This window comes from Oreochromis aureus, linkage group 18, assembly GCF_013358895.1.
Source record: "Oreochromis aureus strain Israel breed Guangdong linkage group 18, ZZ_aureus, whole genome shotgun sequence".
In the NCBI taxonomy this organism is placed as follows: domain Eukaryota; kingdom Metazoa; phylum Chordata; class Actinopteri; order Cichliformes; family Cichlidae; genus Oreochromis; species Oreochromis aureus.
The window spans coordinates 28,504,217-28,917,909 of NC_052959.1; the positions used below are offsets into that span (position 1 = coordinate 28,504,217).

General features: G+C 40.3%; 4 protein-coding genes, 1 long non-coding RNA gene and 2 other non-coding genes across 21 annotated transcripts; 3 read left to right on the top strand and 4 right to left on the bottom strand.

The window, feature by feature from the left end:
- Nucleotides 1-30,360: 30,360 nt before the first annotated feature.
- On the bottom strand, nucleotides 30,361-53,229 carry LOC116331660. The gene is made up of 5 exons (XR_004200323.2): nucleotides 52,846-53,229; nucleotides 37,987-38,060; nucleotides 33,207-33,317; nucleotides 33,031-33,115; nucleotides 30,361-31,355 (listed from the first exon to the last, which is right to left on the bottom strand). It is a non-coding gene; the product is annotated as an uncharacterized LOC116331660 (long non-coding RNA).
- A 25,033-nt stretch (nucleotides 53,230-78,262) lies between these two features.
- On the bottom strand, nucleotides 78,263-313,617 carry LOC116331649 (partitioning defective 3 homolog). Of its 7 annotated transcripts, XM_031754400.2 has the most exons (26): nucleotides 313,230-313,617; nucleotides 276,555-276,656; nucleotides 231,811-231,994; nucleotides 226,674-226,861; nucleotides 225,714-225,857; nucleotides 202,616-202,704; nucleotides 200,577-200,660; nucleotides 196,762-196,887; nucleotides 194,443-194,852; nucleotides 190,988-191,127; nucleotides 190,231-190,359; nucleotides 186,492-186,527; nucleotides 183,784-183,831; nucleotides 174,322-174,510; nucleotides 173,416-173,586; nucleotides 168,892-169,042; nucleotides 161,185-161,371; nucleotides 159,443-159,594; nucleotides 158,371-158,415; nucleotides 151,394-151,624; nucleotides 150,035-150,275; nucleotides 140,400-140,528; nucleotides 132,371-132,652; nucleotides 90,910-91,033; nucleotides 83,778-83,920; nucleotides 78,263-79,771 (listed from the first exon to the last, which is right to left on the bottom strand). In XM_031754400.2, the coding sequence occupies exons 1-26, from the start codon at nucleotides 313,347-313,349 to the stop codon at nucleotides 79,378-79,380; spliced, it is 4,239 nt and encodes a 1,412-aa protein (XP_031610260.2). In that variant the 5' UTR covers nucleotides 313,350-313,617; the 3' UTR covers nucleotides 78,263-79,377. The 7 variants fall into 7 exon arrangements, with proteins under 7 accessions (XP_031610260.2, XP_031610262.2, XP_031610261.2 ...); XM_031754402.2 differs by lacking the exon at nucleotides 183,784-183,831; XM_031754401.2 differs by lacking the exon at nucleotides 158,371-158,415.
- Nucleotides 313,618-318,347: 4,730 nt separating this feature from the next.
- crema (cAMP responsive element modulator a) lies at nucleotides 318,348-333,802 on the top strand. Of its 4 annotated transcripts, XM_031754386.2 has the most exons (8): nucleotides 318,348-318,493; nucleotides 320,152-320,269; nucleotides 320,401-320,529; nucleotides 323,700-323,788; nucleotides 323,888-324,024; nucleotides 324,840-325,028; nucleotides 331,327-331,486; nucleotides 331,929-333,802. In XM_031754386.2, exons 2-8 carry the CDS (start codon nucleotides 320,162-320,164, stop codon nucleotides 332,071-332,073), a joined length of 957 nt encoding a protein of 318 aa, XP_031610246.2. In that variant the 5' UTR covers nucleotides 318,348-318,493; nucleotides 320,152-320,161; the 3' UTR covers nucleotides 332,074-333,802. The 4 variants fall into 4 exon arrangements, with proteins under 4 accessions (XP_031610246.2, XP_039457907.1, XP_031610247.2 ...); XM_039601973.1 differs by lacking the exon at nucleotides 320,401-320,529 and having other exon boundaries at nucleotides 318,349-318,493; XM_031754387.2 differs by lacking the exons at nucleotides 320,152-320,269; nucleotides 320,401-320,529 and having other exon boundaries at nucleotides 318,389-318,493.
- LOC116331636 (frizzled-8-like) lies at nucleotides 325,052-382,405 on the bottom strand. Of its 5 annotated transcripts, XR_005609018.1 has the most exons (5): nucleotides 382,286-382,405; nucleotides 381,764-381,930; nucleotides 381,484-381,590; nucleotides 325,518-325,788; nucleotides 325,052-325,193 (listed from the first exon to the last, which is right to left on the bottom strand). XR_005609018.1 is itself a non-coding variant. In XM_039601970.1 (4 exons), the coding sequence occupies exon 4, from the start codon at nucleotides 374,692-374,694 to the stop codon at nucleotides 372,949-372,951; it is 1,746 nt and encodes a 581-aa protein (XP_039457904.1). In that variant the 5' UTR covers nucleotides 374,695-374,949; nucleotides 381,484-381,590; nucleotides 381,764-381,930; nucleotides 382,286-382,405; the 3' UTR covers nucleotides 372,110-372,948. The 5 variants fall into 5 exon arrangements, 3 of the variants coding, with proteins under 3 accessions (XP_039457904.1, XP_039457902.1, XP_039457903.1); XR_005609017.1 differs by lacking the exon at nucleotides 325,052-325,193 and having other exon boundaries at nucleotides 325,247-325,788; XM_039601970.1 differs by lacking the exons at nucleotides 325,052-325,193; nucleotides 325,518-325,788 and adding an exon at nucleotides 372,110-374,949.
- On the top strand, nucleotides 339,448-361,089 carry LOC116331638 (cyclin-Y-like). Of its 2 annotated transcripts, XM_031754384.2 has the most exons (11): nucleotides 339,448-339,985; nucleotides 352,738-352,812; nucleotides 356,140-356,157; nucleotides 356,442-356,476; nucleotides 356,642-356,736; nucleotides 356,826-356,861; nucleotides 357,697-357,754; nucleotides 358,109-358,228; nucleotides 358,655-358,821; nucleotides 359,195-359,357; nucleotides 360,097-361,089. In XM_031754384.2, the coding sequence occupies exons 1-11, from the start codon at nucleotides 339,832-339,834 to the stop codon at nucleotides 360,211-360,213; spliced, it is 1,038 nt and encodes a 345-aa protein (XP_031610244.1). In that variant the 5' UTR covers nucleotides 339,448-339,831; the 3' UTR covers nucleotides 360,214-361,089. The 2 variants fall into 2 exon arrangements, with proteins under 2 accessions (XP_031610244.1, XP_039457906.1); XM_039601972.1 differs by lacking the exon at nucleotides 356,140-356,157.
- Nucleotides 382,406-396,059: 13,654 nt separating the features above from the next.
- trnar-ucu lies at nucleotides 396,060-396,152 on the bottom strand. Its single transcript has 2 exons — nucleotides 396,116-396,152; nucleotides 396,060-396,095 (listed from the first exon to the last, which is right to left on the bottom strand). It is a non-coding gene; the product is annotated as a tRNA-Arg (tRNA).
- Nucleotides 396,153-401,863: 5,711 nt separating this feature from the next.
- On the top strand, nucleotides 401,864-401,951 carry trnay-gua. Its single transcript is given in 2 exon segments — nucleotides 401,864-401,900; nucleotides 401,916-401,951. It is a non-coding gene; the product is annotated as a tRNA-Tyr (tRNA).
- Nucleotides 401,952-413,693: the final 11,742 nt, after the last annotated feature.

Consider the following 413,693-nt stretch of genomic DNA (forward strand, 5'->3'; position numbering starts at 1 on the left):
TAAGTCGGGGTTCGACTGTATTTTTGTGTCTTTCTTTGATACGACAATCTTTGGAGCCCCAGCTTTTAACAACTCACTGTATTAAATTATAAGCAGCTACACAGAGTTTTTAAAGTTTTCAGGCTTACACAGACAACTATCTAAAATTTGGCTCAGTCATCTCCCCTGAACTTCTCGAGTTCTCTTTCTTGACCGCTACATGGAAGACCTGTTCTGCCCTGTCTGCAGTGCACACTGGAACTAGCGAGCAGTGTGCGAGTAGCATGGGCGATGAGCATATCTTGAACTGCACTGAACTCTGCATTCACACTTTGAGATCTTTATCTTGTACACTGCTGATGCCTCCACTGAAAACTGGTGTTTGATCTTTGACTAATAACAAGCGGTGAATCTCTATTTGAGCTGGTACCTCTCTGGGGCAATATCCAGCAGCAGGTAATAAAGTTATCTACCAGAATGTCAAGCTTTAAAGTTAACTGTTGAAATGTTACGTTGCCAACTTTTTAATACTGTAGGTGGCCTCCTCATTTGTACTTCCTAGAACAGCAGCCCCTAACCTTGTTTGCGCCACGGACCGGTTTATGTCCGACAATATTTTCACGGAGCGGCCTAACAAACAGAACAGAAGATTTATTCATAACACATGGGAAAAGACCCAGGGAAACCGAGTTAACAATAAAAAAATAACAATAAAAACCCTGCAAACCATACATTTCACACCTCAACTCTCACGGCCCGGTACCAAACGACTCCGGTCCGTGGCCCGGGGTTTGGAGAACGTTGTTTTACAACATGCTGCAATCAAGGAAAGGGTGTAAAACTGATGCCTTCAAGCAAAATAAAGGTAATAGGTAATTTGTGTGATTTTTGTTGACTCGACAACTTTTGAAATTGGGAGAATCAAATGAGAAATTTGCCTACTGGATCATAAAAAACACGCCTTCTGGGTTCTCTGCTTGGCAAGTGCAAGTGCAAGAAGGTGCATGGTGCCAGGGTGACATCCACTCTTTAGTTACTGAAACTCGCCTGTGACTGCAAAAAATGCCTCAGATATGACCCATGTCTGCAGTCTTGGACACTACAACACATGAACAAGAATCCTCCACCACAGAGACTTTCAGCACCATCCACTAACTATTACAAGTCATCAGAGAGTTGGGGTTTTTGGATGCACCAGGCGTCTCTGATGGCACTCGAGCATCAAGCCTTCTCCTCCCATTGGGTGTTGAAGCATTCTATTGCCCCGCCCCATCTTACGCTCCAGGCTCATTTTATTTCAATTAATTAGCATAAATGTATGTGTACGAGGCCCCCCTCCTCCACCTCTCAGGCACCCTTACAATCTAGTATGCAAATGTTAATTAGAAATTGATGTATTGCAGGAGGGTTTAAAGTAATGACATCCCAAGGGGGGAACTTTCACCATAAAATGCAGTAATCCGCACTGACAGCGAGGCTTCTGTTGCACAATGTGTCTAGAAATGCACCTCCAAGCCAAAATTGCCCGTTACACATAACGCAAAACTGTTGAGATAAACACAGCCAGATATTACATATTCATACTCAAAGTTCATTTGGAGAGGAGCATATTAGGGATTACTGAGTGTTATTTATCCGATTTTAGACACTTATTTGAAGGAGATGTGAGCTTGAAGACAAATGAATGTTTGGCAGCTTAACCTATAGTAGTTACTCATTCTAGTCCAACAGGTTTGTATGATTGATAAGACGACTTTATGGTGCAGAGTTTACAAATGCACGAGGAAAAGGGAAATAAAATTATTCTCCAACATGTTTATGGTATTAAAGAGAAAGAGAAGAGAAAACTTGTGATAGAAAAACAATCTACCTGCACAAACAATATAACTTTTTCCATAACAGAGTACATTTTTGTGACAGTTATTCCATTATCACTTCACTGGCAAGTGGAGCAAAAATATCATATACAGCATCACAGCCCAAAACAAAGTGAGTGCTTTTTAAGTGTTTTACAGATATATTTTAACACAGTGTGCTGCAGTACAGACATAACAAGCCTGGGTAAGTAGGCTAGGGCCTGTTCTTCAGACATTGCTTAAAACACATTAGATCAACTGGATGACCCAGGATCTGCTAATCACAATCACACTAATGCGGTTTGCTCATTTCAAACCTCCAACGAAAATAAAGATGACGCACTATGCTTATTTCAAGCTCAATGCTTTTATTCTTGGACACTACTTAACGGTTAAATGATTTAAGTGACTTTGAATGTGGCATGGCTGTTGTTGTCAGATGGGCTGGTCTGAGGATTTCAGAAAGTGTTGATCAGCTGGGATTTTCCCACATAACCATTTCTGTGGTTTCAGAAAAAGAAACTATCCAGGGAGCTGCAGTTCTCTGGGTAAAAATGCTTCGGTAATGCCTGAGGTCAGTGGAGAATGACCAGACTAGAGTAACTTAAATAACCCCTCATCACAGGTACGAGCTATTCAGGAGACGGTCTTTGAATGAATGCAGCAGCAGAAGACCACGCCGGGTGCCACTCCTGTCAGCTACAGTAAGAACAGGAAATCAAGCATGAGTCTGTGATGGTAGGATCACAATATGGTGTAAAAAACATGAAAGCATGGCTCCTTCCTGCCTTGTATCAACAGTTCAAGCTGGTAGTGATGATGTAATGGTGTGGAGGATTATTTCTTGGCACACTTTAGGCCTCTTAGTGCCAAGTGAGCATTGTTTAAATACCAAAGCCTACTTGAGCATTGTTGTTGTTCATGTCCATCCTTTTATGATCACAGTGTCCCAGTCTTCTGATGGCCGGGTTCAGCAGTATAATGCATCACGTAACAAAGCTCAAATAAACTAAAGTTGGTTTCTTGAACATGAGAGAAGGTTCACTATACACAAATGGCCTTGACAGTCACCAGATCTCAATCCAGTAGAGCACCTTGGATGTGTTGGAACAGGATGTGTAGCCAATAAATCTGCAGCGACTAGGAGATGCTGTCCTGTCAATATAGAGCAAAATCTCTGAGGAATATTTCCAGAACCTATCTGAATCTGTGCCATGAAGAATTAATGAAGTTTTGAAGGCAAAAGGAGTTTCAACCTTGTGCTAGCAAGGTGTAAATAACCAGTACGTCTATATGAATAGTAAAACAAAAGGTAGCCTGCAGGCCACCAAATTAATCTCTTGCAGTCCTTCTCCTACCAAAATTCATTTTTAATGTGCTTTTCTGCTACGACATGTTAATCAGTGTTAAAACAAATCAGATATCACAATAAGTCAGTAGCTCAGTACAGCAGAAAAATCAGAAAAATCCAAAATGTGAAAGACAGATAAAAAAAAACCCCATATGTTTCAGAGTTAAAATAACAGAAACATACTGTAGTATGAATACTATACTGTAGTAGGAGTGGCACAGGTCAACAGTGTTGAAAATTATGTTATTTTTCACACTTCTCGCTTCATTTATAAGCGTCTCTATAAACTGGGTCATGTATTTTGGGTAAGAGCAAGTTAAAGGGTACAGGATACTATTATTACTTTAATACGACACCACATGATATTAGCTGCAACTAAAGGAGCATTCGGTCTCATCAGGAGCACCGATGAGACTGAATTAATTATGCACAAAAATGCAGGGAACAGAGCGGTTTATGGGGAAAGATCACTTGAGGGACTGAAATGGATCATGGGGTACTGAGACGGTATAAAAGACTGAAGGGAGAATGTGGGATCACAGTAAAGCACGAAGAGTTATTTGTTTTCACTCACGGTGTAAAGAAGCCTCCGACTTGGGAAAGACACAAATCTAATTTGAAGTAATTCAATAAAGAACAGGGTCGAAGATACGTCAAAAAACAAATTGACCCAAATAGGAACTTGTCAGGGGAAAACCCACGAAAGGAACTTACAAAGAATCCTTGTGTGAATATATGACAAAGATAAACACTAAACTTAAGTGAAGAAGAGGATAAACAGATAAATCTGTGACTCCTCTCCTCAGCCTCATGTATAAAGAGTCCATTTTCCCAACGCACTCCTCCGGTTGAGTCACATTTAAAATGGAGCACCAAATGTCTCACAGTACATTTCGAGTACAAAAATTCCCCGAATACAAAATGCATATTTCATAGCAGGGAATGCATTATGTGTACAAAATGCACCTTAGGGCACCGAGTATCGCTTTCAGTGCCATGTAATGAATTTCTTCTAAATATATGAAGAAAATGAACTGGTTATAATTATAATATAATTACCATATAATTTCCATATTAATCTGCTGCACTTGAGAGGCAATGCACTTTGATGACACTTAATGGCAATTTTGTAGCACCAAAGATATGACATGCAGCTCTGGGTACCTCATAACCTGATGCCTCACACTGAAGATTGAGTCTGCAGTACTTCTGTGGGTTTGTGTGACTTGTGATCCACTACAATCTGTTGTTTAACCTATTAGGGACTACATTTCTCTCTTCTTTCTATGCTATTTAAAGCCTCAAAGCTTATTTATTTATTTACTTTGGTTACACACTTATGTTTGACATATAACGTGGTTGTGTCGTTGTCAGCAAAGAAAAATTACATTAAAATACGTAATTAACAGTGTAAACAGTGCTCAACCTCACCTTAAACAAGCTTTCTTCAGACTATTTTGCTAGCTACTACTCCTGCTCCAGAAAAGGTATGTAGCTTTCAAATGTGTGCACATTGTGCCTCTGATTCTTTGTGTAACATTAAATGAAACTGGTACCACTTGTGGCACACTAGTGCTGTGCCACAGTTAGTCAGTATAAATGCCAGTGTAGATTTTTACAAGATATAAAAATGTCATATCAGCAGCACCATCAACTTCAACTTCAACAACCTCCAACAACGCACGGTGTTTTACAAATTATGCAAGAAAATTATTCCAGATAAACATGGAACCAACAAACTCGTTTCACCACTTGAGATAAAAATACACCACTGAGTACAATCAGGGTACAAAGGCGTGCAAGGAGGAGATATTTGCAGCTGGTGATGCACAGCTAAAATCTAAACAAATGACTCAACCAAGCATCACTAGCTGCACTTACTCTCTCACTGCATTCCATATGACAGGAAGAGCAAACGGTGGATGGAAATTACTGATGCACTTACATAGAGGAAAAGCTGGTTAAAAATCTTGCCTCAAGTTACATCATGATGGGTCAAGACGTCCTGGGTAGAAAATATTTTTCAGTTTTATTATGTGCCGATATTGTGTATTTAGGTATTATTAAACTGTGAACCAGTTATTTTATACTTTTAATAAAAAATCCAGGGAAACATTTGACTTATGCTGTAAAGCATTTGGTTTATTGTTTTCTTATAGTGTCAGAAACATCATTGACACATACTTTTTTGATATCATTTTGAGACACCTGTCCCTAACGAATATAGATGAACCAGATGCCCCAAACTCAAAAGCCCTGGTAAATAAAACCGCATAGTAGGTAGTGAAACATAAGAAGAATGAACAAACTCTATAACCAGTGTGGAGACAACAAGCAGTGCTATTGTTGCCTTGCTGCACCTGGGATGTTATTTTATACATTGGGGGCAGTTCAGGTCATCTACTATTCTGAAGGTTGGTGGTTCGATCCCTGGTTGCTCCCAGTCTGCTCCCAGTTAGATAGAAAGCTCTTACATAAAAAGTATTTGGGTGATTCAGGCAATTTGTGCTTTGAATTCTCAAATACAGTAGAAAAGCACTTGTGTAAAAACCAGGCTATTTACCATTTACACCTCTTTAGAGGTTTTTAAGGCTGTGACATACAGTTTGTTGGCCTGAAAACTGCAGTTTGTGTCCCATTTTTCCCCTTTTGTCCCATTTTTTGTTCATTAATTTCTTTCAAATTCCTTCTCTGATTATGTTTAAGCACCACAAATGTGATCAAATCAGATTCCTTTGGGTCCTTCTCAAATTGTCATCAACTCCTTATTGCCATAAGCATCAACTCCTGATGCGAGATGGCAGTGTCTTTGACAAAATGCCAATAAAAATGACATATTTCACAAATTACACAAAAGCTATTAAATAAGTTAAGATTATGTCAGGTGCATTCATGTATTTTGACAGAAAATGTCTGTTCCTACATGTTTGTAAGCATAACCATATATTCCCGCAACAGCCACAAGCTACAATCACGTAGAGTAGCCATATTTATGTACATCTTGGCCAAAGATGTTGTGCATCTTGACAGTATACATGACAGTATGTCACTGCACATGCATCTACATGTACCTGCTGTAAACAGGATTTACTCATCTCTGGTTTGGTGCATTCAGCATAACAGCATACCGTGCTGTGTGGCTCGGGGATCTAGAAATAGTTTCACTGTCAACAGAGAGTGAGGAAAGAAAGACACTGTGTGAGTGACACTGAAACAAAATGAGTGATACAATGAAGGAAGCAGTAAAAGACAAAGTGTGTGTGTGGGCCGTTCCACAAAAACGGAAAAAAAAGACATAATTAAATAGCATAACAAAAAGGACCAAACACATAACAGCTTTGTGCACATGTCTGTTTCCATGAAAACAGTTTCCGTGTTTGCATATGCATGTGTGTGTGTGGCAGAAAGTGACAGGTAGACAGACAAAACGAGCAACGGAGGAAGGACTGATTGAGGACTGAAAGCTTTTTTCTTTTTTTTAAAATTTCTCATCACTCGATGAAGCAGCTGTTCACCTATCACCCTGTGTCTTTATATAGATTAGACCACAGACATTTAATAATTTAATTAGCCTGTACTCAGCTAAGCCTGCACAAACACAGCAGACTGCAGAGGGGCATGAGAGCAGTGGCAGGAGCCCCTCAAAAGCTCAATGACTTATGAGACAATAAGATGTAGAGATGCTGTGACCGCAGCGCTGCAGACGACAGCGTATGTCTCATCCATCAAAATAGTGGGTGTACGGAGAGACATAAACCATTAAGTGTCATCATTCAAAGGGAATGTCATGCTGTCAGATTCTGCAGAAGCAATAACATGAGCTTATTGTCAAGTTATTGATGGGAAGACATGCAACAATGCATTGATTGTACAAGAAAAACTTGAAATGTGAATGGTGTTGAAGGAGTGCTTTTCAGTGATTAGTGGGTCACTCTCTTTAGAGGCTGTTGTGTGGAAAAAATGAGTGCATTGGTTTAGCACAGGAATATGCAAAAGCAGGCTCCCCCTGACTAAAACGTGCATCATATGACTGAATCAACAAGTAAACATTTGTAGTGGTTATTAGTGTAAGATAGTCTTTACACTTCTCTGCAAATGTCAGCACATTTCAGCCCTCTTTTGTCACTGTAATTACTGTCAGCAGCTTTCTCCACGAGGCTTTAGGGCTTTGTCCAACTCCTTATCTTTTTATGAAGTGCTAAGCCCGTGTTAAGATGCAGGTGAATGGCCTTTTTACTCTGCTTCCCACTCTCGGGATAATGGAACTGCAAAATTTAAAAAAAAAAAAAGAAAGAAAAAAATCTAAAATGTAAATCTAAAATCACTTATACTCCCAGTGACCTCTCAAATCATTAAAGCAACTTACACAGTGACATATGTCCTGGTAATAATGCAGATATTGTATCATGAGTTGCTGAAGCCACTGTAAAAACCACAGAGACCCTGTGAAACCACCAAGTCTGCTGGTTATGAGTAAGAGTACATGCAGAACGCTAATAATAGAGCAAAACTGTGAAAACTGTATTTCAGAACTAATCTTTAATGTCAGGCTGTTTGAGGTCCCTGCCTATGTTGGGTTTGTTATTTAGTTCCACATCACTGCTGCACCCTTGATTATACACAATACACAAACTGATATCTATAATTAACTGAGTAAGTGGGCATTTTAAGCTAAAATCCACCTGCTTTCTCTGACTGACTAATAAAATTACATTTGAGAAAATCTGCCACAGAGGAAAACAGCCTTCGGACTCTAATTGAGACCCTGTAGACTCGACTTGTCATCCATATTAAATTCTGGTGTGGAGACTCTGGCATATACACCCATGCACACACACAAACGTAGACACACTTGATAATCAAAAGGTTTTGGGGGTTTTTTAATCTGCAAGAAACGTTTGTTGAATGAACGAATCAGGTTAGGAAACAAAAACATGTTGTATGACATTAATACCATTTAGTCTACATTTAGCCTCCTTATGTCACCTGTAGAGGTTTGATATTTACAGAGGATCACATGCATCCTAACCACATGTTAAAAAGACATTTGCTCAACTATGTCTTGAGCTTGATTTTTGCTTGTCTCAATTGGTCGTATATTGAAGTCGTTTCTAGAAGGTGCTCAAAACTGAGGCTAGAAATTAGCTGCTTTGATTTTCTTACTGCATGTATATATGTATATAAGCCTGTTCCATAACTCTTAGATACATTAATCAATCTGGATTAGACTTACTATATGAACTGCCTAAGGTACCAGGATTGTCGGTTTTGGGAATTATTTTTTATATTGTCAAATCCTTACAAATTATATAAATTACATGAAGCAACATGCATGTTACATGTACATGGTGCATATCTGTAAGTGTTCATCAAACAGTGAAACTACTAGTCCCTGAAATTGCTTTCTTTGTTTTATACTATGAAGATGTAACTTTCAAGAAGGAAGAAGAACAACAAATATATGTTTGTATTTTTCTATTCTTTTGTTTGGTGTTTCTGAACAGCCATTTTTGCCATTTTATCACATAGAGATCTTATAACATATATCATATTTATATTGCTTTATGCAAGGCTGTACAATCAATCCACAGTTTGTTTTAACTCATTGATGTAATAGGCAGACTTTTTAAAACTGTTTTACTGTAGGTGCATTAGCAGCCAGACCAATGGTAATGTTTCCGTAGACTAGGGAATGCAGTCAAATGTTGAAGGTACACCTACATTATGTTTTCATGCAAATAAAAAAAATAATAATTTTTTAGTGTTCCATTCATTCATGCAAAGATGTAAAATTACTTTTACATCTTTGTCCGTGACAACGTCAAGACTTTGCCTTAAAAACACAATTTAGTAGTATTACTAAATAGTAACACTTAGATGCAACTGTAAGGATGTGTTTAAATAAGTTTTGAACCATATCTCCTATTCATTATCTGTTTATACTGTACTACTTTGCCGGCTAATGTTCATGTTCTAGCCCGGCATTCAACTTAAGCAAACAGCGAATTAAGAAAACATCTGTTGCATATCCAACCATCAGGCCATTGTCATTACATGCTTATTAGCTCATTGATTGCCAAGGAAAACATGCAGCCATACAACTGGCAGAGACATCAAAGGTTCAAACCCTACGAATCTCCATTCTCAAGAGAAGGATCACAGTCTGAAAAAGCTGTCCTGATTAAGTCCCCCATGTGGCAGGGGAACGTTCTCTTCCTTGATCTGTGTCTCTCAAATGACCCGATCCTCTCTCAGTGGGCAAGTCCTCTGTGAGAAAATGGCTCATGTTTCTGTGCAAAGATTTCATGCTGTTTAGTTACATTGGATGATGTGTTTGAACCAGACGGAAAATTGTTAGACTTTTAATACCATGTGAAGTTTTTACTGTAAGCTGCACTTTTGCCTCTCTTATGAATATATTTAGTGTTTATATAGAAGAAAAGGCAAAGTTTTTACAGTTAAAACTGAACTGGACTACCGTATCAGGGTGATGGGACCTCTGTAGATGACATAGTCTGTGCCTTTTTAATATGAGAATGGTAGTTTCTTTTTACTTCTACACATAAGAACAAATCTAATACCTAAAAGATAAACAAGCAAGTTGACATTATATGGCAGCCAAAACTCCATATGAGCTTAAATAATGATTACACCACTAAAAAGCACAAATTGCATTGATTTTCAGCCCTTTGTGCAATTCAGACACAATGCACTATCCTGAATCATTGTTTTAGTACAATCAACAGTTCCGTGCAAGGAAACATCTGGAAACCTTCTGATTATAACTCTTGCAAAGAAACTTGATGTTAGCATTTAACACGTGTTATGAGTTGTGTTTTTAATAAGATGATGTCAGATTTAAGCAAAATTTTGAAACAAAAATTGTTTTTTTAAACATCTTTAATGGGACGATTGATTACACAATCAAGAACCCATCTGTATTTCTTCCACGCCATCATGGCACGGTAGGTCTAAGTATTATTGCAAACTGAAGCAATTAGTTCTTTTAGCTGTGTACCAAAACTCAATCAAGTTAGAGTTTCCAAGTGAAGCTTGAGGTTAGATAAAGAAATGCACTGCTTTGCATTTTTTATAGTTTCCCTAATTTATTTGTTTAGTGTACATAAAAATTACACCACTGTCCAGCTGATCTAAATGTATATGTGACTCAAATGTGTATACACCTTTTTCATTCTTATCCCCATCCCATGTTTTCTACTGTTATTAAATATAAAACGTTTTTGCTGGCTTTTGTTTTTAAATCTGCTCCTGTTATGTTCAAGTGCAATTTAAAAATTCACATGTGGATAGGTATGTTCCTATACTTCGGTTTGCATTAGCTATTTAGTAACAGCTGTGTCACTCATGCTGTGTGTTCATGCTCGACAGTTAGGGACTCATTCAGTTGCTTGGCCACTATCTAATTGGACAAACACACTAATATTCAGGAAGTTGTACACAGCTTTCATAACATCAAACTCTTAGATTTTGTCAAGGTGGCAGGTTTTGTATCCTAGCAACCACCACCCCTCCAGTCCTCATATATGGACTTTTATGAAATCACTTGCCATCTGGAAGTGCAGTGACTCCTGCATCAAGGCACTGACACCAAAGGACACTTCATGCATATGCAGCGTTGGACCGCTTGAGATTACGTGGGATTGTGTGCGGTACAGTCATTTAACACTGACATGCTGTTACTTCACCTGAAATACTAACAAAGTTATGATTTCCATTAGCTCAAACACTCTTAAAATTACTAAGGCATTGATATTGTTGATGTTTTTTGTTGGGGGAGGGTTTCTAGCAGGACTGAGGTCTCGCAGAAGATTTGTGGTATTTTTTCCTTCAAGTCCGTCAAAGAGCTCAGGCTGCTTTTCTTTTTTTTTCTCCCAACCAGATTTCACCGTATAGTCATCTTTCTCACAGCCATGACCTAATGTCTCACAAACCTTTCACGTTTCTCCTGCCTTGGCTATCCATCTTGCACCATCTCATTATGAAAAATCCTCCTTTGCACTGCCAGACATTACTGTCAGGCTGTGAAACTTGTCAATTATGTGTTAACACAGCTGTTTTAAAAGGAGCCTGCTGGGTTACCTCACCTGGAACAGATGTCTTGGTGATCATTTGTTGCCATTCGATGAATAAGAATCGCAATCATCCAAAAAAAAATTCATATCTTTAGACAAAATGACCTTTTTTAATCGCTAATGCACTCTGTTAATTTTTAATGTTCTGCAACAACCTGTTAGTTTTTTGTCTCAAATTAATGCTTGACAGTTTGAAAGGGAATTTTTTCACACATCTTCCATCTGTGCACCAGTATCCAGCCAAAAGATACTACCTGAAGATAAAAACTGACACCAGCACGTGTGAGTCATGTGGAAATCAGCTTCACATTTCACGTTCTCCTGTGCTGTTCCCATATAATATACAGGCCCTTTAAAAAAAGACTGTCTTTGGGGCTTCTTCTCTGTAAATGTCATTCTACTTCAGACATCACTCTGAAAATGTCACCCCGCTACCCTTTTCATTAGCTCACCAGCGCTCTTCTCGATTATACACTATTTTCCATTACCATGATCACACACCCTGGGCGAGGCTCTTTTTCGAGCTGTACGTACTGAAGTGTGATTGCGAGACTGAAAGGATGGCTGTTCTGGATGTTCTGGCACTCTGCTGTTATGGTTTGATGCTGTTTGCTCAGCCGTGATCACCTGTTATTGAAGATTCACTGCCATTTCCCACACTGCAGTGCTGCAGAGGAGTGCAGGACTGTATAAGCTGTCAATCATATCTGTACAGCAAAAAAAAAAAACCCACTGTAATTTATGTTTTTTGGCTTGTCTGAAATGAAAGTTTTAGGGTTATGGTATGTGCACACTCGAGTGAACTCTAGACTTTTGAAATTTTCCTAAAAGCAGCAAAGCAGCCAAAAACATTTTTTATTTTGAGTCCTCCGTGGGGTATGTTCTTGGTCTGCAATCAGTGAAAATTCCTGTTTAAATATATTGCAATCAGCTCCTCAACTGAACTTATATTTAAGTAGATATTACAAGCACAAAAAAGCAAACTAAAATTCAGTCTGTGTACTTTCTAGTTAGTCATCCAAGTTCACATTTGGTGCTCAAGATATTCAGTATTTATTCATTTCATCGTGTCCATATTTATTAATCTTCCAAAGGGTCCAGTACTCTCTAGCGATGGGTCACACTTAAGTTAATTCATGTGACTGCATTTTGCCTTTTGTTTTATTTTGGTATTTATTCGTTGAATCATGATACTTATTTATTTCTGAGTTTGCATGTCTGCATGTGTTCTCTCCAGGTACTCTGGTTTCCTCCCACAGTCCAAAAACATGCAGTTACTGCGGTTCGGTTAATTGTTGATTCTAAATTGCCTATAGGTGTGAATGGGAGTATGATTGGTTGTCAGTCTCTGTGTTTGCTCTGCGACAGACCCTCCAGGGTGTACCCCACCTCTCCCCCTATGTTAGCTGGGATAGCCTCCATTTCCCCTGCAACCCCGATTAAGAGAGGCAGAAGAGGTCTTTAGTGTCTTTGAGTCTGATTTGACTTCCCTTCCGTTTTCTTTGTCTTGATTGCACCTGTGTCTTCCTCCCCCCGCTCTATCCACTTCCCTGACTGCCCTTCTGTATACATGTAGTGTATATATACTATTCCACTCAGTTCTTTGTCTCAGCGTCTGTTGCCATCCTTGTGCACTATCAGCTGTTCTTGGAATCTTAGAAAACTTTGCAACTTTACACTCTCTGCTACCATCTTTAATAAATGTATGGTTTTTTGAATATGTCTGCCAGTCTGGAAGTCTGCATTTGAGTCCCCATTTCACATATTCTGCAATAGCCAGGAACATAAATCCACATCAATTCCCCAAGTGTTAGTGGGACTTTTTAGGGGCTGCCTCAGAAGATTTGTGAACCTAAAAATCCATAGCAATTTAGAGTCCTGTTTACTGAAGAAAATTACATTTCTCATGTAGTACTTTTTTTTTTAAACTTTGTAAAAGTTACAACAACATCCTTGACCATAAAATTCCACACAGCACATAGTAAAGTGTGCTGAGGTCAGTAAATAGACAGATTTGGAATGCTTCCAAGCGTTGGTAACATTGTTACCAAACTACTTCTAGTTAGAAAACAATGTAGGGTCATGTTACAGCATGTGTATTTGGCAGTAGCTATGTACATTTATGTTTTGGAAGACATGCTGTGCAAACTTTGTTCTTCAGTCTTTATATTATTTGCAAATGGTAAGAAGGAGCTTTACCCATTGCATTCAAACTCATTGCAGAAATGAAGCACTTTCCCAGCCTGCATGCAACAACCACAGTGTGATGAATTCGAAGCAGTTTGCTGCCAAAATGAAAATGTGGACATTTAATATATTCCCAAAAGAAGGTCTAGTAGTACAGAGGCTTCATAACTGCGGATGGATTTCAATAAGAAGAGCATCTCACAAATCCAGTCACTTAATATGCAAATGACCAATGCACTCTCCTCAATCCAGCGGAGTTTATCAGGTTCCTCTCAGTCAGTATTAAACCTATTATTTGATGTCTACTGTCGGTCAAAGTCAGCACCCGGTTCTCGCTCTCTCTCCGTGGACCAAGGGTAATATTTGCTAATGAGTTGCTTTGCTGCTGCCATGGCAACAGGCCAATCACCACAGAGTGTGAAGCAGGAGTGGCACCCTTGACACCAGCCTATAAAGCAAGCCACCCAAGCTTATGATCCACAATGCATAATGCAGTGCTATAACCCTCATCCTCCCCTCCTCATCTCACTGTCTTTTACTCTGCCCCTTCTCCAGTCCCTCACTTTTCCTCACCCCCTCCCCACCTTTTCCTCCAGTCATTCATTCATTCCGTCTGGTTTAATCAAATCTACTGGATGGTCTCTCTGCACCAACTACACCCTCCTTATCCCAAATCAGACAAGGAGACTCAATAAAAGGAAGAAGAAAATGAGAAAGTCTTTCGAAAAACCTCACGCAAGAAGGGAAAGTTCATTTTCGGTCACAGTGTGATTAAAGAAGAACACGCAGACTGTCATGTCTGAAATTAATATGGATCCAATTCAAAGTTCAAAATTAAAACTGGCCATGCAACACCTACCGTTATAATTGGTCCCTGGTGGAAGTAACGTTTAACATTCAAGAGCCTAAGTTTACTGTACACAATCTATACCTACCCATCTACCTTTGTCCCTTTTTTAATAAATGGATTCCAAAGTTTAGAACTCCATTAAAGAAACATCAGCAACAAGCAGCACAGCAAGACTGTTTTCATCTGAACAGCACGCTGCAGCAGGTGCAGACAATTAAAAACAACGATACAATCACAACTACATCCAGCTGCACCTCAGCGCCGTTTTCAGTACTGGGAGGCACACACATAGGTATCATTAACATATTACAGCACACTCAACCATGAAAGTAGCATCACCAAGAGTAAGAGACTATGGTAAAAAACAAGATGTGCAGCCAATTATAAAGCATACTCAAAACCCGCAAGGTACTCTACAGACGCCCCTTAAAGCTATTTTGAGGCCATATTTTAGTCACAATGTGAATTTTTGGCTTTTTCTTCCTTTTAGCACATTTTTGTAAAGAGGAAAGTTCATATTTTGCTTGAGTGCAGGTGAATAAAGAACAAGCACTAGCTGCTGGTAAGTTATGGTCTTCAGCTGATGATACAACCAGTTGCAGTTGCTTCTAAGTCTTTCAGACTTTAACGATAATAAAACTTGCTTGAATAATCGCATATTTCTGTGCTTAAACTTGATATTTTGAGTGCATAAATGAGCTCGCTGACAAGTAATGCTACATGAAGTGTACTAAGTGCACTCAAGTGTTGTACTCATAATAGTCAAAACTGTGAGAATACCACAGATATCGCCATCTTGGTTCCTTCTTCTTACAGCTGCTCCTTTTCAGGTTCCCTGGAGCGAATCATCCAAGGTCTGATCTCCTGATCTGGCATGGAATCATTCATTTAGCAAATATTTTACACCAGATGTCTTTTGTGACGTGACCCTCCCCTTTTTATCCAACTTTGGGGAAGAGTATACGAGCTTAAAGCCCTGACTGGAGTTTATTGATGGGCCTTCATGTGTTATGGCATTTTGTTGCCATTTATGGGTGTTGCAATTTATTGTTGAAGAATTTTGTGCTATATGTGGCCAGAAGCTCATAAAGTATATATTTGCAGCAGTGTACTACAAGAAAGTAAGTGCAAGAAGTGTTTTTGTGCATGTGTGTATAAATGAGGTAGATTTTATATATATATATATATATATTTTTTTTATTGTATTTTAAGGCTTTTAATTGTCTCAAGTGTTCGTATTTAATACGTGTTCCAGCTTTCCGCTCTTGTAGTCTGTATATAGAGCATGTTAAAAGCTGAATTGGTTCTGCTAGCCACACAAACTCTCTGCAAGGTGAATGCTTTTGTGGAGCACTTAGGTGAAAGAGCCAGGTGACAGCATTTTATTAAAGCTGAGCTCCCTGTGTTTTAATGCAAAGCCCAGCATCACTAGCTCACAGCTACAGGTTTCAGTGTGAGCTCACCAACCAACCCGCAGAAGGCATCTATCTAATTACACAAAGGTCGCCCCGATGCCCTTCTTGCCACGGTGTGACCAGATGACACCGCTCACTCTCCCATCTGTCCTGGCCTACTGACGCCTTGCAAACCAGAAGAAGCACAGATTGTGACTCTTGTGTGACTTCGCAGGCACAGCAGGCCATGATGCTCTCTCAAGCCCCAGCGGTCCTACGTCCCATATGACCCTTTGCGAATGTGAGAATGCAGTGATTGCATGAATGCTCAGTTGGGTATCTCACAGTCTGTGATAAATGTCTCACCATTTTACCCACTTTTCAGTTGAGAAATTACTTCACACTTTGATTTGAAATCGTGACATGGCTTGTGCACAACTGTGATCAGTCCACCACTTTTATGGTCACCATTTTGCATCAGCCTAGGGGACCCCAGAATATGTAAGAGTCCTACTTGTCTCAGTGACTATAATCCTATATGTATAATTTTTAAAAATAATTTTGTGACTCTCAAATCTTTTCCTTGACATAACTTAGCCTGAGCACTCACTGACTGGTGGAGTTTCTACAATCATAACTTATCAAACACTCCTAGAAAGAACACAATGTATATTTCCCAAATTATTCTAATGTTATTCCATTAGAAAGAAAGGAAATCAAACACAATTTCAGAAACCACAGACATTTTATAAATGGGCAAAGCCTGCTCTGTTTCTAATTGCTAGCACATGACAACTGCATAAAGGACTAATGAGAATACTTTGGCCTGATTTAAAACCTTATTAAACATGTTCCTAATATCTTTGTGGTCTCAATTATAAGACTTTAATCGAGTAAAGTAGGGCTTGATTTAGAGTAAAGGAGAAAAAAGTAAATTATTTTTGGGGGGTTGGCTCTGTATGGGTATGAAGTGTGCATGATCTGATATCGTCGTATTGGTGTTGTTCCCAGATCATCATACTAAATGTTGTTCCAGGATCAACATTGCAGGTGACCAATCAGAATGTTGTGACGCTTTTTGTTGAATGTTCATGTTTACTGAAAGACGCAACATGCCACCCTAATCCTAACAACTCTGACCAAACGGTAGCAGAATGATATTGTCCTTGCAACACTGGAATTTCAAAATAGCTTGGCTAGTAAAAGCATGTGATTGGTCACTTGCAGTCTCCTGGAACCATTTTCATTGATCTGGGACAACACCAACACGACGATATCAGATCATCCATGAAGTCAAATCTTGTTTTGTTGAATGTTCATGTTTAAAAGACCCACTTAATATCACTCTGACTACAGGATGTCCCTAACCAGTGGGATACATCACAGTGGTTAAATCTTGTTTCCCTCGATGTCCCTAACCAGTTCAGTGGTGTCCCATGACTGTCTATGACTGAAGCATAACCCTGACATATTACTTGTTGTGACAACATAATATTAAACTAAACAATGCCATTTTCAGGCCTCTAAGTACATTTGTAGCAAAACAAAACGGAAAAGGTAAAGTACTGATTTCAGTACGAGCACCTCTTTAACATTTTAGTTACTTGCTGATTAAAAAAACATATTTCATGAATCTACAATTGTATTTCCTACTTCTCCTTAGGTGACACTTCTTTCTTTTCAAATGCTCATAGTTAGTTATACTAGCTTTGAGCAACAACAAATGTTAAATAATTAATTTCTGGCTATTTTGCAAGTAATTTTATTCACCACAGAGACATTTATATTTATGAAAAGATCATGATTATTATTTTAAAAGCACCGGGGAAATCATTTAATTACTATAAAATTATTTTGTGCTTTCTGGTGTAAAAACCGTACGCCAGTTCACCATTTTGGTTTCACGAGTGTCATTTTTCATCGTAGCACATTGTAATTACATTTTATGTTGTGCTCCATGGACCCCTTTGCTTTATATTTTGTTCATTAGGAGCCTTTGGTAACATTATAATGTGCAGTTATTATTGCAGGCATCATAAAACACAGGAGGCCAATGAATTAGTGAGTATTTTTCCATTAGCATGGCCTATTGTTTTAGTAATTGAGCTGAAAGATGGGGAAGATCTCTGGTGCAACCATGAAAATAAACCACTCTGCTCAAGCAACAGTTTATACTGAACATTCAGCATCGCACCGATTTCACTGACAACCTTTATTATTTCAGTGTTACCTATAAATGCATTGATACATTTTTCAGTACATGTATCATGTTGTATTATCAGTATTTTTTTCTCTTTATAGTACCTGAACAGATCTTTGAAAAACCTTGATAAGTCCTCATGGGCTTGATTTTCTAAAGCCTGAAAACAGAGGCTGGAGGAAGTAAAGGTGTCCGGTTACCTCTCCGTCACATGAATTACAATGTGCTGAAAGGTTATTATTGATTTTATGTCTAATGACACCAAAAACATGTTGTCTACCCTAGTTTAGAGAATATTTTGCCTAAAATACTTGTCTGTTGGACTTTTGCCTGTAGTATATTCTTAAGGACCTGAGTACAAAGAGTAACATGTCATGGTTAGATATATTAGTTACATGTACTTCCTCACATGTACCTATTCAACTTGTAGCTATAATTATCTACATTTCCACTATGAATGGATTTGATGGATCCTGGTGTACGGAGGGTAACTTGTGTTGGTTTTTACTGCACAACTGTTGAACAATTAATGTGGGGTCTCAGACCCCCATTCACTGCCTGTGTCTAATTGTACATAAAATACACTGACCTTTTTTTCACTGGCAAATCCGATGTCCATTACTTATTTCTAGGGCGTACATATTTGCATGGCAACACAACCTGCACGTTAACAACAAATTGCCACCATCCATCACAGCTGTGCAGCTCTCGACTGCAAGACATTGGCTGTTTCTGCACACTATCCCTCCAGTCTACTATCTCTCAACTTACATAACCTCTGTGGTTCTCAGGAGGCTTCCGAGGCTGCCAGAGATTGTATCATAGCACAGGTCAAGGGAAGGTGATGACTAATTCATGAGGCTGTTTGCAGGGAACCCTCATTGAGAATCATTAGCTGCCTGTCAGCCACTGCGCATGAAGCCCAGGGAGTTGGGCAGTGTTGTGTGTCGTGATGGGCTTTAACAAACAAGACCTTCTTTGCTCTTTAGACATAGAAGTCACAAGGAACCAGTGCTGACGCGTGGCTGGTAATGGCTTAGGACTTTTTTGAATGCACCCTATTGTTGTAAAGAGCTTTGATCAAATTCCTTGATTTGAAATGGTTTGTATAATAATTAAACTCCTCACATTTTTATGTTATCCTACACTGGGAAGCCGCACGAGTCAGTTCACGTACCACCCTGTTAATGAGACACTTAAACATTTATGGTGATCTACTCATGTGCATGTTTTTCCTGAATCCCACAGTCCAGCAGGCTTTATGACAGGAAAGAGTGGGTTAAAGTTTCACTAATTCCTCACATGGTCTATACATTTACATGCACAGTCCACAATTTGTGTAGAGATTCACTTCATGTACATGAGGCCGATATATGGGGACTTCTGAGATCAAGGGCCTTTTTGTCGATCTTACGTGCTGCACAATAATGTTTAATATTTAGTATTTACTGTCATATTCCCATAGATCATTGTGATGTTGTTTATTACTCTCGTTTTCTTCTGCTTGCTTTCTTTTCTTTCTCAACAGGTGATCCAGATGATCGATATATGTATTTTTTTGTCTGCTTATTCTGTTGGTTTTGGTTTTTGCCCTTTTTCCCGTCCCTCTTCCCCGCTGTTTTTCTTTCCTCTTTCTTTCTCCCTTTCTTTCCCCAGTTAAGTCTGTCCCGTATTCAGATGATGGCAAAAGAACCAAACGGGACAGGTTAAAAAAAAAAAAAAAAAAAAAAAAAAAGGGCCTTTTTGCAAGCATTTGACCTCATGTGGCTGCTGACACGAAACAGCCTGGTAAAAATGTAACAGGTTATGTTGATGTAGAAGGTCATCGCAATAGGCTTACCTACATGAATACATGCAGTCTGACACCCACACTCGGATTTAAGGGTATGACCACCTCTTGGGTCAAACTGTTTAAAAGGAAAAAATATGTAGCTATGTAGAAAAATATGTACGGATTTTGAGCTCTTTGGTTGGATGGGATGAACAAGAATCCAATAGATATGGATTGGTGAGCAAGCACACTCTATTGTCTGAATATATTAAACTGTTAATAATCAACCTCACAAACCTAGAATTCTGGCCTCCATACGTGTTATGATTTGACAAATACCTGCAGAAAAAACAAACAAACGTGCAAGTAAGTGTTCAGTGGTCTGAATATTAAGCGGATTCCAGCAAAACACTAAAATACAATGTAGATTACCATTTCATTGGATTTTATTCTTCCTGATCACAGGTGATAAGCTTTTTATGCGATTTCTCCTCATTTGGAATTTTTCTATATGCTATCACACTAATCTCAGTTTTGTTGTTATATTTTGGTGAGTTTGCATTCAGCATTTGATTTCTGCAAGTAACTTTCCCACGGACTTTGTAGGAGCTGGTGTCACCGGGCACTGATTTACTCTGCCCTCATTGTTACCACCTTGTAAAAACCCCAATTCCAACACTTCCTGTGTTTGCCTTCTTGAGACAGGAAATAGTCTGGAGTCTGAGATCAAAGACCTGCACTCATCCCTTATCAAGCAATGGAGAAACAGGGCTGTTGGATAAAGCAGTCTGGATAATTGTTTAAGAATGCCAGAAAAAAAAGGAAGACAAAGGAAGCAGAGAGTTTATGTGTGGATACCACAACCAATTTTAGGCAATTTTGATCCAACTGAGGCGAAATAAGAGAAGCTGTGGGGTTTGGCGGGGCCTTTCTGCAGGGGGTTTTTTCCTTCATGTTCTTGTGATCCAGCTTCCATGCACATGTTCAAGACATGTTTGGTAGGTTAGCTGATAATCCTAAATTGGTCCTAGGTGTGAGGTGCCTTTCTCTTTGTGTTAGCTCTGATTGGACTGGCACATGGGCGTATGCCACTATTTGCCTGATATCAGCTGGGATAAGCTTTACTCCTCTTTCTGCAGGATAAAGCAGGTATATTTAATGGATGGCTGTTGTCTGGGGACCCACATAGAGAAAGGTTTTCCAGATAAAGATTAAATAAAGCTCTGAGACCCCAATTTCCCCACAAGGGCTTTTCATGTGTAGAATTAGAAGGTCTACCTGTTGAAAAGAAGAAAAAAAATCAATATAAAACAACCTCAGGTGGGTTGAAGCTGTTGCTTTAGCTTAAAAAAGTCAGCTTTTGTCTCATCGGTCCATAGAATATTTTCCCAAAAATGACCATCACTGGAAAGCTTCACTACTGTCCCAACTTCTCACCTTTTGTGGATAACGACTCTCACCTCTAAAGTCCCAAAGCCTTAAAAATGGTGCTGTAACCCTCTTCAGACTGACAGATGTCATTGAGTTTGATTCTCATCTGTTCTTGAGTTTATTTAGATCGTGGCAATGATGTGTTGCTTGTTGAGATCATAAACAGAACCTGTGTGACAAAATTAAGTGATTTCTTGATTCAACAGGTTTGTAATCAGTGAAACTGAACTCAGCTTTGCAAGAAATATGATAAACAGTTAACTTAAGGGAGGTAATTACTTTTTCACATAAGGACAGGTAGGTTTGGATAGCTTGTTTTTTTTAGGTTGTCTTTGTCTCATATTAAAATTTATTTTAATTTATTAAAAAAATGAAATCATCCATTGTCTCTGTATAACCCTTTACTGGATGAAAGTTCACAAGCATTACCTTTCTCTACCTGTGTATGTTTTGGACTCATTATATTTCAACTGTCCAGAACTTTGCACGGACCAAAAAAGCAGAAACATGTCTTATTTGTGCTCTATTTCAGTGTATTTCCTATTCTTATTTGTGTCACAAAGGGCCTGTTGTACTACTACAATATCCAGATCATCAATAAGGGATTCCAGTGCTTTATTAATTGCCAATAGTGGTCAAAAACTGTAGTTAGCAATAGAAAAACCGCATATAATTTGAAAAAGTTCCCAAGACACCATCAAAAAAACTTTTTTGTCTGACAGTCCAAAAGTCAAAAAGAAACCACTGAATTTTTCTTTTGACCAATTAACATCAATAAGACAGTCCTAATAAAGTGTAACTGAAATTTTTCCACAGACATGACTCACTGTTAGTGAAAATGTTCCTAACTGAACAATAAAACATGCTCTTGTTGACCTGGGCCACCCTGGTACGAAAACCTCTTCCTCTCGCGGCAGTAATTAAAGCGGTCAGTAGGTGTTTGGGCATGACAGAAGGATTAGGATTCATGGTGCTGGATCTCAAACTGAGCTGACAATATGGTCCAACCACAAAGCCAGGGGCTTCTGGGACGTCAGCCAGTGGCTGATAGATCCATCAATATGACGTGTTTAGTCAGCACTGATTGCTCTCCAGAGCAGCTCCTGTTGGTTTGATGGTGCAGTGATGCGTGGAGTTTTCCACATTGTCAAACTATTTAATGCTTTATTTACATGCAGGCCCATAACAGGTCAATGAGGACCCACCGCAGGCTAAAGGAGGTCCTCAATTAGTTTGCTGAAAGTTGAAAAATGAAGCTCAATAAAGGACCTATGATTTCTCTACTAGGGATAATGGGTGTATGTGTGCTTGTATATGTGTTTGCTGTTGTTTTGGTGGTTTCGTCATAATTTTGTGAGAAAGTAGTGCAAATATTTTATTTAAATGATTCTAATGAAGTAAAACAGTCATTTCCTCATTGCTGATTACTTGTACTTAAACGATAAAATGTTGTTTATTGTCATAACATCTCACTCTTAATACTGTAAAATCATAATAAATATGTTCTCTCTCACCTCGTGGTTCTAATACTGCATCATATCAGAAACCTCAGTCACATCAAGTGATTGAAAAATATTTTCTATTTAGCTCAATATCAGGATACATTATCAAAGAAAAACAAACAATTCATGATCCCAAAATCTGACTGTGCCACTCCTTAAATCTCGAGGCTTATCTCAATCAACTATATGACCCAAGTTTGGTGTATGGGAATAGCGAGATAGAGCAGTCGCAAAGCTGTTTACTGCCCGAACTGGAGGGTTCCATTTCCTGGAGCGCCATGAGATAACATTGTCACAGAGCAACATGAAGACTTCCCTCTCAAAAGGGTGCTTTGAAAAGCTGCGCTAATTTTAGCAAAGAAAACATCAAATGATGTATGTTGATGAATAGCTTTTCAAGGCTGTGTCAACTACGTCACACACAATAGTCGGTATAAAAACGAAGGTAAAAAGACCAGAAACAACCACAAAGTCTCACTGGGACAATCATTCTATGTTTCCTTCCTCAAAGTGCTTTCAAAGAAGCAGGTGAATCACAGACAGGAAACAGAGAAACAACTAGAACACAAACTGGGCTGCAGGTGATAAGACATTTTTTTCCCCTCACTGTTCACTCACCTAACACTAATTCCTCTGTTGGTCAATGAAACCCAAAGAACTATTTAAATCCCAAATCTACCAACAAAGGAAACTCATACAACACACTTCTACATGCGAATTAATTCTATACTTAATAATCAACTCCAAATAATTAACTGCTGATGTAAAGTAAGAAAAATTTATGTATAGAGTATTTTTCACATAAAGTTACAAAACGCTGTATAACAAAATAAGTAAAAGCGAGAAATAGTCACAATGAAATATAAAAAATATATAATTAATAGCAATACAAAACTATGTTAATATGATTTTTTTAATTTTCACTGTATCTTTAACACCAGCAGGCACTGTGCTGCAGTGTCTTAATAGTCTATCACATCATAAGAGTGGTTGTCTGAGCTGTTTATTTCCTCTCAGCCAGAGGTCTGAATCATCGTCAGTTTTATAGCCTTCTTACTAACGAAGACATTACATACCAAGTCTCACACCAAAGTACGGTTGTTAAGGAGCCGTGCTGATGTTTACAACAGTAGTTGTAGTCGTTTTTAGGCATTTTGTGGAGATTTTGGATCACATAGTTTGTGATATTTCTCAACCAGCAGCATCTTTCCCCTCATCACTTGTCCTACTACACACAGGCCGCAGAAAGAAGTGATGAGATGGAGGTGCCAGGAGCAGAAAAAAGGGGAGCAATGGAAGCTGACAAGGGAAAAAAAAGTACATCGGCTTGGCATTATGCATCATGCCAAGCCGATGCTGGTGTGGAGTTCCACATAATAGGGGACTCAAGTCTGTGAGAAACTAAATCCTACACAAATGCATTGCTGCACCAGCTGTACAGTGCAACCAAGAGAGTGAAAAAATAAATTCACAGGATTCGCTGCAGAGGTTACATCTTTCAGCTGTCTTGGGAACGCTTCAGTGTCGCTAGATGAGGTGGAAGAGGTGGTTTGGCTGAGGGAAGTCTGGGCTTCTCTGCTCGGACGGCTGCCCCCATGATCCGAACCCAGATAAGGAGCAGAAAAAGGATGGATGGATTCTTCGGTGGATCCAAAGCACATCTTCCTTGTTTACTCCAGAAGATGACAACACAAATCAAAAGTGTAAGTTCATACATTTTTCTAAGACACCCATGAAGCTGTCACTCTGTGTGTGTGTGTGTGTGTGTGTGTGTGTGTGTGTGTACACGTACATCTGTAGAACAAGGTGCAGGCACTTTAAACAAAGGTCCAAGACATCCATTCTTCTGCAAACTATGATAGCAATTAATTCAACCAACAGCATGTCATTTACAAGAATTAAACCAAAGCTACTTCACAAATGAAGTTCTGGAGTCACAAAAAACTGGATACATTTTCTAGTTAGCAAATTGTTCTCATGACAAGATAAAGGAACCTGCTAATTGTTTCCAGGATGAAAGGCTGTTTGAATGATAAGCATAAATAAGGCTATACAAAAGTGACCTGTCCAGAAATGATCAAATGACAGCACAACCTCAGCACCCATACAGTACGTTCCCCTCACTGATTATTTGAATCATAATATTAAGATGCATGGATGCTGTGCTCTTTGCAGTGGGTCAAAATAATGTAAAAATGTCCCTAAAAGATGCTTCAGTGTAAAAAGGGCTTCACTCCTGCGTAAGTGCAGGACTTGATTGGTATTATTGATCAGAAATACAGGATCATGAAGAGCCACTCTGAATGTATAATACCTGTAAACACAAAATAACACATTTTCTGTCCAAGGCCATCAGTTAGTTCTACCAGTTATCACAGAATCACAAACCCACATCAAACACAGACGCCTAACAGACAGTATTGATTAGACAGCCATGAATGCAGAGCCGTCTCCCCGTGAAATGGGCTGTTATTACTGCAGTTTCAGTACAAAACTACCCACAGCCATAAAATCCATGACTATGACCAGATCACTACAGCAAATAGGTATGTTTCTTTGAGTAGTGAATGTTAGGCTAGGTTCAACAACATTTTTTTTTTAATCTGTCTTAATTTCCATCATGTGTTCTTAATTGTATGTATATTTTTTTTCTTTCCCTGGATTCTTTTTCCTATTTTTATGGTTGGTATCAACTGAAAATATTACTCACCAGTACAGTAACAAGATCTTGCCCTCAATGACTTTTCACATTTAAATAATCTTAATTAAAAATTACAATTTAACAACTCAGTAGCCTGTCAGTGATCATTCAGACTGATAAACCATTGTAACAAATCTAATTTTACAGCTGACTAATATGTAAACCAATAAAAAAAATTATACATGGTTCTGCTCTGCTAGCAAGGCATGAGCAAGTTTACAAAAACAGCCGCAAGGTAAATGTAAAGCAGACAATAAATCCATATCAGACATCACAACTACTGAGAAAAAAAGGCTAAAAAACATGACAACACAAATGATATTAGCAGTTTCAAACCAGATTGGGAGGAAGTCAGTTGTCTGCCTTGCCTGGTGGTAAGCAGCGCCTCTGAGTAGGAGAGCTCAGCCCTTCTTTAGAGAAAGTTTAGGAACATTCATCATTGAGTGATCTTACTGATGACTTTAGTGGGTGTATATGAAACTATCTCAATGTTTCACTAAATTCAGCTGATAGTGTATTCTGTGTTTAACTTGATCAATGCCATGTCTTCCTACGTGCACCTCCATTGTTTGATCATTGTTTAGCTATCCGGTCTTTAAGTGATGACATGATGAACCCTGCTTCCGGTCCAAACTACCCAGCATTTATTAAGGCTGTTGTGTTTTTAACATGTTTTAATGCTTTGTATTTGATTTGATTTGATATACCTTTATTAGTCCCACAAGGGGAAATTTCATATCTTGTTCTATTTAATCTGAACAAGCCCCTAAAAACAGTCAGTGATCACTGTCGGCCTCTCTCGGTTTTTATTACCACTATTCATTTTAAAGCTCAGTTTTTAAAACCTTACGATGTAACTACAGCCCAGCCCATGCAGCAATAAATGAATGACTAACCTCTTGTTGTGGATGGATTATCTCAGTTGTTCTCCTGACTGAAGTTTGGTACATTTACACGATCCTGCCACGCAACTGCATTTGTCCCTAACCATCGGGAACCCTCACGTTAACTTTTATCGATTGGAAGTTAGCATTCATGCTACAGCTTCACTGTGCTAATGTGTTTATATTATGCTAACCATAGCTGTGGAGCTAGCCTCCACGTGGCACTTCATTATATACCAGCTAGCCCAACTTCAGTAACCCTACAAACGACATTACTGCTTAGTTTTCTGTCTTCATTTATGTCGGAAGTGATAGCAGAACTATATGTTTTAATTTTTTCAGAAATCCCTCAGTCAGGACATGCTATATTATATTTAGATGGAAACTAGCGAGCTAACTTCCTGCTAACTTCTAACTCCGTTAAATTTAATAAATTCAATTTTCATGGATGCCTGGATGTTAAACTTAATTGTTACACCTGGTAGAGCAGCCACACTGATCATTTTATTAAAGATGAAAGATTTTAGACAGTTTTTAGCTCTCAGTGATGCTACAGTGTTTGTTTGACTTTGGGACCTGAAGCGGAGTTTGGACCTGGAAACGGCTAATGGCGTCAGACTTAAAGACCAGATAGCATCCTGACTGTAAAAACTTTAAAATTCTTTAAATACTTTCCATTTGGTTACCAGGGTGATGTGCCATTGACATTTGTGGAATTATATAGCATTATATAGCTTTTTAGCATTATACTTTTCAGCATTATACTGTTTAAACATTATACTTTTAAGCAGGCCTCTGTGTGACCTTAGGAGCAAGAATAGTTGAAGCAACATTACAGGAAAAAGATGCATTGACGAGATACTAAGAAATAGTACAGAAGTTACAGTAGATAACGGGGGGCAAAAGGGCAGCGTGAAGAACAGTCTAACACATTGTATAAGTATAGACTAGAAAAGCAGAACTAAGGAGGAGAGCGTAAACCCCTGGCGCAAAACACACTTGACATGACCCCCAGACACACACATCCCTACAGTGCAGACAGGAACACACACACATTGCAGACAGAGACATGTACATCACACACACACATAAACAATTAAGATATGCAATTAAAAAAAGGGTTAAAGATAAGGCAAGACCTTAAAAGGAAAGGTAGAAGACGATAGATGAGGAAGTTGTTTTGATCGAAACTGTGTAGACGTATAGGCGAACGTGATAACAGAATAACAGGAAAGGTGGGAGGCAAATAAGGAACTTTGGAATATTATAAATGTAACAGTTCGAAGGACTGCCCTTCGAATCTGCAAGAGGCTTCATGCTGAGCTGATTCCCTTCTGCGCAGGGGTTGAAATAAAGAAGTTGATTGAATTGAAGAAGTCTGTCTCGAGTCATTCGTTGTGGTTTTTCACCAGGTCAGATTAAAAGGATCGGGAGAGGCGTCAGCATGCCGACACATTTCAGCTCTTTCTTGTAATAAGTTCTACACTTGTAAAAAGTGAAGACTGCAAGTCAAACAGCAATGTGACAAAAAAAAGAGGTCACAATGTGCAATCAAAGCAATTATTAGTGCAATTAAACTTTTAACCGTGACCCACAGATCAAATCAGACATATCCCTTTCTATTTTATCTTTCCTATCTCCAGCACCCTCGCGCTAGCAGGATCTCTCACCCCAGAAAAAGCAAGAGGAAAAACGAATACATTTTCACCAGCGAGGTGCTACTCCATCTGCAGAGCCACAGCAGCCTCATTTTCCCGTGTACATCACACAGGCGGCTGATTGTGAAAGATGATGCACTCGCACCTCGCTAACAGGTTCACGAAAGCCCACATGCTTAAAGCCACCTTCGGCTAATTCAATTCCACTGCCATTCCAGAGGTAATGGAGTGTGCCTGCACCTCCTTGCAGTTGGTGCATAGAAAAAGTGGGATGACAGGGTGGAGCGGTTGGTTGTGGTGGTCAGTCCACCGCCCCTGTGGATTAACAAGGTTATCCTGTTGTTGTGTTTAATTTTTCAGCTACCATCTCAAATTTCTTGTCCAGGAACTAAACTAAAAGTGACGGAAAAAAAGAAAATGTCTGGATTAAATTTCCTCCATCCACTTTACCTCACAGAAAAATATTTATATCTTTCCTTTAGTGGAATCTAGACATTCAAATTGTTTTGCTGTCTGTGATTTTTGGCTTCCACTCCAATATAATTATCAGCCAGTGAAGTACTTTGTGATGCTCAGTGCACTAAAAAGAAATGAATATTTTCCATTACTCTGGAAAATGATCAAAACAAGTTTTCAGAACTGCTTTTTATTGATAAAATGGAAACAGGAGCTCCAGCCATTTCTGTTATTTCCCTTTAATTTCCCAAAGATGATTCAAATAGTGTCTTTGTTGTTTGGTTGGTTGGTTGGATGATTGTTCTTTTAATATCTGTAATTGCTCTTATACATATAGTTGTACTAGGATTGACTTTGCAGTTTGTCTTAACACTCATTACCAGACAAACACAGAGTTTGCATAGCCATAGACTAACACCCCCACCAAAAAAAAAAAAAGATGGAAAGAAAAACGTTTTGGTCTCAGACGAAACTTATTCCCATAATTTAAAAGTCTACATTAAATAGTAATATGACTACTTTATTTCAGGCAAGCCAGCTCATACCCTTTGACACCTCCAGTTGGACACATAGTGTGCCCTATTTAACCTGCTGTAGCTTGCTTTGCACAGATCTGCAAGTTACTTTTCAACCTGCCTCCAACTTTCTCCAACTTAACCAATGCCAATTCCTACCTGCAATGTTCAGGGTTTTGCTGCTGCTCTCCCTTTCCATGTTTGCACATAGAAGGCATGTAAGGATGACAGCCATCTGCATGGAAATAACAATCTTCATTTAGCTATAGCAGTCCTGACTGAAAAGCTTCAAAATTATTTAAATACTTTCCATTTGGGCACCAGGGTGATGCACCATTGATATTTCAGCTCTTTCTTGTAATAAGAATCATCTCTGAGTCCCTGAGTCCCCGAGCAAATGTGCTCACTCACTCTGACTCATGATACAGAGAGAGGCTGAGCACTCCCTCAAACACACTTTAATTCTGAAATGTGTCATTCCTCCTGAAGCCCTTTGACATTCATGCATATGTAAGAGCCCAAAGGAAAGTGTTCTGTGCACTGTGTGGTCATAACGAGCCGCCAACAACTTTTACTTTGCCTTCATATTCTAAACATCCTTTAAAAAGGATGTTTGTATGATGATGTTATCTCCAAAGCCTTGAAGAATTTGTTATTGCATACCTCCTCAGTGGAGAGAAACAAACTGAAATTACAGAAATGCAATCTACTGAGAACGACTGAAATGGCCCATGAGTGGACTTCAAGCCTCCACAGCTACTAATCGCCTCTATTCCTCTGATACACTCAGAATGAGCGACGTTGCTCCTGAGAGTGTCTGCCTGCTCACCAAAGCCACATAGAAACACAACATTCATCTTCAGACACAGTGGAGGCTTGCCCACCTGCCATGAAATTGCTTTTCACTATAAAACCAGCAGTAATATTAAAGGAAGAACAAAATCACCTGCAATATCGGAGTGATCTAAAATAGATCAGAAATATACTTTGATGGCATGCAATACATACAGAAGCCACTATTATTGCAATATGACAAAGAACATTTCCCTTTTGGATCGGCATATGCAACACGGGTATGCACGGTGCATATCTGAAATTTTTGTTCAATAATAGAAAGTTTAGACAGTGGAGTGAAATAAAAATTCCTTCTCCAGTTTTAAATCCCTCCTTCTGAAATGCTTAGCCATTTGACAGGATACAGAGTGCCTGAAAAGCAGCTGTCTCATTCATTTGTCTGGGCTTGACTAAGGACCTACTAACTTGCTTGAATCCCCCATTAATGAGACCAGACTGAGCTTATGGCATTCAGCATGTCACATAAACCTTCATTAATGTGGAATTTCCAGAAGTCAATAGAGGAGCCAGGTTTTTAAATTCCTGGCTCTACTGAATCAGCAGGGGACAAAAATTGCCCCCGAAAGCCTAAAACTGCCCTAACGCATGCTATCCAGCTTCAGAAGAGAAACCACTATGAGCTTTATGTTAAGTGCACACAAGTCTTAGTTATTAAAAGAAGGAATGCAATGCAAAAGAGTGCCATTTATTATCATAGCCTCAACCTCACGTTCATGAGAAAATAGTGGGAAGTTACAGGTTCTGGCAAAGAAATAGTCTGATACATAACCCTGTTAACGGACATTTATGTGGAGATTTAAAACAAACTGGAATCAAACATGTTAAAAAACTAACTTTAGAGATACTGATAAGTGCATTTTTCTACAGCATTCGGACAGGCTAACCATTTCCACCTGTAAGCAGTCCTTTCCATGGATTCCCTCACATGACTTTCAACAAGATACTTCTATCTCCATGGGTTGCTGTCTCTATGTTAGGTTTTTTGCCTTATAGATGAAGGGTTGTTCTCCTGCACCTTCAGGTTCGGTCCTGAGTATCACTTGTGCTTGCGCGCCAAAAGAAAATTCCAGCGTTCTTGGAGGCGCCGGGTGCAATGGCTGCCAAACTGGCAACTCCATTGTCCTGCTGGGAGACTTCAACACTTACACCAGCAACAACAGTTAGATCTGAAGGGTGTGATTGAGAAGAATGACCTGCCTGCTGCTGACTTCAAGGAGACAACTGACCCATCACCAGGTGTAAGATCACTGAGGTTTCCTAAACAACTCCTTGGTGGTAGAGTCCTTACGATGGATGCAAATTGCTTGAGTTTGTTAAGGCCGTGCATGTTGTAAGGCTGTCTTGGATTACACGTCTCTGTAATGTTGCATGGAGAGACGGTGCATCTGCATTAGAAGAAGGAGGTGGTGGTTCAGTCTTCAAGAAGTGGAAAGGGAGAGTGTGCTCCAGATAAGGGGGAATCATACAACTCTCTGGGAAGGTCTGTGCCAGCGTCCTGGGGAGGAAAGTCCATTCCATTCGTTGGACTCAGAAAGAACAATGAATTTTAACCAGTCAACATGTGTTTTACGGATGTGGAGAAGCCATTTGATTACATCCCTCAGGGGATCAAGTAGGAGGTGCTTCGGGAGTCATCCATGCTCCTACCAACTTGCAGTGGGTCCTCCACCCCCTGTTTGTGAAACAGTTGTAAACAAAATAATTTCACTGTGAATCAGCTTTGGAATATTAGAAATGTATGTCATTGTATTCCTTGCTACAACTTATTTCTATTGTAAACACTGAAAAAATAAACGCATATAGCTCTAAAAAGCAGTCATGTGAATATTACTGTACAGAAATAGGCCGTGTGAGACACACTGTAAAGAAAAGAGTGACAGGTCTATCATTTACAACCGGATTAGTCATTAGGATTAGTCACGATGAGGATCCACGCAGCCTGAAGCCATCCATTAACTCCATGTCACCAAGTTTAGTTCATTTCATTGGGTATATGAAGGGGAAAAGATTTATGTCAAATAGTTTCAGAGAGTTATGTATTGTGTTCAAGAATATTTGTAATAAAGAAACAAGATTTTCCTGCTTCAGACTGAATATCAAGTTCATGATTAGCTTTCTGATCATGCCCGATCTTTTATATCATGAGGTGAAATTATAATTTTTACAGAGTATTACATCATGTAGAGAAAGGCGGGTGAAGTAGATTTTCCATTGCTGTGTAAATTAAGTCTTGAAACCTTAAAAACAACAGCTGCTCATTTCACTCACAGCTTTTTAAGATATAACGCATGCTGGGCTGTGCCAAGTTGCTGGATGCTAAAGCTCAGAGCATGAAGCAGCCCTTTAAAAAAGAATAAGGGCAAAGGACTGATTGCGATTGTATTTTCACACACACTGTCAGAGACATCAAATGTCATGTGTCTGCGGTCCTATTGATTGCCCAGCGGGGCATCATGGGAAAGAACTCTGAAACAACCCGCAGAGGTTAATGTACACGCATTTCAACCTGCTGGATATGAGTCAATACATCACTATCTATTGACTGCAAACCACTCAACAACATGTGTCAAGTGCAGAACTACGTAGATCTAAAGAGCGTTTTAACTGACATGGAGTGGCAGCTAGGCGATATTTACCCCATATCCCCATTTTGGAAACACAAGCTACAGGCTCGAAAATATTTGAAGAAATCAGACCAAAATGTTTAAACCACAACAATCAATTTACCAAATTACATTGAGAAAAATAACTCAATAATGTAAAGGGGATCAATTGCAATGAACCTACTTGTGCAGAATAATCATCTGAATCTATGGCTCCCATTCGCTTAATGATTTGTTTCAAGTCATTGCTTTGCTTTCTGGCCCACCACTTTGATGTTTTGGGTCACTCTCACAATCCTCATAGCATTGTTTGCAAACAGAGAAGAGAGCTGGAGGACACATATTGAACTATTTTGCAGCCAAAGAACCAGATGTCTCTTCTTGGACCAGTAGATAAGTAGGTAAAGTTTATTTATGCAGCACTTTTCAAGAACAAAAGTCACAAATGGTAAATGGACTGTTAGTTATATAGTAGTTTGTACTCAATTTGAGCACTCAAAGCACTTTCTTCCTACAAGCCTCATTCACCCATTCCCACAAATGCATTTTTCTAACACTCACACACTGGTGGATCCATTGGGGGCAATTCAGGGTTCAGTATATTATTCAAGGATACTTTGAAATGCAGGTTGAAGGAGCAAGAGGCTGAACCACCGACCTTCCAATTAGTAGATAACCTGCTGTATGTAAGTCACAGCCACACTACAATATAAAATAAATGGATAAAACAAAATAAAAGCAAACCAGCACGAGTGGATCTTAAGCTTCTTCTTAAAGGTATCATCAGTGTCCACAGATCATAAGTGCACAGTCTGATTTTGTCCTGAACCTGAACCGAGGTACCAGAGACATGATCAGTTCCGAGACATAGGAGTTAACATATTTATATACATCTTCACGAATACAGGGAAACATCTGACCTTAAAGAGCTCTGAAAGGGAACTTTAAACTGAACCCTCAGCTTTACAGGAAGCCAGTGGGAAGAATCGGTGTTACATCCAACCTTAGAGAGGACCTGGCAGGAAGGCTGACTGATTAATGAATTACAATAATTGAGGCGTGATGAAATAAAAGCATGTTTGAACTTGTATAACATCAGAAATCTTTCTGAGACACACATTCAGAAACATTTTATATTACTTTAAATTTGAATTAAGGGTTAAACCCTGTGTGGTTACACCACCCTCTTTTAAAGGAAGTCCAAAAACATATAGAGAAATTAATAAATATCAGAAGAAAAGCAAAGCTCATACATAATAGTGACAGCTGACCTGATAAAGCAAAAATAAAAAAAATACACAAATGATGTTCTTTCACATTCACAACAGTCTGGGTCAGTGATCTGGAACAACGCGGCCTCTGAATGACAGAAAACCTGCTAAGTGGTCTGACTGTCGGATAAACCTGATGTTTGTGTGATTTTCAAACATTTCCCGTGATTCTTTAAGCTCTCGGGCGCTCTTTGTGTTTTGCCGTAAAGGTCAGTGGAGCTGCTGTGTGTGGGTTTAGTGTTTGTAATGGTTACAAGTATCCTTGTTGCTGTCATTTTCTGGAAATATGTAATAGTAAATCAATTTGAATGAAGAAAATTGCTTTGAATTAACTGTTTGCACCGATATATAAAATCTATATCAGAGCAATACATATAACATGTAGACTCAGCCACCAGTTTATTGAGTGTACCAAATAAGAAATTATTTTAGCGAGACTGTGACACTGCATGCGTCAAATAAAGCAAAGTATACAGCAAAGTAAGGTGCTCTTTCTTTGCTAAAGTTATGAGCCATATAAAAAGGTTACCAAGAGCTACTGCTGGCCCACAGGTAAACCCTAGGTTTTGGAAAACGGATGGTTATGGGAATAGAATAGTCAAACAAGGGAAAGAAGTGGTTGGAGACTGCAGCATGACTGGAATTATTCTGACTCTGTGCAATGAACTTGCATTTTTGTTGCTTTAACATGGATGCTTTGCAGTCTGAGAACAGGTCTGAAATCATTTGCAGTAATTTGCAGTCTTCAAAGCAACTTACATGTACATGTTGCTGCCACCTACATCTACTTTAACTACCACTCCAGGAGTATAATCAGAATAAAGCTAGTTTGCAACCAGTTAAGTCAAGTCCCCTATACACTAAAGAGGCACATTGCACACAAGCTGCATGTGACCTGTATAATCTCATTGCAAGCAGCGGTCCCCCCATAGGTTGAGAATGCAACACCCACAGCTGGTCACCATAACTACTTGCATGTGCTCTTGGACCAGCTGAAAAGTACCGCCATGACTAATTGACCAAAAGACACTGGTCACTACTGGTTAACAATCTTCTTGCCTCGCTTGGTGTCTTTTTATTGACTGAAATCAGCTCAGGAATCTGAGACAAAACTCCACACAGCCAAGTATCATCAAGTCAGTCAGGAGGGAATTGTATTTGTCATGTGGCTAATGTTCTGACCTGCTGTTGTGCCACATGCTGTCCAGTTAGATAAGTCACCGCCTTTGTGTGAGTTGTTAAAAAAGAAAAGAAAAGCAAACAGCTTTTCTTTCCAATATTACAATTGCTGTACGACTTCGAATAGCAGCACCTTTCTCGGCGAACAACAGCAAAGCTTGTTTACAGAAGCAGAGGAGACCTTACTCTGATCCCATGAGTTCCATCAGAGGATCTGGCTGTGCAGCAAAGAAATAAAACATTGAGCAGCTTCAAATGTTTCTGATCAAAAAAAATAAAATAAAAAAATCAGGCGCAGAAATCACACAACAGACTGAACTTCACAGACAGACTGACTAAAATCCCCTGTTGTGCTGCATGGTAAATATCTTCCACTCCTGCACCACTTGTTGCTCAGATGCTTTGATTTGGCACAGCCGTTTCCCTTGCTGAACCATCAAATACCTAATTTAAACACCAGAAAGACTGTGTATCTCTCTGCCTTTTTCCTCATCCCCTGCGCTGCTTCCGTCTTATATGCTAATGCGTGAACACACAGTGCTTTAGTTATGAATTTACCTTGGCTCTCTTTGGGAACAAATACCAGGCAGAACAAAGCTGAGCATACTTGTCCTAGATGAGATAGCTTGATGAAATCTGTGCATGTGTGTGTAAATACATGCAAGTGTATCGGTCCAGGAACAAAAAAAGGATCAAACAAATGTACATGGGCGCACTTGCATGTTTCTTCTGTTCTTTTTAAGAGCCTCTCTTTGTCCCTGGAGACCCTCCACTCTGCAATCTATCATTCGACATGTTCATTAGCGTAAGTGTGTGTTGGTGTGTGTGCTGTATGTGATTCACCAGGCATCACCCGCCTGGGAATCAGCATTAAGCGGTGCAGCAGCTCGCCATATGCTGAGATCAGGAAGAAGAGCATCAATTAACAGACTTTTGATCCTTTCTAATAAAGCGCAAACACATTGTACAATAAAGGCTGATAGCAACAAATCCCACAATGGGATCAAACAATCAATGGAAGTGTGTAGCTCTGACTCAAACCTAAAAATAGAGTGATCTGATAGCTCTGTGGTATTGGAAGAAAAAAAAACAGTTTAAGACTGAAATTTGTTGTTTTCTGTACACAATATTGATAGACAGCCAAAAGCATGTCAAACTGTATTCAGTAACTCTACTGGAAAAAATGACTGGTCAGTGCTGCCGTGTGTGCACAATAAGCAAGGGTTGTGTCTAGTGGCCAATCTTAACCATCTAATCTGACCATCTCAAAAGGCAAAGCTGTGTAGTCTGACCCTAATAATACTCCAGAGAGTATAAAAGGTGAACAAAGCTATGTTGACATCACCCATTGTTTTGTGAAGTCCTGTTATGAAGACTTGAACTGAGTGTTTCTTCTTTTTCAAACAAGCAAAGAATGGTGCGACTACAGGGAGTGCAGAATTATTAGGCAAATGAGTATTTTGTCCACATCATCCTCTTCATGCATGTTGTCTTACTCCGAGCTGTATAGGCTCGAAAGCCTACTACCAGTTAAGCATATTAGGTGATGTGCATCTCTGTAATGAGAAGGGGTGTGGTCTAATGACATCAACACCATATATCAGGTGTGCATAATTATTAGGCAACTTCCTTTCCTTTGGCAAAATGGGTCAAAAGAAGGACTTGACAGGCTCAGAAAAGTCAAAAATAGTGAGATATCTTGCAGAGGGATGCAGCAGTCTTAAAATTGCAAAGCTTCTGAAGCGTGATCATCGAACAATCAAGCGTTCTATTCAAAATAGTCAACAGGGTCGCAAGAAGCGTGTGGAAAAACCAAGGCGCAAAATAACTGCCCATGAACTGAGAAAAAGTCAAGCGTGCAGCTGCCAAGATGCCACTTACCACCAGTTTGGCCATATTTCAGAGCTGCAACATCACTGAGCCCAAAAGCACAAGGTGTGCAATACTCAGAGACATGGCCAAGGTAAGAAAGGCTGAAAGACGACCACCACTGAACAAGACACACAAGCGGAAAGGTCAAGACTGGGCCAAGAAATATCTCAAGACTGATTTTTCTAAGGTTTTATGGACTGATGAAATGAGAGTGAGTCTTGATGGGCCAGATGGATGGGCCCGTGGCTGGATTGGTAAAGGGCAGAGAGCTCCAGTCCCACTCAGACGCCAGCAAGGTGGAGGTGGAGTACTGGTTTGGATCATCAAAGATGAGCTTGTGGGGCCTTTTCGGGTTGAGGATGGAGTCAAGCTCAACTCCCAGTCCTACTGCCAGTTTCTGGAAGACACCTTCTTCAAGCAGTGGTACAGGAAGAAGTCTGCATCCTTCAAGAAAAACATGATTTTCATGGGACAATGCTCCATCACAGTCAAGTACTCCACAGCGTGGCTGGCAAAAAGGTATAAAAGAAGAAAAACTAATGACATGGCCTCCTTGTTCACCTGATCTGAACCCCATTGAGAACCTGTGGTCCATCATCAAATGTGAGATTTACAAGGAGGAAAACAGTACACCTCTCTGAACAGTGTCTGGGAGGCTGTGGTTGCTGCTGCATAAATGTTGATGGTGAACAGATCAAAACACTGACAGAATCCATGGATGGCAGGCTTTTGAGTGTCCTTGCAAAGAAAGGTGGCTATATTGGTCGCTGATTTGTTTTTGTTTTGTTTTTGAATGTCAGAAATGTATATTTGTGACTGTGGAGATGTTATATTGGTTTCACTGGTTTGAAATGGGTATATATTTGTTTTTTGTTAAGTTGCCTAATAATTATGCACAGTAATAGTCACCTGCACACACAGATATCCCCCTAAAATAGCTCAAACTAAAACAAACTAAAACTACTTCCAAAAACATTCAGCTTTGATATTAATGAGTTTTTGGGTTCATTGAGAACATGGTTGTTGTTCAATAATAAAATTATTCCTCAAAAATACAACTTGCCTAATAATTCTGCACTCCCTGTATAAAACCGCACACTCATTGGCTAGTGATGAGCCTTTAGCCAATGAGAATACCCAGAATAATCCTCCTTTGTGACTCTTGGATCATAAGTCATAAAATTGACTTAATTTTCTTTTCAGTAAAACCCAAATCTAGGTCATAAAGTCATCAGGAAAGTGTTTAGTGAGGTTGCAGAGCAAAGAAGAAAGCCAGGGCTGTTTGCCCATAGAGAGGTATACAACTGGAAGTCATTTTGCAGCCACAAGAGTTACCCCCTGATGGGCATTAAATAGAATGCAGGTTTAAAACACTTACTTTTTTGGCTTCAGTTTTCAGACCTCAAAGTTACATCCATCTGTTTACTCTCGGTGGACGTTACAGAGGTTTACCTGTGGTTGAAAAAAATAGCTTAAGAATAGAAGTCACTGTGCACAAAACATTTAGAAAAAGCATTTTAAAAGATAAAACAGAACTAAGGATAAACATAGAAGAAAAGTCAGTATGGAATAAGGTGCCAGTTGTGAGCCTTTGGCAAATAATTTGTCATATTAATCTTGTGGGTGAGAACTGGTCATGCCAGGATTTATCCTGCCTGCTGATGGACAATATCTCAATCTTTGAAATATTTGTGTTTTTCCTATCCAAAGAGGTGTGGGGGTAAAAACAACCTTACTTTCACCTACAAGAAATAAAACAGGATGTCTCAGATTACATAAAATGTTAGCGATGGAATGCATTCAACATATGGCACCTCTTCTATGTGAATAATAAAGGGATTGAAGTGTGATCAACAGTTGCCAAGGTAACACATGTTTGTTCTCATATGTGATTTGCAACTAAATTTAATAAAAGCGGATGAAATCACAAGGCTGTTTTATTATAGAGCACAGTCTGCTACAGTGGGGACGGAGCCACTTTGAAGTATTTATTATCATTGTTTATTCATCCATCTTTTACAGAGCATGCACACACGCATGTTTGGGATCCAATGTAATTCTTAAACCACCTCAATTTTGGCTGAAACATTCCTGGTGCACAAATAATGGTATTTTAGGAGATTCTTTACTTAAACTGATTTAAAAAAGCCTACAATGTTTACAGATTTAATCATCAGTTATATGAATACTGTGATATATAAAGGATGGTACTAATGTTACTGTTAATATACAAATCTAGTACTTAACCTTAATTCAGTGATGATTAAAAGATTTATCACGTGCACACGCCCTAAATCCATATGTTAGTAAAAAAGAATGACTCCGTTTGAAAAAAAAAATATCCAAATTTATCATGGGCATGAGGTAGGATTATGCAAAACACAAGATAATGAAGAAAGAGGAAACGGGAAACGCATTAAAAAAACACATTTAAAAAATGGACAAGGGAAATAAACTAAATACCATTAAACAACACTAGACAAAGGTTACCAAAATAAAAGAGGAAATAACCAAACAAGGGGGACACCACTGATGAAGACTTTACAGAAAAAGGCAGAACGACATCGAAAATATGCCACCCCCCAAAAAAGGATTTTGAAAATAGACCCAAGGAAAACCAAGAATGTCAAAGGGGGCCCGGAAGCTTGTACTAAAACTGGAACCAAGTGCAGAACCGAGTCCGAAGACGACAGTAGTTTTAACAGTTTTATTTTGCTTAGTGACAAACACAGTGTAATAACTTGGCAAAGAAATGTGGAAAACTTAGAATGTATACAATATATAACTTAGCAGGGTGAAGGGTGAGGCCCCGGCGGGACTAACGAGGTGAACTGAGTCGTGGCCGGAAACGGGTGTGGTAGCAGTTGCAGGTGGAGTTGGAGTAGCTTTGGGGGGAGAAGGTGAAGCTCCGGGTGAGCTGAGAGGAGTGGAATGGCTGACCTGGGTTTGGGAGGTCCAGCGAGCAAAAGGTGGCAGGAGGGCAGGCAGGTGGAGAGCTGGAAGCTTTCCAAGGGATGGAGTGTGAAGAGCAGAGAGTATGGCTTGGAGTCCGAGAAATGAGCAAAGCCTGAGGGATGAGCCGTGACGTGACCAGAAAACTGCAGCACAAGAGAACAAGGTGGACTTGAGACAATAGCATAGAGCGTAAGAGCCTGTTACCAACATGGGTTAGTTGGCGAACTGGCGGTGACAAGACAACGCAGGTCTTGGTGGACACAGGTGAATCTGGAACCCAGTGGAAATTTCCAGCAGCTCACCTGGACTGTGACAAAGAATCACACATTTACACAAAGAAAACTAGAAAGTCCACAAAAAACTCAAAATCACAGGGTAGCAGATCCAGGACCATAACAACTTCTTGTAAACCGAAAGCTTCAGTAGAAGGAACGTGGGGCTGCTGTACTAGCAGCCAGCCTCAAATGACCATATTAAGGATATCCACGGCCACTGGTGCCAAGTTTCCAGTAAAACTGTTGGCCACGGCACATTTAATGAAATATGAAGCCTGAGGTTTGGGCCTCATTATCTGAAAGTTTGGCCTTGTTATAAATAAGCATCCAACATCGCATTAATATATGCATGGCAGAAAATAAAGTGTGGAATGTCCCCTTTAAAAAAAATCTACTTTTAAGAGAGAATAAACCCCACACAGAAACATATATACAGAGCATCAAAGAATCCATCAGACCTCATACTGTTTCGGCTGTAAAGAGGCTCAAATGAAAGTAGCAACATAAAATGATGATCTAATGTCACCGGGGTTCAGCGTCTCATCAAACAGTCACACTCTGAGGCAGAATCTAAATGGCGTTTGGTACTATATAGTTATTTTCAACAGTCGACATGGTCTGTGCCGCAGGTGGCAGAATATCCATTCACCTCTCAGGGTGCTTTCTCTGCTCTCATTTCATTTCTCATGGATGAAAGAGAATAAGGGGAAATGCTACCCACTGGTTCTCACTTTACTCAACAGCGCTCTGCACTAGGCTCTGTTTTGTCAAAAGCCAAAATGACTTCATTGTAATTCAGCAGACATGTTTGAGAAGTAAGGGAGATGACAAGTCTTAAGACACTCAATATTTCTCACTGCTGTTCATGTGAAGAGTGAAAAGATGAAGATTTTCTGCATAGGAAATAATCGGGAGTTGATGTCTCGGCTCTTCTATGACTTTGAAAATGTGTTTTTGCTGTGCCAGCTGTACACATTTATATATAACTGGTGCAACAAAAAGACATCCACACACAACTTATATACAGCTGTGGTCAAAGGTTTCATCACTCGCATGTCATGGTAATCTGGAGCTTTTAAAGGTTTCTTTGACCTCTTCTTTTTCCAGGGTGTTACGATTGTGCAGCATGTATTAACTTCTTTAAAAACTGAAATAGGTGCACATGTTTGAATTCATTTTGGATTTTCCCTAATCTACAGTATATAAAGGTCAAATGCACTGTCTAAAAAAATTAAAGGAACACTTTCAAAACACATCACATCTCAAAGGGAAAAAACATGCTGGATATCCATCACTGATATGGACTGGATAATATGTTGCCATTTTTTGATCAAATTAAAATGTTCAACCTACAGTGGGGCTGAATTCAAAGACACACTGAAAATCAAACTGAAAAAATGGTTACAGTAACATAGTCTAATAAAGGAGAAAACCCTTTGACAACACAAAGGAAATTATTTTTATTGATTGCATTGGTATTCTTGCTGATAAGTAACCAGCAAGTTCAAGTGATCTATTTTCTAATCTAAGCTCTATTAGCTGAAATTCCAGGAGTGTAACTCAGACATAAAATCTTGTTTACACTTCCAGCATCACCAACTGAATACATGTAAAATCCAATGAGAATGTGACACAGATCCTCCTAGCAGAGGATCTATATCACACTTGTGGGCTCTTCTACCTGATTTTAAACTGAAACTCTGAACATATGCTGGTCCTGATCAGGCTATGAGTTCAGCATACAGTGAGTTAGTTACGTAATAGAGTAAATTCTATGAAAAAACGTCTGACTTTCAGCCCAAGCTTGGCAGGATATCTGGCACTTTTAACCCGCTGTCCTAGAGGTAAGGAACAAAAAGTACAAACTGTACACACAGGACACAGACAGGGATTGGAAAAAGAAAGAAAAACAAGAGGAAACAAGAGAAAAGTAATGATCAGTCTTACTAGAATCCATTTGTGAGTCTGATGTTGTAGGCAATTCTGTTCTTGTCTGTTGGTCATTGTTTACGAAAGGAGACTTGGGTCACTTGTACAACTGCTACTAGTGCAGAACAATAAGGTGAAAAAGTCAATACTGCTTCAGATACATTTTTAACAACTGAGAGAAATTAACTAAATTATCAGATGATAGCCAGTGGTTTTGGCATTGGTCTTCTGCCACTTCTCTTTTATTCTTTAAGCAAACTGTTTACCTGCATGCAACGATTCCTTGCTCAAAGCTGACTGATCAATAGCACTCAGAGTAAAAGCAACAACAAGAAGAAACCAAAAATCTTTTCATTGCTAGCAGATTACAACAGAAGCAATGATCAAAAATAAGATGTCTACTAAATAAGGTGTATGTGTAGAATTAAGGGACAGCTAGTTGTCACTACTCTCACCGAGGATAGGGAAAAACTACAGTGGTCCCTTGTTTATCGCGGGTGTTACATTCTAAAAATAACCTGCAATAGATGAAATGCGCGAAGTAGTGAACTTTATTTTTTACAATTATTATAGATGCTGTAAAACCCCTCACTACACACTTTATACACTTGTCTCAGACAGGCATGAACATCTTCACACGTTTCTCTCTTGTTTAAACACACAAGTTCAAACCTTCGTAGAAAAATAAGTCCAGTATTATAGAATGAAACCAAAGATCAAACCCTGTTTTCAGGTCCAGAACATGGGAATACTGTAGAGCAGCTACGAGAGAACGCAACATTAATGAATCAATGGTACGGAGGTGGAGGAAGCAAGAAGAATGAGCTTTTTCCAGTAAAGATAAGTCAAGAAGTTTGACTTATCTGACTGTTTGGTTTCACTTAATGCACCTTATTATCCTTTGACGTCGACACTTTTGTCTTCTGCAGGCGAAGATTTATGTAAATTTGACAAGCTGAACACATTCTGTACTGTACAGGAGACACGCAGGAGCAAGACTGAAAATGGTCTACAGCCGATCAGGACGCAGAACACAATGTGCTTTACAAAAAAAAAACAAAAAAAAAAAAAAAACACAAACTCGATATGAGGAGGGTATTTTTACATAAAAATCAAGATGCCACGATTCTATTAAATTTGAATAAACTTCGGAGAAACCCACGTTGCCTTTAGCAAAAGGAATTCAGTCAAAGTCTTGGAGCAAAACAAATGTAGGCCAAGCAAATTAAATGTAGATGAAGGAACAGAATAAAATGAGTTTAATGGAAGAGAAAATGAAGTATTTGGCATGACGGAGTTTAAATTATTGAGCTCTCTTTCAGTTCACAACCAGTGGCTTCAGGGTGCTACAGGAAGACCCCAAAAGACACGTCTGGCCTTTCTCTCCGTCATCCTTTTAGTTTTATAGTTCTTAATCTCCTGCAGTGCGTTCCACAGCTTTTACCATTGTGGTTATTTGCTGCATGGAGTGACTCACAAAGTAGTGCCATTAATCATAAAAGTACAGCTCAACCTGATACTCAAGCCTTTTAATTTACTGTTTGGAAGATAAAAGTTTGCAGAAAGATATTAATACTGTGAAATAAACCCACCGCTCAGCTTGTTGTTCCTGTTATATGTGTGAAGACGTATGAATACAAGCTTGGGAGCTTAGTATAAACAATAGTTTGGTGGTGTATATGAATACAGTTAGGCCCATAAATATTTGGACAATGACAAGTTTTTATAATTGTGTTTCTGTATTTCGCCACAGTGGATTTTAACTTACAGTTTTAATTTAAGGTGGTTAACAAAAGCATTGCACTGACTGTTTAGGATTTTTAAACAGTCCCACTTTTCAGAGGCTCAAAAATAATTGGACAATTGACTGACAAGCAGTTGCCAAGTGAGGCCTGTTCATTTGTTGTTTTCTAACAAATGAAATCTGAAGTTTAATCCAAGTGTTAAACTTGCATTTGGAAATCTCAACATTGGATCCAAAGAGATGTTGATGCAAGTGAAGGAGGCTATCATTAGGCTGAAAATAAATCCATCAGAGAGACAGCAAAAACATCAGCAGAGGCCAACAACCTTGTGAATTCTTAAAAAGAAAAAATGCACTGGGCACTTCTGCAACATCAAAAGATCTGGAAGACCACAGCAGGGTTAGTGCACGATGACAGATTTACATGGTTAACAAAAACAGTGTGATAACATCTAACCAAGTATAGGATAGCCTTGAGGAGCCAGGTGTATCACTATCAAGGTCTATAACCACGAGATGGAAATATAGAGGGTTAGGAACAGGAAGGCCAGGTCAGGCTGCCAGAAAACATCTAAAAGAGTCTGTACAGTTCTGGGAAAAATATTTAGGACAGACAAAATCAAGATTAAGTTGTAGAAGAAAAGAAGAAAAGGAGCAGCTTATGATCTGAAGCATAACACAACATCTGTCAGACATCTGTCATACATGTGCATGTTATGGCTGCACATGTGCAGAAATGTACATTGGGTATACACTCTGCTCACATTCGCCCAAGTGCTGGAAAACTGATTGGACAGTACTTTACAGTGGAATTGGATAATTCTGTTGCCTTTTTTTATTATCCTTGTTAACTTTGGCCACAGCGATAAGTCTAATGCAACGCCCTCATGACCCTTCAGGACAGGGACATTAATTTAGGTGGATAATTCTTCTATGGATCCACATTTGGGGGTTTTGTTCCCCTCACCACCACCCGGCCCACGACAGCTTCCTCTGATAAACACTCAAAGTTTGTGGCACTGGACGAACTTTGGCATCAAAATTAGCCTGTCTGAAAGTCCCCTTGTGGCTTTTTGTTCTGAAGCACAGTTGGAAAAGCATGCCAGGAATGACCCTCAATCCCAGAATGATGATATCATGACAGAACCAACAGCCAAAAGCTGTCACAGCACTGAGTCAGTCAAGTGATATAAAAACAAGCAAAAAAGAGAGCGAGAGAAAACCACAGTTGGCTCTTTCTCTCTATTAAATGCACATGCTGCATCCATCAGAGCATTTCTTATAAACAAAGATGCTCTATTGAAGCAGTTGAGCCTAAAGCAAAAATACCAAGAAGTTTAACATTTATAGGTTTTAACATTATTGCAGCATCATATTTGGCTGGTTTTATAGGCTAACTGTGTACTAAACTTATGTGCATGGTTGCCACAATGTTTATTTTATTGTTGGTGACACTTTATAACTTCATTATTTATCACTATAGTAAAAAACATGCTCCTCACAAAAGGATGGTAAATGAGCTCTGCAACCACTTCTGAAATGGCGATATCCATTCTTGCTAAAGGATTCATTTTTGTTACATCGCTTTACTTCAAGCTAAAGAATGGCTGCCAATGATGAAAGCAATTAATGGCATCTAAAAGGAGCCGTAAGCAATGATGCAGTGACTTAATCTGCTTTCTATTGCAGGGCCTATATTGAATCTGTCAGTCTGCCTGTGTGCCACAATAGGCTATTGTTTAGGAGGAGGACATGAGGGATGACTTCTGCCTAGGCAACTGTCTTTTACGTTAGGATACACCTGAGTAGACACCCATACTATACAGTCTGAATGGGTAACACACTACCTTAGCATATTTTTGTAATGACCTATATGTTCGGGGATGTGCATAGTGGCAAACAGGGATGTAAATCTTTACAAATACAGTCAAACGTGCAGATCATTTCATGTACTTTGAGTGATACTTGGTTGTTTAGCAGAAAAATTATGTCTTATAAGACATTTGCATTATCTTTTAAATAATACAACAAAGTGTAAGGAGCCAAAAACATATTCTCATCCACACTCTTTCTGTGAATACAGCTTAGAAAATCCCAGCAGGCAGAGACAGCTACTATACATGCAAACTCACAACCAGTATGAATACTCAAAACTCATACAATCACAGGCACCGGCGCTCTAAAATAAGCCGCTAAAAGATGAGATAAGCACAGAAAGAGAGTCGGCACGAAGGCTTATACTCCACAACACAAACACCTTGCATGCATAATTCTGAGTGCTCACAGAGATGACAACGCTGCTAAAAGTGACACAGGTGCACAACCTGCTTGCATTAACATGCACATTTTTAAAACATGTGCCAGGCTTTGTATGTTTAAAATAATTTTTTGTAAACATAATATGAATAGTAAACATATCTGCTTGTTTAACATACTATTGAGCGCATATAACAACAATATAATCATAGCATATGTTCACTTGCCAATGCATATATTAGATTCCCTACCATGAAGCAATAATAATCAACAATTTTGCCTTCAGCTTGACACAATCTGGACATTTTCATCTGACCTCTGGCATCAAGAAGGTTACAGAATATTTTTTCTGCTCGTTTTCTATAAACTCTTAGATTGTTATGCAGGAAAATCCCAGCAGATCAGCAGTTTCTGAAATACTCAGTCCATCTAGGACCAACAACCATGCTACCTTCAAAGTCAAATCACCTTAAATCACATTTCTTCCTCATTCTGATGCTCAGTTTGAACTTCAGCGAATTATCTTGACCATGTCTACGTGCCTTAATGCACTGAGTTGCTGCCAGTAATCTAACAGGTATACCTACAGTAAAAACATGGTGGGTGGGTGTATATCTCTTATTAAATGCATTTTCTATAGAAAGGTAAAAACTTCATAAATTCCAGCCTAATATTTTTTTCTCTTATTCTCAATCTTTGTCTGGTCAGTGGCTCTCAGGAGCCCAGAGGGTCTCTGGGTTAACGACTTTCCCAGCCACCGCTGGACAGATAGACAGATGTGTTCTATAGATGGTGTTGTTGCAGATAAAGTCGAGGGGGAGTTACCATGTGTCCTGGTTGCTACAAAGCCCTTTGGTCTCCATTCATCAGCAAGAACAGGACCAGACCGCATGAATCACACACACAGCCGAGAGCAGTTTGTGTTTTCTGTGTGTGTGTGTTCATGAATGTAACATACTGTCTGTAGGCAGAGCACATGCACTTTGTCTCACCATTGCAAACGATACATAGTGACAGAGGCTTTTGTATACAATGTGCAGGTGCAGGGATTTTGCGCGCGCACACACACGCGCGCACGTCCTTTCTGCTTTTAATCATTCAAATAAACGCATACGAAAAAAATTCGTGCATCCATACCACTCGTCTAATCACACGGCATCATCTTAAATACAGGAAGTACAGGATAGTTTGCACACTGAGTGTCAGCACTGTGGATGTTAAACAGAAAATAGTCATATTGTCCTTCAGTAAACAAAGGCTGGTAAACAAATAGGCAAGAGTGGGTTATCATTACCCAACAGCGCACACTCATATATTACACACACGCATTCACACAGATATAAAAGCAGGAGCAGTATTCATTACTGTGCCACATTAAAAGACAGCACAATGGAACATAAATGACTCTGCGCTCCAATAGCTTAATTGCTAATCTCTTCTTTTAGGACAGTGTTTATTTCATTAGCCTCGTTTGCGCTGATGCTATCTCCCTCCTAATTAACTTGTTTGGATTAAATGTCTTTTCCCTTCGTGCCAGGCAAGAAACAAACAAATGCAAGGACCACCGTGAAGCCTGTACAATAAATGTGAAAAAATAAGAATAAAGAAAATATATAAATCACAGGTTTACATGGACTTTGCGCTGTATTAGAAAATATGATCATTAAACATGGATTTAAAGTACTGAAATAAGTCTATAAGTAACTATTATAGCTATTGGCCCATTTTGTAACTAATAGGAGAGTAATTAGCGCTTAAGTATGTATGAGAAATGGAGAAATATGACCCACACATCAAGACTGGAGCTTTTCAATCTTAATATTGAAAGCGTTTTTTACTCTCAAATTTCATATGTCTTCTCATCCTAGTAAATATCTTCTTCTTCTTTCATCTTTTTTAATGTAATTCCATTAAACTTTCAGGTCTTTCAAGATGAAATGCCCAACCTTCCTCACATCGCTGAGAGAGCTCATGAGACACGGCACCCAGAACTACAAACTAAATGCTCTGTGCGTAGGCTGTTCGAACAAATATAGTTACAAAATCTTAATCTAAGGCACAAATATCTTTGTGATTCATCCATCTGACTGGATCACGGCTGTATTCTCAGAAGCACAGTGCCCCGTGAACAGGTTGCCAGTTGATTATATGCCTAACACAGACAAAAAGGCAATCATTCAAGCTTCTCCTGCATCCAGTATTTAGAATGGCCAATTAACCTAAGATTCATGTCTCTGGACTGTGGGAGGAAGCCAGAGCAGCTGGATTAAAAAAGGGCAGGCAAAGGGAGAACATGCAAACAACAGGCAGGTTTGATCCCAAAACCAGGATCAGTATTTGCCATACTTTGTCAAAGAGCAATTACATAACTGTAACCAAACCTTAGCAATGGCCACAGTGCTTTTCTAGCCTTATTTCCAGCAGCTAAAAGAAAGAAATGCATTTTAAAATCATGGTGATTAAATGTAAATAGAGCTTCACTGTGTCAATTAAACAAAAGCGTTGTTCTTGTTCAAAATTCCCAGCATCTGGTTCCCCGGGTGGCCTGCTACATCAGATGAAAACTGAGATGTCTGGAAGCCTTCACCGGTCCTCATTTGTTTTAATCTGGTACTTTGGTCTTAATCTATCACTGTGGTGCTCTGCAGCATGGCATTCTTTCATTGTGTCAGACTCTGACACTGCAGGCTAGTTTATCTTCACAGTTTGAGTTTGTGCTGCAATGTGGAGCAAAGGAAATAAATGTTTAGGGGAATGTGCTCAGACATGTGTGTGTTTGAGAAAGAACAATAGGTTGAGGGTGGTAGACAAGTCAAATGGTGGATTGAGGGAAAGCTTGAGGTGTACGCTTGCTATTTTGTGGCCATTTCCCCCCAAAAGTGATTTCTTTATCTCATTTCTCAGTGTTTAGAAGCCTGGAAAGGGAAGAAGGTTGGGGAAAAGGACGTGTAAGAAAGAAACAAAGACAGAAACGTTATTTCTGGTTTGTGTAATTACGTCAACGTGATTGACGGTCAAAGGAAAACGATTTCTTTATCTGGATCCTCAGTCCTGGGAAATAAGAGGGGACGGAGAATTAGAGGAGAAAGCAGATGTGGGGCAACGAGAATGAAATGGAGTAAAACACTGTGTGCTTCGGGATGTGTGTTTTTCAGTCTACATGTACAAGGTGTGTAAAGAAGTGCAGTGATAAAGAGGCCGCGAAGACAGCAATGAGAAAAAGAGAGGGTGCGATTAGAGAGAGAGAAAAGCGGGCTCCGAACTATTGAACGGCGTATCTGGCTGTGTACACAGCCATCTGTACGCGGGGCCCTGAACCCATTTAAATTCAGGACGATTGCACTGTTTCTCAAATCCTTCAGAGCTGAATGCTTTTTGCACCCCGTCGAACAGCCTCAGAGGAGTAACACTGCGTCTGAAAATACGAACAGCAGCAGCACACGGAGGGCAGATCTCTTTGTCTGCTTAGAAAGGCAGCATTATCTACCCGGCAAGACACACTTACACCGGGCGGCCCACAGGTTCTCACTTCGTGTTTTCATATCATTATTGATGGGGGCATTTTACGGTGAGGTGGTTTTTGTTCAAAATACCCGGAAGGTCAGTCTAACAGCATGGCCGGTCGGCTAACATCAACCAGGATGAGGACAAACATCACAACCGGCTCAGTTTTCAAGAGTGTGTATGTGATTGAATCTCTTGGACATAAAGTGATTATTGGAGGCTGACTGATCAGTTCTTAGAAGAGAGAACATAGGTTGTTGGTTCATCAGACACATGCAGTCTAAGCAGTCATGAGTCGGCTTCGTTGGACTATAAAAACAAGTCAAAAGTCAACACTTTGGTAACCACCCTACCCAATAAAATGGTAGTGTGGTAAAACTCCCCTGAGGGGCAGAAACAAAAATACAGAGCACAACCACAGCAGCGTTATAGACAGGGTTAGGTTTTTATTTCTGCCTCAAGCTTGTACTTGATCCCAATCAAAAGGGCACGTTGGCATCCAGATACAGGTACAAGAGAGCCATTTGGGAGATACTTAATAAAAATACAAAACTGAAATGGAGAACTGTGTGTCATACCCCAAACAGACAACCTGTTGCTTTTTGTACCTACTTTTTTTGCCAAGATAAAATTGCAATAATCGGCTACTGTGCCAATATTTACTCACTGGCACAGTGTCCCACTAATTTCATCTGACTGCTGCACTCAGTACAGTTGCAATCAATGTAATATATATACATAAATTAATTCATTAGTTTTGTTAATCTTGTGTCATGGTTTACAGCGTAATTAATATTTTACATAATTCATTGTTGTTTTCCTGTTCTTTCCTCATGTGTTTCCATTCTCCCCACTCTCTTCTGCATTTCCCTGCCTCTGTTTCTGTGTATTCCACATTCCTTTCAGTTACTTCCCATTCATATTACTTCCTTATGTGGCTTGCTGTGTTTTGAGTCCCTGTCTTGTTATCTAATTGAATTTACCTGTGTCTTATTATATTTAGTAAGTGTGTCCCTTTCCTCAGTCTTAATGACCTTATCGGGCTCTCCCCCCTCCTACTCCCGTGTCTCCCACTGCTTCATTTTCTTGCTTCCTTCAGATTTTCTGTTTGAACTTTGGATTATTCTGCCATATTCTTACAGTACTTTTTTTTTAAATTAAAAAGTCAGACTAAGGATGATTTTCCTTTTTACAACATGCAGCCTTTTTGTGCCTTTGTTTTGGTCTGCTAAAGACAGCATCATTGTATACAAGCAAGCATCTGCCCACTAACTTCCTCCATCAAATTAAGGCAGATGAAATATGGCTTTTCTTTTATGTCCTTTCTCCTTTGAGAATTCTCCAAAAGCTTTCAAAGTGATGCTTTAAGCAGACACACAAATGCACAAAAATACACCAAATGATTCCTGTCATTATTTGTTATTTTCACTCTCATATCTACCCATACTTGCACTTGATAGGTACCTGTATGCAAGAGTCTCATAGAGTCCAGTAAAGTCAATAGGAATCCCTCCAAGTCACCATGAAACCCCACCACCCCACCTGCCCTGTAAAGGAAAATTGGTAACTCATGATTGATCTTCTTTCTTTAGACATCAGAATTAAATTGCCTAAAACTAATGACCATGTGAAGTCAGAATTGGAAAGTGCGTTGGCTTGTAAACACAAAGCATTGTGCTTCTGGTTGAACTCCCACTTCACCATCACGATTCAGTACAACCTATGCATCTGTGCTAATGCTGGAACAATCCATCAAATCACTCCCCTCTATTGTTTTCTATGCAATTTCACAAACTTGAGCTTCACTTGTGTTTGAACTGCTCCCTTTACACATTCAGTACATTCAGCTGAAACATGTCATATAATGTAGCTCTTTTCACCGTTTTCCACCAAGTCCAGCTGCCGATAAGTGAAACTGCCACATCAGACTTTACATAAATAAACATCTAAAACTATAACCGTTTGCTGCTCCAGATTGACAGGTGTATTACATTAGATGAAAATACAACCCCATCTACTGCACGAGTACATAAATTCATAAACAATCATCCCTCACCCTCTCAGGATACCATGCAGCACTCAAATCAGTGCATCTCATCAGCACCTATTCCATCAACACTTTGGTTGCTGACACTCAAGGGCAGCCTCTAATTTCAGCCAGTGATGAATGAGCTGGTGGGACAGAGGGAGGGGGATGAACTCCAATCAAGGGGCTCCTATGGGACTGTTATCAATGGGGTACTTCCGGAAACATCTGCCACATGGCTATCTATCATCAGATGACCAGAGAAGCTGCAGTGGGGAATGATGGGCTCAGCTGTGAGGCTTGTGTGGCTGGAGGTAGAAGCGCACCTTTTGAGTTTTTCATCACTGTACTTTGTCATTACATGATCAAAATGATAGTGGGACAGGTTAGCACGCATTCTCCGCCTGTAATAAATCAGTGATTTTCTGTAATGATAAGAGAATGTGGTGATGGATTTCTATGAAAGTGTCTCGGTATGCTGTACAACCACATCTTATCTGGTCTATGCGGAGCATGGAAGTTATTCCCGGGAAGCGAACATCTTCAATAAAATTGAAACGTATCAGAGTTTTGAACAAAAATCTCATTTAAAATATGAAACACAAATTTGGAGAAATGCTGTGCTGTCGTCTTCAAGAGACAAGCTTTGAGCTGCAGGTATCAGAAAGGACATTGTATGTTTCCTTTAATCAGTGAACAAACAGAAACACTGTTGCTGGAAGCAAAGAGCAGAAAAAAAAGTTGCTAAATTTAAAAAGTGTAACATTTCTTCCTTGTTTTATTTTAGGAGGTGTTCTCTCATTCTAAAAGGGGATTCTTCCAACATGCTACACCCTGTTGCTTTTGCTCATAGTGTGTGGAGTTCAGAGTGATAAAGCCCATGGTGTTTGGTGTGATTACCCCAGATGCTGCCTGGCATGTAACTAATGACTTGCGATTCACCCTAGGTCAAGTCTGAGGCTTCTGCTTGAGCTTTGAAGCTTGTTTACCCTGCTGCTTAATGCCCATGAGACCTCTATGCTCCCCTCCGCTCCCTGCATACCTTCTAGACAAATTAAGTACCTGCACTAGAAAAGGATTTTTTTTTTTTTTTAGAGAAAGAAAAGAAACAGTCTTTTGGTGCTCAAAGCAACAACAACAACAAAAAAAGAAAGAAAAGAAAATACATTTGAAAAAGTCAGCAGCAATGTCTCTTTCCAGAAGTCATGACAGTGTTGTTAAAAATCCACAGAGCTTGTTGAGAAATGTTTCAGGCAGGAACTTTTTTCTGTTAACTGTCTACATCCACCAACCAAGAAGCATGAAGCTAGCTAACGTTACAGCTCTGCCAAAAGGGACACCATCAGTATTCTCATGCTATCGAGCAAAAGCCTCATCAGGGGTAGGTGGATGCTTTTCTCTTTCAAGCAATGAAAACAAAAAGTTGTACATGAAGCTGTTTAGTACTTGACTAAGTTAAGACTTGTGGATTTCTTCTTTTCTTTATGGCTTGATCTGGCATGATTTTGTGAAAAACACATTGCTGTCATTGGGTTTTTTTGTACTCACATTTCTACAGGGCCTGGTCCATACAGACAGGGAACTCACACCAAAATTGAAGCAGACTGTGTGGGGAGTGAGAAGGAGGACCCAAAAGGAGAAAAAACTAAGCTTAAACAAAAAGCGAGCCGTTTATTATGGCTGATACATGAGTGCAAAATAAAGCAAAGGGCGAACAGGGGCGAAAACTAAACTACAGCCTCAACGGGGGAAACTAAACTGTGGTAACTATGACAACAGACACCAATATGATTCTGAACAGGAACGTGCGAGAAACTATGATAAGGAAAAACATGACCTGAGCATAATCATGAAGTACATGAAAATTGACATGACATGGAGGGAAAGAAAGCAGACAACCTGACAAGACTGAATGAAAACACACAGACTAAATACACAGAAGGGTAATGAGGCAAATGGAAACACCTGGGGAGACACAGCTGACACAAATAAACATAATAGCGCCACAGGGGAAGAGTAAAACTAAGCACAGTGAACATAGAAACACAAGACTTTCAAAATAAAACATTTATTTATTGTATACTTCCCTTTGTTTGCCTTATATGACCTATTGTTCAGAAATTTGGGGGAACACATACAAAACATATTTGGATTCAATATTTAAATTGCAAAAAAGAGTTATTAGAATAATGAATAAAGTTGGATATAGGGAGTCCACCAACCAGTTTTTTGTAGGATTATCTATGTTAAAATTCATGGACATTATATATTCTAACATTTTAGAAATGATATATCGAGTGATGAAAAAGAATGTTCCAATTTGTATTTTAAGTATGTTTCAACTGAGAGATGGAAAATATGATTTGAGGGGGTCTTATAAGTTTGAAATACCTAAAGTGAGAACCAATGTTAAGTATAGATGTGTGTCAGTTTTGGGAGTGAAATTATGGAATGGACTTAATGATGAACTGAAGATGTGTTTTTCTTTGTCATTTTTCAGGAAGATTTTAAAAATTTGTATTATACAAGGTTATAGAAATTTGGTTTGATAAAAAATTTTGTGTTGATTTAATTTATTGATTTATCATTGATTTCTTTTCAAACTGTTATGTAACTTATTTATCAATGCTATTTATTTTCTTGGTTAAGGATTTGATTATTTCTATGGGGGTAAGGGATAGGATAATTATAAGCCTTAGGCTTCAGCCTATTCCTTTTTCGGTTGCTGTTTGAGTACTTTTATGTAAAATTATAATCTGTTGTTGTTGTTGTTGTTGACTGAAATAAAATTTCAATTCATTCATTCAACATGGAGACACGTAGACATTATGACACCGACTAGACAACATGACACACGTGGACAAGAAATACATGACATACTGACACTGAAGACAAGAAAAGACTTTAAATCAGGAGTTATAGAAGAACTAGAAAGAAACTCAACTAAATCCTAACTAATAATAGTAACCCAAGAACTTAACACATTCCCAATATAATAAGAAATGAAAATACAAAATAAAACTCAATCACAGACCCACCCCCTGACAAAATTATTGTAAACTGCTGCAAAGGCTTTGGGATGCATTTCATTGATTTTGTATGAACTGCACCTTTAGTTTGAAATTTTCCTGCATTTTTCCTTTTTTCAAAAAATCATTGTGTGCATATGGCAGATAGTGTAGGGCTTAAAGTGCTGTGGATTTAATTCAGTATTATAAAAAATGTTGAATAATACCAGATCTGGCAAGTGGGGCTGTAGATGAGTGATGACTGTTTTAGTGTATCAAACAAAAACCCAAAAAAAGCTCCTTTTTCACTGCACTGTGAGCAGATGCACACTGGCAAGCAGCACAGCTGAGGTTGTTTGTCCCAAACGGTCCTCTTCAGACACTTTAGGATGTTACACTAAACCCCAAAATCATAATGTAAAACCATGTGAATGTCATTAAAGAAAAAAAAAAAGCATAATCCTGACCTGACACACTGCCTTCAGGGACAGATACTGTGGATCCTTCCACTGAAAACTACTGTTTGGTCTTTGGGTTGTAGCCAGTGACTCAGCTTTTCATCATCCTCAAACCCAAAATGATGATCTGTGGTTCAGTTTGAAACAGTTGATGTTTGCACTTTTGTCCAGTTAAAAGTAGTTGTTTATTTAAGCGGTGAGACAGGGATTTTCAGTGAGTGATCGAAAAATATTGGCTCAGAACCGCTGGAACCAGTCCAGAGGTGCACAAGAACATGACTTTGAAGCAGAGCCGTGCCAAATTTAAATCAGGTACTTTGTTATTTTTAATTAGCAGGGCTGGAAAACATTGGCAAATTGACCTGTCTAATATTAAGGAAAACTGTTTCAAATCATTTGTTAAAGTGTACTCCATTTAAATGTGCTGTTATGATATCAAAAGGAAACTGAGAAGCATGGAAGATAGTGTGTACGTATAAAAACCACTGTATAAAGTGGTCATACAACCATGCCATCTATCAGGCTAAAGTAGACAAGTAATTAATATTGATTGGGAGCACTGAAGCTAAATAATCCAATTGTTTTATCTAAAAGAATAATCTGATTGTACAGCAACATAATACTCAACCCTTAAACAACATGTTCCTTCATTTTCTTCTGTTGCAGATTTACATGATTTCTTAAGCTACAACCACTGCTGGACTGGCCATCGGGCATACCGGGCATTTGCCCGGTGGGCCGCTGGCGATTTTTTGTTTTTATGGGCCGATGGACTTTTTTTTTTTTTGGAAGGGTATATATATAATGAAAGGTGTTGGATTGGCCAATTGGTCATGATCGACTCTGGGCTGGACCAATTACAGCCTAGGAGGCCGGATGCACCCTCCCCCTTGTTTAGCAATCTTATAGACGAACTAAAGAAAATGGAGAACAAAAAAAGGAAAGGAGGTGTTTATGAAAATATCACTAAATCTGTCATTTATTAATTTTAATATTAATTAATGATCATGTCTCACCTCTAGTGTTCTTGGTCTTAATTTAAGGTTTTTCCTATAGCTGACAGATCACGTGACTTTCGTGCATTGCATGCCGGGAACTCGAGGCAAAACAATCCAAGTACCGCATCAAATGCAAGCATTTGCAGCACCGCAAAACTTTCATTCTCCGGTTCCAATACCTTCCTGGTTTTTCTTTGCCGCACAAAAAAGGAATGTACAAAACTAAGGAGAATAATGCCGGACCGTACAAAGACAGACTCGACGAAAAGGCAAAGAAAAGATACGAGGAAAAAAATCAAAGGAGTGAGAGGGTCAGACCCTTACGAGCACACAGAGTGGACAAAAGGACGTTAGCCTGCTGCCCAACTTTCACCACGCTCAGATTTATAATTATACGGTTCTTGGAGTGAGTGCATACACTCATGAAGTTTTTAGTAACTTCAGGTCACTGCAACAAGCCCAGGTACAGTTTACCAAGATGGATGGGTCCAGGACCTTGAAATGCACCGTGTAGAACGAAAGGCCATCGTACAAACAAAGGTAAGTTTACCAGTCTCACAAATCGTCGTCATAAATACACAATCGTTAACCGTTTATTAATATAACCTTTGAGCTCAACGGTAATTAATTAGTAGTGGAAATAATTTCTGGTACGCATTACAGAAATGTAGCAGTGACAATAATATTGTATGCTGTAATCACACTGGGCAATTAGTGATACAAAACAACTGTTTTATCCTGTGAATAAAAGTATATGTTTTTGTCAATGTACCGTGGTAATAACAGAAGCGAAACGCAATATTGTGTCAGGACAATTCACTATTTATGCACATTAAACAAAGAAGCATAGCAACAATTTCTGTTCAGCGCCAGACTTGCTTGTAACCTATATCACCAATTATGTTAAGAAAAGTGACGTATTAACTACTACAAAACACTGACCTTTGTGGGAATGCTTGGAGCAGACTAACATGTGAGCAGGAGTGTTCTGGGACGTTATATTTGGTATATCCAGACCATCCGTCAGCTCTTACTTGAAACATGGCTTAAAAATTTCTTCAACGACGTAATCCGATAAAAAAACGATCTCTTTACCCGTCGGCTTCCCGTGGCTGTCATGCGACCGGCTATTGCAGTTAATAATACAACAGCTTCTTGCCATTTTTGGGTTTCTTTTTATCGCTGTGTAACTGAGTTCAATTGAAAGCCTGCGTGCGCTAGTACCTCTTGCCTCAAGTTCCCATAATCCTTTGCGGTTTTACCCTGAATGACGTCACATTTTCAATCTCTATCCTGGTGGGCCGGTCTCTAGCCAAAATGCCCGGGCCGATTTTTTGTCCCAGTCCAGCCCTGGCTACAACCATTTTCACTGGACTCCAAACTTTTAAATGGGAGAACTTCACTCACTAAAACTCTTCAACCACTTGAAAGAATTAAATTAGTGAACTGATCACAACTCAGACATGTAATTACACATGGCTTCATTTCAAAGGGTCACAAGCAAAACCAAGCAGAACTTCAAATTACTCTCATAGCGCCCACTATTTCAACACCATGAAGAGATAGCAGGTTCTTTAAATTCCATTTCAAACAAACTAATAAATTATGTTTAAGCTCATTAAAAAGCCTTCATTTAAACCAGAATGCTGCACTGAGAGTGATGACCCGGACTAAAAGACAGACCATATATTACTTGTTAAATCCAGAATTGGTCTTGAATAATCAACCCCCATCATCTCTTAAAGACGCTACACTGCAACACTATCGTATTTAATCATTAGTAATTGATTGGAAATTCTGGCTCCCTCACAGTGTGTCCTTTGCCCTGTCTTCCTCCCCGCACCACCAACCAGTCACAATAAATGGTTGCCACTCCCCGAGCCTGGTTCGGCTGTAGGTTTCTTCCCGTTAAAAGGGAGCTTCTCCTCCTCACTGTTGCCAAGTGCTTGCTCATGGGGGTCATTTGATTGTTTGGGTTTACTTTCTAATATTGTAGCTTCTATACCTTACATTATAAAGTGCCTCGATGTGACAGTTAATTAAATTGAATTCAACTGAATTGAAATGTTTGATTTTTACAGTTCCAGAAATAAAAGTCTAAAAACTAACTGGGTAATAACCAAAGGGTGACTGTCTTCACAAAATGTGTCCACTCAAGGTTAGCTCAAGGACACTAACCCCATCACACCTCTGGAGATGGCCCCTTAGCACATTTAGCTGGCTCCCATGCCTCTTTAATAAATAAAGCTGACCCCTCAGCTGTATTACAAGAAGCTGGAAAAAATGAAATGCCTGCGATGGGTAAAGGCAGGGCAAAGAGTCAGGCGGTCTGGAAACAGATAAAAATCAAAAGTCAAGCGGGATTTCTGGGGACTTGCAGCATCTAGCTCAAGGTTCACTGCTGGAGGTGTGTGTGTGTGTCAAGTGTGTGAGAGAGAGAGATGTGTGAGGCATTTAGTCTTGACCTTGCCATGCTGAATCCTATTTCCCTTTGGCTATTGCCCAGCAACATCACCTTGACAGCAAGAATTGGTCAGACAGAGATATAAAAAGGAGGATAAAAACAGAAATGGGTCTCCCGCTTACTTGATACGTTAATATCACCCTTTGCTTCAAAGCTACACAATGGCTTTTTCCTGCATTTCTGCCGTAGCAGGGCCTTTTTTTAATTATTATTTCAACCTAAGTGGGACAGGTCAAAGGTCAAAGGGAAACCGATAGCATCTGTGGCCCCTGTGGAAGGTTTAGCAGCTTTAATCTAAGAGAAGTTATGGCCTTCACTTGGATGTGACCCTGGGGAGGCTGCAGGGCAGTAGGTGGTCAAGATCAAAGTTGTCCTGCAGGACACTGGCACTTATGGTCAGGGAAGAGTCTGTACTGCTGCACAGATAAACATGATGTAATATCTGTGTGAGCTCGCAGCTGCCCCGCCGAAGGCCCCGCCTCCTCACCCCAGAGTCCGTGCAAAATGAATGTGCTCTCTTCTTCAATCAAAGGGGAAGGAAATGATTGAGTGGCTCCCACGGAAGCATTTCATAGACAGAAGAAAACGCTTGACAAACAGGCAGGAAGATGAGGAACACGCAACATGGATTCAAAGGGGCAACATGACGAGGCTAGTGCTATAGTTGTGACAAGGCTCATTTAAGTTTGTTTACATCGTTTTAGTATTATTATTTTATAGAAAAATATAATAGATTGTTCTTTATAACATGATAGTCTATCAATCATTCTTTATTACCGACATGAAGTTTAACTGTTACTTAGGATTTTCAGCTTTTACTGTCAGAAGCCTCCGAGGTAACTGGTTACATGGTTACTACTCTATATCAGAAACAACAAGCACAAGTTTGTTTAGTTAATGACATTCTCATTAATGATTAATTGATATTACAGTAACAAACTTCTGAAAATGCTTTTAAAAAATTACTGCTCTTGCAAATTTTGCTTTAAGAAAATCAAACTGAACAAGAATCAGAAGTAGTCAGACATGTTTTTGGATTAGAACATGAAGGCAATCTTTGTGTGATTCTTTCATCTTTCCCTGCATGTACTTTACAAAGCTTTGTGACAAGAAACTGTAGCAGACTTTCTCTTAAGAGAAGAAAAACACTTTTGTATGCTAGAGGCTTTCGGCAAGACGAGATCAGAAAATTGCTTCAATTCAGAGAAACCGAGGCAGACAGATTTATCTATATTATATCCCTAACTGCAGCGTTTGAAGATAGATGGGCCCAGGCTTTTATTTTGATAGAGTATAAATGGACAGGACTATCTAATGCATGTCAAACAGCCTCGCTTCAAAACACGATAACAAAAAGTGGAATTGGCTCTAAGGATATGAGCCCAACCGAACACAAGTTTTTACAAAAACGTGCCTACATTATGATATAGGTAACACTTCTATGCCCTTAAAAGCAATGCACGTTTCATTTTTTAGCTTTCAGCCTGTTCAAAGCAGGTTCATCAGGCCATACATTTATCTTTTCTCTTCTTTTGTGTTATTTCTTAAAAGCAATCAGCTGCAGAAACTGTCGGCTCTGAATCCAAAATATCTGTTGAGTTGAAACCGGTCTGCTTGTTGACTCCTTATATAGACACACAGAAATTATAATTTTTGTAATGATCAGTTCAGTCTTTAAAACCTGCGTGGGAACATCTTTGAGCAACATAACAAATGTTGAATGGACTCAGAGTGTTTTATACATCATGTCTGCTTCACCCATTCACACATGTATTCATTTTTTTTTACATCTAAGTGCTTTTTACTGAACATTGACACATAGCCACACTCTGATGTTCAGTATCTTGCCCAAGGACAATTTGGCATGCAGAATGGAGCAGCCATGGCTCAAACCACCAATCTGATTAGCAGATAACACTGCCCGTCTTTAGTTTTGATGATGCATTTGCCCTGACATTGTTTCAGTAAACTTACACAATGTCACACAATTTATTTCTATCCAGAGTTGATTTTCTGTTCATTTTAAAACCGAGACCTCGCATTGATTATGGCAGAGTTAAGTTCAGTGGAGTTAAGGTCTGGACTCTTTGGTGGCCATCCATGTGTGAAAATGATGCATCGTGCTCTGAACTACCCTTTGGCAGTTTGAGCCCGATGAATCTTGGCATTGTCATCTTGGAGCATGTCCATGCCATCAGGGAAGGAAAAAAAAATCTGCTGATGAAAAAAAGCCTGGTGATTCAGTATATTCGGATAGTCAGCTGACTTCATTTACTGGGTACATACCCTTTGTGAACTTAGATGTGACAAACTGATGCCTCCACAAGCTTGTATGCTAGGCACTAGTCATGATGGGTGCATCACTTCATCTGCCGCTGATGCACAGTGACTCTGCAGCAGGGTAAATCTGGACTCATTAGAGTACATGACCTTTTCCCACAAACTTACCTTAACCCAAAGTTAAATATTTATCATCCCCAGCAAACAGAAGCTTGTTTTTTTCTGAGTAGCCTCACCAACAAGTGGTTTTCTTAGGGCTGCACAGCTGTTTAGTCCCAATCCCCTGGGTTCTCTTCACATTATCCATGTAGACTTGCTCTTACTTTTACAATTTTACTTTAGTGATCTCCAGTTATGATCATTCAACTTTTTTTTTCAGATAATATTTCTTCCATCTTCGAGTTGTAGTAATCTCTTAGTTGTTTTCTGTGTTTTTGAGCCAGGATACTAGTTTGACCTTACTGAAACAGAATAACAGGGTAACTTTTCCACAGCACGGGATATGTCTTCCATATCCAAGAAAGGAGAAGCTACTCACTATGTCAGTTAAGGTTAAATAACCTGCTTCCAGCTGGAATATTAGTCGCAGCAGTAATTATCTAATGCAAAGCTCTTACCCCGAGTTAAATCCAGGTCTATAACGATGCAAAACAAGCCACCAACTCTGAATTGAAACCCACATTAGCTTTCTAGCCAACGTCTCTTCTATACAAGCATGGACATGAATATTTAGTTGTATGGTGGATTTTTATATAAACAACCAGAAGCTAGAAAACTGCAGCACACATCATCAGTCTAAATTAAAAGGTTGTCCTAAATGGTGGTACTGGCCATCTTTCCATGCTTGTATTTTCTTCCTCTTTCATTCTCGTTCAGTGAAAATTTAGTAAAGAAGTTAAAGTTGCAAATCATAGATACATGCATGTATGCACACACACAGAAATACCAGATAACAGCTGCATATCGACCAGTTATGGCATACAGAGTTCTTTTTTTTTCTTTGCAGCATGCTTTATCAGCCTACACAACTTGCTTCCTCTTCACTTTACCCTTAGATATTCAAAAGAGCACAGTCAGCAAAGTTAGTGCAAAGCAGAACATAAAAGAACACAAAGCCACAAAGTTCAGGAGTCACTTTACATGTCGGGACAAAGTGCAAAATGATATCTTTTCAGAGGGATGTCTAAATAACCAGAAGCTAACACACAGAGTTTCCACGTGACACAAAAATCAATGATATCAGCTGATTTGGCAGCCGATGGGCCGGAGCAGATGTGAGCAAAGGTTAAGTGTCAAAGCACTGCAAAACATTCCCTCTTTGAGAGGGAGATATTCACAGCGGGATACAAGCTCTATGTCATTACTAAAAGGTCAAAGGAAGCCGTGGACAGTGGAGTTCTGAGCAAACAGCCCATCAAATTGGTTGAAGTCTGCATTTGCTGTTTTTAGCACTATGGAAAATCCTGGTCAATGAAGAGGATTTTCAGATGCCCTGTGGCGAGATGTTTATTTAAAACTATGTCAAATTCATTTTCTACATTTCAACAGTTGTCCGAGTATTTGACATGTAACTCTGGTTCAGTTGAGTAACTTGGGTTTTTAAAGTATTATTTTACTCACCGAGGTCAGGAGAAGTTCTTATGGGGGAAAATCATGATTAGTCAGATGATCAAAAGGGTTTTAAACAAGCCAATGGTTTATCCAAACTGTGGTTTGTTCCACTCATGAGTGTGCTACATTGTATCACTATCTGCATGATGAGGAAAATTTGGGATATCCTATAAAGCTGTTCATTGTTGCAGTGACAGCATGAGCGCATTACTTTTCTCCTGTGCATGTTAATATTTTACGGATGCAAAGCACTAGCAATGCACTTTGGCCTTGACTTAATGTACATACATAACAAATGATGATTTCCCCCGAAGGTTTAAAAGCTCAGATAAAGGCCAAAGAAGCAGAAAGTTGCTCTTTAGGTTCTGATAGATATTTTTAACAGGCAACTCTTTACCATCATCATCATTCAATCAGTGGATCTATTTTCTATCAAGATTTTAGCGAAGTGTTTTTGCACAGTCTGCTCTATTAGATTCAGAGCTAAAGTCTAGGAAAGACAGAGGAAAAAATATCCAAATATATGCTTGTTGCATAAAAAGAAAACACAGGAGACTTTGCAAGACGCTGGGTGCTTGGCAGCTTTGTTTATTAGGCGAGACATGAGAGAATAGAAAGCTTAAAAGCGACTACCACAGCACAGTCTGCACTTAAAAGACATTTGAAGTCTACTTCCCACAATCTACTGTGTGGAATTCCCTTCTTGGCAAATGTATCTCATAAATTCAGCATGAGAGACAGTGAGAGAGACTGTAGAAGGGAAATGGAATTCAAAGGAAGAAAGAAAGACAATTTCACTGGAGAAAATGTCGATATTTACATTAAAAAAAAGCTTTCCAACATGAAGCCGTACAGATGACTTGTGCTCCCATCTCTCGCAGTACAGACAACACAACTCCCGCAAAATAATTTCCACAGCACAGCTTTAGTAAACTGGATGGATAATTTTATTGTCCAACAATTGGCCGAGCTGAAAGCTGGCAGTGGCAGAGACAATGTAATTAGCTGTTTTACTATCATGCCTGACCACAGAAAGCCTAATTGTTTTTGCTGACGGCGCACACAACAGGTTGACGAGAGAATGATCACACAAATGTTACATTTCTCCATGAACATGCAGTCAAATAAAGAAAGACAATCTATTTAATCTATAAGTGGCATTTTAGCACCCCTGATTGGGGTCTTTAAAAGAGCGTAATCGTGTACAATTACACAAGATGTAACATGCGTCCCCTCCCACATGTTTTTGGAATCAAACAGAAGGCCCAGTTCCAGTCTGGCCCCTGCACCCTCCCCACACACTTTCTCTCTGTATGCTTGTTCGTGTGGAAAGTGCTGTTCCAAACCAACTAACCTTAAGTGGGAGTGGGTCATAAAATGCTCCAACACAGAGTCAACAGTGATGTCAGCTTACTAACCACATTCCTTGAAGGTGTAGTACCTACTTGTGTCCAAAAATGGAGGGAATAAAAGCACACTTACAAAAAATGACTTCTGTGTGCTTATTTTGATATAAAATGAAATAATCAGAAGGTCCTGTTTCAGCTGGAAAAGGACCAAGGCTTCTGAAATCCTTCTGCTGTATTTATAATCTACCCCTTAATTAAGGGGCCCTGCAGGAGTTGTGAGTGTGACTCCACATGGAGTTAAACTCATCTCGGAGTAGTACAGACTGGGATTTTACCACAGTTTGATTACAGACACAAATACCACGCTATACATGCTATTTTTGCTGCTCCTCGTTGACCAGGCTAATATCCATATGGAGCAGTGCACTCGCAAATGTTAGCAGCATGAGCTTCCCCACCAGGAGCTGTTTAATTCATCTGCATCTGTTCTTTAGTCTTACCTTTGTTTCACAGCTGACATGTTACCCTTTTGTTTCTAAGCGCCTCTTAGTCTTATACATCCCTTTTCTTTAAATGTCTTGTCTAACATGCAGGTGCTCTTGTGCATGTTTTATTTTCTAAAGATTTATATACAGATTTTTCACTGGTTATTTTGAGTTGCATACTTTGTGTATGTTTATTAATGTTGGTTAGCAAGTTGCAAATAAACCAGACACTTTAGGTAGCTATCAGCAAGCTTCTAGTGTAATTCAGGCTGAATATTTGAGTACATTTTTGGGGAGAATTGGTAAAGTTCATCGACACCTTCAACAGCACCATGTCATTGTGGCCAGTTAGCTCCATCTCGATTGACCAAACCAGTCAAGCTTAAAGGTATCGACTTTGGCGTAGGGGACAAAATCACCATGAGAGGAAATCACCTCTCAGTCCATGATTTCCATGGAGAGGAAATCACCATGGAAAATCACCATGGACTGAGAGGGTGGTCTTGGTCACCACCCTCTCAGTCCATGGGGATGTAAAACTCGCTTCACTGTAGACAGTGACGGTGACATTCTAGCATTTTCCTGTTCATAGCAGGCTTGAGCCTTAGTGCTTCCTGGGCTGTTCTTGAACATCCTAGCCAACTTATTTTGCTTTAAGAATGACAGTCTGAGTCTTCCAGACCTTGGCATAATGGTGACATATCTGAATAACTTACTGATGATTTTGGAATCTTCTGTTGTCTAGGAATGGCTTCAAGAGACCTTCCCAACTTATATAAATCTGCAATTCTCCTTCTTAGATTTGGACAGTCCCTTGGACTGTACCATTGCTAAACAAATCAATCATGATCTCTAATTGGAAGTTAATTGGCCTTGGCCTTTTGAAGTTAAAAGACACTATAGGACCTTCAGCACACAAAGACTGATGGAAGCGTGTATGTGTATAAGCAAGCATGTTTGTAGTCTGTGTAGATTAGAGAAAATCCAAAATAATTTAGTCATTACAGGATGTTTGGTGTCCATTCATTCCACCCTTGAAAAATAACATTTCAAAGAAATAATTAAAAGCTTAAAATTACTCAAAATGAGCGTGTGCAGACTTTTGACCATAACTGTATTTTTTTTTTTTTTTTTGTACAGGATTCCATTATATGATGATATTATAATAGAAAATACAATATGCATGACTTTGGAGCACCTTCTCTTTTTCAAAGCTTTCAGCCTCATTGATTGGGTTCAGTTGAGTTGGCCAGTGTTGAAGATCTTCCTTCAGAGAGCAGAGGATCTCCTTGCTTTTTAGCTAGAATGTGACAAAACGCATGATAATAGCACAAAAACAAAACAAAATAAAATCAGTGGACAGGGACAGAAAAAAAAAACAGTCATACATGGATCACCTGCTGGCAGCTGGATACATATGCAGAGATACTGTTGTGAGCTTTGGATCATATCGCTGCCAAATAACTAAGATTTCTTACTCTGAGCTGACAGCACAAAGGCAGATTTATCCAGACTCTTGCATTTCAAGTCCAGCCCCTGTTTATCCCAGTGAGGAAAAAGCCTTTAGTCCAACAGTTTTGCTTGAGGGTACAAACTGGAGTCTATTGTTGAGGCAAAATTCCATCAGTGGAGTTACAAGAGTACAGCCCTGTTGTGGCTTAAACACAGTGATTGAAAAAGCTATCTGGGAAAGCGTTTATTCGTAGGGGACAATCGTTAGCCACAGTCTTGATAGCGCCAAAAGCTTTATTTAGACTTTTGTTTCATTCGGTCTCTGCAGTCTGAGATAAGCTGGATGTGTGGGCTAAGCGCAGACTAACCCTCTCAGCCATTACATGCCATGACTTGTGGCCAAATCTGGACAATGACGGTGTGTTGGGAGAACCAGTCATGTTTGAAGGGCAGTCTATGAAAACACTAGAGGCCGGATGGAGAAAGATGTACAGAATAAAATGGAGTATGGATGAAGAGACTGAATGTAATTCAATTGGGTAGCAATCTCTGCAGATAACGCTGCTTTAATCAGAGGCATCTTATCTGAAAACACGTTATATAGAGCTCGAATTTGGGGGTGGGGGAGGTTGTCCTCCTGGACCACAAAAAGAACAACATGGCTTTCTGCAATTTACTTATGAAACACACGACAGGTCATACACATTGTATCTCAGCTATTATAAGTCTGCAGATTTGCTGTGGATACTCGGAGCAGCATGCTGCCAAGTCTGCAGCACAACATTTTTACAACAATGTGCAATTCTATTGATTGAAAACTCAGTGGATCCACGGTAATCTTATCAGCTCCTCTCTTTCCACAGTGGCAAAAACAACAGTGGCACACTGAAAGGAAAAACAAGCTCCTATTTCATGAGATAAAATGGCAAGAGATGGTCCCACAAGAGTACTCGAGAGATGATCTGCAAAGCCTCCATCAGATATTAAAGTGGGTTAGAACTTACCTTACATATAAAATAAAAAAATAAAAAAGACTCACACCAAAAGCCAAGAAAAGCCCCCAAAATATTTCAGTTTCATATGCATACATTGTTATGATATCTATATTCTGAAAGCATGTGCAGCAAAGAAGAGAGATGGGCTTTTCAGGTTTCGGGGCCTAGATGGACATGCCTTGGCCTCGGGCTAGCGACCCCGTGTTTTTCATTTGGAGCCCCCATCTTGGTCACTCTCTAGTCTTTATTTTCCATTAGGGAGAGAAATGCCTGTGGACGAAAAGTGGAAGCACAGAGAAAAAGAGGGCAACACACACACACACACACAGAGGAAGAGAGAGAAAGGAGCTGAGCAGAAATACAGAAGACAAAATGGCTTTCATTCGCGCAGCAGTAGAAGGCCAGAGGTCCCTTATTTTTCCTCTTTCACTTCTTTCTCTTCATTTCTCACCTCCTTTCATCTCGTCTGTGAGGCATGTTGTTGTGCAGCATTTTCAAATCACATAAAAGATGTTTACACATGCTCCACAAGCCCCTGTGATTGCCGTGTTTTGCGCAATTGTATGCAAATCTACACAAACCCGGATCAATGCGGCTAGAGGAGAGACATGCAGTCGGTGACTCGGCATGCCGGGTTCCTCCAACACTCCTGCCTGAAGTGTTGGTGGTGAATATGAAGTGGAAAAAAATAACCTCTCAATCTTTTGAGAGGCATGCAAGTTTGGAATAATGCGCGCGTTTAGCTTATTGTTGTGTATGGTTTGCCCGGTGCACGCCATCGGTGTGTGGTGACAGTGATAAATAAGCATTATTAAACACGAGACAGAGGCCTGGTGGAGCCATTAATCTTCATCCTTACTGGCACCATCACAGAACTCACTTCTCATCAACCCGCCACATCTACACGTCCCATTATCAATAAGACAAAGGAAGCAGAACCAGTTGCCCGTGTTCTGATGGGGTTTGTGTGGCTCTTTAACCAGAGTGGACCATCTGCAGGGTCACGGCGAGAAGCGAGAAGTGATTAACATCTACTAGTATCAGATGAGCGATGGGACAAAGAGAGAGGACGACACCTTGTCCGGTGTCTCAGAATTAATCACACTCTGCTTGGAGTTGACACACAAGTCTATTGCAGCAAAGGAGGAGGAATATGAACCTGTAAGAGGAGGCTTGCTGACAGTGAGTGCCACACTGCGGCTTCTGACATTAAACCTAAAAAAAAGGATAAAGACATTCCCCGTCTTGTCGCTCCTTCCCTGGAAATAAAAGGCTGGGATGAACAGAAGCAGGTTGGAGGGGTGGGGGAAAAATGATGAATCATCAGGCAGTCGTCTTTTATCAGCAACTCAAATCAGCAGGTGGGAGGAAGAGAGGAAATAATAAGATGTGTGCAAAGCGAAAGCACTGAACATGAACCAGTGAACACGCAGGTACCTTTTTAGAAACATTTCTATGCTCTCTAAAATTAAACTCCCACATACTGTCAACACATACCACTATTTACTGGAGGCTTTGTTTTTCAACATATGTACAAAAAAGGGGATGGAGCGAAAAAGAGTTGTTGTTGTTTGTTTTTAACTATGAATGGGAACCGCAAGAATATTAAGCACATTTAACAACATAATAATGTCTTCATTAGGGGTAGACGTGTAAGATTGTATTGGTAACCAAATGCTTTTATTAATTCTTCCTACAGATTTGATTCTTTAATCGATTTACTTATTGATTCCTGAGGGAAACATGAACATGCTGTCAATACAGAGTGAATAGAAAGGTTTGTATTAGGCCACTAGAAGCATGACAACGATGACATCATTCCAACAGTGGACAGTTTAGTATCACTTCTGGTTGGAACTGGTTTTCAGTTTCCATCCCTTTTCTAACTGATAAACTCAAAAGCAATATGAATTAATTTTTCTCTGACAGTAGCCGTCTGAAGTGAGAGAATTTTGAAGAGCAACTCGTTGATTTTGGTCTTTCGGCGCTTTCACCAGATGGTCACCAACAGCAGCACCTCCCTCCACAGGTGGCGGTACTTCCCCTCCACTCATCTCCTCAACCCTGTGATCACACAACATCTGGTTCCACGGTTCATCGTACTCTTGCCTCTCTCTAATAAAACTGTGGCTCCAACCCTGAGGTCATTTCCTTCATTTGCAATATTTTTGTTCCTCCTTACAGCAAACTGAAAATTAGGACAGGAAACAGCAGGAGAGTTTAAGGCAATGGAGCAGCACCGTGTCAAAAATTCAAGGGCAAAGGCGCAGCAGATAGGAGACGGGCAGAGAAGTGAAAATCGAGCTGTCAGTCAAGCATAGAACCGTAGTTAACGTCCAATATCAGTTGGAGGTGGAATCAGAGAGCAAAATAATGACAAAACCAAAGTGAAAGTACATTTTCCCACAAAAGGACAAATAAGTAACAGGTGAGCTGGTGAAGGAAATCTCTGCCAGAAACTTTGAGGTCTCATAAGTTTCTTTGCACAAACGCCAGGAAGAAAAATGACAACTCAACTGTGTTGTCCTCAGTGAGTAACAAGATAAAATCAAATCCAGGCGATCATCAATCGTGTGTCGTAATTACAAAAACACAAAGTAATCCATTTCATGAGGCCTGAACCAACAACATCATTATCTATCCATCTGCATTCAGGAATCATTGAGCAAGCCTTCGAATTGTTCACACAGGCCACATGAGCTTCGTTAATGTTAGTGCAAGAAAATGGAAAGCAGGCTTCCTATGCTCGATGTAATCACAAATCACACTGTTAAATTTGGTTCAAGGAAACAAACACGACGGACTTTCTTTTAAATAGTAAATACTCACCTCATCCACCTGTGGACTGAAATTAAAATAAAGCAGATAACATCTTTCACATTTTAAAGATTCAGCAGGCGGTGATTCTTAACTGATTGTGAACAGGTGCAGGCTGCATCCTCCACACACACACACATAAACCATGTACCCAATAAAAAGCAATTGTGTATTATTATCGATTAAAAGTAAAAGACAACTGCAAAAGTTTTCTTTTCTTTTGTGTCTTGAAGTCCCAGCTGTGGTGTTATTAAATGGCAGGATATGGGCCTCTTTTAAAGAGGAACAAAGAACATGACCACAGACCCCAAGCACGCCGGGGACTTTGTGTTTTGCACCTTGTTTTCATACTCTGCTTTGGTTTAGGTGCAGAAAAAAAAACTTTGTTTGGTCAGAGTTTGTGGGTTTTGGTTAACCTAAGGCCCTATTAATCTTGCATGTTGAAAATTGAACCCAGGCGCAAATAAAACGTGACGCCGAAGGGGTCCATATGCAACACATGGTTAGCGACAGCAGTGATGCCAAATGAGTATTTCATGCTCTGGAAACAAAAATGGGCTGATATTTACCAGGTGAAGGGAAAAAAGTGGAGTTTACCAGCTTTTTCTCAAAAAATGACTCAAACAGCTCTGCAAACAAAAATTGTAGACAAAACATAAGATTAAGTATTTTTTGATTTAAAGTTTTTTTCATTGGAGACCATTTATGATTCCTTATATATATACAGTTAATAGTTGTTATGTGACACTTGGCAGTCTTATTAGTAGTCGGTGGCCTTGCTAGAACTGAGAGCGTAACATTTATGTGACTCACATACACGCTATGCCTATCAGATCAGAGTTTCTGCAGAATACTGCAGGGATAAGAGCCGCTCATCCTCTCGGAGGCAAACTTGGGAACCCGCCAGCATCAGACAGCTCAATGTCCAGCTACAGAGGCATGAAATCCGGGAAGGGGGTTTCATGGCTAAGCAGGGCAAAGCAGAAGAGAGCTGGGTGTGTTAGAGCCATTTCATGGAGCATTTGACAGCGGGAAGTTGGACAGAATCCTGTCGGAGTCCATGCTCGTAGGATTTGAGGCTCCTAGTTCTTCCCAATCTGTGCTGGTGATGCTTGATGGAGGTCCATGTCTGTGTTTGCTGATTTACAGACTTAATTAGCATTGCAATGTTTCCTGTGGGCCTGTTACATTTTCTCTGTGTTAGTACTAACTTGTATTTATTATTTTGGGCTTGAAAATCCAAACAGCTTTCTGTGATATTTGTTTGGCTTCTCTTCAAATTCTCAAATCTCCACCAGTGAAGTTCCCAAAAATAAATAAAGGTTTTCTTTTCTCAACAAACAGGTTTCATGAGAACCTTGATGTTTGAGTTAAAAAACAGCTGAAACTAACTAAACGACAAGAGCATTTTATAAAAATGCATTTATAAAAGCATGAGGGACAGGTACAAGCAGAATAAGAAGAACTAAGAGATAGACTTGCACTTCTTCTGGGCAGAACAGTGACACAGTGGTTCAAACTGTCGCCTCACAGTGTGAAAATCGTGGGTTCTCTTCAGGTACTCTAGTTTCCTCCCATAGTCCACTGATATACTAGGGTTAGGCTAATTGGCAATTCTAGATTAGTCACAGGTGTGAATGGTTCTTAGTTTTTCTGTGTTAGCCTTGCAATAGACTTGAAACTTGTCCAGGGTTTATCCCGCCTTTCCCCTTTTGACAGCTGGGACAGACTTCGTGACCCCCGCGCCGCTAATGTGGATAAATCGAAGAAAATGGATGGAAGGATCTTTTTAAAATGCAATTTTGACACCACGTATAAAAGGATGAGGGAAAATTATGGAAGGTACCAATGGAATAACAACTAATAACAATTAAAACTGACTTGCACTTTGTCTTGATGAATGCTCAATCATCCAGGTAAGTAAATCCCACAAGGTTGACTCTGTTCATCTGGACGTAGCGTTTGATGGGAGAAACGTTTCGTGACTCATCCAAGTGACTTCTTCAGTCTCAGCTGACTGCAGGTTTTCCCAACCTTATAAACAGTACATTTGCATAATGACTGAAACCAGCACCACTGAAGGAACAATGGGCTGATCAACAACTATTGTTCTGACCTGACGAGGTAGCTCTTCTGTCAGGTCAGGACTCTGCAGTCTACTTACACCTACAGGCCAGTGGACACTCTTTCAATGATGAGGATGTACACATCCTGGACAGGGAGGAATGCTGGTTTGAGCGCGGAGTCAAGGAGGCCATTTACATGAAACGGGAAAGACCATCTCTGAATCAAGGAGGGGGCCTAAGAGTACATCTTTCGCCATCTTACAAATTGCAGCCATTCCCCAACTCTCTGTGAATGGTACTCATGGCCATTGATCAGTGGTCTTTGATTAATGGTTGTTGATCAATGGTCATGAGTATTTGCATATTAATGATCAAGGAACTGACCTCACAGCCCTTTGTTGAAACTAGCCCAGTGGTGCTAGGTTCAGTCATTATGCAAATGTACTGTTTATAAGATTGGGGAAACCTGCAGTCAGCTGAGACTGAAGAAGTCACTTGGATGAGTCACGAAACGTTTCTCCCACTGAAAACGCTACGTCCAGATGAGCAGAGTCAACCTTTTGGGAGAGACTTGCACTTTATGTGATAAATACGCATTTTTTTGCATACAGCAACATCTCATCTCAGGACAATGACAAATACAAATTTTTTAAAGCCTTTGTTTTCCTCAAATGAACAAAATCTGCAGATTTACAGTAGTAAACACTAATATTTGTTACACATTTATAATATTTGTTACATGTCAACTATCTATAATTATTGGAGTTATTGAGTCTGTTCAGTTTTATGAGGGTCAAAACTTCACACCCTGCTTCCAGATGTCTGACAAATGTAGAGGATGTTAAATCTGGAGAACTTCCTCAGTTTCCTCTGTCCCCCATCTTGATTTACGCTCTCATGTCTTGCCCTCCTTTTGCGACTTCTCTAGCTTCCTGCCCAAATTCCAGAAGGATGGCATCATATACGAGCGATCCTTCCTAAACATTATGGCGGAAGGAGGGGGGAAAAGAGAGCAAAAACAGGTGTCACCTCTGAATAGGCCTTTAGACGACCTCCCAGGAGCTAAATGGCTTGGCTGCCCCCTACACAAGGTGAGTATGACATTAAACAAAATGATAGGCTTTGTTAATGGCATCACGGTGCACGGATGGCTGTAAAACAAAAGGTTTAGCAGCTTCTTGTTTTGGCTCAGTGTTGACAGAGAGGGTAGTGGTTGAAATGATCCGTGACAATGCTCCGGGGTTGATGCAGAGTGCATTAAAATGTTGTAATGCTGCTGAAGGAAAATGGGAAATAACATAAGGTGAAGTTTATGTGCTCCCAAAAGGCGCCGCACGCACAAACTGTAGAACCCAAAGTCTTTTCAATATTACATCAATTTAAACAATTAATTTATTATTATTCCCAGAAGTAAAAAAGAAAAATAAAACAATTATGAACAGATTAATTACATTTGCATTTATATAATTCATGAAAAAACTCAAGAAAAAAACATGTAGCAAAACAATCGGTTTCTGATTGCCCTGACCACACCAATACATAAACTTAATCTAATTAACTTAAGACAATCAGAAAATGGAAAACATAAACAGCAGAAAACAAATTAATTGCATGATTGATAAGCAGACACATTAGTGAGTGAGGGGGGAAAAGGTAAAAATGAAAGAATCCCTTTTTATAAACAGACTTGTGATTACATTTTGAAAACCAATTATTACTTCAATTAAAAACAGAATAAGCAACTAGAATAATTAACCAGCAACTTTTTTTTTTCTTAAACTTTAAACCTGTAGTGCAGAGTTTTTGTCTCTATTGGGAAGTGAGATCAGAGTTTCCTTCCTCTTTTTTTGGATGCTTCCGGTGTGTGAACACTGTAGACTCAGGCATGGTCTCAGCTGGATTAGCTTACTCTGTTGCTATTAGTTGTTGCCTCGTTCAACTCTGGAAAGCCAACTATTGCTGGCTGATGTGAAGCACATGCATCAGTGTACAGATGTCTCCACAGATACTGGATTGAAAGCTCTGGATTGCTGTGAAGTACATACAGATTGAGACGGCATTCAGAGGCTTTATTAGCAATGTGAAAACTTGCTTGGCAAATGTCCATATATGTACAGGAAATACATTTTCCCATATAGTCCCTCCCTTCATCATGCATTAAGAACTAAATTTAGTTTTCCAATTTCTATGAGATTCTCTGAACGCAAATTTTTAGTCGTTTACAGACTATCAGCCAACTGTAGCCTCCATACAAGCAGGTTTCTTAAAGATATGTCTGCTTATAGCCATTTTTGTGTTAAATATTTGTAAATGCAAAGTAGTGCCAGCACTCATTTGGGCTATTTAAAATTTTCCAATGGCATTTTTAAACCTGGCAAAGTGTTATGAGTAGGATGCAGTGATGAAAGCTTTTATGTGAAACACATTAGCCTGATGTTTACGGTTAATAGAGATATGATTTAATTGAGGTTAATTCTTGCAGTGGAGAAATGCCATTTCCATATTTCAGAGATGTTTTTGGAAGTCATTATGCAGCTTTTGGCTGAGAACTGAAGCAGATGAAGGTTACACGAAGACGATCACCTTTAAGGGGGGGAGGGGGGGTTGTTGGGAAGAGATCAGAGCTTTTCTTCCCAAAAAGGATTTTTGGAGAGCCTTTCAGCAAGGTGGTAGAACCGCAAGTACTGGAATTATTAATGGCAAACAGTATGAAAGTGTAGTTATGTTTTGCACAGCCAAGAGAAATAACTCCTTAATTACTGGAACTCGTCCATGGACATTCTCGACACTGCGCCAAAACATATTAAGGACTGATTGTTTCACTGATTATTATTATTATTATGCCCAAGAAAAACTACATTTGGTCACTGATAGCATGCTGTAGGAAAAAGGAAATAAATCTTTATGTTACAATGTGTTGCCTCATTCTGAGGATTGCAGCTGTATGGGAAGAAATATTGTGCCATAGTTGCAAGTCACTGAGTTAAACTAAATGCATGGAGATCTAAAGGCTTCAAACAAGTCAGCAACTAATACGTACTCTGAAAGAACATTATTGGGCAGCACGCAGCCAGGTTTGACTCCTGCCCTATGGTAGCTGGGACAGGCTCCAGCCCCCCGATCACCCGGATAAGCACAAGCGGGTTAAATATGAATGACTAACAGAAACTGAACTTAAACACTTTAGAATAAATCCCTGGTTTGGTTAGTACCATTTTTATTTTTCTGAGCTATTTTACTTTCTAGAGACATTTTTATTGTTCAACTTTTTATGTTTATGTAAGTTTTTTACTCAAGCAACTTTATTTTTTCATTTTATTCTATTGAACCATTTTCTTTGAGACATTTTATTTTACTGAGATATTTTTTGTGTCATTCTATTTTATCAAGCTAGTCTACTTTTAGTCTACTGTTTCGACTGTTGTAACTTTGGAATTTTCCAACATAAATTACATACGATTTCCAATATGACCTTCTTCCCTATTCCCAATGGGATGTACACAATGGCCTTCTCTTTTTCTTTTTTACGGTTTTGAACCAAATTCCATCCTTGGATAAAGGAAACCACAATATACAACAACAGTATATAAGCCTAAGTATCCAGTCTACAAGGTATGAGCTGAAGCCTGAAAGCACCTGTTAGTTCTGACTGGGCCTCAGTGCACTGTAGTAAACCCTGGGAGTGCTGTGCATGTTCCATATTTCAGCTGTATTTGAATACCAATGTGGAATGAGACAGCTGAAACGGCATCCTGTGTTCTTGTAAATCCACACTTGTCAGTGCCAAATGCCCTCATAAATGCAAGCGTGAGTATTCATGCGAGCTTCCTCAGTGAACCTTAAAGGATGTGGTCTGAAGGTTATCATCGACAGCCTGCGACTCAAAATTTCAAAGAAGAAATAAGCACACAAAATCCCTTCTGTTGTCTCACTGTGATCGTGGCATTGTTGCACATGACATGTGTAATTCCTTCTTAATGTCATGCTATTAACCCAGTAAAAAGAACGACTGCTGTGAATGATAAAAGCGCAGGATGAGGTAGAGGGATTAAACTGCTTCCAGCTCTTTTTCCTGTGTACCTATATCTTAGTTTCTCTCAACACATGCAGGCTGTTGTCTTAAGCAGCATTAATTGTATTTAGTTAGGATGTCACCTTTGGCCTGAAGAACAAAAACAGTAGCAGGGAGCTGCTCAACAGGTCCCCTGTGAGTCACAGTGGGAATAAAGTTGGACTTAATAACAGGAAACGCAGAGGTGTTTTGGGAGATTATCTCATTGTATTCACCAGGTCGGTTACACGGGGGGAGACAGCGCCGTTACCCACTAGCCAAATGTTTGTTTCAGTTACGTTTGTACATCAACTGCTACGCCATTTCCCCCCACAGGAATGAATGATTTCATCATGTTATCTCCTCTTTATCCATCAAACTCTCTCAGTTTGTCTTTCTGAAAAAGACATCAGCAAGCAGCCCTGACAGGTTTGACATCTGACTGCAGAGTCCCTCATGGTTAATTGACGACAAGTCTGATCAGGGTTCAGCGTCGGGCTGGGAAGAAAAGCTAGGGAGGGGGGAGCGAGACAGAGGCAAGGCGAGGTTGTAAACAGGATGGAACAGCCTTCTGTTTTATTCTAAATTTGATATGTACAGGAAGAATCGGCTGCATACATTTCTTAATAGATCATGTAAAAGTTTTCTGAAAAAAACCCCCAACAACAACAACAAAACAATTGCACATCAGCATCTAATAACTTCCATTTCTTTTGCGATACTTTAAAACACATCGTGGTGCAGTATGTTTGAAGGCATATCAAACAGAGTACAAATACAATGATAACTGTCCGCAAGTGTTGGCTCTTACAAATATTAAAAGATAAACGTTCAGGAAAGTGTACCCTTAATATGGATTTAAAATGTTAAAAAAAAGAAAATCCACTGTAATTTGTGTGCTGCAGTGTCACTGACAGAAAAAAAAAATCACATCATAACCTTCTTTGTGTAACATTTTGTGATATTATCTCAGGCACTTATTGATATAACAGGAACAGCTGAACAGCTAAATCCACTGTATTTAGAGCACAGGTCAAACACATCCTTCTAAATATGCTGGTCTGCAATTTGTGTTCACAGCAGGAACCAAACACTTTGCTAAAATAATGTGCGTAACGGAGAATGCCTTTACTCTCATCTGCACAGCTTGTGTCTTTTTTTTGGTAAGTTTTTCATCAGCTTCATTCTCAGGTGGGTTTAAAAACCTTCAAACTGGGAAGACGCCCCCCCTCCCCAAAATCAGTTCCTATCATTGCACCCATGCACAATATGTGCACTGAACAATATTGTTAGCTTTGCTAAGTTTAAACCTGGAACAATGCCACTGAAGGTTCATTTTTACTTCATCTCATTCATTACCCTTACCAGGCCTGCATCTATCCCAGCAAGGGTCTTCATTAACCAGCAGGAGATCATGTATATCATGCGGCTTCCCTCTGCATATGGAGATGGTGTGGGAGTGAAGGGTGATTATGCACTGCCCGTTTGTTCTCTGTAGCTTTTTCTGTATTTCCCTTTTGTTTAAAATTTGACCCCTGCCCCGTTTCATTTGTTAGCTCGGAGGCAGACACAATCACGTCACAAACATTAGCGCTGTCAAAGAAAGACAAGCACCGAGTAAGAGGTTGCCACCTACGGCAGCAATTATAATAGTGGGCTGGTGGCAGTATTTTTTTTATTTTTTTTTAAGTATGTGTCATCGATGCCCAAGGGTTTTTTTCCAGTACACCTACAACAGCTGGCTTTAGTGATTAGTGCCTCAGGAAAAAGTTTCAAATCAGCAGCTGCAGAGTTGGGCCAGAATGGAAATTTTCATCTAGTCTTGCAGATATTTCTTATTTAATTTGTTCCGGTTGGTTTTTTTAAGTTCTGTTTCCTCATAAAATGGAGACCAACACACAAAAAAAAAGAAAAGTCCTTCTCAAGGCCGTCACAGCAAAACCTACGAAACCAGTTCATTTTGAACAGAATCAACAGAATCAGTGGGTTTGCCAAGAAGTCCGACGTAAATCTGTGTGCAGCCTTTTCATTTTCATAACAATCTTCCTTCAATTTTAAGCGGAGCCATTGGGAGAAAAGAGGAGGAAGACATTTGAATAAATCAAATGTAAATAGTTAGCTGACAATAGACAGTTCGAGAACAGCAAGCACGCGCTATTGTGACTAGTGCGCATTAGCATTATTCCAGCCTGAAGATTGCTGTGGAATCTTCACCTGTGTCACACAAAACCCCTGCTGCCCGGAAAAGCCACTTCCATGGGAACTCCATGCAGGGCGAACGGCCAGATGACCCTCTCACCTTGCACCTTGCATAATGATTAATGAAAGCCTGTTTGTTTACGTGTGAGCCTGTGGAAAGATTCCATATTTGTACCAGCTGCATAGAGAGAGAGGTGGAGAACACAAAGTTAGCATAACCCACTAAGCCTAGATTGCCATATTAAGGGGAAACATTTCAGGATGGTTAAAAGGGAGTTAAAAATGTTCTAAACGTTTGTTTGGAAAGAACGGCTTCTTTCTATTGTCAAGAGAAAAGTCATATTTCATTCATCGACTATGGCAGCAAAAGCAAACTCAGAGCTAGACACTGCAAAATGTGGGCAAACAACAACAAAATGATGTGCCAGTAAATAAGCTGTTTTGTCATTTTGTTCTGCCCTGTAAAAGCTTTTGGCATTCAGATTATCTATTGACTGATGCTTTTTTGAAAGTATGATAGCCCGTTTACCTGTTCCCTCTTTTTAAATTATTATGGAGAACAGGGCTGACTAAATGCTAACAACTGCAAAAAAATACAAAAAGCAATTACAGCAATTGAAAGCAATTAACTCCCAAGGACAGTTTTGCCTTTTGTTAAAACTAGGAAAAAGCTCCAGCTAATCTCACACTCGGAGGCTCGTTGTCTCTCTACCCATCTTTATTCTGTCTGTCTTTTTTTTTTTTGGCTTTTATTCCACTCTTTATGTCAGAAGCCGGGCCCTCTGTCGATGCCTCCGGTGGCAGCGTTCTTTGGCTCTGGCAGGCAGCAGGTGGCTTGTGATGAAAAATTCAGTGCAGAGCCTGACTCGGGAGACGAGGAGGAGGAGGGTGGCACCGTGTAGCAGGAGGAAGAGTAAGGGGAAGCGAAGGTGTGAGATGTGCAAAGACGGGAGAGCAGGGGAGCAGAGGATAAAGGTAGGGGTGTTGAGGTAGAAAAAAAAGCAGGAGCGTAATGAACAGAGAGAAGACGAGAACAACGCAGAGAGGATGAGGGCTCCAGACAGACAGGCGGGCGGGCCGGCAAGTCAAGCCCAGAGCCAAGCAGAGGGGCCAGGCAGAGGATCAGAGCTGTCTACCCTCTCTGCCTGAGCCTCCTCCATGGAGATAACACAAAATATGAATCATTTATGAGGGGGTCTTTTTTATTAATAACACACACAATGCGCCCCGCTTTCTTTCACACACTTTGCCTTGTTTTCTGTGCTCCCTGTGGAGTACTGTGCGAGTTGTGTTGCTGTGGAGAGAAGACTAAAAGTAGAGAAAACAGAATGCTGATAAACACCGGCAGCATCTGTCGGGGCTGAACGTGACAGGTGGGCAGAGTCATCCGCGGGACACATTCTTGATAGTGAAACACGTACCTTGTCACATGCCCACATACAAAACCCACACAGAAACTTACGCCTCCCCGTGGGCTCAAAAAAGCGCCCACTCACTTGCCTGTCTGCCCATTTGATTGTCAGTACACGACGATGCCAGATCTCGATGAATCAGAGTCCTGGACGACTGCGAACAAGCTTCGTGTCCGTGAATGCAGAGAAGGCACTGTTTGTAGGAGGGTGAATGACTGACTAGTATAGGTCATCCTCACAGCGGAGGACTGAACACAAACACCCACATACCGAGTACACTTCACAACTGTTTACCTATAAGATCACTGCTAAACTATAAGACCTCTAGGTTGTCCCCTGTCAAGATTCATAGTGTCCATTTTTCTTTCTTCAAAACAATCCCCTTGGCTCTAATCGTTTCGTTTGGCTCTTCATCAACCAGTCCAACGATGCTCTTCAAGAATAAAAAAGTCTTCCTTTCTCAGAACCCAATCTATTAAGCCTCGCTAACTGTGAAGGCGAAGGTGGCACGTCGTGGCGGTACGGCCCTTTAGGAGAGGCGGGGTCTTTCAGGTGTGCCGTGTACCCCTCATAGCTGCTGTTACCGGCACTTTCCTGCATTAATTTCCCTTTGGCTTCTTGCTCTCTGCGTCTCTGCTCCTGCCTCAAGAGCTCCTGGGCCTCCAGAAGGACTCTGGCATTGACACCGCCTCCACCTGGATAGCCATTCCTGGAGCCCTGGTAGCTGGAGTACCTGGGGTTGTCCTTGGCAGTCTGGAACCCTTCACCAGGTGGGTATGCCTTATCCCAAGAGTCTTGGGAGATGGTGCTAGGGTTCTTTCTGGGTTGCCTGATGTAGAAAGAAAAATAAAGCAATGGGAAATGTGAAACCGCTTTTGACATAATCATAAATAATTAACCCTAAGTTGTTTTTATCGCCTCATTTTCACTCCCTATTTAGTTAATCACGCCATCAGCAATCTGGAAACCTATCAGTTTCCAGTTCTTGCCTTTGGATATCCTGGCTGTGACTTCCTGTTACATTGTCCTAAGATGATAGCTGACAGTTTCGATAGAGATTTCATTTTGGCACGTGCGATCCCTATTTTGTTCTCCACAAGGACCATTTACCTGCACGTACACAAAGCCTCCTCTCCTCTTCAGTCAAAGCTTTCTTGTCTATAGAGTCAAGATATTCATATGCAGAATCTGTTTTTAGGGATCATGCCACATGTGGTTATTTTCTAAATATATTTGCCTGCAAACTGACTTCATCAGTTGTCACAAATGGTGCAATTCATAGTGTAGGTGTGATAACAAAGAAAGGGAACACTTTTTTACTCTCTGGTTCTTCTTCAGTGGGACTAAGAATCGACATTTAAAGCTCTGGAAAAATCTACCAGCTCGAGCGTTGGGTGAGATATTTTTTGTACAATGACTCAAAATTATGTCACAAGGTTTTCAATTGACAGATTTAAGAGAGAAAAAAAAGTTTACTGTCATTAATTTTGTCCCTCCTACGTTTATTGCCATTAAAAGCGGTTAGTATTTTTAGGCTACAGCTACCTTCACATAGGCGATGCAAACATAAGCTGTAATGTTGCCATGGAGATCAGCACAGAAAACTCTTTTATTAAGGTTAAGGTGAGATTTAAGGTGGATTTATCTGTTCTGGGCCATTTTTCTGTCCGCTTACATGAGCTAAGGAATATTTTAGCGTGGATCCAGGATGGGTTTCTTTAAAAATCATGAAGGGGCTTTGGCACATTATGCTTCTCTGTCGGTGCCCTTCCAACCATTAACTGACATGGTTGTATTACAACCAGTAAATTAACTTTATGGAACTGATTTTTTAATTATTTATTTTTTAAACTGATGTAATAATTACTGACACACCTGAAATTGAATAATTTGACTATGTATTTGAGGTAAAATGAACAAATATTCTCTCAGAAAACTAATTTTGGGTTTATTATTAACAATTGAACCTGTTACCTCCAGGCAAAGCACTAGTGTTTGGATTATTTTTTTCTGTTGTTGAAAAAAAAAAAAAAATGATAGTGTCAGTAGCACAGGAGCCAAAACATCACATTCAATGAAAATGAGGCACCATTAGAGCCTCACAAACTGCCTCTGGGCAACTATCAACCCACAGCGACAACATACAGGGATACCTAACCATGTCAGAGTCTCCTTCCAGCACATTGGGCCCACGTCGAGACGGACTGAAACAGCCATTGGATCTGACAGACAGTAATAGCAGAGCATTGGATCTGACAGACACAAATAGCAGACCTTTTGCAGCTAGAAAAATGAGGCGACCATCTTGTCCCCTATGGATTCATACGGGCTGATATGCAACACCTGACACAACAGTCTTAAAGGCGCAGTTGGTTGTCGTGATTCTGGGGGACTGCCCTGGCCTTTACAAGAAAGATAGACAGACAGAGGGGTGGGGGGGTCCAGATGTGTGACATCACCTCTCATTTCTGCTTGGCTAGCCTCTTTGTGGCAGCCTTGCCTTTGTGTGTGTTTGTGAGCCTATACGATATGCATGAGTATTCCGAGTCTAACAGCTCCACCCGTTTATCCCGAGGGCAAAACGGGAGCAAGAGACACAGAAGACGGCGACACACAAAAACATCAATGGGCATTTGACTGTGAGCCATGCATAATTAGCAGGTTTATCAGCCAGCTGTGAAGAAATCGTATTATTCCTGTGTTTGGATTTCAGTAGGAAGAGGAGGGGGAAAAAATCCTTAATGAGAACAAAAAAGACCTTTTGTTTTTATTCAACGGGGATTGAATGCGATTGGGAATGGATACGCTCCTCGATCGGCAAGATAGGAGTATATAGCCCAGGTTTATTCTTGCACACGCCTGAGCGCTTCCAATTTTCAGAGACAGGCGTCCCCGGGATCTGATTTCATTTCATATTGTTGACAAAGAGGCCAAAGCCGGTCTGCCTCCCTGCTGAGAAATGCAAACCAGATCGCCGCCTCGGTCTTATGCTGTGCCAAGAGGGAGCGTGTACATGTGCGGTAAATACAGAAAGATGTATACCATTCTGTATTCCACTCATGCACACAGTGAAGCATGAAGAAAGAGAGAGGAAAAAGGTGACAGAGTGAGACTGACAGAGAAAAGGGGAGATAGGGCAGGGGTGTCATGACATGTGGTTGCGACACCCACGCATGCACGCAGGCACACACAAGTAAAACCAAATGCCAGCTGTTGCAGCCAGCCTTTGGCGTTCCGAAATGGCATTACTTTGGCTCACAGATCAATGGTGCTGATCTGTGATAAAGATCCCATTCCCCATCATTGTTTCCAGTGGTGGCCGTTTATTTTCACTCATACCTCCTTGTTTAGGAAAGGGTCTCATCCAGAAGAGAACTGGCCTTTGTCGAGAATAAACGCCGTTTTCATGGAATGATACTGTTATTAAAAAATAAATAAAAAGCTATGCTCATCCACGTGACGCTCATCAGAGCCGTGACCTTCCAAATAGAAAATTTAAAGCCTCTGACTCCAAAGGATGTTATGCTTCTCAGTCAAACAATACTTAGTGTTCTGGAGAAACTGCAGCCGTGTTTATCCAAACAGAGCAGTTTATTAATGGAATTAGTGTAAAAGTGAGGGTATGCGGCCACAGGATGTTGCCTCTGACCGCCGGAGCGCGACGGTAGTTCATTAATCTTTCAGCAAAGCTGCCTGCAATATTTATCAAGGAAGGGATTTATGTTGATAACAGTGGATTAGAGTACTACGGTGAAGTAAGAGAAGATAATGTATTAAATGTTGTATATGTATGGTAAGTGCGAGGCGACACGCACCAGGATGCGTCTGCTTAAACAGAGTTGGCCTTAAAATGAATTTGAAGGAGAAATTACACAGATGGCTTCGGGAAAGGCGACAGTAGCTGTGAACAATGTTTTCCTTCTGGACTTTTCATGCTTAAAGTGAAGAATTAAAAAATATCCATAATAGGGTACTGCTATGATTTTAAATTAACATCAAATCTATGATTATAATCTCATTACGAGGTGTCATTGTTACTTAACATAGTTTTTTTTCTTTTTTTAAAAACACAATACTGAGGAAGGGAAACGATCATTTTTATTTCCTGACTTTCCAAGCGGTTTAGCGTTTTTAGAGGGGCTCATTTCTGCTCTGTTTGCTTCAGAGGTTTCGCTTTAAAAATGACACAAATATGTAAATATATGTAATGTGTTCAGGGGTGCTGAAAATGTCCACCCTGGAGGTAAACATTTCACCAATATCAACCCTAAACTCACACCAAAAGCATCCAAGCAATAACCAAAACTTCTCAAATTTAGAAAAAAAAAGAATAGAGGAAAAAAACCACCCACACCCCAGCACACTTCCTGGAACAAGAGACGCGCATCTCATGCAGATCAAAGGGAATTACATTAAGGGAGAGGAAAGCAATCATGTCATATCTTTGGAAGAGGGTAACATGATCTGTCCATCCTGACACTGAGAGTGTGTGTGTGCAGCTTTGCGGTCTGAAGCTGACCAGCTATGACCCTTTTCTTACTCAGATGGTTTATATATGTATATATAAATTTAATCTGCCATCACTACTGTCACTGGGCCATTACGATGAATCAGACGTAATCAGACAGGCGCGTACACGAACGCGCACACGTAAAACCACACATGCGTCACTGCTTGAGATCCATTACACCGGATTACAGATCTCAAACAGTCACAAACTCCAGGACACTTTTCATATTAGACAGACGCACGAAAATCTCTTGGTACGTATTGATTGTTGAACAGAAATAAACATCAAACACAATCGTGTCAAGTTCTACATCCGTCAATCTCACCGTGGCAGGGAGCTGTACTGTCGCTGCGCCTGGGTGAACGAGTCTCTCTCCTCCTGCCTCTGTCTTTGCATCTGCACCTCGACCGACACAGAGTGACGGCCTGGCTGGCTGTACCCGCCTGGACCGTTGCTGCTGGTGTTTGACTGAAAACATGAAAGCGGCAGCTCGGTTAGGACTCAGAACACAATCACCGCACATATAATCAGAGACATACTTTAGTTGTCTAGCTACTACACTTTGATGCCAATCCACAGAAGATACTAACTAATGACAATCACAGAAAATGTCCATTGGGTTAAAAATATTGCATAGAAATCAAAAATATTTTGCTGATCTCAGTGCAAAACATTATGTATAGAGTGCAAAAGTCTTAAACCAGCCCTCATTTCTTTATATTTTGCTTCCAAGGGGCCACACGTTCTTGTAATCTTTGTGGTCTTGAGCCAATGGTTCTTCCAGCCTTCTGAAGGTCTTTCAAAGTCTTTCTCTGGACTTCGGCTGCTTTTCCCCTCATTTTCAATCCAGTCCTTGTATCTGAAGTCACTCAATACTTATCTATCAATCATTCAAGCACCTTAAAAAGGCACCCAACTCAAGGGATGGGCCGGTGTTTTGTCTACACGTAACAGACAATTTAGCAAAGCTGATTAAATTCTTTAGCTGAATGTGTAAAAAACTGCTAAAGATGACACTATTTCACTGTGTGCAGTGTGTTCTTGAAAATAATTGAGGAAAATGATAAGCAGAGGACAAAAGAAGAAGGGGTAAGTCTAAAACACTACCTAGAGTAGATGAGCAGTATCTGAAAGTCATGTCCTTAAGAAAATGGGGCAGGAGAGAGATCCAGCAAAGACCTGACACAGGACCTGACAGATGCATCTGGCCCTTCATCCATCTACTGTTCACTGAAGCCTCATCAGAAATAGTCTCAGTGGAAGGGTGGCTGTCAAGAAGCCATTCTTAAGGAAGGAAAATGGGGAGAAAGGCTGAGCTATGCCAAATTATACAAGACCCGAACTGACAATCAGTGGCAACAGGTCTTATGGAGTGATAATTATGGAGGAGGTCAGGAGAGGCCCAACATGTCTGTGTGTAAAACACACTGGAGGCTCCGTCACAGTTTGGAGCTGCATTTCAGCCAGCAGTGTTGGTGATTTTGATCCACCATGCAGTACCATCTAGAAGAGGGGTTGGAAACTCCAGGCCTCAAGGGCCGGTGTCCTGCAGGTTTTAGATCTCACTCTGGGTCAGCACACCTGAATCAAATGATTAGTTCATTACCAGGCCTCTGGAGAACTTCAAGACATGTTGAGGAGGTAATTTAGCCATTTAAATAAGTTGTGTTGGATCAAGGACACATCTAAAACCTGCAGGACACCGGCCCTTGAGACCTGGAGTTCCCCCACCCCTGATCTAGAAAGTCTCTGATTCAGCATGTCACTGAAGCCTGGAAAACTATTCCTGAAGACTAGTCAAAGAAATTACGTGGCCAAATATCGACTTTCAAGCTTGCTACAATTGTACCAACTCTATGTTTGCCTTAAATACTACATTTCCATTTGTGATTGTACATATGTCATTCAATTATTGACTGCTGCCCATTTCCTAGCAAAATATAAAGAAATGAGTGGTAGTTTGAGACTTTTGCACCATATTGTAACTAATAGACATTTTGTTTATGTTCTATAATTAGATAATAATCCATGGATTTCAAAATTTGGTTAAAAAAAATGATGTATAGAAAACTTACAGAATTCAGAGATATTCTGCTGATCTCAGTGCAGGACACTAACTGCAAATGTGTCACAAGTAACACAGAACTGTTTCTTCTCAGATTAGTTATTGACACAATCAACCTGTATCAAAGTGTTTTGAAATATAAATAAGAGCTAAAATGTCTTACCACCTTTGTGGCTCTAACATGAACAAAAGTGCCTTAAGCTGCTGGAAATGTCCTTGCGACAAAGCAAAATTGTCAGTAACGATGTGTTGATCAGAGCGCTGCTTGTACTCATAAAAGCTAATATGACTCTGGGACTTGTGGGAGTTTTACACTCCCAGTGTTAAATAAATACCGATGACTTTTTTGTGTCCCGTTAAATATTTATGGGGCTGAAGAGCCTCAAGGAATGCAAGAAAGTGCCAACATGTGAAGTGAGTAGAAGAATTTTGTTTCTTATGTGAACTGATAATCACTCGAAACTTAAACCATAGACATCAAATACACATACATGGCGCATGTATATACAGCTGTGGCTAGCCTACAAAACTGTGGTGAATTTCATGCTGTAAATATGCAAAATCCTTAAAGAAACAACAATGTTTTCTTGATAGGCCTCTCATAAATGAGTGTAGCGAAAACACCACATTGCCTGTATAATAGCACACATCAATACATATTTTTATGAAAATGGCGTTTCGTTTAGAAAACTAAACTGCCACCGAGTTATATGTGCACGGACATCTTGACTTAAAATAGAGAAAAGAACACATGATCCCTCGGTACAAATTCAAAGCATGAAAATCACCACAACTTGGAGTTCGAGTTTCCTCACAGTAGCCCAATAAAACTAGCAGCCATCCCTGACACAAGATACCCTCACAAAATCTCCCCATCGCACCCCTCCACCCACCCAAGCCCAAACCGCAGACACTTACCAGCAGTTAGTGGGGCAGACACACCCTGAGCTCGTCTCTTCTCAGGTCAAAATGAAGGTGAGTCACACAGACAGACAGGGAGGGAAGGTGATGTGAGAGAGGAGGGGGGAGCCATGCTGGAGACTCAGAAGGGTTACACAATGAGATGTGATGGATGTTAGTGGGTGTTAATGAAAAAGACAACACCTGACATCGTGACAGTCCTCCCCATACACGAACACCTCCTGTGTTCCTGTTATCGGGCTGTGGTAGGTATGTGCACTCAGACACAGACAGCTGAGATAAATTTCAATTTTGTGGTAGCAAATAGTTCATGACTGCATACATCGGCGTGATTCAGATATGCACATACACATTTTTGCTGCTAAACTGTGAGAATTTCTTAGAGCAAAAGAGGTTGACTATATTGAAACAAATGCCTTCATATTATTTGTTGCCCCGGCATGCCTACAAAGAAAAGTATCAATATCTGTTCCCTAGTAGCGATACTTACAGGCAGGGGGAAGAAATAACCCTGACATTATGGCCTCACAATTCCTCTCCATTTTTTCTTGGAGAGATATATGTCCTAGGCTGCTGCAGTTCAAACAGGGATAATGGCACACATTATGTTACACCGTCTCCTTAAAAGCACTCACCAAAAGAGACGGTAGCAGTTGCAAACTTGTGAGAGAAGCTTAAATCTTGCATATTTTTGCATGTTGGTCAATGCTAATTTGCCTAGGAAAGTGTACAGACCTGATTAGGGGATATTTCCCCCAATAATTCAGAAGTTGGAAAGGTTGTGCCTTTTAGCCATTCAGCAATCTGATAAATGCTTCATTTGGAGTATAATTAGCTTTTAACCTTAATCCCCTTTATTGCAACTACAAGCCTAATCCATATCCTTAACCTGATCGTAACCATAACCCAAACATTGTTAAAATATGCAAGGGCAGTGCAGATCATACTGGACCTCACAAAGGCATACACACAAGAATGCATACACACAGATCTCTCTCAGAAACCTCAAGTTTCACCTCGAGGTTCAGCCCACACTTGTACCACAACCCCTCTTCCTGCAATGCTCATTATCATTAGCTGTGTGGGTGCAATAACTGTGTGCAGATTAGTTGCAACACAAAGCCAATCTAATTACTTTTATGGCTGTGCAACGTATTGAGAGCCTGGTGGGAGCAGTGTGGACATCAGTTGGTGGGAAGGCCATAAAACGATTAAGAGTGCTAACGAGGCTCGCCTTTATACCAAATGAAGCCGGGGCAATCATCTCTGGCACTGAGTGGCACTGGATTGTGGTTCGGCTGACAATAAAGGACCAGTGAGTGCCTATATAGCCCGTATTCCACATGTGAATTTAAAATGCTCATAGGAGAAGTTCAGGCTTAACTTTTTTTTTTTCCCCCCCACTTGAGAAAAAAGAAAAATCCCTTCAGGGAGTTCTGAATATTCTTGGGAATGTTTTCTCATTCCTAAACACAGTGCTTGCAGAGGGGAGTGGAAAATACCCCGAAGGAGGCCAGATAATAGCAGCATTAAAATGTTACAGTAAAATACAAAAGGCAATATCGTACCATTTCTAAACCCCCAACATCAACTGAATGAACTCCTCAGGTCCCGTAGTGGTATAAATGAGTGCAATAAAGCTTGGCGCGGTGCTGCCGAGAGGGTGAGCATCAGTCATCGTTGATGGAATTAGACCGTTCTACCCACAATCCTCTCCTGCTCCCCAAACTATGGAGAAAAAGGAGGAGAGGGGACCCATCGCAAAGAACGGATATATTTACCCAGCGCACGCGGCTACATATGGATGGCTAAGAAATAAGTGTTGTTTTTTAGCCATCCATATTTAGAAAATGTGTAATTGGATGGATGAGAAAGACAGATTAGAGTGCAAAGATGTGATGGCTTCAGCTTTATCTCGCTGAAGGTGAGATTTGAAGAGGAGAACTTAAGTGTCTAAATTTGGGCTGAAACAACATGGTAAGTGCTTCCATATGGCTGTTCACAAATATCAGTCTAATCAGTATGGCGTGACACTGTGGCCGATAACTCCCAGTTTAAAGAAAAGAGATAACAGAGTGAATTAGGGCTGGAACTCATGATCATTCTAACATTGACTAATCTCTCTGTTTTGCATTAATTGTTTCATGAAATAGCCCAAAATATAGTCTTCTTTTTTAGGATGTGGATAGTATAGCACAAATTTGAAATTTGCAATGTTTAAAAACCAGATTCTCACGATTTATATTTGGCAAGTTTGGTTGAAAATGTTAAAACGCTGAGCCAAGTTTTTGTCCATTAATTCAATAAATCTACTCTATTAATTATTCCAGCACCGAAAACCACTGCTGCCCCTATAAATCTACATATGGTGAACAAAGGCAACTCTATTTTCATTTGCATCATACAGAATTACAATTTGCTACTATAAAAAAAAAAGAGCAGTAGCAAATGGCACCATCTCACATGCGGCACTGTTCTGGCAAAGACTAAGTGGGGCAGATGCAGGTGAATTAAGAAAAAGGACGGTGGCTCCTTGAGGTTTGCAGCACATCACTCGGATGAAGCAAGAAAACGTAATAAATGCACGGCAGAGGTAATTGAATTTCAAAGAAACGTTCTCCTGTTTTCCATATGGCCCACAAGTATGGCCAGAGCATGAGTCTAATAACATGCAATCACTATAGAAAGCCTGAGTGTGGGCTGCAGTCTGACAAAGTAAAAGGGATTTAACAGGCTGTGGAACTGAAAAGGATTGCTGGGAGAAATCTGTGCTTGTCAGGTTTATTTCCAGACTAATTAAGCTTTAATAATAATACTACACTTGACACAAAGATTTTTTCATGTACCAATTTATAGGGTAAAAAAGAACAAAACATTGTAGCTGATGGAATATCTAATTTTTATGGGTAACTAACACTACTTTCCATGATTTAGATGGCAATAGAAAGTCCACTGGAACTAATATAGGAAAAAATGCTGCAATGCTGTCCGGCTCTTTAAACGAGAGCACGCTCAGTAGTTTTTCAGACAAAAGGAGAGATGACCTACGCTCTTCTTTCCCACACGCTCCTGCTTTTCCTGTACAATGCTGGTTGGAATGTGCACCAGTCCATCTATCCCATTTACACGCAGGACACTGGTTAATACTGCCAAATTCAAAACACTGCTGCACACATTTGTTGGGCTTATTAGTTTGAAAAGAAAGAGCCAGAACACAGAGGATATAGTTCATGAGCTCTCACTTTATCAATTCATTTCAATTATAAGTCACAAGGGTAAAATTGTCCCATTGCACATCAAAAGACTGAGCAAAGTTACAGCGGGAATGTCTAGTTTATACACCAACAATTAAAAAACAAAAAAAGTTCATACAGAAATATACAAAAACATATCTGTGCGAAAACACCTTGTAGAGGGAAAAAGCTAACAAGGGCGCTCAATGTTATTCCTTATGGACAACACACTGTCTGGTATGGGACAACCCACATTTGTGCTACCTACCACCATAACACACTATTTAAAATTATATGCATTGTGTTATATATATATTAGAATAAGTTGGGAGGGACTGTGTGTGAAAACAAAAAAATGTGTGTTGTCCCGCACTCAGTGCAAGTATGTGAAGACATTTCATTTATAATACACATTCTACCAATTAGAAAAAAAGGAATAAAAAAATCATGTATAAGATTTAAAATCTGCTACAGCTGGCTGTTCATTTAACCACAGTTTTCTACTAGAGTTCATGTAAAACCAAGTACACTTGAGGTGCAATGCCAGGAAGCAAGAAGGACTAAAATAAATACTAAAAATATGACAAGTGATTGCATCAGCTCCAAAAACCTTTGAAGGCATTCAGATTTTGTTCGCTTATAATTACCCCTTGTTGCTTCAGAATGCACTCGTTATCCCTCTCCTCAGCTAATGCAACTTTGATTTAAAGGGATGTCCGTTAAAAAGCACATAGCTCTCACTTGAAACTGTAAGAAGGCACAGGTTGAAAAACAAGGTGACCCCCTATACAGAGAAACAATATGGAAATGACCCAAAATCCATGAGGTGGTGGGCGGGTCCATGTGGATGACTGACACACAGAAAATGAAGACGATGGATCAGTACAGCAGGTCGTGACAGGTGGGTGGGGTTAGTGATGGTTGTGTCAGGAGGTGTGAGGACTCCTGCATGCAGACGGTGTTAGCATTAGCACAATTAGCCATGAAGGCTAATGGAGGTTAATGGTAAACCTCAAGTGTAGAGGACCATCAGTCTTGTTCATGGCTGCTAGTAGTGGGGTTAGTGACGGTAAGCACCATTAGCCACAGGTGCAAACACTGTTAGCATTCTCCTCAGACTAGCACTTGAGTCTCGGCCTGGTAGATAGCGGTCGTTTCTCAACAGTCTTACAGTTTAGCCATCTTCTCGGCCCAGCAGCGGATTTTAGTTACAGGCCCCAGTGATTTTAGACACTCACCCAGGGCTGCTCGAAGCTGTAGGTCCTCCTGCGATCATCCGGGTCGTCCGGGACATTCTGGGCCTGCTGAAACTCTTGCCTCAGCTTCTGTATCCGGTCGTGGTTGCTGGGGGTTAGTCGGTTACTAGGGAGAGAGCAGGGAGAAAAAAGAGAGAGGGTGGAGGGAGATGGATGAGTGTGAAAGGTCCATTGTTAACAAGTGACCTGATTCCATCAGTGCAGGCAGAAATGGCCTGCAGGGTGATGTTCTTTAAAGTCCAGCGTGCTTTGTCCATGAATTGATCAAATGCACTGTTGACACTGGCAAAGCACCCGGATTTACTCAACCCAGATAAAATGTAAAAAATGTGATAAAGTGAGGCCGGAGCCAAGAGCGAGCTTACAGCTGAGCCAACAGCAATATGAATCAAACTAATGTGCTTCTGATGTATTATTCAGAACAATGAACAAAGACTAGTGGTGAACGGTGAGTAGTACTCCAACATCCCCACGCCCCCACCCCATCCTTCCCATCGCGGTCTTATATCATTCATCCACTGCGCTGCTATTGTCTTTCGCAGCCCTGTTTACATCAGACAACGCTGCTGTCAGTGTAACTTCCTCATGGTACAATGAGTAAATACACTCACACTGGTCATTCATAATAATTCTACAACTGCAACTATATTAGGAGTTACAGAGTCTGAAATACTCAGCTTTAACACCATGAAGTGTGTAGGATGAGGTTTATTAGGGAACAAAAATATTGTTTTGATTTACTTTTACGCTGAAAATCATTTTACACATATGTAAAAACTAAAATGTGTAGACAGATAACAATATAGAGATACAAATATGTATATTTACAAAAATGTTTATTGTCATGTGTTGCATTTATTTCTTGTTTGTTCCTACTATATCAGAACATTTTATTTTGTATAGTACTTTATTGTACTGTATATAGTAATTTATTCTTGTTGTATAGTAGGGCTGTTCGATATAACGATATATATCGGATGACGATATAAAAACGTCTATCGTTTCATTTTACGCTATCGTTTGTTTCGTGGTGTCATAAAATAAACTGTTTACGACAATATTTTTCATTATTTTGATGGTCACTGTAGTGGCTATATTAATTTCCTAAAGTTCTCTCTTTCTCTTATGTTTAATATAACCACACTACAGACGGACAAGCGCTTGTTTTTATGCGTTGTCGTTAGCAACAACGACGGTAAAACCACCTGGTGTCCGCTTGTTTATTTTCCACATAAACCTTTCACAATAAAGCTCAAGATCCTGTTGAGACTTTTCAAAATAAACTGAATCACGTGAAAGATGCAGAGTATTTACGGATGAGAAGCAAAAAAGAGCCGTCAGGTGCTAAAAAATAAACCTTAGACTCAAACGTTAGAACAGGCTTTTCCCCACAGCACGCTGTGTAATAAATACTCACAAAGAAAACGGCGGCCGTTACAACCTATGTCTAAAATGTATCGTTTCATGCATCAGTTAAAACACTCGACTCCAGGTACGCTTTTGGAAACACTTCACGCAAGTCGAGCTGCCCGACATTCACAGAATTTACAGAAAATGTTACATTTTTGTGATTTATATCGTTATCGGACGATAGATGTCTTAATATCGGGATATGAGATTTTGGTCATATCGCACAGCCCTATTGTATAGTATGTTATTGTATTTTATCTTATCCTATTCTATTGTGTTTTTCTTAACTTTTACTGCTCTTAAACGTACTTTCTGCTGTGACCAAAAAATTTCCCAAGTGTGAGACTAATAAAGGTTTATCTTATCTTATTTCTCCTCGTAATTTTTTGTATATATATAAATTGTGTGAAATTTTGATTTTGAAAGTTACTCCCTTTCACCAACGGTTTGGACCATGCGTCATAAATCAGTCCTAAAATGTAGCTATTTTATTTGCACTGATTTTCCTGCATTTCACCATAAAGGTTTCTGCGTCCTCATGAACACAGAATGGAGAGAAATCTATAGACCTAAATAGAAACGAAGAGACAGGCTAGTGTTAAATTCACATGGCCTCCTACAGAGGAAAGTAATTAACACATTTTCCCTCTCACACAGTGTGAATGAATAGAAGTGTTAGGCTCTGAATGAAGGAGCAGCGGGTGACTGTGACTCTGAGCTTGACTTTTCAACTTTCCAACTTTTGCCAGGAAATTCCTGTGGACTTTGTTATCTCTCAAACTCAAAAGGTCCAGCCTGCAACCTTTTCAGCTTTTTCAAATCTTCTCCTGACTGAAGACGGGGAGCGTTAGGGTCAGCATAAAAAATTCCAAGCTGCAACTGGTAAGGGTTATGATTAAACTAAAGTTAAAAAACATAAAATACACGCTGTGCATATGCAAAAAAGAAAGAAGAAATCCCAGAGCAGCTGCACATTTAGAATAGACTTAGAATACCAGTTTGTCTTTATTAGGTCAACGTATGACTCTATGTAGCATAAAATTACTGCCTAATTCATTTCATCCATCACAAAACAGCCAGAAAGAGAGCCCTAATGGCATAACCTAAAACACAACAGCACCACCAACTTAGCCAGCTATCAACTCCAGACACACAATAGAAAAGCCAGAGGCGGTCAGCCTTGTTAAAGACCAGGAACCTGCCATATGCAATCCAGCTAATCTCCATGACATGTAACACAGCTGCTTGGCCTTTCTGTAACTCAGCTGAACTGATGTGTGACCTTTTGACTACGGGTCAAGGATTCAATGCCAGCTTTAGCAGAAAGGCTCATATCTAATGTTGCTAAGTATGTAAACAGATGCCTGTCCAAACAAAAGAAAAAAAAAAATACTTTTTTAAAAAAATGTAATGTTTGTCAGATGGAAGCTGTTCAGTCTTCCGAGGCTCAACCTTGTAATAAAAAAACGTATCAGCTGATATTACAGAATCCTGCCTGGGAGACTAAAGAAAACAGGAACTCAAATAAAAGGATCAAAGATCTCCAATCTTTGACAAAACGCTGTAAATCAATCAAAGAAAGAGCAACACAACAATACAACTGTACTGCCAAAACACCCCAGAGACCAGGAAGAACAGCAGGCTGAAATTTAGCCTGAGATGAGCTTCATCATCTGGACAGACTCACTCAATATCTGGCACTACTGTATGAGGCTGAAAGGTCACTGTGAGGCTTTGTGGAGTGGAGTGTCTCTGGGACTCAATAAGAGGACTGTGGCTTGCTGACTGGGCTGCCAGCAAAGCTGTTTACGCTGAGATGCACCCTGCCTTTCATGGTCGGGTGTGCCTCCTGAAAAGCTGTCTGTCTCAGCCTTAAGCCTGGCAAGGAAGGAGCTTTGGGAAGATGTAATGTCTGCACTGTGGGCAGACTTTGACGACGCTACTACAATATGCCCTAATGCGGCGTGTTCAAGCAGAGGGATTGCTCAAAAAGAAGCTTTGAGAATAAAATCCAAACAGTCAAAGGATTTTTTTTAAAAATCAAAACTTGTGTCTTTTTTAAAATCCTTGGCTATAATTTGGGTCAGGAAGTCTGTAAACTCAGTGGTAACTTTGACAGATGCTTAAAAAGAAGAAATGTTTGGGGGGGAAAGGTTTACCGCTGACCCTTTCTCTGCCAAATCGCCATCTAATCAAGTCTAAATCAAGTGCTAAATCCAGTTCAATCACTTGGCAGAGAGATGACATTAACATTACAACACCAAGAACAATCTGTAATCTGCAAGTAGCAGATATCGATTACGCTGTTTTTAACAGCTTGAAAATACTGACTTTTACTTTTAACTGATCCAGATAATGGAGTCCAAACTGTAAGCTTAACGAGTGTACAATATTGATTCAATGCATAAATGATATGATGTAAGATTATTCTCTTCAATGTGCTGCGATTAGCTGTTAATTTTAAGTATCACTCTGTTAAGTTTACTGGCAGTAGCAGAGTGACGACTTAGAGTGATGTCATTTCTACTTAGTAAACATTCTTTAGCAAATTACAAAGTGCAGCTTGGAGTGATCACTACAAAAAGACCAGCGTTTGCTGAAGATGCATCAGAATTAACGTTAATTATAGCTCATATAATCTTCTTTGTTTTTTTTAAACTATGGTCAGCAACACTGCAGGTTACAAACAAGAAGACTGGCACTCAGTAATGCAAAAATACTTCAAACTAAAGCAAGTCCAAGTTTTTCACACAGCTGAAACAGAACTTGATGGGCTCTTTGTATCTGTGACTACTTATTCTTGGTGCCCTTATTAACATCTTTAGTGACAATTAGGGCAGGGCAATATGGCCAAAAATATTTATCACGATATATAGTTGAAAATTTGCAATAACGATATAAGTCACGACTTTATTAGTGCAAAAACCCCACATCGATGTATTTTCACTTAAACAAGCAGCTGTTTTTTATGTGCATTAACACTATATAAAAATTTAACAGTGCAAATGCAAACTCCTTGCTGACAGTTTAACCAAAAGGCATTTCCAGTGGAAATTGGCCGACACATCCTCAGCATAACCATGTATAATATCCACAAAACTTAAAAAGAGGTTATACACACACAATACGGTAATATTATGTTGAAGCACAGTACGTATCACTCCGCGAGGCTCCTGACTACGGTAGCTGTAATGCTCCAACAATCCATCAAGCGGTGCGGCTTCGTAGCTTAGCAATGAGTGTACTAAAACATTTTTTGACAGATTTTTGAGCGCCGTGAACCACAAAATCGGTTCGAGGTCAGTAAGCACAACCAGAATTCATACATAAAGCGCACCGGATTATAATGGGCACTGTCGATTTTTCCGAAAATCAAAGGATTGATTTTAAGTGTGGCTTATTTTCCAAAAAACAGGGTAATAACGACGGCCCGCTTGCATGCTCTACCAAAAATTGTGCTTTGGTTTGTATCTGATGGACAAAAGCCAAACCAGTTCCACACCACTGAAGTTGCAGCATTTTTACAAACCAATTCTGGTTCATCTGTTTCATTCAACGATCCGATTTCGCCCTTCTCATTCTCCGTCGCCACCATGCTTTTTCCACCATGTGCGTATGTAAACAAAGGCACTGTGCATGCGCGTATGTAAACAAAGGCACTGTGCATGCGCGTTTTACACATATTCTATCGCGATATTTCATTTTCTTATCATTGCCTAACATTATACCGGTATTACCGTCAACGGTACGATATGGCCCAGCCCTAATGACAATACTGTGATCTTAGAGCTAAGGAATGATCAAAACTACAAATTCAAGATTTAGGTCTTTAATAAACACAATTTATTCTTGAAATCTGGCCTGTGTTGCAGTTAGTCTTTTTGATCTCAGAGCCACAATATGTATGAGAAATGCAGCCAAGACACTCAACACAAGAACCCAAACTTTATGAGCAAGATCGATTTAAGGCAGGCATACAAAGCCTTTGCTTCATTTGGCAGGGAAGAGGACTTCCAAACTAATAGGATTAGAAGATATGGGCTGTCACCTCAAAATCCCACATGACTCTGGCACTGCTTTCACAGATCCCAATCAAAGCATGCCAACAGAGAAAGGGAAGGTGCAATGTACAGTAAGTGACAGAGGCAGCTGATAGGCAGCGCTTTAATCCTGCAGATTATAAATGAATGGCCTCATTCACAATGTGCGCTCTTCCCATGTCTTTAACATCCTTCAGACCTACCAGCAACTGTATACGGGCATAAATTTTACAACCATCGCTTAGAGGACTTGGCAACCTTCAGTGGATCGATGTGCTCTCGAGATGAATGCAAAGCAGCGGGTGTCTGCGCAGTTGAGAGCACTAAAAGAGAAACAACTGGAAACGACCCCACGGCCCGCAAAGACCATCTGAGCATGTACAGCCTGCTGAAGTTCAGAAGCCTACATGGTGGGAAGATTCAAGTGGATCTTGTGTCTGTTTTGTGATGAGGGCCCTTGTGGTGAGTGGTTACAAGTGGGGTGACCTTGAAGATACAAGAGCAGCATTGTTGGTTCACACTTCAAAGTATTAGATGAATGCATCGCCCTGAGCCAAATGCACCACCCCAGCCAAGACTACTCAGTGTCTTAAATGTTAGTGCGTTCAATTCGAGCTTACTTCATTTCACTTCTTTAACTTAAAGGGCATCTTTTGCCCTTTAAGCAAATTAACAGTTGCTGACTCAAAAAGAAATCTCACCTCCCTTTTAATAACGATAGGGGTTGCGTTCTGTGATATTCTATCTATTTAATTTGGCAAAAATCCTCACTTCATAATAATCAACTTTTTAATTAAAAACACCATCTTAATTAAACATTTAATTAAGCATGGGTAGTCATGGGATTCCCATCTCTGATGTGACTGTTGTACTGACTAGCTCTGCAGCCTCTTAAATAAACATTTACTGATGTACCGATACACGCAGTAAGGAAAAAAGTGCCCACACGTCCTTCTTGAACGCAGCAGATGTGGTGGTTAGTTTCTGTAATCTTATCAGATGGGTGAACTAGGCCCTACATCCTCTGACAAAGAGGGAGTAGCTGGTGGCGGCTTTCTCTGCTGTGAAAAATGAACTGAGATGCTGGAGATGATAATCCAGGTCTATTGATCGAAGGCTCACAGACAGCTAGAAGGGAGACTGATGCTCTCGCTAACTGGTGCTAGCAGCTAACTCTCCATCTGTGAGCCACTGTATGACAGTGTCCCTGTTATCTACTGCAATAAAGCAAGAGGGATCGACTCTTTTTACACTCTTGTACAGATCTGCGATAGCTGTTAGATAGTTATTCCGATTTAAAAAAATGTAATTTTCTAAGTGCATTTCTGATTACAATCCAACATTCATGACACCCGCGTATTTATTTTTGTGGTTTATCACAAGACTAAGAGCTAACACAATTTTATGCCTTGATTTGCTCTACATTATGATTTAAATGGTTTTACTTTTTAAAAAATAAACTGTCTGCCATCTCTGTCGACTTGTTCTGGTTGGATGCTCATAAAAACGCGTTTTAACAAGGGAGCCCTTCTTGTGGCATTTTTTTTTTTTTTTTGTAGAGCTTCTAAGGAGAGACCAAGTTGATTGTTTTGAAAGTAATTTTCTTTCCTGAGTGTTGTTCACTGCTGCTACTGTGTAAATGGTGTCTCACGGGCCCATGTGGGCTGAGTGGCTGATGAAATAAAATATTCTCAAAGATTTTCTTGATTTACTTTTTAATGGTTTAATATCTAGATTTCTATATTTTTCTGTGATGCCAAATCTTTTCCAAGAAACTGTATATAGATGAGGTGGCATTACTGACAAGACAGAGGATAAGAGAGAATTAGCTGAGATGTTTGACCACTCACAGCCTCACTGGTGTCTGCTGATGCACTGGAAAGATTAGAGGTTCCAAGAGGCCATCGAGTCTGTGCCATTTAGGCACTATTAGTCCCATCTTGCCTTTATTCTGGATTACACAGGTTTAACATTGAAACAGGGGAAGCCAAATTGATCTGCAGAAACATGGCAATTAGACGCCAATCGATACAATATCACCACAGTTAGCAACTCATTATCAACCCCCTGGTATTTACTTCATGATGTCAATGGACTAAGTGAGACTAAAGGAACTGCATGTTGATGAACTGCGCAAACAAATCAGTTAATATGCAGAGGAAGAAACAGCCAAGTAAAATGTCTCATTCTATGGAAAAGCTCGTGTTGACAGGGAAGTTAAGAGGCTAATGAATCCAGCTAACACATTCTGTAACCCAGGCCGAAGCAGACACCATCTGCGCGCTCGCAGCCCGGCTCGGATCAAACCGTTCTCTTCTCAGAGTGCACAGCATGGGCACAGCGCCGGCATGCTGTGCCAAGCTCAGAGCCATGAGTGTGCACAAGTGTGTGTGTTCACCGGGAAAGAAACATGGCTCTTTAGTTGACTTTTTGCCACAGAAGAAGCGGTCACTGGGCTGCATTAAGAGCTGCAGCTATGGAGATGGATTTGAATACACGTGATGAATTCGCACGTGTCACATTTTAGGTAAACTTTAAGGATACAGAAGCTGATCTAATGACTAACTTGATTTACTGAGATTTGGGTCACTTCATCATTTAAGACTTTAACTTTAAATCCTGCGCATTTTTTTTAAAGTGCCAAAACCCCCCCAAAACTTTATGGATTACATAAATGGAGGAAACGCTTCATTTGTTTTCCTCAAAATGACGGAAGACAACTTTCCAAGAAATGATTAATTTCCTACAGCACACAGATACCCTCCTGCAACTTACAGTAGCAATCATTTTGAGCCTTAGCAATCCCACCGGGTGTCAACACTTGTGCAAAGCAGACAGTAAACATTGGAATCCATTGACGGAACGGATTGAATTTAATTGGCTTTCAGTTTTATAAGGCGTCTCTATTTTTCCAGGGGAACTGCTGGTCAGAAATGTGGGTGATGGTAATATAATATTTGACTGATATTAATGCAAGCGTGAGCACACACACGCACACACATACTTAAAGCAAGATGGGTAACAGTTCTTCGATTTCAAGCCATGGCGCCACTGGAAGCAATAATGGCGTGGCACACAGAAATATGCCTCCTTTTAATTCATGGGCCAATTTCATGCTTGCACACATCAGCGTATCGATGCCGGCCTTTTCAGTTACAAGCAAATAAATTGCTCTGCGATTCTAATATCTGTAATTCTGCCCTACTTTTAATGAAGGTGAGGGACATGTCATGTCCTATGTGGGCCATTTAGGTTTCATTACTCAGCCCCCACGCCCCCCCCCTCCGTGGCAGAGCCACTTCTGAATATGTCAGTGTAATATATGCAAGAGCATTTCACACGTGGTACAGCAGGAGCTCTGTTTCCTTTTCCTAACAAATGCTTTCTTTACAACGCTTTCTGAGATTAAACTTCATCCCCGGATTAAACTGAAAAGGGATGGCGTTAAATCTAATCTGATGGATGCCAAAAATACAACGGGATCAAACTTACTATTTCAGAATGAAAAGTGATTCTAAGAAAAGCAAAATTTACTGTAAACTGTGTGCCTCGTATATGAAGACAAATAGCTCTCCGTGTAACTGTCAAAGCTGACTACATATTGGTATTTACATCACTGCTTTGAGGCATCCACTGTTTGTCTGCATTGTGGTTAGCCTCAACACCACTTTTACATTTTAGACAGTCCATCAAGAAAAAGACTGCATTTGCAGTCAACTCAAAATCTTAAAATGACATGTGATAAGTTATCTCATTATATGTTTTACATCCAAACAGCAACTCAAAGTCACAAGAGGCTGATTAGCAAAATGCTCAATGTGCTCCTTGTCTGTATTTTACAGGGTGTATCAAAAAGAATCCAACGTGCTCCAATTCCACAACCATCCATCAGTAATGATCAAAACGTGTACTGCTGGAAAAAGGGGATTCGTGAGTTTCACCTGGTTGCCAGTAGGTAGTTTAACAACCGCAGTGGCTGCAGTGACTCAAGGATGGTCGCAAATGTTTAGGATCTAAATACTTAAATTGTAAATACTTTACTTAAAAAAATACAGCCTTCTTTAAATCAGATGATTCTTTTTGATACACACTGTATTTTTGAAGGTCCAGAGGTGCAAGCACCCTCAGGTTCTGCAGTAGTGAGGGGATACACAGAAATCAATCAAACATCAGTTAAACAAGTGCATCTGAACAGATCGGAGCAGAAAAGTTAACTAAACTAACCGAATGAAACGCATGAAAGGTTAAAACACAGATGCTGGAAACAGCCTAAACTATTGCTAAAAATGCAAAAGCAGCTGATGGATAAACAAATGAAGCTGTTACATTGTAACATAATGGATAAATACATAAATAGTTAAAACTGGGACCTTATCATAACGACTGGCTGTTGTAGCTACAGTAATTAAATCAATGAGTCAAAGAGTAATACGAAATAAACAGGCAGACTGTGTGAACACCCTCATCTTTGCAGGTTACTGTGCATAACTGATAAGCTAAAAGTAGTCTCAATCTAGAACATCTTGGACATGAGAAATGTTGATGAAGGGGTTTTTGAGCCCACTGGCGGTATGCGATATGAAACCATAAGTTGTCTCACCCATGTAGGTTTCAATTCCATCTCCCTGCTCCGCATTGAAATGCTAAATAGGGAATATCTGATCTTATCCACATTAACAGCAACTCCTGTAGATGCCATCGCAGTACCATCAGTAGTGCTTTGATGTAACAGTACGAGAAAAGAGCCTAATCTCATCCATCAATGATAGATGACAATCTCCTCGGTGCAGAGAAGGCGTAATGAAAATGAGATTATTTAAAACCGTGGAAATCTCCAGACACTCGTGTTTAGACTCTTCTTCCTTTGTGAAATTTGAAACAGCTCTGAAACACAAAGCCCGTCTGTTTCAGAGTCTATTCATCTCAGATATAAATTCGCAGACCCTTTCGCGCCATCTCCATCACACCTTGCTTCATTGCTCTCTCCCCCCTACAGACACTGACACTGACACTGACTTGAGGGTTAAGCAGAGACTGCATCCATCAGGCCACACCGTTCAATCAGTCAACAGACAGATCTGTGCTGTCAGATAAGTCACTTATTGTAATATATCTGAGCTTCACATTGCCGTTACGATCCCACCAATCATAACTAATGCCTGCACGCCACTGTCTTAGTGAGTCACAGCTGATCACTATGATTCAGCACATTTGGTCACCTGGGGAAACTGTAACCAGGCAACAGGGTTTGGAGAAAGGGTCGTCCGAGTTAATGGCTTTACCGCTGGCAGCATCGCATCCTACTAATTATTCCTTTCTGTGTCAACACGGCTGTAAAGTAGACTCTTCTAGGCTATTAACTTGTAGTGGTGCTTTAACAACTCTGCAGCGAAGCGAAAACTAGTTTCAACCTGCCTGTGCCCACAAGAGCAGCGTTTTCCTACAGGTTGTGCAAATTACTGGCAGAGTTTGAGAACGCAAAGTGTGAGATGAAAGGGTGAGGGGAAGAGGAGAGGATTTTCAAACCAGCAGGGTGAGTACGCGGTCTTATCAGCGGTGGATTAGGGAAGCATTAAAGAGTCCGACTGGCTTTTTTACATTTTTATGAGGGTTCAGCTAAACTAAACATTGATAACAAGGGCTGCCTTTTTCATACTCATGAATAAAGTTCAGTCTGAATGAGAAACTACAGTTGAACAAGTTCTTTGGCTCTTGTCTTTTCATGTTGGCAAAGCATCACAGAGTTTCACTCAAACATTATTTCTTTGTTGAGGTGAGAATAGAGGATTTCAGATTTACCAGTGGTTTTTAATTAGGATGTAGGGTTGCTATTCAGTGACTCAGTCTAGGGCGCTACTGGAAAGGAGAGCTGTGACTGACACTTTCTTTTCTATTACCGTATTTTCCGCACTATAAGGCGCAATTAAAATCCTTTAATTTTCTCAAAAATCGACAGAGCGCCTTATAATCCGGTGCACCTTATGTATGAATTCTGGTTGTGCTTACTGACCTCAAACCGATGTTATGTGGTACACGGCGCTCAAAAATCTGTCAAAAAATGTTTTAGTACGACTTTGGTAAGCTACGAAGCCGCACTGCTTGATGGATTGAGCATTACGGCTACTGTAGTCAGGAGCCTCGCGGAGTAATCTGGGTCCAAAACTCCGTCCGCTTCAGGTCCAAAACACTGCGGCATCACTGAGAGTTAAAAACTGTCTAAATTCTTTCATCCTTAATAAAATGATCAGCGTTGCTGCTTTACCAGGTGTAACAATTAAGTTTAAGTTAGCTCGCTAGCGAGAAGTTAGCTCGCTAGCTTCCATCTAAACATGTTCTGAGAGATTTCTGAAAAAAATAAATAAAACGTACAGCTCTGCTATCACTTCCAACATAAATGAAGACAGAAAACTAAACAGCAGTGACGTTTGTAGGGTTACTGAAGTTGGGCTAGCTGGTATATAACGATGTGCTATCTGATCGCTAGTGACACAGCTATGTTAGCATAACATAAATACAGTGAAGCTGGAGGATGAATGCTAACTTTTTCCCACTTGATTAAAGTTAACCTGAGGGTTCTTGATGGTTAGGGACAAATGCAATCGCATGGCAGGATGCTGTAAACGGACCAAATTTTAGTCAGGAGAACAAACTGAGGTAATCCATCCACAATACGAGGTTAGTTATTAATATATTGCAACAACATGGGAATAGAGCAGCTGCTAGAGAATTCAACATTAATGAATCAATGGTACGGAAGTGGAGGAAGCAAGAAGAATGAGTTGAGTAAAGTTTGACTCATTTGACTGTTTTGTTTCGCTTAATGCACCTTATAATCCGGTGCACCTTATGGTCTGAAAAATACCGTACTTGGCATTTATTTGGTAATATTTATTAGCTTCTGTAGTAGTACTAGTAAGATAAGATGCCCCATCTTAGTACCTTTTCTTAAACTCTGTATCAAGATCAGGATTAACAAAAAACACAAAAAACCTGGGTTTACAAAAAAGTCTTTGATGGGAGCACTGCACGTAAAGGTAAATCTCACTCTACCGTCCATCAGAGGGCATCACCCCTTGTGGACAAACCTCAAAACTGGCAAAAAACAAAGAAGGAGCCAATAGAAACCTCAGGAAAATAGACTAGTAAAATGGGAGAACACATAAAACTTCAATAATGGACAGTGATGGCTTTGAACCTATTATATGCATGAGAGGCGAGATATTCTAAGGTCTCAAAGAATGATTTATCTATGCATGTATCAAAGACCGAGTTACTCAGTGCAGGCTAAATTTGCTAGTGGTCACAATGATCTGTACATTAGGAAGTGGACACTCTGAGTGGGAGATTATTCACGGCAACTACAAAAGGATCCATCCCATCTATGGCAGAAGTAGAGACAATTTTAACTTAAAGTAAGTCGAGCAGGCATACATTACAATTCCAATGCTCATTTTATTAGCAAACGTTAGGGTCTGACTGATGCTTGTGTTCAATGCCGGATGACAATTTTGGCCTGACCTGGACTGGGGAGAAAGGGGAGCAGTCATAAATGAAGGGGGAGGAGAGGCAGAACACCACAGAGAGAGAAAAGAAATCAAATTGGAGCAGTCTAATTTCTGGGGCAGGCATCACAGTCCAGCTCATATGGCCCTCTTGTTCTCTCCGTTATGGCGACCGGTGGGTGACGGATGGATGTCTCACTTGTAATGGTTCCCATTCTCAGAGAGCTGCATAATACTTCCGACTGAAGCATGAGCAGCATCTGATAAATCATAATCTAAGTCAAATTAGGATCCATTATCATCAGGAGGCAGGGGGCCTTTTTCCCCGTTTCAGGGCAGCATTGGAAGAAAATGAGACTGGAGGCATCTTGTGACAGCAGGCAATTTTGAGAGAGAAAGATTGAGTATTTGATGTATAATTGCCATGGTAATACGTGTCCTGGATGCCAGGGAGAATGCTCACTCTGAGGCCGGATTTTGACAAAACCATGTTCTAAACATGAACCCATCCTCAGTCTCGTATGCCCTTAAAACACCCAGATAACATCTTTCTACAAATGTAAGTCTCTGACAGCGATTCCTGTAAAACATATTTATCGAAAAGAAAACAGCCAGTGCTTCTGTGTTAAATCGAACCATCTATATTTGCAATATTACATTTCAAAGGCCGCACTTGTTTGCTTTCTTTCTTTTTCTACCATTGTTGACTGAAACTGATCAGCTCATTACAACGCAATGTTATGGTGCAATATGTCTTACCACTTGGTATTAAATGTTCACATATGACCCATCTAAACTTTGCTCCACACCAAGCATACACTTAGAAGGTGAGTGGGGCTATGGTTTTAAAATGATAATCCATAAACTAGCGGGTGAGGTCAGAATATGATCTATGTTGTTACTGATCTGTTACTTAGTTGCTTGTTTTAGTTCTGTGAAAGACATTTAAAAAAAAAAGTATCAAATGAGTATTTTTGTTACTAAATCAACCCATGTATCTCACATTAGCTGGAAAAAAAAAAAAAAGGACATTTGTTTTTCCAAATCACTCTTGGGAATGAAGCTAAAGTGCAGCAATGGTTCAGGAAGCATTCATTAAAAACTGGGACTCTACACAACAGCCTCATGAAATATTCAGGATATAGGAGCTTTTGGAGGACATGATTTCCAGACCACCACCAAAAAAAAAAAAAAACATTCTCAGCAAAAGAAACACGAAATCATGTGTCTGTTTTATTTTAAGCACAGACGGCACACAGAAATATCTTGGATTTATTTTTTTTTCCTATACAAATTTAAAGGTTAGACAGAGTCATCTCCTTGATATTTGCAAGCTTAAGATTTTAATAACACTGCAATAAAGAGTCAGATACTCAACGAGTCGGGGCTTATTACTTCAGATAGTGATGAGCCTTGAAATATGATCCTTGAGGTCCAGTTTGAGTACGACAATTATGGGTTTAAAGGCCAAAAGACTGAATAATCATTTATAATATGGCAACAGAAAAGTGAACGTAGAAGGCTACATTGTGACAATAATAAAAATTTGCCATAATCTCCAATGCAATTCTCCTTGGGAACTGTCCTTTCTTATAGTTTTATATCTTTACTTGAAAAGTGTTAAGTCTCAGATCAACACCAGATATTAATGCCCTTTAGCAGCACAGAGTAATGTTTTTAAAGCCATTCATCTCTCCCAGCAAAACAGAAGCTGAAGTTGTTTAACAGGAAATCCTGGGTAACCTCCTCCTAGCCCTCTACCAAATGCTCCTACACAACCAGCTGCAGCCGTGAACACTGAGAGGCTCTACAGGCGCGCATAAAGACTTTCCTGCCTCTCTTCAGGACAAACGTTTCAAAGCAGGGCCACCGTGAAAAATACCCATAGCATCAGCAGGGTACAGACGCTTCCCCTTTCGTGCTCTCCTCTGCCTTGTGTCAATCCCTCTTCCACCTTTTCCTGCCTTTCAAATCTAAGCAGCATGAACTCCCCAAACAGGTGGAAATTCTCTGGCTTTTGGTGAGTCGCATGTAAATTTGTACTAGAAGTAAAACTCAGGCGCTATTTTAGACTAGTTTACAATTTTTTCACTATTTTCTCCTGGATGCGTCTGCGTGTGTCTGGGCTGTGTTGGATTGTGGGGAGCTGTGTAGTAATAACCCACATTTTGACAAATCCCAGCAATACTTTTCCCGCTGCAGGCGTCATGTTTTTCAATTATATGATAGATTTGAAAACAAATATAGGAAAAAAAACTGTTTCAGTCTTCACTGCAGAACCAGAAAAATTGCTTTAAAAAAAAAAAAAAAAAATCTGTGCTATATATCACAAAATTCACAAAACATATTTCCAAGCTGCAGAAATATCGATATGAAAATTAATTTGTAGCTGCTGGATGCAAAAATTTCCACTAAGCTGGAATATCATATGTTGCATTCAGAATTAGATTTGGTCATACTCATTGCCTAAGGGTAAGAGAGCACAGGGGAAAGCAAACAAACAAACAAACTGTCTGGTCTCTATTCAGGCTACCCTCTGCTTCACAACCCCTGTCAAAACATCCACCTAGGCTCAGTGGTTGCTTAGTTAGATGCCTAGCAGCAGAGGAGTTGACAGGGTGACTACATCAGGTCTGTGTGTGTGGGTAAGAGTGTTTACATACAATCCTTCTGCACATAGGTGCAACATGTCTGCTTTATTTAATATGTTTCTAGTGCATCTTTATGCATGGAACTGTCACTGCGTCTAAACAGTGATTCTAAAATGTGAAAAGAAAGAAAAAATTAAAATTTAGACTAATTTATGAAGCAAAAATCTAAAACATTTTTCAATGTTTGTGTTGTGGATGTAATGCAGTCACACAAATTTTGAGCTACACTTGTTGCTTGTTTTATTGTCCTTGTATTTCATTGTTACTTTATGATTTAAGACCAATATCCAAAATGGGGAGCCAAACTAAACTTCAGTGGGCGGAAGAATAACACTTGCAACATTAAAACAAATTCTAGTCGTAAATGGCGCCAACCTAATATTGTAAATGGAGGCGCATAAAGGCTCTAATTAATTAGGACGATTTAATTTTACGTAATTGTTTGAATAGAAAAAAGAAAGAAAAAAAATCTGTTTTTCGAGGCCTGCACAGATCCTCTGCTCTGCCTGATGCAACAAAACGACACACATGCACCCACACGAAACACATACAAGTGCAGCCCATCAAAGAGCCCCCATGGAAAACTCAAAGGGAGTCACAGGGTTTCTGGCAGGTACCCGTCACACATCTCTCCACGGTTCAGATCCCTCAGGGAGGCTGGTTGCTGTCTAGAGAATGCTGTCAAGACCTCAAGATGGGAACTCTTTTTGAAAGCTGCGATGAGAAAGATAAGTGAGGCTGAGGGTGGAGGATGAAGGAGCAAAGAGGGAAGACAGTAATGGAAGGGAGGATGAGGGGATAAAGCCGGTGGGGGGATGGGGGTTCATAGGCCAAGTGTGAAGGAAGGATGAGTGAGGGAGATGACAAAGGAGGCAAGATGATGGTGGAAGACAAAGGCAGGCAACAACAACAAAAAAAAAAAAAAAAAAGGTGTGGCAGACTGAAACCAGGAGTTCAAATGCATTCTTTTTACGTTAGCAAACAAGTGCGTCTTAAATGTAGCCTTAAATTTAAACGTAGTGTTTGGGTTTCTGAAAGTAAAATTTGGATAATTTTTCATTTAAGTCGGAAGAGATGCTGAGCTGACAAGGTTACAGGAGATAGCGACAAGTCAAGGGATGCTAAAAGGATGGCCGAAGGGAAAGAAATATTTATAGATAAGGGCAGACAGTAAGAAGGAGAGCAGAGATAAGACTGAATGACAGCACAAAAGGCAGAGTCCGGTGAGAGCCTTCTGTAAAGACTTCAAAGAGATCAGGGGGGAGAAGAGGAGATGATACATGGGAAAGTGGGAAGCAGAGATAAAGTGCTGTGGCCATATCCACACCAAGCGAGCTAAATTTAAAAAAAAACCTAAAAAACTTTTTCTTATCACTAAAAGCATTTTTTAGCCGGCCAAATTGCAGACATAGTTTGTGTCGCAGTGCTGAAGAAGACTTAGCCCCTGACGGTTGAAGAACTGAATAAGGATGAAGACAGGCGAGGGTGCAGTCTACGTACTGGCATGAAGTGAATGAATCCCTGGAGGTCCTGCAACTAGCTGCTGACACGGGCGGGTTTTATAGCAAACCAGGGGGCCATAAATAAGACATTAAGGCTTCGTGGGTGTGTGCTGGGTTTTAGTGTGCCACTTTAAAAGGCCTTTTTGCCATTAGTTGAGTGTCCAAGCTGGTTGACGTGATAGGCCAACGCGTGCACGCACTTGCAACTGCGGGAGTGACCTCACTATGGCAGCACCGTATTTTAGGCGGCCAGACGAGACACAACTCAGGAGGCCTCGAGGGATCCGCCTGTCTCGAGATCATGATTCCCCTCTTCCCTGCCTGTTGTGCTGTTAATCATATTGTAAGAGCTGGAGTATAATGGTGCATAATGGTGGCCATCTCATCATGGAACAAAGCTCTTCAATCACTTGTAATATATTTTACATTGTGTTGTGGAGGCAAGAGATGTTGAATTGATTGTGCATATTAGAACACTTTCTCCTTCATTTATTAATCTCCTACATTTTCATATCTGCCAGAGTTCCACAAATGAGACTTGAAATGTAATGTATTCTCCATTTCACTCCCCCCATTCTTCATCTTTCCCATCAGCTCTTATTTGTTAAGCTGCCTCCCTCCCTCGGTGTATCAGGAATAGTTGTACTGCTGTAGTGACTGTACTGGAACTATGCCTATTGTGATTCACTGCAGGTTTATTTATACGGCGCAAACCCCCAACCATAGTTGCGCGTCAGAGCAGCCTTACCAGGACCAAACAGGTGCAACCGGCACCAAATAAACACACTTAGAAATCCATAACAAGGGAACATGCATTTTACGTGTATATTTATATTGTACATGTAGTATATCCTAGGTCACAGCTTTAACATAAATGACTTTTGAACATATTATCAGGGTTGTACTTCCTCCTTTTTTGGTATTAGTATGAAGTAAAACAGGACAATTACACTGTTTTATTGTTATATTGTACTATATACAGATACTATTGAATGTATTAACAGCAAACTACTGTGAAATCTTACACTATAATACAGTATTCAGTCAGTTAAACTGGACTTTTGCTGAAATAAATACTGTAATCTAAAAGTTAAATTTAAATACTTTATTCTCAAGTGCTGTACTGGTACAGTGTTTCCATTTGCATGTATGTATGCTATGGTTTCTCGTGTTAAGGTTTAGCTAACAATGGGTAACCATGACTACGGCAATTAATCGTATCTGCCCAGCATTTTTTTTCCAGTGTGAATTTTTTATGTTAAATAAAGCATGATTTTATAGAAAAATACTGAATGGAATAATATATTATGAGTAGAAACATAAAAGCAACACTGCAATAGCAACCAAACAATTAGCAGTATTATACTGGCATATGCAGTACACAGTACTTTACTGTAAATTCACAGGGAAATTTGTTCTAGTAATTGACTTATAGATTTGTGCTAAATGAGTATTTTTACTGCAGTTGCTGGCCTTTACTACTCAGTTTCACTTATTTATGTTGCACTTCTATGTACTAGATCAGTGGTCCCCAACCTTTTTTGCACCACGGACCGGTTTAGTGTCAGACAATATTTTCACGGACTTTAAGGTGGTTTAGTGTCAGACAATATTTTCACTTGTAAATCAGTTTTGTACTTGGACTTTAAGGTGTCGTAAATATTTGTGTGTGCTGGACATCTCTATATAAATATCCGAAAAATGATACAACCAAGTCAAAAACGGTTATTACTTTAAAATTAGTTTAACATTTTGTATATAATAATAAATGTGAATTCATTGTGTAATGTATGTAAGTTTATTAAAGGATCCAGCATTTGTTCGGCTGCTCCTGAAATTTGTGCTAGTTCTTCAAACCAACAACATTGAGAGTAACATCCTCCTCTCTGGGCCTTAATGCTCTCTGGTTTGCTATGGTAACTGCAGGTGAATATTTCTTTCAAAATAAGACACACAACTACAACGCGGTGAAAAAAGACCCAGGATTAAAAACAGAGTTAACGAAAAACACTCTGAAAACCAATCTTTTTTACGCAAAATTTCACACCTCTTTTTACCTGCTCCTTGTCGCCTCTGATTTCAAGTCTTTTACTGGTTTATTTATGGTCCAGTACCAAAAAACACTCATGGACCGTCCGTGTGGCTTTATTAGGGGTTGGGAACCATCTGTACTAGATGGTAAAAAGGGCATTTATTCCCTTCAAGTGAATAAAAGTGCCCCTCCGACAGCCAAACCCATCTTTCTCTGATTGGATTGTTACATTTGTGATTGACATGACATTGACCAATCAGATGACAGGATTATATGGAAACTAAGAAGTATTATCAACACTTCTGAGAATATTCCTATTTTTCTGGGGGGTGTTTGTAATGTATTCCTGGGTTTGACCACCACCTTTAAACATCAATATAGTTAATTACATTAACCACACCTGACACACTCACAGCTGCATATAAGCTTTCGTTCTAAGCTTGAGGGTCATTAGCTGCACTGGAAGACTTGGGCATCTGATGCTTATCTGATAAAGAACATGAAAAAGAAAACTGTGTAACAAAAAGCTTTTGCAGTATTTGTAACAGTTTTTTTTCACCACTATTCACTACTTAACAGGATGTACTTTTAGACAGCATATTTTCATTTTTACTTTCATAGGAAACTCCAGTCAAATACTGTCTGTATTTGTCATTTCCATGAAGTGTAGCTGCTCCCCAGACACTGGATCAAAGTAACAGCCAAACTTGTATTACCCTTTCAGGATCAGATGTTTAGAATTTGCCACAAATGACGGGACAATTACTGAAAAGCACTGTGAATATACAAGTCAGTTTATTACCATTTGCTGTGATTAACCATGATTAACCACCTGCAAATGGCAAATATACTGTATGATCCAGTTCTGGTTTCTGGCAAGAAACTGGTTTGTACTACTCTAAGGAATAAACTAGCTATTAACATATAAATACCACTTGCATTACCTTCCTCCGTCAGTGTGCGGTCACTGGGTTGTCAAGGTCCACGGAGCGTGAAAAATCCACAAAATTTGACAGGATACAAGCATTAGTTAATTCCAACATCTGTTTTTTTTTTTTCTTTTTTAAACAAAGGTAAAATGACAGACGTGCCCTCTTAAAATAGCTCGGGGAACATGATAGGGATACACTCTGGATTAGTGTTAGTGATGGAACATTTACAGCCAAATCTACTGTTTTGGAAGGGGATTAGCACACGAAATCTGGACGTAATTCATATGGCATTAAATGTTAATATACGGAAATACCTGATAAAAATGCATAAGCTTCCTTTTGTCGAGGATTACTTGTCAATTAATGACACAGTGTAGGCCATAAGTAAGAGACCTATGTATAAAGGAACAAGGGAATGAGCAAGAGAGAAAAACGCAGCACATTCAGGTTCAAATTATGGAAATCGCAGCAGGAGCTAATTTTTTTCACATTTTCAAAACCAAGTTTTGAGTGTTTGTGCTGTAATTTGAAAGTGTATATTTGATTTATTTAACAAATCGGTGCCACCTCAAAAAACACAATAACCCAGCGACTTTAAGGTCACATCCTGCAAGATAGAAGCAGAACAGCAGCATACAACAAAATGATTTTGATAATCCGAAGACCAAATCATACTTAGGCTTCCCTTGCAAGACCAAACTAGTTAGCCTGATTAAAGGGGGACGCACATAACCCTGGAAACGCTTGATTTCCTCAAAAGGCACAACTGTTGAGTCAAATGCCGTTGAAACAGGCAAGCGAGGGAGAGAGACAGCTTCTGCCCATGTGGTTGTCATCACTGCTTCCGACGTACAGCCACGGAAATCAGATCCGCTGAGAGGGGAAGGTCAGGGCAGCCCGAGCCTCAGTGCACTAAGTGCTGGCTTTGCTGCCACAGGAGCACCCCTCGTGAGACAGATCGTTTACCCCACATTCTTCCTCACCCTCCCATGAATATGTATATCTATACCGATGGAGAGAAAGGCATGGAACAGCACATCTTTACGAGTGAAAACAAAGAAACAATACTGGCCTTTTACCAGTTTGAGATTTTCTAACCTAAATATTTAATTATGAGAACCGCTCTCCTGTGTCCTGCTAATATATTCCTTAAATAAGACACCAGACCTCCTGCTCATTAAAATGTAACACGCACACTGACATATACCCAACGTGTCAAACCCGCCAAAGTGACAGATGTGACAAAGCAGAGGAAAAATCCCTTCTTGATGCAGCGATCTGCCATTACAACTTGTTCACCGACAACTGCACGCAGACAGTGAGTGATGAACTGAAATCGCCAATCAATGCAAATCTACATAATAGATTCCAAATAGTCAATAAAGCCTCAGATGTGTGACCGAACTGCCCCGCTACTGCTCAATCTAACCCAATCAAGGCACGCCACTGAGGACATGCTGATATAGGGCATTTAATTAGAACTAAACTAAAATAAAAATGTATTTAACTGCATACGATGAAGAGAAACGGGTCTTCGCTGTGATTGGTTAAATTGATTGGCTGGTAAGTGAAAAGAGTAAGAGAGAGTGCGCGCTGCTGTGACATAAATCTAGTGTTAAAAGGATATTCGCGGGGACTCCGGCGCATATTGATTAGACATTATTTGTACTAACGGGCCTGAGGGGAGGAGAGATGGGGGTAGGAGTGGATGTGCTGGAAATCCATTATCTAAAGGGGGGAGAGAAAGACGCTGGCAGGGATCAATAGGTCTCGCACGGGTCTGGCTGCGACTACGCTCTTCCTCTTTTAAGTTCCACTAAGACACAACAAGGGGGGGGGGAAAAATCACTTACAGTAGTCTGACTAGTAGAGTAATGGTCCTAGGCTGGCTGGCTTATGACCCCTTAGAACGAAGCTATGAGCCATAATCGCTAAGATTTCCGTCCCCAATTATTCTTTATTTGGCTAAACTTAAGGGCCTCAAGAGGGACCACTCGTCTGTATTTTAAAAGAAAAAGCAGTAGAAATGTTTCTTTGCTTTCCAACTTTATGAATCTTTTAAAACTGAATTTAAAAAAAACTTACTGGAAATATGGAAAATCCTTTTATTTTTAAAAAAAAGACTCACAACCAATAGAGAAATATATTAAGAAATACTGACGTGGCTCATCAAGGGAGACTGGAAAAGAAGTTTCCCTTCTTCACCGCCAAGCAACAAAGCTGTCAACACTTCATAGATTCTTCCTTCTCTTCCACTAAACTATCTCTCCCTTCCTTTCTTAATGTTTCTGGAGGCCTCTGGGACTTTTTTCTTCTTTTCTAAAAAGCACTGCTCAATTTCTTATCCTCACATTCTCCCTCTTTAACCCACGAGAACTAAATGCAAGTAGTTTTGGACCCGGTGGTGTGTCGGGGCAGAGGGCCACTGCTTGCAGATGTCTGCTTCTTGTCAGAAGTCCTTAAGTGGACAGTACATGGAATAGGATATGTGAAGAAAGAGGGGAGGTTGTGGCCTGACGTCTTGAAAATATCAGGTAAATGTGGACTAATTGAGATCCCTTTAATCTAGAATGTTTCCCCTGTGTGTGTGATTTAAGGTGATTTGAGAACCCAATTACCAATCAAAGAAGAGGCGTCTTGGCGTGAGCCTCCCCTGTCATCAAGTAGTCATTACACATTAACAAGGACAATAATTTAACTAGATTCTTGCTTGTGTGAGGACAACGACAAATTAATGAGGAATCAAAAGGATCTTTCTGTCAATCTGATTATCTGTTCAAATGTTAAACACATGAATGTGTCTTATGACACTGAGGCTCCTCTTCAGCCCATCTATCATGTGAAAACAGACCATCTGACTGACATCACAGTAGGGCGGTGTGGTGAAACTAAAAACATGGTTTCAATCACGGGCGGTACAATTTCACTTATTTCACCACGGATTTTTAAATAAAGTTAATGTGGTTTTAATCCAAGTACACAATAGTGGTGAAGGACATTTTTCCTGTGATTTATCTTCTTTGAGTTTGCTTAGAGTGGCTTTTCTCAGAACATCAGTAAATAATTAATTTGCAACTCAGTTTGGCTACATTACATCTTTAGTAGTTGTATTTTCTTTTTGCTTTGCCGAGCCACAGTTTGAGAGTTGCATACAGACACTTCTGCATGACTAGCAGATGTTATGGAAACTTGCCAGTGTTCAGTCCAAAGAAGAAGAACAAAGCAAACTAAGAACAAAGTTTATTCCCACGTCAGCAAATGTCTGAGCTAACCAGCTATCGAGGCGTCCATGCTAGGTAAGATGCCCACATGGTGTTAACTGCTTTCTAGCACTACTGGTGACTAAAAACGGCACTGGATCACTTTCACTGTTATACTGAACAGAAGTGTATTTCTCAGCTCCCAAAGTGAATATCAAAATAAATTCAAGTGGAATTATATGAGAATATGGTTACTTACAGACATTAAATAAAAAGATTTAATACATTTTTTAACTCTAATTCTACTGTGGACTCAAAGCTGATCAAACATAATCCTCCTATTTTTAGAGCCAACATCACAACATATTAAATTCTTCTTGACCCAAATCAACATCCTCACCCAACCATGTAGATCTTAAGAAAATAAGCAACATACATGGAAAGTGAACTCGGTGACTTTCCACGTGCCTGGTGTCTTAGCACAGAAGCCAAGTTTATTGGAGATTTGCAAAAACACGGAAGCATAAAGGAAGGATTTTGTTTGGCAAATCATTCGCAGCAGTCTCGAGTCATTTCTCTGGTGTCATAAAAGGACGACAGATTGTCATCGGGATAAAAGATTCAAAGTGCAGATACGCACGTTGCTACTGAGACTTTGGTAATTAGTCTAATGACTTTTCCTCTTTTTCCCACCACCATAAAATCATTGCATCTAATTAAATAAACAAAAAAGCCCTATAGTTGTGTGTGTGTGTGATTGTGTGTGTGGAAAGGGGCCAAGGATAATTACACTGAAGTCGTTGAAACAGGGGGTCTCTTAATCCCAAATGCAGTTACACTTATTAAAGCAGAGAGGAGAGAGGGGGCTGCAAATAACAGCAGCCCGATTCAATTCAAAAGAAGATTTATTTTATTGGCAACATCGTATTCTCCCAACAATCTTATGAATTTAAATAAATGTCTATTTGTGTTGGGCTAAGATAGTCCTTGAAAATGCACTAAATACTCAGATATCTATTTTTATATTTATTTATTTTTAATAACTGCACCACAGTAACCTGGATCAACAGCAGTCTAATGTCAGGTGATTGAAAGTTTGGCTTAACTTCATACTAGACTTCTAAAATGAAGTCATAATGGCCGTCACCATGTTAGCTTTTTGGAGTCAGAAGTGATCATATTTAAACTCTCTCTCTTTTTTTTTTCTTCTATACATGTAATCCTAGAAAGTTGTTGCTAGCCAGGTCTGTAGACTGGGTGTCACACACAATATGCTCCAAAAGGAACCAAACACAACTTTAGGGATAAATATAGTTTATATGGGTGACTTCCAAAAAAACAACAGAAAAAAAGCTGCGGATGCCCAAAACACATTTTGTCCTGGGTTGTAACGATGATTATTTGTACTTTATAGTTGGTCATTTCAACATGAGGGTATTTTTAAAAAATGTCCATTTGATAAACTGCTCTGTTTTTCTTCTTGAAACCAAAGCATCCTCTTTTAAATAAGAATTTTCTGTCATTCTTTTGACTGCAAATTGCTGGAATTTAGATCAAACTGAACACTAATACAGTGGATAGTTTTTCCTAATTTGGATGTTCTGTTCTTTCTCCCTACATAACAGAAAAAAGTACCACACTATTTTCCACTCTCCCTCCTCTCTAGGTTTTCCTCCAGTCCTTTCTTGACCACCCCAGACCTCATCATCTCCTTTCCTTTCCCCCTCCCTCTCAGCATCCCTGCCTTCCTCCTCTAAATAAAAACCAGTCGTTGTGATGCAGGCTGCAGCTCCTGCTGGTTGAGCTCTGCCGACAGCTTTGGAGGAACGCCCTCTATTTTCTGCCCTCCATGTGGGAAACCTGAGGCCTCGGCATTGTGGGCAGCACGCTGAGCTGAAGACAAGCCGGGGAGGCCTGATGTCCATTTCCTGAAATTACACACTCATACCCAACCGCACACATCTAGATTGACATTTACTTATAGATATAGAGCTCCCTCTATATCTATAGATATACAGCTGCAGCGAATCAGCATCAGAGACTGAAATGACTCAGACAGCCTTTATATCGCCATTATGTCATGGGTAAAACACTTGTACTGCACTTCTTAGAGAAGACAGACAGGAGGAGGATGATCAACAACAGCCTGGCGTCAGGTCACATGTGAATGAAACAGTGGATAAGCAACTGGGCTACCCAGAACTCTTCGTGAGTAAACAGTATATTTTCTGAAAATTGCATACACAGCAGTTTATCAACACACAGATGAGATGGGTGTGTCCGTCTGCTTTTGTTGAGACACTATCTTAATGCATTGCACGTTTCCGAGGGTCTCGCAAGGTGCAAAGTCACTCATCATCAGTGAGCTCACGTTTATCTTTCCAAGCAGCACACATGCAACTCATGTATGATGAAAGCCAGGTGCAAAACATTAAGCTCTCTCAGTGAAAACATTCTCTATTATTATCAATGTCTGCTTTTGGCTAAGAAACGGTATCAAGTTTAAAAAAACATAAATCATCGTACTTCATCAGATGAAGGAAAAACACTCTAAATAAGCCCTGCTCGTCTGTAAGATTGCCTATTATGGTCTAACGTTGTAACAGAATGAGAGATTTATTTTGAGATTTATTATGAGTAGTGAAAATATCCACTTATGTGGTGCAGATTTCGATAATTCATCTGCAAACTATATGAAAAACGCATTTGAAATCTTTCAGCACATGCAGCATCCCGACGGCACAAGGAATCCGCCAAAGACCAGCTCATCCTGTCCACTCATGATATAGTTTTTGATTAAAAAATGACGTGTTGGTGGAATGAAAGCCAAGCCTGTACGATTCCCAGTTTTCAAATGTTCAGGTCAGGCAATCAAAGCATAAGTTTTCATGTCTCCTGAGGCTAAACACAACAATCCAGCAGTTCACATGGCAGGTGACTCCCAGCCGAGGACAGAGCTCTGCTTCTCTGCTGTTTTGCTTCGTAGCTGCACATCACATGAGACAAGAAGCCTCCAGGCGGGCATCGTATCTAACCATCAGAAAATGAATACAGGCCAAAACCCTTTGTAGAAGTTCACATCCAGAGCAACATTATGAGACGGAGAGGCACGACACAGGGCCCTAATGGCTACATCATCACACAAATAAAGGATTCTTATAACCAAAGCTCTGTTTGATACCCCACAGGCATAAAGAGAGCACGCATGCACACATAAAAACAGTTTCCCTGCTGCATCAAAATCTCTCCCCATTTCTCTTTTTCCCCTTACCAGACGAGAGATTACATTATCTATGAGGGCCTAACACACACCCCATGCTGTGCTTGCTGCTGCTATAAAAGCAGTGCTTTTCACATGGAGCGCTTTGCTATCACTAATGATTAACCAGAACTTGGACAGCACAGTTATTCTCCCAACACTTCAAAGACGAAATGCAAAGACGATTCAATTGCTTTAATAGGCCCCGGGCCGAAACGGCACAGAGAATGCACACTTCAACCCATCTATAAATGTCATAGGCCATTTAAAGATGAGAGCCCTGATGTAATTTTTATGTGGTGTAAGAACAAGTCTTGTTGAGAAGGGAGGGGGGGGTGTAAGAGCTGTGGACGTGCTGGATAAAATGTAGAGAAGATCGAAGGCATGAGTGCGTGTTTTCTGGTAATGAGCTGCAGCAGAAGAAGAAGAAGACGACAGGCGCAGAGTGAAATCAAAAACCAGTCACGCTTTGCTTTTTCCAAGGAAGGATAATCGTAAATATCTTTATTTCAAAGAGGACACTATGCTCCCGACAGCGTGATGAAAAAGTTTCCTCTGATGCCCTGTGGTCTGTCGTGTGCATATTTGTGTGTTTTTTCATTTCCCCCGTCTTTCCTGCTGACTCTGATCTAATAATCGCGGAGTTGAGAAGTGATGCATCTTCAACAGCGGTGCAGCTGTAAGCAGAGGCACAATGGAGTCCTCTGCGTACGCATGCAAACTGCAAAGCTTGAAAAGTTTGAGTAGCTTCACTTTCTCTTTAACTTCCCAACCTCCTGCTGCTCCAGGTATTTTGTAAGAAAAGAAACGAAAGCGACAATGTTTGACACTAGAGAGGAGAGCAGCAACATAAATACATTAATACTGAATGCCATATGCTGTTGGGGAGTAAGCATCTGAATAGGGGATGAGCATGAGAAGGTCTAAAGAGGGGAGGAACGGGAGCGTGAAAATTTCCGAGGATGTTGCAACATGCTGTAACTCCCAGCACACTCAGCCGGTACATCCCTAATGGCTCAACTGTTTCGTTGTCAAACAACTTCTCGCGTCCCCCTCCTTCCTCTCTTTCTTTACAACCAAAGTCCCCACTTACACTGTCCCAGATTGTTGTTGTACATCTACCTACATGCCGTGTGCCATTTGTAATGAGGTCATCGGGTTACAAGATGGGAGCACTTTAACGTCCGCGGTCATTTTGAAGAAGGAATTATGAAAAGGAAAATGTGAAATCCATCACTGAGCTACTTGAAAGTTGATCTCGACCATATATCTGCGCTGGTGGGATTAGCGTGTACTGAAGACCGACTGACATCGCCGTTTATGGTTTAGAGGAAGGGGAGGGAGGCTTAAGAGGGAACAGGCTGTTCTAATGAAAACCAGCAGGCTCTCAGGATCTGCTGTGATTTAAATCAAAATAAAAATGGAAAAAAAAAAACAGGGACAACCCAGGTAGAGCCATGCTTTGTCTACCCAATGGCACATATTTGAATAACTGGTCATTTTAGGTCCCGTCTTTCTAGCAAGTGCATGCACACATTTGCATTAACTTGCAAAAACTTGCAAGTGACCTACTCTGCTAGTTCGACATACCTGCTACTATTAGACACACACAGTCCATCCTACGTTTATATGTTCCACATCTCTCCACCCAGTACGCACATGTGTTTGTGTGTGTGATTCAATTATTTAGAGATGAGTCTTAAATCAAAACTCTAATTAGGTAATACATAACCCCACCTGCCATGATTTCCCAGTGTGGTCCAGTTTAGGATGGATTAATGCACAGAGTCATGATGGGGGTAGGTGTCTCCAGGGGGAATGTAATGGTAGTCCTGAAGACTCTTTCAACTAAGATTTATTACCCTCTTCCTTATTATCATGATTTGAATAAATTATTAATTTTTAATGGGGGCAATTTTTTCGATTGTTCTAGTAGTCAAGTAGTATATGTAATTACAAAGCTGACATGTAATAACATCTCCAGTTTGACTCCATTCATGAAAATTAGAAATTATTCTGTTATGCCTTCACATCTCGAAGAAAATGAATAATTTACAAGAGCACAAATCTTTTAACTGCTTGTTTTGTCCATTCAGTGGTCCCAAAGAGATTTCATTTACACAAATTTTCTCTTATGCAACTAATGATTCTTTGTTAAACACAAACACTGTAGTACAGTCAACAAAAAATGAAACAAAATGCTGTAAATAAGAATTGACACAACTCCACCAAAGTTATTGTATAATGCTTGCAAGTTAAACACCCGCATACACACACGGGGACACGGGGCGGTGCATGCAGACAGCTAAGTGATACAAAGTGCCATCCATGACACAAAATGTGGGTCAACAGCCTTTTAGGCTCAGACCAGACTCTGAACCCCGCACTTGTGCTAAAACGCAGATGGTCAAGAGTTCCCCACTTACACCTCTGCTTTGCCAGTCTACTCGTGCTCCCACTGTGACAGACTGCATTCCATTCACAGTGGGAAATAAAGCAGAATATGTCGTGCGGGCAGCGCACCATTACCGCTACACTAATGCGCAACATACTGTCAGAGATGGCTCAGCTGCAGTTAAGCGCTTTTGAGTGCTATTAGAAATGTTGGCAAATTCCTTGATCTGATGAATATTAAATACCTTAAGTGGATTTTGCAGAGACATTTGTGACATTAATGGCTTCACTGCTTCCAGGTTTTGTGACGAGTCGTGCCTTTAAGTTGACAGTTTGAATTTTTATTATTGCTGTTGGGAGTGAATGGAAAAACATTTTTCTTTCTAATCTTTGAACTGAATGAATAATAATACAAAAAACCACAAAAAGAAATACAGAAATCGGTGAGAATCTTAGTAACAAAACACAGGGATGCTAATCGTGCTAAATAATTGATCTGACCCATTAAAAGCTTAAATGTAAAAACCTTTTTCAGATTTTTGGAAATATGGTGAGAACAGTTTTCTCTGCAATGTTAAACATTATATTTTTATGAGAGACTTACTTCTTTAACTTATAACGCTTAAATGTTGATAAAACCTTATTCAACTTGCAGAACTTTTTGTTGCAATAGTCAAAATATGACTTTGTGGTTTTGAGGAACATCATGATGTTATAGTTTCATAAAATCCTTTTATTGTTGCTATGCTGATTTATTACAAACCTGTGTTGCTTAATAAGGTTTTTGTTGTCACATTTAAAGGCAAGATGTGATTCCTCAGTGATCCAGGTCATCGTAGGAGCTTGGAAAGAAAAGCGTCAAATGGGACTCTCCACCATTTGACCCTAGAACTGAAGCAGCTTCTCTGATGAGAGGTGAAATGTCTTCAAGCAACTTAAAGAAGTCCAGACGCTTTTCTTTCCAAGCTCCTTAGACTTATTGGCTTGTAAATATTAGGAGCATATTGCAGCCTCATTAGTCATTATGAAGCACTGATCAATGTATTTGGCATTAAGATATTCTAAAACCACAATTTCAATAATTAAGACCATTATCTCCATAATTTCTCAACTATTTACTTTTTAATATGCATTAAACGTAATACAAATTATTTATAAGCAACAGCACCTTTAAGTTGTTATTAATAAGCTTTGCTTCTGTCAGAGGTTTCTTCCTGTTAAAAGGGAGTTTTTCCTTTCCACTGTCGCCAAAGTGCTTGCTCATAATAAGATGACCCCCTCATCTTATTGTTAGGGTTTTCTCTGTATTATTATAGGGTCTTTACATTACAAAATAATTTGGTTCTATATAAATGTAACTGAATTGAACTGAATTAAGAATGGGGATTTTATTTTGAGTTATTTGGACATGTTTAAAAATTTGATCTTTTTTTTTTCTTTTTTTTTACAAACCTGCACTATTCTTGTGATAAAGAAGCACACAAGGGTCAAACTGAGCAAAGTATTTACTTAGGTTAGTTCATGTACAGCAACTTTTTAATCAATAAGCAATGTCACGTGTAGTAACAGTAAGCAGTTAATTGTTACTTTTTCCCCCAATATTTTCTCCATCTAGTCTCTTGTACTTTGTACCACTCTTTCATTGCTGGCATTTTCAGAAAAACTAAAACTAAAGGTCTTCAGATGGACGGACAGTCTGGCTCCAAATAAGAAGGAATGACATCATTACGCCATCAGACATGGTCAATACTGGGTGGAGATGGCCCTCAGACTGTCCCCGACAATAAACACGCACACATACGGACAAACACTGACACAATAAATTTCTAAAAACTTCAAACTCAATTATACTCATAAATTCCAGCTACCATTATTTGGAAGCTTCCTCGCCTCTAATCTCACAATATTTATCCGTGTGTGTGCGCACACTGCAGTTTCAATGCTAACCACTCCTTGCTTTCTGTTGTTCACTCTAATACCTTCCAGTGTCCCAAAGGGCTTCCACCCCATGTCTGCGGTCTTGTGAGAAACATTACTCACAAATGGAAAGGGTTGAGATAAAGTTACTGACCCAAAAATGAGAAGAAAAAGCTTTTTTATGAGGACAGATCGAGTATCTGAATCTATATCGGGTTTTGGTGCCAATTGGGGGGCAGGGATAGCTCAGTAGGTAAAGCGGTTGCCCCATGATCGGAAGGTCAGGAGTTTGAATCCCCTGAACGGCTACCCTGAGGTACCCCTGAGCAAGGTACCATCCCCACACACTGCTCCCCGGGCGCTGCACTGGTGGCTGCCCACTGCTTCACTGAGTGAACAGGTTAAATGCAGAGAAGAATTTCCCCACGGGGATCAATAAAAAGTGTATATTATTAATTAAGAATACCATCTTTGTTTTATGAATCTTCAAATATTTTTTCCTGGTGTGGGCTTTGCTTCAAAAAAGAAAATAATTAATTAATAAATAAATAATCATTCATGCAGGTTAAAAAAAATCAAAGCATCATAAAGTTTAATTTCTAATCTCACCTAAACATGTTATAGTTTGTCAATTTGGGATAAAGGAAAAATAAAAGTTCAGTGCATCAAACTTACATTACTGACATTTCCCTTTTCCTGTATTATTTTGCACTCTGAACTGCACTCCACTAATTATTTTGATGACAGCATAATCTTGGATTACTGTACATATTCACGTAAGCTCAGATCAAACACTTAATTCTGATTAGGACTCAGAGGGTGGCAGTGTTTAGTGCGATCACAGCAGGTTGTCTGTCATTAAAATGTTTGGAATGTCGAGCTTCGATATCCACCACATAAATATGAGACATAATCCTCATCACTGCATCAATCAACAATGCACTTAAGGGAGGGATTGTGTTGCTTCTGCACAGCTGTTTTTTTGTGGAGGGATTACTATGAATCTGAGAATGTTGTTACTTGACGTCACACTTCTCAGACCATTAAACGGTAGCTGCTGGTAGGATATTAATTACATTAATATTTTAGTGTTGTAGGAAACGTCATTGTTTAACACCGATTGTTACAGTATGATGGCCATAAAGGCTCTTTTGTGGTGAAATTTGCCTTAAAAATGCGTCGGGCCTATTCTCAACGCTTGGATGTGTAAATATGAGAACTAATCCGTGTGAACAACGCAGACGCATCATGTTCACAGACTTACAGCCTCAGAAAGGACGGAGTGTATAAAAATGAATAAAATCTTTTCAATGCACAAATATTATTCATTTCAATCAATTCTGATTGAATTTATCTTTTGTATTTGGGTTTTGTTACCTCTTTTTTTTAAACTAATGTAAGGGTTTAATAAGATTTGAATTGTAAAGACAGATTGGAATGATCTGTCATACTTTTTTCCGCTGGTGTGATATGTAGCTATTTCAATCAGTAAAATTCATATTCAACAGTCTTCTGTTGCAGGAAATAGTCAGAACCAATCATTTAAACCAGCTACATCTCCACAGGGTTGAATGTTGAGACCATATATAGTAAGTTTGATTTACAGGACCTCCATGTATTCTGACAGGGCCAAATCCACCTGGTCTTAAAGCTATTTAAAACAACTCATATTTTACAATCTAAAATAATGAGACTTTAGAGATTTGGACCAAGACAAAAAAAATTAACAGTCGAAGCTGTGACTTTCAGTGAAGTTTATTCTCCAGCTGCTTTGTTCAGAACCAACAATAAGTTTTTATTCCCTTCTAAGGAGAAGACAAACAGGACCAGCATAAGAACGTAAGAATGTTAGTTAAATCATTGGTTTATAAAACACCAGTGACATAGTCACCGTTTTTAAACAGGATGACTCTGCTCTTCCAAAATAAATAAAAAGAAGAACGTGGAAATAAAGCTTTCACCTGCCTGCTTTCGTTCCAACCCAGAAAACACCCAGATGACCCCTAAAAACCCACAGAGCCGTCCTCTCCCACATTCATAAAAGATTCCCCGGGGCAGAACACATCTTTCTTCTGTAGCTGTTGGCCTTGATCCAAGGATTAGGAGTGCAAGACGACTGGCCTGTCTCTCCTCATTTACAGTATAACTGATTCTCCCATATAGAAGCAGATGGTTCCTGACCGGCCTTAGCTTTAATACAACCCATCTCACGCTATACTCCGATTCATAATCATTAATATATGAAATATTCTGATTAAAGGACGGTGGAAGCCATTTCAAATTATTTTAAATGGAAGGCCGGCTGGCAAAACAGCAGGCATGAGGAGTGGTGGTATAACCCAGCTTGTTCATTGCAATTCATTGTTCAGCGGTTTGTATTAAATAGACAGAAAGCTGCATGTGTAGAACAGGCAGCTTTTTATCCTGCTGCTGCTTCAGAAAGTTGACGTAGTAAATGAGCGGCAGATTTAGACAATACAACTATGGAAAGTATGCATTTCGCGTATTTACCAAAGACACCTTAAAGCCCACAAATGCTTTAAAACATGGCATTGCAGAAATTAAATTTCAATTCAATTCAATATATTTATTTAGCGCCAAATCACAACAACAGTCGCCTCAAGGCGCTTCATATTGTAAGGTAGACCCTACAATAACACATACAGAGAAAACACCCAACAATCATATGACCTCCTATGAGCAAGCACTTTGGCGACAGTAGGAAGGAAAAACTCCCTTTTAAGAGGAAGAAACCTCCGGCAGAACCAGGCTCAGGGAGGGGCGGGGCCATCTGCCGTGACCAGTTGGAGTGAAATAAGGAAGATGAGACAAAAGACATGCTGTGGAAGAGAGATTAATAACACGTATGATTCAATGCAGAGAGGTCTATTAACACACAGTGAGTGAGAAAGGTGAATGAAAAAGAAGTACTCAATGCATCATGGGAATCCCCCAGCAGCCTACACCTATTGCAGCATAACTAAGGGAGGATTCAGGGCCACCTGATCCAGCCCTAACTATATGCTTTAGCAAAAAGGAAAAATTAAAGCACTTACATAGTTGATACATGAGGCTGCCAGTTTCCTGTAGCATAACAAAAATGTTATTTTTAAAAGAACCAAATCAGAAAAAACCCCCAGTACATTTTAAGATCAAAATGAGACGTCCTAATGTTTTTAGAGCCACATTAAGTACAATCACTTCCCTTGTTTTCTCCAAACTGTTACTCATTAGATGAATGCATCCTTTTAGGTGATGAATGAACATCTGTATCAGTGTTTTTTTTCCACTGCTGCTTCACACATATCAGTTGGATTCCATCTGTCTGCATCATAAGTCCCTGTGAAACTCAAACTCATGATCACTCCATGGTTTGCAGTCCCAAATTCATAAAGTAAGATGTGATTAGTATCCTGCAGAAACCCTGACTGAATCTAAAGAGCCTCAGACCCCAAGGTTAGAGTATCAAAAAACAAACAAAAAAACTGGTATCACTACAAAATGATTTTAGTTCAAATTTTAGTCAAGAGAGTTTTGGGACCTAATTTTGGGTGTGAAGAAAAAATAAAGTTAAGCTGTGATGCATGACCTGCTGTGTGCACTTGGAAAACACAAAGAAAGTGCACCACCATCTCCCACAGAAATATGCTCAGTGTGTCCTTTGGCAATGATGCAATGATACAGAGAGCTAAAATGTCCTCATTTAAAGAGTGACAAAGTGCAAATTTGGAGGCTGTTTTCCTTTTAATTTTCCTTTTGCTTTCACTCGCTGTTTGGGTCTGGCAACAAAAATTCCCTGGCTACGTTTAGGAAACAATTATATCTTGGATTAAACGATACCGCTCAAAAACATTATCCCTGAGCAAAGAAAAATGGCAGTGAATCTGTGTTTAAATGTGCAGACAAATTATTTTTATTTTTTTTTAAATGCTATGAGTTGAGTGTCAGACTTGTCTAAATATCGCCATAAACCTGGTGTGTCTCGTTATCGACACTCTGGGCACATGCATCATGTGCCAGTGCCTTTGGCATAATATCAGTATTTGACTCCTTGCAAAAGAGAGTTGGGTTTTATCACCAGTATTTGCTAGATGATGGTGATTATGGTCTCAGTAAGGACCATTTTATTCCTACAGTTTGTTAACCCTGCCGTGCCTGCAGAAACCTGCATTCTACTCTTCACAGTCTAACATTTTTTCTTCCTTTTTCCAAACAGCGCTCAATTACACATTTGTTGAGTTATAGTTTTAATATATGTTAGCAATGATCAGATCCCCAATTTTCTCAGCTACCTTCTGCTGTAGATTTGAGTTTTCTCAGGTGCAAAAGTTCAGTTATGTCTGTGTTATGTAGACGTGTCTTACTCGAGGCAAAAAAGGTGGCAGCTTATCAAAATTCTGTCCCCGTTCTCATCACCAGGCTCTGGATCAACATTCACAGCAACAAATTCAAGCAATCATGATGACCCTCAAGCAGAGACGTTCCCCAAGCTGTAGTAAGACATCCTGTTCTGCTCAGTGAGTAGTGAGAACGCACATTCATATGCCGTATCGGAGTGAAAGCCAACATTTTGACTGTGATAGTGCAGCAGCTGAGGTGCGGAAAGATGTGACCGAGCTTGATTTTTCTCAAGTCGGTTGTCTGTTAAATGGTTGCGAACATGGGAAAAGTCACAGCTGCAACTTCCTACGAATCCAGGTTGATCTGGCAGAAGGAGTAAAACTTTTCTACGTACTTTTTATACTTAATGACTTTAATTTAGGGTATAAATTATAGCAAAATGTAAAAAAGTTGGTGGGTAAACTTTACATTACTCAGAAATAAGACAATTCAATAATGGGTTAAATAGTCAAAGAACGCAATCTCTATGTCCAAACAGAGGAGGTCATCTGAAGCACGGTGTGTGGGATTACATCACTGACAAAGTCATTTGGTAATTATAGGGTGTAATGAGAAAGAAAGACTTGTTTTCTACTGGTCCCATCCTACATTGTACACTCTATGTAATGTAACATAATTATATTTAAGCTTTTAAAATCCCGTTAAATCTCTTTGTACTCTAAACGCATGAGAATCACAAGATCCCGACTAGACAGGAATGTTGGATTAGATGCACGTCTACTCAAAAGAGAATGAAAGGCGAGTGCGTTTAGGTGAACCGGTAAGCATAATAACATTCCAAGTACTTTGGAACCAAATTTCATAACCGAGTCTTACAGTTTAATGGCGTGGTTACAATTCCCCTAAAGCTGAAGTAACGAATAGCAGCCCAACAAAAATAAACCCTACATTTATATCCCATTGTCCTTATAAGATGTACAAATTACACCTTAGGCAAACTCTAACACATTAATAGCAATGTTTCTCATTATTGGCACCCATCCCACCATTACTCTCGAGTTGTACTTGTTATAATTTGAACTCTTTTCCTTTGATCTCCGTTTGGTCTCCACTGATCACTGGGGAAAAATGGCCATGCTTGCTTAATAAGGATATTCTTCAGCATTTTTTAGCCAACATCAAGCATAATCTGTGCTTATTCCTACATAAATGTATATTTGAAACCAAACTATGACTAAGGGACTCATGCAAACCCCCCGGGTGGTAACGAAAATGTAACAACGCTGTCATACGCACTCAGGAACGCAGACACAATGGGGCCACAATGCTGGTTAATCTAGCCCTGGTTTCACTTCACCAACAACAGAAATCCTTCTAGAGTTTTAGAAAAGGCAGGGGCTTTGTATTCACTGCATGCTGCTGCACACCTGCCATCACTCTCTATCTCTGAGTCACAGCTCTGACTTGTCACCCTCACTCTTCGAAAAAAATGTATTTATTTTTTTGCAAACACATGTGCACACGAGCAAAACCCAACAGACGGAGTAGCACCTGCATCGAAACTAGGCAAAAGACAACAAAACCACCAGCAGAGATTCACATTACTAAATAACATGTACACACAAAACACATGAAGTCAATAGTAAATGCATGCACGCAGGTGCAAACACACACATCCCTCATCTTATCAACCTATAAAACGCTGCAAGGTGAGTACTTGTCTATTTGTTTGTCTGCGTTGCCGTTTCTGGTGTGTTTGCGATACAACACGGCCGCGTGTGCTCCCTCTGCGGCCTCTTATTCCCCCGGTGGAGATGAAATGTAATGGAGCCGATTCAATAAGAGCGCCGCCTCCTCGGAAAATGCGGAGAATCAAATCACACCAAATCCCTCAGAGCCTTCCCAGCATTCACTGCTGCCTCGTAGTTGGGAGGGGAATAAAACAATGGTTGCTAATTCACTTGGCTCTTTGCACACTTATTCTCACACAACAGGGACAGAGTGTGATACAGCAAACGTCGAGGGCTAATAAAGCTGCTTAAAAACATGCCGTCTACATTATGTTTTCACTGAATTCAGGTAATTAATTTCAGTAAACACAAAAGAAGCACCCAGTGAGTGAGCTGGTAAAACTTTCACGGGATATTGTCTCCCATTACTTCTTAATTACGCTTCCTAGGCTACAAATGTTACCAGATGCCAAGTATACACACTAAAAGCACTAGTCGCAATAGCGGGGAAAACACTGGGGGAGAGGGGATAAAATCACCACACTTTGAACAATATTTAGCTTGGCAGGCTTCGAAAAGCAAAAGAAAGAAAATAATGTCTCAGCAGTGAGGTTATGCAATTTGGTTGAGAGCCAAAACAAAAACATAAAAAAAAAAAAAAAAAAAGACTGTTTTCAACCTGATACTACACCGTACCACCTACGCGGTAAACCACAGAGTAACAACTAAAACATCATGTGCTCCAATATGCTGTCTCGCTAAAATATGCGGCTGTGGATATAAATAAGAGACATCTAAGAAACACATTTTATCCCGAAAGCAGCAAAATGTTGTTTCAGGCTTGTTGCAGCAGACTGCTCGAGCTTATAGGACTGTGTGGTCATTTTCCTTAAAGCAAAGGAAACGGCAGACGGCTCCCAAAGGCACACACGAAGCTCCTTCCAGCCTCTTTAGTTGTTTTTGTTTTTACACCACTGCGGTTAAATTGAAATTTCTGACAGTGTTTTGTTTGAAGGAAAAAGAGGCAATTAAAAATGAATTCCACTGGATATTTATGCAGCTGCAGCTACTTTTTTTGCGTTTCCCCTTGGAGTGCCCTGCACGACAGCGCTAAGGAAGGCAATAGTACGTTTTACAGGCCCAGAGGGAATTAAAAGTCTAACGGGGGCGGTGGGATTCTGGTATTCTAATCTGGACACTCGGGAATATTTTTAGTCTTATTGTTCGCTGTGTTCAAAGTGACAGACGAGGTTAGAGATGAATTTCCTTTTGGCTAGAATGTGTTTGGGTAACATGTTTTGGGAAGATCAAGGTGACAATGCTGATGATCAGCAACTAATAGTAGCAGCAGAAGGAACAGTGGTAACAGGAAAAAGGAGGACTTGTGTCTTGTTGCCTTGTATTTAAGCTGTTTTGCCCCTTTTTGTGTTATTATTAGTCTTATGGCCTGTCAATCATTGTGTTATTCTGTGAAATGAAGAACAACTGGGATAAAGGTTACCATACTGTAGCTGGCAGGTCTCAGAGAGACTACTGCAACACATTATTTTCATGCCTCACATGAACATTCACATGATTTATTATGCTCTTTTTTTATGCATGTTTACATACTTTAGCATTGCGATGCATGCAGTTCTGTTTTTGCTTTGCATCTTATGGTTTTCGCTGGGATCGGTGTTTTAATTTGTGCTTTGTGTTTTCAGTGTAAATCAAAATGTAGCCATGTTAAAAAGGATACTATGCGAAGATAATTATTATATTTATGTAACATGCTGAAACTAGATCTCTCTGCCATAGCTTTGTCTTCTTCAGTTTTACTGCGAGTCATAATCTTGTGACAGTCACAACATCGCGGCACCAACAAAAGGCGCACACAAACAGCAGAAAACACAACTGTGACATTTTGAAAGCCATGATTTGGGGCGTGTAATGGGCACAACTTAACAGATGGTCAGAGATCAATCTGCTTTTCTCAAGCAAATAAAACAGTTTCCTGGTTTGAACAATGTAAAAACAGCGAATGCAACACAGAGCGACATCCTGCGCACGTCGAGTATTTACGCTGACTACAATGAAATCTGAAACCTTTTACATGCGTGCCATTTTAGAGAGAAGTGTTAATGTTGGAGGAAAAATAACATTTTCCTTCACTGCCTGCTTCTAAGGACATGTTATTGCTTTGATTAAATCTCCACAATCCTTAAGCTCTGATATCAGCTCACACTGCCATTTGAATCCCACAATAACAAACACCCCCTTCTGTCAGGTGAGGGCCCCCCCACGCACACGCTCTGCCGCCCACCCCAATGTGCTTGGCATTGCAGGATCTAATTCACTTCCTGTTCAGTGGAGAGGGGCAGACAGGAAACAGGAAACGTGCTTCCCGAATCTCTCAAAAGGTATATTCTTCTAATACTCGGGGGAGATGAGAAAGGAACACAATATCTTTCAGACGTTTGTGTCCCTGGCTCCTACACTGCTGTAATCAAAGCTTCCTGAAAAGAGCAAGTGTTCTGGGGGAGAACAGGTAGCTAGGAGGACATTATGAAAAGAAACAGTGTATCAGCTATGTGCAAAATCATAGAAAATTCTTTATTAAACCAAGGAAAGACTTTATTATTTGCTCTGAAACACGCCTGAGCCACTTACATTATTAGAAGAGACCAATATTTTCTTAGTTTGATCCTTCTGTGTTGCCTTACATTGATGTCCAAATGAGTTATGTCTCTTTTAAACAGTGATGTCTTAGAGAAAGCAACGAAAAAAGCTTTGTGAGCATGATTTTAGGGATGTATTTGTCGTTTTAATTCTTTATTTGTTGACAAATGTGACCGTCTCTTTACAAAACGGTTCATTGTTTTACTTGTAAGAGCACGCAAACTTTCCATCACGAGATACGTGCTTTCTCAGTCCAGAATCTCCACATTCAACTTTACAATGAAACAATCAGAAAATCCTCATATTTCCATATTAGTAAATGGTGAACACTTAAAATGTTTGCTTGATGAAAGACACTTAATTTTCAAAAAAATCTGCTTATTAAAATTATTTCAGGCTAATCCATTTGCCTGTCGCTGATCCTAAACTGCAGCAGCATTTCCACAAAACTCATGCTTCCCCATCTCTAAGAGGTATTAAACTAAGAAAATCCCAGTAGTCCGAGTAAGAGGGAGGAGAAAAAAAACCATTAATTGCTTATGTGGTAAATGAGTGAAATGGCTACAGATTTTAATAAGATGATGATGATTAAAGCCTAAATCACGAGTGAATTCCATCACCTAATTAAATAAGGCTTCGTATCTGTAATGCTAGTATATTATCTTCTGTTGTGCATCTGCATGCCTTAATACAGCCACTTCAGGGACTGCACAAAAAAAAATTAAAAAAAGGAAGGAAGTGTGCAGTGACAACAGCAGCACAATGAATTATGAATCGATACGTGCTACGGCACTCTTGAAGTAGACACAGGCTGCTGAGGCCATCTGGGGATGCGTGAAAACCACAAGGAAGACAAACCCATTCATTCAGCTGTGGAGCTACTTGCCCGCACAAACTACATTTCTGCTGCACAGCAGGTTTTCCTCAATTTGCTTCAAGTTCCCCAAATCCATCTTAGGGCCACGAATCTCGCCGTTCATCGATCGGAGCAGGATTGGGGAGCAGCTCAGCACCGGCGTGCAGTGCTGAGAACTCTGCTTCTGACGACCTGCATGATTTTTAAAACAATCTGGCTTTTGTTTGCTCCTTGCTGTGGAGTTGGCGTTTGGTTATGCGGGGGAGCCTCGTGGTGCCATTTGGCTGCTCTACAGAAACAAAACAGTGTCAATGACAAAGAGGCTCTTTATGTCAAGCCTGGGTGATTATTTTAAAAATGACTGACAGCTCTCAATTAATGAGACCGAAGGTTTGAGCTGCCAGTAGCTCAGGTAGTATTGTCTGTGGGAAGACAGGAAAATGATGGAAATGCAATAAAAGTGAAAAGGTGGCAATAAGGTGAAACCAACAAGAGCACAAAAGACAGCGAAAGAGAGGTAGAAAGGTCAAGAGAGACAGAAAAAGAGACAGATATTCAAAGGTTTCCATTCACTCACTGCCTTCCCCGAGTATTCCCACATCCCCCTGAGAACAGCTCATGGTGTCTAGTAGTCGGCGAGCTGACATTTACCGCCTGCCTTCTGTTGCTGTGATTATTTTCTCCTCCAGGTGTGATAGCTAGCCTGCCGTCTCTGTGCAATAATGCTGCCTCAGAGTTACAAGAGCTGGGAAGGCGAGGCAGAATCAGACCTGGACAGACCTTTTACTGAAATACCACAGGTGAGTCGCACTTGGAATTACAGGTAAGAAGGTTGCTGAACTGTGACTGGCAGCCCGTCACCTGGCTTCTGAGGGGGAATCTAACTTCAGAGCTATTCATGAATGTAATTAAGACTAAAATAAATAATAAAGAAATGAAATAGAAAAGTTCACATGATCATGGCTCCACTTGCTGGGATTGAGCCCATAACACTTGAAATACACCAGTTCACCTCTTACCTGTCTGCAGAAGGAGGTCGCTCATTGCGTGCCTTGCTAACTTGGGTGTAGAGGGTATCGGAGTGCTGGTGCTGGTGTTGTGGATGGATGTGAGGGTGCTCATCACGGGGGCTGTGGGGGCGACTATGGCCACTGTCCATGGAGCTGTTAAGTTGGTTGATGCCAGCGTACTGGTGGTCCTCCTCAGAGGATCTCTCCGGCGATCGACTTATATCCAGAATCTCAGCGTAGTCTCGTTCCCTGGCCTGACGCTCCCTCAGCTCTCTGGTCTTAGCTTGGATCCTGATGGTAAAGGTGATGTTATTTATATTAAAATGCAATAACAATCTCGTGGTTGAAATGATCATATTAAGACATAATATTGCAGTTTCTCCAAGGTAAAAATCCAGGCAATATCTGATCAGTTGCATTTTGTACTTTTTCTTAAAAATCAAGGGTAAAAAAAAACTAACAGGGAAATGTATTTATTATACATTTACTATTGTGTGATAGGTTTATTCATTGTGACCCACTGGCAGAAGACTGGGGGCTGTTGTTGTTGTTTTTTAAAAACTTTAAGGTTAAAAAAAAAGAAAAGAAGGTATCTTATCTGCTAAACTTCGGCTTGAGGAAATGAGGCCAAGAAAAAAAAAAACTTTACTCTTTGGCTTCTTCTGGCAAGTGTTTGCTGGTTTACTCAAATTACATTTCTGGGTCCTAATGCTCCTTTATTTCACAAAAGTAAGCAAGCCCTGGAGCACCTTTTAGAGCCATTTTTGCTCCAATAAGATGGCTAATCTAAAAGGCATCACAATAAACCAACATTCAGACTTGTATGAAAACAAGGTTAGCCATAAGTTAGCTAGCTAGCTGAAGCATTTCCAAAACCACAACTGTGGATGTAAATAAAGATGGAAAACTAAACACCAGTGATGTCTACAGGGTTAATAGAGATGGGCTAAATGAGATATAATAATCTTCTAGCTCATAGCTAGCTCAAGAGCCATGGGTAGGCTTATATAGTTGGGGAAGATGTAGAATAATTGCTCAATAAAAGTGCATGTTAAGAAATGCCATCAAAGTTGAATAATTCTTCAACACAATTTTTGTGTCTTTTGGAATATTTTGAACTTTTGGTTTGAAAAAGGGAAGACATTTGAAGACAGCACTCTTTCAGAACAACAAACCAAATTCACCGAATAATTAATAATCTAAATAAAACTTACTAGTAGCAGTTTCACTAATTATTTCTTTATTTTTAACTACCAGGTTTCTGAGTATGATATTTTCAGTTGTCTGGTTTCCACTGGCCATTGACAGTAGCCAACTATAAATTGTAAATGCACACTGCAACTAAAAAAAGAGAACGGATGTATGACTTTGAACTGTGGCTGAAAGGGCTACATGGAAAACTAGGATGGTGCTTTACTTTTTTCTTTGTATATAAAAAAAAGTCCTGTAGCGTGTCCAATCTAGATGAGAGATGCTGTAAATCTCAGTCGTCACATTAACAAAACACCAGATGAACCATTGTAACATCTGCTGATTGGTTATTGCACTTTTTAACTTTCCATTACAAAACAGAGAGAAGATCTGGAGTCTATTATTTATGCAATTTTCCCCACTGAATAATACCATAAACAATGCATGACAATCTCTTGCCCCCAATAACACCTAGCACAAGGGAAGCATTTTGTATTCACAGAGTAGTGCTAATATATAGCTAACATGCTTTTCTCTTTCTTTCTCCCTCAACAACACACGCAGACACACATCTGACATCTTTCTGTCTGTCACGCACACACAAAAATCACACATTCGCTCTTTCTCTTCAGGCCATTATCTTGTGAATAACTGGCAATGCTATTTTCTATAGCGGGGGGACTACCTATCACGCAGCCCCCGTAATTACAGCCTTGCCAATTATCAGAGCTTTACAACTACCAATTATCATACTGCTCTCTTTTCTGCAGGCCTCTTTTTAATGGCAGTGGGAAAGTGAATGGGACAGGCGCCGTGGTGACAAGGTAGGGGGTGCAAGTGTACTGAAAACTCAGTGGGCTAAAATCTGAAACATTTCCTCCAGAAAAATTGCATGGTGTGCATAATGAAACAATAACTCTAATAAGGAGGGCTCCCTACCGTAGACTACAAAATGTGTTAAAAAAAGGAAGATAAAAAAGTCAAGGCCAAGTGGGTAGAAATGCTTCACTACTAAAAAGTAGGCTGTTAATGAACTTGATGGTTTCAGCGGCTCCCCACTGAATCTGGTCAGGGGGTAGACAATCATTTCTGGCAAAACGTACACTTATTCCAACAACTTAACTTGAAAGCTGGCGGAGTCGCACGCTGTGTCTTCGCTATTTGCGGACTCAGCGATTATCTAATAGAGCAGAAGGAAGTGAGGCCCTTGAGGGATCTATCTTTAAACCCAGAGGAAAAACTGTGTTTTCCATCAGTGAAACAGCAACAGCAGCAGAAGTAGTGGGAGCAACTACTGATTGTATGCACAAGCACAGTGGCTGATAAGATAAGGCCAGACATACCAATCCAATGCACGGCCTTTTCTGTGCAGCCCCTTTCCATAACAAGTCACTGCATGGGTCAACAAGGCCACTTGCTGAGTTAGGGAGGATGCATCATTGAAACACTTGTGCTGTGTTGTGTGAAAAAGAAACTCGGAACAACCTATACTAGCTTTACGTTTTGCTTCCAGGAAGTCAGACTTCCTTGACATTGTCAAACTTTTCCAAAACTATTCTTCCCACTTAGTTCTCTTGGCTTTGTCAAAGTCTTTCAATGTTTGTTGGGTTTTTTTTAACGTAAGCTGGTTTTTCCACTCGTATTCATTTGATTAACTGAAAGCTTGGCACATCTCTACATGCAGTGGAGTATGTCCATGAGGAAACTGGACCCCTCAAAGACAAAAAGAAGACTATCTACAGCAGATGAGAGTCATGCTCTTAATAAATATGAAGAAATCCAGCAAAGATGTGACACAGGACCTGAGAAATGACCTGGCCCCTCAGTTGATCCATCTCATGTTGGCCAAACACTCATCAGAAATGGCCTCAAAGGAAGAAGCCATTCATAACGGACCCTGACAGGGTATGTCATATTACACAAGAACTGTACTGACATCAGTGGCCAGAGGTTTCACAGAGTGATGAATCCAAAATGGACATTTTTGGCTCAAGTTGTTATCAATCCGACAGTGAATGTCTACAGCCATCTGTAAAACATGACAGAGGGTCTGTCATGGTCTGGAACTGCATTTCAGCCAGTGAGATGGAGATCTTGTCGAAATTGACAGAATTATGAACACGGGAAAGTACGGCCAGATTTTGATCCACCATGCAAAACCATCTGGAAAGTCACTGATTAGCAACAGCTTCATTTTTCAGCATCACAATGATCCCAAACACGTTGCCAATGCAATGAAAGCATACCAGGATAGGAAAAAACACACAGTGGAACGCCATCAGTCATGGACTGGCCTCCCCAGAGCCTGTGAGAGTTCAAGCTGTGGTGGTGGTGTTGTTTTTTTGCAACCATGACCATCTGTCTGTGCTCATCTTTTTCCATCTACATAAGCTACATATACATGAGCAATAGCTGTCATTGCCCACAAAACAGCAAGCTTTCCAAAACGTCCAACTTTTCTGAATTACTTTTAAAGGACACAGGAAATGTTACTTTAAGACAAAGACCATGACCGTCTGTGTCAACATGACAAGCACTTAAACGGTTAAAATGTTTCACAAACACAAATGCAGTGCTGACTGAAATGGGACAGGAAGGAAAACCACACTTGGCCATATCATTACTCTTAATCCCAAAATACCTGCATGTGACAAGGGTTTCTCTTTAACAAATAACCTTAATGACAGACGAAAGAAGTCTCACCATGTAGAGTAAATGATTAAGAAATCCAATGAAAAGTGGCAAAAGACCCAGAGGGGGAATAAAAACAATGTAGAGCAGAAAGAGAGGAAGAGGTGGCAGATAAAAGGGTATAGAAATGGCAGAATGGGATTTTATGGTAGAAGAAATATATTTGACAAGTGACCTTTCTACCACATCACGCCAGAACAATGGTCCATTATGTGCTATTGTAGTCATTGTGTAATAAAGCGTTCTCTTACCGGTACTGCTGACACAACTGACAGACTACAGTGAAAGGCAGGAAATACATGAAGGGAGAAGGTCCAGCAGGACAAGATGGCTGCTGAAAGACCTTTTAGATTGATAACACGGGTACGTGGAAATGTTTCCTGATTTAGCGACAACTAGCTGCAGTTGGTTTTAAAGCACTTGTGATTTTTGAAGGTTAATACTAAAAGGGTTTGACAATGCTGCCTTAAATATCCTTAATTCACACTTCTGTGTGAATTAAGGATATTTTTAGAATCACACACACACAAAATGCATTGTACTTAGATTAGGGTGGGCACTTTTAGATCTCACCTTGGGTCAGCACATCTGAATCACATGATTAGTTCGAGAACTTCAGGACATGTTGAAGAGCTAATTTAGCCATTTAAATCACTGTGTTGGTTCGACACATCTAAAAGGGACACCGCATTGTACTTAGACTGATGCTGTTAATCTTGAACAAGAGTAGCAGTACTGAGCAAGTGTTGAGGTCAAATTAAGTTCACTGTGACAAATTACTTCATATACAGCAAGTCTGTTGTATAGATTGAACTTGTAACCTCTGGTCATGTGACTGCAGTTATGTCAAAGCATGATCTGATTTAGTCTACAGATGGTTAAGGCAAAACCTGCTGTGCTGCCCAACGAAAAACGTTTATCTGGACTGATCTGGAAAAAACCCAACAATCAAACGATAGCCTGTGAGCTAGCATTTGGCGATGATCAGAAGAAGGGTTTCCATTTTAACGGGAAAAGACCTCTAGCATGATCAGAGGGGCAGCAAGGACAAAACACCAACTCTAGGAAAAAACAGATAAAATGTAACCACAAGCAGTATCGGTAAATAGGGAATGAAAAGATGTAAGTGGAGAAGAAATGCTCAGTGCATCACGGAAAGTCCCCAAGCAACCTGAGCCTATATCAGCATGTCTAAGGCGATCATTCAGGGTCACCTGACAGAGCGACAACTACAGGCTTTATCAAAAAGGAACATTTTAAACCTGATCTTACTATACAGAGGGTGTCAAGTAGAAGCTTATTCCACAAGAGAGTGTTTTGTCTCCCACTCTACTTTTAGAAACCACAAGTCTGAGAAGTCTGAGAGCAAGGTGCTCTATTAAAACAGTACAGTACTATGAGGTCTTGCATTAGTATTGCGAGTACTGTAATTTTAGTAAAAACCATTCGATTTAGATCAAATAACATAATATAATGTAACAAATTTATGACACTACTGAATAGTTATTCGCATACCTGTATTATTTATCTTTTCTTCAAATAACCTCCACCAGTAGCGTACTATCTGAACTGTCTGTCAAGGTTTGTCCGTCTGCCTTGGGGCTAGGGTCCTTTGAGACCTGAGAATTAAACCTGTGAGGAAATCCATTCATCTAGTCAATCACAGCTGGATTAACCACAGCCTCTGGCAGTGGTCAATCGATACCTTCTGCAGTGAGGTGCCGAAGGTGCAGAGCGGCTTGGCAATACAGCAAACTGGATCGTTGTTTAACACCAAAGTAGCCACAGTCTGAGCATGTGCTCCGAGGGATCTCCCCGTCAATATCAGCATCTCTCAGCTTAAATATAAACAAGAAGCGTGTTTGTGCTTTTGGGGTGTATAGCGATGAGTTGGAGGCACACTTGGTTGGAGTGCCTCTAAGAGCCAACACTTTATAAAATAATTAACACACTGACTTAAGAAATACTATGATCTTATTTTCTGCTTCAAGCACGAACTTTTTACTGCTCTCTGGACATTTTTTGGTTTCTCTTGTAACCATTTCGCCAGATTTCTTTTGGCTCTTTGGCCCCAAGAACTCAACACAACTAAAATTGTTCACACTAACAAAGAGAACTGAGAACCTACAACTCAACCCAAAAACCTAAGGAAAAAAAACAGAATATGCTATCACTACCTTCTAGTACATCTAGTATGACTTTTAATGAGACTTATGCTTTATCAGCTAGAAATAGGCTGATAACTAATTCACATTTTATGATGCTAATAAATCAAGGTTAATATAGTTTAAAAATAATGTAACCTACATTCCATTTAACAGCACGACAAAAAAATCTAAGCTCTGGAAACTTCTAGTTGTGTTTTGAGCTCAAAAAGCTTCACCGCTTGTCTGAGAGTTGGAAATAAAAGCAAATGCAGTTAAATCTACTCTGAATTCAGAACGTTATTGCAAAAGCATTACAGTAGGCTACATGTAATTTGTGTCATCCATGTTCTTATGTGTGTGAAATAACATAACGGAGTCCTGAACAGGCTTAAATAGTCCAAGTTGTGTGTAATAAACACACGTGACTGTGATATTTAAGAGCAAGAAATAAGAGAACACTTGGACGGGATTAACACACAAAAGGACCAGTCTGAACTTTTAACTATATCCAGCATAACAACCAAATCATCTGACGTGGCCTTTGCGTTAACTTTATACCAATTAAAAATAAAGACTCAGCCATTATCATATTATTAGACTATCTGCTCTGCAGGCGCAAAGGAAGACTACAAACCAAATTTTCATAACAAGCAACTGTGGGGAGTAATGACTCTTGCCCTACACCAAGAGCAAGGGATTTAATTAGCTGGCAGGGCTGTAATGGCCTTGGCATTTATAAACTGCTGCCCCCCCAAAAACCTGGCACTGTGCCTGCCTGACATTTCCTTTGGTGAGGGAAGAGTGGGTTGCAGTGGGAGAAGGACTTGCCACTTGAGGCTTTTTGGTTTTGGGCACCCACGTAGTAAAAGCAAAAGAAGGCACAGGTTCTTTAACTGTGTAGTCATTATTTAAACACAGAGACTATCGATTTATTAAACTGTTAAACAGAGAAAGCAGCTCTTTCAATTAATTTTTATGCAGCTTCATTCAGATTTTTCACAATAAAATGAAAAACCAGTGCTGCTTCAACCATCATTTTTTTGGGCTCTGAAGCTTTAGATGTAATCAAGATAATGGTTGTGCTACAGTTTGAGTCATCTTTACAAGTTAAATGATTACTGCGAGTGTTTTTTCTTTTCTTTTCATGCAACCCACGGGACCTGTGAGCATGAGCTCGCTGCTGAACAGAGCTGTGCCTCCAGTGCTGCAGTGAGACCTTTGCAAAGCAGTTCTTTCTGTAGGTTCAGGTATGAAAAGCGGCTGAGCCTAGCAACAAAGCTGCTTAGCTGGCAACAGTGAGGTGAACCAAAGCCTAATGGCTGCTGTGAGTGAGATGCATGTCCAAACGAACCCTCTGAATCAGTCTTCTGATTCCCCAAACTAAAATATGTGTCCAACAAACTGATGCTCCAATATTGACTGTTCAGATAGAGAACCTTGGAAACTATAATAATGTGCTTATCTGAGCACCAGAGAAAAGTACAACAATGGTGTCCACATACTTTTGAATAATTTGGGTTTGGCACTATTCATGTTTTTCCCAGTGAGGAGACTTTGTCTGAGAATTTTTCTACTTAGAGTTTGTTTCAAATCTTTTCTTTTTTTGTTTTCACCCTGCAGAAACTGGGTCTATAAATGTAAATGTGGAAGAGCTCAACTCGCCTGCACTGAACTGCTGACTCAGCTAAATACTTATCTATTCAATTCAGTTCAATTTTATTTATACAGCACAAAATCACAACAACAGCTGCCTCAAGGCACTTTATACTGTAATGTCGACCCTACAATCATTCATACAGAGAAAACCCCAACAATCATATGACCCCCTATGAGAAAGCACTTTGGTGACAGTGGGAAGGAAAAACTCCCTTTGAACAGGAAGAAAGCTCCGGCAGAACCAGGCTTTTCAATCTTATTTGAAACACAAATCTGTTTAAATGTCTATATACGTTTGCTAATGTCATTAATATCCACTAGTTTTCAGAATACGTAACCATAAGTTGCCTCACCTTTCTTGCTCCATCCTCATCTTCATGGTCTCCTCGTCTGACACCTGCGTCTCCTCTGGCCTCCACTTGCTGGAGCCTTTACGATCAATCTTTTCTCCCGGCCGCTCATCCTTTCGGTGCTTCCCAAACCTGGAGTACATAAACAATTAATATCCACCACTTCATTAATGTTTCTATACTTCACTTTAAAATTTTTTGTTGTATTCAAATTATGATTCGTCACAAGTTACTGCTGCATGACTAGACAAAGTCAGAAGCTACGGTGCAATTTAAAAAAACTCTTAATCAGCTAATGTGATGCAAAACTGTCCTCTGAAACACAGGCGTGTCTGCCAGAACCTTGACAATAACCCAACTTTTACCAATACGGCTGAAATGTTGTCTGCGATCACAAAAACAGCCCACTGCTACGACTTAACAGTTAATCAAGCCCACAAATGAAGCATTTGAAAAGTAGCTCTCACAAATTCAAACCCAATTCAGTTCTTTTAAAGTTGTGGAGAAGGCGTAGACGCAGCCCATCACAGTAATTATATTCATAGGGAGGGAGTGACGATTCACCGAATAGGAGGCACCGCAAAGATATTTCAGCTTGATTGACTCAGTATAAAGCTGCAGCCTGTTGAAGAAATGACTTTGGCAGCGCGCTCGCTTCTACAATGAACCGCCGTGATTATTCACAGGGAAATTGGTCCGCAGAGAATATCTACGACTTCGAAAGAGACAGCGCTGAGAAAAAACCAAAGAGGTGTGTCTGTGTGTTAATGAAAGAGGAGGAAGACAGCGAACAAGAGGAAAAAAATGAACACGCACAAGAGAAACTCGTTGAATGAACCATTAAGACCGAAAACTAAACTATGGCGAAGAGCACAAAGACTACCTTGAAAGGAATGTGTGAGCGTCTGTGTGAGAAAGCTTCAGAAGAAAGAGCGATGGAAAAAAAGAAAGAAAGTGAAAACTCCAAAAGTAGAGTGCGCTTAAAGAATAAAGAGGATGAGTGTAAATTGCCTGAATATAAGTGCAAAAGAGAAAGAAGAAAAACACTTGGATGACAGGTACGTGAATGTGTGGTTTGCATGGAAATCAATACAGAAGAAAGAGAACTGAAAGCAATAAAAGTAAATACAAAAGTAAATCGATGAGAGAAGCACAAGAACCAACAAAACAAGCAAATGAAGCCGCACATAAAACCCAGAGGTGAGAGAGTGTAGGAGTGAGTTAAACACTGAAAAATAAAAGAGAAAGAAGAAAACGGCAGCGCACGGGGGAAAAGGTAAGAGAGAAAAATAAATGAATGCAGGCCTGAGAGAAAAATGCATAATGCAAAATTAAATTAAAGTCATATGAATCGTGTAATTCTCTTTGTGGAAAAATACAATGAAATGAGACATGAAAAAAAGAAGAGTATGATAAAAACTATATGGAAATTAGTAAAAGATGTGGATTACAGTCATAGTTCATTAAAAACATAAATAAACTGAGAGAGAAAAAAAGACTTTCCAAGACTTTTTCTGTTTGTGGCATTTTTAAGAAGTCGCTGATATATTGTTTATATTTCTACTAGTTTAGTAGCAGATATACCATTATTACATAACATGTGATGATAGATTTTTATATCAGAACAAAATGTAAGTGTCACAATATCACAGCTTTAGCGAGGCCACATGTTTATGTTCGGTGTACACAACAGCAAGTCTGAGAGCGAGAGCTGAAATTCCTAATATGGCTACAAGAGGGAAAAGCAGGGCTGTAAGCATCTGGTTAAAAAGTTTGACCCAAGATAAAACAACCCAGATATAAATTATATTTCAGGTTAATTATGTGACAATATTCTGCAGCTCCTGGTGAGTTACATCCTTACTCTCTTTTAGGTACTGTGAAACTAAAGCATAGCATAGATTTTATTCCTGTATGTAAAATTCTAAGGAAAAACATGACCAAGGGTACTTTGATTAATGTTGTGTCCCTGCTATTGCACTGCAATGCTGCTAGCATCTTGTTTCAGTAGATTCACAGACATTAAAAAAGGAGAAACCGCTTCGATACCACACACTAGTTCAGCTGCGCCTATAAAGGTGACATCATACAGGAAGGCATAGCTCAAACTGATGGATCAACTCCTGCTCCACTGGACTAAAGCGAATTCACTGTGTAATTGTGTAACTTTATTAGCAGCGTCCTCCTGAAATGCGCCAACAACATTGAGAGTAACATCCGCCTCTCTGCCTCTTAATGCTCTCAGGTCGCTATGGTAATGCGTGAATATTTCTTTCAAAATAAGACACACAACTATAATACGGGAAAAGACCCAGGGAAACAGAGTTAAGGATAAAAACCCTGAAAACCATAAATTTCACACCCCAGCCTCAACTCTCGCGGCCCGGTACCAAACGACTCCGGTTCGTGGCCCGGGGGGTTGGGGACCGCTGGACTAAAGAACCGGGGTACAGTTGAATGTGGGTTTGCATCATCCACATGCTCATAACATGTCAACTGGGTAAATGCTTGCGAACTTTCTCCACAAAATGAGTGAATAAATGAATTTAAAAAAAGCAAGCTGCTTTCTGGTAAACGAGCGATCTGCTCAGAGTTCGACCTGCTTCCTGTCACGTCTTTACCATCTAAGACCCAACACAGACAAACAAAATGCCTTGCAAATTAGTTTTTCTCACCATCTACACACCTTCCCTAGTATTCCTTGAATGTTGTGCTAAGTACTAACCCCAAAGACAGCATATACTGACAGCATGGAGTGTAAAAGACAAACAGAAAAGCTGAGAGACAGGAATGAGGAGGAAAAACTGCAGCTGGAGGGGGGAGGGGCGCAGACTAAGGGCCATTACTTGATTAATTTAACTGCGGCTGTCTGAAATGCTCAGAGTGACAGCCTGCCGTTAATGCTAAGAGCACAAGTGATCTATCACGGCGAGAGACGGTTGACACTTTCTCCACACCACTAACTTTCATTAACAGCCTCTTTTAAAAAAAACAGCCTCGTCATACACACACGTACGCGCGCAAACACCCGCACAGTGTGATTTATGACTGAAAAGGAAAACTTTGAGGAGGAGACAGAGTATTAACCATGACACCAGGGCTTTTAATAATCTTATATTCCAGGCACAGTTAGGCCCGCCTCGTCTTGTGAGTGCAACAGCATCGATAAAGAGGCTTTGACTGCTTTCTGCGGTTTGAAAAGATCACTTCAAAATGTCAGAGACTGAGCTGATTCAATTCAGCAGACCACCCGTGAAACACCGTTAATCCTTTTAATAGCACAAAAAGTGAAAACAAGTTTTTGGTAGCGTGCCGCAGTTTTTCGGGAACTCGCATAATCAGATGTGCGTGAGGAGCAACGCTAATTGCCAAGTAACTTGTTTTTGATTTCCACTGGGCAGAGACACACTGATCATGGTCATGAGCAAAACATCTCAACAACCAATGAATGGACTTGGCTGCCCAGTGATTTTGGTGATGACCCGATTTAATCGAATTACATCCGCAGCTGACGTGTACACCTTTAATTTTAAAACAACTAAGATTTTTAAGGTGGCCTTGGTGTCTTCTGTCACACCGAGGCCACATTTAGATTAGTGCAAAAGTTTTCATCAATCCAACTTTTTTTTCACCCGATGTGAAATTACTCATTTAAATTCATGTCTCCAAGGAAGGTGTTTCATCGGAATTTTTCAGTCATTTATTTCAATGATGGAACTCTTACACTGTTTTAAAATATTTTAATCAATCCAGCTGTACACTGAGTCTGCAGAATGCCTCACATTTGTCTTACACTATACACAGATTAACCATGGACTATATATAAATATATATCCATATAAATGATCGATGTACCAACCCAGATATCACCCGTTGCGCCATTTGGCCCCATCTTAGTTTTTTAAGACCCAGAAGTGATTATATTTAGATGACAGGTGGAATTTCCCCTCATCGAGGGAAGGCACAACCATGATCTGCATGGGTGCACATTTACAAATACTTGCATATTAGCTCTAAGTAACATAGAAACAGAAACGCATTAGAATATAACTCACCATATCTGGAGCACAGATTAATAGGAAGGACTGTTATTACAATTAACCACTAAGGATAAAATCGAGAACCAGTTCCCAGCAGTCCAGTTCCTTGGAATTGTTCGTTTGCTTGCCTATCGATTCCGGTCATCGGTTGCATTTGCACTACAGATTAATGCACACCAGGAGGAACAGTGGCGCTTTCTACAGTGTGGATATGACATTACTTTTATTTTTATTGTGCAAAAGTATGAGAGCACGATGTTAAAGTGCAAACTAGGACAGAAACAACTGCTAACATGCTGCTAATGAATCTTCGGCTCTTTACAAGCACCTGGACAGACCGCATGCTAATGCTAAGCTAGCCATAGGGATGTTAAAGCTGAGTGAATGCCGACCCCAGCCCAGCATCCAGACCCTGAACTTCAACAGGTAACAAAAGAGCAGTGATGAGCAGTCAGGCTGCAGTGTTCTAAAGTAGAATCACAAAGTGTTCTGTGTAACACGTCTAACTACTTTTTTTGACCCCAACACTGGCCACAACAAAGAGAGTAAATACCTCCAACATGCACAAAAATTTGACTACACAGCATGTAATTAATTTGCATGAATGTAATGTCTTTGATATGCTGCTTAGCGATGGTGGTGACTCTCAAAGCAGAGCCAATGAGAACCCAATGAAAATGAAGAAGAGAATCAATAAAGAATCAAATCAAAGTGAACTCACAGAAAATGCTCCTGCTGCTTTCCTAAGCCTACTCATGCTGCATCACTGTTGGTGTAGTGTTGCAAGATTGAATACCATGTCTTAAGTTGCAGGAACACCCAGCACTACATGCAATACCTCACCATAAACATATTATTACCTACAGCTACGACTATAAGGACCACAATTATTAGCATTTTATCTTGCGGGCAGCAAAATAACAGAGCACGATGCATTGACGTCCCTTCATCCATGACTAATCTTTCCTCCTCGCTGTTCAAGCCATCTCCGAGTCTAAGCTTGCTCCGCTTACTCGCACACAAACATGCACTAAAACCACTGCAAATTTAGTGTAGCCCTCAAATCTCTGGGAAATGACCACGTTCGCAGATGCCAAGCCCATAGACTGGGTGTTGCTTCTGTGTCCAAGTGATGATCAGAGAGCGAGAGAGAAGAGGAGCGGGAGAAAGGGGGAGGGAGGGCTACAGTTGGCAGGCCGCACTGTTGGCAGAGGCTGATGGTAATGATGCTTTGATTGGGACTGAGTGTGAGGCCTTCGAGACATGAGAGGGTCAGGCAGTGGCAACTCTGTTGATCACACACACGTGTGCGTGAGTGCGTACACAGACACACACACGGTCCTCCAACTTCTAAGGGCCTCCCTCTCCTGATCCACCCCTCCTACATGCTAACACATCAAAGCTCCCCGACACTCGCGCACCATAAAACCTTAACTCACAAACGCTGCCTCGCTCAAACACATGACACTCATCGGGAGCTCTTAACATGCTGTACAGCCACTCTTGGTATCAAACTTCCCATTTCACAGAGTGACACGGGCACACTTATAAAAACCTGTGCCATTGTTCTCCACACAGCCAGCCTTTGCCTTAAGTTTCATCACGACGTGTTGACACTGACAAATGGAATACATGAATTCGGATGCTTTTCCCCCTCTTAGTAACATATTTGTTGCTAAATGCTCACTGCTGTGGTGTTCGCTAAACTGTAGCTCCCACATATCACCTTTCAGTCACACAATGTGGGTGTTAATGGGACTTTTTTTTCCTCCTTTGATTTTCTCTTTATGCTTATTTTGGAATCTGGATGTGGTATTTTTTGTGTGTCTTTAAAGCACATTGCAAAAAGTAAAAAAGCTTTTTTAAATGTACGCTTTTCCTGCTCTGTTCAGATGTGATATATATTCAGATTAGGTCTCTACCAGTGTCATTTATCTAAATAAACAAACTGTGATGTAAATAATACACTTTATTAATTTTCCTCTTAGATACAATACTTTCTTGCCCAGTAGTATGAATTATAGAGTAAAGACACTACAGTTTGTGCAGAACTGATATATTTATATTTTATATTTTGATGAAATTGGAAGACTTACTGTTTAAACTTAAAAATTTGCATCCATAAAATGAACTGGTCCCCTCAAAATTTGAACTTCTTCAGGAACTTGCTTCAATATCAAGTTTACTGAAGCCAAACTTCCTGGGATGCGCCCTTTAAAATTAGTATGAGGTCCAGATTACACACACAGACAGATGGATTGATCTCACATCATTATTTTGGGGCACACAGCTGTCTCGGCCAGTAAACACTGGGCGTGGATCAAACAGGCAGCCAGACGGCGTTTTAATGGATCCGATCTGATGTGGGCAATATTGAGCCAATCAGAGCAGGATAACATTGATGCTTTGACAATACACACCAATCATTAACATATGGCAGGATAAGAAGGAAACTAGCTCTTAAGTCGGTGTGAGTGCATGTGCATCTGTAAGAAAGGAAAGAAGATTACTGCAGTGTGCGGTTGTCTGTGACCAAAATTGTATGCGTGAGCTTCCCTGTCACTTTAAATCCAAAATCCAGCATGTATTTGCAGCTTGTGCATATCTACCTCTGCATGTCAGTATGTGCAATGCATATCTTCAAGTATGTGTATGTTGGAGCTAATTAGGTCAAATGTATATACTGGAATTATTTACAGTATTTGTCGATGTGTATAACAATGCAACGTTTATATGCAACTCTATTGTCTTACTGCACTGTCTCAACCCCTGATCCCCCTTTTCTGTACTTTGCATTTTATTCCTATGTTTTAAGGATTAAATATTATATCACATTAACTATATTCTGTAGTGTTACAGTGGATGTATTAGTGGACGGCATGACGCCCAAAAAAAGGCTTAAAGTTTAAGCTCCATATGAGACTTTCCTGCTCCTAATGCTGTGTGATGTCACCGAGAGGGGATTTTCTCAATATGGTCATCTCAGGCACACGCCCCTCTGTTTGTAAGGGGCAGCCAATCAGAACAAAGCTGGCTTAAAGAGAGATTATAATGACTCATTTTAGGCCCTGCCCAGCTTGAGATAAATAAAGATAAACTTAAACCTTAAATTATACAAAGCTATTACAGTAGCGTCCAAGAATAAAAATATGGAGCTGAAGATTAGCGTATTAGGTCCACTTAATTAAGCCATCATGTCAAACAGATTTGTGTTTAATTTGACAAAAATTATTTTCAATGAAGACCCACTTAACAGACTTTTTAAAAAAATGTGTTTTCAGTTGGCTCACCTCCGTAATCTGTGATAACAGAATAGTATTTATGATTTTTGGCATTTGATTAGTCTTTTTATTCATTCTGCAACATGATGGCAACATCTGGAGTGATTACAAACCATCTCAGTGAAAAGAACAACTACTAGCCCCGCCTACCTGCAAAAACTCCCTGAAACACTGCAAGAGGATCTTATTGTTTAAAGGGCGGTAACACCAAATATTTATCTGAATTTTTACATCTTTTATTTATTTTTCTGTTTAAGTTGACTGATAAGAAAAACAAATTTTTGAAAGCATTGTAATGTTAATCTTTGGTTCTGCATTTTATAAACTGGATCTATAAATGTTGCCCGTTCACTGTTAAAATTCCCCTCAAATCCACATAATCCATTTCCCTTCCCTCGCCCTCATGAGTTTAAAGCTCCTTTTATTCTCTTATCTACTTTTTATTTCAGAAGATTGCGTTTGTCTTTCGCTACCTGTTGCTCCAAACCCCGTCCTTCTTTCGCACATATTTTCGTTACCTCCTCATCTCTGTGGACCTCATTATTTCTCTCCATCAAATATTGATACTCTGTCTGATATACTCGCTGTTTTCCCCACTCTGTGTCACTGTCACTTTGGTCAGTATCACAGACAGATAAAATTACTGGCAAGATCTAAAGCTTTCCAACAAAACGGATGAGAAGACCTGCAGACCAAAGGACCTGTACACCAATAGTAATGAGGATTGGGGCAGAGAAAGGGGAGGGAATATGTAGACAACACGCTAATGAGAGTGCGTTTGTGTGTGCTATTTAGCTATAAGAGAGCATAACAGTTGAAATATCAGAGGCTGAAAAGAAATTAATTAGAGGGAGATAAACCACAAAGGTCAAGTTGTCTGGGAGTCTAATTAAGGTTTCCTCAGACTATTTAGCAGTGCCACGGTTGTATAACAGGCTTGTCAATAGTCTCCATTATGTAGGTCTTTCTGTTCTACCAAGCGTTCCAAAAATGAGGCGAAATATTACATCTGTCTAAAAAACAAGAATAAAAAAACCCAGAAAGTTCAGGTTGTCCATGTCTAGACCTATAATGAGTGATTTAAGGTTCTTGCTCTTCACGCAGGCAGACAGAACACAAAGCTTGCTCAATGAGGCTGTATCAGCTGTTCACAGCATCGATCACTGTGGCTTTGACACGAGCTCTGATATTGAACACAAGATTCTCTCTTTTTCCACTCTTAAAAAGTTACGGTGGCGGGGTACAGGACACAAAAACCCTCAAAGGTATTACGCTTTTCCCTCAAATGAAAATCCTCTGCTGCCGTCTTGCTTTTATTAAGGGGAAAAGTGCACATGTTGGAGGCGGATTTGTCTGCTACACAAGGCAAGACACAAGTTACAACACCACAAGATAAACTGAACACACTGAAAACATCAGCAATAGAGGCCAACGCTGCAAACACAAAACATCAGCGGAAATACAGTGCAAAAGCACAACAGAAATAGGAAAATAGGAAAAAGAGATTTCAAAAGCACAAGGGAAGTGTTTCTGGGGAGACAATAACCCGACGGACCCAAAACTTACTGGGTGTGTTTTATCATGACCAGTTGCAGGAACCAAAATATGCAGAATTGCGCTGGGAGACACTTAAAAGAAGTGGAGGATCTATCGGTTTTGTGAGAAAAGAAAATTTGAGCGTTAAGTGTGTTAGCCTAACTATTATCTTAATTGCCCCTTGGGGATAAAGTTTTTTTTACTTTGATTAGCCTAAAAATCCGTCATAAGTATTGTATCAATCATGATAAAACACACCCAGTAAGTTTTGGGTCCGTCGGGTTATTGTCTCCCCAGAAACACTTGTGCTTTTGGAAATCTCTTTTTTCCTATTTCCGTTGTCGTTTTCTTTATTTCCTTTGTGTTTTGTGTACTTTTTCTTATTACTGTTGTTTTCTTAAGTTCTAGTCCATTTGGCCTCTCAGGGCCACCGTAACTGTGCGCTTATGTTTTGCAGTTTGTTCTCAGGCAAAGTTGAACCAAAAAGTAAAAATAGTAAAATAATACAAAAAAAATGCAAGTGTGTGTTTGACTACATACACAGACTCACTCAATAAGATGACCCCTAGTTGCCTTGTAAGCTCACGAGCTTAAATCTGTTTGCATATATTAAAATATTGACACTGCATGCAGAGAAATGTCTTGAAAATTAAACTGAACTTTGTAAAATTTAATGAGGACTTGTCTGCTTACAGCTCTGATTGCTATTTAATGAAACCATAAAGTCACACAAGTCTTTGATTAGTTACTGTTACTCACTTAAAAAGTTTTAAAACTTTACCTGAACATGTCCCCGAGTCCCTTCAGCATCCCCTTCTTAGGTTTTCCCTTGTCCTTCTCCTTCCCTCCCTCCGGCTTCTTCTTTTCCTTCCCTCCCTTGTCTTTGTCCTTCTTCTTCTCCTCTTTGGTGCGGTTTGTGCCATTGACCAGTGGCTTTTCGGTAATCGACAGCGGCGTCTGGTCCGCTACTGTTGACACAGAGTCTCTCCCCGACCGTGAACTCTCCTCAGTGTCCTCCTCCACTAAAGGGAGGGAGCGATAAAAACAGAAGACAACAGGGGAAGAAAAATGGAAAGGAACGGAGAATTCGTTCATGTTAACCATTGAACAGGTAAGTTTTAAGATGGACTGTAGCACATGTGAAAATCAATAACCTTAATAAATGAAAATCTATAAGTCATAAACGCACAATTATGTCTCCTAAGCACCAAGAGACTAATACAATTTAAATACATATTACAAGTGCTTAAAGAGCTCTGCTGTAAAATGAGACAGAAACCATTAGAGACTATTAGACACAGACTTATGGTGAACAGCGACACATTTGTACAGTTTTATGACACTATGGTGCGGTACGCTACCTAAATTACATAATCTTCATACTTTTGTAATAGTGCGGTTATTGAATAGTTAATGAGTCATTGGACAATCAGCACATCAGATTAAAGATACAGTAGCTACACTGCTGTCTCATTCTCAGTTCTTATATGTGGAATGTTTAATTCATGATTACACAGAATAAAAAGACTAAAGCAAAGAAGGAGGGTTGTTTATCAGGTTACCCTGTGTAATCTTTACTTAAATTGACTTAACACTGCTCAAAAAGTAATGTATGGTTGAGAGGTTTTGACACATTTCGACTTTTACTATAAATTAAAAAGCAGTTTTTTTTAATATACGGCAGTTTAAAATGTGAACAGATTTCCTAAAAGATGGAAGCTCCACTGTCGACTCCACGTAAGCTGCCCCTTTGTGACCCTGTGATATCTGATACAGTGAAGGTTACATCCTGACTCACACATATGCCATTGCCACAAGCAGTGATAACATCAGCTGCCAGATATTGAGCATTAGTCAGAATGCCGTCACTCCCATGCACAAGCATGAAAGCCACGTCAAAATTTTAGGCACTGATATTTCATCTATTTCAATAATGATCCCTGCTGGGAATCATCATTGCTGCTGTTAGTGTGAGTCGGCATCATTTCACTAACCCAATGCAATGCCACATAACATTTCACATGACACATTGGAGGCGAAGGAACCGCCTGCTTAGGGGGACACCGTGGTCACTGTGGGAATCAAACCTGTGATGCTGCGAAAAGACTGTCACATTAAGATGGACCATTTGATGCCTTACATGTCTCCATGCCCTCGTCGTCCTCTTCCGTGGCGGCCGGTCGGTCGTAGGATTTGTCGATGGCTGCTCTGAAGCTTTCGTTACAGCCCCGGCCCCTGATGATACGAGGGCGAGGCCTGTGGAAGGGGACGTCCCCGTTCAGAGTTACCTCTGCTACCGCTGTCTGGAGACTCTCGAGCGAGCTGGACTTCTTTAGGCCCAGCGATGGCCCCACGTCCTTTGTGGAAGAACCTGACGGGGGATACAGCAGTACGGAGTGAATGACATGAACAAAACCTCTCCATCCACAGCAAAGGCCTTCAAACGACCCCGTTAATGCTTTTTAGTATCATTTATTGTACTGTACACTAGAATGGATCTCTATGCCAACATATGAGGATAAAGTTTAGCATACAGGCAACACATCTTATACAAATGAAAAGAAACTTTTCTTCAGGAGCCAGCTGTATTATTACAACAGGTAAAAATGTTTTTAAAAAACCAACGTCACCTCTGTTTGTAAGACGCTGCCTTGTTTGTAGTGCAGGCTCATCATCCTTTACTTATCCAGGTGTACCACATCTGTAAAATGCCTGCCTAGCAGCTTTTTTGACACTTTGAAAACAACAAGCAGCTGACTCACCATCTCCCACTATCTAAAAACATTTTAGCCATGAGCAAAGAACAGCTCACTACATTATCTCTTTAGGAGTGATCACAAGACTGTTTGTGGACTCCTGCCATCAGAGGAACTGATGACCCAGAGGATTACTTTTGATGGCAATGTCCCTGCAACAATACAGAATTAGAGGTGGTACATTAAGCAGCTACTGTGGCTACATAGAGCTAATGCTATAATTAACTTTGACTGCATGGTCACAGTAATCAGAACTGTTGGAAACTTGAACGCTGATTTCAAACTAACAAACAAGGGCTGAGTGTGAGCTGCTGGCTTTTGTGCTAATGTGCAACCTAAACCTGGTTCACTCTTTGTTCCCCGGTTGTACACATCAAGTCTTTTATATTAGACGTAGGAGTCATGAGTCCTGTTTTGCTTCAGTCATGAACGGATTTTGTCACTAATGCTGCCTTGTTTTCTCTGATCCTGCTGACCAGGCAATCTTTTTTAGAAGATAAGGTAAACAGAGTTGCTGTGGAAAATTTAAAGAATAGACAACTGTGTTTAAAATATGCTGAAGGACAACGGATGGTGAATGATGATGCAAAGGATATGAAACAAAAACAGGAGAGTTATGCGAGAGGATGACTTCAGAGGACGGACGTAGAGGATGAGCGTGTTCGTTTTCCCACCGTAAATACTGACTAAGCAACGTCACACATGTTTAACAACAGCAGCACACTAAAGCTGTCCAACTATGACCTCAGACTCTTCCCCAGTGTGTCCGCTTTGATTTTATGTAGCCGCAGTACTGTTGTGTATAGTACGTGAGTTATTTATTTATTTTTTGCAGTCTGGGATTTGTTCCAGCCAGCCTCACCATTCCCTCAAGGTGAACGCATCTACAGCAGCATCCTCAGCGCGCACACACGTGTGTGTATGATGATGACAAGGAAACGCAGAGGCCGCAGGAACATCATACACAGACAGCTGAAGCTACGTGTCTACTGTTACGTCTCTTTTTCCACAATGTGTGATTAAAGGCTTAATTTCTTGTTAACGCTAACAAAAGACGGGCTTACTCCAAGGAAAAAAAACATAAATCTGTTTGTAGTCATGTGAGCTATAGCTGTATAACAGTGTTTTAAATATGACACCCTGACAGCATAATAGGCTGGCGTCATATTGTCCTAAAAACATCTTAAAACATGAACATTTTAGTATAGCTCTTGATCTTTTGGCAATAATTGGTCAATAATTCATTAGTCCAACTGAAGTGTGACTAAAACACCTAGTTTACCTGAAGATGAGCGGTCTCCTAAGGGACAATAAGCAATAACCTCTAACAACAATGCACCGTAATCAAACCTGGCATGCTCGTTTCACTAAGACGGGAGGCTTATCGATTGTGTGTGCAGGTTCTCCTGTGTGCACGTGCGACAACGCCACTGACCGAGTACAAATTTCATTACGAGATGTGGCTCTAAATGAAAATAACCATCAGCAAAATTGGAGAAACATGACAGTTTAATTAAACTAAGACTATTCATACAGTGGTGCAGGTATAATTTTTGCTCCCATATGGCACCTTTCACAGGCTCAGAACATGTACAGTGAATAATAAATGTGAAAAAAGATAAGGTGAGGAGGTTGGGAGGTAAATGAAATAGTCCCTAATCTCCTGGGTGGTGTCACTTCAGAGTGTATGAGGAGGCTGCAAAATACACAAATCCTAACAGAATAGCACGAGCTGTCACGGCACGGGAGGCTGAATGAAAACGATAGGCTACAAAAGAATAGCACAAAGTGTGGAGAGGTAGGAGGTGACATACAAATAAAAGACAAAGACAGGACGAAAATAGAGCAGTGAGACGAGTCAACATGTAACAGTAAGCAGAGCACTGAATGTGTACATTTTAGCATATGACCGGACCTTCTTTCAAACATTCAAATATATGAATGAGATTACTTTCAACCTATTTTAGTCATATTAAGCTTCTGCAAAGACTGCCTTTGTGGATTCGATTGTTATTTATAGGCAGAATGTTGCTGGCATTCTTTAAACAAAGCAAATATTCATAAAAATCAATTTGGGCAAAATTTATTGTAATATATTAAAATGACCTGCCAGCACTGTAGTATATTCACAAACGCCAAGTCTGGAAACAAGCAAAAAATATTTGCCAGGCAGTTTACTCACATTGAGACTGACCCCCAAAAAAATCCAAAATAAAAAACTGTAGACAGAGTGAGCGCGAGAGAGAGAGGGGGAAAAAAACAGAGCCGGAAAATTGAATACATGCAGAATGAACAAGCTTGTGGGTTAGCAGCCTCCCATTCATTCTCATCAGCCTGTCCTGTTCCCTTAACGTCTTACTGAGAGCCGGCCTGATAGGCTTTTCACGTGGCGCAGCCACATTATTTAAAGGCTTTGCCCAGTGCCATTCACAAAAGTCACACTTCAGCGGCAGTCTTAAAAAAAAGAAAGAAAGAATAGTTTACACTGAGTTGGAGATCTGACAAATGGCATTTAGTCACAAACATGAAAAAAAAACTTTTGCTTTATATAAGACTTGACTTTCAAGTAACTTGGTGAGGACATTTCGTCTTATTCAGTCAGCAACTCAGAAAGCATACAGATCATACAGACTGCTCACATGCTGGCAACCAGTGAGATTAAGATAATCGTTACATTTCCATTTATACTGTTTTAATTAAATTGCCACACTAGCCCAGTTGGTGGCATAATGGTAGATTAAGGCAGCAGTCATGTCAGGTTTTAAGTTACCAGCCTTTTCTTTTGTAAGAGGTTTTTTGTCAATGTTACGATATTGAGACAACAATTTAGGCCCACTCCCCACCAAAAACACTGACTCATGTTTCAAAAATAGCCCATAGTTCACTCTGGGAAACATTTCCTACCTCCCAAAATTCATATAAATGAGCTTGTAGTGTGAACTTTACAGAGATCACGCAGGGGTCACTTTCTCACAGATTTAGACCTGCAAGAAATCTGGATGCAGTTTCAGAGACTGCCAACAGTCCAGTATTGTCCTCCGTCAATGGAGTGTCCTCGTCCAACATGTGGCAGTGGCCTGTGCCAACAAACATCTCAGTCAATCACGGCTTAGGAGAGGAGGGCCGCTATATCCCCTCTCGGAGCTGTCAGAGTCTTTGGTTTCAGCAGGATGGTCGTGTTTTGACTTTGCTAAATGGACCATGGATCGCTTGTACTTAGTGGAGAGTTCAAATATTGAAGAAAAAAAAGTCGGTAAACTGACACCAGAGGCCAACAAGCTAAAAATAAACACTGAGCACTTAAAGAAAAAAGCAGGGTGGAACCTATTAGTCAAACCAATCGGGGAATGGAAAGGGAATGCGATTCCAGCCTTTAAAATCACTGTATTTTTCACGAATTTCACGCTAAATATCAATTAGATTATAATAATTTCAGCACATTTAGTCTTTGAAATTAGAATCTCAAAATTTCAGTGAAAAGGAAAAAGAGAAGCCAATGGTAATTAAACTGTAACCACACAACTAGTTTCATGGTAAACTGTTTTCTGATCAAAGGGATTTTTAGAAGAATGGATACTATTGGTCACTACTAGCATTCTTCTGGAGTCATTTGCCAAAACAAGCTTGCATCTGGATTTGAAAGTTTACATTTACACAGCATCCTTTCTCTATGCTTAAAACAGCCTGTGTCTTGACAAGTGACTGTTTGTGGTCTCTGCTGCATTGGTTGTCATTTAGGAAACGGAGACCGACAGTTGTGCGTACAAAGCATCTAACTCTGACATTAAAGCCCTCCTGCTTCAATCAACCAGCGTTTTAGCTTGACGTTGACGTTTTCCCCAACCACAATCAAACAGTTATATGTCCGACTTACAGAAACCTGTTATTAAACTATTAAGAATAATGTATTTTGTCATTTTAGGCATGAGAACTTGATGGATTTTAAGATGTGATGACATGCCAAGTTGTTACTTTTTCTGGCTGTTATCAGATTATGCAACAAGTACAGTTGACTCATCTGTTGCCACCATTTGGCAGACACAGCTTATAAAATATGCAGCACTCTCATCCTTGCTGACTCAGGCCATCACAACATGATTAAAAGTTGGAAACAAAATCGCTGTTACCCACATGCTGTTAAAAAAAAAGAAAAAAAAAAAGAGGTTGCATAAAAGAATGACAATGGTGGCCTCGGTATCTATCCGCATTTTTATTTATTTTTCACACCTGCTGTGAGCTGCCCCAAAACATCTTATTTCTCAAAGTCTAAAGTCTCATCTCTCTCGCTCCAACTCCGCACATCTTCCTTCCGTCCATGTCACCGATTTCAGAGGCAGACCCTTTTATTCAGTTGAAGCGACAGCGAAAATACACAAGACTTGACAGTGACTGATGACTCGCTGTCAGCTCACTGCCTTAACCAAGGACAGAGCGCTTTCTCTCTACTCCCTATACTGCCACACGCTCACAATAATTAGTGCAACAGCAGCATTCGAGGCAAAAAGGAAGAAAATCTAATCTGCAGTCACCCGACTGCTTTCACAACCGTGTTCAGCAGTGACCTTAAAGTGCAGCGAGGGCTACGAGTCTTCACTTTGCAAACTGACAAATTTGTCTTGCCAGCGAGCGTGCCAAACACTAAACACGGGGAACACTACACAAATGCATAAAGACTCGAGCAGTGGGTAAACTTTCAAAACGAACCCTGCAAGCAAGCTGCAGAATCTATGTTTGTAGATCAATGTTTAATTTAATGGCTGTCATTGTAGCTCCTGTGCGATTCCTGCCTTGTACCTGTTATGAATCGATCTCTCCGGTACAAAAAAAAGAAAAAAGGGTGTAGTTATAAAACCACCTCTAATCTGCAGTTAATGCATTCCCCGAAGGTTGGGTAATGTGTTGCTAAACTCATCTGCGATCTGTTTTATAACGGAAAGAGTAAAGGGGAGGATGATATGCAGGACTTGGATCAGAAGGGCCTAAGCTGGTTTCTAACAGAGTTGAGTAAACTTCTTTGTTGCTGGAGGACATTAACTTGAACTTTTGTTATAACAAATGAAGACAGTTGTTCTTTTTTCTCCAGTTTTGGAAAGCCTATTCCCCAGAAAGCACACATTACTATGTGAGTAACTTAAATGTAAAAAAAAAAAAACCATCTTGAAGACATTCATAAGATTAAACACAACTGCCTCATATGACGTATAAATCAAATACCATATTTTCCGCACTATAGGCGCACTTAAAATCCTTTAATTTTCTCCAAAATTGTCAGTGTACTTTATAATCCGGTGCGCCTTATGAATTCTGGTTGTGTTTACTGACCTCGAACCAATTTTATGTGGTACACGGCGCTCAAAAATCTGTCAAAAAATGTTTTAGTATGACTTTGGTAAGCTACGAAGCCGCACCAATTGATAGATTGTCGGAGCATTACGGCTACCGTACTCTGTGGGTCCAAAACGCCGTCCACTTCAGGTCCCAAAGTCAAACGAACACTGGTGCACAGAGATTTAAAAAACTGCCTAAATTCTTTCATCTTTAATAAAATGATCAGCGTTGCTGCGTTACCAGATGTAACAATTAAGTTTAACATCCAGGCATCCATGAAAACAGAATTTATTAAATTTAACGGAGCTAGAAGTTAGCAGGAAGTTAGCGGAAGTTAGCTCGCTAGTTTCGCTAGTTACCTAAACATGATATAGCATGTTCTGACTGAGAGATTTCTGAAAAAAATTAAATGTACAGCTCTGCTATCACGTCCAACATAAATGAAGACAGAAAACTAAACAGCAGTGACGTTTGTAGGTTACTGAAGTTGGACTAGCTGGTATATAATGATGTGCTACGTGATCGCTAGCAACACAGCTATGTTAGCATAACATAAACAGTGAAGCTGGAGGATGAACGCTAAGAGGGTCCCGGATGGTTAGGGACAAATGCAGTCCCATGGCAGGATGTTTTAAACGGACCAAACTTCAGTCAGGAGAACAAACTGAGATAATCCATCCACAATACGAGGTTAGTCATTAATATACTGCGACAACATGGGAATAGAGCAGCTGCGAGAGAATTCAACATTTATGAATCAATGGTACGGAAGTGGAGGAAGCGAGAAGAATGAGTTGAGTGAAGTTTGATTTATCTGACTGTTTTGTTTCACTTAATGCGCCTTATAATCCGGTGTGCCTTATCTATGAAAACAGACCCGTTCATCGACAGTGCGCTTTATGGTCCAAAAAGTACGGTACCACCTGTACCCTTCAGTATCACACTTCTGAGATGCAGCTCAAGAATGAAAATATGATGAAGATGTTCTTGTTTTTTGGCTTTTAAATCAACCTTTCAGTGCACCGTTCCTTACCTGTGTAGGTCTCAGGATGAGGTGTGAGGTTAATCTCGTCGGCTACTGTTAAAGGAAGGGGGGGAAGAGAGAAGGGATACAAACATTTGGGGTTCAGTTAGTGCTCACAACATTCCACATGCAACATACAGGTAGTGCTGCAAACATCAGAACGAGCCTCATCTCAATTAGGATCGGAAGCCATGCGAGACCAAGGGGGTGGGGTCGGAGTGGGGGGAGATGGGAAATGAAAAGAGGGTTTGAGGATAGCAATCAGACTTGTTGTGATATCAACATGGCACACAGCAGCAATCTGGTCGGGAAGATTAGATATGATTATAGAGAGTGCGAGCAGAGAGACTGTTGCAGCCAAAGCAATCAGCGACTGTTCGAAGCCATTTCAAGGTGAATCAACACAGTGAAGTTCTTGACTTTGGCGAGAGATGCAGAGTGTGTTTTCAAACCAAGAGGCAAGGGGGGTGGAATACATTTAAATACGAGGTACATGTCTGAAACGCGAGGAGCGTGCAAGGATATGCACCCAAGGTTAAACGAAATCCGGTTAAACTAGTTAACTAGGTTTACTGAAATGATCAAAATTACTTTTAAACACTGATTTCACCAAAAAGTTTCATAAGCCATATGCAACTTTTCCTTAACCAACAAACAAAGCATGGGTATAGCACTCATGTTGTATATGCCTTTACTATTAATTTGTTCACATTTTCTTTTAGAATTAGCAATAAAGGGTCCTCGTGGATTATTTGCTTTTACTTTATGTATCAATGGGTATTAAACTGGTTATTTCTAAACTTTAGGACGTCTAAATACAATTACTTTATAAGCTTAACCTGGATTTTAATGTGAATGGAATTAAAAAGCTTTCATCGGGATATTCTGAGTCGAAGATGATTGATGCAAGACACTGACTGTGTTTTAAAAAGTATTAGCACTATATGAACATGAAAGAGGAGCGTGTACAAACGACTTTAGTCTATATAAAAGGCATTATTGTAGCATCTGGAAAATCCTTGAATTCTTAAGTCAAACTTGAATGATGGAGAGAAGCAGAAAGTTTTTTTAAACACTCTACCTAAATCCATGCTCTTGGACTTGCGTGTCTTGATGATTTCAAGTTGAGAGGCGTCTCCAAATTGCTTGGTGCGCTTCTCTGACATGCTCTGGCGTCCAAAACCTTCCCTCTGGAAAGCACCATCTGGATGATTTTCATCTGGAATCGCAGAGCTGGATGGAGAGTGCGACAGGTTAAGATGAGCTGGACCTGATCTCACACACGGAAAACCTCACAGACAAATATGTGTTCAAAATCATTTCAATGGATTCAATTACTCCAAAAACAGGAATGTTTTGAAATAGTTGTCATTTTTTTTTTATATAAAAGGAATGTAGAATGAAAGTAAATACATTCTACAAGCAGAAAAGAAAGAAAAAAAAAAGCAAGAAGAAGAAAGCTGAACATGGTATAAGTAAAGAAGGATTCAAAGAGATTCAAAGAAGCTGTCCTCTTTGAACTCGAAGCCTTCAAAGGAGGTGAAACGAGGCTGAACAAGACATGAAGGGCATCGGGGAGGGACGGGGCAAAAATCAAGAAAAAGGTATGGGAGCTGAGCAACTGGAACTAGTGGAATATAGATTGGGGCAATGAGAGAAACAGGGAAGAAAGAGCAAAGTTGGTGAAGACGGCACGACGGTGAGAACTACAATAAAAACAGCAGAACTGAGAGGACAGAAAGGCTGACAGCAGGAGACAAGGAGTTATCTGGATGGAAGAAAGTAAAGGAGGAGATAAAGGTAGGAGCAGAGTGGAAGAAAAACTTAACAGACAAAAACAGAGAAAAAATATCTGTTAAATCTTTCTCACACTGACACACGCAAGATGTCCTTATCATCACTGTGGCAGAAAAGGACATCAGGCTGAGAGGACAGTAGGGGGAAAAGAAAAGTAGCTGCTCCAGGAAACATTGCTTACAAAGAGCAATCAGGTGGAAAAAACAAACAATCTGCACACCGATAATCCACAACACTGAAACCCCTGACAGACAAAACACTGATTATCACCTCACAAAAGGGTGAGATATACTGTACTAGACAGCAAGTGAACAGTTAGTGCTTGAAGTTGAGCCAACAGGGAAATGAGCAATCATAAGGATTTAAGGGACTCTGACAAAGGTCAGACTCGACAACTGGATCCAAAAGAAGTGGTCCAAGGAATCGCACAGGTGACAGCGTTTTGGTTAGCAAAGAATGGCTTGTGTAGTCTGATCCTACAGAAGAGCTACTCCAGAATAAACTGCTGAAAAACTTCAGGCTGAATAAGACAGGAAGGTCTCAGTACAGCGCAGCCCTTCGAAAGGCAAATCATTAAATAAGTTATGGCAGCAATCTGTTACAATAATAATGTTTTCTGTTGTTCTTGTCAGACACAAATTGCATCGGGGTGCATTGTGGGATAAGGCCAGCTGACTGAGGCAACATGACGCTCTGGGCTATAATGTAAAATTTTAAGGAACAGCTTCCAGAACAAGTGTTCAGAGCAGCGAACGAACAGGAACCATCTCACAGTTTACAGAGCTTAAAGAGCCCGCTGCTAACATCTAGTGCCTGATACCGCATGACTGCGAGGTCTCACCTCGAAGAGAAGTAAATGCTAACAACCTGTTGCAGGAGAAGTTTTTCTTCAAGAACTCTCTTATTATTTTCAGCTATTATATGCCGTTTGGTTAGATTTAGGGAGGCACAGTAGCTCTGTGGAAAAGCAAAGCTAACGTGTTAAACTGTACGCTAACCAGAAACAACAGTTTCCACTTTGCCTACCTGTGATTCTGATTGGGCAGCTCTTTGGCCCACGGTGGAGTCACATCAGCTGTGAAGCCGACATCATCGTGCGAGCTCGAGGACGACTGGTCGGACAGGTGGGGTGGAAGAAGCGGAGGCCGGTCATCTTCTATGATCACGGTGTCGTCCTGCGGCATGTTGACGGTCGGTGAGAGCTGATAGTTTCCTGCAGAGGACAAAATTATAGTTTTCATTATTCTTACGTTTTCATCGCTGTGTTTATGTGTTTTGGTCCTTCAGATCCAAAGTTTTCTGTGTTCCCAACTTCAAAAAGAAGCCTTGTATGTCTCCACTCTGACAAAGAAAGAAAAACTTGTAGAAAAAATTGAAAGGTTAAAGCCAAGTTGTTATGTTAGTCCTTGAGACTCAAAGCAACAGCAGCATTTCTCAAGTCAATAATAAGAGAGAAAAGAACCGAGAATCAACACGACAGAACAAAGTTACAGTCTTACAGCTCAGTGTGGCAGCTTTTTAAGAGTAAAGCAATCTAACAAAATCAGTTAGTTTACATTTATACTGCTTCTTTCTGACTGGTTTCATTTATCATGACTTTCACTAATGAAGAACAATATGTTTTATTGACACGACTCCAATTAGAGTCTTGCTTCTTCTTACAGTTCAGTAAGATGTATGCAACAAGTGCACATCTCAATGAATGAATTGGTACTCAGCCGCCGTCTACTGTACAAACCACACAGCATAAATCAGGAGTTATTTCCAGAGAGAACATTTGAGCCACACTTCCTAATCAGTCAGCGTTGCAGCGATTTGTCAATATGGAGAACTTGAGAGTTGAGAAGACACTATGTCTCATCAGCGATTTTATTTTATTGGAGTAATTCCGACATAGAAAACACCATCCGCGATTTATATTGGCGCCAAGGTGAAAATCATGAAACATGAAAAAAGGAGCACACTGAATGGAGAAACACCCTCAGGAATTCATTTATTTGCGACAGAAGACAACTACTGTATTAAGCGTGAGACTGCAGTCACAGTTTAATTGGCCAGCAACAATAAAATACAATGAAACGGGTAACTTTTGAAACCACAAAACATATTTTGAAGTTTAAAAACGGAGTGAAGCGGCTTCTGGCTAATCAGCTTACACCAAGAGGAGTCTGGCAGCAGGCACAATGGTGTTCCTATGTCAAAACACTATGATTAATTCAAGCTGTGCCCTCACAAATAAAGATTAAAAAAAGTCTCTGTGTTGAGGCAGAAAAAAAAAATTAAATAGTCTCCTTTCTCCGCCTCTGAAAAGCACAGCTTAAAAACTCTCATTGCTATGCAGCACATGACTTTGTCTTTAATCTGTATTTTGAAACTGGCATCAAAAAGGGTATCTTCAATGCTTCATAAAAGCCTTGTGTACTGAGCTTAGGGAGGAGTTTGTCTTTAGAAAAGCCAGAGACCAGGAGGTCTAAGCCAGGCCTGCTGTTTGCTTCTCTTAACCAGGCACCGAGGGGACCGCAGGGCCGCTGGATGTTGCTTCATCCAGCTAGCATGGGTGAATGACCTGATGTAAATGAGCTGAAAGGAGAAAACAAAGGAGCGATGAGGAGGTTTGAGTGTGTTAGGGTATGCAAATTTGTGTGTAGAGGTCAATTAAAGTGTCGCCGGTCAATGTTCAAAGTGACATCTTATTTATGTGAACTGCCTGATGCACAACGTACTTTTTAATCCCATTTTGGAAACATAACAAGGCAGTAAAGCTTGTGCCACACAAAACCCTATTTAAAGTGTTATTTTTAAAGGAATTATCTGTCAAATAATATGACTTCTAGTGATGTTTGTGCTGCAGTTTTGGTGACTGAAATTCTAGTATTTCAGCAGTTATCTGTACGGGCTGTATGGGAAGCTGCTTGTAAATCAAGGTTAGCAGCAGTAACTGATGACTTTGCCCTCCACCTTCTAAATATGGTTCTGGTTTCAAAATTGAGAGCTCAGAAGCCAATGATTAAAAAGGTTAATATTTACAGCCTCCTTGTGCTTGGTAGTGACTAAAAAAGTAGTGGGGGAAAAAAGACAATAAGAAATGCAGAAATAAGAAATAAATGCACACATTTCTAGGAATATATATAGATGTTAGTGTACAAGCATGAATTGTCTCACACTCTGTGTGAATGTGCTGTGCCGGATCTGCAGAAGTGTGCAAAGTGCACGGCCTTAACCTTCCCTGAACAACTACAACTGTTATAGTGGTTTTAGTGTGGGTCTTTGCCCTCCTTTCAGCCCCGCCTCCTGCTGTGCATGTTTGTTATTCACTGGGAATCTGGGAGTCCGGGCGGGTCCTCCAGCACAGCATGGCCACTTCTTTCTCTCAGACCACAGCCACACACATCTTACACAAGCGTCCGCACACATGTGCATTCACAGAACCACTTAATCCCATTTCCCTAAGCAGTCCAATGCGCAACACTGAGAATCCCATCAATGTCACAGTTTGAATCACTGCAGTACAATCAACTGGCAGCCACTGAGTAGGAAACCAATGAATCTGTCAACTCAGTTGCTCGGTATAAGGAGGGGGAAAAAAAGCTTCTTTGTTTTAGTGCCAGCACCCGAGGGCAGCCGTCGGCCAGCGACAATGGCTCTGCCATGTGGACGCAGCACACACCCAACATCACCTGAGAATCGAACCAATAAACACACATTATTGTTCCCAACGGCTGTAATAATTTTAGACAGCGCTGCAGTGGAACAATAGGCAGCATTTCATTGAGTCTCCAGTGTTATTAGACGCTTTTTGTATACAACTACTGAATACTTGAAGGCAAAAAAAGGGGGACATGGAACTGGCAAGGGGGAAGGAGGGGGTACAAAAGACTTTCTGAATGAAACTGGAAGTAGCAGGAGGGGAGAATAACATGAGGTGAAAGCCATGCGGAGCATTCCCCCCTCCCTCCTTTTAATTTTGTCTTGTCTCAATGTATTTGCATAATTAGCAGAGAGGTTATTGCCAGGGGTGCTGGGCCTTGAAAGCTATTGGCCTGAAGGAATAATTAAGCTGCTCTCTTATCCCTGGCATCTTCAGCAAGCGATCTAAGAGTGTACGCGGTCCGAAATTCAAGCTGATATGTTCGAAACCAAGTTCTCCTCTAAGAAAGCCTAATGCATGATTTATGTTTAGCTGCACCCTCACAACGCAAGAACAGGCTTATTCCAAGGAACTGTGAAAGACCCCTCCAGCACTCAAACACACACACACACAGACACACAATTGTATTTATCTTAAGAAGGTTTGCTGAGCATGCAAAGCTCTACTTTGTGTTCACATGCGTTCCCATCTGGGACCTGCTTCTAGTCTTTTCCTGACAGCTCCTGACTAGCAGCAATGCAGCAGCTCATAGCTGTGCATCTGCTTTTCCAGACCCTTCCACTGTATTCACATCAGTCATAACACAGCTGCTTATGTTGGCGAATCACCACATTTATGTTAATTCACAGGGAATTGACTCAAGTACAAAGGGTGACAAGTTAGCTCGTGCAATCATCAGGAGTTACTCCAACTCAAAGTTGCAAATCCTGCAGCTGGTCCATCATTACAAACGTAAGCACGGGCCAGAGCACTCGTCCAACTCCCAGACGTGCACTTTAAAAGCGGTGGTTGACCCAAATTACACAGAAAGACGCCACGATTGTTACCCTATTTTGTAGTGGTGTGAAGCCATGCCCAAAGTTTGGGTTTTTCCGCCCATGTTTGGACATATTCTTGGAGGTGTCTTCTTTCACTCAAATACGGTGTCAAAAAGCTCAAAAAAATCATTCTATAAGACAAACATTAGACTCCACCAGCGCTACTTTCATTAAGGAAATTGTTCCAATCCAAACAAGAAGGGTTCTATAGAACTGACCTTCTAAAGTCAAGTCATGATCAAAAAGCTGCTGAAACCTGGCAAACCTGGTCTGAGGGCCAAAACTGTCATTTTATATGTAGACATAAATACAAGGAAAAATTAGATGTGGAATGAATATTCGGAAAAAATACGAGTTTTAATAGCTTTAGGAGCGGGGATGAAAAATCAATTGTTTGGGAGAAAAATTCTGATGTTTATGATGGGTTTGGCTGGACTATCGGTCCTCCATCCAATGTTTATTTATAATTGCCAGCACAGCCTCTATAATTCTCATGCTAGAAAGAAGGAGAAGAAAGATGCAAATGACACAAAAAATGTTCAGCTAATGATTTTTGCAAGACTCATTTTAAGCAGGTGGGTAATTTGCACTGGAGTTTTTACTGTCGGGTGATTTTCACAGGATTGAGATCAACAATTACATAATTATTACAGTTTATTAGATGTATATACATACTAACCTCATGTGAAGAGGAATAACGTTCAAACTGAGTCCTATCAATGTAACTGATTCTGCTGGAGCTTTCTTCCTGTTAAAAGGGAGTTTTTCCTTCCCACTGTCGCCAAAGTGCATTCTCATAGGGGGTCATATGATTGTTGGGTCTTTCTCTGTATGTATTATTGTAGGGTCTACCTAATATAAAGAGCCTTAAGGTGACTGCTGTTGTGTTTTGGCGCTGCATAAATAAAACTGAATTGAATTAATTCAGGTATCAGGTATGGTCCCCATCAAATCTCATTTTTAAGATAGCCCTAGATTAGACACTTAAGCTATAAAAATGTAGTTATAGACAACACAAAAGACATTTATTTATCACATTTCCCTTAATAAAAAATACCTTTAAAATGTTAATTTATGAGGAAAATACTAAGAAAAGCAGAGTCTACCAGCTTAAAGTTTGAGATTGCTGGCCTTTATCCTCTTTGCCGAGACCACAGTGGCAAATTAAACAAGAGTTCATATAAGGATTTAATCCTTTCCCTACCTCTCCCAATCTTCACAAAACCACAGAGCAATGTTCTAAAAAGCCCGAACTGCTTATCTGTAGTGATTCAAGTACATGAAAAAAATCATTTTATAACCCACTTGATTTTAAAACCGCGTGTCAAAAAGAAGACCCAGAATATGTTATATGATATATTGGGGCTGAAATGCCTCCTTAAACGGTCAGGGGAAAAATCCACTGGGCTGATTAAGTGTTTAATAAGCAGAGAAAAGAGTCACGTGTCTGTGATACATAGCAATTATAGAGTGCGCAACCCTCGTAGGCCAGCCTTGGAGGTTTCAAGCATGCGGTGTCCGATCCTGGTGGAGAAACGGACCACTCTTGGTGCTTTGATATCAGATATTCCCTGCTTAGCCCAGACAGTTCACAGTGAAATTACAAAAACAAGACACGTGACAGAGGATCAGAAAGCACGTGGCACAAGTGTTGGGAGACACAAATACTGATGGGGCATGAGCTGCATGCCACCAAACACTACAGCAGCACTGCGGTGACATTATTTAATTTAAGTTGAGCCTCATCATGTTTCACAAAATCCCTCTCTCGCTTGTAAAGGTTATGACTGGATGCAGCTCCACATTTTGGACAATATTTAATCATATTTAAGGGAGACTGACAGTAGAAAAGCAGATATCAATAACAATTTTCTATATTTTTTTTCTTAGTATAGCCTTCCTTTAATTTCACCTAACAATCTCATCCTCACCGACAGGCCAAACTTCACTTTTGATTTTTACTCTGGAAGATTATTTTGTTTGCTTAGTTTCCATTTGTTTGGATCGAATCTCTTGCTTAAAGAAAGAGGAAAAAACACAAGTATTACTACAACGACTGTTCCACTCTGGTAACAACCTGAGAACCCATCAACTAGTACACTGACTTAGAGTCCAAGTGCAACGGCTAGTTTTTCAGGGCTTCAGGATACCCAAACTGCGGATAACAGATCTGTTCAATACCCCCCTCTTTTGTTTTTGCTCTCGACATAGATAGACTGACCTGCAACCAAAGCATGCTCAAATATTTGCTTAGTTAACAGGACGCAGGAAACTTCTGTATATCTATCTAATAGCTACCCCTGAAAAATAAAAAATGTTTAGTCGTATTATTTTCTTTTTTCTGTAAAAGATAATCTTCCAGGTTCGATTTTAAAGTTTAACAAAGTCCCATGTTAACTACCCACTGTTTGCAGAAAGCTCTTCTATGCTCCAGTTCAACCTTGACAACTTTACCCCTTTTTGTTTTGCGCTTAAGGCAGAGAAAAAGACTCTTTGCAATCTTTAGAAAGCCTTCGCCCGTTCAACAAAACTAAAGATCAGCAACTGTTGAAACACGCCAGATCTATTCAATTCAATTCAATTTTATTTATGTAGCGCCAAATCACAACAAAAGTCACCTCAAGGCACTTCATAGGTACAGAGAAAACCCAACAATCATATGAAACCCTATGAGCAAGCACTTTGGCGACAGTGGGAAAGAAAAACTCCCTTTTAACAGGAAGAAACCTCCGGCAGAACCAGGCAGATCTGGTCTGTACATTCTGGAATCCCCTGCAGATTATGCTGATTTTGAACTGTATACACAAAGTGATGTATTAACTTCATCAAGCATTAGGATAAACTCGAGCTTCACAAAAGATTCAGACATCAGTGTGTCTGGTCGGCAAAGTGACAGCGATCTCATTTGCCACTGTTGAGCAGACAACTGCTGTATCTCCCGTAAATCTGCCTCGTGCTTTCACTCCCGACCCTGTACGCTCATTATGTGCTTGCTGTTTGTTAAGCATGGATGAACGCAGCCACTGTAGCAGCATGGAGGAGCTTCACCTATTAACACTTTCTCTGTCACTCATAGCTTACACTTTTGTTTATACTGACAGTGTCAGAGTCAACCGATTTGCATGAATGGAAAACACTTTCAGATTAAGTTGCATTGATTAATGAGACAGATTTGCCTAGAGCTACTTTTTTAAAATATAAGATAAGAGTTACTTCAACTCTACTTACTGTTTTTCTACTTAATTCATTTACAATAAAAGTATTTTCTGTATCTTTTTTCCCTTTGGGCTCATTTGCAATGATTCAGCAGAAGAGAAATTGAAGAATTCAAAGCAAATAAACAACTGCAAAGGACAAGATGTAGGAAGATGGTCGGGTCATTTTGTTCTTTCTTGAAATTAAAACAGGCGAGCTTTGCGATTTTACCATCTGGTGCACAGAAGCCTTTCTTTGACATTAACAAACATAACCACCCATCCATCAATCACTCAAGTGCTACACAAATGCAATCCTGCACAGATGCGCACAAAGCTCTTACACACAGATACAAATATGCTTGCTAATCTCTTGAAAACACACACACACACACACACACACACACACACACAGTCACTTTTAAACCAGCTCAGAGCGTGTTTGAGCAATAGGTTATTTAGAAACAGGGAGACTCGCAGGTTTGAGAACCCACACGCGTGACACGCTTTCAGAAAACATACAAGCAACAAACTGTCGAAGGGCATTTGTCCATCTCTGTCTCTTGCTGCCTGACATTTGCAGAGACATTAAAAACCACTGATTCCAGATGATACTGCTGGCTCATGCTGACAAAACCTGGCAGGTTAACTTGGAGAGCACACACAAAAAAATGCTGTAATTGCTGTAAAATGCTGCAGTTGTGACCCTATAAACATCCTTAAGCAGAAGAAACAGGGAATCGCATCGCACCTGAAAATGGTCATAAACTTCAACAAGGCAGGAAATGTTATAACCAGTTTCCAATGACTGAGTACAAAAAAGGCCCAAATAATTAGTCATGCTGGAACTCACCTATCGTGCGTGGCAGCATGCCTTGCCGGGGCATCAAGTTGTCGTCGAGGCCCTCCAGGCCACCATACAGCGAATGGGAGATTCGGCGCTCGTGGTCATCTAGGGAGGTGTTTAAAATCTGCTGGGGTCCCAGTGGGCTCCCTGGTGTCTCCTGAGTGAAGAGGAAGCTGATGTTACATCAAAGACCAACTCCTTCCTTTGTTTGAATCACCTGTAAAGTGTTTTTATAAAGGTGAACAAAGAACAAATAATCCTTTTCACGGGGACAGAGTGAAGTGCTAGAAGTTAAGTCTTACTCAAAAATGAGAGAATGATTTTGAAGGGAACTAGCATCGCTAACATTTGTTCAATAGTAATGGCTGGACACAGGGGTGGCGATCCATGCTAATGCTACCAATGTGGTAACAAGGATAAATGAGGATGGATTTCCATTCAGCTGTTGAGCCACAGGCTGTTACCGAGCTGGTGATCCCCCGCTGGGGAAGATTAGCTTCCTAGCATCTTGACATTTCCCTTAAGACCCATGATGACACTCTTTGTTGCTGGACAAATAGACCATTTGCATGCCCCGTTACCCTTTTGCACACATCTACAGCCTGAGAAGGTGTGTGCGTGTGCATCTTTTGTCTGTTGGATCACTGAACGTACTGATGTATTGATGTTTTCTGTATGGTTTTTGCATTTCCTTCTGAAGGTGATGACAGCTCTAAAGATAACAGTCATAAATGTCAATGCGTATCAGGAAATGACACTATCAAACGTGAGTAAATACTGGGACCAAATGACTCCAATCAATGACTATGACTAGCTTGGCTGGGATTTGAGTTTGCCAGAAGGTCTTTGCCCAATGATCCTTTTCACTTCAGTGAATGGTTGTGCTGCCATAAACACTGCCGAATAGATAGGGATGTAACAGAAAACTTCAGTTTATGAGAGCACACATATGGTGGTCATGAGGCAGATTACAGAAAAGAAGGCTCTTTGTGCAAGACTAGAAACATGTTCACATCCTGAATCACCTTTAGCTCATCGATCAAACTGCTTTTTCTTTCTTGTTAGGGATTCACTGGGGTCATTTAGACAAGACAAGTCTGTATATGAAAAAGGAATAAATAAATAAACCCTTGCAGCAGCCCTGAACTCGATCCTGTGTTGTGATACAAAACATTAGTCAGCACAGAAACCTATAACTTTCCAATAAATGTACGCAAGTAAAAATACAGCACAGGCCTGCGAAATGTAGAGTAATACAATAGGTTCACATTGGAAATAAGGCAAAATTCAAGCACCTAAAATTTAAACTCTTTTAGAGAACTTGAGTAAATTAAGAAGACCTAAACCCTGAAACCCTTAAGCAACACACCATAATAGCTCTTGTAGAAAGGTAAGAAAGTCATAGACATTTCCTTTTTAAATAACTCCTCCTGTAGAAAAAAATGGAAGTATGCCAATAAAAGTTTCTACCAGTTTTACTGCTAACACGTCTTAATTTTTCTGGATGCCTTTCTTGCACTACAAATGAAGAAAGTCATTTGCTGAACAAATTAAACAGTTTGAATGATGGCAAACATAACTAATGAAAACTTCACATGGATAAAACAAATCAACTACGGAGACCGACTCATTTCGAAGGTCGCCATATGGTGCTGTGACTGCCGGCATGCAGCCGCTCTTGACTTTAAATGAGGTAGTTAATGAATCGAGCGACTGAGGGGCCGGGGTGAAATGCCTCGGTAATAGCCGATGGGATTCGCCGTACTGAGGGCACATGGACAAATCACACCGCAGCTCATTGCATATTCAGGCTGATAATTGAACTCCTGGAAGGTCTCGATCCCTTCGGGTGCCAGCGGTGATGTGGAAGTTGGCTGGTTGGAGTTCACTGCGTTTCTATGGGGATGGAGGAAAGATCGGAAGTGGTGGAGCCTGTGATTTATGCAAAAGCAAACATATGAGATTGATATCAGACTGACGGGGACACGGGAGGGAGAGTAAATAGAGATTTATCTGATCCCATATGTCGGTAAATGTCAAATGAGCTATAGCTCTTATCCTATAGTAATTAGGTGTTATTAGATTTTAAGTAATATTTGATTGACGGCTGGTTATGATGCGTTTATCTATACTGAGCCTATGGGGCTTCGAGCTCAGACCAGTCTCTTTGAGAACAAGTGTATTAAATTGTTGTTTTCCTCTTCTTGTTTTCTCAGTGTCATGGACTCTATTTTTATAAATAGCCAGACACTTGGACAGCCTCAGGCCATGCCTCCAGCTCTGCATGTGAAGCAAAGATTGACGAGACTCCCAGCGCTCGAATTTTATTCATCCACCACGCTCTCTGTGCTTCGACATGTCGGCAACACGCACACGCGTGTGCATATACATAGGACGTCTTGGCAAACGGACACACAGAAATATCCTGGTAAATAAGTGCATACGTGCATAAGCTGGATGTACAAAAGCACAAACTGCACACTTCACTACACACAGGCTGATAAAACACACACACACACACACACACACACACACACAAGACACACCTCCAGGCTTAGCCTCTGCTTTCAATTACGAGGCGGACCGAGGGGAAATCAAAACTTTGACACACCAGGTTGGAAAAGGAGAGCAGAGAAGCCAGGCACTGCCAGAGGCGTACACGTGCACACGGGCGTGCGCGCCCATTTGCAGGCACGCACACAGATTCAGCCTCAGCTTTCAAGCAGGCGACAGGCCAAGGTGTACGGAGAATGTAAAAACATGACATTGAGGGGAGGAGAAAAGTTGCGCAGCTCAGTTCGCAGCCGTGTATTTTTCCTCCACCTGCCTCGAGGGAGGCAGGAGTGAATGTGAGGGGTTGGTGAAATGCTATGACCTGACTGCTTCCTTTTATATTATGAAATAATTAATTGACGCTTATAAGGGTATTTCCCAGTGGTTTGGCTTTGGGTTGTTATATATTTATCACAGAAAGGAACTCAGAGAAATCAGGCCTAACGATTTAAGTGGCTATATTCAGGAACAGCAATTTCAAATTTTATAGGAACAAAAGCAAAAAAAAAAAAGCACAAAAACAACATGAAAACTGCAACTATAGATCTGATCTGAATACTATCAGATTGGAAGTGAAATTTTTCCCCATTAGAGTTGAAAATACTAAAAGTAAGGTTGGACTCTAGCAGACTGAAATAGCAGTTCTTTACCAAACTGCAGTCTGCATCTAAATCTGGATGTTTTGTGAATCAGCAGCAGCAGTCAAAGATTTCACTACACTGCTTCAAATCACAGAACAGCTGGTAACAAAAAAGCCGGAGCATTAATGTTGAATGAACGCCACCTTCTCAAAAACTAATGTTGACACGGCCTTGGGCACGGTGTTTCCCCACAGTTTTCCGAATGAAAGTGCTCAGCGGTGAAGAGTCAACGTCAACTGTAATGCACAACTCTGAGGTTCGAATTTGTGAAAGCCAAGTCGGCTGCTGCAAAAGGTCATATATGCTCAGAGTGAGCAAAAACAGTAAATTATTATAGTTGCTGTTCTAGTTGTAAAATCTTCTGATTGCATGGTTTACACAAAAGCGTGCTGGTCACAGCTATGATGCTGAACTTGAGTAGAGCCCGACTAATACAGCATTCTTTAGACCAATATGACATTTAGTCACTTAAAAATCCAAAATAACAGCCAGTGTTTTTTTTCCTTTCATGGGGCACATGTATGGATTTCCCTAACATTTGTTACGTTTAGCTTAGTGCCGTCAGCTTTAACGTGTTAATACGGCGTTAACGCGGTCATCACGATTAACGCAATTAAAATTTTTAGCACGCTCAACCCATCTGGAGTGCAGAATGGACAAATCGGACAAGCTGCCCAAAATGCTCCAGATGAGTTAATTGTTAATCGCGTTAGTCGTGATGACGGCGTTAACGCGCTTAAGCTGCATTAACGCGCTAACACCGAGTAACCCCTCACACGGATCAATCTGCGTTAACTCGTTAACGGGGATTTGCCAATTTTGACGCATTAACGCTGACAGCACTAGTGTAGTTATTTATGAGTCCTTACTAAGGTGAGCGCTTTGAGTACTCCGGGAGAGTAGAAAAGCGCTATATAAGAATCAGTCCATTTACTAAGGTGATATGTGAATGCTGTTTAAAAAAAATAAGTTAGTAACTGTTTTACAAGTCATGGATCAGTCATTTGCACTCTGCCCCCTGGTGGACAAATTAACCAATCTCAGTGGTTGAAGGGTGTTTCTTCCACCTCCACTTTTAATTTTTCAACGTCGGAAATTCTGACACTGATTTATCTCCAAATAGCCAACATCAGGCAACATAACGGCCAATATGCTGGATAGGTTCCAAACCTGAGGCTTTAAATGGGAGTCTGAGAGGGCTTAATCATCAATAAGACACATTAGCAAAATTGTCAAAGCAGAGGTTCAAATTAAAAAGTAATGATTGTCCTGGTAGATATAAATTCACACAGCTGAGAACCAGACATTCAAATCCATCCTTCACCTTGGTTCCTACCTCATTTCTTTTGGCAACTCGTCTGGCCACAATGAGCTGGATCATACCACGCTTGTTGCCTTCAGTTGACATCGACTTGCGTAGCGTCTCCATAGCGTCTTGGTTGGTTTTGCCCAATAGCGACTCGCCGTTGACAGCAATCAACTGGTCATTTACTCGCAGCCGCCCGTCCTTTTAATAAACAACCAATTACATATGGTGTCTAAACTTTTAACACTATGGAAAAAGTGCATTGTGCATTTTTACTGACTGAACAATAAACGCTGTAAATAGACCTAAAAGCACCTACACCTCCGGTTTAACAATAACCTTGATCTAATCAGACAAACGGTCTCACTCACTAAGAGGATCCTGTTTCTAGTCATGATCTAATGTCTTGGAGAAAACAGTGTTTTCAAGACCATTATCAAGAGCTGTCAACACAAGCTTGTTTGTATGAAAAACAATCAAGTTGAAGGACTATTGAAACTGACTGCAGCACTACAGACAGCCATGGAAGAAAGGGTGCTTTGTGCTCATAGAGCTCATCACAGCTTAAGTGTTTCTTAGAAACAGGAAAGTCGTTTACCTCACGCTCCCTGTTAGAAGGTTAAAGTTACTTTTTGAGGTTTGACATGTTGAAAAATCACACCTAAAATATAAAAAGCTTTAAGACAAAGACATTCTAATGTAATTTAAAGACACACAGATTTAATTCTAAACTTAATGATTCTGCCGCCGGCCAGGTGTCAGTTAGGATTTACTGGTGTACATAACATTTAGAGTCAGACTTAACTGAATCAGCATCTTTATATTTCAATTTCAGATTTAAAAAAAACTCGCCTACATGAATGAACACCACATTTTTAAGCTCTCTTCTTCATTTCCATTCAGACGCTTTATTACTCATGAGAGAGGCTACTGTACCTTGCAGGCTGCACCTCCATTTATGATGGATTTGACAAAGATGCCCAGATCTGCATGATTTTCCTTGGAGCGGTTGCCTTTGACGCTCACACCCAACCCTGCAGAACCCGAGTCACTGAGGGGGATCTCAAAGGTCAGGAACTCTCTGGTCCCATCGGGGGTCAGGACCAACTCGTCCTCCTCTGTCTTCTGTAAGAGGCGGAGCAAAGATTGAGAGATGGGGCTCAATTTACAGAGCGAAAGCAACTTTTGAAAATCCAGAAAGTCCACCGAGACCGAATCACATTTAAATACAGCTAAATGTTCATACACCGTAATTTAATCATCCAAACCAAAAGCATTCATGCATTTAGCCTAAGCAGTAAAGCAAAAACCCCTTCAGCCTTGCCACACTTTCTCCGTCTTCTTGGGGTTAGCAAAAGTACAAAAGTTAAAAGGACATTCATTTGGCTACTTGAGGTTAATGAAAAGAACCTGCATATAATTTGCAGCAGGGCAGTTAGCAGGGAGGTAAATCAGAGTGCAAGCTCATTATCTACAACAGATTTATTAGTGTTAAACAGACTACCAGTCTTAAGTGTTAAATCAGGTGCTTAGTATATGCAGGCAGAGACTTCTGTTGTATAATTAAGGCACACGGCTCTCATTAGTCAACGCCGAACCAGATAAATTAAGGAAATATCCATTCTGACATCAAAATGGCATCCTATAATAGTTGGGATGTGATGTGGTAGCTCTGATCTTTGGTGACAGGGAAAAAGCTGCAAGTCCAAGTAAGTTCTGCAGTCCCGTCTCCTACACTGGAAGAATTTTGGAGAAGGATTGTAGCCCGCTCCGCCAAATGAGAAATGACATAACACTAACCTGCTTCTCATCCACCAACAACAAACACTGCATTAATGACTGAGTCTCTTTACCGCGCGGTTATATGAAGCTCCACAACAGCCAATATCTTGGCTAACTGAACACTTCTGTCATGTACTTGAAAGTGCAGCGTGAATCAAAGCAAATGCAATTGGAGAGCATTTACTGTGAAGCATCTGCAGGTACACAACTAAGAAGTGTTCAATAACTGCAAATTTGCCAGTGCGTGTTGCTGATTAGATTACTGGGTATATACTGCATGTATATTGTGATTAATGTCAGCCTTATGAGGTGTTCAAGCTCAGTCCAATATGATTATCTCCTGTTAATTTCAAATCATTACAGCACAGATGCACTCCAGAGCAACGCCACGACTACATTTAGTGTTTCAAGGACACGGAGACTCCAAATATGGCCAACAAATGTCAAGACGTACTCTTCTTAAACATCCCTGTATACTCAGGACTAAGGCCTCACCTCAGAACTAAGAGTTGTGGCTTAGATATTAAGTCACAGATGAATGTTTCCACTAAAAACATCCGACTAAAAGTGTTCCTATAGTAAAAAAAGCACAAATCTTGCACCTGAATCATGATGCCAAGTGCGTCAAACAGGCAGTAAACTTCCCAGTAACCCCGCATGAACACAGCAGCCTAATTGACATGCTGAGTGCTCTCTCTGTCTCTCTCTCTTCCTCTCCACAACAGGTGCTTCTCTCACTCTTTCTCTAAATTCATTCTCCCTCTCTCTTCCAGCTCCAACAATAAAAAGCTATTCTCTCTTGCTTGTTATTTGACAGCTGTCCTCTGAATAGATGGGTGCGTGCACGCTAGCGCCTGGCAATTATTGTGCACGCCTAATGAATTCAATCATCGGGCTCGGTGTCAGCATGTCATTAGCTCCCTTTGTTTGCTGGGAGAGAGATGGAATTACTCTGGGTGCAACCGAGGAGGCAGAAAGAGGGATGGAGGGAGAGGCAAAGTGGCGGAGGAGGAGGGCAAAGTGAGGATGGAGTAAAAAGGATGGGGAGGGAAGGGGAGGAAGGAAGGAGGAGGAAGATAAAGGACAAGGAAGCACGAAGAGCACCGTCAGGGTGTCTGCGTGTTTCAGAAAGACAAAAGAATGCTACCTGGAATAAAGTTGAGAGAAAATTAAAAACAGAGCACGAGTCGATTTGATACGAGGCACAATTCACTGGAAGTGCTGTGGAATAATAAAGACAACAGGAATTTAATTATTTTGGTGCAATTCATTCTGCTGGAATAAATGTAAGGCTAATTAAAAAGTGACTCCTGAGCTGTGAGTAAGTGAATAAGAAGGAAAGTGAAGTCAAAATAGAAGTGATCTGTAAATGAGGTTTTATTTCAGGGCTGAAAATAACCTCCTGTTCCCTTTTAGATTTAAATCTAATGGTTTGATTGAATTTAACTGCCATATTTCATACAGCGTTATGCAAAACTTACAAGATAATTAGACTGGAAAGTATATCTGGTAACCCTGAGAGCAAAAAAAATGGTAACGTCTTTTCGCCTTTCCAAAACACAAAAGAGACTGGAGAGCCTTCCAGCAACGGCAGTTAACAGTTAGTCTGGTAGACATAGTTAAGACTGATACTGTATCCACAGACGGCAAACTCAGCTAAAAATCAATTAATTAACTAACTAATCAGTTAAGCCTGTTACTTTAAATGCTATAACTCACTGCATTTCTAGCTAATGCTGGTCTCTGTTAGCTAAAATGTGCTTGCTCATCAGCTGGTTCCACCAGTTTTTGATAAAAGAGGGTAGAGGTTGCGTCAATTAATTGTACTTTTTCTTCCCTAATGGCGAGGGCATGCTCCAGCCAGGATTCATCAGGATCACTTCTGAGAGCACGAGACATTTTCTTACATGCATCGGCCTCCACAGAGTCCAAAATCCCGACCAACATTAATACAAGAACTTGTCAAAATCAATGCTACTCTGGACGGAAATCAATGTTGTGATATTGCATATGATTAGCAAGATCATGTCACAGCAAATGTGTGCCGTCACTGAAGCTAAAGATGCTTCTAACAAAATTTTAGGGAGGGGGCTCAGTATTGTGTCTTTTTGTAGGTATTAACAGTCGTCAAACCACCGCAGGCTCGTTTACAGCATTTGCAATGTTGATTTTACACATTAAATGTGCACTAGCAAAGAATTTCCACCACGAACCAACACAATTATGGTTTAATCTGGAAATATAATGAATATTATCTTTGCAGAAACGAAACCTTGGGCTTCTTTACTTTGAAGACTGTGTCAAAATCTTATTTTTGCCATTTAACTTCATTGCTGTTCTTTCTGGACCATCGTGCGAGCACCGTTTGGGTGAGGTGAAGACAGTTTTGGTACCAAACGATTGATGAGACTCTCATTCAGCATGCAATATGTGCACTCCACACCACAGGGTTCAATGTGCTGTTTGAGGCAGTCACAGTTAAAGACTTCCAGCGGTGTTTCACTCTGTGCCCTGCACCTCCTTTCTTCATTACTGGGAGGAACAAATCAGAAGTTTTTCTCTGATGCTTTTACTACAATCTCAAAGCTCAATTATATAATTCAGTTACTTTACACCTATAATATCAATTTTCCCTCGATCCCTGCACACTGCTGTCTTTCCATTGGCTGCGAGGGCAGCAGTGACGGCTTGCGCGAAGCATTGTAAATAATGGATTTCAGAGCGTGCCACTCACGAGGCATCCTGCGTGACAGCACTTTAACAGGCAGCGAGCGGGCCTGCCACAGATCAGGTATGGTACCATCTGTGGAGAGAAGTCTGTGGAGCTAAGATTAGCATAAACCGCCTGGCTACTTTTTTCTTTCTTTTTTTTTTGAAAGGAGCTGTGGGTCAGCTAGGGAAAAGTTCTGAAGTACATGATTTTACCACTAAGGCCAACCATAGGGATCAAATGTGCTCCACTCCTACTACATCCCTGTTTACAGTGTGTAATCTGTCTTCAGTTCACTGGTTTGAAAGAAAGATGTAAGCAAAATTATAAGTAACATTCTGATCCTTGTTTTATTATTATGTGTAACAAAGTTACAACCTTCTGATAACCTATAATCAAAATTTTAGTCATGATCCAAAATATTTATCTTAAATTGGACGCAGTGTACCAACTTTTAAATAAAGCTTAATTGTTGTTTTTCTGAGATCCTGAATTATCAAACTGATTATTATTGTTATTAAGACCAGAGAGAAAATACACCGACAAGAAAATCAGAAGAAAATAACCCACACAGGCACAGGAGGAGGCAAAGAAGGTACAAAGTGAGAGGAGCTGAATGAAGGTGATGGAAAGGAAAGTAGCGATGGGCTTGAGGGGGGATGGGGGGGTGAAAAGGCGAGGAGCCGAAAAGAAAAGGGTGAGAAGAATGAGAGAGTGCGAGCATGACAATGACAGAGTGAGCGAGCGAGCGAGTGTGAATGAAAGGCCGACAGAAAGGGATGAATCCATGTGGAACACAAAAGGAGAGACACTGCCACCTCTCTCACTGCGCGCCTGTGTCTCTCACTCTCTCTGCTTTTTGTATTTTTATACTTCTCCTTCACATTTATTTATTTTTTTTAAATCTCCATCTCCTCCCTGTTTTGTGCCACCTCCCTTCCCCAACTCCCACGTACTTGTTCTTCCTTCGCCCATTTATTCGGCTTCTCGTTTCGGTTCCCCCTCTTATCATTTATTCCTACGAGCACACCCGACATTAAAACATCTAAATTTGAGGAGCCATCGTTTTTGCTTTTATCCTTGACACTAAAGTAGTGTTTGCGCCACATGAAAAACAAGCTTTTCTCAAAGTACTGTGCAGAAAGATGCACTTGAAAACGTGAGCCTCAAATTTGAACTCAGTTCAGATAAACACAGCTTAAGTCTGAAAACTCTGAAATCACAGGAAAAATGCTTTTTGTCTAGTTCACAGGTGGCATCCATAAAGTAAGCAGCTTCTTTCTCAGTTATCTGACTTAAGAAATGGAAGAACTTATACATGAGAACAACCACAGATTGATGAGACTGGAGTGTTTAAAGTCAGCACAGGTGATGACAGTGAGTTGGACGGGGCTTTGAGGATTAACAGGCTTTAACTCAGAGCAATAACTTTTGGTTTTTGTTAACTGCTGACCAAATGTTGGCTGTAACATAAAACTTTATAGTTTGACACTTAAAAGAAGGAAAAGATGACGCATCAGATTCTCGTCTTTAAGCCCTCTCACACACACTAGCTTTCTGAAGCCTTCTGTCCCTCTCGCGTTCTCATTTTCACTCATTCCCATCCACCCCCCCCAAACCTCTCCAGTGCAGCACATCTAATGCAAGTCTCACACCTTCAAAGCCTCTGCTCTTTTTTTGTATGTGTGCAGTAACTAAAACTTGAGCATTACGAGGAATCAGACTCTTTTCCTGCTTTTCCCTTCTCCGCTGCGGGGCCTGGAATGATTAGCTTGACTTTGGCTGTACAAACCTGTCGATTTGATGGCATCTGGAAAACTCAGTTGAGGGGAATTTTAAGGGGGGGGAGAAATGAGGGCTGGAGGTGATGACTGAAAAGAGAGAGAGAAGTAAAAAGGGGGCAGTGAAGGGTGTAATTGGTCGAGAGAAGTCGGGCGTGGAGAGCATTGTTGGCTGCCTACTGTAGCACAGTCCATCTCTGCTTATTCATACTCCAAATCTTTTCATATTCCTGGCTTTCTATTGCTGCTTTAAACACTGCCATCCTCGCTCTTTGTTCCTGTATCTTCATCAGCATCACTCCGTCTCACCCTTTCCACACTATACCCACAAAGTGCCTGACTTTGGTCGTTTCTGCTATCATCCTTTTTTTCCACTGAAGAAAAAAAAAAAATGTTCATAGCCTCTTCCCTCGTCCTCGTCTTTCCACTCTCCTCCCCTTTTCTCCCACCCTCCTTTCCTGCTTCCCCCTTTTTCTCCCCTCTATTCATGACTCCTACTTGTCCCCCCTCCTCCCTCACCTTCTCTCTCTTCTCCCACTCGTTCTGATGCGTCTCGCTGTAGCTCCATGCTGATAAACCATGAATATCAAATACCTGTGTGATCGACGCACCCGAGGCAGGCACAGCACGGAGGAGGAGAGGAAGGCAGGTGTGTGGAGTGTGTATGTGTGTCATAGAGAAAGCCAGTGACAGGGGGAAAGACAGAGGAAGTGTGTGTGTTGGTATGATTTGTGTGTGTGAACAAAAAAAAAAAAAAAAATGCTATCCTTCTATGATATGACTATGCTGATAGACACTTCCTTTACAGCATTATGGAGGCTGATATGCACACACACACACACACACACACACACACACACACCCCGTCACATGTTCAACTTGCAGTCCAAAACTAATCAGCTGCCCTCTTTCTAGCTCTCCCTCTCCCTCGGCCACTAGAAACCATTTATAACCTCATCCAACCCCAAGCAATTACACTAGCAGCTGCTCCCAGTCACTCTACGCCCGTGTGTGCTAGTGCGCGAGTATACTTATGTGCAAATGTGTAGTGGTGCGTGTGCATCTGAGGTGTTGCGTGTTTGTGTAAATCGTGCCATATGGCTCGTGCGTTTTAGAGTTTGCAATGTGCAAAAGGCTCTTGATAGTCTATGTAGCTGCATACTGTGTGTGTGTGTGTGTGTGTGTGTGTGTGTGTGTGTGTGTGTGTGTGTAATGTGCTGTATGGGTGGCTGTAATGTGTGTGTGCGTGAGGGTACAGGCCAGGTGGCAGCTTGAAACATCACTTTAATTAAGCCAAAAAGCCTGTTCTGTGGTAGAATGGCCCTCTCTGATTGACTTGTATGTGTCACCACCGGGCCGCTGCAAAACACAGAAACACCACTGTGCCTGCTGCCACCGAGCTGCAACCATTAATCACTGCTGCTATTCTCCTGTGCTAATAATGATACAAGTTATGTAACTCCAGTAATGACTTCTTGCTACATTACAGCTAAAAAACCCACTAAGCTGCTATTTACCTGAGGTGGCGATAACACCAATATTCAGATCATGTACACTAGTAAGAGCAACAGATACCCCATCAACAGAAAAACTCCAATTTCAAAGTACATTTTAGTTTACAGGGTTGCAGTAAGATATGAACTGTCCACCAGTTGTGACTACTCTGTATTATATTTGACTAGAGGGAGATCCATGTTACCCGACATCATACAGAGTGCAAAAAACTGTCTGAAATGAAATGTTTACAGCATTGTCACGTCTGAGCTTTTGGCCATTAAGGATCACCTGTACACTGAGTACACTGGGCACAGTTTTAGAGCTTTGGACAGTGGTTGAGTGGTTAGAACCTATGGAGTTTGGAGTTTGGAAAGAAAAGCATCTGGACTTCTTTAAGTTTCCTTGAAGACGTTTCACCTCTCATCCGAGAAGCTTCTTCAGTTCTAAGAGCAACTGAAGAAGATCCCTTCCCAGATGTCTTAACGCCCACTCACATCCTGGGCCAGTAAATCACATGTGGGGGTGGGGATAGTTTCACAATGGGCTCACCCAAAACCTTGACTCCTGTAATTAGGTTGAGGATCAACAGGGGGTTTATGACCCTCTTGGGGGACACTCCTATAGGGCTTAAATCTGGGACTCTCCACCAGCTGCTGTTTGAACTGAAGAAGCTTCTCAGATGAGAGGTGAAACATCTTCAAGAAACTTAAAGATGTCCAGACGTTTTTCCTTCCAAGCTTCTTAGACTACAAGGACCTGAATTGCTGAGAATCTTCACAGACACAGTGGTTTGGACCGTTGCCTCACATGTGTAGAGTGACTGGGATCAGGAATCCACTGGTCAGCCAGGAGCTTCCTGTGTGGAGCTTTCATGCTCTCTCGCTGAGTACTTCAGCTTCCTCCCACAGTATGTTGGATTAATTGGTGATTCTAAATTGGGCATAGGTGTGATTGTGATCATGAATGACTGTCAGTCACTCTGTGTTAGCCCCTTTGTTCAGGGTGTAACCCGCCTATCACCCTCAGGCTTTAGCCTCCCCACTGTTGAATACACATAAATAATAGGAAAAGCATAATAGGTACTCCTGTGAAATCAGGCTTTGTTTTATTAGTTATGCTTGCTTTGTACAAAGACACCAGCACTTTAGACTTTAAATAAGAATACTTGTCACTGATATTGCCAGATAGATTTATGCTGACGTAGGCCATCAGACATGCAGCAGCAATAACCAGCCACCTAATGTGGAAAATGCTGAGTGAGGAATATCATTTCAGATCTTTTGAGATAGAGATATGATGCAATTATTACCCAAGTCAGTAGAGCTGACTCGTGGCTATAAACACAGCTAAACAGTGCTAGGTTCTCCAGAGGTTGAAACTGAATGCCTGCCATGGAGTCTGCTGTTATGATCCAGAAATATGTGAGATAATTTCATTAACTTCCTGGAATGAAAACTTTGGTGACTCTGCATTCTCTTACAGTTATCAAAAATGAATTACGACCCCATATTCCACCGTTGACAGCATTTATTGCTTAACAAATAAACTGTGCACAGTTGTTTAAATGAAATATGGCATAATGTTTGTTATAGTTTTGCAAAACCTTAGATGAGTCCAAAAAAAAAACCCCGGACACGTTCGGTACTTTACTTCATATAACAACTGCTATATCGGGTGCTATATGTTACGAAGCGTTGAAACAAAGAGCAGAAGACAGAAGCTTTGATGCATCATGCGCTGATATTTTCACACACTGACCTTGTTATTATGAGCTGCAAATAAAACGATGTTGCATTAATGCATGGCGTTGGTTTGTCCTGCAAGTTGTAGTTTAAAAACAAAAATACAAAACCTCCCACACACCCGCACCACACTTCTGACCTTCTCACAGACAAATACAGTATAATACTGCCAAATTTTTCTGTAAATATATGCCGTGTCATGGGCGGCCAACGCACATCGTATGCTGAATGCTTTATCACGCTGTGAAAAAATCCTTCATCATTACACCAAAATGTGCTAACAAATTACCATTTCATAACAGCTTTGTGTGCGAGAGAAACATTCACATGTGATAGATAGCATCTTGGCACGGCGCTGCTGTAGCATTACTGCTGCTCCTGCTGATGGCTTTTCAATATAGCATTGCAGTAATTTTCCATAAGCCAGTATGACTAATGGCATAAACAATGGAGCTGAATGTTCACGTTATGGGCCCATTATGAAACTATCAGAGCAGGCATGTAAAGACGGATGCCTTTGATCAGCACTCTATTGTAGCAGCCAGGTGCAGAGAAGAGGATTTAAGTCTTAAAGTGTGTCTTAAGTGTGCGTGTGTGAGGCAGAGAGAGAGAGGAGGGGGGGTGAAATAAAGAAAAGGAGAACTAACAAAGACAGAGACAGGAGACGAAACAATGAAAACTGAAGAGAAGAAGGGGGCGAGGAAGAGACAGAAGAGAAAACCCAACAAAGTCTTTTGTTTTTACAGACCATTGGGAAAGCAATGGATTGCTTAAATGACTCCCAGTCTATTTGTGCAGCCACCCAAAGTATCTCATTTGCCTTTCATGCCTTTTTTCCCTATACAGCACATAATAGCCCACGCTGGTGATGTCATGCAGCAGTTACCTCTATCAGCCAATGGTGTTTCCCGGCTGTCACAGGCTGCCGTGGATGCTAAAGGGAGCAGTCAAAGTCAACAGGTTAGACACAGAAACCCCTTAGACATGGACCCCTTACTGACTCCAAGACACTATTTGCAATAAAGAACCTATTTGGCCAGAAAGTTTAAAGTGACATGACCAAATATGTAACAAAGAGGGTCATGGGCGCTAATGCCATGGATGAAGGGCTAAAAGAAACAGGAGTCTCCTTAATCATTGGCCATTTTTATTGCAATGACTGGAGAGCACGGTGGCTTTACCGCGTAAAAAAAACATAACAAAACAACTAAAAGTTTTAGCCAACCTCTAAAGCACTACTGTAAAATCATGTGTGATTTTTGGGTCATTGGACCGATTTCATAAAGCGAGTGCTTTTTCCACTTCAGTTGCTGCATTTTGTCTGCCGTGTAACCCTTGACAGAGCTCTCTCAAAGGATGAGTCATGCTGTGCCAGCTTCCAAACACCCAGCTGAGTGCCGGCAAAGCCGCGGATCTAAAAGCTGTCTACATAGTAAGTTTCGTTAGCTTTTTAACGCTACTAACTGCACTGTGGAGATGCATAACAGAATACGTGTTTTCAAAAAGTCAAAGAAAATCAACAGATATAATTAAGGTCCCCATGCGGCGCGCTGAGCCTGCTTTTTACTTACTGCTAAAGAATCGAAAGCTTTAGATATGTTTTAATTAAATGCTTTTCAACTTTGGACAGTTGGCTGAACAAAATTAATGATTTGAGAGTGATTTGAACTGTCACAATGTTCTGTAGTTGTTTGTATTATGTGGTCACTTAACAAAAATAATAAGGGAATGAAGACAATAATAACGAGCCGCTGTCCCATGGGCACTGCTGTTATCCCGTCTTTTCCATTGGAAAGCTATCTAATATTTGAAAATGCATGTCCATTAAAAGATGTTCTTTCGGACCCACGCCCTGCCCCTTACACCATCATGGTGCCTCTGCTATTGTTGCTGTTATCGGCAGTGAGATGTTTAAAATGAGGCGCCTGACAACAGATAACATCTGAAAAGCACTGAATCCATTATGGCGGTTGGTGTTCCGGGAAAGGGTAAGGAGAAGGCTCATCTGGAGGTTTGGAGTTTGGAAAGCAGGAAAGAAGGGAGTTGAAAAGAGACAAAACGGGAGTGAGAGGAGACAGCAGGACTGTGGTGCTTTTTCTTATCCGTCTGGCTCCGGTTCACATCGATCTTTAGGGTGGGAAACATCCAAAATTGAGGAAACGGACATTATTTTCTTGCATTAAAGACGCAAATTGCAATATTGCTGCATTATATATATATAAATAATTAGGCTAGCATCAATTCCTATAAAGATAGAGTCAGAAAGAGACAGAACCACATGAAACTGCTACACAAACCACACGGATCACCTGGATTGTTTTTTACATTACTGAGAAAAAAGAAATATGAGTAAAAGGCAAAAGCAAAGCAATTAATTCCCAATAAATATTCCAAACGTTTAAACTTATAGTGCACTTTTGGAAGGAAAACAGCACAATGCTTCCAAGGATGACTTCTACCATTCCAACTTCGAAACGTGACATTGAAATGGCAGCAATGGGAGACACAGTGGTGTTTATCTGCACTTATTCTAATGCTTCTGGAATGATACGCGTCATCTTTTCTGCACATGTGCACACATATGAAATGTGCCAGCTGCAGTCACAATAGTCAACAACGCCCCGCCATAACGCTTCGTCACGACGAGGATCATCCCCACAGCTGGCAGGTACAACCGCCAATCAGATTAACTGGGCAATTACACTTCTAATGTGCCACGCAAAAACCTAACCAATTACCTGCACTCAGCCAGATGTAACCTGAAGGTAAGGCCAGATGTGAAGACGTGAAGTCTGTTAAATCACAAATCAAATTTGGCATGTAAATGGAGAGTTATGGAAATCTGAATAGCTTTTTAATACGAGCAGTAAAAACAGATGAGCTTTTAACAGCTGCTGCAATAGAGAGCCTTTTTGGGTAATGTGTGCCATAAAGACCACACTGTAACAGTTGGAGACACTGTACATCCTGATGAGAGCTGATTATTCACAGAAGGTAGATTCTGAAACACACTCCATAGGGTACGATCCCAAGATTAAGAATCTCTGTCAGACATTTATAGCACGCTATATACTTTATGTTAAGTTCCTCAATTACGGAAGCCGTTATCTATTAAAGCTGTCAAAGTGTCTGTGCACGTTTCACTGCACTGTCTGCATTTCCCCCTAAACTAAACTCGGTTTGTTATTCCCCTCACATATCGGAGCAGGTCTGCAGCAACAAGGCCAGACTGACAGCCTTATCCACAGCCAACAAATACAGCAAACTTCCACCTTCACTGGCAAACGCAGCTCTGAAGGGAGTTATGGAGCAAATTATACTGCAGCACAGCTTCAACAGCCACATACTGATGAAGCATGAAATTGTGACTTGTTACAGCATCTCTAGCTACAGATTTAAAGTAGTGACTAACACTATAGGTAGGGTACTGACGTGCACTCTGATTAACCAGCTAGTTTAGCAGCAGAGGCTGGATGCATGCATAAGTTGGGTGATAAGAGCAGGAGGGGGAGTTTGGGCTAAATAAAGAGGAGGGGGCTGTTAAAGAAGAGAGGTGGAGGTTTGTTGCAGGTCGGTGTAAGGGTGGTGTCTTACCAAATCTCTCGGGATTTGCATCTGGGGCTCAGCATTCTAGAGGATGGAGGAGGGACAGAAGAACCAAAAGTAATCAGGAAATGAAATATACTTCTTCACATAAACAGTGAACATTCGACTTGAACAGAAATCAGGGAGTGGGAACTAGTGGATAAAGTGATGCAGTTCAAGAAAATGTGCATGCAGGATATGAAAATGATAAATCTGACGAGTGCTGAGACTTTGAGTATCAACCGTGGCTCGGAAACAACTGAAGCGGTTGCAAAGACAAAATATCATATCATCGAAATGCTGTCTTTGCATCCGCACAAACTTTTACAGTTTCACTTTCATTTACTCTAGATTTTTTTTAACCATCCAGCTGTGCCCCATCGCAAGATGAGACAAACATCCAGATTGCTTTCATCGCAAGAAAAACGACCCGAATAAATTCACAGCCACAATCTTTAAAGTAAAATGCTCCGTGCAGACTGAGATTCTGAAGCTTTCACACAGTTTTGACTGTAAATAAAAAGTCAGCATCAGTCATCAAACAAAACAACAACAACAAATGTTAGTGAGCAACAGAATTTGGCCAAGCCCAAAGTGCGGTTAATAAAGGATCGTCAAATGCATTCGGCACAGTTTAGTAACTGCTTTGAAAAAGTTGCCTGAATTTAACTACCGTATTTCCCGGACTACAAAGCGCACCTGAATATTAGCCGCACAAGCTAAAATCAGGGGAAAATCCTGTTTTGTACATACATTAGCCGCACCTGACTAAAAGCCACAAGGTGTTTCAATGTTTACTTATCATATGTAAGAGAATATGCACAAAGGAATTGTCAGGAAAGAGATGGCTGTTTGGAGACACACCCTTTTATTAATATTTTGAAAACAAATTAGGGGTACATATTTGCATAACTTTTAGGTATATGTACAAGTACCGGTAATTACAAGTACGAAACATGTACTGTGCTTCATAAATGAGTAACAAATGTAGTACATAACAATAACCTACAGCACACCAAAAAATAGATTCAGCCAACCTTTTAGGCTCAGGTGCAGTGACACGGCTTTAACAAGAAGAAAAGTCAGTCATTCACCACCATCTTCCTGCGCACTAAAACCACCAAAGTCCTCTTCTCCAGTGTCGGATACGAACAGGCTCAGGATGGCTCGTCATCCACTCTCAGCTTCTTTCCTTCGTTGTCACTTTCAAAACCAAACAAATCCTTGTTGTCAGTGTCAGAGTCGAACAACCTCTGAAGGGCCGTGGCGGTGTCCTCTCTCCATCATGCAGCAGTCCAGCCCTTCAAAATCCGTTGGTGATCATGGATGTTTTCACACTTTTCCACGCTGTCAGAATCCACTGGTGGAGTTGAGCATAACTTGCTTTTCGCAAGTTTATCCCCGCCGTCATCCACGCCCCACTGAACGCAGTGCGCTACTTTTGAAGTTTGTTTTTCGGCTGCTTAGACGGCACAGTTGCCTGGTGGATGGACACGTGACCAACATACCACTCTTAAAGCCCGATACTGTGTGTCTGATCACATGCCCTTCCGCCAGGCAACGTAGTGCCGCACAACAGCGGAACAAACAAAACAAATCGCCTTACGAAATCACAAAAATCATAGAAAAGCCGCACCTGACTAAAAGCCGCAGGGTTCAAAGCTTGTGCAAAAAGTAGCGGCTTATAGCCCGACAATTACGGTACATTCAAAACTGTAAAGGACAGAGCTGCTTTTTACAATCCTGCTTCTCTCCGAGTGAAACTAAATGTGATTTTATGCCAGATTTTTGTATTGGTGATGCAGGAATTTGAATAATAATAGAGCAAATCTGAATAACATTTCCAATTTCTTTGTTAGTCTACCATTATAGTGTAAGCTCAATTTCCTGCTCAGCGTATTATGTGTCACACTGATGTAGTTTCACATTAGTGATAAAATAGATTGTTCAGCTTAGATTAAGGGCTTTTATACCTGCTGAGAATTATGTCACCTGTAATACAACAGCTGCTCACTTAATTCTTTTCATTACTCTACATTAGATTTAATATATTAGGCTTAGTAATCGCCATTTGTAATTCATAACTATGTGCCAAGAAAGCCCGATCTGGGTTTTTTTAAGCTTAAATTACCCAAGTAATGCGCTACTGTGAATTTAGAACATCTTTCACCCTTATGTTGTTGTTAACTGACAGACTGTTTCGTCTCTACAGGCTCTAAAACGCAGAAGAAAAAGTGCAGTCTAGCCTCAGATAGAGACTCAGGCTGCTCATTTTGTGCACTGGACCTCATCTCCCTCGAGTCCCATCTCAGCCCTTTCACATCGCGCTCTCCACCCTCTGCAGCTGATAACCACAGATCAAATAAATCCTGCCATCTAACTACCAGCTATGCAGAGTCAGCCAGACTTAAAGCTCTGCTGTAATCTAAAGATGAGTATCGACCAGTGTGGCAGTTTGCCTCATCAAACTTCACCCATGGCGACAGCCAGCCAATAGCCTCATCTGCATCGCTCACTGTGATAATTGTCACCAATCAGCCGTTTGATTGGCACCGCTTGCTAGTGAATAGCTGTTTGTGGCTCTACTGGCTGCCATGGCTTCTGAAGGTAGAGGGAGAAATAAATTTTTGACACAGCAGAGCAGAGATTTAAGGCTGTTTGGTGCCATTACTCACGTTAGTACTCAATAAGCTGTGTTAAAGCCAGCTAGCAGAGGTAGGGAGATAGCAGAGAAACCTTGACTGTTGCTGTAGAGTAAACACCAATGTGGTTTAAAGCGCACCCACAGCCTCCACTGTTCACTTCCCACACATTAAAAAAGCCACTTAATTCTCTGTGTTCTGCCATCTTGCTTTTGCCTTGGTCATTATAAGCTCCCTTCCCGATTAAAAAACACAACTTTGAGGTAACGCCATACATGCAGAGCATCCTATTACATGTTTCTGCAAAGATAATTAAGTACAACATCTGGCACCATGTAAAAACATGAACTTCATGAACATAAACAAACATGAAAACTAAATTAGCATCAGTATGCATGAATCACTGAGAGTGGCTTCTGCCAAGACTGAGTGACAGCAGCAGCATCCAAAAACTGCTCACAAACAGTTGTGTTTCAGTTTGTAAAATGTAATGTGTGTGGACTACGCCTGATTGATATTCAAGCCAAGTGTGTTTTTCACTCTCTGCCTGCTACCTGCCCTGCGTCTGTCTTTTCATCCACACATCCATCAATCTACCGAGTCAGCTTGGAGGCAAAACACAGTGAGAGGAGATGGAAATGCAGATGCAGAGAAGGTTACCCACCAAATGTGAAGAAAGAAAGGGAGCTGGTGAAGTAGAATGAAAAGAGCGGGAGAGGAGGGTGATGGATAACGAAAGACTGAAGACAAAGTGAAATCGCGAAGAAAGGAGAGGGTGAAAAGACAGCTCTACAGGTTTCCACCGAGGCTAGCCGCGACTTGATAATAAAGAGCGGTGCGGCGATGGAGCAGGACCATCAATCTGCATGCTCGGCTAGCGTGCTGTGTTAGCTGGGAAATGAGAAGACGGCACAGCCCTCACTGGAAGGATTAACAGGGCTTGTGACAGCTCAGGATCACACATGGAAGCGATCACACATGTGCCAGAACACACCATCTCTGTATATACATAAATTACATATATATGTCATGATATGTAATGCATTATGGTGACAGGGTGAAGAGCTGCAGTGATGCTTCGCTGAGGTGGCGAGCAGCCAACGTACCACTTCTCGGGGTAGGAAAGCGTCCTCCTGGCGTAAAACCAGCAGCCCCACAGCCCCGCCCATGGGTGTAGCTCTAAGCAAGGAGACCACCTCCTCCTGGGTCCGCCCATTCAGGTCCACGCCATTCACCTGAACAGGAGACACAGTGATTGGATTAAACTCTACATTATCTTGTATGGATTATTATCTAGGCTTGTTTTTAAAAAGGTGAAACACTCAAATCTCTTAATTACGCCTTTTGGCCGTGACAGAAAAGCAGCAACACTTTACATTTTTATCAAAGCGGCACATGGTTCGTTTTCTAATTTGATTAGTCGATCAACTAGTCGCTTTAGCTCTAGTTCAAACAAAGTTTGAAAATGAGAAAAACATGAGGATAAAAGGATTGAAAGTTTTGGTGGAATAACCCCATACATTCAGAGCCGCACAGTGTAATCCTTTATGCAAATGGTTTGCAACGTGGGATGATGCAACTTCAAAAGCCGTTCTGTTTTTGCTGCACGAGATAGCGTGTGGAAGCATAGTCTTCGATTTAATTTCAGGATCCCCATTTCCATTTAAAACAGTTACGAGAAAGGAATTTGCTACACTTCAGCAGATGGCAAGCAGCGTATATCACATATTTAAAATTGCAGTTTCTCGTATTTTGGAACAAAATCACCGTTCCTACGTGATACACATCTACTTTCCAGATCACAATCACCATCTAAGACTAAATTAAAGCCTCCTCACACATGCCTTGTAAAGCATCGCTTACCTCTAGCAACCTGTCTCCTGCCTTGAGACGGCCATCTTGGATAGCAGCTCCTCTGGGCAGGATATTCTTCACGTAGATGGGTGCTGAGCCCCCAATGGGAACATCCCGTGATGTTATACTGAAGCCGAGTCCCTCGGGGCCTGCGGGATGAGCGGGTGAATAAGTGAGGATGCAAAATCTAATGATAGGATCTGGTTTTATCTTGACTTACAGTCTCCTCTGTACCTCTGGATCTCAAGCTGCTAAAAATATGTTAACATTCAACTGATAAAACTCTCCTGTATCTGAGAGGGCAATAATATTGGCTGGTGTTTTGGGAGACATTTAGCTGAGAGTCAAGTGGGTTCTTTCATTAGGAGTAAAGGGTTGGTATGAATATAGTTGTCCCACCCGAGGGGAACACTTGACCCATTAACAATGAGTACCTCATCTCTTTTAATAGAGCACACTCCTAACCAGTTTTTCCAGCACCATCATCCAGTAAAAAGTGGCCCACCTTACCTGAGTTAAAGAGTGCGTCCCCCAGTGTCAGAGGAAACAACTGCAATCCACGTTAATAAGTGAGGCCGTTGTTTAGGCCACTATTTACTACTGCAACATCATGATAAACGTGATCTGTCTGATTCAGCTCAGCATGCAGCTGAATGATTACATCATACTTTCAGGAAATAATCAGTAGCATATCACAATGCTGAAAAAAAACAGAGGCAATATAATCAGCATTACAGCGACAACCGGTGCTGTAGATTTCACAATAAATGCCTCTGACACCATCGTTTATGAAATCTGACTCTGTGTTTTGAGAAGAATACACTAACGACTCTCCTTTCCCTTGTGACCTGGCCTTTAAGGCACACAGCACCCTGAGATGTTGTTGATCTACATGTGCTCATTAACCTATGTTTCTGTGGGCGGACTGCATTTGGCTTGTGTACGTTTGTAAGTTTTGCCTGCAACCTCGTACGAGTGCATCATTATGAGCCATTAGGAACGCAGGTCTCCGTCTCATATTATCCATATTCCTAGCAGACAAACAAACAATTTCCTATTATTGGGCAACTTGAAGTTGCAGGAAATGAAGAGAAATCCTCTACCCTGTCAGCACAGCACTTAAGTAGGTTTGTGGTGAATAATTAAAGTAGTTTGTACTTCGCAGGGCAATGAAACTGCATGCTTTTAAAGTCTCAGTTTGAACCAGTCAATAATTACACGCAATTATGTTGTGCCAATAAGAAAGTTCAGCCTGAAGAAATGTAATACTTTTGCTTGATTTTTAATTGGAGCCAGAAATTGAAAAACAACCCGGGTCAAAAAAACATAACACGTATTACACAACAGGGTTAGGGAACGGGTAACCAGAACTTTTCTTCTGCAAATGCAATGCAGCTCTAAACCTTTCTACACAAAACCTGCAGGACCAGAACAGAAACGTCTAAATCAGTAGGACCAGATAATAAATATAATCTATCTGAGCACATGTGTGAATACTGCAGGTAAAAAAGCAGCGAATTAAAACTGAACTGAGCATTTACGGTCGTGAGTGGATGTCTGACGCAAACTGCTCTTCTCTGCAGCATGTATGAAGGAAAAAAATGGCACGATGTCTGGTGTATTTCTCCAGATAATCAACATGCTTGAGTAACTTCTCCCACATAAAGATTACTGTACAAGTGCTCAGAACTTGTGATCATGTGATATGTTTCTGTAAATAAACTATTTGAAAAGATATGTATGTCCAAAAAAAGTTAATATAAGAACAATGAGGAGCATTTTTGCTGTATAGGGGTTTTGGCCTTAATCCCCCCCTGCCTGTCTGAATGAGCCGATGAAAAGAATAGCACAACACTTAGCCATCCTGTTTCACATCCTCTACCTAATCCCCTGCATTGATGAGCCAATCAACTTCCCGCAGGCATTCGAGGTGCGGCATTAAACTCACCGGTAAATGCTTGTAGAGTTCCTGGCTTTAAACAGGGAGGAGGATCTTTAAAACTCCCATTAGCTTGATTAAGACATACCTAAGCAATTTCCTGTGCAGAAATAAGATTCTGTGATTGATTTTGATACTCCCTGGGATTTGCAAGGAGCCCGGTGTCTGATTCAAGCACATAAGAAATGCAGGAGCTTAATCTGCGCTCAAAGCTGTAGGCTTAAGTCGGTACTCAAAACAAAACAGATGAGCCAAACAGCCTCTTGGGAATCACTGTTAATCCATGTAAGTGTCTGCTCCAACAACAGCAAACAAAGGTGGAATGAGAAAAGATAACATCTTTGACTGTGAACATAACAGATCTCCTGCCATATCATGCACAGAATGCAGTGTTTTCACAAGTGTTTTGTCAGCGAGCGGGCAGATGAGAATGAGAAGAGTGAAAAAAAACCTGACAGAAGAATGGATGGTAAGAACTGTGAGTCAGGAATTTTTAAAAAGCAGCTGGACGTTTTTATGTTTTATGTTCTGGCTTGATTCCCACCCCACGAGAGAGGACAGGTTTGGGTGAAAACTTCAACGGGCATATGGTGCAGCCCTGTCAGACTCTTTGCTGTGGCATTTGACAGTGCACGGGGACGAGCGGCTGCTTAGCAACAAGCTCTCTGGCCCTGGGACCTGGCACCGACACCTGGAATCCTGTTGGCAGAGGTTTGCACCACCTGTGTCCACTGTCAGTCAAAGCGCACACCAGGATCCCTGCAGCTTTGCAGTCCTAACGTCGCCTGTTGCTCCACATTTCCATCTAACCAGATGCTGTTTGCTTTTATCACCCACTTTTTCACATCTTGCATCAGTACGGATAGCTCTGGATGGGGTTTTTAAGCCTCTTACATCCTCGTTCATATATTCCACGCTTCCGTGCTTGAACCATCTTCCAACAGTGTTCCCTCACTTGTTTGCAAGGAATCAGGAAGCTGCTTGTTTATTGGGTGGAAATAAAAAGGTTAGACTGATTGCTGTGTATTTCTCTAAATCTTAAAAAGCCAGAGAAATGCACAGCACGAGACGAGACTCACAGATCCTCTGGAAAGAGTCTGAGTATGCTTCAAAAACAACAACAAACCCAACCCTTTTACAGCAGTTGGGATGACTTTGCTTTTTTCTTCCTCAGAAACAATAAAGATCTTTCCTGATAATGAAAGCTCCAAATGTTTTTCTGGGTTAAAAAAAAAAACGATTGTTACGGCCAATCAGAATGAAAAACACAAGCTAAACTGCCTGAGATGTGACTGCCCCAGCTAAAGAGATAACTTAACTGATAACAATTGAATCATAAATCATGTGGATCATGTGTTAATATTTACTTAACAATGAAAAACTTAACCTCATGACATTTTAATATATAATCGGTGTTATTAATAAGCTTATGAGACTAGTAATGGTTTATGATATATTATCTTTGAGTTGAAACCAAAACGAACACTAAAGCAAAGTTTGTGCGTTTTTGTGGAGACCTCCTCACCTTTCTTTAGCTGAATGCTGAGCCTCCTCCCGACTTTTTTCGTATAGCCTCCTGCTGGCGTGGAGTTCATCCCCTTCTGCGGTGAGTGGGTGTGACCTGTCGGGGGCTTGGCCGCAGAAACCGCGGGGTGAAGCAGAGGGGGGTAACCGTCAGTCGGCTCTGAGAGCACGTGAGGGTGCGGATGGGAGTGTGGGTGCGTTTGGGAACCGTGCCGGGACATCCGCTGTGGCGTGTGGTCGATGCCTGACACAGTGCTGCCGCTGAGGGAGTCGGGGCTGAAACGGCCCGAGGCGTACGCGGGGTTCCTTTCAGCGTGGGACAGCTGCTCGTAGTGGGCCTTCATCGATGACGGCACCACGTGGAACATGATGACCGGAGAGCGCATGGCTTGACGGAACATATTCTGGGCTCTGGGATAAAGACAGTGGGAGGAAATTTACCAGTTACAGGATGGTTTAAGGACATGGAGAGAAGAAAGGATAGACACAGAGGGAAAACTCAACATACTACTGTTAACAATCAAATGCAATACTTGTCTCTGCAAACTTGCCAGTGTCTCTCAAACACACACACACACACACACTCGTACTATATATAAAATCCATCTTCGCCCACCTGAACATTCTGACATGTTAATTAATGCTCATTGCCAGCATGAGCGGCTCTAGAAAGTGACTGAACCCTCCCCAACAGCTCCATCACATAATCCCCTCATTTGGCTCCAGATGAAGGAGACCTCCAGTCGTCGAATACTTTGCAGAAAATCCTCTTTTAAAACCCCTTCGGTGTGAGCTCGTGTACATTAGGTGTGAATGGAAACTTATGTTGGCTGTCAGCGCCCTGTAAAACCAAAGCCTTGTTAGCGCCACCTGTTTCAATAAAGCAAACGTGGGTCCCCTGACAGCTGAACAGACGTTTGAGAAAATGCTAGGCCCCGAGAATTTCTATTGCTCCCCCTCCACCCCCAGAACGATAACCAAAAGTCGCGCTGCCGAAGAATTTCTTTGTGAAATTCCGGGCCTCTTTTCCCAGCTACCAACAACCTTCCCTCGGGGGGATGGTCTCGTCACGGTGTCTTTACAATTTCAGGCTGGATCGAGTGTCAGAGGAGATGTAGTCTGCCCCCTTATGAAAATAAATAACAAGAGCAACTGTTGCACTAATGCACTTGTGGCAACACTATGTATGGAAGCTTTATTCCCACCCATCACATAACTTGTGGCTCCAACAACAGGAATGGCTGGAACGTGACAACATGACCGGGATCCAGAAGTCGGTTGGTTCACCCAAATTATTCTTATATACCCCCCACTCATACTTTTGGTGCAACTGCTCAGTTTCTACCCAGTAAACAGTTCTGACAGCACATTCCTTGTATTATCAACACAGGAATTCTGTGTCATGTAAGAGATAATACTGAAGTAAAATCTCATTAATCTCCATTATAATGAGGTGGTAGCAAAAGTCTCAAAGCCTGAACTTATCAGAAACCAACCAAAATGATCCCTGTGACGAGATTCTGATTTAATTAGTTTGTTAAATGGGGAAATATATGTTGTTGTCTGTGTATAATTTGGGAAGACCGACTCTTTACGTTTCAAGGAACGGTTAAATCCAACAAGATGCATCTATACATGGTCACGTGTGGGTGGTACTTTCCATAATAGGTGTCTTACTTAATGTGCATCACTTTGGAGCAGCTTATTGCATTTAAAACATGCATATACTTTGTATAAATTTAACGCTGGCAAAAGAACATCGCAAACAAAAAAGCATCGCTGCATTGCTGATATTGCATGTACTGCATACACAGCATATAGGTTCGCATGCATCGTACGGGATCTAGAAAATGGGTGGATGTGTGAGTTTGGTTAGGCAGGGAATAAAAGCAGGAGACATGAACGGCACTGAAACGGAGAAGCTGTGAATTTTAGGAGATTTATTCCCATTCCTTCTGACAGAAGAAAAGAGAAAGTAGCGAGAGTAGGAGTCCAGTGGAGCTGTTACTGTTACTGAAACAAGGGAATAAAGGCTAAGAGGATTGCAGGGACGACTTGAGCAATTGAGGCTCTGACCTACAGGAGTTAAATAGGGAAAGGTTAGCTTAGCACAGTGACAGGCAGCAGAGGAGACTGTGCGCCGGCAGGAGAGGGAGTAAAATAGGCATGAGGAGAGAGGAGAGCAGCCAAAAGAAGAAGAATGTTTCAGACTATGGGTATAAAAAGCTAGGGAAGAGGCGATGGTGCGAAAAAGCCATTCACACAGGAAGACCAGGGACCACCAGAGCTCAACAACGGCTCCCGTGAGCTGCAGTCTTACTGTTCAAATCTGATGTTTCGCAGGTCTCCGTTATTGATACGGACGATACAGTCGTTCTCCTGGAAGAGGCCCTGCTGCTCGGCCTTCCCTCCCCTCTCCAGACGCTTGACCAACAAGCCAAGAGTCCTGAAATGTTCAGAAGTTCATGTCAAGAGGATGCAGTGTCTGTGGATTCAACATGGCTGTTAAAACACTGTGGCCTGCACAGCCGGGTGAAGAATACACACGGACTTTTTTGCACACTGTATAAAAGCTGGCTAAGAGTCTTTGTCCTTGTGAGGGGTTATAAAATCTTTGATCACATATTCGATACAGTTTAGATTATTCTGACCATAGATAGCATTTTCTCTTTTATTTTAACAATCCCTCTTCCCGTGGCCAGATGGTTATTCAAGAATCATCAATGTGAAGCTAATGAAAAGCCTTTTTTTTGGCAAAAAAGACAGCTATGCCTAATTGCTGCCTCTGCTTCATCATGCAGTACCAGTGAAGAGAGTACAGTGTGGTCCTGTCATTTGCATCATCAGTGTACCAATGAGGCTTATGAGAGAAAATAGTCGCATCACATCAGGGTGCTTTAGAGGCTGTGTGTGGGGGAGGCATCTATTCAAAGGCAATCAACACATTCAAAACCTCAAATGTAGTTCTGGTCGGGTTGACGCTTTGCATGTGTTAATTTTCGAACCTCTTAAGCTCCTCTGTCCTTTTTCTGAATACAAAGTAAACAGAGTGGTTTCTGAGAGGAATAAAAAAAACAACAGTATTAAAGACTGATGGCAGACAGTAGCTGGTATATCACGCTGTAGCTCTTCAGCCATGCTGAGCTTCGACGCTTGTCGCTCTGTAATCCAGTGTGGCAAACTGGCTTATGCCTCCCCGCACAGCCACAGCGAGGGGCTAACTTCACCTGAAAGGGCGCTTTTTGGATTATAGACCAGAGAACGAGGAAGAAAATCAGCTATGGGTAGGGAAGACGGCGCACACCTAATCGAGTCTTCTTCGGCATATAGTCCGTGTCTGAGAGCATCAAGGATTTTTCGAGGGTAGTGTGAGCGACTGTTGCCCAGGTAAATTGGGTTGATTTTAGGCTTTAATACTTGCCCTCGCCTCGGGCTTATAACTCAATATGAATGAGAATGCGATTACTCCGGGGGGCAGAAAAGTTCAGGAGTCGAAAAAGTTCAGAGACAATTCGGCTGATTGAATTTGAGTGAGAACACAATGTGATTTGCTGCGGAGGGGCCCATTTCTCTGATGAAAGCTGGGCATCTTAATCTTGGTGAACCACCCAAACTGACATTTCCCCAATAGCAGAAAAGCACATTATAAATGTGCTTTTAGGCTGATTAAGTTGGGCAGAGAGAAAAGTGATATGATCTTGATTTTCAATAAAGTACAACAGAGACTTTACAGTCAGTGATGGCATTGGCGAGTCTTAGTTTAGATTGATACGTAGAGGAAGTCTGGGAATGTGCAGGGCTGCGGTTGGCTGGTGGGAAAATATCTGAGACAGGAAATACCTTGGCACTATGAAATTATATTAGACCTAAATAACCTGGTCAGCGCTGGGGTTTATGCTTTTTTTTTTTAAGGTCTACATGTAAACTTCAGCTTTAAAACTATGCAGGCAGCTAGCTGCATGGGGTTGGCTCTATAGTTTTGTTATAACCTCAAAGGCATTCATGATGTGGATCTTCAAAAACCAGATGTGAAATTCCACTAATTCCTTCAGAGTTTTGTTCCATGTGTGCTTCTGAATGCGAGCGTATAGATGTGTGTGTGCGAGTGCACTGCTCAGTGTATTCTTTAAATAATGTAAAGCTGATGTGACAGCAGCCACAGAGAAATAAAACGGTCACCTGCAAACCCCAAGCAGCCATGATTAATCACTGGAAACTGGCAAATTGCTTCATGATGCCGGCATGAAAACCTCTGTGGTCGCGCATGTGTGTGTGTGTGCGTGCTTGTCATTCAGCCTGTATGAGTGATGAAGTTATTACACTTTGCCACCAAAGAGGAATGTGTGGCATGCATGGGCATTACTGTGTGGGAGTGTTTCTGAGGTAATGCAGCCCGCTTCTCTCCAGGGGTTTTGCAAAAAATCAAAAAGGCCAAATTAACACATTTCGTGACATTTGTTACCAGAAACCAAATTCAACCAAGGAGAATTTCTTTTATGAGACTACAATAAGGCTGACAAGTCATCAGCTAAAGTGGGCAATTTTCTTTTTTCCCATTTTCTTTTCTTACATATAAAACCTGTCAGACGTGTGCCAGTGGCAAAAACTAAAACTAAAAGTGAAAAAATATATTTCAAAAAAAAGAAAAAGAAAAGAAAAGCAGAGACCAAATGTTTGCAAAAAATCCTAATTAAACACAGGCGATTAGCAGAAAGAATTTAACAGTGAAGCTACATGTTATAATTGTGTTCTGCATCGTGTATCGCTAACACTTTCCTGTGGAACCCCAAATACATAAGAGTCTGATCTTTATAGTGCTTTTGTGTGCTTGCAGTGCTATTCATCAGTCTAGATAGTTATGTTGTGCTTTGGCCAGTTTTTGAGATATTGGCTTTAGAAATGTGATGCAGCACAGCAAAAGCCAGCCAAGCATGAAGACTGAGAATCCAAAAACAGCCGAGCAATGACGCAATCGAGAAAAAACACATTCTTTACGTCACCATCTGCACATATCTCTCAAAACTATGATCAAAAACGGTTTATTGAACAGTTTCTGATGCATAAACTGCAAATAAACAACTCGATATTTTGCCCCAAGTCCTTGTCCAGCAAACTTTCTCATCTATGAAGGGAAAACACTCGGCTCGGGTGCAAAGTGGACCAGCAAAATCTGTCCCCTCTTAGTGAGGCCAAACTGGAAACACTGGAAAAACTGGACTGTGGCCATAACGCAGTTTAATTTAAACATAGTGGCGTTTTTAATCAAAAGCACAATACTTGATAAATAAGTTGCCACAAACTAAGCCACATTAATAACTAAAGTATGGACACAGTTTGGCAGTTTTTTGGCATGTTCATGAAGAAATTTTACAATTTTAGGATATACTGCAAATTGCAAATATTAGTCTTTAGCCTGATTTTTTTTTTTTTTTTTTTTTTGCATGTTCTGTCTGCCTTCTTTTGGATTTAATGAAAACTCAAGACCCGTGAGATGCTTAAACTGGCACAGGGAAAAAAAGGAAAATCAGCAGGAATGTCTTTCATACAGGAACTAATTTCTTACTGTATACATCTGCCTAATGAGAGGAAGGTGCAGCTACTGTAGCTGATCTTACAGCTATTGCTGTCAATATTTACGTCTTGTAACACTGTCAAGAATAGATGCATGCAAGTTGGTAGAAGTTGGTTAGAAAGAAAGTTCCGACATGAAACTCGATATATTAAATGTAGTCTAAGGAGCTTGGAAAGAAAAGCATGAAACGTTTCGATATATTAAATGTATTTTTGTCCCCCCAAGGCTGTTTTTCTTCCAAGCTCCTTAGACTACGATGACCTGGATCATAAGGCTACAGAAGCAGCTGGGCTGCAATATATTCAAGACCAATCAGACAGATGATACCCCAGAACTGGCAACTTGTATCAAAAGAATCTAGATGGATAAAAAGCACTGCAGGTCACACAACAAAAAAAGGCTGAATTGGCCCTTTGAGCACACATATTTCAAATATTTAAGACCTTTATGCAAAAACCTGTTAACGTAGTTAAACCCGTGGACACCATGTCTGAATGGCCCTCAGATTTATTTTCTTCTAGCCTGTTTGAAGAGCACAGCGGTTCTGCTCCGGTTATTTTTACCTGCGGTCCCTGCCACTGAAAGGCACCACGTGGATTCCCAGGGGCCCACCGTCGTTTGACACCTCCACCAGTTTGACAATGTCTCTGGGATCGGAGACGGATGAATGACAGAGAGAGACAGGGGTGGGTAGGTGGGTTGGGGAGGAGGTGCGGGGTGGAGATCAGAGGAGAGGGGTGACACCATGTGGGCAAAAATAAAAACAGGAAATGAGGCAATGAAAGACAGAAACATTATGACAACAGCTCAGTGGTGCAAACAAACAAAAATAGAAGTCAAGGAGGAGTCAGAGGAGACAAAAAGCACAATAAAACAGAGCAATCCAAAGAAATCAAACACATGTACGAGGGGAAAAAAAAAGAAAAAAAAAGGTTTTCAAAAAACCCTCACACCCCCAATTCGGACTTAAGATGCTCTTCAGAGGGTGTAATGAGACAAATGCAGTGTGTTTGCTTTTTGGGGCGTGGGACCTTAATCCTACGACACATTAATATCTGTGGAGTGGAAAATTGCCCTTTCAAAGCCGGAATTAAGCTGCATGTAAGCGAATGGCTGCCGTTTGAAGTTGTACACAGTGGGGTAGAAACTGAGTGTTAATTAGAAAGTTCCTAAACCAAATGGTACAGAAAACAATCAAGTCAAATCAATGTAACCGCACCACACAGACACATTTAACATCCACTTATCCAAGAAAGAAATATGTCAAAATTTGAAATTTAACACTGTAGCACTAATAAGTTCCCTAAAGAGGAATTCAGCTTCCTCTGCTCTGCTGGAAAATCTCTTCTGGCAGCACTCTGCTGAAATGCACAGTCAAACCTAGCAAGAAAAAAAGAAAGAAAGCAACTTCCTGACAAGATGCTGGATCAACATATCAGGTTCCTTGAGAACAAATGGTACATGTTACTCAGATTTGAGAGGTGTGAGCATCAGCGACTTGACAAACACTTTTGGGTCAATAAAGATATGTTTGTGCATCTCTGCAGAGGTAGTTTTTTAAAGCATGTCTGATGTCCTTGAGTAAGCAACACAAACCAAAATGTTCCAAAAAGTTGTAAAAAAAAGCTCAAGTTCACTGATGTTTTGGCTTTTGCATGTAGAAACTGAAAACGGCGACGGGGGAGACCTAATAATGAAAGAACTGACAGAAAGTTGCATTCCTAAGGATGTTAAAGCATTTATATGTAAATTAATGTGTGCTGATATCCTTTTAAAAGCAAAGAACACCCAAAACAGTTCCAGCTATTTGCATTTCTGAGGCTGTCCATACACTGGCAAATATTATAAAGATGCTAGATCTAATCCATTCACAGCTTTGATACAATGACTATGATTAGCCCAGGGAAAATGGGCCCCTTACTGACAACTAAGAGGCAGGAGAAACCAGAGTCTCTGGGAAATCATAGGAATAATAATACCATACCTGCATATTAAACTGGAAGCATGCAATGGAGCAAAATAACAAAACAAAACACAGTTGTTAATAACAGAAGCTGAATGGGTTAGTGCGTGGGAGAGCTCTGATGGCGAGACGAGGATCATTTTGCTCCCACAAAAGAGAATTATGTAAATCAGAAAGCAGGGCTGAAAATGAGATTTTCGACAAACAAACCTCGGCTACAATATAGAACCTGCTGCTTTAGCTTTTAAGTGCCTATTATGTGAAGAAAGCAAGCGGAGAACAGATTTACAACGGTCAACTCTGAAGAGATATTCTAGTCTCGAACAACCAAAGTTGTTACTTCTTCGTGTTCGGATGTGTCCATCATACTTAGCACTGCATGTACCAGGTTGCTGAGATGCGGAAACAGTATCGCAGTATTAGCAAGACATCAGGCGCTGGCTTACGGAGGTGTGGCAACACCACAAATATTGCAAGTTTCAGCCTATACATTTAGTTTAAACACACATGTATTATTTGACCAGCAAAGGTTAAATGATCATCTGGTCAGAGTCACTTGGAGAGGATGAGATTGACAAAGCTGCGGGTCCTCTACAAGCATCATTCTAGCGAAGGCAAAGACGCTGATCAGTGACTTACTCTAGTGACCTCACAGCAGTGTGGTCAATGGAGTCAGCTCGGCCAACAGGCTCGATCCGTCCGTTTTCTTCTTCTCTTGCCGCTTCCTCCTGGAACGAAACAAAAGGAGAAAAGAAAGAAGAATTTGAAGTGAGTGACACTCAAAAAGCACAAGAAGACTTGAGTCTGAATCTCTTTTACATAAACAGATTAATCTGAAACTTTCAGCTCAGCCACCACATTACAAGTGTGAGGTGGATGAATCCTGTTTGAGTTCAAGGACTGACTGATGTCCATACGACTGTTGGCAACACACACCCATGACTAAATGTCTGCACGATGAAACCGCATACACAATTTTCCAGTTTTTCTTGCCAGCCAATGAACTGGTTGACAGTCACTCACATTATCTATGCTTTATAGAAAAATGATGTTGTCAACAGGCTACAGAGCATTTTCTGCCACTCCAGTTGGTCCATATGTCACACTGGGCACTCGTGCTCGGCCATGAGTTGGCCAACGTTCACGTCAGTTGAACGCAGTCCAAGAAGCGTATGGTTTCTCACAGACCTCCGAGATGTGCGGCTATGATCCAGCAGGAGGTTTTCAAGACAGATTTCAGAGATCAGGAATGCATAACCAGCGTGTCAACGTGTTGAAAATGTGTCAAGTTAGAGAACAGAACCTCCGTTATATCTTCAGGACCTAGTGTCGTTTCCTAGTTGGCACAACAAGACCACGATCAGCGCCGCTGGATTGGGCCATTTATGAGCCAATATTCCTCATCCATCTTGTTTCCTGCCTTTCTGTTTGCATGCTGGCACAAAAACAGTGCCATCCACCACCCAAAAAGTTAAATGCAAACCTGATGTAGCCAAGAGGAGCAGACCGGAGGAGGTTTTCCACAGCTATAAAAATACATGCCCTTTACAGCCGTACACCATCAAAATTACATCGCCTTTGTTCTCTTCTTGTATTAACTGTGGACACTTTGTGCGTGTCAGTTTGGACAGGGAAGTTGACATTCATGACACACACGCGTGCACAAACACACACAAGGTGCACCGAGAGGAGAAAAATGAGAAGCGGAGAAAGAAGGTCATTAAAATTTCAGGGCGACACTGGAGAGGAGAGAGGAGCGAGCGGCCGCAGCAGCAGAGGCGCAGGCCTCCCCGGCAACTGGCCTCATCAGTATGAAAATGAGCCTGCTGTTACCGTGGCTGCCGTACGGTTGCCATGACACTTTGGTTGCCTTGAGGACATGGAGCTACAGGGCAGCATACAAGTGTAAGCATGAGTGTGAAGAACTTTGGGCTGCTGTCTTTTAATTTCAGTCGTCTTCTGCCAGCCTGAAGTGCTGACTGTGACAGTGAAAACAGAAAAGTCAACAAATGTGACAAATGCAGTATACGCATTATTTACAAACGGATAAAAACCCGACTTTTCAATGACTCTAGATAGAAAAGTTACAGGAATTTAGATATTAATTAAATGTCTTTTTATATTTACAGGGATACACACCTGGAACTCTGAGGATTTCTTTTATTTTACACCTTTTTGTGTTTTGTTTTGGTCTATGCCATCCGGGGACCAGGTTAAGAATAAGTGTTCAAACACCAATGACTAATGCTGAAATCTGATGCGTCTCATACTTGCTGAAATTGTACAATTCTGGGACTCCACCCATTAAAACCACTGAGCACCTCTGATTGAAATTTGGCTCATTTCACCATGCACACCTCTACATTCCCAGTGCACTCACAGTCTTCTTGCTAATAAAGTGTGGCTCTGTGTTCAAGTTTCACCATGGAGCTTTAAACCAGACAACTTCTGTGCCAAACGGACCCAACTTTAATGTCAGCGCCAATCGCTGGTGATTTGACCAATACATTAAGACAAAACCACACTAGGAGCAACTGTGCATCCTGAATTCTTCCAAAGGTTAGTCCATCAGCACCAAGATTTACTTTAACCTCATGAAGAACCTTTGGCCAAACCACCACATACAATTATTTCATCATGCAGTGGGAAACACAGCATCTTTTACACCACATGAGCAAAACCACTGCTGACCACATTGCTTTTAGCAAGATTTGGTTTGGTCACAGATTTGGCTACCTGTGACCGTTTTCTATTCTAAATTTGAAGAGATGCATAAATCTTAAACTTTTTGATCCGTAGACATTCAGCTTTCTGTTTCATGATTTAGTTTTTCTTCATATCAGCTTTGGCACTCGACTTCCCTGCCACTTACAGCAGCGATCATCACACATCAGCTCCTTGTTTCAACTTAACGACCGTGGAAAGAGTCTTTTTCTAGCCCTCTAGCAACTGTTCAGAAAATCACCTACCAAAAAAAAGTACTGCTTTGCAAAATCAGAGTATTGTTGTTGAGCTAACTGCAGAACAAAGGTTTTGCAAAAAATAAAAAAGGGCTTACTTCTAACATTATTACTGATAACCCCTGAATCCCCCCAAAACAAGGTATTGAAAACATCATCATTAGCTGGTGTAACAACACAAAGCATAACTAGCATGTGCTTTTTACATGGAAGCCATTAGCCAGCTAACCTCTCCATGCAACATCTATTTAGCATCCAAGTCAACTTTTTATTCATTCCACTGACTCTCTCTGGGTTTTTGTACAAGACATGATATATGCTACATACAGTGCAGAATAATAGTGCAGGACAGTCTTATAATGTCTCATCGTTGTTTTCCCTAATTTGTGTGTGAACAAGCTGTGCACAAATGCAAAACACACTACAGTTTACACCTAACCACCACCAACATTAATATCATTTATGTATTTATTTAAATGAATGGAATCACTGATCTTCCATCACATATGTATAGATAAACAACAGCAAAAATGTTAGACATGGTAGATGTTAGACAATTTTTAATCCATCAATCCCCCTTACAGTAGTGCAGCACTTACAACTTAGACAATTGCATCATAAACGCAATAAAGTTTCAGTGCTATATTTTGCAACTTTTAGTGTGGCTGTATCTAATAATATTCAATATTCTCTGCATCATCAAATGACAAATTTAGTTCAAAAATGGCTCAATGAAGAAGAACATTAAAGTGTTCTGCCTCAGTCTCCTGGATACAGAGTTGATAATATAAGCACTATGGGGAGCACTGTAAAGAAGCCAGCGTGGCTCTTAAAAGACCTCTCTCTGATCGGTGGAGAGAAGCACCGAATTCCAAGTTTTTTACATTATCATAAAGAAGTTATGTAATAATAATAATATTTTAAAAGAGAACATTCCTAATGTGTCATTTTGACATTGCAGAAAAACTCTTCTATAAAATGGTGCAAACCTATGATCTAATCATCCACTGAATACTTGCCAAAGCCATGCAGCCTTGTTCATGTGCACATTAGAAAGAAAACACAAAAACCAGAGCAAGAGAAAAATCCAGCAGGCAGAGAAACAATAGCACCTCAAAGCGCCTAATCCTAATACTATTCAACACTTATCAGGAGATGAGGAAGTGAGGCAGGGGGACATCAGAGGGGGGAGAGGAGTCGCTATCTGGGGAAGACCAAATGAGATCCACATTCATCACAGCACACGCTGTTTTATTTCATTAGAGGAACAAAATGAGAGACATTTATAAAAGACAAAGTGTGCCGGGAAGAATGTATTAACAACATCATATTATTCATTCATGGCAACTCCCATGGGCTAATGTGCATAGATGGATTTGCCAGTTGTCGTCAAATAACATCAACACAATAGAAAGTTTACTAGTGAAACATGGATAACACCATCTGCTGATGAACTTTCTGTGAAATGACTGAAAGCTTCAAAAGAAATGAAGAGAAAAGACTTGCAATTAAAAAAAAGGAAGTACTCGCTGTAAAGAGAAAAAACAAACAAACAAAAAACTAGCTTTTCTCAGACAATACTGGCAAAAACTCGATTTGCCCAGTTTAATGGAACAAATATTTTTTTTACTTCGGCATCCTTTTCAGAAGTCCAGCTGGAGACACTCTGAGAGGCATCGCCACACTTTGCAAACCACACAATCAAGACGTCGCCCATTCCCGTTGCTGGGAGGGGGCCGAGCGAGCAAAGCAAAGGATAGAAGCATTAATAATTCAGGGTCGAGTTGGGGGGTTAATGGCTAGCAGGCAGACAGGCAGGTACGAGGGCCGGCGGCCGATGTGTTTTCCAGCCGAGTCATTGTTTGTTTCCTGGATGTGGAAAAGTAGAGGCAGGCAGGCAGTTTTCAGGCCCGGGGGCTCATTAAAGATTAATAGGAGAATCCACTGGGGCCTGTCCTTTCTATCTCTCAGACTAAATGAAGTGGTCTGCACCTAGTGTGCATGCATGGGAGGGAGACTGAGTGGAGTATTGCTGCACTTTAATGAAGTGTTGCCCACTCCCCTGTCCTGCCACTTTGACCATACTGTCACTTAAGAACTGATGCGAATGCACACATGAACACACACACACACACACACACACACACAGATGGAGGAGTGAGTGTTATTTGCAGAAACGAGTACAACTTTCTAAAGACGCTGACACAAATCTGCAGAGACCAAATGCAAACATTTTGACGTGGCAGGAATGTTAAATGTGACGGTGAGCGTAAATGTTTAAAATCAGTAACAACCGTAGTTACAGTCATTTGTGGCATCGTACCTGGATCCTTTCATTTCTTTGAAACTCGCATTAAAATTTTAAAATCCCGATCCGTTTAAATATGAATGATTGTGTCTCCGGAGTACGGAAAGTTTTTGATCATTAGGTTTGATGTTAAAGCTGCCCTTCATAGTGACAACCTCTGAGAAAGACTTCACAGGAAGTGCTTTGAACTGGTGCAGTGGTGAGAAGCGCTGATTTGCTTTGTCAAGCTGACTGTTAGCAGTGCCAATTAAGTCAAGTCAAAGTTTAAAAAAAATAAAAAAAAAAATCATACAAAGTGGTGCCTCGCATAAAAATCAATCTTTGCAAAATGCTGCATTTTTTAAATCAGTAAAAATGAACTGCAGGTTTAGAAATAATGCAGTTGTCTTTATGATGGCCTTCAGCAAAGTATAAATAGCGCCTTATTCGCACACAGGCGGGCTAATCAGACATTCTGTTCTTGAATAAATAGACTATATCGGTTGGAACCACTGGTCAACATCCATGACCCGTCAACTTAGGTGCTCTTATATGATTAGTGTTACATACTGGCTACTGTGCAGTAAATATGCAATTTTACACAATAAAGTTCAAATGGACACTACTTAAAATCACAAAAGTGAACGATAAAAATATGAATATATCACAAAATATCATCAAAATATAGCACATTTTTATTTTCAGTTTCATTATGATACAAGGTCATTAATCCTTACTTTTAAAAACACTTAAAAATTAATGGTGCTCATTAATATGTGATTTTTTTCTCCTATTATTTCAGTACTTTTGCATTGGAATTGGATTTCCTCTGTTTTATTTCAAAATGTCATATATACATACAGGCATACTGCGCAGTCCTATTACTTCGATGAACCTTCATTTTCAAAATAACCAATGCTACATTAAAACACAAGCGCACAAACATTTATCTGTGTTAACTGGTATCTGTGTCCTCTCCAGCAGAACTCCATATGTTCACAACCGGATGAAACACTGAACTAAAGACTATAAATTAGCCTTAACCTTTAACCTCTAACCTGAAAGCCACCACACACCATCTGTGGCTGACAGACAGATGAAAGTTAAAGGTGGACTTCAAATAAAGCTCCAGACCATCTTTGCAGCATTCGGTCTTCCGTGAGTTCAACACAGCTGCTGTAAGCTTTTAAGTTTTTTTCCCCTCATGGAAAAATCCTGTAACGTTGGAGATAATGATGTGACAGACTTTAAAACAGAGAACTGGTTTGTTAGCATTAGCACTTTGCCTAAAATAACTAAAGCAGAGCAACTCACATACAAGGCCAAACTGCTTCAATACAATGAGAAACTTTCCTTAAAGACAGACAATAACAACAAGACCACAAAACCACTAATAGTTTCTGGGGCAGTGGCTGTGTGACCCTTTCAGGAAGAAATAAAAACAACAACAACAACAACAACAAATCTACTCAATTTCTTGGCGAGTTAGACAACGAATACAGACAGCTTCAGATTTTCACCAGAACATTTACTGAAAGCACTCAAAAGGTTTATTAGAGGCCACCTGAATGGACTCACACATTTCATTATGTCAAGGGATGCAGTGATCAAACATGGCTGCACATGACCTTCGATGTCTTATTCATCGAGGGCAGAGATGAGGCAGACATCCAGCTAAGAGGACAAAAATAGCAAATAGTAAAAGAATACTAGCTCATCTCAAGTTCAGCTTTACTGGCTTTAAACATTTGATGCAGGATCAAATAAACCTTGTGTCCCTGATAAGTTTGATATTGCGCTGCACAAGACAGTCCAATCCATCCCGACAGAGAGACGTATAATGAATGCTGATGCTTGTCTCTGTGCAAGACCACAATGCATCATTAAAAGCAAGCTTTCAATTACAGATCCCTGCACTAATTCAATTAGTTTCCTTTGAAGACACTTTGATAATGGGATCCAGACGGGCGGACGGCATCGTCAATAACTCGAGGATTTATTGAGCCAAGGGGACGTTATCGGAGTTTATATCATCCTGGCAGCCTGTCGGGGTGTTACACAAGGAGAGGAGAACGCTACGTGTTCACGTGAATTGTGCGGTTTTGCATGAAGGGTATATTGAAAAAAATATAGAAGATTTCAAAAGATAGCATGCGATTTTGAATGCATTTCACTTTCAAGGACTTTACTGTCTTTAGTCTATGCATCTTTGTGGTGTCAGTTCTCTTAAATCCTGGCACAGAGACGGATTTGAATATTTTTCTCGCTCTTAAATGAGTCCTAAACAATTTGCTGTAAGATTTTCCCGTATTGTGACATGGCTGAACAGTTCCTCCAGTGTAAGGGGAGGAAATGTTCTCTCGTTCTAGTGAGTGGTGCTTGTTAAAAATGGAATAACAATATTTTATTGTGTTGTTGTATTGAATTACAATGAGTGTTAACTGAACTGGTCCTCCTCAACTTTTAAAAGCTTGTTTTGCCTGATCATTTAAACATAATACGAACAAAGACGACCTTTACTTCAATCATTTGAGCTCCTTTGGTCTCAGCCCATTTACGTTGCTTTGGGACCCTTAAACTGGTTTATGGCGTCATGCTATCTGCCCATAGATTAATGTTGCCATTGGGAGGTCACCCAGTGGTTTTTGAAGTCCTGCTTTGAAACCTCGGTTTAGTGTGTGCATTTTTTTTTTTTTTTTACAGCCTGGGTGGAGGGCGAAGTGCATCAATACACTGTATAACATACAGAAAACAGATACCAGCTCATTTCTTCCTAAGCAGCATACAAATAAAATCCTGTATGTTCTACTTTGGGTGGATGAAAATAGACTTGCTCAGGCTGTTGTCAGATAATTGCAGTTAAATGTATCCTATAACACCAACACCACAAGCATGGCTGTTTGCCCAGTACAGTGACTCTAACTAGCTGAGCAGAAAGCTAGCCGCATGTGTTAGCATCCACCTGCCAGTTACAGCAACCATGACATATATATATATAATGCAAACTTTCTACAGCTAGCTATGTTTTTGAATTAGACTGTAACATGTTTATTTTATTTCTGCTCTTGCGAGTCTACGTGGACTGTCTTGGTTTTGTAGCCAGCCTCATGTGGCCTTTAGAGGAACTGCAGCTGTTTTTTTGCAATTTTTCAGCCCAGTAGTTACTTTTGTTTAACACATTGGTAATCTGATTTATTTGCAAATAAACTGTGAGTGAGTCACACAGTGACATTTGACTCTCTGGCGCCTTCTCCATTTTAATGTCAAAGGGAGGTAAATGAAGACATGCTTTTCTTGGTTTGGGGGACCTTAGGTTTACAGTGTTATCCAACACCATTAGGATGAACTAGACCACATATTGTAAACCAGGCCTCACATTAAAGTTCAGGGTTCAGTGTTAATAAGATGAATTCGGCTGCATTTCTTTGGTCCCGTCCGTTATCTCTGAGTTCTGTGTCTGCAGCACCAGGCTGGCATGGATAGTTTCCCCCGGCTCAGGATTATTTCGCAGTGACTCAGTCCTAGCCAGCTTTGCTTTGTTGCCACACATCCCAATCAGTTTGATTGATCTGCGTAGTTCTCTCACTGGCCCCTATGAAAGCGTTAACTTCTGTCCAATAGCAACAATATGTCCATTCACCAGATGTGGGGACATTATCTTCAGCCCATCCTTGCACTGCCACAGCTTTACGATGGTAGGACAGTAGGTCCCATCTTCAAACTGTTGGGTTTCAGGCGTGGTTGGATTAGTGGCAGCAGTACTACAGATTCCAGCTCAAAACCAGCAGATGCAGGGACTGTTATTCCTAAAGAAAACTCCTTATGCAGGAAAATTCTGTGCGAAATTAATCCTCATAACGGGTTGCAGTGGTCTGGTCACTTGCCATCACTCCCAATCCACAGAGTCACCTTCTTTGAACTCATCTCTCTTCCTCTTAATGCCTTTTTCTAAGGGCCTGCTGATACAGCGCACTCCCAAAACACTCTCTTGTGAAGGTCGTTTGCACCGTCTCTGATTGTGACCCTTATCAAAGAGGCTACTTTTCCTTCTTTCAATGCAAAAGGGCATCACCGTGCAAATATAATTCTTTCTTTGAATGTAGAGGTCATCCTCATCAACTCTCCATATCTGATGTCTCCCGATGAGCCCGATGAGGAGGAGTGGCTTTGACGGACTAAATGATTTCTTGAGGCCACTCTGCAGAATAGTCACTCTTCTCATTTCTTCTCTATATTCGATGGTTTCAGGTAAAATTATCCTGTGCATTTTCTTCTGATTTATTTCTTCTCACACGTCTCACAGGGCTGGATTGTAAGCCCTTTATTTAGAGCGGTAAATAAAACATTAAAAAACTCATCCCCTCCTTGATCTTACTTGATCCTCCAGAAGAGTGTGTAAATGTTTATATTTTCCATTTTAATGTGTTCAGCTTTCCTGATGGTAGGATATTTTTCTTCTTTCTCCTGGAAGGAAATCTTCCCATTTTTTTATAATGTATTTTTTCCCCTTCCTCCCTCCGCTGCGCTGTGTGCCTCCTGTAACCTCGAGATAGTCATAACATTTTTATAACTTTGCCTCTGCATACGACCACAGTGGATTTCAAATCAAACAATTAAGATGTGATGGAAGTGCAGACTTTTAACTTTAACTCAAAGGGTTGAACAAAAGTATTGTGTTAACTCTTTAGGTTATTCCATTACTGCCAGTCCCTAACAGCTCTAGGTCCCCATGGTTCTGGTGAAAAGCCTTCGCAGAACAGTGGAGACTATGGTGACTGTGATTTTCTAGGTAAATGTACAAAAATCACACTCCAGAAAAGTTTAGGTGTCTTTGAAGGCCAAAAAAATGCTGACAGCGACAGCACGTCCTTTCCACAGCCCCGTCTCCACACATACAGCACTGTTTCTGCGACACTCCCATGTACCTCATGGAACTACAAGAGGCAGCAGTAATATCGGCGCGCACAAAATGAGACTTCCAGCACTTCCTAAATTACCGCAGAGCCGCTGTAGCAATCCACTTAATTCAACTGCAATTTCTCCGATCCAATTCAATCAAAGTGGCTGGGGTTGGTGGAGGGGTATCAGCGCACCAAAATATGCAATGCAATTTACTCAAACATAATAGACAATGGAGGCCTCATCAGGAATCAAAGCAATTTCAAAACTCACATTTTAGAAGCCGATGTCCCCTAAGAGCTCAGTCAGTCTCGTTTGAAGTAAATTTGTGGGTTGTGTTAAAAACGCTTGTATTGTGAGTCTGACTGAGGACGCGGAGGAGGGCAAAGGGGGTTTCCCTTTTAAGCCAACTTTATTCCTTTCCCAAAGTTATCAGATGTAGTCTACAGGAAAAATAACTGAATACAAAGGTTACAGAGAGGTGTATCAGAATTCCTCCAGAGAGTGAAGGGAGATGAAGCGAGTGATGGGACAGAGAAATGAAAAACTACAGAATAAAAGGAACAGTAGATTGAGGGAGTGACTCAAAGGATGACAGAGAGGCAGATAGCGAGACGGACAAAAACGCATTACACGAGGGACAGAGAGCCACGACAAAGCTCGTTCAAAGGATGACAAATGACACTTTGAAAACTCCCAGCTATAAATCTGAGGGGATTCTGAGATCTTCTGACATTTTACACTTTCACACTTTTGGCTGTCAAAACAAAAAAAGAAGCTGAAAGTTTGAGGTTCTCCAGATGTGTCAATCATTCAAACAGAGTATTTAGAAATACTTTGAGTCGCACAAGTGAGCTGGAAATACCACCAGGGGGTTAACTATCTAATGTTTGCTGTGGCGGTTATACCTGCCATTGTCACCATCCTGAATGGTGACGCTACATCCGCTGATATGAGCCACACAGAGTGGAGGTACGAGAAACCAGAGGAAGAGCGAATGTGTTCGACTTGAAACCATATGCATCCCATATGGAGAGTCGAAATATGTGGCAACTGGAACAGATCAAGCCTACACACATTGCACTTACTTGCATATATAAACTTTGAAGTGCAATTCATTCCATTTAGAGAGCAAATAAAGGGGATGGGATGCATATGCGTATGTTGCAAAAACGTGGTGCATAAAAGTAACGAGGCGCGGTGCCATTACTGAAGTTTCTGCTGTTGCGCGTGTCAGCTTCTAAAGGTTTTAACTCAGGAAGCTAATCAACATGAATGCTCAAAATAATGAGCAGTGCAAACATGTTCAGTTGGACAGAAAAAACACAGACTGCTGAGGGCGGCTGTGTAATTCTTTTAAACTGACCTCCCGGGCTGATTAAGCTGCTGATTGATCTTCTAAAAGTCACGAAAGAACTGTCAACTTCAAATGTACCATGATTCTTTGCATAAACAGTACATACCAGCTGATTACACTGAAGCTTTCTGAGCAAGCTCTGCACTAATGCAGCATGTTCAAATCTCTGCGAGTAAGTTCAATTTCAGACAAATATCCTGACAGAGGAAGGAAGTGGTGAACACGTTTGAAGCAATATTTACTTCCTGGGCATTCTAATGGTGTTAGCGCAATGAAACGTCTTTTATGTTGGTAGTTTTCTGAAATTATTCACCTGGAGACAGAACACAGCTGGAGTGGCGAAGGTGTGGGGAATGAAGAGTAGGTATCATTTATAACAAAATAATCAAATAATGAAGTCAAGTACTTCCTGATGTTACACAGTAACAAAAACCCAAACAACGTTTTCTTTATAGAGCTTACGTCAAACTTGAAGAAGGTTTTTTCATTTGTGTGCTTTCATCAGAGGTCTTAGAGCTACCGCAGGTCTAATCTTCGTGGTGTATTCGCCATACGCCCTTACAACAGAGGTGACCAGCATGGGCCGTGGCCAGTCACACAGCTTGTTACGTGATGCACCATTTACCAAGATGACACTCCCGATAGAGCCGCTGCAATAGAGCAAAATAACAGGTAAAGCTGACCAAACTACACCTCTGAGAGGAAGGGAGCTATAGATAATAGTGACAAGACACACACACACACACACACACACACACACACACACACACACACACACACACACACACACACACACACACACACACACACAGCGGTAGAGATGTCAGATTGAAAGCCATTATTCTGACTGACTCAAACTGTAATGGCTGCTGCTGAGAAGAGCGTGTCTATATAAACAAGTCGAGGGGAAAAACTAAATTTCTCTCTGTCGTCTCCCTCTGGCTTTTTCCTTCCTGCACAATGCGTTCTGTACCTTCAGCAGAACTTCTGTAACTCTCGCAGCACCGTTAATGAGTCAAAAACTTTAGCTGAGCTATGACTGAACATAGCGCATCAGTCAAAACAATGAAAGTTCAGTATATTAGAGTGTTTATTCTTACTATTAAAATTCAGGGAACTGAAATTTAAAATAAGCCCCAATTTTAAGAATTTGATACTTTTTTTTTTTTTTTTACATTTTAGAGAAATCCACCTAGGGCTTACAGCATGTCATATATTTGACATTTTTTGGTCTTATCAACTGATGATTTGCATTTATTATAAAGTTTTCTGCATGTTTTGGACCCTTTCTGGACAGAAATCAAAACTAAGCTAATTAACAAATTGAAATTCTCTTGTTTTGCAAATGAGGGCAAAATTAATTAATTTGTAGTGAACTGGCAAATCACTAAAACCAGGCTTGAAATAAAAGTTTCATCTGTATTCACTATTACTATTATTATTCAGATGTTTAGAAAAATGCACTTTGAACCTGCTTGCAGGTTTTGAGATCAGCTGTTTTGGATGTGTACTTGTCGTCCTTCATTTCAGAACAATCTGCCCGACTCTTCGGTAGGCAGGTTTCATTTCCAGAGCACAACAGACCTCAATAATCAGCTCCATCCCTCTTTTGTCAGATCTCTGATTCTCCTCTGATAACAGCTGGCACCTGCTGTTGTCATCCTTCTCATCTGTCTTTGATCGTTTTATAGACCGCCGATAAACTCTGTTGCTCACGGAGCCCGTAGAGCGCTGCAGATGTACAAAACTGAGATCCTTATCTCGGATTTCAGTCTCCACTGTATGTGTTTCTAACCCTTCCTGAACATCAACAGGCAACAGGTGGATTAAGTTTTGAGAAAGAGCTACCATCTGTCCAACCAGCACAGGTCTCTTTTAGGTGTAATTACTTCTTGGTAGCAGGTGAGCAACATGGAATTACATGCTCGTGTGTGTGCCTGCAATGTCCTGACAGCAGCTTGCAGCCTAAGATGGAGCTCCCTTTGGGAAAACTGTGTACCCACAAGAGGGGGAGAGCTGTCTTTCATCTCTCCTCCGTCTCTCTGTTCCGGCTCTCTCCCTGCGTCCCTCCCGGCTGGAAAAGATCTGGGCTCCCACAGCTCTCTGTCATATTAAAACCAAAAGATCAAAGGTGATGAGGAGTGGAGGACCAAAGAACAGAGAGAAAGAAAAGAGAAATGAGAGGAGTCAAAACAAAGGGGCTGATGTGAGGATGGGATATAAAGAGCAAAGAGAAGAGGAGGATCAATAGAGAGAGATGAGGAGCGGGATCTGTGAGAACGGAAAGATGAAGTGAAATGGAAAGTTTTTTGGAGTTACGATGTGTTGCTCTAAAAAAAAGCTGACGCTAATTCTACTCTCCTAAATGTCTTCCTGATTGAAGCAGAGGAAGAAAAAAAAAGGGGGGGGGGGTGTTTAAGCAAAGAATTTGTTCAATCAACAGCAGCGGAAGCATATGTCAAATAAACAATGATGAATATGTGAGATTGGATTTCACACGTGGAGACGTTTGTAAATGAAGGACGGAGACATGCAAGTCAAACACAGGCAGTTATTCCAGGTGGCTTTAAGGCTGTAAGTGTGTCCTTGTCCTTCAGTCATGTGTGAAAGAAACTGTTACTGTAACCTTCTTATTAATTACAACAGCAACATTACTCCTCCTCAGAGGCCTTTAGAAATACAGGAAAAGGGAAAAAATGAAGCCATCTCTCTGTGTATGAATATAATCAATAAAAACAACTCCTCCCACGGAACATGAAACAACTACTACACAAAATTAACAACCACACTGCTTAAACAAGTTAGCAATAGCTGGTCAGAACCAGCAGATCGTCATTTCAAGGTCACTTTGATCATGTTTGGCTAAGAACATAAACATCTGAGACTTCATTCTCACAGTTCAAGTCTGTTTAAAGTTGAAACATGAGCTGCAGAAAGGCCAGCTTTGGCTCTATGGGAAAAATACAGAATAAAAAAAAAAGACTGTAAGCACATGTGAGCTGGCAATGGGACTGATGGGCCGGTGCAATGCTGGCTTGAATAGCATTATTCTGCTTTTAACCTTATGATCATTGAGATGGACGATAAATAACTGCCAGAATGTTAACACTGCAAGCTCATGGAGACATTCCATATACTTCCTGGATCGTATTTCAACTTCTCACAGTGTAAGAAGAGCCTCCTGTATTTTTTTAAATTTTAAATTAGACATAGCCAGTCTTGTCATAATACCAGATTACTACACATAATGAATCGAATATTTTGTTCACAAGTATGTGAAAGAAAGAGGAGGAGGTATGGCAATTAGGTAGATTTTTCCTTAGGTAGTAAACATGACATATTACTCTCTGTCATTAGTCACAATTACATAACTGACAATATGTCAATTACTTGACACATTGCTTCTTTTTTCTTATCTTTATCTCTTAAAAAAACAAACCTTTTCCTCTGTGTGCATTTTGTTTTATATTTGTATTATTTGACTGTAAGATTCCCACCAGACTTGCAGCCAGACCTGGTGACTGTGTGAAAAAGGCAAATAAGAGATTTCATCTTCATCTTATCTAGCAAAAATTAAGCCAGAATGAAGGTGCAGTGTGTGAAAACAAAGTACACTCCATGATTTACAACTTGTAGAAGTCCCTTTAGCAGGAATAACTTCAAGTAAGCATTTTCTGTGCTCTTTTCATATTATTGGATGAATTTTGGCTCTTTCCACAACCTTGCTTTAGTTTACTGAGATTTTTCTGCACAGCTCTGTTAAGGTCCTGCCTCAACATTTCAATCAGGTTGAGGTCTGGATTTTGACTGGGCCATTCACTTGATTCTGTCTTTATTCTTTTTCCCACCAGCTATTCTGCTGTAGATCTGCTGGTGTGCTTGGGATCCTTGTCCTGTTGCATGACACACTCTGTCAGACAGATTGAGTCTTTGGCATACAGAAGTGGTCACGGTCAACTCAATGACTGCAAGCCGCCCAAGTCCTGTGGCTGCAAAGCAAGCCAGAATCATTGCCCCTCCACCATCACGCCTGACAGTTTAATGTGTGGCTGTTTGTGCTGACGTTTTATATGCTAACAGAGGACTGTAGAGTCTGAGATATAGTTCTTGGGTTTTTTTTCAGAGTTTTTTGCAGATTCTCTGAACAATGCACGGTCTGACCTTGGGGTGAATTTGGTGGGGCATCACTCCTGGGAAGACTGGCAGCTGTCTCAAATGTTTTGCTCCTGCAAATAATCTCTCACACTTTAGAATGACGCACTTCAAATAGTTCTGAAATGTTCTTACAACCCCTCCCAGATTGATGGGCAGCAACAATTGCTTCTTTAGGATCATTGCTGATGTCACTGTGTTAACACTTGAAGGCTCCAGTCCAGCAAACTGTCAAAAGTCCTGCTTTTTATAGGTGGCACCTGGCTGCTACTTACCCCCTTAATTCCTATGGAAGCAGGAAGGGTATACTCAGCTTTTTTTCACTGATTCTGAATTTTTGCTTAACTTTTGTTAAATAACTAACAACATGGTGTAATAATTCACCTGAGATTGTATTTACATCATCTTTAAAGACCTGCAGAGGACCAGATTATTATTTTCCATTATGACCTAATACATAAAATGTTACAACTGAAAGAGGGTGCACTTTCTTTTTAACATAACTGTATACATATACTATTCCTAGTACTCTTTACAAGTGTTAACGAAGCCATTTAGTCCTGGAAAAGCATAGTTTTATCTGTGTTGTGGAGATTTTTTTTCTAAATTAGCAATACTATAAATAAAAAGGAAAAATGTATAAATGACAGTAAGCTGTGGTAGGTTTATGTCATGTCTGACAAGTGGACACCAAAGCTAATGAGCACAAATGTCAAGATGAGACAAAGAAAGGAAAACTGACTGAATGGAAAGAAGACTGTGTAATTACCTACAGTGTGCATGAAGCTGAAAGAGTGGCACAAAAAAGACAGGAGGGTTATAATGTATGAGACAGAATAACAAAGTTCAAATTAAAATAATACCATTGGAAGAGTGAGAAGAAAAAAGATTAGAGGCTCATTATAACAAGGTGACAGCAGATTAACACTGTTCACACATCTGCAAACACACACCTACAGCATTTATCGGTACACTCATTTACACCACACCAACATATTGTACAAAAACAGAAGGAAACACCTTCAATCTAAGCTCCACAGCAGCACCTACTGGTCGCTTGCACAGAATCCGTCTGCACTGATCGTACTGCTTTCACCCATCACTTTCATCTGTCTTATTAACACACAGGCACACACTCTATAGTATGCACCCACAAATCTCCTGAACCATCACACAGAAAATGACATGTACACCACACAGCTGCACAAATGAAAAAAACAAACAACAAAATAAATAAAAAAAAATCATATAAACAGAGACACAGACATGCCACAAAACTTGAGCATGCAGGTTTCAGTGCATATTACACATGCACATACGAACACAGTCTCACACAGTCTGAGGTGATTTATGACTGTACGGCTCAGGTTTGCATGATTTATCCTGCTAAAGCTGCACTGTGCACCTGAGGGACTCAACCCTCCACTACACACAATGCATGGAGGCTTGTTAACAGCAAAGCAGCAGAGGAATGTGCGTTTGTGTCTGTGCTTACACAGTTTTGTTTTTGTGCACAGTTCGAGTGTAATTTGCTTTTATTGTGTAGGTGTGCACACAGCCTTGATCACTCTGGCTAAGGAATGCCTTGAATCCATAATAGCAGTATAAGGTACTTCTGTGCTTTAATGAAATCTTCATGTACGTTTATCATGTGCACGAGTCATAACATTGTGCTAGTATCTGCATGCTTGCATGTAACATGTTACTCGTGTGTAGCAAAGCTCACAGTGCAGATATGCCAAGGCATTAACATTCGTGCACAGGTCTGTAGGTGTGTGAGCAGATCCACCGTCAGAATGTCTGTTACAACAACATCCCCAGTGAGCCGTGTGAAGCCTCAATCCCACCATGAAAGATAACCTGGTCCCCCAGCAGTCTAATGGCTGAGGACACGCAGCAGCAAAGCAAGCTTCTGTGATCGCTGCATCACATGCTGTGATACACTGAGCTGATTTATGATACCAAGGATGTTTTTTTTCTTTCAATATTACATTTTGAAAAAAAAAAAACATCTCAGATTTTATAAAGGCTACAGCCAGTTTAATGAGGTCTGTACTCGAAAGGTGCTAATTAGGAAAACAAATAAATGTTATTCACATTAAAGCTACTTATGAGTGCAGTGCCCACTGCTAAGACGCTACAATCCCCTCAGGGGCTCACTTTAAGTTGTGGTGGTGAATAGATGGAACACACCCAACTGTTTAGAAAACATTTCTTTTCCTTAACTGATTCCTTCATTTGTCTACAAGATTCATCTACCTTCCCTGTTGTTGTTTCCTTTGGATCTTACACTGAAAATAACAGACTTTCCAGAGTCCTCTTTTGTGTCTTGTTTCTGAGGCCATGGCGGCTGCAGCTTTGTCAGTAGATACTCTGTAGCAAGCACCCCTGGAGCTGCTGATAGAAAAATCAAAAGCATTTCCTTCTACTGTGCACTTAAAATCATTTGACTTTATTTTATAGTTGTCTGGAAAGAAGTCTTGCTATCAAATGGTAATTGTTTTAAACTAGTCCACAGTCCACCACTTGCCTAAAAGTATGAAACATTCCTGATAAGAATACGGAGTAAGCAGATTACTCCTTCCAATCGTGGCATAAATATGCAGATAAAACAACAATTAATTTTAAATTAAATAAGTAAATAGAATTAAAATTGTTTACGACTTCAACTAATAGAAAACAAGAAAAAAACAACATTATGCTTGAGTTTAATGATATGATATTGAGTTAAGAAGAGAAAGTACATTTCCTGCATTAACACTATGGACGCTCCAGCTCTGGGTATCAGGAATGTCAAGGGAAGCCCTCCAGGCATATTAAACATGCACAGAAAGAAGCTCACTGCTGTCCTGTGAGTTGTTCATCCCAGCTCTCAGTTATTGAATTTTTAGGTAGAAATAAAAGGAGCCTTTATTTGAATTGTAAAATTGTGAGTTGAGAATCTGATCTTTTTTTTTAATCCATTTATTATAATTTATTAATTTGCTGACATTTAATGGACACAGGCAAATAAACGCAGACAAATATACACTTTTGTACCTAAACTACATAGAAGTGCAATTCACATAAACACAGATGCCAGATATTAACAAGAAATACACCCAGTGCACCAAACAGAAGCAGACATGCACTGACCTGCAAGTCCTCAGAGACTGCCGTCTAAGACTGACCCTGACATGCTACAGTGAGAGACTGTGTGTGTGTGTGTGTGTGTGTGTGTGTGTGTGTGTGTGTGTGTGTGTGTGTGTGTGTGTGTGTGTGTGTGTGTGTGTGTGTTGTCAGGGTTCAGCTCACTAACACTGCAGGTGGTTCAGTGGCTTTTGGTATTTCTTCTTAATTGGTTGATTTGCAACCCACTCGAAAACTGTTTGGATTTTTGACACCTGCTCACAGCTGACACACAAAACATACATACAACGCATACACACACACAGACGATGCCACAGACATGTTAATGCATAAACACACACGCACACGCACACACACACAGATGCAAAGATCCATAAATGCCCTCATGACTCATGAATATACACACAAACGCAGACGGCAGCACAGTGCAGGCCTCTTTTCTCTGCATAGCCTCGGCACCTCCACCCGGCTCTCATTAATACACACTCGAATGACAGCTCGCTGTTGCCATGGCGACCCCCTACCTGTTGCCAAAGGAGGCTGGTAGTTTAGGGGGCTTGTGAACGCTGCTCAAAACTATTGCAGCTCAATTTTTTTTTTTTTGCTGTGTGTCAGGAAGCTGCCAGTGCTGCTCCAGGCACGCACAATTAACCACTTTGGAACAGAGAATAGTTTCATTCATTTCAATGCAATTCAATCTGGCTCACTTCAGTGCAAAGCTATGCCCTGTTCTGTGCGTTTTGTTATGAGAGAGGCTGAATTCTCCTCAGGAGTAAAATAGGCCTACTCCAATATATGATGCTCTATTCTAATTCTTCTCTTCATTTTCGTACTCGTCTGTTCGAGGTTATTCATTCCGGGAAGATAAGATGAAACTAACTTGAGGAAATTGCTTTGCTTAATTCATCATTCCGAGCTCCTCTATTCTAATTAAATCACTGCATATTCTATTCTTGCTCTGCTATTCTTCTTCGCCACACCATTCTATTTTATATTGTTAACAAAGGTTTCATACACTGCTGGAAAATGGCTTTCTGGGCTAATTGTGCCGTGGAGGAATTCTTCTTGCTTCTCAAATAAACTGTTAGAGGAAGTTTAGGAACTATACAGAAAATGTACGTCCATTAAAAATACATGAAATGTTCCAAATCAGCACTATTAAGAGAAGATGCTTAAAAATCACACCCTTGCTGCAGTCTCTCCCACAGGTTTTTATCCACCACGATAACTTCAAACTCTACAGTTTTTTTTTCTATTCGTCTATATTCTGCTAATGTGTGGTGTTATTTTTTTAATGACCCATGGCTTACATGCCTGTGCAGCCATGTTGGCCAGGGATTGCTGAGGTTTAGGGTAGGATGTAGGGTTTTAGTGTAAAGTTTGCATGTTCTTGTGTATGCGTGGGTTCCCTCCAGGTACACCAGCTTCCTTCTAAAGCCCAAAGACACGCAGTTAGTGGGGTTAGGTTAACTGGTGATTCTAAATTGCCCATAGGTGTCAAGCTGAGTGTGAGTGGTTGTCGGTCTCGCTGCGTTAGCCCTGCGTCAGACTGGCAACCTGCCCAGGGTGTACCCTGCTGCTCGCACTATACATACACATGCGCACACAGAGGTATGGACCTAAATGTTTAATTTGTAGTTAAATGTTGACCTTTTATAATATCAAAGGTCAAGCGTATCCATGTTACACCTATATAGGTGATTTTTCTTGCTTCAGCACGGTGTGGGTGTGTACAAATGAATTAAAGCTGAAATCTCGGTCACTCACTTATTTAGTTGCATTCTTTAGGGAGGCGATTTTTTATCTTGATCATTGCGATAGAGAGATGGCTTTCCTTCAGCCTGAGCAAAGGTCAATCAAAAGTCTGTTACACTGTGTATGAAGGCGGTGCTGAAAGTGACAACTGATAATGAAATGGTACCGTCTTGCTATAGTCAAAGTGGAAGTAGATGCTCATATTAAATGTTTTTAAAGTTTAAAATAATGATGGCATATGCACAAATAATCTCAGGATTCAGACTGCTCTCTTTTTGTACTCCTGGTTTTGGTTGATTTCAACAAAACTGGATTTTCCCTTTATCGGTTACTAGATGAGCGGCACCCCAAGCACAGCACATGTTCTGTTGACTTAAATTTTTATCCAACACTTCCTGCTTTGACCTAGCTCTGCAGGTTTTCAAAATTAATCAAAAACGCCTTTACTGTGGTAAAGTAAAGCTAAATGCAAATGCAAATCTTTTTTGAACCCAACAGGAGGTAAAGGCACACGCTCACTTCACAGAGGGCTTTCATCAACAAAGCTCCGTATGAAGCTAGTTTTTGGTTATGCTAATGCTAATACTGTTCCACCTTAAAAGCGTTGTTTTACATAGTAGATAAATCCAGGGGCACACTTCAACTTCAGTATAAGATCAATAGATAATTTTTCAACTTTGACTCAAACAATTAAAAAAAAAATACAAATACAAATACAAAGCTAAAAATAAACATTTGTTTTTACCTAAACAGGCAGCAGACTTTGTGCTATTTGATAATTCAGACATGATGTCTAAAGACAAAACTTCTCAGAGGTCAGAGTCTGGTTTAAAGGGTTGCATTTCTATATAAAACAAAAAATGTCTCCTTTTCATTTAAATTCAGACTAACAAAATGAAATATAGTGATGAACAGTGTTTCGGTCAATGCAACAATAGAATAAGACAAACGAGAGCATTTTAAACTTAATAAAGCAGCAGTCACGGTCTATAATCTAATGTATACCCGCAGACTTTAGCTTCAAACACAAGCCACTCCACCCCGCTGGTCTGGTATATCTCATATTCTTTCATTTGATTAAAGTAAAAGTCCGGAACAAAATCAAGGCTTTTCTCATCATCCACTAAAGTTGCACCATCCTTCCTGGAACAAAGTAAGCTAACTGGAGCTTAAGTCAATGTGATCCAACCCTGCACACAGAGGGTTCCTGTGCAGAGTCGGCCAACACAAGCAACTCGTGAGGTCTCAAAACTGTGTTTGTAACACTGCAAAAACCAGTCCAACTTTACATATGATGTAATGTAACGGATTCAAACCGTTTCATTAGGTTATTTTCTGCTCGGCCACACACACACACACACTCACACTCAACCTGAGCTCTTGCAGAGCTTACACAAAAAAAAAAAAAAAAAAAAAAAAAAGACAGGACACCATGTCAACAAGCTGTCTCTCTCCATCACAAGGAGAGAGACAGCTTTAAATAAGACAGACACACTCCAAGGCCACACAGAATATTGTAGTTGGTCCTGTCATTGTGGGAGCTGTCAGGATGAGCATATGGTTGGGGGACACGTGCTCGAGTGTGCATGTGTGTGACTTTAGTAGGGCAGATGGCTTTCAGCAGGTCATTAATACCAACTACACATCCTGCACTTATTCCATCACTTAATCCCCTTCAAACTAAAACCTGTTGTAAGGCGGAAGGAGGAAAACGGTGCTGCCCCACACTAATAAATGGTGACAACTTGTTGTACATTTAACCCATCATCCAGTTTACGAAAGACCTTATATAACAACAAAGGAAGCAACCACTTTAAGCTAAATGGCACTTTGCAGAGAATCTAAGTGCTTAAAACAATAAATCAACATTAATCCATAAACAGTTTCAAACTGCTTTTAAAGCTTCTGAGAAACGGGTTAAATTGTTCTGGCTATTACAGAACGAGCACCAGGAAATTATGACATATCACTCATATCACAGATTATTTCTTAATGAGATTCCACCAGAGCACAGCGTAGGCAACGTTTAGGTAATTGTAAAGCACATATGCATGAAAACGAAAAACAAACAAACAAGTAAATAGTTTGAATTTGTTACTTTTTTGCTGGGTGACACAAAAACGCTGATGATGTTGGATTTCTTCATGAGCATGAAGAAACGGCCCGAATGTTAATAAAATTCAACATTTTCAATTGGCCATGTGGTTAGCATTAAGAGCTGACAAAAATCTAAATCCAGTAAACATGAAACATTCAAACCCGAGATTACCTCATCTCCACAACCACACTTTGATGCAAGTCTTTATGATATGTTCAGTTTACACTATGGGCATTAAAGTGAAACATTTTAATGAACGCTCAGTTTTCACAGTGATTGTGGATCAAAGCCGAATCGACTGCTTTGTTTTCTTCCGTTTCATCTTCTGCATTACACAAGAGCAACCTTCGGATCATCATTATTTCAACACAGGACTCGACTTTAAACCCAAACCCAAGTTATCGAAGCTAAACAGTTCTACTAGCGCAAAGCTGAAAGGCCAACCAACGGAAAAACATCCTGAGGCTATGAAACTGAAAACTGTTCATTTCCAAACTAAATACAATCCAAAGGATACATGCAGATCATACCGAGTCATCAGTATTTATCGTGATATTCCGAAAAACTCCATGTTATACTTCATGGCATACATGACCCCAGTGGGAAAAGATCCCCCAACTCTGCAATGTTCTCGGGATCCAGTTAAACAAAACCATATGTACTACGGGTGCTTATGTTATTTACTATATCAACATTATGTTATTTCCCCATCCTCAACTGCTCGCTTATTGTGGATTTATGGTAGAAATTCTTCACTTTTTAACCTTTCTGCAGAGATCCAAGGGGAGTGATAGAGCTGGGCTCAGGCTCTGGAGTGGATCTAGGCCTCTCAGGCAGGCTTTCAAAGAGCCTGGGCCTGATGGGTAGTCTCAGGGTAGAACTGGCTGTAAATCTCTCAACCTGGAGAGTTGAACTTATCAGGTGTGCGCGTCATGTAAAGCCTAACAGATGCAGTGCTTTCTGCTGTACCCCATCTTCCGGAACAATTGATTAATCCTCATGTCTTCACTTTCCACACACACTTTGGGAACAATACACAGACAGAATGCACTGCATTGAAGGAAAGCCCTGGTAGTATACATGCAGAAATAAACTCCTACTTGTTCCTGTCTCTCCAGCCAGCGGTCCACCATGGGATGATTGGCGCTGAGCGATGACCGTGCTGTCTCTCTCTGGAATTCTCTCTGATTGGCCCAGGTCCCAGCGTCTCGTGGCAGACTGCGGTACGTGTCCATCCCTTTACCCTACAAGAGAAAAGGTATAGTTTTTGTTTTTACTTTTAATACTGTAACCACATAGACATATGCCATGCTTGCTTTATGTTAAGTAAATGTTTCTTTTCTTACTTAAAAATGCACATCAAGCATTAAAACCTTAACGGTAAAGGCTAATCAACCTGCGCTGAATTTGCTCACAACACTTTTAAAGAGAGACCCGACCACTTTATAGTTGTGAGCTGGTGTTTCTACATTGCTCAGTCTTCACAGTGACAAACACAAATCGGTGGGTGTCTGGTGGGCTCGGAGCAAAACATTAAACATTGAGCAGTTACTTTTACAGAAAGAAAAGGAGAGACAGAAGATGTTCAAAGTAAAGTGAGTGTATCTGTGGCTCAGCAGAGCTACGAAAACAAGAAAATCACAGATGTCCAAATAGCAGAGTTGTGGCTTCTGTGGTTAAATACAAGCAAGCTAGATACAACGAGCATCTCTTAGTCGGTGATGTGTTTAGTCACACTTATTGGGATGTGCATCTTAAACAACAGTGTGGAGGTATGTGGCTTTAGGCATAAACCGAACAGAAGGGTGCAAATGTTCAATGTGATCAGTTTCAGCTTGGGAAAGTACAAAAAGGCATAAAGCAGCTTTTAAGGAGTTGTACTGTAACGAAAACAAGATGTTGATATAAAACAGATGCAAAGGAACTTTTAGTGCATTTGTACTAAAAAGACAATGGCATCCCTCATGCAGTTTCGTGTGTGCAATTTCCTCCATTACAGTCAAATTATTCAAAATGAGCTTGCACAAAGCCATGTCTGGTTTCAACATCCAAGCACCAACCTTCCTTTCCAGGCTATTTGTGCCAGACGAGTGGCGAGCTTTCAGGAAGCCAGCGGTGGTGGACCAGCGGGTTGGGTTCTTCCTTGACGGCGTCTCATCTGGTTGGACCCGTGACTCACCGCCGCTGAACGGCCCATTGATGGTCATTAGAGCAGGGTCACTGCTGCGCCGGACGTGGAGGGGCATATCTGAGGAACAGGTCATACACCAGGGCGTCAAAGCATTGTTGTACCTTTTTAGAGACCCAGAGTTGTTTTTACTTTTCAATGGAAATGTTCCACTTTCATATTTATGTATGTAAAAAACAAAAAAACAAACCTTCAGCTATAGCTGTTAAAGACTAACGGGCAAAGGCTGAGGAAGAAGACGGTTTGGAGATGATTGATGTAAATTTGCTGGAACAAATTTTACGTCTCAAACAATGTGGGCTAATAAAAGAAACAGATTCCATTATCATCCCATTGTGAATTAATGTGATTTATCGCCACAAGTCTAATCAGGCAGCCCTGCTTTACTGTCAGTGCATCTCACCCATAGCGCACAGCAGCAGGCTCTGTGTGGGAACAACAATACGAGGAAGAGCCTATTGAGAAACTCCAGCGTTAGTGGATGCCTTCCATTAAAACTCTTCACTCTGAAAAGTTCCAGTGTGTGGGCAGTGGGCCAAGGTCCAAATAACAACCTCCAACAGGGGCAGCGCGCACAAAAACACCGCAGCCCGCGCTTGTACACAAGACACGACGTTATGACAATAAAAATAACCTCTGGAAATTTCCACGAGCTCATTTGATTAGCTGGAAGGGCAGCCATCAGACCACACAGGAGACACGGATTATAAAAGATTAGAAGTGTTTAAAAAGGCCGAGCGTCGTCTCGGGACGACTACGCCGAGTGTCATGTTCCCATGTTCTCTTCCAAAACATATTGCTGTTTACAAGCTTTCAGATGTTTGGAGATGGTGGTGTGTGCTCATACAGGAAATGCTGTGATCTTCCCAAAGAGTGTGTGTCTGAGTCAACAGCTCGTTTTTGTCTGTGTGTGTGTGTATTGTGAGACTAGATTGACTGTGTTTGTCTGTGTGTGTGTTAGTGTGCCTGTTTATTTGTGTTTCCTGACAAACTGGTGAGTTTGCACATGAGATCATCTAATACTTTTGTTTAGAGTTGGGTGCGTTCACATTAAGTGGATCTTTGTGTGTGTTCAACTTGTGTAAAGAATACACAGTAATGATGAGTTTTAATTTCGTGTGTGCACAAATCAGTGACCAATGTTGTTTATGTTTGGAAGTACTAGAGCCCACAGCTACAGTAGTTGATGAGAATGTGTAAATGTGTACACTCATGTACTTGGCTCAGTGGTTCTTCTGGGTCATCCAGAGCGTGGGATATGAATCGCTCTGAGCTGTGGGAGGCAGTGGCTCTCTGGGGGCTGGAGTTCAGGAGGGGACAGAGTGCGGGCTGCCTGACAGGTCTCAACAACACCTACAGCTGAAACTGCAACTCCCAGGAGGCATTAGGATGCAGGGGTGCCTCCCTCGAACTGAATCACGGTCAAGACTAATGTGTCCCGAACCCACATCTACTGAATTTGCATCGGCGCTGTGGAAAATGCTTCGCGGTTTCACGCAGTCACAATGCTTTAAACAAAGACAGGCCGCTACCCTTCTTTGTCATCGCTCATCTTAAATGCCATTGTGATCTCGCGGCACAGCTGCAGTCATTAACCTTTTGTTCGTCTTGTCAGATGTAGTGATCATAAAACAATTATTCTAACTACAGCACAACAGCTTGGTTAATGAGTGCCGGTTAAGATACCGTTTCACCAGCTCAAATTTCACGCTACTTCAGACATCTCATAAGTGAGAAAAAAGAACTGCATAATGACACCACCTATGTCATGAACGCAGCTGCAACAAAACACAGAATAAATGACGCCAAAGTCTGCATAACTCTGTGAGTACAAGACCTAATTAAATTAAATGGGGAGGTATGCAATGTCATTTAGAAGTAGTTGCAACATTTAAGGGATGCAGGGCAGTTCGGCAATAACATTCCCAGCATAAAAACATAGGATTTGGGAACTCTAAGGCAGCGGTCCCCAACCTTTTTTTGCCCCACGGACCGGTTTAATGTCAGACAATATCTTCACGGGCCGGCCTTTAAGGTGTCTCGGATAAATACAACAAAATAAAATGATACGACCAAGACAAAAACTGTGGTATTATGTAAATACAATAATAAACACGAATTCACTGTGTAATTGTGTAACTTTATTAGCAGCGTCCTCCTGAAACGCGTCAACAACATTGAGAGTAACATCCTCTTCTCTGCCCCTTAATGCTCTCTGGTCGCTATGGTACCGCGTAAATATTTCTTTCAAAATAAGACACAAAACTACAACACGGGAAAAGACCCAGGGAAACTGAGTTAACGATAAAAACCCTGAAAACCATAAATTTCACACCTGAGCCTCAACTCTCGCCGCTCGGTACCAAACGACTTACGGACCGGTACCGGTCCCTGGGCCCGCTGCTCTAAGCCACGATTACTGTCCCCATGATGTATGTCAGTGTATGATGTATGCAAAGAGTTGCAGTTCCTCAAATAATTATTTTTTGCTACACCCTCCTTGTCTTCATTACAGCTAGTTCACACAAAACAAATGATGCTCCTTCGTCCAAGACACAAACAGAGCTCCGTTTTTACCTCCGTCTATTCAGATCAGGTTGTTTTGGGGTTTTTTTTTTTACCATTTGCACCAGTGTGATATGGAGTAAAATCCTTTTGTGCCCAATTTTTGTTGTTTTGCTAGTTGACATGGGTCAAAGCAGCAGTCACGCCGTGAGATGGCCAACCTTCATTTCATCCCACGCCATCTCTGATCACAAGACAAGCTGCAACAGCCAACCCGGACCATCGCTGTGCAACAACACACTACTGCTCTGGAGAAAAAAAACTAAAGAAATCATCACAATTATTCCACTTTGATCATCTCTCATGTGGAATAGCGCAAAATCACACAGGGTACACACCAAGCTCGGTTTTCTGCTATGTGCTACATTCAAAAAGACAATCTTTTTCAAGTTGGCATCTGAAAGCCTCACACGTCCACAACAGTAGTATTGTCCCTTAATTATCATTTTCTTATCTGCAGAGGTTTTTCAATTTAACAAAGCCAAGAAAATAACATCAATCCATTTGTGAATTTCAATAGAGCTCTCTGTCTAATAAGCTTAATCATTTTTCTTTTGAGCTCCTGGGCCGAACAAGAAAACTGGCAAAGCCCCACAGAGTCCAGCGCTTCTCATCTCCTCTTCTCTCCAACATAAATCAGTGATTGAAAGCTAGTCTCATTAGGGTGTTTATGAAAAAAATAATCGAATTCCTTCTCTTCCATGTCAGACATTTTTCTTAAAACCCATTAAAATTCAGCTGATGAGATTCGGAGTCGTCAATTAGGCAGGGTTAGAATTTATTATGAAGAAAGTTAAATTGGACGTATCTGGCAGGTGTGATTGTAGCAGAGATTTCAATTTCTTACTGAAAATTCACAATCGGCATCTCATCCAGAAACGCAATGAGGGCTAAAGTGACCTCCGTCGCACTGTGTGTGTGTGTGTGTGTGTGTGTTATTGAGACCAAGAGAAAAGGAAAATTGTGCTGTCTCTGTCAGTCAGTGCTATTTCAAAGGTCATTAGTGAATAAGACAGTGGAGGGCTTTGGTGCTAATTGAAAGACAGTAATGAAAAAACTCCTTTTAACTTTTACCCTTTCTGATAGCTACACATAAAGGTGCTCGACACATCCAGTCTACAGGTAAACAAGCTCTATGCTAAAAGTGAAAAATCTTAATCAAACTTCTAGTTTAGTGCTGGAGTCTACTTTACAGTGCTGCTGTGATCACTAAAAACATGCTAACACGCTAATTCTCTGTTTAAATCAGACTGACTTAGCCACTTCAGAGTGGCTAGCAAGCTAGCTAGCATTAGCATTAGCTGACAACTCCGGAGCGACCCGCTCGATCAAATATGGTCGCCTCTAAAAGAGATGAAGAAAACGCAGCACAACAAACAAATAAATAAATACAAAGAGAAAAAGAAAGGCAAACATGAGCCTTCAATTTGCTTTTATACAGTCTGTAACTATAGATTTACTTTAATATCTTTTTGTCTGCATACTATTCATGAAAAGAAAAAACTTGATATGAATTAGAAATATTTCTTTTGAACCACAAAAATATTTTGAATTTATGATTTTCTCTATTTTTGACATTCTATTTTATATTAATAAAACCAAATTTTTTTATTTATTTTTTGGCTTTTTTAACTGTATTCAATAGACAATGGAAGAGTGGACAGGAAAGTAGGGGCAGACATGTGGCAAAGGGCCGCAGGGCGTACTCTACGCTAACCCGGGTGGGCTGCTCTTAGCTGCATGGCATGTGGTCGCCCGCTCAACGTACTGAGCTAAACTGGCGCCCATAAAACCATAATTATTAATTATTCTAATACAAATAGTAGGAATACTTCTTTCTTTCACTTTAGGCAGTCTGATAAAAATATGGGGGTGGGGGATGCCTTTATGTATATTTGTGTGTACATGTTTGCTTGCTTCTGTGCAAAAGAGCTCGCTTGATCCGAATTGACAAATCACCTACACGAGTCACTTTTCCATCCAAACTCAGAGTAATTGCAGTAGAAGAACCGACTTGGCCAGCGAAACTGCAGAGGTGAATGGCCTCAGCGTCACATTTGATTTAGGAGGCAGCGAATAGAACCAATTAGCCACTTTGGCCGGGGATCAAACGGCTATCTGTGTCTGGGAAAAAAAAAGAAAAAAAAAAGGGCACCTCCTGTCCAATTAACAAAATTTATGAACAGGGCGACGGTACGGCTGAGACGTGATAAGGTGATTTGTTGTGTTTTCTCTATACTGCTGTGGTTGATGACATTTGACTCCAATGAAGATGATAACGTGATGAATATAAGACGAACTCAATTAAATATTAATCAGCCAATGTTGCAGTTCCTGATTGTATCTTTAGGTAATGATCCCTCTGTCAAAATAATGCACGTCTGTGCAAATAACCCTAATGGTATTTGATCCAGAAACGCGTGTTCTCCAGTCTCGTGACTTACTGGTGCGCAGGGCCGAAGGCGTGACCTCGATCTCGCTGGCGCCCTGGTAAGGCTGGAAAGCAGAGGCTCCGCTGCCTGCGCTGAGGTCTGCAGCAAACAGGTCGGGGCTCTGGGTGCCTGTGGAGCTGGCACTGGTGCCATCACCTCCATGATGGGGTTCCTGTTCATCATATATAGCTATTAACTGCAGAAAAAAGGAAAAACAGAGGAGAGAGCACAAAAGGTCAGATTTTGAAAATATGTAGCTTAATGTTACACCGCAGTATGGAAGTAATATAGCACAGGAAAAATTTATTTATTTTTTTTACTTTATGGAATGACAATGCTTAGCTGTAATCTGGATATAGAGAACAATTACAAAGAAGGTGCAATGACAGGAAACAAAAAATGATAAACACCTAAAAAGAAAAAGAAAAAGATGATAATGACGACTCTTTTGTAGTGATACCTACTCATTTTCCCTTAGACTTGAAATTAAGCAGCATTCATGCATTTTTCCCCCATATTTAAAACAGAGGAAAGGAGAGACTTCATTATCTGCAAATCTGATTTTAATCCATTTAATCCAGGAAGAGGCAAATGAGAATAATTAAAACACAGCATACTGTGTGATTTTTGAAGGTAGGCATTAACACCAAGTGAACCACACTGGCTCAAAAATCAGTCCTACTGGGTGTAATCAGGAAGCCCAAATCATAGCTGGAGTTCTATAAATTTAGAGGTAGCTTCCTTGAAAATGGCGCACAGATAAATAGAAGACATGGTGGTCCTTCTCTGCTCAAATGCACGGGGACCGCACATAAAGTCCAAAGGAAAATTGAGGTGATTTAGACCCCCCCTATTTTATTCTATGACAGAGACGCTCATTATGTCCAATCATATTCTCCCTCCACTCAAAAAGCTTCGTCTTTCACTCCACGTCTTTATGTTCAAAGCTCTTCTCCCTCACAGATCTGATTAATTCCAGCCTCTGCAGAGTCCCTTTATTAGATTAAAGATTACATTCATGCCATCTCTCTGCGACTCCCACTAGGCCGGCGTATGTGTTCAGCTGGCTTCAGTTAGCTGAGGAGAAAATGAAAAATCCATCCAACACGTGCCAATTCGAGGGATGTGATCCGAGCGTCCCTCGAGGTGAGATCTGATGCAGAAGCACGACTGTGATAAGGTTTGCCCCCTAATGCACAAGATATTAACCACATTCAAAACTAGCACACGTGCTCAACCGCTCAAACATCTTCGAGACATCACTTCACTTTATCTGGGTTTATTGACATGATCCTAACCAAAGGAAACGCCTGAACTTTACAGAAAAACTGACCAAATACCTCCAAGGCCAAAGCAGCTAGTCACAGACAACATACTAATTTCATCTCAAGGAAAAATATATATATTTTAAAACACCATACTGTGTGTGAAATGAAGATACGTTTTTGCAAGTGCTCTTTGAAGATCAGTAATAAGGGTTTCCAGGTTTATCGATTTTATTTAGCGTCAGAAATAGAGGAAGACTTTCAAACGAAGCCAGTTTAACATTTATAAGAGGAGGGAATCAAACGGGGAAGCATTTCACTTCTTCAAAGCAAGCAGCTCTTTAATCAACAATTTTAGTTGCATATCCATCATGAATACTGCTTTTAATATCATGGGCTAGAGCTAATCAGTAAGGTAACACTCAGGAGTATGAAAGCAAAACAATCACTACAAGCAAAGGTCTCTACATAAGAAGCCTCGCTTTGACTGCAGTCAGAGGAGAAAGCTTTGGCTCTGATGAAGCTTTGTCACATCTGTCCTTGATGATGAGTAACTTAAAAAAAATAAATAACTAATTTGAATTTGGACTATTCTTCATTTAAAAGTTGCTTTCCAAAGCACAGCTGCAACTTTTATACTAATCCCAGGAAGTTCTGATCTGACACCGTGCAGGAACACGGTCCAATTTCACCACGGGCAACCAAGAGAGAAATTCTGTGTCAAACTGACCCAATTTTTGATCAGCGATGACAAGAGTCCATCGCAAATGCTCAAGTGCAAGTGGTCACACCGGGACATCCAAGAAGCGATCTAAAAACAGCCGCCACTCAAACCAAGGTCGAGGGCTGCCACTGGAGACTATGAGCAAAAGAAGATCAGCCAAATTTCTATTCCATGCGGTTTTTGACTTTTTTATGAGCATAGACGGGGAACTTAAGGGTCACACCACGCCGTTTATGAACGTACGGTACAAAATGACTGGAGGGTTCTTTTAAAATCAGTATATTTGTACGTGACGTATGACTAAAATAAATGAAACCAATTCCATGGCGGAGTCGTTGTGCGTCTATTGCTTCAATGATTCTCACAAGTAACATCAAAGTCCAAACAACATCTTCATCACACTAAAGATGAAAAGAAACTGCAAGCACAAAGTATTAACACTTCAAGGCCATTCAGGCTGCATACAGTGCAAATTAAAATACGTCAAGTTCTCTAAATCACAACTCTTAAACACACACACACACACACACACGGACAAATAAAAAGAAATGCATTGATACACACACAATTGCATCTAGAGACACAAAGACACCCACAGAATCCATTAAAACACACACACACACACACACACCAGTCAAATCCAATGACCATTTTTCCAGCACATTAAACCTTCATTTCAGCCACATTTAGCCTGAGAGCTGTGGAGTTTTATAGCTTGCTGGACAGGCTCCCCTGGTGAGAGAAACACACTCTCCAGGGCACACACACAGACACACGCACACTTAAAAACATTTACAGACCTCAACACTCATTTTTCCCATTAGTCCCTTTACATAAACGCAAACACATTTACTTCGAATTACAGCTCGCTACAGCCAGAGGCTAATGTGAGCACGCGTTAATGAGGATTACAAAGGTCAAAGGGCGAGGCTATATGTGTGCTGCAGAAGTAATGAAGGTGCAAATAAAGACAGAAAAGAAAGGAGAAGAGGTGAAAATAGTGGACTGACAAGTAGAACAGAGCAGGTGTGTGCGCTCAGGTGCGAGCGTGTGTGCGCTTCAGTGAGACTCATGAGAAAAGGGAGTGTGTGCTGTGTGTTTGTAATTGTGTGTTTTATGTGTACAAATCTATATAAACCTGTGAGTGTAGTCTGCTGCTCCCTCATTAAAGCTCAGTTCAGTCCACAAGGGCTGAGTCAGCAAACTCCCTGCCTCCTCGGGCTACTCCCTGAGGGCACCACAGAAGAAGAGCCCTCAACCCCATGTGCTTTTTCAGCCCATGTGGCTGTTATTACATGGTAATCGGTTCAGCTGCAGCGGGCACTAAAAATGTGCTCAGGCTGAGCTTACCTGATATCGCTCAAAGTAGAAATAATCTGCAGCAATTAGCATTGCGAAAATAAAAGCCGTACAGCGCTGGGATATCTGACAAAAAACAGCAGCAATGATAAAACCTGTTGAGCCACACAAATATCTGCCGCTAAAGCCATTTTGGACAGATCGTTAATCACATTCGCCCATTATCCCTGACGCTTTTCTGCATTATTATTATTCTATGGCATTAAGCTCCCAGTCTTTGACGACTGAAAAAGCCTGCAGGGACCTCAAAGTTTTTCGCATAATTTAAATTATTGAAACCCAGAAACAGTCACTGGAAGTATTTGCATTGCATTGTTTTCTACACAGCATACAAATTGCGCATGTACGGGATCATTTGCTTACAATGAATACATCCATATGCAGATGAGTACATAGTAATAAATATTTTTCAATACAAAAACAAACGCTTGCTGCAGGGTACACCAATAAGACACAAACGTTGCAAGAGTGTAGCTGCTAAGAAAACTTTTAACTAGCAAACACGCCTCAAGCTTTCAGAAGGAACTGTCAGGAATAAATGCTTTTCAAGAAAAGTCCCCAAGAGTATTTTTTAAAACCCAAAATATGCATTCAAGTCTTAATTTGCATTCCCATGAAAAGCTTGTATCAGATTGCAGCAAGCGGCATTCGCCAAACTTTGGGAGGGTGGAATTTTTTAAGTCGTAACAATATGAGCAGAAGATTGGTGGTTTGGAATGTCATATTTCCCACTAACATGTCCAGCAATTGAATGCAGCACATGACTTCAAGCTTGATGTTCCGCTCGCGTGTCATATGTAACGCTAAAATGCACAGTAAAGTAAAAATGTTAAAAAAAAATTAAAAATACATTACTTATAATCAGAGTTGACTTTCAGTGTCTCGGTGGATTTGGCTTTTGGCTGCTATTACTTTACACGTTGAATAAGGTCAAAGGGAACATCATCAGTTGCCAGACTTTCCTTGGAAACTGACCAAACATGGGTTTTAAATAAGTGAATATGCCGTAGCTTGAGCAGTACCGGGCAGCGTCGTGACTGACAGATGCTCCCTCGAGGTTACGCATTATTTCTGTCGGAGGTTTTGAATTGTTGTCTGCGAGCCAAGAAACAGCCCCGAGTCAAAGCTAATTGCTGAGGTTTGTTGACAAGCACAGCCCTGACCCTGCCACAGGAGAGCTGCTTAAACGCATAGGAGCACACACACACACACACACACACACACACACACACACACACACACACACACACACACACACACAACAAGGGTGACATCCAATTAGCAAGGTTCTGAGAAAAACAGAGGATGTAGAGTGAGAATTAGGTGTTGATTGGTCTGTGGAACTGTGTCAATATGTTGAAGACAATAAAAATAAACATGTAACCTGCTGTTTGCGAGGCACTATGTGTATTTTTCAGTTGTCTTTCAAAGTAATAGTACTTATTGAAAACACAACTACATTTGCAACTTTTCCTTTATGCAACTTTCCATTTGTGTTATTAAGAATATATTGATAACAAAAAAAAATATGAAACTAAAGGACTTTGGATTAAAGGGAAGAACTTTTTTGGTAATTATAAAATCCAAATGAAAATGATTTGCAATCCATCCAGCTTTATTATGTGCTACATTTCTGCATAGCTCTGTAATTACACCTGCAAAACTCGAGTTGACGTGAGGTTTCTATGCACTGCTGATCTTCTTTAATGCCCACTGAGCTGAGAAGAGTAAATCAGAGATGGAGCTAACGGTAAACACTGCAACACACACACAAAAAAAGAGCAGACCTTGATATAGACCAAGTTTATACACAGACTGATAGAGCTATGAAAACCAGAAAATAGCACCTAGCAAGTCAGAAATATTACACATGGCGGTCACACTTGTCATAAGCTGGAGCAGGCTAGCAACAATGGGTGTATGCCAGGTGGAAAAACTGGCTGATTCTGGTCTTTATATGAACAAAAAATAAATAAATAAACAAATCAAAAAATCTAAATCCAAAAAACCCAAGCAAATGACAAGTAAGAGTTAGCAAAGAGGTATTTTGGAACAATTTTCTCTAAAACAAGTCCAATAAAAACACAATTTGCTGACAGGCTGTACTGCCTCTGAAATGTTGGGGAAAGACGCAACTCTCTCTTCCTTCTGTAAATCCCTTTTTAAAGCACAGATTGATGTCACATAGCAAAAATATAGCAGTACTGTGGCTAACACAGCAACAGTAAATTCTCAGGGAATTTTGTGTGCAACTGTAGAAATCACAGCGTGGAATAATAGAGTAGGTATTAACTAATTCAGGTGAATCAATTTAATCCAACTTTATTTACACAGTGTAAAATCACAATAACAATAAAATAATTAATGTTAAGTAGATTTGCCAAACGCTGTCCTTGGATACTTTTATCAACTTGTATCCCCTTTCTTGCACTTAGATTCCTTTATACTCAAACACTAACAATTACTGAAGACCAAATTACAGTGGAAAGTGTGGGTCAGTCCACTTTTCAGCAGTCACTTGCAGCTCGTAAATCATCATCATAACTCTGGCTAGAACAATATGCTGGCAGCGGGGCCAGAGAGAGGAAACCAGGGGTTTCTCAAAGGGGAATTAATCCTCACGGATGTGTGTTGGGGAGAGGATTGAATTTAGCAAGACGCAGCCACCGCTTGTGCCACATCAGCAATTGCCCATTTTTATTTCATCGAAATTCCCCAAGCTTGTGCGGTGCGACCGTCCAAAAGTTACACTTGCCTTAGTTCTGGCTATCAACTCCAAAACATAAATCTTTCCAAGTTGAGCGTCCATCTATTGAGCATCTGATTTATTCCCCCGTCACATAAAATAACGTCAAGTCATTACAGTCTCACACAGAATTATATTACATCAACAGACCGCATTTTCCCTCATGTCAAGCTCCACGTTGCATATCCTCTGTTCTTTCATAAGATTTATTTAATCTAAACTGTATATATCAATAAACGCAGACACATAAAATGAAAGTGAGCTCGACTGATAATTTGAGCAGAGGGGAAATTATGCTTGTCATACACACTGCAAATCACGAGACGCTGGATCCTGACGCGATACCAAATGTGTCAGTGTCACTAAAATGATAAATGAAAGACGGGATTAAAAATGGTGATAAAACTGATTATTTTTATTATTAGTGATTTTCATTTTAACAAATTATCTCTTTATGTGTTAACTCTCTAATGCATGGCCACTGCTTGTCAAATTACAAGCAGACCCTGGTATTTTAGTCATCTACTTTCACAGGTCCCAGTTTGTGTTTATGTTCTGCTGGTTTGGTGCATTGACAGTCCAGAATGAAGCTAAAGGCTAAAAATGTAATAACTTATGAAAGAAATTGAAATTTTAAGATATAAATATTGGTAGAAGGCTATTTCAAGCCAAAATCAAAGAGCTCAAACATTTTCTTTTGAGTTATTCTTCACCATCAAAGATCACCCTGATTCTGGGAATCAAAGCCTTTCGGTTCTTTGGCTTGCACTATACCAGTTTATGACCAGGAAGTAAGAGGGCAAAAAGGAAAACCGTCAGCAAAATGAAGGAAGTAACCGCTAAACTTTCACCTACACAGCTGTGTAATCCAAAGCATGTCGTCCCGACTCTCCTCTCAGGTCAAGAAACAGCAGCCTGGAACAAATTTTCTTGGTTACACACTTTATGTCGAAAGTGCGAGGTTGCAACAGGCCTTTTCCCAAAAGCAACAGCCATCAAAGCCCTCACCATCAGCTCGCCAGAGCCAAAACCCACACGGCGCAGACAGGCAGTGACCAATGTTACTCCCGGGTCAGTATACCACAGTATTTATGTGAGGAGTTTAGTTTCAAAATGAGATATCTAGCAATGCAGGAAAAGACGAGACACACCATCAGTTTTAAAGAATGTTTGCAACTTAAAACCTCAGATGACAGTATGATAAAACTCCAAGTTTTTAAAAGATGAACTTTAGATCATTTCTTATTTGAAAATAGATATATACTTTAAATATTTAAAAATGAAGCACATACTTATTTTGTCATTACATCCATTTCTTTCACTCATGAAATCTATCTGAGGTTTGGGAAACAGGAGGAACACGACTCTTGACAGGTTCATTAGGTAAAAGCAGGAAACTGACTGTACTATGTCTTTCTTTAGAACCCTAAAAAAGGTGAAAGTGCTGTGACAAGAGTTATGGTTACATGGTTTCTGCTAAATCACTAACGTATACATGAAGGCGGCGAGAGCGATTTATCAAAAGTAGGGAAAGAAGACGTTTGATTTGTAAACTGAGAGGTTCGTGAAAGTTTTTAATGTAGCTGCTGGTGGAAAGCTGTACGGTAAGGTCATATAAAAAGGTACATTATCACATATCTGGTAGGATATATAAGATATATGGTATTTTCCTCAGCTTTTATTAACAACAGGAAAAGCATGGGGCTTAAAATATAGCCTCTGGTACGAATCCGAGACCTTTAGAACCAACTGGAACAGTAAAGACCGTCTTATTTCCCAGGACATTAAACACCGAAAATAGGGAGAACTGGGTGAAAATGAGGATGACGATGGTGGGGAATCTGGTAGGGAGTTAGGCCCTGATTATGAGGTGTATTTGATGCTCTCAGAAAGGGAAATGCCGTTCGGTCTGCCTTCGTCACAGGGTGTCTGCGGACGCAGATGGGATGTGCCAGGGGAACTGTACAGGAGCAACAAACAGAGTTAGCTGTTCCAAGCTTGTTAAGAATAAGAATCCCTTATTATCATTATGGGTTCACAGTATAAAAATTGTTGGTTTTACGTTCCCCAAATACATATTGTTGGCAGAAAGCTCACCAAAATGTTGTTTTCGTAATAGCTAGAAGCAAAAATCGTAGGCAAAACTGAAATTTGATTAGTATCTAGCATCTGTGCCTGACTAATCAGTTTAGGGCAATATACAGATGAGCCTGTCACTTCTAACTTGTCATGTACGGGTGCATGTAAACGAACCTCTTGGCATCGCATATAAACACTAAGCTGCTCATAGTGTCCAAACCTAACCAGTTCCGGTTTGTTCAAAGCTCCCACACACGACACAAATGATGGCCTTCCTCAACTACAACCTCCTCAGACTCCTAACGTAGCTTCTGTAGCTCTTTCAACAAGGAGCATTGAGGAATAGTGCATCAACGCAGAGACGACATCCTCAGATTAAAACACAGTGGAAAGTCTCATGTATCACAAAGTGTCCTATCTCACTTTGTCTGTAATAAATCTATTCTTCTAAAAAAATATAACTGACATCAGAGTACACTTGTTTTTCTATAGCTTCCCTTTCAACACATCGCTGTCCTTGGAGCATTAAATGTGTATTCAGACCTAACTTCACAATGAAGTTAATACAAAAAGTGCTGGATATAAAAGCCTTTAGTTATTTTGAAACACTCCTTCACAGATATCACTCTAATCCACTCACGCGCTCACATCTACAAGTTTCAGAAAGACAAATTTAAGACTTTGTGGGAAATCACTGGAGAAGAGTTCCCAGAGACTAGAGGAAGTTTTGTAAAGCAGATTCGAAGCGTGCACTATGAACGAAACAAATACGAAACACATTTACTGCCCCCAAACGTCACTTTTCCCTACATACTTTTACTTTGTTTTCTCGACAGTGTGCAATCCTTAATTACTTAAGTCTGCGTAAAATAGCGTAAAGTTCAAGATGTCTGATTGTTTAAAACTTTCTCTTGCTTTTTAATTTAATTTGACTCATTTTTGTACTCAGAGAAGAGTGTTGCAACAATTACTTTGGGAGTCTTTGTGGAAAAGTGTTAATCTGAGCAGCACAAGCCAAAGGGGCAGTGGTTTGGATGTGTGACTGATGTGACTAAGATTAGCTGAGGTTGCCAGACGAGCAGCGCAACCCCAAACTCCCACAGAGACCGGGCGAGCTCAGGCAGAACACGCAGTAACCTTGACCTCAATGAGTTTAACAAAAAACACACAAAGGAGAAGGAGATGTATTAAACACAGGGGAACGAGACCCGACACTGACCAGGTGCGAGCCAACCTTCCCAAACCTTTCAAACATCCACTCCAAAAAACACCTTCCTGCCCTTTCGTTCATTCGGTTTCTCATTCAAAACTCGATCTGACACAAAAACACATTCATTTGTGAGAAAGCACACATTTAGGATCACTGTGTAATAGAATTGGGGACAGCTCAGACCAGTGTGAAACAATCCCAGTCACACTGATGACCTACTATCCATTTCACTTTAATCCAGACAATAGAAAACATGTGGGGGGAAAGCAGTGTGCAGCCTGAGTCGAGGCCAAACGGACAAATGAAAACGGCAATCAGGCAGAGCCAGGAGGGAGTGAGGGAGCGAGGCACTGAAGGTAATTCATTCTCCAAAATGAGAGCAGGGCTGAGCTGTGACTCGTATTCCCCGAAAGATACTCCCCTATACACCACTTTTTACTCAACTCAAGTTCTACTGAACTTTGGCCACATGTATGACGGAAACAGTACTTGCAAAATATTTACTTTGCATAGCCATATACTTTTATCTTATATCTATTTTTTTTTCTTAAATATCAACTTGAAGACAGGTTTTGGAAGACATTTGTCTCATTTATTTGCTAGTGCATAGGTATACAGATAGGTATAGGTATACAAATACAGATAGTGCATAGGCTGAAACCTTTGCCAAGCTCTGACAATGTCACCGTGAGAAGAAAGCACAGGACCATCTCTGTAAAAGCAGTTTGCTGGTCTGGAGCATTGAGGTTTAATGGAAAGGAGGAAAGACATTAACAACAATGAAAACAATTGTTGCTGCCCATCAATCAGGGAGGGGTCATAAGGCCATTTCCAAACAATTTGGAGTCCATTATTCTGTAGTGAGAAAGATTATTCACATGTGAAAAACACTTAAGACAGTTGCTAATTATCCCTGGAGCGGACATCCCAGCAAATTCACCCCACTGGCAGACTGCGAGATACTCAGAGAAACTGGAAAAAACTCAAGAGCTACAACTCAGACTCTGCAGGCCTCGGTCAGCATGTAAAATATTAAAGTTCATGAGGGTAGAGTTAGATAAAAACTCAACAGCTATGGCTTGTTTGGAAAGGTTATGGCCTTATGGAACAGTATTCTTTGGACAGACAAGACCAAAGTCAAGGTGCATGGACATAAGGCACAGTGTTTGGTGAAAACCAAAGAACGTATCAGCACAAACACCTCACACCAACCATCAAGCACAGTGATGGTGAAAAAGGAAAGAATCAAGGTCTAGCAATGACCCAGTCATGTCCAGACCTTAACCTGAGTCAAATGCTGTTGTTTATAGAAGCCAAGCAGGTATAGAAGCAGGCGACCCACATAAGGCTACTGCAAAGGCTCAGGTTTAAACCTGCACTGAGGCAACTTACTGGTCGTCCTTCCCCCCGTTCTCTCCACTATGGCTTAGACATTTTAGCCAGGCTGCTGGAGAGGAGAGTCCATCCATTAGTCAAACCTCAGAGGAGAAACAGTGTGGCTGCAGTGATGCTGCTGCGGTATCAGTGTGTTCTTTATTGCTGTATTTAAATCACTTTGGTGAAAAATTATTGCCCCTCCAAATTCATTTCAGTAATTACTTAATGAATACCTACTAACCAGTTATTTATGACTCAATTATTTGATGTATTATTCTTTTACCGTCATGTAAATCTGGTTATACGAAATAATGAAAGTAATTCAACTAATAGACTAATTACATGGTTTCATTATATTTACAAAAATCTTTAAAAAGCAATTGGGGCGACCGTGGCTCAGGGGATTGGGAAGTTCATCTGTAACCAGAAGGTTGCCGGTTCGAGCCCCCTGCTCTCTCTGTCCTGGTCGTTGTGTCCTTGGGCAAGACACTTTACCCTACCGCCTACTGGTGTTGGTTAGAGGGGCCGATGGCGCGATATAGCAGCCTCGCTTCTGTCAGTCTGCCCCAGGGCAGCTGTGGCTACAACTGTAGCTTGCCTCCACCAGTGTGTGAATGTGAGAGTGAATGAATAGTGGAATTGTAAAGCGCTTTGGGTGCTTAGAAAAGCGCTATATAAATGCAATCCATTATTATTAAAAGATGTTTTCTATCGACTCCCACCGTGGAGTTTCATCTTCTCTTGTCAAATTTGAGAAGCCTTGTTCTCAACTGAACCCCATCTGCTCATTCACTTACCTGCGACAACTAAACTGACTATTCTGGATATCTAAGCTTTAGAAAAAACCAACACTGAATAAGAGTGCTGACAGTCATTCAGCTGGGTGAGAAGTGTGTTTAATTTAAGCTGCTGAAAGCTGATAGATGTTAGTACAGCACAAAAAGAAAGAAAGAAAAAAAAAACCCACACGACAGCCGAGTGAATAGAAACACACAGACCATTTCCTATGGCCAAAAACCTGATACTGCACGCTGAACCCATTACTGAAACCTCTGTACGAGTTAAATATCCTCTGGTTTGATGGGTAGAGCAAAATACGTCTATCAGCATGAGCACAGCTTCGTTTCTCATTGAGGCTGCCCGCTCTAAAAACAAAATAACATCTCCATCATCATCAACTTATCACTCATCTTAATGACTGCTTTATATACATTGTATTCACACTTACAGCGACTTTAGAATCACAAACTCCTAACATTCATGTCTTAGAACTGTGAGAGGACCCCAGAGTAAGGCTGCACCACCATGCTGACAAGTTTGGTATATATACACTAACAGTAGGCAAATTCTGGTGTTCACTGTAAACTACAGACTGCAGGAGGAGTTCATTTCTATTTCAATATTACTGGAAGCAGTACAAACTAGCCCTGACCACTTCTTCAAACATAAAATCATTTTGTAACAAATATATACATAAATTCAGTTGTTAGATATCTAAACATTCAATCCCCACTAACATTCTTATCCAAACTGGCCTACTTTTTTTAAAATCAGCTGTCCAGGACTAAAAGGGTTTGGATCTTGAAATCATGTTTTCTGATATGAAATCCCCACACAGTTCTACCGAGCTCGGAGGCTGTTTCTGCAGAATAAACCTTGTGAGCTATCGAGAGTTTTTCACACAGCGGCTTCAGGGCCGAACTGTGTGGTGAACCGTCTCTATCATTTCAGTTACCAGAGTAAACAACCCAGACAAGCCAGTGCTGCTGGCTAAAAGAAAATATATAAAATAGCACAAGGAAAATCTGTGAGTCTCTTCAGCAATGCTCACTGATATATTGTGCACCGTATCTGGTGAACCAGTTGTATATTTGTAAAGTAACCACGACTGATTGTTTTAGCTCTTACCTTTGTGAGCCTAAAGGAACGGTCACTCCATTTTTAAGCTCAACATAAATTTTTGGAACTCACAGACTAAATAACTTAAGTACAAAACCAAGACTGAACAGAGCACACACCAGCCTAACATCCTTGTGAAACCTGGGTGATGTGACGGAGATAGCACCGACACACTGTATTGATCACCACTCCTGCCATCAAACAGAGAGATAAAGAGATAAAGATGAGGTTGAAAAGCAAACGGGGACTCCTTTAATTGAACAGCCACAAAAATCAGTGTGTGTGTGTGTGTGTGTGTGTGTGTGTGTGTGTGTGTGTGTGTGTGTGTGTGTGTGTGTGTGTGTGTGTGTGTGTGGACAAGCCGGTTATGGGTTCTGGGTTGAGGGGGTTGTAAGCTAGCAAACTAATGAGCACCATACATCACATGCTATCACTGTTAATCACACTTAGGGCTATATTTAGCCATTTAGCTAATGACCTGTTTTCCATAGAGGTAATCAGTACTTAGTAGGCAACACGTAGCAGGCAATACTGAGTCTGTGTGTGGACGTTTACGTTTATAGGTGTGTTTTAGGTAAGACAATCTACATGAAAATAAGAGCTCTTGGGAGGAACATGTGGCTCTCAGCATAAACTCATAAAGCTAACAGGTCATTTTAGGTTTCAGTCCCACAGTCCCTGAGACAGCTCCTTGCAGTTGCTTTGGTTGATAGATGGTTGCCACAGTCACCAGGTTTTCATGAAATACGCTGACTTCTGCGCAAACTTTGCTTTAAGAACAGTGTATTTTACTTTGAAAACAAATGGTGTCCATTTCCTGTGTTGCACTTTTCAGTTTCACTACTGCTTAGTGAGTAATTTGCAAATATTTACAGACAAGTTGGCGTCTTCCACGCAGCCTACCACAACTTGCAACTGCAAGGTGTTTGGTACTGTACAGTATCCCACTTGCTTGCTGCTGTTATCACCTAGTAAGCAAACATCTAGCATCCACTTGTTAATCAGTTGTAGAATACACACTTTTCCCACACTTATAGCATATATTTACACACCAGTGGTTGCAGGGATCACCAACAGGTCTCTAGCAGCACCTGGATGGTGCTTTAGCAGTGATTTCACAACGACTGGAAGCAACCTCCAGCAACCAACTGGTCAGGGAATACTCATTTTTGGCATCATGAACAGTGGTTGTCAGATGGTCATCAACCAGTCTAGGCCCATGTGACTGGACCTTCAGTTAAAAACTCATGAACTAGGCTACAGAAATCAAACACCAATCACTTACAGCTAACCAGTTACTTACACTTACTTACAACTACTTTGAGATTACATAAAAAGGTCTAAATTCAAATTGAAAGACATTAATAGACATTACTTGTTTATGTTTTGCTGTGATGGCTTCCATTTTCATGAGAAAACACACATTTCTTCATCTTAAACAACAGCCTTTCCCCTTTAGCTGACAAAAAAATGTGTAAAGTGTAGAACAAAGGTCTTATTTTTCCTCCATGTGCCTATTTCAGGATAACAAACGTGTTATACATTTTACTCCCATTACGTAATATGAGAAACAGACAGCACGCTTACTGGATGTGTCCTAAAAAGAGAGAAGTAAACAGAGGTGACTCAGGTAAAACAAAGTTTAAAAAAAGGGGTAAGAAAAAGGCTGAATAAGATGTAAAAATGTAGATGCAAAACACAAAAAGAGAAGTGTGAGGAAAGAAAAAAGAATAAGTTTGGATGGAAGAAGCTAGATAGGGGAGAAAAGGAAGAAAAAGGAAGGAACAGATAAGAAAAGGACAAGGAGCAAGGAGATGATGGGGTTAGCAGAAGAATGATGAGGAAGTGGGTGAAAGGAGGAAAGAGGCGAGACCAATCGTCCATGAGAAAGACTCGTCGGAAATAGCACAAGCTCTCACGATGGAGCCGACGGTGCTTTAAACTAAGCTGTTTCTTCACAGAGCCTGGCTGAGATGCTCAGAACACAGCGAACTGGACAGCTTCCCTTCTCTCTTTGCCGGGAATTATTCTGTCACTCCCTTGGCCTGGACAAGTGGTGCTGGGAGAAGTGTTAGTGTAGCGTGAGCCGAAATCAGTGTGTGTGTGTGTGTGTGTGTGTGTGTGAGATTGCAGCAACACAGCTGGCAAGCCTCACGCTGGCTCGAGTGGTGGGGCATTTTCTGTTGCACAATGAAACAGCCATCAGCAAAGAGGAACCCACTCTTTTTTTAGCAATAAATCAGCTGAGGTAAAGAAGGTGGGAAGTGAGGGGAGGCAGAGGGAGGAAAAAGAGAGGGGGTTGATGGGAGATTGAATGGTAGAAAGGACGTTGAAGAGACACACACACTTGGAAAAAAGAAAAAAAAGAGTTAGGCTCTATTGGCTGTATTAAGCATATACTTTATAAGAGACCTTTCAAGTTTTAAAACCCTAAAGAGAAGTCCAAACACATTGCATGGCAGCAGCAAAGGAAATTACTTTTTCACACATAAAGCTAACACACTAATGGGGCTACAACTATTTCCGATGACAACGCATTAGAGTCTTGTAAATATTGTTTTTGGGGGTTGTCCATATGTGAATGGGAGGTTGAAATGCCACATCATCAGCCAACACTGGAGCTAACTTGTTTATCAACGTGAATCCGTGCACGGTATCTATGCACAGACATGCATACCTGCAATAAATGCAATACCACAATGCCATCACTGAAAAACCAGAGTAAACTTCTTGTACATGCTGCACCTAGCAGGCCACACATTTTTCCAGATATCTACAGTAAAAATGCTCCAAAATCTCAAACACAAAGGAGAGGTCCGAACTCTTTTTAATGTTATGTTAATTTTCTGCGTAACAGAAAACCGCAGTCTAATACTGAAAAGCTTCAACGACAATTCTTCCCTTGTCGTCTGCTTTCTCCCTTTCTGGTGGGTGTAAGATTTTTGGGGGCAGTTTTTACTGCAATTATGGTAAAAATTACGTTCACCCATGTGAGAAGGTGCACTAGTGAGAGCAGGGGGAAAAGAAACTAGCATGACCATCAGTATGCATCAGCCTAATGACTCTCACTGAGCCAAAATGAGTCCAGTGCAAACAAATTACATCAATAATGAAAACAGAGGGTAAGGGTTATCTTGGTTCCGTTTTCATTTACAGTGCTGTGAAAAAGCATTGTAATATTTTCTTTTGCTTCATGAGATTTAATCAAAAGGCTCTACAACTTCAAACATTATGATAAATAAATGAACAAAAGGAGCTCTGCATTAGCTCGAAGAACCATTTATATTAATGACAGCAGTGCCTGCGAATTAAACTGATGTTTTTCATGTTTGCCTGTGTTCGCGCTCAGTCGCTAAAAGACTACAAGACTGTCCTGTGCAGCTGTGTCGCACTACTGTACTTGCACGTATTGTACGGTATATTGAAATTCCTGGGCATATTTATTTGTTACATTGTAACAATCTCAAAGTTTAGCCTGATGTTGCCTTCCTAATAAAAGACTGTTAGATTAAACTGGAGCAACCCAACTCAATCTAAGGAGCTTGGAAAGAAAAGCGTCTGGACTTCTTTGAGTTGCTTGAAGACATTTCACCTCTCATCCGAGAAGCTTCTTCAGTTCTAGGGTCAAATGGTGGAGAGTCCCAGATTTAAGTCCTAGGGGAGTGTCCCCCCCAAGGGGTCATGAACCCCCTAATGATCTTCTACCTAATCACACAAGCCAAGGTGTGAAAGTGGGTGTAGGTCACAATCAGCCAAGGTTTAAAGTGAACCTGCTGTGATACCTAGCCCCACCCTATCATGTGATTTCCTGAGGTCAAAAGGCCCAGGATGTGAGTGGGCGTTAAGAAGTCTGGGAGGGGATCTCAAAACTGGATATAGATGGCATACAGTTGGTTTCATAAACCACCGACTCTGCTCAAAGACTGTTGTTCACAGTGGACATAGATGGCTTCTTTCACTCTTCTTTCAAACCATCTGTCCTCTCTGTCCAAAATGTGAACATTGGCGTCCTCGAAAGAGTGACCTTTGTCCTTTAGATGCAGATGGACCGCCGAGTCTTGTCCCATGGAGGTGGCTCTTCTATGCTGTGCCGTGCGTTTATGAAGTGGCTGTTTGGTCTCTCCGATGTAGAGGTCTGAGCATTCCTCGCTACACTGTACAGACACAACCCAACTCAATATTATTTACATGAGTGTGTTAACTCGAGGGACGACCCTGGACCCTTTCGTAATGAGACACTGGACTGGATGAGCACCTTTTTTCTTCTAACCTGCTCCTACACAGGCTACTTTACCCCAAACCTGTTCTCCAAGTCCATGGAGAAATATATTTGTTGCACTCTGCTACACTTACACATACTGTTGTTCATAAAGTCAGCAAATCAAATTCACCCATGTGCTGTTATATGAACAAAATACAGCATAATTACTAAAATGTACTGCTATTAGACGCTTCTCAGCCTGCAAGTACTACATGGTAGATTTCCAAAACCCACACCAATATAATCTCTGAAGACATCATTAAAAGAATATTTGCAGAACAACTATTACCCCTGAGCTGTGTGGGCAGTAACCCATCATAAATAAAGTCCAGATCTGTATAAGAGCAGCCCCGGTGGGAATGAAAGTGCTAACACTAAACATGTTAGTGCCCTTAAAAAAATCTGCAGAAACACTTTGTGTTATGGAGGATTTAGGGATACTTTCAAACTGCATGCCTGTCATTAGACAGCATCTGCGACTTTATGCGCACATATGTCTGTCCAAGGATTTGAAACCTCAAGATGTAAGACTGACCCACATACGCAGCCGTTCTCCAGCCAGGCGGAGGTCTCGTAAGCCTTGCTGTAATTGAGGGCCAAGGGAGCACCTCGGGAGTGACGGTCGTTTAATGAGAAATTATAGTTGTGCTGATGCTTTCAGAAAACCTGACTCCATTTCATAGTAATTACATCTCATATGGTTTCATTACGCAAGCTCCTTATTTGGATTAGGAAATATTACAACTGAAATAGGAGAGGATAAACTCTGCTGGGATTAACACTCATCTGAGACCCGAGACCCCCACAGCCCCTTAGCAACCCCCAACACACACACACAACCTCATTTTTGTGTGTGTTTGTAAGGGAATTCACCGGTCATTAATATATAAATAATACCGTGACCTTATCTGAATTATCTTCGCTTTGTCAATTTGCTCAAATTACAGTCATTAGTGCCATTACAGAAGAACAGGACTAACATAACTAACAGTCTCCAAGATGGTGATCACACTAGATTAGTCTTGATGCATACGCAACTGGCTCCGGCGGGTTTGAAGGATTTTGTGCACTCTTGATATTTCCCATCTACTTCTTCCTGAAAACTGTGCATTTCTAGGAAGCTGTTTAAGCTAAAAGAAAGGTACAGCTGTGAGTGGGTAAGTGCTCAATCCACAGCACAGCACAGCACAGGCTCAATTAAATCATCTGCGAGTAAAATGAAGAAAAGTCCAGCAGATTCTGTTCTGGACCAACTGAAGTAATACTATACAAATTGAATACATTTCATGTAGGGCTGTGCGATATGACCAAAATCTCATATCCCGATATAAGACATTTATCCTGACAACGATATATCTCACTAAAATTATACATGTTCTGTACATTCTGTGAACCTCTCATCTTCACTGGCCATGCTGGTATTCTCTGCGCCTGCATCCACATGGTGACGGTAAGCGCCATTTATAGTTACTTCATGTTTTTATTTGAGGTAATTTTTTTGATGCATATTCTAAAATTTGATATTTGAGAATAATGTGTTTTGTCATCATTTCAGTTTATTTTGAAAAACCTCAACAGGATCTTCAGCTTTACTGTGAAAGGTTTATGTGGAAAATAAACGAGCGAACCGCAGAGCCACACGCTGGGTTTACTGTCGTTGTTGCTAACGACAACGCGTAAAAACAGTCGCTTGTCCGTCCGTAGTATGGTTATTTTAAATATAAGAGAAAGAGAGAACTTTAAGAGATTAATATAGCCACTGCAGTGACCATCAAAACGATGAAAAAATACTCCCGTAAACAGTTTATTTTGCGACACCACAAAACAAACAATAGTGTAAGATGAAACGATAGATGTTTTCATATCGTCATCTGATATATATCGTTATATCGAGCAGTCCTAGTTTCAGGACAGTTTTTATTTATTTGTCAGTTAATTGTCTTATTTGATTGCGTAAATACTAACAGTTAAATGTAAGTTACATGTTTTCTGCTTGCTTTTAAAACACTTTACCTATTGAGCCAGTCAGTAAAGGTAGAAGCAACTTCAATTATAAATTATCAACTGAATTGTATTATAGTATTGTATATCGTATCGTATTATGAATACTAGGTGTGTTATAAAACGTCCATGCTTTGGTCTGAATTCAACTTAAAGCTCATAAAAAGGGCCAGAAGCCTCCAACTCAGTGACTGCTTCAACCTTTATTTCACTTGGGAGGCCTTTCTGGGTCAGTCTAACTGCTTTTATGACCACTGTTGACAATGGGAGACCTAAAGTTTGCATAGAGAATATTTCAGGCTGCGGCAGCTTTCCCATTACCACAGATAGTGCACTTGAGATTTGAAGTGCTTCTGCTAAGTCAGAGGTAAGAGCCAGTGGATTTGAGGTGCAGTGGTATTAGCCCTGCGAGTTTAGGCTTTAATCCAGGCCGAGGTAGCGCAGACGTCAAGGTTTTCCTTGAGTCTATCTCTTACACCCACACTCACTCTCAGGAGGAAACACACACCCCCACACGTTAACTCTGTGCAAATTTATGAGTTCTAACCTGCATACACACCAACGCAGAAGTTAACTCTTACCTTAAAAGAACCCAAAGTTTCCTCATCTCTCTTTCTCAGACACACACATACACCTCCCCAAACCCATCATCAAATCTCTTTGCCTTTCACCACCTCCATCCTCAGGAGAGGAGCCCCAGCACTGAAATCTAATTAAAGGCTCCATAAGCAGAGCTCAAATGAAACTGTCACATCAAAGTCGCAGCTGGGACGGAATGACACAAATCAATAAGACTGAGAGCTTCAGCAGATCCCCCTGCACCCCGGAGACTCCTGAGCAGACCTGGGCTGGGATTAGGCCAGTCAGACTCCACTCAGGTGGGAGGAGAAAGGGCTCTTCTTTGTCTATCTATTAGTTTCTATGTCTGCCCAGCAAAATCCGGATTTAATTAAAAGTGTGACTTTGATTAGTTTCACCTTCTTCACCCTGAGCGAGCTACAGAGTCAGGTTCTGTGTCTTTCAAAGGTTATCTCTGATCTACGACATTTTATTTCCAATTCTTCTCAAGTCACCCAGTTTATTTACTGCCAGGTGTGTCGATAATAAACACACAATACATCCCTTGGTTTTGATGCTACAATGTACAGGGTTTAGGTAGTTTAGCCCACCTGACTCCCAACTCCTTGTGGTTGCACTTAAACACACTGAGTAAGCGCCTCCTTCCCACAGGCAGGTTTAATGTTATGACAGGCCATATGTTGAGTTGGTTTCCTTTAATTATGGTAAATAAACCGAACAAGTGAGTGAAAGTAAAACATAAGTAAAAACAACTGAAAGCAACAGGGGGGAAAAAAGTACATCCAAACTTTTGTCCACCCTCGAAAAAACAGGGGTAGGCAACTCCAGGCCTCGAGTGCCGATGTCCTACAGGTTTTAGATGCGTGCTTGAGCCAACACAGCTGATTTAAATGGCTAAATGACCTCCTTAACATGTGTCGAGGTTCTCCAGAGGCCTGGTAATAACAATCATTTGATTCAGGTGTGTTGACGCAGGGTGATATCCAAAACCTGCAGGGCACCGGCACTCCAGGCCTGGAGTTGCCTACCCCTGCTCTAAAATAAGGCCACTGTGTCATGGCCGCCGATGTCCAAGATCACCTTTATTGGATCTTTGTGACGCCGGCCGAAGGTTTAAAGTAATATTTGACCCTGTGCGGCAAAAATCATCAAGTTAAAAAAAGAAATAAACGAAACAATGCTTAGCATACTGCTACTAGCTTTTATTCTTATGTATATGTACATTTATGGATTAATGCTATACATATAGATCTTGCTTTATAAAATTTAACTAAATGTGCGTCATGTTTTTTTTGTATCTTTCCACATATTGATATAATGTACTCACATGAGTAACATACTGGAATATAAACTGTTTTCCCAAAAACACAATGCTTAATTTAGGAGCGCTCCGTCCACTCAGGTGTCCAGTGTAACCACAGTAAGACCTGAGCAGCTCTGCTGAGCAGGCGGTTGATTAAGGGTCTTGCTCAAGGGCACACAAATGATGAAAGTGCAATTTTTTCACTTTTCACTCTACATATTTATCCCGCTGTTCTGGGAACGGCACTAGTCTAAAGCTTGGATTTATAAAAATCTGGGTTTCTGACAAAGGCTCCAAGTTAATATATTATAGCTCAATGCGAGTCACACTGTTCGCATCACTGATCTATTTAAAAACCCCATACATTTTTCTGAGAACTGTGCAACTACTTGAGGGAGCTATGACAGCCAAGTGGGAAACTTTATTTCTTGTAAAATAGATTGTTCTACGGATTTTATTTATTTTACAAGCCTGCAAAATGAAGCGCATTACTTTTTAATAAGTGTGCAGCCATAACTTGCTGCTCCATGTGTTGTTCAGAAAGTGACCCAACTTTCAGTGTTTCCTTTTGCATAAATCCCCCCCAAACTAACACACTGTCTCAGACAATAAAGCGCAGTATTAGGATGATATTTTTGACAGAACTTATAATGTACACTGAATCCCGCATGCAGCAGGTTTCAGTGGACTGTTGTGGGAAGATTCAGAGGACTTACAGGTGAACTGGAACAACAGTTTAAAGAACAGAGAACGACTTACCTGCATGGATGAAAGTCGAGAAGAGATTGAAAGAAAAACATGAACATGAAAAAAAAAAAAGAGAAAAAATACAAATGAGTTTCTTCAGTAAGCCAGTGCACCTCTTATAACACACCTCAAGACCTTTCATCTACACTATTAGTTAACTTAAAGCAACAACAAGGTGTTTGACACTTTCACATGTTTGGGGTGCAATTCTGCAACTCCCCCCCCCGATTCCTACAGTTCACTAAGAGAGAGCCAAGAGATATTTCAGACAACATCAGCTTTTATTGGCCAGGATTTCATTCGTGCTGTGTGAACTAATCTCCCCCCGCAGGCTTCAAACCTAATTATACGTTACACAATATCAAATCGCCAAACAACAAATGCATTGTTTCCATACAAAAACCAGTGGGTGCCAAACAGTCTACTCTTTTTCCCTCCCCCATTCTAATGATTTAATTTACAAGTAAAAAGACCAAACTGAAATACGTCAACACTTGTCTGGCATTTTTTCCCCTCACAACAAAACAAACCTTGTGATGCGAGACGTGACGGTGCGCTACTTAAATACAAGTTTTAACTGTGGTTTGAGGAGATTTGATTTCACCATTAAGAAAGTGTTGTGCAGTTCAAGTGTGAGAGGTTAAATATGCATCTGAAAGCAATCCTCTTGACTTTAACGGTACCTAAACAGCAGATTCCCATTTAATATAACATTTTTCTCCAGTATCCCATGCTTTCCATACCACTTAGGGAATAAAAAGTACATTATCCCACTCTCTGCAAAGTAATGCTTGTCCTAAAAGACACTGATACTTAACCGAATACCAAGGGAATAGGAGAGTGGGGCCGACTACGCCGCCCTTGTTGTTGAAATAAGCACTTTCAGTCTCGCACAGACAGCAGAAACCTGACAACGATACCTTACACAATGGCCATTGTAGGAGGCAAAGCCGTAAGGGAAGAGCAAGCAAATGGGCTAATTTGCTGTGTGAACAAAAGGATGTTGGTGACAGCTCAGCAATGACACGTTTCTGTTGCATTAAGGCGCATGAGGGGATTAGAGAGAGCGTGCGATCCCGTCTTGTCTGACTCTGATCTCCGTGGAAAAGACGCTGCGTGGCTGACAGAAAAATGTCTACAGAAAACAAAATAATGGGAGCAACAGCAGAAGCCTCTCATTCACTACATTTATCCTTCATCCATGCTGAAGAAATGCTGCAAACAAAGGCGGTCACTCCTCACGTCACCTTTATGGATCACACTTTGTTGTCTTCCCTTTATTCCTACAGAGGCAGCAAGTAAAGACATCTTTTTTCTTTATTAGTAACAACACCTGAGCTGACACTTCACCACTGCACACCATCCTCTGCTATTTCCACTGTGGTGTACGTCCCTTGAAACATTAGGGATGCATAACACTACAGAGTAAATGGTACAGGTCATAAGCTGAAATAGTCACATTTGATTTTATGGGAAATGTACTGAGGTTATATTCAGAGTTATATCCAAATATATGTCACACTCTTAGTACAACTGTTGAATTTCAACTTTCAAGGCATAAAGCTGAATAAAGCTATTTAAGAAGCTGTCTGTAGTCTATATTTTTGAAAATGTTATTGCGTACGAAACATTTAAGGAGATCTGTGATTGGCCCGAGCAGAGCCAGATGATTTAAGCAGCATTTCTAGGTTTATAAATGATGTACACTGCAAGGGAAAGATGGGCTATGTGGGTTCGAAAGCACTCAGTTTCTGAGAAATGCTAAATTGTGAATGAAACACCCTGAGACCTCGTTTCAGCCTTTCCCCAAAAAAGATTAGTATAAAAGACGAGTATGAATTTTCTATTTACCCTCCCTTTAAAGTGAAAACACTCAATGAATGACTTAAAACACATAAAATGCTGCTTTTAATCCAGTTTAACTTCTGAGCAAAAAAATTTTTTTTTTTAATGACTTATTTGTTTTCTGTAGAAAGATCAAAGTGCAAGTGCAGTGATGTCAAAGATGTGCTGGTCAGCTGTTGTAAAAAGAGCCAAGCGTGAATTCAAAGCTATCAATTGACTGCTTGACCTTCCCATGAACTGTGGATTGTGAAGGAGAAGAATAAAATCACAATGAAAATGAGCTTCCTCACCTTCAGGGTGAGCAGCCTGGTTATTTGGAAGAAGCTCGGGGTAGAGCTGTTACTCATCTGTACTGAAAGGAACCAAGTGTGTGGTGCAGGTGTTTGACTAAAATGATGAGGCATTTCAGGCATGTCCAACTGGCATTCCCAAGGTAAATCCAATATATGCGCGAGAGCTTTCTTGACATGAGATAAAAAGTTGTTGATAAAAAAATAATCCATAAAGAAACTCATTTTTAGCATCTGATGTAGTTTTCTCTCTGTGCTCCTGAATATTGAGGGTATATGTTGGATGGATCTACTTGGTATTCTGAACTCGGTACACTAGTCATGCATGACAGATAAGCCCGTGCAATTCATCACCAACCCTGAAGCAGAAGGTGCACTCTGACTAGACATGGAAACACACAGTTTCACCGTGCGATTCCTAACACACATCTTTGCAAAATCCAAGGTTGTGTGTGCACGTCCAAGTTTGACTAAGCAAAGAAAGAAAACATGGTGATATTTATGGACGTGAATTCATTTGCAAACATTGCCACTCACAATCTCCTTATATGGGCCAAGTTGGACTTCTGCATCCTTGTGTCTTACCTCAATTCCCTGAAAAAGCTTCAGAAATAAGTTCCCATGACTGAGTTAATACTCATACAAAGTCCATTTACAACTGTTATGGAATAATTGCATCATCTTCATCATCTCCCATAAAAAGCTTTCTCTCTGGCTGATCTGAGACAGATTTGGTCTAGATTGGTCTTGAACAGCCCTGTCAGACCAAAAGTTCAACCTATTCCCAGTTGCACAGTATCAAAGGCTAAAATTCCCATGATGGGCGAAGGCCTGGGTGGTACTGAGGAGTTTAAGACAGAAAGGCAGGCAGAAAACAAGCGGAAGAGATGGACAGGAAGAGAAAAAGAAACAGGCGTGCAGAGAGATGGAGCTCTCAGTGGCTCCGGTTCAAAGACAACTGCACCGGGGCTCTGTTTTAATGTTAATTCAACCAAACGGACAACAAGTGCCGCTCTGCTTCTCTACTAGGCAATTAATCTTGCGTGAGCCAAGCAAAGAGATTTCAGAGAGGGCTAAAATAAGTCTGCATAATTTTTCTGAGCCAATTACCGTGACAAGAAGAGGAGGGGTGAGGAGAGTGAAGGGGAGAGGAGGGAGAGAGGTGGTTGGACAGAAAGAGAACGAGGAAGGAGGTTAAGGAAAAAGGAGGCATTTGGGAACATAAATGAGGATCTGAAACACAAAATGAGAAGGTAGCAAGGAAAGATGCCAAGACTTGGTTCTAAGGTCAAAGAAGTGCTTGAAAAGCAAAACGGGGGCTATAAGCTGTCAACAAAAGCTCAGAGTAAGACTATCCCAACTTGTCAAAATGAAAATATAAATCAGTGTGTCACAGAAATCACTAGTCCTCAACGTGCATGAAAAAAGGATGTGAAGTCTGATACTTTGAGAGGACAGGACAGACAAAGAGCTTTTCTGGCTTCCTCTATAAGCTTAGCTGTCAGTAATGCACTTACTTTGACAGATAACCGTTATTATAGAAGACACTATCATCAAATGATGCTGCTAACAGAGATATAAACACATTGAAGGCGGCTTGTACAATGAGATGATTTCCCATCACCGGAAAAGTAGTAAAGCCAGGAACATTTTTTAAACTCCCACGAGACTATAAAGAAACAGGATCATTTCGAGGAACGGGAGAATAAATCTATGTATAATTCAGAGGCAAACTGATATAGGATTTTTAAGATCGATATTTGGTGCTTTTAAAATCTGACGCGTCTGCCAATTATTTTTCCCGTTTGCTTTCAGACACAAAATATAAAAACACATTTCCCATTATGCATTTAACATTATTTATGAGTCCTTACTAATTTAATATGACTGCGCTGTTAAAAGTCATGGATTACTTGTTTGTGACACGCCCAGTTTTGTTCAGATCAAATGGTGTTGCCATCAAAGAAGCGCCCTCTGGTGGGCATGTTAGAACATTTTTCCAATCATTCAATATATCGGTAACAGCCAATATCGGCCCTGCTGATATATCAGTCGAGCTCTAGTAGAAATTCCTTAGAAAATTCTCTAATACAGTGGTCACCAACCTCCGGGCTGGTCCATGAGTCGTTTCGTACCGCGCCGCGAGAGCTGAGGCTCAGGTGTTGCATTTTTCAGGGTTTTTATTGTTATTTTTCATCGTTTTTATCGTTAACTCAGTTTCCCTGGGCCTTTTCCCATGTGTTATGAATAAATCTTTTTGGTACCGGTACTGGTTTTATTTTGTTGTATTTATCTGCAACACCTTAAAGGCCGATCAGTGAAAATATTGTCGGACTGTTACAGTCGCTGACCTCTGGTGGCTCTCCCTATGTGAGAGAGTTTTTTTCTCCCTCTCCTGTGCTCCAGGTCTGCCTCATGAGCCGCAGCTGAGATGTATTGCAGCTCGTCAGCCATGGCAAAGATTGCCGTTCCAAGGCGGCAGGGTCCGTGGCGCAAAATAGGTTGAGGACCGCTGCTTTAATACCAATAGGGATGTTTCACCCCCTTCAAAATTAATCCTGAAAACATTAAAAGGGTCCGTGTTTGTTGATTTCTTTGGTGACCACATTTACCAGGACATTCACAAAGACCAACTCAGGACATTTGGAGCCTTTTATGAGTTGCCACAGTGTGTTCTAACTCATTGTGACAGCGTGGGCAAAAACATCTCAGGAACAGCAATGGCAGCAGAAAAGTCCCCCAGCCCGGGGTCTGACTGGTTTTTGAGTGGTTTGTGTGTCTGAAATAACGCTGCACAATTACACAGTTGGTTCTATGACAGGCGAGAGGGTAACAGTTTCAAATGTAGGGCGCAGCTGTGTGGATCCTGTATTGAATTGCAATTATTGTTGCTACATATCAGTGTAGTCACACTGTAGTCACGCAGATAAAGGTTAAAGAGGTGTTAATGAAGATAATTACAGGCTCTGTATATTAAAATAATAAAGTCTGCATAAGGCACTGATAACGTTCTCTTATTTGAACTTTAGGTGTTGAAGTCAAAGTATTTCCAAAGAAGGCTTATGTGTGTATCTCTGTGCATGACCGTATGCCAAATATAATCCGGTCTATGTTCTGACACTGTGTCCACACACGTTTTTATTTTTTTTATTTAAGTACATCGCTGTGCTCATGTGTGTCTGCTCTCTCCCCTGCTGTTCTGTGAGAGATTGCGAGGGTTATTTCATAAAGGTCCATCTCCAGCCCTGCCTCAGACCGAATCATCCCGCCAGCAAATCTCATTTACACCAAAGCCCCGGGGACATGACGGCCATTTCTGCTGCTAACTCTATACTGCAGCAGCCTGCAGCGAGGTTGCATTTGGAACAAAAATAAAGAAGCAGGGGGACGCTGACTTTGCCATTACACTATCTCACATAAAATGTAAGTTTAAGATGACTGCAGAGTTAAAGCTAACTATCATCAGATTCTACTTTCGTTCCACAGACCCTTTACACACATCTGCAAGCATTTTCACTGGACACTGTGGCCTTAATGAAAATCTGTCAATCTGACATTTACATTGGCAGTGATTTCACCACTGCTGTTTTCAGAAAGCCTCTTATGCGGTCTCAACATCTGGATGCATTTGATATGCACGAGGGTTTGCAAGGTCAGACTTTGCCATTCGAGGGCTCTGTGGCAACATCCACAAACCTTTCACACTCACCTGTGTGCAATCCCATAACAAACATGTTGCCTACTGACAGTTTAAATACCTTGCTATAATACTCGGAAACCATCGTGGAATCCGTTGTGTTGTTCATGAAATCCATTTTAACTGGTAACAGTTTCATAATATTAGTTGTTGTTAATAACTATGCAGATGCTGACTGCATCAAACAACAAATATACCATTACTTTACAGAGATGAAATTTCCATGTCCCACATGTCTAACATGGTTAGTGCCAATATGCTGCATATTGATGAATGATGAGCTTTACTCTTATCAAATTGCTGAAGTTTCCATATGGTTCTGTGCTGCGGGACACAAGGAGGGTCACGAGCGTGTACCAGATAGTGAGTTTGAGCCTAATGCGAACCAACACCGCAGATCCGCATCTCACATTCACAGACGATTCTACTGCCGCTCGTCCTCCGAGAGCTCCAGGAGCCAAAGTCAGACTTATCAGCGTCTCTGTTATGGCAACCGAGCGGATTAAAAATGTGTTTCTGTGTGTGTGCGTGCGCCTGTGTTTGCATCGTCTTCATGGCTGTCTCTGTTATAGCAACCAAATGTTTGGGATGAGGTTAACAGTTACTGAGACGGTAGAGAGTTCTTGTTCATCACATGGGTCCTGACTCAATTATTATTCTTTTAAAAATGACTTTGGGGACCAAGCGTTGAACTTTCAGTGACAGATGAATCAAACCTCTTAGTTTGGAACTTCAGAACTAAATATTTCCTGTAATATCTGACTTGTAAAAATGTCTTTTTGGAAATACATCTGGAAATCGTTTGCCTAAACCGCAGTCCCTTGTGACTTTGGAAATAGTAAAGTTTTTTTTTTTTGGATGCACAATCACTTTCCTACATGACTGTACCCTGGAGGTTTACCACAGTCTGCAGACATAGCAGCCATTTGGTTCATAGGCCCCAACAGTTGTGTGTGCAAGCACCATGGCTACAAATCATGTATGCGTTACATTTTTGCTGACTGTGTAGCAATTATTTTTGATTAGCTTTTGGAAGTTTTGGCTGAATCATGGTTGCTGCTTGCAAAAACCATCAAGTCTGCAGTTTTTAGTTTTGTTTAGTTTTTTTGGTGTATGGTTTAAATTTTGCTTTTAGACTCACTAAGAACAAATTCTACCAGAATGGTAGAAAAAATGTAAAACACATGTGATTCAAATCAATAGGTCCAAAATCTGCTTAATTAATGGCAAAGTCTGTTAAAGGCCAGAAATGACACAATACAAAAGGAGCCATTACACCACAAACACATACTTTACATCCTTCCCACACTTTAGTCACTTCATATATCAGACGATAACAGGATGTCTTCCCACTTGGGTCAACTGCTGACCGGAGCGTTCAGAAGTGGTGTTTAGATCTGATAAAAACAGCCAGAAAGTAGCGCGGCTGGCCGCAAGTCAAGAATCTGCTTACTTAACACTCACGTAGAGTCCCTGAGATCAAAAAAAGAAAGAAGAGCATGCACGCACACACACATATGCTTCTCCAGACAAGCCGGGGTGAACTTGGCACTTGTTGATTAGCCGTAATGGATTTAACATGCGCTGAGAGCAAAGAGGCACTGGCCTCTATCCCCACATGCCAGAGTTTGTGAATGAAGGAATAAACGAATGGCAGGATATCAGGGCACTCCATCACATCCGGCAGCCCCTCAACCTGCAGCTCCCGATAATGTGGCCATCTGTTTACACAGCCTATCAGGCAAAATGCTGCTCACGCCATTCTGAGAAAAGTCTTTTGTGGCAGATGTAAATATGTGAAGACACCAGCAGATCTGCTCAATTGCACTGGAGTCCACTTATCACGTACTGACGCAACAGTTTTGCCTGAATTGTGTAGACTGCACAAAAAACCCCATTGATAAAATGCATTTCTTCAGGTTTCATCATTCAGTGATCTCAGAAACACAGACCGTTTGCTCATGTTTTTGACAAACTACTTTAATTACTCCAAAAGTCTTCAGGACACATCATTAAGGTGGTATTAAGGTGGAATGGAATGGCCTGTATGGCACTTGAGTGATTACAGGTTAAGGGTGTTCTAAAGGCTAACATGGTCCACGGTTCAGAGGTCCAGTTCATTGACTGAACTAGCAGAGGTGAAGCCAAGCAGACAGCGTTTGGCTACAATCGGCAAAGGTGTCAGCAGTGCATAATTTAGGCCTTAACAAAATCCAGTTGTGGGAGTATCAATAGTGTGTTAGCAGCCTAGCAGTCCAAAGCTATTCTTTGTACCATCAAAACATTTTTAACTTAAGCCTTTGCACTGGCTTCACTTTTATTTATTTATTTTTTATAAGGTTGTCACTTGTGCTAGGATGATGCCAAAAATAGTAAACTTCTTGATTTTAGGTTTTCATGCTGTTGTTTCTGTTTAGTCCAATATGTACATTCTTTTCCCCCCACCAGCTTAATATTATTGAAGTCCCCCTTGTGCTGCTACGACAGCTCTGACCTTGGGCTATCAACACAGGACCTCTAAGGTTGCCCTGTAGTGTCCGGCACTGGGATGTTGAAAGGTCCTTTTTATATGCTGCAGTTGCCAGGTTAGGTCTTTGTGGTTGAGGTTTCGTCTGGTGCTTGATCTGACTAGGATCTGGAGTGTTGGTGATTATATGCCTTGGCCTCACCACCATTTAAATTTTTCCAATCTAGGATGCAGTTTTGTACACTTCACCTGTCATTGCCTCTTTGTTTGGCAAGACATACATTTAGAATTGGATTAGTAAAAATCTAATGAAAGAATTATGAAAAAAAGATGAGATCAATTGGTTAAATTGTTGTTATCGGCCATATTCTGTGAGTATACGTGCAACATCAAGGCTCTTTTTTTTTTTACCTGACAAATCTACGACCATCTCATCAGGACACAGATCAGTGCAGAAGTGCAAACAACAGGAACTGCTACTGAAAACCCTGACAACATGCAAACCATTATATGGCTCTTCTGGAGTAGCAGTGCTGTGTTTGGGTTGTCTTTAGTGTAACAATAGGAGGATGAAGTGCTGACAGGTGAGATGAAGTGCCGAGTCCATTTGAAAGAACTCTGACTCTTAGAGGTTAATGAGTTTGTTGTGAGAAGAAGGTTTTCCCGTGCTTCACGCTGTTCTGGCATTGGAATTAGCTGCTTAAAGGAAGTCTATATTTTGAGTGAAGGTATGTACTGCACTTGCAGGAAACTGTACAAACTGTACAAATAATATAAATGTTTACTAGAACTTCTGTGCACACTTCACAGTTTATTATTGTATTGCTTTCTTAATTTTAACATAAGGGCAGCAAACCTCCCATAGTCATGTATGGTGACCAACACTGTGAGAATGGGAATGCTTTCAAAAGATTTTAATGACTAAACTAAAATACGCTGCAAAATAAAATGGGACCCCAGATGCAAAACAACAAACAATCAAGGAACGTGCTCAATTCATTGCATGTCATTTTAAATGGAACATTCCAGCTACAATGGGAAGATCAATGGCAATCTTTCACAGAATATTTCTATTCAAGTCGAGTCTGTGCCTACAGATGAGAGAAAACAATTTATTTTCTCACTCTGATTTATTCCTGACGACCATCAAAGCGCGGATGCTGGAAGTGACTACACAAACAGTGCCGATCACATCACAACATCCTGTTTATTTCCCCCAACACTCACTTCCTGCCTGCTTTCTGCCACTTCCTGCAGTAGGAATTAAAAATTTATAGTTGCCCTTTGGTGAAAAAAGGGAGGAAATGATGACTGTTGGTCGTTAAAGGTGGAGGTTGCAAGATCAGGGGAATATTTTGAAAATGTCAATTTGTGTTACGCGTTTCAAAAACGTGTCGTGAGAGATTTGTATGAGGATATAACAGAAACCTTACAGTTAATACTGCAAGATGAATGCCCTGTGTGTTATCGATCGTATGCTACATCCTCTACTGACCTCTGCCACAGAGCCAGAGAATTGTGGGCATTCAGTATTAGTGTAAGTAAGACATAAAATCACCTATTTCCTGCCATCCCCCACAAACACTCTAAAAGAACCTTCTACAAGCATCATAACAGTAACTACAGTCCCAGCAGGCACAGAAAACACCCGGGGGAGCGTGACGCAAGGCCTCACAGCTTTAAGAGACACAATTACTCCTGCTCTACCCCCTCTGCAAGCAGCACAAAGTCCACAACCTCAGCCTGGTTAAACCTAAACCCACACTGCCCCCTGCTGGTGCAATTAGAAAGTACTACAGGACAGACTGGGTCTTTGAGATCTTAGTGCAGTTACAGCCTATATAAGAACACAGAAATAACCACCTACTAAAAACTATACGAAAATTATTATATAATTTATATAATATGCAGGATGGATTCATTTAATCCTACATATTCTGATATTTGTGACAATAAGTTGTTACATTACCCGATACTTAGAATATTCTGGATTAAATTCACAGGATTCTGATAAGTACATTTAAGATTTTGGCTGGAAATCCCACATATACAAGTGATGAACTATTAGAAAAACCCTTGGGGCTCTTTTCAGATCCATGTCAACTATAGACATAATGCAGACACAACACGCAGAAATAGTCCCACACCACTTCCTGACTGTGCAGCCTGTTCCCACAGACCACAGCTGGGCTGGCTGAGTCACCGTGGTGAGAACCGCTCTGGCAGAGTCTACGTACGAGTGAGGGAGTGAGTTAACACAGAAAAGTAAGAGTCAAAGAAAAATGTCTAAGAAAGATAAAATAAGCCGAATAGCAGTTCTACATTTTTAATAACCACGAATAAAAAAAAAAAAAAGCAGACGTTTGCATATTTTGCTACAAGGAGACGTGAAAATATTTAAATGAGTTTGTTGCTTTCCTTTGTGCGAACTTCCAGCAGCAGTTGTTTAAAACAACCTGTTAAAAGTAAATAAAGTACTGAATTTTTCATGCTGGGTTTTATAGTATTTCTATGTTTGTGCGTTGTGCTCCAGTGTAGTCATTGTGGGCACTGATCTGCTGAATCTGTTGTGTGACTGATACATAATGCAATTAAGCGGTTTCTTAACTCGGTGACTTCAACAGTTTGAATGTTTAAGCGGGGGGGGGCTAAAATTTTTGCCCTCTAGGCTTGGACCCTACCCAGTGTGTGTTTGTCAGTTTTAATATCTAAACCAGGCAGACAAAGGAAACAGACAAAGGAAAAGAAGCAGAGGAAACAATTAATGCATAAAAACAACAGGAAACACTCATGTTAATTTAAGCCAGGTGCATCGTGGGATCATGCACCAGTAAATATCTCTGCAGAGATTCCTGAAAGCGGTGAGAAACTTCAGTGGAAAAACGAGCTGAGCTGCCCCCACACGTTGCAATTTTTTGTTAAAAATGAGGAAAAACTACGTGACTCAGTTTTGAAAAATGAGTTTCTGCACAAAATCTGCACTCTGCATGTATGACCTCCACTGGTCACTGAAACAACCCTCGCCACCAGACCCTGACCAACAAAATAAAAGAGCCCCCACAGGGTCAGACGATCACAGCATCACTGTCTATGTTTGTCTCTGTGGTCTCCCACTGTTGCTTCTGTGGCTCAGAGGCTGTTGTTAGCAGTTATTTTGGTAGAATGGCCGATCCTGAAACACTGACAACAAGAAGCTCGCAGTCATTTTTAAAGAGCTTGAAGAGCTCCATGTTTAATCCTTCAAAAGAACCTGCTATGCTCATCGACACCTGCGTATTTTTACTCTTGGACTGAGCAGCTTTGCATGAATCACAGCACAAAATACTCCTTATTTATCCGACACCAGGCTCTGATCCAGACCATCAGTTTATCCACTGTGCTTTTCTCTTTTTTCGCTCCTCTCTTTTTAAAGACATCACCCCTTTTAAGCCCATTCACCCTTTAAGATCACGGTCTTATTTACTGCTGCTCATAACCAGAACATCTGAAATGTATGCTCAAGAGGACCACATCTGGAACATCTGCTTTCACTGATATACCGAGCAGAGAGTAGAAAACATAACCTGTCTGAGTGTTTAGAGCAGTCTGAAGCCTGAGCTTTGGGCTCACAGGGACTCCTTGTACATAAGCTGACATAAGCTCATGAAATGTGGAAAAGCACAAGATCCCACTTTTAAAGAGGAAACTAACAAAGTTCATAAACTTGTCAGTTACAGTTGCAGGGTGAACAGTCTTAAAACTGTGTCAGAGCCAAAGCAAACATCTCTGCAGCAACAACCAGAAGTCACCATGTCTATATTTTTGCTGTTCCAACTCAACTTTAAAGAATACTTTTCTATTTGCACACAGCTATGCAAAAGTACTGAAAGATGCACTGACACACCAACACCACTAGATGGCAGGACAGGCCTAATCTTACTCTTCCTCAACCATGATAGTTGAAGATTTTTATACGAGGACTATATTACCGCACAAAACCTAAGTACAACATGGAGCCAGTACTTCAATACTTCACAATATCTTGCTAAAAAACAAACTATTGTGGTGGGGAAGCAAAAAAAAACACACACAAAAAAGGAAATCAAGCATTGAGGCAGGGGAGAAAAAGCAGAGAGAGATGGATGGCGAAGAGAGGGGATGGAGGAGCAGAGATAAAGGAGACAAGGAGGGGAGGAGGGGGCGAGGGGAGTCATAATCTCATTACCGCCAACACAGAGACACAAAAACATCTGTTGTGAGACGCTGTAATCCAAACACTCCTGTTGACTCCTTACGCGTAGTCTTTGTTTCCTCCTGACAGTTTTCTATCACAAATTAAGATTAAAAACTCAAGGCCAATGCAAATTCAGCAAAACCAGGTTTTAGTCAAATGTGTGATTCACGGATTAACAAAAGTCTTTTCTTTTTGGCAGCTGCTGCCTTCTGTTCAAATCTTTTGAGTAAACTGAGTAGTTAATGTTTTGTATCTTTTTGCTATAAAAGCATAGTTCTTATTCAACTATTCTAAACAAAAATCCATAAAGTCTGACTTTTCTCACAGGGGGTCATGTGAACTACATCGCCATCAATTTAACACAAAGTGAGAAAAACCAGAAATAAATTGAACAGCAGCAGTCATGCAAAGGATGTTTGAATATTAGGATTTCTGGGTGACCATCCACACCCCAGAATCATGTCTGTGCCCTGCTAAAACACCTCAGCTCATCACTCTTATTTTAGTTTCATCAGTGTTTAGTTGCCATGCTGAAAGCTCCCTGTGCCAAGTTTAAATGAGCTTGCAATGCTGGTTGGTAGCACTGAACTAATACTGGTACGGGCCGCTGAATTAAAGCTGTGCTAAAATGAGATGATACAATTAAGTGAATACACGAGGTATTTATGCCAGATGTGAACCGATGTGTTAAATATAAATAGAGGTGAATGTATTTTCTTTCATGTAGTACCATTTTTAGCTTCAAAAACAGTGTATATCGTTACAATGGCTCCGTTTTCTCAGTTTAGAGTTTTCAATCCAATTTCACTTTATCACCATGACGACAGAGAGTAGCGTTTATGTGTAATGAATCTTTAAGAGCTCAGTAATAGACTGACTGAGATTGTAATAAACTACTTTTTAAAGCGACTGGATTTTTTTCTACACTCTTCAGCGTGACATGGATTTATTTCTCCATGTCCATGTACGGTGTTGTCGAGCTCAGGCGGTGTTGTCGGTCCTCTGGTCTCCGACCGTATCAGACACAGAGCGAGGCAGGGAAGCGAAGACTCACCACACTGTTACCACAGAAGGAGATGACAGCCTGCGACGGTTACCTCACTGCTAACCTGCAATTATGCTGAAGGACCCGCAGTACAAAAGATGAACGCATAAGACACAATGCACAGGGTGCAAATGCACTTAACATGCAGGAAGTCTACGCACATATGCATGCACACACAAACACACTTGAGCAATCATTACTTAGGATTCGTGTGGGTGACAGTTACTCAAGGTGAAGTGCTGAGACTGCTTAAGTGTGGGTGAGTAATCATTCCACACAGCACTGTGAATAATACACAGGCTATTATGGGGCATAGGAGGTATAGAAGAATCTTATTTAAACAGTTTTTCTGTCCAATCTTACAAATTTATGATGAAGCAATCTGCAATCTGGTGTTAATTATAGAAGAAATTGTGACCATGGTTTTCACACACCACCAATTATTGCAGCTCGTAGGCAGTGTAACCTTTTTTTAATGATATAATGAGTCCATAACAGCAACAATAGGTCAGCTAAGTTCACTGTGACACATAAATCCTATTTATTTTTAATCATGTTCGCAATATAAACATGCACAGTAAGAATGTCGCGAATGGATAACTTGAAAGAGAAAAGAAGACAAGTGATTTTATTTACTTGCATCATATACTGACACTCTGCATGCACACATTTGACTCCATTCAGCAAAAATATATGTTTAAAATGTTCAGTTTCACTTCTTTATCTAGAGGTAATTCCATCCATCCGTCCTTTTCTGCTTATCCTTGTCGGGGTCGTTGGGGCTGGAGCCTATCCCAGCTGTCACAGGGCGAGAGGCAGGGTAGACTCCGGACAGGTTGCCAGTCTGTCGCCCTGATTTAGAGGTAATAGGCTATTAAATGTGTGGCATCAATGCCAGCATACTGTAGCTAATTAAAGCAGGAAGACCTAAGAAGAAGTCACAAATTCATCGCAACATCAAAGAGTCTTATGCTGATTTTCATTGGGAAGCACAAAGACAGAACTGTATACCAACCAAGACAGTATACCTATATGATTTCTACACTATACAGACCAGTTCAAAGGCAGTATGCAGAAAAAGCCTACATTTCACTGATATAGGCTTAAAGATTGCCTACACTTCCTAAAAAATTCAATTATGGTCAAGAAAATCTAAATTCATAAATTTGCGCAACCAAGAGTCTCACGAGTAGGGATGGGTACTGGTATCCGGTGCCATTATGGCACCGGTTCCGACATAAACGGTAGTAACCAGACCAAAAAGCAGCGCACATTTCGGTGCTTTATTTTTCTTGAAATCTCATACACTTTGGATTCTAGCCAATCATTTTACCTTTCCGAGGATAGTAGGCGGGCCAGGTACGTGCGTTCTTTTAGAGCAGAGCTACAGATTAAAAATGCCCAAGGCGGCGGTCAAAAGTCTGGCTGTACTCCACAGCAAAAGATGCAAACTCATCAGCCTGCAACAAGTGCTTTAAGCTGATACTGTGATACTGTCAAAGGAGGTAACACCTCAAATCTGATGAAACACCTGGCGACGCATAGCGGGGGGGTTTTAAAGCCGAGAAATGCGCCGTGTTTGGTGGCGGATTATCTACGGACCCGTGGTGCCTGTTACCAAGTTAGCAACATCCCCAAAAACCCGAAGAGTAGAGTCCTGGCCCCTAGCCCTGTCAGTGTAGCAGAAATGATGACGGATGATGATGGCAGCAGCAGCCGTTCTCCTCTGCGTGAGTAGCTTCATGTTGTTTGTGTGTAATTAACGTTGAGTACGCTAACCACATTATTACATTAATGCATGTAAGGTGAACTAGCAAACACCGTCGTAGTTACATGCGGCTGTCTTCTTGTTTGATAGAGTGAGACCATATATGCCCTATAGCTGCAGAAAAGGCTAACATTGTTATCTTTTTACAAAAAAAAAACAGCTGAACATGAGAGGTTTTTGGACAAAGTTTGTGTTCTCCATTCTTTAAGCACCGGTTCAGGCACCGTTTAAGCACCGGCACCGTTTCAAAAGTACCGGTTTGGCACCGGTATCGGATAAAACCTAAACGATACCCATCCCTAGTCACGAGTCGCTCCCATAAGGCTGTTTTCATCTGTCGGGTGAGTGAAGCCACTCTCTGCAGAACACAAGAGGTGGGCTGTTTGAAACATGACCAGGCACAGCAGCGGAAACACACCTCCGAAGTTTAAACAGCTCTCTAAGATTTGCAACATTTCTTCTGTTTAAACAAGTACGTCTGCTACGGCTATTAAACGCGCTCCAAACAACGAGCTTAAACGATTTACAAAGAGGGAGAGAGTAAGTGCTTGTTAAGACAAACATGCTAAACTCCGCACTGATGGCAAGCCAAGTGGATGTCATCAATCTAGCAAGTACGCGTAAATTAATTTCATAAAAGCTTCGTGTTGCTTCACGTGGAACGACAAGGCGAGGTTGGGCACGACTGTTTTGACAAGACTCCTCCAAAATAGGTAATCGGATCGATGTTAACATCACATTCATCATAGTGAAGAATCTGACTCGGATCTTTCTGGAGTCATAACGTAATTATGAAGGAACCATAAATCAGATTTCATCATAACGTCAGCAGAGAACATAAACACTGGTTCTTCGTCGTGCCTGAGCATGTGGGCTTGTGTTTGGTATTTTATCTATATGTAGCGCCAAATCACTGCAACAGTCGCTCCAAGGCGCTTTATATTGTAAGGTAAAGACCCTGCAATAATGCAATCAGAGAAATAACACATGCGATTATGTACTGGACCTTTAGCTGCATTATTTGCACATCAGTCTTCAGAATGGAGCAGGCAGGTTAAATAAACATGCGTATGACTGCGCCAGACACTGGCGCCTCTGTCGGGTGACGTCGAGATGAGTTCAGGGCTGCTGTGCATGTGTTACAATGGCTCAATATACAGTCTGTATTATACTAAATGTATATGTTTGTATGTACTGGCCAGTATAAAATCATTTTATTTACTCTGAATATTAATTCTGGCATCTGTCAGCAATAAACTATCACTCAAACTCTACTTTTTGTGTGTCTACTCCCCTCAACACGAATGCGAAAAAAACATTTTGACACTTACACGCAACTGAAAATAGTTAAGATACTATATTAACTTTTTGACAAAGGCAGTCACTTCCATATATTCATGCATAGCATTTCTAGAGTTGATTGCTCTCTCTGCGTCCACCCCCTCCTCTCCCTCCTACCCTCCTACCCTCGACTCATGCAGGAAGACTTGCTCAGAAAAATTCTGTGTCACCCATCTGATTCTGGTATAAAGTTGTCATCTTGTTCTCATTAGGAGGCTAGAAAGAGGGAAGAGAGAAAGGGAGGAGGAAGAGAAGGAGGAGGGCTAGCCTGGAATAAATGAGGTCATCACTAACACTCCCTGAGGAGGATCACTGAGGCCTGGAGGAGGGGCCCGGTCGGCCGTAGTTTGGTAAAAGTGAGATGTGTTTTAGCAGTCCAAAACAAGACAACCTCTCTGTTTGTTGGGGAAATATTTATATTATATAGTCATATCATATTCTGCATCCTGCACTTGTAGTTTTCCACGAGTTCTTAGAGGGCTTTCTCTAGAACTAGAAGTGAACAGAAAGTACACAGAAGCTTATGCATTTTCTGTTTACAGCAGCAGCTCCAGGAGTTTGAAAAACAGGATAAAAGTCATAAACAGCACACGCGCAGCTGTTTAAGTAGAAGTACACAGTGCCTGCTACAACCAGGGCTTTTTTCAGTGCTGCTGCTGACTGGCATGAAACTGACAATTGTTGAATTATTAAAGAAAACTCTCACTTGCAACCTACAGAATGTATTTCAGTATGTAAGATGCTATTTTTGTTACTTTTTAACCACCACATATATGTATCAGATGACCTCTCATCTATCTCAACCAACTGTTGTTGGAGCAGCTCCACACAGGCAGTGGTCCAGACCAAAATCTGCCTCGCAGCAGCACTATCCATGGTATCCATCTCCCTATATGGCTTTAAAAAAGATTTTTTTTTCCCCATGCTCAGATGACACCGAACGGCAGCGTCTGTCTAAGGTTTGACTCATACTCTGGACAAAAATCCTCCCCAAACAACAAGGCAATGTGAGTATAATGTGAGAAATACATAAATCAGTTTTACTGAAAATATTTCACTACACCCTTCAATTCCCAAGCGCTCCTCTCTCTTTCCAATATGACCCGCTTCCTATCTGAGGAAAAAAAAAAATCTCCATACTCAGCATCAGTCAGCATCTGCCTTTAAGAGGCCTCAGAGGGGTTCAGTTTCACAGCACTTCCCCATCCTAGTGCATGCACTTAGAAAAATCAATACCAACCACAGACACAACAAATACAAAGACATTAGATCAATACGTGTAAACGCTTCTTTTTGATTTGAATAGGTGGCAGCCTTGCTTTCAAGATATATTTATTATCATATCTTCCACCAATGGGATCATTTCTTAAATATTTAGTTCTTGCACAAAAGCTATTAAATATATTTTTAATAATGTCAACATTAAAATCTTAAATTATGCAGAAAAAAAAGCTTCAAAGAAAGTAACACTAAGTAATTTAGTAGCAAGCCCTGCAAAGGCATGAATGACAGTCAGCACACTTGCTCACAAGGATCATATTGCTCCGATTCCACACATGCACGCGCACACGCACGCACGCCAACTGTGAGTGGTAGTCTGCTCGTCTGTTGATATTCTGTGACAGGATAAACAGAAGACTGATGGAGTCGTTTTAAGAAACTCCTCTGGGTTTATTTAACCCAGCGGCCCCTCCTGTCTGTGTCTATTCATCTCCTACACGGGAAGACGCTTCTATATTCAGCTCAGACTAAGATATCGCCTGGATCAAAATCAAAAACATGCATAAAGCAAACTCAAGCCAGAACTAGTATACAAGGAACATCACTCGGTCTGTCTGTTCAGTGTATCGTATTAATCAAAACATAACAAAACGTACAAAAACACTCAAACTTTTCCACATCCAAGTTAAACACAGATGCAATGAAGACGCTGTGTAAATTTAACATGTTTGAAGAAGGCACAGATGTCTGCACACGCACGCACCCCGACACACGGAGCTAAATATTCAGTGCGCCTGTCACAGAGCCAGACACCATGCTGACCGGGGCCAGACGTGTCAGCGATGGAGTGAAGGCAAGCGCAGCTGTGCGGCACACCCTGACAGCACACACGCTCAGAGGAATGTGGTGCTGGCACAGCCCAGGTGCCGTCATTTAGGGTTGTGACATCGCTGCAGGAGTTTGTGTAGGGACAAGTCTGTCATCAGACTCCCGGGGTACGTCGGTGGGTGCGCGTCAGAAGAGAGCAAATAGAACTGGATGACAGAAGGTAGCGAAAATATCTGAGTGTTCGCATATGAAGGTGTATATTGTGAAAATTATCTGTAAGGTCGAATTTTTATCTTTATTTTTTTACTTTAAGTAACTAGGAAAGAAAACTGTCCAGGGGCAGGAGCTTTAATCTAGCATATTTTCATTGGGCTCCTGGGGAAAAAAAAAAACGCTGCAAGCACAAGGGGAAGATATAAGGTGGGTAATGCTGGGTAGTGTTGTGCTGCCAAGACTGCACGTGTGTGTTGCAGAGCAGAAGAGTGTGTGCATCTCTTAGGTAACTATTAATGTACTGCCCCTGGACTTTAGACAACACCGTAAAGATTGTTCTGGATGATCAAAGTATTTTTACGTTGCAGGCCAAACCTTAGCACATACACTGCGTGTGCAGGTTACTACTGTACAGCTGTACTTATCTATCGTAAAGTAGCAGAAAAGTTTCCACCTTTCTGTAATCCAATCAAAGCAAGACGTTTCATAATCTCCATTAGTAACAATGTGTACAGTGTTGGGTCGCTCTCGCCCTCTCTTTTCTAGAATGAGTGAAAAAGAGGTCATCTATTTTTTTATATCTATATCTATATCTATATCCATCCATCCATCCATCCATCCATATTTTTAAGACTCCATTATTATTCCAGTTTTGCTTCACCTACACACCTATCATCAAATGAGCATGCTTTCACCACGCATTAACTACCACACCTCCACATGGCTAATAAGCATGAACAACAGGAAGGGGAGAAAGGGAAGAGGGAGCCACAGCACAAGACTATAAAGAGAGGGAGCAAGAGAGAAATTTGGTTTCAATTTAATAATTAGCTCATTCACTTGCAATTAATATTGTTCCTTGACTGAGTAATTTAAATACATTAAGCACATATAGTATAATAATGCTGTACTGAGAACAGGAAGGCTGCAGAGGGTAATTAATACTGCCCCCTCCAAAAAAAAAAAAAAAAAAAAAAAAAAAAAAAATCACTGGCTGCCCTCTTCCACCCCTGGAGGTCATCAGCAGATCCTCCTGTCTCAGTAAAACCTGGGCCATCACAGCACTCCATCCACCACCTGTTTCACCCGCTGCCCTCCGGTAGGCGCCTCGGGTCAATCAGGTCTCACACCTCCAGACTCACTAACAGCTTCTTGCCCTGGGCCATTCGGACTGTCAAACACACCCCAGCCCACTCACTGCACCACTCTGAACCATGATCCGAGTAACCCACCTCGCTCAGGTCACTCACACATGGACTCTATTCAGACTTTTCTTTGCACTACTTCCAAGCACTTTGCAACTTGTTCCCTAATGTGTGCCCTTCTCTTATTTTTCTATGTATCCCTCTTGATTATATACATTTCCCCTGCTTGCTGCTTATTCCTTGTGTCTACCGTTTACATTTTATTCTGGCACTGTTGGTGTGGAGCACCCACAATTTCATTGCACATGTACAATGACAATAAAGGGTTATTCTGTTCTATTCTAGTGAATGTCCCAAGTAATACAATCTAAACCATCCAGCCAATCAAACAGGTATCTTCTATGACCACAAGCAATGACTACTAACTGAACTATGAACTGTGAAGAGAGTCAGCAGCCAAAGTAGATTCTTAGTTATTGATGTTGTTACAGTTCATAGAAAATATGGTATGAAGGGGAAAAAGGAAGGAAGTCTGATGAAAGAAGGAAAAGATGGCATCTGAAAAAAATATTCCCTCTGTGTGAGTTCAAACTGCCACTTTTTTCTGGCGATGATGATACTGACTGTATCTGTATTAAATACACACTTTATACTTAAAGGTGCTTCCACACATACAGACACAAACACTCGGGGAAAGTATTAAACTGTGTTGTATATACTTGTATTCCCCAGATGAGCACTACATGCAGCCCGTTTCATTCCAGTGTAAGCTAATAAAAGTGTCCTTGTGTGATGGGCCAGACATTCCTTCCAGTCTTTAAAAAGCTCCTGTGCAATGGCAGAGATGAGTCACAGCTGCCAGGAGACCACCAGTCATGTTCAGTGGGACACATGGAGTCACTCACACATGTTTCATTCCCCTACGTTTCCTCTCTTTTCTCGCGCCAAGTGTACATGAATGTAGATCAGTGTAAAAGCACATCAGACTCTTCCTGTTAGAGCGTTAAATCTACACAAATCCAGAGTTTTCAAAAACTAAAAACAAAGGGAAAACATTTAAAACTACTGATGACAAATTTAAATTTAAAAGTAAAAATGTTAAGGTTCACTGACATCGCTGGTACTTGAGAGCAAGAATGTTTAGAAAGCTGGTTCTGGTGCCGTTTCACATCCGTATAAGGGATATTCCTTTTGGTATGAGAGCCACTTGATAAAGCCACATTATAAACATAAACAATTTATATCAAAAAATCTCCATTTTAGTTGTAGCTTCTGTATTAGCTGTGTAACATTATCACTTATTTGTCATCATCATAAATAATTACACAAAAGGAACAGCATCTCTTCAAGCACTCAGTGGGCTAATATAGAAAGGATAACATCTCGTTACAATGCTACGTTCTGCTACCGGTTTAATGTTCTGCTACACTACGTTAAACAGGTGCTTCTGCTCTCATGGCTGATGCCTGTGTACGTTCAAACTTTGTAGAAAAGCAAAACATCCACCCACAAAGGATTTTGTGTCACAGCGGTGAGAGTGATGCAGATGTGTGTCAGCGAGGCTGACAGGTTGTCATGTATGAAATGTACACACACTCTTCTGTGGGAAACGCCTGAAGGGACCAATGAGAGCCGAGCATAAAAGACAGAGGGATGTGAAAAGATGAGCATGATGACAGCTCGTTGTAAGGGTGCACACGTAAACACATGAACTCACAAACGTGCAGATAAACACTGAGGCATGGGGGCTTATAAACAAAGGTTGAAAGGGTTGCATGAGAGAGTGTGCGCCACAGAAAGCACAAAGATTCCTTTGAGCCACTGACTCTAGAACAGATGGGAGAAGTCAAGTAGATCCTGTGCACCTGAAATCTCAATTCTTACTTTAACTTCAGCTGGTTTTCATATTTGGGCTGAAAAAGTTCTGTCAAATGTTACAAGTTCTAAAACTCTTAGCACCTATAGAAAAATCAGCTCTTCATCTTTGTGTGCAGAAGTCTGTTTCCAGTGGAATACCTCACAGAGACTCTGGATATATTTTCAGATTACTGGCTAAATGAACTGCTTAGAAATAAAAACAAATGAGTGCAGCTAAAAGAGGTGGGAGATCCAATTATCGATAGCAATCCTGGTATTGGTACTGGATCAATACTGGCTCAAAAGGATTGATACTTTCTATCCTTTAAGTTTAGTATGAAGGCCACTGAACTGTGCAATTATTATGATTTGTTTTTAATGAAAATGTACTTTAAATTTGCACAATAAAAATTCTGAGTTGAGTTGAGTGTCGCATATATTTTTTATAGCCTACAGCACATTTAAACGACAGAAGTCGACCCAAAGTGCTTCACAAACGGGCAGATTTACATTCCAGGTCTAAAAACCCCCCAAAAAACAAACAAACGAAAAAAAAAAAACTATATATGAAGCGGAAAGGGGTTTTGTTGCATTAACTAATTATTGTAGAAAGTCAAAATCACAGTGATTTAGTGGCCATTAAAATGTGTTCAGAATTTGCAAGTCAATGATTGAACTCCTAAATCATGACACACTCTCCCAAAATAGTCGCACACCATCAGTGGCTGAGACGCTGCTCGTGAATAACAGCAGTAAAAAAACGTTTCAGTTATCTATACAAATATCATTTTTTTGGAGTAACTTATTTTCTTTCATTGTTCTTTTTTTGGATTTTTAACCATAACACCCCCACCCCTCACCATGACCTGAATCAGAATGGCAACACAGTCAGGAAGGTTGGAGTTTATGTGCACGCACAAACGATGAGTGCCTAGTTTGATAGCTGTAGACTTTGGGAAGAAAACAACTGAATATTTACATTCCTGACCTCAGAAAGTCGTGGTTCAGGAGCTCTAAAGTAAAGCACACTGCTCGATCTGTTTAACTTAGATTTACCAAGAGATAGGCGAGGCCATGTAAATATATGGGGAGTGTTTAACTGATTAAAGAGATGGTTAACGACGGCATTAATGAAAATCCAGAAACCGATAAGAGGCGCTTTGGTGCACAACAAATTCTTTTATCTGTCTGGTCAGTGAGCACTTCCTGTGCCTTGGAAAACAGAAAAAAATAACATTTTTAAAGACTTCATGAACAGTTCCCAGACATTACTCACCCTGTCTTTGTCATCAGCCACATCGCAAAGCACATCATCCAGGTCGAGGATTCCCCCATCACCGTGCTCCAACCGGTGAACCTGCAGCCAGTAACTGGCATCCTGCAGAACAAGGAGGCAACATTTAAATTCAAAATCAACAGCAGTTTTAAAATTGCCTGACACATGAAAATTTGGGGCAGCAATTGTAAGAAGATGCATATATCACAAATGACCTTCAAGAACCATTTTATATTTTAAATGCAAAGAAATGAGTGCACACAAACTTCAAGCATAAACATCGTGAGACCTGATAAAGGGTTTTAGTAGAAAAGTAGACGTGACTGAAAATCCCTCGAAATCTCTTTGGAGCTTACACAAGCCCACCAGCGGACACTCCAAACATTTTGACATGCCACTCATCTCATCATTGTTGGCTCTTTAAAGCAAGACTATCACGATCATCGGGACCTGCAAGGAATTACTATATCATCAAGTTCAATTACGTGTCAAAGTTTCTGACATGAAAAGCACACGCAAAGGTCACACTTGGTTGAAATAAGTGGGAATAAAGGCAAGGGTTAAGAAAAGAGAGGGGAAAGAAGAAGACACTGTACAATTATAGAAAAATGTAGCTTTACAATAACAAAATAAGGCAGGGATAAAAGGTAGAGTATTACCGCCATCACGCAGTTCTAAATAGGAAATCCAACTCCCAGATGATTGTAAAGCCCCCTCCCAGGGTCTTGACATGCAAAAACATGTGCACATGTAACTTGCTCCAAACTAAAAGGGAGAACGAGTCGATTGCACATGCATGGAAGTGCACAGTGTCCTGGCATCATTTGACAAAGTATTAACTTTTGAAGTGACTATTTGGCTTCGTCCCACACACACAGAGCAGCCTTGAGGGTTACAGCCTCATTACCCACTTGTACAGTTCCACTCCAATGCAACACACGCAACTCACTGCAAAAGGGCACCAGACGCACGTCTGATGTGTTTAACTGGCAAACTAATACTACATGACAGGCCTGCCTTGGAGAAGGAAACTGAGATTTTTGTGGGGAAAAAATGCAGAAGTAGATGAAATGAACTAACTATACAGCAATGATAGTTTTGATAGTCTGAGTCTAAATGCACTCAGTGAAAACACGTCAATTCAAACAGCTGCATTAGTATTTTTCATGTGTTGCTCTTTTTTAGCTTCTCTTTAACTCACCCACTCGCTGCTGTGACCGATGTCATAGTTTATGACAGCCAGTGTCACTTTGTGCAACACAGACACAAAGACCCTGTGGATTCTCAATGATGGATCTCAGACACAAACACACAAAACCTTTAATGTCAGCAATTTCATAAAGGAAAAAATGAAAAAGAAGTTTGGCCAGACCAGACTTTAGTAGTGATTGAACAGTAAAAATTAACAGTGAACCATCCTAAAGCGTCACTGTCTCAGAAACACTTGTTTAAAAAGAAATGCAGACCTCAGACACAACGTGTGTTTGTAACAAAATGAAACTTGAAGCGAATCTTAAAGTTTATTAGGAACACTCTGCTGTACGCGACTATAAATAAAAGATGGAAGTTCTGGAAATCAAAGCTGAGCTGTAAAACTTATCTGACACAGAAAAGCAGTAGCCAGCACCGACCACAACTACATCTGCAAACAAGCCAGTGCAAACAAATTACTGTAGGTTTCTGTGTGTGCTCAAGAACTTTTTTTTTTAATTTATCGCTGCCTGTTATAACTAAAAGCATTCAGTCCAAAGTATTCCTCTGACACAGAGCCAGCACGTCCAACTTTTTTGTTTGTTGTGGGAAAGAAAGCCACAAACCACTGCCTTTAAGCCAGTTCAGCCAAAACACATTTTACTGTTTTGTTTTGAATCAACTGGGGCGTCTCCCCAAAAACCATAAAAACCTAAACACTTTGATTTATTGTTTATGATTAACAATGAGTGAGTGTTCAAGAATGGCTTAAAACGCCAGGATTTTACCTACTTTACAAAAACTGTTACGTCAATTTGAAAATGACCCCGATAGCCCAACAGCTTATTAGAAAATTTATATACAATGTATATAATGCACTTAAAGATAATAAGGATGAAGATTTAAAAAGTAATACTAATCCAGCCTGCTCTTTAGTTGAGGCTTTAAGAAGATAGTCACACATAATAAGTGCACGTAGCAGCACTGTCTATTTAAAGTCCCCTATAGTATGTCACCGTGGGGACAGACCAGGGTTGGGCACAAAGAGACTTTAAAACTGATGTGTGCGTTTGTGTGTCGTTCTGTGGTGCCAAGTTCATCGCGTAAAAATAGCTCACAGCAAAATGTCACAGTGCCAGACTTAAGACAAGGGACTAAGTCACATAGTAAACAAGGTTTCAACATAACAGCTCTCTGATGTGGGTATTACAACTTTCTATGCACATCATCCCTCAAACTTTCTTACTCAACTTTTGGAGTGAAAAAAACCCCAAACATTACAAACAAGTTAATGTGGCATCTTCTTTCTCACTCTAGTTTGATCCCTCTGGGCCTCATTGAGATTCTCACGACATTATTCTACTGAAGCTCTCTGCTAAAGAAAGGAGGACCGATCTAAACTATTGGAGCCCTCAACAGTCCAACAGCAGACTTGAAAGGAGGCCAAGGCAAACACGCTGGCAGCAGGGGAAGCCCATCACTACGTTTTAGCGAGACAATGCAGAGTCGTGAGCACCAAGGTCTCCCTAACACCGTGAAAAGGAATGTCTGGAAGTGCCAGTGTCCACAGTTGAGAAGTATTCAAATGGTATTACACAGTCCTGAGTGTACTGACATGTGACAAAGACACTGTATGCAAAGTTTTGGAGGCAGACTAACTTGATGTATTTTGCAAGATACTCTACAATATGTTACAATTTTTAACTGTAGAGGAAAAAAAGCCTAGAAAAATGCTGAATCATTTAATTGAAAAAATATATATATATTGATTAACATTTGATCTCTTATAGCATAAAAAGCAGCCTGTTTACCAGTTTAACAGGAAGTCATCAAAATGATGTGAAATACAGGCTTAAAAAAAAAAAATCACTTTTCAATAACAAATCTTTCAAGGTCTTACATGTTTCAATCCGATTTTCACACAGTCCCAATAATACATTTATATGGTAATAAACTGCATCACATGTAGCAGCCTTGGAATTTGGCCAGAACAAGAAATGTGCGAGGGGAAAGTGACATTTGCATGTAAGGACAAGAAAAAGAAAAAACTACGTTTTAATACTTTCAATGCGCAACTTCTCGTGACGTAGTGGCACAGCGTGTTAAACAAGAATAACAATAAGGTGAATAATACATGCAAATAAGGGCTGTGTTTTTACTTGATGGTAGTGGTTTTAAATTTTTCTTCTTTTTTTTTTCCTTTTTTAAATGAGGAAACTGTAATCCTGAACTGAAGTAACAGCAGCAGTCCAGAACTCTACAGTACTTTTCAAATCAAAGCGCCAAACTGTTGTCCAGCATACAAAACAATGCATGGGTTTATCGTGGCAACACTCATTCTGATCACAGCACTGTGCTGTACCAGACTTTGCACCACAATGTCTCTGGAAGACCTCAGCGTACATTTCGAATCGGACGAGAGTGACAACGAGGCCAAAAACCTCCGGAGTTACGGTGAATCTGACGACGACGGCAGCGAGGTGAATTACCGGGATCTTGTTTGCCTGCATGACAATCTGATGAACTTTGAAAACATCTACTTAAACAATGCAGTTATAGACATGGAGGTAAGGTTATTTTAAGTGGGTCGATTAAATAGTGTTATAGCTGAAACATTGAATAGGCTTTGTATTTTATGCCACAATAAATGATAAATGATGATGGCGGTAGAAATGATTTCTTTATTTTCAGCACTACTTGGTGAGTGAGGGTGGACAAAGCTTTGAATATGACAGCAGAGAGTCTCCAATCGCTCTGATTCAAGACTATATGGAAAGCACTGAAGAGCAGTTGCCCAGCAGCTCCTCCTCATTACTTTCTGTTGTACCACCTGAAGCTGCGGTGAGCCCAGACACAGATGACTCGGAGAACTCTACTGTGAGGCTGCTTCAAGATTTAGAAGATTTTGTCGAGGTGTTTCAAAACATGCTCGCCTCATTCTCCTCCACTTCATCAGACTCAAGTGATTCACATTTACAGGAGACCAACTGGGATGACACAGACACCTGGGAATGAAAATCTAGAGCGCTAACCTTGATGGTGTGAGCAATTATCCAATAAACAAGCGCATCATAGTCTTCATGCTAATTATTTTATTTCTGTAGGAAGTACAGAAGTAATTTTTTGTAGCCGGGTTAAACTATAAACATTTTATTTATCACATGGCCAGAAGAGTTAAAAACCCCAAAATGAGCCAATGACACTCAGACCAGATTTTAATAAACTTTTTTATTTGATGGTTTTAATTTTGAAGAAATTAATAAAACCATCCATCCATCCATCTTCATCCGCTTTATCCGAGGCCGGGTCGCGGGGGCAGCAGCCTAAGCAGAGAAGCCCAGACCTCCCTCTCCCCAGCCACCTCCTCCAGCTTATCCGGGGAATACCATATGCGTTCCCAGGCCAGCCGAGATATAATCTCTCCAGCGTGTCCTGGGTCTGCCCCGGGCCTCCTCCCGTGGGACATGCCCGAACACCTCACCCAGGAGGCGCCCAGGAGGCATCCTTGTCAGATGCCCGAACCACCTCAACTGGCTCCTTTCGATGGGAGGAGCAGCGGCTCTACTCTGAGCCCCTCCCGGATGGCCGAACTTCTCACCCTATCTCTAAGGGAGGGCCAGCCACCCTTCGGAGGAAGCTCATTTCTGCCGCTTGTATCCACGATCTCGTTCTTTCGGTCACTACCCACAGCTCGTGGCCATAGGTGAGGGTAGGGACGTGATCGACTGGTAAATTGAGAGCTTAAGCTTTTACACTCAGCTCCCTCTTCACCACGACGGACCGGTGCAGCGTCCGCATCACTGCAGCCGCAGCACCAATCCGCCTGTCGATCTCCGCCCCTTCTCCCATCACTCGCGAACAAGACCCCGAGATACTTGAACTCCTCCACTTGGGGCAGGAACTCATCCCGACCCGGAGTGGGCACTCCACCCTTTTCCGGCTGAGAACCATGGCCTCAGATTTGGAGGTGCTGATCCTCATTCCGCTGCTTCACACTCGGCTGCGCGAACCGCTCCAGTGCGAGCTGGAGGCCTTCACCCGATGAAGCCAACAGAACCACATCATCCGCAAAAGCAGAGATGAGATTCTGAGGCCACCGTTTATTCTGAGGCCATTAATAAAACCATCTGGACAAAATTAAAGCCATAGAGTTTTTGATTTTTTAATTTTGGCTAAAGACGGTTTTCTCCCCTTTTTTTTAAATAAGCCAAATAAATGCATGATGGCATCCAATATTTAAAAGTTGTTCAACTTTACAGCTCCAATGGTCAACTGGATTTAAAGGGATATTCCGTATGATTTTTTTTTTTTAAATGTATTTTTGAGAAAAACAAAAACAGTTAAAGAGAAGAAAAGTATTCTTCTGATTAAAACATTAAATAATTTTAAAAAACACTTGTGAAAAATGTGATCAAACTCCAAGAGAAGACTAACCTGAAATAAAGAAAGGAAAGACCAAGAAGTACAACAACATTGTGCATCTCCAGTTAAAAAGCTGGTTCGGTTACATTATGTGTTCACAGTTCTCACACAGAGAACAATCTATGCTGTTAGGTTAGAGGTTTTAGCACAGATTACCTGGTATTCAGGCATTTGTGACATTGACACTGTTTACTATAGTTAGAAAAAACTCACTGTGTCACCTGACCTAAGGTAGTTTTAAGACTTTAAAAGGATGATGTTGGGAATCCATATAAAGTCAATCCAAAGACATGCGCAGATACCAACTTGTCTTCAATGCCACAGATTACATGTACCTACAACACTTTTAAACTTGTGAAACTGAACTGTGTTCACCTCGGGGCTGAATGAACCAGTTCTCAAATGTTCACTCTCTATCAATCATCCCTTTGTGGCACAGATCATAAAGAGGTTTTTTGGGGGTGAATTTTGAGCCAAAGACACTCCTGTGTGCCTTAAAGAAACGCTGCATTGTTCTGCCAGATCCAGCCTTCTGCTACACAGTGTGTCACAGCTTGTAGACACTCTGTGTTCTTGCCAAAGGTTTGGTTTTTGTTATGATCTCTTGCAGTGGTTATGCATTACTGTGCCACAAAAGAGACATGACAAACTGTAGGTCATGTTCCCACCTACTCCTGTATTTACCACCAGTCTGCTCTTCGTCTTACTGTAAATGAGGTCTCTTTTTTTTGGTTTTTTAGCCCTTTTCAACCCTCCTTGCTCTTTATTCTGTCTTTTGTCAAACATTTCAGTCATTTTTTAACACATTTTTTTAATCTTTCGTTTTAATAAAAGTAACAGATTGCTGCCTTACGCTCGACACGAATTAAAACGTGTTTATTATTTCAAAAGTCGCCTGCAGTCTTCCCCTTTACTGGGAATCCTCTACACATCTATCCAACTCACTAAGCCTACGGTGCTGGATCAGTGCAGATCCAAAAGCATTTGTTGTGTCAACTTTAATTTGCAAGTTGAGTGTGACACCGTTTTGTACTCTCCAGAGAGCTTCCCCGTCACTAAAAAATGCATTTTGCTACAGTCTTCTCTCCTCCTCCCTTTTAATTTAGGAAGATGGGGCAGAGGAAAGAGCTGTGAAGCACAGAAGATCTGAAAGAATATTTAAGAGCATGTAGATTCTAAACATAGGCCAGATGGAGACCTGGGGAGGAAGCCACTTAAAGGAAATGAGATGGTGGAAGCTCCCAAAAATCAAGACAACGTGACACTCATCTTATGGTGAGGGCAAACACATGCTTTATCCTCACAGCAGGCTCCACTAATGAACAGTGGATTAAGAACACACAGTGGGGTTTTTGTCACTTAAGTGGTGCGTGAATGTGTGCACGCTCAACTCACTGTAGTTTCCCTGACCTTGGCATTTCACCACAACCAATAAACCTCACTTACCTTATCGGTTCACCCAGTTTAACTTTCTGTATACGGTATTTTCCTTCTAATAACAAAAGGACTCTGATTCATGCGTGTAGCTTGCAAAAGTCAGAGATCTCTTTCCCTGTAATTGAATTAGCGTCTGTAACTGAAAGCTAGATTTTTGATCCATACTTTTGGATTTTTCCAGATTGTTCCAAACCAAAAATGACAGGAATCAAACCCTTCGTGGACCACAATCCGTGACAAACAGTTAACACTGGTCCAAAACTAGAAGTGGTTTTGATTACTAGTGTGAAAACATGTCTCAACACGGACTCTGTAACCTATTCCAGAACCATATCAGAAAATGTTTTTAAAATAAAACTTAATAATGCAGAAACTTGATAAAACAAGCTGAGGAAAAAGTTGAGGAAAAATAGTATTGAGAAAGAATAAGCAGGAGAGTACACTGACTGTATAATCAGTATATTGCCTGAACTTGCTCACGGTAACACAAATTACATAATATTTCTATACAAGCAACAAACTTTTCCATTATTTTTCTCCATTATTCAAAAGCCAGCAGTTTAACACAGATATAAAATAACAGAATAATAGCCAATATGGGTTAAGTATCATGAAACACAGCCCACATAGGCCATAACAACCACCTGTGGATAGATCATCAGATGTTTTTGAACATTAAATGCTACACTCAGGTCAGTCAAACTACTTCTTGCGCTGGTTTGTTGTTCAACATTCTCAAGCCAGTTGCAGGAAACTGCTCCTCCTTGGGCCTGGATCTACCAGAGGTTTCTTCCTATTTCAGTGGAGTTCTTCCTCCCCAGTGTCGCCAAGTTGTTGCTCAAAGATCATGATCAGATCATTGGTGCTCCCTTTCTAAAAGGGTCATGTTTTGTTTGTTTTTTTCCCCTTGAAATATAAATCTCCATATGATGACAGTTGCTGTGAACTCAAAACTGAATTAATCGAAATTGAGCTGAATTTGAAGAATCGCATGGAAATAAACTGGAGTGTACAATCAGCGGGTGGATATGTGGCGATAAGCAGGACAAAGCTCCGCCTCCTTTTAACGTTTGAATAAATATATATTTTCACTCATGTTGGTACAAGGTGTGATGAGGTAACCTAGCTGTGATATGTGAAAAGGAGCTAAATACTAATCTGTTTTCTTTGTACTGCTCAGAGAAAGACTATTGTAGTAATAAGCAGCTCAGGCTGACAGTAAAAATATAAAGCGGGTTACTGCTGGAAGCACACGCTTATTTTTCCAGGCAAACCTTCCCTGGATAAATAAAAGTTTCCTCAAGACTGTACAGAACATCTTTGTAAGAGCTGTGATTTTAAAACCTTAAAACATGCTTAAACCAATGTGAGTGATGACTTTCTCACTTTTTTAAAAAGGAGAAAAGGTCACCTTTTTTAGATATTATCACCCATCTCAATCTTGCAGACAAACAATGTGAGTGCTCTGTTCATGGCGAATGACAAATACCCCTTTCAATCACATCTGTTGTTCGGATGTGTACACAGCCACGGTAGGGCAGCACACTGTACGTTTCCTGGATTGTAGGGTCAAAGTAAGGTTGGCATAAGGTACAAAAGACCCTTTCATTCAAGTACAATGACATCAGTGAGAAGAGAAACAGGAATTGGAAAAAGCCACAAAAGTGCTACGTGATGCGTGTAAAACCGCAGACAGACGTGTGCACAAACGCACACCGATACGCGTGTGCGAGTGTATGAACTGTGTGTAATCTAATAATACGTTTTATTAGCTGTCAGTTTGATGTCGAGTACACTTTGGGTTCGATTTGAACGAGTGCCCTGCTGGGCTCCACTGAAGTGAACACCAACACTAACATTATTAACTTTACCAGTGCACTTGGACCATGCTTATCATTTCAAAGCCTCACTCGTGCTTTGATATTAATCTTTTAACCCCTGAGTTGTGTTGCCATTGGCTTTGTTTGGGGGTCCCAAAGACCAAACCACTACCCATGTCAAAATAATAAGAGCTATTTTTCTCCTTTCTTTTGTTCTTACCATCCAATAAAACCCATTATGTGTTGTAATAAGATGTTTTCCACAAACTGGGCTTGTTCATTTGATAATTCAGCACTTCTTCCCCAAATTTTTTGCAAGATACATGTTCTAGGGAGTTACATGATATATGTAAATACTTGTCCTCAAGGTTTTCAGAAAGCTTTGATGACATCACTCTGACTCGTTCTGTCCTCTTCAAGCACCAAACATTCCTCCTGCTTTATGTGTCAAGCTGAGTTAATGTTACTACTCACCATGTAGTAACAGACTAACTCACTGTGGTCTTCACATATAAATATTCATTCTGGATGGAAAGATGAGGTGCAGGTAATGAAAAGTTCAGGTTCTCCTCTGTGCACTCTCTCACTTCCTGAATCAGAATCACTTCATTATGACCTTGATGACAAATGCCACAGTTTACCAGTACATTTATTTAAACACAACCTGAACATCACTTCCTATAATTAGACACATAAGCATAAAGCGATCACCAGAGGTCAACTATAGCAATGTCTTGAATTATGTTTCTTATCCATTATACCCTGTGTCAAAGTCACTCCTGGGGCACTGACACCATCACTCTATCCCTTCCATTGTCACCCCGTGTCCTTCCATTCAAATCCACTAATGTTAAAGTCTTTGTCTCAGAAACTGAAACGTAGGGATAATAAACTGAGAAAAGGCAGAAAACTCAGGCACTCCAATGGTGCTGAGCCATACACAGAACAATGTTGCCATTCAAAGAAACATTCATATCTGATCAAAACAGGCAACCACTTGACAGCATAACGTATTACTCTCCAAAAATAGTAAATAATTACACCGTCTGGGAGCAAAAATTAAGACTAGGCAGGTAGGATTAATCAGCAGACTTTATCCAGTGCATTAAGCTTTAAAAGAAACCAAACAAAGGTATCTTTATTACAGCATGTGTGAACCACTGCTCCGAGTCGTGCAAGAAGAGAGCTCTCTGTCTTATAAATTACTTATCTGATGAACAGAGGGGGGAAAAAGATACCTGTGCAAAAATGCAAAAGAGGATCTCACATGCAACCCAAAGAGAAAGATGCAGGAGATTTACGCCTGTAGCCTGGTTAATTTAATGAATCACGAACAATCATTAAGCGGCCTGCATCTTTTAATTCCTCACATGCAGCAAAATCCAAAGCAGCCTGAGAGGAAAGATACACACACACACAAACACACAGACACACACACACACACACACACACACACACACACACACACACACACACACACACACACACACACACACACACACACACACACACACACACACACACACACACACACACACACACACACACACACACACACACACACACACACACACACGAACTATAGGCTTTGAAAATGTAACTTTAAAAAAAATGCAATACAGTTAATGCAAATAAAATGCAATCCGATTTAGAAAGTCTGCGTTGTTCACCATCATGGCAATTATGAAACTCACTAATGTGAATGCAAATGTGATGTTCACTGCAAGTGGCTGCAAATCCCAGTCAAATTTTGGAGTAAAATGTATTTATTTATTTTAATCCGTTTCAAAAATAACAGAAATCAAGCTGTGGAAAAGTGTGCTGTCAAATCCATGAAATGAAAACGTGGTTTTTGTCAAATCACAAGTTACTTGTATTATATAAGGTGCAAAATGGGGGAAAAAAAGCTGTAAAGTAAGACATTTTGTGTTAAGATCAGTCAGTTACAGCATTGTAGGCTTAGTAGGCAAAGCAGACTTCAGGCCTTCATTATGATCAATTGAATGCATTGTCTTCGAGCTCATCGCCATAATGACCTTCACACTGGTTGCACGTTAACAAGCTGAGGCCAAAAAAAATCAATGGAACCACAGGGAATGCTGGGAGCAAAGGTTTTCACGTTAAACTCGAGTGAAAGGAGATAACATCCAAAAGAATTTGATCATCTCAAAGTACCAACAATTTTAAAACAACAACAGCTGTTTAGTTCAGTTATAATGTCTGAACTTTTAAAACAGTCACTTTGAGCTGCCGTCAAGAACCAAACTAAGTGGCAGAAGTGCATCTAGTTGGGCCTCTTCCATGATGCTTCCAGACAGTCACGAAAACCGCACACGCTCCTTAATGATATGGATGTAGAACAACCGTCTACGGTTGCAGTGTCACTTTCTTGTACAATGTTGAGGCGAGGATTCGTCTTCCAATAGAATTTATTGATCTGATTAATTAGTCAGGTCTGCCTTAGAGTGAAGCTGCATGACACTTGATGCAAGTGAAGCTGGCACAGCTGCAATGAAATCCAATAAGCAACTTGTGGCTGCTAATAAACTTGACACGCTTTCAGTTTTTCCTGGCTCAGCGTAGGCCTTGGGGGTAGGGTGGGGGTGGAGGGTAAATACTCACGTAAGCACAGTAATGGCAATGAGCCTCCATAAACCCCAAACTATGTCTTTGGGTGGTGAGAAACTTTTTTTTCTCTTTTCTTTTTTGTTTTAAAAATTCTGACACCACTGTTTACTTTGTGTGCACCTTCAAGTGTTGCTATAAAGTTGCATCATCGCCACGAGACACAAAAGAATTTCTCATCAGCAGCGTCAAGGTAATTCAGGTGAGATCCCTGAAATTCAAGAAATGCCTCAATGGGGAAAAAGCAGTAATCTGGCGTTGGTATTTACACTGATGGCCATGGTTGAGTTCTTAAAAAAAGAAAAAAAAAAGAAAACAAATTTCCCAGGCTGAAATATTTCAGCTATGGTTACTTTAATCCCAACAGCCCTCAAATCAAGTCATTTTCCTAAACTTAAGTCTATTTTAAAGTTTGAATACACACAAGTCAGCAGCACAGAAAGTTTCAGGAAAACAAGCCAATAAATCTCAATTTCATCAGGTTCTTTTTTTCCTGGTCGTGTCAACAAATTTGCCAGCGTTTTACAAAAATGGGTTAATATAGGTTCATTTTCTCACTACAAATAGCTGCTTATATTAACATTGCTCTTACTCTTTCAGAGAGGGTCAAATATTTCACTACCCAACAGCACTAACTCTTTGGTACAGTTCTGTTTGGCTGCATTTAAAACCGGAGGGTTAGTGTTACGGTCATTTAACTCCTTTTGGAACAGCATGTACATGGTTTACAGTATCACAACTGTAGTACTGTTTACTACATGTAATGCTACATTTGAATTACATTTTCTAAAAATCCAACATCGATTGAAGCAGTAGGTCAACTGTCTTCTGGATAAATACTTCTTCCACTAAGCAAATCACAAAAGAAAAATCAGAACAAAATACTGACGGCAATCATCTCCAATAGTTATGGGGGAAATCCAAGTCTTAAAGTTCTTACTTGAATTCTAAAAATACTTTAAAGAGCTTTCTTTTTCCCCCCAATGTAAAGCGTATTGTGGTCAACCAGAGAAAGCTACACATAATAAATTCGTTTTAAGTTTGGTTTCTTTTAATGGTCGAGAGGTAAAGTGAAGACACACGTCGGAGCGGTGTCTAAGGTTACACCAACTGTTAGCCTGCCAGCACGTCAGCCCTTAGCCCGGCATCTCTTAATCCTACAACAACAAGGAGAACTGAAATCCGGCCCGAGTGGCGAGGAAAAAAAAAACAAAACACTATCTAGACTCTTAAAACACTTTTTCAAAAAAGCAAAGCGGAAAACTGGCAACTGTCTATGTGAGCCTGAGATGTTAAATACCCTAAAGGAGACCACAAATTGACACAATGGAAGATTTTGAAAAGGCATACAAAGCTGTTCAAGAGATAATTTGCTAGGACTCGCTGGCAGACTCACTTAGCCGTCAATCGATTTCAATGTTGTTGCCAGACGTGTTAATTTGGGTTTTATCATTTTCCCCACCTGACTTGCAAACTTGTCATAGCACGACAAGGGATGGGAAGAGAAGAAAAGAAGAAAGATAGACTAATATGCCCTTTATCAAGTATCTTTCTTCCTTTCAACATCACTGCTAGAGCGAGGCAATGCTTTATTTTTATTATCCTTTTCAGAGAAAAGCACGAGACGCGCAGAAGAGAATGAAAAGAAAACCACAAGAGCAACAACTAGTGTGACAGGAAGGAGGAGATATAATCAGAAGGTGAGTCGGGGACAAAGAGCTCAGGTGCTTGAGAAACAAGTGATGAAGAGTTCAGTTGTGACACTTGATTCTTTCTCAGTGCTGTCATCCACAACTGACCTGCTTCGGCAGGCCTCGGCACAGTGACACGAGACCAGTTCAATAACGTTATTTGGTGTGTTTTAGGATTTCAATTGATTCCTTGGAGGAGTCGTTTTCAGTCTTTATCGTCCAGCTACAAAGGTGAAATTACAGTGACAGGAAGAAAGGGATGTGTCCTCCGAATGGTCCTCTGAAAGTAATACTCAACGTAGGGGTGATACCTACTGCCATAAATGATTAAAAACAGTAATATTTAGAGTTCCTGTTGGATAGCCTATTACATCTAACAGCTGTAGAAGTGCAGTGTCAGTCTTGACAGACTGTTCAAGGACCTTCCCAAAGACCAAGACACGTCAAAGATTTGGTACCCTAAAATTAAAAACTTGATTACTGTTTTCATCTAAACCAGCTCTGCTCATGACACTCCCTTCAGTAAAATCTGAGTCATCTTAGCTTCGTCTGTCCCTCAAAACACTAAGATTTACCAATGTACTATAGATTGGAGAGCTTGGATGCTGATAGCTGGCAAAAGATCAGAAATTGAATACAACTGGAGCCCATCCCAGTATCCCAAACATAATGCCAATCCCATCCAACAAGGGTCATTTCTAGTAAGCAGTGTGAAATGATAACACTGCAGAATTTACTAGACAGTACTAAATACTTGGATACACAGAGTCGACTCCCTCTCTCTCTTTTCTGTATCGCTGCAATACAAACAGAATAAAAGATCATCCATCTAAAGAAAATGCTGGAACATACCTGACTGCCTCGGCATGACTCCACTTTGAGTCTCTTCTTGAGACCATGGTGGTGTTTCCACATTTCATGTGTAGCTTCTGCTACACACCCTCCACTGTTCTTCCACTGCAAACAGCCTGCAGCTTTAGCCTCATCTAGGATCGCACATACTGGTGTGTGCATTTGTGCATCTGACATTTCACATTGTGTTGCATATGCAGGTGTTCTCTTGCATGTGTGTAAATGCAACCTATCCTATGAAAGGGACATGAAAGGAGACACACGGCTGCACAGCAACCTGCTTTCCTTGCTTCAGAGACAGTGTGTATCAAATTGCCAACGGTGTCGCTGGTTATGGATACTCTAGCAGGGTAACAAGAAGCTGTACAGATTGAACTGCGTGAAAAATTACGTTGATAACTGAGCTTCACAAGCTGCACGCTATTTGCATTTCTACGCCTTGTTGTGACAGCCACGTCAGGCCGCGAATAATCGTTTCATGAAGCACAAATCTGTGTGTTATGGTTCAGTGTCATATAAATGACCAGAACAGACATTCATTTTGCTATGACAGAAGTGTAGCAAACACACTTCATTTTTGAAAGACAAAAGTTTTGCTTGCTAATTAAATTCTGTTGTTTAAGTACTGCATTTCATTGAACCCTGCGCTTTGACCGACATAAGAAAAGCTTTCCACTCCTGCTTCTTCCCAATAAGATCAAAACAAAACCAGTGGTCGTGAAGCCCAACCTGGAAAAAGTCAGTCATGCTTTTATTTTCTCTACACTCTCACGTATAAATGAAACATCACACAAGTCCAATGAGTTCAAAATGCCTCTGAAACCAGCTTCACACTCGTTTCAGGAGATGACGTCACATCGACCCAGCCCTGGCTTCTCTCCATTGGCTCCCTGATTTTACGGATCACTTTTAAAGCATGTCTGGATCTGGGCCCAAGTTACAAAGCAAAAAACACTGACCGTGAGCCAGTTCACAGTCCTGAGGTGGGGTCATCAAAGCTTAAATCTAAAGGTGACGCTGCTTTTGCCATCAGTGTCCCTCAGCTTTAGAGCAATCTGCTTTTAGTTTGTCTATCCATCGCTTCGATTATAATCGCTTCATTGCCTGTATTGTTTTATTAGTATCCAATAATTACCATGTCATTTTGTGCTTTGTAGATGTTGTTTTTATCCATCTGTCTTGACATTTCTTTATCCTTACGTGTGGCTCCACTCCCAAGCTTCCTGTTCAAATTTAGCGCTCTGCTTTTACTCATCTGTCGAAGCACTTTAAAACTCTGGCTTTCCTAAGGTGCCATAAATATTGTATTAGTCTCCTCGTTATCACTACTGCTTATTACTTCAGTTAGAATTCTTCATGAAGATGGTTTTAAAAGAATTTAGGAAATGATGCTACTTTTCTTGATATTTAATCTGGTCTACTAAATATGATCCGCCTGTAGAGGACGACAGCATTATTTCATCAGGCAAACTTTTGTTTTGCAAACTCTGAAAGCAATAGGAACTAAATGTTTAGAAGACAACAACAAAAAGACCAAAGCATATGACCTCAGACCCTTTCATTTCCACCGACATATGGTACGAAGCTGTGAAAGTAATAGCAAGCGAGTGTCAGACATTGAGGATCGGCAAGCAGAAGTGAATGTGGCAGACAGGTGCAGGAGACTCTGCAGGCAGCTGACTCAGATCAGATGAACAATCTACTGAGGCCGAACAAAGCAAAGCCATCAGGCTCAAAGCATCAGCTGCTGAAAGGCCGTCTCAGTGATCGCAACAGAGAGGTCTGTTACAAGCCTGTTTCTGTTTTACCATTTTATATTTAGCAATTGTTTAAATAAACTTTTCTAAGATGGAGTTAAAAATTGAAGACAACAAATTTGTTTCTGTAAATTCTGGCAAGGGCAAAAAAACATAAACAACCTTCTGTGATCACCGCCTCGTATTACAAAACCCTGTCACCACAGGCATCACTTCTGACCCCATGACTGACTGCTATCAGCAGACAATCTCGCGTTTGCTCCCGTCTGGTTTCTGAAGGAATGTGACAGGAGGATATCCTGTCTGTCAGCAGTGGAAGCCTCACAGACAAAATTGTGGCAACTTTAAAGAAGCAGTTCAACCAAAGCCACTTCCTTCTACCTTCCAGAACAACCCGTTTTACGCGCTCATGCGTGATTAAAAGCCCATCGCCTTCTGACAGCCACAACATGCACCATATCTAATGAACTGAATGTTCTCATCTTTCCTTTTCAACCAGGGATTATTTCTCTGGAATAAAAACTTTTACAACATTTTTTTTAATTACTTGAGAGTGATATGTACCTTGTGATTTTTATCATTTCATTATAAACGTGCTAATTCATTTAAAATACTGGCACCCCGGTAACTGGGCAAATCACCAAAAAGCAGCCCCATTATGATTTCATGAAAACAGTAACTGCATCATTGCGTCAATGTTTTCAGAAACTGCTCTTCAAAGGCACGAACATTTAAAGCTCTAAGTCCTTGTTAGCTCAGTCTCAATCTTGGCTTTCCCCACTCCAACACTGACAGAAGCTCAGCCAAGAAGAGCTTTGGTCATCTCCAACACCGACACATCCCAGGTTTGGATGACAAACAAACCAAAACCATGGAGACTGAAATGACATCATCGCTGTCGTTTCTCACTTCAGCCAATCAAACGATGAAATAAACAGTGGAAGGCCCAAACAGTCACCCACCACTCTTCCTAGGAAAGTGGGTGGCCCCTACACCCTCTCTCCATGTGGAGTCATAATGGGGCAGTGGAGGGTCAGTTAATTAAGAGGTGGGGTGGAAATACAAGTTTTAGGGCTTTCTCAGATCTTCTACTTGGCATCTGTGGCAATATGAAGTCAAAAGCAGAGATTTATACAGATCATGTGCCTTCCATCACCAGCTGGAAAATATATCGGTTCCATTTCGCTTGCATTTATTTATTTACAACGGAGGCAATAAAGCATTTTCCGACATCCTCTGACTTTTTTATAAAACAGAAGCACAAAGTCCAGGAAAATTTAGATAAACGAATCCTGCAGAAACGGAGAAATGTTAACTCTTGCTAGTTATATTACAGCTCCACACAATTTATTAGCGTTTCTGTGCATTTCATTACATTTATTACAACACCCAACAATATCAGTTCCAGCATGCTGGCTGTTTTAAAAAGGGATGTGAACCTGGCATAAAACTGGTAAATCTCATGTTACCCTGTTTGCCAAAGGCTTGCATAGAAGAAGGTTGACAACCATTATTTGCTCTACTTGGCAACAAGGGCCCTTTTTCTCAATTTACTCAACTTTTATTTTGTGGAATAGTTCCAAGGTGCTTTTAAAGGGATCAAGCTTAAGAGCTTCAACAGTGCTGGACCAAAGCAGATCAACAATCCAGTTTGCCAGAGATACATGTGAAATCTTCATTTGATCTCTTCTCTAAAAAGACTGTCAGCAACGGGTTTTGTGGAAAAAACAGATTTAGCGAATGACTCCAAATATATTTTACAACTTAATGAATATCTCCATTTTATTTACTGGGCTATAATGCCATCTGGGAGCATTTTACAAGCAGCTAACCAGCTCTGGTCCTTACTATCTCTTGGACAACTAGGCTGCTGTTGTGTCAGTATCATTCAGCTGCTTCTCCAGAGAGCCTCTTGTTTTGTGGTAGGAGAGGCTCCACTCTGCAGAGCTGGAAGGCCATTCTAACCAGAACCTGTAGCTGCTGAAGAATTAGCTTATGTGCCACTACACCGAGCTCAGTGAGGTTGCATGGGGGAAGAAGATCTGCAGCTGCAGTCCAAAAAGGTGCAGCAGGAGTCCATCCACTAACTGGAGATGCTGTTATTTACTGCCACAGAGTATATATAGCATTAGTTTTAAAATCATTTAATAAAATATGGGCGTGCTTTGCATGCACAACCACATCCATCCATATGTGCATGTGCATATACCACCACCACCGCCACAAATGAAAATTAATTCTGTTGAAAATGCTGCAGTTTAAACTGAACCTGCAAGTTCAAGTTGTCCAGACTGGGTTTCAGGTTAAGCTCCAACACACATCTAACTCACACCTCTTAAGAAAACACCTAAACCTTTCTGAAGTGTAGCGATCTAACAGACAAACACTTGCATTTAAAGTTTTTATATGCCGTCTCCATAATGTGGACGAATTCTGCTGCAGCCATACTGTGCTCCAGCAGGTCCATACATGTTATGACCAAAGCGGCACACACCTTGGCCATTCTGCTTCCAACCCAAATGAAAAGGAGATGACAAGGAGTCTTTCGGGGGATGAGTCACATGAAAATCAATGGTTTGGGTATGAAAGTAGCTGGTGACAGCAGTCTGAATAAAAACAACTTACTCACATACAATTCCTGATCCAGTTATAAAGACTGAATGTTATCCAGGGGATTGGGAGATGTTGTACAAGAGGATTTGCGAGAGCAGAAGTAGTAGGAACAGTTGGTCAATAGGCAGACAGCGGTGGCATGGGATTATTCTGTAAAACACGGACTCGCACACAGAATCAGAAGCAGCGCTCTCTCCGCCAGCGTCATGTGACAGTTTGACAGTGCAGAGGAATAACTGCCAGTGGCCTCAGCCGTATCAGATTACAGCTCACCAAATGGAAAAGGCAAAAATAAGGAGGCTTATTTGTAGTGGTCTGAGATATGTCCTATTATCCATAAGTGGAAGAGCAGAGGGATGCAGAGGAAGCCTGCCAAAATAAAAGCTCACTGCGCCACAGGGAGGCACGGGCTGCCAGAAGAGTTCTGCTGTGGAGAAGCACAGCAAGACCTCTCAAACTCCAATACATTTTTAAAGATGTTACAATAGGAAACTTATTGACAGTGAAATAAGTTATAAATATTTAATAATATACAACACCATAAATCAATGTCTGAACTGAAGAGAAAGCAAAAATAATAATAACAACATGAACACAAGTTACAATACCTAAACTTAAAAAAAAAGCCAAATTTGAAAAGACAAGGAAAAAAAACAAACAACCTTTCTGTAACTAAAACCTTTTTTTCCCCTTTTTCACAGACAGGACCGCCATCTGATGCTTCTACGGCGGTTCCAAGATGTGACTGTACCTCACCTCGGCTTACAGGTGCTTGCTCAAAACAAACAGCAGATCACTGTGAGAAGCCAACAGACCAAGAGTAGGTCAGTATTAACTAAGTCGTAGGGGCTTTAACAAGTGAAACAGTCCACTTACATGTGCTCCAAATATCTGATTGTAAGTTCGCAAAGTCAATATCCTGATTACCGGCAAGAGGCATTCATTAACAATAGATCTCTCTTAATTATGCAAGAAGCAGGTCACATTTAATTGGTCTATTCTGGTGGCCTATAAGGTTAACAAATGCATTAGATTTGTAAATTATTATTGAAATCTGTTTAAGAAACTACTCGACCTCTGCCATGAACTTACAGTGTTGACTGTTAACTGATTGTGTGTGTTTTCGTGTGTGTGTGTGTGTGTGTGTGTGTGTGTGTGTGTGTGTGTGTGTGTGTGTGTGTGTGTGTGTGTGTGTGAGAGAGAAACCTCACCATGTTGGCAGGCTTCAAGTAAATGACAAAGAAGCACTCAACCAGGCTTTAAGATTCCTAATCTGAAACCAACAGCCGTTTTTTCTTGGCCTTCTGATGGAGATAGGATATCCAGATATCAAATAATGGATATCCTGTTCAAGATTTCCTGCTCTGGTTTTTTTTTTTCTTTTTGTTTTTTTAAACTCTGCCCAGAAGCAGACTGAACCAAGAATACTGTCTCTCATCTACAGAGACAATATTCTTCGCAATATTCATAATAAGTAAAATGTGTATAGGGTCTGATGCAGTCTGCTCTGGACATCTCCAGTTTGATCACATGTGTTATGAAATTTCTGGTGGTGTGAGCAGAAGTGCATGGCCAAGGTGTGGTGTAGGGACCCAGGAGTTAACATCTATGGGGACTACAGAGGCTTGTGCTAACAGCAAATATAACAGACAGGCCCAGGCAGGCAGAAAACAAAGTACGGTACAGTCACTGATGGTTTACAGACATCGTTGCGTAATGTTTATGGATGCAGTTCAAACAGAGAGAAGTTCATTGAAAAGGCGATGGAGATGCACGGGAGAAAAAAAGTGTGCATCCCCAAGTGTGGAGCATCGGGGCTATACAGAGGTGATTCTGCAACGAAGATGGCAAAACCTCTTTACAACAGCTGGAGCGCATCCTTCAACATCCACAGGTGCACGAGCAAGATGCTATAAGCCTCCAGTGAATTGAAAACTCTGACATTGTGGAAAGGGTCAAATCCTTTTACTTTTCAGGTGGATTTGGACCTTGTCATGACAAACAAGATCAGTGCATCCTCAAGAAAGTTTGGAATGCATTTTCAAAACTGGCAAAAATTCAAATAAACAACAAAAGGACTGTGAGAAAACAATATGTAGAAAATGTGAGGAAAGAATATTCCAAGGGACTAATGCGCATTTCTTTGTGCATTTGTGTCAAGAAAAAGATGCAGAGCTGCACCGTTTAAAGCTCAAGCACAGGCCCATGTGGATCAAAGCTGAGAAATGGGAGGGGGGGTTGTTTCAAGAAGTGGGTTGTGCAGATGGTGGGGGAGGTAACAAAGCAGGGAGGATGGAGCGCTGGGAGACGGAGATGCAAACTGCAGTCGTTTCCTCCTTTGGAGAGAAGTTGAAGGGGGGTGTTAGTTACAGCAAGAGAGGCGAGGAGATCATTTTCTTTGGCTCTCTGAAACGTATGATGAAATAACAGTCATAACCCTAGAAGTATTTAATATCCATTTGGACTTTGGGTCAGAAATGACTCAGGGCTGTAATTTACATCTGCATTACAAAAATAATACAATTTGTGATCTGATCTAACCAAGGTATGCACATATTTGTTAGGACACAATCGAGGAAAAACAATCCCTTCTTACTTCCTAAACATCGGTTGCTTAATATGATCTTTGAAAATGTACCAAAGTGACCAAAATTGCTTTTGGTCACTAGGATCACATGAACACTTTCTAATCCTACTGCACTTTAGATTTTTATTCCTTAGTACCAACAATATAGCATGTATGCATCAGCATGCTCAAAGCAGGACTCACTGCACTGATTTACCCTCTGCAAGTCTAACGCTGGTTATGTAAGAGGATAAACTGCAGGGTCAGGACACTGTCTGATCCAATGAGACAACAGACACGGACATGATACATGATAGCAGAAAAGTTTTGTATCTAGAGAATCTATTTTTCTTGTTGCTAAAGGCACTGGTAGCATACATCATACCCATATGAAGATCAATACATCTCCAATGTGAATGTGCTCCTTATACAATGAAATGAAATGCGGGGTTTTTCATTTTAAAAAAAAGCTTCATCTTTACGAGTCTCTGATGGGTGCACGATCTTCTCTACAAACATGGAATAGGAGCTTTTTATAGAGAACCAAGTGAACTACAGCACACATGGTTCCAAACTCTGGCAGGGGTTAGGCTTTTTCCATCCATCTGGAGTCTGGATGGTGGAGATAGAGGTATTTGCAGCATCTCCTTCTCTTTGCCAGACTTTCACACAGCTTCACTTGCTACTAAGCTTCAACTAAGCTTTAAAACAGTGGACACATCAGCAAACAGCATCGTGGAAAAAGAAGTTAGCCACATGAATTTTGAAGAGCAACACAGACTTGCAGCAGCTGACTGTGAAATAAAGAAAAAACAAGCAGCAAACGCAAATGATTACCAATCAGAACCAATCAGCTTCTCGTGATGCACAATTATAAGCTTAAATGCACTTTTCATTGAGGGTAGATAAATCCAAGCCTACCCCAGTTTATTGACCATGACTATGATGAAAGACATTTAGCAGTCATCTGGTTCACTAAGGAATCTGGCCACATGTGAGGACCAGAAAGAGCAGAGCATCATGAGAATGCCTGAAGGGTTTTCCTGTTGTGACACAGCAGGAAAGGCTTCTGCAGCGGGCATGTAATTGGGGAATAAGTAGAGCGTGCAACTTTGAAGCTTGGGTCACTTTAAATGTAAATCAAGTCATTTGAAGCTGGAACTGTTTCTGTTGACATGTGCACTCACCTTGGAGTCCACATGTCAACACAGCGATAATATTCAGCAACAATGAAAGCACACCACCACCAATCACACTACCTGATAAGATTCCCACAACCAAATCCACTTTAATAATCGGGCAAAAGGGGAGATGATGCTGAGAAAATGAAGGATAGAAGTACTAAAAACACACATTACCTTGAAGACAAAACAGGTAACTTTTTAGGGCATTCAAATACAATGAGACTAAAGTCAGTTTTTTTAAACCACATCCAATGCTTGCCTCAACTTGAAATCAAAAAGAGGTGCATGTGAAAATCCAAATCTCCAATGTGAATGTGTTGTGCCTCCTTTGTGCAAAACCTGTGTAATTACATTGCATCAATGTACAAATAGCGCAGCTAATACTCTGATGCTAGCAAGTGTCAGTGGTCTATTGAAGCAGCTCCTTCACCTAGACTACACTGAGCACACATCAGCTACAAATGCTTCTTTTCTATATGTGAGAAATGACAAATTTGGAGAATAGCCAAACCTGATTCTCCTGAAAATGTCCAAGGTTCATTGGTGAAAGGAGCTTACGGCAAAGCTAAAGTCACAAAACCGTCTTCACCGAAGTTCAAACAGCAGTTGATGGCTGGAACAATGGGCTGTGGTGTAGAACAGACAATGCTTTTCAACACAACCATCAACTTGACTTCCTCTCCAAGGCCGTTTTGCAGAAGTACAGCCTCGTGCCACTTCCATCAGCACCACAGTTTGAGAAATACAATTATAATATCTGCCATAACAAGGCTGACTATGCTGTGATTTGTAGTTACACGCCTTTACAGCCGATCAATTTCCCACTTCTGGATTTACGACTTTTCAACATAAATGGCTGCTTGTTTCCCTAAGTAGAGAAACCTTTACCCAACGTATGGATTCTCGTTTGCCGACAAACTCTCATTCTGCATGAAGAGAAGGCTGTTCATAAAACAAGATAAAACTCACACATTCCTTTACTGGGACACGAGTGCAACTGAATATTGAAGTCCAACCTACAGGGTTGCGATTCTGGGCACACTTCAATACATGGATCAGGATAGTCTAAATGGGGCGCTTGTCTCCAACAAATGGCCTCCTCTTTGAAATGCCAGGCGTGTTGGGTTTGGTGTCCTAATTCATGTGTGCGAGAGGGCAAACTTGAGAGCTGAATGCACACACACACACAATCTTGTTCGATCATGTCAAAAGAGGCAGCAGTCCCAGGCCAAACCTGACACAGTTCTTTCACACAGTAAGCTTTTTATCCCGCGAAGGCCCTATTCTGCCTCTGCTGACAGCAGTAAAATAAGCTGCATTCAAGTCAGAAGTATTCAGAATGCACCGTTTATTACAGAAATCATTTTCTTCAGCTTTAACTCGTTTCTACAGAACAAAGCTGAAAAGGAAGCCTTGTACAAGCCACAACATTTTAGAGGGAATGCGTCAAGCTACTTTTCGCATGCAACTTCGTGCAACATTTATGCAACAAAGGGAAACGCTGGAACGTTTGGTCATCATGCAGAGAAGATTCTCTCAAGCTACTTTGTTAGCAAATCCTACATTTTCCAGCTTATTGTTGTTTTATCACTTCCTTTCTGCAACATTCTGTGAACTAAGCAAAACTGAAACCTTCCTGCAGAAAGAAACTTCAGCAGAATCCACTGCCACCATATTACACCTGCCAATGAAGCCCAAAATATCTAATCTCTGGATTGGCTTCAGGGTCTGCAGTAAGAAATATCTCAATTACTGAACTCGTAATAGTTTTCCTAAAATAGCCCTAACAGAGCACCAGCTGGTGTAAAATAACATGCATTTGTCTGTGGTGTTTATTTCAGTTTTTTATCTTAGATCACAATTAAATGACTGCCACTGTTTTCTATGACTTCAGATGTCCCTTCACCGCAGCATCACTACTGTCCTCTCGTAGGTGAAACCATTTCTGGTTTCACCAACACAACAGACCAAAAATGTCTTTAATTTTAAGTTACATAAAAAAAACCAACAACATTTTTTCAGTGAGATTTATATACATTGTCCGTTCTATCCTCCTCATTGTTAGTAGCTACACTTAGCTCCCTTCTGCTCTCCAGAACAAAACAGTGGTCAGTTATTCACCTTTAATCAAATTGGAGTTCGAAATGGATACAGTACATAAACTGAACTCTCAATGACTCTGATGTCTCTCTGGTAGCACAGCCACCCCCCTCCATGCATTTCCTCAACACTAATTTCCTGCACACTAAAGAGAAAAGACAGGAAAACCCATCTTCCACTGTGATACACTACTAATTCTGTGCCATCTGGGCTGAGGTGGCTTCCTCCAGCAACAAACTGTTTCACATGGACTACATGAAACCAGAACACAGGACTGTGCAAAAGCCTTAAGTCACCCCTGATTTCTTTACATTTTGCTTCTGAAAACTTGCTACTTTTAAAAACTTGCTACTTTTAAAAGTAGCTTTCAGCAATAGCTCTCCAGGCTTTCTGAAGGTCTGTAACATGGAACATTCCCATTTCTTTAGTTGAATCTATTAAGTTTGACAGGTATAACTGAAATGTGTAGTATTTTCACACCAATAAGGTGATTCTCCAGAGGACAAAAACAAAGTTGCACGCCTTAAAATAATAAATCTATCTAAAAGTCATTTCCTTGAGAAACAATCCTGCAAAGACCAGACACAGTACCTGAGAGATGCATCTAGGCCTTCAGTTGATCCCTCTACTGTTCACCTCAACAGAAACCATCTCAGTGAGAGTTTGAGGGCTTTTCTTGGTATTTTTTCATACATTTTTTTAAATCCAATCTTAACTGGTACTGACAAAAATCATCAGATTGCAGTTGAACTAGTACAACCTTAATATGCACTTCGATCATGCACTGTAGTCAATGTAACTTATGTCTGTGAATCACAAACACCACAAGAAAGGTTGATATGGCAAAGTCAACACAAGTCGACAAAGTTGACAGGACAAAAAAATTTAATTGCAGACCCTCTGTTAGCTTGAGTACCCACTTGGTGGCGGTATCTAAATGTTGTACGTCAACTGGTCAGGCAGAAAGCAGTTTTTCCAGTTGAGCAGCATGTCGATCTCACAGAGCAGTTTCTCCAGCTGACTGACACCAGTCTGCTGCACGGACATCAGCTCCTCAGCTTTAGCTCACAGGACTAATACGATGAAATTATTTTAAAAATGACCGACACGGCTAGTCTTTACAATCAGGCATCAGGTGATAACTTTTCCATCCATTTTCTTGTCAACTGCAACACTCCTACAGACATCCTGGAGAGGATGAAGAATGGAGTTCAAGGCCCTTGTGTGTCTGTGCTCTGCTTGAAGGCCAATAATCATCTGTCACAGGCACAGCTTTCATTTGGTCTGTCCTATATTTAGCAGACAAAGCCTTATCAGCCTAAGTACTGAATTCAATTTAAAGGGACATCATTAATCTACACTCATAAATCATTTGTGCTATGCTAATGTGGGTTCCTCGTTCCTCTGCTCAACATGGAATTTTCTTTTGTGCATAGCATAACCTTGGATTTATCTCTGGTTACAACCATGTTTCAAAAATATGAATTATGCTGACGGAGTACCCTCCATCCCTTTGAAATGCATTTGGGTTTCCATGGAGAACATGCCTGGCAGTCCAAGCTTTGCACTTTGCATCACAATACTACCAGGTTTCTCACTTAGCTGCCAGTAATTAGCATCTGGCTGAGAATGAGAAAGTCCGTTATGAGGGGGAAAATAAAACTACCTTCTAAGAACACATACTTGGAATTCCAGAGGAAAACAACAACAGACAGGAGCAAAACAAGAGTTTGGAAAATCAGAACAAAAATAAAGGGTCAACAGCAGAAAAGCAAGAGAACAGTTTGGTAAGAATAATCTCCTGACTTAATCAAATATCCAATTTGTAGCACGGTGCACTGAGGGATACGCTACATCTGAGCTGTACTGTCCTGACATTCCTCAGAGACAATCCTCTCCCTGTGCTCAGCAAGCCACACACAGCAAGTCCTTGACATTTCAGTCGGTGTCTGTCCACTTAATGGACAAGGGACAGTCATCCTATGAACAAGGCCAGTCTGCACGCTGAAAACAAATGCACATTCATTTTACTCTGTTCTAAAGCAAATCATGCAGAGTCTGCAAGTAGTAGAGGGCAGATGGGGACTCCATGTCTTGCTAACAAACACCACAACAGGGCAATAGATCATAAAATAAGCAGTTATAGAGAGTTCTGCTCTACTTGAATCTGAGCTGAAATGGGCGAACCGAATACCCAGACTGACAGAAAATTAAAATGTAGCAATTTTGTGAAAAGAAAACATTTTTGACTGACTTTCCTAAACCAAACAATGAAGTGAAAAGCAAAATAATCAGCAAATTCAACATGGAAACTGAATAATATCTTGTGATTTGCAGCCCTATAATTAGGAAAATGATGTGAGTGACCAGTTCTCCCAGCCAGATGCAACTCCAAAGGCAGGTTCACATGCTTTTATAACATGAAGCCAAATTGAAAGAGTGCTAGAAATATAATCTTTGCTTTATATTATACAAGTTTTAAACCAGAGAAAGAAAAGGGTCCTTCTACACTCTGCCCAAACAGCATGGGGTCTAAAGAGAATATTGTTCCTTTCTGCTCTACGAGACGTCGTCTAGGCTATGAAACCTCGGCGTTTATTACAGGAGAAAGTTGATCAGTACCCAGCTACACTTGGCCAGCTTAGTATAACTATCAGTTGAGACTGTCTAAATGTTACTGAGGCTGAAGCCACAGAACTCCAGTGTAAATTCACTGCAGGTCGACTGTTGAACCAAATTTTTCTTTAAAAATGAAAAAAATGGCACAAAGATGAATATGGCGCAGTGTTCTCAGTACAAGCAATGACACTGTTCTGTAAGCAATCATTCAAATTGCTAATGGCTTCAATAACATGGACTGGTGAGTTTTCATTTCATACCAGATGTTTTATGGGTTCATTTGTTTTAGAAAACGTACACAGTGTAGCTTTAGTGCTGCTCTACTTGGGGGGGGGGGAATCTAACACTCAAGTCATTACATTTTCTTGATTTCAGCTTCTACAAGGACTTTATTCTCCTGAAAACACTCAGCCACACAATCAGGTTTTTCATAAACATCCTTCTGTGAACACTCTCTTTCATAACTAAACTATTTGGCTATTAGGCTGAAAGTTCGACTGACAAAGATGGACAAAAACATGAGCGCAGATGTAGAAACTTTTTTTTACTAGCTTCCGGGTCATTCTTCCATGCACAAGTTTACATTCAGGCGCTTCCCTTGTTTATGGAAGAAAGCCTACAGCTGAACAGAATGGGCGGGGAAAAGAAAAATCTTGACCTCTAAACACCACCCTGTGATGCAAGCATTCATCAAGAGATCTTCGAGTGCTGCTGATAATTTTTGAAGCATCTATCACCTAAAATAGGCTTCTGTCAGCCTGTGTCTGCATGGCCTACTTTGTCTGCAAGGCCGGCTGAGGGATGCAGTTCCATATGGAGCCGACTTTGCTTCACATGATTGGGGTGCCAATGCTCAGCCGACTGGACCCAAGCCAGAGTTCAAGTAATCTGTTTACATAGCGCTCTCTCAACTTTAAGCTCTCTGTGTCATTAAGTCTCGTGATCTGCTGCCTTATTAACTAAGGCCTTCCTCCATCGTGGTCAAGAGTTCAGTTGGCAAGTTTCATCTTGTGTTCTTCAAGTGATCGAGAGGAAAATTATGAAAAATATAAATAAAAGTCAGGTTTTCAGGGAGTCAAGTCTAAAGGTCACATGCAGTATATGCTTCTGTGTCATCTAATCACGCCAGCTGGCAAAGTGGTTAGAGGTACTTCCAACGGCCACCATTTAAAAGGCCTCCTCCCCAAGAACCTAAAATCACAGAGTGAGGCATGATGTGATAATCCTTGACCAGTTGGGACAGGGATTATGCACATTTTCAGACTCTCCTCAAGGGCCTTCATAGTTACATTTGAGCGTACATTCAGATTTCAGGTCCTGCATTAATTCTCACATCCACACACTGACACACAATAACCGCAATGTTAAATGAGTGACTGTCGAATAATTAATTATCAAAAAGGTGCAATGCAGCTGAACACCTACACCCCCATTTTCCATGTTGATTCAGTGTAGATGAATGTCATTTCAGACCCTAACATGGAACCTAAAAAGCACCGTGACAGTGAAGGACACCTGAAGATATTCAAGTATTAATCTTAGTGCCTTAAAATCTAACTGAAGTTCAGATTTCACATCTCAAGTATACAGTTCTTCTACATCCTGAATACCAATGATGTTCCCAATACAACTAGTAAGAAGATTATTAGCGGCACCATAACATCTGCAACGCAGCTCACAAAACTGAAAAAAACGCATCTTATTTAAATTTGGTCTCTAGTTTAAGGTTGTGTCCTTGGACACCACCACACCGCTTCCAGAGGGGCTGTCATTTTTCAATTGCATTCCCCGAAACTGCCAGCCTGGCCACTTGCATGTCTGTGATGCACGCTGGATCTCATCCACTGACTTGAAATGGCACCAGTTCAATGGGAATTTCATTTTGATTATATTTAAGATTGTACTGGCGTGGCTGAACGCCCTGTGCAGAATGGCATGCTAGCCGCAGCTGAGGTTTTTCTTCCACCAAATGCTTTTTCAGATTCGTCAGGATGGTCAGTCGAAGTCGGAATTGGCCTCCTGACACCAGGGAACGAATTCAAAATAAAAACCCCATCAGTGTTGGGGAAAAAAGAAAACTACAAGCGACCATGAACCCTTTAACAAAAACTGTTCTTTGGAGAGCCAACACTAAGCAATCGTGATGATCCTCAACACGAAAGGCTGCTCAGTGATACACAAAAGTTCTTGTTTGCTCTCTGAGCAAGTTTGAGGTCCAAGATGAAAACACAATCACTTAAGTTCAAGTGGTTCCAGGAAGTAATCTAAAATGTAGCAGCTGTGCTGGGATAGCTCCAGCGCCCTACAAGGAGATGACCCTAAAGTCGAGAATGAATGATATTAGGATAGTAAATGTTCTTTTTTTGAGCTGCTCCCTTTAGGGGTCAACACAGCAGATCACCTGCCTCCATCACACCTATCCCTAGCATCCTGTCACACCGACAACCAAGAACCTCCACTGAGGTCTCCTCTTTTCCTCTTGCCAGGCAGCTCCATATTCAAAATCCTTTGTCCAGTATACCCCACTGTCCTCCCTCTACACATGTCCAAACCATCATAAAGCCTGAGCTAAGAAAATGATGAATAAACATTAATTAAAAAACTAATATGACAATATATGTTAATATAATATTAATTATTATAAATAGCCGCCTGAAACTTGTCAGTGTAAAAGATTTTCACCAAGTTTTCCCAACAACCATTTGAACTTGCAGCAATAGTTTAATCTTCTGTCGGGGATGCCTTAATGATTGTGCGTCTTAACACAGATTTCTTGTGTTACAGGCAATTTAAAGAAGTGTCATTACAGTCAAGTGCTAACTTTAAAGTAAACAGCTGTGGATAACAACATGAGCTTAACTTCTGAAATGTAAATTAACTTCAAAAGAAGCAGCAGTCTTCCCACAATGTGAGAACTCTGCAGTCAGCACTTTACAAACTCATACTTAGCATTTCTCTCCCTCTCCGCCCAAACAGTTGTTCTCCCCCAACAGTGACTCCAATGCTGCTGGGGTTTTCTCCTCCTGAGAAAAGCCCAGCGGCAACTGACGATAGAAAAAAAAAAAAGAAGAGTCACTAAATCACATCAGTGTCACGATATGCAACATGATAAGGATAACAGCTCGCTTATATAATGCCTTACAGTGAAGCTGCGTTTTTGGAACGGGGGTGGAGCATTCAGAATGTACAGCACAGCAAAGAAGCACAGTGGGAAAAGTGGTAACGTGAGCGTCATCATGTGACGCAGAACGGGCAGAATTTCTCACAACCTCTGGGAAAAAAGACGAGCTGCTGTCGATAACCATCTCTTTAGCTGTTTAAAGCACTGCAACACCAGGGATTCCATACTAAAAATGCTTAAATTGCAAAAACTCTCTTTATTCATTTGGATCATCTCAACCTGATTTTTGTATTATTATTATTATTCCACCTTCACACAGGAAGCCAGACTTTGCTAGTTTTCTTTCATCCGTTCATTCATGCCAGCGTGTCTTTAACAGGCTCCTTTAGGAAATGAAATGCTGTGCCAGGTCATGTTTTAGAACATTTTTCACAGTAGTTTGGTCAAGGGCAAAGTCAGCGGCCCGGGGATCATCAGCGAAGCTTTTAATCCTGCACTGTGCTCGTTTTGGAAGCAGGAAACCCTGGCTGGTACAGCCTGGTGACATGAGGATCAAACAGTTGAACTGTAAAATTTTTAAGGTTTGTGACCTGACGAGGGAGAGCTACTGCACAGTCACATCTCTAGGTTTAGCTCGCTCCAAGGACAAAAATCAGTTCAACATCTCTGAAAAAGTGCATAAAGATCTTCAACTTAAACAGGATATGGTTCTTTTCTGATGGAAATTGTTCAGGTAAGGGATGCTGCCTGGATAAAGCATGAATGCTCCCTGTACATTCACATTACTCTCACAAGCCAGACACTAGAAACCTCAGCGGCTAGACTGTCAGTGTCCAGTCTGACTGCTCACGTCGGCCTCAGTCAGGAAATGGATAGAAAAGGTTACATAAGGTTCTCTGACACCATTCTGCGACACCTGAACTTGAATAATATCGCTTTAGATTGGCAGGAAGATGAGTAATCCTTCCTGAGTTGGAATAAATAGCTCAAAGTATGCTTGGCACGTACACACCCTATTTGCAAACAAATATAACCACGTACTGTTTAGATGTTTCGATAATGTCAAACTGAGTCAGTACTTTGGAAAAACCCCGATAACATCAATAACACTATTCTTGCATAGCTGGCAAGAAAACAGGAGGAATAAACAAGTTTTACTGATGTACAAGCAAAACGTGATCAAGCAAACTGCTATATGTCAAAACGGGTGCGAGGTGTTTGGCAACTGTGGTAAACAGAAGGAACTTTAATGATAAGAATTATATGGAAACAACCCACAGAATAAACCACATCAAAAGCAGACCGGAGACACTTCACTCTAACAAACCCCGAGTGAATGCTGCCTTAGCAGAGCACACTTGTCGTTCAGGCTTTTTCTGCTCACACTTTGCACTCCAATGGACACATGACACCATCCTTCATCGATACCATGCCAAGTGTACTGTACCGTTTCATGCATGCAATTGTGTTGCTTGTTTGAACAAAAATGGGGCCAGCCTCAATAGCTGTAACTTTCGCTTTAAAGATGAAGAATACATCTAGTGGAAAACATTTTAATCCATTAGCGTATGACCAGAACAGCGGCGGTTAACTCTCACACGGCACGCACTAGTGCATATCTCCAGGCTCAGACGGCCATCAAAGGCCGCTGCACACTAATTAAAAACAGTCATTTGTGTAATGAATTGTGTAATATCTTGAGCACACTAAAGCACATTGAATTGACATCAGGATAAGATTAAAAGAAAAAAAACTGACAGATTGGGCTCAGTCAACAGCAGTTGACAGCTGCTCAAATGTGATGATTTTCTGAGCTTGAGCCACACTGAGGGAGGTTTTTCCACCAAAGTGTCAACTCTGACACTTGATCAAACCCTTTTTCCTTTTTATATCTTTTTTTTTTTTTTTTTTTAAGTCAGCTCCCCCCCGCCACCCACCCCCAAAAAAAACACAATTTTTAAAGGCCAGTAGGGCTGGGCCATATGTTAGCTTGTGCCACCAAAGCACAATTTTTTGTAGAACATGCTGCAAGCGGGCCGTCGTGGCGAAGACAGGAAACACCGCAAACTAGGGCTGTGCGATATGACCAAAATCTCATATCCCGATATTAAGACATCTATCGTCCTGATAACGATATGAATCACAAAAATTGAACATTTTCTGTAAATTCTGTGAATGTCGGGCAGCTCGACTTGCGTGAAGTGGTTCCAGCTGGGAGTCGAGTGTTTTAACTGATGCATGAAACGATACATTTTTAGACATAAGTTGTAACGGCCGCCGTTTTCTTTGTGAGTATTTATTACACGGCGTGCTGCGGGGAAAAGCCTGTTCTAACGTTTGAGTCTAAGGTTTATTTTTTAGCACCTGACGGCTCTTTTTTGCCTCTCATCCGTAAATACTCTGCATACTCTTTCACGTGATTCAGTTTATTTTGAAAAGTCTCAACAGGATCTTGAGCTTTATTGTGAAAGGTTTATGTGGAAAATAAACAAGCGGACACTCGATGGTTTTACCGTCCTTGTTGTTAACAACAAAGCATAAAAACAGGCGCTTGTCCGTCTGCAGTGTGGTTATATTAAATATAAGAGAAAGAGAGAACTTTAAGCCACTACAGTGACCATCAAAACGATGAAAAAATACTGCTGTAAACAGTTTATTTTGCGACACCATGAAACAAACGATAGTGTAAAATGAAACGATAGACGTTTTTATATCATCATCCAATATATATCGTTATATCGAACAGCCCTACCGCAAACCTATTTCATCTAGTGCTGTAAGCGTTAATCTCGTTAAAATGACATTAATGCCATAACTAAATTAACGCGGCAAATCTCCGTTAACGAGTTACCGCGGATTGCCCCGTGCTTGGGGCTGGACGGCGTTAGTGAGTTAACTGCACTAATGCGTTTGAAGCAGAAGCAGCTGTTGGAGTACAACAAAGCTGTTAAAGCACGTGAAGAGGCGTCAGCTTCAACTAGCGCGCTGGTGAGACCAAAGAACTCAACAAACAATCGGTGTAGCTTTAAATAGCTGCACCCTTATGACAAAAGTAACAAACGCTGGGGGGAACTAACTAATTAACTAAACTACTATAAACAGCTGCTTGTTTAAGTGAAAATAATTTTTTTTTTTTTCCAACTAATAAAGTTGTGGAGCTGTAAAGTACTTTGTCTCGTGTCAATTATATTGTCAGTATATTGTTATTGCAAATTTTCAAATATATATTGTGATAAATATTTTTGGCCATATTGCCCTGCCCTAAAGACCAGTTTCCTCTATTTACATACATGCCACTGGTAATGAAATAATCATGAGTGTGCTTATCAGTATTTTGCAGTTGAGATAAATGGGAAAAAATTAAAAAACACATTTCCCCCTTCTTTTTTTTTTTAAAAATTTGTTTGAGCCATCTGCTTCTATTGTCTGGAACAGGTCAACGTCATGTCAAATCTCTGCCTCAGTGGTCAAGTATGAACACAATAGCCCAGACTCTGCCAGAGGAAGCATCAGCAGTGTTAAACTGTACATGGCTCGTGGGCTGTGCGCTCGTGTGGAAATGACCTAACAGACACCTGATATCTAGAGGAGGAGTGTGGGTGTTGGGAACAATCCAAAAAAAAAAAATAAAAAAAAAGAGCCAAATATCAAAAAAATTTCCTGACATGCCAACATTCCAGCCCCTTTAAGGCTTGGAGCAATACACTATCAGTTTTCCAGCACAGGGTCTAATATTTAAAGCTGTTTCCACACTCTTGGTTAAATGGGTGAACATTAGAGATTATCCGCATTATGATCTGTGGAAGGAAAAATGAGAGTGGAAGATCATCTGACACAATATTTTTTCTCCTAGGCGTTGAGAGAAATTAAAGCCTTTTGCTCTCGAGTGCAGTCAGATGTCTAAGTGAGAGCACTGTACAATGTAAACAGTTATCCTGGTGTCCTCATCTTTGTAATTCCATGCTTATGAGATGGCAAAAGGCCCTCAGAAGTGCACTTTTTCCCTTTTCTGCAGGAAGCATTCCTCTCTAATGACAGGGGAAGTTACAAGAAGGTCCATGCAAACAGCGAACCAGGAGAAAACACCCATCCTAAATTTGGTCATCTTATTAAAAGGTGGGTCGAGCAAAGAAGCTGTGATCTTCAACACAACATCTGCGGCCAAGAGACTTCCTGAGACTCTTGCTCAAACCTAGGTTGGAACGAAAAGAGCTGGGTGGGGCTCAAGCAATAAACGCAGATATAAGAGGATAAAGTGACTAAAGCGTTGTGGATTTAAAGTTGTGGGTGAGGATTGCGTGAAGAGTTTTGGTTTATTTTATTTAGATCAAAAGTGGCCGCAGTGGCACCGCTTCCACCACAGTTCCATCGCCCGACGTTAAAAAGCGGCAAAGTCGGGCTTTCCAGACGATCACCCTTTGCTAAATTGTGATAATAGTCTCAAAAAACATAGCTATTAAAGTTGAGTGAGCTTCTAGCCAAGCTCAACAACAATTTCAGCTAGTAACCACAAAAAAGTCATGTGTAGCACCAGGCAAAAAAATCTAACCTTACTACTGTGAAGCCTGATTTAAATGGGATCTTTTCCAGATCTTACAAATTGTGTTAAAAGTGAAGTCAGCCTTTAGGTTCAGTATGTTGTACATAACACAATCTATGCTCTCCGAATCTTACAAAGATTTAATCTCCCCAATAATCAAAAAGAAAACAACATTGTTCAAACTGCTTTCGGATTAGGCTGCAAATTTTTTACTTCTTCGCGAGGAAAATCTGTCCTTTCTATTTGTCTCGAAGAGGTGTAGAAGATTGTGTCTAGATTTTAAGTAAAGTGTCAGCCTATTTGCTGGCTAGTTTTCTGTCCTACAGCTGCAGCAATCTGAAACTTGAAAGTCAAAGTGGAAATCTGTTACACTCCAGTCACAGAAATCACATATGGGACAAATACAACTGCACACAGCAGCCTCTATAACATCATGTTAATCACACAGAGTTTCACTTTGACATTGCAGCAAGCTTTCAAGGAAAAATGCCACTGATAAAAAAAAAAAAGGTTTCACGTTGTAAAACTATTTAAGAAATGCTACTATCCTGCACGTCACTCAACCTTCTTCATAACGCTTTACTAAGTTGGTATTGTTTCAGCACACAAGGTTCACAGAGCAACTCTTTAAACCTGCCTCTCAGCATGCAGAGATCTTATCCTGGCTGCTCACGCTGAATTATTCAAAAGGAGAGGGAGAGGAGAATACAGTAGGACTTCTAGGTGGGTCACTATCATTGCAGCAGAAAGAGATGAGCTTAAAGTTAGCACACGGATGGGCAAAGCACTCATAAATTATGAAACCCGAGTTGCTGCTTAAGGTTTGTTTCTTTAAAGGAGACTAGCCCGTTATCCACGAGTATTCAAATTACCACCACTGATAATTTGCAGCAACTTCAATTCTTTGAAATAGCTGGAATAATAACAAAACTACTACCTGTAACATCTAACCAACTAATGGCATAATATCCATCAAGGGGATGACATAAGGATCAATACACACTTAAAGTGTTCTTAAAGTAGGAATATGTAAAAGCTATAGTCACTCCAAGCCATGACTCCACTGAATATTTCAACACTTTAAGTGAATATTTATCAGATTATGATGGCGTGAATGGTCAGCCCTACTGGAAAAAAATATTCTATGATCCTGCTGTACCCCGGCATCATCTTATCTGATCTCACTAGACAACCTCGAACACTAAGATAATTCAGAGGTTATCTGCAGCTACAAATTTTCTTTTCTTTCCATTTTATCTGCATGATTTATGTGTCGGGTCCATCACGTCTCCCAACAGTCAGCTGGAATTGGCTCTGCAGTTTCCCTGTCCGTCCTGCAGGGCCCAGTGCCTGCTCACCCAGCCGTGCAGCTGAAGACAGCTCCTTCTCTGATGATTCTACCTACAGCCTTATATAACTTTTCAAAAAGTCCCCGAGTGTGATCCTGCTCTCCCTCTCTTGCATTGCTGATTTGCTCCATCATTACCTGCACATACCAACTGAACCTTCAAGCCACAATTATGAACCAAATAAAAGAGCAGAAACGTGGTTCTCTGTTCCCTTTCTTCAAACGGGATATATACATTAGGCCTCTCCAGTTGCTAATTGCATTGACCTGGTGCCAAATCACCTCAGTCCTGCAAGTCCTCCTCCTGCAGCCTGCTGGCTAACTCGCTAGTAGGCTAATTTCTGCTGGCAACTTTCAGAGGCACGACCCCGTGGACTTGCAACTTGGATGCGAAGTCTACAAAAAGTGCGTGCCCAGATCGGCGTTAGAAATTCACGTTTTATGCTTCGAGGTTGCAGCCAAACGCGGACCGCTGTGTTGTGTGCCACAGTTAGAAATCCCTGTGGAAGTTTTGTGGGTTTACAAACACAAGAACCACAATGGCGGTGCGCCTTTCTTTGAAAGCACCAACACACGGGCGAATGCACACACGCTCACCGTGTGGAGATCAGATAGTGCAAAGCAAGCGCAAGAGAGTAGATACAAGCACCTCTTTTTGTTCACCCCCTCTTCTTTGCATCTGTGTGAACTTTGCGCCATATTGAGCGTGCCCGCAGAGCCTTCCTGCACGGCGCAATATTGTTTCCAGGAAAACAAAAGCCGCAAGAAAACAAAGTAGCCACCACTCACCTTGGCGATAGCCTTCTTATATCTCATGACAGCCTGCTGGATGAGTGTGTGGACTTTAATATTCCCATCCCCGCACGGCACAACCACCCGGGTCCTGCCAAAACACACCGTGACTTTCATGGTTTAGTATCCGAGATCTTCACCAGATTCGGAACAAAACCGAGAAGAGAGGAGGAGGAGAAATCCGCGAGAAAATTAAAAGGAGCATGGGTTTTTCGTTTGCTCTGCTCCGAGGCTGTCCCGGTATTCCTTCACAGAAGCGAGAGCTAACGGTCTTTCCGCCTCTCCCCGCCGGACGACATTGTTTTCTGCGTGTTTTCAGACCACCTGTTTAGCTGTGTCTCTCTCTCTCCTTCCTTCCTTCCCTCTCTCGATCCCAATCCCTCTCTCTCTCCCTCTCTCTATCTCTCTGCTGAGCTAATGCGCGGTCATATGTTGCCTTCACGTGCACCTGGTAAAGTTGAACCAAAGTTGACCAACTTAAATCAATTAAAGAAAAATCTATTTTAGTAATCAGTGCTCGACTTGGACCAGTGTGTTACAATCTAGCATTATGAGCGGTAGAATGTGGTTATTTCATTTATCATGCAAGTTAAGGTTTATTCTATTGATCTGAACCCTAGGCTTATCCAAAGAGGCTTTGTCCTTCCCCAAAAGACAAATAACCAAGACCTCATTAAAAGTTCTATTTTTTTAAGTAGATTTTCATTTACTCGGGTATAAAGTTATTTTAATTCCAGAGGCCAGAAAAATAGGTAAAAATGCACAGATTTCAGTAAGGTACATTAACATAGCGTTATTACCAAAAACCAATTTTGACCATGGAAAAAAAATGCTGTTTGCCAAAATGTTTTTCTTGAGAAACTGAAATAAAACACGGACATGATGATACACACAGATAACACAACCTATTAGAGGTCAGGATTGCAGGACTTACGAGCGGGACTTAAATGCAACCTCTAGTAGGGATGGCCGGAGTTGCACCGTGACTCCGCGCTGTGGTCAGTGTGGGTAATGTTTGGCGCCCACGGGGCAGCGGAGGGAAGAAATAATGAGAATCAACACACTGAATGAAAATAAAGCCGAAGCCAGCAACTTACTGTAGTTTGTAATTCTGCCTTACAAGGACAGAAAGCTGTGTGAAATCCTCCAAAGTGAAACACTTTTGTTTCTTTGACTTAAGAAGCTGCTTTAAAGTTAAGACTTGAGTTTGGTTTTAAAGGAAGAATTAGGATTAGGCAGAGATTAAGTTTGGTAATAGGAAATGACTTAAAAAGTAATTAAAGACTTGGGAATTATGTGTGTTTCCACCACCAGTGCACATTTCTTTTTACTAATCAGAGGCATATACTTTATTTTTTCCAACATCTAATTTGATGATACACCACTTATTACAAAGCCTCATCTTCGTGTGTACCCAGCCCTTTACTACTTTCGTCTACTGCCTCACCTGGGATTAAAACAAGCCCCTTTACAAAAACCAGTCCAAACCCATGTGGGGAGCTTTCAGGAACAGCTTCCTCAGAACATGCATGGATCACATGGATTGACTTCCTCTGGCTGAACACAGTGACTTATAGTGCCAAGAAAGGATGCAGTACGAGGTTTAGTACAAGAAAAGAGAACTGCTGAATTTGAAGTATGCAGAAAGTGTGTGTGTGGTTTATATGGTCAGTGTTTAAACAGGATCGCTCCATCATGTAGTGCCAGCATGCAGCTGGGAGGCTATTTTAACTCTTAACACAGCTGGAGTACTCACAGGCCACCAACCACAGCCACAGCAGCTGTCGCAATGGATTAAACAACCTCACCTTTGGATATATGAGCACTTGTTTATCATCATTTGCACAAAACATAACAGAGGAAATGTGCAATCACACTGTCATAACAAAAGAAAATAACCTATAATTATAGTGAGGGGGACAAATGAAGAAACATCTGACTGACGTTCTGGTACAGATATATGTAGCTGCAGAGCAACAGTAGATCCAGTTTCGACAACAAGCAAAGGGGTGAAGGGGAAAATGGCTTTGGCCTTCAACCTTTCTAGAGAAAGCAAGCAGAGATTAGAAAACCCACCAAATAAATGGACATCCTGGCAAACAAAACAAGCAACAGTCACTGGCTGGCATTTATTCTATATTAAAAACAGCAGAAATAATAATGAGATGCAGAAGATGTAGAAGCTGACCATGAGTCAATTTTTCAGATGATTACACGTCCCAAAGTCAAAAATTAACTTCCATTCTTAATAGACAAGAAAGCCTTTACTTGATATCCCTCACAAGTAACCACACACAGTACCACCAAGAAGTATTTGATCCCTTACGGATTTCTTATTCATTTTCATATTTCTCACACTTTCATGTTTTAGATCATCAAACACATTTTAATATTTTATAACAATAACAAAGTCAAGCAGGCTAAAAGAGCTTAAAAAGCAACACATCATGGCCCGAGCTAAAGAAACTCAAGCCCAGCTGAGAAACAAAGTCCTTGAGATCTATCAGTCCGGAGGGGCTACAAAGCCATTTCTAAAACATTGTTTCTCCAGTGAATCATGGTGAGAGCCCTTATGGACAAACGAAGAAAACTTGGAACAGTGATGAATCTTCCTAGAAGTTACCAGCCTACTAGAATTATGCACTGACGACTCATCCACGAGGTCACAAAAGAACAAGGTGGCTTCACACTTGCCTCAGTTAAGATCATGATTCATGAATAATGTTACATGTTACTGATCTCCAAGACTTTTGGAAAAATATTCTGTGAACGGGCGATATACACTCTGAAGTTTTTTGGAAGGTTTCAGTCATGTTACATCTGTTATAAAACTAACACAACATTTCATAACAGGAACTTTATACCAGCAATCATATATGATGGTGGTAGTGTGATGGGCTGCTACAAACTTCAATCTGTAATATAATTAATGTCTTGAGATACGCAAGGTAAAAAGCTGATAGTTTTAAGAGGATTTAAATGTAAGTATCCACCAGTCAACATAACCAAGGACCATATGTGTTTCAGTAGTGACCTCTTGTGGTGCACTGCTGTGGTACCTCTTTAAGATGATTTTAAATCTTATTTGGCATAACCTTTATTAAAAGAGCAAATATACCGCTTCTTGGTAAGCTCAGTTATGGCATTTATAGAATTTCCTATGTGTATTGCACTTATGTAAAATCAGTGTTTCCCCAAACAGAAACATCTTCCATTTGCAATTTCAATGAAAATATAGTATATGGTTTTAGGATGCACAGTAAGCACAATAAACTCCAGATGAGATGGGCCTACACCTTTGCAGACATTACCTGCAGTCTTTCACTTGGTATAAGATGCTACAATTGATCTTTTTAATTTGCAAAATCATACTTGGAAAAATACAGCTATAAAGCCTCTGCATCTTCATCATTTTGTGTACAGTTATCATGAGATGACATTACTTTACCCTTACATTTTAAACTTTGACTTTTCTGAAAAAAGACATGCAATTTCCAGAAATATGGCGGTTAAGCTGGAAAGGCCATGGCAGATGCTCAAATACCTCTTTGATGGTATTATCAGCGTGAAATTGTGTTGTGTAGTTATCCCAGGCTAATTTTGTGCTAAAGAGCTGTCTGGCCCAGGTCATATGTAACTTCCCGCTGTCAGGCCTTTGTGTCACCCCAGGGTCCCCCTTCTGTTGCTGGTACTTGGCCATCTGGAGACTCCATCCTCTGACCACAGGATAGGCCAAGGAGATGGAGGAGGAGGAGGGAGCAGCAGTGGGGGAGCATTAAGACGATGTAGTTTTGTAATATAAAGCTGTGCTAGTTAGAAGTATATGACACAAAACCTTTACAAAATGATGGACAACAAAACCGGGAACACTCAAATACTGTAGCCAGACTAACACTAATATCAGTTATCGTCATAATACTGAAAGAATGGTTTACATTACAGTGAATGTAATGCATGCTACACTCATGTTGTATACATCAATGCATGGTAACCAGCAGACATAATAATTTTTTCTTGAATTATATAAATTTATGCCACACCGTTTGAGATGAAGAGGACTACTCTTTGATAACATCGGGTGGCGCTGTTTTAACAGTGCAGCCTCTCCAGGCATACAGGAGGACAGATGGTGGCTCAGGGGTCAGCCAGTCGGTGCTAAATAAAGGAATCCAGCAAGTACATCACGGAATCTACAGTAAACCACAGCTATCTGCACTTTTTTTTTAAACAGAGTGACATTATACGGAAAAATTAGCACCAGGAAACATGTTTGAGTTTATAATGTAGTGCTAACAGGTGAGGTAACCATTAACAGTCTAAATATAGCCTCTATTCTATAAAACATTATTTGTTCTTTAGATTATGTGGTCAGTTTATACTCTTTACAATCTATTATTGTTATTATTTTTAATCACTTTCTATCAACATCCAACTGAATTTAAATGCCCATGGCTATTTGGTTGATTGTGGTAGACATATAACTGCCTACAGAAGCATCACTTTCTTACTGGAGTCTATGAAGTTTGCACTCTTAAATATAAATTCCGTGTACTCTTAAGTTATAAAAAATGTCTCAAACAAAATGCAATACATGCCTCTTAATCTGCTTCGGCTTTTCAAAGTGTAATTGCTTCTTACGGGCACTAGACAGCAGCATTACTTTGCTCTGTAAACATGAGTGTCCAAGTTACAAAACTATCACTGTAGCACTGTCGAATTGTAGTTGAGCGTCTTTGTTGACTCAGTTATTGCACACGTTGACTTTTGTGGTTTAATTTGAAATTTCCTTGTTCCGAAAATTGAATGTATGAATATGAATACACTTCTCTTACCATGCTAAATTAAAACAATTACCTTTTTGAAAACTTTAACATAAAGTGGTCGAGTTAAGCTGTAGCTATGCCTGCTTTTCGGAAACAATTTATTTCAAACGGTAGAAAAACTAAAAAGATATAAATTTGAATTAATTTCCAGATTCTAAGATGTTACGTGTGGCGTGTTCCCGTGAAATTCCTGCATTCTGTTGACTTAAAGGAGGAATTTAGCCACGGCTTGTTTTTTTCGCCCGCCGAGTGTAAACAAGGAAGCAGGAAGGAGTGAATGCTCTCGCTCCACCTCGACACTCTTCGGCGTTAAACTGACTCGCCTGTCGACATTTTCGGCACAGCATCATCAGCGCTGACGTGGAAACTACGTGAGCGAAGGCACGGGCCGTTCACCCATACTGTCATTAGTGACGACTCAGACTACGTAAAACTTCGGTAAGTCGCTGCAAAGCTGTCACATTTTTGGTCAGCGCCAGTCGGGCAGAGTCGAAGGAAAATGTGCAAATACATCTTCGGTGCGAAACGCTCCATTAAAGCCTCGTTTTGTAACCATAGCTGATAAATTGCCGACCATCATGGAGTTCAACAAAATGTTCTCAACTGTCAGCAGTTCCTCTCTGAAGTTTACTGAGCTACGTCAAGTCAGGCGAAATAGATGTCGGAAGTGGAGTGGACGTGACCTCTTCAAAATAAAAATCCTAAGCCCAACTACGTAAAATATTGTAAAATGTCCAATGTGAAGACTTCGTTTTGTGTTCCAAATTTGTAATGTGTAACACAATTTATTTTAAAATTTTTTAAAATATGTTGCTCAAAATAAAAGTCCAACATTTGTCAAATTGTTACCCCGTAAGGCCTGCCCCTAAAACGGAAGTCCATTTTGCCCCCCTATTTTTTCTTAATTCAGCCGACAAAGATCTGTTGTAACAGCGTGTAATTTGTTTTACTTGAAACATTAAAAAGTGGCTGTCTTGTTAACAAATACGGGTGCTGCTTTAAGAGAAATTCACACACCTCGAAATATGTTAAAACGGCTTCAGGACATTTCTAGGGCAAAGGGCTGTGGATTGCTAATTTAATTTCACTGAAATGTTTCAGATTTTCACTAGTAAGAAACTTCAGAGTTTGCCATCAGTAGCAGAGAATAAACAGTTTGAGGCTAGTCTAAAAAGCAGGGCTCTGTGGCTCATCATGAGGGTCCCTGATGTGTATAATATGTAAATATTTTGACAAAAAATGCTTTCCAGTTATGATGCTGGCTGTTTACATCAGTCCAATTTCTGTTGCAGAGACACTGTAAAAAATTAGAATCCCTCCATTTGTTTAGTTTTGACACTGCAGCCTCTAATTTGAAGCAAACCTGTTTTAATTTTCTAAAACCCAGTTAGACACAAATCTTTACAGCCTTTCATTGTCATTATTGCCCTCTAACAAAATTGTACTCGAGTTTGTAACAGTCTGTCTCCCAAAGTGTGAAAAAAAAAAAAAAAAGCCTCAGTTCAGTCAGCCAGCTTCACCCGGTGGCTGCCACACTTAATGAGCTTGCTAGTTATATAATGCAAATTTGTCACAAGAAAAACACTCACTCTCAGCACAGATCTTCGGACAAATAATTTTGACTCAAATCAGGAGTGTTTTCATTTCATTTATTTCTGTTGGCTCTGTCTTCTCAAATTGTATTTTAGACTCACTGATTGAGGAGCGCTCAGTTCACCATCTCATTATTCTGCACTTCATTACAGTGCAGTTAATGTTGTTATTTCTGCCTCTATGCACTCGGCTGTCTGGATATTTTTTGTGTGTCAGTTAAGCTTGAACTGAATCGTACTGAACAAAGTAATTAAGTGCAGAAAGAACACTTATAACACAATATAAAAATATAACACAGGTCTTGTAAAAACGTACAAGATAATTTTTGCGGATATTCCAAGGTTAAATGTCTATCTGTAGCCAAAGTTTAATGAATATTGGGGGGGAAATTGAACTGGAAAAACACATTTATTTGTCTGTTATCTAGAGAAGAAAACATTAGGATTGCCTTTGTCTGCTTCAGTTGTATCATTAATAATTTGCCCGTCCGTCTGTCTGTCTAGGTGAGCGACTATGGATAGCTCAGTATCGTCTCAGCTGGACAGCAGTTTAAATGACTCATTGACAGATGGAGAGGAAAACCAGAGTGAAACCAGCCCTTCTCCTGCAGCTGCTGCTCAGGTGCACACATGCGCGGTTAGGAAGTGTTTGGTGGTTTTAACCAAAAGAGAACAAACAAACTTTAAGAGGTGTTCAGACACTCAAGTCTAAGTGTTGCAGGCAAACATTCATTATTTCATGTGTGCCTGCAGGTGTCACTAGCAGAAGAGTCTTCCGGTGTGACTGTTGTTCAGCTGCCTGGTCAGACAGTTCAAATCCAGGGGGTCATCCAGGCCCCGCAGACCTCTGTTATACAATCACCACAAGTTCAGACTGTTCAGGTGAGGGCACATGCTTGCCTCAGAACTCATTTGAACTCTTTTAATGGATGACTCAGTTTTTCACATCAGAGAATAGCTTTGTCAGTACGTGCAAAATTTAATTTCAGTTCCAAATTTTAACTAGAGAGTAATGAAACATCTGTATGCAGTAAGCAAAGTAGTTAGAGGCTCCTTTGGGTCATGCCAGAGTCAGAACCCAAGTCAGTCAAGAGACTGAAGTCAACTCCTAGCCAAGTTGCCAGTCTCTCAGGGTGGGTCTCAGGTCTTACATAATTCAAGATATGATCAAGTCAGACGTTTCAGAGCAAGTTTCAAGTCCATTAGGATAAATCCAGATTATGCCTCAAGTCACTGAAAACAAGTCCTGACAAATCTTAAGTCAAGACGAGCCTCCAGTAACACCTCAAGTCATTTGAACACGTTTCAAGATAAGTATCTCTGTCAAAGCGCTACTCGTGCAAATGCGCTAGTAAGATCAACATTTAAGCCACAAAGCATGACAATTACACCTAGAAAAACAGTAAATACTGTCCTCACTCTGCTTTGTACACTAATTTAGATCGAGGTCAATATCTTGGTCAATGAACTTGTAACTGCCGTGTACAAGGCACACTGCAGGGCTCATGGTTTAATGCAGTGCATCTGTTAATAGGATTCAAGCGAGCGGCAGGAACTGAGGTTTAAGCTCATCAGTCTAACCTTCACTCTCAGGAGATGTTGTGTCTCATTTACATGACTGCTGTAGAGCTGCAGCTGCATCAGATAACAGTGATCTGTCATGTGAAAACGCTGGCAAGACGTTGTTAATATTGTATTGAGGACCAGTGTGTAGAAGTATAAGGCCTGAGAAAGGAAACAATGGTTAAAATAGAGCAGCAGACTTTTCTCTACTGTGCATCTTTGTTTGCAAAGCAGAGGTTACTTTGTCGTCTCATGGAAAGTATTTTTTCAAGGAAATTAGCATGAAAATAGATTATATCTTTGAAATGCACAGTCAGATGACATAGATCTACCCCACAACGTGGTTTTGTTGACTGGTTTCAAACTACTCTGTACTTCTTATCTGTGAAACTATCGGTAGCAAGTTTGACTTGTTGCCGATTGACTGCTGATATTAGCTGTACGCTTCCAGTAATAACTGTTATTTAAATAAATCCTGCATCAGTAAGTCTTAACGTAAGACTCTGATTGAGTGCCACTAAACATCTGGAGGCAGATGCAAAACATCCTGTTTAAAGTCAGCACTAACACTGTGTGCGTAACAGCACAGCACAGTTATTTCTTGCTTTAAATTTGCTTCCAGAGCATAAAGCTGACAAGCTTAGTTCCAACCTCCACTCTATTATAAATTAATGGACACACCTCTGTTTAACCCGGCACCTTTGTCTGGCACAGATATTATCCTAATGTACATTCATTACACAGCAGCGTGAGTCATAAAAGCCCTCTGGCTTATGACACATTACCAGGTTGACTTTGTTATTATTCCCACGGTATGTTTCAGTTGGGAAAACAAACAAATGCTTGAGGGGAGAAAGGTGGTAACTTTTTTTTGCAAGTAATTGTGCAGTATATACAGTGCTGTGGAAATGTCTTGACCCTTTATATGTTGTTTCTAAAAAGCCAGACTTTCTTGTAATTTTAAAATGGCTTGAACCATACTTCTCCAGTGTTTCTGAAAGCCTTTCAAATTTTTTCTTTGGACTTGGACTGCTTTTCACTCATTCATAGTTCAAACCTTGTACCTGACCAATTTCAGGATTTATGGGTTTTTTTTTATTTGTTTTTGCTTAACACTGATCTATGAATCACTCAAACATAAAACAGGCACCCATCTCAAGGGATAAAGCTGTGCTGTGTCTCACAGACAACTTAGCAGTGAACCAATTGTAAATCATATCTTCAGGCACTTTGTTGCAAACAGCCTATTGCAAAGGCACATCATTTCATTCCAATTTCATTAGTTGAATCTGTGAAAAATGTCTGTCTGTACGTATATATATGTATATATTTATCACCAAGGTGATTCCTAAAGAGTTGAGTCCTTGATATCAGCCACAAAGTTGGCATATCTTGGGATTGTGTGCAGTCTGTCCTTCAAAAAAGTGAGGAAACTGGACAGATGGAGAACCAAAAAAAGAAGTGGCAGGCCTAAAAAAATCTGTTCATGTCCTTAGGAAATAGGGAAAAAATTCTGTAAATACTCAATGCGTCAGGCCTTCCAGTTGACCCGTCTACTCTCAGTTCAAGCCTCATCAGAAATGTCTCAGTGGAAGAATGGGGCCAATCTTAAGGAAGGGAAGGAGGAAGAAATAGCTCAGTTATGCAAGATTGCACAAGAGCTGGGTTGAAAATCAACATGGTAGGTCTTACAGAGTGATGAATCCAAATTTGACATTTTTGGTTAAAATCCTCATCAACATGTGCGGAGGAGGTCAAGAGAGAGGGACAACAGTGAGTGTGTGTCATGGTTTAGGACTGCATGTCAGTCAGTGGTGTTGGGGATCTCGTGAAAATTGTTGGAATTAAGAATGCAGACTAGTACCTCTCTATACACTGCCAATGGAGTAATACATAGCTGGATGGAAAAAGACACAATGAATCAATATCAGTCATGGATTGGCCTCCCCAGAGCTAAGACCTCAATATTACCGAGGCGGTGTTGGATCATCATGACAGAGAACAGAACAAAAGGCAGCAAATATCTAAAAAAAAAAGAGCTTTGAATGTCCTTTAAGAAGCCTGGAGACTTAAAGAAGTTACAAAAAAGCTTTCGCAAAGAGTTTTCAAGCTTGTTAGAAATGTAAAAACTCAGTTTTTGCCTTTTATACTGTATTTCCATATATATTTGCACACTTCAATACATCATTTTCCCTGGAAAACTATAAAGAAATCAAGGGTGACAAGACATTTGCGCAGTACAGTTATTGTCTCTTGTGACATGCAATGCGTTGAAAAGAGTAGGGCTTGAAAAAATGCTGCTTAAATTCTTTTGACGTCATCTTTGTCTCTCACAAACACCTCCCAGTGTTCCACAAAAGACCGTGTGTGGAAAGATACACCCACTCAGTGACAACATTTAGCACAAATGATGTTGCCAAAATAATTAAAAAAAAACAACCCAATGTGGATTACTCATCACTATTAATTACTGCTTGCTTTTTGCTCAGATTGCTACTGTAGCAGAACTGGAGGATGACGAGTCAGTAACAGACACGCAGAAAAGGCGGGAGCTTCTCTCCAGGCGTCCATCATATCGGTGAGAGGATATGAAGAGTAAACTAAATTGTGATATATGTCATAAAAAGTCTGCTAGTGTTAAAAGGTCTTTATGAAAAAACTTCATTTTGTTTGGCAGGAAAATTTTGAATGAGCTTTCCTCCGACTCACCAGCAGTTCCTAAAATTGAAGAGGAAAAGATGGAGGATGAAGTGCCGGTTTCCAACTCCCCCACAGTGCCAACCTCCATCTACCAGACCAGCTCAGGACAATACAGTCAGTACACACGTGAATGGTCCACTCACTATAGAGTCATCTTTAGCATTTTCTGCTCTGGAACATAAATTTACAGAACTGTGAAAAAGAGTTTCAGCTATACTTCACTTATTTATACTGTGTTTCCAAGGGGCCTGTAATTTTTAAAGTGGTCTTGAGTAACAGTTGTCCAGGCATTTTCTTTGGATATTGGCAGCTTTTTCACTTCTTTTCAATCCAGTCCTTGTACCTGACCATTTCTGTTTCTTTCTTTCTTCATGAAGCCAATTAACACTGACCTATGAGCTATGGGGAACGCTTCATGAAGCCAATTAAGAAATTAAAAGAAAGCTTGCCTAACAGAGTTCAGCTGAAGAACAAAGGTGGTCATACCAAATATTGATTTTCAAGCTTGTTAAATTTATAAAAACTCTGTTTTTGCCTTGTGTACCGATTTCCCATTCATGTTTTGAATGTTTCCCAGAAAATATAAAGAAGTGAGAGTGGCTCAAGATTGTTGCACGATTGTTGCATGTAATCAGTTCATTGGGTACATGCAATTACAGGAAATATTTCATTGCTTGAAGAGATTAGCAAAGGTATTCCTTTCCTTCCTGTGTACACATCTGGAAGCTTTAAGTGTTCACAGTGGGTTAACTTAATAATAATCCAAGTCGTTCAGAGAAAATGCTCTCCAATAGCTTATAGAGCTTTATGGCTCCTATTAGGTCCATAAAGCTCTGTGAGCTATTGGAGAGCAGAGAAAATCAAATTTCAAGCATAGTGATTGGATCTTACTATTTCTTCATTCTAACTTCATGAAATCCCCTACACAGTTGCAATCACCCAAGGGAGAGCCATCCAGTTGTCCAGCCCTGGAGTTCCAGGTCTACAGGGGGTCCAGAACCTGCCAGTCACAAGTAGTCCCACCCCACAGCCTGGAGCCGCTGTCTTACAGTGTGCAGCTCAGCCTGGAGATTCTCCACAGCAGCTCTTTATCCAGGGAGGACAGGTACTTATCCAAGGTAGGGTGCAACTTTGAATTTATATCACAAAAATCCTTTACGAAACAGCAGCATACATATTTGGCTGTAAATATTGAATGTAGTGGCTTTTTCTATCAGCACCTCAGATTTTTTTATTTCTTTTTGCTACAGACATAAGCCATAAATGATAGCAGAGATCAAAATCTGTGTAAAAAAAAAAAAAGAAAAATTAATATGGTAATCCCCATCTGACATCGTGGGATTAAGGACTCAATAAATTATGGGATGTTTCTCAGTGAAAACATACAAGACCCTTTGTGAAAATAATTTGTCCTACAGACAATAAAATGTGTTTTAAAAAACATTTGAGATTCATAACTCTGCAATATCAAAGTTTTCATTAGGATTTCCATTACGTTCCAAAAATGTGTCCACACCACTTGGATTCATTGTGCAATATATTCATCTTTTACTTTCAGTGATATCTTAAGCCATTTTGTAAAAAATTCCCTCAAGTTCATTTCTTACTTTGAACACAGCCGCAGTTCCATCTTCAAAGCACCAAAAAGATGATTATTTGTTCTGAGTAAGTGCGTGAATTCATCAAGATGTGGTGAAGGCTTACTCATCTGCTCTACTCCAAGCCAGTCTCTTTCTTCTTTAGCTAAGCTATCTCTCTGTCCAGCTGCTGATGAATGTTGTGTTGTCAGGTCTAATCCCTTGCTTCATATCTAAAGTAACATATAGCTCAGCAAAGAGCTTATCACTGTCATCTGGCAGAACTTGGAGCCTCTGGTACCTGTTGAAGGACACGAATAGTTAGGTCAGTTTTGGTTTTTTGGACAAAGGGTTAATGACTGCCTGAAGTCTAAAACTATGGACATTACCAGATGATGTGTTTCTTCCCTTGAGATGCTCTGCTAGTCATCTATAACAACAACCTTCAGTTTCTGCCTGTTTGGGATCTTTCTGCATTTAGTTTTGTATTTAACTGAACAGGATGCTCTGTTGGGTTGAGATCAGGTGACTGACTCGTCCATTGAACAATGTCCTATTTCTTTGCTTGAGAAACTCTCGGGTTGGTCTTGCAGTATGGGTTGGATTAGTATCCTTTTGCACCGTGAAGTTATGGCTAATCCGTTTCGCAGTGTTTGAGTGAATCTAAGAAGAATATAGCTCTGCATACTGAAGAATTCCCCCCCTGCTACTTCTGTCATCAGCAGTAAATACCCTGAGCCACCTTGAGTGGTTCCTGTTTTCATTGGGTTTAAAAAAAAAAATGAAAGAGTTACATTTTTCCACAGTGCAGACATCACACACCACAACTCGTAGATGACAGTAGGTCTAGTGTATGTGAAATTAGTCATCTTTATCTCTTTCACTAAATCTACAAACATGGTGCCTCTGATCTGGATGAGCCCCTATGCGAATGTCTACTTTCACTGAGGACAGCTTTCGATTTAAATCAGACCATCTTCATCCAAGAAAGTTTTAATATAGGTCATATAAGCTATAGGGAATAGTTGCTGGATCCATCAGTAGATCAGACAGATAAAATAACAAGTGTTTCTGTGTTCAGATCAATTCTTTACTTTCTGTTTTCTTAGAGAGAGTGAAAAAAAAATTCTGTCTTTCTTTCATGTCCTTTTTGAAATTCTGCTACTACGGTCTTTCTGATGTTGCACTTCAGCCTCAACACCATGCAAACTAAACCCTTTAACCTGAAGATCAAAGTAATGAATAGGAAAAAGAACAGAGTGAAGTTGTTATCTGTGAAGGAGCTGGTTGTGCTCAGCGTTTGTTGAAATTATGATAACAATACTTTGCAAATACCTGAAGTTAACTGGATAAAACGGCTGACTTTTAATTTTAAGCTAGTTAGGACGAGGGAAGTTTTCAATATCTGATCATTTCTTTTGCTGATATTGAGGTGAGCACACAAAAGGCGAACTATCCCATGCGTTTACTCTCATGGACTTGTTCATAATAGTAAATCTGTGGTTTGAGAATTAACATTTTAAGAAAATAATTGCATTCAGAACATCTGAAACATGTTAATTAGAAGGTGAAGTTCTAGTTTGATTTACAGTCAATGATAAGATCAAAGTAGCACTCGCCCATGCGCTTGACTTATCAGCAGAGGTTCCAAAAGTACAGAAAGTCTGTAGAAGTACAGATACTATTGTTAAAGAATACTCCAGTAAAAGATGAAGTAGTGATTCCACTTGTTTACTCAAGTAAAAGTGAAAAAGTACAGGCTCTGAAATTTACTCAAAGTAAGAAAGTAAAAAGTATCTCTTTGAAGGACATTTCTACCAGCTACTTTTATGCAAAGGTAACTGGAACTTGCCATATTGATGTAATAAGAAAATAATATTAGTGGCTTATTTTAGTCTAAAATTTCATTCTTATAAATATTCTCATCTTGAATCAGATTAGCAGAACATGAGCAGAAAAAATTAAGGAAATAAAAGAAAATGCCTCTGCTTTCTGTTGCCTGCACTGTAGAGGGTGACTTTGACTCTAAACAGAAGGACAGTAGATGTGGGGTTTAACCTGTTTATCCTGCAATAACATATTTTCATGCAACCTTTAAATAACACAAATAGTCTACCTCAGTTTGTTTTGCAGCAGGTTTTGCAACATGAAGAAGACATAATGTTACATGTGGCCAACCTTTATCTGATGTAAAAGCATGAGGACTTACATGTAAGCTTTAAATTTGCAGTTCAAATAGCAGGTTCAAATGGGTTTGATGTTTGAAGGCCCGCAGTGACGTGAAACAGTAACTCCCCTCTGATACATTAAAGCAAAAGTAATCAGCCTGTTTTGAAAATGTAAGAAGTAGGAGGAGTAGAAGTAAAAAGTTGTCAGAAAAAAAACTACTCAAGTAAAGTACACATACCTGGAAAAGTATTTGTAATTTGTTACTTCCCAACTCTGCTTTTCAGGGACTGTTTATTGTATATTTCCACAGAGTCGCATGCACTGGCATCGTGTTTTATACCGTATGATCATAACTGATAGTTTCGCAGTGTAATAGCTGATGAATGTCTCATATTAGTGGTCAGGTTTCAGTTTGTGTAGGTGCCTTTTCGGTAACTCAGTAACTCTGCCTGACACTGTGTTATTTACCTTATCAGTCTAAGTCCATATCCAGCTGGCACAAACAGAACCACCTATGTGCTTGGGCTAATTTGTTCCTTCCAGCTGAAGAGCTCTGTATTAACAACAAAGCTAATAGAGCCGCTCAGCAGCAGGGCTGTGAATGTACTAATAGTTAATCAGGATTGTTTTAACCACAGTGAAAGTCACTGAAACATTTTTTACGCATGTTGCTATTACTAAGAGGTTCAGAGTTTCCCTTTTTGAATTGATTTCAGAATCAATGGTTAACCAACAATAATCAATGTTGCTTGCTGTCTTTATTTTCGTTCCTCTGGTATTCTTTTCTCGATATTACCCTGAAAGCCCTGCAACGGTTAGGCTAAGCTGTGATAAATTTAAACCTGTGACAGTGCCAAGAATTGTCAAATTAAAAAAAATATATGCATGATTCTCCTAATTAGTATTACCATAAATTTCATTCACGTCCTTTCCTTCCTCGCTGCTGATTTTCCCACCAAAGACCCATCAGGCAACTAAGTGGTTAATATTGTTTTCACAGGTGTGGTTAAATAACTGTTTTTGTAGAGTTCAGCAGGATAAGTAATGGACATTTGGTTAAACTTGAAAAAAATGTAAAACCTTCATTATCCATGTTTACTATTTTCTTACTTCCTTAACACTTTCCAAACACACACACACACACACACACACACACACACACACACACACACACACACACACACACACACACACACACACACACACACACACACACACAACTTGAATCAGGGAGCTCAACAGTTTGCATGGCAGCCGCTTGGGACACAATATCCTCTTGTTTGTTGAGCGTCGCTCTAGTTGCGTCACTGGAGCTAAAAATACACCCCCTCAGCTACCGCCCTCCCCCCATTAGCTCCCCGCCTTCCCTGCCTCCCTCCCTCCCTCCCTCCGTTCCTGCCTGGTTCACATTGTGTTTCTGTACTTCAGTTACTCATCTGCAGGAGGGGAGGGTGGGAGGACCTCTAATCCAGGGTGTTTTACTGACTTCAGCGGGCAGTAGTGATGTCATTGTGATGTCAATGCCTGTAATTGTAATCAGGCTGTAAAGTTGGCAAGTGAGCACTCTGATACAGAGAGCTGAGAGGAAAGGAGAAGCGGGAGCAAAGGAGATACAAGTAAAGCAGAAAAGGATAGTGGTAGAGAAGAGTTTTTGTAGTGAGGTGTCTCTCTACCGTGGTGCTGGATTATTGGAAACCAGAGATGGCTGTAACTGGGGATGAGACTGAGTCAGGTAGAGTTTCTTCACATGTTTAATAATGTGTTCTCTGCAACACTCTGACTCTTTTCTCTGTGCTTTTTAAAGAGATATTTGTGCATGTTTTGATTTGATGTATAGCTCTAATTATACCTGAATGTAAGTCCTCTTAAAAAATATGCTTTTGGTATTTGGAACTTCTAATTGTAAGAGGATCTCTTTTATTTAGTAAACTGTGAGAGCAGAAGCTTTTGCATACAGGGGCATATTTATGAAATTGAAATTACTTTTACTTGACTTTCAATTTCATGCCTTGTGAAAGTGAAGATGAGTCTTTACACAGATCAGACCGGTGTCCTTGCAGTTGCAAAACAGGAAAAACAGTCATGACAGTTCAGGCTTGAAATCAGATCTAGCAAGTAAACAAGCATTTAGTTAGTATGCTCAGCGTTGTTCCATTCAGGCTCTTTCTCGCTGTTGCGAGTATGTTCTCTCTCACACACACACACACACACACACACACACACACACACACACACACACACACACACACTCTACTCTTTTAATCGCTACAGTGGTTGTTGGGCAGACAGGCAGGGAGGGGGTAATAAGTAAGGGAGAGGTGGGGAGGGGGGGGTAAGATAGTTGGGGGTTTGACGTCACTCCAGTTTCCTGGAACAGAAGCCAGGCAGGGAAGAGAGAATGCAAACGGGCAAGTGAGACGCACGTACTGACGTCAGCACAGCCCGAGTCACTCTGTTATCACAATGAGAGAAAAAGAGACAGACGCTCTGTGTGTCTGTGCGTGTTTGTGTGTTCGCACCTGCTGTGTCTCTTTCTGAATGAGTGTGTGTCTGTGTGTGTGTGTGTGTGTGTGTGTGAACAGCAGGTCAGGGCAGAGCAATGAAACTTCTCAGGAACAAAGTGAAAACGAGAGGGTGAAATGTTACGAGGCAGCAGGCAGAGCAGCACACAGTTGAGTCATGAAAGTGATGACTCAAATCAAACAGCTCAAACCACATCCACAGAATCGCTTTGTTTTTTCAGCCTTCTCCAGAATTAGCATCACTTTCTTTTAAGAATTCGATAGGCTACCAGTTATCAGTAGCACACAGTGGTTTACAAAACGTCACCTCCCAAATGCAAGTGCTGTTATCTCATTAGACCTATACCAGATCTTGTGAGGAAACAAACTAAATTGTTCACAGGAATTATGGATTTATTCTACTGAGAATAAACGCAGTCATATTGTTTGCAGTTTATCATATGTTTCAGTAAATGTTAGTATAATATAAAGGCAGTAATGACTCTCTATTCAAAAATCAAACAGCGAGCAGCTTATTTAGATTGGACAGTCTGATAACTAGTTGTTTATTCTGCACCGCTTTAGGCTACAAAGTTACATTGCATTACATTAGCAATAGCAGGACCGAAGGTGTTTTAGAGTATTTGGACACAGCAGGCCTCTGACCTATAGTTCCTATGGTTAAAAGCACTTAACTCTGGTCCTAGAGCGTAAATTCACAATTTATGAGAGCAAATTAAGTAAAAACAAAAGCAGATCTTACTAAGGTCTGCATAAAAGGAACAGAAATAGACTTTATGGCACTTGCTATGTTGCTTAGTATCCCTCAGAAGTGGGAAATGCTTGACTTTTATTTCAGCAGCAAAGTTTTGAAGTTTGTTTGTTTGAGTCAGCATCTTTTTATTAGAGCTCCTCATGCCTGCTTTTAATGTAATAAAATAATAAGTACAGCATAATGTTAGGACACACTTTACGAATTTTTCTTTTAAAAAAGGACAACATTTTGTATTCTGTGTTAGTCTGATGGTATAAGGATAAAGTAAGCAGATAAAGATTTTTGTACAGGTTTAGCGTTTTTGAGAGGAAAATGTAAAGACAACAAAGATCAACAAAAAGTAAAAGGTTGCAGAATCTTGATCTCCTATTCTTTTGTCTGTATTTGTCTACAGCCGCTACTGGAGACATCCCCGCCTACCAGCTTCGTTCACCAAACTCGGGCTTGGCTCAGAGCATTGTAATGGCTGCGTCTCCAGGCAGCATGCAGAGCCCCTCATCACAGCACGCCGAGGAGATCACCCGCAAGAGGGAGGTCCGGCTGATGAAAAACAGGTAGGAGCTGAAGTAGAAGTAAAAGATTGTATTTGAGGTGTAAGATCATTCCTTGTCAGTGATGGAAATATGATTGCAAGCAAGCAAGGGAATAAATGTTGGGGACCCCCTAATTCATGCACATTGGAAACTTTGACTGAAGTGTTATTGTGCATGTCTGGAGGTTGCTGTTCACACTTTGTGTCAAAGCGACTATTCACAAAAGGTCAAAGCTAAAGATTTCTGCTTTTGTAGGTGATCGGCACATTTTTTTTAAAATTTGAAAACGAAACACTGCAGCGAGTAAATTGTTGTCTACGTAAACAGATTCGTGAACTCATGAAATGCGAACTCAAAAGCCTCAGGCATTGTTTTGTTTATGGATTGTGCAGACTTGTATTGACTCTTATATTATGTTTTCATCTGGAGACTCATTCAAATTTTTCCTCCATTTCCTCCTCAGGGAAGCAGCTCGTGAGTGCCGCAGGAAAAAGAAAGAGTATGTCAAATGTCTGGAAAACCGCGTGGCTGTGTTGGAAAACCAAAACAAGACCTTGATTGAAGAGCTAAAAGCACTAAAGGACATTTACTGCCACAAAGCTGAGTAGCAGTGGCTGCTTGTGGTCATGGGCTGAAGACAGTTTACAAACTTCTACAGCAAAATAAGACAAAACAAAACAAAACAAAAAACCCAAAAAAGAAAAAAAAAGAAAGAAGAAAAGACTCTGGAACAAAAACTACTTTCATCGTCTTTTATTCTCTGCTCACTCAGGCCTGATTTACGCCAAATTTCAGAAGCGTCGTAGGGAAGTCAAATAGCTTGAGCTTGCCAGTTTCGCTCTTGTTCTTATCTTGTGCTCTTTGCATGTGAAGACTCAAGTGTCGTACACATTGTGTTTGCTGTTGCGCACAAGCGAGGCTAACCAATGAGAGCCAGCTGAAGAAGAGGAACAGGAAGAGGAAATACAGGTGCTTCCTGAAAATGTGCCGCTCATTTATGGCAATTTCGAAAAATCCTTCGAGGGGTCAGCCAGGTCCCGCAACCAGCATGTTTCTCTGAGGTCAGACGAGCTGCTACGCAGATCCATCAGCACTGCGACAAGGCAACTCAAAGTGCGTTTACCTGATTATGTGTTATTTATGCTTCTGTTTTCGGTCATTGCATTCCTTCATGTGGTTAAAAAAAAAAAAAGATTTATCAAGCATTTTGTCTGTAAAGTGGATTTTCGTCATTGTTAGTTTGTTACAAAATATCTTTTTTTTTAAAGAAAACACTGGTAAAATCAATGAAATCGAGATAAAAATCCATTCATGTTTGGTTGGGTTTGCATAGATTCAAGAAATCTATTTCATACCAATACAGAGAGAGGTATTATCTGAATCACAGTATAGTTTCAAAGAATCAAATAATGTTCAAAAGAATCTTTATTTTTGCATTACTGAAGTGAAGTTACAGTACTTGAAATGAAAGAGCACAGTTGGACTTTGGACAAAGCACAGAAAGTAACCAAGGACACGTGTAGATATTAGAGTTTATATTATACTGCAGTTACCTGAATTTCACATAAAAACGTATATATTCTACAAAGATAGTTGTTGTATGTTTTAAAAATTGAAATATCAAATTTGTAAACAATCATTTTACATTGAATATGGCCCCAAGAATAACTGTTTTGGTCTGCTGTTAAATAACTTTTCGAAATGATGAATATCCATTTTGGAATAAAACTGTATTTATGGCTTATTGTAATATTAAAATGCTCTGTTTAAAGGGTAATGCCAATTCTTTTGTCTTTTTTTTGTAAAAATATTCTTTCTCAAATAATGTATCATTTTGTGTTCATGTTTCTGGTAATATATGTAAAAGCTTTCTCTGTTTCTGTTGTAGCTCACATTGTTTCCCTGATTATATTTCATTAAAATATTTGATTTTCTATGAAGAATGTAGACAAATGCACAAAAGAGCATTCCTCTGAGTAGCAGACCCTGACATCTGTTACAATGTGGCTGCCAAAGCTCTTTAAGTAACAGTAAGGGATCTACCCACTGACTAACTCAGTCATAACCGTATCAGTCTTGATAGTTGCCACCCAAACAGTCTGTTACTGTTTGTGATCTCAGACGTGCGCCCATTCTTTTAAATTCTATGAAAGGAAAAAAATCCAGGCCTTCTATATCTTTATTGCTTTAATATCAGATGAGCTGAATATTTTCTGCACTTAGTTTTTGCTGTTTTAAATGGCTCAGTCTTCTACCAGGTGTTCTGTTGTTGATGTACTTCCTCATTTGAATTGTAAAAAAATATTTTTGTTTATCTAATAAAATATACAAATTTGACATGGATTGTGTGATAGTGTTTAGCTCACATACTGCTGATGAAACTCCCTCAACACTGAAGCCATCTTATGTTAGTGCAGTTAAAGCTGTGCAAGATAAATCTGCACTTCACAGGTCCATAAATTGTCGGACAAAGCCACAATTTTTGTGGTTTTGCCACTGTACACCAAAACAACTTCTATGTAATTGAAGTGCAGACAATCAGAGGCTCAAAATTCATTGGACAGTTGACTGACACATCGTTTCATGGCCAGCTGAAGCCTGTTCCCTCATGTTTTATGACAAGTGAAGCAGACAATCTGAAGTTTATTCACACTGTTGAATTTGTAACTTATAGCTGGTCACTGTAACTTTAAATATGAGGGCCACAGAGATGTTAATGCAAGTGAGGGAGGCCGTCATTAAGCTGGAAAATAGAGTAAAAACGAATAAATAAACATCCAAGAGAAAGCAGGAACTAGGAGTAGCCAAAAGGCCTGAAGTCAAATAAGGTGCATGACGACAGAATCATTTCCACGGTTAAGAAAAACAACATTGCAACATTAACCAAGTGAAGAACTTTCTCGAAGAGGTAGGTGTATTATTGTCAGTGTGTACAATCAAGAGGCACCTTCTTAAACGGAAACACAAGGTGCAAACCACTGGCTATGCTCAGCAACAGAAGAAACTAAGATGAACTTGCAGCATAAAGATAGAAAAAAGTATGGAGAAGGAGAGAAACAGCTCATATTAAGAAATGAATCACATCGTCTCTCAGATGTGATGGAGCCACTACTGTGGCACGAACATGTATGGCTGCCAGTGGAAGTGGACCACCATGCTTTATTGACGGTGTTTATTGATGAGGTGACTGCTTATAGAAGTCAAAAGATGAATTATGAAGTATACTGGGTTATACTCTCCACGTAAAGGCAGCCAAATGCTGCAAAACAGTCCTAATACTTTGAAATGATTGATTATGGTGTTTAAAGGTAAAGCTACAAAACTGTATCTTTGCACAACAACATATGGGCTTAACTATATAAATAAAATAAAAGAAGGGAACTATATTATATTATTGCATGATTATTAATTGTATAATCATATATAAACAGCATATTACTTTTTTAGCTTAGGAGAGGAGAAAATGGGTGGTAGCTTGAATAATTTTAAGAATTGTTGGGTAATTTTAACCAATAGGGATTCTTCCATTTCCAAAAATGTCAGAGACAATAACACCAGTTTTTTCAGTATTATGATATTTTCAAGCAATGTGATGGGTTTTAAAAAACTTGGTGTTCAGTTCACCAAGACCTAAAAGCACCAAATGTGACTTATTGCAGCCAACAACAGAGAGTATTTGTATATACTGATCCTCAATAGCTGCATAGCTAAAACCTCAAAAGTAATTAGACTAAAGCTATAGTATTAACTGAAGTAGAAATATTATGGATGTTTATGACTACTTCAGAAATTAGGAGCCAACAGAGAGCTGCAATATATGGAATATTGTGCACACTGTAGCTGTTATATTGTACTTTCTCTATTCATTTCTTCACTTGCTTTCATTCGCTGCTTTTGTATGTCAAAATTGTGAAAGCCCTCATAGAACAAAGGTCAGTTTCACAATATGAACACGGCATACACATACTTCAGCCTCAAGGCTAAAGTATTCAATGCAGTTAGGTAACTGCATACATCTACCTCTGCAGTGCAGGCATGCTGTGTTAGCAAATAGTACAGCACTTATGCCTTGAATGCTAACATCTGCACTGTGTTTAGTTTTGCAAATAAAAGGATAAAACTTAAAAGCCTTGATGGGAAATATTTGCCATATTCATTCGTGCTAGTCAGGCATACTTTTCTCATAAGAAGACTGATATTTCATTCTGCAGTAATTTACAGTCGAAGGTATGGCTCTCTTCTGGGACCTCCCTACACTTTCATGTGGAGCATGAAAACATAAGCAACACTGGCTGCGGACTTTACACTGATTAAATCGAAAACTCCGTGAAAAGAGGAAGCGGGGGTGGAGGAGGGCTGCAAAATGGCTTGCAGAGGTAGCAACAACTGTAAGAAGGCTATCACGAGTGAAGTATGAGATTTGGGAGCAGGATGCACAGAACTGGATCGGCTGAGGCATTAGCTAAGCTGAGCTGATATACTGGGACCGTGGGCGAGGTTTGACCTGCCTGAACTAAGCTCAGTTTAAGGTCACGGTGATAAAGATCAGCTTGGCTCATTAGTCTCAGTGTTGTAGTCTATTTTCAGTGATGTTGCAGGGCAGATTTTATGTTAGTTGTTTCATCTTTTTGTTGGTTAAAGTGATTTCTTTGTATCTAAAATGTACCAAATCAAGCAACCAGTGCCTTGTCAATCTTGATGCTGCACTTAAGTTCAGCATCTAAGTTATAAAGCATGTTGCTACTGTATCACCAAGACATTCCTAAAGGTTTTTAGTACTTTTCCTTGTAAAAGAGTAGCAGTTTGTCTTTGTGTATATCCTATTGTAACTCTATTGGCAGGGGCAGTGTGTTTAAAATTTCCTTCAGCACCTAAAGGTCACAGATTATGTAATGTGCAGGCTGAAGAGTAACAAACCTCGGCTTTTATTTTGCTTCCCCGAGCAAAGCAAAGGTTAGTTCCTCTTTGGAAAGTAATAAACCTTGTTTGCGTCAAAGCACATTAGATGGAATGTAAAAAAAAAAACCCCATCTTCTAAGAGGGCAGAAAACAAATGTTTTAAATAATACCTTTCTTCTGAAGACACATATTTATAGTGTGTAGTTTAAGATAAAAACAAACTACAGACAAATAATGAAGCTAAAAAGCTGCTTCATGAGCCAACTAAAATTTTTAGAACGAAATTACTCTTAACAGTGGATGCAAATGAAGACAGTTTCCATAGCAACCTCATAGCAATATAACAGTGACCTCAAAGGGGTTGATGGTGATAAAAGCACACATAATTCTGTGTGATTTTTAATTTAAATTGGATTGATCCCTTCACCTTATACCATATGTTGCAGTCTCATACACTCACCAAAATGAATTATGCATGCACATGTATTCTGCACTGTGAATTCAACTTCAATGACAATGACAGACAATTCAACTATTGAAATACAGCTTCACTCTCTGTTACACACACTTACTGCCAAAAAACATAGTTATTCATCTTCTTATTCTCTCTCTCTCTCTCACACACACACACACACACACACACACACACACACACACACACACACACACACACACACACACGCAGATCGGAGAAAAATGCCTCTGAGGGAAACCTTGAACACTGCTGTACATGAAAAGACTTTGCAACTCCCCAACGACGCAGCACCAAAAATATTTTTTAGAGCTTACACACATATTAACATCCTAATTAAAGAGCAAATATACAAATTCCAAGTCAAACTTGTGGAACAATTTACCCAAACTCTAAAGCCAAGCTGTTTATGACCCCTACTTTTATGCTGTTTACAGAAAAACAAACCAAAATGGAAATTTTTAAGCATGGGAGTCTATTTAATGTTTCATTATCACTCTTTTCAAACATCTTCATGGCCTTTGGTCAAGTGTGGCTTGAGTGGAAATTTCCACCTAGAGACTGGCTGCCTACCAGTAAGCTGGGGCCCACTACCTTGACAACATGAACAGCGCCTCCACTGAAGAAGTCAAGACGGACCTCTGCTGTTCAGTACACGACACTGCAACTACCCTCTCATAATAATAATACTAATAATAATACTAATGATTTATTTTTTACTCTGAAAAATGTCAATGGCCCTCGTGTGTTAAAAAAATTACCAGAACTTATAAAACACATTTGATTCAGTTTTTATAACAAAATTATTTTACTGACAGCACCTGAAAAAAACTTCTTGTCTACAGATTTTCTAATACTGATCCCTTCCTTGTCCCAGTTTTAATGTTAGCACCAAAAACATTATACCTTATATACGTTAAAGAAATAATGTTTCTGATCATCGATTTGGTGCTAAATTACGAGTCTCTTAGTTTGGCCTAGTGTACATGGATGTAAGTAAAACACAGATTCAACTCTATCTCCCTTTTTTAATGTGTTGTAAATAATTACCTCGTTTTTCATGTGTAACTGAGTCAGAGCAGGAGCTATTTGTAATGTTCACTGTGTCTGGAGAACACAGAGATTTCAAAATCAAAGTATTCCTGGAAAAAGATGCGACATTCGGTGATATACAACCAACTGATAGCTAGGAATAGTGCTTGTTATCTCAAGTGTTGCTATTTAAAGTATATAAAAATATTTCTCACTTTTTATCTCTGTCAAACTTTTTTTGATTAAACCTTTGTGTTCAGATGACGTGTTATTTCTTATATCTTGCTTGATTGTAGGTGCTTATTTTCTAAGCACTATGATGCTACATTTTCACCTGCAGAAATGTATAACACGGAAAAATCACTGACAAAATGTAACCCAGTAAAGAAATGTTGTGTTATTTGAGAATGACGAGTACTTTCTCCATTTGGTTCTCCAAGGACTAATAACTGTCAAGGAACAGCAACAGTCACATGACCCCCTATGAGCAAGCACTCTGTGACAGTGGGAAGGAAAACTCCCCTTTAACAGGAAGAAACCACCAGCAGAACCAGGCTCAGGGAGGAGCAGCCATCTGTCGTGACCGACGTAATCGCTTCATAATGTAACATATTTGGAGTGATGGACTCTGAGTCTGGGTGCCCAACTCTACTGTATTCTGCTGCTGTAATAAACCATTTCAAGCGTGATTTTTCTGACTAAATAATAACCTACCCTAAGTTGATAATTTGGTCCTGATCTGCACTCTGGTGGAAACACTGCTTAATTTTGTACACACTCAAAAGTTGTCATAGATTCTTGTATACATTAGATGCATCTGTGCATAAATGTGGTTCATGTTCACATCACACATGCACAATGATTGACGGCGTGGTTTACTATTTCAAATCATCTGTTTTTAATAATAAAAGATTTAACCTGTGAATAAAATCATTTCAGTCCTGAGTATTTTTCATTGTGCTTTGACTGTTGACCATCTTAAGTTTTTTGTATCATATAGTCCTGCATTGCCAGGAGTTGGCCAGCAGATGACCCTATTTCAACGCTACCACCCACCCTCCTCACTCCCAGCCACCCACACACGATTTTTTAAATGTAATTGTTTAATTGTTTTAATTGTTCGTTTGTACTTATTCAAAATAGCCCAATGCTTCACAGAGCTAGGAGAAGGTTTTAACGACAAAACAGTTTATGAGTGTAATGATTATAAAATTCTTGTTTTCATCTGATCATTGAACTTGGCCTCATTTAACCTGGCCTACAATAACATAAAGATTTAACATCATTCTGTCACAGTAAGACAATTTCTCCTTAAAATTAACCCATAGGCACAAACCATCGTGTAACACCTCATTTGCACAGTATTTATGTAAAAACCTGCAAATTTCTGTTTGCTTCCTAAAGATGGATCCATCTATTTAATCGTGGATTAATAGACAGACGTAGATAAATGGACCTTTCGGCATTAGGGATTAAATACCATCATTAATTAACAATAATAAATCATTAAATCAGCTCTCTCGCCCCTTAGCCTCTCTCTTTGCTGTCAAATTTGTATCCACCCACTTGAACCGGAACCTTTTCTCGGGATTTACACCCTCCCCGTCGCTGCATCGCGCTGACAGCCAGCCTCAACACCGATCCAGACATCACCGTGCGCCCGTCGTCGCTCACATCATCAGCCGCACGGGATGCTCCGGGTTGTACGATTCCTGGGGTAGCGGTGGTAGGTCGGCCCGTTATTTACTCTGGCTTCTAGAGAAGTGTCATCTTCATCTCCCGTGACAGCCTCACCGTGGACACCAAAGACTGACAGCATCTGTGGGCGCTACGATGGATGTTTCCAGTGCGCTCTCGTGATCTACGCTCACCGGCTCGGTGGGGTCGTTTCAGCTTCCGTTTTAAACGGAAAGGATAGATTATATGCACAGCTCCTGCCTGTACGCGCAGTGAACGGGTAAAGATGGGGAGCACGACCTCTTGCTGCGTGTCTGGGAGCCCCAAGCTCCGCAGAAATGCCCACTCGAGGCTGGAGTCGTACCACCAGGAGTCGGATATGAGTAGGGAGGAGACGGGATGCAACCTGCAGCACATCAGCGACAGGGAGAACGTTGACGGTAAAAAAAAAAACAACAACAAAAAACTGTTTAAGGTGTCAACATTGCGTTTTTTGCCATGACGATAAAAGATAAAAGTTTATGGCTGGTATGAATTTTTGGAATTGAACAAACAAGTACAGCCTAATTGAAGCTAATTACACCTATGTATAAATGAAATGCAGCTAATAATAATAATAACATGGAGTGAAACATTCAAATGTACCAGTTAGGTGCAGTAAACTAATGAAAATAAGAACTGTCATATAACATCTGTTTTATTATTCCTGTGGGAAAGTTTTGAGCCTTTTCTATTCTGGTGACTCTGCTTAGTGTAAAGGCAAAAAGGACCCTCATGAACTAAAAAAAACAACATAATAAAAACATGTCACACCCATTTTCAAATCTTGAAAGATTAATCTGTAGCTTTCACATATCCACCTCTGCTCGCACTACTCATGTGTCAAAAAATACTGAGTTGACTGCAGAGACGTATCAATCTTCAGTACAGCCGGGCACATGCAAGTATTTTCTGTGTGCATTTTCTTCTCATGTGGCACTGCAGAGAGATATGGAGCTGCAGAGAACATCCTGTTCACGAGGGCAGACGTCTTTGTGCCGGTCTTTGTTTTGCAAGCATGGTACGCAGCCCCCTCCACTGACACATGCTAATATGCATTACAATTGACCCATTCACACTGGAAAGTGGCTACTAAATGGGCTGCCTATTTCCATCCAACAGCAAACCATTTCATATAAATGGTTTTTCTCAAAAACTGTACAAAATCACCCCCCCTGTACAATCTATGTCCCTGACAAGCTTATCTGAAACTGTTTTATAAATCGTTGTTTTAATGAAACTGTTAGACACTGTATTACAGGACAGTGTCTGTCAGATAAGTTGTAACCTTTTCACTCTGGCTTTGGAAGATTCTCATAACAACAACCACTATAGATTCAAATATGGAGTCTAACAAGGCATAGCCACACAAGGACATGCTCTTTTCAAGGGCTGCTAACTTATCTGGTGCACAAATTAAGCTGTATTTAATCCTGTATCTGCTCTGTATTTTCACCTGATTTGCTTTGGGTCACGTAAAGAGGTAGAATTTCCATGTTTACAGATGCATTTGACCTATTTTTTCATTTTTAATCACTTTTAATTTATTTGACCTGCTCATCAAAGAGTTCTGAATCCTCTTCCACATTAACTGCATTCATGTTATACAGGATACAGCCTCATTATCTGTGCTTTTTTAAGAAGTCCCACATTCATAGTAGGTGCTCATTCTTAGTCATACATTTTGCCACTACTTGCTGGAGAGCCCTGACACATCTGATAGCATCATCTTTCCTCTTTCCTCTTTGCCATGTTTACAGTTCTGTGCTGATAAAGGATCTTCACCCAGGAACACTTTGTACGGGTTATCATATGAGGCGGGAAAAGAGGAAATTATTCTCACCTGCTGATCTAATCTTGTTTTAGATGTGTTGATTTCTTTTGCCAAATCTTTGCATAACTGCAAAGCTCAAGAAGAGCAGAAAACAACCTGAAAGAGGAAACATCTCAGCAGCACATTAGAAGAACCGTGTCTGTTGTCTAAAATCTAAACCTGAGCAATCTGGGGCTGAGTGCACATGAAATGAAAACATTTGGAGCCATATTCACTTACATATTTTGCTATAGGAAGCCTATTGACCTTCATTATCCGCACTGAGTCAGCATGGTGAGAGACCTGCCTTTTATTGATCAGTGATGTCACTTCCTCTTGTAAAGATTCAGCTTATGTTCTGTATGGCATTTGTGGAGACTACTGACTTGAGTGCTTTGCATTACAGCAGGGTAATGTTGATAATATATCTTCAGTATCAGTGACAAGGCGGCTTTAAGATCACTGAAAACATTGCATAGAGAAGTGCAAGAAGTCCCCCCCCCAAATATGTTTTGGATCGTTGCTTTCATCGGATGCATAATTGTCTGAGCGTGGAGCCAGATGCTCTTTCTAACAGAAAGAAAAGAGCCATGATGAAGATTCAGAGAGTCGACTGTCATTTCTGGTGAGGATAAAGATTACTCGCGCTGAGAGGCCGTCTGTCTCAGCGGTGCGGTGATTGAAACCGGAGCGTGTCTAATGTGTTCGGACTGTTATGAATTCACAGACAGATTAGTGGGCTTCATTAGAATCTGCAACATCAGAAAAAAAGAAAGAAGTCTTCGTCCCTTCCCAAAAAAGAGGCAGCTGTGAGCCTGTGTCAGAGGAGATAGAAGAAACCTCCAGGGACAGTTGATTGCCAAGAATTAACGCCTCAATTTAGAGCACGACATTCTGCTTTCAAATCATCACGTGCCTCTTAGTGAATGGGCTGACTTTGCAGCATTAAATGGGAGTACATGTAGGGACGTCAGGGTCACTTATTGCTTTAATTTTTAATTAAAAGAGAAAAATTGTTATCACGATTTTCCCAGAGCTCATCGTAACATCGTAAGATCGCGTCGTCTTTGTCGAACCAGCAGATTTTCTTTGGTGTTTAATTTAATGTTGGATCTGACGGATCATTTGGCCATGAACTAACTACTATCCCTTGATTCTTGATACATCTGAATGAAGCTCGAAATGCTCTGATGTTGTTGGAGAAATGTGCTTTTTTTCAATTGTTGTTTCTTTCAGCTGACTTACAAACAACCAGCAATGATGTCATCCATGCTTGTGGCTGTTTTCCTATAACTTTAGCAGGCTGATAGAATGTCTCAATTTTTAAAGCCCTTGGTTGATTATTCTTCCTACTGAGCAAAAAGTTAATTGTGCTTGAATTCAAAGTTCACAGAAATGAGAAAATGTTGTGTTGGTGCACAGAGGTTATCTGAGGATGCGCGGTGGTTTTCATCAGAGCCTTTCAAGCTGCTTAGAAGGGAATTAGAAGTTTTGTTTATGCAAACTGTTAGAGATAGATAAGAAAAGATCATCGTGTTCCCCTGCATAGTAATCTTATCAGAGAAGATTTTTAGTAACAGTAAATAAAATTAATTTATTGAAATAAACTCGGAGGAGATTACGTGTAATGTTTCTATCTTGAGTTTGTTATTATGGTAGGAAACCATAACTGTAATTAAATTTAAGCCCAGTTGCAATTATGGTTTCCTCTGATTATGAAAACAAGATAATCAAGAGAAAACCATTATTATACAGTGTTTGAGCTCTTTCGCTGACAGGCTTTGGCAGGCATAGGTCAGCCTGAGTTGTTTTAAATACTTTGGTTTTGAGGAATCTGGAGAGGAACAACTAATAGGAAAATCATGTTTGTTGAGTAATAATTTTATCTGAATTCAGATTTTTCTTTTTTGCTCGGAGAAAATTGCGTCTGACTTCTGTGTGTAGAGATCAGGAGAAATTCTAGACAATAAGAGAACTAGATGGACGTGAGAAACTTATCTGGAAACGACGTGGTGGCGACTCAGTGATGAACACAGGATCTGAAGGGGAAGCGTGCTGGGATTGTTGAAGCTGGACGAAAGGCTCAGTGGTCACCATATGAAAAACACTTCCTGCACCCCTAGTGCAGGAAGACATGGTAAATGGCTCTGTAATAGCGCTTTTCTAGTCCCTAAGGACCCAAAGCGCTTTACATATCCAGTCATCCACCCATTCACACAGGTGGTCACCATACTGAAAACCTGGCGCCACCTCTGACCACCAGGAAGACATATATAATCACAGAACTGAGACTGTCCAAGGTCGAACTCAACCTTCCGATTGTCTCCAACTCTTGAGTATATAAAACATATATAATCATAGAACTGGAAGGTCTTATAAATTGTCTCCAGAGTATTAAAAAATGTCCAAAAAAGTATTTGAAGTAGAGCTGTATGATTTTGCTTGGTCTTATTAACTGAATAAAGTCCTCACGTAATTTTTTTCCCCATGACATGAACTAGGTGAGTTGGCGTGGAACGACCAAATGCCCTTCTTGGAAATTCAGTTTGATTAAAATATCTCGATAGCTTGACTGATGTTTTTCCAGTGCCTCAACCTTAAACAGTTGTGTCTGAGTCAGTGTGGGCTATTATGTCACTTGGGGGATTTTAGTGTTAGAGTCCTGAAGTGACCTCCCAGCATGCTCTGTTTATAACGACAGATAAACGCTTCACTACATAACACCATCATTTCACTAACCTGGGGCCTTGAAAGCTGTCCTAAACTAAGCTGCTAGCTAGTTTCAGAAAAGACATCTAAGGAGAATTTCAGTTTTTGCTATTTTGACAAGCAAAGATGCATTTATTTTGGTGCAGTTCTCCTTATACTGGTTTGGAACCTACTTTCATAACACCAGTTTTAAAGATAAGCATGTCACATGACACTGATTATTGCTGCTTTTTATCTTTTTCACGCTGAACAGGCCCAATGCTCCTTCACATTTGTACTTTTTTAGCTGTTGTGATCTCACGAGGGATAAAGCTGGCTTAAAGCCTGAAATAGAAGCTAAAATGTTGAGAAACTGACATGTGGTTTGTGCTGTGAAAACATTCTGCATTTATAGCGAGACACCAGTCCTGGAGGGAAAAGATAACGAAAGTGAGAATGAGAGAAAGCTGTCATGTGATCTGTCTTTCTTTGACAAAGCTGTCTGTGTTTCTCTATTAAAATGACTCTTTCCGTTTCTGTAAGGCATCACGCATCAGCTCACATGCTTATATTTAGGTAAGGAGTATGGAGGGTGGAAGGAAATATATATATATTTTTTTAAAGATTTAGCGCAAATTCAGATAGTCTGATGAACCTGGTGTTATGGTAGTTTATTATGTTATCATTAAATATATATCTCTTAATGCAGAAGCAAAGATGCATATGTGTATAGGCATTTTACATCTATATCTAAATCATCTACATCTATAAAATAGCAGAACATTTGTTTCCTTGTCCACGGTTCGGCAGGTAAAGATCATGGTCGCTTTCATTTAGGTCTTAACACTGTCAACCAAGGTTCACACAAATGGTTAATAGAATAAAAGGATGAAAAGATGACAAGAAGGGGCAAAGGTTAAATGCAGACAGACGTGGCTCTGAGACTTGACTTTAGTTTTGTGCAGGGTCATACAGCCCTAACTGAAATAAAGCCTCCTTTTGTTTGGGTTGTGTGCACTCGTGAGGTAATAATATGCTTAATCTTTTGATTTTGGCACCAGAGAGGTGAGCAGGAAACACTGAAAATCTAAAACCAAAAGCTTAACCTTTTACCAATTTACCTCCTTAGTTTTCTCTAAACCTCTATTTACTACACGTAATCAACAGACACACAGTTTGTCTTTGTCTTCCAGCCCCTTTCCCTTCTTTTATTCTGCTATACATTTCAGTCATTGGGGCTCTTTCTATTGTTTCTCTTTTCTGATTTACACAGACTGAGAACAAAGCTACACAGACAGGCAAGACATGACATTTCAATTTTAACTTCATTTTAAGCCAGTAGTGAGGTGTAACATTTAAAAAAGATAAAGTCAAGTCAGCTGATAATAAACGAGAGAAGTCAAATGAGACACAAGAGGATTATTCTCATAAAGAAGAGGACAGATGAGATGATATACTCAAACTGATTTCTTGAACACGACAATGAGTTCACTGTGCTCAGATGTCCTCCACTGTTACCGGAGGTTAATCCAATATAGAGCCTTTAGGATGCGGTGGAACAGGAGATTCACATCATGGATATGCAGCCAATCTGCAGCAACAGTATGACAGCTGCGTCATGTCAGTATGGACCAAAAATCTGTGACGAATGCTTCCAGCACCTTTTTGAATCTATGCAACAAAGAATTAGCTCTGAAGGCAAACTCCAGTCTAGTACTATCAAAGTGTACCTAATAAAGTGCTTGGTGAGTGTATACTTGCACTGACGTCTAAAATGGAGCAACTGTGGAGAAAGATGACTGATCAAGTGGTTAGTTAGTGTGGGAAGGGTACAGGGCAACAACAACAAGATAAATAAACTGGACACACTTTAATTAAGTGTGTCATTATTACCACACACCAACTGAGATCCTTAAAAAAAACAAATCAGCTGCTCCTCATGTGCTCACAGCAGGCTCCACAAACAGCACATTTTGCCCTGTGAAGCTTTCTCATAAGAGGAAGAGGACTTATTTGTTTTATTGATGTAGACATGGGTGTGCCATCAGTAAATGAAACTTAGACAGGAAACACATTTTTAGTGCTTTTAGCAGCCAGTTCTGCTATGTGTATAAATAGATATAAATTTACCAAATGGAAATCACGTTTGAAAAGTTGAGTTATAATTTTTATCTGAATGTCGATTTTTTTTCTTTTTTTCTTTGGAAATGTCATCTGACTTCTGTGTGTAGAAATCAGGATTAATTCTTGACAATAAGAGGACTCGATGGACATGAGAGAGAACCAAGAATCAGGAAACATCGTGGTGACGACTCTGACAAACAGTGCTATAAAGCACTGCAATGCAAAAGAAGTATATAAAGAGATGAAAACAAAGTTGTTTTATTTCTATTTTCTCCTGAAATTGTGTAGCAAAATAAAAAAAACATTAAGAAGAGTAACATTACAGAATACTGCTGAAGTGGCACAACATTCAATGTATCCACTTCTTTCCACATCAAGAAGCATTACTATTTTTACAGCACTAGCAGTCATGTGTTTCCCCAGGGACAGATGACTGGCTCAGCTCAACATGTTTGCAGAGCTGAAACGACTCAGATAAAGGAGTTAAAATATTGTAAAACAAAGAAAGAGATTACTAGGCACCCTTATTCTTCCTTTGGAGAAAAAAAGTCCATTCAGAGTCGCTTTGAAGGAGAAAGTACTTGTTCGGTTTGCTGACTAGTAATGAGAGAGCAATTTGTCTGCCACTACACATCAAGACCACCTCATCCCACTAATTATCACTTCAGAAAGGTCTGCTGGCTTTGAGCTCCTGAGGCAGAAAACTCCTAAAAGACAGTCTCATTTAAATTAATGAGGACTCAGAGGAAGCTGTCAGCTCTTGACTATAAAGCTAATCAGAATCAAAAGCACTTTCAAACTGACAAGTCTTCCACAACACGTTTACTTATAAAGGTTTTATCTTTCTTGCTGTAACTCATTTCCCAAACTAGTACTTATAGAATTTGGTCATTATTAAAGGAGGGAATAAATAGAAATATGTCAACATGTTTCGGTTCAGTCTGTGATATCTTGGCCTGAATGTGCGATTGATGCTACACGAAGCTGAAAATAGGGTCGAGCACACTGATCCGTGCATAGATTCTTGATGAATCTCTCAGCATGTCATGAAATACAAATCGAGGTGTATTGTGTAATGAAGATGTGTTTAGCAGAGAGATTAATAATCAGTAGCTGGTTGGTTTTATTTATTCATTTTACTTTTGTTAACGAGATTGCAGTGAATTGAAACACTGACCATTATATGATTACTGGGAGTGTAATGATGCACTGTTGTCTGCGAATGAGAATCCTAAAATGGTCAAAAAAAGTTCAAAATTTAATTTACTAGCTGGGCCCACATCCTTATTTTAGGATTGCCAGCGTTTTAAAGGCGAGTGGCTTAATCAAGAATTGAGCTGCGGTTTGGGGCCTCGATGGGGACTGGCAGCGGCTCCCGGGCCTGGCAGATCCCCGTGTACTACGAGAAGTGAAGAAATGAAAGAATTGAAAAAAGGGGAGCAAGGGTGGGGCACGAAAACGAGAACGAAGAGCTTGTAGAACTGGGGGTCATATATAGATTAGATAAGACCCGGAAGGGGCGTGTTTGGAGGTGTGGTCCCACTCCTGAAATTCAGATAATTTATCTCCAATAAATCTTACTTCATGATTTTTGTCCGTAGTAGTCCCTATAGCATTACTGATGTGATTGTGTGTGTATACGTTTGTGTGTGTGCTTATGCTTAAGCTTATCAGTGCTTTCCCAGGGAGTGCCCCCTTTCTCTCCTGGGAATATGAAGCCATGTGCGTGTGTGCAAGTCCTGTTTGTTTAACTTGGTCTGATACCACTCAAAGCCAGTGGTCAGTGTGTGTTTGTTCAAATAGTGGACGGGGTTTTGAAAAAAACTCCAAAACAAAACCAAAAAAATGAAAAAAGGACCAAAAAAAGAAAACTAACATAGAAAAGAATAAACTGCTCACACACTGCAGAACTCTATTTTTTTTTTTAATTTAATGCATGTGCCGGTGTTGGACATTTTAAGAGTGCCCTCTCTTCATCACGCAATGAAAAGGCCTGATAAAGATGGTCGGCGCCATCATAAATCACATTAATTGGTTGAGTAGGTTTAAAACATGTAATCAGGTGTACCAAATCTTTTCTGGATTTGTTGAGATGTAATTCTTCATGTACTTGTTCTTATAAGTTTCCTTTTTGTTTTTCTAGTTAGTCTCATGACTCATGCAAAGACAATAGGTATTACTCGCAGATGATTCATTTATTAACTATTTTTCCAATGTAATACGCGGTTCTGTTTGAATATTATCATCACTGGTCATGGTCATATGACCTATCACAGTTTATTCAACATGGCGCCGCTCTGTGTTTCATTATCTGATGAAGAGCAGGTGTGTAGGAAACTTCATACCCTACTTGATGCAGAGTTTGGCAGTGTGGGAAATGTTGTTTCCTGTGATGCTGTTACTCAGAAATCCCTTACTCTGCTGTTTGAACGGTGGGTAAGGTCCTTCAGAAAGCGATTTCACCTCAGCATGTATTTATTATTAAACACATTCATGTACAGTACATGAATTTAGACGACTCTGCTAAGAGGAAAAAAAGAATACACATGACTGAACAGTGACCATAATTACTGTCTGCATGGGAGCGAGTGAGTTTTCATGCTACCACAGACTCCAACAATAACAGTGGCATCACATTCATAACAGTGAACTTTAGATCCTGCTCAGGCAGGCTCTAAAGTTAACAGAGGCAAAGCTGCTCTTAGTGTAGACATGGTCATAAGATAATAAGTCATGGGTGAAGCTTAAGTGCCACAATACAAATAAGAAGTAAAGTAAAATAAGTAAAAATGAATTTGTGAAGTAACTTTCAAGATAAACATCAGTATGTGCTTCACAAGAAGAACTCAATTTATTATTTAAAACTGAAAGTCGTCCAATAAGATTTCAATTAATTAAAAAAAAACAAACAGCCAGTCTTAACTTGTCTGAACATTTATTAAATTCGTTTTATATGGTAGGACCTATAAGTTTTAGTTTATGAGCAGTAAAAGAACCAAACTGTCACCCTTGGCATTTAGATTCAGTGGTAAAATTAATATTATTGAAGGCATAAAAATAAATATTTACCTTGAATGGATGAAAAGGACCAGAAGATTTTTGTTTTGCCTGAGCTTTTGGCTATTAGATAGAAAGTAGTTGGACTTAAAGAGCAGAATTGGAGAAATTATTAGCATTAATGTGTCCTTAAAACAAAACAGCAGTACATTGTTGCTGAGGCTGCCACACTCAATACTCCGCATATAACATGTACTTCTACAAAAATGGATGCAGGTAGTTATACGTTAGGGTTCATTACGTCCCTTTTTTTGCAATAATATTTCCTCAAAAAGGTTTAAAAAGTAGCAAAACAGACACAGTGTTGGAAGTGTTGCAGTAGTGGACTGGCCTGTTAAAAGCATGGTGCCTGTTTTTAATTCATTATGTAAGAGTAGTGAGACAGACAGGTAGGTTTGCCAGCTGATAGGTTAGCTGAGCTCCTCCTGTTTCAGTGTGCCAAAGCAGACCACAACTCTCCGTTAAAGTTTACTTGAGGTGGTGAATATCATGTGTCAACACATGACACCAGCTACTGTACACCCCGGGAAATCCAGCAGGTTGGCCTAGAGGGACAGGTCCTGTGAGATTGATTCAAAAGTGCTTCTGCTAGTCAAAAACACTTCAAGGACCTTGTGAGACCAACGATGTTTAATGTTACATCATCTTTGAACCACAGAAACAACTAGAAAAGTGAAAGCTGTTGTCTCTCTGTGTCAGCCCTGTGGAAGGCTGGACACCAGTCTGCCTCTCACCCTAATGCAGCTGGGATAGGCTCCAGCCTCCCATCGACCCTGAATTGGAAAAGCAGAAGAAGATGGATGGATAGATTTTTTTTTGCTATATTTTATAGTCCTGCTGACTAATGTGACCTTGCCCCAGACCTACTGGTTTCCTGGAAAGATTCTTGACAGTGGCTCCACCATTGTTCTCTATGCAGACCGCAGTAAAAAGCAGAGTTAGCTGTGTGTGACTGGAAGACTCAGACTGACGCATGCATCATATATTTGACACAGCAGTGGTACCTGTGAGAAATCACTCCACAGTGAAAAATTGCAATAAATAAATTGCTAAGTCTGATCTTTATAGAAAGGGCAGTATGACTTTGACATACTGGGAACAGGTCAAAGTCTGTGATCACAAGTGCAGGAAAGTGAGCGAAAAGTCAAACTACAGCTCTCGTGCATCATGGCCTGACTAAAATATATTGTGAATGGACTGCTACTTAATGCTTTTCTACTCTTTCTCATCCACTCTCAAATACACAAACATGCTTTTCTTTCTTTTATTATGTTTTAATGTGTTTTTTTGTCCCGTGTCTGTTTTCACTGGGCTAAAGTTAACATATATATTTTTTGCACCCTTGTGCTTTCTTGGCATGCTTTCTTTTAAGTTTCAGACAAATTGAAAACCAGCTAAGCTACCATTTAAACTACTCCTGACTACTGTTACATAAGGTGCTAACTTGACACAAATCTAATCCAAGCTGGGTCCATTCGCCCTGGTGGATTTCTGAGGCTTTTAGCGAGACCAAATCACATGTGCAGCCGTATATTGTAAGAAAGCAGCAGGGGAAACAGCAGCACAGCCAGAACTAATTAGGAGACGCCTAATTCGATTAATATTATTCTGGAATACATGAATAAAATGAATCGCTGATTAGCGTAACCTTTCGGCATCAACCAATTCATCTGTTAATGCTGTTTTTTTGGCCGATTCCTAAGATCAAACTAGAGTTCATTTGAACTTCAGTTGTTACTTTATGGACAGAAAAAGCTTAAACTAAGCAGACTTATATAACAGGCTTCTAGTAAATCCTACCTGCATGTTAGCTATTTTTACTTTTTATTTGATTGCACACAACAGGAGGTGTTTGTCAAAGTCTTTGCTGTTTTGCAGAACAGCTGTAATAATTGAAAGTTGCTTCTCCCTGTACAAAACTATTCAAGCAATTTAAACAAGGCTCAGCATGGCTGTTTGTAGTTAGAGAGAACAGAGTCTGCAGCACAGGTAGGTTTGTTAGAAAGACCTGTTCAAAAACATATTAGCTGTGTAATTGTTACTGCAGTTGTGTCACAGCTGTTTTGCTCTCATTTTAATTTACCAGCAGTCATTCATAGTCCAGCAGTTGCTGTGGCTGGGATAGATGATGAACCATGTGTCCCTCTCACTGTCTGCATTATAATCAAATAGTCTGGATTTCAATCTGGGGCTTTTCCTGTCATAATGTAGGAGTCAGAACATTTGGCAGTGCAGACTGCCTGCCGGGCATGTTTAAAAGCTGACATCACCAAAAACAGGCTCGTAAAATGTTTCTCATTTGATGCAGGACACTACAGGATTTGTAGTGACGAGTTAAGTGAATAATAGCAGATGCTGTATCGGTGTCATTTTTGGTGTTGCTTATTCAATTTTGTCATTTGACTTCAATTACTCTCAATTATTTATGCATATGATTGATACGCACGTGATTTCGAATGCCGGGATTTGTTTTTAGATGTGCTGGCTGTGGAAATGATCGCTCGCTGAAGAGAGAAAGCTTCTCACTCATAACAACTGTGCTCTCTGTTGTCAGAGTAGCTGATGTTATCGGCAATGAACAAGGCATGAAAGGATTTTTTGGCATCTGTTCTGAGTCCTTCTGCTGTATAATACGCGCGCACAAATGCCTCGCTGGCCCATGCCTTTAGGCCATGATGCAATCCAGATTAGCCCTGGATGGGAATGATTCATGCTTGGATTTGTTAGAGTAGAGGAACAAAAAACAAAAAACGCACACAGACTTACAAGAGTAACGCTTGTGATTTAAATCAGACTAAACTAGTCATCCTTTAAGAGCGAGTCTTCTTATTTGCTGGTTTCTCTGCCACTACAAAAAAGGAGCCCGACCAGAGGTGTGTTATAGTGATGAGTGCTTGTCGGCAAACGTTGCACGGCTGGTTGTCAGAATTTTGGCAAGGAGGTAAAACAGAGGAAGAAAATATTACAATACATTTAAAAATGCAAAATATGAGCTTGGAGGAGCGAGTGCTCTCTGAGCAGCCTTCGAGTTTAATTTCATTTGCAGTATTAGGCATCAGTAGGAATCTATAGTCCTATAACATGGAAGTGTTTGCATGCTAATATATTGATAATAATATCGGTTTATACATCGAAGTTGTAGATGTGTAGTTGTAGGGAGACATCCTTTTTGGGTTTGCCTCATGAAGGGCATCCTGCATAGAAATCTACCAAATGAAACATGCAGGGCTACCTGCTGTGGGACCCCATTGTGAATAAGCTGAAAGTAGCTGCATGGTGATGGTAATAATTGCGACAAGCTCTAATTAATGTGCAGCCTTGTTTAGCATTTGTGCAAACTTAACACAACATATATCTGAAGCATGTGTGAATGCTGCACCGAAAAACATTGTGTGTTTTCTACTGTCGTGTTTTGTTTTTTTTTTGATATTTCAGGTAGCATACATATTCTTTGCTCTTTGTTTTTGACAGAGCTGAACATGGAGTACAATCCATCAGACCATCCACGGGCGAGCACAATATTCCTCAGCAAATCACAGAATGACGGTGAGTAGCTCGGCTTTATAGAATTTCACATAACAGGAAATTAGTCTTTTATCAGGTCTGTGAAGGTTCTCAGTCAGTCATCATCAGGTCATCGTAGTCTAAGGGCTTGGATCAGGACTTCTTTAAGTTGCTTGAACTTAAGCAGAAGTCCAGACGCTTTTCTGGTAAATAACCTGAATAATCAGGGTTTATCAGTTCTGGTAAATAAGAATAATTTAATCACATTAGCAACATACTCAGTTGTTAATTGTTGAGGAAGAAAAAGTTCAGAAAGAGTTGCACTGTGTCTTTTTATAGATCTAGAGGAAGCTTATGATAGGATGCCAAGAGACAAACTGTGGTACTGCTTGAAGAAGTCAGGCAGCAAGACAGTGGTGAGGTGTATGATAGGAATGACAGATGGCAAGGTGGGCTTGGGATTAAATCAGGAATTGGCTCCGAGTCCCTTTTTGTCTCAATTGTTATGGACAGGTTGACAGATGAGGGTTAGTCGGGAGTCTCCGTGGACTATGATGTTCACAGACAACACTGGGATCTTTAGTGAGAGTCAGGAGCAAGTGGAAGAGAGCCTGGAGAGGTGGAGGTGTGCAGTGGAGAGAAGAGGAATGAAAGTCAGTTGTTATTGAAGGTAGATGTGTTCAAACACCTGGGGTCAAACATCCAAAGCAACGGAAAGTGCACAAGAGAGGTGAAGAAGAGTCTGCAGGGAGGGTGGAGCGGGTGGAGATGAGTGTCAGAGGTGATTTATGACAGAAAGACAGCAACAAAAGTGAAAGGAAAGAAATACAAGATGGAAGTGAGACCTACGATGTATGGTTTGGAGACGACGGCAAGAAGACCGGAGGTGGAGCTGAAGATGTTATGATTTCCAAGGATGTTGAATGTGGAGATGCCAAGCAAAAAAGACACGAGGAAGCCCACAGAGAAGATTCATAGATGTAGTGAAGGAGGACATGTAGAGGGTTTGTGTGACAAGGAGGAATGTTAGGGACAATGTGAGACAGAGACAGAAGATCTGCTGTGATGATCCCTAAAGGGAGGAGCTGAAAGACATGTAACAGGTTTCCAGTGTTTAGTTTTGATGTAATTATATACAACAAGACAAAAACCCAACATTTAGAAAGCACAGTTTGCAAAAAACATACAGATAGTGTTGTATAGTTCAGAACACAGTTTTGGCTTTATTGACATTAGCTTGACACGCTGCACTTCCTGTTATCAGCACTGCAAGTTGCTCAAATGCAGTAACAATAAAGAGGGTTTGGAAAAAGTCTGGAGACAGTGCACACAGCAGCTCTGATCAGGGAAATGTTTGCAGCCAGCTGAATTTGTGCTGTTGCATTAAGACTGAGACTTTTAGCATCCTGTTGGGGAAAGCTCGCACATATAGAGAGGAAGTGTTACTAAGATCCATTAACGTCCCAGCATGAGATCGTTGTTGTTGTTGCTGGAATTTCAGAAACAACTAAAGATGCTTGCTTTTTAATGCCTTTTAATATTTTATATTGGATTGAATTTCTTTTTGTACACGCATATGAACTTATTCATGCAGAGAACTTCCAAGTGACATTTGATTAATGTTCCTCCTCCAAACAAAGAAGGAATAAAATGATGTGAGATGTGTGAGTTTTTTAAAATAATTATTGCTTAATATCGCCAACATTTAGAGACAAACTCCTTCTTTTTTGTGGCTTTAAACATAAAACTGCTGCTTTTATAGCTTTCTTTTCTGAAGTCAACAAATCCCCTAAAGACATCAGTGTTAAATAAATTATACTTGCTGATATTGGCCATGCAGTCACAGAGTGATGTAAGCCTTTGTGCCTCTGAGCTGTTTTATTATCCAGAAATGCTCCAAATTTAAAAGCAGTGTTTGCAATTTGTTTTAACTTGGTCTGCTTTTGGTCTTTTCATATTATCTTTTGTACTAAAAATACGATGCAACACTAGCTCTATCCTTTAATACAGGACTGAGCACAAGTCTCAACCAACACCTCATTTCTTAATATTTAGTTAGAAAAATGCAAAAACATGCAGCATTTTACTGAAACGTGCAAATTCACATTGAAATACAAGAGGTAAGACAAAAGCAGAGTTTGTACTATTCAGTGTGCTTGAAAGCCAATGTTTGAATATTTGACCACCTTTATTCTTCAGCACAGCCTAAACTCTCTTTAAGTGGTGTTCAGGAACCCAAGTTCCCTGAAGGATATTCCAAAAGGCTTCTTTGGATATTGGCTGCCTTTTGTTATGTTTGTTGTCCATTTGTCATTGCCCCTTTTCCTCTTTTTGGGAATCACCTTGTGCTGAACATTGGAGGGGGTCAAGATCTCTGTCTAAATAAGTAAATAAATCTGGGTAAATTCCCAGATGATTAAACATGCAACTATTTTGCTGGTAATACCTGAAATGAGTAAAGAAAATCAACAGCCTACTTATGCAAGATAGTTCATAATTTTATTGAGGGGGTTATATTGGTTGGGTCTGATTATTGGGGGGTCATAACCCCCCTTAACCCCCTGGAAATTACACCCCTGCTTGTTGGTGCAACACTACAGTTTTATTACTGCGTGTTTCTTAGTTTCACCTAAAATGGGAACAAATTATGTGTTTTTGTAACAGACTGCTACTAACAACGTGCCTACAGACACAATTTAAAACTGGTTTATACAGAAAATCATCATTATACAAAGGCTGAACTAAAAATGAGCGACAAAGCAGCCAATGTCCAAAGACAAGAAAAAAGAAGACCTTTAGAAGGACTGGAAAACTATTGCCTGAGGCCACTTTAAAAGAATTACATATCTGTCTCCTTGAAAGCAAAATATTAAGAAATGAGTGATGGCTCATGACTGCACAGCCCTGTATTTTGTTTAAAATTCATTGCACTTGGCTTAAAAATGTTGGACAAGTTCTTCAGCTGCTTATGACAGATTGCGTTTGCAGTAGAAGTTTACTTAAAGAATGATCTTTTTGTCCCAGGTACTTATTTTAGTACTTGAAGTGCTGACGCTGTTCCCAGAGAAAAGCCAAGTGAGACAAAAAGTAACAATAAATGACTTTATCAGAGGTTTCCTCTCTTGTAAGGATTTATTTGGACCCCTTAGATGTATCTCACGACCCTCTAGGATGCCCTCACTGTCATCAGAACCCAAACCATATTAGAATATTTAAGCATTAACATGTTGACATTACAAATGCTTGTTTGATGATCATTTATGAGGACGTTTTGCCTTGCCCTACAATGTATGCTGTTTGTTTCTTTAAGTGAATCAGTGACTCTCATGCATAGAAATAAGCCTGTTCTGTTGGTTCCTCTTTTTTCAGAGGTAGCATACAGGACTGGTGAGTAGTGTAACTTTGTCTCCATCTAGTGGCAAAACTGCACATTTCCCCCTCTGTGTCGCAGCTCACTGTCTTTACTTTTACCCTTTAACACATCCTTTAACTGTCTTTTCTCAGCAGTTTATTGCAACCTTTTTTGCTAGCTGCTATTAACACTTTGCTAATAGTGTTTAGTGTGTTTTACAGGCTTCTAGTTGGTGTTTTTTGTGTTTGGCTTTTTTTTTTTGCTTCTGGCATTTTGGGAAAAATTACAGATGTTGAATGTCTTCTATTTATTTTTACAGTGCGGGAGAAAAGAAAGAGTCTCTTCATCAATAATGTGAGTGCACAGATTTTTCTGCTTCCTTGCAAAAATTGAAACATGATATTTTTTCTTCTTCTTTATTCTTTTTGTGCACATTACCCTTGCATGCTATAGATGAGACCAAAACATGTGAATTCTATTAACAGTCTTTTGTTTGTGCGCGTGTTTGTGTATTTGTAGCACGGAACTTTGAGGCGCAAATACAGCTCCTGCTCCACCATCTTCCTGGATGACAACACAGTCAGCCAGCCCAACCTCAAATACACCATCAAATGGTTGTAACACCAGGAAGGAAAAATATGGGTTTTTTTTTAAACCTACATGCTTTTCTGATATTAATATAAACATTTCTTTCTGTCTACAGTGTAGCATTGGCAATATACTACCATATAAAAAACAGGTAAGGATTCTCATGTTACTTAAAGGCTGACAGTTAATATCTGGGCAGATGATATCAAGTACAATATATTCAGTTTATCCCAAAATCTAAATGCAGAACTGCTGCCTATTCTGGACGGTTTATTTGTGCTTCTCTGTCTTTTTTAAGCTTTTTATGATGAATGCACAAAATTACATCTAAAATTCAGCACAGTTTGAAGTCTGTACTTATGTTTAATCTTGTCACAGTTTCAAGGATGTCTGGACTGTTGAAAGATTCAAAGGAATAAAACAGGAAATGAAGAACTTCTAGAACTGAAACAAGAAGGCATGAAACACGACACTAAAGACTAAATAAGAACAAACTAATTCTGGAGGGAAAAAATAAGGACGTTGCTAAACAAAATCTGGAAACAAAACAAATCTAAACTTTAAGTCCCAGAATAACACGTAAAGAATTCCAAACCCCACGTAATGACAAACGGAGGACCTTGACGAATGTATACTTCTGTGACAGTGATCTGTGTTTTTGGATTTAAGGAAGCTTCAAGCTGTTCAAACTCATCTTGAAACTGTTTCAGTTGCAGTGATCTTTATCCATAACGTAGCCATAATAGCCTACTTTAAAATAGTTAATATGTATCGCTTTACCCAAAACTCCAAGGCATTTACAGTTTGTGAACATCTCTGTTTTTGCCACGGTAGTAGCCCACTGTGGCTAGCAGACTGAAGTGTACCCTGCCTGTCGATCTGTGATAACTGGAATAGGCTCCAGGCTCTTTGACCCTGGATTGGATGAGTGTTTGAGAAAGTGGACGGATAGAAAAGAGGAAAAAAAATGTTTTATTCCTTTCCAGAGATGCAGACGGTGGGACGCTATTAGATATCTTTGATGAGAAGCTTCACCCTCTCTCGGTAAGATAAGCGATTTCATTTTTAAATCTGTTGACTATCCTGCTGCTTGTTTTGACAAAACTGTGTCAGATTTTCTATTGTATTTTTAATGCACCTTGGTAGAGTCTGGTTCTGTGTGTTAAGATTTTTTTCTCTCCCATTTTAAACCCTTTATTCTTGCTCTCACCCTCACCGTCTGTTGCTTCATTTTCACTTCCGCTCTTTTCTTTATGCCTTGTTGTCTTTGTCACCCTACTCTCTGTTTTGGCTTTTCTTCCTCCTCGCAAAATTGTCATCCATCATCATCCACTTTTCTCACTTTCCCTGATGGTTGTTCTTCTTTTATCCAATCTCTGCCTCCCTTCGTTTATCCAGAAATCAGAGGTTCCACCGGACTACAATCAACACGATCCGGAGCAGAAGCAGATTTACCGTTTTGTCAGGACACTGTTCAGTGCTGCTCAGCTCACTGCTGAGTGTGCAATTGTCACACTGGTGAGGCTTATTTATTTGTGTATTGCCATTAAATAATCTATTTTTAGAAAAAAACAGGTATCTTCATGACACTTTGCCCCTAAGGTGAGATAAGATGGACCTTTCAGTTGTGTGCACACAGTTTGTGTTTAGGCCCCCGGGGAAATTGCAGCCTGATATGTTCAGACAACCCAGGCATGTGTGCAAATTGTTGATGAGACTATGCATCATAACTACTGTGATGCATGTGACTATTGTGGGCTCTGAGAGATCAGTGATGAATGTAGTTTGTCATACAGGGAAAAAAAAAAACAGTCGTTTACCTCCTGCCACTATTAGTTAGATCAAATCAGGTTCTGTTAGTAAACTGTTTTTTTCCATGTTAATGATTGTCTGCTGCTTTGTTTTTCTATCTAGTTTTCAGTCTTTATCCATGTGATTGTGCAGGTTTATCTGGAGAGGCTCCTGACCTATGCAGAGATTGACATCTGTCCAGGAAACTGGAAGAGGATCGTTCTGGGTGCTATCCTGCTGGCTTCCAAAGTCTGGGACGATCAAGCTGTCTGGAATGTCGACTACTGTCAGATTCTCAAGGACATCACAGTGGAGGACATGTGAGTGATTAGCATTAAGGATGGGAATGGTCTTGAAATTTAGGATTTAAGGTTTGAATTAGGAGTAGGTTGGGGACTGGGTAAAATTTAAAAAAAGACAAAAGAAAATGACAAGCAGCCTGAGAAAAACCTGAACGATGCTCATGAGATTTGGTGTGATAAACTTCTCCATCAAGTCATGGGTTTAAATCCTCAAGGTTTCAAACAAATACATAAAGGGAATGAAAGACTCAACAACACCTAACTTTGAACTTTGAAGGATGATTTGTGATTTCAAGGAGGCGTTTTTTCTTCTTGATATCACAAAGAAAACATTTTGAAAAAGTCACTGGGTGAGTGCACTGACACAGAAATTGTATGATCATGCGACCAGGAATGAATTGGAGCGACAGTTTCTGGAGCTGCTGCAGTTCAACATCAACGTGCCGTCCAGCGTCTACGCCAAGTACTACTTTGACCTGCGATCTCTCTCAGAGTCGAACAACCTCAGCTTCCCCCTGGAGCCGCTCAGCAGGGAGAAGGCTCAAAAACTGGAGGTGAGACCGTTAAGGTTTCCATCCGAATGTTTTTCTTTCTTTTCTATCCATCAAATTACTACATTTTCCCCTTGATTAGTAATCGATGAAAATAAAGAAACTCAAAGCCAGTAAATATAGGAGTTATAAATTGTTCCAGACTGTAACAACTCAGCTTTGCCCGATTGCCACAATTGTTTCTCAGGGTTAGCAACATAGAGAAGGGAACTAAAGGGATAAGCCAAGTACTGCATTTATTAAAAGTAGTTAACTAAAAAAAAATAAAATTTTGTAGTGTGGAGAGACTTTGCTCCTGTAGAGCCTGCTGACTGAAAGAGACTGTGCATGTTGGAGGTGTCACTGACTGATCAGGGCAACTAATTGCTGACTGGCCTTTCAGTTTTATTTGTATAGCCCCAAGGTGCTTTATTTTGTAAAGTAAAGACTCCACAATAATACAGAGAAAACCCCAATGATCGGACGACCCACTACGAGCAAGCACTGGGCAACAGCAGGAAGGAAAAACTCCCTTTTAAGAGGCAGAGGTGAAGAAAACCAGTTTACCAGGATAGGACAATTACCTTTACAGATCTTCCGGTGTATTGGAAATGTGTAAAGGGGCATCAAATTGCACTATTTACTTTAAAAAAAGATTTGAAACGTTTTCTAGAAACTAAAACGTTAATGCTTCTATCACATAAAAGCCCTGCATGCAGCCAAATGACAACAATATCTTAAATTTCTTTATGCCCTTTTGCAGGCCATCTCCAGGCTATGTGATGACAAGTACAAAGATGTGCGGAAAGCTGCCAGGAAGCGCTCGGCGAGCATGGACAATCTATGCGGGATCCGATGGGTTCCTGCAATCCTTTCTTAACCACTAATATGCTGTCATATAGTGAACAGTGACATCGTGCTACAGACGCTGCCTGAAGGAGAAAACGTGTGTTTATGCTCAATGGAAGTGTTTCAGTGTGAATGGACCCAGGATGCAAAGCTTCATTCTGGAACAGTGAGTGTAACCTGGCACCATCCAATGGACCTGGAGTCAAGAATCGCAAACTACAGTTGTAGTTTTAGAAGATTAAGCGAACAAGACGTGTTTCTACTTTAACTTAATGCCTTCATAGTGCCTCGATAGTTTTGTACTGTAAGAGGGAAGGGAGTTACTGGTTGTCACGTCAACCATTCAAAGACATTCGGAGACAACTCTAGTTTTGGAGTATAAAGGAAATCCAGGACAAGACAAAAGTCTGAAACTTTTGAGGACATGGCATTGTCAACCTGTCTCAGTGTAAAAAGTCTCAGTTCGGTTTTCTGGTTTTGTCCAGACAAATCTCTCGGTTTTAACTAGCTTCGGAGATTCTAAATAACCTGTCTTTCAGATAACCCTGCGTATTATTTATTTATTTTCTAAGTACTTTTCAACATTTTCAACCGTGTTTGGCAATTAGTAGTGTAGCACAGGACTTTCTACTGGTTATTTATTTCTTTGATGGGAGTAAGAATAATAAAGATTTCTTCTCTGGAAATATTCAAGGTTTACAGTTCTAGTGTACCTCTTTATGCTCAGGTAGTCTGGTTGATATGTCGATTGACTTTAATGCTCCTCATTTCGGTTATTGTGAGGAGAAATGAGAGTAGATAATGAAATAAACACCATAGAAAGAAAGGGCTAGAATACATTAAAGGATCCCTATAGATGTATCAGTATAGCAAAAATCACCAGGTTTTCCTTCAGTAACATGACTCCACAAATCACCAGGTTTTCCTTCTGCTGAACTATGACTTGACAAATTGTAAAAAAGCAGGAGATTTAAAGCACGACCCTCTGCTGACATCTAGTGGTTATTTGTTAACATTACATCGGTGTTGCAGAACATGTTTCAAGAACATGTTTTTTATTTCCACGCTTTTGAACAACAGTCTTTATAGAAGGAAAAAAATACACAGATTTTAATTTTTTTTTTTGAACATGGCTGAAAAAAAAGATGGAAAGATGGAAAGTTATTTTGTACTAAACATTTATCTAACAAAACATTATCCATTTACTGTGAAACTCAAATGTGCTGTTGCTACTTAAAATGTTTTATAGTCAAGTAAAATTTAATGTCTAACTTCAAACAAAGAGAATGACATAACTGGTCTGACAAGTGCGCTGACCACTGGATGCTGATCTATTGCAGATGTGAGGAGGCTGCCCAACATTCCTTTGTTTATATATGTTCAGTATTATAGCATTACTGACTGTATATATCACATTTACTGTTCTTCTGGAAAATCTGGTAAAAAGCTCCGGTCTCACGAGCTTCATGCTCAGTGTATCCTACCCTGGCTACTGTCTTTATTTACAGTATTAACATGTTCTTGGATGGATGCTTGAAGGACTCGCTGACATGTCTGGGTTAAAGGGTTTCTGTTTTGTAACTTCTCAAACCCCGTGAAACCCAATGTTCCTAATATATAGGGGTAAGCCAAAAAAGAGAGCTGTTTTCCTTGTGTTTGATGAGGTCATTTTTGTAGTTATACAAGTTTTCACAGGACACGTTAGTAAGATAGCACGCAACTAAATAACAATATGAACCAAAGAAAAGTGTATTAATTGTATGACTGCAACTTCACAAATATCTAATGCCTCAAATCCCACAAATTTCTTCTCTCATATCCCCAAATATTTTTTTATTAGAAGCAAAGTAAACACAGGTCTCATCTACTAGTTATGTATGGTTGGTACTCTTGATAAAGGGTGTCTTGAATCCCTGTGTTTAATCATGACAAGCTAGTACTACTGCTTAATCTTTAAATTTCCACTCACCTTTAAAAACATCGTTTTGTAATTTGGATTTTCTCATTCGGGCAAGATATGAATTTTTCCACGTTTCTTTTCACCTCAGTGTCTCAACGCTAAACCAGTAAAATATAGAAATATAGTGTAGTTATTTTGGAAATTAACTTTGTACAGTGTATAAAGAGTTCAAAAACTGAAACAGGTTAAATTTAAGTTATTTATGGATGTGACTGATTTGTGTTTTTAATAAAACAAAATATTCTCGTTTGATAAGTTGTTGTCCGTTAATTATTTTTGATGTTTTTATGGTCATGTTGTAATTATGCTTCCAGTGTTATCTAATTAGTATCTAATTAATTATTTTGTGGTGTGACTGCCTGTTTCACTTTAGCGGATGATTAACAGATAACAAACCTGGCCATGTGTGAGTGTGACTGCCAGCTTCCAGTAAAGTTGACTTAGACATCCCAACAATGCTTTGATGGCAGCACGGTAAGAATAGCTCTCTCCGCAGGTCCTGTGCTCTGCAGACAGGGGTAAGAGGCACTATCAGCGCGTTAGAGGTCAGTGTGTTTAATGGGAAGCTGTGAGGATCAGCATTGTGATTTTAGAAGCGAGTTAAAGGGGAGAGCAACTTGGGGGACACCACCTCGAAACATCATCAGAAGTCGGACTGGCCAGTTTAAAAGAGGCGTTGAACAATGAGGATGATGGGGTCAAAAGAGATATTCTTCATCACTATAAATCAAAATGTGTCCTTTACTGGTAAGTTGGTGTGGCAGAATATTCAAATTAACATGTGAAATCATTAAAACGTTTGATTTTGAATGAATTATTTGTGTATAAGTGGGTGCTTTATAATGATTTGTCACTCTAACACAACAAGAGGATTTCCTGTGACAATTTATTGTTGCTATTATTTTTAAATTACTAGCATTAATACATTATATCCTTATTTATCTGTATTTAACTTTAATTAATAAAAAATACAGCTTCTTATTAGGCATTGAAAAGATTTGATAGCATATATTCACTCATATTCACCATCTCCATTACAGGCAAAACCTGGTGGATACTGATGTTGGTTTTCCGTCTGCTCGTCCTCCTCCTGGCCGGCTTCACGCTCTTTAGTGACGAACAGGACAGATTTAACTGTAACACCATGCAGCCAGGCTGCTCTAACGTGTGCTTTGATCTATTTGCTCCTGTCTCTGTCCTCCGTTTCTGGCTCTTCCACCTTACTCTTCTATGTCTTCCCCATTTGATGTTTGCCACCTACATCATGCACAAAGTTTTCTCATGTCCCTATTTTGGAGGTTTCTACGGGGGCAGGAGTCGAGGAGGATCGCCTTGCAGCGAGAATTCAGAATCCTCGAGAGAGCCATCCTCGCATAAAGCCCTGCTTCATGACCTCCCACTTGAATGGGGAGCGCCACGCTTCTACGGCGCTTACTTCGCAGTTGTAATTCTAAGGATTCTTCTAGAAGCTATTTTTAGCACAGCCCAGTTTTTTCTCTTTGGTTTGTCGATTCCTAAGAGTTTCCTCTGTTATGAGGCTCCCTGCACATCTGGGGTTGAATGCTATATATCCAGACCAACAGAAAAGAACTTAATGCTCAACTTCATGCTCTGTGTTGCGTTTTTATCAGTCCTATTAAGTTTGGTTGATCTGGTGAACTCTGTGAAGGCAATGGTGAGGTGGAGGAGGAAGAGGGAGATGCTGATGGAGGAGATAAGTAATAGAGAGCAAAACAGCACGTTTACAATGGCAACGGCGACAGAAGACACTGATATTGTTTTAACCAGACGATCCAGCCCAAGTGGAAGCTCAAAGGTGAATGGCCTCAGAGATGAAAAACCTGCTGATGGAGTTGTGCCAAATGGTGGACTTCTTCAAACGAAGGCATGTGTTGGGACCACGATTGGAACTAGTGCAACTAATAACAAGAGGCCAGAAAATACAGATGGCAAAGAGGTGATGCCTCGGTCACCCACAAGCACTTCAGTGTCATCTCAGTTTGCCCCTCAGCACCACTTAAAACCTCCACTGTTCTCTCAAACAGACAAGGGATCACCAACAAACCCCAGAGCAACAACACCAATCCGGCAGTGTCGTAGCGACGGCTCTCGAGACAAGAGAGCATGGGTCTAATTGGCTGAGCATGGCTGTTTATTATTGGCCCTGCACACACATTTACCTCGTTAACAAAACCAAATATTTTGCTAGATGCGAATAAATAAGTTCTTCTTTACCAGGAAGTTCTGGGAAGTATGGACTAATAAAATTTACAGTTGACAAAATACTGTATTAAAATTGAAATAGGGACCTCATAGCGAGAGCCCTGCAGCTTCCTCCAGCTCTACAGAACTTTTTAATTATCTTTTAGCATGTTGTTTTGATTTTATGACCGCCCCACTCTCATAAAATGTATTTATCCTTTTCATTTTGCAGAAAAATAAAGTTACCAGCTAGAAACCTAAAGTTGTGTTTCTAGTAATGAATGCAAATATTGTTGGAGATTAACACCAGAGCTATAAGGAGAAGGAAAACTGTCCTATCCATGCTGTAGTGCTGCTCTATACATGTAAACACAAATCCTAACTAACATGTACATCATGCCAACATTAAAAGGTGATGATGTGTCAGTGTTTTGCTTTACGTTTTCTTCCATTTCCTCCAAGTGGCTCAAAATCATTTAATGCTGCTTTAAAACACACAGTGCAGATTTTGCATTTCAGCATGTCAAAGGTTACATGTTGAGCAGCTACATATTAGAAATAAATACATTTCTTTCCTGATGAAAAAAAGCTCAATTCTAAGTATCAAAGTCAGCTTGACACGACAAAATTCACTGTTAACTCTGTGAAACAGTCATAGCAGGTCTGAGCATGTTTATTTTACACCCTGAGCTATTTGTGTTTCATTATGAGAAAAGGAGGCGTTCAAAATGAGTAAGGAAAAAAAAACCCTGACTGCTTCATCAAGGCTGACCTTAATAAAGTAGCGGTAACAGTGCTCAGCTGTTGTCTGGATTACTGTGTCTGGCAGTGCGTCTAGCAGCCACAACCAATGCACACCAACCTGACTTCTGACCTCTCATATGACCAGCTGATGGCCTTGCCGTGACCTGACTTAAGCTAACCCTGCTCAGGTTACATCAGGCCTTCAGCCTAGTCACCTCCATCAAACAACATCAGCTCAACATGCAAGCAAACTTTTACATTTTAACCTGCAGGTCAGGGAGTGCTGCTGCTAAAAAGATTAAATAATGCCATCATGACACATTAGATCTATTCTTTGCTTTTTCCTGACAGTAGAGACGTTCAGTTTGTTTCTAATGAAGGAGAACATCAACAGAGTACAGGAGTAGTTGATGGGCACTTGATGAATATTTTCTGTGAATGTCAAGCTTTACGTTGCTGTTGTTTCATCATTTGAGTAATCTACTCTCTCCTGTGAGTAACTGATTATTTGTTGCGTGTCTTTTATTATTTGTCTCACAGTAAGAACTGTTGCTTTCTTTGTGCACTTAGACAATTTCTGTGTGAAGTCATTTTTAAACACAGTTATGTGACATTTCCGCCATATAAATATCGAAACTTGTGCTGAAAAACAAAACTTTGATGATGACTTTGATCTTTATTTGCTCATCTAATTCAGATTGGCAGCCTATCCCAGGCCCATAGGACAAGAAGCAGGGTACACCCTGGACACGTTGCCAGTCTGCCACAGCGCCAACAAGAGGGGCACTCACATTCACACCTATGGCCTATGTGAAGAGTCACCAGCTATCCTAAACTCCTATAGTCAACAGATATGTTGACTGTAGGAAGAAGCTGGAGTACCCACACGCAAAGGCCTCATCCTTTCTGTGGATTTGAACCCAGGACCTTCTTGCTGTGAGGCAACAGTGCGAACCACTAGAACTGGGCGATATGACCCAAAATTCATATCTCGATATTTTTTAGCTGGATGGCGATATAAGATATATATCTCAATATTTTTTTAAAGCCATAAAGTAAGAACAAAAAGAGAGTTCTTAGTCAAAGCTGTGTCCCAGATGTCACACAGGCACTTTTATTAACATACAGCATAGATGTACATGAAAAAAAACTACTCAAAAATAAATTATGAGCATTTATTAAATAATGATGCTCTATAAATAAAAAAAAAACTATGTTGTTTTGTGCATAACAAAGAGCTCACAATTGTGCAGTCAAAATGTAAACTAAAAGATGCTGAGCATAATAACATAGATTTCACAGCTGCTCTGTTCCCAGCTTCTACTGCGTGACTGACAGCCTGGAGTTTGAAATCCGCTTCGTAACCATGTCTCTGAACAGGTGCCATTTATGGTCCTTATACACACACAATACGGTAATATTACGTTGAAGCACAGTACGTATCACTCCGCGAGGCTCCTCGGTAGCCGTAATGCTCCGACAATCCATCAAGCGGTGCAGCTCCGTAGCTTACCAAAGTCGAACTAAAACATTTTTTGACAGACTGCTGAGCGCTGTGTATCACATAAAATCGGTTCGCGGTCATCAAGCACAACCAGAATTCATACAAAAGGCGCGCAGTCAACTTTTGAGAAGATGAAAGGATTTCAGGCCGTGCATGGCGTTAGCGTGGCTAGCTCGTTAGCGTGGTTAGCTCGTTAACACGTTGACACCGTCCAGCCCCACGCACGGGGCGATGCGCAGTAACTCATTAACGGACATTTGCCGTGCCCATCTTGTCGCTGCCTGCAGGTGAAGCGATGGGGAGGAGGGGAGTTGTGTTCAGTGAAGGAGAGGCGAGGTCGAGTTATAACGTTGCATAGAGACAAAAGTGGACGAAAGAGAGGCAAACTTATGGCTCCGCAACTATAATTATAACGTAACATAGACTATATCGATATAAAGGATATTGTCACATCTTATATCTCGTATAAAAATATATCGATATTTTTTTTAAAAACTCGATATATCACCCAGCTCTACGAACCACCATTTTACATTCAAAGAAACATTTACTGTCCATTGTCATGCAGTAGTTCTTTGTAATTACTGAGCTCAGAGATCCCAGATTTTCTCCCTCTGGGAAATCTGCAACAGCCTGTTTAAATCAATGACTGTGAACAAAACAATAGAGCACCTACAGTGTTGCAGGACCCTTTAACACATGCCTCGTGCCCTTCTCATTGTCCTGCTGTGCTATTTGGGGCAGCTAAAACACGAAGCAGTATTAGGAGGCTGGCACGTCATCAGCTGGGTGCTCTGACAAAGGACTGCATTGTCACTGGTGTGGGTTCACAGGTCAGACCAGCTAACCTGGTGACCCACACCTGTGTTAACCCAGATTCACGTAGACCAATGTCTGTTGTTGGCCATGATATCAGCATTGTACATTTTATTCACCCAGTAAGTAATTATCCATCCATCCATCCATCGGTCTGTCCATCGGCATTAAAATTATTTTTAAAAGATGTTTATACACAGAACGTTTTACAGAAGTGTCTAAAACTCCACAAAAAATTGTGATTAAAGCAAAAGTATGTGGACATCTATGCATTATGTTGATATATGATAGCTGGACATCTTTTATTTCCTTACTGTAGGCTTTTCTCCAGATTTAGGAACCTTGCTGCACACATTTATCCTCAGTCAGGCCCAACAACATGGACACTGTCATTATGAACTTTGTGGTCAATGAATTTCTTCTGAACCGAATCAGGGAAAAATTCTTTTAGTGCTGGCTTGTTCATGTGGAATTAGTCACAATGAAGCCATACACAGAACTTTATCAATGGAAACCCATTAATGTTTTTATATACTTCTGGTCTTGGGTTCAATGTCATGTGTGACTATTTAATAGTTACTGCTCAATGATTTTCTTTAATAGTTTGCTGATTACTGTCTTATTGAGTATTTGTGCTTTTACTGCCACCTTCTGGTCAAGGAATGAGAAACACAGTGAACAGGACAAAGGAGTGAGCATCAATTCAATTTTTTAACTCAATTCAATTCAGTTTAGTTCGACACCTATAAAAGTAAATCATATACAAGACTGTAATGATGGATAAAACATAAATAACGCCTACATTTCCATGTAAGTGTGATCCATTATTTCTTTGATTAAAGCTCCGGTCTGTTTCCATTTTTAATAAAAAAATAAATACATATTTCATTCATTGGTAAATTTCTAATTCTGAAACCAAGTTCTTCTTTTGTGGAGTCTGTGTTGTATATCAGTACAAAGCAGAGAATTAAGAGTTGACAGACTCCTCATCGATCCTCAGCTGGAGTTGACGCATCAACCTGCGAGCGCCTCGGGTGTTATAACGCAGTCGGATCTCATGGGTGACAGACGGAGGAGATTGAGAAGTAAGAGGGAAAACTCAACATTGACCACAGCAGCACATCAGAGAAGATGTCAGAGGCATCAAAAATATTGATCACTCAGCACCCTTCTCACCTAAGAGGATGTATCTGAGATGAATGGGAGGATAAGGTTGTCCCTGATGGCTACACAGAGAAAGAGAAAATCTATTCTGCCCCCCTTTGATGTTCTTGATACAGGGATTGGAGAGTAAAAAAATAAAAATAATAAAAGAGAGAGGCAGAATGAGCCTATGTGAAGAAATGTTGAATAGCTTTCAGGTGTTTTCTTACAGTAGCTGTGGCTTCTTGTCTGCAGATTAGCTTATTAAAGAGCTGAAGCAGAAACCAAAATGCTCATGAATTAATTTCAGCAAACACCTGAAAATCTTTTTGAAAAGGAGAAAATGTTTCAGCCAGCATTTCCCTGGCTTGTGCTGTGAGCAAAGCTTATACTTTATGTACATCATTAAAAAGAACCTTGATGCAATTATCATTTCTTCTAAAGCATAATACACTTAGAAGCCCCTTTTCTAGTGTTTTATTAAAGAGGTATTTGTCATGTCATTTTGAATTCTGTTTATTATTAAATATCTTCAGTTTGTTTCCTAAGCTTGCTTTTCATTTATTATTTCAAACCTTGTGGTGTCTGGTGTTCCCATGTCCTGGTTTTCTCCACCTCTCTCATCCCGTTGTGTGTATAAGTAACCTTCTCTTACCTGTGTTTTCTTGTCGCATCGTACTGATTTCCTGCCTGCCATTTGCATTGTTTGTTACTCTGCATCTTGGACTCTGTTTCGCATTCATGTTTGTATTAGAGATCCAAAAGTGCCAGTGCCTAGACGTTTTAATGAACCATAAACTTTACCTGTGTGGCAAATGCCCACATCAATCATATTCTATTAACCCTGGTCATAACTCCGATTTTCAAGTCAAAGATAATCTTTGCTCACTCTGGCCCTGCTTGCAAGAGAAATGAAAATAAAATAAAAAAATTAAAAACATCTAAAACAAAGTGGATGTTTTAATCATCAAAACATTTACTGGAGGAATCCATTTTGCCCAATCAGATATGTCCAAAGCGATCAAGTTACAGCTAATAATTATTTAGTGGGCTGATCTTTTTGCCCCTGCACAGAATGCCAGACAAATATGACCTCTGACCTCTGACCTCTGCACCCTTCACCTTGCATAACTTGTCATGTAGGCATTTGCGATTTTAAAAATGCAGGCAGAATAAACTTTATGGGTTTTAATAGTATTTATGTAATCCTGTCAAAAACTACACAGATAAAAAAAAACATTCACTTTTACGTAGTGATATTAAAAATGATTTCTTATAAGCTTATTAGAATATCAGTGGGCTAATTTTATGACACTGTAGAGCTTAGAAAGCAGGTTTTCATTTGGCCACATTGGCTTGTCAAACCTTTCATGCAGCTATTTATTATTTTTTTAAAAGTCACTCATTTTCCTTAAACACTTCTTTTCAGAGTAATGTGGTATTTGTTCTAGCATGCTCTGAGACAGAAAGCAGTGAGGTCATCCGTCCATCACAGACCTGTCAGTTAGCACTGTTTGCTTAAGACTGCATTGTAAATCAGCCCTGGCATGACAATGGTTGATAATGAAAGCTAAATGTTCTCCCCCCAGCTCTGTATACTCTATGAAATTAAAGGTTCCTATTGCTATGTGACCTTTAACAGCCCATATAAGCCATTCAGACATCTTAACATGATTTATTCCCAACCAGTCACAGTTTGACATCGAATTAGGTCATTATACAAAGACTGCATTCACGAAGATCCTAATTGAAGGAAACGAAGACGAGTTGGGCTCTCTGGGTTTTACCAATAGGATCTGGCTGCGATGAGCTGAACTGGCAAGTCAGCGTCTTGTTTATGTTAGAAGGAGATGGATCGGGCACGACCTCTCGACCCATTTCCTCTGTGGATTTTTTGCTTGTGGGCTTAAGGGAGCATGCCCAACCCCCTGCCAGAACACAAATATACACACCACGGGAAGAGGAAGCAAACTTGTCTCATGCCTAACAAGTAGTGGCAGAGCAATTTGTTCTGAGACAAATTGAAACATGTCAGAATGGCCTCTGTAGGAAATAAGTGATCCGAACTGATGCCCTGTGTGCAGACAGAATTAGGTCGCTTAAAAGCCATTTAATGTTGGAGTCAGAAATGTCCATATGTTTACCTAAAAATAGTAATAAAACAAAACAAACCCCATAAACATTAGAATAAAAACCTATTCACAAAAAAAAAAAATCATTGACCACTTAATAGGCGAAGACAACTGTTCTCCTTATTTTTGATTTGAAAATGCGTAAAATATGTATTTAATTTAATTTTCCATATGATTTGTGATGTATGGAAACTTTACAGCTTTAACTGGGAGTGTTTAGGAAAAAAGAAATGGTGTGATGAGCACTATTTTTTTTAAAAGGAGCTTCATTAAGATGAGAGATTTTTTAGAGGTTCAGAGCATTATCTTACATAACAGGTAAGCCACATCTTCATACTCTCAGATTAAACGAAAGATTTTCAGGGTTTATGTTAAATTAAACTAATTTGTAGATGCTACTGTTAGTTTTGTGCTTTGTGAGCCACTGATGGCTGACAGCTTTTAATAATTTGACCAGAAGATGGCGGCATTTTATTATCGTTTCCCTCATCGTTCTTAGCGAAGTACAATTTGTCCTCAAATTTTGAACACATGTTTTGCTGTGCCATTTGAATTTATGAATAGCGTATGGATTTATCATGCTGGGGGACAGGAATCCTTTTTTTCCTTTTTCAAATTATGGACACAAATAGAACCACAATGGGCTGATGATGTTCAACAGGATAAGCGGACCACACACTGCAGAGACTTTGAGAGAGTGTCAGCCTGCAGTTACAAATCTGTCTCTCCTCTCTGACGTCTTGATTAGAAGCCTCGGGCATCACATTTGTAAATGATCCATCTTATTAAGAGTTATGTGAGCCTTCAACTTAAACCTCTTATAATAAGTATTTTTTGTCCCGGCTTAACACACGGTTTCTTCTTTAACTTCTGATGGCCAAACCAAAAATAACACTGGGAATAACAAATGTCCCTCTTCCACTACTGCTGTTCCAAAAACGAATAACTGAAGAGTGGGCGATCTATGTGTGTCCAAAGGGATAAAGTAAAATGTGACACATTAAGCTCGACAGAGAACAGAAGTCAAGAGTTAATAACAAATCTTAAGCGCAGGGGGCTTTAAACTAAGAAGACCACCTGTAGTTTCACCATTGCCGTGCCGATATTGTTCTCCTCGTCTCACAGCGTGTAAGTTTGCAGCACCAGGGACGCTTAATAGAGCTTATCCCACGTGGTTACAAAAGCAATTTACATGTTTTAGTTAAATATAAATGAAACTACAGCTGTCATAGCTCAGCCATTGCGCACAGAGATACTGAGACTTTAGCACCTTGCGCACTCTGCTCGTTAGTCTGCTCAATACTGAGATGTTGTTTCAAAGCATGAATTGCATCAACAACTTTAAAAAAAAAAACTAAGAAATACACAGTTCGACAGTGTCAGATTCCAGGAGAAACAAGTAGTGAGAATAACCAGGAAGCATGAGTAAACGTTCAATAAAAGTTGTTTTATTCTCAAAATAAAATCTTCTATCAAAATGGAAATTATATATATTTACAGTCTCGTAAAATTCAATGTACAAATGTACAATGTATGTACAACAATAATTATATAAATACACTTGATGCGCAAATGCAACCCGTACGAGGCAGTATTAAGGCATTGATTAATGTACGCACAAATCCATCTTGTAGACAAAACAGCCCAGCAATGGCCACATTTCTAGCAGAACAGTCTCATTGTGAATATTGTGTTTAAGACACAGCGGTTCTTTGCAGTGAGAATAAGGAGATACTCAGATATACCATATAACCTATCGACAAGGGGGATCTTGTCAGCTGTGTGCATTCAATTAAGCCCAGATAAGACTCTGCATTCTTCGTGCCAGGTACATTGTTCTGCTGCTGACAGTCTCATTATTTAAAGAGAAGCCATTAGGCGCTCATTAATGTGCTAATTACAACACGCTGATGGACAATCCCAACACAATTAGTCACCCCTCCCCCTTTCAAACCCTCTATTCAAAACCCCTGGACGTCACTGGGATAAGGCAAGGGAAGAGCACTTTCCATTAGTCAAACTGATCTTCTAAGTTTTATAAGCAAACCTGAGCATAAATCCATCAAACTTTCACATTAGGGGAGTGCTCAGGAACAAAGTTTGACTTTAACTGGCAGTTTGGGGACTGACATTTAATAATTTACCCAGTAAAAACAAAACAAAACAAAAATCATTCTCTACGACACATTGTCCCCAGAAAGCTGGTTTTAAGTCTTTAGTGTCAAATGACATGAGATTGGGCAACTGGGCGTCCAATCCACCTGATCAAACCCGGGAAAGTGGCATCTGTTTGGGGCAGGAGACGGAACTGGCCGTCCCAGACCTCCAGGTCAGTCCAGTGCTCACGTCACTGTACATGGAGCCCGCTGAGGCTTTACTCCCCCAGCAGCACCGCGTGCAAAAAGTCCTCCAGGAGTCCAAGGTCTTTCCGGACCAGATCCAGGCTCCCGACGTGATACCCACCAGGAGGCACATGAAGTATTTCAGCATAAACACAGCATAGTCTGGCCTCTGCCTGTTCGGGTCCGTCATGCACGTACAGTTGTGCGTAATTTCCCACGTCTGCCTGTTATGCTGCTCGTAAAAGTAACACGCCACTATGACAGTGGCCGGGACTGTATATAAAACTGTGAAAACTCCTATCCTGATCATCAGCCTCTCCAGTTTATCAGTTTTTGTGCCTCCTTGTTTGATAACACTCCTGATCCTGAACAGCGAGACGAAGCCGGCCAGCAGAAACATGGTACCGATGAACAGGTAGATAACCAGCGGTGCCAACACAAAGCCCCGCAAGTTGTCCAAATTCTGGTTGCCTACATAGCAAATCCCGGCTACGGAGTCCCCGTCCACTGAGCTCAGAGCCAGAACCGCGATGGACTTCATGCTGGGAATGAGCCAGGCGGCTAAATGAAAGTACTGTGAGTAACTGGCTATTGCCTCGTTACCCCACTTCATACCTGCAGCGAGAAACCAAGTGAGGGACAGAATCACCCACCAGATCGAGCTGGCCATGCCAAAGAAGTAGATCAGCAGAAAAACGATGGTACAAAGAGCAGGACCAGTGGTTTCATAGTGAATGTATTCTCCGCCGTTTTCTCTATTGCAGGCCACTTCTTCGTGTCCAGCGATCAGTCTGACAATATATCCAACTGACACGAACATGTAGCAGGCGGAGAGGAATATGATGGGGCGCTCCGGGTACTTAAACCTCTCCATATCAATTAAAAAGGTCGCCACAGTTGCAAAAGTGGAGATGAAACACAGAACCGACCACAGGCCGATCCAAAAGGTAGTAAAAGTCCTCTCCTCTGGTGTAAAGTAAGGGTTGTGGCACGGAATGGCACAGTTCAAGATCTGTCCAGTTTTGACGCGGTTGTGCAGTGGGTGGCTGTCGCTGGTAACGGGCACCATGGGCGCACGGCAGAAGCATCCCGTTTCACACGTAGACGCTGCTGGTTTGTGCTTACCGGGGATCCCACGACCATAGCCGCTCTTCTTCTTGGTGTTGTACGGCTTTAAGGGCCGGTTGGTTGGCTTCGCCACCACAGGAGAGACAGTGGTGGTCTGGCTGCGGTTGTAGTCCATGCACAGCGTGTCCTGGTTGCCTTGTTCGGGGAGCAGGTCGCATCTCATCCGGTCTGGCCACGGGAAGCCGTACTGTCTCATGAGCGGCGCACATCCAGCTTTGGCCCGCTCACACACACTCCTGCACGGTGGCAGCGGTTTCTTGTAGTCTTCAAGGCAGATCGGTGTGTACATACTGCAGAGGAAGAAGCGCAAGTCGGGGGAACACTTTATTTCCACCAGCGGCCAGAACTGGTGCACTTCCAGGCCGGCTTCGTCCTGCGTGTCGTGTTTGAACTGGTTGGGCATGTAGGTGTAGTTGTAGCCGATGCCTTTGCACAGAGGTACGGAGATCTCCTGGCACTGGAGCTCTTTGGCAGCCAAGCAGCGCGTTCCGTGCAGAACCAGGGTTAACAGCACGCACCATCCCGGGATGCTCCTATCCATCGTTGTTTTCTGTGCGCGATTTGTCCTCCACAAAGTCAGAGCGAACTTGCTTTTTGCAAGCAGGCTGCAAGTCCAGTTAATCCAGGAGAAGTGCCAAACTCATGCTAATGCGCACACAGTTTGCGAGTATGTTTAGTACGTGTGATATCCAACACAGGCGTTTTACTTTCTGAGAATCTGTGGATACTTCCAGTCTACCCTCCCTCTCTCTCACTCCTTTGTGTCGGTGCAGCACCGCGTCTCTGCCTGCATGCTCTGTAACACACGGTAGCGTTGGGCTTTATACGAGCTGGAAGAGGACACTCCCTCAGCCTGGGCGGAGAGGAAGAGTAAGTCAAGTCAATCAAGACTTCCTTCTATAGGTGTTTGTTTAAAATGTTCACCCCGGTGGAAGGGTTATAATCACTTTGCCCTTGTTTGCACTCCCCCAAGAGACACACACAGACGCAGAGTCACACCGCCCTTTACAAACAAGGAAAAGTTATCAAAAAATAAATACATTATGGAGGAATGTAAATAGGAATGCAGACAGCCAACTAATAGGATACAAATGAACCAATTAGGTGGGTGGACTTAATACATTAGTGGTTGTTATCTTGGTGGTGGGTTGTAGGTCATAACACTTTTGACTCAATCATTCATTTTCTCAAAAATGCAACATGAAATGAAGGAGAAAACTAAAATGTTATCTGTTTTTTCTATTGCTGCTTTTATTAATGAATTTATAACATCCACCTTCAAATGATAAGGAGCGTCCAGTGTTGTAGTGACTGCCATTACCAAAATAGTAAGCAAATCAGATTCTCAGCAGACTCACAGGATTCATCTGCAGAGGGTGGAAATATTACATCTTGTATACCTACACGACACCAGATCACTTTATTCTGTCACAGCTCTTAAGTTAGAATTTAAGAATGATACTTTAATATCTGGGCAGTTTCTGAAAATTAGCTTTTTGACTAATTTCACAGGATTTCTCAGTTCATTAATGTTGTCAAATAATGAATTAAACAAAAATATGGCTGTCCTCCCCAGTGAATCCTGCTCTGTACTTTAGCTGGTTTTCATTTACAATCTTTCAAGTTAATCAGTGGATCAAACATCTTCCAGTCCCAACCTATACAAGTAGGAAAATAAAGCTGTCATTGCTGATGATGATACAGCACATTCCCAATCACCAGAGCCTGATCCATTAAAATTTTAACTTGTCTAAATCTAAAGAGAAAACAGTTTTGCTCATTTGTTGTTTAAAGCCAGATGGACAAACTAGTTTCTCTGGTTTTTAATTGGAAACCAGTATAAACTCAGTTTTGCATGCAAACCTCCTGCTTCACATTGGAGATAAGCTTGATAAATTTAATTTAACTAATCTTCTGTAAACAAATGGTTGTGAAGGCCACAAAGAAACACTCGTTTTTGCTGCTGTCTGTCATTTAGACACAATCCAGCGCAATGAAAAACCTCCTGCTCTTATATCTTACAATATAAATATGTTTCTGTGGCCTACATGAAAATGTTTGTACATGCACATATGCATGTGTCTTCTTGCATGCAGGAGAACTACTACGGGGAAAGTGTGTGTGTGTGTGTGTGTGTGTGTGTGTGTGTGTGTGTGTGTGTGTGTGTGTGCTATGTGTGTGTGTGTGTGTGTGTGTGTGTGTGTGTGGTAAGGGTGGTTGCTATAGTCTTGTTAGTGCACAGCAGGGGGTCGTCTTGTTTGAAAGGGAGGGGGCTGTTTGTCCTAATGCTGGTGCCAGTGTTTCAGTAAGATCATGCTGGGCCAGCGATGACTGCAACACACCACAGGCCTAATAGACAGGATAGTGTGTGTGTTTGCAAACAGTTTCAGAGCTCAGCTCTAAGAGAATAAGCTAACATGGGCAAATACAGCATTGTGATAGCACTAATTAAAGTCATTCACACTTCTTATTGGATTCAGCAGCTTCAAATGGAGCTGAGACAGTTTGGCAGACAGGCAGTGTGTTTCCAATCCACAGGTTTTATCAGAACTAATTAGCCCCAAACTCCAGTATTTGCAAAAGGGTGCTTGTTTCAGCTGGGTTTGGATTCTCGGATGTGTGGGGTTGTGTGGTTTCTGGCTAAACTCACAATAAGAAAGCCTTTAATCAAATCAATAAAAGAGCAAAACTGTTTTTATTTACCATTATCAGACAAACATGTCATTTTCTAAATATGGATAGTTGTTGTCTTCTCACAGCTTTATTTATAAGATACATATTTTTTTCTTTTAAGTCAATCTAAGCCCAAACGTAAAAGTTTACCTCACAACATACAGAAGAACTTAAAACTAGCTCTCAGATTATCTAACACGTAAAAACTGAGGTTCTTCTGTTCTAAAGGAAGAATGCACAAAACTAATAGGATTCTTTCTCAGTGGTATAATTGCGGTTTTTCCAAAATAAAAATATATTCTTCCCGAATTCCCCTGGATCCATCCTGAATTCCCAATCACCCTTTAACTCTCTTCACATAATAATTTAAAGTATATTTCAGCATATTAAAGTGTTTCCAGTTACAAATGTGTCAGCACATAAAGTAAAGAAAACTTTTCAAAACCCAAGTCATGATGACTTGAGTTACATGCACTTCATTTACCTGCACTATGGACAGATAGAAAAAAGGAAACAAACAAATTGTCCTTTTCCTGCTAACTGCAATCAGCTGACTTCACTTTATGTGGAAGGAGTAGAAAAACAGCAGAATGGTCTGAGACTGCCGAGGAGTAGCAAGAGGAATATTGCTTCCAGTTCAGTTGCATTCATAAATATGAAAGCAATGGCAAAGTGCATACAGCGATGTGGCCAGAAGCAACTATCAACTGCTGATGGCAAGACATCAAGTCTTTCCACACGTCTGCATAAATAACATATCAGATCTAATGACAAAGAGAATAATCTTAAACCAAAGTGTAGGCTGAGCTGTGATTTTTTCAGAGGTAACAGAATGAGGAGCGTTAAGGCCTACAGTACCGTAATCGCCATTTTGTGGGATGTTCTACCTGTCCTTGCTCCAACAGGTGTGGGCAGAAATGGCCCGATCGCTTTTCTTTGAAGCACTTTCTGGGCTTTTTTTCACAAACTTAGATGAATGCTGTGTGTTAACAAATAAATGCCAATTCACTAGCTGGGCCCACGTCCTCATTTTAGGTTTGACAGCGTTTTAGTAGGTAAAGGTGAATGCTTGGACATGAATTGAGCTGCGGTTTGGGGAAGGCCTCGTGGGGGACTGGCGACGGCTCCCGGGCCTGGCAGATCCCCGTGTACTAAATAGAAGTGAAGAAGTTAAAGAATTGAAAAGGGGAGGGAGGGTGGGGCACGTAAACGAGAACGAACAGCTTGCAGAACTGGGGGAACCTATATAGATGAGAACCGGAAGGAGCGTGTTTGGAGGCGTGGTCCCGCTCCTGAAATTCCGAAACATAATGTGACAATGCACATTATGGAATAATGCAAAAGTAATGCAATTTTTTTCCCCCATTCTTTTGATTATTTTTCCTTTCAACAGAAAGTAAATATATTGTGGAATATTAAAGACATTACTTTATGACCCTAACATTGGTGGTTTTAAACAGCGCATTTGTTTACACAGCAAGAAAAACAATCTGAATGAATTTGTTTTACTATTAATTTGAGATAATAGTGTCTCACTTTGCTTTTTGCAGCTGGTTTTACTTTCAAAACAACATTCACTTTGTCTGAACGGGGGGGACAATTTTCTCATGAAGAAATGAGACTCCTCAGACATTCTTATGTATGTGCAGGAACTTTTTGGGGCTGATCCAGATGCCTCACGCTGGGCCAGCCATCTCCAGCTGAGCTGTGAACTGCAGGTGAAAGTCTTAAGAAACAGGTGCCTACTCCTCCTGCCAGAGGGAACAAAATAGCAGGCTGGGCATCGGTTACACCAATCGCTGTCTATCAGAGTGGAACCCGTATTGATTAACAAGGCCGATAGACTCGGTGGCCCCAGCCACCAACTGTCGACTGCGCCTCCCCCTTCTGTGTGCAACAGCGATAGTGGGTTTAGGGTTACGCACTGGCCCCCTGCATACCAAATTTAAAAGGGTGGAAATGGAATTACTGCATCTGTTTAGAAGTCAACTTCTGCATTCTGTGGGCTGCCCACTCTGCCACTCCTCTATCTAACCTCCCTTCTTGACTCTCGGTAGGTTTCCCCCCCGATTCTCCCAGGGCTCTCAAAGTTCACGACGCCAAAGAAAAAGGTGGGTGGGTAGCAAAGGAGGGGGGCTTCTCACAGAGTTACTGAGGCGTGCTGTGAAACTCTGAAATGTCTGTGTCTTTGTAACCTCCTCATGGGAAGTTTGGGCTTGTGATACTCTCAAACACTACTCTCCTTTCTATAATTTAATGTGGTAAAATTTAGTTGATTCGCACTGTGGAGCCACAACTCTGTGAGTCTTGAATAATTTCTCTGAAAAATTTGGTTAGATTGATAAGAAAAAAGGGAATTAGGGTTAACAACAGAAAAGATAACAAAGTCTCAGTTAATGTGATGCTTCCTCACAAATCGACTCATGTTCATAAGCTCCCACAGAGCGTAGATGATCATCACTGCAATGATGATAAAGTGGTATTTTGTTTTCGCTTTGAAAGGCAGAATGTCACAACTGCAATTATATTTAAAGGGAAGTTTATGAAGTCTGATTGGGGTGAGGAACAAGAATAATTCTCAGAAGACACATTTGTGCATAATCTGGGAGTCTTTGCACACATACAGCTCAGAGCCATTTGTGTCAGATTTGGCCCAAATGTCATTAGCTGGACTTGACATAGACTTGGGGAAGCTTTTTGTGGGACAGATGTGACCCAGATGTCAGTACACACCTCACATCTGGCCTATATAAAATGAACCTGGTCAAGCAACCCGACTCACCTCGGAGTCAGTGCAATGAGTCATGGTCAAATCTGACACGCAAGAGAACCAAAGCTTTGGGCTAAATTTGTGCCAAACAAGCATTGCTATCTGGATATTGTTCTATGAATATTATAAACAGTAATGTATATATATTAATACTCAATCCTCATGTATATACTGTATATATAGTAACTAGTTATCCATATCTTATTTATTTCATAATTTATTCCAACATCTTCGCACTCTCTATCATGTACCATTGTACCATGAATATAAATATGTCACATGTTGCTATTGTTAGTATTGCATGTTGTCTATCTTGTTACTTACACTGAGAGAGAAGAAAGTTGATTCTGACTCAGATTCAGATTACGGTGATAGAATAAAGGTGAATTTTGCTGCCAAACAGTAGAAATAGTAGGAATAATCAATAGAAAGAAAAATGAGGGAGATTTTCCTTTTGCTGTAGCTTTATTACCGGGTTCTTCGCATTACGGACAAATTAATAAATACAAGCCCTTGTGTAATTCTTAACCACCTCTCAGGATATTCAGTAGATAATAGTTAGCCAAGAGATTTTAAGGGCGGCACACTCCACTGACTCATGGCACTTGGGCAGAGTTGGTGCATGTGAAATTGCTGTCATATTTCCCAATGTCTACAACATTTAAATTAGATTCCCCCTGAGAGCAACATGTCTGAGCCACTGTGCATTCATTATTGCCCTTAAATGACAGGATGCAGGTATGTATAGTTATGCTTTGTTAGCAATGTTTGTTCTTGCCACCATCATCCACTTTTGAAAAAATGAAAACAAAGAAGACAAATTAAGCTCAAATTAATTTCTTTTAGCTGCTATGTTGTCAAATTGTATCCATGATTACATGTCAGATACAATAACCTAAGAACAAGTCTTAGCTTTCTTAGCGTCTCATTCTGTAGGCACCAATAATCGACCTGACCCAATTTCATTGAAACCTGCAACTCCTCGTATAATATCTTTCTGAAGCTGGCAATTAAATGAATATTTAAATGAGTGTCGTCTTGGTCCCCAGGGTAATTTGGTTGATTTAAAACTTCATGTGCGCACGGGAGAAGAGGCCTGAGTTTAATTAGATGTGATGTATGTCTTCAAGATAAGACGTGAAGGCCCTCCTGACTTCTGAAGATGTTTACTTTCTTTAAGTTTGGATGCAGTCTTTCAGACGCCACCCTTGATCTCGGAGGGAATGCTGCTGTCACCAAGTTCTCACTGGCTGGATAAATAATCAGAGTATAAATAACTATACTATAGGAAGTGTTTGAGTAAAATCTGTGCATTTCTTTTTGAGGGAAACAGGCGGTGAGTCCATAGTATAGAGGACTCTGATTTTGTAAGTGTCAGTTGCTCTGAGCTAATTACTCAACCGCCTGGAAATTCAACACTCAGCAATAAATACTCATTTGAATGCTCATCCTTGCCTAATAGTTTTGACATATTTGAATCTGCTGATATTTCAGATAAACGTGATTTTCTGTCAGAAAAATCAGCTTTACTTTGTTTAAGCAGGTTTCTTTTTTACAATGTGTTTTTCCTTTAATGGCTGAGCGATCATTATTGAGTGGAAGGCTGTCACTTTCCAGGGGAAATTTGAATTCCTTGCAGTGCGCGCCCATTCTGCATCTCCTGGTCAGTGATGGATAGAGGATTCCTCCCTTCCTTCCTTCCACAGGTTAGATTCCTCTGCGGTTCTCTTCCATGTTTACTTAAAGACAAACTACTAATCAGCCCAGGGTGGGTTGGGAGGCTTAGGGCAGTCACCCTTAACACAAACACGCACTCGCGCACACACAAACCCTGACAGTGTTTCACTACTGATAGAGTGTGTATGAGTGTGTATTGTATGGACTCACCTTCCTTCCGCTCATTAACCAGAGCAAACATTGACACAAATACCTCCCATCCAATCAGTCTACTGCTGGGCAGGACCATGACAGCCGTGTCTGTGTTAACCAACCTCCTGAAACCACACACACACACACACACACTGATATGAGAGCCAAAAGGTGTGAAATATGCTGTAATATTGTTTTTTTTTTTTACATATCAACCACCCCTAACATTTAGTTTTTTACATTATAACATGACTTTTTAACTTATTTAAACTTTCACTAATGCAGCCTAAAAACTCACCCTGAAGGGTTGCTGGAAAATTATCTGCAGGCTTTCCTGTGTGGCTCCAGTGTTTCTCCATGGATAGGGTGATTCCCAAAAGTTGTCTTGTGGCTCCAGCCTAGCTCTCTCGGACACTATTTTGGTAGCTCAGTTTCATGATTTTGCAACCAAAAAACACCTAGAAGCTTGGAATTTGAAAATAGAGCAATTAATATACCACAAAGATGGAAGGTGAAATTACAGATAAGTCTTCCAAATTTCATTTTTCCAAATGCTTTAAATGCTGAAAAAACAAATTCCTCAAAAATCCCCAAACCAAAGCTATCTGCATGGCTTGATATCACCAGGTGCTTCAAATAAAAAAAATATATAGGCCAATAAACGAAAACATGTACATACAATAACTATGGAGCAGTGGCTGGCATTGTCTCTTTAAACTACAAGCTACCACATGACCAGATACACACAGGGTTGTACAGGTGTGTGAATTCAAAGACACACAACAACAAAGAAAGCAGTAATATTGCTTTAACTCAATACCTTTTAACTGCTGACACCTGAATTTAGCTTAGGGGATACACACACACACACACAAACTTCAATAATGTGCGATCTGCTGCAAAGCAATTTTACTTTCACTCACACAGCTTAACAGTGCCCATTCAGTTACTGCCTGAAGCCAATAATACACACCTGGTTTCACTACAACAGAATGAGCTGATAATTTGCATTGATTTGAACAGGTCATAACCTTAGGGAATACAAGTGAAATCCAACTTAAGAGGGAGTGGAGTTTTGCTGTGGGTCATCCAATAATAATTTGAATCATCGTTTCCAAAAACTGGCAAAATCCTCACCCAGTTAATTGCTCCGATTTGGCAGCAAAAAGACATCAAACATGACAGTAAACCCGAGCAGTCAGACTGCTAATGAGACTGCTTTGAACAAATACCCAGGTCATTGTAACAGGTACAAGTAAACAAATAAATCAGAGGCTTTACAAGTACAGTTTCCCACACTCTTAGAGATTATGGGCAACATGTTTGTGTCATGTCTTGCATTTAATTCAGAATAAGAAAGATTGCTTGTCTAACACTCTGACTGATTGCATATCTTGGCACTACTGTTGTAGACATATTGCCGTGTTCATACACCTCATGAATCAGCTTGAACAGAGCTATTAAAATAACATCCTGGGTTGTAATCGACGAGTGTTGCTGTTTAAACTGACACTATTGTACCTTAACTGTAACATTACTTAGCGATTAAAAACCCATGAACAATTATTTCAGCACTTTAAACACACACACAAGTGAATGCAACAGAAGACAGTTATGTGTTTCCCTTTCGCAGGAGGTAAAATCAGCTGCCAGAGTCTGACCACTTGCCCGTGTCTCCCTTCATAATCCCTCCATACTGTAGTTTAAATTTGGAGGCTGCCAGCCCAGCATTGAGGGTGTTACCATGAGCCCTTCTAAATTGCCACTTGTTCTCCTGGCGTCATTAAGACCCTAGGGCGACAGGGGTCTGTTCTTAAATTGCTACCACTGGAAACAGCAGTGGCATGTTTATAATTACAATCTTTCTTCAGCAGCGATGACGTCTTCCCTGCGGTAAACACGAACACTCGGCCGGCTCTGGTCCCGAACAGGCACGAGGATTCATTAAGAGCCGTGACGACAGCCTCAGAGCTCACTTAACTTCGAGACGTTGGCTGTGTTTTATGAGAGGCTTTCAACCTCAGAGGGACCTTTTCAGTGAGGCTGTTCTGAGGGCAGAAGCAGTGACGAGGTGAGAAATGTAACCATGTTGAAAGCCATTAGTGTTCCATTAGAGTTTGGCTTTCAGGAGTAGGCTCAAGCAACGAGAGGTGACACACTACGTCTTTCATATCTAAAACCTGTGGCATGTGTGTCAAGGGCCATTTAAGACAAATTATCCTTTGTGGATTAAGCAGTGTGTTAATAAACAAAAAGAAGCTGTTTTAGGACTAATTAAATACTGAATTCACAAAACACACATGTCATTTTCATATTTATGTTATGTTTACACTTAAATAAACTGCAACTCACTGTATTCTTTGCATTAAAATTTTTCAGCAGCATAATAATATTTAATAATTAATACAATTATAATAGGTAAAGTTCATTATTTCCAGTAGTAATGAGTCTAGTAAGCCAGTATCTTAACTTTTTCATTCTAGTCAAAAAAGGCAGAGACATTTTCAGTTCTTGCAAACTAAAGACCAGAAATATTCAAACCTTTTCATCTAGTAGAAAGACAATAGCTGGCTTATGTATAACCTGGGAGTTAGCCTGTCGACAGCCTCTGGGGGCAAAGGTTTCTGGTGTAGCAACCAGATGTCCTAATGACTTACTGTTATGTTTGCTTTTATTATTTAGAGTGCAGATAAATTAATAAAGCTAATGATTGCCCCTGATTGCCCAGGGGATTGTCGGCTGTTCTTTACCCTCTCTGGACGAACTGCGCCGCTCTCGCTGTCTCAGGAAAGCAGGAAATATCATAAAAGACTCCTCACAGCCCGCTCATAATCTGTTCCAACTGCTGCCATCAGGCAAAAGATACAGGAGCATCAGAACAAAGACAAATAGACTAAATAGCAGTTTCTACCCTGTAGCTGTTAGGGCAATGAATTACAAGTAATCACCTACAATTCAACCTGCCAAATACTGTGCAGTGGATGACATCCTGTGCAATAGTGTCTATGTGCAATAAGGTTCTATTTATTACACTGAATGACTGTGTTCTACCTCTCTCTCTTGACACTGCAGGGACTGCACTTATTTTGTTGCATTTGTTAAAATGACAATAAAGATATCCTGATTCTGATAATTAAATTGTTACTAAACACAAGTTGATGATTTCAAGATTGCATTTGCATGTTTTGATCTTTACAAAAACCGTTTATTTGCATGCAACCAAAGTCTGCTCAGACCTGTTGGATTAATGCAGTGTAACTTGCACTCTTGGTAACAATAAATTATGATTGTTGATTACAGGCTGATTACAGATTTCCTTTCATATAGACCAGCTTACTTAAAAGAAATAGTTGCTGCTTGCTACAAAATGTACAGATAACGTATTCCTCATTTTATATAAAACTAAAAAGACGCTCAAGTGACATTTATTCAACCCGTTCTTGCTTAAATTTATACTAGATCCCCTTTATCAACATGAGTCTTTAACATCTGGGAAGATCAACTTCCTGAAATACTGAAGCTGTGAGTGTAAATGTTTGAAAAAGAGATAAGTGGGATCTCCATAGTTCTTGGGCCTTGCCCTCTCCTTCTCAGGGAATTGGATTTGGCAGATTTCCATCATCTTAGTGGAGCTGGGCCTGTTTTTCTTTCTCTTTTCTTTATACTGCTGCTAAACCTGCTGCCCCCTTTTTTTACTGCTGTCCTTCTAGCTCAGAATACCTGGAGCAGTGAAGCTGGAAAAGCCATTTAGGATGGATATCAGATGATGTGTAATTTGGGCTTAAAATAACATGTAGGCAAAGAGTAAGTCTGACGGCTCAGCTTATTTCCTGGAGCATTTAAGTGGCCTCATTTCACTCATTTGGTAAAAAACTGACTAACGTACACATTGTACAGACAGGTTAATAAACACTCAGGCACACACACAAACACACTCAGGAAGACGACCCACACACATACACACATCTGCACAGAGTCTAAACAGTCAGCCAAGCTCACTCTTTCTCTCTCTCTCACACACACGCATCATGTACAAGTGATCCCGAATAATATTTACCCCTGTTTGCCCCTGCTGTAACAGCTGTGCAAAAGTCTTGAGCCATGCCTCATTTCTTTATATTTTGCTTCCAGACGTTCTGAAGGTCTTTCAAAGTTTTTCTTTTTCACTCATTTTCAGTCCGGCCCATTTCACGGGAATGCTTTTTCTTGTTTGTTAAGTCACTTAACACTGACCTGCGACTAATTCAGGGACTAAAAAAGGCACGCAACTCAAGGGATGAACCAATGTTCCATCTACAGATAACAGACAGTTTAGTAATTAACCAATTTTAAATTGTATTTATAGAAATGTTATTATTAGACTTGTTATTATTACACAGCCTGTTACAGAAACACATAATTTGCTACAGACTTCTTTAGCTGAACCTATAAAAAACAATAACACAGTTTGACAGGCGTAAAATTGTACTTTTTCACCAACAAGGTTATTTCCAAAGATATATTCGCTAAAAACTTTATATATATTGGCATTGTATTACAATTTGAGGAATTTAAGGAAACTGGACAACTGGTGGTCAAAAAAAAAAAGAATCTAGACCAGTTGAATATTATCTGAAAATCATGTCCTCAAGAAATAGGGAAAAATCCAGACCTGACATGTCACCTGAGAGATGCATTCTGACCTTCAGCTTATCCATCTACTGTTCACTGAAGCCTCATCAGAAATGTTCTCATTGTAAGGATGCTTGTCATGAAGCCAGAGGGGAACAAATTACGCAAGAACTGGACTGACAATCAGTGGCAACAGATTTTATGGAGTGATGAACCCAAATTTGAAAATGATGACTCAAGTCATCAACAGTATGAATGGAGGAGGTCAGATGTGAAGTACAACAGTGAGTGTCTACAGCCATTTATAAAACACTCTGGAGGCTCTGACTTGTTTTGGGATTTGTATTTCAGCCAGTGGTGTTGGGGAAAGGTCAAATGTTGATCCACCATGCAATACCAAGTAGAAAGTGCATGATTGTCAACAGCTCCATTTCTCAGCATGACAATCCAAAAACACTGCCAATGCAGTCAGTCATGGATTGGACTCCATAGATCCTGAATCTTAATGTTATCGAAGCAGTATGTAATCATCTAAACTGAGGACTAAGAGCTCATACTCTTCAACAAGCCTGAATAATTATTCCTAAAGAGACAGTTACACATTACTGTCTGTGTTCAGATTGCATATCCAAATGTATGTTAACTTACCTTATTTCCATTTAGGTTGTTGATTAAATTACTTTAAGTGTCTGCAACAGTGCAGGAAATATGAATTTCAGAAATGTCTCCCATTCACCCAGCTTTAAAATCTAGATAGAACACAGGGTGTTGGCCGCTCTCTGAAGACAGCGCACATACATTTATTTGTATCAGGAGGAGCAACACATTCCGCAGGAAGGTGATGAGTCAACTTTGACCCAGATGAAACTTGGCAGAAACCTCCATGCATGACTTGACCAACCCACCCATGACAATGTTCAGATTGTTCAGTGCAGACGCACAGTGATTATTAAAGATAAATCCCAAACTTGCCTAACCTAAACCTAATGTTACCCTAACCTGGCTATACATTTAATAACTAATGTCAGGGGTTCTCAAACATTTTGGGAACAGGTACTGCCTTGAGGGGAACCTCTTCCAAAGACCATCTTTTAAGATTAATTCCCATTATATAATTCCTTAATACGATTCCTACTTTTGGAACTGTTGGAACTATTTGTATTAAAGACTTCAGAGCCGCTTCACAGTGATAAACAGAAACACATTTCATAATTAATTGTATTAATACCCATTATATGCTTTTAAATTGAAGGTAATTGTTATGTTACGGCTGTGTGCAGACAGGAAAAGGACCCAAAGTGCAGACTCCGGAGACAAAAAGGTGAACTCAAAACAGCTTTAATGCTGAACTCAAAAAGGGTAACAAAACATACCTGGGAAAATCAAAATAAACTTAAACCAGAGAACTGACAGAACACACAGCTAGGTAAACGGTAGATCGCGACAGAGAGCACAGGAAAACACAGGGCTTAAATACGCAGAGGGAGTAATCAGGGAATGGGCAACAGGAGGGAAACACAGCTGGGGCAAATCAGGACTAACGAGACAAAGAAACGTAAACTGAACACACTGAGAAAAGACAGAGACCTTCAAAGTAAAACAGGAAACACAACACAGACTGAACTTACAGACACAGACTGACTGGACACGGGGATATAGCAACTAAGGATACACAGAGACGCCTTAGACAAGGGGATACAGCTGACAGGGAGACAGCAACTAGAGACGACAGAGACATAAACCATAAGACAGAACTCAAAGAAACCAAAGACTAGAAATTATAAATAATATAACAAACTCAAAAACCCTGGGTCAACGACCCAGGCCTCCTAACAGTAATTGTATTTAAATTTTATTTGGGCTCATTTTAATAACCGTCATATGATGCAGTTTGGCCTCCCTTCTTGCTATTGTCAAAATAAATGAAAACAATATGTGTCTCCATCTTTTCTGGGTTTATTTAGTTTGTTTTTAGGATTACTGACAATATAAACTCATGTTATTTCTCTTTGCTGAGTGATATAAACGCAAGAAAGCTTTATGTAATGTGTCAAAGTCACATCACAGTTTCTACTGGCCTTTATTAATCCAATCTAGATGCACATTTTTATGATTTATAGAAAATTATTTAGCATATTATTCACCCTTTGGCATTGGTAAATACTTTGAAGGGTTTTTACATTAAAACATACCTCGAGATGACTGTTGTTGTGAACCTGTGCGATATAAATAAAATTTTATTTAATAGAAAAACAACAAATGCCTCGCCATGGGTCACAAGTCTTACCACTTTGATAACCCAGAAAGTGACTCCATAGACCAACATTTAATACTTGTGGTCATCTGAGGACTACCAATTAACCCCATGTCTTTATACTGTGGAAGGAACTAAGAGTACCTGGAGAAAACCTACATAGACACAGCAAGAACCAATGATCTTCTTGCTGTGAACCAACGGTTCCCCTCCCCCCTCCACCACAAAACAGGCAGGAATGAGGTACTGAAGTAAATGTGGGCCACTGTGGGAATGAGGAGGGAGGAAAATAGTACAGAGAGGTGAAACAAGTGACAGGTAGCTATGATTTCCAGCGATAGTATTTTTATATGGATACTCAGTATATAAAAAATGAGCTGTTTTTAATCATGCATTGTATAAGTTAAGGAAGCAAGATTATGAAACAGTTGATCGACTTTATTATCCTTGCAGGTGATTATCACTCATAAAATACTACATCTACTGAATGGCATTCCTAAAGCCTTGGAAGTGCAGACCCTGTACAAACTCTAGCAGTGTCACTCAGCAATGATAAAGCATGCACCAAAGTGTAATTAAGCTTATCTCACCTCAAACGTGTCTGACAACAGGTGCATTTAAAGCTGCAGTTGTCAAGGATTGCAGCTGCATGAGCCTTCATTTGTGAGATAGCGCTGTCAAAGGGTAACTCACTCACGGAGAAATGGCTCTGAATGTTCAGACGCCTATAAAAACGCCAGTCTGCACGCTGGTCTAATGGTATTTTGCTTGCAAATTAGGTTGGTGTTTTCATCTGATAGTGGCCCAAATCTGCCACGTTTTATGCCACAGCTTTTTAATTGGTCCTCATTTTCAGTAACACAACTTGATATTCTGAGATTAACTTGATTATATGATACAGACGGGGGAGAAATGAGATTTTATACATTTTTTTGTTGTATTTTACACGTCAAACAAAAGAAATTTGTTATTTTGTTTTTCCCCCCAGACTTGGCTCCCTGAACTCAGCTCCAAAGGTCACAGACGTTGACAGAGTGAGACACTCCTTTCCTCTCTGTCAAAGAACCTCGAGTGCTTATAGCATGGACATTCCAAACTTAGAGACATAGTCCTAAATACATACAACCTTTTATACCACATGGCCCGCGAACATCTCGACCTGTCCAGACAACAACCTACTAATCTCAGCAAGCTGAAGCTAACTATTTAGTTTCTGTGGTAACGCTGTGTTGTGGTACTTCACAGTAAGAGCTATATAAAGGGTTACTGACTTAAATGAGTATTTACAGTACAAGAACGAGATCAATACTATGAGATACGTCCTGTTAAAATAATACAGGCTCAGAGCTGTGTTGGCCCTTCACTGATGACAGAACCCTTGGAGGCCTTTACTATGTATGTTGTTTTGGTACAACATTTAACTAAGTGTGCATACTGTGCATCGTATAACCTCTGCTTTTAAAAACAATATTAAAGTTTTACAATTAGCTCTTCCAAATCTTTGAATATCTGCAGCTTCTGTGCATTTGCCAGAACTGCTGTGGGCTCGGTTCTCAGGAGTTTCTTCCAAAACAAACATTGGTCTCTAGGGATTTTACTTCTGCAGGCAAGCGTTTAAAAACATTTTTCTACTTTTTACTCTTTATTTCTTTGTCTTCTGAATGAGTGACACCCTGGACGATAAGAAGAAAGATCTGTTTTTGTCACTGCTTATCCACGAGCCATCACACTCTAAGAATCTGTAGACTTTCAGCATCACTGGCGTGCTGGAAATCCCTCAGTGATGACGATTATGTGAGTGACTATAAGCTTCTAGTTTTTGAGGAAACACAGTTGTTAAACTGAACCAGAGGGGTTAAGCCAGGGGTGGGCAACCCCAGGCCTTGAGGGCCGGTGTCCTGCAGGTTTTAGATGTGTCCTTGATCCAACACAGCTGATTCAAAAAGCTAAATTACCTCCTCAACATGTCTTTCAGTTCTCCAGAGGCCTGGCAATGAACTAGTCATTTGATTCAGGTGTGTTGACCCAGGGTGAGATCTATAACCTGCAGGACACCGACCCTCAAGGCCTGGATTTGCCCACCCCTGGGTTAAGCTGACAAAAAGAAACCCTGTCGTCCATTGTATTAAACATAAAACAATATTAAGAAATATGACGGAAAAGAAAATGCTATTTTGTAATATACATATATTTTTTACTGCTAATATGACAAAAAAACCTGATAAAACTGAATTGTTACAATCGTTATAAGTTCTTTCAGCATTTTAATACACTGCATTGAAAATGTAGTTTATAGTTTAAGAGGTTTTTTACTATAAAAATGTTCAGTGACCATTCTTTATGCAAGAAATTGAAATTTACTGTATGCAAATAAAAGTAAAAGTAGGGATCTTGGAAGTAAATGTAAGTAAATGTAAGATTGTACGGGGACATTTTAGAGTATTTGCAGTAATCCCACTAGCTACCTGCTGTGGTTTTGGCGTGGAGCTGTAAGCGTTGGGTTTCGCCGGCGGGTCTTTTGACCGGGCTCACAGAGGATGAGTGGAGATCCTGAGTGCTGTAGAGGCACTTATGAAGGGCGCACATTGTTGCCAGCCCTGGGGAGAAAACTGAGCAGTCTGGCAACACAGGCGGAATTTCCTACTGTGATGTTATCTCACACAAGACATTTAGCTTCAGCCAAATGAAGAAGGGGGAGAGAAAGTGGTAAGGAAGAGGAGGGTCAAAAAAGAGGGCGATAGAAGGAAGGGGAATGACAGCTGAGGGCATAAGGGAGAGGATGAAGAGGTGGTCAGATAATGATGAAGAGAAGGGAAGTAAAATGTCCTGTAGAACAAAGGAAAATGAAGTAAAAGGCAATGAGGAAATACATTATGAAGGGTAGATGGGGAAGAAGAAGGAGAGACTGCAGATATGGGAGTTTAGGTACTTTTCTTTACACATTAGTTTTATGCACATTTTATATTCACATGAAAATCTTGTGGTACCTTCTTCTGTGTCTCCAACTGTGTATAAAGCCTGCATGTCATTCATCCTGTATTCCTCTGTGGGGGTGCAAGCATCAGACCAGGCTCACTTTGCTTCTGAACATATTCGATGTTAACCAGAGGGGGCCACGAGTGGAGTAGAATCCACCACATCAGAAAAGTGAAGATATATAATTTACAGACAGGACACATCCATCCATCCATCCATCCATCCATCCATCCATCCATCCATCCATCCATCCATCCATCCATCCATCCATCCATCCATCCATCCATCCATCCATCCATCATCTCCCACTTATCTGAAGTTCAGTTCTGGTGGCAGTAGGCTATAAGCTGGATACTTTTATCCAGGATCCTTCCCCCCACACTTTCCATTTCCTCCTGGGTATCCCGAGATCATACGAGAAATATAATCTCTCCAGTGGGTTCTGGGTTTACCCCGGGGTCTCTTTCTAGTTGGGCAAACCCAGAACACCTCCAAACTTGAAGTACCAAGGAAGCATCCTAAGCAGAGGCCCAAACAACCTCAATATAGGACACATATATTTTAAAATTTAATACAAGGTTTTTTTAAGTTAGAGAACTGAAATGACAAGATGAAAATTCTTTAGGGACATATAAATGACCAGAAATACTTTCATTTGTGCACAAATTGAGCACCGAGGAAGAGAAACCTGAATATGGTTTCAATATGTATTGCAGTGGAAATCGATTTAACAATCTAGATAAAGGCCATTCATACCTCAATTATATAAAATGTTACCCAAATTAAATGTTCGACTTTTAGATCTACATTCTTTCTCTGCGTTGCCATTACACAATAACATCTTCACTGCATTGCACAGTAGTATATTGTGCAATTTTCACTGTATCATAAAAGCAGTGTAGCAAAGAGAGTAATGAGAGGACCTTTGAATCAGGGACTAGAGCAAGACTAGTAAAGCATTTTATGACCTTTGCATCATAAGATTTAATCATTGAACCACTTGACTGAAAGTGCAGTTTGAATCACGTAAAAACAGTTTAGAAATCAGTTGGAGAATCAAGTTGAATGAGGAACTAGGTTTGTAGTTTGAACAAAATATATAGGTTTGAAAATGCTAAATGTTAACATGCACTAACTGTTTATATGCTTGAATCACACTGACATGTCAAACTGACTAAATCTGCAGGGTGAAAACTACAACAAAACCACATTTATGAGCCTATGTTTGTTTTTGTTTTTTAAATTAAACAACAGAAACAGAAAATGTGACATTTCAAATATATTACAATCAACATTGCTATAGTTAAGAAAATGTTCCTCTTTTCCTTTTAAAAATGAGACATTTCAAGACATTTATGCAAAACTGATAACATAATTTTCTTATATGAGCTCAATTCTTAAAGAGTCTTGTTATAAAGTCAATAAAATAACACCTCATCAAAAGGACTGGGAAAACAGCCTAATAAAAATTCCACAAGCTCTAAAAGTTATCCTTCTTATCTCTCTGATTGAGCTGCAAGAGGACAAAAGTGACAACATAAAATGATAAATTGGAAGCACTGTTGGGGTTGCAGAAAACACTAGTTAGACTAGTAAATGTTTTACATGTTTTATATAGGCAGCACTCTCAGTGAAGCCAATAGCTGGCCTGCAGCCTGGAATCCAGAGATTTAAAAAGTTGTGCAATAATAAAACAAAGAGTAATGTGCACTGAATGACTTCAAGCAATGTGATGACTGTTTCTTTAAATGAGCACTTCAAGAAGCTTTTTGTGTCTTAATGATTTTCAACATTAACATAATCTAATATGAGGTATTACAACTTGTGTATAAAATGCACTATTACATTTAAAGTATTTATTTTCTTTTGAATTTTCTGTCTAAGAGAAGACATCAGTCATAATTTTAAAGCCAAAGTCACTGAGAGTGACATGTGACTGTAACGTTTTGTCATGTGCAGGCCTACTGCATCTGTTTTGAAGTCAAAGAACGTCACTCTCAAGTGAAAGGAAAGATTGATCCTCAGACTGACTTCAGGCCTTTCTTGCTTCTGTCACATCAAAACCTTTAAGTCTCCTTGATGCTGAAAAAGGAGATCTCATGAAAGATTTTATTTTCAAATTGACAGCCTTCTTTCTATATACATATCAGAGAGACTGCATGGGGTTCATGGTTTATCTGAACAAGACCAGTCAAGTAAGTAAACACATAAAAATACTTAGCAATTTAACAATATAACAATTTGAAATTAAACATGCCATGTGATTCATCCAATAACCTGTAACACATGACTTGAGATCCTTCCTGCCAAATAAATTTACTCAACAGTAGTGTTCTTCTGGATAATAATTACCGACCTGTTTACTGTGCAGATGGTTAATGTTTTGTTAACACAGTAGTCGCTGCAGTAACATGGCAACAATAAAAACAGGAGAGTATTTTTCATTTTTCTACCAGTATTAAAGAAAGAAAGCTATGATCGTGATCGTCTGACATTCTTAAAGTACTTTTTGTTTAACTTTTATTTAATTACCTGAGAAAGTAACATACAACAAAAGCGAATGTTTCGTCTGAAGAGAGGATTTTCAGACATTCAGATGTGTGAGCATAGATAAGCGTACAATCGCTCAGATGCATCACTTCCTTTGACACTTGACTGGAAAACAGTGATCCATATATGGTTTTCAGGGTTGGAGCAACAACCAACCAACCAAATAAAATCCTGCAAACAGCTGGTTTGACACACCCTCAAACTAAGAGCGAGAAGTTGCCAGTTTTTTTTCCTTGTTTGCTCATCTTACTTTTAAAAGGCATCATTCTGCTTTATAAAATGATGATTGGATTACGGAGGTGATCTGTTGGTGGCATCTTTCTATTATGTTGAGTTGCATCTATGTGAAGTTCAAAAAGTTGAGATGTAGGATAAACAGGAAGCATGTAATATGAATGAAACAATGATTTGCTTGAAGTATAGAAATGTTCCCTGTGAGAAAATACCCTCGGAAAACAGGTGTTAAGGCTTCTCCTTGTAAACACAGTAAATGCTTCTGGCTGCCCCCGTTGTCACATAACAAGTTGGATCTGGCAGAGTTTTATAACAGATACCCTTCCTAAGACAACTCAAAATGTACAACTCCTGCTGGAATCAAACCAACACCCTGCACTCTGTGAGAACACAGGAAATACTCAGAGTAAACAGTATTTCTCTGCATTAAACCTGCATGAAACCCAAACTTTTCAAAAAAAGGAGCAGTCCTCATTGTACTGATTGTAGCAATGCTCTGCCAGAAATTCTTAGTGTTAGCATGTTGGGTAGCTAATAGCTTGGCTAATAAGTGCAAAAGCTTGAGCTGGGCTTTGGCTCTGCTTAGGTTTCACACTTTGCAAATGGAAAAAACAGCATGGCACCAAAGTATTGCACACTGTGAATCTTCAAACATCTATAGTTGGAGGTTTTAGCAGATAGTTCTTACATAGATGTGCCTCGCTCACACGGGTGCTGCTTCACACGACCAGTTAGAGCAGGTTTTTTCAGTTATGGGGCCTTGTAGATACAGGACATGAAGGTAAAAAGGGGGTGAAAAGAAGTGCTCTATACCTGTGTTTTTAACTTTTGTTTTTATTCTATGGTGCTCAAGGATAGTGTGAGCAATTTAACAGCATATATTGCATGAAAACAGGAGAAAATAACTCAGAATTGCATATCAGATAGTGAAGAGGGGCAAAGGTACAACCACAATCATAAAAATTCCATGTAAAAATACAGGCGGATTGTCTTGTGTACTCGAAAATCTGCTGACCTGCAGATTTTATTTGGGCTTTGTTTATTCATTAATTTGACCAAGGGAGATGTTGAAAATGCTCTGGTTTAACCTTTATCTATGTGAGGTTTGTACATGCTAGGCCTTGGGAACTTACATTTGCTGAAAAAGCACCTGATTAAGACTTAAGAACAACAAATTTTTAAATAACACAGTTTATGGATTAAGCAACGTCTATGCAGAAGGCCACGGTGCATGTATAGATGCAAAGTTCAGTTCTAAGGTTAACTCAAGGTAAAATAATTCTCTTGTTATAATGTATGTTAATACAGTTTTTTAGTTTCAGATTTGTATTTGACACTGAGCTGCTACCACATCTAAAGCTCTGGTGCCGAATAATTGAAATCAGAGCAATGAAAAAAGCTTTGGGGATTAGCTAACTTTTCCTGGATAAATACAAAAGGGTTGAAAAGCAGCTCTTCGAATTATGCAGAGCTTTGTGAAACATCCACTTTTGACATATGACCTGTCAATCTAAGTCACAGTTGGACCTGATTAAGCTGATGAAACCAACAGAGAGCCACGTGAAACTGACAAAGACACATTCCACTTTGTATGCATAAGACGCTGTTGTTCCAGGAGCAACAGACTTATATGAAAAAATGTTAAAAGCACGTCTTTGATACTAAGTCTTTATAAAATCTGTCAAATAGGTGAGTTAAGCTCACTTGTTTTCAGTGCAAATGAGCTTTAATCAGTTGCATCATGTGGCACCATCTTGATACCTGCGCACAATCTGCACATTTATGGCAATGGATACAGGTGGGAAAACAACTTTTTTCTAAAACAGTATTTTATTCTTTCTAAAGCATCATATCAACTTAATTAATGTAAATATTTTCATCCACAATTTACAACCCAAGCCATCTAAAACCTTTGTGTTTTATCATCTAAGTGAAACAGCCCATAATCTTTTGTTCAGATAGAAAACAGCGACCCTGGTGGGACTCGAACCCACAACCTTTGAATTGCATCTCTATGTCTTTAACTAGAAGTCCAATGCGCTATCCATTGCGCCACAGGGCCACATGCATGCATCCAGCTGTCCCTTTCTCCCTTCGTCTGCAAATGTAACTGAATCTTTCTGACGTTAACTAGAAGCTGAAGCTTTCCTTCTAAAGTGTCAGGTTTCCTCCCTACTAGACATCTCAGGATGACTTCTTGGGAACTACCACTATTTCACACTGTACATTAATTCTTGTGGATTGGGACAGGGAACAGATAAAACTGAGTGTCTCTTATAATATTTACATATTTTGCTTTTAGTGATTTTAGTCAGGACCAATAGCAAAAGAGAACAGCATACACTGCAACGTCCCATATACAATGTCAGTAATAAGTGCATTTGTGGTAGAGTTTTTGATGCTTGAATATTGAATCCATTTGAATCTATTTTTATTTTTATTTTGAAACACATGTAGATTGGTTTGTTCCATTTTTTATATTATGCAATCTAAAGATAGCTGACCTAGCTGAAACTTGACTTGAATGTTTGAATACAGACTGAGTTTTTAACTTGGGGTTACATGCAAAAGGGGCGTGGTCACTAGAAAGATAAATAAGTAATTAGCAACTTTGATTTGTTCACTTCAACCCATTTGTTTTAAACAGCTTACTCAGAAGCCAGACTGTATTTTTTAATAAAGTATTTTGGCATAATAGAGGACAATAGATGTTTTTCCTTTGTTGTATTCAAAGGAAGCAAACAGACTAAGGCCTCTACAGTTGCTCATAAATTTGTTATTTTAGCTTAAACCCTGCTGATGTGAATGGGTACTTGTTGCCATGTGTCTGAGTGAAGAGGCCCGGTCCTGGTCGACTTAGCTGTGTGACACGCGATAGGGTCCAAATCCAAAGTGGAATGGCTGCAGGCTTCAACCTGCGCTTAAGAGGGTCACTGCTGAACAAAGGGGGTTCAGTCACTTGCTGAGAGGCTGCACACACTGAAAGGAACATGGGGCCAAGGCGGTGTGTGCGTGTGTCCGTTTGTGTGTGTGTGACACAGAGGGAAAGCGAGCGTGAGCACGTTTGAGCTTAAAATAATTTTAAAGAGAGAAATTAGTGTATCTTATCTCAGATGTGTTGCTTTCTTCGTTTAAATCTTTCCCTCACATCTTAGATGTTTCATCTGAAGAAATTAAGAGGAGAAGTGAGAACAGAGGAATCCAGGAAATGCGCACTTAGTGAAATGAGCCGTCTTTGCCTCTAGAGTGACATCAGAGGCGACATGAGTTAATAATGGCTGCGCCGCTGGATCAGTTTAGCTGCTCTGTCTTTTGCTGGCAGTACGGCACGGATAATTAATTAAATACTCCCAAAATAATGACAAAGTGAGCAGTTTGTAGTAGGCTTACTGCTTTCATATCATCAAACAGGACGCTGAGAATTGTTTCTCTTTCTTAATACACACTAGAAGTTGACAAAAGTGTTGTGGTGATGCAGCTGCATTGCAGCTCATATATGCCACCAGTGTGTTGAAGGTGTCCTGTGTAGTTTTCTTGTCTTTAAGGGTGAACAAACCTGTTAAACTCTTTGAGCCTCATAAATTGATTGTAAAAATGTTACAATAACCTTTTACAACTCTGCATACTTTCTTGCTTCATCATTGTTTTACTGTTACATTACTGTGGCTTTTGGGGTATTTGTGACTCAGTGACAAACAAAACAGGATGTGACTTAAAAAAATACAGTTACATGGAGCTACGAGAGCTCAGAAACCTTGCAGGAAACCTCTAAACTGTTACAACACTGAAAACCAGTGTGCATGTGTTTATATGTGTTTGTGTTTATGTGCCTGTGTGTGTGTTTGGGTGTGCAGGGCAAAGATGCACTGACGATGTCTGCTTGTTTAGCCAAGAGCAAGAAAAGTGAGTGAGATTTTCAGATTAGATTCTTGCCAAAAGACTATGACTTCCCCGTGAGGTTTTTCTAAGCACTCTGAGAATGTTAAACAGTGCGTTCTGTGTACAAGTGTATCTTGAAGGGAAAAAAAGCAACTCAGACATCTTTAAAAGCTTTTTATTTGTACTGTTTGTTCATATTTTTTGTGGAAGGTCACACCTGTCATTCCTCCAGGTGGTTGGGTATTGTACTGCACTATGAATTAAACCAAGAATGCAGCATTTCACAAGAGAACAAGTCTTTTATTTGGTCAGTGATATCCATTGTGTCTGATTCCCGTGTGTTAAAAGGGCTCAGCTTTTGCATTACACTCTCCTTTCCATGAAAAAACACTTCAAAATTCCCAGACGTGACATCCTGAAACAATATCTGTACTAATCTGGAAGAATAATACAGTAAATGTTCCCATACAATCAAGAGGTGTCTGCAAATTGTGTCTTTCTCATCTTTTATTGCAGCTCTTTCAAAATCCAAACTTGTGTAAGTCCCTGTTATATTGCTTCCCACAGTTTTGGCAGAAAGGCTCCTCAAAACGGGGAATATTTCACCTCTTAAGCCAAACGTGAAGTGCCAAACCTGCAAAACATAGCGACTGCCTCGGCTTTTCACTTTGCCTGGCACAAATCATTCAATGTCAGGCCATTTCCCACGCCAAATAGGCTTAGAACGCTAAAAAGACGAGAAGAAAAGAAGAAAGTCCTGTCAAGTTTTTCCACTTGGTTTTGTTCTCTTTTTCTGCCTCTGTGTTTTTTCACCTCAGTATCTATTTGTCCCCTTTTCTTTTCCCCTTTTCCCTCCCCCCTCCACCTCCTCCCCCCACCCTCCTCTGCAAGTCTAACATGTCATTCTCCTTCTTTTGTACCTACAGGCCTTTTTTCCTATTGAACTCCCCGCCCTCTCCACTCCTCTGGCTCTCCTTTTCCCTCTCAGGGGCCTAATTATGAGCCGGCATTAAATAAAAACATTTATATTTCTCCAAAAAAAGGCTTCTCTCTGTGCTTTCTCTGGACAATGAGGGCTTATGATTCTCCCTTCCCTCCTGCTCCCTCTTTCTGTCTCTTTCTCTGCTGAGTGGCCATTCACTGGGGGTCTATGTCTCTTTGTGATTGGCCTGCTCTAGGACTCCTAGGGGGCAGTAATTGTGTCTCATTAAGTCTTACAGTAGTCGTGAGGGGAGTGTAGTGGGGTGGGAAGTGAGGGGGAGTTTGCTGCACAAGGCCTCGCAATTAGAAATCCCAGAGAGCTTGAATGGGAACCCTAATCAGACCACAATGGCCGAGGCTCCCTGCCTATTAGGGCAAAAAGGAAGTGTTGCCATTGTCCAAACACACACACACATGCAGACGCACACACACCAGGAATGCATGCAGCACAGTGGGGATGGATGTAGTTGTGTGGTGGCATCGTCCCACAGGCCAATTTGGAACGATTGGGAGACTTAAGAGAGCTTTTCACTGCCTCAGTCACGAAATACACATTCATGCACTCAGAAAGTCGAGTATACACACACACACACACACACACACACGCACAGGTGCAGGCACACATACACTTTTCCATCCATACTGAAGCTAAAAACGGGTCTCATTAGTGATGTCGAGGACGAGCTGGGAGTTTGCTTTCTGTTTGCTCATTTGTCACCCTGTGATTCCTCTCACTGCACACAGGAGTTTTTTCAATTTTTGTGTGAAAAACACTTTCTGCAAGAAACATATTTTAGTGTCTCCGTGAAGCAGAAGCGGGGTAATACAATCAGCATGCTGTGGTGCGGTGGATACATAAATAACCCATGCACCTCATCTCTGTGGAAATTCAGTAAATTTCAGTGTCTGTGAAATAAAAAAAGAAAAAAAAGAAGAAAAAAACCATACAAATAATGATATTCCACCACCATCTGTCTCTAAAAGGGAAATGCATTGGAAAGTGAAAACTTTGCAAAGCCTTCCCTTGTTTTTATCTCATAATAGGAGCAGAAAGTGGGTCTCTTTTCCTCCGTTTATCTGTGTAGCGTTCCCAGGAGAAACAGTGGCTACCCCTCCTTATCTTTGTTACTGCCGAGTGCTGCAGTGGATTATGAAGTGGATTATGCAAATGTCTCACAATATATTCATATTAACAAAGGTTGAGGTTCATGTGCCTGTGCCCGGAATTTATGAATACGCACATATTTTAAAAATGGCTGGAATGTGCTATAATTTAATGGAAATGAACTCAAATGACTGTTATACAGTTCTAATTATTGTACTGTGCTTTGCCTCGTTTTCAATTTGTGGAATTAGTAGCAACTTTAAAATAAAGCGATATTCAATTCAATTTAGCCCATTGTTTCAATTATCAGCTCTATTGATCCTCTGTAGAATAGACGGTTATTGTTGGACTTTGATCCAAATGTTGAGTAATTTGCAGTTTATTTTTTTGAAGTCATAAAAACTGCTAAGATCATGTCATAAATGGATGCCTCTCTTGGTTTTGGAGAGTTTTCGTTGGTGTTTTGTTTGCGCTAAATGCAAAACATGGACGATCTGAAGACTAATAAGCAAGGAGCACGAAGCTCCTTGTCAGCTTAAAAAAAAGTCAAGGTCATAAAGGAAGCATTCTGTTTTCTATTGCAAAGGAAATGCAAAGCTTATGGACTACAGGGAAATATTAACATCCTGCTTAGCTAACTGACTCATCTGAAATGATGCAATAACAGATTTATGAGCAGTTGTTGAATTTATGATTCATCTGGTCGTGTCCATAAAGCCATCAATAGGTTAAGTTTAAGAAAGATGTTTCTGAATGTAAGGAGCAGAGGTAAAACATTTTCAGTATACCTCTGCAGACTTTACAGGATACTGGTGGTTACATTTCACATTAAGTTATCTATACTTGGGAAGCAAATCAGTTCATAACAGATCTGACATCCCTAGAGATAAAAGTGACTGGATAAAGGCACAAGTTCAAACCTGCTCGCTGGATGGGTAGATCTAGGTGTGGAAAGTCAGCAGGAAACACATCTGCCTTCATTTGTTACAATGACCTTCGCTAAGCCATTCGGTTGTGAACCAAGCAAAACGCTGAAGCTGACTAACTTTGCATGGAAGCAGGAAGCAATATTTAAAGATATTGAAACGATATTCCTGTTTTAAAAATAGATCAAATGACAGTATGGATATTCAGTGTTACTCTGTTGCTATAATGAGAGAATGAATCTGGAGTTTCAGCCATACTGTATATAAAATGCTGTTATATTGTTTTTATATTATGACTGCATATAAAAGATAGACTATCAAGAACCAATGGCATGTGAACTGCCTTTTGAAACATCCCTTTTAGTATTACTGACACTTTCTTTTTTTGAGCCAAAAGCCGCTATGTTTGTAAGAAAAGGTGTAGTGCAGTGATGCCAAACATAAGGCTTGTTTGAATCAGCCCACTTGGAAAATGTGAAGGAGGACATAAATTTTAGACTTTTATCTGTATTTTCAAACATTTTACAGCTTTTTCTATGATTTTTACAGTGAGTTCACAAACAAAAAAAGTCACATTTGGTCAATTAACAAAAAATTCTCCTCAACAAAAATTTTAATCCATGATATTACATACACCAACATGAGCCCCATGCTTAGTTTCAGCTCGCTTTTCTTTTATTTGATGTTTTGGCCAACAGTCTTACTCTTTTGGTTTACCAATAGCAACTTTGTTTTTGTCAGCAGTCAAGTACTTCCAGCAACCTGCAACTGATAAAAATCTACAGCAGTAAACAGCAGTAATCAGTACACCTACAGTACTGTGCATATATACACAACACAGCTGTGTGTAGAATATACAACCTAACAAACCCAAAGTTCACCCCTTCGATAGCTCAGCTGGTAGAGCGGAGGACTGTAGGAGAGTTGTGCTGAAATCCTTAGGTCGCTGGTTCGATTCCGGCTCGAAGGAGGAGGCTTTTGTGGTTTGGTAAGAGTGGCAAACAGACGTTGGCAGTTGGAAATGTCACATACATTACTTGTAAACTATAAACTCCCTGATAAGTGTGTCAACTTCTCAACCACTACAAGCTCCTGAATCAAATCAGTGTGGTAGTAGTAATAAACTAAGCAAGAGTTCATTTATGTCTGTATAATGTATATTTCCTGGAAGAACCCACCCAAGGGATTAATAAAGTTTTATCTAATCTAATCTAATCTGATCTAATCTAATCTAATCTAAATCCATTTATTATTGATCAAGATCTCTTGAAGGCAACTTTTGTTGTGATTTGCATATAAATAAAATTGAATTGAATTGAATTGAATTGAATTGCCACTTAGATCAGATTATTGAAGACAACCTCATTGTAATAGTTTCTGCATTATAGTTATGGCTCTCATTTAAGTTTTGTATGTGCTGTATGTGTTTTGTTTTTAGTCTGACTAAAAACAGACTAAAAAGTCTGACTAAGCAGCAAAATGTTTGCTGTCAAGGACACTTCAGTAGGATATTTGGCCACATCAAAAACATACTGACATTCCAAAAGCGATTTTATTTGCACTCTCACTGGTCATGTCCTTTCTCACACGCTCACTATCAGCACCAGTCTCACTGTATCATTTTCCACAATGAGAGCGATCTGCCCACAAATTTCATGACCTCATGCCAGATTACTTTACATCCACATTATATCTTAAAGTTGAAGGGTTGACCAGCTTAACCAGTATTGCGGGGCATTCAGTGTACCGGAGAAAGCATAATGAGTTTTATCTCAACAACAGGCAAAACAGTCTTTGGGTGTCAGCCGGGATGGACCTGTTGGCTAATTGGGGTTGTCAGGATTTTAAACACAATTAATGAAAATTCCTTCTCCTTTTCGCTGACCTAATTGCAGGTGATAATTATTGTTTGTGGCCAAATTTAAACAAATAATTAACAAATGTATGCTGACAAACAGGCTGACTTGATTCTTTGCAAATCCCCGCACCATTGTATTGTTAATTAGGTTGAATGTAAGTGGAGACTCTGACATGTTTTTCACCCTCCAAACAGGTCCTCGCTGAATACAGACTTAAGCTCTAGAATAAACAGCCTCAACTTTAGGAGGTGTTCTTCTTAAAGCTTCAATATAGAGTTTCACATTGTTAGCGCAGTTAAGTGAACACATTATAGTTGAAAGGTTTGTTTATTGGAGCCTTTGTGACAAAGCCAACAATCCAATGTTGAGTTTTTGTACAGCTTAATAGTTAATAAATAAGTAAATTGTGAAACAACCAAGAACATGTAAATGTTGGCTGAAATGCTGATCTTCATTGCACGTGGAAATCTCAGAGAATTGCAGTGATATTCTTTAGAGTTAAAGTTTTTAATGTAATTTTTTATATAGCATTCTATACATAACAACTGTCAGTTGCAAGACATGAATACACATTTCAAAATGTGGAAATGGGAAAAAATGCAAATCTCAAAAAAAAAAAAAAAAGACATGAAAGATTTTTTAAACATCCGTTTGGGTAAATTTTTGGTATTTAGACTTCTCGAAGGGGGATTTTTTTGAGTATATTGTTTTACATCTGTAACACAAACCCCAGTTTTCTCTGCAACACTGCCAGATGCTTCAACATCCCCCTGAGCTAATCTCATAATACCTTATTAGTATCCCTGAAAGTGTACAACAATATGAGATCTCAGACCATGCCATGTTTCCACTGAGCACATTTCCAAAACATGATAGAGGCATGAATTGCGCTGGTGATGGCTATTTGTAAGGGGTTTCCCTCCCTGCCACACAAAAGGGGCTTAGCAGAGAGGCAGCGTGTTCTCAGGCATTGTCTCTGGGCCAGGACCACCCGTTCCCCCTTGCTGTCCCACTGTCAGCCAAACAATGCAGTGGTGCTACTCCCACTTTGCCCCCAACCCCCATCCTATTTACTCAACTACCCCCTCCCTTCCCCCACCACCCACACTCTGGACACAAGTAGTGGTGACATGATGTTTCTTTAGTGGTGAATGTGCACCATTAGTCAACAGCTGGGCGCAATTCATTTGGCCTGGAAAGTCAAGTCAAGACCAGATAGCTTTGCTTGAGTAAACTGCAACAGCATGGCCGTTTATGAACACAAAAGCCACGCTGAGATATTTTATCCTAAAAATGTAAACTTTTTTTTTTTTAGCCAGAGAAGTAAGTGCAGCACTTCTAATGTGAACGAGCAGCAGCAGCATTTTTATGTCGCTTAATGTAACGTTTTTACAGGTATTTTTAGCTTTTAAAATCAAGTTTTAATATCTTTAAAATCAATTCTTGTCATATCTGCCTGTGACAGTGCTGTGCATCTTAAAAAATGTGAAAATAGCAAAATCACAAGAATCCGTATTTTTATGGTTGGAGCTTTTTTGTATAATGTATATTCTATATATGGGAGTCCTAATGTGGTATGACTATTTCTAAAATAAAACCTGTTTGATCCATACACACAGCTTTATATGGAAAGTTTGTATTTTAATCATCATGATAACAACAGCAGACCAAGAATGTTCTTTGTATGAAACGAGTTCAACATACCCATGGTGTCTTTTCGTTATCACACCAAGGATTTCCCTGGGTTTACATGAAAGGGCGTTGCCAACATCTGACCAATCACAATTATGGATAAGTGTACTGGCAGCAGAGCAGCTAATTTTACAAAGAAATATATAAAGCCCCTATTCCATTAGTACCTACTTGGATTGACTCGCCACAGATCACCATGACTCGACTTGGATTGACTGGTTTTCCAGTACAATCCAGTACTACCCCGTAACATCCGTTTTAAATGCCCAAGTGCTACAAAAACATTAACGTCAAAGCAAGAATATACTTGATGCTCAGTCTGTGGCTTTCCATCAGACTCGGGGACCACAGTGTTGTTTTTTTGTAGCCATTTTCCTTGTTGCCGAGTTTCAAACATGGCGGTTTTAATTTTCATGAACGAGCTCTCATGACTCATTGAGTGACGCTACTGACCAGCCAATTGGAGGAGTCTGCAGTCTGATGATGTCACATTTTAGCACCTGCTCGGATTGCTTGGAACCCCGAGTGAGCAGGTACTTAAAAAGTACCTGGTAACAGGTACTATGACCTAATGGACATTTATAATGAAACAGCTACTACAGACAGAGCAGTGGCATGAGAGAAAACATTCTGTACAGTAGTTTACTATTTAAAGCATTGCATGAATGCATGGGCACTTTCTTTTCACAAGGAGAAAAATCCAAGTGAACTCCAAGCAAACCAAAATGTGTCATTGCAAACCACTCGAGAATCTTTAGAACACTTAATGGCCAGATGTGTCTTGGGCGGGAGCGACAATAGTAAATACAGGATGAAGGTGTTATGTTCTGTATTATTGAGCTGCAGTGATACCGCCTCCTCCAAATGGTCTTGCCTCAGTTTTTTTGGTCCACAGTGAAGTGTGATTACTGTGTTCTGCACAAATGAACGGCACCAAGAGAGAACCAGAGTTCAGTTCAAATGAACTAAACACTGCAGGTGTGACAACGCTCTAAGAATTTTTATTTCTTACTGCTCACCAGTAAAATGCAAAAAACATGTGATGTTAATGAAAAATCCTTACCACATGCATGTGTGAGGTATTTTTGAGGTGATGCTGTTTTTTTGGACAACTGATTGGTCAGTAGGTAGTGATTTGATATTTGTTGATCTCCAATCAGGAACACAACCTGGTCCAGTAAAGGTTATGTTGGTAGAGTAAGTTACCATGGTGATATAACCATGGAAGAAGTGAACTACCTTTGTAGCAGGAAAATCCCTGGGTTAACCCTGAAGTTAACTGGACAAGGCAAAAATCATGCTTCGTAGCACAGGTCTTTGGTCTGCTGGGTTCTTTCTGTGTGGAGATTCAATGGGTAGATGTGGATATAAAAGTGTGTATATGTGGTCTCTCTGTTAGTCCTATGACTCACGGTGACCTGTCCAGGATGCAACCCATTTCTTGCCCTATGAGAGCTGTGACCCTGAGTTGCATAAGTAAGAAAATGGATGGTTGGGTGGATAAAGTTTTGAATATTTACAATCCCCAGGGCAACAGCTGCCTCACTTTACAGTGCACTGTGTATAGAGACTAAAACTAACACAAGCTAAGTGCGAGCTCTTTAGATAGCTCAGTTGGTGGCATAAAGGGCTGTATGAGAGCTTTGCTGAAATCCTTGAGTCTGTGGTTCAGTTCACTTAAGGATATCAAACATAGATATCGTACAGACAGGTGTCTGTACGTGGGTGACAATAAACGTGTATTCTTGTAAGCATTGGTCTTGCACTGGTATGCATCACTTTGACAAGTAACGATGAAAAAGTGCATAATAACCCCTATGAATGTACTCCGTTGGGGGCATGTACAGCTGGAGACACCATGGCTGAATAGTCATTCCTGTCATACTTCTTTGAAGTCTCCTTGCGTAGGTTGCAAGCATAGTTGGCACATGATAATGTAAAGCTCTGCAGATAACTCCATGGTGTCACAAAAACACTTGCAGGCATGTGGACAAAAGCTCACACCGCACAGACATGGACTATAACGTGCCTGAACAGCAAACAGTTTGCTAAAGAAAATCTTTAGTGTCTTTGCAGTTTTTGTCTCTCAGCAATGGGCTGGGTTGTATACACAGCCACAGTGCCTAAATAATCTGTGAAACCCCCGGAAAGCTAGCTGGTAGGTTGGAGGACTCCAGGCGCACTGTGAATATTGAGATATGTTTGATATAATGTTATTATGGTAACACTTTGATAACTGAGAAAGACATGTAGGAGAGTGTATCGTGCTTAACAATAAGGCGTCATTCTCGTAAATGAAAACTGTTTTAATGAACGCCTTTTTTCTCCAGTGTTTGCATTTAACATCTTAAATGCAAAAACACCAAATCTGTCATCATATGTTTCCTTATAACATGTCTACTTGGTTTTAAAGCGGAACTAAACCAAACTGTCTGTCATCTTGGGCTGTAGCTGTGGATGCGAAATAATCAATCAGTGCTCAAAAGAGGCAGCAGATAGGGTTATTGAGATCATCAGCAAGCTAGCACAACACAGTGTTGTGGGTCCCTGGGGGTCATATCTGAGTTTTTGGCCCTGGACTCATAGAATCAGAAGTGAGACTGACTTTGTTAACTGATGTCTCTGTGCAGGCCCAGGCATGAGCTAGTGTGAATAGTGCCTCTGGCAATGCTGACCGGTAGTCAGGCAGGAGTCAATGTGGCTTCAGGCTAAAGCATCTGGGCAGACAGCTTTCTAGGTAGCCAAGTCTACATTCTGCATTACATGTTAAGAATGAAGAGGACGCTCTTTTCCAGCAACTTGGTAATGAGTGGCACGGAGTTTAAACCCCCAGGTCGTTCACCGGATTTGCAGCAAAAACATCCCAAGAACAGAATCCAAACACCAAGCCATAAGTGAGCATACATGACAGACAAATGGTACAACGGGAAATAAGGGCTGAGGTGGAGAGATTTGCATGAAGCCAGCATTAATTTTGTATGACTGGACCTGGCCTCACTTACTTGACAAAATCACCAAGAGAATGAGTCTTCTGTCAGTGTCCTGGCATGCACAGTGACTGTGCAAAGAATATTTATTTTACAGATATTCTTTTTGAGAAAGCTAACAATATTCTGGCATATTATTATTTAACAGTGAACGTCTGCTGATGAACACCATGAGGAGGTCAGAAACAGTGTGTCAGTTCTCTGCTCAGATCAAGGAGAGGCTGATACTGTATTTCCACCATAACTGTGACCAACCTTATTAGATAAACATGGAAACATTTATGAAAAATTTGAAAGGTGTTAGGCTTGTAAAATAGCAAATTGAATGTATTACACAAGGACTAAAACATGTTGTGAATTTCAACCCAGAACATATCTATTTACATTGTTACCAATTTAGATAACTAATTTACTGCAACACATGAGTAGAAATTGGATATATTAACAGTATGATTACTGGTGACAACTATGAAAGGATTAGAGAATAAAATTGTGAATTGTGCCTAAATGTATCCATCTTTAATCCAGATTTTTTCCTAAATAACATAGATGGGTAACATGTAATTTATCCAATCTCAACAAAATAACAACAAAAAGGGAAAAATTATGACGTTGCTATAATCCCAAAGTAAATTTTGGGGGTCAGCCATGGAGACACTGTGGCTGCTTTTCACTGGTAGTTTAGTGTAGTGGAATGCTAATGATGGTGAATCACACGTCTCCGCTTGATGTGCATGAGGGAGTGAGGAAGTTGGGAGACCACCCAGATCTCCTCCCATGTCTCCTTCTGAAACACTTAGCAGTGCAATTAAATGGGAGTGATGTGAAAAACACTCTCTGTGCAAATATGGATTAAATCCCAGACAGCAAGCACTTCCAAAACACCACGTCTTACTTTCCTTTAATCATCACCTGAAGTTACGTAAAATATAGAGGATAAAGTGTTGCAGTCTACTTGGAACTAAGTTGCTGGTTCTTCTTTAGGAATGCCACTTTGCAAAAGAATGGACAACAATTATTAAAGTAGCATTAAATCACTATCATTATAAAGGCTTAGTAGTTTATGATATTCCAGTGAATACCTTTCTCAGTCTTGCATCCTCTTCTACTTAATCACGCGCATTTCTCTCCAATAAATCACATCTAATTTTCAGGTTTTGTTAGATTCACAGCATTTTTCATCTCAGAAATAAAACTTTAAAATTTACTATTCAATTCAATTCAATTCAATTTTATTTATATAGCGCCAAATCACAACAAAAGTCGCCTCAAAGGCGCTTTTATATTGTACAGTAGATAGCACAATAATAAATACAGAAAAACCCAACAATCATATGACCCCTATGAGCAAGCACTTTGGCAACAGTGGGAAGGAAAACTCCCTTTAACAGGAAGAAACCTCCGGCAGAACCAGGCTCAGGGAGGGGCGGCCATCTGCTGCGACCGGTTGGGGTGAAAGAAGGAAAACAGGATAAAGACATGCTGTGGAAGAGAGACAGAGATTAATAACAGATATGATTCGATGCAGAGAGGTCTATTAACACATAGTGAGTAGAAAGGTGACTGGAAGGAAAAACTCAATGCATCATGGGAATCCCCGCAGCCTACGCTTATTGCAGCATAACTAAGGGAGGATTCAGGGTCACCTGGTCCAGCCCTAACTATATGCTTTAGCAAAAAGGAAAGTTTTAAGCCTAATCTTGAAAGTAGAGATAGTGTCTGTCTCCCGAATCCAAACTACTACTTCTGTATTCACTGACATATAAACATGAGAGTCATTCTGTAAAATGCTTTTCTAATTTTCATGCTAACAGAAGGTGTGCAATTATATGGTAATTTGCAAAATGTTTGTATTCAGAATCCAAATCTTTTTATTGTCATTTGGCCAAAAGCGGAATAAAATTATATGCTGTCCCATTCAGTGCAAAGAAAGCGAACTACAAAAATAGAAAAAAGAGAGAAATACAGTATAAACAGTACATGAACATCTATATCTGTTTGCGTGCTTGAGTTATCAATCAATCATAAATCAAGCAAAATATGATTTTTCTCATTGTGGACCTGTGTTTCAGTGAGATAGATCGTGTAAGAGACTTTCATGAAATAATGTCAATGTTCAACTTTGTCATATTAATTTGACAGTTCTATATACTGGAATATTTTTAATCATTTTTGGTGAAGGCTACATTTCCCCAGTGCAAAGGCCACTTCTTTATTGACTGCTAAATCAATGCAGGTGCAGGTGGTTTTATGCTCATGTGTTCTTTTGCATTTTAAGAAATCCATTTCTAGAGGGAGCTTAGAAAAAAACCAACAACCTTGCAGTTCACTTCACTGCTGGTGACGTGTCTTCCTTCCTTTCATGAAATCTTATATCTGTGTTTGCTTGATCGGATAAACATCTGTATCTGTAGCAGCAGAGATCCCACAGCCCGATGCGGCCGCTCTTCTCTTTCCCTGAGAAACTTTAGTGTTTACAAAAAACAATCAAAAACAAACATGGCATTCAGAAGTATAGACAATGCTAGGGTGGCCGGGTGAGAATGCTGTGCATTCCTCCTGATTCAAACTAATATTCTGGGAGATTCTATGCTTAATGTAATTACAGGGGAAATGACAGTCTCCCATGCACAGACCGGAGCTGGTGACTGACTGCAGGGATGGTTTCTAATACAGTGAAACTCATTCTGGTACACTGAGAGGAGTTCTAAATGTATTTCCCAGAATTCCAAGGCTCAGGTTTGACGTGGACCATATTTCAAGAGACGTTACACTTCCGAGGGATTCGGCTAACCAGCCCGACTGCAAAACAGAACAAACTTGATCTCTGCTGCAAAAATATAAATTTATGAATTTTCCAGTGACTAACTATTAAAGACGGAGCTCAGAGGCTGTCAAGCGGTGAGATCAGCTGTAAAACAGATGTTAAAAAAGCCCATTTTTGCAGCATTAAGCAAGTTTCCAATCATGTATCAGCTTTCGAGGGAGATGTAAAACTGTGTGATCTGGAATGCAAGTGTTTGAGAACATAAACATATAACTAAACTGCTGCCATTCACTCTACAGCAAACCAATGCAACCCCACACCATCTGTCAAACCTATGAGAAATATGTAAAAACATCCTCTGTGCAAGCAGGGATGAACCTTTATATGGACATTTGTTGTCTACACATGCAAACACAAACTTAGATACTTAAAAAAAAAGGTAAATAAATGGTAAATGGCCTGTACTTGTATAGCGCTTTACTAGTCCCTAAGGACCCCAAAGCGCTTTACACGTCCAGTCATCCACCCATTCACACACACATTCACACACTGGTGATGGTAAGCTACACTGTAGCCACAGCCACCCTGGAGTGCACTGACAGAAAAAAAGTATGTGTATATAATAGAAAAATCACTCACAAAACACCATCACAGATGTAAATGTTTTCAGTTATTGTACAAAAGTATATCTTTGAAACATTCTCAAGAATTTGGGAAATGCTACATTAATCTAGCATTTCTGGAACTGAAGGCTCTGAGATGAATCATTATCAGCCATCTGACCTCACAAAGTGTTCTGGACTCCCGCACAAACAAATCCTCCCTGCTTATTGTTTGGAGACAGGATGGAGACAAGAACTCTGTATCTGTAGCTGTGATCATCAAGAGTTTAAGGTTCTGGACTTGAAGCCTGAAGTGGACATTTGAATCCTTCTCACAAATCACAGCTTTAGTGCATGGATAAGCTACGCATCAGTGTTTTGTTGTTTTTCTTCAGAAGCTCTGGTTTAATTTGCATTTTACAGGTGGATGCAATAATAAATGCGTAGAATTTTACTGTTTTTATGAGTAATAAGTAGTTTCACCACTGCACAACATCTACCTTTTAACTACATAATCCTAAAGTAGCAGTTGTCTCACAGTGTCTGTCCTATAAATGGTCGAGAACGACCTCCAGTTGCAGTGCATCAAAACTGACTATGCAGGAATTACACAGTCGGTGTTGGGATTTTTACTCAAAAAAGTAATGTATTATCATTTTCTTAAAAGTAATGCAATATGTTACTTAATTGGACTGGAGAAAGTCATTTGTTACACAGCTCAGTACATTACTTTCTTGATACTACATAAAATGACCTGAAATGCACTGTCACATAACTATTAGTTAACAATACTAACCTGTAGGCAATAACCCTACACACATACATATAGGTGACAAGACAAAGCAAACCAGTAAACCAGTAAACTTCAAAGTGATTGCCACCATGATTCTCTACCGGCACAGTTACCTGATGAAGCTTATGTTGTGGCTGCTGGTCCAGGGTCGGCATGCATGAGCATCATTCTGGGTTCTGTAATGAGACTACACCCATCCCTGCTAACAGTCCACTTTTTTCTTAATTTTAGCCTGAAAATGCTTGTGTTCAGGAACTTTTTTATTCTACAGAGTATTTATATTTTGGTTACATAACTTAATGAAGCCAATATAATCTGTAGTATGAGCCAGCATTACACTACAAAGAAGATGAGGTACCATAACTTCAGGGTCATGAACATTAGAGAGAAAATTTTACACGTTTAGCTGATACTGTCAGATGTAACTTAATGAGAACAGCAGGTACAGATTTGTTATTTTTGCTGAAGGATACATGACAGACTGTTGCTAATGGAAACATTGTCTAAGGGACACAGGGAACTGATCATTGTTTTGTTATGGCAACAGGACTGGTCACAGTCTGCTTTACATAAGATAGATAAAATATCCAAATTTGGACATTTTTCCTTTAGTTTTGCACATATATGATGTTTAAACTGCAAAATATAGACATTGCTTTACCAGAAGCGCCATTTAATTTGTAATCTTCCTATCAGTGTTTGGGGCTTTGTTAATGAGACAAAGGGATGACATCTAATCACAATGTGACTGGTTCCTTACATGTAATACAGAAAGATACAGAGAAAAGCCCATTTGACAGCTCACTTGGTAGAGTTGAGGACTCTAGTGGGTGATGCTGAAATCCTTTGGTTGTTGGTTCAAAGAAGGATTTTTTTATGCTTGGATGAAAATCTTAACGTGATGCTTACTCTTGGGTCTAATATGCACGTTAAGGTTTCCACATCTGTGATTGTGCTTGGGTCTAAGTCATGTAAGTTGGTCACAAGAATGTGAACTTCATGGTCAACATTGGCAGAATGTTGCTCACAAATTATCACAGGATCACTGTGAGACTCAGTCCCTGTCTGCATACAAATACTTTGCAAAATAAGCTTGTTTTTGTTCTATGTGTTTTGGCCTTTTGAGCACACATAAATGTTGTTTTAGATCAATGAAAATAGCTTTTGAAAAACTTCAAGGTCAAGACTTTCAGAAACTCTATTTCTGCATTTATGGAGACAAAGAAAACAGAGATTTTGTCTCACACCTTCAGAGGTGTTTGCCTTTGTCTTCTTTTTTGATGTAAGGCTGGCTGTGTGTGCAAGTGCTTGTTGTTGTTTTTTGCATTTTCATGTGGATGTAGATATTTTTCAAAATGATTGTGGAAAAATCCTCAGAATACCCTTGTGTAGATGTTAGCATCTCCAGAATCTTAGTAAAAACATTGTGTGAGTAAGAACTCAAAGTTTTCTTTCATCCAAAGTTTAGAAGTTACCAGAGTTCAAAATGTCCAGTGCTGAAACCGTCCAACTTTAGCCTGTACAGGGTAGTGTGAAGGTGGTGTATGGTACACAGTAAGATTAACAAAATGGACATGAAGACTTGTCTCCTGGATTGAAGGAGTTTGTTTTGTCCTTTGAAAGCCTTAAAGCATTTTCATGTTTATTAGGGAAACACTGTGTCTAGCATTTTGGCTTAGACACAATTTAACTTTGGCAATAAGTGAGAAATCATACATTCTCTAATTCATAATTAAGAACTTAATAGAATCAAAATGTACCTAAATTTCCCCAGCACAGGGTACTTCTTGTAGTAGCTGTAGGGTACTCATTAACACTAACCAAACTTTTCAAAACCTTTCATATCTTTCTTTTAGTGTCTGCTGCTTTTGTCCATTCAATCACCTTGGCGGTAAATGTCTAGTGCTTAAGTTCTCCAACTTTACACAGTACTGAGTGTGTAGTTGGTGCGTGGTACACAGTAATGCTAACAATGTTTCTGCTCCCTTTATGTCAGTATTTCTTATTTTTTT

Coding starts and splice junctions, on each gene's coding strand:
- LOC116331649 (XM_031754400.2), bottom strand. CDS start 313,349: ATGAAAGTCACGGTGTGTTTTGGCAGGACCCGGGTGGTTGTGCCGTGC. Junction 183,832..186,491: donor TGCAAATCCCGAGAGATTTG/GTAAGACACCAC, acceptor TGCTCCCTTTAG/CATCCACGGCAGCCTGTGAC. Junction 159,595..161,184: donor CTGCCCAATCAGAATCACAG/GTAGGCAAAGTG, acceptor CTCTCCATCCAG/CTCTGCGATTCCAGATGAAA.
- crema (XM_031754386.2), top strand. CDS start 320,162: ATGGATAGCTCAGTATCGTCTCAGCTGGACAGCAGTTTAAATGACTCA. Junction 320,270..320,400: donor CTCCTGCAGCTGCTGCTCAG/GTGCACACATGC, acceptor GTGTGCCTGCAG/GTGTCACTAGCAGAAGAGTC. Junction 331,487..331,928: donor GTCCGGCTGATGAAAAACAG/GTAGGAGCTGAA, acceptor TTTCCTCCTCAG/GGAAGCAGCTCGTGAGTGCC.
- LOC116331638 (XM_031754384.2), top strand. CDS start 339,832: ATGGGGAGCACGACCTCTTGCTGCGTGTCTGGGAGCCCCAAGCTCCGC. Junction 339,986..352,737: donor CGACAGGGAGAACGTTGACG/GTAAAAAAAAAA, acceptor TGTTTTTGACAG/AGCTGAACATGGAGTACAAT. Junction 356,862..357,696: donor TACTACCATATAAAAAACAG/GTAAGGATTCTC, acceptor ATTCCTTTCCAG/AGATGCAGACGGTGGGACGC.
- LOC116331636 (XM_039601970.1), bottom strand. CDS start 374,694: ATGGATAGGAGCATCCCGGGATGGTGCGTGCTGTTAACCCTGGTTCTG.